Source organism: Hylobates moloch, unplaced genomic scaffold (genome assembly GCF_009828535.3).
Source record: "Hylobates moloch isolate HMO894 unplaced genomic scaffold, HMol_V3 SCAFFOLD_15, whole genome shotgun sequence".
Classification (NCBI taxonomy): Eukaryota; Metazoa; Chordata; class Mammalia; order Primates; family Hylobatidae; genus Hylobates; species Hylobates moloch.
Genome location: NW_026652290.1, coordinates 55,283,523 through 55,736,949, shown reverse-complemented (window position 1 = coordinate 55,736,949; position 453,427 = coordinate 55,283,523). Strand labels below are relative to the sequence as shown.

Sequence of the window (453,427 nt, the reverse complement as noted above, 5' to 3'; positions counted from 1 at the left end):
TGTGGTTTTGATTTGCATTTCTCTGATGGCCAGTGATGATGAGCATTTTTTCCATGTGTTTTTTGTGGCATCCTCATTTAAATTGTTATTTTTATTTTTCATCTAGTGTATAGTTTGATTCATAGAATTTAAATGCATATATTAAATTAAAAGTAGTAATTATTATAGTACTAATAATAGTAATAATCATTGACATTTATTGAGGGCTAGCTATTGCCTGCCAGACTGCTCTAAGTGCTTTATTTGTATGAACTGAGTTAATCTGAACAAAAATTTCAGGGCTAGATACTATATTCCCTTTTTACAACAAAGTCATTTGCTTCTGCTTTTACTCGTGCCTTTGGCAACACAATGACTCTGCAAATTGTCCTTTGCCCAGAGGAAACATTTTTCTGAAAGCTTCTGCGCTGGGGCAGATTTAGGGCAAAGTTAACACTTCAAAAAAATCTCCAGTAAATGAGTACATTGCTCATCTGACAAATTGGCTTTTTGGCAAATTAGTCTGCTTGCACATATTAATAGCCAAGCTCGGCCAACTTGAAATATGGAGATTTACTGAAAATCACAGTGAAGTGAAGAGAGAGGCAAGAGCAGAATTGAAATTCCCACCTGGCAGCAAAAGAGAGTTATGCAGAGCATATCAAATAAGGCAGAGGCACTTCCTGGACCACTCAACTGAGGGGCACAGCCAGCAGTGAAGTAGGGTGGCCCAGAGGTTAGAAACCCCACAGAGAGAATCAGAGGGAAGCTGGAGGCAGAGGGAATGCACCATTTGGAATTCCACGGGATGAGGACCTCTAGGTCCCAGGTACAGTTGTAAGGCTGGGGGCAAAAAGCTGCTCCTGCCGGGCACTGTGGCTCACGCCTGTAATCCCAGCACTTTGGGAGGCCAAGGCGGGTGGATCACTTGAGGTCAGGAGTTTGAGACCAGCCTGGCCAACCTGGTGAAATCCCGTCTCTACTAAAAATACAAAAATTAGCTGGGCATGGTGGCACATGTCTGTAATCCCAACTATTCAGGAGGCTAAGGCAGGAGAATCACTTGAACCTGGGAGGCGAAGGTTGCAGTGGGCCAAGATTGTGCAGTGGCACAATCTTGGCTATGTGGACAGAGTGAGACTCTGTCAAAAAAAAAAAAAAAGAAGAAGCAAAGCAGCTCCAGGCCAGCCTGCACTCTGTTCTTGGAGCCTTTCACCCTGATGGTTCAGCCAGGGAAAGGGTGACTTTTCTTCCCTGCCAAGGCACAATCAGCTTCCTAAGCCTGCAAGTCTGCATCAGTCCGGAGTAGGCACTATTTTCAGTAGCATCAAGGAGCCATAGAGGCAGCTGAATGACTCTCCAATAGATGGTCTCAGTAGAGTAGAAATGGCAGTGTAGCACGTTGACAATGAGGAAGTTAAGGTGTGCCACAGTTGCTAATGGAACCTAAGTAAAAACTCAGAGACAGAGGAGTTTTGGGGAGTCTTAGCTCCCCAGAGATTTCTAAGAAGCCCACCTAAAAAAAATCTCTTGATTAGTAAATGAAACTATTATTATTGTTATTATTACTAATAGTAGATGAGAAGATGTTTTTGTAGATAATGAAGTCAACATCAGAAAAATTTAGTAGTGGACAGATTCAGCAGGCTGCAAATTTATAAGGTCAGACTTCCAATTCTAAAATGACTTCCTTTGTCTAGTCTAGGTGGAGGGTGGTGCTGGTTAAGTTTAAACACAGTATTACCTTGTGAGAAGTGTTCCAAGTTTTTAATTGTCTACTTCTAGGTGTACTATACATCTAATAGGACTACCACACTACTCTCTGCCTTATAAACCTTTGCCTACCAACAATACAAGTTCAGATACCTTCCCTGAGTGTAGTGGGTACTTACAGAATGGTCCATCCAGGTTCCTTTAGTAGAAGCTGCTACCACGTGCACATCTACATACACCCTTTGTCCTTGTGTTACTGTGGGAGCTGCTTTGTCAACTCAGCCTGTTCCTCAGCCGCAGATTTGTTTTCTTTCCTTGGGACCCCAGGACAAATGCCATGACGACACTGTTGCAGGAGCCAGCAGTCAGCTGCTTAAGGTTGTCTCTTCTGTCCACATCTTTGTCATTCTTTGGCTAGCAATGTAGGTGCCAGTCAGCGTCATCCTATGAAATATCACATTCCTTGCCTGTAAACTGTGGTAGTGGGGAGGCCTGGCCTGCTCACTGCACAAGACTGTCTTTAGGACAAAATAGGCTACTATGGATGAAAGGGCCACATCAGGGGTGTCCAGTCTTTTGGCTTCTCTGGGCCACACTGGAAAAGAAGAATTATCTTGAGTCACAAATAAAATACACTAACACTAATAATAGCTGATGAGAAAAAAAAAATCTCCTAATGTTTTAAGAAAGTTTACAAATTTGCGTTGGGCCACAATCAAAGCCATCCTGGGCCATACACAGCCCGCGGGCTGCAGGTTAGACAAGCTTGGGCTACATGGTACCAGTATTAGCGTGAGGATGAGGGTATATTGCACTTCATAACCCCCAGTATGAGGATTATCCTTAAAGCAGGCTTTCTGCCCTGTTTTCCTGGTGGCACTCTGCTCTCACAGTGAGACTTGCCACTAGGAAGGGTGGAAATTCTTCCCAGCTCCTCTGAGTAGTGGGGCTTGAGGATGAGGGTCCATGCCACGGTGAGAGCCTCTAGGCCTCTGACACAGACTGAGAAAATGGGCTGTGACCACACAAAGCCACTACGGGAAGTCTCAAGTCCTTGACCCAATGTGCACATTCTGAGCTTCCGGTGCAGCAATGAGCTGACACAAACCGTGGCGGCCTGAGGACCTGGACCTTCCATTTTGCCTTTCAGGACCCGTGTTCACACCCGCACTTAGTTTGGAGGAAGCACCTGGAGGAGATGCAGAGTCCAGATGTGCGCCCTCTGCCGGAAGCCTACTGCACCAGGACGTAGGCGTGGAGTGGCCCTTAACGCATCTGGAAATCAGTCTTCACTAAAAAAAAACTTCCTCCAAAATGTTCTTTAACAGCCCTTTAAAAGCCATTGTTTCAAAACAGTCCAAGGTGGTGAACAATTAATATTTTCGATTTACATGAAGACTCTGGAGTAGGAATTACCTGAGTTGGAAACCCAGTTCTACTCTATTGGTATCAGATTGCATTCTGTATCAACATTAAAATTTTCAGAAAAACTCTCAACCTCGGTGCATTAGATTTCTAGGACTGTCACAATGAAGTATCACAGGTTCCGTGGCTTGAGCAATAGAAATTTATTTCCTTGCGATTCTGAGGCTAGAAATCTGAGATCAGGATGTTAGCAGGATTGGTTTCTTCTGAGGCCTCTCTCCTTGGCTTGCAGAAGAAGCATAGTTGACCTCTCTCTGTGTGTTCACATGGTCAAACCACTGTGTACATCTGAATCCCAATCTGTTCTTGTAAGGGCACCAGTCATATTGGATTGGAGCCTACTAATGAGATCATGACCACATCTTACCTTAATGATCTCTGAAGGCTCTATGTCTAAATACAGTCACATTCTGAGATACTGGGGGTTAGGACTTCAACATATGAATTTTTGAATTCAGCCCATAACAGGAACCCTTTTAAGACTGTCACTTATTTCTCTAGTGAAAAGGCAGAACTTTCAGAATCTTTTAGAATCTCCCCTGCAGCTGAGTAAACATCTTAGTGTCTTCATAACTAGAAACCACAGGTTGTTGTTTCATTTTGTTTTAAATTTTCTATCACTGAAGATAAATAAGATCAGAACTCGAAAGTCTTGCTAACCCATCGATGTCATGAGAAAGGCCCTGGATCAGGGTGGGAAAACCTGGCTTTTCTTTGTAATTGTTAATTATGAGATTATTTATTCAGCTATTATTATTAACAATAATATTTTTATTAGTTGGGTGTGATGAGGCAGTATTTAACTTGACCTGGCAACCCTGAATGCCTGATTCTATACTCATCCAGCTATTACTATGATGGGTTTGCAGAGATATGCCAGACAAGCACATTCCTTATTACTGTAATGATTTTGCTCCCAATGACAGTTCAATTCTCCCAGGACCTGGACTGGACCTCGAGGGGTCTAGCACAGGGGCCCATTGCACCTGGGCTCCAGGTGGATCTGCAGCCTACACTCCAGGAAGGCTGAGCGGTCTCTCCTGCCCCTTCATGCTGGGCTCCCCCAGTCTCACCATTCTGACACTAAGGAAGCATCACTGAGGAAAGGAAAAGAAGAGCGTGCTTTTCTTAATCCTTGCTGTAGAGCTTTTCTAAGCCACTCACTCCAGACCTTCCCAGTCTTCCTACCCAGCTTTAAACTTCCCTCCTGCTAATTGAGGCTTTGGGGGCCAACAATGAAAAGATGTTCCTAAGTCCTGGAGGCATCAATGGCTCCCTGCAAGTCTGTGGAAAATTTCCAGTGTATGGAGAAATGCCACTGCAATGTGGAGACAGCATTTTGGGATACTGCTGGTATACCATAAGCCTGGCTGTTGATCCTGTATGTGGAAGGGAAGAAACAAATGAAAAGGCAGGAAATGTTGGTGGCCCACTCCCTGCCACTAGTGGGAGCTCTAGGTTCATGCCACTCCATCAACCCAAGGATGGGGTAGAATACCAGGTGAGGATGGAGCCTGGGACTAGGGGATGAGAGACTGAGGTCAAAACTCTCCCCTGCAATACTATCTTTCCAGAGTCCTGTTACTCCACACAACTAGTTTGGCAAGAGAGGCCTGGGGCCTTTCCCTACCTCTTGAGCCCCAGTGTGAGTTTGAAAAACAGGGCTCTAGAGATGAAGATGGGGGCCCAGGGGACAGAGGCTCAAGAAGCCAGGCAGCCTGCTTCCATGTTGCAAGCAGCCTGGGACCTGGACAAAAGGAATCCATCCTAAAAGCCCCAGGTGTTGGACTAGGCATGGGGGCTAACGCCTGTAATCCCAGCACATTGGGAGGCCGAGGCAGGCGGGTCACTTGAGGTCAGGAGTTTGAGACCGGCCTTGCCAACATGGTGAAACTCTGTCTCCACTAAAAATACGAAAATTAGCTGGACATGGTGGCATGCACCTGTAATCCCAGCTACTCGGAAGGCTGAGGCAGGAGAATCACTTGAACATGGGAGGCGGAGGTTGTAGTTAGCGGAGATCATCTCATTAAGACAAACACTGTTGGCTGGGCGCGGTGGCTCATGCCTGTAATCCCAGCACTTTGGGAGGCCGATGTGGGTGGATCATGAGGTCAGGAGATCAAGACCATCCTGGCTAACATGGTGAAACCCCATCTCTAATAAAAATACAAAAAATTAGCTGGGCGTGGTGGTGGGCACCTATAGTCCCAGCCACTCGGGAGGCTGAGGCAGGAGAATTGCATGAACCCGGGAGGCGGAGCTTGCAGTGAGCCGAGATCGCGCCACTGTACTCCATCCAGCCTAGGCGACAGAGCGAAACTCCTCCGTCTCAAAAAAGAAAAAAAAAATAGACAAACATTGTTAGTTTTAATTCCACGATTCTGTACCTATCAGTTTTCTTCTCTGTCCAAGTCATTATTTTAGGGAGGATGGTGTTGATTACAATCATAGGTTTGCTTCTGCCAAAAGAAGCACCTGCTGAGAACCAAATGAAGATAGATTCTTCTCTCAGGCCTAAGAACAAGGCCCATCTGGCAACACCCAGGCTTCACTTCACTGCATTTATCATAGTTTGTGATAATGAATTTATTGGTAAGATTAGTCTCATCCACTAACTTGTTAGGCTCACGGAGAACAGACTGTGTCCATCTGCTTCACTGCATTAGACCACACGCCTAGCAGAATTCTTGGTACACGAAAATGGACAGTCTGGTGGTTCTCAAACTATGTGCTGAGGTACCCCACACCAGGAGCTGCAGCAAACTCAGAAGGGCACCATGATATTTTACATTTTTTAGGTAAAAGCACAGAGATCCTCAATATCTTGGGGACCCAGAGTAGATGACCAGTTTAAGGTAGTTTGTAACTTCAACATCAGTTCATCCACATTCCTTTCAATTACATCAACACTTTTGAAACTGGGCTTCTGGTTATTGCTGTGATAAAATGCAAGTGTCTCACAAAAATGAATGTGAAACAGGAAAGGAGGGTGGTGGTGTCCAGTCTGATTCTAAGGTTTGAGAAACCAGGCAGTACCCAATAAAAGCACATATCCCATTAGTAATTGTGGTTATTTACACATGACAAAAAAGTAGTATTGTTTTTCTTCCTATTTATGTGTATTCGTTTTCAAACAGCTACTAAGTTATCGAGACAGAAATGCTTAGCAAATCGTGTGGGATTTACCTAATAAATGGCACAGTTAGGTATTTCTTTGGCCCAGGGGCACTGTGAAATGTTCACTGAGAAACTAAGGGCACCGTGAACTGAGGTTTGGGAGCTTCTGTCCTAGTCAATACTTGTTGATGGATTGATGGACTCAGGACCCCATGCCTTTAATTATACCCTTGATCACTTTACCCACAAAATATTATAAATCGGAATAAACCAAAAAACACCCTTAGAGAAAAAACATCACTGGATCTTTGTTCTTCTTCACAGAGGAGAGGAGAGCTCTACCACTGAGCTCTCTTTTTGAATACTTACCATTTACTGTTGGTTGAATACTTACTATTAGTCAGGCCATAGGCTTGGTTTTTCCCCCTCTTTTCTCCCCACTTCAATAAGATGGTCTAAGCTTGAATTTATTTATTTATTTTTAACACAAGAGTCAAAGGAGGTTTGCTTTAATACTAACAACCATTCTCTTCATGATGATGATACATTTTTATAATCCATCATGATTAGTTATAATTTTAACAAATCATATCTTTACTGCTATTGCGAAAGTTTAAGCTTTAACAACCTGCCAAACATTGTATAAGCAGTTTACTTAGGCTAGTTTATTAAATGAGAGTAAAACCTTAAAGAAGTAGGTGTTATTAGGATGATGACTCCTATTTCATGAAATAAGTAAACAAGCAAATAAATAAAGGTTTGGCAAGGTCACATGACTAGCCCAAAGTCTCACTGCTATTGGTGGGGGAAACAGGTTTTGAATTGACTGTGCTCCATGCTAATAATGCCTGCAAAATATGAGAAGTTACTTGGTTACTAGTGGTTGGTTACTAGATAGAAATGACTTGTTACGGATGTGAAAATTAGGGGTAGAGAAGGCTCCTTACATTCTGGTGTGTTTTGTGTAGTTCAGTGTGCTGCAGTTCTGAGTGAGCTGGAAGTTTTAAGAAATGCAAACGGACAGAGAGCCAAACTTCTCTCCTGAAGAGTCAGTAGCTCTTTTTATAGAAGTGTACCCATGTGGAGGAAGATGGGCCTCTCAGATTTAGAGTACTTATTCTAAGTAGAGATGCAATTGCCCTTGGAGAGTGATATGTGTTGAAGTGATGGGGTGGCCAGGTGAACAGTGGATCAGGCATTCTCGGTGCCCCTCCCCAGTCTGACCTTCTCTTCTATAATCACCTGTACTGAAGGTACACTGAAGGTCAGATATGCCAGGAAAACTAACACAAAGAAAAAGAAGATCATATTTTCTCTATGTCATGGTGACAAACAAGACTTCTACAAGTTTGTGAAAAAAATGACATTAAAAGATAACATGAAAAACATAATCTTTATTTCTCAATATAGGCTCCATCAAGTTCAAGACACTTTTGTAAGCCATGATACCAGCCATTTAGTTAGTCCATCCCTAAAGAACTGAAGGTCCTGGGAATTTAACCATGTCATTGCAGTCTTTTTTACATTATTAACTGAAGAAAAGTGGCTACCCTTTAAAGATTTTTTTAAAATTAGAAGATAAAAGGAAGTCAGGAAGAGCCAAATCAAGACAGTAAGATGAATGCCTAATCTCACTGAAACTCTAGCAAAATTGCCATTGTTGTATGAAAGGAATGAGCAGGAGCATTGTCCTGGTGGAGAAAGACTCTCTGGTTGAAGCTTTCCCTGGCATTTTTCTGCTAATTCTTTGGCTTTCTCAAAATACTTTCATAATAAGCAGATTTTATTACTCTCTGGCTCTCCAGAAAGCCAACAAGCAAAATGCCTTGAGCATTCCCGAAAACTGTTGCCATGACTTTCGCTCTTGAATGGTCCACTTTTGCTTTGACTGGACCACTTCCACGTCTTGGTAGCCATTACTTTGGTTGTGCTTCATCTTCAGGATCATACTGATAATTTAACAGTTTCATCTACTGTTACAATTCATCAGAGAAATGCTTCAGGATTTTGATCCCACTTACTTAGTTTCCATGGAAAGTTCTACTCTTGTCTGTAGCTGATCTGGGTGCAATGGATTTGGCACCCATCAAACAGAATGTTTGATGAGCTTTAATTTTCCAGTCAGAATTACGTATGCTGAACCAATTAAGATGTCTGTGGTGTTGGTTATTGTGTGTGCTGTTAATCTCTGTCCTTTTCAGTTAGGGACAAACAAGTTGAATTTTGTCCTTGCAAATTGATATGGATGATCTCTGCTGTGGTCTTCATCTTGAACATCATCTTGTTTCTTCTTAAAATGAGTTATCTATCTGTAAACTGCTGATTTCTTTGGGCATTGTCCTTATAAATGTTTTGTAAAGCATTAATGACTTCACCACTCTTCCACCCAAGCTTCACCATAAATTCAGTATTAGTCCTTGCTTCAATTTTATCATAATTCGTGTTGCTCTGATAGGGGCTCTTTCCAAACTGATGTGTTATCCTTCTTATTGTCTCAAGCTAAATACTGTCCAGACATGTTATAATAAGTTAGTATGAGTTTGTTTTGGTGCAGAAAAATTTTTGAAATCCATGTATAGTTTTTTCATAATATACATTTTCCATGAACTTTTTGCAGACCCCCGGTATTTCTCCTTTTTGCATGAATTGTGGAGGAAACAGTATTTTCTGAATTTGTCACCCCACCTGAATAGGTAAGTTGGGTTGATAACAAGTGAGAGACCAGAATTCTGGGCTGGAGCTAACGTCACACGTATCCAACACTGGCTATAGGGCAGGCCCTTCTAGTCTGTCCCCTGCTCTGTTACTACCTGCAAGGGAATGTTCAAGAGTGCTAGAAGCAGTTTCAAAAGGAATAGTTTTAAAAGAGAATATGTGTTTGCTAAAGCTCATAAAGAACCAACAGTCTCCAGAGAAGGAGGTAGTCCTTGTCATAAGGAGACACTATCCCACAGGGAAAAAAAAAAAAATCTTTTGTATGGTTTCTACCTACACATTTTGTTTTTTGCATGTATCATATTAATAATACTTGTCCTCATAAAATAAAAATTTCAACAACAAAATATAGAGATAATTAGCTTTTGGAAAGATATGCAGTAAAGCAGCCCCAGGTTCAATTTTAGGTAGTAGATTTTACTATTTTGTGCCAGACATATTATTTCTTATAACAAATATTTTTAGAGCACCTAGGGAATGCCAGGCTCCGTGATAGAGACAAGAAGACAATAGTCATTGCCTTCACACAATGGTTCTTCTAGAATGAGAGCCAGATATGAGAAAGCAAATTAAAAAAAGACCTACAGATTGTGCTTAATACTACCAAAGAAATAAAGAGCTTTGCTAGAGAATGAGAACAAGAGCCCTAAGAAGAATATTTTGGCAGAGGGAATGGTAGGGGTAATGTTCCTGGTAGGTATTGGGATTAAATTATTTGAAACACAGTTCTTGTAAGTAGATATTTCCACATCAATAAAACCAGTGCTGTAATAGGGGCATGTACAGGTTACTATCGGAACACAAAAAAGGACCACTTAGTACCAAATGTAGGGGGAGCTACTTGGAAAAGATGGCACTTGAGCAGTACAGTGGTGAGCAGGGACTGGTCAAGGGATGATTCTGAGGAGGGAGGAAAATGGTTCAGAGCAGAGGAGGCAGCACATGCAAAGTGGTGCCATCAATAATTCAGGAACCCATGATCAATCTGGCTAAATGGAACCAGGTCCCAGAAAAGGTTAGAAAAGATAGGATTGAAATTAAAGGTGGCAAGATTTTATACTAATTGTTCAAAGTTCACAGATATTAATATTGCTATTAGCAATTGTATGTCCTTAGCTCCAGCTCAAACTTTTAAAAATTTGCTGCAGAGCACATTGGTGCAACTCAAGATTTTAAGAACTTGCCTATCCTTTAATAAATATGCTGCAAATTTCCCTGGTGCCAGCTGTTTCTCATCTCTTTCTTTGACTCCATTGTCGTCTCTTCATTCCACTCCATAGGGTGGCAGCTGGAAGAGTTATACAGACAGACTAGGAATGCTGAAGAATACAGTGTGACCTAAGAAAGGTTCATCTGTTGTATAGAAGCTGTGAGGTATTTATTATTTCTTTTTTTTTTTTTTTTTTTGAGATGGAGTCTCGCTGTCACCCAGGCTGGAGTGCAATGGCGTGATCTCTGCTCACTGCAGGCTCCGCCCTGCGGGGTTCACACCATTCTCTTGCCTCAGCCTCCCGAGTAGCTGGGACTACAGGCACCCGCCACCTCGCCTGGCTAATTTTTTTGTATTTTTATTAGAGACGGGGTTTCACCGTGTTGGCCAAGATGGTCTCGATCTCCTGACCTCGTGATCCGTCCTCCTCGGCCTCCCAAAGTGCTGGGATTACAGGCGTGAGCCACCGCGCCCGGCCGGGAGGTATTTATTATTTCATAATAACCTATAGCTCTGGGCCCACATGGGCCATTTTGTGTAACTTCCTTAGTCATTGTATAGTATCAAAGACAGCATGGAGAGATTAGACCTTTTTTTTTTAGGAGATGGATTCTTGTATTTTACTTGTGTCTTTTGAAACACTCCCAGCTGAAACTGTCCTTAGCTCCAGCCTTTTACATACCTCTCTCAATGGAGTGTCAAAGTCATTTTCTCCACCCTCACCCCAGATGTTCTGTCGATTTGTGTGTTTAACCTTGGTCTCCCTGCCACTTCTCTTAACACAGGTCTAGCTTCTCTTACTTTGTTCTCTCCTTGTTACTCCCCTCTATCTGGTTCTGTCTTCCTTTGCCCATCATCCAACTGTACATTACCAAAGTTTAGTACCTGGAACCTGGCAGGCAGAGACAGAACCCAGAAAGCAGGCCCTGGAATCAGGCTGTGTGTGTTTCATGTGAGACTCCCTCCCCACTGACCAGCCTTGGCAAAGTCATTTACCTTATTCAAGTCTTAGTTTCTTCAACAAAAGGGGGCTAATGATGGTAATGACCTGATTCGGTGAAGAATGTTTGACTGCAAATAATAGGACACAGAACTAAACATGAGCCAGGCAGTACAGACGGGCAACTCTCTCTCCTAAATGAGAAATTGGGAAATAGGAGGTACAGATGTGGGAGGGCAACTCCACAATATCTTAGAGGCTCAGGTTCTTCCCTTCCCCAGCTCCCCCTCCACCATCCTTGGTCCTTTGGCTTGTCTCATGCTGGTCATGCTGGTCACCTCATGTTTCTAAGGTGACCCCCACAGCCCCAGGCCATTTGACAACTTTCAAAGTCAAGGAGTGGAGGACAAATGCCTCCCACTTTTCGAGGCACTGTTCTTTCATCTGCAAAAAGAAACATCCCAGAAAACTTCCCCTGACCTCCCATTGCTCAGAACACAGCCACGTGGCCACCCCTTGCTGGACAGGCAGCTGAGGACATGCCTATCTTGCAAAGCAGGGCAGAAAACAGTGGTGCATTCAGGTCAATTATGAGCCACACCATGGGTGTGAACTAAATTGGGGTTCTCGGCAAAGAAGCATGAGTAAACAGGGATCTGTTTTACCCACTTCACGATGTTGTCATGAGGATTAAATGAGGTGACATCCTTGGAACACTGCCTGGGACTTAGTAAGAGCTTAGTAAGTGTTAGCTACTATTTTTTATTTTTATCTTAATTATTTTTGATTCTGCCTCATCACCCCTTGCTGTAGCAGCCTGGAGTCTTATGCACAGCCATTTCACATTCACTCTGAGGTGTGCACACCCGTACTGTAAGCAGCATAGACAAAGGCAGCTCATGTTTATGGGTGAAGCTGCAGTAGTAGCTGAGATCCACGGGAAGGACAGGGGCCGAGAGCAAGGAAAGAGAGTTGGGAGTCTAGAATAATCTTTAATCAAATGGATCATGGAGACCAGTGGTGACACTTGGAAGTATTGTTAGGCAGTCTGTGATCTGGACACTATGAAACTAGAGACAATCTGCATCAATCTCTTGACTACATGGTTTCCCCAAAGCAGTCCCAGAACGGGAGTGAAGAAGGCAGGAAGTAGTACAAATCTGGGCTTGGAGCTTTGCCTTATGGATGAGCTGAAAGGACAAGGAGACTTGAGAACACAAGCCAGAGAGTGGATAGACTGACGGATGGTGGATCCATGACAGATAGACATGGGAGTGAAACTTGGAGGGGCTGATAAATTAGGATAAAAATGAAGAGACTTGTCAAGGGACCGAGTGTCTTTTTAAGTCAAATAACTGGTACAGTCAGTGAGAGTGAAGAGAGAGCCAGAAGAGGAAAAACTTGCAAAATGAGGACTGAATAAATCTATTCCTGTCTGCCTGTACCACATATCACAGGTCTACTCACAGTTTTGACATATGTTTCCACAAAATTGTTCCCGTTTCTATTTTTCTATCAAGATTTTCAAATCCCCACATATTTCTATTACACTTCCACTGATGTGTTCTATCTCCCAAAGCATCCCCAGCAGTGCCAAGACTCACAGTGCCCACAAGGCTTCCCTGCCTCCTCTGAGATCATGCCCAAGGGTGAACATTCGACCAGGGCTGGGACAATCCTAGTGCCTTGACCCACGTCTCTCTTGGTGGCTACCACAGCCACTGCCACTTTGTCATGGTCACCCAAAGGCAATAGCTATGCTGGCCACTTACTCAGAGAAAGGGTAGATTCAATAGGGGTCTTGGGTAGAGAGATGGGTAGTCCTGTGAAGAGGACAGTCTTCTGGTGGTGACTGGCAGACCAAGGTCAGCTACCATCCTCCCAGTATGGGTCTTCATCTCTGACCTTTTTCCCATCTCCATATTCATATTTCTAACTGCTGGACACATCCACCATGGGTGTGGGCATCTCACACTCAGTATTTTCAAACTAGAATCCTTGGTTTTTCCCTTCAGTCATGCTCCTCTCCTTTGCAATTCTTAGTTAATATGTCACCATTCAACCAGTCACTGCTGCTAGAAAAGACAGAATCATCTGGAGTTTTCCATGCCCTCCACTCTGTTCCTGTCACATCTGTTTTCTCACCAAGCTCAGGCAATTCTATTTCTGAAAATATCTCTAACCCATCCTCTCCCAACCTCAAGCATTTATATTGACTCAGACCAGTATCAACTTCCCTGATGGACTTTCTACCTCCAATAGCTCTGAACAAGGAAACAGGACAACTCTGGAAAACAATGATCCTGGTGGAAGGAGGTGGACAAAAAACCTGAGTGACAGTGAGTGGTCACTGATCAGAAGACTCAGGGACCTGTAGCTGTTTTAGCTCCTGGAAATAAGGCAGTGAGAGATATTGTCTAGTATCTGGTATGAAGTGACCTGCCGATACTGTGGCAGGCAGAGCACCGTTGTTTGCAGACTGCAGCAGGATCCACCAGGTCCCTCCAATTGCTACTATAATTAGCTCAGGAGATTAAAGTCTGTTTTATTAAATGCTATTCATTGATTACCTACCATGTTTTAGGTCCCGGTTGAGACCACAGGGATATCAGGCAGTGGATGAGAACAGCATGTGCCATGCCTCATGAAGGAAACTTACAGTCTAGCCGGGAAGACAGATATTAATCAAGTGTGTTGAGTGTTATGAAGAAGAAAGTCAGGGTCCAGTGCAGCATATACCTGGAAGACTTAACCTAGTCTAGGGGTTCATGGAAGGCTTCCCTGTGGAAATGATAAGAAAAGATCATGCAAGTAGTTAAAAAAGAATGAATTAACAGCATTTGCAGTGACCTGGATGAGATTGGAGAGTATTATTCTAAGTGAAGTAACTCAGGTATGGAAAACCAAACATCATGTGTTCTTACTGATATGTGGGAGCTAAGCTATGAGGATGCGAAGGCATAAGAATGATACAATGGACTTTGGAGGTTTGGGGGAGGAATGGCAGGGGGGCGAGGGATAAAAATCTATAAATATGGTGCAATGTATACTGCTCAAGTAATGGTTGCACCAAAATCTCACAAATCACCAATAAAGAACTTACTCATGTAACCAAATGCCACCTGTATCCCAATAACTTCTGGAAAAATAAAATAAAATAAATTTTTAAAAAAAAGATTATGCAAGTAGGGAATACCCATAATGGGTGGGAAGGGGGGGAATTGTGTTCCAGAGAGAGAAACAACAGATGCAATTTTATTATTTGTCCAATTTCAAAATACATTGATTCTTGGAAATGAGTAGAGAGATTTTCAAATGAGGCACGTGGTCACAGTATAGCTGCTTCTTGGAGACCCCTGGTTTTAGCACCACTATGATTTTCTCAAATATATCTGCTAATATCTGTAATGACAGAATATCCCATTGCAAGCTAAAGTCTTTGATGAAATCATCATATTTTGTTTTTAACACTCATGTATTCATTCATTCAATAAATATTTATTGATTACCTACTATGCCAGGTACTGTTCTGGGAGCTAGGGAATCAGTGATATGAAAATTATCTTTCATATCAGTGATATGAAAATTATCTTTCATGTCAGTGATATGAAAATTATCTTTCATGTCAACGATATGAAATATCATAGTGTAAAATGGAAGCTGTAAGAACATGCCTCAATTTGTATTCTGTAACTTTTGTGTGACTTGTATACATGATCATTCCAGGGGAGCACATGGACCCCAATTTCAAGAACCTTAGAGTAAGTCATGGAAAGTCGTTTTGGGAGTTCTCAACCTAGTCCTGCCTGAAAGTGTTTTCTGATCTCAGAAGTTCATTTAGCCTCTCTGGTTTCTGAAAATAAGAGGATTGAACTAGATGAATTCTGAAGCCATTTCCAGTTGTACACATATATAAATTTGTACACTCACACAGCTGGAAGCGACCCTAAAGCCATCTTGCCAATTACACTAAACCCTTAAATCAGTCATTAGTAGAATCTTAAGGAAAGAGCAGCAAGTGTCAGGAACACTTAGGAAGAAAAATGAGAAACTCAGACCAAGAAGGCCCACTGGAGAGTGTTTATTCAGAGACACACAAACATACGGAAGCTTTGCCATGAGGTCACCTCCGCTTATCTCTGCACTGCTGATGGACTATACACATTTGTTGGAATTCTTCTCTCAGAAGCTGTGAGTCAGCCGGAAGCCAAGTCACAAATAGGTCCACAATTAACTCAAGAAGTAGGAGCCCTTGCTTTCTTATCTTCCTACCACCCTCATTTTTCTGGTGATGTGAAAGTGAAAATTCTTTGGAGCTCAGAAGGAGGTTCTGCAAAAAGCAGAATGCGCAAATGTAAAGCATTTTTTTTTTTACGACAAAACAGAAGACATGACATTTGTGGGAACCACCACATTTACAAGAGGCAGCACTCCTCCAGGATTCACCTCCAAACTTTTTCGAATGCTTCCTGTGGAAAAATCTTGTCAAGGATGGTCTTATTTTTTTAATCGGGAATTATTTTCTCACTGATCATTTCCAAACTAAAAATCTTGGGAATTTCATTTTGGCTTTTTACTGTGGGACACTCATTGCTAAAGGAGACCATTTCAGACAAACCACATTTAATAATGTGTGTTCCAATCCTCCAAATTTCTGGTGTGCCAGCTCTGTTGGACTCTACTAGGCTTTGGGGAATCTTTGCCTTCACTGGGAATGGCATCAGGAGGGCTCCCTCAGAGCTCTTTGCTGACGCCCTGCAGGGTTACAAAATGATGCTTCCCCGGATCATAACCAGTAACTCATGTGTACACAGAAGAGTAAGGTAAAAATCAGCCTCATATTCAGCCTTATGGGAAAAGAAGTAAAATATGTAGCAGGGAAAGGTGAACTAGGGTTTTCAGTGGAGGGGGCAGGGCTTCCCACCTTCACTTAGGAATGCTATTCATTGACATTTATTGCTTCCTTACCCATTGACACACATTGTTCCAAGTACCTTGAATGCATCAACACATTTAATCTTCATAGTAAGTCATAAGGCCAGTGCTTTTGTTCTTTTCAGTAGGCAAATGAGGGAACTCAGACACAGAGACGGGAAGTGACATTCTAAGGAAATGTAGCCAGGAAGTGGCAAAGCTGGAATTCAAACCCAGGCAGGCTGGGTCCAGCTCAAGCTTTTACCCTCTGAGCTACACAGCCCCTTCAGGAGCAGAAGGAACCAGAGCTGAGGGACTAGCTCATGGCCTTCTACGTTTCCTGAAGCTTGGCGGCCTAGGGAGACCTTAGCTCTTCCTTTCCACACCTCTGGTCAGCTGAACAAGGGAATGTGCAAAGCACTATCTACTAGTAAAGATTTCAAGAATTCTTAATTTGCAACAAGGTGGCCAGGAAAATATGAGGGTTGTTTCCTATGTCTGTTTTATTTTCCCTGCTCCAACCCCCAGCTCTTCTAATTTCTACATGTGGTCACAAATATTTGTCTAATCAAACATATTTAAGGACATCTATAATACCTAAGTAGATGTACACACACACACACACACACACACACGGCAAAAGACAAATTCAAAATGTGTTCAATAGTTTCAAATGTAGTCATTTACCCTATTTTAATAGAATTGGCTTCAGAATTGAAAAGAAACTTAAAATTACTTTTGTCCAGTAGGTCTCAACTAGAGGCAATAGCTCCCTCCAAAAGGTTCTCTCAAGGGCTCTGGGTTTTTACAATGGCTGAGGGTGGAGTATCGTGCTACTCATATTTAGGGAGGCCAGGAATAATACATAAAACGTAACATGAGGGATAGTCTCTCTCAACAGCAACTTTTTCTGCCTCAATTGCTAATGGTACTCCCTTAATAAACACCAACTGAGGTTCAACACTTATTTTACAGTTGAGAAAATTAGTCATAGAAAGATAAAGAATCTTTCTTAAGGTCTCTTAGCTAGTTAATAGCACAGCCTGAAGCTGAATCTAGTTTTATACACCTATAGGAAAGAACTGTGTTGTTGTTGTTTTTTCCTAGAGAAGGCTCTGTGGACCAGAGAGTCCATAGAAGTCAAAACTATTTACATAATAACACCAGGACATTATTTGCCTGTATCAATATCATTCTCTCACCAAGCGTACAACAGTTTTCCAGAAGCCACATGATATGTGATAATATTGTTTAATGAAATATGTCAACATTTAGAAGGTCTGATGACAAATATTTTCCAAATAACAAATATATAATGTTATAGAATTATGTGTGGGTAAAAGATCCATTAAAACTACAAGACAAATGGCTTTTAATATAACTAAGTACAAAGAGTTTACTAAAAGATTTAAGATTTTCCCTTGCAACTAACATTGAAGAAACTACCATTCATTAAGTTTTAGTGTAGTGTCAAAGAAGAATAGGCACAATTATCTGAATAGGCGATTAAAATATGTTTTCCTTTTTCAACTACAAATTTGTGTGAAGCCAAGTGTTTTTCACATATTTCAACCAAAATGACATATTGCAATGGATTGACTGCAAAGCAGATAGGGAAATCCAGGTGCTTTTTTTTTTTTTTTTTTTTGAGATGGGGGTCTTGCTCTGTCACACAGGCTGGAGTGCAGTGGCATGATCTCAGCTCACTGCAACATCCGCCTCCCGGGTTCAAGCAATTCTCCTGCCTCAGCCTCCTGAGTAGCTGGGCCTACAAGCATGCACCACCAAGCCCGGCTAATTTTTTGTATTTTTAGTAGAGACGAGGTTTCACCATGCTGGCCAGGCTGGTCTCGAACTCCTGGTCTCATGATCTGCCCGCCTCAGCCTCCCAAAGTGCTGGGATTACAGGCATGAGCCACGGCGCCCGGCCCCCAGGTGTTTTACATTAAGTCAGACACTGATGAGATTTACAAAATTGTAAAGCAATGCCAATCTTCTCATGAAACTAATTTTGTTTTGAAAAACATATTTATTATTCAAACAACTGTTACTTATATTAATGTGTGATGAGTTTGTTAGTTTTAGAATGAATTAATACATATATATTTTAATTTTCGGTTTTAATTCCTAGTATGGTAAATATCAACAGATAAAACCCACGTAAACACAAGCTCTTTGGAGTCAGTGATTTTTAAGGGGATAAAGAGCTTCTGAGAATAAAATATTTGGGAATTGCTGCCTTATATCATACCCATTTGACTAAATCTCATTCTCCTGAGTGATACCAGGGAATCTATTTTTTAAATTACCCTTCAGAAGATTGTGATGCACAAACTAGCTTGAAAACCATCGAAACAGAGTGCATCTTTGTTGAAGAAAGTCCCATTCTAATGTTGGGCTATAGGAACAATGTTAGGATCAAGGGCAGTTCTTTGAGAACTTCAAGAATGCTGTTGGCTCTGTGTCAACAGGAAACAGAGATACATTCCCCCAGAATGAGGGAAGAAAGAAGCACCCAACCCAACTCTTAATCAGTCTTAACAAGAAAAGCAACTGCACATCAAGTGGAAGGATGAGCAAAAAGGAACAGTTCCAATTCTGGGCATTATTGGCAGGACCACGGGCTTAGTGGGAAAGGCCATAGTCTCAGTCAAGAGGAATGTGATTCTCCCAGTATTTGTACAACCTCAAGGCCAGACAGGGTAAAGAGGTAGCTTTGGAACCAAATTTGACTCACAAATGTGCATTATTTATACTTCCAAGAATTGTATAAACACTTTCTGTAACCAGATGGAAAAATTCAAAAACTTTTAAGTTCCATATTTCCAGTTTATCTTAAAAATTGGAATATCTGGCACACACAGGTCTAAACTCCATTATGGGAACAATCGTCTGGAACTGCATAGCTGCTGCTCCCAACAGCTGAGGCCTGAGCTGTCCAATGGTCCCCGGGCGACTTTCCTTTTTTTATGCTACTTGCTTGGCCCCGGGGTTGCCATTCTGTTGTAAGGAGCTCAAAGAGAATCCTGGGATCCTTGGACAGTCTGAGAAGAAGACAGGACCTAGGGCTATACTGGTGGACAACAAGATGGCCATACAGGATGAGATGGCATAGAAGAGTCTGTAATCTGGCATTGCAACTTCAGGTTGGTTTAATTTGCCTGGAGCACAAGAGTTACAGGCAAACATTCCAATCTTCCTATTACTAATTTTAAGTTGTCACATCAGTAATAGCACTAGTATTAGCTCTAAGGGGTTCAGATTAGCTGTAGGTGGTTGATTAACTGCATCCTTTTGGTGAATATCAGAGTTACCAGTATTTGCCATTGTGTCTTTTTCTATATCAGTTGTGTACCCATGAAAAGAGCAGTTCTAACAAACCTCATAGTATCTCCCAAATGGAAATCTCTCGTTCTGCTGCTGAATTTTCATATTTGGTCTTTGTTTGTCAAGCCAGTTAAGGAAAGTCACTTCCTCAAGTGACAGCTGTGGATCCAAAAACATCTACCAAAGATAAGCAGTTGTCATGGCAAAAAACAACAAACCTAAAGGTGATAGATCATGGGACTCGGTTACTGTACTTGCCGTGTGAATCCGCACTGCCTTCACCCTTTACTTAACTCCACACGCAGCTTTTCAACACCATGCCCTGGGATGTATCAAATGCACTTTGCTTCTCACTTTGCAACTCCTCAAGCAAATAACATTCTGCTGCATCATGTGGACCTCTACTTATTAAATAACATTTCTTGGCAGCATTTATTTATTAAAATCTGGCTTTTGTTCAAGTATATTCCTGAAAGTTCAGAAAATGCAGAATATTGTCTAGTAGAATCTGAAATTTTTTCTTTGTTATTTATTTTCTGCCTCATTGAAACAAAAATACTGAGGTAAATCTTAGAAAAAATTTCACTGAAAACATCTTCATTGCAAAAGGTTGAGTCTTAATACTAGAAGTTGAGAAATCTAGATCCTGTGGTCAATCCTTTTGCTGATTGATAAAATGACCTTAGTTAAGTTACTTAATTTTTCTGTGATTCATTTGTTCAAAGGGCAAGAATTCCAAATATAGCTTTAAAAATATACTAGTAAACCAAAAGAACTGAAAGTAGTCTTTGGCTCTAGCTTAAATACATCATTTAGCCACCTTGGGTCACCAAATTTTAAAAACCTGTCATGATTTGACTTAAGAAAAATTGTTATCCCATTGAGGAATATTTGCCATGCCTACAAGTATTCTTCAAAACTTGATTTTAGTCAACACACTCATTTCTGGGTGAATCTTAATTTCCTTAGCCAAGCTCTGATTGTTGGGATTTAGGGGAGGGAAGGAGGAATGTCTGTCCTTCACTTCAGGTACAGGAAGAGTTGTTCAGATGGTACCCCTGGGATAACTAGATATGTGTTTCTACATTTGGGGGTGGGGGGCAGGGAGGACTCAAGTCTGAGCCCACCCAGAAATCTGAGGTAAAGAGAGAGCCTGGCAGCCTGGTCTGGTGGAGGAGCGAAGAAGAGAAGCTGTTGTTGAGCAGGGACTGGCTTGCACCCTTAGGGTTCATCAAGGCAAGGAAGATAGGGGTGTTTCCTACAGACCCTGCACAGGCAGTGCACAGAAGAGAGAGAATCCATTTGGAGGATTCTCACAATTTATCTCTGAGAGTTTTTAAAGGTGTCTGAAGATTCATCAGCACACTTCCCATCAGGAGGTGGAATCTAATTCTCCTCCCCTTGATTATAAGCTGGTCTTGTGACTCACTCCTACCACACAGGGTGAGGAGAAAGTAACGCTGCATGGCTCTCAAGGTTAGGTAATAAAAGCTAATACAGTCTCTCTCTTTCTCTCTCTTTTCTGAACAGAAAGTCTGGTTACCCTGAGGTAGCTGTGTAGAAAGACAGTGTGGAGGGAACAGACAGAGAGATCTAAGAAGCCCCAACCCAGGTGCCTTCAAAATGATGGCATCCCTGTTACCATCAGATGATATGAGATCTCAAGGGAGAATATTCTTCTTAAGCCCATCTGAATCAACCATCAGATTCATGAGCAAAATAAATGATTGTTATTGTCGAAAGCACTGTTTGGGTGTGATTTGTTACACAGTGATAGATAACGATATCATGGCACCATCCGATAAGACTGCCTGGAGGCATAAGGGGACATTAGCACAGAGGAGCCTGGTTGGTCTGCAGGTTCTCTGGGCTTTGCAGGAGTAAGCACCCAGCCCTCAAGCCACAGGAACTGCAGATTGAGAGATTTTCAGAACTCTCCCAAGAGAAAGTAAGGCTTTAAGCTTCTTCCAGGCTCAGATGATGTGAACTTGGTCTAGGATAGTCCAAGGAAGAGACAAAATAGAAAACACTTTCCTTTTCCCTCTACCTTTTCTTTTTCCCTTGGCAGTTTCATTGGGCCAGGCCAAAAATGACAGTTATTTTGCCAACAAAACCTTGTAATAATTTCGAAATGGAGAAACCACTTCTAAGTATGAGGCACCTAAGTGAAGAAGCCACAAAAGGAAAGACTGAAAGATTTGACTAAATAAAAATGTAAACTATTTAAACAACAAAATGTAATATTTTTAAAAAGTTAAAAGATGAGCAACAAACTGGGAAAACTATTCATAGCATATAACAAAGGATTAATTGTGCATAATACATAGAATTCCAACAAATTAACGAGAAAAATATGAACACTGGGTAAAAGGAAAAGTTTATTTATGGAATGAAGAAAACTGGTCAGGAAATATGTCAAAATATGTTCAAACTCACCAATCATTAAAGAATTAAATTTTAATTTTAAGTCAATTTAAATCATTAAAGAAATAAATGTATAACAAGGAATTATTGTACTTAGCATCTGTAATAATTTTCTAGACCAGTTGTAACAATGTATCACAAACTGATCTAAACAACAGAAATTTATTCATCTCTCAGTTTCAGAAGCTAGAAGTCCAAGATCAAGGTGTAGGCTTGGTTGGTTCTTTCTGATAGTCATGAGGGGGAATCTGTTCTATGCCTTGCCCGTAGTTTCTGGTGATTTGCTGGCAATCTTTGGTGTTCTTTGACTTGTAGGAGCATCACCGCAATCCTTACCTTCATGTTCAATGGCATTCTCCCTGTGTTCCGACTGTCTCTGTGTCCAAATTTGCCCTTTCTGTAAGGACAACAGTCATATTGGGTTACAGTCTACCCTAAGGATCTCATTTTAACTTGATTACCTCTATGAAGACCCTATTTCCAAATGTCACATTCTAAGGTATGTTGGGTTAGGGATTCAACATATCTTTCTGGGGGGACACAATTCAATCCATAACAGGGTCCATTGAGAAAAGCAATAGTATTGAATATTGGAAACTATAGAAATAGTACTCTTATACACAGCTGATGGATTATAACTTGATGTAAAGTTTTGGAGAGTCATTTTGGGTAGTATCTCTCAGAATTATATATTTTAAATGTGCACTGCCTTTTCTCCAGGAATTTCACTTTTAATGAATATAGCAAAATCTAAAATAGGTGAAGTCAACATAAATAAAGAGAATCTGACGGTAAGGTTTTCAGGACTTGGTGTTGGAGAGACTCCCGGGAAAGGTAGTGAAAATGTCGGCCAGTTCAGTTGAGAATCTTCTGAAGTTCTGGGGAAACATTACTCTTCCCCAGTGGGGGTCGAGGAGGAAAGAAAAACCTCTCAGGTCTGTGTGGTGTCTCCTCACTAAGGGTTGGGAGTTTCCAGTTAGTTGACAGACAGATTTCATAACAGAGGGATGGGAAAATCCTGAAAAGACACAGCTGGCCAGGACCCTGGCAGAATCTTTGGGGCACGAGATCAGCCAGCAGCGTCAGCCTGATTCCCCCTTGAGCTGTGGGCAGAGCATCCTGGTCTCACACCCAACACCTTCTAGGCTCCCAGCCTTGAGATAAATGTCTGGGCAATTCTGATGAGGAGCCGAGAGGACTGAGAGACCAAATGAGTGCCCCAGGGTCTCTATAGGGTTATCCAACCTGTGCATGTGACTCTGCTCTGTCCTTGTCATCACTCCATGTCTATCTCTGCAGAATTCTCAGTGAGCTCTTAACCTACGGGACCCATACATTGAGAAAGGGCAGGAAGAGGAAGCACCTGTATTGCAGGGAGAAAACTCTCAAAGATGTAGTAGTGAAGAACAGCTCCAAAGAAGGAAGGAAAGCAAGAGACAGAAAAAAGCCCCAGGGGAAGAATGGAAGGATGGTAGGCAGCCTGGATCCTGAGGTATGAGGCCCACTCAGTGTCGCCTGGCTAAAGCTTGGGGGTTTCCAGTTTGTTGACAGATTTTGTAGGAAAATGGATGTGAAAGTTCATTACTTTTGTGGTTTTAAGTAGGAGGCAGCATAGCAGAGCAGGGAAGGGCTTGGTTGCTGGAAGTGAGCTGCTTGGGTTCGCAATCCTAGTTCTGCTTCTGCCTGGTTGAATGACCTCCAAGAGTATGCCTTCTTCACTGTAACTCAATTTCTTCACATATAAACTGGGGATGATGATTTTGGGGTGTTACTACTGTTTTTAGCATTGGCAGACATGGTCAAGGGGATTTCCACTTCAAATCTCAAAGCTATTCTTCAATGATGAACCTTACTAGAATAATTTGTTTAGTGTAAACAAACTAATGCTTTGTGATTAGTCATCTTCTGAATAGCCCTTCTAGGCATGGAGAGGCAAAGGACTTCATCTTTCTGTGGCTCTTTCCACTCATGTAACCTTCTGAGCAATACCTGACTTAAGATGCCAGATTTAGCAGATAAAAACATCCAACAAAATTTGAATTTCAGGTAGTCAACAAACATTATTTAGTATAAGTATGTTCTGTACAACATTTGAGACAGACTTATACTAAACAAACTACTCATGGTTTGATCTTAGATTCATATTTAATTAGGCATCCTGTATTTCATCTGGCAACCTGATATCTGACCCCAAACTGCACAAAGCAGGTGAGCCTGGCCCTGGGAGGTAGAATGCTGGTGTAATTCCACGGCGTACACCTCATTCAGGCATAGTCTGCAACTGTGCTTTTGCAAGATCTCTTTTAAAAGCAACAACAACAACAACAACAAAGAATAAAACATGATACTTGCAAAAAAGACGTAACAGGAGCTGGTCTCATGTAAATATTACGTTAATTAAAACAGATGGGTCTGGAGCATAAATAAAATAGCTGCAGGGGGCTGGTTTTTGTTCTTGCTGGGTTTCTTAATATAGTAACTCAGTTCCCATCCTGTTAGCACTCTTTCCTTATCAAACATTGAACTGGGGTATAAGGAAGTTTAAATTACCAGTGATTGGAGATCCGTTTTCTAAACACTTGAAACAGATGGCTTATTGCCTGAAAAGCATGTTGAGTTCGGTTATTTCAGGAAAATGTTTTATTGCAGCTCATTTACTAACATCAGGTTTGCCATGTGATGAACGCTTTCCCTTCAGCTCTGTTCCTTGCATTGAGTTTGGCTACTGAGCAAAGAAAGGTTTCATTTTTAATGCTGTCTGCCTGCTTCTTGGACATTGCATTGAACAAAAGCCTAGTTACTCCTGTACAGCTTCTCACAGTTTCAGAAAAAGAGCAATAACCATGCAGAAGATTTTTACAAATGAATGTCATTTGAGAGTATACAATGGATGAAGTTGGACTCTCTACCAGCTGTGGCAGCAGTGAACTTAAAAAGATAATGTGCTTCTGGTCAGTTTTTGAGGGGTCTAGGATCCAATTCAGGACCACATACTGCACTTAGTTGTCACGCTTCTTTAGTCTTTTTTAATCTATAACAGTTTCTCAATCTTTCTTTGCCTTTCATTGACTTTTTAAGAGTGCAGAATCTTCTTAAAATAGGTTCATCTGATGTTTCCTCATAATTAGGCTACGGTACACATTTCAGGCAGAGATACTAATAAGGAGTTAGAACTAAATTTTCTAAAATCATTCCCATGCTGTGCAAGGAAGTGGGCTCAGTGTTCTGTGTGTGAAAACTTTCTAGCAAATCTTGAGTTGACGATGGTACTTCACACCTCCCATCAATCTTAATTTGAACTGAGTGGCCTAAATTTTTTATAAGATTCTCAGAATCACATTTAAGAGTAAAAACGTATTGCGGTGTCCATGTATTTCTGGGCTTTCTTCTTGGAATGAGATGAGCTACTTTAGATCTGTGTGAATGGTCTGAGGAAGGTTAAGAGAGGGCAGGAACTGTTTCTTGTAAACTGACAGTTCAGGAGAGTGAGTGGGAGATAACCACATAATCCATTTATAACCACCCAAGTTAACAAGCTCTCACCTTCTCCAAATAGGCCCCTTATTTACAAATAGACACTTCTATACAAAAGTGGGTTCTCTTCCATGTGACTAGAGTCGCATGCAGAGATCTCATGGCATGATTTCCCCACACCGCAAAGTTCAATTCACATCAAGAGTACTATCAGAACCTGTAACATATTACAAATGTATAATGTGAGCTTTGAAAATAATTTTTTGTCTTACTTTGTAAATAAACTACCCCCCAAATAACTTGCAGTTGTGTGTCTGCCTAGTGCAATTCCAGGCTGTATCAGTAGGAAAGAAATCCCAGAACAAGGTGGCTGGTCCAGCATAGCTGTGCTCAGGTCAAACCAATTGCAGAGATGGGTTCCAGACCCCACGTTGTGACAGACTTTTATAAATGGACTTATTTAAAGAAGAGAATGAATAGGTTGCTAAAGAATTCAAAATCGAGTTACAGGAGTGGCTTTTCAGGCCTGTTTAGTCCAGTCCTGGGCTCAGCCCCATCTTGGGCTCTCAGCTCCCTTTCCTCCATGGGAGAGCCCTGTCTCACCTTATCAGTGCTCATCCAGGGATGAAGGCTGTGCTTTCCTCCAACAAACTTGCCAGATTCAGCCTGCCAGCTGAGACACTGGAGGCTTCCCCTCAAAAAAAGTAATGCAGGATGATTTTCTGATGGAAGAGATTTTATTCTACCTGGGGCTGTCCCTATGGCCTTCAAATTCCACATTCTGCCATAAGAATGAATTTCCTTCTTGAAAAAGCAGCAGGGTCTGTCTGTTGGCCAGGACTGTTACCTCTAATCTGCCTCCTTTGGTATTCAAAGAAGAAATATTTTCCAGCTACTGACAAAAGGGAGCCAACTGTATTTTCTATGAATGCCTGTGGCATTAATGGGAATTACACAAAGTCATATAAAGTGGAGAACGATGGAGCTACAAAAATCCCACTCTCTACTGAGGTCAGTTACAAGCCCAAAACAACTTATGGTTTCTTCAGACCATTCTTTGTTAATATAGCAATTAGTTTTATTCCATCTGGATATATTATCAAGTAGAAACATGAAAGAGTGGGGTGTGTGCAAAACTAAATATCTCACCTCAAGGAAAAATAAGCTGCAAATAATTATCACCAAAATAGTTTTTTTTTATTTTACTTAAAAAGACTCTAAATGTACACATTTGGTTCATGAACACAGGGTAAAATATTTATTTCCATCTTCATTTTAGTCTAGTGATAACTATACAAATCTGGACATGGATAATGAACAGGTTTTACCCAAGAACATGACCGTGCATCAGCTGATTCGGTGTGTCTGTGGTGTTTGCTGATTTCCAATGTCCACGAATGCTCAGTAGGTGGGCACTGGCACATTGGCCGCCCCACCACTATCAAGTCAGGTGTTCACAAAACCGGTGCTCATGTGTGATAAAAACATGCTGATCACAACAAACAGTTATTCCATGATGGGTTTTTAACTTATGAAAAATATTTCACATCCAGAAACACCTCTGTATACTTCTCTTGCATAGTCACATCTACCTTCCATTTAATGTATGAAATCAACTGTTCCTGTTTGGGGGCAAGAAAATACACAGAGTCATACCAGCATTTCCTCTTGCACCATATGTGAGCTTGCAGAACTGCAAAGGGTTAGGAATGACCCACAGTGACTCTGAAAAGATCTACAACCTTAAAAAGGGCAACATCCCTTCTGTGTTCTAGGCAAGTTAAAAAGGTTTTGCCAGAACACAGCTAGGCTTCATAATCTGTTGATGAATCAAGTAAGAAGAATACATAAAATTCTCTTCTATGAAAATATCTTTTACTTGAAGAATATAAATCATAATAAATACTGAAACATTTAGTAACAGTTCTAAAGAAAAAAAGTTTTTGTCACTAATTCCCTGGACCAAAATTTACACACCAGGAAAGAATTGGGCACTTTGGGGCTGACTCTTTTGGAAATCACTAAGGTAACATTTTTGACATTTACAAAGTAATTGGTCCAATTACAAATGAATTTGACCAATCACATCTCTGAATTTCTGCATCAGTGAAGGCAATAGGTGAATTCAGAGGGGAAGTACCAGCTTTGGGGGATGAAAAGATTCATTTAAATAGCATCTGCATTTACTGAGTAGCAATCACATTCTCTCACAGCCTGACAATATTTGCCTCTCATGATAAACTGACAACATCACTTTATGAAACTGCATGACAATGTACTGGTTAAATATTTCCTGGAACATCTACACTTCAGTTAATACTGTACTATTTACAAATCAGAAAATATACTACAAAGCATGCTTGTAGGCACAGCATGCCTACAAGACACAAATATACAAAATTATGGCAAGCTATGGCAAGATTCCTTAAACCAACAGAACATTCTGATACAAAAAGAGAGAGATGGAAATACAGGCCATATATTATATGTGAGCCATACTCTGAAGCCCAGAAGACTCTCTATCCAAAAGGGAATCACAGACATAAAAATAAAATATTTGGTATTCTACAATATTTTACAAAAATAAATATATCAATCAATAAATAGTGGGAAGCCTAGAAACTCTTACATGAATATTTTGGCTGTGGGCTGCCCAAGTCCCTCTGCTATAATTCTCCTCAAGAGTTGTTTAGCTATATCAACTTCAGCGATGATAATTCTGCAATAAAAGGCGGAAAAAAAACTGGCATGGGACCTAGCAGAAAGTCTATGACTAGAGAAACATTAGTAAGATTCTACCTTTTTAAGGATCTGACAATGTTCTGGCTTCCTGTCAATGCAGGAGTTGGAAGTGACGCCGGTGTGCTGCCGGGGTTCCGGTGGGAGCTGGGAGAACTCCTCTATGGGCTGTGTCTTTTCACTTTCTGACAAAAAGAAAGCCAAAAAAAATACAACTAGCAACATTTGAACAGCAATATGTTGCTTTCTGCACTCCCTTTCCACAGGGAAGCAGAAAATCATAGAAATGCCTGTTTACATCTGGATGGGCAGAAAGAAACAACTGGGCTATGCAGCCTGATCGCCAACAGCCTATATTTTCATATCTCTTTAACAGAAGAGTGACTATAAGTGCTCGAGACAAGATTTCTCCAGAAGCCCAGAGCCAGCAGCGCACATAGTGGAAAGCAGGGCTGGCACATCCTTAACATTCTAGTATCAGGGTGCTAATGTCAGCGGTGTGCTAATGTCAGTGGGATACTAAATGTCAGCGGTGTGCCAGCGCCAGTGCACAGCTCCCAAGAGCTGACTTAGGTTTTACAAGTTTTGCAAGCCAGTTGACATCACCTTGGTAGTTCAAGATAGACCATGTAGGAGCATTTACAGCATTGAAATCCACAAATCAGGGCTTTTTATCCCCCTGGATTGCTGGTTGTAAGGGATTTATCAGCACACCACTGTCATATGTATTAGACACAAAGAAAATTTTGCTTAATTTTTATCTAACCAGGACTATCCTGGTCAGCTGAGGTTTTACTGTGTATCTATTTCAGTGTCCTTTAGAAAGGATAAGAAGTACCTTGGAGTATGTGAGTATACATTGTGTACCATGGAGTATGAAGGATGCACCATGTTCCACTGAAGGTATTAAACGTGGTTATTCAAAGCCAGCTATACATCACACACACATACACACATCATGTTATATGGAGGCTGTTCCACAAATAGTGATTCTGAGTTGCATGGCTTTCTCAAAGCATCAATCACTGTTTACCCACTGACGGTCAAAACACCATTCTTCCAGGAGCAATGAATTCCCCAGGATTCACCCAGCAGACAATAGATCTAGCAAGCTGAGGTTCAAATTGGGCAACAGTTCTTCAAAATAGTTTTCCTTGCCTCTATTGTCTAGTGCAGTTTGAGTTTATAAACTTAAGAGATTTGTAAAAGGGGACTGATTGTTTTCCAGCGTAAAAAAAAGAAAAAAGTGTCAGACTTCTTAAGGAAGCATTCCTTAAGATGAGTAGGGGTGCATGGGGGACAATGTACTGGAAACCACATTCCTGGTTCTAACAGGAACCATCCATGTTCCCTGCCTGGAGATGCTGTAACAGTTTGGTAACTGCTCTGCTCTGGTTCCTCCTGCACAAAGCCTGGAATGTGCTTGCCAGGTAGAGGGAACTGGTTAGGGGTTAAGACTGGAGCTGCCACCTGCCAGGAAAACCACAGGACCCTTCCTGTGCAGAACACTTCCCCACCACTTTCAGTCCTGGCCAGTTGCAAAATGGGAAGATGGTAAGATAAGAAGATGGGAAAGTTACCAGGTTTCTACCATGAAACAATCATGATTTCAAAATTCAGGCTTGGCTTTTGAGTCATTTGGTTGTGTGTCTATTCATAAATTCATTTATTTAAATCCATTCATTTGGAATCTGGTTTTCTTTTTCTTATACTTACTTATTCTGGTTTTCTTTTTTCTTATATCTAAGTATTCTTCATGAACAAAACATTTGATAAAGGACATTATTAAAATACAATCAAATTAAATATCAGGGGAAGATTTAGAAATTAGAACACTAACTCCTTTCACCCCGAGAGCAAAGGCACTTAGGTGTCCCTTCCCAGTTCACAGCATGCCTCGTGAAGGCCAAGGAAGAGCAGGGACACAGGGATGGGAGGAAGGCGTGAGGCACTAGGGCAAAGAAGAAAGAGGGAAGGAAGAAGATGGAGCAGAGGAAAGCAGGGGTGCAGAGACAAGAGAACAGTGTTAACAGGTGAAGAAAGATGTTAACAGGTGAAGAAAGATATTAACATCCTTTCTTCCAACAGACAGATCCCTTCTGATTTTCCTCCTCTTAGTCTTTGATATTTCTATTTTGTCCAAAAGATTTAATTCTTTAAATAGAACCACTTTTGGTTTTACAGACACATCTGAGGATAGCCTCTGAGGATAACATCAATATCCTCTTCCCTTTCTCCCTTCCTCCCCTGCAAGTGCCCTCCCAACCCCTCTACTCTCTGCAGCAGCAATGGCCAGTACTCATGGCCTTGCTTTCCTATTGTCTCAGGAACAGATTCCATGCTGGTTTCTTCTGTTTCCTTGCTTTGACCAGGAGTTGCTCTCTGGAGCACATTGGTCCTCCATGGGTTCATTTTTTCCTATTGTACCTCTAAGACCTCTTAAGTCCATTTGGTTTCTGTATCAATTAACCCTTCCCTTCAAGCATCCTTTGCCAGGCCCCGCCTCTCTGAGCAACCACAGAAACTCAACTGACAAAAGCTACACTTACATTTCCAGAGTATTTAGGAAGGGTAATACTTCCTGGATGATTAAAACTGTGATGCCAATTATCTTGACTTAAATCCTACTCAGAGAAGAGGTAACAGAGAACATACCATTGGCCTTCAATATGTACACATTTGAGTGAGTCATGAACGTAGATGAGTATAATCTGCCTGCATAGAACCAAAAGATTTTCATAAGTTCATGTATGTACAAATATACATACAACAAGTATGTGTCTTTTGACACTGTATTTTGCCTAGGGGTTGTTTTCAAATCAACAGGGAGGTGGCATTGCCAGGAAATGGCAAGTCCAAAGAGAAAACAGGTTGAAAGGGACTTAACTGGAGAGGAAAATATGCATTTCCTACAACAAACTGACCTGTCCATTTCCTGAAGGCAGCAAGCCTCTATTACTGTACACCCTTATTAAATAATCTCATTAAATAGGAACACCAAATATACACATTTACAGTTATTAAATAAGCCATAGGACTCTTCTTCTATCTACAGCCACATTCAGAGACGGCCATGCCTTCGTATTTAAACTTGTAGGTGACGACGCCTTTGTCTAAATAGAGGATGGAAATGGGCTCTAGCTTTGTGGGCACACAGCAGGCTTTGGAAGCTTTCTGGGAATTCTTGAGGTGGACCAAGGCCTGGATAATCGCATGCTTTGTGGGTGTGAGATGCTCTGCCAGGGGGTAGTTACAAACACCACGGCATTCATAGGCTTCGTATCCAGGCGGAGCGATGATCCAGGAGTCCCACCCAATCTCCTTGAAGTCTATGTAGAGCGGGGTCCTCTTACAGTAGTTTCCTTTGGCATTCCTTCTGATTCGGGCAGTGGAGTCGTAGATGATGTTTGATCTCATCTGCAACAAAGCCTCTTCCGCGGGTCCACTGGAAAAGCTATCCAGGCCCAAGTTGTCCAGCTCTGGAAGTTGCTCATGTGAAATCATTTCATTCAGTTCCTCCTTCCTCTCCTTGTCACTGCTTTGGTCATCAGAAAACACGATGAGCAAAGGGTTATGCTTATTCTGGGCACTGGTGTCTATTTCCAGCCGTCCACTGCTGGCATCATCAGCTTCATCGTGTTTGCTCTCAATGTGGACCTCCAGCTGGTGGGTAGATGAGCCTGACTTTTGCCAACGTCTGATGGCATCTGTGACATCAAAAGTCTCCCACTCACTGTTGGTTCCATAGATCTCCCCAGACACCAAGACCAGCATGTTTCTTTCTCCCTCATTACCCCCTTTGCTCTCCAGCACTTCAAAAATGGTAATTTTCCGGTCTACTCCATCGTATATCATACGATCCCTTTGTACCAGTGTGTACAGCCTAAGTTCAGCCATGATGACCTCTTCGTGATGAGGAATGGACACATTGAAGAGGAGGGGGTATTTTCGGAGCCCATTAAAACTGACTGGCTGGGAAAACAGATCTGAAAAAAGAAATTTGCAAAAATCAGGTTTGCAGTTGGTCTCAGGGAAAAACAGTTGCTTATTTATGTAATAAGAAGGCCTTCCCATGCACAAAGCTTAATGCAGAAAGAATGAAGGGAGAAAATCAATGAGAACAAACACAATGTCAACATTCTGTGACACAGGAACTTCCAAAATGTCAGTGGTAGAATGCCCAAAAGAGTTTAGCTGCCAAGACTAAAATGGAAAATGGGGGTTTAATGGATGGGATAAAACTCAGCCAAACTTGCTTGAATAGTTCATCAGCCACAGAATTACAAAACTGGGAGGGACCTTGGAGATTGTGTGGGCAAGTCCCCAAATTTCCTAAAAAAGAGCCACCAAATGGGACATATGGTGATTGTTCCTTTCTTGAAGCTTTTCAGGGATGAGGACTTCATGGTTTTTTAATATTTGTGTTTGTAGTGGGTGGAGATCCCCACACAGTTGGCTGGGCACTGTTCTTCCTGAAAGACCTCCGTTTAGATCAGAGGTTGGTAAACTATAGCCTATGGGCCAAAATGGGCCTGCTACCTGCTTTTGGAAATAAAGTTTTACTGGAACACAGCCTCATCCATTGTTTTTGTATTGTCTGTGGCTACTTTTGCACTATAATGGCAGAGTTAAATAGATACAACAAAGAACATACAGCCTGCAAAGCTTAAAATAGTTATTATCTGTCTGGCCCTTTACAGAAGAAACTTGTTGACTTCTGTTCTAGGCAACAAAGCCTGACAAGGCCAATAAGACAGCCATAAACCAAGAGAGTCTCAGCAATTGACTTTTGGTTATATGGTCCTCTATAAAGAGGAACAGGAGAAAATGAATCCTGGGACTAGATTGGTTGCCTTAGTCTTGTACCCCTAGAACCTGGCATGGGGCGTGACACATATAACTCACTCAATAATGTTTATGAATCAACTCTGTAAAACTCCTTTAGTCTTAGAAGCATACCTCCAAATATTATCATGTTGACTTCCTATCTGAATATTTTACAGTGAGCCCAAACTCCTGCACACTTGCCTCAGGAGTTTGAGTCTACAAGGTAATGAGCCTCAGGTAATGAGTCTACAAGGAAGCCCTGAAGGCATTTGCCATCAGATTATCAAAGGGCTCCATGGCACTGAAGATGCTAAGGACCACCAAATGGGAGTTCTCTGTCATCACCGGCAGCATTTCCCCAAATATATACTTAATTCATGATCTCAGTGAGTCCCTGTTCCAGATTATAATCTTTTAATATTTTTCTTTAACTTGATCTAATTATTTTACACTTATTATCTATTCTAGACTGTTCCTAAACAACATAATTCATTAAAGGAGAGATTTGAGGTGATATTTATGTGTTTGCTAAAAATCCGTATTAAGAAAAATATACAATAATTTCACATGATTCATAACTTTCTTTGGGTACCACCTAAAATCATCTTACACACTGCCAGTGGGAAATGCTGACCTACAGAATAAATTTAAACTCCCTGGCATGGCTCTCAAGACCAGCTATATCTGGGTCTTAACCTCCTGATCAGCCATAACTTACATACATCCTCCACAGTGCATGGAACATTGTGATTACTAATAATATTTGTGAACAATTGAATGGATTTGTAAACCCTTCTGTTTTAACTACGTTGATATCATTTCTACCTGTCAAAACACTCTTTTTTTCCCTGTAATTTTCACCTTTTCACATGTTCTTCTGACCCTTGGAAAGCCCTTTCACCTCACCTCCACCTATCCAGCTCTGACATCTCCTATAAAAGCCTCCCTTACTTCTCATCTGAAAGTTCTCTCCTCTCCCCTCTGAAATCACTTGATCACTTTATATCTCCTTTGATCCTTGTCATTTACATCCTTATATTTCAGCCATCTTTTTATGAATGGATTTTCCCAACTAGATTGCTATCCTCCTGGTCTGAATGGCTCAAAACTCCCTTCTGTGTTTCTATCCTACTATGATGGCTTAAACAGAGGTAGTGCTTTAAAAATATTGATTAGTTGATGATTCTAGGCACCAGACTAAATTGATTTATGGGCATGACATATGACCTTAATCCATCATCAAGCTCTTGGGTTGGGCTTGGGAGATATTCTTCCACTCTAAGAAGGGAGGAGACTTGACTCCCCATGGACAGGGAACATTGAAGAGTAGGCTGGTTGCTCTACCCAGGAGAAAAGTATAAAATAAGAGCTCACTGTAGTGGAAGGAAGGCATTACAAAGCATACAAGGAAGCTTTTGGTGTTAATGGATATATTCATGATCTTGATTGTGGTGATGGTTTCAATGAATGTTACATATGTCAAAACCTTTCAAATTACACGGTTTAAATATGTGCAATTATACTTTTATACATCAATTTTTTACATGTCATATTTTTATAAGTCAAATATACCTCAATTAAACTGTTTTGAAAAAGTAAGTTCACTGTGAAGTTCTGTGCATGTGCAAATGCAGTAAGCAATAGATGGAAGAGTTACATTTCAGGGCAAGAGAACTAATGTTTGTTGACAAATTTCTCATGCCAGGTGCTTTGCAAGCATGATCTTCTCTGGTTCTCACAATGACCCCATAATGCAGGTATTGATTCTCTACTTGTTTTGCACCAGAAGAAATCAAGCCTCGATGCAGAGAACTGACTTCCCCAAATGACAAGGTGATAAAGGAGCAGTGCTAGAAATTGACGGCATGCTTTTTTCACCTTGGAGGTGCCACTTTTTTTTCCCAAGATGAGGTAGGTTTGGACATTTTTTGGTCTTTGTCTCCTAGGGAGCTGCACTAAGCAGATCCAAAGAGTCAGAAGAGAGGCAATAGTAGCCAACAGGGCGTGCCCTGTGCGATTTCTGTCCTCAGGCTGCACATTTCCTGCAGACTGGCAGAGGTGCTGGCGGCTGGGTTGTTTACTGAGAGATGTGTTCCTGCCCTCAATAATCTCCAGTAATAATAAGCACAGTAAACTCCATATCCTGACCTGGATCATCCAGATACTCTATGAGAGAAGTGAGAACGGAAAACGTTTCTACTTTTCCGGGGGATGCAAACAACATTTTCTCACCCGCACCCTGAGCCAGACACTTAGGGCTCAGTGCTGAGAAGTATTAGGGAGGGTTCTTACAGGAGGAGGTTGTTCATTTTTGATTCAGACTTGCCTCCAAAAGGAATCTGTAATCTCATCTTGCCATTCCCATGAGAAAGATGTTATGAAATAGAAATTTTGGCAGCCAACTCAATTTTAAAGGCCGATAATATCTTAAGGACTAAGGAATACCTACTCAACATTTATTTCAGTACCTAGAATATTAAGTAACTCATTAGTAGTCACTAAAGTTTGATCAGCACTTCATAGTAAATGGAGTGCTTTCTTATCTGTAATCTCCTTTGAGTCACTCAACTATGTTATGTAGGTATTATTACTCCCACTTTACAGATGAGGAAATTGAGGCTCTGAGGCATCAGCTAATTATTCACGACACTAAGCCAACCAGCTCTCAAAATTCCAAATCCTGAGATATTTCTTCACTATAACCTTTCTTCTTTCAAGAACATCTGGCCAACATTAATGGGAAGCTTCTTTTATACCTGGTTAGTGACTATAAAAGCATAATTGGCAAATATTAAATTAGTTCCTTTGGAACTTCAGCTTCTACCATAGATATCTAGATATCAGGGGTTTTTTTCCTACTAGGACCATATTAAGCAAAAAAAAAAAAAAAAAAAAATTAACTCGCTGGCTCATTAGATTTAGTTACCAAATTTAAAGATCTAGGAGAAGAAAACACACTTTTCCCACCAATAATTCAAAGCTTGTACGTTGCTCTTTATAAAGACGGAAATGATGAGCTGGATGATTAATGGGCCATCCACACTTCCTGGAAACTGTAAACAGTGCTTTAAGGATGTACATGACACATCAAACAACACAGCCTTAGGAAGAATCTTTAAAATATATTTCCATCCTGTCTGAACATTTCTTAAATAAGGTCACAAAATAAAAACTTATCAAAAGTTTGAACAAAACACAAATCACAATTTGATGTTTTTGACTGTTTTTACCCTTTTTATTCTAAGCAGAAGTTGAGAAATTTTTTAGTTAATTAAAAGCCCAAATGGCAATCAAGGCCTATCTGGAAAATGACAAAGATATGGCAGTAGACCAACATTAATCCTTTGTATTACTTGGTGTTCAAATTAACATTTTTTAAAAGGACCCAATTATGATGTCAAATTGATAGATATTTCGTGGCTTTGGATTCAAAGATGTTTGTAAGTATTTTTTGAGGTTCTGAAATGATTAAATGGTATAGACCAAAATGTGCCTTGTTTTTGTGTATCCTTTGTATTTAACATCCTTATATAGATGTATTTACCCTTACCTATATCATTCCCATACATTGTAAATTTACTTACTGTGTCTTGAAAAAAATCCAACCGAAATTTCATCAGCAAAAACTTACCTTCATTCTTGAAACTCCTAATGATGTTGGCAGAGGGCATGGAGGTCCGATCTGTTGCAAATTTGTTGTAGAGTTCCAACATGTACTCTGGTGGGTCCACCTTGGCTGATTCCTGCGTGGGGATGTCAGAGAGGTTTAGTGTCTTGAGAAACTCATCCTTCATGCTCTGGAGCAGTGTGTTAAAGTCGACACCGTCTTGCTCTGAGAAAACATCATCGAAGAGGGGCATATCTTCTTCCAGAGGAGACTGCTCTAGGCTCATGATGGGGCTGCCAGAAACCAAGTAAGCTGCCAGGCAGAAAAAAGCGCACAGTGTCAGGACCAGAGAGCCCATGACTCCGCTGGAGCTCCTAGGCCAAGCCAGGAAGGTTTAGCTCTCCTGGGCTCTAAGTGGCAGTTTTATCTTGTGGAGCGTAAATGTCTCCTGTCACTGGAGACAAGTTTGGAAACTCTTCCTCTCTCTCTCCCTCCCCCTACCACTCTTCCTCTCCCCCTAAAAGTCAGGTTGCAGTAATTGGATAACAAAATCCCCTATAGGGGCCTAGCCTTTCTTATCTCCCTAGTGTAAACTTGTGCACCAGAATTTGTTTCTATCTTGCAATCCCTATTTCTTTTAATGAGCATTTTGTAAACATTTCCACATTCTGACACTGGTTGAGAGATAGGACAATTTTCTCTTTGCAAAGGCTCTGCTTCTCTTCCCTTTGATTCACTTCCTTTCAGCAGGAATGCCTAAATTCTGTTTTTATGGGGCTTAGTTTCACACATGCATATAATAGGTATAAGAATCAACATAATGAACATCAATAGTGATACATATTAATTTGAGTGGTAGGGCTCAGATAAACACTTGTGAAGACAGACCAAATATCCAAACTTTCCAAGTTTAAGTTAATAGCTATAAATGAATTACGTAAATTTTTGGAAGTGTACCTTTTTAGAAACAGGAAAGTATAAACTTCATGATTGACAGCCTTTTTCCTACCTATTTGAGCTGGCTAAAATAGCATTTGAAAAATAGGGCAAGTGCTTAGTTATACTGGCAACTAGAATTTATTAGATGCTTCCTACAAACAGGCATTGTACTGAGTGCTTTACATCTATCAAGCGTGCTCCTGTAATAACCGCATCATTATCTCCATCACATATATGGGTCAGTGAAGTTCAATAGCTTGCCAGAGGCCACAAATTGCAAAGTGATGGAGCCACAATTTCAACCAAGGCAGCCTGATTCTTATGAAGAATAAACAGTCACACTTTTAAACCACTATTCTACCAGACTAGGGCATGGGCAATAATGCTGAGAGGCCAGCCCATCCCCAGATCAGCCTGGAGGCAGGAGGCAGGCAGAAATTTGCAGCTGGATGTGGACCTCAGGTCCTCCACCTTTGCAATGAATTGTTAATATGACCAACATCTCTGCCAAATTAATCCTTCTGACTCAATCAAAATTGTCATCAAGAGGCTCCTGCAAAAGCTTGGTGTGATGGTTAATACTTAGTGTCAACTTGATTGGATTGCAGGATGCAAAGTATTGATCCCGGGTGTGTCTGTGAGGGTGTTGCCAAAGGAGATTAACATTTGAATCAGTGGGCTGGGAAAGGCAGACCCACCCTTAATCTAGGTAGGCACCATCTAATCAGCCACCAGCACAGCTAGAATATAAAGCAGGCAGAAAAACGTGAAAAGACGAGACTGGCCTAGACTCTCAGCCTACATCTTTCTCCCATGCTGGATGCCTCCTGCCCTTGAACATGGGACTCCAAGTTCTTCAGTCGGGGGACTTGGACTGGCTCTCCTCGCTCCTTAGCTTGCAGATGGCCTATTGTGGGACCTTGTGATCACGTGAGTTAATACTTAATGAACTCATATATATGTCTCCATCCCCTATTAGTTCTGTCCCTCTAGAGAACCCTGACTAATACACTCGGCAAGCAACATTACCAGGCACACAAAAAATGCCAAATGCCTTGGTCCTGAAAATAAAAATGGTAGAATCGATTGTGTGTCCAGATTAGGAAAGACAAATCAGGTTCATCACATTTTCCATTCTAACTAGTGACAGTAGCAGCCGGGGTGCAGCCAGAGAGGCCCTGTGGACAAGCCCAGGGGATGTTTCTCCCACTGAGGTGGTAGTTCTGGTATCTTTCTGACGTGCACGCCATTACTCACGCGTCCTGGTACTGTGTTCCGAGGGCTGTGTCGAGATATTTGGTTCACTGGAATCCTTTCTCAGTTTCTAGGTTAAATTTTCCTATGTTCATTCTCATCGTTTAGCTACAATGTCTCCACTTAACTTTTTCTCCAGGCTCACTTAGGTTTCTAGTCATCTTTTGATTCTTTTTCCTCCTAAAATGTACAATGTTATAGCCATTTTTTAAATTACCATAGAAAGAACCATATTTTGTTTAGAAGTTAATTGTCTATTTGTTTAATAGTTGTTGATTTTGATTCAATGTTCTATTTTGATTCAAACTTTCTGTTCCCATAGTAAAAAGACAATTGTAGACTGGAGACAGATTATACCCTGAACAGTCCCACAAGCGAGTGAGTGACTCCAACGGCCAGAAGCCGTCCTTCGGGTGGTTCGTTTTCACATGAGGTTTCTGACAGCATACCAGCAATGCCCTGTATCATGTCCTGCATCCAAACAGGCACCCATTTATCTTCACACACACACAGATGTCAACGCACACTCCAAAACTCTGAATGGCAGGCATGTGCGTGTAACTGCCACAGGAGCACACTGGTTTCAAAGGTCACGGGGAGAGACATGCATCCCACATTGCAGAGTTCTAGTTCTTTACATTCTTGGGCATAAAAACATTAACTGAGACTTCACTGTACTTGGTGTTAGAAAAATTACAAGGTTAAATATTTGATCCATGTTGATATTTGGGGATGATTAAGAGATACAGTAGGAAAATGACTATAGCCATATTTCAGATATCTCAAGATATCAGAGTGTCTTGAGACGCATGCTTGGTGAAGGTTCTTAAACCCATACCTGTGCTGGGTGGACACGGAAAGAGGTTGGCTTCATGCTTGAAGGAAGGGGACATAAGCTCTCTCCCTCTTCCAGGCCTGGGACACCTCACATATTAGTTGCAGAGTCTCTTTATCCCCATGTTTTTCTCTAGAAGCTTTTTCTGACGACTCTCATCTGACCCTAAAAGGTCCAAGTGTCTTTACCTTCCTACTCCTATTTTTATCTTTCTGGACCCAATTCATTCTATTCTTTTGCACTTATCTCATTATTGTGTATCCTTCTCATTTGGAATGTGTTACAGTTCATTCAGAATAGATGGGCAGTTTCGTGAGCCAAAGATGTAAAAGGTATGTTTAGACGTTTTAAAAGAACCCATACATGTGGAAAACAAAATATTAATTACACATTATGCTTTTCAACCCCACTGCAAAATGCTCCAGAACCTCTGATTTGCAAAGTTCTGGGCCAGTTTTTAAAACTAGTTCCGTAACTGTACAAACTTAAAGAATCTAACATTGAACTTCATTGGATTCTCAAAGGGATCTGGGATCCAGACATGGTCAGAGCCACTGGACAGCATCCTGATGAATTCTGCTGTTTCCTGTGAGTAGTGCACAGCCCCTGAATAAATGCAACCAATAAAATTATCCTGAATGAAAAGAGGCCAATGAAGTCAGGAGGTCTTTCAACATGACTCTAGGTTCTTGGAACCCCCTCTACCTTGGATCCCTGTTCAGAAGCATTACATTACTCCTGCTACCTTCTCAGGACCAGGTGTGATAATAAAAAAAAGTTTAACAAGCTATATGACAGGTTTTGCCCATTTAACTTATATACGAATTGAATCATGTTATATGTTTTCTTCTAAGACTTACTTTTTTGCACTCAACAGGATTTTTCCAATGCACGCATGGTGATGCGTGTAGCTGAGTTCATTGATTTTCACTGAATAGTTGTCAGCTTTATAAATACATAAAAATTTATTTGTACATTATACTGTTGATAGAGACTTTGTTTTTTTTTTCTCATTATATACAGTACTACAGTGAAAAAATCTTACTGTTATTTTCTATTTAAGAGATTCTTGGCCAGGCACGGTGGGTCAAGCCTGTAATCCCAGCACTTTGGGAGACCGAGGTGGATGGATCATGAGGTCAGGAGTTCGAGACCAGCCTGACCAACATGGTGAAACCCCATCTCTACTAAAATACAAAAATTAGCCAGCCATGATGACACTTACCTGTAATCCCAGCTACTCAGGAGGCTGAGACAGGAGAATCACTTGAACCCGGGAGGCAGAGGTTGTAGTGAGCCAAGATCATGCTACTGCACTCCAGCCTGTGCTGGCTAGTAACCACCACGTTGGACAGTGCAAGTCTAGACTTTATTTAATAAGAGTAAATATCAGAATAGAATTGCTGGTTGGTAGTCAGAAAAGACTCCAACAATTTTATGTAATGACAAATTGTTTTCGAAAATGGTTTTCCCAATCCTGTGTCTCCCAGCAAGAGTTCGTGTTGTTCCACATCCTTGCCAATGCTTGTGCTGATTGACTTTGGGGACTGTAGTTGAGCCTTGGAGGCTCTCTCTTCTGCTCTTCTCTGCCACTCATTCCTGAGAGATGCAACAGAGCATGTAGATTATCACCTTGAGAAAAGGCATCGTTTGGGCTGGGAAACACTGTCTTAGTATTGTGTTGGCTCCCACACCCTATATTAAATGACTCAGCCCATGTAAAGCATGGTGCCCAAGAGCAAAAAATTTACTGAAGGACAGGAAATGAGACTTGCATGAATGTAACAATATTCCAAGTCAATGGATAAGAAGACAATATAATAAAGATGTAAAAATCCCCAAATCAATATATAAATTCAATAAAATGTCAATCACAATCCTAACAGGACTTTTCATAGAACTTGAAAAGATGATTCCAAAAGCTATATGAAGGAGCAAAGGATTAAGATTAAGTAAGGGTACTCTTAGAGAAGAATTAAATAGGAGAATTTTCTTACCAAATATTAAAATCTATTAAAAATCAGTAATGATAAAGATAGTGTGGCGTTGGTGTAGGAATAGGTCAATAGAATAAAAAAGAACCTGGAAAAGGACTCACATAAATACAAAAAATTGACATAGAATACCTGACACCGCATATCAGTGGGAAAAAGATGATTTCATGAATAATGCAGGGATCATTTATGGGAAATATCAATTGACTACTTTGTACTTTATGCAAAAATCAAATCCAGATAGACTTGGGACTTCATATGAAAGAACAACTTTGAAACTTTGTCTTGGAGAAATCCTAGGAGAAGTGTTTCTTTTGCCTGAGAACAAGTACCTCATATACTATCTCCAACCCCAGAGGTTAATAAGGAAATAAATGATTGTCCTATCCCCATTTCCACAAAAAAAAAAAAAGAAAAGCACAGCTCACATTAGAAAAAGTAGGTACACTGATATTATCTATCAAATTCCAAAGTAGCAAAAATAATATTATTATTAGCTTCAGAAAAAACTTCCAAGAGTTTCTTGAAATAGTGAGTTCCCCAATTACATTTTTTTTTTTTTTTTTTTTTTTTTTGGAGACAGGGTCTCAGTCTATCACCCAGGCTGGAGTGCAGTGGCGCTATCTCAGCTCACTGCAACCTCCACCTCCTGGGTTCAAACAATCCTCCCATCTCAGCCTCCCGAATAGCTGGAACTACAGTCATGTGCCACCACACCCTGCTAAGTTTTGTACTTTTTGTTAGAGATGGGGTTTCACCATGTTGGCTAGGCAGGTCTCAAACTCCTGACCTCAAGTGATCCACCCACCTCAGCTTCCCAAACGTGGAATTACAGGCGTGAGCCACCACACCCAGCTTCTAATTACATTTTAAATCATGATCGTTTCACTTACCCTCCTTTCAGAAACACATTTAAAGCATAGAGTGAGGCAACTTTTACATGTTACAGACAAGATTATGATTATATTATCTGTATTTTAAGTAATATGTTCATAGTTCTTAAAGCTAACAAAATCTTTTTTGCATGTGCTTCTCAAGAAGTAAATGCTAAAAATGAAAATGCCCACTGACCTAGGATATCCCAGGACTGGAATCGACTGTCCGTCAGTGTGCTCTTAGAATCACTAGAGGTGTTTGACAGCTGTGCTAAGCAACAACACCGAGCGCAAAGACAAAGGAGTAAACCCAGCCAGGGCACTCTGCCACCACACTGAGATAAGTCAAGCCCTTTAACACCAGAGGCTGCTAAGGGTTTATTCCACACTCTCAGCAAGATAAGCTGCCATTCACGCCTCACAAGACACTCAGATCTGGAAAGCAGCTTAGAGGAAAAAATAAGAGATGCGAATAAGTGCAATTATTTCAGCGAAGAAATTCACAGATTTCAAATTGTTTGATTTCACTCCCATGAACAGCCATCAAAAGCCATGTTCCTTGGAATGCTGGCTTTTTCAAGCATGTTCATGTGGACTAGGAGAGAGGAATAGCCCTAGGGCCCTACAGTGAATTGCACCATGTGTCTGCCTTTCACACTCACTGTCTGAGCATCACTGTGTAAGAAGGCATTTGTTTCTCCATTTTACAGATGAAACTGAAGTACAATGGATCAAATGAGTTGCCTCAATTCGCAACTCGGGGATCCAAATTCACACTCTTGCCACCGCTCTTTCCTAGTTCTCTAAAGAGCCTTTGTTAGACGTATAGTCCGTTGGGTTGGACTCTGAGAAGGTGAATAGTACATGGCATAATCCTTGGCCATATTACGATTATCACATAATTTGGGTGTATTAATGGGCCCCTCTGTGCTAGCTATTAACAGTGGTTTCCCTGAAAGCTGAATGAACCTTCTAACGTCTTGAGATTTCCTACGACAGATCCAATGTCAAGTGTTCTGTCCTATTTCCCCAGAAGAATAGGCGAAACACAAGTCCCTTTTCTTTTTTCTTTTTTTCATTAAGAAAATAAGATTACCTTGTCAGTGGAACTCAGCGTACATACATTTCAAAGAAAAGACACACATCCCCTCTTCAAATGATCACCCCCAGGACAGTGTCTAGAGAGCTGGAAGGTCAAGGCAAACCACACTCATGGTATTGAACCTGGAAAGTGACTACTACATGATGATGAATACACCTGAAAGAAAAAGAAACGTGGTTTTATAAAAAAGATTCATCTCAGCCAAATCAGTCTGCAAATGTCTGTGTCACAGTCTGAGACTGTAAGCCGCGTGGAATGTTACAGGAGTAACCCCTTCCTCCCCAGTTTCATGACCCACTAAGTCAAACCCTATAACTTAGAATTATCAACTTTCAAATATGAAAGGACTATCAGAGTTCAGCCGGGCTGGCCTTTGACACGCTGCAGGAAGACGGAAGGAAGGAGGGAGAAATAACTGGGACCTGTCTTATCAATGGGCAGCCACTTTTCTGCTGACTTTCACTTGACAAGTTCAGAAAGTTGCATGCCAAAAGGGTTTCTTGGAGAAGATCTTCTGCATCAGAGTGATAGCTTAAGTGTGTCATGACAGCCCTGTTGCTGCGCATCATACATTTCTTTGTGAAATCAGTGTCCACATGTGACCCATCTTCCTTAAATGCCATGCATAGAAGAGAGGGAAAAAAACTTGAAGCCATGGGCCATCTTCAGCTTTAGGTAACGTTGGTAAATTTATTTACAGAAACAGCCTTCTGGTTCCTAAAAAGAAAGAGATGGTCACTTTTGCCTTAAAAGGCTAAGTTATCCCCCAAGAAAATCTCTTTTTCTTTCCTCCCTTCAATGCGAAAAGGTCAGATTACAAGAGTCAAGTCCCATTCTAATTATGTGATGTCATAAGACTGCAATTTTGCTTAAGCAAGCCTTACAAAGCATTGTGAATATATGGCTGGAAAATGACAAAGTGAATTTTAGATAAGTGCCTTCAATTAAGCTTGTTCTGGTGCAATTTACATTGTGTGGAAGTCCAGGGAACCAAAGCCGTTTATGTGGTCCTACAAATGCCCTCCAAAATTAGTGAATTATCTGTCAGGGCTATGTGTTTAGGACTCATTGGTTAATTATCCCTGGGGATTTTGTGCAGCTGGGATTGATAACAGCACCTAAAAGGGATTCTAGTGAAGGATAATAACAGAATTCTTTAAATAGCCAACCAAACAGCTAAATGGAACTTGGGTAGCTGAATTCTCAGAAAATGTAGGGCTTTTTTTTTCCAGAAGACTTTTGCAGTTACCTTGATTCTATTGTACCATTCTTGCCACACAGCAATCATCGCCCTAGCTAAGATAAAACACCCAAGTGAACTTTGTAATAAAGCCAAATGACCAAATCTGTGATAAAAAGACTTCCAAAATCTGCATCCCCAAGCTGTTATTCCAGGCACAAGAATGGTCATTCTCTGTTGCATGGTTGACATACTTCTGAGTTTTATCAGCTTCCCTGAGATAAGGTTAGAATGTCCGTCTTCTCAAATACCATGGACAACTTAAGGGCGGGGGCTGTGTTCCATTCATGTATCCCTGCAAACTAGCTTAAGGCTTCAGACATAGCACATGCTCAACGAATCAATAAACAAAAGTGCACATTTGCGAATGGCACTATGGCATATTCATCTGCTTTCAGTTTTACAAGGTACTCCACAGAGAATTAAGCTTAAATATAACCAAGGGAATCTACATTTAAATACAGGATATTAATCTTCCTAAATGTCACAATCTTCCCCAAAACTGCAGGTGCATTCTCATCCCTAAAGGAACTCGCATCTCTTGCCTCTTGCCAACCATCTTCTGCTCCACTCCACACCCACTCACCATCCTTCCTTTGAAAATATCAAGGTTCTCTCTCTGGCTATTTCTCTTTGGGACAGTGGGGAATACTGGCCAGGGCTCGACCCATGGGAATCCTGGTCCTCCAAGTGGCTGATGAAACAAAGACAGTCAGGGCATCCTTCAGTTAAGAAGGCTCATCCCTCCCCCATCCCAATGGTCCTGCCCCAAAGCCCTGAAGAGGAACTTCTTTGTAATGTTTCTTTTATTCTACTGTGCTTACTTTAAAGTTTTCTTTCTTATTAAATGGATTAGAGTATTGTCCTAGAGAAAAGAGATAAGTAAACAGCTGCTGTCCTTGGGTTCTGCACCTTGAACCTGCTTACAGCTAAAGCAAAAGTCTAGTTCCTCATCAGGAGACCACATTAGGTTTGGGGCAAAATCCTCAGAGAAATAAAATGACTTTTTCTGGAGTGTCCCCCTTCTATATAAATGTTATTCTCTGGAACTCGTGGTGGTGATGTCAGACAGCTCTGAGAGGAGCCAGGAATCTTGAGCCCCAGCCAGGGGCAACTTATCATGGCTAATAATTCATCCTTCACCACCACTAGAACAAATGTTTATTAAGCACTTACCCTGTGTAACGCACAGTGGCACTAGGCTAGCAAGGAAGGGTGTGCAATACTAACCAAAATAACAATAAAAAGCTACCATTTATTCAACTCCTACTCTGTGCCAGGCACTGAGCCCCATTCTTTATGGTCATTATTTCAGCTAATTCTCCCCTAAACCCTATGACGTAGGTGCTATCATCATCTCCGTTTTACAAATGAGGGTGCTGGTCAGAGAGCCAGGAAGAGGAAGATCCAAGATTGACACCAGCTCTGTTCAATCCCTAAGCCCAGTCTTTCAGTTAAGCACACTCTACTTCCCCAAGAGGGACTGATTTGATAGAGTGAAGACATGGCAGAGAGAATACAGTTGGGGGAAAAGGATAAGACAGAAGAAGGGGAGCACCTTTGTCTGTAATTGTGGAAGAGAGGAAAAGATAGATGAAGTGGTAGAGGAAGAAGTTGAGAAACATCTTTCTTAATATTCTCAATTTCCTCTGTGAATTAAAAGGCAAAGTCATTTGGTTAAAAAAACAAGTGCCCAGCCTGGACAACATAGTGAGACTCTGTCTCCACTCCCACCCCCACCCCCACACACAAATTAGCCAGGAACCTGAGGTCCCAGCTACTTGAGAGGCTGAGGTGGGAGGATTGCTTGGGCACAGGAGGTTGAGGCTGCTGTGAGCCATGACCGTGCCACTGCACTCCAGCCAGAAGACAGTGAGACCTTGTAACAAAACAAAACAAAGAAAAAAAAGAAAAAAAAAAAAAAAAAAGTGCAAGAATGGGGTAGAGGTAAAAATAATAAGGATGATAATTAATGATAGCAGCAAAAATAAATTGCTATGTGCCTAAAATTGCTATTTTAATTCTCACAATTCAAAAAGTCAAACAGTATTCCACACCTAAGGAAACCGAGGCTCAAAGAACCTAAAATAACATGCACATTGTAGAACACTTACTAAATAGTAGATCTGGGATTTTAACCCAGGAAGTCTGACTCCAGAGGCCAAGCTGCTAAGGAGAAAGTGAGTAAATGGATTAGAAATGTGTAAAAACATAGCTTTTAATTTACTTTTCATTTAAAATATAAAAATTTGAAAAGTGGTGGTCTAAGAGGTGGTTGGAGGACATTTTTGGCCTAGCGTATTTGAACTGAAAATGGAACAGCTAGGTCAATATGTGAAGGAGATAAATATGCTGAAACTAAAGTTCAAGAGAGAAATTACGTATAGAGTTTTAATAGTAACAATATACCACATATATTTATACTTTATTATTAGCACCAAAATTTTTACTTAGTGATACAATTCAAGACATGTATAAATCCCAATATATATAAATAGCACTAAAACATATCATTTCCCCTTTAAAATTCAATGAAACATTGCATAAATTTCAAGCAACTCCTTAAGAATCTTAATCAGTCTATACAAGTAGGACTAGAGTCATTTCCACAATTGTTGAAGTCAATCCTACTTTGAATTTCAGCAACACTGAAGAAATATTGTAAAGCTTAGTAGTAAAATAAACTGTGCCTGAAGGATCAAAGGGATGATGGCAAGTGCTGTGAGCTGCTCGTCCATAAGCTGAGCATCCAAATGAAGAAAATAGATGGTCTGTAGCACCGGAAGCAGTCAAGTTCCCAGATGACAAGGTCCTCACTGTGAGTTAAATGGTGAGAAGAGGGGGAGGACAACTGGGAAGGAGGCTACCAAGGACCAGAGAGAGGGGGCCTTGGAGAGACAGTGGTTCTTGCAGGGAAAACGTAAAGATTGGCTCCTGCTTTATTTCCTTTGCTACTTGCTACTCTTTTCTTGGTACAGAGCCAATGAGAAATCAATTTCTCTGTAGAAAAGAGTTCTTTCGTTGCTGAATTGTTACTGTAGAAGATGCCAGTTTCCAGCGTCACCCACTCAAGAGTTTTTCTAGATTAATGAACATCTCAGGTTCCTTGGCCAAATGTTTTAACATTGTCTCCCCTCTTTTTTAACGAGTACTTCTCAGACTTCTTCCATCTGTTCCTCTCTAGGACCCTCCGTCAACCCTGTTCCATCATCGACCAAGCCCATAAACTCTCTTACTGTGCACACACAGTCCACTTGTTTCCATATTCCAAGGAAGGTAATTTCATCCACAGGGCTCTCAACAAGCTGTCAATCTTTGGCGGGTCTCCTTTACAGCATCTTCAATACTTATTATCCAGGCAGCAAAGTGGTGTTCCCATTTCAGCCGTGAATGGAATCTGTAATCTCTGTTTTTTTTATTCTCAGGAAAATTTTTTTAAACTTTGAATATATATCTTTTCACCTTCATAACCCAAAAATATCATTCAAAATGTACTGCCAGAATCAGACACAATCTAACCTAGGGTTTTCTACTCTTCAGAGTGTTACCCTGTGGTCAGAAAACTTGAAACTTGCTCTGATTAGGTGGTTTTTCTTAACCCCTCAAAAACTGTATTTTTGTCACCTATGAAATGGGGATAACAGTGGTTGGCATAAAAAATCTTAGTTCTAATAATTTTATTATGAGAAGTGGGGATAACAGTGGTTGGCATAAAAGCCTTAGTCCTAATAATCGTTATTATGAATGTGCACATCTATTCAGCTTCAGGCTTTCAAATTGTTTATTCTCCCTTTTAAATGGCATCTTGTTTTAAAAGTTAATACCTACTGTGTCTTTTATCATGTACTAATCTGTAAGTGATTCAGATGCTCTTGGAAACTGCTTAGAAAAAGTTGTTTAAACAATTAAATGAATACATAGCTAATTCTCACTTAATGAAAGAATTCCATGCATTGGAATATGTCAATTGATTTATGTTGGCTAATGTAGCTATCAGAAAATGCCATACAACTTTTGACTTCTGGGTACTCATTTGTTAGCCAGCTGTTTGGAAATCAGAACACATTTTCTCATTACGTCATTACGTTGGTGGTTGGATTCTCAGGCAAGTTCATAAAATTATATTTTAACCACAATGAGGTAGAAGCATACAATATCAATGCCACTATGGAATATAACAGCTAGAAACTAACAGAGATTACTGAGGATTAAATAAGGTTGTATATTTGAAACATGCTGAGTATCCAACAGTTTATATAGAAATTGTAAACATAATTTAAATATCATTATTAAATATTATAAATAAAGCTTATTATATTTTCTCAAAAAAAAAGAATACACTGTAGAAAAGAAGGTGGAATCCTGAACTCCAACTAAATCCCCATTCCTTTTGCACCTGCGTTTGCCAAAGGAAAACACTATAAAATAAGGTTAATAAAAAACTGCAGCTTGCAAAATCAGGAGAAATCTGAGATACCCTGCAGCCTGTCCTCTCATGGGTATGTGGATGTGAATGCAATGACCATAGTCAACAGAGGCAAAGTGAAGGAGAAAGAGTATGGGAATTTACAACCTTGATAATATGGGATTATGAATAGTTTATTTGCTGTGTCCTCTCTTCCTCCTATTCTCCTTTCCTTTCTCCCTTTCTTTCTCCTTTCTTCCCTTACGTTCTTCCTTCCACCTTCCCTCCCTCCCTTTCTAAATATATGTTTGGAGTATTTCAGGTTAACTTAAAATATATGTTATATGTTTTATATGTTTAATATATATATGTATATATTATAAACACACACACACACACACATATGGAAAGAAATCTTGGTTAGTACACTACTCTTTGAAGAGTTTATGTTCATGCCTCCTGACCCTCACAGTAATTAAAAGAATAGGCGAGGCAGACAAAAATCATCCTTTACATAAATTGGGAAACCAAAACCCCAAATGGTGAAATGATTCTTCCCAGATAACACCCTTCCAGTTGTCATGAGACAACTTCCCAAATACTCCTTCCAGTTGTCATGAGAATTGGGGCTGAGATCTCACAACTAAACTAGGTCTAAGCTAAAGCAAATGAGGAAATAGGCAAGGGATTATTTTCAAATGGAAAACATGCTGGGTAGCATCAGAACATTTAACTTAGTAGGTTGGTTAATGGTTTTAATAATTTCAGAAACAATGCAGATTTTAATATTCTATAGAATTTTTGCTGACAGTATTTTAAAAATTAAAATCAATAGGCAAAACAAGACACCAAAACATCCAATCTCTCTCATATAAATGACACCTGACTCTTCCCTATACTACTCTACAAATATTTCTGAAGTTCCATATATACCCCCAAATAAGATGATTCCCTCATTTCCCCAATAAAAAATTTAAAAAGAGATAGATTTTTGGGGAATTTTGTATATATGCCTTTTAAGGATGTAGATGAAAGAGTCAAACGTTTACCTATTTTATGTAATAATTTTACTACATATATATTTTTAATGTTATATAAAATAAAATAAAAAACTAGAATTTTTCCACTTTCACATTTTCTTTTAAAATTGCCTTCAAACTCTCCAAGTGAATCTCAGAGTGTCATCATTTGAGCCATTTTTTTCAGACATTTAGTTTAGCTTCTAGACTTTATCCTCTTGTAATTGTAACATAAGACTTTGTAAGGCCTTAAATATAAAATGACTTCTCTTGTCTGCAGTAGAATTTTGGGGGAAATCCTTGCCTTTCTGTGGTAGAACTTTGGGGGAAATCCTTGGGTCTGTATAACAGATGAAGAGCTTTGTGCTCTGTGTCTCCAGGAGAGAGTTTTTCTCCTTGCGTTAAACTGTCCAATCTCTGACTGTCCCAGGGAATGGGGCTGCCTACATGCAACACTAGGAAAGCTGGAGAATTTCAGGTCAGGATGGAAAGCTGTCATTGAGATGAGGTATCAACCTGCAGATACACATTCGAGACATCGCTTTACAAGGCCAGAAACCAGGCCTTGCTTCAGTATATGGCCATGGTTCTCTCGCTAGCTGCTTTCTGGCAGTGGTGATAAGATTCCACAGAGTATCTGCTTGAAATGTTACACATTCATTCATCATCATCATTTCAGAACCTTTTTTCAGAGCAGTTGACATTTAGACCTCTGAATGAGGATTATTTCGGAATGGGCCATGTATGGGGAAAAATGTGGATGATGATGGCTGTTCCAGAGATGGCAGAAATGAAGATCTCAGATTGGAAACTAATTTTAGTCATGCTGCACATGCTCATCCCCTGTCACACGCTCCTCTATATCTCGCCTCTCACCGAATGGTCTGCTCATGCTGCAGGCAGTGTCCGATAGCATTTATGGGCATCTTCATGATGCTCTTCCCAAAATGTTTTGTAAAAACTTAGCATTGCCCTCTGATACCAATGACTTATGAAAACGACTTGTATCATTCCATTGCCCAAAGAGCATCGATAGATGTCAGGATTCTGAAATAGCTGCAGAAGCTGCTGCCAGCGCACATTTTGCAAGCAAAACTTACAGGGTGGTGGATTACAATGACAGAACTTTGGGGAAGAGTATTCATCACAAGATGGAATCAAGTGGTTCACATGTTGGCATTTTCCCAGTTGGTGATTGTTAGTAAACTCAGAGGCATCCTACCAGGCAGATTGCCTCTGCCCAAAGACAGCCTGAATCACCAACGCAATAGCATTCTGACGGGAATGTATTAGGGCAGGACCCATTCATATTTCATATACATGTCTTCTCCTGATTTTTCATATTGCTATTCAATTTTCATGAGTTTATATCTTATCTCCTAATTGGTTTATGATTGGAAATCTAGGACCTGTTTGGGCCACCATTGGAAAGACAGGAGCTTAATGTGGAAATGAGATTCTTGTCCAACAGGTTGAAGATTCTTGACAGGAATCAGAGCTAACTGACAAAAGGGGTGGAGATGGGGCCTGCTGGGAGATGTTACTGCTTGAGGGAGATTGTTCTGTACCCTTTGGAATACAAGAAAAGATATGGAAAGGATTTCGTTGGGCTTTTATTAGCATTAACCATTCCTTTCTCTGCTTTCTTGCTCATGTATTCTGCTAACATTTATTAAGCACACACTGTGTTCTAGAAACTTGAATAAGGACTTCTTCATAGCCCTTATTTTCTCTCCAACTCCTTTAATGTTTTATTTAATACAATATTTAAGAGCACGGTCTTTTTGCATCACACAAACATTTTGATGTATCACACAATAAGACCACTTATTGACAATATGAACTCAAACAGATGACTGAATCTTTCTGAGACTCTGTTTTCCAAACAATGGAGATCAGAATATTTCCTACCTCATGGGATTGTTGTGAGACCAAATCAAATAGTGATTATAATAACATATTTTAGGTCCAATTGCTGATAAATTGTAAGCAATTGCTATCATTATTTAGTGCAAGTTTTTTATTGGACTGAAACTTTTGGATGTCAACAATGGTAGAATATTGATAACTTCACGTGGATCAACTTAATATATGCTTTGTTTTCTAGATGGGTTTATGTTGGTTGTCATCATAAATCTCCTTTATAGTGTAAATGAGAAAAGAACCATGGTGTCCAAAGACTGGAACCAAGCCTCCACATTGTAAGTTTATGAAAGCCAGGATTCTACTTTGTGTAACTGAGCACTAAACTTTAGGCTCTCTACATAGGAGATGGTAAATGAATATTAGAATAATGAAATCATATGTTTGAGATATTTGGACTTTGGGAAATAGGCAACTATTTTTAATCACTCCATTTTCATTGGCCATAAAATTTCATTTCTGATACCTAAGAGCAAGTCGACACAATCATTTTAAAAACATGAATAGTAAATATTTATGAGCTGGCCTGGTTGAGTTTGGGAACTAGATCTGTCATATACAAACCATCTGACTTCAAACCAGTGATTCTTGGTGAAAAACAAGGCTGTGAAAATCATAACATGACAATGGTTAAGGGTGAGGCTTTCACTTATATCTCTGCCTCTCTTCAAAAGACGAAAAGATATCTCAGTTTAGAAATAAAAGGAGCTAGAAGATACAAAGCTCTCTTTCCAGTTAGGGATGAGAGCACCATCAGAAGTGAAAGGAAGCTTGGGATCTCCATACTTCAACCCATACACTAAGCAGCATTACTACTAGGTCTAAAAACCACCCTTAATTGTAGATGTGACTCCGCTCCCTGGTTTTGGTCCAGAGGAGACAGTGACGTGATAGTCATTTTGATGCACGATCATTGGATGGGCTCTCTGGCAAAGTCTACTGAAAACCAAACTTGATTGCTGTAAATTTGAATGTAAAGCATAAATTAGGAGAACGTTTGCAAATCTATAGAGACCGAAAGTAGATTGGAGGTTGCCAGCGGGATGCTGGAGGGGGAGGTGAGACAGGGGTTGATTGCTAAGTGGTATGAGGTTTCTTTTTGTGGTAATGAAAATGTTCTAAAATTGACTATGATGATGGTTGCACAACTCTGGGAATATACTAAAAGTCATTAAATTATACATTTTAAATGATGTGTTGTAGGGTGTGCAAATTATATCTCAATTAAGATTTTAAAATAACAAAAGAAGAAGAAAAAATTCATTTTGAAAACCTTTGATCCTTCCATGAATATATATAACTTCTTTAAGCATTTCAATGTGTAATATTCCAGACTTTTTCCCATGCTTTGGGAGCTGTTTAGTCAACTACTTTTTAAACTGAACCGATATAACCCAAATATCTTTTTATGCCAATGTACATTTATGTAATCTTTATTAAACTGTCGCGTAACATTCCAGTTATTTGCATATCCCTAGACTTGCTTAGTGAATCTCTTATTGTTAAATATTCAAATTGCTTCTTTTTATTATTAAAATACTCCTTTGTATCTACAAAAAGAAAAATTAGCAGGGAGAATCCCTGAAAACTGGACTGAATTAACTAAAAACACTGTCAGTGGCGCAAGGCTTGACCTTCTCCTTCCATTAACATAAAGGTTTGCACTGTATAAATAGTCTGTATGACACATAAACACCTACTGTGTCCCAGGTACTGCACTTTGTGCTGGGGATTCTACAAATGACAGAAATTATCTATCCTTAGTTCAGGCCTGAATTATCACTTCATGGGCAATATTCCTAACTCTTCTTACATAATAATTCCAGATAATAGTGTATCATAAACTAGACAGTGAATTTTCCAAGGTGTATTTTACTGTCACAACCTAAGCACAGAATCCAAGAGTATTAGTGCTGACAGATCATTTATTGAAGCCCTGCATCCTTTTGTTGTCAATGAAAAACCTTTGGCCTGAAGATGTTTAATAACTTTTCCCAGGTGACATAGTCAGAATCTAACAGAACTAAGATTTGAACCCAACTCTCAGTGAGTCCATAGCATTTCCACCATACCACACTAGCATCCAACAGCAAATCTCTCTATAACACCTTCCTTGCAACTGCCCCACTCCAAAACCCCTCCCCAACCAGCTTGTGGTGTAAGCTCAGCAGAAAAAAATTCTCATTTTTCCACTAGTTATAATTAGGAGTTTTAAGAAAGCAATTAACATTAAGGAGTGAATGAGAGTAGGTTTAATCCTCCAAGGAACATATGTGTTTTAAAAGAGAGGAAGTCCATAATAATAATTATTTTTGCATATTTGTAGCTCTTTGCCTTTTACAAAGCCACTTTCATATTGGAGCTGCACGATAGTAGGATATTAACTGTACAGATGGAGACGCTAAGGCTCACAGCGAGTCTTCTTTTCCCTGGACAGAACCAGTAAGTGGCAAAGCTGGGGTAGACACCCAGATCTTTGGTCATAAATCCAGAGATCTTTCCAATCATAAATTATCCAATTAAATGGATGGGATGCCTGTCAGGGTATTTTTGGTAAGTGTAAATTATCCCTTCCTCCTTCAAGAATAGGAGTCAACCAGTTGGCTCTTCTGCAAATTTGATGCCCCCGTCACCACCACTGGGAAGCTGAAGAATCTGGGCTCCTGTGACGGCTGTCTTAGATGTTTCCTCATCTCCAAGGGGATGGGCTCTTTATAAACTCCATAAATGAGCACAAGAGGCATTGTTCCCTTTTAGCTTATTAAAACCCAGTTTTAGAAAAGGCCAGGTCAAAAGATTAAAGGGAAATAGATATGAAATGTTAGAAAATGGAAGCAAGCCCTTCTAATCCCCTCCACATTCTTCCCCACGACCCTGTCCCCAACTTGCTACCCAGGGAAGGATCACACCCTTTCCATCACAGCGAATCAGCCACTCTGACACGTCCTGAGATCTGCTTCTCCTTCCAGCCTTTCAGCACCCAATATTGGACACACATTCCTTTAGAGCCTGTGGCGGCCGCTGCCTCGTGCGACAAGTGGCCGCGCATTGCAGATGCACACCACAGTCCACCAAGCGTAGTGGAACGGGTTATCTCAGATCAAATTCCTGCGGCAGCCACTTCCTCTCCTTATCTGGGAATCGGGGATTTTTACGAGGGCGGGTGGATGTAAGCCCTTCCAGTGCACCAGCTGTCCTAATAAGCATGACTTCTTAGCAATGCAATCTGAGAGTGAGCTTTAATGTGTGCTAAGGAGGTATGCTTCCAAGGAGGGAGGGAGACTTGACAAGCAGAAACCCACTCAGTCATGCATTCATTCACCCACAAAGGCTAATTTGATGCCCGTATTTGCCAGACCTGGACTGGCACATTGGAGACCGTGAGTGAGGCCTGATCTTTGCCTTGAAGGAAAGCAAGATGAACAATGTGAAGAATGTACAGAGTGCTGTGGGAATGAGCCATCCAACTCTAAGAAGAGCCAGAGATTACCAGGTTTGACTCAAAAGAGGGCTGACACTCAGCAGGTGAATGATTTGTCCCGTGGCCCTCCATGAATGGGTTATGCAGCCAAGATTAGAATCCCAAGCTGATTCCCATATTCCCCACTGTCCGAACTCCCCACTGTCCAAACTCCCCACTGTCCCCACTGTGAGTCTGAAGGATGAGGAACAAATCACAAAGAGAGATTTTCACAGGGTTCTTATTCACAGATTGCTTCTGTCATTTTTTTCCATCAGTTATTGGGGTACAGGTGGTATTTGGTTACATGAGTAACTTCTTTAGTGGTGATTTGTGAGATTTTGGTGTACCCATCACCTGAGCAGTATACACTGCACCATATTTGTAGTCTTTTATCCCTCACGCCCGTCCCACTCTTTCCCCCAAGTCCCTGAAGTCCGTTGTGTCATTCTTATTCCTTTGCGTCCTCATAGCTTAGCTTCCACATATCAATGAGAACATATGATGTTTGGTTTTCCATTCCTGAGTTACTTCACTTAGAATAATAGTCTCCAATCTCATCCAGGTCACTGCAAATGCTGTTAATTCATTCCTTTTTATGGCCACATAGTATTCCATCATATATATATATACACACACACACACATATCTCACAGTTTCTTTATCACTCATTGATTGATGGACATTTGGGTTGGTTCCACAATTTTGCAGTTGTGAATGTGCCGCTATAAACATGCATGTGCCGGTATCTTTTTCTAATAATGACTTCTTTTCCTCTGGGTAGATACCCAGTAGTGGGATTGCTGGATCAAATGGTAGACCTACTTTTAGTTCTTTAAGGAATCTCCACACTGTTTTCCCTAGTGACTGTACTAGTTTACATTTCCACCAGCAGTGTAGAAGTGTTCCCTGTTCACTACATCCATGCCAACATCTGTTTTATTTTTTTATTATGGCCATTCTTGCAGGAGTAAGATACTATCACATTGTGGTTTTGATTTGCATTCCCTGATTATTAGTGATGTTGAGCATTTTTTATGGTTGTTGGCCATTTGTATATCTTCTTTTCAGAATAGTCTATTCATGTCCTTAGTCCACTTTTCGATGGGATTGTTTGTTTATTTCTTACTGTTTGTTTGAGTTCATTGTAGATTCTGGATATTAATCCTTTGTCAGATGTATAGATGATGAAGATTTTCTTCCACTCTGTGGGTTGTCTATTTACTCTGCTGACTGTTCCTTTTGCCATGCAAAAGCAATTAATTAATTAATTAATTAGGTCCCAGCTTTTTACCTTTGTTTTTATTGCACTTGCTTTTGCGTTCTTGGTCATGAAATCCTTGCCTAAGCCAATGTCTAGAAAGGTTTTTCCAATGCTATCTTCTAGAATTTTTATAGTTTCAGATTTTAGGTTTAAGTCCTTAATCCATCTTCAGTTGATTTTTGTATAATGTAAGAGATGAGGATCCAGTTTCATTCTCCTACATGTGGCTAGCCAATTATCCCAGCACCATTTGTTGAAAAGGGTGTCCTTTCTCCACTTTACATTTTTGTTTGCTTTGTCAAGGATCAGTTGGCTGTAAGCATTTCGGTTTATTTCTGGGTTCTCTATTATGTTCCATTGATCTATGTGCCTATTTTTATAACAGTACCATGCTGTTTTGGTGACTATGGCCTAATAGTATAGTTTGAAATCAGGTAGTGTGATGCCTCCAGATTTGTTCTTTTTGGTTAGTATTGCTTTGGCTATGCAGGCTCTTTTTTGGTTCCATATGAATTTCAGAATTTTTTTTCTAATTCTGTGAAGAATGATGGTGGTATTTGGATGGGGATTGCATTGAATTTGTAGACTGCTTTTGGCAGTATGGTCATTTTCACAATATTGATTCTACCCATCTATGAGCATGGGATATGTTTCCATTTGTTCGTGTCATCTATGATTTCTTTCAGCAGTGTTTCACAGTTTTCCTCATAGAGGTATTTTTACTCCTTGGTTAGTTATATTCCTAAGTATTTTACTTATTTTTTTGCAGCTATTGTAAAAGGGTTTGATTCTTTGCTTGGTCACTGTTGGTGTACAGAGGAGCTACTGATTTGTGTACATCTCGTATCTGGAAACTTTGCTGAATTATTTTATCAGTTCTAGGAGCTTTCTGGAGGAGTCCTTAGGGTTTCCAAGGTAAATGATCATGTTGTCAGCAAACAGTGACAGTTTAACTTCCTCTTCACAGATTTGGATGCTCTTTGTTTCTTTCTCTTGTCTGGCTGCTCTGGCTAGGACTTCCAGTACCAAGTTGAAGAGGAGTGCTAAGAGTGGGCATCTTTGTCTTGTTCCAGTTCTCAGAGGGAATGCTTTCAACTTTTATTCATTCAGTATTATGTTGGCTGTGGGTTTGTCATAGATGTCTTTTATTACATTAAGATATGTCCCTTGTGGCCGGGTGCGGTGGCTCACTCTTGTAATCCCAGCACTTTGGGAGGCCGAGGCGGGCGGATCACGAGGTCAGGAGATTGAGACCATGATGAAACCCCGTCTCTACTAAAAATACAAAAAATTAGCCGGGCGTGGTGGCGGGTGCCTGTAGTCCCAGCTACTCGGAGAGGCTGAGGCAGGAGAATGGCGTGAACCCGGGAGGCGGAGCTTGCAGTGAGCCGAGATTGCGCCACTGCACTCCAGCCTGGGCGACAGAGCGAGACTCCGTCTCAAAAAAAAAAAAAAAAGATATGTCCCTTGTATGCCGATTTTGCAGAGAGTTTTCATCATAAAGAGATGCTGGATTTTGCCAAATGCTTTTTCTGCATCTATGGAGACAATCGTGTGATTTTTGTTTTAATTCTGTTTGTGTGGTGTATCACATTTACTCATGTGTATATTAAACCATCCCTGCATCTCTTGTATGAAACCCACTTGATCATGGTGGATTATCTTTTTGATATGTTGTTGGATTTGGCTAGCTAGTATGTTGTCAAGGATTTTAGCACCTGTGTTCGTCAAGGATATCAGTCTGTAGTTTTCTTTTTTGGTTATGTCCTTTCCTGGTTTTGGTATTAGGGTGATGCTGGCTTCATAGAATGAATTAGGGAGGGTTCCTTCTTTCTCTATCTTGTGGAATAGTGTCAAAAGGATGGGTACCAATTCTTTGAATGTCTGGTAGAATTCTGCTGTGAATCTGGTCCTGGACTTTTTTTGTCAGAATTTTTATTGGTCTGTTCAGGGAATCTAATTCTTCCTGATTTAAGCTAGGAGAGTTGTATTTTTACAGGAATTTATCCATCTCTTCTAGGTTTTCTAGTTTATGTGCACAAAGGTGTTCATAGTAGCCTTGAATGATCTTTTGTATTTCAGTGGTGTTAATTGTAGTATCTTCTGTCTTGTTTCTTAGTGAGGTTTTTGGATTTTCTCTCTTCTTTTCTTGGTTAATCTTGCCAATGGTATATCAATTTTATTTATCTTTTCAAAAACTGGCTTTTTGTTTCATTTATGATTTGTATTTTTTTTGTTTTGTTTCAATTTCATTTAGTTCTGCTCTGATCTTGTTTATTTCCCTTCTGCTGCTGGATTTGGGTTTGGTTTGTCCTTGTTTCTCTAGTTCCTTGAGGTGTGACCTTAGAATGTCAGTTCGTGCTCTTTCAGTCTTTTTGTTAAAAGTATTTAGGGCTGTGAACTTTCCTCTTAGCATCACCTTTGCTGTATCCCAGAGGTTTTGATAGGTTGTGTCATTATTGTCATTTGGTTTGAAGAATTTTTTAATTTCCATCTTGATTTTGTTTTTGACCCAATGCTCATTCAGGATCGGGTTACTTAATTTCCATGTATTTGCATGGTTTTGAAGGTTCCCTTTGGAGTTGATTTCCAGTTTTATTCCACTGTGATCTGAAAGCAGGCTTGATATAATTTCAATTTTCTTAAATTTATTGAGGCTCATTTTATGGCCTATCATATGGTCTATTTTGGAGAAAGTTCCATGTGCTGTTGAATAGAATGTGTATTCTGCAGTTGTTGAATGAAATGTTCTGTATATATCTGTTAAGTCCATTTGTTCCAAGGTATAGTTCGAACCCATTGTTTCTTTGTTGACTTTTTGTCTTTATATCCTGCCTAGTGCTATCAGTGGAGTATTGAAGTCCCCCACTATTACTGTGTTGCTGTCTATCTCATTTCTTAGATCTGTTAGTAATTGTTTTATAAATTTGGGAGCTCCAGTGTTAGGTGCATATATGTTTAGGATTGTGATATTTTCCTGTTGGACTAGTCCTTTTATCATTATATAATGTCCCTCTTTGTCTTTTTTAACTGCTGATGCTTTAAAGTTTGTTTTGTCTGATATAAGAATAGCTACCCCTGTTCCCTTTTGGTGTCCATTTGCATGAAATACCTTTTCCACCCTTTTATTTTAAGTTTATGTGAGTTCTTATGTGTTAGATGAGTCTCCTGAAGGCAGCAGATAGTTGGTTGGTGAGTTCTTATCCATTCTGCAGTTCTGTATCTTTTAAGTGCAGCATTGAGGCCATTTACATTCAATGTTAGTATTGAAATGTGAGGTACCATTGCATTCACCATGCTCTTTGTTGCCTGTGTAGTTTGTTTTTTTTGTTTGTTTGTTTGTTTGTTTTTTAGACAGAGTCTCACTTTGTCACCCAGGCTGGAGTGCAGTGGCACAACCTCAGCTTGCTGCAATCTCCACCTCCTGGATTCAAGCAATTCTCCTGCCTCAGCCTCCCAGGTAGCTGGGATTACAGGCACCTGCCACCACAGCCAGCTAATTTTTTTGTATTTTTGGTAGAGATGGGGTTCCACCATGTTGACCAGGCTGGTTTTGAACTCCTGACCTCAAGTGATCTGCCTGCCTTGGCCTCCCAAAATGCTAGGATTACAACAGGCATGAGTCACCGTGCCCGGCCTGGTTTTTTGGGTTTTTTGTTTTTGCTCTTTAACTTGTATTTTTGTTGTATAGGTCCTATGTGATTTATGCTTTAAAGAGGTACTGTTTTGCTGTGTTTCCAAGATTTGTTTCAAGATTTAGAACTCCTTTTAGCAGTTCCTGTAGTGGTGGCTTGGTAATGGCAAATTCTCCCAGCATTTGTTTGTCTGAAAAAAACCGTATTTTTCCTTCATATATGATGCTTAGTTTCACTGAATATCAAATCCTTGGCTGATAATTGTTTTGTTTGAGGAGGCTGAAGATGGGGCCCCAATCCCTTCTAGCTTGTAGGGTTTCTGCTAAGAAATCTGCTGTTGATCTGATAGGTTTTCCCTTATTGGTTACCTGGTGCTTCTGTCTCACAGCTCTTAAGATTCTTTCCTTCGTCTTAACTTTGGATAACCTGACGACAATGTGCCTAGGCAAAGATCTTTTTGTGATGAATTTCCTGGGTGTTCTTTGTGCATCTTGTATTTGGATGTCTAGGACTCTAGCAAGGCCAGGGAAGTTTTCCTCAATTATTCCCCCGAATATGTTTTCCAAGCTTTTAGAATTCTCTTCTGCCTTAGGAACATCGATTATTCTTAGGTTTGGCCATTTAACATAATCCTAGACTTCTTGAAGGCTTTGTTCATATGTTCATATTTTCTTTTCTTTCTTTCTTTTTTTTTTTTTTTTTGAGACAAAGTCTCACTCTGTCCCCCAGGCTGGAGTGCAGTGGTGAGATCTCAGCTCACCGCAACCTCCACCTCCTGGGTTCAAGCGATTCTTGTGCTTTGGCCTCCCAAGTAGCTAGGATTACAGGCGCCCGCCACCACACCCAGCTAGTTTTTGTATGTTTAGTGGAGACGGGGTTTCACCATGTTGGCCAGTCTGGTAGCAAACTCCTGACCTCAGGTGATCCACTCGCCTCAACCTCCCAAAGTGCTTGGATTACAGGCATGAGCCACCATACCCATCCGTTCATATTTTCTTATTATTTTTTCTTTGTCTTTGTTGGATTGGAATAATTTGAAGACCTTGTCTTTGAGCTCTGAATTTCTTTCTTCTACTTGTTCAATTCTATTGCTGAGACTTTCCAGAGCATTTTGCATTTCTAAAAGTGTGTCCAACGTTTCCTGAATTTTTTGTTTTTTCTTTAAGCTATCTATTTCCTTGAATATTTCTTCCTTCACTTCTTGTATCATTTTTTGGATTTCCTTGCATTGGGCTTCATCTTTTTCTGGTCCCTCCCTGATTAGCTTAATAACTAACCTCCTGAATTCTTTTTCAGGTAAATCAGGGATTTCTTCTTGGTTTGGGTCCATTGCTGGTGAACTACTGTGATTTTTTTGATGTGTCGAAGAGTCTTGTTTTGTCATATTACCAGGGTTGATTTTCTGATTCCTTCTCATTTGGCTAGTCTCTGTCAGAGGGAAGGTCTAGGGCTGAAGGCTGTTGTTCAGATCCTTTTGTCTCACGGGCTGTTCCCTTGATGTAGTATGCTCCCCCTTTTCCTATGGATGTGGCTTCTTGTGAGCCAAACTGCAATGATTGTTGTCTCTTTTCTGGGTCTAGCCACCCAGCGAGTCTACCTGGCTCTGGGCTAGTACTGGGGGTTGTCTGCATAGAGTCCTGTGATGTGAACTGTCAATGGGTCTCTCAGCCATGGATACCAGCACCTGTTCCAGTGTAGGTGGTGGGAGCGTGGTGGGGGTGCAGTAGACTCTGTGAGGGTTGTTAGCTTTGGTGGTTTAATGCTGTATTTTTGTGCTGGTTGTCCTCCTGTTAAGAGGTGGCGCTTTCCAGAGAGCATCAGCTGTATTAGTATGGGGAGGAACCAGTGGCGGGTGGGGCCCTAGAACTTCCAAGACTATATGCTCTTTGTCTTCCTCTACAAGGTGGGTACGGAAGGACCATCAGGTGGGGGCAGAGCAAGGCATGTCTGAGCTCAGACTGTCCTTGGGTGGGTCTTGCTGCAGCTGCTGTGGGGGATGGGGGTGAGATTCCCAGTTCACTGGAGTTGTGTACCTAGGAGGATTATGGTTGCCTCTGCTGATTCATGCGGGTTGTCAGGGAAGTGGGGGAAAGCTGGCAATCAAAGGCCTCACCCAGCTCCCATGCAAACCAAAGGGTCAGTCTCACTCCCTCTGTGCCCCCACCAACAGCCCTGGGTCCATTTCCAGGCAGAGGGCAAGATGGGCTTGAAAACTAGGCTATGTGTCTCGCAGCTATGAAAGAAAAGGGTTTGTGTCTTCCCCTGCATGTGGAGACTGCACACCAGATTTGTACCCTCCCCCAAGTTCTGGCCAGGAGGCTTCTCACCCCATTCAAATTTTTACAAAGTTCAGCTAGAGATTTCCTTCTATTCTCCCTGTGGAGTTGTTTTTTTTTGTTGTTGTTTGTTTGTTTGTTTTTGATGGAGTCTTGCTCTATCGCCCAGGCTGGAGTGCAGTGGCACAATCTCGGCTCACTGCAAGCTCCACCTCCCAGGTTCACGACATTCTCCTGCTTCAGCCTCCTCGGTAGCTGGGATTACAGGTGCCCGCCACCATGCCTGGCTAATTTTTTTTGTATTTTTTAGTAGAGACGGGGTTTCACGGTGTTAGCCAGGATGGTCTCGATCTCCTGATCTCGTGATCTGCCCGCCTCAGCCTCCCAAAGTGCTGGGATTACAGGCGTGAGCCACCGCGCCCGGCCCTCCCTGTGGAGTTTAACCCGGCTCTCTGGCCTCCCTCCCATTGGATCCCTGTGGTTCCAGAAAAGAATGGCCTGCTAGGGGACCCAGCGAGCTCCCAGGGCCTTTCTGCTGCTTCCTCTACCCCTGTATTTTGCTTGGCTTCCCAAATTGACTCAGCTCCAGTTAAAGTCGGAAACTTCTCCCCCAAACAGACCTTCAGTTTCTCCAGTGTGGGTGTGTGTTTGAGAGAGAAGAGTCTCCCTTTCCCACTTCCACATTTGGGGCACTCACAGTATTTGGGGGTTCTCCCAGATCCCGCAGGAGCAGTCTGCTTTCTTCGGTGAGTCTGTGAGTCCTCTTGGGATTGCTGATTTGCTCTTGCAGTTGATCTGGAGCTAAAATTCACAATGCGAGCCTCCGCACGCTGCTCTGTCTGGAGCTACAATCTAGTCCTGCCTCCTGTCCACCATGATCATCCGAGTTTTAGGTATCCTTTCTGCAGAATCGCTTCTGTCATTTCAGAGTCAGGTCATTGCAGCTTGTTGAGACTGTCTTTGAACAAAGATTATCTACTTCAGAACACCTTTTGGTGCAAAACTTTCAGGATATTAGTTTCAGATTTATTCCCTTTAACTCTAAGCCACTCAAAATAGTCACCACTATAGACATTCACAAGTGCTATGGTAGAAGAGCTCTCCTCTCCTTTATCTTGCAAAATATAAATAAATGAGCTCCTTCTAGTCTCTTTCTTTCCCTTTCTGAGCAACATAATAACATTTCCGTAAATCCATTAGGTGGGGCACTGCTAAGTAGATACCCATGCCAGGGAGGATAAAGTGAGAGTAGGAATCATTTTTGCGCAGTGTATTAGTCCATTCTTGCATTACTGTAAAGAAATACCTAAGGCTGGGTAATTTATTAAGAAAAGAGGTTTAATTGACTCACAGTTCTGCAGACTTTACAAGCATGTGCTAGCCTCTGCTCAGCTTCTGGGGAGGCCCCAGGGAGCATAGCAGGAGGTGAAGCAGGAACAGGCACATCACATGGCCAAGCAGCTGTAATGCAAAGAGAGGTGTCATACTATTACAAGACATAACCAGGCTATGAAGAATCGGCCCCCATGACCCAAACACCTGCCACCAGGCTCCACTTCCAGCATTGGTGATTACAATTCATCATGAGATTTAGAGGGGACAACAACCAAACTATATCACCCAAGGTAGGGTGTCAGGATCTAAGCAGGCAAGGAGGGTGCCCATATGGTAAGGAGAGGGCCATGGCCAGGGTGGGCAAGCAGAGCCTGAGTGTGGTAAGGAGGGCATCCACACAGGGGAAGGGGTGCTGGTGGCCATGGGAAATTGGTGGCATGCAGGATGACTGAGCAAAGAAATAAATATATGAAGGATAACAGAAGCCAGGTTTCTCACTGTCAGAGAAGGGAGTTACAAATATGGAAAATGAGAAATTAAAATGAACCCTAGTATTAAGTGTAAATTGAATGGGCTGAGCACACTTGTTCACACCTATAATCCCAGCACTTTGGGAGGGCAAGGCACGAGGATGACTTGAACCCAGCAGTTTGAGACCAGCCTGGGCAACATAGTGAGACCCTATCTCAGTAAATAAAAAAGAAAAAAGAAATAAGTAAGTTGAAGATCCTGGTGTGAGCCGAGGTTTTCATTAGTTAGATAGACATGAGATATATATAATAAATTGGTAACTTATCAATATATAAATATATTATGTAGCATATTTCCATCTATGTCTATTTCTACATATATTGGTGTATATGTATATGCATACGCATATTCCCTAGCTCTGTCCACTGAGAAGGCCTTGGGCAGACCTATTCCAATAGCAATTAGCACATATTGAGCTCAGATCCTGGTTTCTGAATACTATTCTCTTATAAAAGGAATCATTGCTACTTGAAGAAATGGCTGATTGATTGCTGGATTGGGGCAGGAAAATTATAAGATGAGCCTGGAATATCTTGTGCTCAGCAGTAGGAAGTACTCAATGCATAATAAGAGCATATCTATAGGACACAGAAGTCAGTGTGAGGCAATCCTCTGGGCAAATCAGGAACAATCTGAGCATCAAAATGAAAAATAATAGTAATGGATTACAATGCACTGAATTGAATAGGATGCCAAGTCCATGCTGATATAAATAAAATAAATGAATAAATTGAAAATTTGATGAGAAATGGAATATTTACATTGTTCCCAAGTATCTCTAAACAAAATTCTTATTAAGTGCAAAAGGAAAAGAGTAGCTACAGTGGAAAAGCTTGGCAGAAGCCACCCTAGTCAAGTGATCCAACTGGGCAGAAACAGTGTTAGAACAAAACAGAATCATGTGCCACCTGATGGGAGGCAACAAGAAGAACACAGCAACACTTTGGTGCTATTTCTGACAAGGATGAATCCAACCTGAATGACAGCTGGAATCCAACCATAAGGATGCATCAACTGAACTGTAAACTCAGGGACATTCCACTAAATAACTAGCGTGTAATCTTCAAACATGTTAAGATCATTAAAATGAAGGAAAGACTGAGGAAGTGTTTCAAACTGGAAGGGGCTAAAGAAGCATGACAACCAAATAACTCATGATTCTGAACTGGCTCCTTTTTCTATAAAGGACATTAATGGGATAGTTGGCAAAACTTGATCGGGGGCTTACAGATTATATGGCAACAATGTACCAATGTCCATTTCCTGATTGTGCTGGCTGTTTTGTGGTTATCTAGAAAAATGTCCTGGTTTATAGAAAATACAAAAAAGGATTCAGGAGGAAGAGGAGACAGCAAGATGGCTGAATAGAACCATCCAGCAATCTTTCAATGACAAATATGTTTGAAAATTTTATAATTAAAAAATGCAGGCCGGGTGTGGTGGCTCATGCCTGTGATCCCAGCACTTTGGGAGGCCGAGGCAGGCGGATCACGAGGTCAGGAGATGGAGGCCATCCTGGCTAACACGGTGAAGCCCCATCTCTGCTAAAAATACAAAGGATTGGCCAGGCGTGGTGGTGGGCACCTGTGATCCCGGCTGCTCGGGAGGCTGAGGCAGGAGAATGGTGCGAAGCCGGGAGGCAGAGCTTGCAGTGAGTGGAGATTGCGCCAGCCTGGGCGACAGAGCAAGACTCTGTCTCAAAAAAAAAAAAAAAAAAAAATGTAGTATGGCTTTGGCGACTTGAGGGAAAGGGGGGGGGGGGGTGAGGGATAAAATACTATATTATTGGGTACAGAGTATACTGCTCAGGTGTTGGGTGCACCAAAATCTCAGATATCACCACTAAAATCTTATTCATGTACAAATAAATAAATAAATAAGAAAAAAATGTAGTAACAAGAAAAAAAAAAAGGAAGCATTAATAGTGATATAATAATAAACAAAGATAGAATGAAAAACTTGCTGATGTAACAATTATAAACTTCTGTGAACCTAGGAAAACACAAAGAGCAAAAACTGAAAAACATAAGGAAAACAAACAAATCCCTAAGTACATAAATTTATAATATCTATACATTATGTATGGATCAAATGGGTAAGAAGTTAGAAACATAAATGAGATTTGAACCCCATAATTAACATTGTAATCAAAAAACAACTTGAGGTTATTAGATAATTTACTTTTCTTTTGCAAACGTACATATAACATTTAGCAAAGTTGACTAAGCACTAGATCACAAAGGAAGTATCAATAATTTTTTTTAAATTATCATCTTAAAGCTTATTTTCCCTGACCACAAAGAATTAAAATGGGAAACAATAAAATACTGTAAAATTAAAACCCGTGTGTTTAAAAACTAAAAACAAATTATTAAATAATTTATGGCTAAAGAGAAAATGACAGTTTAAATAATAAAATATATAGAACTAAGTGACAATAAAAATTACTATGTTTCAAAATTTGTGGGATACACCTAAATTGGTACTTAGAGGAAAATTTATAGTCTTAACTAAAAAACATGACATTAAAAATAAGCAGGCATGTTCACCATCTGGGTGGCAGATTAATTCATACTTCCAACCTCAGCACCAGGCCATATACCTTTGTAACAAACCTGTATGTGTAACTCCTAATTCTAAAATAAAAGTTGGAAAAAAAAGCAAGTAAAAATTCCTGGCGCATTATACATTGTGAATACTTCATAAACGTTAGTGATTATTATTATTAGCTAAAAATATAAGTAAGAATTCAGCTCAAGAATACAGAAAAGAGTAACTCCCTCAAAAAAGGAAACAAATAATAAGGATGTGTGGAGAAATTGATTAAATAGAAAATAAAAGCATAGATGCTATCAAAAGAAAATATGTTTTGTTTGGAAGATCTGCAAAATAAAAACAAACCATTAGTCAACTTAATAGAAACAAAAAGAAAAAAAGAGAAAAGAAAAGACAGGCATAAATAAATTATTCTAGGAACAAAGAAATGGTCCATAACTACAGTGAGTAGGGATTTTAAAAATTATAAGAGAATATTGTAAGTTGCTTCATGCCACTAAAATTGAACACTTAGCTGAGATGGAAAATATTCTAGAAAAATGACTAAAAGCATAGAAAAACTGTACAAACCAACAGCAATTTTTAAAAAGAAATTAATCTGTGGTTAAAAAGAATACTCTCCTCCAAAAGGCACCTGGACCAGAAAACTTTATAGAAGAAAAGAACCAATATTTGAGATAAAAATATTCTTTACCTTAAAATCTGAGCGAACAGAAAAAGAGCAGCATTTTATGAGATGGTTATAACCTAGATACCAAACCAGACAAACGATTGTATAGTTTTAAAAACTATATACCTATTTCGCTTATAGATAAACATTCAATGTTTCTAAATAAGTTATAACCAATATAAAAATTCATATAAACAAACCAAATGCAACAAATGGCCATTCATTAGGATCAAGTAGAATTCATTTCAAAAATGTAAAATTGGTTCAACCTAAGAAGATCTAGCAATGTAATTTATACATAAATTTATTAGAATCATAATATTCTCTATACATATATAAAGAACAACACAATTTAATATTTATGAAATATGAATATTGGCAAAGTAGGAAAAGAAAGAAACCTCCTTTATGTGAAATGGTATTTTCCAAAACGTAGACCAAACATCTTAATGATAAAGTTGAGGAGTGGTCCCATTAAAGTCAGCAGTTTGGCAATATTGTCCCACTATGCGCACGACTTTTATCATTGTTTTAGAGATCCAGTCAATGCCAAAAGGAAAGGAAAATAAATTAAAGGTGTAAAGATTGGAAAGGAAGAGACAAAAATCGTCTATGTTTGCATATTGTATGGCTATCCTCATAGAAAATTTAAGGAAATATTCAGAAAAAATTATTAGAATTAGAATTTTAAAAATTGCTAGATACAGTCATCGTACACAAAGTAAATGTTTCTGTAGAGTAGCAATAACCAATTATAAAACATAATTACAAAATAGGCCATTCTCAATAATAACTAAACTACTGAGTACCCAGAGATAATTTAATAAGATGTAAGAAATTTTATGGAGAAAATCACAAAATGTAATCGAAGGGCACAAAAAAATAGCTGAATAAATAAACTCAACATTCAGGTGAAAAGTCTCAACAGCATAAAGATAGTGATTCTTCTCAAATTAGTGTTGGCCGGGCGCAGTGGCTCAAGCCTGTAATCCCAGCACTTTGGGAGGCGGAGGCGGGCAGATCACAAGGTCAGGAGATCGGGACCATCCTGGCTAACACGGTGAAACCCCGTCTCTACTAAAAATACAAAAAATTAGCTGGGCGTGGTGGCGGGCGCCTGTAGTCCCAGCTACTCGGGAGGCTGAGGCAGGAGAATGGCGTGAACCCAGGAGGCAGAGCTTGCAGTGAGCCGAGATCGCGCCACTGCACTCCAGCCTGGGTGACAGAGTGAGACTCCGTCTCAAAAAAAAAAAAAAAAAATTAGTGTTTTAATTAAATGTAATTTCTGTCACAATCCTAATAGGATTTTTGTGAAAGTTGACAGAATAATTCCTATATTCACAGGTAAATATATAAGACGTTATGAGCACAGGGATTAGTGACTCTTTTATTCACTGATTTACCTCCAAGCACATGAAAAGAAGTGCATGACATACACTAGTTGCTCAATAAATATTTGTGAAATAAGTGAATGGATGCCCAAGAGTGCAAGGTAATTCTGATGCAGAACCAGACTTATGCCACTAGTTATTAGGTCTTATTATAAAGCGATAGAAATTAAGAGGGTATAGTATTAGTGTAGAGATAGACACACGAATCAGTGGAAAGGATGGAGAATTCACAAACAGAGAGAAATAAATGTAGGAATTTACAATTCAAAGGTGCTGAGACAATTGGTTTTCCATATAAAAAATACAAAAGCTCATTCCTAATTCATACCTTACATTATGAACCTAGACATATCATGACCTAATTGTGAAAAAATATTAAATATTAAATTATAGAGGAATAATTTTATGACCTCAGGGAAGAGAAAGATTTATTAAATAAGATATTTTTAAAAACCCAGAAATCACGTGAAAAAATGGCAAAATTGACTATATAAAAGTTGGAACCTTCTGAATCACAAAAGAAAAAAGTTAAAAGAAAAGCCAGAAAAAGAGATAAATGATTTTCGAAATATGTATAAAGCAAATAATTAGTATTCTGCATATATAAAGAACTCATGCACATTGATAATAAACTCAATTTTTAAAACCAGGTCAACAATATGATCAGGCAATTTACTGAAAAGAAAGCCTGAATATCCAATTGAAGTTACTTCTTAATTTCCAAATATCTCAGGATCTTGTATTTAACTTCTTGTGAGTTTTAGCTTTATTTTTCTGTTGCCAGAGAACATATTATGTGTGATTTCAGTATTTTGAAATTTACTGGGGTATAATTTGCTCAGAATGAATGACTAATTGCACCATTTAGATCAGGATACTCCTTATATTATAGTAACTCAGTGAATATTTGTTGAAAGAATTAATACAAACACTCAGAATCATTGATCTCCCTAACACCCTTTCTCAGGACATTGTTTTTCGATAAGACAAGAAATAAAATTTAAAAATCTGCCACAAAGATGAAAAATTATTAACATTTGTTCATTTTAGGTGGTATTTGGTATTTGTTATCTTTAACTTTTTTGGCATTTTTTGGTATTTATATTTCTAGTACTTAACTTTTAAGTGAACTTAATATATTTAATGAACAAGTCAGATCAACTGAGTAACCATTCTTTAGCATTTTGAAATAAAAGCAAATATGGCTGATGTAATTAGCTGTAAGGAAGAGCACTATTATTGCGTTGGAAATTACCTTGATGCAATGATAGTCTTCCAGTACTCTAGTGGGTGAATGACACCAGAGGCCATGCACTGAAAAGCTTGAAAACCAAATTAAGACATTCAAATTACACTTAAAACATATAGCAAGAAGCAAGAGGAAATAGATGGGGTATGTTAACAAGGTTAGGATAGGTGCAAGTGAGACTGAAGGACCATGCTGTTTGAACCTTGTGTTATACAACGGGCATATGCCATGTCTCTCTCTGCGACCACCTCCTTTTATGAGAGTCAGAGTCAGAGTCAGAGTTGGGCCAGGGATTGCCTAGGGCTAAAGTACTCCTTGGAGAAATGCAGGGCAACGGTGCTGGCCAATAGCTGGAACTTGCCACTCAATTTAACAAGAAGCACTGGGTTTCATTTTCTTCAGTGTTGGGCAGAGAACACTTGGGGCCAGAATGAGTGTCACCAAAGAGTGAGCATGGTGTTAACCACTAGAGAAGAGTATCCAGAATGTTATAGAAGTGTTGATTCTCATTTGCAGCAAGTTTCAGATAGTATTTCAATTTTAAAAATTACACGAAACACTTTAAAACAATGGAATATCCAACTATTAAGTCAGGTTTAACCAGGTACATCCTGATGTTGTACAGTCTCCTTATTGCATCTAAGGAAATTTTGATAATCTTACTTATGCCCCCTTTAAAGGTGCAAAAAGATGGAAAAGATGAATTACAGAAGGCTACTTCACTAATTAGCTACATATCTTGGCAGCATGGAAAAAAAATTTTAATGTCGCAAGTAATCTCTCACACTCTCATGGGGAAAGCTTACTGAAAGTCCAAAACCACCTTGGGAGAGCATAGTGAAGGCAGGTTTATTCAGTCTCCTCATTATGCGTTGGAGCAATAATAAAACCTACTAAGCAAAAATGCTGATGGGATTTGGGTTTCTTTACTGTCATAAAGGCAAGCAGCACATCAACCTTCATTGTTAGACTGGGAGGCCATTCTTGATGTTTATCCCTTTTTACACAAACAAATCATATAAATTCACAATCACAAACCCTCCTTTCCCACACAGTGCACCTTGATTCTGGTATCGGAAAAATATGATTACGATAAGAAGAAAAAGACTTGCACCGAAGAAGATTTAAAGATAAGTGGCCGGGCGCGGTGGCTCACGCTTGTAATCCCAGCACTTTGGGAGGCCAAGGCGGGCGAATCACGAGGTCAGGAGATCGAGACCATGGTGAAGCTCTGTCTCTACTAAAAAAAAAAAAAATACAAAAAATTAGCCGGGCGTGGCGGCGGGCGCCTGTAGTCCCAGCTACTCAGAGAGGCTGAGGCAGGAGAATGGCGTGAACCTGGGAGGTGGAGCTTACAGTGAGCCGAGATCGCACCACTGCACTCCAGCCTGGGCGACAGAGCGAGACTCTGTCTCAAAAAAAAAAAGAAAAAAGATAAGCACACACCATAATCCCTAGAGTTACTGCAAAACATGCCTTCCATACATCTACCCCACCACCAAAGCCTGCCTGATACCCTGGCATCATATGATTCACTTGATCTGCCTCTTTCCAAAACCTTTGATAAGCTATAGGTAGGGTATGTGGCGGGCTAGTGGAGGGGAGAGCAAAGTGAGGGAAACTCTATGGCTTCTGTCTGCTCGTTTCCCTTAAGAAGTGATATAGCTAGTAAGAAAATTGGTCCTGATGCTAAATTTAATGTGCATTCCTTATAAGAAGGGCTCCTAAGGCATCAGAGGGATGTATGCATGTTCCCTGTTATACTGTTCCATGTTATACTAATCCATGTGTGCAACAGTCCATTTCAATGATGGGAGAGTAATACGTTCTGAGAAGCATTTCCTGACAAGTGGAAAAAGATGGAGGCCACAAGATATTATGAACTGAATGTCTGCATCCCTCCACAATTCATACGTTGAAATCCTAACCCCCAATGGGATGGGATTAGGAGGCGGGCTTTGAGAGGTGATTATGTCATGAGGGTGGAGCCCTCATGAATGAGATTGTTAGTGCCCTTATAAAAGCGACCCCAGAGAGCTCTCTTGACCTCTTTCTGCCATGTGAAGATACCATGAGAAACCAGCAGCCCTCAACCTGGAAGAGGACCCTCAACAGAAACCCACCATGCTGGCACCCCGATCTTTGACTTCCAGCCTCCAGAACTGTGAACAATGAATGGTTGTTGTCTATAAGCTACCCAGTCTGTGTGCCTTGTTATAGCAGCCCGGACTGACTAAGACACAGGATACTACAGAAATGCACTATGATCTATTGTAGTGCTGTTTGTATGCTCAAGTTTATGTTTCGTTTTAGTTTTAGCCAATTAGATATAAGGAGGAATTCCTACAGTGCAAAGACAGAAGAACTTGACATTCCAAAGGTTATGAAGCATCAATGTGCTCAAATATCCATGGAATTTCAACTGTCCCTATTCTTATGGAAGCCCAGTGCCATGTAAATATGTATGAATTTGTCCTATAATGCTGCTTATCAGAGTTTTAAGAAAAACCATGCAAAATTGAATTGTATTTTCTTAGCTAATCATGTTATACTGATTTTAAAATGTATTAGTCTATACCAACGGGAAGCAAACATGTTTTTGTAAAAGACAGTATTTTGGGCTTTGTGAGCCATATGATCTTTGCCATAACTACTCAACTCTGATTTTCTGTAGTGTAGAAGTTGCCATAGACAATATGCTTTAAAAACATGAGCAGGACTGTTTTCCAATAAAATATTATTTACAAAAGCAAAAAAAAAAAAAAAAAAAAAAAAAAAAGAACCATCCAGCAATCATGCCTCCCTTAGGAACATCAAATTGAATGACTGTTTAACAAGAAAGCACATTCAATAGGAACCAAAAAAAAAAAAAAATGAGATGAGCAATCACAGTACCTGGTTTTAACATAATAACAAGGAAAGACACATTGAAGAGTGCAGGAAGGACAGTCTTTCATTGCCTACACCACCCTTACCCCAACCCCAGGCAGTGCAGTGCAGAGAATCTGTGTGCTTGGGGGAAGGAGAGCAAGGTGATTGTAGGACTTTGCATTGAAACTCCATGTTGCACTGTCTTGAAGAAACACAACACTGGGCAGAAGTCCACCAGTGCCCATGGAGGAAGCATTTAGACCAGTACTGGGCCAGAGGGAAGTCCTCTGCCCCAGAAGGAGGAAACCAAGTCCTAACTAACTTCACCACCAACTGACTAAAGTGGCCTGGGGCTCCAAATAAATTTAAGTGACGGTCATGCCAAAAGAACTGAAGTTCTTGGGCAAGCCCTGGTGCTTCACTATTCTTGGAGGCTGTGGGTTTGGGGCGCAACGCTGTGTGACACCAGCTGCAGTGACCAGGGAAGTTCCTGCATCAACCCTCCCCTAACTCCAGGCAGTGCAGGAGAGAGACTCCTCCTGCTTAGGGGAAGGAGAGGGAAGATTACAGAGGACTTTGTTTTGTAACTGGGTACCAGCTCAGCCACAGTAAAGGACTGGGTGGAATCCTGAAGCCTTCTACTCCAGGCCTTTGCTCCCAGAGCATTTCTAGGCTCACCTCAGGCCAGAAGGGAATCTGCTGTCCAGGTGGGATGGACAGAGGTCCAACAGAATTCACCACCTGCTGACTAAAATTGCCTTGGATCTTGAATAAACATTAGCAACAGCCAGGCAGTAGCAGGTATGGGCCTTGGATGAGCCTCAGTACTGTGCTGTTCTAGGAGAACGTGGGCTTCAGGCACAACCCAGAGTGGTGCTAACTATGGTAGCTACAGAAGCACCTGTGTCACCTTTCCCTAAATTCCAAGCAGTCCAGCATAGAGAGAGAGACTCCTTCTTGGGGCAAAGAGAGGGAAGAGAGTGATGGACTTTGCCTGGTAACCCAGGGAATTTTCTAACTTCCTCAAGTCCACCAAGGCTGTGTATCTGTGAGTCTGCAGGAGTTGCAGCATACCTGGGCTTAGGGTGTCCTCTAGTGCTGAAATGGCTGAAATGCTGAAGTGATCACAGGCTTAGGTAAAAACACTCAATTCCCTTCGAATTCTTGGAAAGCCTTCTCATGAAGAATGAATACAAACAAGGCCAGCCTGCAAAGACTGGAATAAACACCTAACTCTTCAATGCTCAGACGTTGATGAATATCCACAAGCATCAGGAACATCCAGGAAAATGTGACATCATCAAACAAACCAAACAAGGCACCAGTTATCAATCCTGGAGTGACAGATATGTAACCTCTCAGACAGTGAATTCAAAATAGAGGTCTTGATGAAGCTCAGTTAGCTTCAAGATAACAGAGAAAAAGCTCAGAGTTCTATCAGAGAAATTTAACAAGGAGATTGAACTAATTTTTAAAATCAAACAGGAATCCTGGAGCTAAAAAATTTAATTGACCAACTGCAACGTGCATCAGAGTGTCTCAACAGCAGAACTGATCAAGCAGAAGAAATAACTGGTGAGCTTTAAGACAGGCTATTTGAAAATATGCAGTCAGAGAAGAAAAATTAATTAAAATACATCTACGAGATCTACAAAATAGCCTCAAAATGGCAAATCAAGAGTTGTTGGCCTCATAGAGGATGTAGGCAGAATGTAAGATGTAAGAGATAAAGGCAGAAAGTTATTCAACGAAATAGTAACGGAGAAGTTTCCAAATAAACATATGGAAAAAAACGTTCCGTGCAAATGAAACCCCACCTCCCTGCCGCCAAAAAAAAAGAAAAGAAAATAGCAGGAGTAACTATGATTATCTCAGAAAAACAGATTTTAAGATAACTATGGTAATCTCAGATAAAAGAGATTTTAAGGAAAAACTGTGAAAGAAAGCTATTATATAATGATAAAGGAATCAATTCAGCAAGAAGATATAACAATTGTAAACATATAGGCACCTGATGCTGGAGCACACAGATATAGAAACCAAATATTATTAGAGCTAAAGAGAGAGATGGATCCCAATACAATAATGGTTGGGGACTTCAACATCCCACTTTCAGCATTGGACAGATCGTCTAGACAGAAAATCAACAAAGAAATATTGGACTTAATCGGTACTATAGACCAAATGTTCCTAGCAAACATTTATGTAACATTTCATTCAACAGCTGTGGAATACACATTCTTCTCCTCAGGACATGGAACAGTCTCAAAAATAGATCATATGTTAAGCCACAATAAAAGTCTCAAAATTTTTTTAAAAAATTGGAATCATATCAAGTATCTTTTCTAACCACAAAGAAATAAAACTAGAAATCAATAACAACAGGAATCTTGGAAAATGTACTAATATGAAAATAACATGCTCCTGAATGATCAATGGGTCAATGAAGAAATTAAGAAGGAAATTTTAAAATTTCTTAAAAGAATGAAAGTGGAAATAAAACATCCCCAAATCTATGGGATACAGCAAAAGAAGTACTAAGAGAGAAGTTTATAGTACTTATATCAAAAAAGTAGATAATAAGTACCTATATCCAAAAAGGAGAAAGAGTTTAAATAAACAACCTAATGATGAACCTCAAGGAACTAGAAAAGCAAGAACAAATCAAACCCAAAGTTAGTAAGAGGAAAGAAATAATAAAGATCAGAGCAGAAATAAATAAAATTGAGGCTAAAAAATCAATACAGAAGATCAATGAAATAAAAAGTTGGTATTTTGAAAAAAATAAACAAAATTGACAAATATTTAGTAAACAAAGAAAAAAGAGAGAAGATCTAAACAAATAAAATCAGAAATTTAAAAAAAGGAGACACCAACTGGAACCATAGAAATACGAAGAATCATTAGAGACTATTATGAACAACTGTACACCAAGGAACTGGAAAATCTAGAAGAAATGCATAAATTCCTAGACACATAAAACCTAACAATATTGAACCATGAAGAAATACAAGCCTGAAATACCCAATAACAAGTAATGAGCTAGAAACAGTAATAAAAAGTCTCCCATCAAAGAAAAACCCAGGACAGGATGGATTCACTGCTGAATTCTACCAAATATTTAAATAATCTACACATTTACAAACAAACAAACAAGTTTGTTTTTGATAAAGGCACCAGGAACATACTTTGGAGAAAGGAGAGTCTCTTCTGCAAATAGCATTGGAAAAATTGGATATCAATGCACAGAATGAAACTAGATTCTCATCTCTTACTATGTATGAAAATCAAACCAAAATGGATTAAATACTTAATGTAAGACCTGAAACTATGAAACTACTAGAAGGAAACATCTGGGAATTACTTCAGGACATTGATCTGGGTAACGATTTTTTCAGTAAGAACTCAAAAGCACAGACAACTAAAGCAAAAAATGGACAAATGGGATCACAACAAGCTAAAAAGTTTCTGTACAGCAAAAGAAACAATCAACAAAGAAGCAGCCTACCGAATGGGAGAAAATATTTGCAAACTATTTAACTGACAAGGGACTAATAACCAGATATATAAGAAACCCAAACAACTCAATAGCAAAAAATAAAATAATCTGATTAAAAACAGGCAAAATATCTGAATAGACATTTCTTAAAAAGAAGACTTACAAATGGCCAAGAGGTATATGAAAAAATGCTTAACATTACTAATCATCAGAAAAATGAAAATCAAAACCACATGAGATATAATCTCACTCCAGTTAAAATGCCTTTTATAAAAAATAAATAAATAAAGATTCTGACAAAGATGCCAAGAAATGGGAATACTCACACACTGTTGATGGGAATGTGAATTAACACAGCATAAAAACAGTATGGAGGTTCCTCAAGAAACTAAAATGAGAGCTCCCATATGATCCAACAGTCCCACTGTTGGGTATGTATTGAAAAGAAATGAAATCAGTATATTGAAGAGATATCTGCACTCCCATGTTTATTGTAGCACTACTCACAATAGCCAAGGCATGGAGTTAATCTAAGGGTGCATCAATGGATGAATGGATCAAGAAAATGTAGCACATATACCCAGTGGAATATTATTCTACCATAAAAAAGAATGAAATCCTGTTATTTGTAACAACACGAATGGAACAGGAGGACATCATGTTAAGTAAAATAAGCCAGACATAGAAAGAAATATCACATGTTCTCACTCATAGTTAGGATCTTAAAAAAATTGATCTTGTGGAAGTAGGGAGTAGAATGATGGTTACTAGAAGCTGGGAAGGGTAGTGGACAGGTGAAGGTAAAAAGGGGTTCAGTAATAGGAACAAAAATGCAGTTAAATAGTAGAAATAAGATCTAGTGTTCAATAGCATATTAGGGAGGGTACAGTTAACAATAATTTATTGTATATTTCAAAATAACTAGAGGAATGTATTTGGAATGTTCTCAGTATAGGGAAATAATAAATTCTTGAGGTAATGGATATCCCAGTTACCCTGATTCAATGGTTACACATTGCATACATGTGTCAAAATATCACACGTTCCTAATAAATATGTACAACTATTATGTATTCATAAAAATTAAAAATATTCAGCAATAATGGATGTCAAAATGCCAATTTATACTCAAAAGGGTAAGGAAAATAAAGCTCTTCTACTTGCAACTTTTGTATAACTTTGTAATTGTGTCAAAATAAAAATAAATTATACATAATTGTTATGGAACTGGTGCCCATTTGTTTACAAAATATAGAATATATCCTACTTCATATATTATTTCTTCCAATACATTGTTCCTACCAAATGAGGCCATTAAAAAGGAATGTTAATTTTTTTTTTTTTTTTAAAGACAATGTCTTGCTCTGTCACCGAGGCTGGAGTGCAGTGGTGCAATCTTGGTTCACTGCAACCTCCGCCTCCCAGGTTCAAGTGATTCTCATGCCTCAGCCTCCCGAGTGGCTGTGCCACCATGCCCAGCTAATTTTTGTATTTTTAGTACAGACAAGGCTTCACCATGTTGGCCAGGTTGGTCTCAAATTCCTGGCCTCAAGAAATTAGACCATCTCAGCCCCCCAAAGTTCTGCGATTACGGGTGTGAGCCACTGCACCCAGCCAGAATGTGACTTTATTTGATCAAAATTGCATTTTTACTTTGAACAATAAAAGCCCGTAATTAGGGATTATTCCAGCACTTATCTTTCTTAACTGAGTAATGAGAAGTGATGACAGTAAATTTACCAGCAAGCTGTTTAGTTTCTAAAATTAAATACCCTAACGGAAGCTAACTACCTCTGCTGCTCAGTTTTTGACTTAATTCAGTGAGCAAATTGGAGTAGACTTCTGGTCAGGTGACATCATTGATATGGGAACAAGTTGGAACTGTTACTGGCCCCCCTGAGAATCTTTTTCTCTATGGCAGTTGACGCTGAAAACCTGTGGGTGTGTGTGCGTGTGTGTGTGTGCAGGGTGGTTGTAGAGGAGGAAGGAGTGGTATGGGGGCCCAGCAAGGGCAGGGATTTGCTAATGCATTCTAGCTCTCATCTTCTCAAAAAAAATTTTTTTTGAATGAGATCTGAATTCCCAAATGCAAGATACAGAGCAGCTCTCAAACTTCAGTTCTGAGTTTTCTAATCCAATATTTCATAATACTAACTTCGATAATACAACTGTATAGAATGACTCAACATCAATTATTGAATCAGAATTTGAGTAAGCTGCAAAATTTAAGTTTCCTCACCTTAAATTAATAACCATAATAATGATAATTGAGATAAGAGGCTAGCATGGGGTTAGATTCATAGGAAACAGTCAATAAATTGTGACTCATGGTTATTTGGTTTGAAAGGAGGCACAGAAACAATAGCTATGTGGCCTTCAATAAACTACATAACCTCTCTGATTCTCTTTTTTAATACACAACTCATATTTAATATTCTGTCCAAGGTCATTCTCCTCTCCTGATGGAGGCTAACTTGATTATCTTAGTAGCTTGGGGTTGAGGGTGTGACAGAATGGTCTATCTCATCATCGCCTTCCCCTCTGTTGTCCTGGGTTAGCTGCTCATAAGGAGGGCAATGTTACACACGAGGGAGGCAGGTGGCTCAGATGCATGTCTTAAATGAATGGACCTGGGCAACAAGGTATGGACCAGACACTGAATCAAGCCAGACAGGGTCAAAGGGAGTATTTGAGATGAAAGATGTCAAGTACGTGGTGTGCAGGGCCTTGGAGTGATTCCTACATTAAGAAAGTAGCTGTGGAAACTTTACCCATCCCAATCCCAGCTCCTGAAGATGGGGCTGGCAGGGGACTTAGAGAAGCAGCCATGGGTAGACATGGGTGGCTGCTGAGGGGAGGCACAGAGCTTTCCCCAGTGGAAGTAGGCTTTAATAAACTCTGGAGTGCTTCTCAGGAGCTGGTAATTGTATCTCTGGAGGTCCAGGACCTCTTCAGTCATACACCTGAGTCCCCATTTTGGATCACTGAGGTGTTTTCTGAGGGATGGTGTGGAGAGTCAGATGAGGCGTGACCTCTGAGCTTCAGTGCATCACAAGCAGCGGCCTCCTAACCTCAGATCTGAGGTCTTCTTCAAGTCACAATTTATGCAGAGCTGCTTGCTGAAGGGTGGAGATAAACATCCCTCCAGCGACCCCACGCCACCATCCTGGTACAGGTGAATCCAGGTTCGGTGTGTTTAAAAGGAAAAGAATTCACAAAAGACAAAAGAGTGTGTACATGTATGTGGAATGGGTGAAGGAAGCTTGTCCCCTGCTCATGTGTGAGCCTGTGTGTGTGTATATGCAAACCTCTGATCTGTGCGCAGCCACTTCTCCCTCCCCTCCACAGGCCTCCCTGAGTCACAGCCCTTCCTTCCCAAAGAATTGCCCCAATTTGCCTTATAAGGCAACACTGAGGCTTCTAATTTCTCTTCAAGCTAAGGGAAGTAAAATAGCAGGTGCCAAGAGGCGTGGCCCGGGGTCACATTGCCAGAGTGACTCAGCAAGAATCATTTTGGAAAGCAAGCCCCAGTGTGGCTGCTCATTCTTCAGCAGCCTTTCCTTGATAGACACCGGAGGGTTGCCCTGTGCTGTCTGCTGCTGCTGGGAGCTGCCTGGTGATTGTCCCCAACTTGCTTGCCTGCTCTGCCCATGCCCTGGAGTCAACAGACAATAATCCCCTGCCCCTTGGAAAACCTTCAGGAGGCTCCTTGTGGGTGTCCCAGTAGGAGCCAGGAGAGGTGCGGTGGGCATGCCCTTGACATCTCATCCATCAACCCACCAAAATGTTCCCAGAAGGCCCAGCCTGCTTCTGAAGGCCTGTCAGCTAGCTCAACCCCAGGCACTTCATTCTGGAAACAATAACCTTGTTTGCCCCCATTTCCCCACCTCTGACTAATGAAAATTATTACCCTAGCGAAGAGGATGGACTGGAGGGGAAAACTGGGGTCCTGGGTACCAGTCAGAAGTGAGATGGAGATGACATTGGGAGGAGAGGAAAGATAGATGTGAGATACACCATGAAGGACGATGGCCAGGCTTGATGACTAACTACACAGAGATGAGAGGCACATGGAGGCTGAGGCCAGGATTCTGAACATGGGGATAATGGTCCTGCACCCATTTTCCAGCCATTGCTTTTGATTTCATTTCCACTTGTTTTTTATTCCTTTTGGATAGTGTAGAAAAGAGTAACCTTGATACAAGAGGACATGGGCTCTGTGTCCTCCTTGTAGAAAAGTCGTCTCACTTCTGAGGGCTTCACTTTGTCATCTATAAAACGGGGAGAGAGGCCAGGTGCGGTGGCTCATGCCTGTAATCCCAACACTTTGGGAGGCCGAGATGGGTGGATCACCTGAGGTCAGGATTTTTGAGACCAGCCTGGCCAACATGGTGAAACCCTGTCTCTATTTAAAAATACAAAAATTAGCCAGGCACGGTTGTGCATCCCGTAATCCCAGCTACTTGGGAGGCTGAGGTGGGAGAATTGCTTGAACCCAGAAGGCAGAGCTTGCAGTGAGCTAAGATTGCACCACTGCACTCCAGCCTGGGTGACAGAGCAAGACTCCATCTCAAAATAAATAAATAAATAAATAAATAATATAAAAAATAAAACGGGGAAAGATCGCTCTTCATTTATCCAAAGAAAATAATGAAAATGAAATGTTTGTAAGCTAGGCCAAATAAGTGTAAGATATTATATGTAGATAATTGCAGCCTCATTCTGTCTAGCAAACTCACTCTTTCCCTTGTACCTCGTACCAGGTCTCAAGAAACACCAAAAAGGGCCTGGGGTTCACCTTCCTTGCTCCTACACCCACCTTGTGGCCACTTTGTGAATGGCTGCTTTGTGCTACAGGGACAGTAAGCAGAAACAAAGAGAAAGCAAAGACGTGGCAAATTCACAAATAGAAAATGATTTGTTGGTTATCCCCCAATTTAGTTAATAAGTCAATGCATTGCCAGTCAAAAGCCCTTGATAAGATGGTTCTAAAATTCATATGGAAAAATAAATGAACAAGAATAAACAAGACAAATTTGAAAAATAAGAAAGAGGGAGAGAAAAATAATATTCGAAAGCTACAGTTACAGGCCTGGTGTGGTGGCTCACGCCTGTAATCTCAGCACTTTGGGAGGCCAAGTTGGGAGGATTGTTTGAGCCCAGGAATTTGAGACCAGGCTGAGCAACATAGTGAGACTGCATCTCTATTTTTAAAAAGAAAAGAAAAAAGAAAATTATTAATGTGACAGGTGGCATTTTCCAAAGACAGCCACAGTGATATCTCCAATCCCACTTGCTCTTGCAAAATGACCTTTCTATGTCTCATTAGCATTCAAATGTCAGAGCCAGCATTCAAAGCTAGGCAGTTGATAACATCCCAAATCAAGCCCATGACTACTCACCGGCATTGTTCTGAGTAATCAATGCTTTCAATAATCCTACTAGGTAATACTCCTGGTATACCCATTGGAAAGAAGAGGAGACTCATACAAGAATTGCAAATTGTACTTGATAGGAAAGGAAGAAATAAAGAACAGAAGACAGGGATTTTATGAAAAAATATTTGATCTCATCAGTAATCAAGGAAATAAAACTGAAACAAAGATGAGATGTGATGTCATAACTACTAAATTACAAAACTGAAAAATAAAAGAAATTGTTACTACAAAATTTATATACTCATATACTATGAGAAGTTAAATTTAATACTTTAGAAAGCAATGTAGCAGTGATGATACACATGTATTATATTGTTTAAAACGTTTGACTTAGATTTACTTCTAAGAGTTTATCTTAAGGAAATAATTCAAAACAATAATATTGTTTTTACACAAAGATATTCTTTGCAAAGTTATGTGTGTAATTAGAAAAAGTAACCTATTTTCTATCAGAATGTGAATGAGTAATAGAAATACATCATAAAAAAAATAAGGACACAGTTTTACTTATAGAAACTATGTTAATAGATAAATTTGCATAGGAAAATAACAGGAGAGATTATGCAAAAATAATCATAGCAAGTGAGGGCGCTAAAGTCAACTCAATTTTCAAGATGCTTAATAATTTCGCCATTCTGTTTAAAATTTATTTTTAGAAGAACAAAACTGTTTTGATAATGCTCCTCTGCAGGCCAGTCTCTTTCTAGATCACAATTTTTGTCTTAAAGAGTCAGAGCCAGGAAATCTCACCCTGTCATCTGGCACAAAACAGGTTTCCTCCTGCCCTGTTGGGGGATGGTGGCAGCCAGCAATCAACTACCCAGGGCCATCCAGAAGTTCACTAGCACTGCCCCTGTGCCTTCCACAGGGAGGAGTCAGGCCTGCAGTGTCCGCGCGGTGCCTGCCATGAGTGTCTGACATTCTTCATCATCGAGGCCTGTCTGCTGGCAGCTGAGGTCCTTGACAGTTGGTTAATCTGCAGTGGAGTTTAAAGCCAAAGTCAGTAGTTGAATTATTCTGTTATCCAGATTGAGGATTAACACCTCTATTGAGTTGATGTGGCAAATGGCTCCAAAATTCCCCTTGACAAGCTCTCTCTTTATCAAAAAACCACTCCAATCTCACCTGCTTTGCAATTTGCAGTAAGTGCTGGTGTTAAACAAAATTATAATAGGTAGATTCAGAGTCCGCCCACTCTTCCCAGCACCCAGAGATGAGGAAGCAATAACTCAACCTCGGCCCCCTAACCCCCTAGGGTGAATCTGACTAGGTCCTCACAGAACCCAAACCACCTTTCACGACCTTCCTCTTACTGGTCCCCACGCTTCCCTCTTACTGGGCTCCAACCCATTCTCCACATGAGAGCTAGAAAGGCTTCTACAAAAATCCTCTGGTGACCTCCCATTGCACAGGTGATAGAAAACACTGCTGCCACACCCTACAGGGTTCTGCCTAGTCTGGCCCCTGAGGCTTTTCCAGCAGAGTACTTGAACTTGTCCCACCCTCCACCAGGGACATTCTCTTCCCCTTCCCCTAAAGTCACCAATTCATCCTGGTTTGCCTGGCACTTTCCTTTTAGCGTTGAAAGTCCCACATCCTGGGAAACCTCTCATTGCCCAGCAAACCAAAGCAATGGATCAAGCTACTTTTTATTCCCCAACCCACACTCCTAAGGTCTTATCCTAAAAGCCACTTGCCAGAGGCCTGGCTCCTCCCACCTCCCCCACACCCACCATATCTAAAATGGGTCCTGACTGCTATTCTCTCTCATGACACGCTTCTTTCGCTTGAGGCACCTTTTAATTATTTGCTCCTTCATTCACAATTATTGAATTTCTCCTAGGTGCTCTGCATGGTGTTATGGGCTGGGGCCAAAGCAGAAAGCCGAGTAGACAAAGTCCCTGTCTTCGTGGGCTTACATCCCAGTGAAAGGCAAGAGTATAAGCAAAGGAATCCATAGGTAAAACACATAGTATGTTAGGTTACATTCGGTGTGTGAGAGAAAAACAAAGCAGGGAACAGGGATAGAGATGTCAGGGTTAAGGATGCCGTTTACAATTTTCGATAGGGCCCCCAGGGGAGGCCTAATTGAGGTTACATTTTTATAAAGACCTAAAAAAAAGTAGAGAACAAAAGAATTCCTGAGGGGAAATATTCTAGATGGATGGAATGGAACACGCAAAAGCTCCGGGTAAAGAACAGCAATGAAGCCAGAATGACAGGAGCTGAGGGTGCAGAGAAGTAGCAGGGGGTGAAGGCAGAGGAAGTGGAAGCCTGACTCTGTGGGTGTGGGACCTGGTAGGCCATGTGGCTCATGTGGCTTTTATGCTGAGTGAGATGGGAAGCTAAACTGGGTTTGAATCAGGGGACTGACATGATCTGCCTTACGGTTTAAAAAGGGCACTCTGGCAAACACCTGTTAAGGGACTTTCAAAATATTCTGGGTAAGAGATGGGGGTCGATTAAACAAGGGTAGAAGCAGTAGAGTTGATGAGAAGTTATTTAATCCTGTATACATTTTGAAGGTAGGGCTGGGGAGATCTCCTGATACCGTGAATATGGGTGGTGTATTAGTCTGTTCTCACACTGCTAATAAAGACATACCCGAGACTGGGTAATTTATAAAGGAAAGAGGTTTAACCGACTCACAGTTCCACATGGCTAGGGAGGCCTCACAATCATGGCTGAAGAAGAGGAAAGAGCAAAGGAACGCCTTACGTGGTGGCAGGCAAGAGGGCTTGTGCAGGGGAACTCCCATTTATAAAACCACCAGGCCTTGTAAGACTTATTCACTGCCACAAGAAAAGTATGGGGTAAACCACCCCCAGGATTCAATAATCTCCACCTGGCCCCACCCTTATTACAGTTCAAGGTGAGATTTGGGTGGGGACGCAGCCAAACCCTATCAGGTGGGAAACAGAGTGGAGATGGTTCCAATGTCATAGTGCTTCCATTCCCTGAGATAAGAAAGACTGTGAGGCAGCAGGTTTGTGGGGGATGGAACAATTGGAGATCACTTTTGAACAGGCTGATTTTTAGATCATTAAACATCAAGGAGAAAGTTAGACATATGAGTCTAGAGCTCAAGAAAGTGACCTGGGCTGGAAATGTAAATTTGGAAGTTGTCAGAGTAGAGATTATATTTAAAACCATGACACTGAAAGCAATCACGAAATGAGCTAAATAGAGACAGAAGAGAGGAAAGGCCCAGGAGCTAAGGTTGAGGACACTCCTTCATTTGGGGTTGGGAAGATGCAAAGCAGAAGGAGTGGTCAGAGGATAGAGCAAAGCCACACACGTGTGGTGTTCCGGAGGCCCATTGAGGGGTTGGAGGGGACTCAGCTGTGTCAAAGACTGCTCGTTGGTTAAGGAAGAGTGGGGCTGAGAATTGACCATGCATTTAGTATTGTGGAGGTCATTAGATGTATTTAGGGCAGTTTCAGTGGACTGTTTGAGCTTAAGCCTGATTGGAGTAGGTTCAAGGGAAACCAGGAGGAGACAGTATGAACCACCCTTTCAAGGGATTCTGCTACTAATGGAAGAATAGAAAAGAGGGTCATACTTAGGGTGGGAAGTGCAGAAAGGAGAGGAATTTTTTTCTGTTTTATTTATATCATTATTGTCATTTTATTTTGTTTGAATATGGGAGGAAAAACGCATATATTTTTGCTCACAGGAATGATTTGGAAAAGAAGCGAAAAATAGGCAATGCAGGGAAGAGAAATTGATGATGATAGAAATGCATGAGTGAGCCAGAAGGAATAAGGTCTGGGATCAAAGCAGAGGTGGAAACTAGGGCTAGAAACACAGACAGCCAGCCCAAGAAATAGGAGAGAAGCTAGAGTTTATACACACAGATGCTGGAAGGTGGGTAGACATGGTGGTGGGAGGATAGGGAAGTTTTTTCAGATAGCTTCCATATTCTCAATGAAATAAGGAACAAGTTTTATCAATCAGTGACCAATTTGGAAAACATGAAACAGTCTCAAGCAGAGAGAATTTTAATGGAAGGAACTGAGTGCAAAAGGCTGGAAGGACTGAAGAAGGCAATGGGAGAGAGGGGACCTCTAAGGTGACCTGTGACTTGCAGGCTGAGCCACTGCCAATGCTGAGCAGGAGCTACCTCCTCTGTAGGTGCTGGAAATGCTGGTGTGGCTGGAACCTGCAGTTGCCTGCAAGCAGCTGCCATTGTCAAATCCAGAATAAGAATGATTTCTCCCCTCCTCCTGCTTTCTAATCTGTGTCAGGGCCTCCTTGGCAAATGCTAACTGGAAAGCAGCTGACAACAGTTTGGATAATAGAGTTTTGAGAGTTCTGCCCCCTGCAATACAAGGAATATATTGAAAAGTCAGGAATCAAGCTAAATACCACAAGCCACACAAGACTGTCATCTGATAATGAGGATGGGGGAGAGATATCGGAAGTTTGGGGAGAGATAAAGACACGCAATAGTTGTCTGGCAGAATAACAGAGTGATTGGATTTGAAAAATACAGTACAATTTCCTGTGAGTTTTAAGGCCACCCTAGAGGTAAGTGAATGTGAATTTAAAGTTAGGCCACTCAGCATAGCCACCAAGTAGGCAATGATGTGGTTTAATTAAGAGAGTTCACTGAAGGAAGAATGGGGCAAGGGAGTGGAGGGTACATTCAAGAGAGTGATTATAACACAGGAAAGTAATTGGCCACAGAATTTAAGCTGCATATGGAAGGAAGTGAAGACATGGAGCAGGGGTAGATAACAGACATGTGTATGTACTAAGTTCTTATCTCCTCCACAAACTAAGGGTTCCTTGACATGACGGATCAAATCTATGTAGCTCTTATTGTATTCCTAACACCTAGAATTCCACCAGCTCACAGTAAGAACTCAATAAACATTTGTTGGGTAAATGATCAATTGAATGAAAGGATACCATATTCCCTAATAGGCTGTCAGCAGTATCAGGTCAGGGACCATGTCTAACGTGTTCATTTCTGTCTCCTCAATACTACTGTAGTGTCTGGTACATTGTAGATACTTCAATATATGTGTTACAATGAAATGAATTGAATCCATTGGAAAGGCAAAAAAGCAAACCCAGCAAACAAAAGAAGATAATATCATAAAAGATATAGGGTAGGCTGTGTAGGACTTGTAGACTCTAGCCAGAAGAGAGAGAGAACAAATGAAGGCCTGGTGGTGATCAGTATAATCCAGTAAAATGCCAAGTTCAACTTGAGTCTGAGAAGATGTTACACTTCCCAATCTGTCTCAGCTGAAGGAATGGAAAGAAATACGGCAGCACCAGAACAGGCAGGGGTCATTCTTGGCACAGGCAAAGACTGTTATTGATGCCAGGGGCAAAATGAATGAAATCTGACTCAAAGTCCAGGCTCAGGGTTTGAAACTGAGAGTTGAAAGGCAAAAAAAAAAAAAAAAAAAAATTCCTCTCTCCTACCAACTCCCCCAATCAGAAACTTAGGATACAAGCAAAGCAGATGTATTGCCAACTGGGCTGTCCTCCAGGAGAGGGAAAGCCAGGCCAGCCCCGGGGAGCCCAAATGTGCTGACAGGCAAAGAGGAGTGGGTGCAAGCCACAGCAAGTTCTCACTTATTCAGCCTGGGAGGGTTTAGCCCTGGACAAAATCATGAAGTTGGCAATGTTGGTTCATGAATTCTCAGAAGTTTGGCCTCTGGATCCCAAACAAGTCTTAAATCTGCTTTCCTCGGCCGGGCGCGGTGGCTCAAGCCTGTAATCCCAGCACTTTGGGAGGCCGAGGTGGGCGGACCACGAGGTCAGGAGATCGAGACCATCCTGGCTAACACGGTGAAACCCTGTCTCTACTAAAAATACAAAAAAAAAAATTAGCCGGGCGTGTTGGCAGGCGCCTGTAGTCCCAGCTACTCGGAGAGGCTGAGGCAGGAGAATGGGGTGAACCCGGGAGGTGGAGCTTGCAGTGAGCCGAGATCGCGCCACTGCACTCCAGCCTGGGCGACAGAGCAAGACTCCGTGTCAAAAAAAAAAAAAAAAAAATCTGCTTTCCTTACTGTGAAGTTAAGTCCTCTAATGCTTCCCCGTGTCCCTTTCAAAACTGCTTACAGTTGGAATAGATGACAGATCTCTGCTATGATAAACATCTCATCTCCCCTAGTTGACAGAAAGCTCTTTAGGGGAAAATACTTTGTTTTATTCAACTTTGAGAACTCCACAACCCCCAGGACCTATTCTGTAGAAGATGCTCAAGGAATGTTTGTTCAAGAAGTGAGTTAATTAATGAGTTAATGACTGGGACACTTCAATATATTATTTCTCCTATGGACCAAATTTATGCCTTGATAGCATAAATTTGGAATATGTTTTAAATAACTTATTCCTTCGTTAGGAAAATGCAAATCAAAACCACAATGGGGTACCATCTTACCCCCACTAGGATGGATATAATCAAAAAAAAAAGTTTTGATGAGGATAGTTTGATGGTTCCTCAAAAAGCTAGACATAAAATTACCATAGGACCCAGAAATTCCACTCTCCTGGGTGTGTGTATACCCAAAAGAATTGAAAGCAAGTACCCAAACACATACATGTACACACATGTTCATAGCAGCACTATTCACAATAGCCAAAAAGTAGAAGCAATCCAAATGTTCATCAACAGATCGATGGGTAAACAAACTATGACATATGCATACAAAGCAATAGTGTTCAGTGATAAAATGGAATGCAGTACTGATATCGTCATGTGAATGAACCTTGAAAACCACTATGTTAAGTAAAAAGGTCCAGACACAAAAGGATATATGTTGTATGATTTCACTTGTATAAAATATACAGAATAGGTAAATCCATGCAGACAGAAAGCAGATTGGTGCATGCCAAAGTCTGAGGGAAGGGAGAATGAAAGTAACTGCTTAATGGTTATCAAGTTTCCTTTCGGGGTGATGAAAATGTTCCAGAGCTACACAGACATGATGGTTGCACAACTTTTTGGCTGTGCTAAACGCCAATGAATTGTCACTTCAAAATAGTTAATTTCATTTTATATTAATTTAACCTCAATTTTTAAAAAATTAGCTCTCTTATGGCTAATTAGCCATATGATAATTTATTATGCCTATTTATTATGCTAATTATAATTTGGCATAATAAATTATCCAAAACATGAACACAATTAACATGTATTACATTATACAGTTTTTGAGAGTCAGGAATCCAGGAGGACTTAGCTGGGTGGTTCTGACTAGAGTAGCTCATTGGGTTTTAGTCTAGATGTTGCCCAGGGTTGCAGTCCTCTGAAGGCTTGACTAGGGCTGGCAGATCTGCTTCCAAGATGGCTCCTCACATTGCTCTTAGCAGAAGGCCTCAGTTTCTTGCTACGTAGACCTCTCCATGAGCCTACTTGAGCATCTTAAAACACGGCAGCTGGTTCCTCCAGAGTGAATGATCCATGAGTGTACAAGGCAGAAGTCACAATGTCTTTTATGAACTAACCTAGAAAGTTCCATACCATTATTTCCACAATATCCCATTGGTTGCACAGGTCAACTCTATTCAGAGTGAGTGGGACCTATACAAGGATATGAATTCCTGGAAGCAAGTATCCTTGGACATCATCCAGAAAGCTAATGATTACACCCCATTCTCCCTTACATAAAAGATAATCATGAATTAATGCATCATTCACTCAGCCTAAATTTGACCACCAAAAGTGGAGTATAGGAGGCAGCCTTAGGAACACATGATAGAAAGCAAGGGAAACATTGCATGTGAATAGTATCTGTTGGGGGAATGAGTAGATCATGACTGAGTATGTGCAGAAGTTGCTTCATGCACATGTGTTATAATGAGAACCTATATCTTGCAACAATTTCCTGGAAACCCCAAATTTCTTTGAGGCAAGACTCTCCTAAGTAATGGGAGTATTGATCTCTGATAACAAGACATTTAATTCATAATAGCATATTGGGGATGTTGTAAGGGAACTAAGGAAGGGGGTCTTGCCCCCTCTTTCTGTCTCCCAGTTTTCTTTCAAGGGGTATTACATGCTAGCACATAGCTTCCTCAACAGCTCCTAGGCATGTCCTACTGCCCAAGCCCAGGGCCACTTCCTTCCCTTCTTTGAAATGGCAGTTTTGCCAAGGTTACAACCCTCAGCACCCAGAAGGTACTCCAATAAGACAGTTGGCACGATTGTGTCATCTCATGAGTCAGAGCTTCCAAGATCCTGCCCCAGTCAGATTGCTGATCAGCACATTCCTGAAAGTTAGGCAGATTACTGAACTGTTACCAAAGTCTTGACTTGGGCGGTAACACTATAACACTATTTGGATGCCTTCGTGGAAGCAAGGGGGCCAACAGCTGGCCACTTTTCATCTGGAGAGAGAAAAAAAATGATCAGGCTGTTTGAAGTTTTCAACTGAATAAAAAAAATAGAAATAAGAGAATTCAGCTTTGTAAAAGACTACGTCAGCTGCCTAACAAGATGGGGTGGACTGGGAACCCTGGCTGCCAATTTACCTGGAATGAACTTCAGAAAGAAGTCAGGAGATCGAGACCACGGTGAAACCCCGTCTCTACTAAAAATACAAAAAATTAGCCAGGCGTGGTGGCGGGCGCCTGTAGTCCCAGCTACTCGGAGAGGCTGAGGCAGGAGAATGGCGTGAACTCGGGAGGCGGAGCTTGCAGTGAGCCGAGATTGCGCCACTGCACTCCAGCCTGGGCGACAGAGCGAGACTCCGTCTCAAAAAAAAAAAAAAAAAAAAAAGAAGTGGGGTAAATCAAGCCATTAAGGTTGGGTGCACATAGAGAAAAAAATAAGTAGCTCAGGATAGATACAAGATGCTGCAAGATAACATGTGCTAACATACTGTGCCTACTTAGAAGTTCCTGCTTTAGAGAAAATATTAAGGACAAAAGAAAAGGCACAGAAACATCCAGGGAAACTGAGCCAGAAGGAGAAGAGCTAACAGGAGCACAGTGGGGTCAGGGCAGTTGGTGTCCTGGAAGGCAGGAGTCCTGGGTTCCTGGATGTATATAAAAATGCAGGAGGTGAAGAAGGTGAGAGGAGAAGATCCGCAGGGTAGAAGAGGGAGGAGGTTGAAAACAGCCATAGAAAATAAATGAATATAATCATAATTGAATATAGAGATGGAAAACAAGTGGCACATGCATGAAGAAGGCCAGGCGTCCTCATGTGTATCAGACTGAATGGAAAGAGCTAATGAAAAACAACCAAATCAAACAAGAACATGAGAAGGAGAGTTTGTATGTGGGCCATAATGATGTGATTGGGTTACTGACTTATATTTTTTATTTGCTTAGAGATTAGGGGGAAAATACAAGTATATGGGCCAGGCGCTGTGGCTGATGCCTGTAATCCCAGCACTTTGGGAGGCTGAGGCAGGCGGATCACCTGAGGTCAGGAGTTCGAGACCAGCCTGGCCAACATGGCGAAACCCTGTCTCTGCTAAAAATACAAAATTATCCAAGTGTGGTGGCACATCCCTGTAATCCCAGCTATTCGGGAGGCTGAGGCAGGAGAATCGCTTGAACCTGGTAGGCGGAGGTTGCAGTGAGCCAAGATCAAGCCATTGCACTCCAGCCTGGGCAACAGGGTGAGACTCCATCTCAAAAAACAAAACAAAACAACCTCCTCTGTGTCAGGTACTGTTTTAAATATTAGACACTAGAACTACAGCAGAGAACAAAACAAAGTCTCTAACCTCACAGAGTTGATAATCAAGTGACTAAATGTCCAATTTAATATCCTGATCACACAACTGTACAAATAGATATAACACAACAAAAATATAAATAGCCAAAGTAAGGTACAGGCAAGGAACTGTGATGACTCCAACTTCTTTAATAACTTCTTTAATAATTCAATAACTATTGAGTTTGTGGTCTGTGCATGGTGTTTTTGAAGTACTGAGAGCAATAGAGATATGAGTATGATATTATCTGAGCCCTGGGTGACCTATAGCCCCCAAAATGCAACTACTTGATGTTCCTGTGGCCAATTTTTATTAAGCACTGTAAGGACTGAGCTGTCTGTCTTTCCTCCTCGGGTCATTCCAGTGCCCAGGCTTGCCCATACAGAGCACATGTTCTCAGAAGAAGTATCTGTTTGGTTCTGGCCTTCTGGAATTTGATCCAGGTAGCTGGGCCACCGCCAGTCAGAGCTTGAGGAAAAAAAAAAAAAAAAAAAGATAATGTATGAAAAGGCCCGAATTGATGCTTGACTTATTATATAAAGGCAATATTTTCCTATGTCTCAGGACTTCCAGGGCTGGTCAAAATGTTCTTTATGGAAAAACGTGCCCTGAAATGAGAGGTCAGAGGAAAGAAGCTAACCATGTAGCAGGAGCAAAATATCAGGACATCGGGAAAGTCCACCAGGGTGGATGTTTCAAGAAGTGAAATGAGGTCAGCTTGGTGGGTAGACAGAGGACAGCGCAGGGACAACCACATGATTTTTGGTTTGGACGAAGAGCGGGACCAGATTGCTTTTCAATCAGTCTAATTGTGTAGTTCAGGCTGTCTCTTTTGGTTTCATGAGGTTTGTCTCAATCACCCACACTGTTAGTAAAAACACTTTTAGGAAATTGAGAAGTAGAAACAGTGAGCTCATTGATTTTTATATCAGAACCATTTTGTGAGGTCAATGTTTGCAATGTTCACCTTAGTTGCTAAGGTCATGGGCATACCAGCCCACAAAGACTTGCTCATATGCCATGTTTACCTTGGAACCAATGTTTACCCTGATACCTTGGTATCAGGGTAAAGAGAAATACTCAGATGTAGTTAAAGAAAAGCAATAACTGTGATTACATAAACCTGCCTTTTTTCCTCCCTGAATGGTATCCAGATCATAGGAAACTACCTGGAACCCCTTATCATGGCAATAGTTGAAAGGCATAGGACTATATAAACCAGATTTAGAAAATAAATGTGACATAGAAAATTCTCCTGGGCATGCTGTTGCATGGGGTATGAGACACCATGAAACACCTTGTAAGTATATTTTCTAATTTCAAACGTAGGTGATTATGTTCTCAGAGCCAAAATAGCCAGGGAGTTCTTTTTTCCCCATGGACTCTTCAAATTAAACTCAAGTAGAATTTAGAATTTTCAAACATTAATTTGAAAAAACATAGCCTCTCTGTTTTGGAACATCTGAACAAAGAGTCTCTCCCAAAGGAAGTAATAACTAAGTTCTTAAAGGTCCAGAATCCTTGGGGGTTACGTAGATATTCATATTTTAGGGTCCTCTCTTCCTAGACTTGTCTTATTTACAAATTTCCAGTGAAGGAAAGTTTCAGATATATTTAATATATACCAACCCTAATAGTTTCATAAAATAGTGTTGCTATTTGTAGCTCATATATTTCCTCTATTAGCCTTACAGCATCATGATGATTATTCATAGAGTAGCTGTTTTCTTTTCTTTTGTATATGTATCTCACCTTTGTTTGCTTTGGTTGCGTGTGGGATATTGTGGGGTGGGGGAGAAGGGGAGTTCCTGAGCCTTCAGTAGACCAGATGAGGATGAGGTATGGAATGTGGGGAAACATTCATTGTGCACTTTCTCACCTTGTCCTGTTTCTGCTCCCACCAATTCTCTCTGACTTACTCTCTGATGCTTAAAATTCCCTCAACAAGCAAGGTAGGCCACACTGAGAAGAAATGATTAACTGCAAATATTTCAATAACTCGTCACATTTAATTAGCACAATCTCTTTCAAAATAAAGTGCAAATAAGTGGTTCATGGTCTTTTATTCTCAGGCAAAGTAGAGAATCTAGACGAAAGGAAATCAGGAGGATATCAGTTTCCAGAGAGGGCAGAGACGGAGTCTCAAATGCTTGGAAAGAGAGAGGAAGGTGCAGAAAAAGAAGACTGAGAACCTGAGTTATCATCACTTATTTTACAATTTGGCCTGAGATGGTCCTTCCCCATGTGCGTATCAAGTGGTTGGTCACGTTGCCTAATATTTAGCCCAGTGATTAGCAATACATGTAGAGTGAAGCAAAAGTTATCCTTGACTGAACTATATAAAGCTTTGTCTCCTGAGTAGCCAGCGTATCAACCATACTGAGTGACAGTCTCCTGATACACTGGGTCCCCCATGCCATGAAAGATGATAGGAATTAGAGATCATTTAAAGAAGGCTCTAGCCCCAGCAGGGCTTGGGGCTCTGGACTCTGAGCTCACCTGAAGCTAAGGCAAAAGTGCCCTGATACGTGTTTCCATTCCAGGTTGCATCTTCCATCCTTGGGGTCTTCTTCCTAACCCCATCCCTGGCCATCATGGTGAGTAAGGATGGAGAGAGTTCAACCTGTCTAGTCTTCCTTTAGCAGAAGCATTTTAAAAGGTGATAATTAAGGGCAACCTCCTCAAATTTCCTGTGAGTACCCGTAAAACCTACAAGGCATGGGCAAAGTAGGAACTCTGAACTTTCAACTTTTCTCACTGTTGCTTGGTTTTCTCCAGAACACCCATTTCAACCATCCTCTGGATGGATCTGTTGGGACTCAAATTATCCATATCAGTGCCTTCCAAGGTATGGTCAGCATCCGAGACAACAATGTTTTCAGTGAATGGGACGGAATCCTGACCTACAAGAATGTAAGATGAGAAACACATTCATTACAATGTGAAAGAAAGCCACACCTGGTACAAAATGTAGCCTTAATGCTTTTCCAGAGAAAAGAGGACATTTGCCTTCTCTAGGTTTAGGTCCTTGAAGGACATGCACATCATTAGGTAAGGGAACAGCTTTCCTGCAGTTGCAGTAACTTCTTTTTGACCCAAAAAATATAGGGGGAATTCCAGCTGGTCTATAGGGATCCTACATCCCCTATATTCCTGTGAGGTGTTGACTTCACATGGCCACTGAAGGCCTCTGATCTCAGAAGCCCGCATGTCTTGTAACTGGTATGTGCTGTAGAAGTTCTTTTGTCTTGACTTCTGATTTTAATGTTAATTTCCAAAGAAGAAGAATGATGTATTTTCATTTTTAGAAATCTGACTGCAACTTGCCCATCACTTTCAATGGTAAGACCTAGCAGAAAGACACAATATCGAGAAGGCTCCACCTGTGTGCTTGGCCTGGCTCTCTGATAGAAAAGCACTATAACCACAAGGACATCACTCGGCCTTTGTGTGCCTCAGTTTCCCCATCTGCAAAATAGTATTAATAGCTACCATTCCTACCTGGCAGGACTCTGAAGGGTTAAGTGAAGCAGAAGCCCACACTCCTTGTTCTGCCCCACAAGGCCCTGTCCCATCTGGCCCCGCCCTCTCCCATCTGGCCCCACCCTCTCCCATCTGGCCCCACCCCCACCCACATCCATGACATTCCTCCAGCCACTCTGGACATCTCAGGACGGGCACCTCAGGCACAGGCTTTCTTTCTGCTCCAGTCTATATCTGCTGTGCTCCCTTCCCTGACTACGTTCCTCACTAGTCACCTAACTCACTCCTGATTTCCTCAAGGAAATGTCCCCTGAATCCTGCTAGAGGGCACACAGTCTACACAGGCTAGTGATTTTCAACTCTGCTCTATGCCATGGAGACTTTTCTTCAAACAAAAATGTTCCACGGTAGTCTATGACATGGAACAGAAGAAGCCAAAACTACTCTGGCTGGAGGAGGGAGATGCAGGCGAACCTTAGGCTCAGTCACACACAGCTGGAGAACCGCTGCTTTACTCCAGGCTGTGAGAGGCCAGAAGACAGGCTCAGGGACTCATGGAGGGGGATGGTCAGTGGCAGACCCAGGGCTAGAATCTGAGTCTAGAGGGCCTGGCCCAAGGTTCCTGACAACCTTGTACATTCAGAGAGCACTCCATAATTTTCAGAGTGCCCTCACAAGCTCTCACAAGCAGTTAATTTCTCCTCTCATCTTCACAGCAACCCTGTGGGAGAGAGGCTATTATTATTTCTGCATTCAGATGAAAAAACAGGATCGTGGAGCCCACTGAGGACCATGATGGTTGCTAAGTGGCAGAACAGGACCTGCAAGTCAGCCTTATTATTAGATCTAACCCCCTATCCCTCCCATCCCACCTGTCCATTCATTGTGTGCAGAATGCCCTGAGAGATTCCTTTCCTCACCCACATCAGGGGACAGTGCCAAAAGCCCCGGGAGCAGCAGGGCTCTGAACGTGTTACCAGTCCTGATGCTGGCCTTTTTTTGGTGCCCAGAGTGGCACTCTGCTGGATGCTGTACATCAGTCAGAAGGGCAGCTGTGCCACACTGATAGAGAGTGGGTGTCCATTAATATTGTGACTGCATGAATGACGTGTTTCTGCTGTGTTGCTTTAAGGCCCTGTTGGTGGCTAAGCTATTTAACAAGATGGCCTGTGTCCTGGCCAAGATGGACCAGCCAGTCTTCCCAAGTTTGGATGACATTAGCAAGGCCCTGGACAAGCAGGTAAGTGAAGCCAGTTCACTGTGGTTTCCTTTTAGTTTGGTGTTTTCCAACTCTGCATCCAACCTCCTAGGATAAGGCTGTGCACAAAGAGAGACTTGGGTCATGCTTGTTCTTCATGCCCATGAAATTCCACCATCATACCAAGGACTCCAGGTGCTGTTGATGGCTCAGTCAAGTCAAGTCATAATTTAATCAAATAAAAGTTCTACACAGTGATCTCATTTTGATGAATTCCAGAAGGGTTTGAGCTACATGTTAGTGAATATAAATTGTTGAATGTAAATATGAGTGAATTGATAGAATATTCACATTCCCCTACCTTCTTTCTCCTCTACCTACCCCCTAAACATATCCACACGTATTCTCTTCAGTTGAAAATAAGCCCAGGACTGCTGAAGCTCTCTTCCCTTCAGCTTCTTAAATGACAAAAGTAGTCTAGTAAGTTAAAAACCAGCAGGTGGTCCTGGGCAAGTCATTGAAATCTGCTGTCATTTGCTTAAGTAGCCTGCACAGCACATTTGGCCGACACTGATATTCATGGCAGGAGGTGCTGACTCTCGATGGGGGGGACAAGATACACTTCAAGTCACATAAAAATAAGGCAACTTACCAATTTTTTTAAGAGAAAAGCTGAAAGTATCCCATCCGATTTAACAAGCAAAAACATAATATAATGCAACAAAAAAATTTAAAGCATTCTGTATTTTCATTAGAAATGAGAAAGCATCGAAGACTGAATGAATTATTAAGTTTAAAAGGGTGAAAGGAACGGACAGGAAAAGTCACCTGAACGCACAGGCAGATTTTTCTGGAGTAATGTCAACACCTTGTGGCCAGACAGGATATTGCTGTTAGAGACTTCAAGGGCGTGTTTGGGTTCAGAGCTATTCTGGTCAATTTTATCACCCCATGCACTGCCTCCACTTACTCATGGGCCAGGGTCTCAGATCCTTTTTGTCCTGCCTCCTGTGCCACCCCCAAATGCTGTCTCATCATTTTGATGTGCCACCGCTTCCAGGCTTTTAAGCATTACCCGTCTACTCGCGGCCTGACCTACACTGTTTTATCCAGCCGGGTCAAGAACTTAGCGCAGTATGGAATGCCCATTAAGAACATGTACAGATATGAACCCACCTACTTTGCCCGGCAGCAAAAAGAAGGTGTGTTAGCAACTTAACTAGAAACCCAAGACCATGGGTGAGTCAAAAGGCACAGTATGAATTTTAGGTCATTGACAAATTCTAATAACAGTTGTTGGGTTTGTTCTATTTATTTGTTACTGCATATAAAAATAATGGGGCCTGGGATGTATTCCCCCTCTGGTTGTGGAGATGATTTCCTGACAGCGGGACTTGTTGAGAACGGGGAGCTGAGTTAACTTAGCTTTATCAGGAGGCTAAGTTCAGTCATCTCATCAGTGGGATTTGACAGTGGGTAGATATCCTCGCTTGACCCAAAGCCTCATCACCCCTGCCCAAGCAACACAGTGCTCAGCATCCTATCATTAGAGTCCCATTGCTCTGGGATCCCCAGTTTCCTCTTCTGCAAGTTTCCCAGAGGTTGGAAGGCAAAACTCTAATAGTTATAGACCACTCTGGAAAAGGAACATCTCAGTGGCTGGCACTCCTGCTAGGGATGTGGTGGGGGATCAGTAGTAACCACCTTGGAAAACTACTAGACAAGACTTAAAGAGCTGCTTTCTAATCCAGATAGGCAGTAACCACTTCCCATTAGGCTGCTGCCAGTCACTTTACATCCTAATATAGGTTAACCCAACGAACAGGGCTTCTTCATAACAGGAGGATCCAGCAGGAAAACAGGGAGAACTTGAGGGGCTGGGGTTCAGAAGGATGATTAGGGATCACTTAAAGAAATAGAAAAAGGAGAGGTGAGGCCAATGATTGCAGGGGCAGGCCGTAGTAGGATCTTTCATTTTAGTCCCAGTCTTTTGCTAGAAGAGCTGTCCTGAGCACTGCAACTGTGTTAGTTGCAACTCATAATATACCACTCTATCTGGGGGTCTTAAAGTGCTATTTTTTAAAAATAAAAATCCTTCTCTTTCCTTTTAAAGGTACTGCCCTGGCAATTGACCCCGATTCTTGTTTTGAAATCCAACTTCTGTCCTTTATGGGACTCTTCATCTGCGGTGAGATTCCTGGGCTCTGAACCTCCAGGACGGCTGTTTGGCATGTGGACTCACCTGGCCTGAAGCCAGTGCTAGGACCCAGCCCTCCCTCTGCCTGTGGGAAGCTGCTGCTTTTAGTCTTCTACCTTCTGCCTTTTGTCCCAGTACCCAGTTCTGTAATCTGAAAAAGTGTGTCCACTTTCTCCCTCTGGGTTAGAACAAAAAAGTTTCTTGCCTCACTGGTCTAGCAAATGAGTCCTCCCTGGCTGCCCTGTCCCCTCTCAGCATTCCCGGCTGCGTGCAGCCCGGGACCTCCCACTCCGGCATGGTGCAAAGGAGCTGGCACCTCTCCCAGGATGTCTCATCTCTAAGGGCTTCTTTCTGGGATATCTCTTGAGAAATTTCTTGAGAATTTTAGCCAAAAAAAAAAGAATCAATCAATCAATCAAAAATAAAAAAGACATTAGCCATAGCAGACTTAGCTGTTGGGTCTGAGGCTATATCTCAGTCTCCTGAAAAATTGGTGCTGAGATTCCAAGGAAGCTTATTCTCTGTGGTGGCCCAGCCTGTATCATGAAAATCCCTGTGAGAGATCCAGGTGAGCCTCCCTTTGGAACTGGCCTAAGCCCTTTAGTGGTAACTCCCAGGCATTTCTCTCCGTTGCAAATGAATAAGGGCCATGGATTCTCAGCACTCTTTTTATGTATGTATTTATTGTTTATTTTTTGGAGAAAGGGTCTTTCTCTGTCACCCAGGCTGGAGTACAGTGGTGCAATCATAGCTCAATGAAGCCTCGGACTTCTGAGTCAAGTGATCCTCCTGTCTCAGCCTCCCAAGTAGCTACAACTATAGGTATGAGTCACCATGCCAGGCTAATAAAAAAAAAATTTTTTTTTTAGAAGCAGGGTCTCACTATGTTGCCCAGGCTTTTTAAATCTGTCTTTTTTCTTTCTCTCTTGTTGAAATTGAATAGGCTTTGTATTTTAACTGTCCATTCCTATAGCTGGGAGGGCCTGAGCCACGCCTATCCAAACCACAGAGCATCCCTGGCTCCTCTCACCTCAGGAACAAGAATAAATGGGGAAGGAGTGTTAGAGGCACATGCACAGATGTCCACAGAAGGTCACGCTGGAGTTTGGAGGACTATAAAATAGAGTAGGACTGGGTGGGGTGTTGCATAGTGCTTGTGCATGGAGCAGGAGGGTTCTGGGGGATGACAGAGCTGCTAGGAGCCAGTTCTGCCAAGGAGATAGAGCAGTGGTTGACTGCCTATAGCCAGGAATGAAAGCTGACTGCACCAGAAAAGCCCAAGATGAACCTCTACCAAGGTGTACACAGGATGTGGTTGGGCAGGCCAGAGGCTCTGAGCCTCTGGAATTGGTCACATATGACTTGTTGAGGGCAAAGCAAGTACAGATACATACACAGCCACACTATGTGGAAATATTAGATGCAATATACCAAGGCGTGGTCAACCCGAGGCCCTGAGAGCACCATGAGGGAGGGTCTGGCCCCCAAGACTAAGCCCAGTGAATCCCCAGAGTCAAATCACCATGGTTGTCAGTGCATCCTGTATGTGCCTTATCCCTGACATCCAGCCTCCACCTTCAACCTGAGCTCTGGGGACCAGTCCCTATCTTGTCGTATGTGCCTAAGTCCCGTTACAGTTGCTAGATCCTCACTCCTGAACCTTCTGTGATGGTGGGGGCCTGCTGCCTACTGACCATTCTGATGCCAATCTCCCTCTTATGGACTTCTGAGCTTCAGCTGCTCCTGAATTTCCCATCACCTCTGGGCTTCATCCAATTATTATAATACCCTTGTTATTTCCAGGAGACTTCAAGACCCCCCAACATGCTTGTCTCCATCTGTTACATCCTTGCAGATACTCGCTTTCCAGCTGGGACTGGTTTCCTTCCAGAAATGCCAGGTTCAGGGCCTGCTGCCCTCCCAATGTGCATCATCACACTTGGCTGTCATTGGCTGGGCTGTGATAGCTCCCTCCTGAGAAAGAGCCAGCACACCCCTCTAGACCTTAGAGGACTTGTCAAGGTAAATTTGGGTCCTTATAAAGAATCTTCTATGTATGCACCAGGATTTGGATCCTTTGGGAGTTGGGGTGGTGATGGCAAAAATAGCATTCAAGATGTTACCATCCTACTGATGGCCATTGTTAACATTTATTCTCAGAATACATCTAATTCAGCACTCAGTGAAATTTACCATATTTGAATCTCAAATCCGTGTCCCTGACCCAAATGTATTCCATGTTTATTAAGGCCCTAGCCTTCTATTTAAAAGAGGATCATATGAACACTAATAACAGATTGTATGTTCCACCTGGGATTAAAGACCTTAAGCTTTGGACCTCTTCAAGGAGAACTACAAACCACTGCTCAACGAAATAAAAGAGGACACAAACAAATGGAAGAACATTCCATGCTCATGGATAGGAAGACTCAAGATCGTGAAAATGGCCATACTGCCCAAGGTAATTTACAGATTCAATGCCATCCCCATCAAGCTACTAATGACTTGCTTCACAGAATTGGAAAAAACTACTTTAAAGTTTATATGGAACCAAAAAAGAGCCCACATAGCCAAGACAATCCTAAGCAAAACAAACATACCTGGAGGCACCACGCTACCTGACTTCAAACTATACTACAAGGCTATAGTAACCAAAACAGCATGGTACTGGTGCCAAAACAGATATATAGACCAATGGAACAGAACAGAGGCCTCAGAAGTAACACCACACATCTACAACCATCTGATCTTTGAAAAAACTGACAAAAACAAGAAATGGGGAAAGGATTCCCTATTTAATAAATGGTGCTGGGAAAACTGGCTAACCATATATAGAAAACTGAAACTGGATCCCTTCCTTACACGCTATAAAAAAAATAATTTGAGATGAATTAAAGACTTGAATGTTAGACCTAAAACCATAAAAACCCTAGGAGAAAACCTAGGCAATACCATTCAGGACATAGGCATGGGAAAGGACTTCATGACTAAAACACAAAAAGCAATGGCAACAAAAGCCAAAATAGACAAACGGGATCTAATGAAACTAAAGAGCTTCTGCACAGCAAAAGGAACTACCATCAGAGTGAACAGGCAACCTACAGAATGGAAGAAAATTTCTGCAATCTACCCATCTGACAAAGGGCTAATATCCAGAATCTACAAAGAACTTAAACAAATTTACAAGAAAAAAACAAACAACCCCATCAACAAGTGGGCGAAGGATATGAACAGACAGTTCTCAAAAGAAGACATTTATGCAGCCAACAGACACACGAAAAAATGCTCATCATCACTGGTCATCAGAGAAATGCAAATCAAAACCACAATGAGATACCATCTCACACCAGTTAGAATGGCGATCATTAAAAAGTCAGGAAACAACAGGTGCTGGAGAGGATGTGGAGAAATAGGAACACTTTTACATTGTTGGTGGGAGTGTAAATTAGTTCAACCATTGTGGAAGACAGTGTGGTGATTCCTCAAGGATCTAGAACTAGAAATACCATTTGACCCAGAGATCCCATCACTGGGTATGTACCCAAAGGATTATAAGTCATGCTACTATAAAGACATATGCAGACGTATGTTTATTGCGGCACTATTCACGATAGCAAAGACTTGGAACCAACCCAAATATCCATCAATGATAGACTGGATTAAGAAAATGTGGCACATACACACCATGGAATACCGTGCAGGCATAAAAAAGGATGAGTTCATGTCCTTTGCAGGGACATGGATGAAGCTGGAAACCATCATTCTCAGCAAACCGCCACAAAGACAGAAAACCAAACACCACATGTTCTCACTCATAGGTGGGAACTGAACAATGAGAACACTTGGACACAGGGCAGGGAACATCACACACTGGGGCCTGTCCGGGGGTGGGGGGCTGGGGGAGGGAGAGCATTAGCAGAAATACCTAATGTAAATGACGAGTTGATGAGTGCAGCAAACCAACATGGCACATGTATACCTATGTAACAAACCTGCACGCTGTGCACATTTGAACTTAAAGTATAATAAAAATAAATAAATAAATAAGAACTTCAGCTTCTTGCGGAGTCCATTGAAATAATTTTTGGGTCTCCCTGGGAGTGCCTAAAAGTAGCTAAGAATGAGCCCAGTGATCTTCCAAGCAGGGAAATCATCTCTTTTCTTTTCTTCCTCCCTTGGGGCAGCCCCTGTCTTTGTCATAGGCTGACATAGTCAATGCTGCCTCTTACAGCTGAGAGTAAGGGCCAGGGAACCCACAGCACTCACAGTCCTCAGCTGAGCCATCTCCACCTGCTGCCCCTCTGTGGAGTGCTGCCTTTTGGGTAGACACTGCCATCTCTGCCACTGATCTGGGGAGCCTTAGGGGGCTTAAGGAGCATTAGCCCTCTGGACCCAATGCAGAAATAAGAAAAATTAGTCCCTCCTCACCCTTTGGCATCTCGATCATTCATGTATGCCCTGCGTATTAGTTTGTTTTCACACTGCTATAAAGAACTGCCCAAGACTGGGTAATTTATAAAGAAAAGAGGTTTAATTGACTCACAGTTCTGCATGGCTGGGGAGGCCTCAGGAAATTTACAATCATGGCAGAAGGGGAAGCAGGCACGTCTTACATGGTGGGAGGTGAAAGAGAGAGTGTGTGAAGGAGGAACTGTCAGACATGTACTAAACCACCATATCTCATGAGAACTCACTCACTATCATGAGAACAGCATGGGGGAAACCATCCCTGTGATCCAGTCAGCTCCCAACAGGTCCCTCCCTCAACACGTGGGGTTTATGGGGATTACAATTCCAAATGAGATTTGGGTGGGGACACAGAGCCTAACCATATCACCCTGCAATGTGTACCCTAGTTTCTTAGAGAAGCTAGTGAAAAAAAAGGGGGGGGCTTTTCTCATCTGTGGCTACTGTTGTTTTTATACTCAGTCCCCACCCACCACCCTGGGACCTGGAATATGAGTTCACTGGGGACTGGACCGGGGACAAATTTGAGCCTGAAACATCACAATGTCATTAAACTGCTCCTCCGTCTCCAGAGTTTGTTACTGGATTAGGACTGTGTCCCAGCCCCCTCTTTCCTGAGCAGATTTACCCTGGAAGAATTTTTAGTTCTGCAAATGGGCATTTGGAGGATTACCAAGAAGTCTTTAAGCAATGTCTAAATCCCAGCTGGGACTCAAAACTCTCTTGCAATAAATAAAACTCTCCTGCAAGAATTCCATCCTTGCTCAAGAGTCCTTTCCCAGAGAGAGGAGATCTAAAACAGAGGCCAAATTTCCTGGCCTCTTTGTTTCGAGAAAGGCACTCCATTGACAGACTTCCCTTTAGGGAGAACATCTTAATTTCCTTACTAGTCCTTTCCACCCCCGATGGTGTCACTTCTAATTCTCCCTGCCACTCCTGCTTCTCTGCAGTCTAGGGAAGAGCCAGCTGTGTCCAAGCTCAGGACTGTGGGTATAGGCGAGCTGGCTCGCCAGCCACGGGAGGCAGCTGCCCAGTGTTCATTTTCTAGCTACCTACTCACTCTGTGCTCTTAGTTTCCTTCCCAAGGGATCAGGAGCAGTGCCCCTTATCCTGCCTGGAATGTGCTGCTTCTCCTTGTCCTTCTGTCTGCTTGGAGCGGAAAGAACCACCCCATAACTTAACCCATAGGTCAGTAGTTATTTTTGTGGAGCCCCCCCATTGGACTGAGTTAGTTTGGGTGATGCTTTACACACGGGCAGTATCCCAGCCGTCCACAGCAGGCAGAGCTGTAGCTGTCCATGGACTCACATCCTCCCCATCCCTGAAGGAAGACCACAGCCCTGGGTCCTCTGGCCTGGCTCCAGGCACCAGGCAGCTGGAACCTGGGCCTTTCAGTGCTGATGGGCTCTAGCCATGGCCAACTTGTATGTATCTTGAGACTGCTGAAGACTGGGTGGGCCTCCTTTTTATTTTGTGTTTTAAATTTTAAAAATATATGAACATTTTTATTGAGTTATACAATGAAGTGCAGATTTTAAGTGCACAGCTCAATGAATGTTTACATATATTCATCCAATGTAGCCATCAGCCAGGGGAAGACATAGAAGATTTCCAATGCCCCAGAAGGCTTTTTCATGCCACTCCCAGGCAATATCCAATCTCACCCTTGGCCCCAACGGAGTGGAAAGGGATAGTAATGGAATTATCCTTTAATTTATCCTTAGCATAATGGAATATGTCGAGGAGTTCTCAGCAAAAATCAAACACACCCTGGCAAGTCTCTTGAGGTGGGGGTCAACTGCAGATGGCAAGGGGTTGGCGAGTAGCCCCAGGATTCTCCCTATCGTGATTAGTTTGGGTCAAACAGGAGAAAAGAGAAGCTAACAAAGGTCATGAATAAGAGGACAGGATGATTGTCCATTGACCAGGCATTGTTTACCTAAGGCCATGTAGGGGTGTAGCAACAGTAACTTTTTAGAGGAAGATTGAGGGGTGAGCTGCATCATTAGAGGCAGTGAGGGGTGAATTCTTGGGGTGTCCCTTTTTGGGGTCATATGCTACTGCATGAGCTGGAAGGGCCATGCAGCAGCCAGGGAATCCTTCCCTAGGGGTTAAAAGCATGCTGAGGAAATGGGCTTACCACCTTAAAATGGGGTACACCTAGACCCTAAATGCTAAGAAGCACTTGATTCCATTCCTGAATGTGTGCTGAGCCCTGTGCGTCAGAGTTGCTGCAACATCAGACATTTCCCCAAGAGCCAAGGGAGAATTAGGGACAGTGTCTGGACTGGTAAGAGGGAATGGCAGGCCAAACAGTGCTGGGCAGTGAGCTTCAAGTGACATTTGCTTGAAGTTATCCTAGGAGTAGCCCTCAGTATTGGGTTTCTGCAGCATGAGTAAAGGAAGGTGGTGAGCCTGGAATTTTCAAAGGGGTTTTAGGGGTGAAAGAAGTGGAGACAGCAGTGCTGGGTGGGCCCAGGTCTGGAGGCATGTGTACTCACTGGAGTTATCCAGCCTCTTTCAGGTGTATCTGTAAGGAATGCTTTCAGCTGTGAAAAAAGAGAACTCAGTCACAGTGGCCTAAACAGGTAGATACTGATCCAGGAAGGAAGTCCCAGCTGGAGCAGCTCTGGAATAATGCAGTCAGGCATTCTAGCTCTTTCTTTCTTTCCTGAATCTTCCTTCTCTAGGATTTTTGCCTCGTGGTCCTAAAATGGACAATCATCTCCTGACATCAGCCTCATATCCTCATTGAGGGGATGATAGGAACACGCAAAGGGCAGAGTCACATGCCAGCTGAGTCTGTTACTCCTTATTAGGAGAGAGAAATCTTTCCTGAAAGCCCCACTTAGCAGATTTCTACTTATAACTCATTGGCAGAAACTGAGATCATATGGCCACCCACAGGCCAATCATAGGCTGAGGAAAATGATATTGATTTATTGTCTTAAAAGAAACCAAGACTGATTTAGCCCAGGGCTTTCTCAGCCTTGGCACTGTGAACATTTGAAGCCAGAACATTCTTTGTTGTAGGGCGGTGCCCTGGGCATTGTAGGATGTTTAGCAGCATCTCTGGTGTCTACCCATTAGATGCCAGTAGCATACCCTCCAGCTGTAACAATCAAAAATGTCTCCAAACACCACTAGATGTCTCCAGGGGAGGGGAGAAAAATCACACCCCAGTTGAAAACTACTGATTCAGACTAATCATGATTAATCCCCTGGAACTAAAGGAATATATTTTTCTAAAATTAAGGGCTTTTTTTTGTTGCTACTTAAATTGGAGCTGTGTTAGAAGGAAAGAGGGAAGTGGGGAATAAGGATTGGGTAATCAATGGACTGGTTTTGCCACAGAGTATTAGACAACTCTTACCAGCAATAGATGAAGAAACATTTCTTTTAAAGGTCATATCTTCTTTAGTTTCTGCCTGTTTAGGGTAACTTTATTGTCTTCAAATGGCTACTGTTTATATTTTTTCCAGGTTTATAATTGTTATGGCAGGAAGGTTAGTCTGATATAAGATACTTCATCATTATTAGAAGCTAGAAGTCTCAATATTTTATTAATTCACCAATTTATATTTATTATGTTTGAGTTAACAAATGCTTGAATTCATTCATTGAGTCGGTTATCCAAACAGATATTTCTATAACAACGTATTTGTCTGGGTCCATGTATTCTAATCCTGGGAGCTCTGAATGAACAAATTCTATTTAATTCTATCTCAAATGAGCAAAGGAGTTTGCGTGACATGTGACATGTCATTTACTGTAAGAAACACAATTGTATGGGAAATAAGAAAAATAAGAACCTCATCTACATGCCTCACCCAGCTTCCTGCAAAAGCTCCGTTGGCACACTCATATCCTGGGCCAGGTTTCTCCTTCAGGCCAGCTTTTTAAAAAAAAAAAAAAAAAAAAAAAACACAAACATCAGTATATTTTATGTGCACACATATGAAAAGGAAGACAGAGGGACCAATGAAGACCCAGAGCAGGCAATAAGCACACACACTGCTCATGTGTCCTTTTCAAGAGCTGCCCATTTGGGAGACAGTCTCACCCACCTCAAAGGTCCTTTTGCAGAGCCAGGGCCTGCAGCTTCTCCAGGTCTGGTGTGGCCTCAAGGTGGAAGGCACTCTCCCTGCTGTAGATCCTCTAAGGCCTTGGCCTCTTACTTGTCTTCACTGAGGATGATGCCTACACACTCCAGAGCTTCATAAATGCAGGTTCTCATGAACCGACCCACTCAGCAGATGCCTTCCCAGGAGATCCATGCGGAGCGAGGGACCAGGACTAAAGGGCTTCGTGGGCACTCCCTAGGTATTACTGCTGTGAATAAGCATAGACATTGTGACTCACTGGCATCGAAGAGGGGGTAGGGCACATGGGACGGGTTGCCTAGCAGATGTCAGAAGCGGTTCAACCATGCAGGGCAGCACATTGTTATCTGTAACTTAGAGATGCTGCCATGTCCAGTGGAGAGAGACCCAGGACAGCAGAGGTTCATGAACAGCCAGCAGACACTCCCCACCAGCACCCCTACTGTTTGGCAGGGCTGGGATTACTCCAAACTTTGAATCCCTGGGCACTAAGGGATTGGGGATCTAATACCCTGAAAAGCAAGTTGAAGTCTGGGCTGTCACTAGTGAGATCTGAACCAGTATATCCCATGGTCAGACAGGCAGCATTGCGTTTGCTGTCTCCCTTTGCTGAAGGCTTGATGCCCTACGACAGGAAATGGGAGCAACAAGACACCTAGATGAAGCAGCAAACACAATGCTGGATGTTGCCAAGCACACAGTGTACCCCAGAACCTCCTGCACTTGGGAGCTTACAGGACCCAGAGAGAAAATGGTGCCAGAGAATGCCCACAAGTCCACATCTGAAGCAGCGAGACCCCCGGGCCATCCGAGGGCTAGCTCTGGCTGAGAATTAAGGAAGTATCAACAAGCTGGCCACTGGACTCAGTTGTGGAATGGGAGTATGAAGGTGGGTGGTGTGGTCTAGGGGCCCACATGGAAGACCTGGAGGGGTATTGGGATCCAGGAGACTGAGACAATTTGGAGTTAGGGAGAGAACCAAGGAAACAACCCAGAGAGAACAGTGAAGCCAGACAGTATTCTCCTTCTGGAATCTTCTCCAACTGTAGATGAGAAGCAGTCTACCTCCCCCCGCCCCACCCCACTGGAAGCCTGGTTCCCTATAACCCTCAAAGCCCTGGAATTGGCACCATAATGAAACCAAAAGGAGGGTTGGCCCTGCAGAAACTATTAATAGTTCATCCCTGGATTTGAGGAGCCTGCCCAGGCAGGAAACAGGCTGGGAAATTCCCTTCATTCTGCCCAGGAGATGGCTAATTGCAGAAAAATCCTGCCAAAGGCAGAGTCTGCAAGCCTTTCTCCAGAACTGGGACACCACTGCTTCCCTTCCTACCACAGCCTGCCCCAGCCTGCACCCTGGGTGGTGCTATCTACAAGGTGCAAGTAGGGAAGCCAGCAGGGAAGAAATTAGCCTTCTCCTTTTAAAAAATCATTTAAAAAGTGGCAATATCTCCTGTGAAATGTGGTAGTGCCACTTTTTAAGTGATTCATAAAAAGGGAAATGCTAATTTGTATTTGAGTCCTAGTGTGGTCAAGAAGAGACCATGTACCATGGGATGGGCCACTTTCTAAAGGTCCCTAGCCCTTGGGGAATGAGGAACAGAGCTGAAGAAGGCTGGAGTAAGGATTTTACCTGTCCACTGCCAGCAAACGACCTGTCACAGGAGAAAGGGGGTTGGGGAAACCAAGATGACAATGCCTATCAGTGTGGCATGGTTAATACTGTGTAAGGAGTAAGCTCAAAGCATCAGCCTCACTGGGAGGGGTTTGGAGAGAGGGGAAGCCCTGAGGAGGTTTTGCTACAGGGCTGGGACTATGGTCGAACCAGAACTAATCCCCTCCCACAAAGGATGCTCCAAAGAGCCTTCCACAGCTGAAAGGTCCTCCTCTCTCTTTCTCCCCCATTATCCATGGGTTTCCAATGCTGGATATCTGCTCCTCCATCCCGCAGAAAGCTAGATTGCTCAGCTGGCTTAAAAATAAACTAGTCAGGGCACAGAAGACCTAGAACTCTGCCTTTTCCCTATCAAACTAACTTGCCTCTAGGGCCATTCCAGCTTGACTGTGCATTGGAGGGTACCATCAGTTCTCAGCTGGGCCGCTATGAGGAGAGAGCACTGCCAGAACCCACTAGACTCTGGGCAGGGAGGCATAACTCAGCTCAAACCAGCTTTTGTAGCCTGACCAACTCTTCCAGCATCATGGGTACTTTGTGGTATTCGGTCCAGGTTTGCTCCTTCTCCCTGATGGCCCAGAGAGGGTCTCTGGCTTGAGCATCCAGTAAGTTAATGGAGTCAATATCTACTTTTTTCAGCCTTTAAGAGGGGGCTAATTATGGAAAAAATATAACCAAAGCCCCAGCTTCATTGTAGCTTCCATTTAGACACATTCTTTTTAGGGTGTGCCTGTTGTCCTCCACTGGCTGCTCCTAACATGTATTCAGCATGACAACAGCAAAGAGGAGAGTTAGAGAGCAAATGCTAAAAATAGGAGCAATGCTATAAAAATTAATGAGGATAACACATCTGTAAGCAGTAGATTCCAAAGAAGTTTACCAGTCATAACACCCCTTCCTGCACCCCACCTTCCTATCCCTAATGCTGGCCACAGGATTGTGCCCCACATGAGCCAATTAGGATCATATTCTTTTAAAATTAAAAGTAATTTGAAATTAGAACTAAAAGGAGTCCTTTTCTCTCTGATGATCAAGATGGGAAGATGAGGACCAATAGTGGGTGACTATAGTGTAGTTGACAGTGGTATTGACTCTATCCTCATGGAGAAACCCAGTGTAAGATACTGAGGTTGAATGCAGAGAGGAGAGTTGAGACATGGAAAGAGAGTGTGTGGTCACGTTCAAGCATCTAGTTCTGTTACTCAAGACCAGAGTATCTCTTTTCTTCCATGGTTAGTTATATGAGACAGTAAATTCCCCCTTGGCCCCAGCAAATTTGATTTGGTTTGCATCACTTGCAAACACCAAAGCCTCAGCTCAGACACTCTACCATTCATTTGGCACTTTATTGTGCATTCATTACTGTTGTTAGCAAATGTTTTCATACTAATGCTTATTTCCCCAACAAGAAAATAACTTTGGCAGCTATGGTAGCTTTGCCTTGGGCCTCTTCCCCCAGCATACCTGTTCCAGTGCTGAGTACATTGATGACTGTTAAGAAGTAGATGTACAGTTTTAGAAATAAAAGTAGTAAATGGCACATAGAAATTATTTTTTAAATGTTATTAAACTCCTTTTACAAAACAATCAGAGGAACCCCAAAACTTTTGTGGCTAGTTTTCAACTGTATTTGAGTTTCCAAAGTGACAATTGATAAGGAGAATTGGAAAAACCTATTTGTTGTTGCATTTTTTAAAAAATCAGTGTTTATTTTATATGCAGGGGGTACATGTTCAGATTTCTTACATGGGAATATTGTGTGATGTTGATGTTAAATATACACACCCCATCACCCAGGTACTGAGCGTAGTACCAGATAGGTAATTTTACAACCTGAACCTTCCTCTCTCCCTCCTTCCTCTAATAGTCTGCAGTGTCTATTGTTCCCATGTTTATGTCCACGTGTACTCAATGTTTAGCTCTGCCTTGTAAGTGAGAACACGTAGTATCGGTTTTCTCTTCCTGCATTAATTTGCTTAGGATTATGGCCTCCAACTTCATCCATGCTGCTGCAAAGGACATGATTTCATTCCTTTTCATGGCTGTGTAGTATTCCATGGTATATATGTACACATTTTCTTTATCCAATCTACCATTGATGGGCAGCTGGGTTGATTTTTGTCTTTATTATTGTATATAATGCAGCAATGAACATATGAGTGCATGTATCTTTTTGGTAGAATGATTTATTTTCCACTGAGTATATACTCAGTAATGAAATTCTGGGTCAAATGGTACCTGTGTTTTAAGTCCTTTGAGAAATCTCCAGACTGATTTCCAGTGGCTGAACTAATTTACACTCCCACCAACAGTGTATAAGTGTTCCTCTTTCTCCACAGCCTCATCAACGTCTGTGGATTTTTTTACTTTTTGATAATAGTCATTTTGACTGGTGTGAGATGGTATCTCTTAGTTGTTTTATTGGTATTTCTCTGATTATTAGTGATGCTAATTTTTCATATGTTTGTTGGCCACTTTTAAGAAGTATAAATTGACCTCCTTTGCCTATTTTTAATGGTGTTGTTTGTCACTTGTTGATTTAAGGTCTCTATAGATTCTGGACAGATATTTTGCCCATCAGATCCATAGTTTGAGAATATCTTCTCTTATTCTGTAGGTTGTCTGTTTACTGTGTTAATAGTTTCATTTGCTGTACAGGAGCTCTTTAATTAGTTGCCACTTCTTTGCCAAGGCTAATGTTGCCAAGGTTAATATTGTATTTCCTAGGTTACCTTCTAGGATTTTTATAGTTTGAGGTCTTTGAGGTCTTTGATCCATTTTGAGTTAATTTTTGTATATGGTAAGAGGTAGGGGTCCAGCTTCAATCTTCTGCATATGCCTAGCCAGTTATCCCAGCACCATTTATTGAATAGGGAATCCTTACCCCATTGCTTGTTTTTGTCAGCCTTGTTGGAGATCAGATGGTTGTAGGTATGTGGCTTAATTTCTGGGTTCTGTAACCTGTTCCACTGGTCTATGTGTCTGTTTTTGTACCAGTACCATGCTGTTTTAGTTACTGTAGCTTTGTAGCGTAATTTGAAGTCTGGTAGCGTGATGTCTTCAGCTTTGTTTTTTGTTTGTTCATTTGTTTTGTTTTGTTTGCTTAGGATTGCTTTGGCTGTTTGGGCTCTTTTTTGTTCCATATGAATTTTAGAATAGTTTTTTCTAATTCTGTAAGAATGACATTGGCACTTTTATAAGAATAGCATTGAATCTGTATATTGCTTTAGGCAGTATGGCCATTTTAACAATATTAGTTTTTCCAATCCATGGTCATGGATTTTTTTCCATTTGTTTGTGTCACCTATGATTTCTTTAAGCCTTGTACAGATCTTTCACCTCCTTAGTGAAAGCTGTATTCCTAGATATACCATTTTCTTTGTGGCTATTTAAGTGAGTTTGTGTTCTTGATTTTACTCTCAGCCTGGACACTGTTGGTATATAGAAATGCTACTACTTTTTGTACATTGATTTTGTATCCTGAAATTTTACTAAAATCATTCATCAGTTTTAGGAGTGTTTTGACAGAGTCTTTAGGGTTTTCTTGGTATACAAATATATCATCAGCAAAGAGAGATAGTTTGACTTCTTTTCCTATTTGGATGCCTTTTATTTCTTTCTCTTGCCTAATTTCTCTGACTAGTACTTACAGTACTACCTTGAATGGGAGTGGTGAGAGTAAGTATCCTTGCCTTGTTCCTGTTCTTAAGAGGAATGGCTCAAGCTTTTGCCCATTCAGTATGATGTTGGATGTGGACTTGTCACAGATGGTTCTTATTATTTTGAGGTATGTTCCTTTGATAGATGTTGAATTTTTATTGATAGCTTTTTCTGCCTCTATTGAGATGACTATGCAGGTTTTGCTTTCAATTCTGTTTATGTGGTGAATCATATTTATTGATTTGCCTATGTTGAACCAGCCTTGCATTCCTGGAATGAAGCCTACTTGATCATGATATATTAACTTTTTGATGTGCTGCTGGATTTGGTTTGTTAATATTTTGTTGAGAATTTTCACATCTATTCAATCTTGGGAGATTTTGTGCTTTCAGGAATTTATCCATTTCCTCTATATTTTCTAATTTGTGTATGTTCATAGTAGTCTCTGAGGATAAGTATTTCTGTGGATCAATTGTAACCTCACCTTTGTCATTTCTGATTGTGTTTATTTGGATCTTCTCTTTCTTTTTTGTTCATCTAGCTAGGTGGGTCTATCAATTTTATTTATTCTTTCAAAAAAAACAACTATTGGTTTCATTTGATCTTTTGTATGGATTTTGCATCTCAATTTCATTCCATTCCTCTCTAACTTTAGTGACTTCTTTTCTTCTGCTAGCTTTGGGGTTGGTTTGTTCTTTTCTGTCTAGTTCTTTTAGGTGCAAAGTTAGACTGCTAATTTGAGATCTTCCTAACTTCTTGATTAAGGCATTTAGTGCTATAAACTTTCCTCTTAACACTACTTTAGCTGTGCCCCAGAGATTTTGGTAAGGTATGTCTCTGTTTTTAGTAATTTCAAAGAATTTTTTATTTCTTCTTGAATTTTGATGTTCACGCAAGAGTTATTCAGGAGTAAGTTGTTTAATTTTCATGTATTTATGTAGTTTTGAGAGATCTTCTTGATATTGATTTCTTTTTAATTGCATTGTGGTCTGATATTAAGGTTCGTATGATTTCATTTTTTTTTAATTTATTGAGACTTGCTTTCTTACCTAGCATGTTGTTGATCTTGGAACGTGTTCCACGTGCAGATAAGAAGAATGTATATTCTATCTTTGTTGGGTGAAGTTTTCTGTGGATATTTATTAGGTCCAATTGGTCAAGTATCAAGTTTAAGTCCAGAGTTCCTTTGTTAGTTTTCTGTCTCAGTGATCTATAAGTAGGGTGTGAAAGTCTCCCATTATTGTGTGGCTGTCTAAGTCTTCTTGTAGATCAAGAAGTACTTGTTTTATAAATCTGGGTGCTCCAATGTTGGGTGTGTATATATTTAGAATAGTTAAAACCTCTTGTTGGATTGTACCCTTTGTCATTATGTAATAAATACCCTTCCTTTTTTCCAATAAGGCTTCTGCGGTCCAGGCAATACCCTTCTTTGTCCTTCTTAATTATTAAGGGTTTAAAGTTTGTTTTGTCTGATATAACACTACTGACTCCTGCTCTTTTTTGTTTTCTGATTTTGCATGATAAATCTTTCTCCATCTCTTTACTTTGAGTCTGTGGGTGGCATTACATGTAACATAGAGCTCTTGAAAATAGTGGATGATTGGGTCTTGTCTTTTTATCAAGTTTGACACTCTATGTCTTTTAAGTGGGGCATTTAGCCCCTTTACACTCAGGGTTACTATTGATGTGTGAGATTTTGATCCTGTCATTGTGTTGTTATGTAGACTTACTGTGTAATTGCCTATAGTGTCTGTCGGCTATGTGCTTAAATGAGTGTTTGTGGTAGCAGGTGTTATTCTTTTGAGTCCATATTCAGCACTCCCTTAGTTAGGCTGGTCTAGTTGAAACGAATTCCTCCAGCATTTGCTTGTCTGAGAAGGGTTTTATTTCTCCTTCACTTAGGAAGCTTAGTTTGGCAGTGTATGAGACTCTTGGTTGGAATTTCTTTTCTTTAAGGATGACAAAAATAGACCCCCCTCCCTCCATCTCTTCTGGCTTGTCAGGTTTCGGCTGAGAGGTCCACTGCCAGCCTAATGAGAGTTCTTCCGCATGTGACTTGACCCTTCTCCCTAGCTGTCTTTAAGATTTTTTTCTTTTGCATTGACCATGGTGAATCTGATGACCATGTGCCTTGGGGATGGTCACCTTGTATATTATCTAACCAAGGTCTTCTGTATTTCTTGAATTTACATGTCAACCTCTCTAGAGAGATTAGAGAAATTTTTGTGGGCTATGTCCCCAAATATATTTTCCAAGTTGCTTATTCTCTCTCCTTCTCTCTTAGGGATGGCAATGAGTCATGGATTTGGTCTCTTTACATAATCTCATATTTCTGGGAGATTGTGTTCATTTCTTAAAGCTCTATTTTCTTTATTTTTGTCTAAGTTGATTCAAATAACCAGGGTTTGAGCTCTGAGATTCTTTCCTCAGCTTGGTCTATTCTGTTGTTAATACTTTTGATTGTATTATGAAATTCTTTTTTCAACTCAACAAGCTCAGTTTGGGTCTTTTGTAAAACTGCTATTTCATCTTTCACCTCTTAAACCATTTCACTGGATTGCTTGGTTTCCTTGGATTGGATTTCAGCTTTCTCCTGGATATCTATAAGCTTCATTGCCATTCAGATTCTGAATTCCATGCTCGTCATTTCAGATTGGTTAAGAACAATTGCTGCAGAGCTAGTGGGCTCATTTGGAGGTAAGGGGACACTCTGGTTTTTTAAATTGCTACAGTTCTTGCACTGATTCTTCCTCATCTGGGAGGGTTGGTGTTCCTTTAACTGTGGTGTAAACTGAGTATACTCAGTTGGCTTCATTTCTGGAAGTTTTCAGAGGGCTAAGGCTCTGTACAGTCTGCTGAATTCTAGTCCTCCGCCTGGCAGGAAGGAAAATTAGCAGTTTATCGTGTTGTAGTTTGGGCTGAAATCCAGTAGATGGCGCATAAGAGCAATAGGAGGTAGCTAGGCTCTCATTCTGCCACCTGGCTCCTTTGTGTATCCGGGCCTTTGAAGCCGTGCTCTGTGGTGCAAGGAGGAGAGGGGTGACCCCTCACCAGGTCTCCTCCTGGGTCTTGGGGAGAGGGACCCCCGATCACTGGCACTGTGGCCGTGATTTTTTGTTGTTGTTAGGTGTTCCAGGTCGTGGGTCTCCTTGAGGCAGAGGTCCAGCAGGGAGACAGGCCCCACACTTACTGGACCAGCTCTGTGGAGGGAGGCACGCCTAGGTTCCACACCAGCCCAGGAACCTGTGCGACTCACCCCTCTCTGAGAGTTTTCTGAGAGTATGGGCTCCTCTTCTGCTGAAGCACCGGTCCCAGTTCCGCACTCCGGAGCCACAGACCTTAGCCCTGGGACGTCCGGATCTGCTCACAGCTCCCTCCCCTGGACCTTTGGGGTTGGGATCTGTGTGCACTGGGGGATCCAAACAGCTCCCAGGCTGCCAGAATGCACTCAAGTGGAGCAAAGCACCCAGGCTGAGCAGCTGAGGCTGCACTGTGTACACACTCCTGTGGGGTGGCCAGGCAGGAATCTTGGGAGGGACTGGCAGGCAGGTGGGCCTGCGGGACAGATGTGCCCTAATCCCACGGGGAAGCCCTTCTTCTCCCATTCTGGTGGTTATATGGGGCCAGAGCCTCTCAGAGGGAGACAGGGAGCCCTGGGGGATGAGTGCTCCCGCGGAGCTTTCTCACAGACAAAGCCTCCAGCCCCGTCCCTGCTGAAGCCCTTTCTGCATCTAATCTCTAGTGAGAGTCTCAAGTCAGCTCAAACGCGGAGGCCGGGGGTCCTCTGCAGCTAGGATCCCAGAGGTCTGCGCAAGAGAACAAATTGTTGTTAAAATAATTCCTCTTTGCTCTGAATTTGCAATCAGCCAAACGTTCAAGTGTGACCCAGCTTCACGATCTGAGATTTGTACACAATGTGCAATTTATTTGAAATATTGGAAGTTGCTTTTCTGCTATGTATTGACTTGGCATTTCTAGTTAGGTTTTCACTCCCGTTATGATCTTCAGTATGGTGCATCTTTTCCTGGATGTTAGGTGCTCCTTCCTCTCTCCCTTTCTCCCTTCTCACTCCAGGACAACACATATTATTATAATGTTTATTCAGGTTGAGTCTACTGCTTTGGTGAGTTGAAGGACATTTTAACTCATATGAATGGCCCTAAAAGCCTTCACCTGAGCATTCAACTTGTTTGATAAGCATACACCACGTCCCTCCCCTGGCCAGGTCAAGGCCACCACCATGTGAGCCTCTTCTCTACCCAGGTTGCTCCCACGTATTTGGATGGTTAGATGGGAAGCTGGTCCAGAGGGCAGATGCAGAAATGGAAATTCGACCCCAGCTGACTAGTCCGCATGTGACCCAGTGGTATTATCTGGGAATTTTCACACATTATGCACCTTATTTAAAATTCTGGCAATTTTTTTTCTTCTATATAGTGACAAAGACATTGCTTGGATTCCCTTTGCTGCTTACCAAAAACAACAAACACCATAAAATCCATAAATACAGCATTTATGTTTTCTGACTGAATCTCAAAATTAGTTGGGGCATTGGGAAAGAATTTAATTTGACTTTTGAGTGTAAACCAAGGATGTATTTCTTTGAAAAGATAAAACAAGAGGGCTAATCATCCTAAACATGAATGTCTGCACAGATTGAAATTCCCAAGATGCCCAGGAGCCCAGCCTTTGCACAGCCTCCAGCACCGACATTATCTGGAAAAGGGAAAATTTTTCAGAGAAAGAGCATTACAAATATATTATTGGAATTATTAGAATAATAATACATTTGCTTAAATAAAACTGACAACTTTTGGAAGTGCTGTTTGGCTTGATCCCAGGGATATTATGCCATTCTGTGTCAATGGCATACCTATGTGCCTTTATTTACTTTATGAATGAGTACTTAAAATTTTTTCTGGGCAGTGGATATATAATAAACACGAACTCTTCTTTATCTACCTTCCACTACTCTGAGAAATTTCCTTTGTTGTGTTCATCATCAGTTGGCCCAACCTCTTTCACTCTGGTTGCTCTGCCACGTTTAGAAACTGTATAAAAATGACAGTAATATCTGCAGTGGCATATGTTACCCAGATGAATCAGGGTTTTTACTCTCTGTCTGTAAGTCCACTTGGCCTCCTCTTTCCTGTACCAATTCTATTCTAGATCCTGAGAGCATTTCTTAATGACTTCCTTCTTATTATCTTCAAAAGATGCTATTCTAAGGGCCCAGATGACTTTTTGCTACTTGAAATTCTTACATATGAAAGTATACAAGAATTGAGTAGTTTTTCACTGGCACCCAGGAATCCTTTATTCCATCCTCTCTTTTCACTTGTCAGCTTCTTCACTAGACTATGTGTTACTTGGAGACAGTTTAATTCATTTCTGTATTCCTAACATTTAGCACAATTTACACACATGGCATGTAATTAATTCCCAAAGCAAACTGAACTGAGTACTGTTTCCATTTATTTATATTTCACATGGCACCCAGCAGAGTACCTGGCACATAGTAGCTTTCAGAAAGTATTTGGTGAATGAATGACTTATTGGTACTCACGTGTGTTTTCAACCACTTCCCCCTTATACAAGGGGATATGTTTGCAGAGTTTCTCAATGGGTGACCCAAGCAGGAACCAATCCACATCTTTGATCAGAGACTCCAGAGGGTTGTACTTGACCCAGGCGTATTTGTTGGAGAATATGTTGTCCAGAGTCTAGATCAGTATAACAGAAAAGAAGAACATAAAATAAATTGACAAAAATTTGTGTACCTTATTCTAAATTGTGACGATTTTTCTCTTTCAGATTATTAAACAGAAAGAACTTAGGGATCTCAAGGCATCATCTCTTTTTGAACACTCTATCTGTGAAGTAGCCTCATCAGTAATTACCAGTGTTATTTTACCTCTGGTGGCAATGAAGCCCAAAGAAAGTAAGTCCCATGTCAAAGGTGGCACCTATAAGAAGTTGTGGAGGGAGACTTAGGCCTTGGGTCTCTAGCTGCAGTGCACTGTTTGTATATGTTCACTATGCTGTATTATTTCTTTGCATCTTTGGGTCATTGAATATTAGAACTTCTCTTATTATTGTTCCAATCACCATTTCTCTTAGCCCTGCTCTGAGAAGAGAAGCTGATCAGTCCTTGCTATAATGTCACTGGAAATTATTATAAATTCTTGTATTTAGGACTATATGGTGGAAATCAAGCTGAGATTTACTCCTGCTCTTAAAAAATAATAAAAGTAAAAATACTTTAATAACTTTAATAAGTTGAGTATCATATTTACGGTAAGGCATGATAGTATGATCTTCTCCCTCACCCTCTTCATTTTTCCATAAATACCAGTATTGCCTGGCTTAAGAACAGAGAATACTCAAGAGTGCCCCAGAATTACCTGTTTCTCATAGATGTACCGTTGGAGATTGTTCAGAGAAGGGATGTTCTGATGGTCCATCTTCAGGATAAAGCAGGCTCTTCGGGAGAGCACCCTGGATGCAATATAGCCCTGAGGGAGCAAGAGTACAGTTACTGTTCCTCCCTAGTTCCCTGAATCTGAACTTGGTGAACCTCAGAAGAAAGACTTGAACATGCACAGTGAATATATGGTGGGATTGCTCTCCAATCTGCAATCAACTTTATCCACTTGACTTAATTTACATAACATTTTCATTTTTTCACTTGTCATTTCTACCCCTTTGAAATTGTGCAAACCCATTACTGTATTCTGCTTTTCATGTTATGGAACCAGGGTCTGCAGTTTGAGGTTTGAAAGACTGAGAAGAAGCACATCTCTGTCTCTTTCCATTGTTTTATTATTATTATTATTATTATTATTATTATTATTATTTTGAGACAGACTCTCACTCTGTTGCCCAGGCTAGAGTGCAGTGGTGCAATCTCAGCTCACTGAAGCCTCCACCTCCCTGGTTCAAGCAACTCTCCTGCCTCAGCTTCCAGAGTAGCTGGGACTACAGGTGTGCACCACCACGCACAGCTAATTTTGTATGTTTAGTAGAGATGGAGTTTCACCATGTTAGCCAGGCTGGTCTCAAACTCCTGATCTCAAGTGATCCACCCACCTTGTACTCCCAAAGTGCTGAGATTACAGATGTAAGCTACTGCATCTGGCCTCTTTCCACTAATTTTATTCTGCCTCCTCCCCAATTTGGGGTAAATAGAATATTTTTTTAGAACTGTGCTGTCCTGGCCAGGCGCAGTGGCTCACGCCTGTAATCCCAGCACTTTGGGAGGCCGAGGCAGGCAGATCATGAGGTCAGGAGATCGAGACCTTCCTGGCTAACATGGTGAAACCCCGTCTCTATTAAAAACACAAAAAATTTAGCCGGGCGTGGTGGCGGGCACCTGTAGTCCCAGCTACTCAGGAGGCTGAGGCAGGAGAATGGCTTGAACCTGGGAGGTGGAGCTTGCAGTGAGCCGAGATCGCACCACTGGACTCCAGCCTGGGTGACAGAGCGAGACTCCATCAAAAAACAAAACAAAACAAAAAACAAAGAACTGTGCTGTCCAATATGATATATGATATTTATTAGCTATATGCTGCTATCTAAATTTAAATTCAAATTAGATAAAATTTAAAATGCACTTCTGTTACAAATTTTGAGTACTCAATAACCACAGGGGGGCTGAGGGCTTCCCTATTGGAAATTCAAATCTAGAACACTTCCACCACTGCAGAAAGTTCTGTTAGACAGTGCTGCTTTAGAAGCTCTCATAACCATACCCACACCCACACTCATGCACGCCCACACACGTCTCATCTATCCTCCCCTCATTTGCCATCTTTTCTTCCTCTCCAGTTTTCTCCATCCCTTCTCCATCTCAAACCCAAGCTGGCTGGAGAGGGATGGGTTGGAATAAGGTGGGATTGAAAGAGCAATGGAGGGTGAAGACCCTGGGGCCAGAAGGGACCTAAGGCCACTGAGTCTTCACCTGGAGTGAAAATTGTCTCTATAGAGTTCCAAATAATGATATACCCTAGAAAGCTGTATCTAATAGAAATCTTTCTGGTTCTTATTTTTCAATTCTCACAAATTATCAGTTCCTAAAATTCAAAAAATAGACAGAGGCTGAGCCTGGTGATAATGGAAGAAGCTTAACGCAAATCCTCACTACTCTATTTTTTTTTTAAAGACAGTTTTGGGATTTCCATGACAGTTGCTTAAAAACAATTTCAGTGCCACTTCCTTTTAAACCACATCTTCTAATGACTCTATACTTTCAAATGTGCGATTGAACTGCGAACACCAATAGGAAAGAGGAACGTGAAGATATTTCTAGAAGAAAAGGGACAGAAAAGCATGTTCAAAAGTCTAGTGAGATGAGCTGGAACCTACTTATATCCATAGTGCATAGCTTGGAACCTAGGTAGAAGCAGGTTCATAATTCATTGGTGGAACAAATGGAAAACAAATGAATAAATAACCGATGGAGGATATGTTTTCTGAGCAGTTTTCTGTGACTTATTGTTAATGCCAGTATCTAACACTTGAAAATAGTTTAGTGCTTTTAGTTAGCAGACTTTCTTTCTTACAGAAAAAGTATGATTTGTTGCCTACCCTATGTACATAATTAAATGTGTATAGTTGCTCTGGATTTCTGCTATGTTGTGATTGCTTTGTGATTGTTCTTTTTATTATTTTATATTTTTTAATTTTTTATTTATTTATCTTTCTGAGACAGGATCTTGTTCTGTCATCGAGGCTGGAGTGCAGTGGTACAGTCTCAGCTCACCGCAGCCTTGACTTCCTGGGCTCCAGCAATCCTCCCACCTCAGCCTCCCAAGTAGGTGGGACCACAGGCCCACACCACCACACCCAGCTAATTTTTGTATTTTTGGTAGAGATGGGATTTCGCCATGTTGCCCAGGCCAGTCTCCAACTCCTGGGCTCAAGAGATCCTCCTGCCTCATACTCCCAAAGTGCTGGGATTACAGGCATGAGCCACTGTGCCTGACCAATTGTTCTTTTTCTGCATGATGTTCTGTGTTAGAAACTCTATTCATTCATTTATTCACTCAACAAATGTGTTTGAGTGTCTGCGTGCCGGGCTTTGCTTTGGACTTTGGTTACTCTTCTCTGCACTTTCTGAGCCTGTAGTGGGATAATAGCATCACTCTTCCAATTTCTACCTGAAAAGGTCAAGCAAATGCATATGTTTCCTGTCATATGTTTTTCTTCAAAATGGTTTTGTTTTTTTAACCAATTGCTTGATTCTTTAAAGAGAAAAGTGAAAGTGAGGAATTCTTGAAGATTTGCAAGGTTAAATCTAAGAATTCAAGTATATATGCCCCATATATATATAGATCCCTCTGCTCTTTAGCAAACTAGTCCTGATGAATATGAAAATTCATTTGCTGCTTACATGTTTATAATCAAAAATTGTGGTAGAAGAGCATGATCCTGCATGGATGTTAACGATGGCGGTATTTTTCTCATTATCAATTGTCACTGTCTCCTGAACATTGCCACCATTGTTGCTTGGGCTGATGATGTTAAAAACCTAGATTGAAAAGAAAGACAAAATGTTTTTCCATAAATCTTATATATTTGAAAGGCAACTCTTCCAACAAAATAAAGCATCTGCCTGCTGTGAACAAGGGATTAAAAACTAAAACTCTCCACTGGGGTCCCAGTCCAAAAACTTATGATGCCATAAGAAGGCAAAGCTTTTCCTTAGAGTTTACTATATTATATACGGGAGAAGCAGTGATATCACAAGAGAAATGAGACTGACCACATTTTAAAGCAGTGGCTTACATTTGCAAAGGTACGGTGGTTGGAGAGGAATAGCCAAGCTCATTATTTCCATTATTGGTTATTTCTGAGATTCCATCCCAAATAAGGCATATGGCCTCTCTACTGTCTTCAGGCTCTCTTGTACCTTCCCTTTCCTCTTCCAACATCCCTAAGAGATAAAGCCCATAAGGAACCAACTCACCTCGTATCCATGAGATTGTATCCCAAAGATGGTCAGCACCACCAGAAATGCCACCTGAAAAACAGACCCACCACATCCATTCTTTATAGGGTAGTCATTGAGTGTGGGACAGGAGGAAACACTGGACAGGAAAGGCACAGATATCTCAGAAAATGTACACCTAGAGACACTGAGTGGCCACAGATGGTCAGCACTCCCTTTCCACGCACACATTGATTGGCTCACACATTGGCTCATTTAACAGGCATTTGTTGAGTTCATTCTATTTGCCAGACACAGGGTTCTACAATTGCCACCTAATTCCCAACTCTTTCTAGCATTATAACCATGTAGATAGTAGGAGAAACCTGGGGCAGATGAGCAGTGAAGGATTCATTTCACTATGGAAATACCCTGGTATGATTCACACTAGCTTTGGATAACAGTGGTCAAATTGTGTCCTCTAAAAAGAAAATTAATTAATTAATTAATTTAAAAAACTTTAATCCCTTAAGACTGAGAGGGTAATACAGATTTAAAATGAATCATGGGTGATAAAGACACAACAGGTTCCTAAGGGAAACTATGAAAATAGAATGCTTGGGAGCACAATTAACTTTTGAGGCTGACATCAAGTAAAACCCCCATATTCTCCTATGCCTTAGTGATACTATCATACAAGTGCTGGGCCCGCAGGTCGTGAGCTGACATTGAGGCAGTTCTGATATTTTGCTGTAGTTCTGTAAGAGTCTGTTCCAACATGCTAACCCAGGTTTTGTACCCTCTCTTCTGAACATCAGTGAACTGTACTATCACTGAAAACTACATCAGTACATAGTTGACTCTGTCATTTGAAAACTGCTGATGAAAGGAGTCTTGGGGAAGGGGGATATTTTTAAGAACTGTCAGTGAGACTTTCCTACTTCCCTTTCCATCCCACCCTTAATATTTCTCTTCTGGGGACTGAGAGTGGAGCATCTAACAAAGACCTGTGTGCTGATATTCAACGTTCCATAGGGATACATCTTCTCTTACCACAGACCAGCTCTAGCAACATATGATACTCCTGTATATTCTATTTAATGAGTCTAAAATAGTGGTTTGAACAAGTAGTCGAAGGACTAAACCACTTTAATGGTATGATTAGAGAGAGCTTGGGGAGTGTCCTCTGCCCCAAAATGATCTCCCTTCCAACACTGTGGTTAATACACCATGGTTATATAATAATTTTGTGCTTCAGGGTTAGGTCTCAATTTGGAAAATCAAGACAGCCCTGAGAGAGGGAGCTCTTTAAGCTGACAGTCTTTAACACTTTAGAAAGAGGTACTTAACATTTTGCTTTCTCCCTTAGCAGCTGAATGAGAATAAAGGACAGAGACTAGGGGAGCGAATTCCATTCTAGGTCAGAACATAGCCCACTGTCCATGGGGCACTGCAATGTGGAACTATGGAGGCTGGGATCAGATGGAGGGGTGGAGTGGCCATAGAAGGAAAGTTTTGTCCTAAGGGAGAATTTAGTCATAATGAGAGGCCATTGAAGACGCTCTGGCTGCTTAAATTTGCCATGATTTCACCTGCAAGTGGGGATTCAGATGGATAAATTACATTCTAAATCCCACATTTACGGGCTTGGGAAAATCACATTCCTCTGCCTCTCAGTCTTCTTATCTGTAAAATGGGGAGAATACTACTCAACTCATACGGTTGTTGCAATGAATAGATGAAATTATTCATGTTATATGCTTAGTCTAAGGCTTAGTATGCATTTGAGAAATAAGAGGTACTATTATTACTATTACTGATATTATTTTTAAATTACAACTTCTCTCTTAGACAGCAAATGTAGTTGTTTTAAATAGCCCAAATTCCCTATGAAGCTCATAATAAAGGATTATTATTAAACATCCTCCAAATCAAAATTATCTAGAGATTTCTTTGTATTTTTGTATTTTCTTTTAAGTAAACATCTCAAAACAGGAAAAGGACAAAAAAAGTCAGACTTATTCAACACTATTTCTGCCAAAGATGTCATTAATTCAATCACAGAAGCTTAGAAGCATGCACAGTATCTGTCTAAGACTCCCAAAATCCATGGCATATTAGATATGAGCATTGTCTGCAAGCAGTCACCACAAGAGTATCAAGAAGCAGAAACAAATACTCACAAGTATTTTCATTTTGCCTGGGAGAGGAAGGTGCTGGAGTAAGTAAAGCTGCCCCGTGCAGCTTCTATCCTTTATATGGGCTTGAAGATGTGGATATCTCTTTTTCAAATGGTCACTTTGGAAAAGACCATGTCTATATCTCTGACACACCCCAGCAAACTCCTTTATCAGAATTGAGATCCAACCACATACCTGATATCAATGAAGTTCATTAGTCAGTAATGAAAATTCACCACTTGGTCACTCTGTAAATATTCCCTGCTATCCGTACTATGCTGCACTTGAGATTTTAATTTCCACCCTTTAAAAATATTGCATGATGCTTGTTCTATGCATACATTTTATAGCTCTACAAGGACAAATTTCTAACATCTCCTCCTAAAGGAAGAGTGCTTCCTTAAGGCCTGAGTTGGGCCCCAACTCAATGTCTTTTCACCACCGTTCTGCTGGCTGAATTCTTCCACAGAGGGAACGGATATGAGACTGGGTGCCAAGACAGTGGCTGGGGAGGCCTGCTTGGAGAACAAACAGCCTAGGACTTTCATCGTTCTTCCCTTTAGATTTGGTGTCAATTTCCAGAAATTAATGAGGAACAAGACTCAGAAAGCATTCTCCCCAATTACCAGGGTTAACCAAATTTTTACATTAAGCTTCGCCCGAAACTGCACAAAACTGTAAGTTCGAGACCTCTAGTTATCTTGCAGAGTGTTGAAAAGTTCTCAGATTGAAAAAAAAAAGGAGAGAAAGAGAATAAAGTTTAATTTGTGTAACTTTTTTAACATGACAATTAGAAATGGCTAGTTAGTGTCAGGGTATAATCATGAACTCAGGAAGGGAAATTTAAAAACAAAACAAACTACAACAACAACAACAACAACAAAAACAATAAACTGCGGCTGGGCGCAGTGGCTCATGCCTGTAACCCCGGCAATTTGGGAGGCCACGGCGGGCAGATCACCTGAGGTCGGAAGTTTGAGACCAGCCTGGACAACATGGTGAAACCCCGTCTCTACTAAATATACAAAAAAATTAGCCAGGCGTGATGGTGCTCGCCTGTAGTCCCAGCTACTCGGGAGTCTGAGGCAGGAGAATTCCTTGAACCCAGGAGGCAGAGGTTGCAGTGAGCCGAGATCACGCCACTGCACTCCAGCCTGGGTGATAGAGCAAGATTCCCTCTCAAAACAAAAACAAAAAACCCAGTAAATTGCAAAATTGTAAAATATTGAGAATCATCACAGTAAGCAAAGAGATAACATAAATAATTGCCTTGTTCTACAGCCGAAACAACTTTCTAACTAGCAGCTTTAAACAAAAATGGGGCTCTCAGAAAGTAGACATCTGGGCAAGTTAAGGGTTACCTAGTTCACTGGAATCTCCCTACCCTGGCTGTTCAGTGGGGGTGGATGTAAAACACGCAGCTTTATTAAATCTTTCTGAGATAGCACTTGCAGAAAGGATTACAGTTTTGTAATGCACCTGCAAATTTTCTCTCTCATCTGGCTTCAGAGACTCAAAAAAGCAAACCAGCAATGCCCATAGACATTAGGGCTAATGAAAGTATTACATGCTATCCTCTACCATGTCCCCCTCCTGTCCTCAGGAGTTCTGGGTCTATAGTCTAATAATGATTGTTGCTAGTGTTTGTAGAGCACTCAAAATGTTTCAACACTTTCCAAACACTTCGGATATATTGATTCATCTGATTCTCATATCAACTCTAGAAGTTACCTTCCATCCTGTTCCATTTTACAGATAGGAAAACCAAGGTGCAGGGAAGTTAAGTGACTCTCTGGGATCACACAGCTTCGAAAGGCAGGGTTTTGGATCTGAGCCCAATTTAACTCCAGAGTCCACACTTTTAACTCTGAAAATGATACAGCCTCTCCTTGCCTTGCTGAGACAGGAGCATTAGCAAGGAGGCTTCTGCTTCCAGAATGCTCCCTGACTGAAAGACAGACTTGGAAATTGTCAGGTCTACCCACAACTCAGGAGTGAAAACTAAAATGAGAAGTGGTGCTTGTAAACGTTGTTATGAATGAAATTCCTGTCTTCACTCCCAGCTCCCCGCCGAGGGAGTGAAATTGCTGACCTGGAAGGGCCTGGTGCTGACCGTGCCCACCTTTGGATACCCTGACATAGTAGGTCTGAGAAGGGGTGCAGGCATGTGGACTTCTAAAACTTCCGTGGGTTTTTCAGATTGAACGCTGTTTCAAATCTCATCTAAACCTCTTACAAGGAAACTAAGAGCCAAAGAGGTTAAGGAATTTGCCTAGGATCATATATAGTTAGTATATAGTTTCTGGCAAAGATAACTCTCCCTCAGGCCTTCCGACATTAAGTCCAATATTCTTTAGTTGGTAAAGCACCAAAACGTTTAAAATAATACTTCAATGAATGAAGGTATTAATGTTCATTTATCCACTCTTTTTTAAAAAATTATTATTATACTTTAAGTTCTGGGATACATGTGCAGAACGTGTAGGTTTGTTACATAGGTATACACGTGCCATGATTGTTTGTTGCACCCATCAACCTGTCATCTACATTAGGTATTTCTCCTAATGCTATCCCTCCTCTAGCCCTCTACTCCCCAACATGTGCCGGTGTGTGATGTTCCCCTCCCTGTGTCCATGTGTTCTCACTGTTCAGCTCCCACTTATGAGTGAGAACATGCAGTGTTTGGTTTCCTGTTCTTGTGTTAGTTTGCTGAGAATGATGGTTTCCAGCTTCATCCATGTCCCTGCAAAGGACATGAACTCATCCTTTTTTATGGCTGTGTAGTATTCCATCACATATACGTACCACATTTTCTCTATCCAGGCTTTCACAATAGCAAAGATTCGGAACCAACCCAAATGCCCATTTATTCACTCTTCTATATGGTCCATTGCTTTACTGTTACGATCGGTGCTGACACAGATGTTTTCGTACCTGTTCAAAATCGTCCTGTAGTGTATGGCTTGCTTGGGCCACAGGAGTGTGCAGAGTCAACTATTTGCTAGTTCATATCCTTTCCTCTTTTTCTGATTCTTGTCCATTTTTTATTGCTATGTAGGAGTTCTTTTCACATTCTGAATAAGAATTCTCTAATAATCTCCTAGTCCATATAGCTCATCATTTAACTTTGTTTATGGTGTCCTTTGCTATACAGAAGTTTTATTTACATTTTGATGTTGTTGAAATGAGCAATGTTTTCTTCTCTAATTTGTGCTTTTTAGTCTTGCTTAAGAAATGCTTCCAAGGTCTTTAATGTATTTTCCTACATTTTCTTAAAGTCTAGCATTTAACATTTAATTTTACTATTATGTTTGAATATAGTATTAGGTTGCAATCTAATTTTTTTCTTCATTTTGATATCCAGTTGTCCCAGCATCCATTATTGAATAATTCAGGCTTTTTTTCACTAATTTATAATGTCATATAGTTTCCATGTATGTGTTAGTCTATTTATTGTCTCTCTATTCTATTGTTCTATTTGTCCATCCAAATGACAATGCCTCCCAGTCTTAATTTCACTATCTTTATCAGTAAGTTTTAATATCTGGCAGAGGAAATCTTCCAGCCTTGCTATTTTTAAAAATCATCTTGGCTATTTTTGTGAATTTTCTGTATTGCTTAGTTGTTTTTCATTTCATTGATTTCCACCTTTATTAGTTTTTCTTTATTTTCACTTCCTTCATAATTATTCTGTTGTTATTTATCTAACCTCTTGAGCTGAAACTCACCCATTTCTATTAAATCTCTTGCTATTTTTAAAGGATAGCATTCAGCAATAAATATTTACCTCTAAGTACTTTTTATTTGCATTTCACAACTATTTTGATCAGTTCTTAATATTTATTAATTTCCACTGTGATCTTCTCTTTAATCCACATGTTGTTGAGAAATCTTTCAGTTTCTTCTCCTTTCTCTTGTTCTTTCTTCACCTTTTCCTCTCTTTTCCCTCTCTCTTTCTCTTTCATCATCTATAAACACTCCAATCTTTGAAATAAATGTATATTTTATATCATCAGGTTACATTTAAAATGGATATTTCCATTAGATCAAGCATGTTAATTTTACTTTTCAAATATTCTACATTATTCCTAATTTTTTATCTACCAGATCTAACTAATTCTACATGTTAAAAACCTTTCTTAGGACTGCACTTTTGTCTGTTTCTATGTAATATTTATAAATTTTTGTTTGATGACGTTCACAGCAATGCTCTTTGGAATATGCAAATTCATCTTCAGTATATCGTCCTGGAGAACTGTCTTTCATTCTTATGTAATATGTCCCACTGTGCCTCTATTTATGTTCATTTCTTTTTGCCTTTGGTTTGCCTTTTTTTTAGTACTATCTGGGTAGTAGACTTCTTTGCTCATTTTATTTTTAACTTTTCTGTGTGGCATTACCTTAGATGTTTCTCTAGCTTATAGTATTTTACCAAGTTTTATTTATTCTACAGTCTGAAAAACTCTTAATATGTGAATGTCATCCATTTCCTATATTGTGATTACTAATACAATTTAGACTTTTTTCTAGTCTTATTTTATTGTATACTTATTGCTGTCTTTCTTAGCATTCATGCCTTTATTTTTTGCCTTCTTTGTACGGATAAAGATTGTATAGTCTTTTCCCGTTATCTTTTTGAAATATGTAAATTTTTTTATTATTTAGGGCTTCCTTTGAAATTTTAACAAATATACTTAATTATCCATATTTCCTATGAATCCAAAAAGCATCCTATATTTTGTTCTTCCCCAAAGACATAGAAACTCAGTACTTTTACGAGCATGCTTTCTATCCCAAGAGTGTTATAATTATGTAGTTTTATTTTCACCTTTAAAAAAATCACACAGGCCAGGAGCAGTGGCTCATGCCTATAATCCCAGCACTTTGGAAGGCCGAGGCCAGCAGATCACTTGAGGTCAGGAGTTCAAAATCAGCCTGACCAACATAGTTAAACCCTGTCTCCACTAAAATACAAAAATTAGCTGGGCATGGTGGTGCGTGCCTGTAATCCCAGCTACTTGGGAGGCTGAGGCAGGAGAATTGCTTGAACCAGGAAGGCGGTGTTTGCAGTGAGCTGAGATCGCGCCACTGCACTTCAGCCTGGGCAACAGAGTGAGACTGTCTCAAAACAAAAAACAAACAAACAAAAAAACACAAAACCTCAAAATAGTTAACTGTACCACCAATGGATAATTAAATTTACTAAGATACTCTATCAATCTTATGCTAATTATTTCTTATAGCTCGAATACTCTCTTTTTGCTTAAATATATCTCTTAATAGTTTTTTTATTGGAAGCCTATTGATGCTAAATTCTCTTGTTTTTCTATGTTTAAATGAGTCTTTATTTACCTCTTACTTTTGGATAGTAGTTATAGGTTGACAGTAATTTTCTCTGTAGTGTTGTGAAGATATTACTAGATTGCCTTCTGGCACTTATTGTTGCTTCTGTGAAACCTGCTCCCAGTGTAATGTAATGTTTCTCATTTGGTTTTTTTTCACAGTAATACGCTGTTTTATTTCAGCCTGCTTTATTTACTAATTTTTTTCTTCCTTACATATGTAATACCTTCGTTTATATCTTTAAGTATCTTAGACATCTTTACAGATGTCTTTTTCTCACTATTCTACTGTTCAAACCAAACAGTAAAATCTACTCTAACTATTGATTTGGTTAGTTGCCTTTCTTGACAATTAGACCTGTTTAGACCCATTGTAACTATTACTTTTTAAATTACAAAACTTAAAGCCTCTATTTTTACAATATTTCTCTGAAGCACACTCATGCTCTCGCTCTCTCTCTCTCTCTCTCTCCTTCTGCAACTCTTTTCTTATTTTCCAGGCAGCATATACTATCTCAAGCTCACCATGTCTAAAATAAAAATTGTTGCACTCCTTTCCCAAAGCTATTCTTTTTTCTGAACATTGTTATTTCTGTTGACAATTTATCTAGGTCTTTGGGCTACCCTTGAAGTCATCCTTGATTCTTCTGCCAGTTTTCCTCTGTAATGCCTCTCTAATTCATATCTTTTTTTCCAATCCATCAGCCCAAGCTCTATTGCACATTCTTATTACTGCACAGTGTCCCTATCACAGTGACTTTCATTAGTCAGAATAGTGGCACTAACTACTCCAACAAGCAATGCCTAAATCTCAGTGCTTTCACAAAATAAACTTCCATTTCTCACCACATAACGTTCAAAGCAGATGATGCTCATGGTGGGTAACTCTCCTCCAAGGAATGATTTGTTGATTCTAGCTTCCTTCTTATGTGGCCACCATCTTCCCACATGGCTTCATGTTTTTCCTGGCATCACTCAGCTGGCAGATGGAGGTTCAGACTGACAACACAGAGAAGTCACACCTGCTTTCAGATTTTGCTTTTAAAAAAAGCAATTAATGATCTTTTGCATTTCATGCAGTTAGGCTTTTATGTCTTTTTCATATGATTTATTTCAATATTTTTAGGCTTAGAAAATCCTTTGCATTGCCAAAATGAGATTAGAGTTTACGTATATTTTCTTCCAGTTTTTTATGGATTATTTCATATCATATACATTGTTTACATTTATTTTTTTAATTAATTTGGAATTAATTTTTGTTTATGGTCAGATCTATTATACATCAGCTTTTCTCAAATAACTAAACCTTCATCCCAAGGCTATTTAAAGCAGAGTCTTTTTCTCCCCAATAGTAGTTTTTGAGCCCTTGCTTGGGGTATGGCAGAAAATGACATGGTAATGAATTAAAATACTTCTAATGTATGAGGGAGACAATGAGTAGGGTATCTTCAACTTACCAATAGTTTTAATAAATCCACAAAAAAATAGTTGATACATAGGATTTTTTTTTTTTTTTTTTTTTTTTTTTGAGACAGAGTCTTGCTCTGTTGCCCAGGTTGGAGTGCAGTGGCAAGATCTCGGCTCACCACAACCTCTACCTCCCGGGTTGAAGCAATTCTCCTGACTCAGCCTCCTGAATAGCTGGGACTATGGGCACACACCACCACACCCGGCTAATTTTTGTATTTTTAGTAGAGATGGGGTTTTGCCATGTTAGCCTGGCTGGTCTCTAACTCCTGACCTCAGGTAATCCACCCACCTCGGTCTCCCAAAGTGCTAGGATTGCAGGCCTGAGCTGCCGTGCCTGGCCAGGGTTTTTTGTTTTGTTTTGTTTTGTTTTTTAATGGGCAAATGACCTGATTCGAAGGAGAGGAGCAATCATAGGAGATGGTAAAGAGTCGAGGCCTCAGAAACATCCTACCTGGATTTGAATTCCAATTTGAATTCCATGTTCCCTATCTCTCACTGTGTGCCTCAGTAACCTCATTTGGAAAGAAAGAATAACAAAATACCTCCTCAAAGCATCATTATAAACATTGAAAAGTTCACATATATAAAATATTTAGAATAATTGCCCACATACAGTAAGCTCTCAATAAATTTATCTAATAATATTATCAATATTTATTAAAAGTAAAACATACCAAACCTCATAAGTTATTAGGGAATTATACATTTAAACAGCAGTATTAAATTAAAATGGAACTATGACATCCAAAAAGTCCCTAATTATTATTTTTTAATCACTTCTAAATAAGGCATGGACTAAACAGGAAGTCACAGGGAAATTTAAAAAATATTTTTAATTCAATGGAAGTGAAAATATAATATATGAATATTTATGAGATGCAGCTTAAGCAGTACTTACAGAGAAATTTATAGCATTAAATACTTATATTAGAAAAAGGAAAGATCTTAAATAAATTATCGAGGCATCTACCTTAAATTTGAAAATAAATATCAAATTAAACCTAAATCAAGCACAAAGCAAGAAGTAATAAAGATAAGAGCAGTAATCAACGAAATTGAAAATAGAAAAACAAAAGTAAATCAATGAAAAACACCAATGGCTTATTTAAATAATCAATCAAATTGATAAATCTCTAACCAGACTATTCAAGAAAAAAAAAAAAAAAGAAGACGTACACCATTCATATCAGCATTAAAAAGGGGACATCAATACTGATCTTATACACATTAAAAGAATAACAAGGAAATATTACAAACAATTTTATATCCACAAATTCAACTTAGATGAAATGGAAAACTTCTTGCAAGACACAAACACCAAAGATCACTCCAGAAGAAATAAATAACCTGAATGGCCCTATATCAATGAAAGAAATTGAATTTGTAGTTAGAAACCTTTCCACAGAGGAAGCTCCAGGGCCAGGTGACTTCACAGGTGAACTCTACCAAACATTTAAGGAAGAAATAATCCGAATTCTATACAAATTATTCTAGAAAATACAAGAGGAGAGAATACTTCCCAACTCATTCTATGAGACCAATATTACTTTGACACCAAAAATAGACAAAAATAATATAAAAAAAGAAATTACAGTGGCCGGGCATGGTGGCTCATGCCTGTAATCCCAGCACTTTGGGAGGCTGAGGCGGGCAGGTCATGAGGTCAGGAGATCGAGACCATCCTGGCTAACGCAGTGAAACCCCATCTCAACTAAAAATACAAAAAAAAAAAAAAAAAAAAGAAAGAAATTACAGATCAGTATTCCTCCTGAAAAAAATAAAAAATATTAGTATATTGAATACAGCAGTATATAAAAATAATAATAACACATAACGCAAGTGAAGTTTTTCCTAGGACTGTAAGGTTTGTTTAACATTTGAAAATCAATCAATACACAGCAGGTTATCAAATAACATTGTTTAGTTCAAAGTGTTTCGTTATAATGCTGATGAGAAAAAAATTGATTTCCAGCCAAGGTCACTCACTGTCCGTGTGGAGTTTGCATGTCCTCCCCACGCCTGTGTGGGTTTTTTCCAGGCACTCCAGTTTCCTCCCACATCCCAGACATGTGCCCATTCAGTGAATAGGCATGTCTACATGGTCCCAACACGAGTGAGGGGGAGTGTGTGCGTGAGTGTGCCCTGCAATGGGATGACATCCTGTCCAGGGTGGGTTCCTACCTCGTGCTCTGAGCTTCTGGGATAGGCTCCAGATGCCTACCACCCTGAACCAGAATAGCAGCTGGAAAATGAAGGAATGAATACAAATGTCTGTCAAATAAAAACTCATAAAGTATATGCCAGTCATATAAATGCATATGAATAAACAGTGCTCAGTGATCCCACTATATTTGTTATTGTTTGTTTTATAACTGTATGGTGGCAAGAAGTGCTCCATATAATTTTCTCTTAGCAAAATCTCTTCCTTGATTTAACCCACTACTACTACACCAGCTTCACTCGCTGATTCACCAGAAACTGGGAAAACAATTATCTTACTTGTTTTTATGAATGTTTCTTAAGTGTATATATACCTCATATTTATTTCAATGTTTAATATAAAAAAATGTTTTGGGTCTTTATTTAGAAGTTCGATGATGTTTTTATGACCAGAAATAGGCCTCAGGAACTTAACTCTCACTTATATCAATTATCCTATAGTAAAATTGATTTTCTTTTTTTTTTGAGATGGAGTTACGTTCTTGCTGCCCAGGCTGGAGTGCAATGGCACAATCTTGGCTCACTGCAACCTCCACCTCCTGGGTTCAAGCAGTTCCCCTGCCTCAGCCTCCCAAGTAGCTGGGACTACAGGCAAGTGCCACCACATCCGGCTAATTTTTTGTATTTTTAATAGAGGCGGGGTTTCACCATGTTAGCCAGGATGGTCTCGATCTCCTGACCTCGTGATCCGCCTGCCTCAGCCTCTCAAAGTGCTGGGACTACAGGCATGAGCCACCGTGCCCAGCCTGATTTTTTTATACATCATTTCAATTAAAGTTGCAGTTTCCACGAACCTATTCACGATGTTAAATGAGGACTTACTATAATCTAATATATTGTATACTAAAAATGAAAAACCATGTGTTCATCCTTATAGGTGCAGCAAATCATTTGACAAAATTCAACATACACTCGTGATAATAACTCTCAGAAAACTAGAAGTAGAAAGGAATGTCTTCACTCTAAGAAAGAACACCTATGAAATACCTTGAGTTAATATCATCCTTAAAAATTCACAAATAGAAAATTAATAAATTGGAGCTCAGTAAAGTAAAAACATTTGCTCTTCCAAAAACAGTCAAAAATATAAAAATAAGAGGCAGACTGGAAAAAATATACTTGTAAAATACATATCTGATATGTACATCTGATAAAGAATTTATATCTAGAATATATGTGTAACTCCCAAATTCAATAAGAAAACATACATTCCAATTTTAAAAACAGGCCAAAGATTTGAAAAGATGGTTTACCAAAGAAGATATACAGATGGCAAATAGGTGCGTAAAAAGATGCTCAGCATCATTGGTAATTAGGGAAATGCAAACTAAAACCATGATGTGATGCCACTATACACCAGTTTGAATGACTAAAACAACAAATAAGCAAACAAAACAAAACAAAATTGAAAAGTCCAAGCGTTGTCAAAGAGCAGAACAACTAGAATAATCATGCATTGCTGGTGGGAATGCAAGATGGTAAACCACTTTGGAAAAAATTTGGTAATTCATCATAAAGTTAAATATAATTATCATATGACCTAGCGATCCCACTTCTAGGTATTTACCAAAGAGAAATGAAAATATATGGGCCCATTAGAACCTGTACATGAATATTTGCAGTGGCTTTCCCTGTAATTACCCAAAACTGGAAACAACACAAATGCCTTTCAAATGAACTGTGGTACATTTATATATTAGGATACTACTTAACAATAAAAAAGGAATAACTCAATTTTTAAAATGTGCCATGACACATACAAATCTCAGTGCATTATGCTGAGTGACACTCTTGTCACCTATACACAACAGTAAGCACAATCCAACTCCTAGCAAGACTAACATAAAACCTCATGCAAAATGGCTATTCACCTCAGTTTCTATCACCCAATAGGTCATATCCAACGTTCAATAAAAAATTGCAAGTCATGCTAAAAGCCAAAAAAATTTAAAAACTGTCTGAAGAGACAAAGCAAACAACAGAACCAGACTCATATACGGCAGGATGTTGAAATTATCAAATAGGGAATTTAAAATAACTATGACTACAATGCTAAGAGCACTAACAGAAAAAGTAGACAACATGCAAGAGCAGATGGGTAATGTAAGCAGAGAGATGACAACTCTAAGAAAGAATCAAGGAAAAAACAGAAATTGAAAACACTGGAACAGAAATGAAAAATGCCTTTGATGAGTTCACTGATAGAACTCTTTCATGGAGGATGAAAGAATAAGTGAACTGGAAAGTATGCCAATAGAAACTTCTCACATTGAAATACAAAGAGAAGAAAAAATTTAAAAAGTGAACAGTTATTTAAGAATTATGGGACATTTTGTAAAGGTGTAAAATATGTATAACTGAAATAGCAGAAGGGAAATAAAGAGAAAAAGGAGCAGAAGAAACCATTGAACTAATAGCCAAGAACATTCCAAATACAATGACAGACACCAAACCACAGATCCAGGAAGTTTAATGAAACTAAGCAGAATAAATACCAAAAAAATCTACACCTGGGCCTATCATATTCAAACTGGAAAAAAAAAAAAAACTCAAAGACAAAAAAGGAATCTTGAAAGAAGCCAGGAAAACAAACAAACAACAAACACCATACCAATAAAGGAAAAAGGATAAAATTACAGTGGATGTCTCTCAGAAATCATGCAAGCACAAAGACATTAGAGTGAGATATTTAAAGTGGTAAAAGAAAAAAAATCACTGACTGAGAATTATACATTCAGCAAAAATTATCCTTAAAAAAATGAAGGAGAAACAAAGACTTTCTTAGACAAGCAAAAAGTGAAGAAATTTATCATCGCAAACCAGCCCTCTAAGGAAATATCAAAAGAAGTTTTTTAGGCAGAAGGAAAAGTATATAGGTAAGAAACTCAGATCTGCATAAAGAAAAAAAGCATCAGAGGAGAAATACATGAAGGTAAAATAAAATCTTTCATTTTTATTATTCTTAATTGATCAATATGTATTCAAAGTAATAATAGTAACTATTTTGAGATTATAGCATATGAATAAGTAAAATGAATGGCAGCATGTTATAAAGGATAGGAGGGAGGAATTGGAAGTACTCTGTTAAAGGGTACCTGTACTACCCATGAAGCAGTATAGTGATATTTGAAAGTAGATCTAGATTAGTTGTGAATGCACATTGCAAAATCAGCAATCACTAAGAAACTTCTTAAAAGGTATAACTGAGGAGATAAAATGGAATCATATAGAATCCTTAGCTAAAACCAGAGAAGGCAAAAAAGAGAGGAAGAAAAACAGAAACAAAAACAAATGGAATGAACAGAGAAGTTACAGCCATGATAGATATTAATCCAACTGTATCAAGAATCACTTTAGATGTGAATGATCTAAATACACCAAGTAAAAGACAGAAAGTGACAGAGTTAATCTGGCTCATGCCTGTAATCCCGGCACTTTGGGAGGCCGAGGCGGGTGGATCACCTGAGGTCAGGAGTTCAACACCAGCCTCAGCAACATGGAGAAACCCTGTCTCTACTAAAAATACAAAAAGTACAAAATTAGCTGGGTGTGGTGGCACATGCCTGTAACCAGGAGGCCGAGGTTGCAGTGAGCCAAGATCATGCCATTGCACTCCAGCCTGGGCAACAAGAGCAAAACTCCATCTCAAAAATAATAAAATAAAAAATAACACCAAACTATATGTTAAGAAATTCACTTGAAATATAAAGACACAGAGATGTTAAAAGTAAATGAGTGGAGAAAATACACCATCTAACACTAATCAAAAGAAAACTGAGGCACTTGTATTAATTTTAGACAAAGTGAACTTCAAAATAAAGAAAATTATCAGGGATAAAGAGAGGCATCACATAATTATAAAGGATTTAGTTCTCCCAGAAGATATAACAATCCTTAACGGGTATGCACCTAACACCAGAGCATCAAAATATGTGAGATGAAAACTAATAGAGCTGGGAAATCTTTGTACCTTCCAATCAATTTTGCTATGAACCTAAAATGGCTCTAAAAATTAAAGTCTATTTTTTAAAAACTGATAAAACTGCAAAGAGAAATAGACAAACCACCGTTATAGCTGGAGACTTCAATACCCCTCTTCCAAGCACTAATAAATCAAGTAGGCAGAAAAGCAGTAAGGGTATTGTTAAACTAAACAGTATCATCAGTAAATTCTATCTAATCAACATTTATAGAATACTTCATTGAATAACAGCAGAATATACATTTCTCTCAAGCTTCCATGGAACATTTACCGAGATAGACCACATGCTAGGCCACAAAACCCACATTAACAAATTTAAAAGAATATAAATCATACTCATAAATCATAAAGTGTGTTCTCAGATCATGATGAATTTACATTACAAATCAATAACAGGAAGATAATTGAAAAATCCCCCCAAATTTGAAGACTAAACAGCACGTTTCTAATAATAAATGAATCAAAGAAGTCACAAGATGAGTTTTGTTAAAATATGATAAAAAGTTAACAGTGATTATTTCTGCATAGTAGAATGATATGTGTCAATTATTCTTTGATCATTTTTATGTTTTCCACAATTTCTTATGAGTTACTTTTATGCTCAGAAAAGAGTTTTAGATGGTTTTTTTAAATAGATATTTAAAAGATAGAATTTAAAGGCTATAGTTATCCATTGTGAATCAATTTTACAATAGCTGAGGTATCTATTTTGATTGACTCAGAGATTAAAGTGCCATTAAAATAAATAGAAATAACAGAAAAACAGCATGTTTGAGAACTAACAAAAATAATTTGGTTTGAAGTCTATTTGATTTTGAAACATGATTATTAAATACATCTAATGTATGCAACAAACTAAAGCCTGAAGCTCAGTAGGGTTGGACCTGTTTTTCCATCTCGTATGGGTGGCTCAAGTATTTAGACTAGAGGAGGTCACACAGGAAGAATGCGAAGGATGAAAAAAAGACCAAGGATGGACTCCAATGCCAACATTGAAGGGAAAGATGAAAGAGAAGAAAGCAAATGTTGAGATGATAGAAGGAGCAGTTGAAGTACAAATGGGAGAAAGCAATGTCACAGAAGTAAAGAAAGGAGAGAATTTTTAAAAATAAAGGAATTGCAGGCTCAGAAAGTACAAAGAAGTTAGATAAGTACTGAAAAAATAGCAGCATGTCAGCAATTTTGAAGTTAGGCTCTTTGTCTTCCTCACTTTGGTGTCACCAGTACTGGAGCCCAATTGCAGTGGGTTGAGCCATGATGGTAGGTGGGGAAATAGAATCAGAAAATGTATGTGATTCTTTTAAGGGATGTAAAGAGGAGGGGAGATATAAGGTCTCCATTTGTGAGGAAAGTAGACTTAAGGGAAAGTTTTTATGTTTTGTTTTATTTTGTTACTATTGAGGAAATTTGGCCATACAAATCAAAAAGAAGGAGCAAATCAAAAAGGAAGAGAATGAAGTTTGAGAAAAAGGACAGCTATTTGATGGAGGAAGATGAAAATCAGAGATAGAATTGTTGGTCTTAGAAATGATATATTAAGAACATATTCCTCCAAGATGAGAGGGAATGAAGTTTGAGTGAAGACAAAGATGGAAGATGGAGGGATGACAGTTCAAGAAGCCTGATACCTTTGAGTTTCTCCATGCAATAGGCTGTTAGGTTGAAGATCGGAGTGATAGAGAGGACTTGGATAATCTGGCAAGGATTTGAACAGCCACTGAAGGGAAGAGGGAAGAAGCTGGAGATAAGTCACAAAGCTGAGCTCAACTGGTGCTATGACAGGTCCAAGAAGAATCAGTTTTAAGTTTAAATTCTTTTCTATATTGGCTCCCACCCAAGAAGAGAGAAAGGGGTTTTCTGGGAAATTGGCCTCTTCCAGGTTTGAGAAAAGTGGCAAACATTAGTACAACCTTTTTTGTATCAGAATTTCATTTGAGGGCAGGAAGTGTGCTGGACACAAGTAGTATAAGTTCTGTCTCAAGAAACTACACAGCCTAGCACTTTGAGAGGCCAAGGTGGGTGGATCATCTGAGGTCAGGATTTCGAGACCAGCATGGCCAACATGGTGAAACCCTGTCTCTACTAAAAATACAAAAAAATTAGCCAGGCATTGTGGCGGGCCCCTGTTATCCCAGCTACTCAGGAGGCTGAGGCAGAATCACTTAAACCCGGGAAGTGGAGGTTGCAGTGAGCCGAGATGGTGCCATTGCACTCCAGCCTGGGCAACAAGAGTGAAACTCTGTCGAAAGAAAGAGAGAAAGAGAGAAAGAGAGGAAGGAAGGAAGGAAGGAAGGAAGGAAGGAAGGAAGGAAGGAAGGAAGGAAGGAAGGAAGGAAGGAAGGATAGAAGAAAGGAAACTCACAGCCTAATAGATATCCAGAGATTCCATCATATATCATCTCTATATGTATTCTATTTCAAGATGAGTCATGAAATTCTAAATAATAAAATGTATTTACATTTCTAAAAAGTATATACTTATTTATATACTTTCCTTTATATGTGCTTGATGGTCCTTTAAGAAAAAGCTAAATCAAATTGAAAGGTGTGTCAATTACAAAAAAGTTAAGTGACTACGTTTTTAGGGAAACACCCATGGCCACTACCTAAAATATTAATTTACTGGGAGGAGCTCAAGGCTGTTGAAACGTGTGGGTGTGGAAAAGAGAAAAGAACCTTCAGACATGCAGGGAAGTACTGGGCCAAAGAGAAAGGGAAGTTTCAAGTGTCAATTGGTGAAGATTAAATCCCTGTAATATCTTGATCTCAGGGTGTAGTAAATTGCAGGTTTTTGATAAGTTAGATAATCCTGAGTCAATTCTTCTCTATCTACTATGATTAAATGAGATATTTAGCAACCTAAAAGCAAATCTGAGCGTGTTAAGAATGCCATAAAACAGTCTCCTCACAACTACTGAACCTCTAGTTCACACCACCTGGCTCTGCTGCTCCTCTAGGCTGGAGTGGCCTGACCCTCTCTCTCTCTTTGTCTATGTCAGTCTATCCCACAGGACTCAGCAAAGGCCCATATGCTGCATGAAGCCTCTGTAACCACTCCAGCTGAGAGATGGCACATTCTTTTGAACGTCTGTCTCTACTGCTTATTTGGCATAAAAGAAAGAGCACAGGCTCCAGGGTTATGTGAATTCAATCACTCCATTCTCACCTGCCATGTGACCTTGGACAGGTCAAAGCCTCTCAGAACCTCGCCCTCCTCTCATCTTGCTTTGGTGTGTCTATACTACACGTGTGTATTGCCTCCCATCAGGACTAGCTATGCAATTTGCAATGCCCAGTGCAAAATGAGAATGTGAGACCCCTTGTTCAGATAGCAGGGGAAAAAAGCTTTTTCCTTTCATCCATAGGTAATCTCTTTCTCTCAACTTGTGACGGTGTTTTTGATTTGCTATTTATTGTCACACACTCCCTTGGGCATAGGGATTTTTGCAACATAAGTGGCCCCTGCAACTCAGCATCTGGGTGTATGTGTCTGACCTTAACTCTCCTGTACCTCTAGCCGTGTACCACCAGTAGAGAGTAGAGGAGTGGTGATCAAGAACCCATCCAGGGAGGTGGGCATAGCAGGACCACGTGTGAACCAAGGCTCCAAGCAGGAAGAATGCAAAAGATGAAAGAAATGCTCCATTGTCCCATTCACTCCACTTAGAAAACAAAAATTCAAAAATAAAAGTATTAGGATTTTCAAGGTGGCAACTGCAAAGCACTAAACCCAAGTGTGGGGCTCTGTTCCAAGTGTGGGCCCTCTGCGACTGCACTAGTCACACATCTATAAAGCCAGCCCTGCCGCTCGTATAGATTTCAGGATCTTGGAGTGTGAGCATTGTTTGTTTTACATCTTTAAATCTTCTGTAGCACTTGTGCTTAATTGGGGCATGGCATTAGCTGCAGCATGATGCATTGCTATTAATGGGCTATTTTTCAATATGAGAAAATGAGTAGGGTGTTGTGGGCCCAGTGACCCATTTCTGAGCAAGCAAATGATAGAACTTTCCTGGCATGGATGAGAGGTTTCTATTCAAATCCAGTGGGACCTCTGAAGGAAACGCACACTCCAGAATGAATCCTGATGGATATGTTTTATTAAGCATTTCCAGGAATTACAGACTAGGAATGTAGGTAGGGAGAGAGCATAATTGAATAAACATGGAAACTCAAAATTCCCTGAGGCACCCCTGAGGATCCAATGTCACCATCTGAAGATGTGTTCTTTCAGAAGTGAAAAGATTGCATATGTGTATATTGTGTTCTATGTAAGACGTAGAAAAGGAAACCAGTTCTCACCGGTCACCCTACAGAAAACTCGATGATTTACAAAACTGTGCTTCATTGTTCATTGGCCTTAGGGCAAGTCCTTTACTTTGGCCTTTTCTGCCTGGGAAGCCATGGTGTGGTGGCCTGGGGTCCTCACAAGGCCCTGGCTCTAGGCACTGCTCTGCCAGCGCTAGCACTTTGGTTCCAACCATTTGGGATCTTATTCTCATATTTTAATGAGCAATTTAGTCATTTCCCAGCCTGACTGCTGTTACTTAATGAACACACCATCAGTGTGAGTGCTTTTACACCATTATCTCTAAACCATTTCAATATGAACACTGAACAAAAAGTATAGTGTTATTATTTCTGGATTAGCCAGGACGTAATTATAAAGCAATATGTTGCTATCACTTTGTGATTTCTATTCCTCATATGGGCATACTTTCTTTCAATCTTTTTCAGAATGGAAGTGTTTAACCAGGCTTGATTGTCCTTCACGATGATAAACATGAAGTTATTGGTCAGCGTTGTCTTTACCTCTACTTTCATATATTTTATACACATGATGCAATTACTCAGGAGATCTTCTTTTAGCAAGATTTTTCCAAACCCTACTTATATCACTCTATCACTCAAGGTAACAACTAATCTTAGGCATAATATATCACTGCCTGCCTCTGAGGGGATCCAGAAGGTTTGGCAAACGCAATTGAACAGACATACGAACAGCCACAGAAAGGCAGAGTTATATGTATTTTGGAAGGCAATGGTCCCAGAGGAAACAACAGAAATATCTACTCAGTAATGCAAAGTGCTCCCTCCACTCTGCTGTAACTCAAAAAGAATTTCTCCCCTATACAAAACTAATTATGTATTAAGTTTGGATTTTCTGGAACTTGAAGCTCCTCTAGCAATAACTATTAAAATGTTATTTTACATGTTTCTATTGCTATTTTTTTACATGTGTCATTCCTAGCCATAAGTACATGTGGAGGCTTTGATAAGGGTGTGTCACTGCTGCAAGCACCAAGGCTGTAGTCATCGGAACCATCATGAGAGTCTTAGCTACAGGCTGGGAAATCAAGACCAGGGAGGGGTAGAAATTTCTCCACAGTGAAGTAAGTGTATTCAGACCTCATAATGAACCGCTTGACTGGGGACCATCAAAAGGACCATCAGACTGGTGAGCAGTTTGCTCAGAAAGACAAGAGTAAAGGCAAGAAGACTGAAATAGAGTCTCTGCATGAAGGGACTTCCACACTCAAACAGATAAATTATCATTTGCAGGCAAATGGACTAAGGCCAGTTGAGTCCTAACTATCAGAAAATGGAGCAAGAATGAAAAGGAAGCCAAGGTTACTAAGGGCTTCATAGGTATTAACAACCACTAGGTCAGCCCATTAACATGTCTGTACAGAGACGGAATCTTGAATAAGAATATTTAATGATTAAAATGTACCCTATAGGCAAACATTCCGTTCCACTCAGAGAACAAGAAGGAATGTGAAAAGTCTGATTTCTGTGGGAAAGCACTTTGGTTCCAACCATCTGGGATCTGATTGACATCTTTAAATGAGCAGTTTAGTCCTTTGCAGGCCTCCCTCCAGTTGCACAGAGGAGCATATTGCACATGGGATGCATCCCGTCTGCTCCACACAGAGGGAGTTTCCACTGAGCACAACACAGGGTGTGGAGTAGAATGAAGCCTTGGGTGTGTGTGCATTGTGAGATAAAATGATGATAGGGGCTTGTTTCTTGGCATGGCCCAGCATCAATCTCTGTAGGCGGGGCAGGCTCTATTTACCCATGGGCTGGTTTGTTCCACACTAACCCCAAGCCACAGAGGTCACACCATCAACTGAGACTCCTCCCTCAATGTGTCATCACAGCCAGTGTAGGGCAGCCGCTCTCAGGCTGGCACCAAAACCAGAAATGACTAAATATAACACACTTTTTATCCTGTAGCTTAACATCTCCTCTACACAAGTAAAATTTTTACAAGGTGCCTACTGAGCACCATATATGTGTCTGCATATTTTAGATTCTATGGAGGTGACCAAAAACATCGGTATGTTCTGTCTTCCTGGGAAGACATTCTTCTTCATGGGAAGAATGAAACATAAAACGCAGTTCTCAGGGCAAAAGTCTTGCTCATGCTTCATTAGGACTTTTGGCCTTGGATGAGACCAGGATTGAGGTGAGGGTTGACCCCCACCTCGACTCCCACATTCCCTCTCCCCCAACCTCCCACACCACACAAAGTACAGAAAAAGAGTTTTTCTGGTTGTAGAGCCATTGAAGTAACAATATTGTATAAAGGAGGAATTTCTTCTCTTTTACCCACAAGAAACCTAAGGCCTAAAGGAAAAAAATAAATGACTCATTGAAAGATGGGAAAATAGAATCTAGGTCTCCTGGCTCCCAGCTTCATCCAGTAGCTCCCCAAATGGGTTTTCAAATCCAGGGTGCATCCTCAGAGGCGGCACAATTGTTTCACTAAGGCAGGGGTCCCCAGAGTTGTTATGAGATGTTAAGACAAATAAATAAAAGAAAAAGGGAAAACAATCAGGTTCTGTAGTCAATTAAGATGAGAAGAATCTGGACGAAACATAGATTTTTCCCCTATAAATTTCTTAGCCCATTTGATGTGTGAATGTGAATTGTCAGTCTCTAAGGGGGGGATTATTGGACCCTGAACTCTGCCTACGTATCTATGTATGTGTGTGTATCTATGTATGTGTATGTGTGTATGAATGTATGTATGTATGTATGTATGTATGTATCTATCTATCTATCTATCTATCTATCTATATCTGTCTATCTGTCATGGAACATCTTCCAGACCAGCATTTCACAGGTCCACTGCAGAACTTCAGGCCCTTGACCTCGGCATGACATGCAAAATGTGGCTGGGCACTGCACCTGTGTACCAAGATGACTACCGGTGGCTGAGTTTAAATGTAGAGACCATGCTGCCCACTCATTGACTTCTCAGTGATATAAAGTTTCCTAAAGCAGATGAAGGCCTCTTCACACATGTCTGCCCCTTACTCCAGGCTTATTACCTTTTGTGGATAAAGAGTGAGTTTGAAAGAAATCAGTGGACACATTAAAAAATATCCAGTAATACTGCAGCTGTTCTAATCCACTCCTACCAACATTTTTGAAGAGATGTTGATAGCAAATCAAGTTTTATAACCATGTGATCCCATCTTATGGTTTCAATCCATGCACAGGAGGAAAATTGTGGGCACAAAGTTTCCAAAGGGAAAATTTACAGATTGGTAGTTAATGAAATACAGTTTTCCTCTTTGGCAAATGTAATTTACTAGCTTCACTGTATAGGAAGAAGCAGGAAAAAAATTAAAACCAACTCACCTCCAAACCTGTTTTGAGCTTTTACTTGTCTGCCCAATTGACAGTTTCTACCCTCTGCTTTTGATGAAAATGTTTTTTATTATTTTAATGTAACTTCTGAAAACTAAATTATCTGGAAGCAAATAAAAAGATATTGCTTTTATAGTTCCCAGAAGGAAAAAACAAACACTAGGAAAGTTCTATCTAGCAGATGGGGGAGATGTGATGGAGGCAGTGATATTTGAGCTGAGCCTTGAACAATGAACAGGACTCTACAAGAGAGAGGCTAGGGGGTGACCCTTCAAGATAAAACAACAGCATGTACAAAGGCATGGAGACATACACATCTTGACTTTTCCAGGAATGGTGGGAACGCTGGTGGAGCTAGAATGTAGGTACATAGCATAAAGCGGCACATGGGAAGCCTTTGGAAATCTTATTACGAAGGACCCTGGATGCCATTCCAATGACTTTGCATTTTCTGTAGGCTGCCAGTGAAATTTCCAAGAATGATAGAGTCATGTCTATCTATGCACTTCAGAAAGACAACCTCAGGGTTAATGAAGAAAATGCATTGGAATATAAGAAACTGGTGACCAGAGTGATGATCAATTGCATGACTGTTGTGAAAGTCCAAGTGAAGGGAGCTGTGGGCAAGGTCAGAGTTGAGAGGCATTTCAAAGATAAAATGACAGTAACTAACTGGATGTGAGGCTGAGAAGAAAGGGCTGTACCAGATATATGGTGCTATCATTAAGTGAGCTCAACATTGCAGAAAAGGGATAGGTTTGGTGGGAGTTGCTCACAAAACGTGTTTAGTCTAAGCAAAACTATTGACATGGGCTCAGATAAAAGTTAAGAAGAGGAAACCATTCCTACATTCCTATAGGAGCTGCTATCAGGAAGGCCTAGTATACACATGGCTTTTCAGCTGTGATTTTGTTTGATTTTAGGGATTATTCATTTTCTGAATCTGAGCAATGTTAATGTGTAAAATATTCACACCCACAGCTTCGATTGGGTGAGAAGTTATCATAAATCATATTGAGTTTGTTGTGATACCTTCAGCTTCAACAAGTGATGAGTCAGGTCAACTCCATGTGAAAGTTCCTTGCTAAGCATGCAGATATTCTGAAAGGTTTCCTGGTACACTGGCTCATGGCACAGATACGAAAAATTGAGGAAGATAAGTTTGACCCCACCTGATAACACCTAGTTTGAGTCAACCTGGTTAAGTACAAATATGAGAAGGCTTCTCATTCAGCTCCATGCTTGCCTGCTCCTCTGTCACTGCTTTTGGAAAGACAAGATGAAGTTCACAGTGAGTAGATTTTTCCTTTTGAATTTACCGCCATATAGTTGGAGACTGTCAATATTCTGAGATTTAGGAGGTCTGCTTCTTATGGCCCCATCATGGAAAATTTGTTTAAAAAAATTCTCTTTTCAAACACATGGACACAGAGAGGGGAACAACACACACCAGGTCCTGTTGGGGGGTGGAGAGTGAGGGGAGGGAACTTAGAGGACGGGTCAATAGGGGCAGCAAACCACCACGGCACACATATACCTGTGTAACAAACCTGCACGTTCTGCACATGTATCCCTTTTTTTTAGAAGGAGAAATAATGAAAAAAAATTTTTCTATTTATGTAATCGTGGCATTTATAAGCATCTCTATAGAGAAGGATAATTGTGCTGAGATTAGACAGCTGTCTGAGCACCATACACTGACCTATTTTTAACAAAATGACTTTCCACATCACCTGATTCCGGTCTCCATGCAGGGTAAGCAGTTCCTAAGCCCCAGAAAGTGCCGATCATCCCTCATTCTTGAATTCTTCCTTTTATTTACCAAAATTCCTGAGCATGTTCAGGCAAGATGAAAAGCTTATTATCAAAATAAGTGGCTGAGATAGACTTCTTGTCACATTTGTTACAGTAAAATGGGTCTCCGAGAAAGAAAGATTTGCCTTGGGCTCTAGCATGGCCATTTATTTAAGAAAGCATCTGAAACATGAAGCTACCACAGCATCTCTCCTGCGCTTCCAGGCAGAAGCCTGAGAGTCTAGGAGGAGGTGGACCGAGAAACCCTGCCAAAGTAACTAGTAGTGCCGGGTTTCTCACAACACGATGCAAAGGGGCTAGAATCAGATGACTATTTTCATGTTTCAACATACTACGCACTGGAAAACGTTACGGCAGACTCTACTTTATGATGGGGCTGCAAATGTAAAACGATTACCTAGAACTAGGTCCTCTTAAGAGCAGCAAAGTTTAAAAGGGTCAGAGGGAGCTCCAGACACAGGTTAGATTTGATTTCTCTCCTAGTTCTGCTGTGAACAAGAGGTATAAATTTGGACAACTCACTTAACCCCTGAAGCTCAGTTACCTTATCTATAAAATGATTGCATTGTACTAGGTGTTCTCTAAAATTTCTTCTACCTCTGACTTTTTAGGAGACTAATTTTTTAACTCCTTCTTAAGCTATTGGGAAAAAAATTTAAATTTTTTTTAAAGTTACCTTGAATCTCTAGAGCAGTTCTCAAAACTATTTTGTCCCAGGCAAAGGAAATGAGACTAGATACCCAGAATGAGGCACCCTGCATAAAGCTCTATGCTCTGACAACCAATGTCAGGGACCCTGTGATAAATAATTAAACCAAATATCCTGGGACACCGCTAGTGACACTCTATCCTTGCTTTCTCATTGTTGGCATCCAACCTGCCTAATAATCCATTGCTTTGGAAAGTTTTTTTCAATAAAAAGATTATTTCTATTAGGAAGAAAACATCCCATGTTAAATAGGAAAATTAACTGAAATCATTTTCAGATGTGATTTTTAGAACTTATAGCCATTTCAAACCATAGTATTCATTTATACTGTGCTATTTATTGTAAAACTTATTTTTTCCCAAGGAAAATAAGACGGTTTGCTTTATTTTAAAACAGTAACTTTCTTATATTGGGGCACTGACCAAAATTCAATACTGATACAAATATGTTTCCTAGGAGGTCACAATATGTGCCAGGTGAATTTTCTGAATTTCTCTAAAGAGAGAATTTTAAACCTTATAAAACAATTAGAAACAAGTGAGTGAGAGGTGAACATAAACAACCTGTGTAACATAAGCCATAGTACAAATTTAAGATGAATAACCAAGCCATGTCAGTTACCCCAAGTCATTTTTGTTAATATTTAGGAGAATGCACATATTTTCAATAACTTAAAAGTGAATCTTTACTCCCATCTCTTAATACTCGAAGAAGTATAACTTTCTTCTTTTACTAGATTTAAATAATCCAAATATCTACTCAAGGTAGGATGCTCTGTCATTAACTATAGCTGAGTTTATCCAAAATAGAAAAATCGTGAAGATTTATAAAGCATTTAAAAAATAATCATTTATAGCAAGTCCTTGAAAGCTCTAAATAAGAAAGGCAGTTCTCTACTTTCTAATAACACCTATGGTTTATATTACATAATATAATTCAACAAAACAGCATTCTGACCAATGATAATTTATAGGAAATTCATTTGCCAAGTATATGTTTTATTATAAAGTTAATATTTTGACCAATCTAAAAAATTTTTAAACTCTATTCTGACATTTCCAGAAGTATTATCTTAGCAAAGTCATCTTTATGATGCCACTTATTAAACTGAAGAGAAACAAGATGGTACATTCTGGGTTTTACTTTAAAAGGGATTTGATTCAATAATTTGGTTTATCACTACTTGAAAATTACATTTTCTTCCTCAGTACTGGATGGCAATGAGATGAAAGCAGCTTTCCTGGCTCTCAACTTCCCTTCTTCATCAATTTTTCCAGCATTTCATAAGACCTACACTAAAAATTCTAAAACTATATATCACATTAATATAATTACTTATAATTAATCGGCAATTTCACATTATCATTAAAACTTTTACGGTTAAAAAATGCAAGGTAAGAGAAGAAGAAAACACATTGAACTAGCACTGAACACATTGGTAAAATTAGCGGATACTTTTTATAAGCTTGGATAGAGGAAGAAAGAAGAAGACATCATTTTTCCATGTAACAGGAGACCAATGTTGTTTGTGATTTCAGGTTGTCTTTGCTGGACTTCTTGGAGTCTTTCTAGCTCCTGCCCTTGCTAGCTATGTAAGTCTCACCTTTTCAAGTTTGCTACCAAAATGCATTTGTAAGGAAATGTGGTATTAAATCACTCTCAATCTCTTATAAACTTCAGAATATTAACATCAACGATGACAACAACAAGGCTGGAAGTGGGCAGCAGTCAGTGAGTGTCAACAATGAACACAATGTGGCCAATGTTGACAATAACAATGGATGGGACTCCTGGAATTCCATCTGGGATTATGGAAATGTAGGTAGCCAATGTGTAATTTTCACTTTGTTGTTTAAAAATAGGATTTCTTTTTAACAAAAAATGTGCATGTTAACCATAAAGAAATTAAAAATAAATTCTAATTACACATAGCATGCAGTTAAAAGTAAAGGTTCCCATTTTGCTCATCCAATTTTGTTCCCTAGAGATAACTACTGTTAATAAGTGTTGCATGATCAGTTAAAATTCAAACCAATAAACACTATGTTCAAGGGATTGTGGGTATATACAGCAAATATGAACATCCTTTTGCCTTGCCTGCAGATACCCTCAATAATGCTGAAAGACTTATACAACATTACTGCTTCCAAAGCTTAGACTATCTCACTTTGTTTTCAAAGGAGGTTTTATGACCTTCTAAAGAGATTGAAATTGACATTTCACCTAAAACTCTGGAAATGTAAATGACAATATTAATTGGTAAGAGAGGAAAGAAGAAAGAAAGAAAGAGAGAGAAAGAAAGAAAAAAGAAAGAGAGAGAAAGAAAAAGAGAGAGAAAGAGAGAAGGAAAGAAAGAGAGAAGGAAAGGAAAAGAGAAGCAAAGAAAGAGAGGAGCAAAGAAAGAGAGGAGCAAAGAAAGGAACACTTAGCATTGGTTAGGAGACCCAACTCTGGAATTATCAGCTATATGTTTAACAAACGTTGTACTTTTAAACAGCAAACTCTTTATTGTTTCAATTTTATCTGGTCAATTGGAAAAATAATTTTTGTCTTACCTGTCTCCTTGAAATGTGAGGATCAAAGGAGACTAAAACGTGATAGCTTTTAAAGTCTATTTCAGTAAAACAGACTTATATAGAGGGGTTTTTATCATGCTAGAACCTGAAAATAAGGCAAACCAGTTAGATGCTCAGTCTCTACCCTCACAGAATTGCAGTCCGTCCTCACAAATGTCAGCAATAAATATGATTGCCAAGCAGTGCCCCATCCAGTGCTCTTATCCCAGCTCATTACGATCTTGGAGTTCCATTTCTCCCTGCAGGTGGAACTGACTTCTGATAAGAAAAGCTCCTTGGAGAACACATGCCTCACTATTTGCCATGTACTTTAACAGGGCTTTGCTGCAACCAGACTCTTTCAAAAGAAGGCATGCATTGTGCACAAAATGAACGAGGAAGTCATGCCCTCCATTCAATCCCTTGATGCACTGGTCAAGGAAAAGAAGGTAAAAATAAAAAGCTTTTAATTTTTGGTGAGGGGAGAGGTTTTACATCCTTCAGTAAATAACGAGAAGATCACAGTCATTCCCTCTTGACTACAGTATGTTGTAGTGTGCAGCGCAAAGGGGGAAGTTATTGGTGATTGCCTGAAGGAAGGCAACTTCTGCCACATCAAATGCTGTGGCTCACACCTACCTCCACAACCGCTGAGGAAAGCACTTGAAACCTTGACTGTTAGAGGAGCAAAGCTCCGGTCACACCAATAGGAGCCTCAGTACTTTGCCAAGGACATTTTTCTGCAAGAGTTAGTTAGGGTTATTAGATTTAGCAAATGAAAATAGAAGATATCCAGTTAGGTTTGAATTTTAGGTAAGCAGCAGGTCTTTTTAGTATAATATATCCTATGCAATATTTGGGATATACTAAAAAAAGATCCATTGTTTATCTGAAATTCAAATGTAACTGGATATCGTGTATTTTGTCTGGCCATACTAATCCAGGTGAGTGGAAAGAAGAGATCCATAATGCTTTAAAATGTTTGCCTGAGTTCATATTCCTATAACTGATAAATGGGTACCTTTCATTGACAAGGTAGAGAAAATAAATAAACTGCATTCTCAGAAGATGATTATTACATAGTCTAATCCAAGGAATCTATGATGACCAAATGAGGTCCAAGTTTCAGAATAAATTTAGCCTCAGACTTCTGTTTTTATGAGAAGCTGAGGTTTCAAACCAGCTAAATCCCTTAGGACATTTAGAAATGCTAAGATATACAGAATAAGCTAGAAATGGCTCTTCTTCATCTTGATTATGGAAAAATTTAGCTGAGCAATACTCACTGTTGGCCTTGTATATGCCTCAAGTCAACAAACCACTAGGCTTGGCATTCATTCTCTCCCATTCTTCCTTTCTACCTGTCTTTTCCACACTCAGCTTCAGGGTAAGGGACCAGGAGGACCACCTCCCAAGGGCCTGATGTACTCAGTCAACCCGATCAAAGTCGATGACCTGAGCAAGTTCGGAAAAAACATTGCAAACATGTGTGATGGGATTCCAACATACCTGGCTGAGGAGATGCAAGGTGAGTAGCATCCCTGCTGAGCACCCCAAGTTAGTGCTGGTGGGATTGTCAGACTATCCTCACGCGTGTCCATAGTGGGCACCAGTGATGCAGGGATGGTCTTCAAGGCCAACTTTCGTGCAGTGCTTGCTGTGTGCCGGGTACTGTTCTATGTGCTTTAAGTGCGTTAACCCGGTTGGTTCTTCACAGCAATTTTACAGGTTCTATTTTAATCCTACTTTATGGATAAGGAAACTGAGGTACAGAGAGGTCACAAAATCCTTGCCTGGGTCAATTCCAATCATTTTGGTTCTGGATTCTGTGCTCTTAAATATTATGGAACACTGCCTTTTAAGTGTGAATCAAGAGTAGACTCAAGTCATATTCAAAAGAATGCATGAATGGCTAAATGAAAGAAGAATGCTAATAGAATCTACTAACTTTCTATAGCTCAGGCAATCACTTAATTTCTGGACATTCAAACAACAGCTGCACAAAAACAAAGTGTCTACCTAGGGACCTAACTTAACAGCAGTTTTCCAGATCTCCGAATTGATTGATTTCATCACAACAGATAGATAAACCTTGACATTAGCGCATAGCTAGTTTGGAAACCCCTACTCCCCCAATCCGCTGCAAGAAAAGAGTCCTTGAATAGACAGTAATATAGGCTTCTTCTTTTCTCTTTATTAGGGGCAAGCCTGATGTTTTACTCAGAAAAGTGCTTCACGACCAGTATACTATGGATTTTGGACATTTCCTTCTGTGGAGAAACGGTGGAGAACTAAACAATTTTTTAAAGCCACTATGGATTTAGTCATCTGAATGTGCTGTGCAGAAAATGTATGGGCTCTAGTGGTTTTTACCATGTCATTCTGAAATTTTTCTCTATTAGTTATGTTTGATATCTTTAAGTTTCAATAAAATCATTTAGCATTGAATTCAGTGTATACTCACATTTCTTACAATTTCTTATGACTTGGAATGCACAGGATCAAAAGTGCAATGTGGTGGTGGCAAGTTGTTGAAGTGCATTAGACTCAACTGTTAGCCTATATTCAAGACCTGTCTCCTGTAAAGAACCCCTTCAGGTGCTTCAGACACCACTAGCCACAACCCTGGGAATGGTTCCAAGACTCTCCAACTGCTCTGAAGGCTGCTCTATAGTTGTTGTGCACAGTAACGTTTCAGATCAGCAAGGACAGAAATTTCACTCAGAGTCGCACAAGCCAGAAAGGGAGGTTTGTTGCAAGGATATAAGAATATCTCAAAAAATCTGAGGGCAAGAAAAGCAGCTGGTTATCAAAGACCACATTCAGGAACTCTGCTGACACCAAGACCCAAGTCTGCTTCTCTCCCTGAAGCCACGCGTTACCTCTTCTCTCTTCTTCTCTAAATTTTGCTTCCCTCTTTTTTGCATATTGCAGATGGATTTTTTTGTGCTCATGGCACAGAATGGCTGAACCAAATTTTCAGCCTCATCTCTCGTGTTTACATGTCTTTCAAGAGGTAATAACTCATGTTGAATACCAATTCCATTTTCCTTGATTCTGTTTGGCTCAAAGTTAGCAACTTCCATTCACTGATGGCCAGGAAATTGAAAGGTCTCAGAGAAAATAGAGACTCTAAATATTGTGTATTACAATACAAAACTGTTAATTTTTAAAAGTTGCTCCCATACATCATTTTTTAATCCCCAGTGCCATAGGGGAATATCTAATCCATTCCCATGTCTTCAGGTGAAATAGCCACAGATAATCCTAACAAATTAGAAAACTAGAGACATTGATTCTCACCATTTGGAAAAATGCTAATATTTACCAGTTTTGATTGGGATGAAACTGCTATATTTTTCCTCATACTGATATTATTTCATAACTGTTCACATGAAGTGTGCTATGAGGTTGGTAGAACTTCCAAAATATTCTGAAGCCATGAGAGGTAAAAACTTTTCAAAACCCCATCAAAGATCATGGCCTTAGATATTTCCCTACTGTGAGTGAGAAAGAAATAAAACTGTGACTCATAAACTGGATACAATGTCATCTACCTGACTTTTGGGAACTGGTAAATCCCATGTTTCTTAGAATTGTCTAGCCCCTATTTCAGGATAAAAAATTAAATTCACTAGGAATATATAAAAATTCTAGATTATATATACTTACCAAAATACATAAAAGAAAAATTATAAGAATTGAGGGGAATTTAACAATTTCATTATCCTAGTTGAAGATTTTAACCTATATCTTTCAATAAGCTATAAATGAAGTAGTTACAGATATAAAAAATGTTTAACACAATTAACAAGCTTATGTTAATAAACATATGTAGAACACTGCAGAATATATATCCTCTTAAGCATGTATGAAATATTTACGGCCGGGCGCGGTGGCTCACGTCTGCAATCCCAGCACTTTGGGAGGCTGAGGCGGGTGGATCGCGAGGTCAGGAGATCGAGACCATTCTGGGTAACACGGTGAAACCCTGTCTCTATTAAAAACACACACACAAAAAAAAAATTAGCGAGGTGTGGTGGCGGGCGCCTGTAGTCCCAGCTACTTGGGAGGATGAGGCAGAAGAGTGGCATGAACCCGGGAGGCGGAGCCTGCAGTGAGCCTAGATCGCTCCACTGCACTCCAGCCTGGGCGACAGAGCGAGATTCTGTCTCAAAAAAAAAAAAAAGAAAGAAAGAAAAGAAACATTTACAAATATTGGTCATTGCTGAGACATAAATAAAATCTCAAAAAAAGTCAAATGATTGGCATCATAAAAGAAGAAATTTTATGACCTAATTTTAATTAGGATAAAATAAACATTTTTCTCTAAATAAAACCAAATTGCCCATTTGTTTTGAAATCAGGTACACTAATTCTAAATAATACAAGCGCTAAGAAAAAATTCATGAATAAAAGTAAAACACATTTAGAACTGTGCAATAATGAAAACACTGCATATAAAACCTTGTAAGTAGTAGCTATAGCAATGTGTAGTGAAAAACTGATAGCCTTAAATCTTTATTTTATAGAAGAATGGCTGAACATTGAGTTAGGCCTTCAATTTTACAAATGAGTGATAAGCATAGTGTATACAAAATACACACGAGGAAAGAAATAATATTGACAATTCAGAAATTAATAAAATTGAAAACAAATGTACAATAGTAGTAAAGGAATAGGGTCAAAAGTTTATAAACTTCACAAGAGAAAATTCCAGACCAAGATGGTTTTTACAGGCAATCTAACAAATATTGAAGATAAAAATTACTCTAAGCTTATACAAACTATTCAAATGTATAGGGGGAAAACAAAACCAGGAGTACTTCCAACTCATTTCATAAGAATATTATTAACTTGATTTCAAAACCTGACATGGATTGCATGAAAAAGTGAAATTAAAGAGTGATCTCTGTCATAAATATAGATGCAAAATTTCTTAACAAAATCATTGCAAATCAGTTGGGCAATGTATACAAAAGATAATATAGCGTGATTAGGTTGGATGTTTCACAGCAATCCAAGTTGATTTGATCATAGGAAATAATGTAATTTGCTGCATTAAAAGACAACAATTTTGTGATATATCTCAATAGCAACAAAAATACATAGTAAATTTGAATATTCATACTTAAAAGAAGTAATTCTTCGAAATTTAGGAATCAGAAGAAACTTCATTAAACTAAGATCATCCCCTCCAAAAATCTACTGTAAGTATCATATAAAACAATGAAAGCATTCCTATTAAAAAAGAAATAAAACAAGATGCCTGCCATCACGATTTCTAGAAACATTGTACTGAAAGTTAGTAAAGCAAGAAAAATAAATAAAAAGACATAAAGATTAGAAAGAAAGCAGAAAAAAGCCATCATTCTGCCCAGATGACATGATTTTCTGTGTATAAACTCAAACAAACCTATATAAGTTATGGGAGTCAGAGAATTTAGGGATTTCTAAGTACCGAAATGACAATCAAATATGAATTGTATTTTTAATGCATCAGCAGCAAACATAGAAACTTTAATTTTTTGTAGATACACTTATAATTGCAAAAGATATGGCATACCTAGGAAAAACTATTTAATAATATTTCTTAAGCACCTTAATAGTGCTACATCCATAGCACTATTCCATTATAGAAATCCATCAGCATATAAAAATGCAAAGATCCCTGCCTCTTTTAGCTAACATTTTAGTTAGAGGAGACAGAAATAATGATAAATATAATTAATTAATAGTACGATATTTTGTAGGATAGTAATTTATACTGTAACATAGTAGCATAGTATTTTTTCTTAGCATGCTAAGAAAAAAAGTACTGAGCAGAGTAAGAGGAATCAAGAGTGTCAGGAGGTAAGAGGCAGTTTGTAATTTTTAATAGGGTATTTGGGATACACATCATTGAGAAGATGACATTTGAACAAAGACTGAAGGAGATGATGTTCTTAGCCATGCCAATATTTCTGAAAGAAAAGCATTATGAGCGGAGGAAACAGCCAGTGTTAAGGCCTAAGACAGAAGTGTGTCTGGCACATTAAAAGTACAGCAAGGAGGTCAATGTGGCTGAAGCAGAATAAGCAAAGCAGAGAGTAATACGAGATGAGGGCAGAAGGGTAATGGAAAACTAAATCATGAAGAGCCCCTTTGGGTGTTACTCTGAGTAAAACAGGGAGACATTGCAGGAATTTGAGCAGAGATAAGATATCATTTTGCTAAGTAATAACTAACAAAAGAAGTGCTAGACTTCTATGGAAACTTTATTGAGATGTTAAGGTAAACTAAATAAACGCAGAGATACACCATAGCCTTGAATTAGAAGATTTAATATTACAAAAATGTCAGCTCTTCTGCAATCTATAGATTCAAGGCAAATTGTAAACAAATTTTCAACATATTGTGTGTGTGTGTGCATGTGTGTGTGTGTGTGTGTGTCTAGTACATAACAAACTAAATTTAGAATATACATGGAAGATCAGGAGTCAGTTGGGAGACAGTTCTCCATGAGTTGTTGGTGCTTCTATACATCTTGTGAGTAGAAGCACTGACTGCCCTTTGTTCTTAACTAATTTTTGCAAAGATTTTTTTGTATGACAAATAGCTTTGGAAGATAGAGATAGTGTCTTCCTTTAGAAGAAAGAGCAAGCATGCTATTATAAAAGATTTGAGTTCCCAAAGCTCAGGGTTTCTCTCAGTAATGCAATCCACTGTGTGTGCAAGCATCAATCTTGGTCTACATCATCACTTCTATGAGACTTATAGGCAATGAGCACTGACACAAACATGCTCATGCTCATACTGCTTGCTGTGACACGAGTAATAAAGTCCTTTGTCTCTGATCCAGAAGTCTCATGTCTTCTGTCATCATCCACGAAACGATAGCTTTCAAGTAGGATAAAATTTCCGACCCTTCCTGAAAGGGCCAAAAATAGCCAAGTTACTGGTGCAGAACAATAAAGTGAGTGAACTTGACCTATCGTAATTATGATAGAGACATGGTAATTAAGATGATGTGATATAAGCATTAGGATATTCAAATTCATCAATGGAACAAAATGGAAAGCCTAGAAATAAATTCGCACATCTATAGATGGCTGGAATAGGACACAGGTTGCACTCTAGGTTCAGTGGGTGAAACATGGGCTTTTTAATCAATGCTGTTAAAACAATTAGGTAGCCAAATGAAATAAAAACATATTAAAAAATGAAATAGACCTCTACCTCATACCTTATTAAAAAATTAATCCCAAGTATATTAAATCTCTAAATATAAAAGGCAAAAAAAGTAGAAGGTAATATAAAATAATAACTACATGACTATTGACAGAAGAAAGGATTTGCTAAACTTCACATAAAAAATCTTAGCCATAAAATAAAATATTAATAAATTTCTCTACATTAGAAATAAGAATGTCTGTTTACCCAAAGACAACAAATATCATGTGGAAAGACATAAACTGGTAGAGATATTTGCAACACATAAACTGGGTAAGAGGTTTGTACAAAATTGATGTTAAGAATTCTAACACATCAATGAGAAAAAGATGAGTAGAAAAACGGACATTAACAGGTTTCTAACATTAGAGGAACCCTGAATGGTGAATCTGGATATGAAGAGATCTTAACTTCATTAGTAATAAGAAAAATGCAAATTTAAGCCATAGTGGGAAGATCATTGTATACCCATCTAAGTGGCAAATGAAAAAGTCTAATATCAGGTGTTGAAGAGAATGTTCAGTAACCAGAAAATGGCCAGAACAACTGTGAATTTATACAACTGCTTTGTAAAACAATTCAGCATTGTCTAATAAAGTTGAAGCTGTGAATATCCTGATCCGATAATTGCATTCTTCAGTATATATCCTAGAGAAACTCTTGCACATGGGCATCCAGAAACATGTACAAAAATGTTCATAGCAACAGAGTTTGAAATAGCAAAAAACTGAAAATAATCCAAATATTTGCCAACAGTAAAACAGACAAATATATTTATTTAGTAGGAATGCCAAACATCAAAAAAAAAAAAAAGAAAACTAGATTAATCACAGCCACACACAACAACATGAATGACTCTCTGGAAAATAATTTGGGGCCCAAAAAGCAAATTGCACAAGAAAACATATAGCATTTATATAAAGTACAAAAACATGCAAAATAGACAACATGTATATTTTAGAAATGCATGCATTTGTGGTAAGACTATGATGAAAAACAAGGGAATAATAACGTGAAATTGGGTATAGATATCAACCCCTGAGATGGGGAGAAGTGTTCATGATGAGTACATGGAAGACTTCCAAGGTGGTAGTAATGGTCTCTCTATCTCAAACTAGACGGAGGGGAGGGGTGTTCATGGGTGTGTATTGTAACATTATCCTTCACATCTTACATATATTTTAAAGTAGTCTTCGTACTTACTCAAAACCACAATTTTAAAAAGTTGAAAGCACAAGAAAGATCATGTTATGAAGACAATAAGAGAGTAGACCTGTGCAGATGGAAAGAAACTGCTCTTTCATTCCAACATGAAGCAGAGGCCTCTCATTGCTGGCTCAACTCAGTGTTTGGTGGTTTCAAACATTCAGCCTTTGACCCATATTCCCAGAAGAGTGGTGTAAGTGAAAATGAGTTCATTCAGCACCAGGGTACAAGAGGACTGCAGAGAGAGCTCACTGTTCCTGGGCTGTGCCAGGGCCAAGCCCTGCTCTCTGCAAGATTCTAAATCACCACTGAGAAGCCTGCTGTGCACAGCTTTCCATTTGCAGTTTCGTGTGGCCTTGGGGATGACCTGAGTAACTAATGCCTCACCTTCTGCACTTGGCCTATTGGGATTGGGAGATGCAGAGCGTTCACAGAGCTGGCTGGCTTGCGGGGTCATCAGAAGTTTTCCTGACTTCATGACCCCAAGAGAAACCAGAGAGGAGCAGATAATATCCTATTAGAGGCCTCTCAGAGAGCGACGTTAACAAAAAATAGTTTAGATAAGCCCTTGCCCATTATTACAGTATCTTTCTGGTCTCTGCCCAGTTGTAGATACTGTAATAATGGGCAAGGCAAGGGCTTATTTAAGAGTTTATCTGACATAACTAGATCGTTTAAAACAAACCTCCAGCAATTGGATCCTTCCAGAACATTCATTAATACATTTTAACCTATAAGTCAATTTTTCTAAGGAACTTTTATATTGATAGATACATATATTCATTAACTGAGTTTTAATTTCCCAAATATTTGAAAGGTTAGAAATAATCAATCAAGAATATCAGCACAATCAAATTAAGGCACAAGAGGCCGGCCACAGTGGCTCCTGCCTGTAATCCCAGCACTTTGGGAGACCAAAGCAGGTGGACCCCTTGGGGTCGGGAGTTCAATACCAAGCTGACCAACATGTCTTTACTAAAAATACAAAAACTAGCTGGGTGTGGTGGTGGGCAACTGTAATCTCAGCTACTCGGGAGGCTGAGGCAGGAGAATCGCTTGAACCTGGGAGGCAGAGGTTGCAGTGAGTAGAGATCGCACCACTACACTCCAGCTTGGGAGACAGAGCAAGATTCCGTCTCAAAAAAAAAAAAAAAGAAAAAAAGAGTAAGGCATAAGAGAAAATATGCCAGACCTTACATTTAAATAATATCTACCCACATATTCAAACTAAGCTGAATTTATAGCCAGCTGGTCAGAGGGGAGGGTGGTCTGGTGACTCTTGGACATGCGACTGGTTTCCAAAGTAAAAGTACTCTTGTGGAGATAATAATGCCTACGAATTTGATCATGTATTTCCTTTTTACAGTATGTACTGTATATTATTTCTTTTTTCCTTTCTGTCTCTCCCTCCCTCCATTTCTCTCTTTTTCTTTCTTTCATTTTTTTCTCTTTCTCACTTTTTTTTGGCCTAATTGAATTGGTTAAACCATTAAGTACAAAGAATATACAAAAGTGATAGCAGATATCCTCAACTTATATTTCTATTTTTTCATCACTATACAGAATTCCAACAATCAGTTTGTCATAGATAAATTGAAAGATTTATTTTATCTAATTTGTCTAGTATTTGTTAGATTACCTTAACTTGGAAAAGAAGAAAGAAATTAATGAGATAAACTTTTAAATGTTTATATTTGAATGGATTATTTTAAATGAACTAGGAGGATAGAACTTCACTCAGATTTTTTTCATGTTCTTTCTATGATTTGAGTGTTATTAAAAGGTCAGTTTCATAATGCAAGATAAAACATTTAGCTTAATCAGAAAATGGACTTCAGCTCCTAATAAATTATTTCTAGATAACTGGAGTATCCTGCCTTACAGTTGGGGTGCAAATAATAGCTCCCTGGTAATACGCTCAAAACTCATTTGCCAAGATTTGCCAGATTCTAGACTTTCTGTCTCCCTAGTGCTGTACCTACCATGTCTGTATATTTGGGAGTATATTTGTGTCTGAAGGGCCTTCCTGGTCACTCTCAGTTCTACATGAAGCCAGAAACATACATGTCTCACTGAACCTGGAAGACTCCTCAATGGCCGCCAGAAAAAGCTGAATTGCAGCTGCTGCCGTCCCCTAAACAGAAGGTCTGGTTCTGATGCTGAAATCCGGATGCCTGAAAGAGAGGTCTTTGCTTGCTCTTGTGGCCCACAATTGAATCAGAACAAAGCTGCCCCTCCTGAAACTTGTGATTGTCAGACACGAGGTTAAGGTTGAACACTGCATTGCCAAGGTTTGGCTCCTGGTGCAGATTCCTGCCTAAGCTGCAATAGTTCAGCCAGATGACTTCTGCAACCAGGTGTGTGTCATCTTAACACTGGGCTCTGCTCCAAACCAAATACGTTGATCTAGGGTTTGCTTATTAATTCTCTCGTTTTTCTGTTTTATAATTAATCAGTGTATGTTTTCTTTAATATTACTTACTAATTTTTAAATTCTTACTCTCCTTAAGTTTATCATTCCTTTTATATTAAGCAATAAAACCATTTACCATCATTAATTTCTTCTGTGTATAACTGACTTCATTCCTTAATTTTCGACATATATTCTTAACATCATTATTATTTATTTTAAAAGCCAGTAACTACTTCAACAACAAAAAATACTGTAGGACCGTATTTTGAATTCTAATGTCATTTGTTCTTTTATTGTTAATTTATAGTTTTATCTGCGGCATGTGAATCTCCAGTTGGAATTTATAGAGCTTTTCTCAAGTCTAGATCAATTTTTGAAAACATTCCAGGGATATTTAAAAAGAAGAAGTGTCAGCTCCAAGATTCAAAGTAGAATGTAAAATTAGAGAAGGTGGAGTTTAATTCTCTCCCTTTGAGCATAGGTTGGACTCAGTGACACGCTTCTAGCCAACAGAACATAGAAAGGAAAAAATAGTGAATTTCCAGTGGAGAAATCTGGCTGACACTACCTTAACCAAGTGATCAAGGTGAACATCATCAATATTAAACAGGTTGATATCTTGTGTCCTCTCATATGATGTGACCTTCACCTTGCTCATATTCTTCCTCCAAATCCATAACCCCAGTATAATCATGAGAAAACTTCAGACACATCCAGACCAAGGGACATTTTACAAAAGATCTGATAGAAATCTTCAAAGGTGTCAAGGTTATTGTATTTGTTTCTCAGGGCTGCCATGCCAAATCACTACAAACTCAGTGGCTTAAAATAACAGAAATTTATTTTCTCCTAGTTCTGGAAGCCAGAAATTTGAAGTTGAGGTGTCAGCAGGGCTATAGGAGGAGAGTCCCTCCTTGCTTCTTCAGCTTCTGGTGGCGTCTAGTGTTCCTTGGTTTATGGCAGCGCCCCTCCAATCTCTGCCTCCATCTTCACACGGCCTTCTCCCTTGCATGTCTCTCTGTCTCAAATCCTCTTCTCCTTTCTCTTATAAGTCATTAGATTTAAGGCCCACTCTAAATCCAAGATGATCTCATCCTGCAATCTTTAACTTAATTACGTCCACAAAAACCCTGTTTCCTAATAAGTTCTTCCAGGGGTATCAGAGGTTAGGGTTTGGACACATCTTATTGGAGAACCCAATTCAACTTGCTAAAGTCATGAAAGACAAGGAGACTGAGAAACTGTCACAAATTGGGGAAAACTAGGGAGCCCTGATGACTGAATGCAATGTGGGATCCTGTCTTGGATCCTAGAGCAGAAAGAAGGCATTAATGAAAAAACTGGTTTAAAAAATTCAAAGAAAATCAGTAGGTGAGTTAATAATATTATAACAATGGTAGTTTCATAATATTGCTTAACAATGTCTTAACATTAATTTCACAGTGTTGATCATTGTGTCATGGTTATTTAAGATGTTCAGATTGGGGGCCGGGTGCGGTGGCTCACACCTGTAATCCTAGCACTTCGGGAGGCCGAGACAGGCAGATCACGAGGTCAGGAGATGGAGACCATCCTGGCTAACACGGTGAAACCTTGTCTCTACTAAAAATACAAAAAATTAGCCAGGTGTGGTGGCATGTGTCTGTGGTCCCAGCTGCTCGGGAGGCTGAGGCAGGAGAATCACTTGAATCCAGGAGGCAGAGGTTGCAGTGAGCCGAGATCGCACCACTGCACTCCAGCCTAGGCAACAGAGTGAGGCTCCATCTCAAAAAAAAAAAAAAAAATATATATATATATATATATATATATATATATACATATATATGTTCAGATGTTCATCCATATTAGAGGAAGCTGGGAGCAAGGTATATAAAAACTCTCTGTCTTTATCACTTCTCTATAAAGCTAAAATTGTTTCAAACTTACAAGTTTTTAAAGTGACTAGATTGAACTACTTTATTCAAACATAAAGATTGAGATTTTGTTTGAAAGTCTAGATATTAGAAAAGACAAAACTAAAGAAATACTGATATGTGAAAAAAGAAATTGGAAAGAGTGTATAGATACATTTTAAATAAATAACAAAATCAGGGGTGATAATATTATCAAAAAGAACAATTTGTGGCAAAATTAGTGAATAAAATAATAGAAGATCCTTTGGGATAACAAAACATTCAATCTACATTGAAGTCATCAACTTTAGAAACAAAATTACATAGATTGAAGATACATAACACCAAAAAAAATCTATTGGAAATGCTAAAAGAAACTAGCAAAGCTACAAAATGGGAAGACATTTCTATCAGATTCTGACAGTTCAAATTCACGAAAATAAAATATTAAAAACTTCAATATTTAGATGTTTGCACCAGGAAGTGGAATCACCATGAAATGCAGATTCATATAAGTATCTGCTGGCAACAGCTTAAGTGTCACAAGCTGTGTTGCACTGATGACATGATTTTTCTGAAACAGCAAACAATTCCTGATAGTGTTCTAAACAAAGGAAATACAGCCTTCCCTAAATTTACATGCATTCCTGAAAATTTTGGTGCCCACTAAAAAGTTACAAAGTCAATTTCTTTATGTTTGAAGCAAGTTCATATCTCATCTCAGAAAATTACAATCAGATGGAACACAGGACAAGTTTTCATCGCATGCAGCTGTAAACACAATCGAACAGAGTTAGCAGAACATCCCTTCAAACAACTTGGGTATGTAGTGTGTCCCCCACCTTCATTAATTTCAACAACTAAAATCCCCCTGAAATCTTCTGAATTTTTTACTTTGCTTGATACATATTATGTGTGAGTAATATGCAGAGAGCCCCAAAACAGAGGCCCTTAGCATAGCAGGCATGTCCCAACTGGGCACAACTTTGGTTACTGCCTACACTTAACTTGGTCTTCTAATAGGATTCTCTAGTCAGGGGACCATTAAAGCAACTGACATGCCTGTTGTCTTCCCTACATCAGCATGCCTCTCTTTCTTGGAACAAGTGTCAAAGCCCATCACACCCTGCATGCCTATTACTCTTGAAAATCCTGATGTCATGGGCAGAGTCAGACCTTGCCCAGGGGCAACGGCCTTCAATTCTGCCCTCTCCTTTTCTGAACACAGCAGTATTTGTGTTGGGGTAGAGGTCTCGCCAGAGGCACCCTCAATGTTGGAAACATTCCTACCGTGCCAAATGTTTTCTTTGACAGGTTCTTGTTGGTGCTGCTGACGTTAGGCTTGGGCAATGGCCCCTTTCTTGCCTACAATAACAATTCTCATCATAACCCTGTTGCTGAAATGACTTGCAGGTTACCGGAGTGAAATGGAAGCTGGGACTGTTGCTTCAGTCACCTGCTCTCCTGCTGGCATGGACCACGAATCATTTGCAGATTAGAGGTTTAACTGCATCTAGATGTTCCTTGTCCTGCTTTCACATCCAGCCCCGTTGGGGCTTAGCTGTAAGTCCCATTGATGTACTGTTCACGTACTGTTTTTTTTGAATCATGAGCTCATTGATACTTCCCTCAGACTGGTCCTTCATTGTATTATAGTAACAAAAACTTTTTAGATTTTGGCTTTTCAATAGCATCCTTCATCTATTCTACTGCTAGGACAAATTTTTACTCTATTTTTGTATTATTTGTTCAATTCAAAGGGAATATGGAAGAGAGGGGAGTTAATATATAGGCTTAAAATGCTGCCTTGGCCAGGGGCTAGAAAGGGAGATGAGTCAATGGCAGACCCCACCCGTGGCCTTGTCACAAGCCTTTGAGGGTCTGGCTGGTGGCCAGTGGGACTGGTACGTGTGATAGGGCGGTGGTGACCCTGAAGCTGAGGAACGGGAGGGGCAATTGTTGAGCTGCTGATGTCTCTGTCTTTGGTCTGGCTTGGCTGCCAGTGAACAATGGCCATGTTTAGCAGTGACCTGGACAGACTGCAGCCAGATTCTAACAGAGGCAGGCCCCACATGCATTTTTTTTATTAAAAAGACAAAAAAAATTAAAAATCAACTATCTAGGTCTTAGATATGAATTAATAATTTATTTTCCAGAAATATGCAGATTTGCTCATCTACCACCTGTTGGATGAAGATGTGCATTTCTCCACTGTGGGGGTGTCATCTGCCTCTCATGGCATGAGGTGGTGCGGGCAGATGCCATGATGCCTTGCAGAGACTGAGCTTTAGCCAGCCATAGGGACTCGCTCAGAACCACCCAGGCCAAACCAGGACCAGGTCTCAGGTTTGGCTCTCTCTCTGACTCCAGTATTTTCCTCTCAGACATTTATTCAAATATCATTCAGTGGGAAAGCAAACATAGCTTATGGAAAAAAGAGCTTTAATTTGCATCAATAACAAAAGCTAAGTCTTAGATGAATGCTAAATCCTTTGTTCTCATTGTCAAGAGTATCAAGCGCCAGAGCTTTGGGCCGCGCGCATACACACATACACACACACACACACACACACACACACACACACACACACACACACAAGAGCTAATCTCAGTGAGACCGACACCCTCCCAGGCCTTTGGAGTTCTTTAGCTAATCACACAAGGCGGTCAAATCAACAATGCTCTCTTTCATGCTTGAGCAATGGAGATGGGTCCTCCCTACTCAGCTTTTCATCTCTTCAGTGGAAATTATTCAATAAACAGTGAAACAAAGTGCAGCAACCTCCTTCCCAACCCACACACCCCCCAAGATCAAAATTTTCAGCAATCTCTAAGAACTTCATAGGGGCTTGGCCACACCTGCCTATGATACCCGTGTGGCAGACAGTGTGGGGCAGTGGATTAGCCAGAGCTGGATTCAAAAACTGGTTCCTAGCTAAGTTAATTAACTTCCCAGGGCCTCAGGGGGGAAATGGAGTTAATAATGCCTACTGTTGTCAACTATTACAACCAACAACAAAATCTTAGTAGCATTCAATAACGAGCATTTTGCATCCGTCAATGGGCAGCTAGCTGGAAACTAGCTGACTGAGGCTGGACTTGGCCGAGCATCTCTCCTTCAAGCTATAAGTCCATCTGGCTCCAGTGTGCCCCATGCCCCTCATTCTGGCTGCAGGTGGAAGGGGCAGCACCTCCAGGGAGAAGCCCTTCTCATGGAGCATGGTCTGCCACATAAATCCCTCTTTGCATCACATTTACTTTTATCCCATGGGCCAAAATAGTTTTACAATCAAGCCAAAAGTCAAGGTGCAGGTAAATAACCCCTTTGTGTACTTCTCATATGAAATGCACTCAACAGTTAGATGGCAAAGGGGCTGGTGAAGAATTGGAGCTGAAAATTCAATCTGCCCCACTACTGCATAGGGTTGTGGAAAAGATAAAATGCAATGATGTGTGATACATATACATATTAAGCATTTAATAACCATTTGTGTCATTTCATTACATACACTCCAGACCCATTGCTATAGTGCCCTGGCTGAAGTCTATTCAGGCTGTGGGAGGCAGTCAAATATGGCTTCCATCAATTTCTTCCCTTACTCTATTGGCATGATTTTCCATGAATCAAAAAATAGAGTATAATTCTCTTCTTTCAAATCTAAGCTAAACTTTGTGACTTCCCTTGACCAAGATAGAGAAGTAGAAGTGACAGTCTGAGACTCCTAAGTTTAACACATAAGAAGACTTGTCACCTCTGCCTGAGTCATTGGGATGCTCACTTTAGGACCACTCCCTCTGAAGCCCAGTGGCCAAGCTGGAAGAAGCCCAAGCCACATGGGGAGTACATGCCAAAATTTACAACTCCAGCTGAGCTTCCAGCCAACAGCCAGCATCTGCTGTTAGCTATACCAGTGGGCCACTTGAACATCCAGCCCAGTTGATCCTTCAGATGGCCAGAGTCCAGCTGATATCTTGCTGCAGTCACGTGGGAGACCCCAAACGAGAGCTTCCCAGCTGAGCCCCAGTCAGCCCTCAGAACCATGGGAAATAATAATTCATAGTTTTAAGTCATCATGTCTTAGGATGGTTTATTTTGCAGCAGTAGGGAGGCAGAAGGCTGGCCAATGCTAATATTTCCACCTCACTGAAGCCATGCAGAACGCTGGTGGCTAGAGAATCTTCTCATCCCCAAACTCACCAGAGTTCCCTCTTGATGTTGGTCCTGTCTCCCCTTTCCAGGGCTGTCAGAGCCCTTTAAAAAGGCTTTTAGCATTAGCTTAGCTCCCTCTCCAACCCCTTTCACTTCAAAGTGGGGAAGGTGTTCACGGTGTGGGAGGTAAACAGAATTAGTTTGGCAGCAACTCACTGAGAGTGGACACATGCAAGTTCAAGCCTTTCGAGGGGCTGAAAGGGGATGGCTGTTCAGAGTTCTGATGCATGTATGTTTCCCTAACGCTTCTCATTCATGGGACTCAGAATGACTCAGACTTAAGATGAATTGAATTGACTCTTAGACTTTTGACTAGTAGATGAACTTTGCATTTGACCCTAAATGTACTTGATGCCATATTCAAGAGGCATCTGAGAATCTGATTCCCCAGAATTCTGCACTGACTTCTCCTATTTCACAAGCTCTGGGGAAGACAAGCCCATGGGCAGGCACATGAAGCTCTACAGAGTTCCTGAGAGCCACTGAAAAGGCCCTGGTGGATCTCGTGGGGCTCAGCTCCCCGTGAGAACTCCACCCATCAGAGCACAGGAGATGTCCACAGGAGCCCAACAACGTTCTTGGAAACCAAATGCAGTTACAACACTTTCATTCAAGTGATTTCTTCCTGTTGACTTGCTTTATACATCTGCTCTGCAAAAGTAATTTTACAGTAAATAAAGCAGCAACCTCTTGTTGGAATTCAAGGACCTTCAGCCGTTATGTAAGTCAAAGGAAGAATCTCCATCATCCACTTATCTAAAAATGAGGGTTATACAATCATTTAAAGGATTCAAAGGAACTAGACAAATTGCAAGTTGGTGACACAAAAATCAACATCCTGCAGTAGAATAAAGAAATAACAAAGCCAAGCACCGTGTTATGAATGGGATTCAGAAAATCTAGTTCCTAGAAATTCCAGTCATGGAAAAAACTGCAAAAAAAAAAAAAAAAAAAAAAAAAAAGGATTATCAGGTTTAAACCTAAACTTTCAAAACTTGTTCAGCTCCTCACCTTCCCACTTACAGACGTTATCAGCAAGCTTTCCTTTGTCTTAACGGGTGACATGGGCGAAGGAGCATCCCAGATCTATCCCTTACAGGCACATGGATTTTTAACAAAGATATTTGGCAACTGTCAGATTTTCATTCACAGAATGAGGAGCATAATATCAAAATCACAGTTGTGAGTCTTAATGGAACGATGGCATTCATGTAAACCTTTAACAGAACTCTTGTCATACAATAATTCATTTCTTTGGTCAATGCTAACCCCTAAATCCAGCTCTCTCTAGCTCTCTCTCTCTGTCTTTCTTTCTCTCTCTCTCTCACATTGCCAGCCTCTACATTTGCTTATTCCCTTTTCAGACAAGGATATCTACTTAACTCCCAACTTAAAAAAAAATCACACAAACAAGCAAACACAAAAGCTCCTTCAACCTTGTATTTCTTTCCTACCTCCAACTCTATCCCAACTATTGCCCATTTTATAGCTTCACAGTTAACTTTTTACACTCACTGTATCTACTGCCTCCCCTTCAATTTACTGTTTGTTTTTAACACTATGTGATTTGTAACATTTACTTTTGAGCTCTTATCCATATGAATATTTTTCATAGTTGCCAACATAAGCTACATATATCGTACATTTATTTTTTGTAAGAATGCACAACGATATCACTTTCTCATGTTTTACGGGCTTCATGTGCTTTATTTGTTATGGCTACATAGATTTTGTTACTGATCCAAAACTTATTAAATCGTTCTCATAATGTTGGGCATTATTTTACATTTTAATTATAACTGTTAAGTGGTGTATGTGTGTGTGTGGTGTGGTATTTATAAAACAAAGAACACACAGAGTAATTTATAAACATTAAAGGCAATGTATTATATTATATATAATTTTTACTGTGTATGTATGCATGATTCATGTATATATATGATTTTTAGTGTTTCTTTCAATGTTTTATACTCTGTGCAGTGTTTTTTTTCAACTCTTTCAATTTTGTCAACATTATTTTATAAATATCTTCATGTATTGATATCTAGTTCATGTGATTGTCACTTTTAATGGCCTAGCATTTCATTGTGCTAATAGCTCATAGGATGAAGCAATCTTAGCAGGATTCCTTAGCAGAACCATTAGAAAAATGTGAAGCATCTCATTTTTTTAAATACTGTAAATTTTTTACCAAGTACAGCAGCTCATGCCTGTAATCCCAGCACTTTGGGAGGCCAAGGAGGATCACTTGAGGCCAGGAGTTACAGACCAGCCTGGCCAACATGGTGAAACTCCATCTCTAGTAAAAATACACACACACACAAATAGCCAAGCATGGTGGCCAGCTACTCAGGAGACTGAGGCAGGAGAATTGCTTCAACCCAGGAGGCAGAGGTTGCAGTGAACCGAGATTGTGCCACTGCACTCCAGCCTGGGTGACAGAGACTCCATTTCAAAAAAAAAAATTTTTTTTAATGAAATAAAATGCTGTAAATTTTTACTCCAAATAATAAATATGCATAGTTTAAAAGTCAAATTGTCGAGGCCAGGCGCAGTGGCTTATGCCTGTAATCCCAGCACTTTGGGAGGCCGAGGTGGGTGGATCGCAAGGTCAAGAGATCGAGACCATCCTGGCCAACATAGTGAAACCCCGTCTCTACTAAAAATGCAAAAAAATAGCCGGGCGTGGTGGCAGGCACCAGTACTCCCAGCTACTCAGGAGGCTGAGGCAGGAGAATGTCATGAACCCAGGAGGTGGAGCTTGCAGTAAGCCAAGATCACACCACTGCACTCCAGCCTGGGCAACAGAGCGAGACTCTGTATCAAAAAAAAAAAAAGAAAGTCAAATTGCCTTTAAGTCACATAACAAAATGCTCTCATTTTCTATCTCACCATTGTCCCTGTTCCTAGACTTTTTCAATTATTTTAACTAAATATTGTCATTTCTACATTGCCATGTTTCTCAATGATATGCATACACTGATATATTTTGATTCATCAATTTCAGACATTATCTATTGACTTTCTATTTTAGAAGTGAGACTTAGCTCTCCAGTGTCAATCACATCAAGGTAACTATTATTAATAATTTCTCTTTTCCCTCTTGGCAGTATCCTTTTAGGAACCTTCTTTCTGCTTCTCTCTGGACTGGCTGTTCTCCAGGCCATCTGCACAGCCATCCTCCTAAGGTGGCCCTTTGCTGTCATCCTAAGCATTCCCTTTGCCTTTCTTCTGAGTTGGTGTAGTAGGCAGGGTTCTCCAGAGAAATAGAACCAATGGGATATGTGTGTTTGGAAAGAGAGAAAGAGAGAGAGAGAGAGAGAGAGAGGAAGGTGGGGAAGGGAAAGAGGAAGAAAGAGATTTATTTTAAGGAATTGACTCATGTAATTGTGGGGACTGGCAAGTCAAAAATCTGTAGAGCAGGATAGAGATCAAGGGAAGAGTTGAATTCTTACAGTCTTGAGTCCCAAGGTGCATTGGAGGCAGAATTCCTTCTTCTTCACGGACCTCAATCTTTTCTCTCACGGCCTTAAACTGATTAGATGAAGCCCACCACAAAGGACAGGTAATCTGCTTTACTCAAAGTCTACTGATTTAAATATTAACACCATCTAAAAAACAGCTTCACAGCAAAGTCAAAACTGGTATTTGACCAAACAACTGGCCACCACAGCTTAGCCAAGTTGACACATAAAGTTAACTATCACAGATGGGTTCCCTGTTTTCTTGGAATCAAGTCTTCCTTTCTGGCTTTCCTCTTTCATTTTGGTGCATCTTGTCTAGCACCATCTTGAGAACATATGCATGGCAGGTGAATTTCTTGAGATCTCACATATTGGAACATGTCTTATTGTATCCCAACATTTCACTGATAGTTTGACTATGCGTGGAATTCTGGGTTGTAAATAATTTTCCTCTGTTACCTGCTGGCTTCAAATGTTGCTGTTGAGGAACCCAAGGTCATTTTAATTTCTGATTCTCCTTTCATGACCTGATTTTTCCCTCTAGAATCTTACAAAGCCTTCTCTCTGTCCCAAATATTCTGAAATGTAATAATGAGCTAGGAGTAGATCTATTTTTAGCTTTATTCGGGGAACTCAGAACATTTTTTCAAACTAGACACTCATGTCCTCCATTCTAAGAAATTTTCTTCATGATTTTTTTTCTTTTTTCAATCAATTTTTATTTTAAACTCCAGGGTACATATGCAGGATTTCTATATTTGTTACATAGGTAAATGTGTGCCAGGGTGGTTTGCTGCACAGATCAACCCATCACCCAGGTATTAAGTCCAGCATTTATTAGCTTTTCTTCCTGATGCTCTCCCTCCCCACAAACCCCTGATAGGCCCCAGAGTGTGTTGTTCCCCACCTCCCCATGTGTCCATGTGTTCTCATTGTTCAGCTCCCACTTATAAGTAAGAACATGCAGTGTTTGGTTTTCTGTTCCCATGCTAGTTTGCTGGGGACAACAGCTTCTAGCTCCATCTGTGTCCCTGCAAACAGCATGATCTCAATCCTTTTTATGGCTGCATTGTATTCCGTGGTATATATGCACCACATTTTCTTTATCTAGTCTATCATTGATGGGTTTGGGGTTGGTTCCATGTCTTTGCTATTGAAAATAGTGCTTGCTGCAGTGAACGTATGCATGCATGTATCTTTATAATAGAACGATTTCTATTCCTTGGGTATATACCCAGTAATGGGATTGCAGGGTCAAATGGTATTTCTGCTTCTAGATCTTTGAGGAATCACCACACTGCTTTCCACAATGATTGAAATAATTTACATCCCCACTAACAATGTAAAAGCATTCCTTTGTCTCCGCAACCTTGCCAGCATCTGTTGTTTCTTGACTTTTTAACAATTGCCATTCTGACTGGCATAAGACAGTATCTCATTGTGGTTTTGATTTGCATTTCTCTAATAATCAGTGATGAGCTTTTTTTCATATTTGTTGGCTGCATGACTGTCTTCTTTTCGGAAGTGTCTGTTCGTGTCCTTTGCCAACTTTTTGAGTGGGTTATTTTTTTCTTGTAAATTTGTTTAAGTTCCTTGCAGGCTCTGGATATTAGACCTTTGTCAGATTGATAGATTGCAAAAATTTTCTCTTATTCTGTAGGTTGTCTGTACATGCTAATGATAGTTTCTTTTGCTACACAGAAGCTCTTTAGTTTAATTAGATCCCATTTGTCAATTTTTGCTTTTATTGAAATTGCTTTTGTTGTTTTCATCATAAAATCTTTGCCCATGCCCATGTCCTGAATGGTATTGCCTAGATTTTTTCCTATGGTTTTTATAGTTTTGGGTATTAGATTTAAGTCTTTAATCCATCTTGAGTCAATTTTTGTATAAGGTTTAAGGAAGTGGTCCAGTTTCAATTTTCTGTATATGGCTAGCCAGTTCTCCCAGCACCATTTATTAAATATGAAATTTGTTGTCCATTATTTGTTGTTGTCAGGTTTGTCAAAGATCACATGGTTGTGGGTGTGCAGTCTTATTTCCGAGTTCCCTATTCTGTTCCATTGGTCTATGTATCTGTTTTTATGCAGTACCATGGTGTTTTGGTTATGGTAGCTTTGTTGTATAGTTTGAAGTCAGGTAGCATGATGCCTCCAGCTTTATTCTTTTTGCTTAGGATTATCTTGGCTATACAGGCTATTTTTTGGTTCCATATGAATTTTAAAATAGTTTTATCTAATTCTGTGAAGAATGTCAATGGTAGTTTAATGGGAATAGCATTGAATCTATAAATTACTTTGTCCAGTATGGCCATATTTACAATATTGACTCTTTCTATCCATGAGCATGGAATGTCTTTCCATTTGTATGCTCCCTGATTTCCTTGAGCAGTGGTTTGTAGCCCTCCTTGAAGAGGTCCTTCACCTTCCTCGTTAGCTGTATTCCTAGGTATTTTATTCTCTTTGTAGCATTTGTGAATGGAAGTTCATTCATGATTTGGCTCTCTGCATGCCTATTATTGGTGTATAGAAATTATAGCAAATTTTGCACATTGATTTTGTATCCTGAGACTTTGCTGAAGTTACTTATCAGCTTAAGAAGCTTTTGGGCTGAGACAATGGGGTTTTCTAGATATAGGATCATGTCATTGGCAAACAAAGATAATCTGACTTCCTTTCTTCCTATGTGAATACCCCTTATTTCTTTCTCTTGCCTGATTGCCCTGGCCAAAAACTTCCGACTTTTATTTTAGGTTCAGGGGGTATATGTGCAGGTTTGTTACCTGGGTAAATTGCATGTCTTGGGGGTTTGGTGTGCAGATTATTTTGTCACCAGATAATGAGCATAGTACCCAATAGGTTGTTTTTTGATCCTCACCCTCTTCCCCCAATCCACCCTTCAGTAGGCTCCAATGTCTACTGTTTCCTTCTTTGTGTCCATGTGTATTTAATATTTAGCTCCCGCTTATAAGTGAGAACATGCAGTATTTGGTTTTCTGTTTCTGCATTAATTCACTTAGGATAATGGCCTCTAGTTCCATTCAGATTGCTGCAAAGGACATGATCTCATTCTCTTTTATGGCTGTGTAGTAGTCCATGGTGTATATGTGTGCCACATTGTTTCCCTTTATTTTCCTTGTTCTCCCATTCTATGATTCTATTATTCAGATGTTGGACCTTCTGCACTTGTGCATTATTTTATTTACATTTTTTCTTCTCTTTTTCATTGCATTGTCTTTTTTGCTCTATTTCCTAAAAAAAAAAAGTCTTCAAGCTTATTTTTCTAATATTCTGTTGTGTTTTTTTCAATTATACTATTGTGTCATAATTTCTCAAAGTTCTTTTTTTATCTGAATGTTCCTTTTTCTAGTATTTTTTTACTTTATGAATGTAATATCTTCTCTCAAAGCTCTAAAAATAGCAATTTGGGGAAGAAGCTCTTCTTTCAACATGGTCTCTGTTACCTCTAAGTGCTTTTCTCTGTGTGTATGTGTGTGTTTGTCTCAATCTTTTATAACACAGTCTATATCAGTCCATTCTCACACTACTATAAAGACATACCTGAGACTGGGTAATTTATAAAGAAAAGAGGTTTAATCAGCTCACAGTTCTGTGGGCATACAGATTTCTGCTTCTGGGGAGGCCTCAGGAAACTTATAAGCATGGTGGAAGGCAAAAGGGAAGTAGACACATCTTACATGGTGGGAGCGGGAGGAAGAGAGAGAAAAGGGAGGTGCTACACACTTTTAAATAACCAGATCTCATGAGAACTCACTCACTATCACAAGAACAGCAAGGGTGAAGTAACACAATCATCTCCCACCAGGGCCCTCCTCCCACACTGGGGATAAAATTGGATGTGAGATTTGGGTGGGGACACAGAGCCAAACCATTACACATCCTTTCTGTGAATGTGTAGTCATTATGGTTCATCTGTTCATGTCTAAGTGTGGGAACTGATTAGAAGCTCAAAGTTTGTGAGTGCAGCTTGTCTTCTTTAGGCTTCTTTGCAGAGTGACTGGGCTGAGTCAGTCATTGAAAAAGCCCCGATGTTAGTATCTTTAGAGTTTTTTTCTTGGGATGACAAATTCCCAATAGAAAACATTTCATTCTCCTGCCTGATGCCACTGCACTCCAGCATGGGCAATAGAGTGAGACTCCATCTTAAAAAAAAAAAAAAAAAAAAAAAAAAAAAATTCCTGCCTGGAAGGTAATGGTCGGGCTGCCAGCACTCATGGAGATCAGTGAGAGAATAGAGCTGAAGGTCTGAGCCTTCAGCATTCAGTACATTCAGTACTCCTCTACTCCCACAACTCTCCTATTTTCAGTAGAGAACTGATGGCCTCAGCTATGCCTAGCATCTCCCAGTCCAAACCCTCTGTTTTATTTTCATCAGAGAATGACATTCCAATCTTCTGCTGAGGTTGAGGAAGACTGACTACCCAGAGAGCGTCTGGGGATCTAGCTGCTTTTTAAAGAGCCTTCAATTACTTTCTTTATTTTAGCCCCATGCTGTATCCCTCAGTACCACTGATTCTGCAATACAGATAAGGAGGGTTCATCACTTTTCCCATTGTCAGGTTAGATGCAACTTTCCAGCTGTTAGATTTGTATTGATATTGTTCCCTCTTCCTTTTTCCCATCCTTGTGGGACTCGTTATTTTTGTTGTTGTTGATGATGATGATGATATTTACTTCCCATACTTTGGTTTTAGTGAGACTCTGAGAGAGAGCAAACTTAGATGGGTGTGTTCCATCCACCATCTTCACCTTGATGCTTCATACACTTTTCTGCTCACTGAAATATAAATTATTCTCCCAAATTTCCACAAAGCTTCTTGCATGAAGATCACTAAAGAACTCCTAGCTGCCAAATCTAACGAACAGCTTAAAGTTCTTATTGTCTTGACCTCCCTACCCCAATTGATATTCATGACTATTCTCTTCTAGAAATGCCTGTTTCCCTTCTTGTTTCCTCTTTCTATGTCAAGCTCTGTAAAGATGTTGGGGCTCCCCTGGGCTCCATCACTGCCCTCATTTCTTATTACTTTCTTCACTTAGCCCAAGGTGGTATTTAAGCACACTCATAGCTTCAACTCATACATTCATGACTTCAAAAGCTCTTTAGCCTAGGCACTAGGCACTGTTCCTGTGTATAAAATTCATATAAGTGTCTTCAGGATTATAATTTTGCAATTAAATATGAAGCAGCAGTATCAGTGAAGAGTGAAGGAGAATACACTGAAAATTTTGGAGAAAAGATATAAAGAAACATCTCAGAGAGGCATAAAGTAATTCAACTGAAGAAGCATAGTAGGATTGCAATTTATAAATCTGAATTCTAGCTGCAATGAAGACTAGAGGGTGTAGTTGTTTTAACTGTTTCTTAGGAGAACATGATTTATGGATAACTATCAAAATGTGGAAAAAATATTCCAAATATGTCTACTACATATGTATAGCGTATTGCTATGTATAGGATTTGGATTTTTTCCCTTGTTTTTCTCTTTCCCACAGTTCCTGAATTGACTATATGATTAAACACTGTGCTGTAAGCTGACACCATTACCTACCAAGGTTGTAATAACCTCCTGCCAAACTTCTGTTTTATAATTTTCTGTTCAGACAGCAAATTAAAAAGCCTTCTTGTCTACCACCTGAGGTTTTTGCCTCTGCCTCTGAGCAAATTCGATTTCTAGAGGACAGTATTCTAGGGCTGGACCTTTACTTCCTCCTTATTGGCCCTTGGATTTGTAATAATTTCATTGAGTTTTGTCCTCTATTTCAAGCCAAGATAGTAATTCCCCTATGCTATAAAGGCCCTTGGTCTTCTTTATCTGTTAATTAATTGACCCCACTATTTCTTTGGGTTAAGCTCACAATTTAAGTACCTACATTTATGACTACAATTAAGATTGCATAGCAGGCGAGTCTTCAACACTTGATGAAAAACATAATGAAGAGGAAAACAAGACCTGGGGTAGCAACACCATTTATGCCTTCAGCTCTCCCTATTTTGAGAAGAGTCTGCCCTAGCTTCATGAATCAACCCCTATCTCAGGGACACAGAGACTCTCATAGAAGAATGGTATATGATCTCCCCACTGTTACTTTGGCCACAGAAAGAACAAATGCTTTTATATATGAGGTTCCAGGATAAACCTACTTCTTAGACCCCCATCTTGGACATATTCATTTCAGCCTGAAAACCTGTGCCAGAAATCTAACCCAGGTCTGAGTGCTCCCAAGCACCTCCCTAAGGTGTCACTGCTCAGAGGCAAACCCGTCAGGTAAATGCACACCTTGTCACTAGCTACAATTCTGCCCCAAGCCCTTCTCTGCCCTGGTAAGCCATGATGGATTATGAATAAGAGCAAGCACCCTAGAGATCCCTTTCACTCAGACTAAAAGTGGCTTAATTAGCCCAGATCTTGGTCTCATTGCCACAGGCTCCTCCCTGATCACTTTTGAATATTCTTAGTGAAAGAATGTCTTATTACTAGTAGGAAGAGACATTTGTCATGTTTTAATTCATTCATCTTCTGGCACGAGTCGCCCTCACGAGTTGTGATCCAACAGTGCCTCACTAAGGAGTCCACTATGTCAGAACTACTTCTTGGGATTGGCACAGTGCAGTGATTGGAACATGCTGAGCTTCCTCTAAAAGACAGACTAAACCACGTTATTGTACCAACACCTGTTTTATGTTTTTTGTCTCCTAACTAAACTCTGTTAAGGTCCAGGTTATATTTATTTTTGTATCTTCAAACACAAGGCCTGCCATATAATAATAGATATCCAAAAACTATTTTCAAATGAATGAATGAGTTAATGAGAAGGAATAATAATGGCTCTTTCCTATGAATCCCTAGATCTCAACACCCAATATCAGAAAGAAGCATCATGGGTTATTACAATGTACTCAAGACATTCCACTAAAGCTTAGCTATCCAGCATTTTTGGCTAGCAGAAACAGCAGGGCTGCCAATAGATAATTGATATCCCCAAAGCATGTTTTCTGTTTGTTTTCTGCATGCATCCTAGGAAACCAACAACTCCCAGTAGTTCCTGTATGAGCTAGAATATTTATCTTTGCATTTTTCAAAGTTGATAATGTGAATGTCCACAGTAGAGAAATAGCTTTGGTTCACTGGTGAGCCATTCTGAATGTGGCTCTTCTAAAATTTTTTCTCATATCAAGAAGAAATTCATGAGCAATTTCCCAGAACCCTCCAATAACAATAAAAGCCAGCATTGACTGCATGCTTTCTGAGGGCCACACATAACATACATTATCTCATGGAAACTGCATAAAAACTCAATGAGGTACATAATATTATTATCCCCATCTTGCAGAAAGGAAGTTGTGGTACGGACAGGTCAAGTACCTTGCACAGTCACCCAGTTAAAACTGGTGGACTTGTGCTTTGCCCCAAATAGCCTGACATGAGGTTACAGCATTAGTCAGTGTGTTGTCCTGCCTAGGCCTCAAACAGTATATGGGAATTATCATTCATTCTACCTATTTCAAAAGATTGCATCAGGAGGAAGAGGGTCTGAAGCAAGAAGGAAACAAAATGGGTCACTTTAAGACTATTTAAAAGTATATGTGTTCCTCAAACCCCACATTCATTATTGATATTCTTCAGATGAAGGTACCTTGATAAAGCTCCATTGGTTATTTCAGAGTGAGCAAATCTCTTTGTCCCCACCTTCACAGTATCCATTCCCCACATCAACCACAACACACACGTGCTCACACATTTTGAGAACCACTAGTCCCTCTGGCTTGGGACTTGGATGGTGGCATTAGCAAAATGATCAAAGGGGTGTTAGGCTTGATGGGTTAGGTAGATTTTTCCTGGCATCTTCAGTTGTAAATTGATCTGGTGTCTCCAAGTAAGACCCTAGTCTTAAATATGTTTAATTATGTCAGAATTGAGCAGAATTGGACAGGATTGGACTGAATTGGTCTTGTGTCTAGATTTGTGTTGACCTTGACTTGTTTAATACAGGCTTCCATTGGGCATTTGTACTCTCTGGGCTTGTCAGGACCCTGGACTGTACTGGTCCATTTCCACTGTCATCTGAGTTCTGAGTTGGATTGGCCTGGTCTCTGGTTTAAATGAAACGAACTTTTTGTTCAGCAAGTCTTTGGGTCCTTTTGAGCATCTGAAATGGATGTTTTAGGGTAAGTTGTTATAAACTATGGATTACTCTTGACTGGATCCTTGGTAAGAATGTGCTCTTCAGAGGCTTGGCTGTGACTTAAGACGCACAGGGATGTTGTGTGGCCTTACCTGAGCTGGGATGCAAACCAGATTAAACAGGATCTGCCTCTGGGCTGACAATGATATAGGAAATGGGCTGATTTTTTGCAGGGCTCTGAATTGGTCAGAGTTTGATTGAGCCTGTGTTGAATGGGTTTCATCACTGTATTGGAGTAGGTGTTAGCAGGGCTTTGGGATGGGTTTTGGAGTGTCCTTAAATGAATCAAGGGACTTATTGAACTGAATTTATTTTTAAGGTTGGCTTGGTTGGGCTTTGGATAGGGTATCAATGGGATGCTGAGTTCAATGAGGTTTTGACTGTTTCTAGGCTGAAGTAGTGGCTGGTTTGATCTATAAGACACCATCAAGACATCTTGCTCTAGCCTATGGTTCTGCCACTGGGCTTAATTTTATTACTGTATCTTTGTTTTCCCTATCACCAAAAGTCAATACTCAGCTGATTCAGATTCTTAAGACACTTTGTGGTTCCAGATGATAAATTGCTTCTGGGAACACTCACTTCACTTTTTGCCTACGGTGGTCCCAGGGACTAGAGGGTCCTCCAAGATCCTGGAAAACACTGGACCTTCCTGACTGACATAAAACTTTATGGAGAGTATCAGATTTTTCCATATTGTGGCAAATATTTCTTCTCTAGGGAAAAAAATTGTTTTTTACTCAAATTTTTTGGGGGTAGTCTGGGTTACCTGGAACCTTTTCTAAAATGTTAAGAATGCAGACAAATGGCACTTAGTGCCCAGTGAGTTCTTGATAGATTATTAGGACAGTAAGCTTTGTGTTTGACAACCGGGGAAAAGGGCTCAGTCACCTGTGTTTGAAAGTAGAGGGCAAGTAAGAGAGAGCGAGTTACTAAAAGGTTGATATTGTAGATAGGCAGGGCATATTTAATAATTACTGTCTCAAGGAAGGAAGCCTAGTAAATTCAGGTAGAACAGTGATCAGAGTGCAGGACTAAAGCCGTGAGACAATCAGTCTAGTCAGACAAACTCTCCAATCTTTTGGAAGGCAGGGACCTTGAAATTCTTTGTACCTTGGAATATCTTGGGATTCTTCCTTGTGGCAAATAAAACATTTGAACATTTACAAGTTACCCCTTATCCCCTTATCTTCTTGAAAGAGAGTTTTCCGCTTCCTGATAACCCAGCACGGTCTAACATTCTTTGCATTACTTTACTGGAATGCTCCTTTGTGACACAGTGACACTTGTGCCAAATCAGTGGAGTTTTCTTAGGGCTTATCCTCCTGACTTCCACAGCATATGGCTCTGTTGTCTACTTCTTCCTGCAAGAAACTCTTCCCTGCCTAGGCTTCCAGGTTACCATTTGAAAGCTCCCACGTGCATGGTTAATTTTCTCCTGTACTTCTCCAACTCCAGAAATATCCATCCACAGGCTGAACATCACCATGTATATCGTTCTTCCAATGCCTTGAATTAAAGAAGCAGAAGAGTCCCCTCCAAACCTCATGTATCTATCTCTACAGGCCTTGAAAAGGCTGATCAACCTCTTCCAGAACACTGGAGGCCTTGGAAGGCATTAGGAACTCCCAATGAAGTCAGAACACTGAGAATTACCTCAAGAGGATGGTAACATTTGGGTAGGAAGATCTTGACATTTAGATGTCTCTGAGTTGTAAAATCATTCTGGAAAATACTAGCAGGAACCCATCAAGACTCTCCCCAAGCCCCCTTCTAGCCTGCAGTGACTGACCCACCTCTCCCGTTTCTCTACAAGCACTAATTATGAGGCCATTACAGCCTAACAAACAAAGGCAAAAGTTGTTGCCAATTTTTAACACCTGACAACATCCCCCACTGAGCGAACAGGCTAGGATCACAGAGGAGGCTTCATTTACCACTGTTATAGACTATGGACGTCTTTGTCGTATTTAAACCCTCCCTGCGAATAACCATATCTCTGTAGCTCAACTTCAAGCTCACTTCTCAAGAATGTTTGGAAAACACCTCCCTACAGTGAGTGAGGCTGGCACAAAGTCCTCTAGGTAGAAGAGGCAGCCTGGAATGTATTTCCTCGGGCTGGAGGGAGAGCAGAGTAGAGGCATTTTAAGATCTAGAGATGGACTTCTTTCTAGAATCCTGGAAGAGAGGCAGAGGCACTGGGACACTCAAATATCTGAATTCCTCTCACTGCCTGTCTGCCCTGGAAAATATCATGTTTGTCCAGAGGTGCCTCTTGCTCTTTCTCCCCTTCCCCATACCTTTGTTTCCCATGGAATATCCTCTCTCCTCCCTCCCCTGGAAGAACTATGCCCTCATCTATCTTGGATAATGGTGTCTGTAACTTTGAAGAGCTCTATCAGGACACCCCCTGCTTCCTTCCGGGGTAATTTCCTAAACTATTTTGCCTGTAAAGCTCTCAACACATTCCTCTGTCACCTAAACTCTAAACAACCTGAGATGGCCCTGGGGGCATGAGGGTGAGAGAAGACACTCTTAATGCTTCCCTGATTCCTCTCGCCCCTCCACCCGCTTTCCACATTCAAGCCCTTTCCTATTCCTTGCTAATCCCATAAACACTCTCTCCATCACATTGTCATATCCCTTTTCTTCTCTTACTAGCTCCCGCCAGTGTTTCTGCTTTCCCTTACCCAACTGATTTCTATAGATTTCCTCACTGTCTTTCAAGTCATCGAGCTGCAGTGGGGTCAGCATGGGTTTTCAATCCTTTGAGGAGAAAGAAGATATGGAAGAGGAAGACTTGGATGGTTAGGGTATTTTAATCTCTCTCCAATTATTTTTTTCCTGAGAGCAATAATCCCCAAAGTATGGGTTTAATACATGTTATCTATAAAACAACAGTTTCATGGTCAAGTAAGTCTGGGAAACACAATTCAGCAATTTTTTTTTCTTACAGAAATTCTCAAGGCTTTAATATGATACTAGGCATGTATTAGTTATCTTTTGTTACATTTAAAATTGCCCCCAAACTTAGAGACTTAAAACACTAATAAAAATTCACTTATTTCTGTAGGTCAGGAATCAGGGAATGGCTTAGCTGGGTAGTTCTTGTTTGGGGTCTCTCATGAGGTTGCAGTCAAGATGTCAGACAGGGCTGCAGTTAGCTGAAGGCTTCACAGGAGCTCAGGGACCTATGTCCAAGATGGGTCACTCACAACGTTGGCAAAGTGGTGTTGGCTGCCAGCAGGGATCTCAGGTCCTTACCACACGGACCCCTCCTTGGGGCTGCTTGTGTGTTCTCACGACATGGCAGTGGGCTCTCCTACAGTGAGTGATCCAAGAGAGAAGGGAAAAACCACAACATCTCTCATGGCCTATCCTCAGAAGCCACACACCATCTTCTTAAATTACTCACAGGTCAATCTCACCCAAGGTGGAAGGGGTGTGAATTCCAGGAGGTGAGAAACACTGGGTTCATTTTGGAGGCAGGTCAGTGCTATGCATGACAAATCTTCAAGGCTGATTTGACAACATGATTATTGGTTAGTGGAGCATTCCAAGACACTAGGATTCCATGGTACACATGTTGGGGGAAACCACCGTGGACTGTCACATTGGGGTATAAGGGTCTGGGAGGCACACAAGTGGAGGGGAGGATGTGTGTCTGGAGGAAGAATCCTGGGAAAACAGTACATGCGTATGCACTGAGGGCTCCCAGAGTGGAAGACAATAGGAAGCTAGAACTGGGGTACCACTCGGAACTGGGGCTCAGAGGCTGATTCTCCAATTTAGAGAGGCTAGCACAGAACTTCCCTGCCAATTCCAAACTGCTTGGACCATCTCTACTCTTGTAAGCTGTTTACTTCCTCCATCCTAAATCAAAGATAGAGAGAAAATGTCAAAGTTCACAGGCTGAAAAGAAGAATTATTATCATAGAATCTCTAAAAGATGGAGATGGTGGCAATCTAGAAGGCTCAGCTGTTCCTTGCCGGGAGCAGCCCTGAGTACCACACTCTGCGGGGCTGTGTGTGATGCTTTCAGACCGGACCCCAGCAGTCTCTTTTATGGTCCAGACTAAGACCGTGTAAGGTCACTCTGATGACTCAGACCACAAAGAGCCCGTTTTCCCCTACTTCATCTGCACAATGGCTTGTTTGCGAAGGTCCTAGCCTGGGGAGCCGGAGTCACCGTGCTTGGAGGAAACAAGTTCTCATCCAATGTTTAGTGACCTTATCAAAAAATGCAGGATAGGAAAGGAAAAGAAGGAATAGAAGGACTACAGAGAATGGAGAGGCGGTCATGGAAAAAGAAAGGGAAAGTGCGTGGGAAGAAGGAAGGAGTAAGAAAACACGCACAGCTCACATGAGAATGGTAAGGACAAGGAAATTTACACGCGAAGCCTGGAAGCGCCCCCGCCCCCGCCGCACTCCCGCGGGTCCCACGCGTGCTTTCGCCGCCTTTGTCCACAAGGTGGCAGCCTTTGAACTTTCTTCCCCGTAAGAACGCGAAAGGGGGGCAGAGAGGGAGAGAAGGCAAAGCACTCCCCCCACCAAGAACAATTTGAAAACCCATCCCATCATATTTAAAATCTGGGACAAAGAACCGTCGGGACGGAACTCTTTCCATTGCAAAAGCTCGGCGCGGCCTCGGGAGCTGCCCGGCGGCCCCGGACCGAGGCAGCCCTCCCCTTTAAAGAAGCGGAGGATTGGGATCCTTGAAACCCGAAACCCAGAAACAGCATCGGAGCGGAAACCAGAGGGAAAACCTTGAACTCCTCCAGACAATTGCTTCCGGGGAGTTGCAAGGGAGCGAGGGGGAATAAAGGACCCGCGAGGAGGGGCCCGCGGATGGCGCGTCCCTGAGGGTCGTGGCGAGTTCGCGGAGCGTGGGAAGGAGCGGACCCTGCTCTCCCCGGGCTGCGGGCCATGGCCACGGCGGAGCGGAGAGCCCTCGGCATCGGCTTCCAGTGGCTCTCCTTGGCCACTCTGGTGCTCATCTGCGCCGGGCAAGGGGGACGCAGGGAGGATGGGGGTCCAGCCTGCTACGGCGGATTTGACCTGTACTTCATTTTGGACAAGTAAGTGCCGCGAGTTGTCCCCCCCACCCCGGATAAGCGGGCGAGGACGCTTTCGCCCCGGGCCGGGCTTGTTGGCAGGGTCGCCTGGGGACAGGCGCGCATCTCCAGGGGCGCAGAGGGACGGCGCGGCCGGCGGCGGCGGAGTGCTGCGCCTTTGTTGGGGCGCGCTCCTCCCAGCCTCGGCTCCAGAGCCCGCAGCCGAGGCGACGCTGCTTGCTCGGAAGGGGACAGACTTCTTTTCTGTCTTGCTTTCTGTGTCCCAGGAGCATGCAAGGGGCTTGGAGGATGCTATTGTCTTGCTGAGTTTCTGTGACTCCCTCCCGTGTTGGTGGGAAAGGCTTGCTCACCAAAGACAGAACTTGCAGGCACAGGTACTCCTAAAGTTGGAGGCTTGGGCATTTTAAAGCCAATCGTTGCATTTTTGTTTTGTTTTGTTTTGTTTTGAAATGCTGCCCCACGGAAGGCATTATCTTTGCTCCTAATCATGTAATGCATACTTCTCACCGGGCACTGAGTGAAAATGAAAGGCAGAGTTTCTTAACCTTGGCACTTCTGAGACTGAAACCTGGTAATTCTTTGAGGTGGGGGCTGTCCTGTGGGTTGTAGGATGTTTAGCAGCATCCTTGGCCTCTGCCCACTGGATGCCAGTAACATGCCCTGCCACCCACTCCTTCCTTATTAGTGGTGACAACTAAAAATGCCTGTAGACATTGCCAAATGTCCCTCTCCTTCGACTTGAGAACCCCAGATGTAGGTGAATTCAAGCTCTTGGCCATTTGACTGGTGGGCTACCAGGGAGGTGCAGGAGCCCTGGTTTCCTTGCATAAAAATGGATAGTGGTTAGGCTTTAGGATTTGCTCAAGGGAGAGCTGAATTCTGACCAATGAAGCACTTCCTAAATACGCATAAGTTTGCCAAGCCGCAATCACCCAAGGAAGCTTCACGCTATCTGCTGAAAACCAGCTTCAACGATAAAAAGCCCCTCACAGAAGATCCGTGCTCATTAAAACTGAGTGAGCTCTCCAGTGCCAGGAGAGGCGCTTTGCTGTTATAGTGGTAGGGAGATGGATTTCACAGACTGGAAAGTATTTAGGACTTGGAAAAAGAGTCCTGCAAAATAAGCTGGCTAGCTAGACACCAAATGTGCTTTGCAGTTGCCCCTGGAGTTTGATTTTTCCGTAAAGGCTGTTTTGAACTCCAGATTCTTTGGATGAAAAGTGAGATTTCTTTTCTGCAGATTTATGAGAAGGTGGATACTGAAAATATGCTCCAGTGCTAAGGAATGGAATTTCTTTTGTTACTTCTAGTGGCTGGGAGCCTCAGCTCACAGACTCAGAGACAGTGCATGAAAACAGTCGGAGGTGCTCCTCCTCCGTGCTTTTTTAAAAAGCCAATTCAGAATGATATTCAAGAAAATCTAAAAAAAAAAAAAGGGACCGAATCACCATGTTTCTGAATGGATGACTGTAGAGATACTATAGAGATATGGATACTGTAGAGATAACCAGTTTTCCCCAAATTAATTTAGAAATTGAATTCAACTTTGCAGTCAAAGTTCTGAAAGAGTTTGTTTTGATGATAAGAATTTAACAAAATGATTCTAGGCTTATCTCAGCAAAAATAAATAAATAAATAAATAAATAAATAAATAAACAGATAAAAAGAGCTGAAACATTTTTGGAAAAGAATAATGAAGCCATATTCTCTCTCCAAATATTAAAATGTATTATAATGTAAATTAATAAAAGCAGGATGGTAAAGGCCAGAGAATAGGTGGATAGAGTAGAAAATCTAAAAAGACAAGTACATGTAGATCCAAATACATGTAAACATTTAGTGGAATTTCAAATCAGTATATAATGATTCATTAATTAAAAAAAATGGTTCCTGGACAAGTGATTGATAACATGGAGAAAGAAAAAGGTTAGATTTATACTTTACAAACCACACACAAAAATAAATTTCAGAAAGATTGAAAATCTAAATATTTAGAATGAAATGATCAAAGAACTAGAAGATAATTTAGATGAATATTACTGTAATCTTAGGTTTAGAGCTTTTAAAACATGACAAGGAAGAAACTGTAAAGGAAAATAAAGAGATTTGAATATATTAAAATTTTACACTTCTCTAAATGAAAAATAAGCCATGAAAAACATAAGAAGTTACAATAACTATTGCCACATAAATCACTCTCTTAAGATTGATTTTCATATGTAAAAAGCACTAAAAGCAAAATCCCAATAGGAAATAGCCTAAACACATAATTCACAAGAGAAAAAAATATGAGAGTCAATAAATGAACCAAAAAGGTCATTATTAATCAAAGAAATGAAAAAAATAAAACAATATCATTTTTGTTAGGTTGGCAAAAACTTTTTAAAAATTATAATATTCAGTATTGGCCAATTTATGGGAGGTAGGCACTGTCATTTCTTACTAGGGAAAATGTAAATTGGTGCAGTCTTTCTAGACTTGTGCTGCCCAGTAGAACTTTCTAGGTTGGTGGAAAAGTTCTATATCTGCGCTGTTCAATACAGTAGCTACTAGCCATATGTGACTCGAGCACTTGAAATGTAGCTAGTGCGATTAAGGAAGTGAATTTTTAATTTTATATAAGTTTAACTAATTTGAACTTTAATAGCCACATGTAGCTACCATACTGGATAGTGCAGGCAAGAAGATAATTTGGCGACATGTATCAAATGCTTTTAAAAAATGAGGGGTCTACCTTTCCATCAAGCAATTTCATGTCCTAAAGAAAAAAATCCAAATAGTCACAAAGAAGTACCTACATGTATGTTTATGGAGGTGCTGTTTATAATAAAAAGCTGAGGATTACATGTGTCTAACAGCAGCAGATTTACTAAGGTATGATATATGCATAGTATTGAATCTGCATTGCATGTTATACAAGCTTGTAAGCTATTTTAGGAGAAATACGTAATTCGTAATATACTATACACTTTTAGATGAAAATGCAATTACCAAACGTCATCTGCGTTATGATTCCACCTGTTTAAAAAGTTAAACACACACATGTGTATGTCTCTATTTACCAATATGGTAGTACTATTTGTCTCCAGCAGGTAGAATTTTAAATTTTGTTTACATGTTTTTCTTAATTTTTCTGTACTGAACATACATTACTTTTATATTCAACAAAAATAAGTTATTTTGAATTTGTTTTAAAAATCATGTCAAGTGGGTCTCTAACCAGCGTGCTGACTTCCAAGCCCCTTGCTATTGTAAAGGATGCTGCTGCTTTTATATTTAATCCTGGAGTAAATGTCTAAGTGCACCACAGGATTCTTTGAAGCACATTGGGAACCCAAAAATGCTCCAGGAAAAGAAATGGTGGGGAGACCTTTACAGACATTCAGGTGGATGCCTCTGACTTCGTTTAGCTGTTCTGTTGCTGGAAGAGAAGGATATTTTTGTGCTGAATGAAAAACTTGCTAGAACTTGGTGCGATAGTGCACACTCCACCAGCTTACCATCTCGATCCAGGCTAATTTATGAGATTGATGAGTCCAGAGCTAGGGGATGGGCCAAAAAGCAGTGGTGGCAAACAGATCCCTGGGTGGTCGCTAAAGACATGATCTTCTGTCCTAGAAAGAACCTCCTCACGCAGTGCTGTCCAGCACCCAACCACAGTCAGAGTGGAAAGTGAAAAAAATGCTGACTCATTTTTTTCCTTGGGCTTCTTAGATCCTTTGGCTGGCAAGACACTGTCTACAGTCTGAAACCGAGGGATCATAGGGGACTGAATCCACCATTCTTCTCCCAATCCCTGCAACTCCCTTTTCCCCTGCAACTGGTTCTCTTTTCCATGACATTAAATCTCAGCTCATTTCAGCTTTAAGCAAGCTGCATCTCTGGCCTGGAGGGAACCCAGATTATACATTTAATGGAACGTCATGTTTTCTCAACCAGGAGCAAAGACTTCATAATGATAACCTAGAAAATACCACAGTAACACAATAGGGCATTATTAGTGGCTTTGGCGACTGGGCTGGTGGACTGGGCTGCACAAGGCTTTATACTGATGGAATTTCATGTTCACTTAAACATGCTTTTCTGGTTATAGTCAGGAAAAATAGATTGCTGGGAATTCAATCAGGGATTTGAAAAGTTAGATTTGGAAGGCTCTGTTCAACAAAAAGCAAAGAAGCAGCTAGTCTCTTTTAAGTCTTCCAGGGGATCTTCCAAGATGAATGCACCCATTTGACCAACCCACAGACATAACTGTACCTTCCCTCTTTCACAGCACCCCCCACCCTCTCTTATTATGTATATGTTTATGTATTACATATTGGCCTATTTTACATGGAGCTATTAGTCACTTGAATGGAGAAAGTGGATTCTGCATCCTGAATCTCAAGTGGCTGGCTATGTTATGTGTGCTCTGAAGACTTCAAAAATAGAATGTGGGAAAGAGAGCAGGAGGAGTGGAGATGGTGGGCTGGAGGGCAGGAGTAAATGCTGAGCAGCTTTATTTATAGGACTTTCCAAAGCCACTGCCTGTCATTCATTTTCTGCACCTAATAAATCCTTATGTGTCTAAAGGCCCCCCACAGGCTCACCATGTGCTCCTTCCCCGTAAGACCTCCGACTCCCCCTGCCACTTCCCTTCTGTTCGGCACCAATTTTCTCGTTCTTCCACTGTACAAAGGGACTCCATGTTGCCACTCCCCCAGAGTTCCAACCACAGCACCCACACCTGGACGATGCTGGTGCTGATTTGCAGGACCGTTGTTATGTGTTGTACTCCAGGGACAGGATCATCAGACAGATTTTTGTAGCATTAGACTGGAAACTTCACCACCAGGTATAGTACTGGCTTTTTTCTGGGAAAATATCTTCTGAGTTCCCAACTACTAACTTACAAAAGAAATACTGGATTGGGAACTTGTGTGAGTCTTGCAGACTCATGCTCTCTCACAAGAGTCCCAAAGACAACCTTGTTCGGTAGGTAGGGCAAAGCATGACTGTCCCTAATTTGAAGATAAGAAAACCTTTGTTCAGTCCACTGGGTTAAGTGACTCGCCCAAGGACCTAGGATTAGATCACGACAGAGCTAGGACAGTGCCTGCCCTTGACTCCCAGACCAGCTCTTTCCACTCATCTTCCTTGTACAGCTGGGCCATAATGAGAAGCACGTGGCAATACAACTAGAGGAACTGGGTAGATTCCAGGAATTCAAAATCCCCACATCAGAGTTTCAGTAAATCATGGTGCATAAGGCGATTAAGGTTACTTAATTGAGGAGCTACTGCTCTGCTGTTCAATCAGCTGTAGTTGATGGAAAGTATCAGGAACTCCAACCCCCTGCAACCCAGAGAAATGCTCCAGAGATCTAGGGGGTTAATTGATGAGTCAGACTTTAAGGTGTGTTCAGGACATTTTATTATGATAAATTAGTAATTTGTTCAGACTGAATCTGATAGAAAAGGGAAATTGAAGTCTGTAAATATGCTAAAACACACAGATGTAGCTTATTTTCAGAAATACATTGGAAGATGGCTTAGTGTCTGCAAAATTGGCTCTGAATAAGGAAAGCAAAGAGTTCAGTAGAAGGCACCTTGAAGATGCTACAGTCAGATATTTTTTATGTTTTTAGATTTTAATTCATATAAATCTTGTATATTTATTGTTAATTTCATTCCTAAGTATTTGATCATTTTGGTTATTGTAATGGGAAATTTTCTTCCATTTTAACTTGTTTGCTCTTAGACATATAAAGAGTACAAGTATCTGTGTTGATTTTGTTGTGAATTATTTTACTGTTTCAATTTCCTAGTTGATTCTCTTGGCTTTTCTGGATATATAATCATATAATCTGCAAACAACAATTTTATCTCCTCTTTTCTCATTTCATACTCTAATTTCTTTTTTTCAACTTTTAAGTTCAGGGGTACATACAAACCTGCACATCCTGCATATGTACCCCCGAACTTAAAATAAAAGATGTTAAAAAAAGAAATTACATAAGAATGTGTCATGGAGTTTTGTTGTACTTTATTGTACAGATTATTTCATCACCGAGGTATTAAGCCTAGTACCCATTAGTTATTTTTCCTGATCCTCTCCCTCCTGTCACCTTCCACCCTCCAACAGGCCCCAGTGTCTGTTGTTCCCCTCTATGTGTCCATGTGTTCTCACTGTTTAGCACCCACTTACAAGTGAGAACATGCGGTGTTTGGTTTTCTGTTCATGCGTTAGTTTTCTAAGGATAATAGCCTCCAGCTCTACCCATGTTCCTGCAAAGGACATCATCTCCTTTTTTATAGTTGCATAAAATGCCATGGTGTATATATACCACATTTTCTTTGTCTAATCTATCATTGATGGGCATTTAGCAACCTAAATTTCATGTCTTTGCTATTGTGAATAGTGCTGCAATGAACATATGCATGCATGTGTCTTTATAATTGAACAATTTATATTCCTTTGGGTATATTCTCAGTAATGAGATTGGTGGGTCGAATGGTATTTCTGTCTTTAGGTCTTTGATTAATCGCCACACTATCTTTTACAATAATAATTTTAAAGGGCATCAGAAAAATAGTTATCGGGGCCAGGAATTTCTTTTATTATTATTATTTTTGCATTGAGGTGGACTTAATACTCGGTTTTAAATGCTCCTCCAATTAAGTTCCACATTTGGAGAGGGCCTTTCAGGCCAGGCAATAGTTGGTAGAACTGCCTGCAAATTGGATGGTTTGGCATATGGGTCAAAAATAAAAATAAATAAGGCAAAACTGTTTTGTTTTGTTTTGTTTTGTTTTGTGTTTGTCTGGGTCAGCCAAGTGACTACCTCTACTCTATTTAGCTATGGAGACCTGGTTAAACTCAGTGTCAAGCAGTGTTGGAGGAAGACACCTGTCCCAAGATAACCTGTAATTATGTCCAAATGCTAAAGGACTCCTAGTGGTCCAGAAACAAATTCTGGGATCAATTAGGGAGACTTGGCTGTCACATAAATGCAAATGGGATTTGCTCTATGCTAATTTAGAACGTGTGTCTATGTTTGGTATGCGGCCAAGAGACTGGATCTCGCCTCTCCCACTGATTACTCTGCAATAAAAGACAAAGAGTGTATTTGAACATTTGTTGACATGTTTTTCAGACACGTCAGGTTCATACTGAAAAAGTAATTAGATTTCTCCAATTTGACTCAGCATATTCTTCCATTCATTTGGCATAGATGACATACTCAGTTTTGATCACAAGTGTGTACTCCAATACAGGCGTGGATAAAACAATGCCTATTGCAAGCAATGTCCTGCTATGCGAGGTGCAAGGAATGCAAAATAAACAGGAAGAAGTCCCAGGCTGTCAGGTGTTTATGGAGAAAAGTGTTAGAAGGACTCCAGGCAGCCAAAGCTAAAGGCTTCAATGAGGATTTGGGAAAGGGGCCAAGTAAAGTCAATTTTAGATCAATAAGAAATAAGAAGTAACATTTACTGAGCCCTTGCTACCTGCCAGACACTATAGTAAACACTTTGCCTGTATGAGGTCTGTATAGTCATCATTACCATTTCACAGATGAGGAGACCGAGGTTTAGAGAGGTTACCCAAGGTCACTCTGAGTGGTGAAACTAAGCCTCAAACCCAAGCCCCTCTGACTCATAATCTATGCCCAAAGATAAAAAGAATCTAAATATGCAAAAGAACATTGAATCAATCAAGGTAGGTCAGGTTATGCTGTGATAACAAATAACCCCTGAATCTCAGTTACACAAAACAACAAAGTTTTATTCTCTGCATATACTACATGTCTGATAGGAGTCAGCGGGGCTCGTCTTATGGTGATGGTTCTGGGAGCCAGGCTGGTGGAGACTCCTTCCTGATACCTCCTGCCACCATCAAGGCTGAGAGGGAAGAGAATACTAGATGATGTCTCGCTGGCCATGAAATTCTCCAGCCAGAAGTGACGTGCGTCCTTCTACTCACAGCCCATTGGTCAGAACTGGTCAGATAGCCTCACTCTATGGAAAAAGACTTGAAGAATAATCCTCCATGTGCCTAGATGGAAGGGAAAGCCAGATATGGGTGGACAATAAAAGCTTCTACTTAAAACGTATAATTATAGCTTGCTTTGGCTTGAATAAGCAAGAAAGAAGTAGCTATTGAGAGAGAATAAAGAGATAAGACTTCTGGAGAAAGGTCAGTTTTGAGCCAAGTCTTGGATATACAGCATTCATCAACCTAGAATTACTGTCAGATGTGATGTTTCAAATATGCCCAAGAGGCAATGATAGCTCCTTCTCTTTTCCTCCCTTCCCCATTCTCCGCATACTTTAGATGAAATATTCAGTGAGGTGGGCGGGAGATTAAATTAGATTAAATGGAAAGTAGAAATGGAGATTAGACATGCTCTCCTGCCACCTAAGTATTAAATGAATGTATTTGAAAGATAAAACTTTCTTTTTCCATAGTTTATGAAATATGAGGGAATTTGAAAGGCTGGGGAAAGACAGCAGGCCATGGAACACAGACCACTGCAGTAGCAGAGCTCAGAGGATGCCTGTACACTGCAGGGGCTGATTCCGAGTTTGAATCAAGAGTATCTGGGCTCCGACTAGTGCTTCTCAATGAGGGTGCTGTTGGCATTTTTGATGGGACAGTGTTTCATTGTGATGGACTGTGGGATGCTTTAGCATTCCTCATCCTTGCTTTCTAAATACCAGTAGCCTTTCTGGTCATTGTGATGACCAATAAATAACAGCCTCTATACTTATTTCTAAGGTTGGTACCACCTTGGTTGAGAACTCCTGACTAAAAGAAGGCAGGTCAGAGCAGGGCATGCCGTTGATGTTGATTCCTAGCACCCAAGAACCACATCTGGGCATTTGTCTGAAGGAAGAAATTGGGAGGCTTCCATGATAAGAGCTCTAGTGGAAATTATAGACCTTGGGAATGAATATGCTAAACTGAGGTTCTCAACCAAGGGCCAGATCACAACTTCAGAGGCCTGAGGCAGACATGTTATTTTGGAAAAGCTTCCCAGGTGATTCTGATTCAGGTCCCTCCCTCAGTGAGTCATAAGACTGAACAGGAAGACAAGAAAATCTGCCTCATAATGATGGCTCATGCTTATGGCCTTATCATGAGGATATAGCTGAGGCAGCACACACCTTGGAGCGGGGCTATAGGCAGAGCTCTTATTTTAGATGGTGGCAGAAGAAGCCGCACACAATATGAAGGCAGAAGAGCAAAGGTTGCTGAGAGGCCATGTTTTGCCCTTCAGTGTTGCCAGGTCCTGCTGTGTGTACATATACATTTAAGCCATGATGTTTACTAGCCAGGACACTCCTTTGCTTCCTTTCTCATAAGTCTCCCTACATGAAATGTGCCTCTTGGGAATGCTTAATACAGGGCTTAAGAAGGCCAACTTCGGAATCAGGCATCTGCAGCTTCAAATATCAGCTCAACGCTTCACCAAGCATTGTGACCTTGGGCAAATTATTTAGCCTCTCTGAACTTCAGTATTGTTAATAAAATAGTCATTAAAATGTCTGCCTCACAAATGTGTTGTAAAGATTAAAACCTTTAATTAACCATTTGGCACATGAGTGCTAAGACGATAGATGGTGATGGTGATGGTGATGGTTATGGTGGTGGAGGTGGACGTGATGATAAGGATGATGGTGATGGTAGTGGTGATGGTGATAGTGATAGTGGTGATTATGGTGATGTTGATAGTTGTGATGAAGATGATGATGATGGTGATAAGGATAATGGTGATGGTGGTGGTGGTGTTAGTGATAGTGATAATGATGATAATGTTAGTAATGATGATAGTGATGGTGGTGGTAGTGATGATGGTGATGGTGATATGGTGATGGTGGTGGAGGTGGAGATGATGATGATGATAATGATGATGATGGCAGTGGTCATGGTGGTGGTGGTGTTAGTGGAGAAACAGAATATGGTCCTCTAACAAAAGATACCTCCATAGATTCCAAGCAGTACTGCCTGGCTAGGATAAGGAATATATCAATTCAATATTTATCAAGCTGTGCTAGACTTCTGGAATCAAAAAATGCCTAAAACAAGTGCCAAGTCTCAAGGAGCTCATAGTTTTGTAGAAGAGATGGGGAAACAGTGAAATAATTTAATTTTGGTTGAGATGAGAGGGACTTAGAAGGCTTCATAGAGGAGGTGACTTTGGATCTGGAACTTGGAAGTTGATCAGGATTTTGTCAGGTGACAAAGTAAAGAAAAAGGCAACATTTAGGAAAGCAAACTAACACATACTCTTTGTGATATGAGTGTGACAGGGAAATAATCTGGAAAGAGTTTGGATTTTATTCCATCAGGAATAGGTTATGAGATTAAAGGTTTCTAGGGACAAAAGTGTCAAGCTTATGTATGTGTTTTAGAAATACATATCTATCATCTATGTTTGCAGTGAGGATGAAGGAAAAAAATAATAAATGAGATTGGGGGCTCTTTTGTGTTAAGGATCAGCAGGATTGGATGAGCCATTGGCTGTGAGTGAATGGGAGAGGAAAGGGTTGCAACAGTAAGGAGCAGGCATCAGAAGGAAAGAGAAGTTGGTGTGGACATGCTGAGTCTGAACATGTAGGGCATGTGCATGGAGATGTTGAGTAGGCAGTTGGCTTGATACCCTGGAGCTGAAAATAAAAACTTGAGTGTTGAAGCCCAAGGGTAATAGTTGAAAATACAGGTATGGATAACAAATAATATCAAGATAATATCAGGATTTTAAAATGCCCAGAAGAGGTGGAGTTTGAAGAGGAAGATGGCCAAAGTCCAACCCAAAGGAATTGCTAACAGGAATTGTCTGGGCAAGAGAAGAAATTACACTAAACAGAGCTGAGAAGAAGCAGAACAGTCAGAGAACCAGCAAAGAATTGTATTAGTGAGGCAAGGAGGGACAGAATTTCAATGGCGGGAAGGGGTGATCATTCAGATGTTTTCTCCTGAAATCATCTCCTCCGCAATTTATGGTCTTGGTGAATGGTGGCACTATAAGTCCAGCTACTTAAGCCAGAGATATGAGAGTAATCTCTTGTTCACACTCAAGCCTGATGATATCCACTGCCATATCTCTCCCAGGTTGACCTTGTTCTCTACCTTGTCATTGTCTTAGCTCAGGCATTCACCATTTTCACCCAGTTATTGGTCTCTTTGCTTCCTTTCTTTACCACTCTCCCCACCTTGCATTCTTGACAATCAATTCTAAAATTGATCTTTTTAGAACACAAATCTAATCTCGATACTATCTTCCCTAACTCTCACCTCTTACCCCTTAGACATTTCCAAAGCTCTTTCAGGATAAAGTGTAAACTCTTCAGCAAAATATCCAAGACTCTTATTGCTCAGGTCACTATGCATTTCCAAAACTTCATATCTTACCATATCCCACATCTTTTAATTTTCAAAAAACTGTACTGCATAGTTCCCCAAACTAACCCATGCCCTCTCTTGCCTTTCGCTGTAATGCCCTTCACCACCACACCCATCTTTACCTAGGTGATGCCTGCCCATTTATCCTTTGAGACGATTACTAGTACATGGTCCCCTTCTATTACTAGTTGCGGGCTCCCTGTGGTAAGAAAAAAATAATAAGAAGAACAACCACTTTTCTACGTTATTTCTTCATTCAAATTCCTTCCTTATTCAGAATCTCCTAACCCCATAACAACTCATATTGCATGACAAGCAGTGGAGTGGTCCATTTTCAAGAGATAGAGAGGAAAAACCCTTAGTGTTTGTCCTGTGGGGTTTCATCCAGTGACCTGACCTGTTTTTCCCCTGAGGCTTAATGATATGCAGCCCTAATTAATAAATACCTGTAGAGACCTCCTGGAAGATGGCTTTCCCAACATCTTGATTGAAAAAGGATTATGATCAGAATCATAGTCAGCCTACCATCACTCTTGACATTAAAAATAATGCAGATTCCAGGTTTGCAGAAATTATATAGCAAATAAGAATTCTATAGCAAATAAGAGAAAAGTGAAGACTCCTAACTGTAACTTTACGCCAGTCACAATAATAAACAATATAAAGTAAAATGAAACTTCAGATGCTATTAGACAACACTAAGCATAAATAAACATTAAAGCTCATTGTTAACAGAGTGACCAAACATCCTAATTTTCCCAGGACAGGCCTGGTCTATGCTTGTTGTCAGCATAATTATTAATATCTTCTTCTTTTACTCTCAAAAGTGTCTCAGTTTGGATTTTAAATTATATGGTCATCCTGATTATTAACTATTGTAAAAGACAATATCAAAAGGAAAGGGGATTGAAGGTCAAACAGGTAAAGCAACTTGCACACTTTGTTCCATTAAAATGGGCAGCCATTTCAGCACTCCTGCTTCCATTTAAGTGCTCTAATTTTAAGTCTTTTCTGGAATCCTCACTCCCAAATTCCCATAACAATTAGCAGAAGTTCTTTAATACCTCTCACTATCTTAGCACCTAACACTTTGAACTGTAATTATACATTTCCTGACCCTTCCATGGGGAGGCAGTGTTGCCTAATAGTTAAGAGCACAGGGTTAAACCCAGAAAGACTTTATGAGCATAGCGTTTGGACAAGCATGGACTTCAACATGGACTCTAAGTCTAGACCACTTGGGTTCAAATCTCAGCCCTACCACATACTAGCTGTATGTCCTTGAGTAAGCTACTTAACCTCTCTATGAACTCAGTCTCCTCATCTGGAAAAAGGGAGATAATAATAGTATGTGTCACATAAGGCTGTGCTCAGAACAGCCTTGGCCACACTGGAAATGCTAGCTGTTATTATTAAGTGGCAATGAATGTAAAGTGCCCAGCACAATGCCTGCTGCTTAGTAAATACTCAGTAAATGTCAAGTGTCAAAATTATTCATCTTTATATAGACTCCAAAAGACCAACCAGGCACTCAAATATCAGTTTGCTGATCAATAAATGGCATACTATAAGTAGGTCCAGCAAGATGAGAACTGAAAAAAAGCCATATACTTTAGCAGAAATAAGGGCATTGGTGACTTTTGGAAGTGCTGTTTTGGGGCATTATAAGAGCAGAAACTAAAAATTAATGAGCTGAGGGGCTTAATGGGAGATGAGAAAGCAAATTTATGACTTCAGAAAAAGATCTGGAGCATAAACAGTTAGCTTCTCCCTCATTCCTTTCCCTTCTATCATCTAAAACTGTCCCATCTCCCAAAAGAAAAAGTCTGAAGAAAGTGCCTAGGAGACGCTGCATCAGGTCCAGAGACTAAGGGCGTTGACACTGACATGCAACACATGCGTTAGAAATTCACCAGAAATAAAGCAGATGGACTGAGTATGAAAGAGGTCAAGCCAGGGTCTACTTTCAACTCTGTTGCCAAATTTTAAAAAAATATGCAGAGAAAGATCAGTGAGGAGCCCCTAGAATAATCCCAGATCTGGAAGTGAGTTTGCAGTCAAGTGGGGACCTGAGAGAGATGAGAACCATCCCCTTGGAGCTCTGTTGCTATTGGGCATCAGCGTCATGCAGAGGCAGCTGCTCTGTGGGGGCCAAAGGGGAAACCAAGCCACAAAAGATGCCTATGAAAACCGGGCACCTCTGTGACTGTGATCCTGTCCAGCGCTGCTGAGTCCTCCCGCTAGATCGCGAGCCTCCAGGGAAACGGCAGAGTTTTGTGTTTAATTATGTGGATGTACTAGGGATCAAGAATGAGGCCAGGTATAGCACAATGCGAACCTGAAGTAGAGGCCAGGCCAAAACAGCCCCTACATATGGCAAGCTGGAATGATGTAACCATGTCCACAACAAGCAAACAAACCTTGCAAAGGTGAAGTTCCTTTGTGGAAATGACTGGGGTCGATTCCATTCACCACTTTCCTCTGAGTGATGAAACAATAACATGAGCTTACTTAAGCCATCAAGACTAACTCCTTTACACCAGATTAATTCCTTAGAGAAGTTTATAAGTGTGAGGTGATGCAAGTGTGTGTGTGTGTGTGTGTGTGTGTGTAAGCTATTTTGGAAGCAAATGCCAAGCCAAGTTATACCTTTCCACATTCAAGGATGAAAATAGGGCCTACAAAACTTTAGCACCTTAAGATAAGTGATTAAACAAAATTCCTGAGGTGGAAGAATAATATATTTATGGAAAGCATTTTCAGTAGCAAAAAAAAAAGGTCAATTGTAGCACCATAGGACTTCAATTAAGTTAAATAAAACAGTAAATTTGTGAAACAGGAGATAAAATACGAAATGAGAAGATAAGGGACCTAGAACAGTTAAGGAAATAGAAAATAATATGGAAAAATTTAAAGTCGCCAAAGAAGCAGTAAAGAGCAGAACAGACAAAGCAGAAAATGAAATAAATGATGCAGGCATGTTTCAGGAATTCTCGTAATTTGAGGAGGAAAACGCAGTTAGAGGAAAGTGACGAATGATAAAATGATAAATAATGAATGAAAAAATAGCTATTCAAAGGACCAAATAACTTTGCATTGCTAAAGTATAGTCTAGAAGAAACTTTCAATGCTTTAATAGAAGAAATCTCTTCTGACTTAAGAAAAATTTGAAAATGCAGATTGAGTAGGCTCATCAAGTGATAATCTCAATTAATTATTCATTAAAAGACACTAATACTTAGACATTTCCTGGTGAAAATCTTTAAAAGACAAAAGAAGAACTTTATAAGTGGGAAGAAAACACATGGTACCTGCAAAGGCTCTGAACATTAAATGGTGAATTTTGATTGACACAATTAATCTTTTATGATGGATAAAATTTTTGATGAACAAGTTCTGATGGATTTATGAACTAAAATATTATACCTAGCCAAGATATCACTTACACATGAAAAATAATAAAAAAGCATTTTCAGATACATATGGATTCTTCTTGAAAGGGGAGTGGGATAATTTTCTTCAGGAAATTATCTGAAATGTGAATCAAAGTTTAAAAAAATAAAATATAATAATTATTACACAAAAGAAGTGGAAATGACCATTGAATCAATTTAAGCAAATATATATCTAAATAGTATTTTCAATAAATTCTGAAATAATATTGCATCAACAGACAAAAGCAGTCTGTCATGAGAAAGGAACAAGCTGAAAATAAGAAGCTTTGGGGGGAAAAAATACACTGTTTCTGAATATTCAAATCCATTAGAAACAATGACCACTACATTGAATATTGCAAAAAAGTAGATTCAGTTCATCAGAGGACAGTTTGAGAAAATTCCTCAGAACTTAAGCTGAAAGGATACAGAGATTAAAATTATGAGAAAAGAGGCCGGGTGCGATGGCTCACACCTGTAATCCCAGCACTTTGGAAGGCCAAGGTAGGCAGACTACTTGAAGTCAGGAGTTTGAGACCAGCCTGGGCAACATGTTGAGATCCCCCTCCGTCTCTACTAAAAATACAAAAATAATTAGCCAGGCGTGGTGGTGCGTGCCTGCAGTCCCAGTTACTGGGGAGGCTGAGGCACGAGAATTGCTTGAACCCAGGAGGTGGAGATTGCAGTGAGCCAAGTTCACACCACTACACTTCAGCCTGGGCAACAGAGCAAGACCCTGTCTCAAATAAAATAAAATAAAATAATGAGAAAAGAGAAAAGTAGTACAAAGACTAGGTCCAGGATATCTAATATCATATATATATATATATATATATATATATTATAGATATAGATATCGATATATACACAATAAGAATTCTGGGGATAGAGAACACTTACAAGAGATACAATAAAAAATAATAATAAAGGAAGATAATTTTCCTGAGCTGCAGAAAGATCGGAGTCTTTAGATTTGGAAGATTTAGGTAAAATACTCAGCCTAATTAGTTTTTTTAAATGGTCTACAACTTGTACAATCTTTGATAATTTCTTAAAATATAAGAATAGTAAAGTCTACATTCTTCCAACAAAGAAAAAAAAATAGGCTCAAGAAAAAAGAAAGTGAGATTCAGACTGGCGTTAGTTTTTTTACTCTACACATTAAATGTTCCAAAAAAGCTCAATAATTATAAGGTCTTGAATGAAATGTGATTTTAAATTCCTTAGTCAGGCTTCAAAATGATACACATTTTAAAATTGTATTACTTACTGAAAAAATTACCTAAAAATATTGACATCGAAATGGAAAATATATATGAAAAAATGTATAAGAAAAAGACATAGCATAAAAGAAACAGAAGGAATGGTTCTAGAAAAGTTAAGAAGTCATAATAAGGCCATCAGTGAGACTTTGTAGCAAAATATAAAACTGAAAGAATGGATTGTCAAGAGAAAATGAAAAATGTAAAATTTTTATGCGAGGTAGCAAAAATCACTCATGTTACATTTACATATGCAAGAAGATGCAGTTTATTCTTAGCTCCCAAACTCCTCTTTTCTTCCTTCTAAGTCCACCTTCTGGGTAGCAAGAGGGAGGGAAATCCATAAATTTTGAATCCAAGTTGTGGTAATAGTCCATTGTGGTGATTTTTAAAGATCCCTTTAGGTAAAATGCTCAGTCTTTCAAATGTTGCCTTTCCCTCACCAATAGAATCTGGGTATTTGAAGGAGATGGATTTGTCTCTGTGAAGGAGTCCTTCGATTTTGGACCAGTTGGTTTCATGGAAAGTTCTGTCACATCTTCAAGGAACAGAAAATTTCAATACTAGTGTTAAATGCATACAGACAGCAGGAAAAAATAGTTTCTCAATTCACTTTATGAAGCTAGCATATATCTAATATCCGTGTCTACCAAAGATAATACCTTCATACACACAAAACTTGCCACCAGCTTCTGAATAAAACTTTAAATTTTAAATTAAATACATTTTGTTAAAAAACTAACAGTATAGTAAAAGAATAATATCCTAAGACCAAGTAAAATTTATCCTAGGAATGCAACAGGGCTTCAATATTTGAGAAACGTTTAAGATAACTCCAATTTTTTTGACTGCTAAAGATGAAAACCATATCTCAGCAGAATCTGAAAGACATCTCTGAATACTTAAGCATTCAAGGATATATTCAAAATATATTTTGAACCCTATACCCTACAGAGAATAAACTTTCCTTTCAAATGCCCATGAAATATTTATTAGGTCACAAAGAATGCCTCCATATATCTCCCAAGGCACAATTTTTCCAGTCTGCATTATCGGCAATAAATGACAGGAAATCAATAGCAAAGTACACCAAAACTATCAGGAAAAAAATACAGATTTGTATATTATCTAGTCATGAGAAAGACATGACAGTGAATATAGAAATTTAGAAAAAAAAAAGTCTGAAAGAAAGTGATTGTCTGGGGCATAGGTTGGCAAACTATGGCCTGCAGCCTGTTTTTGTAAATAAAATTTTATTGTAGTACAGCCACGTTCATTTTGTTCATGTACCATCAATAGCCGCTTTTGTGCTACAAAAAGCAGAGTTGAGTAGTTGCCACGGAGACCACATGGCCCCCAGAACCTGAAATATTTACTGTCCGGCCCTTCACAGAAAAAGCTTGCCCACCCCCGGACTAAGAAAACATTTGCAACCGAATATAAAATGGGCCAAAAATATTGAGACCAGAGTCAGCTTCATGGGCATGGGACCTGTGCAGTCAGTCACCCAGGGCCTCTCATTTAGAAGGGCCTGGCACTTGGTTTAAGGGCCATCTTGCCATCTTCAATTTTGTAAGTTTTGAACAAGAGACACTGCATTTTCATTTTACCCTAGGTTCTGCAAATTATGTAGCTTATCTTAATTGATACAGAGGAAAATGAATCATAAATGTGAAAAAATTATGGCTTATAGTTAAATACATCTGAATTAAAACAATAATGAAATCAGTTTGTCCTTCCCTTGCCCACCCTCACTGCACAGTCTAATTACATTGATGTGTGGACAGTCCATAGGGTAATTGACTCCTGGAGAGCCAAACATGAACCCCTCATTCTTAGCATCTGTCTCTCCCTCTCTCTTTTCTTTTCATAATCTTCAGATAGCAAAGGGCTTTCTGTCCCTCTGCTGTACTGCCTACCCTAAGGCATGGATTTCTTCACCAAATGACACAAGAGGAAATTATGTCCTCCTTATATTGTGATCTTAATCCTTCAAGTTTTGTTCTTTAACTGCTAAAGGAATTTAGAAAATCTCTCTTTGACAAAGTCTTGCTTCCAAACCAGTTGTCTTGCTGCAAAAATCATATTTTGAATTTCAAATATTAACTTTTTCCCCCTTTCTGCATCACTGCTGGAAAAACAGAATCCCCCACTGCTCCAGGGTGGCTCCTGCCAGATGGATGTCTCCGACTGACCAGGGTGTGTTGGGTCACTTTCTGTGCAGTTGCTAAAGAGAAAAGCATAGTACAAAATTCAAAATATTACCCCCATTATGTATGTAAAGATATTGTTAAAAAATATTCATCAGAATTCTTTTATAATAGTGAAAAAGTAGAAGCAACTCCATGTACAAAAAGGAATTATACCTATTATAAAGTTATAATTATACAAGTTATAAAGTGGAGAAAATGCAGATGTTACAAGTGATGCTGGGAAGGATTAGTGAATGAAATAAAAATTTGTTCATAACCATAATGACATTAAGTGAAAAGAGCAGAGACCATAACCTGTAAATACACAAAGTGAAGATGCTTGGGGAAAAGTCTGAAAGTAGAATCATTGCAGTGAAGACAATGGTTCTATCTGAGCTGGGGGAAGATGGGTGATTTTTATTTTCTTCCCTTTGTTTGTCTTTCCCTCCTCTCTACCCACCCCCCCAAAATTTCCAACAATGGACCTGCTGCTTTTGTGATACAATATTTGTAAACCCTCTCCCTTGGTGCCCTCATTCTGAGTCACTTCCTCCTAAGTGACATCATCCACAGCCACTCTCACTCAATGATGTTGACCCATCCCCCTTTGATCTTTCTGGGGGATGCAAAGTGGCTACTGTGGCTTCATCTCTGTGAATCTGGCGAGTGTGAGAAACGGAGCCACAGCTGTGCATTTCAATTATGGGAAATACCTTTTGGGTTACTAACCCATTGTCTGTATTCTTAACAACAGTGCTTTTGTGTTGAATCTGCACCAAAAGTACCAATAGTTGATATCAGAAAATGTTTTTAGGGTTCTCCTGGTGTGCATGTGTTGTGTGTGTGTGTGCATGTGCCTGTTGAAAAAGGCAGAGTGGAGTTGAAAGGAGTGCATATTTTGCTGTAATACCTTTTTGATCATGATCCACAAGAAAAATACATTTTACATCTTGACACAGTACATATGCAATACTTATGTGTAATTGAACAAAAGTTAACACATAACATTCTTTTTGTTACTGTATGCAGTATATTCTGGTATTTCTATTCTATTCTATTTTTTTAATGTTAGCAATGTCCCATGAAATTGCTTTCCCAAATCACTAATAAATTCCATTCTGCGGCTTAAAAATCATTGTTTCCATAGGCATCAGTTAGATATACTAACAGGACATTTCATCACAAGTCAGTCGAGTGGGGCTGGGCACCCTGTGCTGGGATCTCCATGACACAGACAGGAACAGGGTGGGTGGCCCCAACTCAAAGTACAGTGCTCGGTGACTAGGTTTGGGTCTGTATTGGTGTCTAAAGAAGTTGGAGTGGAGGCAAAAGTCAAGGTCAAGCTTTCTGAGCAAGAGGGAGGCATGGCTGTGACTCGAAAAAGTAATAGGAGGACAAAGCCTGAAGGCCTGGGCCAGGTTTAAGGCTCCAGGCAGTCAGAGGATAGGGCAAGGCTAGGAGGAAGCAGAGGAAGGCATTGCCCTCAGATTATTGTTCAGTTACTTCCAAGGGCCTAATATGCAAAGAGTAGAAGCAAAATAAGAATTCCAAATCTCATTCTGACTTGTTTTCTAAAGTGCACTCTTTTCCTTGGAAGAAGCTGGGGAGGGAGCACAACAGCAAATGAATGCAGGGTCTTTGACAGCAGAACTAAGTGTTGAGTCCCACTTACATGCACCTGAAGCTGCTGAACATATCTGTATCCTTCCAGGACTGGGACCCAAGTTGGTCGCTGAGGACATCAGTGACTTCAACTGGGTGGGGCTAAGGACAAGTAGAAATTGGCAGTTTTATAATTTCCATCCTTAGAGCTGCTCTGCTCTTCCAGGATTAAAAGACTCCTTGGTGATGGTTCCAACTGCAAACTTTCTTTTTCCCTTTTATTCTGTTCTAATCTGTGTGCAAAAGAAGGGAGGATAATTTAAATTCAATTTGGCCAACTTGATTCTTTCTGACTCTGGTTGTATGTGTGGCTAATGGAAAGAGCCTGTGTTTTCTAAGGAGCTTAACCACAGGGAGGTTTGGAAACTCACATAAACAGAAAAGAATGCACTTCAGAAAACAAGTCAGAATGAGATTTGGAGTTCTTATTTTGCTTCTACTCTTTGCATATTAGACCCTTGGAAGTAACTGAACAATAATCTGAGGGCAATGCCTTCCTGTAATCCCAGCACTTGGAGGCTAAGGCAGGTGGATCACCTGAGGTCAGGAGTTCGAGACCAGCCTGGCCAACATGGCGAAACCCCATCTCTACTAAAAATAATAATCTGAGGGCAGTGTCAGGTTCCATGCAGAATCCTGCACTGGGAACACACAGTGAGTGCAATGTCACAAAAATTTCTTGACTTCTTACCATGTTCAAACACAAGAGAGAGCATAGAAAAACAAAAATAAGTAAGACACTCTGGAACTGCTTTCAGCAACAACCTTCTGGGAATAGTAGTGAAGGCTGGTGGCTTTCCCTCCCCATGGTCTAGTGAGCCCTTCTCCAAGGCCAAGTCAGATGATCGTGTGGGAGGGCATTGACTCTGGTTTTGAGTGGACCCAAGTGTATTGAAAGAATCTTCATGCACAGAACTCTGTAAGACTGTCCTCAAGCAGAATTCCTGGGAGGCTACTTGAATTCCAAATTCTCCTAAGATTTGTGCAGTGAAACACAGGCATAAAATCCCAAGAAGGGCCTGGACCCTCTGTGCCATCCTGAGACCAAGCTGACCTATAATAGCCTTCAGGGGCTAGAACTACATTTGAGTTAGGATTTAATGGAGTTGAAATTAGGGACCTTTTACATCCACTGATTTCTAGAATGTGGTACTGCAACTCTCTGTGACTACAGTTTGCCCAGCAGTTATGTGTTAAAGGCAATTCTGGAAAAAAAAAATCTACAACAGAGTCAAATGGAACATTTTCCAGTACTATTTATATTTGGGCTTAGAAGGTTTTAATTTCCAACTGCAGCTTTGGTGATAATGACTGGGTGGGCCATACTATCTGCAGATGGTATCAGGACTCCATAGCCAGAGTTTAAGGTCATTGACTCATAAAGAGACTGACATGATAAAATGGCATGTTCTATACATTGTAGGGTGGAAAGAAACTGGAATTGGATCTACTTTCTGCCATTTCCCCCAGCCAACACCTGTTTGTGACCAGGAGTCCTCTTAGGTCTTCAGGATTGAGAGGAAGGCCAGGGTCTGAACAACCCTGAGTCAATTATTCTGGCAATAGCCACTAGGGCAGTTTCCCAGAAGATCAGGTACAAGGCCGAGCGCAGGTGAGACATACGTGTTTCAACAGAAAGTCTAAACTGAGTCATAGACCCAGCAAATTCATCCCTATGGAAGAAGGTGGCGGGGGGCGGGGTGGGGGTCTGGTTGAGGTCCCAGTGGTCATGGATAGGAAGTCAGCTGGGATCGGTGGGTGGTAGTGAGGCAGGGGAGAGGACTGTGGCACCAGGCAGGTAAGCCTCCTGCCACTGGGGCTTTGGGTTAAAGAAATATAAGCAGTACCCCCAACAAGCTTGCTGCCATGCTGAAACCATAAGCAGCGGACATAGGGCTCTTTCTCCAAGAGGTGGTTTGATCTTGGGATAGGACAATGCCTGCATGTGTGGGTTAAGAAGTTTCAGAAATAAAGAGTAGAAGGAGTCCAAGGTGCAGATCGAGGTAACCCTTTACTCTCTTTTTCCTTTAGTAGCTGAGGCCCCTTGGAATCCCAGGGTAAGCCAGAGAAGACAAACCCAGTTTGGTTCCTAGAATCTTAGAAGGTTGTGTTTTTACCTTTGATGATTGAGGAGGCAGGCTATGTACATCTCCAGTGTGGCTCAAAGGGTGTATATTTTGGTCAAGGCTTAAATAATTGTATAAAGAATTATCACTTACATATATGAAGTGACAAACCCCAGCAGCGACAGGGCAGCTGTTAGCAGAGGAGCAAGCCTGTCAATGCCTCCTTGCCTCCAGTTTTACCTTAAAGCTCTCATTTTATTTTCTTCTTCAGAAAATTCAGCTTTTGCCCATTAGCAAGAGTTTTGATGGATGTAGACTTTTCTCAACAGCCAAGGATATATTTTGGATCTTTCCCTATATCTGGCATCAACAAATCAGGTGAACAGCAAAACTGTATAAACTTTACATCAGATAGAAGTATAGTGAAAATGACATGTTTTAAGAAAGTTGAAAGTGTGAATTATCATTGGGTGACCCTTTTTAATAAGTAAAGGAATGCAAATTAATTTGTGGCTATGAAATAGGGCCACTCCTTGAGAATGAGGAAATAGTAACACAAAAAGGATTTACTTCAAACTCTTGCTCCTTAAACAGGGAGTCAATAATAGTTTCCCAATTCTAGTTCAAGTTCCTATTTCACCAACACATTGCTTCTCTTCCTAGTATAATTTCCTGATTTTTTTTATTTCTGTGGGTACATAGTGGATGTATATATTTATAGGGTACATGAAATGTTTTGATACAGGCATGCAATGTGAAACAAGCACATCATGTAAAATTGGGTATTCATCCCCTCAAGCATTTATCCTTTGTGTAACAAACAATCCAATTATACTTTTTACGTTATGCTTAAATGTACAGTTAAATTATTATTTATTATTATTGACTATAGCCACCCTCTTGTGCTATCAAATACTAGGTCTTATTCATTCTTTCTAATTTTCTTTGTACCCATTAACCATCTTCCCAGTATAAATTCCTCCAGCAGAAATTCTCTATCGATGAGGAAATTGGACATGGAATAAAAGAGGTTTGGAGATTCCTCTCTAATCATTAGATATCTCACCCTACCCCCTCAGTAACCAGAATTTCAAAGATTAATTTTTCTGGTTGTATGGACCAAAACACAGCATTGCATTTCAGAAGTGGCCACTAATGGCCAGTCTTCAAGGAAATCTCTTGATTCTAGTGGAAACGGGTTGTAGAATTCTGGATTGGCAATGGCTTATAGCCAGTCATGTGGCATATCTTCTGAGGCACCTAGACAGCATTGGGCCATCTCTGCCAGATCACCATCCAGGACCCCCAGGGCCAGAGCATCCACCCCATGGCTGAAGGATGGCACCCTGGACCAGTCTATGTGACCTGAAGTATACAAGTGAACCCTGTCCAGGAGGATGGCCATGTCTTTATGAAAGAAGATTTCTAAAGCTTAAAGCCCAGGGCTACGATATGCAGTTCTGGTGAGCTCGTGGGAGACTCCAGCTGCCATTCAGTTCAGAGATCTACTGATGATCATGTGGGCCCGGTCACCAAGGAGCTATGCCCTAGAATCAGTGACCCATCTGGGAAGGCTTCTTACTTCACATAAGTCACGGGAATTGGCGAGAGCCATCTGAGACCAAAACCCAGGCTGTTTATCCAAGCCAAGGCAGAATAGGTGAGGTTCAGTTGGCAAAAGATCAGGAAGCTTCCATCAGCAATAGAGGCTTCTCCTCTTCATGCTCTTCCTTCTTTCATTCAATAAACAGGTAATGTTCGGGAGGGAAATTTCTTTAAGGCCAATTGCCACCCAGTATCAGGGGATGCTGACAGAGAGGTGGACACGGTGGCCCTGAGAGCATAAGGCAGGGATAGTGAGTCCTGTCTGTGTTGGTTAAAAGCAAGACGGAGAGACCAACCTGAGTTTGTTTGTTTGTTTGTTTTTTAAGATGGAGTTTCCCTCTTGTTACCCAGGCTGGAGTGCAATGGCGCAATCTCAGCTCACTGCAACCTCAGCCTCCTGGGTTCAAGTGATTGTCCTGCCTCAGCCTCCCGAGTAGCTGGGATTACAGGCACGCGCTACCATGCCCGGCTAATTTTTGTATTTTTAGTGGAGATGGTGTTTCGCCATGTTGGCCAGGCTGGTCTCGAACTCCTGACCTCAGGTGATCCACCTGCCTTAGCCTCCCAAAGTGCTGGGATTACAGGCATGAGCCACCACATCCACTGACCTGAGTCTTGAATGAAGAGTTGCTTGCCACTGCGGACAATGAGTATCCCAAGCAGATGGAGTATGTATAAAGGCTGAGTGAGCAGAATAGACAAAGGGGTGCTTTTGACAGGAGAGGACCCTGGCACGCTCCTTCCAGATCCCTTCCCCATCTGCCCAGCTCCTCACCTCCCCTCTACAGGCTGCATGGTGCTGCACCGCGAAACCACTTGCTCTTCCCCAACTTCCGTGTTTTACGCCAAGGATGATCTTTCTCCCCTTGTCTTCCTCACAAATTTCCACCTGTCCTTCAAGAATGGGATTAAAAACCACCCCCTTCACAGCCTGCACCAGCACAGACAGCCATTCACTTTTCTTTTTTCCAAATGTACAGTCCTCAACTGCAGCACTTTTCATGACAGGTTACATATTAATTCTTCTGTCTTCCTCACTCAACTCTGAGTTCTTGCGGGGAAAGCACCATTTCTTAGCCATCTCTGCACCTTAGGCAGCTAGAATAGTGCTGGGTGATGTTATTTTTAATAGTTAATAAGAAATATTAAATCCCCAGTATAATCTTCATGCCTCTGGTTATGCCAAATATCATTTCAAATTAGCCAAAGTGGGGTTCAAGATGAGCACACAAAAACATAATTATAATGAATATCTCTTGTATGAGGAGAAGCAACCAGGATTGAATCATTGCTTTTGACCCTTTTTACAGTGCCTATTATAAGATTCTAGAACAATCTGTGTTCTTCAAGAAAGAACAAAGGATAATGTAATGAACACCCATGAGTTCTCCACATAAAATGAGCAAATGTTAACTTATTTCCCATTTTTTTAAAGAAATACGAATGTGTGTGTGAATATATTCATAGAAATTGTGTACTGGTGGATTTATAACTTTTTTCTCTAACAGTGGAACAATGACTATCACTGTAAAAGATGCCTATGTACATTCTCTAGAACTGAAGTTCTAGATTAATTTGAGGAAAGTGAGGCATCCTTATGACACAGAGTATCTAATGGTATGACCAGAGCATATTGTACCACTTTTGTTCAGGTCAGACAGATGTATCACTTCTGGATATGGGACCAAAAAAAATAAATTGTCCTCCTGGAAATGGAATACACCCAATCAGAATGAGAATTCTTGTGAATATCATTCCATTAAAAGGAAGGCAAAAAGTCCTCTTAAATCTGTATAAAGTAGTTTGAAACAAAGGAAAAACAGCAACAAATAGCTCTCTGGATGTTAAAATTGTAAATGAGTGCATAATAAATAAAAATCATCAGAAATCAGTGGAAAATGTTTGCAGTACAAAATGTCAGAGTAGAAAGAGCAAACTAACCTCAACTTTTATTAGAATGGCAAGCAGAAATGCAGAGCTCGCCTGAAATTGATCCTTAAGTGAAAGGGAGGAGGCATTACAGCTACTAAAAAGAGTGGGTTCAAGTAGAAAAAACTAATTGGAGCCATTGCAACAAACTGAATATGAGCACTATGGAAAATATAAGCTGACTGAAGCAGTAGGAAATGGTACCAGTGAAACAGAAGTCAAACTTGGGAAGTAAAGAAGCCCCTTTCCAAATCTAAAATCCTATGATTCCGTATGTCCTAGGGAAACAGTTTCCTTCTTTTGTCACTAAGAGGATTCCTTTTTCGTATAACAAAAAGCTGTGTCATTTTTCTTCTTTTGTTTATTAATACGACTAAATTAGATTTCCTTATATGTTCAACTATCACTACCTTCCTGAAATAAACTCCACCAATTAATTAATTATTATTCTTTTGGATTCCTGCTGTATTCATTTCATTAATATGATTTAGAGATTTTACATCTATATTTACAAATGAAGTTGGACTCTTTGGGGAGGGAATGTGTTTATCATGTGGGCTAATTTCATTTAAATGGATTAGAATAGTTTTTCTTCCCTAATCAGAGAATTAATTTAATAGCACAAAAATAGCTGTTTCTCGAAGATGCAAAACCCACTTGTGAATCTCTTTGGGCCCAGCGTTTGTTGTTGCTGTTGTTGTTTTTCAGGGTTTGGGTGTGTGGATTTGGGGTGGGGGCAGTGCGAGGTTGGGGGAGTTCTTTTACAACATCTTAAAGAACCCTAACAGAAAGTTGAAACAGCCTTTCAAATAATTTCCAAAGTTACAGAAGTTTCAAGTAATGCGTCCAGTTATTGGAGAGGTCAAATGTAATATAACAGAATATGAAGATAAATAATACAAGGTAAAGACAAATAAACACCTGAGTCACGCAACACCTGCTTTTGTTTTCCTAGATCAGGAAGTGTGCTGCACCACTGGAATGAAATCTATTACTTTGTGGAACAGTTGGCTCATAAATTCATCAGGTGAGAAACACTATGCATTTTGTTCACTTGTAGTTCGCTGTCATGAGTCAAACTAGTCCATGTTTGCTATTCTATTAATTACTACTACATACTTTGGAGATGTTTTTTGACTAAGGTAGGCTCTCAGATCTTGGACAAGAGACTGTTTGCTTTGTTTTCATCTTTGCCACATTTTAGAGTAACATTTGGCTTTATGTTTTTGGGAGGAGCCAAATCTGGTTATGAGACCAAAAGTATTTAGCATTCTCCCTTCTCTGTTGAATAGCCTATTCTTATTACCTTTAACATTTTTCTTGCACACTGCATCATGCAGCAGCAAATGGCACATTTTAGCTGGACTCATGTATAGGGTGTACAGTGTGTAGGATGAACAATTCATCCCAGTTTGCCCAGATCTTTCCCAGTCTTAGCACTGAAAGTCTCACATCCTAAGGGGAACCCTCCTTAGTCCTGAGCAAAATGTGAGAATTGGAACTCTCTAGCTGTGTGTACTATCAGGTAGAATCCTCTGAGCATTTTCAACACCACTTTCCCAGGCAAGGCAATGCAGTTTTGAACACAGTCACTGCAAATATCATGGGAGTCTTGGACTTAGTAGTAAGGAAATGAGATCATTTCACCCCGCTATGTGCAGCCTCCAAGGGATAACACAACAGTAATAGCTTTCATAGAGTGCTTGAAGCAAGTTGTCAAAGTCTTTGGTAAAATTGGTCTGATCATCATAAATTCTAACACAGCTCCACTTCATGCTGATGGCCTCCATAGAGTCTTCCAGTTGATAGGAGTGACCATAAAGTTCGTCTTTGAGTAAGGTTCTCTGTCTCAGAATACAGGTTATCCTCTAAGCCCTGGGTAGTGACAGACATGTTCCCCTCAAATTCGGTTATTGACCTCAACACATACCTACCTGCCTAATTGGAGAGAGAGGGTTAGGAGGTGGCTTGTCTGTTATGCCAAAAATTGGAAGCTACAGCAGGAAGCATCTAAACCCAGATGATTAGGAAAAACAGATGCTGAGAGGACAGAAGGGAGAAAAAGTACAAGAAAAGGGGAGAAACAAATACATGGGTGGTGTTAGAAAATGTTTGAAAGGATCATAGAAACTAGGAATTAAAAGGAACCAGACTTACCAGCCTATCCTAGTAGGCTTGTGTAACTCTCTACTTGAATAGCTCTGGTGAAAACTCACTGCCTTTGAGGCAAAAGTCCAATAGTTGGACAATTCCAGTTTTCATAAGTCTTTTTGTCATTAAGCCAAGATGTCCTTTCTTCACTCACAGCCATTGGTCCTTTGGAGTGATATAAAACAAGTCTGCCTCCACACCCTTCACAGTATCTGCTCTGTCTCTAATTTGCTCTTCTGGGCTTCTGTTCCCTCTGAAGTGGAGGAGTCTAGTGGAACAGGCTTTGAAGTCAGGCAGATGTAAGTTTGAATCTAAGTTCCATTGTGCAACTGTAGCAGTTCACCAACCTTGGCTGAACCCTAGTTTATATATGAGGCTTATAAGAGAAAACATGTGCAAGCCCACCAGTCCAGCACCTGGCTTAGAGTGGGCACACAACATCTTTCTCAGTTCCCTCAGCAATCCCAGATTCTTCCCTATCTTAGAATCTTAGAAAATTGTGGGCAGGGGCAAGGGAGGGGATTAAGAGAACCCTTAATCCAGTTCCCTTGCTTTATAGATGAAGAAACCGAGGACCGGGGAGGTTGACATGGCTTAATCCAGACAAGGCACCCTTCTCTGGTTGTCTCCGCTAACCCTACTTGGCCATGGAGCCCCTCAAAGTGTGGAGCCAAGATCTTACCATCACCCAAACTCCACCAGGCAGAGGCTGGGCTGTCGTCTGTTGACAGTCATAGCCCAAGTGCCCATAACAGTGCCAGACACATAGTACATGCTCAGTCAGTATTTTTAAATAAGTGAATGAAGGCAATTTTCATTTATTTATTCATTTTAATAAAAAGTCTAAGGCAGCTGGGACTGCGGGGGGAAATTCATTCAATAACAGTGGCTGATGCCAGTACAAGTACATCATTTCTAATCTCAGTGGGATTTTTGACATTTTGAGTCCTTTTATTTATCTTTATTCTGACCCTCTGTCATTTTTCTAATAATGATTCTTATGCTTTGCTGTTTTCCTCAAGCCTTCAACCTACACCTCACACCCATCGCTGTCAGAAAAGAACCTCACCTCCTACTTCACCAAGAATTCAGAGAGTAGAGGACACCAGTTCAAGTTCCAATGTACTCCTAAAAGATGCATATATGTCCTTCCCACTAGTCTCTGAGATCCAAGTATCCCTCCCATGTAAGGCCAACCTCTCCATTTTAGTCTGACTTTATCCCATTGTCTCCAGTTTCCTCCAGGTCTTTGTTTCTGTCTTGTATTTTTCTCTACCTTTCCCCAGGCTCCTTCCCCACAGTCTACAAACATAAACTAATCTCTCCTGCCCCTTGTCCCAAAAAAAGCAATGATAGTGAATCTCTTGATCTTGTCTTCCTATAGATGGGACCCTAGTTCTCTACTAGTTTCTCACTCATTTGTCTTTAAAGACTGGCCATCTCCATAACCTTACTTCTCATTCATTCCTTAACCCACTGCTATCTGGCCCTCCTCCCCACCCTTCACCTGCTTGCTCACCAAGGTCTCACCCAGGGATGACCCAGAGGAAAAATCCAGGAGCACTCTACAGCCCTTAGTCCACTAGATGCAGGGATTTCATTGGATCCAGACTTATCCTTCCTTGAAACTCTTTCCTCCACTGGCTCTCATTCTGCTTCCATCTCACTGGCCTCAGCCAGCCCTTCCCACACTAGTGTTGGTTTTGTATTTGGCTCACTTCCCTCCTCCCTTCTGACACTCTCTCTGAACAACTTTGCCCACATCAGTACGCTGAGGACTTCCAAATTATGCCTCTAGCCTAGACTTATATGCCAGTTGCCTCTTGGAGACCTTTATTTTCCACATTTCAAATTTATTATTTCCAGAGCTGAACTTCACAGAAGGGAAGCAGTATATAACGTGGCAGTTAGGAGCCCAAGTTCTAGAATTAAAACACTTGACTTCAAGCCCCAGGTCTGCCACTCCCCCACTGTGTAACCTTGAGGAAATTGTTTCATCTTTCAGGGCCTCAATTTCCTTTTGTGGAAAATCGGAACTATTAGTTTGATATGAACTATCAGGATTGCTACTATAGGTACCAATCTCATAAAGTTGTTCAAGTATAATGAGATCATACGTGCAAATCACTATGATCTCACACATGGTAAGAACTCAGTAAGGTTGGCCATTATTATATTATTATAATCATTATGATTGTTATTATAATTTAGGACATGGTGTCCTGCTGCCCCAGTGCTGGGGAAGTAGTCTCAGGCAGCACGGGGTCATGGACAGAAAACTGAGATCTGTTTTAGGGACCAATGTTCAATTCACCAGGTATTGCCTGAGCGCCTATCAAATATTAAACACCATGCCAAGGGCTTCCAAAGATGCATCAGGCACATGGTAATAAATGCAGACTTTATCCTGGAGACAGTAGGAGTCATTGGAAATTTTATAGCAGATAAGTGACAGGTTCTAATTTTTGTTTTAGGAAAATAATTCTGGGAGCAGTGTGAAGAGTGAATTGGAGCAAAGAACCTTCCTAGGCAAGACACCAGCTAGGAAATTGTAGTGGTCAGACGATTGAGGCCAGGATCCTAAGCTAAGATATGGGAGGTGAGGCAGGTTTGAGAAACTCTTGGGGAACTGGAACTACAAGGTTCAGAGCCCGATCAGGTGTGGGAGGTTATTGCATTGTGAAGAAATAGATTGATGCTATCATGGAAGAACAAGTTGGACACACAGAACGGCATTGCATTGCTGAATCCACTGCAGTCTGATGGTCCATCTTGCAGACTGAGAAACAAGTTCTTCCTCAGGTGAGGGTGCTTCTGTCTCCAGAGTGTGACTCTTACATTGAGAATGCTCGTGAGCACTGCCATATAAAAACCATGCCAATTTATTCATTAATAATGAGAAGAGTAACTACCAAATGGAATAGATATTCTTATGACCAGTCAGCACATTCTCTCCTTATAGGATAATCTCCTTGGGAAGCCAAGGAGAAATTAAAAGTTGATGGTGATCTCACTTTCAGATCAAAGGGAGTTTGTTATATAATGTTAATAGCTGATGGCATCAAGCTGCAACTCATCATTAGAGAATACACCAGGTTACCATGGAAACATGATCAAATTTTGCCTATCGGGATCCCCTTTTATAGACACCATACAGATTGGTCCCCTTGTTGGGACATACTTCAAACAGAACACAGGGCAACAATGAAGTTTATCATTCTTACTCGTAATCCACACTCACTGAGCAATGGTATCAGGTCAGAAGCAGCCTCAGGAAGACCCAGAGTGTCTTCTCTTTGACCCACACTTCAAGTCCACTGCTGGCTAATCAACACCCGCAGCACCAGCCTTGGAGGCCCCCTGTGGGTTATGGGTCTTCAGCTCTGGCAGCCATGATAGAAAGGGAAGGACAGGGAGGGAGCCTGAAAGGAATGGCATGCACAGTCTTATTGTCTGTCCTAATAGAGCTTCTTTTCCTTTCCAGCCCACAGTTGAGAATGTCCTTTATTGTCTTCTCCACCCGAGGAACAACATTAATGAAACTGACAGAAGACAGGTAAGGATACTTCTTATCTCTGTTGTTAAAAAGTCCATCACTTCCTGAGTAGCCCTGAGATTTGTGCTCTGGTGCCAGCCTTGACCTGTTAATCACTTTAATCTAATGGTTCCTTCTTTTACCCTAAGTTTTTAACCTTACATATGGGCACATGGATCCTGCTGCTAGTTTACTCTTCAGTTACTTTTGAAAGAATTTCCTGATATTGGTGAAATGTTATAAATGATGAAATTACATTAAGATAAATCTCACATTTGATTGTTGACTCCATCTGCTAACTTGGAGCGAAATGTTGGCAAGCCATATTATTGGGGGACTATATTTTCTTTTATTTAAATTAGACTTATTTTGGATTAAGGTTTCAGAGATACAAGTGCACTATGAGACAGGTAAGAGCTTGAAATATTTACTATTCATAATTACCCAGGAAGGGAGTAGAAAGGGAGGGCTTATGGTACCACGAAATAAAAGGAAATTTAAATAGTGTAAAAGAATGTTGTTGACACAAAGAAGTAGTTAAACTAGGTAGACCTAGCTTAACAAAAGTATTTTAGGTTTTGCCACATTTTGCTTGCAGATGAAAACTAGCAATAACAGAGTCATGTCATTTATTCGTAGTTAGGATGGTATACTAGAGAGTGGAAAGGATAGTCTTCCCCCATTTATGAAATTGTACACTTTTTAAATAGTGAGATGGTCCACATGAGAGAAGCACCATGGGGAACACATGTGGGATTATTGGGAGACTCATATATGGACGTGCTGGAAAAAGAAAAGGAGGAAGGGCCAGTACAGGGAGGGCAGGAAGACTTTATTCTCTAACGTTCTTATAGAAATGAATATAGGACTAACAAGACAGAGTAAAATTTTCTGGCTGAAGTCAGCAAACTTGAGTTAGTCCCTGTTTTTTTCCCATAACTTTGTTAGGATCTGTAACAGAAAGAGTGCTCTGTACCATGTAGGTGTTTTCAAATCCTGTTACTCCTTCAACCTGATCTACTATAGGCATGCATTTCATTTGAGATGCACAAAAACCCCATTCAAAAAAACGGGAGTTCCTGATCCCTTATTAACAGAAGGAGAAACTGAGGCCATATCACCTTCCCAAGAATAGCAAACAGAACCCAGACCAGACCCAGGCTCCACATTCTTTCCAGTTTGCCTTGCTGCCTTCTGTTCAACAGAGAATCATAAAATCCAAGACACTTGTGTGACTTGCCTTCAATACGGGCCAAGGATTTTAAGAAGCTCTGAGGAGGTGTCTCTAGCCATCTCAAGACTCCTCATCTTGCTCAGTCTTTAGATGATGTCATCCCTTATGCAGAGATGTTTTTTGTTCCACGATGGGGAGCTAAACACCCCTCTCACCTGTTCTTCACATCCTCCTACAACCTGAGGCTTCCTAGTGCAGCTTCATGCTGTCCATGCCCCATGCATAAGAGTTTGGCCAAAAGACCAGGTTCACATATCACTTACAGGTGCTTTGTGTGCTAATGCTCACAGCTTCTGGGAAGTTGACAGGGTCAGAGGGGTCAGGGATTTATAAACACTATCAGAATGCCAAGTCTTCCAGACCCATTGTGGTTTGTTACACTTGTTGGAATTAGTCATCCTCTGAATCTACTTGGAATCTAATTTTTGTGTACCTTAACGTCACTACTGCTAGTTTCCTGTTCTGAAGAGAAAACAGAGAGTAGAGTCCCTGGTTTGCTGGAAGCAGCATTTTGTATGGGTCAAATGCGCATCAAACAACAGCCAAAAATGCCTTCCTGAAGGCTGTGTGGATTTCATGTGGTGACTGCTTGGCCTGGGTCAGCTGGCAAAGCACAGCATGGTTTATGGACACACCCCCAACCTCATCAGCCTATGAAAGAAACGTGGGCAAGATCTCTCTGAAACTCTTTCTCAGGAGACTGGCTAAAAGAATCAGGCTTCAGATCTTCCAAGCTATTACTGCTTCTGAAATATATGACTTGCAGTGTTTTAGTTGGGCACAGGAATTTGTATTTTTCTATCTCACTTGATCGTCACAATATCCCTATAAAACGGTAAAGGGTCCATTAAGATACCTGTATAATACTTGAGAGACCTTATAGAATTAAGAAAAACTTGTTCAAAAGCAAGACATGAATTGGCAAAGACTTTCATTTCAGCAAAAGGTTTTGGGTAAATCAAAAGAAATAATGTCAAAGATATACGGTTGATCCTTGAACAACATTTTGAACTGAATGGGTCCAATTATACACAGGTATTTTTCAACCAAATGCAGATCAAAAATACAGTATTCGCAGGATGCAAAATCCACATATATGGAGGGCTGACTTCTAGTATATGCAGGTTCTGCAGGGCTGTCTGCAGGACTTGAGTGCATGGATTTGGTATACTCAGGGATCATGAACCAATCCTCTGCCTATACCAAGGAATGACTGTATTCGCATTCAGTTCTTGGGATCAAATACACATAGGGTAAAGCTATGAGAAGATGAAAAAATAGAATGGAAAATAAATACAATGTGTTAAGATATAGTAAAGAAACTCCAATTAGAATAATAATGCCTACGATTTGTGTCTTTTATCTGCAAAGCACTTTATATATCTTTTTTATTTATCTTCATATAACCATTGTTACTCTATTTTCTAATGGGAAGGAACTATGCGGTCATTTGAATCATTGTTATATATGGAATGTCGTTTTTCTCTGTTTTCACAGTTTCTTCGTTTTTAGTTCTTAGCAGTTTGATTATTTGTGTGGGCATGGTTTTCTTTCAGGGTACCCTATTTTGACTTTGCAGAGCTTCCTGAATCTATAAACTTGTCTGTCACCGTATTTGGGGAGTTTGCAGCTACTTGAGTTGCGGGGGGGAGATTCTGGACCTCATGGTAGTGTGGGTCATTTCTCTAGGTTTAAATTTTCCTCCCCAGTCCACCAGTTTTGTTTCCTTTCCAGTCTACTTGGTTGCTTTTTCTGTTGTAATCAGCAGGCAATATAGGCAGTACCAAGTATACTCTATCTTGGCTGCTGTTACTTCAGTTTTACAGATAAGGACACTGAGGTTCAAAAAGTTTAGGTAACCTGCCGAGGTCAGATAGCTAGTAATCTGCCAAACTAGTATTCTGATTCTGGATTCTAAATTTGGTCCAACTCCTGTACTTTGTACTGTATCATGTTGCTCTTCCAAGATTTCCTGGCTTCATCAGTTTAAATAGTTGATAGATTGTAACAAAGTTTGCAGGTCACTTCATTAGTATAATAGAGTATACAATGTCAATTTAAGTACTGTTAGAATAAAATGATGTTAACTACTGCATATGAGTCCCTGGAAACTCCAAGGAGAGTCTTGTTCTTACATTAATTGAAATACTTCAAATGTGTCATCATTTAGAAATAAGACCATGTGAAGGAAGTTCAACTATTCATTTAAAAAAAACAGATGCTCAATTTAATCAAATGCAATTTCACCTTTTGTTAAGATGGTGATATTTTTCTTTTACCTACTAGTACAGTGAATGTCATAAAAAACATTTTTAAATATTGGCTCATTCTAGTATTTCTGTGTACATTTGGTTATGATGTATTCTTTTAATGTATATCGGAATTCTGTATTTTTAATATTATTTAGAAATTTAGCACTCCTATTTATAATTGTAATTGGGCTGCCATTGTCCTTTTTATTACTACCTTTCTTTATAGTATTTTTGATTGTTTTTTATTTAAATTAGTACTTCTTCTAGAATTTATGATTATGTAAGGTACAAGGTCAACGTCCAGTGTTTCTTTCCCCGATTGATTAGCCAGTTCTTCCCACACCATTGTGTAATAATCTTTTACTAACAACTTGAACAATTAAACTCTTTGCTAGGCTTGGGTTTATTACTGGGTTTTCTATTCTGTTCTGTTTTTCTGTCTGTTTCTATACTTGGATCACATTGTTTTAATTAGTTTTAACATCTGGAGGACCAATCTGTCCTCATTTCTAATCTTGGGTGAAAATCTCCTTGGTCTTTACTAGATTTTTCCAACCACATACATTTTAAATAATTTTTTATGTTCCCAGATATCCCTGGGATTTTCACTCGAACTGGTGAAAAATACAGATTAACTCAGCAGCAATGGCACTGCATTTTTTTCTATATGTATTTTCTTATTTAGGGATATACCACGTCTCGTTTACGTCCCTCAGTACGGTTTTGTTTTTTTCTTCAAATTAGTCTAATTGTCAACATTTTTTTCCTAGGCATCTTAAGTTGCCTCCATTGTGAAAAAAATGCTTTGCTGTGGTATTCTCCAAACTGTCATTCTTCACTCTTGACTGGTGAACCTATAGTTTGTGATCCATGGGCTTCTATTGAACTCCATAAAATGATTTACAAAAATGTGCATGTCAGTGGGTTTTCTGTAGAAAAGACCATGCATGCAGCTCCCATCCCCATCCCCTGCCAAAAAAAAAAAGAGCTTCAGAAATATTAGTTTTGGGGAAAACAATAGGTTTCTAACACGTTTTTTGTAGATTTCTTTTATTTTTATTATTTTTATTTTTTTAAGAGGGAGTCTTGCTCTGTCACCCAGGTTGGAGTGCAGTGGTGCAAACTCAGCTCACTGCAACCTCCATCTCCCAAGTTCAAGCAATTCTCCTGCCTCAGCCTCCCTAGTAGCTGGGATTACAGGTACACGCCGCCATGCCAGGCTAATTTTTGCATTTTAGTAGAGACAGGGTTTCACCATGTTGGTCAGCCTGGTCTCGAACTCCTGACCTCAAATAATCCACCCACCTCGGCCTTCCAAAGTGCTGGGATTACAGGTGTGAGCCACCACATCTGCCTTCTTATCCCACCACTTTAATGAGACATTTTATTAGTTCTAATAGTTTTCCAGTTAATTTTTAAATGGTTTTCCAATAAGGTGATTGCAGTATCTGTGATTAATTCTGCCCTCTTTTCTAATATTTATAGCTAGTATATCTTCCTGTGTATCTTCTTACATTCTAAAATTTTCAGACTTTAATTCCCAACTGGGTTTTACAATTATGCATTTTACTGGATGCTAACTTCATACATTTTATCTACTTTGTTAAGGAAGGATTCTTCAAATGCGAGATTATTAAAAATTTTTTATCTGAAATAATTGTTATATTAAATACCTTTTTGCCATATCAAAATAGTTATATCTTTCTTCTATTTCCTTTGACCGCTCTGTAAAAATTTTAAATCAAAAGCTCTCCTAATGGGCCTGACACAATGGCCCACACCTGTAATCTCAGCGCTTTGGGAAGCTGAGGTGGGAGGATCGCTTGAGCCCAGGAGTTCAAGGCCAGCCCGAACAACATAGGGAGACACCGTCTCTACAAAAAAAAAAAAAATTAAAAATTAGCCAAGCATGTTGTCACACCCCTGTGGTCCCAGCTACTCAGGAGGCTGAGGTGACAGGATCGATTGAGTGCACGGGAGGTAAAGGCTGCAGTGAGCTGTAATCATGCCAATCACTCCAGCCTGGGCAACAGAGTGTGCTATATCAAAAATAAATAAATAAATAAAAGATTTTCTAATGAAAACTAACCTTACATTCCTAGAATAAACTTTATCATGGTTTGCTATGTTTTTATTGTGTTTCTGGATCTGATTTAAGCTGAAAGATATTACTTATCAATATTTAATATTGAGAGTATTCTGGGGCTTTATTTCATACAATCTCTCAGTTTGGGAGTAAAAGGCTTAATGAGCTTGGAAAAATGAGTAGGCAATCTTGCTGTAAGCTGCAGAATTGCTTAACTAATATAGAGAGCAAACGTTTGTTCAAAGTTTGATATAACTCAGAGGAAAACCATCAAAGCCTAAATTATTATTGAAGAAGCTCTTTGACAGTTACCTCAGCTTTTTATGTTATTGTTTTTATCATGTTTTCTAACTTGAGAAACGGTAGAAATTACCGATATGTTGACATTTTAAATTTATCACATATCTTTTTAATTTTCAAAAGCCCTTCTGCATCTTTGGTTGTATCCCTTTCCTCCAATTATATAAAGCTATTTTCTTTTCTCTTATTTGCCCCATTCAAATTACCTAATGGTTTGTTTCTTAAATGTATTCATCAGTTGTTTTATATATTTTTAGATTTTATGATTATTTTATCTTATTACTATTATTAATTCCTTCCTTCTGCTTCTTATGTTGCAAGCTTTTCCTGGCTTCTCAAAGTAAAAGATAATTGCCCAGCGTGGTGACTCACACCTATAATCCCAGGACTTTGGGAGGCTGAGGCAGGCTCATCGCTTGAGGCCAGTATTTTGAGACCAGCCTGGCCAACATGGTGAAACCCCATCTCTAGTAAAAATATAAAAGTTAGCTGGGCATGTTGGTGCACACCTGTAATCCCACCTACTTGGGAGGCGAGAATTTCTTGAACCTGGGAGGTGGAGGTTGCAGTGAGCCGAGATCGCACCACTGCACTCCAGCCTGGGCAACAGAGCAAGACTCTGTCTCAAAAAAAAAAAAAAAGAAGATTATTCACTATACTTTATTTCTTTCTAAATAATAAAAGCTTTAATAGTATAAATTATACTTTAAATCTGATATGGTTGTTGAATTTTATACATTTTGACATGTCCTGTTCCTATTATTGTTAATTTTTTAATAGTTATATTTACTATTTTTGATTTAAGATGATTTAGGGAAAGTGTTTCACAATTTTCACATTTTTGTTTACCCTTTCCTCAATTTCTAGAGTATTGCAGTTTTTAAAAATTTGATTTATATAATTTCTATTTTTAGTTTATTAATTTTTGTTGGTGGACTACTACATGATCAAATTTTATTTAGTATCCATGGATGTTAGAAAATATGTATACTTTGATGATTAAAATTTTGTTATAAGAAACATTAATTCGGGGAGGTGGAGCCAAGATGGCCGAATAGGAACAGCTCCAGTCTACAGATCCCAGCGTGAGCAATGCAGAAGACGGGTGATTTCTGCATTTCCACCTGAGGTGCCGGGTTCATCTCACTAGGGAGTGCCAGACAGTGGACGCAGGAGAGTGGGTGCAGCGCACCGTGCGTGAGCCGAAGCAGGGTGAGGCATAGCCTCACTTGGGAAGCGCAAGGGGTCAGGGAGTTCCCTTTCCTAGTCAAAGAAAGGGGTGACAGACGGCACCTGGAAAATTGGGTCACTTCCACCCTAATAATGCACTTTTCCAACGGGCTTAAAAAATGGCACACCAGGAGATTATATCCCGCATCTGGCTCGGAGGGTCCTACGGCCACGGAGTCTCGCTGATTGCTAGCACAGCAGTCTGAGATTAAACTGCAAGGCGGCAGCAAGGCTGGGGGAGGGGTGCCCGCCATTGCCCAGGCTTGATTAGGTAAACAAAGCAGCCAGGAAGCTCGAATTGGGTGGAGCCCACCACAGCTCAAGGAGGCCTGCCTGCCTCTGTAGGCTCCACCTCTGGAGGCAGGGCACAGACAAACAAAAAGACAGCAGTGACCTCTGCAGACTTAAATGACCCTGTCTGACAGCTTTGAAGAGAGTAGTGGTTCTCCCAGCACGCAGCTGGAGATCTGAGAACAGGCAGACTGCCTCCTCAAGTGGGTCCCTGACCCCCGAGCAGCCTAACTGGGAGGCACCCCCCAGTAGGGGCAGACTAACACCTTACACGGCCAGGTACTCCTCTGAGACAAAACTTCCAGAGGAATGATCAGGCAGCAGCATTTGCAGTTCATGAAAATCTGCTGTTCTGCAGCCACTGCTGCTGACACCCAGGCAAATAGGGTCTGGAGTGGACCTCTAGCAAACTCCAACAGACCTGCAGCTGAGGGTCCTGTCTGTTAGAAGGCAAACTAACAAACAGAAAGGACATCCATGCCCAAAACCCATCTGTACATCACCATCATCAAAGACCAAAAGTAGATAAAACCACAAAGATGGAGAAAAAACAGAGCAGAAAAACTGGAAACTCTAAAAAGCAGAGTGCCTCTCCTCCTCCAAAGGAATGCAGTTCCTCACCAGCAACGGAACAAAGCTGGACGGAGAATGACTTTGACGAGTTGAGAGAAGAAGGCATCAGACGATCAAACTACTCCGAGCTACAGGAGGAAATTCAAGCCAAAGGCAAAGAAGTTAAAAACTTTGAAAAAGAATTAGACAAATGGATAACTAGAATAACCAATGCAGAGAAGTGCTTAAAGGAGCTGATGGAGCTGAAAGCCAAGGCTCGAGAACTATGTGAAGAATGCAGAAGCCTCAGGAGCCGATGCGATCAACTCGAAGAAAGGGCATCAGCGATAGAAGATGAAATGAATGAAACGAAGTGAGAAGGGAAGTCTAGAGAAAAAAGAATAAAAAGAAACGAACAAAGCCTCCAAGAAATATGGGACTATGTGAAAAGACCAAATCTACGTCTGATTGGTGTGCCTGAAAGTGACAGGGAGAATGGAACCAAGTTGGAAAACACTCTGCAGGATATTATCCAGGAGAACTTCCCCAATCTAGCAAGGCAGGCCAACATTCAGATTCAGGAAATACAGAGAACGCCACAAAGATACTCCTCGAGAAGAGCAACTCCAAGACACATAATTGTCAGATTCACCAAAGTTGAAATGAATGAAAAAATGTTAAGAGCAGCCAGAGAGAAAGGTCGGGTTACCCGCAAAGGGAAGCCCATCAGACTAACAGTGGATCTCTCGGCAGAAACTCTACAAGCCAGAAGAGAGTGGGGGCCAATATTCAACATTCTTAAAGAAAAGAATTTTCAACCCAGAATTTCATATCCAGCCAAACTAAGCTTCATAAGTGAAGGAGAAATAAAATACAGACAAGCAAAGGCTGAGAGATTTTGTCCCCACCAGACCTGCCCTAAAAGAGCTCCTGAAGGAAGCACTAAACATGGAAAGGAACAACCGGTACCAGCCACTGCAAAATCATGCCAAATTGTAAAGACCATCAAGGCTAGGAAGAAACTGCATCAACTAACGAGCAAAATAACCAGCTAACATCACAATGACAGGATCAGATTCACACATAACAATATTAACTTTAAATGTAAATGGACTAAATGCTCCAATTAAAAGACACAGACTGGCAAACTGGATAAAGAGTCAAGACCCATCAGTGTGCTGTATTCAGGAAACCCATCTCACATGCAGAGACACACATAGGCTCAAAATAAAAGGATGATGGAAGATCTACCAAGCAAATGGAAAACAAAAAAAGGCAGAGGTTGCAATCCTAGTCTCTGATAAAACAGACTTTAAACCAACAAAGATCAAAAGAGACAAAGAAGGCCATTACATAATGGTAAAGGGATCAATTCAACAAGAAGAGCTAACTATTCTAAATATATATGCACCCAATACAGGAGCACCCAGATTCATAAAGCAAGTACTTAGTGACCTACAAAGAGACTTAGACTCCCACACAATAATAATGGGAGACTTTAACACCCCACTGTCAACATTAGACAGATCAACGAGACTGAAAGTTAACAAGGATACCCAGGAATTGAACTCAGCTCTGCACCAAGTGGACCTAATAGACATCTACAGAACTCTCCACCCCAAATCAACAGAATATACATTTTTTTCAGCACCACACCACACCTATTCCAAAATTGACCACATAGTTGGAAGTAAAGCACTCCTCAGCAAATGTAAAAGAACAGAAATTATAACAAACTGTCTCTCAGACCACAGTGCAATCAAACTAGAACTCAGGATTAAGAAACTCACTCAAAACCACTCAACTACATGGAAACTGAACAACCTGCTCCTGAATGACTACTGGGTACATAGCGAAATGAAGGCAGAAATAAAGATGTTGTTTGAAACCAACGAGAACAAAGACACAACATACCAGAATCTCTGGGACACATTCAAAGCAGTGTGTAGAGGGAAATTTATAGCACTAAATGCCCACAAAAGAAAGCAGGAAAGATCCAAAATTGACACCCTAACATCACAATTAAAAGAACTAGAAAAGCAAGAGCAAACACATTCAAAAGCTAGCAGAAGGAAAGAAATAACTAAAATTAGAGCAGAACTGAAGGAAATAGAGACACAAAAAACCCATCAAAAAATTAATGAATCCAGGAGCTGGTTTTTTGAAAAAGATCAACAAAATTGATAGATCGCTAGCAAGACTAATAAAGAAGAAAAGAGAGAAGAATCAAATAGATGCAATAAAAAATGATAAAGGGGATATCACCACCAATCCCACAGAAATACAAACTACCATCAGAGAATACTACAAACACCTCTACGCAAATAAACTAGAAAATCTAGAAGAAATGGATAAATTCCTCGACACATACACCCTCCCAAGACTAAACCAGGAAGAAGTTGAATCTCTGAATAGACGAATAACAGGCTCTGAAATTGTGGCAATTATCAATAGCTTACCAACCAAAAAGAGTCCAGGACCAGATGGATTCACAGCCGAATTCTACCAGAGGTACAAGGAGGATCTGGTACCATTCCTTCTGAAACTATTCCAATCAATACAAAAAGAGGGAATCCTCCCTAACTCATTTTATGAGGCCAGCATCATCCTGATACCAAAGCTGGGCAGAGACACAACCAAAAAAGAGAATTTTAGACCAATATCCTTGATGAACGTTGATGCAAAAATCCTCAATAAAATACTGGCAAACCGAATCCAGCAGCACATCAAAAAGCTTATCCACCATGATCAAGTGGGCTTTATCCCTGGAATGCAAGGCTGGTTCAACATACACAAATCAATAAATGTAATCCAGCATACAAACAGAACCAAAGACAAAAACCACATGATTATCTCAATAGATGCAGAAAAGGCCTTTGACAAAATTCAACAACCCTTCATGCTAAAAACTCTCAATAAATTAGGTATTGATGGGACGTATCTCACAATAATAAGAGCTATCTATGACAAACCCACAGCCAATATCATACTGAATGGGCAAAAACTGGAAGGATTCACTTTGAAAACTGGCACAAGACAGGGATGCCTTCTCTCACCACTCCTATTCAACATAGTGTTGGAAGTTCTGGCCAGGGCAATCAGGCAGGAGAAGGAAATAAAGGGTATTCAATTAGGAAAAGAGGAAGTCAAGTTGTCCCTGTTTGCAGATGACATGATTGTATATCCAGAAAACCCCATTGTCTCAGCCCAAAATCTCCTTAAGCTGATAAGCAACTTCAGCAAAGTCTCAGGATACAAAATCAATGTGCAAAAATCACAAGCATTCTTATACACCAATAACAGACAGAGAGCCAAATCATGAGTGAACTACCATTCACAATTGCTTCAAAGAGAATAAAATACCTAGGAATCCAACTTACAAGGGACGTGAAGGACCTCTTCAAGGAGAACTACAAACCACTGCTCAATGAAATAAAAGAGGATACAAACAAATGGAAGAACATTCCATGCTCGTGGGTTGGAAGAATCAATATCGTGAAAATGGCCATACTGCCCAAGGTAATTTATAGATTCAATGCCATCCCCATCAAGCTACCAATGACTTTCTTCACAGATTTGGAAAAAACTACTTTAAAGTTCATGTGGAACCAAAAAAGAGCCCGCATCGCCAAGTCAATCCTAAGCCAAAAGAACAAAGCTGGAGGCATCACACTACCTGACTTCAAACTATACTACAAGGCTACAGTAACCAAAACAGCATGGTACTGGTACCAAAACAGAGATATAGATCAATGGAACAGAACAGAGGCCTCAGAAATAACGCCACATATCTAAAACTATCTGATCTTTGACAAACCTGACAAAAACAAGCAATGGGGAAAGGATTCCCTATTTAATAAATGGTGCTGGGAAAACTGGCTAGCCATATGTAGAAAGCTGAAACTGGATCCCTTCCTTACACCTTATACAAAAATTAATTCAAGATGGATTAAAGACTTACATGTTAGACCTAAAACCATAAAAACTCTAGAAGAAAACCTAGGCATTACCATTCAGGACATAGGCATGGGCAAGGACTTCATGTCTAAAACACCAAAAGCAATGGCAACAAAAGCCAAAATTGACGAATGGGATCTAATTAAACTAAAGTGCTTCTGCACAGCAAAAGAAACTGCCATCAGAGTGAACAGGCAACCTACAAAATGGGAGATAATTTTCGTAACCTACTCATCTGACAAAGGGCTAATATCCAGAATCTACAATGAACTCAAACAAATTTGCAAGAAAAAAACAAACAACCCCATCAAAAAGTGGGTGAAGGACAGGAACAGACACTTCTCAAAAGAAGACATTTATGCAGCCAAAAAACACATGAAGAAATGCTCATCATCACTGGCCATCAGAGAAATGCAAATCAAAACCACAATGAGATACCATCTCACACCAGTTAGAATGGCCATCATTAAAATGTCAGGAAACAACAGGTGCTGGAGAGGATGTGGAGAAATAGGAACACTTTTACACTATTGGTGGGACTGTAAACTAGTTCAACCATTGTGGAAGTCAGTGTGGCGATTCCTAGGGATCTAGAACTAGAAATACCATTTGACCCAGCCATCCCATTACTGGGTATGTACCCAAAGGACTATAAATCATGCTGCTATAAAGACACATGCACACGTATGGTTATTGCGGCACTATTCACGATAGCAAAGAGTTGGAACCAACCCAAATGTCCAACAACGATAGACTGGATTAAGAAAATGTGGCACATATACACCATGGAATACTATGCAGCCATAAAAAATGATGAGTTCATGTCCTTTGTAGGGACATGGATGAAACTGGAAATCATCATTCTCAGTAAACTATCGCAAGGACAAAAAACCAAACACCGCATGTTCTCACTCATAGGTGGGAATTGAACAATGAGAACACATGGACACAGGAAGGGGAACATCACACTCCGGGGACTGTTGTGGGGTGGGGGGAGTGGGGAGGGATAGCATTAGGAGATACACCTAATGCTAAATGACGAGTTAATGGGTGCAGCACACCAACATGGCACATGGATACATATGTAACAAACCTGCACATTGTGCACATGTACCCTAAAACTTAAAGTACAATAATAAAAAATAAAAATAAAAAACATTAATTCAATTTTTAAATATTTTATATTTTTGTTTACTTGATCTGTGAAGATAGACATTTTGCATTTTCCACCATGACTGTTTTATTTTAATTTCCAACACATTGCTTTTTAATTTACATCATCTTACTTGGCTTATGTGTATTTTCATTATGGAGTGTGCATCTAATCAATATAAAATAATCTTTTTGTCACCTTTAGTGCTTTTGGCTTTATATCCTTTGTCCAAAATTAGTATTATTAAACTTGAATTTTGTTTGCATTTCCTGATATATCTTTTTCATTCATTTATTTTTTACTTTCGTTGATATTTTGTGTAATTTTTCAATGATTTGAAAAGTGTAATTTCATTTGCATCCTAGTAACAGTTGCCAGTTAATTTTGCTTGCCTCGATAGTGACAAGAATTGAATAAATATCTACTGATTCTTCTTGCTGAATTTCTTTTTAAGAAATATTTGCATTGTATTTTATAAACATATCAACAATAATTATTTAAACTTACTGCAAAATTTACTAATTTCATCGAATATATGTGAATATACACATTCACACACATACTTCCTTTCCAGTACTTCAGTTTTAATTATATATTTTTAATTCCTCAGTTTGCTGAGTCTTTTTTTTAGGTAAGATTTTCCTGAAGAATATGTGACTATTAAGACTTCTAAGTCACTATTTATATGAGAATTTTTTGTATTCACCTCCAGGTAAATATTTCCATTGAATATAAAGTTCTTCTATCTTAACTTTCTTTCCCCCTACATTTTCTAGAGACATAGTCAACTTGCATTATTAGAAAGAAGAGATGCCAATTTAATATATTTCTCCTATGTGGGTAGCCTGTTTTCTCTTCCTGGCTGCTTATAGAACTTTTCTCTTTATCATACATATTTTTTTAAATAGCAACAGAATATTTCCAGGTGTAGTCCTTTCATTAATTTTGTACAGTACTTTGTATAGTACTTGAGCCATTCTATCTGAAGACTTAATAAACTTTTTCAGCTTAAAACATTTCTCTTCTATGCCTTTTGTGATTAACATTTCTTCTGTCCATTCGATTCTTGAATCTATCCAATATCTCTTTATATTCTAAGTATAATTTTTTAATCTTTCTATTATTTTTTTTACATCTGAGAGAATGTTTCATTCAGATCCTGTAATTACCAGTCTAAGTTGTTTATTGTTTTTGCTTCTGTTTTCACAGTCACCCAGCTTACTTTTCACTGCTTCCATTGCATTTTTCAATTGACAATTGATATCTTTCATCCCTATGAATACTTTCCTGTTCCTAAATTTTTCCACGCGTGTATGACCTTGCTGTTGAAGGTATGTCTTCAACATAAATATACATTAGAATGTCTTCAACATAAATATAAATTAGAATTGGTTATATGTGCTCCCTTGTTTTTTATATGACTTTATTTCAAAGGGGGATATTTTCTCAAATTCCTAAAATTGGTCCTCTTCTTCCCAACTGCTGAGACTTTTTCTGAGTATAGTGACTTAAAAATGGAACCACATGGGCTTTTCAGTACTGGGATTTGGGAAAAGTTCTGCAGCAGATCATGCAAGATCTTTGTTGAAAATGTTAAGAGCTCAAGCTAAGGAAAATGAGAACATTTATATGTAGCGTAAGTTTATCTTAGGCAGAGTAGAGACCCAGCAGTCTTTCCAAGGCAAAGAGGAAGATGAAGCTAAAGGAAGATGGTCAGGTGTAGATGCTGGATTATTGTGTTAAGAAAACTAGCTCCCTTCACTTCCCCGCCATCCCTCATGCCTTTCTTCTTGTGCTCTAGGATCCCGGGGTGGTGGGTCCATCCCTTACTCTGACCTCAGCAGCTCCACATCATGCAGAAATTCGAAGTTTCTGGCATCCTTGCCTATTTTTCAGCAGTGAAGAAACATTTTCTCTATTATATCAGTTAGCTATTTCTACAGCAATTTGGAAAAAGAAACAAAAGTTAAAATATGCAGACCAAGATCATTATCTTTGACTGGAAATTTCACCTTTCTTCCAAACTTTGCAAGATTAAAAAACAAAGCATAACAGAACAACTATGAGTCAAAGAATTATTATATCTTATCCAACCCACTGACCTCATTTTACTGCTGAGGAAAATGATTCCCAGAGAGACAGAATTCTTTGCTCAAATTCATTCATATACTCACTGGCAGCACCGTTTTTTTAACTCACAAAATTAAAAAGTTTAAACTCAGTGATTTTTCTATTACATTACAAAGCTACCCAGTACATACTGCCTCTGCATGTATTATTTTGTTTCTTATCTGTGTAATAGTCAAATGGAAGCCACTAATATGTGTATGTACATACATATGCATATGTGTGTATATCTAAATATAATCTTTTATTAAGGGCTTATTATATACCAGTAGCCTAGTATACTTTCCTCATCTATAATCAGAGGAAATAATAGTATCTACCTAATTTGGTAGTTTTGAGAATTACATTTATTATATGTATTATCAAAGATGGGGATATCGAGGTGGAGAAAGCTCATGGCCACTGTAATGTGAAAGTGTAGGAACCTGAATTGGAACTCAAGAAGCACGATCCCAGTGTTCATATTCTTAATTACTATACTGTAGGATTTCCCATGATTTTACTGTTATGTACAGTTTTAAATTTAAAACAAATCCAAGCATACACAATTCGCCACCCAAACCCTCTGACATCTTTGACATCTTTAACAAAACAGTTCCTCAAGGCAGCCTATGCCCTCCATACATGTCATCTTGATGGGCTTTTGGAAACCGGAACGTGGAAATACTCCTCACAAAGAGGTAAAGAGGTAGCATCAGCATTTCACAGATGGGGGTACGAGGTTAAGTGTCTTGCTTATTGCTTAAGGAGGTAGAATGGAAGCCAAGAACACTTGGCTCCAACTGCTGAGTGGAAACCAAGAGACCACACGTCTCTCTCCCTCTCAGTCATCCTTTGGTTTGGTTGAAAGTGTGGTTTTGCTATTAGTGTCACAGGGGAAAATGACATACTCTGAAGACATCACTTGATTCCTGGAGCAGAATGATTACAGGCTGCCATTACCAAGAGACATAGTTCTAAAGGCCTTTTCTAAATTTAAAAGCAGCAAGGAGAAAGAGTCTTAAGATATTTAGTGCTTGAAAGAACTTGGATTCATTTCATTTTGAGGTACTGTTCTTTTAGTTGTGTGAGGGCTTGATGGCGAAATTAAGACAAATGGTGAGGGAGTGGGGCATTCGTTTATTCTCTTGTCCTGTTGATTGGGAGATAATATTATGTGGTCTGAGTTCATAGGCAAGTTCCTTACCTCTCTGTGCCTCAGTTTTTTTTATCTATAAAGTGAATGCAATGATGATCCCCACTTCACAGAACTGTTGGAAGGGTTAACAATGCAGGCACATAGAAAGTGCTCAATTAACATTAGTTGTTGTTACTATTGTGGTTGTTGTTAGGGGGTTTTATAAACAGCTAAGGAATGGCCCCAAATCCTCCTGGACAAATCCCACCTCAAATCATCACAGTAGGCCCAACAGTGATTCAAAGGGCGAGTCCCCAGCCCCCCTTGGCCCACATCCTTCTTGAAGTTTTAACATTTGGCCAGTCTATCCCTATATAGAGGGATGCAGGTAGAAAATATTGCCTCAACATGAGGCCAGATGAAAATTATTGTTTCTTTTGTGTAATAGTTGTAGGGAGACTTCTTCCAGATAAGGGCACACAGGCAATGTCTCTACAGAAGGTTTGTCTAAGGGGTCTCCATGTTGGTCACAATGATGGTAAAAAGAAATCCTCATGGAGCAATTTAGCAGGTCTGGGAACAGATTGATTTGTGAGAGTAGTGTAGTCCACTGCTTCTCAATCCCTTCCTCTGGAGTACCCTTGTTAGTAGAAGAAAGTAAAAGTGTACCCCCTGGGGCCTCACGGTATAGTTTGAAGTGACTTGTTAAAAGCAAGAACTTTTTTAAAGTTCTTTTAAATTAAAAATGTGCATGCATGTGTATTCTATTCCATAATATAATTCCATAATTCCATTATATATGATGTTACATAAAAATTCTCTTGAGTTCTTTCTCAAATTTTGGAGTACAATTTATGCTCCAGAAAAAAAAAAATTATGTGTCTCTTGTGTCTTTGTATATAGTACACTGTTACATACCAAGTTTGGGCACCACAGATGTAACAGAGAAAACACAGACTTTGGACCAGGACCCATTATGGTTTCCAATTTGGGCTCCGCCACCATGTGCATGTAATTGCACTTCTCTGAATCTGTTTTCTCATATGTGAAACGAAGATAGTAATGCCTACCATATGGAGTTGTTATGAGACTTTCATGAATTAATGTATGGAAAGCACTTAACAGAGACCCTAGCACATCACAGATACCACCCTTCACCTGCTACTACTCATGTGGCAAATACAAATTAAGAATAAAAACTGAAAAAGCAGTGCCCAGAAACATTTCTGTTGTCTGGATGGAGACAGCAAGGTAAACTTTAGAAGTAGTCAACAGAACCAAAGAACAGTAGCATTCTCATATCCAAAGCTAGCTAGCCAAAACCAACATATTTTTTATGGCCCAACAAAAACAATCCCAGTACTGGTCCACATCCACAATTCTACCTCTGAAGCCACGTGGCTGTCACCTGACTCAGCTCCTTTGCCACCAGTGTGGGTGACCTGTTGAGTCTTGTATCTAATGCTGATTCTGATAGCTTCCAAATGCCTCCTCATGAACTCCAGGTTCAGTCTTTGCTACTCACTTCAATTTTTTTTTTTTTTATACTTTAGGTTTTAGGGTACATGTGCACAATGTGCAGGTTTGTTACATATGTATCCATGTGCCATGTTGATTTCCTGTACCCATTAACTCATCATTAGCATTAGGTATATTTCCTAATGCTGTCCCTCCCCCCTCCCCCCACCCCACAACAGTCCCCGGAGTGTGATGTTCCCCTTCCTGTGTCCATGAGTTCTCATTGTTCAATTCCCACCTATGAGTGAGAACATGCGGTGTTTGGTTTTTTGTCCTTGCGATAGTTTACTGAGAATGATGTTCTCCAGTTTCATCCATGTCCCTACAAAGGACACGAACTCATCATTTTTTATGGCTGCATAGTATTCCATGGTGTATATGTGCCACATTTTCTTAATCCAGTCTATCATTGTTGGACATTTGGGTTGGTTCCAACTCTTTGCTATTGTGAATAGTGCCGCAATAACCATACGTGTGCATGTGTCTTTATAGCAGCATGATTTATAGTCCTTTGGGTATATACCCAGTAATGGGATGGCTGGGTCAAATGGTATTTCTGGTTCTAGATCCCTGAGGAATCGCCACACTGACTTCCACAATGGTTGAACTAGTTTACAGTCCCACCAACAGTGTAAAAGTGTTCCTATTTCTCCACATCCTCTCCAGCACCTGTTGTTTCCTGCTTTTTTAATGATGGCCATTCTAACTGGTGTGAGATGGTATCTCACTGTGGTTTTGATTTGCATTTCTCTGATGGCCAGTGATGATGAGCATTTCTTCATGTGTTTTTTGGCTGCATAAATGTCTTCTTTTGGGAAGTGTCTGTTCATGTCCTTTGCCCACTTTTTGATGGGGTTGTTTGTTTTTTTCTTGTAAATTTGTTTGAGTTCATTGTAGATTCTGGATATTAGCCCTTTGTCAGATGAGTAGATTGCAAAAATTTTCTCCCATTCTGTAGGTTGCCTGTTCACTCTGATGGTAGTTTCTTTTGCTGTGCAGAAGCTCTTTAGTTTAATTAGATCCCGTTTGTCAATTTTGGCTTTTGTTGCCATTGCTTTTGGTGTTTTAGACATGAAGTCCTTGCCCACGCCTATGTCCTGAATGGTATTGCCCACACCTATGTCCTGAATGGAACAGAACAGAGCCCTCAGAAATGATGCTGCATATCTACAACTATCTGATCTTTGACAAACCTGACAAAAACAAGCAATGGGGAAAGGATTCCCTATTTAATAAATGGTGCTGCGAAAACTGGCTAGCCATACGTAGAAAGCTGAAACTGGATCCCTTCCTTACACCTTATACAAAAATTAATTCAAGATGGATTAAAGACTTAAATGTTAGACCTAAAACCATTAAAATCCTACAAGAAAACCTAGGCAATACCACTCACTTCAATTTTTTAAGTGATTAAATATTTGAGGTATAACAAAAGTATAGAAAAAAAGGTTAATGAACACTCATTACCCACCACCACGCTTGTGGAATAAGAGGTTACAGGCAGCGTCTCCTGTGTATATTTACCATTTCTCTTTCCTCACCAGAGATAATTATTATCATGAATTAGGGATTTATCATTTCAATGGATATTGCATACTTTTATATGTGCATAAGCTATAATATATATTCATATTAAACTTTTTAAAAATTTTTATTTGTTTTTGGGAGAGTTTTGCTCTGTTGCCCAGGCTGGAGTGCAGTGTGTGATCTTGGCTCACTACAACCTCCGCCTCCCGGGTTCAAGCAATTCTCATGCCTCAGCCTCCTGAGTAGCTGGGACTACAGGCGAGCAACACCACGCCCAGCTGATTTTTTTTATTTTATTTTAATAGAGACGGGGTTTCACCATGTTGGACAGGCTGGTCTCAAACTCCTGACCTCATGATCCACCCACCTTAGACTCCCAAAGTGCTGGGATTACAGGCATGAGCCACCACAGCCAGCCTAAACTTTATTTTTTAAATGGTCATATTGTATGTATTTTTCTTGAACTTGCTTTTTATACTTAATGTTATGTTTTTGAGTTTTTTTGTGTAGACACATATAGCTGGTTGGCTCATTTTAACTACTGCATACTTTTCTATTTTATTGTAATAACATACCACCTGTTCTTACCTGCTCTCTTATTCATAGACAATTTGTTTCTAACTTTTTGCTATTATAAACAAAGAGGAAATGAACGTACTTATACTTACCTCCTGTTGAGGGTAGGGTGGGCAAAAGCAAGAAGTTCTTTATGCACTTTGCTTTATTGCACTTTGCAGATACTGTGTTTTTTACAAATGAAGGTTCGTGGCAACCATGATTTGAGTAAGTCTGTTGGCACGATTTTTCCAAAAGCATATGCTCATTATATGTCTCTATGTCACATTTTGGTCATTCTCTCAATATTTCAACCTTCATTATTATTATTATATCTGTTATGGTGGTCTGTGATCAGTCATCCTTGATGTTACTATCTATTGTCCTTGTTTTGGGGTGCCACAAACCACACACATATAAGACAGCAAACTTAATTGACAAATGTGTGTATTCTTACTGCTCCATCAACCAGCTGTTCCCCCATCTGTTTCCCTCTCCCTCTCCTTGGTCTTCCCTATTCCCTGAGACACAACAATATTGAAATTAGGTCAGTTAACAACAGTTCAATGGCCTCCAAGTGCTCTAGTGAAAGGAATAGTTGCAAGTTCCTCACTTTAAATTCAAAGCTAGAAATGATTAAGCTTAGTGAGGAATGCAGGTTAAAAGCCAAGACAGGCCAAGAGCAAGGCTTCTTGTGCCTGTTAGCTAAGTTGTGAATGCAAAGGAAACATTTTTAAAGGAAATAAAAAGTGCTACTCCAGTGAACACACAAATGATTAAAAAGCAAAACAGCCTTATTGCCGATTTTAGTGGTTTGGATAGAAGATCAAAACAGCCACAACATTCCCTAAGCCAAAGCCTAATGCAGAGTAAAGCTCTAACTCTTTATTTCTAGAAGGCTGAGAGAGGGGAGGAAGCTGCAGAAAAAAAGTTTGGAGTTAGCAGATGTGGGCTCATGAGGTTTAAGGAAAGACGCCATCTCCATGACATAAAAGGCAAAGTAGCAAGTGCTGATTGAGAAGCTGCAGCAAGTTACCCAGAAGATTTAGCTAAGATCATTGGTGAAGGTGGCTACACTAAACAACAGATTTTCAGTGGAGATGAAACAGCCTTCTATTGGAAGAAGATGCCATCTAGGACTTTCATAGATAGAAAGAAGTCAAAGCCTGGCTTCAAATCTTCAAAGGATGGCTAATTCTCTTGTAAGGAGTGAAGGTAGCTGGTGACTCTAAGTTGAAGCTAATGATCATTTACCATTCTGAAAATCCTAGGGCCCTTAAGAATGATGCTAAATCTACTCTGTCTGTCCTATCTAAAGGAAACAACAAAGCTCGGATGACAGCACATCTGTTTACAGCATGGTTTACTGAATATTTTAAGCCCACTGTTGAGACTTACTTCTTGAAAAAAAAAAATCATTCTTTTCAAAATATTACCACTCATTAACAATGCACCTGGTCACCTAAGAGATCTGATAAAGATATACAAGGAGATTAATGTTGTTTTCATGCCTGCTAACACAACATTCATTTCTGTAGCCCATGGATCAAGGAGTAATTAAGATTTTCAAGTCTTATTATTTAAGAAATGCATGTCTATAGCTGCCATACATAGTGATTCCTCTGATGGATCTTGGCAAAGTAGATTGAAGACCTTTGGGAAAGGATTCACCATTGTAGATGCCAATAAGAACATTTGTGATTCATGCAGGAGAGGCCAAAATATCGACATTAACAGCAACTTAGAAGAAGTTGATTCTAACTTTCGCAACTGACTTTGAGGGGTTCAAGACTTTAATGGAGGAAGTAACCACAGATGTGGTGGAAACAGCAAGAGAACCAGAATTTGAAGTGGAGCTTGAAGATGTGGCTGAATTGTTGCAATCTCATGATAAAATTTGAACTCATGAGGACTTGATTCTTAAGGATGAGCAAAGAAAGTGGTTTCTTGAGACGGAACCTAATGCTGGTGAAGATGCTATGAACATTGTTGAAATTACAAGGAACTTAGAATATTCCATAAACTTAGTTGGTAGAGCAGCAACAAGGTTTGAGAGGATTCGCTCCAATTTTGAAAGAAGTTCTATGGTGGGTAAAATGCTATCAAAGAGCATCACATACTACAGAGAAATCTTGTGTGAAAGGAAGAGTGAATTGATAGGTCAAACTTCATTGTTGTCTTATTTTTAAAAATTGCCACAGCCACCCCACCTTCAGCAACCATCACTCTGATCAGTCGGTAGCCGTCAGTATCGAGGCAGGACCCTCCACCAGCAAAAGATTATGATTCACTGAAGGCTCAGATGATCACTAGCAATCTTTAGCAATAAAGTATTTTTCATCGAAGTGTGTACTTTTTTTTTTTTTTTTTGAGACTGAGTTTTGCTCTTGTTGCCCAGGCTGGAGTGCAATGGCACGATCTCGGCTCACTGCAACCTCCATCTCCCTGGTTCAAGTGATTCTCCTGTCTCAGCCTCCTGAGTAGCTGGGATTATAGGCACCTGCCACTATGCCCAGCTAATTTGAAGTATGTACTTTTTAAAGACATACTACTATTACATGCTTAATAGACTACAATATGGTATAGCATAACTTTTATATGCACTGGGAGGCCAAAAATGTTGTGAGATTCACTTTACTTCAGTATTTCAATATTCACTTTATTTTGGTGGTCTGGGACAGAACCCACAATATATCCAAGGTATGCCTGTAGATAACCAGGAGTTAAATTGCTAAGTCTTAAGGTATGTGAAGGTCTAACAGGGTTTATTTCAAAAGCCAGATGGTGCCATAGAAAACCACATGGTGAAATTACTGCACAAATGTGTGACCAATGAAAATAGGGTTGTATAAAGAAGAGTTTGGACAAATTCATCTTGTCCTGTGATTAAACCATCACTCTTGTCTTTTATGCCAGCTTATGCTGCAACCTTTAAAAATTCCTTGATGGGCTCCTCTTGTCAGCTTCACTTCTGGCTCTGCACTGGATCCTGTGTTACATCATGGACTATTCCTGTCTGCCAAGTGTGGCCTCTCCAGTTCCCAGAAGATACCCAGGTTCTATTTCTGCTTGCTCTTTGGTTCCCAGTTCAAATCAGATGCAATATTCTAAGCGGGAAGAAATCTGGTAGATCTTAGCATTCCACACCTTTGTTTTACTTTGAGAAAGCTAAAGTTCAGGGAGGTTAGCTGACGTACCTAGCACATGGTAGAATAAGATTTCCATCCCAAGTCTGTCTTCCTCCAAAGCTCATGCTTCTTTGATGGGGTTTGGCTCTGAAGTCATGGAAGAAGGAGGCGACCTTGTAAAACAGTGCTGATGTGAGGATGGGTGATCTTACTGAGTTCTGGAGCTAGAACTCCAATCTTTAGAGTTCTAGATGAGATGGAACAACTTACACAGAAATGTGAGAAAAAACAGGTGGTGAGGTAGAAGGAGAGAGTATGGTGTAATGGAAATCATGCCATAAAACAAAAATCTACTCTCAAATCTTTCAGGGAAGAAAGCATTGCTTAAATGAAGGACGTCAACTGTGTCTTATGCTGAAAGAGGTTGAGGAACATGAAGCCAGAGAGGTGACCATTGGATTGGTAACGTAGAGGGTCTTGCTAGAAGCAGTTTCAGCAGAGGCAGAGTTGTGGAGACAAAAGTCAGAGCAGAGTGGGTTAAAAAATGAGGACTTCCGACTTTAAAATGAGATTTTTAAATTAAAATAAATAAAAATATTTTAATAAGTTAAAATGTTTTCCCCTTTCTCTCAAAAAACCAACCCCAAACCAGGAAAACTTGAAACAAAAGCACAAAGACCATCTTTGAGGAAACTGAGAAATATTTAAACCATAAAAACACCACATATAAGAATAGAAGGGAAGGAAGAGTGGCAAATGATATGGCACTGTGGAGAAAAGTCAAATATAATCCTGTGGAAGGAAATACTGAAGATGAACAAGCCATGTAGCCTTGTAGAATCCTAGAAAGCTCAAAACCTAGATATTGCAAAAGGCGAGGAAGGGTTAGAGAGTGAAAACTGGAATATTGATTGTTTAAAAGCTCTTCAACCTTCAGAACCATCCCTCCCACTAGAGTCTGAAAATTACCCCTTCTTTACCTCCACCAGAGAGGAGAAGCATATTTTCTGACAAAATTACACAAGAATGGTTTCATAGTCAGGAACACCAGGCACAGAGAAATTATAGAGACATCTGCAAAACAAATGTTGCTACTTCCAGCCTTCTTCCTTGTCCAATTTCAGACTTAAAATCTAAGAAAAGAGTTTGAAAACTACTTCTCTGTAGAAATAAATGTCTTAGAGGGAAAAATACACACACATAAAATGATATTTGAGGGTCTTCAACAACAACAACAAAAAATTGCTAAAAAAAAAAAAAAAAAAAAAAAGCTGGTCATTCATCAATTGGCATGCCCACCATGCATGCAGAGCTTCCAACAAGGCTTTTAGTCTCATTCATTTGATATGGACAGACAGCCAAAGATCACTAAACATTTGAAGAAGGACTCCACTAGAAAAGACAAGGAGTGAGGAGACAAGTTTCAAGCAGCTGTGTCGTATAGAGAGATGCGAATAAATAGGTCAGTAGCTAGAGGGAGATGTGGGATCAAAGAGGACTTAAAAAAATTTTTTTAAGATAAGAGATACTAGAGTGTATTTGTATGCTGGTAATCAGCATCTAGTATTTTTCTTTCTGATTTGAGACAAATGTGTAGTCACAAACATTTAGAAAAGAACTGTAAAGTATGTCTGCTTCTGCTTATGATATTCAGAGATGTGAAAAGCCTTCATTTCCATGGTCAACCAGAAAAGCCCAGACAAAATAAAATTCATATGTTTCCATGAGACTAGTAGAGATGCAGGAAGCACTGATTAACTGAATTAGAGAGAAACAAACCCTTTATATAATAGCTAAGCAGAGAAGCTTCTGCAGAAGCTTCCATACTTAAAGGTGGATCCGTGGTCTAGGATTGGGCAATTGGAGGAGTGGGTCTGCCATAGGCAGAGACTCTGCAGGGATAAGGAAAAGTCAGCTGAGTCTTACATAACCATGTGTGACAGAAGGAGGCATTAGAATCTGAAATGAAAAAGAAATCTCTCAGCCTAAGTTATGCCCCCTCACCCACATTTCTGCATTTTTCCAAGAAAGCAGCAGTGGAGGAATTGCCTGCAGAGTAGAGAGAAATCACATAATTAGGTGGATTCTCATTGTGCTTGGATTCTGGAGTCCTACCAGAGTGAAATACAAAGGTCAAGCAAAAATATCTGAAGCTGCACCAAGCCATCTACCAATTCAAATACTGAGAAGATCACAAAGGCAGGGCAGGGCAAAAGTCCAGGAGTTGGCCTAATAACAGGGAACATGAATGTAACAAAAGGTGCAGCCCAGCCCAAGCTCACACTGACTCAAGGAGGAATCTAATGATCAGCCCCTCACCCTAGCTCACAAAGAATAAAAGCCTTATGCTCTGCAGTGAGTAAACAACACAAATCAATATTATACCGAAGTCTCCACTGCTTTTTTTATACTCAGTGACTGAAATGTAAACTATTATGAAAAATGGGAAGAAGCAGAGGCATATTACTCACAATAAAGAAAAACATAGTTAATAGAAACAAACCACAGATGACTCAGTTATTTGAATTAATGGACAGGGACTTTTAAGCAACTATTATAAATAGGTTAAATAATTTACAGGAAAAGGTGAATATAATGGGGAAAGATATGGGTCATCAGAAATTTAAAAAAGAAAACTCAAAGAAAGAACCAAGTGAAAACTGTGGAACTGAAAGATACATTATTTGAAATAAAAAAATTTGTCAGATAGGCTTAAAACCAGATTGAACACCACAGAAAAGGGATTAATAAGTTTAAAAACAAGTGAATAGAAATTATCCAAACTGAAAGACAGAAAGGGACATGTTTGAGGTCTGGAGGGAGAAAATGAACCAGTCCTGTGACTTATGGGAGAATATCAAGTGATCTATACTACTTGATAACATGTATTTGTGTAATTGGAATACCAAACATGATCCACACACAGATCCAAGAAGCTCAAAGAACCTCAAGCAGGACAAATGCAAAGAAAACATCACCTAAGTGCATCATAGTCAAATTTCTGAAAAATCTCAAAAGCGGCCAGAGGGAAGGGAGGAAAGATATATTAAAGAGAAACAACATTAAAAATAATAACTTACTTTTTATTAGGAAAAAAATGCAATCCAGAAAATGAAGGTCCAATATCTTTAAAGAGATAAAAGAAAAAAATCAACTTAGAATTCTATATCCAGCTAAAATATTTAAGGCAGAATTAGACATTTTCAGAAGGGAGAAAATGCCCAAGAGAATCATCATCAGCAAATCTGCACTATGAAAAAAAATGCTAAAGGAATTCTTTCGGGTGAAGGAAAATGATACCAGGTATAAACTAGATCCACAAAAACAAATTAAAAATAAAGAAGAAGAAGGATTAGTACCAGAAATGATAAATATTTAGGTAAATATAAAAGGTTATTTTTTATCTTTTCATAATTTCATAAAAAGACAATTGACTAAGACAGAAATAACGCTATTTTGGGATTTGTTACAAACAGAGAAATAAAATGTATGACAATAATAACACAAAGGATAAGAGGGAACTATATGGAAATATTAAAAGGTTTTTGTATTATGTGACAAGTAGCATAATATTAACTTATAGTAGCTTGTGATAGGATGCATAATTCGTAGAGCAACTGCTCTAAAAAAGACAAAGAAGACATATAGCTTTATGTTTTTAAAAGCTAATAGATGATACTAGATGAAATACCAAAAAGTGCATGATCAATGCAAAAGAATATAGGAAAGGAGAAAGAAACAAACAGAAGTGACCATTAGAAAGCAAATAGCAAGCTAGCAAGGTGGTAGACTCAAACCCAACCACTCCAAGACTTACATTAAATATAAAATGAACTAAAGATTCCAGATAAAAGGCAGAGAATGTCACACTGGCTAAAGAAGCAAGATCGAGCATATCATTGATCTATTACTGTATAAAATATACCCCAAATATTACAGCTTGAAACAATAATTTCTTATGCTGATTTCACCTGGACTTATTTATGCAGCTTATATATAGGATCAGCTGGGGATTAGGCTCAGCTGGGAAATACAATGCTTCTAGAACAGCTGAAGATCTCTCTCTCAGTATGGTCCTTCCTTCTCAAGTAGTTGAAAAGACCAGGTTTTCCCTCACAGTGGCTGCAACAGTCCAACAAAACAAACTCCAATATTCTTGTGCTAATAGAGCCTTAGTTTTTGTCATATTTACAGATGTCCTGTGGGCTAAAGCAATTTACGTGGCCACATGCACAGCCAGTATGAGAGGGGACCATACAGGGACCATACAGTGGGAGGGGTGACATTAGTATAACAGTCCACCACATACAATTATATATGGTTTACAAGAGACACTTTAAATATAAATATGGTGATAGGTTAAAAGTGAAAGAATGGAAAAAGGTATACTGTGCAAGCACCAATGATAAAAAGTTAGAATGGATATTAGACAAAGCAGACTTCAACATAAAAAGTATTTACTAGAGATAAAAAGTTATCGAAGAAAGTCTGTGTGTCAAAGACAATCCATGGGTTAAAGAAAAATCACAAGGGAAATTAGAAAACGTATCCAACAAAGAACGAAAACCCAGCATATCAACATTTGTGGGATGCAGCTAAAGTCACGTGCCTAGGGTAAATGTATAGCTTTAAGTGTTTTCCTTAGAAAAGAAGAAAAGGTTAAATGATTTAAAACCAATGAAAAAGTAAAAAGAGAGAACTTATTAAGCTCAAAATAAGTAGGGAAAGGAAAATAATAACAAGTGAATCAATAAAATTGAAAATAGACATATAATAGAAGAAGACAAATAATACAGAAAATCACAAAGCTCAAAGTTGAGTATTTTAAAAGAATAAATTGATAAACCACTGGTAAGAGTGGTTTTTCTGGGCCGGGAGCAGTGGCTCACACCTGTAATCCCAGCACTTTGGGAGGCCAAGGCAGGTGGATCACAAGGTCAGGAGATCGAGACCATCCTGGCTAACATGGTGAAAGGCCATCTCTACTAAAAATACAAAAAAATAGCCAGGTGTGGTGGCACGCACCTGTAGTCCCAGCTACTCAGGAGGCTGAGGCAGGAGAACTACATGAACCTGGGAGGCAGAGGTTGCAGTGAGCTGAGATTGTGCCACTGCACTCCAGCCTGGGTGACAGAGCAAGACTCTGTCTCAAAAAAAAAAAAAAAAAAAAGTGATTTTTCTAAAAGGAGAGAAAATACAACTTACAGATAATATCAGGAAAGGGAATATTACTACAGATCCTACAAATGTTAAAATATAATAAAGGAATATTATAAACAATTTTATAAAAATATATTCAACAATTAAAGGGAAATGAACAAATATCTGGGCGTATTACTGTGTATAAATTGTATTTCACTAAAAAGTACACAAGAGGAGCTTTGGTTCAGCATGCATCTTGATATTATATTAATCATTTTGGCCTATGCTTAGGTAAAAGTCCCAAAGAGACTGTGTTTTATATACATTGTAAACAAATGATTACAATTGGTTGTAGAACTTCATAACTCCTAAAGTAACAGCAAAATGTCTTTAATTAATCTGTGTTCTTCTGTTCACTACACTGTTTTCTTATAGTCAACAATTGGAGCCATAAGGTCATCTGGGAATGTTCCAAGAGTGGCATTAGTGGTAATAGTGATAGGTGTTTACTGTATAAGTTGAGAACCAAAGGCAACAACTGCAAAGCATTTGAGAAAAGTCCAATTCCACAGAAGGAAAATGATACCAGGTGTAAACTAGATCCACAAAAACAAATTCAAAATAAAGAAGAAGAAGGAAGAGTACCAGAGATGATAAAGCTCTTTTACAAGAAGACTAGGAAGTTGACAATGCAGAGCTGATGTTGGGTTATTTTTGGATGGTGATGGAGGTTGTTTTTATAGAACCAAAATATGTTTTTGTTTATAGAACCAAAATATGTTTTGGTTTATAGAACCAAAATATGATAGCCATTGCAGAATCTTAAGGGAGATTTTGCAGTGGAAACCTCAGTAGAATACTCGGGATAAAGGCTTGTTGAAGCACTTCTTGACATTCTATGTGTGTCCATCTTTTATTTAAATTTTTTTCTTTCTTTCATTTATTTTTTTAGAGACGGCGTTTTGCTCTTGTTGCCCAAGCTGGAGTGCAATGGCGTGATCTTGGCTCACTGCAACTTCTGCCTCCTGCCTCATCCTCCCTAGTAGATGGGATTACAGGCATACACCACCATGCCCAGCCCAGCTGTTTTTTTAATTTTTTTCTTATGTGTTCATCTTTTAATGTTTTCATCAGCAATGTTATCAAACTGTCATAACACAACCAGAATCCCAGAAAGTAATCATGAAGAGTAGAGCAATTCCTAGAACAACAGAAAGCCCAGAAGACATTGTGACTGATTCTCCCCACCTTCTACCCCTACAAACCAGCATAGTGCTGGGTGCATGGTGTATGCTCAACAAATAGCAGTGGCCGTTAATGAATGATGGGTGAATGCACTGGAATCATTCATTCGACAGTCACTTGCTTGAGGCCAATCATTAAGGATAGTGGGAGTTGTGAAAGGAACACAAAACATGTGGCCTAAAACCCTTAGCTTCTAAGTAGGAACACTGGCAGACATGTGAAATCACCAAGGAAAACAGAGGCTCTGTAATAGCAGCCTCTCTTCCTAGGATTCCCTGCCTCTTTCATTTCCCAGGAAGATAACATTTCACTTGGTAATAACCAAGTCCTCAGAGAGGTTCTTATCATCTCCTAAAAGATCTTTCTCCCAATGTCCTTCAGTTTCCAAGAGAAAATAAGAATAGACCCTTATTAATAGTTCTGTTGTCCCCGAACTAAAACACACCCACAATTCCTATGAAACCATCCATTTTGTTTGCTTAGATGTTGTGTGTCCTTCAAGAAGGGCAGAGAGTAGGGAGATAGGGCCATGTGTTATTTGATCTTTTGAGCAGCAAGGGTGTTATAATGGGGAGGTTGTGATCACCACTCGCAACTAGTGAGTTCATATCTTGCCAGATACAAAGCATCAAGGATAAGGACATTTTCCAAAAAAACAGCCTTTGATTGTTCTGGTACAAAAAAAAAAAAAAAAAACAACCTCAAGAAAATACTTGTAAAGAAAGGGAAATAGGCTTGGAGAAAATACTCCAGTTCCCAGACTTTATTTGGCAGGGAAAAAATACAGTGAAGCCAAGCAAATATTTCCACACCCCCAAGATGCCCTTTTTTTTTTTTTTTTTTTTTTTTTGCTCTCTTTTTAAATCTCAAGTCTTAACACAATATTCCACTTTTAGTGTTACCCAAATGTCCCAGACTTCACTAGTCCATGACCAAAGAATTAGGTCATATTTACTTTTAATGCCCAAGCTTCTCCCACCTGTCAGAAATTATCCCTCTGCCCCATAGTGCCCCCCAGCTATTATGAGGGGTTCCATGGTGCCACCTCTGTGTGCTCACAAACAGACCCCAATTTTCCTATCCCAGCCTCCCCGTCATGTCCTCTTGCCACTACCTCTGCTGCTCGGACCCTCATGAAACTGGCAACTTACAGGGCAGAGCTGCCCCCTGCCTGGGGATTGCTGGTGCCATGCACTGCCCCCAGCATGGCCTTGTTGGGGGACACTGCTCCCATCTTTATCCTCCAGGATATATGCCCTTTCTCATTACCAAACAACAGAGTTTGAAATTAAAGTATGCCTTTTGATGGGATTTATTGGAATATTAGAGGTAATGTAAGAAATATAACCTAGAGAATGATTTTTAACCACCACATGGGCCCAGACTTGTCAATGACCAGATCTGGCTAATGTCCAGGTCAGGTCCTGCTTGGCCTCCTTCCACATGGCCAAGGGAATCTCATCCCTGCCCCAAAATGGTTTCTTCCCAGAATGAGTAACAATGGAGACATCCATTCCCTCCACTCACCCCTTCAGTAAGTATTTGTTGAATGTCTATTATGTTCCAGGCACTGTAGTAGGCACAGAAGATATAGTGGGGACCAAAACAGCCATGGCCCAGTCCTCAAGGAATTTAAAGTCTAGAACTGCAACAAACAAAACCTAAACAAATAATTGCATAATCAAATGTTTAGTTATAAAATATCCTCAGTGCTATAAAGCAAAATTGTGGGGTACCAGGGAGAAGTCTAATAGAGGAAGACAATTCAGATTAGGAAGGTCAAGTAAGACTACTCTGAGCAAGTGGCATTTAACTTGGGACTGAAGGCTGGATAAGAATTAGCCCCATGAAGAGCTGGTCAAATAGTGTTCCCAGGCAGCAGTGATTGCCAGTATGAAGTGCCTATTGGAGAAAGGGGCTTGGGAAGGCCAGTATGGCTGAAGGCAAGAGAGTAGGGGCAGAATAATGTGAGATGAGGCTGGACAGGGAGGCAAGAGCCATCTACATAGGCACTGGAAGGTCATGAAGAGGATTTTGGATATAATCCCAGGTATAATGGGTTGGTGTTGAAGGGCTTTGAGCCAGAGAGTGAATGCCATGATTTGATCTGTACTTTAAGGACATTCTTGCAGCCTTATGGAGAAAGAATGGAAAAGGAGCCAAGAGGCCAATCAAAAGATAGCAGGTGACTACCGCAGTGGCTAAGCAAGAGATGATGGTGGCTGGGACAGTGGTGTTGGCTGAAGAGATAGAGAAGTAGTCCATTTCAAGATATGTTTGAAGTAGAACTAACAGAATGTGATGACGGTGAGAGGAAGGAAAGTCAAGTTAGTGATCAAGGAGGGCTTCCAGTTTCTGACTTGGGCGGCTGGGCGTGTGGTCTGATACACAGGTATTGAAAAGACAATAGTCAGTTTCCAAAGTCTGAGTTACTTGGTATTAAATATTCCACCTATGAAGCATCAGCAGCCCAGGGACAGGTGCAGGCAAACCCCTTTTCAGTTTGTCTTTTAAAATCTCCAGCAGTCTGGCAATCCACCCTCACCCATGGTCTCCCCATCATATCAGTTTTAACAAAAGATTACTATTTTCTTTATTTCTTTATCCAAGCAATGCCAGGATAAATATGAGAGAAAAAGAGAGTATTTATTATACTGATTAAGAGCAGGGCCTCTGGGATTAAATCCCACCTCTGCCTTAGGTAAGAGGGGCCTTGAGTAAGTTCTGTAACCTCTCTGTGACTCAGTTTTCTTATCTGTGAAATGGCGGTAACAATAGTACTACTGCAAAGAGCTGTCATAAGACTTAAGTGGATCGATTGTATTTCATGTATTTAGACAGAGCCTGACACCATAAGTTCTCAGAGCCGTAAGTTCCCAGAGAGTGTTAGGAATTGCCATTGCCTTTCACTGATGCAAGGTTCCCACTTCTCTAGCATTGTTCCATGCTAGAGGCTGCTTTGCAGAGGAGAAAGCCTTTTTTGAGTCAGGTAGATTTGACTTCAAGTCTCCACTCTCCTACTTAACCTCTCGGAGCCCAAGTTTTCTTACCTGTAATGTGAGGACAGTAATACTCACTTTCAGTGGTTATTAAGAGGATGAAATCAGAAATCTTTGGTCACTAGGCTTGTATATAGCGGACACTTAATAAATGTTAGATTTTTTTCCTATTCAAAAGGAGTTTCTCTTCCTAATTTAAATAGAGCATCTCCACCCTCTACCACTAAAAAGACCTCAGTAGGAGAAAGGCAAAATTTCAAACCCTTCATAGGGTTACAGTTTATGAATAAGGTATGTGAGTCAGAAATTATACTTTATTGCCCTTTTTGGCACAACATGGAGCTATTTAAAAGACAGGAACATGAATGTAGACTTCTTACATCCCAGAGAGAATGGTCCACAAAGATTCCATTTGGCCCCCAAGTCATCTATATTTCCCACTGTCAGTTGGACTCTTCCTGCCTGCACTGTCACCTTGAACAATCAGAGTAAGAAAACACAGGCACTGGCCCACAGAAAACACTCCTGGCTGTCCTGAAAAGTGGAGATTCCTTGGGTTTTTATTTTCCGTTTCCTTTGGCACACCCGTGCGGTGGCAGTTTGCTGTGGATGCCACCCTCTTCCACCTGTGTCCTTGTGGTGGCCTTTCCCTGGGTTCTTGGTTCTCACCTCTTTCTGGCTCACATGAGCCATTTGTATTGTTGCCTAAGTTGCTGTGTGTCCCATCAGGAGCAGCATTTAGAGACTCATTTCCAATGTAGAAGGAAAACACTGTCTGTGTTAAGGGAAAGGGAAGTGTTTACAAGCAGATGGAGATTCCTGCAGAAGAGTCTTTCCCCTTAATCCTTGAAGTCCACTCATCCTGTGCTATGGCTGACCCTGAATGGATAATATAAAGGCCTTCCCTTTGATAGGCTTTTGGGGAATTACTGGGACTAGACAGCAGTATCCACAGAGGTAAGAAGACCAGCACATATGACTACAACAACAAAGTAAAAAATGCTCAAATAAGACTAACGAGAGTATCTTTGGATTTCAGAGAACAAATCCGTCAAGGCCTAGAAGAACTCCAGAAAGTTCTGCCAGGAGGAGACACTTACATGCATGAAGGATTTGAAAGGGTAATTTTAAAACAGTTTGAAATCCAAATATAAAGCGTGATATTGAAATATCAACATGGGGTGACTGGTGAGATAAGGCACATATATTAAGAGGGCTGACTAGCACTCAATAGCAAGAGAGTACATTTTCTTCCCATGAGCTTGTACACTGATAACTCTAGCCAAAAGAATTAAAGAAATGGATTCCCTTCCTCCTTCCCTGACCCTGATGAATGGTTTGTTAGCTAATGGTTGGCTGGCAGTCACAAATCCATGCCACACACAAGTCCCGCCACTCCAAAAATGTCCTTTGTTGGAAGTCAGCTTCGGTGATTGAGGCAGAATTTCAGGGACTTCAGCTTTAAGGGAAACAAGTACTAGGCCATAAGGAATAAGACATCAATCCATGTTGACAACTACAGTCATCTGTCACTTAACAACAAGTACTAGGCCATAAGGAATAAGACATCGATCCATGTTGACAACTATAGTCATCTATCACTTGACGACAAGGATTTCAATGAAATGCCTTGTTAGCCAATTTTGTCATTGTGACATCATAGTGTGTACTTACACAAACCTAGATAGTATAGCCTATTACACACCTAGGCTATATGGTGTAGCCTATTGCTCCTAGACTGCAAACCTATACAGCATGTTACTGTACTATACATTGTAGGCAATTATAACACTAATGATGTTTGTTTCTAAACACAGAAATGGTAATGCATTGAACTACAGTGTTACCACAGCTACGATGTCACTAGGTGATTGGAATTTTTCAGCTCCATTATAACCTTAGGGGACCACTGTCATATTTGTAGTCTGTCCTTGACCAAAACATTGCTATGCAGCAAATGACTGTATACTACTTAAATGAGAGGTAACTTTACATGGATATCAGCCACTGATAATTGAGCAAAGCCTGGGTGAATTACATAAGGAATCAAGACTGAATTGGCTGCATATTCAACAACAGAGCCCATTATCCACTATGGTTTTTGGAGCGGCAAACAGTGGTTATAAGTCTAAGGGCTCTTTCATATGTTTTTCAGGCCAGTGAGCAGATTTATTATGAAAACAGACAAGGTAAGACTATAGTATGAACTACCCTTATGAATTATTTAACTTTTTCCGTGTTTGTTGCTGAAAAAGTGCTTCAGTCATTTCATGTTTCAAAAGACATGTATGACATTACCTGTAATTCTTAGACACACATTTCATCACAAACAAGGAATGCATAGAAAGGTGGCATGTATTGGGTTAAATTCCACTGTCTTGTTGATGCCAAGAAAAGTTATATAAAAGTAATTAAGATCCCATTTTGGCCACAGTCTAATTATCATGAAGAGTTTTGCATGTTGAATTCATTAAATTAGTAAATACTTGCATAGGTTAATAAAGTCTTGGATTTTTCTGTAAAATTTAATTTTCTTGTTCTTCTCTGAGCTCCAAGCCTCTTCATTACTGTGACTGAACATAACATTAAGATCAAGATACCAGTTTGATTTAAACTTTCCTATATTTAAATGAAAAAACTGCATAAAATATACTTAGCAGAGTGCCTAGCACATAGAAATTTTTATTATTTTAGCTATTATTACTACAGTGTCTTTTGTGAGTAGCATTTCTGTATCTCAGTCAAATCTCTTAAAAAAGAGATTCAGTATTACAGTACAGATTTTCCTCCCAGGCCTATAGAGGAGTCCATTTCTTGTTTCATCCTAAACTGCAACAAACAGAACAGACTCAATATCAACACCAAATCTCGCTAATGTAAATCAACCATGAACGTTGATATGAGAATCCTAAAAATCACTGAAATAATTCTAGTAGGTTTTGCCAACTGCTATAATTCTTCTAGTCAACTTGTAAATCATGATGACTATTACTTTCACCAAACTGTCTTCAAGGGGTGGTGTATGTGGTCCATTACAGCAGATGACAAGGACTCCTGAACAGCCCAGGTGGGAGTTTGCTCACAGCTTGGGCAACAGTTATGTGTCTGCTTATAGAAAATAATCACACTTGATTCACTGGTGCTACTCCCAAATGTTGGTTTAGTGACCATTTCACCAGGTTTGGCCATTTTTCGAGATGAGGCTGAGAAATGAGAAAGAAAAGCCTATTCCCTCTAAAGTCTGTCCCCATGAAGGGTCCTTCTTCATGCTGGAGTTGCTTCCAGGCCCAAAAGAAAAGTTGGTGATTCTCACAATATTGGCTTTGGGTGGTTGAACTCGTAAGAGGTTGAATCCCGGGACTGAGAGGGTGTTTCCCTGGGTGGGGCAGGGTGGACTGAGCCAGTCTGTATTGTGTTAAACAGGGTACAGGACAGCCAGCGTCATCATTGCTTTGACTGATGGAGAACTCCATGAAGATCTCTTTTTCTATTCAGAGAGGGAGGTAAGCGACGGCCTGGCTGTGTCTAAACATATACATGGAACAGGGCTTCTCCTTTCTAAAATGGGCCACACTGTCTCTACTCATGTGATAGGTGTTCTTTGCAAATCCCCTGAATGAAATAGAGTTTCATAAGTAGAAATAATAATAATAATTCGTGTTCTACAAGTGAATTTTCATGTCTTACACATGGTAAATGTTTTCCCCTTTCAAAATTTTTACATATTGCTCTGTTTTGAAGGATTAAAAATATCTACCCTGCCTTTATAGATGGCATTATATTGCTCTAACAGTTTTTAAATACTGTATATCACTTATAAACAAATAAACATTGATATAATTTTTCCTTATATTTTCTACTAAAACAGGAGGAAGGGAAAGAATTATTTGAAATATGTAAGAGCCAATCTTGTCAGAATGTATTAATCATTGAGATTTTCACTCGAAGAACCAAAGTTAAACAGCAGTTGGTAGCAAATTTAAATTGTCATCTCTCTTTTAATAGTTCCTTTTTTTCCTTTTCTTTGTGTTCTCAAAAATTATTCCTCAAGGCAAGTGGAAAAATTCTCTCAATGAAGATTTTACCTTGTATAAATAGACTTAGAAAAAGAAGCTTGCTGATGAATTGAAAACTAATGTTTATACTTACGAAATTTTCTTTCGAGTTTCACATTTGAGCTATATGAATAATTAGTATAAAAGGAAACAAGTTAACCATAGAAATGTACTGAAATCATAGCCTTATTAGTGACAAAGGGCCATTCAGGCCCAAGGTAGAAAGAAACAACGTCCTAGAGATGCAGGCTCTAGAAGAGGAGTTAATGGTAGCATCACACTTTCCTCAAGCTCTTAACAACTATTTACTTTAAAGTCACCTCTTTCCACAAACACAAAATACATATTCATTCATTTATTCATTCAGTGTTAACTGCGAGCTTGGCATATACTTGACCATTTGCTAGAAACTAGAGGCACAGAGGTGAGTGAGACACAGCTGCTGCCCTCATGAGTCTTACCATGAAATAATGGTCAGCCTTTTGAAGCCTCCACTGGCAGAGGACTTAGAGAAATTATGTAGGTAAACTCTCCTCCCACTAGTACGAAAAGTAACTCTAATGAGGAAATACACAGGGTAATATGACAGACACTCCCTGAGCATTTGGAAAATAATACATCTCTGTATTTGAAAGTAGAAACTCACTATGTGATGGGAATGCAAGATGGCTTGACTGAGTGCCAAATAACAGTCAAATAAAGTAAAAACCCTAATAAGGAAAGAATTGAAACTAAAATAAATGATGGGGTGTCAGAGGCTTAAGATAGGGATTAGTGGGAAGGAATTTTAGGTATGGCACACACAAACTTGGGAAAATATTCAGAGTGCCAGTAGAAGGAGACCTTCTGACAAAGAAAGATAAAACTCAAGATATAAAGAAATTGAACTTTTCCCTTCTTGACAATTCTATATAAAGTCCAACTAGAGGAGAAGAATCACAGAGTTGTTGCAAATAAAGTTGGGGCTACACTGAGTCTAAAAGTTTATTTTATCCTAAAAGCAGCAGGGAAATTTCTAACATGAAGGAAAAAAAGACATATGTTTTTGTCCTTTCTAGAATTCAGTGTTAAACAGAAGTGGATTTGAGTACTAAGAAAGGGAAAAAATAACACAATCAAAATCAATATGCATATATTGAGCACTCACTCTATGTTTGCTATCAGTTATTAAGCACCCACTGTAAGTGCCAAGGATTTCCAATTTTTTTTTCCATTCTGAAACACAGGAGAATCTGGAAATCAGATTATCAGAGACTTTAATAAATCAAATATTGAAATCGAGCCAAAATCTGGGTATTATTCATTATGTTGCCATCCCAGTGCTTAATGTAGAGATCATGGATTTACCTATTCAAATATGGACCACAATTTCCATACCATTAAACCACTTTATTCTGTAGGAATGAAAAGGGCTTTATTCACAAAATGTGCTGACGTTTATGAGTATCTACGTGGTTCTAGCCGCGTGTGAGGAGCTCTGTAAATGTTCTCATTTAATCCCCAAAACACGATACAGAGTAAAGCCAGGGGTCAAACTCAACTATATCAAGTTCCAAAGGCCCCATTCTTTTGTGATATCATGCCCCCATTACAAAGAAACGTATGTCGGTAAAAATCTGTCAAAGGAATAGAAAAGGTAATCATTTCCCTGGAATATTTAACTTAGCCTGCAGTTTTCCCTTCCTCCCCTCATCTTTCAAAGCCCTTCATCAAGACTCTACTTCAGTGTATCTTTTCAAGTCCACCATGTGTTATGTTAAATGTGATGTCCACTGAAGTCTGAGCTTCTTGGGGACAGGGATTGCCTTCTCCAGTATGGCACCAGGCACATGGTAGGTGCTCATTAAATACCTCATCATTGAAGTTAGTCAGGTAGCTCCAAGAGGAGTTCATTTGTCACTGCTTCTCTTTCTAATGTCCTTTCTTTCCTTTTCCCAGGCTAATAGGTCTCGAGATCTTGGTGCAATTGTTTACTGTGTTGGTGTGAAAGATTTCAATGAGACACAGGTATGGTCATGGATTTCCTCAGGTTTGGAGCATACTGAGCTTGTGAATGATGAAGAACATGTTCAGTCAGCGCAGAGGGCAGATCAATGGAATAAATGCCCCTGAAATAGGTTATTTTTCTAGAAATGCTAAACAGGAAGGAATTACTGGTTGTGTAAGGAATACGAAGTCATTTGCTGATGCTCTTGAGGTCTTCAACACAGAACATCAAGGCAGCATCTTTCTTGGCAAACATTAAATTGCCAGGATGTCAAAAGATATCTGAATTAACTTGGAAAACTTGGGTTTTTTCTGTTTGTTTGTGTTTTGAGACAGTCTCACTCTGTCACCCAGGCTGGGGTACAGTGAGCTGTCTCAGCCCACTGCAGCCTGTGCCTCCCAGGCTTAAGTGATCCTCCCACCTCAGCCTCCTGATTAGCTCAGTATACAGGTGCACATCCTAAGTAGCTGGGACTACAGATGCACACCACCACACTTGGCTATTTTTTTTTAAGTTTTTGTAAAGATAAAGCCTCACTGTATTGCCCAGGCTGGTCTCTAACTCCTGGGCTCAAGTGATCCTCCCACCGTGGCCTCCTAAAGTGTTGAGATTATAGGCATGAGCCACCACACCCAAGCCAAATTTAATTTGACAAGTATGATTTTCTTATTCAAATTACAAATGTTCCTTTTCACCCATGAAAAATGCAATGCATTTTCAACACAAAAATATGGAAATAATTGGACAAGTGGGCAAAAAACTGTGTATAGGTGCATATAATAAGCAAGTTGTAAAAGCTTACTAGCAATCTAAATACATGTTCCTCAATGTAGTTCATAGTTTCTTTTTTTTTTTTTTTTTTTTTTTTTTGAGGCAGAGTCTCACTCTTTCGCCCAGGCTGGAGCGCAGTGGCGCAATCTCGGCTCACTGCAAGCTCCACCTCCCAGGTTCACGCCATTCTCCTGCCTCAGCCTCCCGAGTAGCTGGGACTACAGGCGCCCGCCACTACGCCCGGCTAATTTTTTGTATTTTTTTTTTAGTAGAGACGGGGTTTCACCGTGGTCTCGATCTCCTGACCTCGTGATCCGCCCACCTCGGCCTCCCAAAGTGCTGGGATTATAGGCGTGAGCCACCGCGCCCGGCCTTTCTTTTTGTTTTAATGGCATAGGAAAATGCTCATGATATATCATTAAGTGAATAAAACAAAATTACAAAGCAGTGAGAATACTATGTGCTCACTTCTAAAATAAACATTTGTATGTTCACATAGAAAAGGTATGAACAGTATCAAATGGCTAATAAAGATAGATAGATGATAGATAAACAGACAGACGGATTATGAGTAACCTTTGTTTTCTTTTTGTTTTAACTCTCCTGGATTTTCCTAAGTTTTTACAATGAGTAAGTATTACTTTTGCAATCAGTAAAAACAATAAAACATTTTTTTTAGAAGCCATAACATAACAACAGCTGACACTGACTCTGTGGCAGTCACAGAACCACACAGAGATCTGGGGGCAGACAAGCCCTACATCGGCTTCTCCTGGCCCTCAGTTTCCTGCTCCATAAAGCAGGAGCAGCCAAACCAACTGCAAGGGCCCTTTCCTTAATGGGCAGTTTGGGTGAAAGGTGAAGGTGGCCTCACCCAACACCAAAGCTTGAATTTAAAGTTGCTCTGAAAGGGAATTTGAATCTGCTTGATTCAGATAAAGTTGCCAACAGGAATTTGGGTGAATGGGAGAAAAATGAGCCCATGGCCTGTGCCCAAATTTAAAAACATATCAACCCAGGCCAAGCGTTCATCAAGCTGGGCACTCTTACCTCTGCTCCCGAGGAGAAAAGTATTAAATGTAAAAGCTGGAGCTAACCCTTGGCCTGCTCCAGAGAGGCCACTGGTGAGCTTGTTATTACTGATGGCTTTTCAGGGCAGCCCCTGAGCCCAGTGAAGGCCTCATATTCCCCTAGGTTCTGAATATAACTAGAGCCCCTTAGCCCCAACGGCTTTCCTAAATTTTCCACATCCAAACCTAACAGTCTCCCCGTGTGTTTGTATATTTGCTGTGTTCTCAGCTGGCCCGGATTGCAGACAGTAAGGATCATGTGTTTCCTGTGAATGATGGCTTTCAGGCTCTGCAAGGCATCATCCACTCAGTAAGTAGAGCTCTTCCTCTGAGACTGGACATTCAGGCACCTTCTGTCTCCGATCTGCTATTAATACCCCAGTTCCATCTCTCCAAACCTGGTGTTTTTCTGATTGAGAGAACATCATTTCTTCCTATATCTTTGTGTCTGCCACGTCCCATCTCTCCCTTCTGCCTTTTACACATCTTTTCTCAATTGTACCCTGCAGTGGAAAATTAACAACTGAAAGGGGCGCTGCTCTGGCAGTGAGCCAAGCTGCAGGAGGCCCTCTCCATTCTCCTAACTGGGCGGACTGTGGCTGGTGGTTTACGCTTGACCACCTCAGCTTTCCCACTGTGACTGAACGCAAGCTGCCTTCAGAGCACTTGTAGGCTGGACTTCTATCACTTGGCCATTGGATGCACTTTAGACCAGGCTGTCCATTGAAGTCATCTGCAGAGATTTAAAAAGCACTGCTGCCTAGGCATCTGGTCTGGGGGTGCAGCCTGGACCTCAAGAGTTTTTTTTAAATCTCCCCAGGTGATTTTAATGTTGAGACCCACTGCTTTCGACCTATAATCCCCAAATACATGGGCTCCAGTGTTGTCCAGGGTTTGCACAGTCACCAGTCCTCCTTCACACATAGGTGATTTTCTTCACACCTTTTCCTGAATGGTAAACAGGACACTGGCTTCCAGGGCCTCTATTCTCCACCTCCCACACACAGGTAAGGCCCTTGGTCCAGATAGAATAATGGATGCTGCTGTCTTAAAGCCTCAGCCAGCAGGTCAGTATGTGTGCTGCACCTGCAATGATGTTCAGATGCTCTGCAGCCTCCACCGTTAGATTTTGTGATCAGGCAGGCATCTGTGATCTTCACTGGAAGCTTACCAGGCTACAGACTGGGGGTCCAGGATGCAAATTCAGAGCTCAGGGGATCACTTTCCTCTTAAGACGTCAAGGGGGTCTTGATCCAGGGGTTACCAGCCAAGGGCTCAGCATCTGCCAGCCCTGCCAGACCAACCCAGGAAAATTCCAGCGTGGCTGTGCCTCCGTGCTGCTCTCCCTTCAGAGTTTGCTAGGAGCTCCAGCAGAGTGGAATGCAGAGTGGGAAGTAAGAAGCTCAGAGCCCAGCAACCCAGAGTTTCACTGGCCCACATACTTAACACTTAGAGATCCTCGGACATTTATTGTTTGGAAACAGGGACTGATGATGACTTACATCATAGGCTTGTTTGAGGATTACAGGGATTACTGGTGAAAATTCCTAATATTTTTCCAGACACCTAATAGGCACTCAAGACATATGAATTATTGCCTCTTCCACCTCCTTTCCCCATCATATGAGGGATATTAATGTCAGCTTCCCTTGATCCCCTAAACATTCTTGAATATGCATAAAAATCACTTGAGAATTATGTTTGCAATACCTATTTCCAAGAGATTCTATTGCATTGAGTTTCAGGTGGATCCAAGGGATCCATATATTTCAAATCTGCTTTTTTTTTTTTAAGTGCCCCAGGTATGCTTTTAGAACATTGACATAATCTGACCTTAAGAATACAGAATTGCGAAAAATCATCCCACCTCAGGTTGGGAATTTCTGTCTTAATTATGTTCCAGTGACAGTTGTTTTATTCAAGAAGTTCTTGTTTGCAAAGAATATATGCCTACTCAAGCTACCTTAACCAGAAAGTGGAAATTATTGATAGCATAGAGAATTATCAGACCCAGTTATAGGTCCACAGGTGAAGGACTCCTACTCTAAATTATTTCTGGGGTCACTGTGGCATACTTGACAGTGTAAGCAACAAGAACTACAATAACCATGTAAAACAACAACCCAAGGGATGCAAAACATGATTAATACCAGGACTGGGGGCTGATCATGGATCCTTAAGAAGCTCAGAGGTGGATTATTCTGGGCAGGAGTCCTCATGAGAAGGCAGGGCAGACCTGAATCACTGAAAGACCAGGGAAAGGTGATGGATAGCACCAAAGGAGAGATATTATGACCTCAACCTAGAGGCTGGAAGACAGAAAAGTATACTCAGGGGTCAATAATAATAATAATACCTATCTATCTAGTGGGACAGTTCGGGTAAAGGAGTCAGGAGTAATGGAAAATTAGCCTAGACATTGGGTTGAAACTAGATTAACACGAGCCTTGAAGGGGTTTTGCCTCTAACCTATAGGCAGTGGGTGTAATTACTGAAACAAGTTAAGAAAATAATCTGATGGCAGTGCTTGTGTACATAGGAGGGAGACTAGGGATACCCAGAGGGACTGTAGGCCAGTTAGGAGGCAATAGTCCTGCCTTAAGATGGCTAGATTCTGAAAAGGGACAACTCTTATCTGTTCAAACGTTCTTATGAGCCGTGTGCCTAACTCCAAGTGTTGTTTCTCACACAGATGATTGGATTCTTTGTGTATGCATAAATCAGTGTTGTCCTTGAATACATCAGCCTTAGCAACTCACCCAAGCTCAACATGAGCCCAAATGTTTGTAAAACTTCCTCCATCCCCAAATGGAAATAACTGCAAAGATCTTTAAGAAATTTTAGCGAAACCATCATTCAAAATAGGAAGAAAACTAATTTGAGACTTCAGTCTCCAAACTTTTAGCTGAATGATAACATTCTTGTGAGCTTTTATCTGTGAGTTATGCTAGTGGTTTTGATCCTTCCAGTACTCGAAACCCATGTTTATGGCAGTTGTTCATTCATTTGCTTGGACAGAGAAACAGGGACAAGTAGAGCGAGCTCATCTTTCTCAAATCAGACAGAAATAATTATGGCCTAAAAGTTGGCTAACTATTTTTAAGAAGTAGATTCATTTCCCCTTTTGGATACTGAAAAGAAAACTCTCAATTTTCCCCCTATCTGAAGCCTCTATCCCAGCTCGTTCCCATGAATGTTGTTTTGTGGCTGGTTATTTTCTCATAATAAAATAGGACTGGGCCTAATTATCCAAAATAAGATTGCAGAGCAGCTTCTAATAAGCTCAAATTCTTCACAAAGTCTTCTGCCCATAATGCCCATATTTTTAAACCTTAAATTAATATGCAGGGACTAGTATTTATTCATATATCAAATACTCACTGAAAATCTTTTATGGCAGGCTCTGACCATTCAGTAACAACTAAAGCAGGTAGAGGCTCTGTCCTGGTAGAGCTTACAATCCAGTGGGAGAGATACATTAAAAACAAGTAAATAAATAATCATGTGGAATTAAAATTGTAATAACGGGAATAAAAGAAATAACATGGCCATGAGATTAAAAGTAAAAGGGATGAAAAAGAACCCAGGTTCCTTTGAAGAGATGAACTGAAGGACGTAATGGAGCCATCCATTGGAAGGGCATGGATAGAATGTTCTTGGCAGAGCACGGCCCAGGACAGTGCATAGGAGAATGAAAAACCAGTGCTTAAAGTGAAGAATGGCAGAAGATGAAATGAAGAAGCAGGCAGAAGCTAAATCGAAGGACAATAGGAAACTATAGCTAGATGTAGAGTCTGACAATAGAGCAATCAGTCTTGAAATCAAGACTCAGGAAATCTAGACATCATGGCACTCAGAATCAATAGCATTTCCGCCTTTGAAAAAGAAAACCCACTATGACTTGAACATGTTCTCTCTATTAGCTCCTCTACCAGGCACTTGACAACCACTCTCTAAAGGATTATTATCCCCATTTTATAGGTGAGGAAACTGAGGTACAAGAAGGTTGGAGAAACCGCCCTCAGGTCTGCCCTTTCATAATGGTGGAGTGGGGAATTTGAACTCAGCTCTGGTTCCAAAGATTCTGCTCTTTCCATGACATTTGGCCATGAATGTCTGAGGAAATGGAAAATCACCACTGGATTACCAGGAGCCAGTTGCCCAGGGCTTGGATTCATCAAATCCCCAGATGCTCTGCTTCCTCAATCTGATGCTCATGTTTTGATCTTTCCACTGTTCTTCAATCCTCTCTCCTTCAAGAGGAAGTACTTATGTGTCAGATTTTTCAAAACGTTCCCACTTGTTTTCCATTTTAGTTTCTCAACTGAGAGAGATAGGAAAAGGGCAGAAGGAAATTAACATTAGCTGTAGAGAACTTACTTTGGAACCAGACATTATCCCTTTTTCCCATATAATATTATCTCATTTAAAAATCATAAAAATGCTGCAAAATAAATATTCCTATTCCAATGTTACAGATGAAGACACTGAAGCTCAGATAACCTGCCCAAGACCACACAGCCCTAAGGGGGAAAGCAGGGTTAGAACCTGCTTTTTCCTTGACTCTAGAGCCCATGATTTTTCCTACCTTTGCTTTCTTAGGAAGGTAAAAATAATCAAAACCACCATTCAGTGAGTTCTTACTATGTGCCAGGTACTGTGCAAATCATTTCACATAATCATCTCCTTGAATCCTCACAGGTGCCATTTGATGTAGAAATCATTACCCCTTTTATAGAAGTAGATACTAAAAGTTCAGAGAGATTCACTAACTTGTCCAAGGCCACACAGCACAGTGAGTAGTGATCCCGAATAGACAAGTCTTTCTAATGCCCACGATGTGAATGCCCACTGTGCTCTACTAAACAATGCAGGCAGGCCAGGAAGCAGCTCCGTTTCAGAGAGGAAGACACTGAGGATCGAAAAGGTGAACTGGCTTGACAGAGGCAAGACCAGAATCCATGTGGCCTGATCTGAATACACCATGGATGGGCAGGGGAACACTTTGCCTCTTGCTACCAGGTGGAGAGCACCTCCAGAAATCATTACTGCCCAACAGATGAAGTACCATTGTCCTGAGAAGCTGGAGAATTGACAAAGGCTGAAAGGAACATCTCCCCTTCCACACTTGCACAGGACTCTACCTCTGAGGACCATGACAGTTTTCCCACTCGCTTCTGCAGAATATAGTGATAAAATTACAAGAAGAAGTCTGAATGGTTGGAAGATTGTAGCCCTTTAAGCCAGTAACACTGTAAAGGAAGAAACCATTCCTGTGCCTTCTCATATTGTGGCTTCTTCAGGGAATTTCCACTGACCACAACTGGTCAATTTAGCACCAGCCCTCAAGCAAAAATATGAAGCAAAGGTCCAGCAAGGCTCCTGGGTCTTTGTTTGCCTTTTCAAAAGTGCTTCAGGCAGTGAAACAGGAAGCTGCATGAAAGCTGGGTTCAGATGACACCGAAATGGGTCAGCAGCTTTGAATCCCAACACTTGGCCTGGTTACTGCGATGCCAGCTCCTCCTCCCAGCTATCCCCACTTGGTGTGCAATTGAGGGTGGTGCCTGAAACCAAGGACACTGTCTGAAAAGGAGAGCCCATAGTTGCTGGCACCAAGCCATCTTCATCTAGGAGAATTTCCCTAGGGTAAATATTTAAGCCGATATCAGGCTTCCTATTAAGGAGAGTGAGTCAGCACATAGAGCTTTCTGCATGTTTGATCAACAATAAACAACAAGCATTGAGCAAACACAACTATGTTTGCAAGGGTTTCTCGCAAGCTGTGGCATGACCATCCTTGTTATCAGGGAAACTGAGATCAATGGAACCAAGGAATCAATCTATTGCATGGTATATATAAATTTATTTTATTTATGAAAACCAGATCCTGTGCTGATTTGTCCCTTCCACTCATGGGAAGCAATGTAACCCCCTAATCTGGCCCAGGCCCTAATGAAGCTGTGATAAAAGGCGAAATCTGTCTTCCAGGCTTGCCTCCCAGCTACTCTTCCAAGACCCCAACAGGAACTGCAGAGGGTTTTCCTATGATCAAAATTCATGTCACATTCCCAAAGTCCTGGAAAGTGCCTGCCTTGTTGAACTAATCCCTTTTCCAGGGCTAGCAGCTGGGGAGGCACATTTCAGCAGCAGCCGCTCTTCTTATAAATCAGGCTTGCTGGTCATTGGAGGCAACCTCCTTCCCTTCCTTCACCCCATCTGAATCCTGTCCAAAGGCACCCTTCAGTCTTCCTATCTCTACAAAGCCTGCCCTGCTCTCTCCTCCTCCATTAGCTCTCCCTGCCTTGGACTCCAGTGGCACCAATTATTGGAAGCTCTTGCTTGGCATGTGGATCTGTTCCATGCCATCTGCCATTCCTCCTGGTCACATGCTAAGTTGTGCAATCCCAAAGACTGCCCCGTGTGTCATATTTCCCATGATATCCAGCCCTGTGCTTTGCATATTTATTAATTATAAAGCAACCCAGAGTACCATAGAGCTTTTGTGACCCAGGGAAGACCTACACTGCACAACAAGAGGGCAGTCTGTGGCTCCGTTTCTTGTAAAATCCCCTCAGCCCCTCCCCTCCCCTCTCTTCCAAGATTGCATCTGTAAAACATGGCATTTTGGGCACCATTCACATTAGCAGGCTTGGATACAAAACATAAATAGAATCAATTGTAATTTCTGTAGTGGGCAGAAAATCTTTAAAAAAAAAATCTTTTGCCTCAGCAGTCATTAATTAGACTCAGATTTTGCAGACACTCGGACCAGGCATTTCTCCTACACTATTATTTCTATTCAGCTTATTAAAAAGTCCAAATTGAACAAGAATTCCCAGAGTTTGAAGAGGCTACAAAGATTGCAGAGGGGCATGTTCAGTTAATCCTCAGATCATTCCCATTCTTCCTGCAGCCCCTCCTCCTATATCAAGGAATCTGCTGAGACCCACTATAAAAGCAACAGCGGAATTTTAGAACAAAATCAGCTCCCAAGAAAGGCCACTCACTTTTCAAGTCTGCTTATCTTACTAAATAAACCACATTTTGAAGTTCCCAGCTCTCTGAGCTTTTCTTCTGCAGACGTGAGAGGAAAGTGGTTTAGTGGGGAAACAAATGAATTTCCTCACTTTTAGAACCTTGTTTATTCTACACTCCTTCGGATCAGATTCTCACTGAGTGTGAAACTAACAGAGTAGCATCTATTTAAGTGAGTGGGGTGCCCTCTCTCAGACAAAAACTTTGGCATGTTTTAAGAATAAGCTTTATTGTTTAAGATACACGAACTGCTTCAAAATGTGTTTTGTTGCATCTAAGAGTGGTATAATGTATTTGGTATAGGGTATTGGTGTACATAAAATCATATATGAATCCCAGAAATATGTGTGTATAATATTCCATATTTGTATTTGTAAAGATTTTTTTTTTTTAGAGATGGGGTCTTGCTATATTGCCCAGGCTGGTCTCAAACTCCTGGCCCCAAGCAATTCTCTCACCTTCACCTCCCAAAATGCTGGACTTACAGGCATGAGCCACTGCACGTGGCCATATTCCATTTTTATTTAAAGTCAGACTCTGTAGAACTGACATGGATCTGGGGCAATGTCCATGGTTAACAATATGTGTGCCTATTAAAGTGTGAGCAGAATTTAGTTAGAAAAGGCAACTTTTTTTTTCTTTTTTGAGACAGAGTCTTGCTCTGTCACCCAGGCTGGAGTACAGTGGCGCCATCTCGGCTCACTGCAAGCTCCACCTCCCGGGTTCACGCCATTCTCCTGCCTCAGCCTCCCGAGTAGCTGGGACTACAGGCGCCCACCACCACACCCGGCTAATTTTTTGTATTTTTAGTAGAGACGGGGCAACTTTTTAAACGTTTTATTAATTAGAGATTAAATCATTTCAAAATTCATGGGGACAACATTGACAGTCCTGAAGATGTGTTTGAGCCAGTTGTGTGTCCCAAGCTGCCTGGCTGTCCCCAGGCTCATCCAATGTGCTCTCTGCCGTCAGCTGTAATAACGTTTGTGGCCCTTCTGTGGGAGACTGAGCCACACCCGCCAACTACAGTTGTCTACGTTTTTCCCAAGAAAAGGGGTTGAGGCCTTTACAAAGCTGGCCGACCTAATACAGGGGATTATGATATACCTACAACATTATTTAAGGTAAGCAATTTTTTTAAAATGAGGTGTTGAAATTGGCCTCTTGGGAAGGCAGCAAGTCCCCAAAAATGATGGTACTTAATCAGAAGAGGGGAGTATTACAAGATGCAGAATATGGACTTGTATTCAGAAGACCCTGAGGTTACACTTATAGGGGGAAAGGGAGATTAATACATAATATGCTATAATGCCAGTTTATTAAGACATGCAGGAAGTGTGTCATTTATTCGTGTATCCAATATTTATTTAATGCCTACTATGTGCCAGGCTAGTCATTGTGAATATAATAATGGGTAAAAACAAACCCAGTCCTTCTCCTTGCAGAGTTTATAATCTAAGAAGATAGTGACCAAACAATAATTAAAAAAAACACTGTAAATTATAAACTAGGATAAGTTATGTAAAGGATGGCAGTTTACATTAAAATGTGCATGGATATAGAGATATTTCATTGGTCAAATCACCAGCACTTAGGTGGCAGAACTCATATTGGATTTGGAGAGTGACAGAGAGAGCAAGGTTAACTTAAACGTTCAGGTTTTTGTCTTAGACAACTGAACAGATGTAAATGGTCAGTAGATACTTAACCATCCTTGGCACCAGCGTACTTCAAACCCCATACATCTTTAAACCAGAATTTGCCCTTTACAACAAATAAGACACCAAGGAACATGCTCTGAAAGACTTTCTGAAATATGTGTGAAAGAAAAAGGCACCTATACTGTCAACGGATAAAAGAGGTTGGTCCATTATAAACACACAAGAAAGTTCTCCAACAGGAAATGGCCAAGTAAATAAAGATTGGTTGTTTATTGAAGCAAGAAGCAGAGCAAGTAGTAAAAAAAAAAATGCTGTGCCTATGATAAGGGAGGGATTCCTTATAACTCTGTGCAGATATTCACAATTCTATAAAGATTCTTGAGAAATCTCTGCATAAACTGAGAACTTCATGACAAAGGACATTAGATTTTTAGAATTTGAAAAAATAAACTCTTATATACAACGTGGACTGGTCCACAATGGATTTCACTTTAAATATATCAAACCGCTCCTGTAACTTGGCAAAGTTCTTGTACATCTGCTGCCTCTCTTACTCGTCCTCCCACCAATAATCCAATGAGATGTACAAAAGTAAACTTACCAGAAACAACACATTACAATTATTTAGCTCTTTATGGATTTCAAACATACTTTTCCATCTATTTTCTCTTTGAAATCTGTCCAAAAGTTGGCAGGAAAATAGCATTAACCTTGGTTCAGTTTTTGTCAGCAAATATGATTAAGCAGAAGGCCAGTGGTGGGCGATGGGGTTTAAGCACATGTGAGCCACGGTCCATGCCCAAAAGTAGCAGCAGTAGCAATAGTAATGACAAAGGAATAGTTAACAGCAACTGTTGTTTGAATACACGCCAGACATTCTCTTAAGTGCTTTACTGCCAAGGTCGTTTTGACCACTCTTCTTGGTGCCTTATTTTCTTAAGGTGCTCATGCTGGCTGGTGACCCAAGGGTTGTTAACTATCTGTGGATCAATCACATCTGTCTAGTTCTGTCTATAAGACAAAAACCTTATCAGTTTTCCTTGATCTCACGCTCTCCCTCACTGTCCAATCCAATATGAATTTTATTACCTAAATCTGATTGATTTTACAAACAAAATATCTCTGCATTCATGACTGTTATTTTATTTAACCATCATACAGCCCTTTGAAGTTGGTGTTTTTCTTATCCCGTTTTACAGCAGAGGAAACTGAGATTTGGAGGTTTGATAACTTGTCCGAGTCCACATGGCCAGTAAGTGATAGGACTTGGATTTGAATATAAATCCATTCAGAGTCCAAGTCTATCTTCTCAGTCTCCAGAGCCTAAGTTCTTGATGGTAATAGCTACCGTTATTTGATTACTTACCAGGTTTTAGGCACTGTGCTATGGGCTGTGCCTGTGTGATCTCATTTAATCTTCCCAACACAACAACTTTATGCTACTACTTCAGGTAGATACTATTGTTATTCCACTTTTATAGAGAGGAAACAGGGACTCAGAGAGGTTATGGAACCTGCCCAAGGTCACACTGCTGATGAGTGAGTTGACCTCAGCATTTGATTCCAGATTCCAAGCTATTACTCAGGATACTAAACTGCTTTCCAAAATTGGGGTTCTCAGAAGAGTTAAGGGATTTGTAAATGAGCATAGGTCAGGTAAATATGGACCAGGGCCAAGACCCAACTCTTGACGTGGGATTATACTTGAGGCATGCAGTTATCTTATCCCTCTCTCCTCTGCAGATCAATCATACCCTCACCTCAAAGCCTCTTACCTCTAACATCAGCCCTACCCTGTGTGAGTCTCTTCCACTGCATCTAGTGATTTCCCATCAGCGATTCCCCAGTGCTGTGTCTACACCTCTGCCATGGCTACCACTGCCCGGGCCTCACTACCCCCACACAGTCTCCAGTCCCTGAGCTGATCTGCTGTCTGCTAAAGTTCAGACAGGCTGATTACCAGACAGTCTTGGCTGCTAAGAACCATGAGAACCCTTCAAATCCACCAGCTGCCATTGTGACTTCCTACCTTTTGAAACCAGACATTTCAAATGGGTAGGAGCCCCAGTCCCAGACAAATCCTGCCCATCCCCCTCACTGATAAATTTTACTCTATTGGCTGTATTGCATCCTTCCAGATGTTTTAAGTTAAGATTGGGAAAGCTGTGTTTTTACTGGATTAAATCACAGTGCTTGGTTGACATTTTTTGGCCCTCCCATACACCCCTTAGATTTATCAGCTAATTGCAGACATTTTGAGAGAATAATACAGCATGTGTTTATTATGACAACCCCTGTTAGTGTGCCTTTGTGGTTAAAGATCCACGGATGGTTCCTTTACCAATCCCTGGTTAAGGATCAGAGTTGGTTCAAAAAGGTTGGTTGAAACTCAGGTTGGGTGAAAATTTCATGTGTGTGTGTTTGGGGAATGGGGACAGGACTAGTCCAAAAGCTCTTTTTAAATTCTTGGACTGTTTTGAAGTCTTTAGTTTTGGATGATAAAATGATTTATTAGGAGATGTCAAATGCCTGAGGAATTTTATTTAAAACATCGAAAAACAGCTTTGTGTTGTTCTAATATCACTGTTTAATAAATTTCTCCCTCTGGGCTACCTCTGTTTCTCAAATGTGAGCTGTCTGGAGACTTGTGCCTGAGGACAAGTCAAAGTGGGTGGCTTCCTCCCTTGGTCATGGCAACCACTGGCTGAAGTACCCCATCAAACAGGAAGAGCCCAAGAGCAGCAAGTTCGGGGGTGGGCGAATGGACAATCTTCACAATTTAGGCAGGGCTGTCTGGGATGAATCACCGTGCACCAGGATGCTAGCAAGTCCCAGTCCTAGGATGGTGCTACATGCACAAGAGACCAAAAGGACTAGATCAACCATAAGACACTAGGGAAGGCAGCAGGGAAACACAGGTGCCCAGGATATATCCTTGGGGTCCTTGTTCCCAAGTTAGACTGACAATGAGTGGAAAACAGGAGCTCAGTGTTTGCCCCAGGTGCCCAGAGCAGGTGTGTGAGGACCACTGACTCTAACAGAGATGGGCAAGGGACATGGGAGTCCGGAGCATTCCCTTCATGCTACAGTCAGGATAAACTTAGGGACCAGGGAGGAACTGAGGCTATGTCTGGGGTGGGTGGAGGTGGCTAGGTAAGCCAGAGGCTGAGGAAATGAGGCAGAAGCTGAAGGAACTAATTACTTCCAACTGCGGAGTCAGGAGGATGCTGCAAACAAATAGGAGAATCGAAGTACAAAAATGCCATGAAGTTCTACAGAGTGAAGGAAAAGTAGCCAGAAAATCTGAATTTTAGAATTGTCAAGGAGAAATGTTGCTTTTGGTGACATTCAGGTACATAGAGTTACCTAAAATACATGGTTGGGAGATAACCTATTTCAATGAATGCATCTTAATATTTTCTTAAGCATGTTTGTTCATTTTCTTTTGCAATGCTTCTCTATAAGGATGCCCAGATTTCTCTCTGGAATGGGTAAATATTACCTCTTCTGAGAAACTGATTTGTTTTCATTCCACAGATTGAGAAAGCTCATAAATATTGGCTGTCCTTTTCGTTTGCTACTAGAAAGCTTGGAACTAAGTCCACTCTAGCAAGGAAATAAGCTCCTCACAGCGTATTTTTTCTATGCTATTCTCACTTCTTGCATCATCTTCCCTTTATTTTCCCTTTAGTCAGCCCCACATTTTCATTTATTCTCTTTCATTGATGTCTTGTGATATATCACTTAAGCTGGAACAAAGAAGCATATGTAAATAAATACAACGATGCAAATAAATGGGTGTTTCCCAATGCTAAAAGATGCTTTCTTCTTTCACAGACTTTAAATTTTATAATCATATCATCAGTTGTTTTAACAAATGCCCTTTTCAAGAATAGAGAAAGGGTTTCCTTCAGCCCTCTAAACCATCTCAAATCCCAAATTAAGTAAAGATACTGCATTTGTTTGGTAAATTAACTCAATGTCTTATACTTGTTTAAAATACTTGATTCAAATTCTGGAATCAATATTCTCAAGGTAGGATTTATAAATGGTGGAGAGAAACTGAGGTGCTACCAGTGAGAAACCCCACTCTAGCCAGCAAAAGTCTTCATTATTAACTCCTGTGAAGTCACAGTGCAACGCCGACTCTCCACTCAACCCTGTAAGACTCATTTGTGGACAAGTGTACATTTCCATTTAACTAAGTCTCAGGAGGTCTTCCTGAAGAGTGAGGCACAAATGCCCCCTTCGAAGCTCACATTTTCCAGACTTTTCAAGCAAAAAAGTAACTCTCAGTCATCTGACTATGCAGCTTCTGTGGAGAGTTGACCATTTCCATCCTATCTCTCCAGCTTTATCTAGTATCACTCTTTTATTTCTACTTTTCAAGCGGCCTTTGTTCCAGTTCAAGAAGTCTATGTACTTTTTCCTTCTCACCTTTGCTCATACCATTCCCTGCCCGGACCCTAACCCTCCCCTAACCCACTCCCTTTCATTTGAGTCACACCCTTAGCTCCCAGCTCTTCCATGAAGCCTTTTCTAGCATACCTGCCCCAGCGTCTCCTCCATGAACTCTGCAGCTCCTACTGTCTACTCTTTCACCCTTGCACCTACCAATAGGAGTGGCCATTGGCATTTATCATTTCCAGTGTTAAGTCCCATTTCCACAACCCTATATTAAACCTCTGCAAAAACTAGGATGGCATAGCACAGGCCCAGTAAATACCTGCCAAAAGAGCAAATGAATGAATAATTCTTAGGGCTTTTAGGACACCCAACAGCATCTAGCACGATCTGGCTTAATAAAATGTTTGGTATTGGTACTAGTCAAGATGTTAGACTCCTCCCACCCCCACCCCCACTGCAGCCAAATGTCCTTGAACCTTCCTATCTCTATCTCAGTAGCTAAAAGCAAAACCCTAATTCTGTCTTTGAACAAAATAAGCTGTGCATTGACTCTTTTATTTCCTCTCCTCCTAGATTTTGAAGAAGTCTTGCATCGAAATTCTAGCAGCTGAACCATCCACCATATGTGCAGGAGGTAAATTGAAATGAAATGCTAATTGCTTTCATACAATCGATGATATTTTGAGTTCAAGTCACATATGTACTTCATTGGTGGTGGGGTGGGAAAGAAGAACAGGAAGGGGGAGGGTGAAAAGAGGAGTTGAAATTGCTAACCAAATTTGCTCCAAGGAAAAAAGGAAAGAAAGAAGCCACATGTCAGTTGTTTGAAAGTTAAAAAAAAAAAAAAAAAAAAGTCCAAATTCTCTTCTTTCACTGGGCGCGGCACCTCGTGCCTGTAATCCCAGCACTTTGGGAGGCCAAGGCAGGCAGAGCCCTTGAGGTCAGGAGTTTGAGACCAGCCTGGCCAACATGGTTAAACCCCATCCGTACTAAAAATACAAAAAATTAGCCAGGTGTGGTGGTGCTTGCCTGTAATCCCAGCTACTCAGGAGGCTGAGGAAGGAGAATCTCTTGAACTCGGGAGGCAGAGGTTGGGTTGCAGTGAGCCGAGATCCCACCACTGCACTCCAGCCTGGGCGACAGAGCAAGGCGCCATCTCAAAAAAAAAAAAAAAAAAAAAAAAAAAATGTCTTCTTTCGTGGGACCTAATTAGAAGGGAATTGTAGAAATACTGGATTCTTACACTGAATACTGAGTGACTACCAGCACCCTACCTCTGGATAGAAATGGAATCACCCCTCTTTTTCATAAGGCCCTGCAGATACCAGACAATCATAGTGGTCATAGGCCATACTGGAAATACTGCTATACTAAAGTTTTTAGTTGGATGCCGGCCTTCTCACACAGTTAATATATTTATCTTAATTGTTTAATCTGCCAGTCCTCACACAATTGTAGTGGACGGCTCTGGTTGTCCCTGTAGAGGGCCGGCCATATAGTTTTGTCATTAATAAGGAAGTCCCTATGTAAAGAATTAGCCTTCTTCGAGTCACAAGATTTTCTCTAACTGATCAAAATCAGGGTCATACTCTAACTGATCAAAATCAGGGTCAAAATCAGGGTCATAATTTAATTTCATATTTAAATATTTTCATATTTAATGCTTTTGTTTCATATTTAATCTGCTTAAAACTTCAACCACATTGGCGCTTCTCATATAATTCTTGACAGGTTCCCCATCACTCTTCTTTCATTCATTTGAAAAGTATTCTTAAGTGCCTGCTGCATGCCAGGCACTGTGCTAGGTGCTGGAGATAAGGAAGGAAAAACTCTCTGTGTGAGTTCCTGTCCCCCAAGAAACTTGCATCTTTCACCATTGAGAGTTTACCGTTGATATCACCTTTTCAGCCTCCCAAAATACAGTGCCAGTTATTAATTTATCAACCGAAAATATGTCATAAACCTGATAAGGTAGGAAGCATTAAAGGAAGAACTTTCAGGCCTCTTCAAACACTACACACGTCAATGTTTATGGCATATTTTACTGGTATAAATGAGGGAACTCCTTAAGGATTTTATTCCAGTTTCTGGGCTATAGTTTAGAACAATTGAAAGACTTTCAGGGAGTTAGATGCACTAAAAAATCGGTGCCAGCAGCAAAACATCAAGTATATATGTAAAGATATAAAGTTGTTATCAATACTTGGTAACTAGTTATGTACATACATATACAGCATGCATACATAAATACACATGTACATACATAAATGCATACATACATAAAGTTGTTAGCAAAATATTTGGTAACTAACTATTCAGAAACATGTGCTAATTTCCCAAAGAAAGACAATCCCAAAAGATTACCTACTGACCTTTAAATAAATTGCTACCTGACCACACAGATGGCAGGGGTAAATGTGATTGCCACAGAGGTAGATCGGTGAGAATCTCTTTAAGAATTCAGAAATCTTACCTAGGCAAATTTGACAAAAACGTATGACCACATGAATGCAGCGCCAGGGCTTCGTAAGGGGCCTGTGCAGTGAGGAGCCTCAGTTAGGCTTTATGAATTTACCTTGAAGATAAATTCACCTCTGGGCTTTGTGTGCTTCAGGTAGAGGAATTGAGTAGGATATTTGATTAATTAAATCTCATGTAGTGTGTGTGAATTGTTTTATAAACACACATTTTATAGTTCTGTAATTTTAAAACAATTAGAAAATAAGGGAGCTCCTTGACTGTGCAATTATTGCATTCATGAAGAAAACCCAGACTTTGAGTTTAGCAATCTAATTGGCTGTGTTGTGCAACCTTGGAATGAATCAGAAAGTCTAAAGACAATGAACACAATTTCTGTTAATTCGCTAGTATAATGAATTCCCTTCCTGTAGGCTCCTTGAAGACAGAGAAGGAATCTTATTTCTCTCTACTTCCCACTGCCTAGCAGAGTACTCAGCACTCACTAGGTGGCCAATAAATGTTGACTAAATGTCTTGATTCATGTATTCGTTAAAAAAACAATGCCACTGATATTTGCCTATTTGACCCTTATTAATTCCTTTCACCAACCATAAGAAGTTAATATACCTTTGAACTGCAACTAAAATGAAGCAAAATCTAAAATTAATAGACAAAGATAGAGTAAGACCAAAGTAAAAGGAAAAATCTCCACCACTTAGACAATGGAAAATTGCCTTTGTAAGTAATTTTAACCTCAAAAAGTAAACAATATCCCTTATATGTCGTTAAGGTGTTCAAGACAATAAAAACACCACAAAAACAAACATGACACAGAAATACCAGGGTCCACAGTATCTGATCATATCAAATTCGTAGATTTCAATGTTTCTCATCAAGTGGAAAAGAAAAATAAATGAATTAAGAATTAAAAGATAATTTTGGAAAAGCTAAGGAAAATATAAGAAACACACAATCCACTAATAAATTTAAACAAATTAAAGCAATTCAACAGATAAATTATTCCAAGGTTATTTGGTAGAACCAATAAAATAGACAAATCTGGTAAATCCAATCTAAGGAATCTTTCTTTATATTTTCTTAAAATCTCTGGCTTATGTGCAATACTACATATTTTATAAGCAAACAATAGTTATCTGTATCAGAGTAAACTATCCAATCATATTATCTTTATTTCTTATAGATAAAAAATTAAAACAAGACACAATGATGAAAGCTAGAACTAGGTTTTGTAAAAGGCAAGCTCCCACCTCTCAAATTCAAGTCATAAGGGTTTAAACATGCCGATTACAGAATAACGTTTCTAAGAAGAGAATGAAACTCCCAAAAGATATTCTTACATCAAAATTTCTTCCATAGATTTCCTTGAAGATTTCTTGTTGACCATTCTCTGGAGTAAACATAGCATTCAGGAAGCCTGGGAGTCCATTTCATTGTCCAGATGCCTGTCAGATAGAGTGAGGCATAGCCCCTCTGTGACTTTCATTAAGCTACTTCAAAGATACAAGTATTTACATGAAAGTGCTTTGAAAAGTATAAATTGTTATGCAAAACAAGATGGCTTGTTATCAGCATCATCTTAATAAGGATTAAAGGCCAGTGTTAGAATCATGATGTTGATAATGTCATACCTAGATGAGAAAAGCATTCCTGTATGTTTCTCCACTGAAAGAAAATTGGGGAAGAGTATCTGCAAAATGATTAATTAATTCAACATGTATTGGGGGAGAGAGTAAAAAGCAAATAACTGATTGTTCACATTTCTAACATATAGTGGTGAGACCAATCCCTAGACAGATATATAAAGAAGGTAAACTTTGCCTTCCTCAAAAACCTTTCCTCTTAGCCTCCTCCCTTCCCTCTGTGAATTCCTTCTTTTCCATGGCCCCTAGAACAGCCCCTGCTGTGGAGCCCTACCCAGCTCTGTCCTGCTCAAGACACTCTATGCTGATGATTGCACTCCCCTAAGACAGTGATCTCAGCTGGCTCTCAACCCCAGCTCAACACCAGCAATGGTTTTGACAGCAAACTGAGCTCTGGGCGAGGTAGCGAGATAATGACAACAAAGCCAAAATCCAGCACAGGCCTTTATCTGTTGGGCTGCACATAACAAGGTGTAATTTAATGGGACAAATATAAAGCATTGAACTTGGGTTCAAATATCCAGTTTCACATACAGGCAGGTTTAGGGAATCCTGACTTAGTAACAATTAACGGTAAGATAGGAGAAAAGACAAGAATGATCATAGTTGTCTTGCTCCCCAATAAGAATGCCTCTGACTAAGAAAAGCTAACACAATCTTAGGGTGCATCAATAACCATCCAGTGTCCAGGTCAGGAGAACTAACAGTCCTATTCCATGTTCAGACCATGGTTTCAAGTCCCACATTTTAAGAATGGTATTGACAAAGGCATGTCCATAGGCGAAGAGGTAATGGATCTGGAAATCACATTATAATTCATTCATGGATTCATTCTTTCTTTCATTTCCTTCTTTCCTTTTCTTTCTTCTTCCCTCTTTTTCTTCCTGTTTTCCTTTCTTTCTCCTTTCTTTTCATCGATTCTTAGTGTCTTTTATGCACCAACCCACATGAAAATATATCAATACAAAAATGCATAAGACTTAGTCCCAAATCCACCCACACCCCTATGAAACTCACAGTTCACTCTGGGAGATAGTCATATGTTCAAATAAATTACAAAACCATGCAGTAAGCACTGTAGCAGAGGTCTGCTTACAGAGTAGTGAGAGCACTAATGAGATGCCTGTACGATGAGGAAAAACTGAAGTCATCACAGAGACTGAGGCCAGGAATTGAGATACTCACAAGAGCATCTTTAGATATTTGGAGGATTCCCATGCAGAAAGAAATTATAAGGCTTATTATGTATAGCTCCAGGAGACCACCATGGAGGGGTTGGGGAGGAATTCAGTGAGGCAGATTTTGGCTTACCACATGCAACTTGTACAACTAAAGCTTTCCAACAATGGAGTAGATGGTCTGAGCTCTCCCCCCATAGAATCATGTGAGCAGTGGCAGAACGGCCATCTGTAAGCAGATGCTATCTGGAGAAAACCTCCTCCGGGTCTCCTTTACAGCTTCAGATTTCTAAAGACTTAATTCAGTGTCCACTAAGGTATTAATGGCTGATTATTTCTCAATAACTGAGGAAACCAGTATTCCTGGAACTGTTTTACATTTTTAACTGGAACTCTGTTTGGGGAGAGGGAGTGGAGAGAATATCTAATCTACTGCCATCAAAAAGAATTCCAGCCGGGCACGGTGGCTCACGCTTGTAATCCCAGCACTTTGGGAGGCCGAGGCGGGCAGATCACGAGGTCAGGAGATGGAGACCATCCTGGCTAACACAGTGAAACCCCGTCTCTACTAAAAATACAAAAAATTAGCCAGGCGTGGTGGCGGGCACCTGTAGTCCCAGCTACTCGGGAGGCTGAGGCAGGAGAATGGCATGAACCTGGGAGGCAGAGCTTGCAGTGAGCCGAGATCATGCCACTGCACTCCAGCCTAGGCAACAGAGTGAGACTCCATCAAAGAAAGAAAGAAAGAAAGAAAGAAGGAAGGAAGGAAGGAAAGAAGGAAGGAAGGAAGGAAGGAAGGAAGGAAGGAAGGAAGGAAGGAAGGAAGGAAGGAAGGAAGGAAAAAGAATTCCAATCACTGCATTGGTAAACAGAGTGAGACTCTGTAAAGAAAGAGAGAGAGAGAGAGAGGGAGGGAGGGAAGGAGGAAGGGAGGAAGGAAGGAAGGAATCCAATCACTGCATTGGTGAACATATATAGGGAGAGAGAACCTTCCCAGAACTCCTCCACTCTCAGAGGTTATAAACTGGCAGCCTACAAGTCCTATCTGATCTGCGTATATATTCTTCTTGATTCATACTGCATTTTTTAACTTAAATTTATTGCTAACATTTAGAAAATTGGATTTCACCTAAAAATACAGATTTTCATCTTGTCTTGAAAAATCAGAACTGACAACACTGAACCTGTATTTATTACAAGTTAATGATTATTGAGGACTGAATAACTTCCTTTAAAAGAAGCATATACACTTTCCAGTTCACATACTCCTCACCACTCTCCATTGTCACCCCAGCACCCAGGCCAAGCATGTGGTTGCCATTTAGCATGGTGCTTATGTCACTGTATTTACAGTCCCTGTTCCAAAACATGCAGGAAGTCACCTGCTATGTGGAAACCCTTTGTAGCAACTTTGAGATTACTTGTATTTCAGTAATTCTGCTCCCAATATAGACTCTTTTTTAAAGTTTCTAATTAAATATTCTTGCAGATTAGCCTCTTTAATTAAGAATATGGACGCATTTGGCCCTGCCTAATTTAGCTCCTCTCTGGAAAATGCACCCTGGGCCTGAGCAGTCTTTCTGTGGTCCCACTCAGTTGGCCTCCAACTTCCGTAGTTCACACTGTGCTATGTAAGCAAGGATGCCAGGAAGGAACTAATTGGAATTAAGTGTGCAACTTGCCAACTGCTCTACACTTGAAGTTCTTGTACTCCAGAACGGGAAGGAAGTTATAATTAGCTCCTCACACTGTCATTTCAGCAGCAGTTGTATTCCTACTGTGTTTCCCACTGCTTCTGATGAAACTGGGTGAGTTGGCACAAAAGGAAGGTCATTTAAGGAGTCATGTTTACCATTTGGAAATTTCGATGTTTAAAACAGACACATTCAAGCAACATCGGATAGTGGTGTATTTCTCTCACTTTTCATTGTTTTTCAAAGCATTCATTTCTGACCTGTGGCCACCTCTTCTAAATGGATTGCTTCATTCTCTGCTCGATCTTTCCTTTCATTTAAAGACATTTTTATGTGGAGGAAGGGCTCTCATTCACAAATACAAAACAGCACAACACTTTGGAAGAGTTTTGGCAGTTTCTTACAAAATTAAATATACACCTACCATATGGCCCAGCCATTCCACTCCGAGGTTTTACCTAAGAGAAAAGGAAATCTATGTCCAAACAAAGAAAGACTTGTGTACAAGTGTTCGTAGCAGCTCTATTTTTAATAGCCAAAAACAACTAAAAGGTTCATCCACAGGTAGGTGGATAAACAAATTACAGTTTACCTGTAGAATGGACTAATTAATACTCAGCAATAAAAAGCAATAAACTATGTATAAATCTCAAAATAATTGTGGCTGTGTCCTAAAATAATTATGCTGAGTAAAAGAAGCCACACAAGAAAATTACTTACTGCATGATCCTATTTACATAGAATTCCAGAAAATGCAAACTAATATACAGCTCCAGAGAGCAGACCATTGGTTGTGTGGGAGTGGAGGTAGGGAGGGCTGGGAGGAGAGATTACAAAGCAACACTAGGAAAGTTCTGGGGGTGACAGCTACGCTCACTGTCTTGACTGTGGTATTGTCTTATGATTGCATACATATGTCAAAATTTATCAAATCATACACTTTATGTGCAAGTTATTGTATATCAATTATGCCTCACTCAAGTTGTTACAAATTAAAAGCTATAACTGAAAAAAGTTCTAGAACAATTTAAGCATCAGAAAGCACCCATTATATGTCAGTCCCTACATTTTATTTTTGATGTTCCATGCCACATTAAGCATCTAAGAGGAGAGCAAATTCAAACTGACTCACAAGATGAAATATCACTAACAATAATTTGGCACAAAAGTCTTGAGTGACCAGAACAAGTGGAGAATATACAGATGTCTCATTTTCAGACACAGTGAATGATATGCAGTCTTTATTGACGTCATCTCAAAGCTATGTGTTCCACATTTCCGAAAAGAAAAAAGGAAACCAAAGAAATAAAAGGAGAGAACAGAATGGAATAAATCTATCGAACTACTTACTGACCTTATTTTTTCTTTTTTTAAATTAAGCTATATTTTGCATACTATAAAAATCACCCTTTTAAAAGGTACAATTCAGGCCAGGCGTGGTGGCTCACACCTGTAATCCCAGCATTTTGGGAGGCTGAGGCGGGTGGATCACTTGAGGTCAGAAGTTTGAGACCAGCCTGGCCAACAGGGTGAAACCCTGTGTCTACTAAAAATACAAAAATTAGCCCGGTGTGCTGGCACATGCCTATAATCCCAGCTACTCTGGAGGCTGAGGCAGGAGAATAGCTTTAACTTAGGAGGCGGAGGTTGCAGTGAGCCAAGATCACGTCACTGCACTCCAGCCTAGGTGACAGAGTGAGACTGCGTCTAAATAAATAAATAAATAAATAAATAAAGCACAATTCAGTGGTTTTTAATATATCACAAAGTTGTACAACTATAATAACTATCTAATTCCAGAATATTTTCATCACTCCAAGAAGAAATCCTATACCCATTAAGCAGTTATTCCCCCATTTCTCCCTCCCTCCAGTCCTGGCAGCCACTAATCTACTTTCTGTCTCTGTAGATTTGTGAATCTGGACATATCTTATAAAGGGAGTCATGCAATATGTGGCCTTTTGTGTCTAGCTTCTTTTATTTAGCATAATATTTTCAAGGTTCATCCACGTCATAGCATATATGAGAATTTGATTTCTTTTGATGGCTGAATAATATTCCATTGTATAGAAATACCATACTCATCAGTTGATGAACATTTAGGTTATTTCCATTTTTTGGCTGCTTTTAATAATGCCACTGTGACCGTTAATGGATAAGTTTTTGTGTGGACATAACTTTCAGTTCTCTTGGGTATATGTCTAGGAATGGAATTTGGGGGTCATAAGGTAACTGTGTTTAACTTTGTAGAAGAACTGCTAAACTATTTTTCAAAGAGGCCGCAGCATTTTACATTTCTACCAGAAATGTATGTGGGTTATAATTTCTTCACCAGCAGATGCTATTGTCCATCTCTTTCTTTTCAGCAATCATAGTGAGTATGAAATGATATCTCCATATGATTGTGGTTTGTATTTCCATGTGACTAATGATGTTGAACATCTTTTCATTCATGGACCTTATTAAGCCTCAGAAAATAAACAGGATTAGACCTGGTTGGGACCTGAATAAATGATCACCTTATCCTTCCCCTTTATTCTCTTTCTATGCCAAGATATGTTATTTATTCACTCACTCAATGAGCTCATCCTGAGACTGACTCAGTCCTGGGTTAAGGCACAACCCAGCATTCAGAAGAAATAGAAATCTTGGCCTCTGCCATCAGGAAGCTTTCATTGTAATTGGGAATAACAGTGACAAAAGAATATAGATCTTAAGGAAACCTTAAAGGATAGATAACTTAAAAGATTAAATCAAAGACCATTTTCAGGTGGAAAATTCCTCCCTAAAGCCCTGCAATCTTGAGGTACTTCTTATAGGAGCTGTAAGCCAACATACAAGTTGCCTAAAAACACAGCTGTACATATTTTGAAAGGTGGGTTCAGGGCTTTGTAGATTAGTGGAGTTAAATCACTATGTCCTGGTTCTAGTGTGTCCTGGTTTTCACTTACTGGCAGATTCATTCGAAAGGGTTTTGTTACATAACGTCTATGTGTGAAGAGCTGACATTCTAGTCAGGCTGCTGGGCCAGATGTTTGGGCTCTTCTGGCAACCAAATGTGTGCACTAACACAGAAACCCTATCAGGCAGGATGGGAGCTCGCCTCTGCCCTGGTGCACTCCCCAGAGCATCATTTCGTCTCCCCTGGCCTAGGGGGTTAAATTGTTTGGTTTCCACCATTGCCACATCATGGATTCCTGCTGTCTTTCTTCCTAAACTCCCTGAGGTTGGGCCAAGCAGACATGCAGGCAGCCTCTTTTATAGAGGATTTAGCAACTCAACTGGTAATGTTAGAACATGGTGTTAGAGAGTAGAGTTTGGCATGTGGCCTGCATTTCCACAGTCTTCTCTTCCTCTGCTGATCTTTGAGGAAACAAGAGAAGTAGGCACAGCAGTGAGGCAGAAAACATTTGGAATCAGCAAAAACATCAAACAACAGATGTCTGTATGTCTGGCATTCAAAATGGACACAGAAATAGGTTTCTATAGGCTTAATTGAGCAAATAAGAGAAGATAAGATTCTTCTACAAATGCTTGACATGTAGTAAATTGCTTATTGAGCCAACCGAGGAATCTGTCAGATGCCTGACAGACATCTAGAGAAAACTACTAAGCCCATCTTTCTAAACGTAGCAATTGTGCATTTGCATCAATGTGTATATATAAATCCTTCATAGTCATAGCACTTATGCTCCTGAAAAAACCATAGGCGTATCACCTTAACTTTTGGATATGAGTCCCAGTTTTTCTGCTTTACTAATGACATGACTCTGGGCAAGTCATTCAAAATGTCACCATCTCCATTTCCTTATTGCGAAGGTCTCTTATACTTCTAAAAAGCATTCTTTTCTAACTTGTACTCCTTGTGGCACATGTAGTGTCTCTGCATTCTTTTACTTAAATTTCAGTTTCTTGCTTCACATCCAGGCCTGTTCCACTTTTCTGCAAAATGAGCAAACCTACCTAAAATTAAAATAAAATAAGCTTAAAAAAAAAATCACAACTTCGACTCCTAAATGACTTATCTGTCAGAAGGCAGTGAGTAGCCCTTTTCGCAGGTGGTTCAGAAGCTAATGGCTGAGTTCTAAGGGCATGGCATTTGGTGCCTAACAGACCTCGATTCCAGTTCTGATTCTGCCAAGTTACCAGCTGTGTGATCTTGGACAAATTACTTAACTTCACTAAGATCAGTTTTCTCATCTGTACCTCCCCAGGCTATGGTGAGGTTTAAATGACATCAGACATGTACAATATTTCACAGAGGGCCTGGCTCACATTGAGGGAGGAATTAGCATTAGTTATTATTGTCTTGGCAAATATGACCTCTAAATTAGTTTCCTGGGACTGAAGGTGGCATATACTCATGACATTTATTAAACTTTGAGAGTCCCATATACTAATTCTCTAATTTCATTATTGCTCCAACAAAAAGTCTACATTTAGATGGCAACGTAAGATCCATATTCACAAACATTGCATTTTTTCCTCTGACCTTTAGTCTATTTCTCTTGTGATATGCCACATAGCATTATCCCGAGCCCCAATTTTTAGATACAAAAGGATGATCAAAGTGAAATAAAGTGGAACACTGACCATTAGATACCAACAAACTTAAGCAAATATTCCCAAACATTTAGCCAACTAATTATTGGGTTTTTTCCACGGTAGGACTATTATAAAGGATAGTTGTTTTTACCTAATAATGATTTTATTCATGTGCCTTAATCAAACATACATTATGCCAATGAGAAATTAATATGCAGGCCAGCAAGATATATGATCTCTTCTATGCAGAGACAAATGAGTACTACACTGAGGGGCTGATACCAATTCAAGTAGGTAGTGCTTGGCAACTGACCACTGCTAAGAAAGACCTTGATTCATTCCTAAGTACAATTATTCCTACCCAGCCTATGTACTGCTACTGTGTGCCCAGTAGAGATAGGAGTGCCATAGTGGTATCAAACGACTCCTGACCTAAAGGAATGTTTCTCCAGCTGGGGGAGAAAAGACAAGAAAACAACACCAGGCCATATATAATGACAGTCCTACATTGTTCAGGACTAGCTGTGAATGCCCTAAGGCAGTGACTTTCTAAAATGTAGGCACCGTGGGCTCTTAAGAATTCCTTTCAGGGGAGTACAATGTGCAAAACAGACACAGAGGAGGTGAGTTGATTAAAGAAGAAGTGGAGGACCCCTCCCCTGTGGCTCCCTCTGGCTACTGAGATCACAGATTTTCAAACTGCCTGGATTTGAAAACTGGCTAAGATTTGAATGGACAGAGAGGAGGGAGGAAGGTGTTTTGCATTAGGAGGACCAGTAAGCCCAAAGGGTGAAAGGGTGGGAATTCAAATAAGAAGTGATAGGCCCTCCTCGGGACACCTAGTGAGGATGCACTGGTAAGTAGTGAAAGGAACCCACCCGGTTGCTTTTGGTGTTCAACCTAAATTAATTTTTGAATATTTTAAGCCTGGTGAAATAGTGAACAAATGCTATAAATCAGGGCAGATGGGAAGCTTACGGTTATTGGTCAAGTAACGAGTCTTGTCATTATTCTTTATTTCAGAGTCATTTCAAGTTGTCGTGAGAGGAAACGGCTTCCGACATGCCCGCAACGTGGACAGGGTCCTCTGCAGCTTCAAGATCAATGACTCGGTCACACTCAGTAAGTCCTTGCAGAGTCCATGAGTTTCTTCAACAACTGCCTTCAGGGAAGGGAATTCCCACCCTTGTCTTCCAGCAAGGCCACACACATGAAACCAGCAGAAAAGAGTCTTATTTGCTGGAAAGACCCCCAGCAAGGGCATAGTGAGCCCTTACAGTGGTTCCAGTCAGAAAAGGCACCACTCGGGTGGGCACAGCCCCATGGGTGTCCAGCTTGGTAAGCAGAGCAAGGCTGGACTTGAGTCCCCATCCTCCACAACACACAGAGCCATAAGCCCCAGCCCTGCAGCAGCCCTCCGGAAGCAGCGGGGCACTGGTTTCCTTGTCCCCTGCCATCTACCAAGTGGCTCACTCTCAGGTGGGAGTGCTGGTGATGGTTAATTAGGGCTGGGGAAACGTGAGCCTCCTTAACAAAGTATTGGGACTCTTAGGGGTAAGCGTGAAAAAGGAATGGTCTAAATGCACTAATCTTGAATAAACCAAAAACCAAACCATTAGGCTTGCACATGTAGATTCTGCAGCTTTTTTCAATCTGGATGGATTTTGCGTGGAGTAGCCAAGAAACTCTCATCATGGTGAATATCTTACGTGAAATACAGGAATATGGAAGTAAAACTAAGTGCATTTCATGAGAAAAAATGAATTATCATAACATTGGCTTCTTCACAAGACATTTGTAGCAGTCAAGTTCCTAATTTAAAGATGTACGTGATTCATGTGGTTGACCAGGAGAGATGGGGAAGATGATTATATGAGGGACCGATGCCAGAGGAACTGGTTATGATTTGCATCTGGCATCCGTCACACAGATAATTATTTATTCCACATCTGCAGTGATAACTGTCATAATATACTGCATTTTCTGTAATGCTACGTACCTTCTAAATGCTTCACATCTTTTTGCTACAACAGCCCTGAGAGGTAAAGAGAGCAAGGAGGACAGGAGGACACACATTTGTTGACTAATCACTCACACTAGTTTTCTCCTCCTGATAGCCTTTTTTTTTTTTTTTTTTTTTTTTTGGAGACTGAGTTTTGCTTTCGTTGCCCAGGCTGGAATGCAATGGCACGATCTCGGCTCACTGCAACCTCCACCTCCCAAGTTGAAGCAATTCTCCTGCCACAGCCTCCTGAGTGGCTAGGATTACAGGTGTGCATCACTACACCCAGCTAATTTTTTGTATTTTTAGTAGAGACGGGTTTCATCATGTTGGCCAGGCTGGTCTCGAACTCCTGACCTCAGGTGACCCACCCGCCTCAGCCTCCCAAAGTGCTGGAATTACAGGTGTGAGCCACCACGCCCGGCTCCTGATAGCCTTTTGAAGGAGGTTATCTTGTTTTTAAAGAAGAAGAATTGAAGGGCTATGGATATTTCCTTCTTGACATCATAAAACCCACTTTAATAGTTAAACAGACACATGCTGTGGCTTCCTCACAAACATCTGGAATTACTGGCCTTGGAGTAATTCCAAACATTAGAAACATTCAGTTAGTTTTCTTAATATTTAGAAATGCTCTCACAGATCCAAAAAGTACGTGCTATTTGAAAACATTCTGAAATATCCCTGAGTAGTCACAGTGTGAAAGTTGGACATGTGCCCCCAGCAGAGTTCTTTCTTTTTTCTCTCTTTCAATTGTGATGTCACTTAAGTCCCCCTTTTCTCTCTCTTTAACCAAAATCCCAAATCTAACATCAGAAACTCCTGAAGGTTTAACTCAAAGACATCAATACCTTCCAAAGAAGACTTCCCAGACAAGCGGGCTTTCAGGCCCAGGCTCTCTGAAGATACATGGAAGTGGGCTGGGGAGAGAGAGAATCTACCCTATGTCCTGTTGCTCAAAGGTTACACAAGATGCTATATTAAATAAGATGAGGCCAGCCACAGTGGCTCACGCCTGTAATCCCAGCACTTTGGGAGGCTGAGGTGGGTGTATGGCCTGAGCTCAGGAGTTCGAGACCAGCCTGGGCAACATGGTGAAACCTTGTCTCTACCAAAAATACAAAAAATTAACTGGGTGTGGTGATGCACACCTGTGGTCCCCAGCTACTCTGGAGTGTGAGGCTGGAGGATTACTTGAGGCCAGGAGGCAGAGGTTGCAGTGAACTGAGATCATGCCACTGCGCTCCAGCCTGGGTGACAGAGTGAGACCCCATCTAAATAATAATAGGAAGAAGATGAAATGCAAACTCATTATGGATTTGTAAAGTGAGTACTCAAAGCCCTATTTTCCAACTTCTCTGTGAAATTTTATTTCTTTCTTAGGAAACCAGTCCATCCTCTCTCTCTCCTTTCTTCCTTTCCTAATATATAGTTGCAAACATATGCACAGGCTTGTCACCTCATTCATGTTCAAGAAGAAATAGAGGTTGTTGGGGTAGGGATTTGGCTTAAATCACAAACCCGTGCCTTTAGCACAATACTAACTGTTTGGAGAAGATGAAGGCGGTGATTTGATCATATTCTATGCTGCAAGCAATACCCCAAAACTCAAGCATACATCTATTAAAAATATCCTAAGGGGAAAAATAGCGTTTGAGAAAAACACTTGGCCTTTAGTTAGTAATTCGCCTGTTCATTTCCATGCAGAAAATAATATGAACAAGAACCTGTGGAGGAAGAAAAGATGAACAAATTTTAAAATGCAGCACGTTTAGATCTGCATTTTTCTGTCAACTTTATAAATGTCATAGTTTCTACTGATTCCTCCCTGTAAAATAAAATACACTTAGATTCCTTTACCTTTCCCATTTTCCTTCCCCACCTCTATACCCTAAGTTTTAAAATGTTATCTGTTTTTATTTTTATGTCACATACTTCTTTTTTCAAGATTTTTTTTCCTAAGTGCTGCATTGAATTTTGTGACAAAAAGAGAACATAAGTGCCATTATTAATGAGAAAGACTTAATTGAAGGCCCAATAATGAAGCTAAGGCTGTGTGGCTCTAGCCACTTCAAACATGAGGCAGACCTCAGGATCTTCAGCAAATAATGCAATAGCAAGCTTTATGAAGCAAAATCTGTCAAAAGAACAAATTAAAAATGATATGGATAGTGGGAGATATTAATATGATTTTTCAAGTCTTAAAACTTAATTTAAAAATTAGTGATATAGAGCATATATCTTTATGCTCTAAAGATATAGGGCATATTATACTTTTTTAAATGACTGTGAACAACTTTGCAAATTGATCATGCTAAGACATGGATAAAATGCCAATATATTAATGCCAAAAGTAAAAATCATTTAGACACATTCTTAGATGATAAGCATAACCAGAAGATAGGTTAATACATGCTTCTCTCCCAATTTCCTTGCATTTGCTTAAAAAATCAACCACTTAGAAATCAAAGACAGTTTCTAGATTTGTGGTCAACAAAATAGATCCAAAAAATCTGGATAAAATATGATTTTTAAAATTATATTGTGTGGCCTCACTCAAAGGAAAGAAGTGGGAATCTCTAAGTATAGGAAACAAAATGAGAATAACAAACCTAAGTAAGAAACAAAGTCACAGGGGCTCCAGGCCAGGCTGCAAGCTGTGATCCCGATGCTGATGCAGATACAGGACACCAGATCTCAGGTCTGCGCCAAGGCATCACACAAAAGCAGAGCCCCCTGCAGAAATCAGGCTCCAGCAGGCTACACCAACATTTAATTGGGCAAGGAAGCAGGCAGGGGATGAAAATCCACAGGTGTAATGATGTTACACCATCCATGTGATACAGAAGCACCAAGTCAAGAAACTAGCCCCAAAATGTGTCTGTGACCTTCCTGATCTCTGTGGCCCTACAGAGGCCATGCACCTTCACCCTGTGGGAGTCATCCACATAGCTCAACCCCACAGCATGCCTGCAGCAAACAACACCCTAAAGGTGGGCTGATGGCACCAAATGACAAACCATGTCAAGATGAATGAAACAAACAGAACAAGCAAGAAGGGAGGATCAGAGAGCAAATTTGAAAGAGAATGGAAAACAAACATGTTTAAAATGTGTAAAGAGATCAAACAGATCATAGGGGAAAGAATCCTCATCAAAAGCAGATTTGCAGAAGAACTGAGTATAAATTCTAGATTTGAAAAAGCTTATTCACTGAAATAAAACTTCATGGATGGATTAAACAGTGTGACTAGACACAGATGAACAGGAAATATATGAACGAGAAGGGAATTTGAGGAAATTTCATCCCCCCACCAACGAAATCACCACATCCAGATTTTTTTCACCCAAGTTTTACCAAGTTTTAAGGGACAAATGACCCATATCAGATATGTACTGTTCCAGAGGAAAGATATAAAGAAAATGTTTTGGGTTTTTTGTTTGTTTGTTTTATGTTTTTTGTTTTTTTTGAGACAGGGTCTGGCTCTGTCGCCCAGGCTGGAGTGCAGTGGCACAATCTCTGCTCACTGTAACCTCTGCCTCCCAGGCTCAAGCGATCCTCCCACCTTAGCTTCCTGAGTAGCTAGGACCACAGATGTGAGCCACCACACCTGGCTAATTTTTGTATTTTTTGTAGAGACAAGGTTTCACCATGTTGCCCAGGCTGGTCTCGAACTCCCGGGCTCAAGCTATCTACCCTCCTCAGCCTCCCAAAATGCTGGAATTACAGGTGTAGGCCACCACACCCAGCCAAGAAAAAGCATATAAATTCATTCTATGATAATAACATAACCTTGGTTTAAAAAAAAAAACTAGACAAAGGCACTAAAAGTAGAGAATATTTGAGATCAAGCTCACTAATGACAAACATCTAAATCAACTATTGGCAAACAAAATCCAGCAATGTATTTAAAAAGGACCAAGATAGCTAAGACAATTTTGAAGACAGAGGGGGAATTTGTTCCTCATATAGCAAAAGTTACTGATGCCAAGAAGATATTAAAATTCATTATCTATTCCTAATTTTAAAAAATATATATTTCTAGTAAACTAGGAATAGGATAAGACATCTTTAACATAAAAATGTATCTATGTATTTGAATTCAAAACTCAACGTCATTCTAATAATAAATCACTATGTAGAGGAATTCACTTTAAAGTTCGGAAGAAAAAAAGCAGGGATCCATTTCACCACTATTATCTAATATTGATCTGAAAGTTCTAGCAGACTGTCCAATAGAACTTTCTGTAATGATGGAAATGTTCTAAGATGGTAGCCACAAGCCACATGTGGCTGCTGGGCATTTGAAATGTGGCTAGTGCAGTTGAGGAACTGAATTAGTAATTTCATTTAATTTTTATTAACTTAAATGTAAATAACCACATATGCCTAGTGACTACCATATTAGACAATGCCATGAACATTATAATAACACCAGAAATCTGATAATAGATATAAATACAGGAAAAGCAGCCAGACGTCATTGCTCTAAAATAATGCTTGTGTCTTCCTGGAAAACTAGAGAGTGAACAGAACTACTAGGCTACCGAGAGGGTAAAGTTGGATAACTTCAAAATAAATACCTTGCTTATAACAATCAGTAGCTTTGCCAGTGTTCGGCAACGACCATTAGAAAATATCACAAGAAAGATATAGCAACAACAAATAAAATTTTTGTTTATCTTTCATTTTAAGTTCAGCAGTACAAGTGCAGGTTTCTTACATAAGTAAACTTGTGTCATGGGGATTTGTTGTACAGGTTGTTTCATCACCCAGGTATTAAGCCTAGTACCCATTAGTTATTTTTCCTGATCTTCTCTCTCCTCTCACCCTCCACCCTCTAGTAGGCCCCAGTGTGTGTTATTCCCTTCTGTGTCCATGTGTTCTCATCATTTAGCTCCCACTTACAAGTGAGAGCATGCAGTATTTGGTTTTCTCTTCCTGCGTTAGTTTGCTAAGGATAATGGCCTCTAGCTCCAACCATGTTCCTGCAAAGGACATGATCTCGTTCTTTTCTATGACTGCATAGTATTCCATGGTGTATATGTACCACATTTTCTTTATCCAGTCTATCATTGACGGGCAGACAAATAAAATGTAACAAGAACTAATTTAATCAAATTTGTAAAGACATACGTGATGAAAGTCACAAAACTTTCTGAGGGATATAAAGCAAGTGTGAAGAGTTAGAAAGCCATAGACTCATGGCATAGTTACAAGCTCTGGAGCCAGACCACCAGGGAAAAAGAGTCCTGGCTCTGTCATATCTAACTGTGCGACTGTGACATCTTATTTAACATCTCCATGCCTCAGTTTATCTCTCTGTAAAATGAGTATGGCAATAATAGCCATACTATGTCTTGGATTGTTATGAGGTTTAAATGTGGCAGGCAGGGCTTAGAATGGGGCCTGATGCACAGTTAAGAGTCAGTCAGTGTTGACTGCTGGTATTACCGTATTATCATCACTGTTATTAAATGGAGCAGTAACTGAGTAAAGATATCAATTGTCTTCATATTAATATCTACTTTTATTACAATCCAAATGAAAATTCCAAGGGGACTTTTTAAGTTAACGAAATAATTCTGAAGTTTATATGGAAGAATAAACACACAAGAATAGCCAAGAAAAATGTGGAAACTTGCCCTAGCCAATTTTAAGATGTATAAAAAAGCTGCAGTAATTGGAACAATGTATGATCACACCACAACAGGCGAACTGAGCTTTGGAACAAAGCCCATAAACAGAACCAAACACTTAGGTGAATTTAGTATAAAATAAGGCAGCCTTTCGAATCTATAGGGAAAGAGTGGGTTATTCAAAAAATGATGTTGAGACAACTGGCTAACCACTTGGAAAAAACAATTAAGTTCATTTTTAATCTCACATCTTTCACCCAAACAAATTCCAGATGAAGGAAAACTTTTAATGGGACATGAAGCTGTAAAAATTCTAGAAGGAAACAAAAAAATTTATATAATCTTCCAGTTGGGAAGGATGTTTTAAACATGAAGGAGCATACCATGAAAGAAAAATTTGAATGTTTGAGTGCATATTTTCAAATTCTCTTGTTAAACCCTACTACAATAAAAGAAACGGGAAACAACTGGAAAAATAGGATATATAACAAACATAGGGTCAATAAACTTAGTATAAAGGCAATTCCTAAAATCAGTTAAAAAAAGGTGAATATATTGGTGAGTAAAAGATATGCAAAGGAAATTTTTAAGAAAATCATGATTAATAAGCATATAGGAAATGTTTCATATAACCAAGAAAATGCGAATTGAAATAATCAATTGCCATTTTTACCTTGTCAGACTGACGAAGATTAACAAAACTACAATGCACAGTCTTGGCAAACCTGTAGGAAAACAGGGGTTTCCATTCACCATCAGTGAGAGACCATTAAATCGTCAGGAAGGCAATTTTTTAAATGAGTCAACTGCTTTTATACATTTTGACCCAGAATTTCAATTTCAGCTTCATCAAAAGAAGGTGACTAGGAATGTTTACAAAGACTTGGCCACAAGGATATTCATCACACTATTGCTTATAATAGCAAAAGAAAAAATGGAAAGAACACAGGGAATAAGGGAGAGAGGGAAAAGAAAAACATCTAAATGGTAACAACCTAAATGTCTGACAATAGGTAATCTATTAGATAAGTTATACTTCACCCCTAAATAATTAAACAATGTTGTAGAAGAATAATTACTGATGTAGGGAGTGGGGAATGTTAATAATATAGCATTCTGTATTCAAAATAAGTTACAAAACAGGCCGGGCATGGTGGCTCACGCCTGTAATCCCAGCACTTTGGGAGGCTGAGGCGGGCGGATCATGAGGTCAGGAGATCGAGACCATCCTGGCTAACACAGTGAAACCCCCGTCTCCACTAAAAATAGAAAAAAATTAGCCAGGCATGGTGGTGTGCCCCTGTAGTCCCAGCTACTTGGGAGGCTGAGGCAGGAGAATGGCGTGAACCCGGGAGGCGGAGCTTGCAGTGAGCCAAGATAGCGCCACTGCACTCCAGCCTGGGCAACAGAGCAAGACTCCATCTCAAAAAAAAAAAGTTACAAAACAATACACTGATACTATTTTTATTTTTTAAACACACACATTTATATGCAGACAGAGACTGGAAAGATATTCATCAAAATGTTAACAGCCGTCACCTCTGAATGAGACCACTATTAATTTTTACTTTCTTCTTTGTATCTATCTGTGTTTTCTAAGTTCTCTGGGATCGTATGTCCCTGATGTAGTCAGAAAAGAACCCACAAAATTGATTTAAAACTTAATTTTTAAATTCTTGCTAATTATTGAAGTCTAGAATATATCTGAAGTTTAACATTTGGTTAGTTCCTCAGTCACCAGGCTGAACTCTGCTGGCCAAGAAAATATCTTGGAAATCTTCACATAAACTGTATTTACTCTGGCTGCACTTTTTCCTCCTTTAGTATTCAGTGTACTATGCCAAGAAAAGATCCACTTTCAACTGGAGATCCACTTTCAGAGGGATTCAAATGCTAAAAAGGAGACACTGGAGTATGAGCTGGGAAGTGATCCATTTTATGCACTGTAAATTAAAAATGGACGTTTTACTAATGCAATAATGAAAAACATGCTAGACTATCCTGGTGTTGCATGGAGACACATGAGGTATGACTATAAACAAAAGAAACTGATTTTTAACAAACTCACTAAAATTGAGTTTATAGGCCATGTGAGAAGTCAGATTCATGATATTATAGGCACACTTTATTTTTTGATGCAAAATTTTATTTCTCAACTTGATTTTCAATCCTATTCACCAGGCATGGCTCTGGTTTACTTTTGCACACTCTCAAAGGATAAAGCTTTGCCCCATTTGAACATATTTCCCCAAACTGAACATCGGTCAGGAAGACAATTCTAGGAGTTCCAAAGAGGGGGCTCAACTTCCTAGGGGGAAGAGAAACAACACTCATTCGAACATAGACGTTCCAGAGGGTGTTGTTTTCAAAAACATGCCCAATTTGCCGGAAACTATACTTCATCTTAGAAAACACCTGGGCTCCAGGGCTGCTGTGGGTACCCTATGGAGATCATTAAAGTGCAGATGGGGAGGAAGGATCGAGGGCAGGAGAACATAAACTTCCCAAACAAAAGCCTTCTGTTTCCTTTGTCATGGGTTAGAGTCTTGCCATATGTTGGTCAAAGGTACTTAATGCAATCTCAATACATCCCTAGGGATTTGATGTCATGTGAAGGTGATGAAATGCCATTTTGCGTAACTCAGAATGAAGAGCCGTAAAGGAGCATATTAGTCTCATGTTCTTCATGGGGATGCCCATCAGAATCACCAGGGAGCTTCCTCCAACTGATAGCAGCTACTGATTGTTGAGTACCTACTCTGCACCTGGTGCTGGGCCAAGCACCTCCTGTATTATCTCATTTCATCATCACTTTAGCCCAGTGAGGGGGCAGTTATTTGAATCCCCATTTTGCTGATGAACTCAGAGAGATGAAGTGCCCAAGTTCATGCAGTTGGCAGGGGTGGAAAGGACTTGAACCTGGGCAGTCAGACTCCAAAGGCTTTAGACTGCTTCCCTACACTGCCTCCAAGACACAGATCCCCAAAGACCCCTCGTCCACTGACTTCAAATGCCCAGGTGACAGATGTGTGCCTGATTCAGAGATGCTGATTTCAATAGATCCCCCTCATTTTGCAGAAGGATAATCACAGCTCAGAGAGATTTAACTCCTTGCCCAAGGTCACAGGACACATTAGTAGAGAAGTCAAGACTTGAACCTAAGATCAAGAGAAAAAGCCCCAGACCAGGGTAGGAAGAATCCCGGGCATTAGAGTGTCAGTGTCTGCAGCTGGCTGTGTGACCACAGATAAGGCACCTCTCCTCAATCCCTGAATGGCCCTTTTCCTCGAACTTCAGGAGCATTTTGTGTATCTGGTGGTGTTTCCCCTTTGGCCCTCTTTCAGACAGAGCTCTGGTTTTTGCCCACAGATTTTTGAAGTGACACCTGCAGAGACTGTGTTAGTGGATGTTCCCATCTTTCAGGCCTAGAAAAATACAGATACATTGAAATTTACTGCCATAATCTAGAATGGTTGGGGGACAAAAGGGAAGTTGCCACCAGAGGTAACTAGGTGGCAAGGTTTTCAGCTGGGAGTAAAAGAGTTTATTCTGGGGGCGAGTTGACACAGTCCAAAGTTAGCTATACCAGTCCCTGGTGGATAGTCATCCTTGACATTTCCCCTGCCCTACCAAGTTTGAAATTGACTCCCTGTGAAAATCTTGAGCTCCACGAGGACTCCAGGCATGCACTGCATTTGTTTTATGCATGGCTGGGAGAGATTTGCTTGTGAACTTCTCTGAAACCCACCTTCCCCCTAGTCCTGCTGTCCTGTGGGGGGAAGTCGGCATCCCCCTCTATTTCTGCACCCCATGGCTCAGCTTTCATGTAAAGTGACCAGCAGGTGGATGCTGCCCTTCCCCATGCAATACTGCTCCTCTGCCATTTCAGTAGGATGATGGAAGAGAAAGTGATTAACTCAGAGACAGGCCATACTCCTGGAACCCCAGGCAGGCTAATAGTCTGTGCCCCTTCAAACTGACATTCTTTAAATATTTGTTCAACATCCATTGAGAGAAGTTGGGTACTGCTGAGGGAAAGGAAGAAAGTGCTCCTGGTTCTGTCCCCCAAGCAATTCAGTTCCGGCAGCCAGCATGCATCCCACAGCACTTTAGTGGCCCAAGTGTGTGCCCCAGGTCTCCTTCCCACCTCTCCTCTGAGTTTCTCTGTAAATTTGTGTCCTTTAAGAGCAGTCAGCATTTGCCATAACCTGTGGTCATGAGTGTGTGGAAGGCTTTAGACATTTTGGTAGACTTGCCACTCAGTTCCAATTCCAAAGGTAAAATTATTCCAAATTTGTATACTGCCACAAGGCTTCGTGTGTCAGGAGACACATACCTTGTGCATGAATCCTGAATTATCCTCTACCGAGTGAAAACAAAGCGTTGCAAATATTTGTATTCTTAGCAAGTCCTAGCTGTTTTAAGTGCTGCAGTTATTCTGAGCTCAGGATTACAAAATCTTAAAAAGCTGATGCTTTGCTTAGAAGATAATTTGTAAGTTCTATAAATGTCAACAGTCAAGAATTGTTTGGGTGTGGATTTATTGAGAGGAGAAAATACTTTGCAAGAACGCTGAACCCCATTAGCTTCATTTCATTTCCTTGTACTGCCTAAAACTACCCTATTAACTTCAGTTAGAGATAAATGCCAAATGCCACAGAATTATATGTAATCTCAATTATGTTAAAAGTAATATGCATGGAAAAATTCTGAAATAGTATTTCCCAAGACATTAATTTTACCACTGGAAGTGGAGATTATCAAGGATTTTAATTTCTTTTTTATATACTTCCGTGTATTTCCCAGGCTTTTATACTAATATGTATTACTTTGTAATTAATACAAATAACAACACATATGGGTAGATAATAATTTACATCCTGAGAAGGCAGACCGGCTGTGCTGACGAACAGTTCTCAATGCTGGTGTGCCCAGAGCTGTGAGGTCACAACCTTGTGCAGAACTTGGGGTGTATAGCCCAACAGACGATCCAGATATCTGCAGGGCTGCTAGATCCCGGGCCTGCACTCCTCTGGGAATGGACTCATGGTCCTTCACCTTTTACTTCCTCTCCTTCTGGGGCCGTGATGTAATCTTGATCCTCATGAACACAGTAACAATAATAACCCACTTCATTTCCTTCCAAGACTGCCCGCAGCTCTGGGTCCTCTATTGGTATTTGTATGTAAGGTGTTCTGACTCTACAGCCCTCCCATCCATGTCATGTCAGAGCCTTGGCAGCAATATAAGGCCCATTGCTGGAGTGCCCCATTTACGTTATAAAGCTCCACCAGGCAGAGTGGCTCAGATGCAATTCCATCTACCCCTAAGAAAACCTGGACCCATTCAAGCCTGCATGGAGGGCTTTATCAAGAGACATTCTCTTACTCCAATCAGGACTGGTCTTTCCACACCTCTCTAGCTGTTACCTCGTTCCACTTCTACCATCACCTTATAACACCTCTAAACTTTTCTGGGCATTACACCAGTACCCTGCAGGCTGTGAACTACACAGTTGTATCTGTAGGCCCCGCTACAGTGGTCTAAAGAAGCATATAAAGCCATGGTAGACATTACGCCAGACTTTCTAACCTCAACAGTACTGACATTTTGGGCTGGATAATTTATAGCTGGGGAGTGGGGAGGGGCCTGTCCTGTGCATTGAAGGATGTTCAGCACCATCCCTGGTCTCTACCCACTGGATGCCAAATAGCATTCCTCCCCTAGTTGCAGTAACCAAAACTGCTCAGGCATTGCTAGTTGCCCCTTGGGGGGCAAAATCAACCCCCATTTGAGAACACTGCACTATAATCATGTCCAAAGATCCTATTTAGATAAGTAACTTGCTTCTTGTCACACCAATATTGTAAAGCCCTGATACAACGTAATAGACAGGTTGCAAGACTCACTCAGTTTGTGCACACATTGACACCTTGTGTTTTGCAGGTGCCTCAGTCCATGACCCCAACAGTGCCCCACCTTAGTAATGACAGTTATATGCTGAGTGCTAAGCATTAAATGATATCATCTCATTAAAATTTACAACAGCCTATGAAGTATTACTCCCATATTATAGATGACAATTTTGAGTTACGAATAGAGTGAAAAACCTTGCCCATGGTGACATAGCCAATTAGTGGCAAGGCTGTGTTGGGTCTCTGGAGTCCAGGCTCTTAGTGTTCTCCATTCTACTCCAGCCTTCCTCAGAGAACAGAATGGGAAATCAAAAGGCATGTTCTGGGTACCTATAGAATATAGGAACTGGTAAAATAGCTGCAGACCCAGGAAACTTACCTGGAACCTGTTGGCCAAGCCCATCCCCTGATCTCATGGCAACTAGCCAGGGAGGACTTCCAAGGAAACCCTGTAACAATACCAGGTCAGGGAAAAGGTGAGTTGTGAGCGAGGGTATGGGCCATGTCTAAGGAAAAGGATGGTGGCCAGCTTGGTTCTGCCACTTTAAAGGCATCCCTCCAGCTTTAGCCCAAGATAAGAGGACATTACAGTGGGTATACTCATTCTGAGGATGTTTCCCAACTTGGCCCAACCAACCTACATTTCACTGCCATCCCTTGCCATTCGGTTTTGAATCTTCTCATTTCTCCTTGACTTCTCAACCACTGTTCAGCCTTTCCAAGTAAAAGCCATTCTCTCCTTTCAAAATCTCTTTGTCTAGAGATTTTGGGCCTTTCAAAATCTCTTTGTCTAGAGTTTAATGTCTTCTATCAAAAGCTTGTTATCTCACTCATCTCTGAAAACCTTCTAGCCCAGGGCCTGACACATAGTACATTCCTTTCTACTCTCAGCAATGGCTCCGATTTTGCTTTGTAATAAGACCCCCCCACACACATTTGTGAATTATCAGTGAAGCAGCCCTAGTTGGGCAATCAGTCATCTCCATTCTCTCTGGAGCTCCAGAAAGCTCAGCCCAGATTCTTTGAATTTCACCAACTTGGAGTCCTGCTGAATGTAATTTTATTTCAGATTTTTCCACAGTATTTTACAAGTCTAACTTTTTTCAAGCTGGTTACTTTTGGAGGCAGTGAGGAGGTAGAAATATTCAGCCTAACTCTGGCCTGTCTGTTGTTCTATCATTTGGAGACACATTCCCAAACCAGCTGATAATTTGGTGCTGAACAGTTATATTTGGCTCTGGAATGCCCTGAAAATGCTCCCTAGACCCAAGGGACACTAGGAGAAACAGCAAGGCGAGCTCATTTCAGTCCCTAACCTCCACTGTTTTTCCCACTACCTAATGCAAATGTCACTATGGGAATGTAAGCTCTGCTTCGGGCTTACATCAGCTTTGGAGGGTTTCAACACACCCTCCCGCTGCCTCCATAAGACTAGGGATTATTTTTCTCTTCCTATTTGCCAGAAATAAATATTTATAACAAGAAAAGATTGCCAAGACTTGAAAAGTATTTGAATTATTTAATCCACCCTTATAAAAAGGATTTTCTCTGATTGGTGTTTGAATTGGCTAATGAATTTTAACCCTGGTTTTATCCCAAATCCGTTAGACAGCCACCAAACTGCAGGGAAGAATTCTGGGAACTTTCTTCTTTGCCAGTCTGAAAAGGATTACATTGTCCCAAGGTCTAAACCTGTAAATATACACTTATGAGTGTATGGTTCCAGAGCATGGCTTCATTCTAGTTGGCATGATCAGGGCCTCTCAAAAGACACCTGAACCTTTTCTTCAAGCTCTTCATCCCTAGTCCCCTCTCCCGGAAGGCAAGCTCCTGTTGGTATCCAGCCTTGCCCATTGAAGATCTTGGCCATGTGCCTCCAGAGCTGTCAATATGAAGAGCCTCAACTCCTGGTATGCTTCCAGCTACATTATAAGACTAGCTGGGCTTACCTTGGGCAAGCTATTTCAACAAAACTTGGGTTTGAATTCTGGCTCTGACACAAGTGGTGCAGCACTAACTCAGTTAACTAACCCTTCTGACTCTCAGTTTCTCAAAACATAAATAATCTCTCTCTCAGAGGGTTGTAGAAGCATCAAACAAGATCATGAGTATATGATGTTAGAAAAAACATGCATGCACCTGTGTGTATAGATATGTATATGTGTATATGTTTATACACACACACAAATTCACTAAAGCTTTTCATTTCCCTATTAATTCCTGATGTCTACGAAGACGTTAATTTGGTAAAATGATATCATTAAGCAATCAGGCATTTTGAACATTTTAATGTTTAATCCCTCTGATTTTAAACCATACATCCGTGTAGTTTATTTTAAAGGTGTGGAGGCCCATGTAATAAAGAGGAATAACATCTACTGAATGCTCAAGTGCTAAGTATCATGCTTTGTACTTGAATACGATATTATTGACTCCCCACACAATGTCATCACCACTGTTTATAGATGGAGAATGTGTGTCCCTAGTCACACACTAGTAAGAAAAGGGCTCAGATTTGACTCGGTGTGATCTGAAATATCCTCTGTCCCTCTCTGTCCTCTCAGTACGCAGCTTGAGAGATGCCTAGCTCCCAAGTCTGGGGCATTTAGCACTCTGAGATAATGACACTCATTGGTCCCCAAATCCTGATCAAGCTTGTCAGACTCCTATAGACAGATGGCTTGGGTAAACCTATGTCATAGGTACACACAGAATTCTAAAATATCTTTGGTAATGGACAAAAAAAAATTTTATTTCAAGATTATCTAAAAATTACATTTGGCTAGGCCCAGTGACTCACACCTGTAATCCCAGCGTTTTGGGAGGCTGAAGCGGGCAGATAGTTTGAGCCCAGGAGTTCCAGAGCTGCCTGGGCAACACAGGGGACCTTGTCTCTACCAAAAAAAAAAAAAATTAATTAGCCAGGTATGGCACTGCACTCCTGTGATGCAGTGACTAGGGTGGGGTGGGTGGGGGGGACAAGGTGGGAGGATCACTTGAGCACAGAAGGTTGAGGCTGCAGTGAGCCTTGATCGCACCACTGCACTGCAGCCTGGGCAACAGAGTGAGACCCTGTCTCAAAAGAAAATAACAAAAATTTAAACATAAAAATAAAATTTTCATTGAATGTCTGATTTCAAACTCCCACCCCTCCCTAATTTTCTCCCTAGTTGCAAACAAAAGCCAAGTGGGCCAGTCCGAGCTCCTGGCCTTCATTTCCCCTGCCTACCCGGTGCTAGTGAGCAGCAAAATGGCCACCTAGAGGGTGGACCAGCAGGGGCCTCAGCTGTCCTAGGAGTGGATCACGGCCCCACATATGTCACAACACCACTGGATTTGGCACATGCTGCAGCAAGGCTGGCACGGCCCTGGGGCCAAACGTGGCATGGCCGAGGTGCGGCAAGGAAGGCTTTGTGCCCTGCCTCCCAAATGGAGTTCCAGGAAGGAGTCAGATGACCTGAGTTATGGAAACCAAATGGCCCTCCTTTGTTTAGAGAGAGAGAGAGAAAAAAGTCACTCATTTTTGTGGTAAAACGAAAACAGGCTCCAAACCAAACAATCCTCTCAGAGCAGAAAATGCCAGCTCCACAGAGCAGGCCCACAGCCTGGGAGGCTGATACACTCGGATGGAGGAAGGTCTTCCACAGCCTCAGCGAAGCCTTTGCAGGCCTCCCAGTGAGGTTTTCCTCTGTTTTGCTCCAGAAATATTTGGTCTCCCAAGCAGAAAAGGAAAAGGAAAGGAGGGGAAAAGTGAGAAATGTCTGCCTGGCCTGGGCCACACTCATCCTCTCACTCATCTCCAGTTGGGATGGAGGGAGGAGAGAGGAGTTGTCCAGAGGCAGCCGGAAGTAAGGCCAGGCACTAACCCAGGAGCAGGGCATGCCAGCCTGGAGTCTCCCTGGCTGTGGTGCCGCAGTGCACTGCCTCGGATGCTCTCCTCGGCGTGACCCAGCTCTTCCCACAGAAGGCAGCCAGAGTCACAAGGCCTCCTGTGGCCGCTCTGTGGCTGCCCCGTGGCTCTGTGGGCCGGCTCTGTGGGCAGGGATCTGTACTCCCAGGTACTGCTGGTGCATGTGCAACAGGATAAGCCATGGCCACGAGGAAATAAATATAGGTTCGAATCAGCCACGCCTGTCCCCAGTTCATTCTCTAATACAAGCCTTTCCTGGAATGGAGAATCTCTTAGTGAGGAAAGAGTAATGCAGAGTTCATTTCCAGTCTTGGCTTTGCCTCTGGCTTGCGGTGCAACCTTAGATCACTGTCATCCCGCTCAGCCTCCATTTTGCATCTGAAATATGAGCCTAATGATCCCTGCCCTGCCTTAACTCACAAGGTTGTCATTACAAGGAAACAAAGCACAGCTTCTATCAAGGCTGGTGCTTATAGCCTGTTAGATAATCATGCAGACTCTGCAGCCAGACTGCCTGGGTGCAGATCCAAGCTCCCGTGTGTAACCTTGGGCAAGCTACTTAATCTCTCTATGTCTGTTCCTTACCTTTAAAATGAAAAGAATAATACACCTTCCTGATAGCTCCGCTAGAAGTTTAAATATGACTCAGTGACATACAGGAAGTGCTTAGAGATTGCCTGCATGCAATATGACCTGGCAAGTCTGGCTGTCATTGTAGATGCTCCTTGACTTAAGATGGGGTTATGTCCTGATAAATCCATCATAAGTTGAAAATACCATAACTCAAAAATGCATTTAATACACCTAACCTCCCAAACATCATCGCTTAGCCTCGCCTACCTTAAACATGTTCGAAACACTGACATTACCCTATGGTTGGGCAAAATCATCTAACGCAAAGCCTATTTTATAATAAAATGTTGAATAGCTCATGTAATTTATTTAATATTGTACTGAAAGTGAAAAACAGAATAGTTGTATGGGTACTCACCATTAATATACACAACTGAAAGCACCTTTATAAAGTCACAGTATTGTTTAAGTTGAACCATTGTTAAGTTGAGGACTGCCTGTATTATCATCACAGATGGAAGGACATCTTGAAAATAATAATGCTCGGGCCGGGCGCGGTGGCTCACGCCTGTAATCCCAGCACTTTGGGAGGCCGAGGCAGGCGGAGCACAAGGTCAGGAGTTTGAGACCAGCCTGGCCAATATGGTGAAACCCCGTCTGTACTAAAAAAAAAATACAGAAATTAGCCGGGCGTGGTGGTAGGTGCCTGTAATCCCAGCTACTTGGGAGGCTAAGGCAGGACAATCACTTGAACCTGGGAGATGGAGGTTGCAGTGAGCTGAGATTTTTGTGCCACTGCACTCCAGCCTGGGTGACAGAATGAGACTCTGTCTCAGAAAAATAATAATAATAATAATAATAATAATAATAATAATAATACTCAATTCAGGCACTGCATGATCCTACACTGTCATCATAAGCTTTATAATTTTACTCAATACAGCGTCACCATTCCTGCAACATTCCATCATCTGCCAACAGCTGATTCTAAACATGAGGGTAACCTCCAGTAGTTCCCTGTTGCTCTTAGGAAAAATTTCAAAAGCTTCATCATGGCCTATGTGGCCATGGTCATCTGGCCCTGCTGCCTTTTCTAGCCTCATTTTGAGCCATTGTCTGTCTCACTTAGATTCAACAGCCTCACTGGCCCTCTTTTAGCTCTCAAAAGATCTAGGGTCCTTCTTGCCCCAGGATCTTTGCAGTGCCTCCCCCTCTCCCACTCCACCCCGTCACCCAACCTCAGGTTTCAGCTTAAATAGCTTTTCCTCGGGGAAGCATTTCCTGACCTCCCAGATGAGGGCCAGCCCCCTCCTCCTTTTGTGTGCTCATCACAATTATAATTACATAACAATTTGTGTAATTACTAGCATGTTGGCTCCTTGGATAAGGTACTTTATCTGTTTTGTTCATTGCAAGCCTTAGCACATTGCTTGGCACGTGGTACACACTCAAAGAATTTATTTTTTAATAACGTTAAATAACTGTCTCTCCTGCCTCCTATAAAATCCATGAAAGCAGAGACTGTGTTTCTCTTCTCAAAGCCTACATCTCTAGTATATAGTAGGTCTTCAATAAATATTTGTTGAATGAATGGACAAATGACCTGGAATAATCTCCCTAACTTTTCACCACTTGAAGATTTTCCTGTACATCTTCTTCCTCCTCTTGCCAATGGGGACGTTGTGCTTAGCACTCAGATGTGTCCTCTAACTCCTATCCCAGGCAGCTTCCTAACCTTCACTCAGGCAAGAGTTTAATGTCAGCTATATTCTGCAGTCATGACTTGCAGATACCATAAGCGACATCAGTGTCACAACAAAAGCAGAATATTATCCTTTAATAATATATGTATTCCTTTGTGTCTTCTAGTTACAGGAACTTGTAGTCACAGCCTGATTAATGACATAGATCTTATTCATCTTCATTTCACCTATAGGCCCTACCACAGCCTTTTTGTACAGCACATGTACCCGATAAAAGCTGAGGCTTGAAGGAATGACTATTATATACTTAGTATAATAACTTCTCAGCCCTGTCTCTGGCCCCAGAAACTGGGATACAATGAAGTTCTTAATGAGCTTGAATTAAAGCCACTTTAAGCTTTTTCCTGGTCATCCATTAGAAGAAGCACAAGAACGTCCCTACTCCAAGAGTCCCCGACTCTGATCCACCTTCCACAGCTACATCTGCCACGACCTCCAAAATCATCACTTCAGTTTTACTCAAAAACCCACCAAAGTTCTTTCTGTAACTTAGAGAACTTTGTCCAAATCCCTCAGGCTAACTCAAAGAACTTGACCAAACTTTCTATACTGATCTTTTCTAATTCTTCTTATATCCTACCTTGGAACATGCCTTTAGTATGCCCTGTCTTTGCTCATGCCATTCCTTCACCAAGAATGTCTCTTCCCCATCTTTGCACAAAAGCACAGCTCATGTTTTGTGCTTTCCTATGATCTGACTATGACAGCCATGTGAAGGAAACTCCCTGTCTTATGAAGCCCAATGATACTTTGGTGAAGTCATTTGTCAGCAAACTTTTTCCACAAATACGGCTTCTCTCTCAAACTAGCCTTAGACATGGAACTCCTTAGGACCAGTCTAATATTTTCTTGTTTCCCCTCAGTGATTCCTGGTCTTAGATCTAGGAGTTCACTATTTTCTCACCAGTTGACTCAACTGCATGTACCACAGGAAGCTATGATTCAGGCAGGAGCACTTTAGTTCACTGCTAATGGGTTTTACAGATCAAGAGTTTTGTTTTTGTTTTTGTTTTTATTGTTATTATACTTTAAGTTCTAGGGTACATGTGCACAACGTGCAGGTTTGTTACATATGTATACATGTGCCGTGTTGGTGTGCTGCACCTATTAACTCGTCATTTACGTTAGGTATATCTCCTAATGCTATCTCTCCCCACTCTTCCCACCCCACGACAGGCCCCAGTGTGTGATGTTCCCCTTCCTGTGTCCAAGTGTTCTCATTGTTCAGTTCCCACCTGTGAGTGAGAACATGCAGTGTCTGGTTTTCTGTCCTTGAGATAGTTTGCTGTACATCTCGAGTTTTTAAGCTCAAAAAGATTTTTGTTTTTCTGATATCTCCCTGGACTTGGTTGATGTTCTCTAGAAGTCACTGAATTTGAAATTATAAACTCGCCTCCCTCTTCTTAATCCAGTGATTTCCTTTTTGCAGATGAGAAGCCCTTTTCTGTAGAAGATACTTATTTACTGTGTCCAGCGCCTATCTTAAAAGAAGTTGGCATGTAAGTTTTCACCATCAACTGAACCTCCCAGCCAGGGAAGAGAGAGAGGAGGTGTAGGGGGACAGGAGAAAAGAAAGCATCTAGAGAAAGTAGAGCCTTTCTCTAGGTTCCTCCAGCTTATGATGGAGCCAGTGTTTACAGTGACCCAGACACCAGGATAAGTGTTTTACAAAGTATCTCACTTGATTCTCCCAGGTTCCCCATAACCAGGTATTCCCACTATCCCAGTTTTACAGACATAGAGACTGTGGCTGCAAGACTTTAAATAGCTTGCCTAACGTCACACAGCAGTGAGTGGAAGAGTCTGGGCTCAATCCAAGGTCTGTCTGGCTTAATCACACCTACACTTCTAGAAAGTTCTCACACACTGGACCTCGCTCTGTCATCACCATTGCCCTGCTAGATAATTGTTATCTCCTCCTTAGAGAAAGGGAGGCTCAGAAAGGCCAAGTAGGGCCATGGCTGGTTCATGGCAAGCTGAGACCCCAGACTCACACCTTCCGATGTCCCACACGGTGCTCCTTCCTCGACTCTGCACAGCATCGGATGTTCACCCAGACCGGAAAAAGTTCCCTGAACTAATTTGTGGGGGAAAATCTCATGATGATGCAATTATGATAAGCACTAATGAGATGAGATCAAAACCATCAACAGAAGAAAGAGAATGGGCACCTTGAGCAAGAAAAGAAATACGTGGGAAATGAGGCAATGCTGGTGCAGAGAACAACAACAACAAAAATAACCTCTCCAAAACCGTGTCTATAATAGGCTAGACAAAGAATGGAGGCTTTAAGGGAAAAAAGTTGAACTCGTTCATCTGAATTTTGCCTTCAATCGTGTGTTCATATTGTAAAACCTCCAACTCTGGTTGCCCAGCATCAACCTGTGATGCCACTGATTTCACAAATTAGCTCAGTGTCCATGCTGCAAAATGCAACAAAACATGAGGTCAGTTTCCAGCAAGTGTCTTAGAGTGGGAAGAGATGGAAGACAAATTCATCTTCTGCTTTACTTCTGTGAGTCTGTTGGATGGTAAAAAAGCCATCCCCATCAAATCACTAAGAGTCCAGATAACAGCAGAATATTGCATTTATAGTTAGCCCAGTCTATCCCCCATTGACTTGGCCTATTTTTGAAGAATACTTTGTCCAACTACAATGTGACAAGCAAGTTAAATGAAAGTAAGCTTTGCCCATTCAACGCCACTCACTGCAATGCCAGAATGTCTGAATGCACTGCCTTAATACACCAGCCAAGCATATCCTGACACTTCTCTAAACTTTAGAGGAGGATGGGCTATACAGACTACCCCCCACATTTTACAAAAGAGGAAACTCAGACCCCTCCTCCCCTCCAGTCTCAAGGGTAGTTAAGAGCAGAGCCCAAAGGAGACCTGTGTGTCTGGCTCTCACCCTGTTGCTCATTGCACACCATGCTGAGAGTCTGCTTCCCTTGTTGTCGTTGCAGGAAAGCTGCACTCCAGGTCAGCATGAACGACGGCCTCTCTTTTATCTCCAGTTCTGTCATCATCACCACCACACACTGTGTAAGTCATAACCTTTCCCTTTACTAAAGATCTCATTATCATTGTCACTATCAATGTTTCTTAAGCAGCAATCTTCTCCAAAGGTACCCTGGAAAGTTTTTTGGTTCTTCGTTCTGCTCGCTGAGCTTTGATCCAGCACTGCTCCACCAGCCCCAGGCTGGATTGGGGTGTGCTGTACCCCAGAGTGTATCAGGCATGTCTGTGTTAAGTTATCCAGCTCTCCCATTTCTGCTGAAGGGGAGATCTAAAGTCACTGGCCTGACCAGATGGTAAGATGGGCTATGTCTGTGCAGTAATGAGAGTGGAGTCCCAGATAGAGTGGATTTAGGAGAGAATGGATGGAAGGGAATTGGACAGCCTATATAGAAAGAACGTCTTAGGGAGTTCGTCTCTAAAGGGATGTAGGAAAATGGGTATGAGCTAAAGGAAAATGTGGAGTTTGGGGAGGTCATTTTATTTAGGATGGGAGAATTTGCAACTTGCTTATTATTGTGGAAATAATCCAGGAGAAAATGGAAAACTGGTGAAGCAGGAGAGAGAGTGGGGAAGGAGCCCTTACAATAGGGATTGTGAGGCAAGAGTGGGGACTGCATTCTCTCTCCCAGCTCCTCAGATAGCCCTTCCCTGGAGCCTTCGCATCAAGTAGTTTTCATTCCTGGCTATATATAAAATCACCTGGAGAGCTTTTTAAAAAGATTGGTGCCCTGACCTCACGCAAGACTGACTGAATCTAAGCCTCTGGCATGAGCCCTAGCTTTGGTGGTTCCACGGCATCCCCAGGAATTTGTCATGTGCAGCTGTGACTGAGAACCCGTCAGCCTCTGGAGTTGGTCCTGCCCACTGTCAATGTCTCAGAGCTCAGCCTGTCAGGGGGCAGTCAGAGCTTAGTTAGCTCATGTCAAGACCTCAACCTTGGCCGGGCACAGTGGCACATGCCTGTAATCCCAGCACTTTGGGAGGCCGAGGTGCATGGGTCAGTTGAGCCCAGGAGTTCAAGACCAGCCTGGGCAACATGGTGAAACCCCATCTCTACAAAAAATACAAAAATTAGCTGGGCATGATGGCGCACGCCTGTAGTCCTAGCTACTCAGGAGGCTGAGGTGGGAGGATGGCTTGAGCCCGAGAGGCGGAGGTTGCAGCGAGCTGAGATTGCACCACTGCACTCCAGCCTGGGTGACAGTGAGACCTTGCCTTAAAAAAAAAAAAAAAAAAAAAAAATTAAAAAAAGACATCAGCCCCTAACATGAGCATTTCGAAAATAACCTTTGTCAGCGTATTCAGTTTCTTTAACTGAATACATTTCTCCATTAGCTCATTCTAGAAACTAATGTTTGGCCTGATGGTCAGCTTGCGTAGTTATTATACTATAGTCACTTCCTTGTTGGCCTTTGGAAGCTGTGTTGATAGAACCTCTCAGTAACTGGAGTTGTGTCCTTAATACCATCACAGTTGGACAAGAAAGAGCAGGCACGCACTGAATGTAGATAATATAGAAATGAGTTATCATAAAAGAACAGGAAGCCAGTCCTCATGATGGACAACAATCTCCCTCCTAATGCCCCCAACACCAATTTTCATCTTGTGTCAGGAGCAAACCAATTTTCTTGAAAGCAGCGTAACCCATTGTAAATGGTACAGATGATGGGAAAGTTTTACTTGACCAAAGCAAGAAACTAGGATTGTGTCAGGGAAGTGTTACCACTGAGAAATGTCCATGTCTCAGACATCTGGTCAACCCTCAGTCTGTAGGCCTCAGTAGGATACCACCAAATTTTTAAAACTGTATGCAGAAGCGTTGAAATTTCTTCAAGTGTGTCCTGCCTGATCCTGTTGAAAATTGACCCTTCTGGGACCTGCCAACCTGCAGGAAATGATTAAAATACTCTAAATCGAATAACTCCATTCCAGATTCCTCCCAGCTTTGAGTGATCCAACAGTTGGATCTGTATTTCTCATTATGTCTGACCATACCACCGAGAAACAGCTACCGCCCTTGAGACCACAGAGCAGAGGAAGTGGGAAGGGAAGACATCTCAGGACTAAACTTTTGGTATGGCAAATACAGGGCTACAACTTTAAATCATGGGCCTCTAATTAAGAAGAAAAGGTGTCCTTGCCAATGCATTGCAAAATTAAAAGAATTCCCATTGAGTCCCACTATACCTTCCCAGCCCACGCCAGCCTCCAGTTACGTCTTACATGTCCCTCATCTGAGCACATGCCACTAAATCTTCTCTTCACTTGACCCTTGATCAAGACCACCTCCTAATGTATTCTGCATTATTCCATTTTCATGTGAGAATGCTGTGTTAGTTTACAACAAAATTATAACCACTCTAAGATTTGTGATCCAAGTTCTTTCAGTCATGTATTCAACACATATTTATTGATCACAATGTGCTAGGTACCACTCTGGGTGCCTGGGATATATCAGAGAACACAACAGATTAAAATACCTGTGTGATCAGGGAACGGAAGACAATAGGTAATAAACATAGTAAACAAACTACGTGCTATGGTAAAAGGTAATAGATGCTATAGGATAATTAGAAGAGAGTGAGAAGATTTCCTACCACCTAGGCGAGTAGGTTCCAATTGTAAATAGAGTAACGGATACATTGAAAATGTGGTATTTGAGTAGCAACCTGGATAGTGAGGCTCCCATGAGGCTATGGGAGCGTGGGGAAGGGTGGGATATCTCAAACCAAGAGCCCTCATGCTAAGACCCTGTGGCCAGCGATCCTTGGTGTTCACAGAAGAGCAGGCAGGCAGGTGCCATCCCCAGGCATCTCCATGCCTGCTGCTGTCCTCATTCCCTCTCAGGATAGCAGCAGGCAGTGAGATGCCCGGGGATAGGATGTGCAGGGTTGTGGAAGGACTTTGGCTTTTGAGCAGAGGAGCAACATGGTCTGACTTATATTTAGCAGATTACTCGGCTGTGGGCAGACAGAGACAAAGATGGAAGCAGTGTGACTTGTTAGGAGGGTTATGGCAATATTTCAGGCAAAAGGTGATGATGGGTTGAATCAGGGGAGGGCAATGGAGGTGGAGAGAAGTTGTCAGAGTTGGATTTATTTTGAAAGCAGAGCTAGTGAATTTTCCAAAGCATTGAATGTAGGGTTTAGAGAGAGAGAAGAATCAAGAATGTCCCAAGCATTTTGGCCTAAGAAACTGAAAGGATGGAGTTGCCATCAGCTGCCAGACAGGAGGAAGACAGAGGGAGAAGAAGATTTAGGGAGGAGGGGGAACAATCAGGGAATCAGTTTTGCTGTGACCTTGATAAGTTGTTTAGCCCCTAGCCAGGTGCCATGGCTCATGTCTGTTATCCCAACACTTTAGGAGACATAGGCGGGTGGATCACTTGAGGGCCAGTTTAAGACCAGCCTGCCCAACATGACAAAACTCTGCCTCTACTAAAATACAAAAATTAGCCTGGCATGGTGGCCCATGCCTGTAGTCCCAGCTACTCTGGAGGCTGAGGCAGGAGAATCAGCCTGAACGTGGGAGGCGGAGGTTGCAGTGAGCTGAGATCATGCCACTGCACTCCAACCTGAGTGACAGAGCGAGACTCCATCTCCAGGAAAAAAAAAAAAAAAAATTGTTTAGCTCTTTTGTGCTTTAGTTTCCCAATCTATAAAACTAAGATAATAAAAAATTTACATCTATCAGTATTGTGAACATTAAATGAAATAATATTTGTAAAGTATTTGACAGAAGACCTAGCAGGTAGTAAGTGCTCAGTAATTGTTAGCTGTTTTATAGTGGAAGCTTAATGAAAAAATTTTTAACTAATTTGAGATTCCTCCTAGAGAGCTGGCTCTTTAATTTAGAGTCTCGTTATAACCAAGGGGCTCCTCTGAGATGTATCCGGGGGTACATGTTTATCACTTGACCAAGCCCAGGTGATTGAAAGGGGGAAGAAGAGATGGCCAAATTCATCCAGAAAAGGGGCCTTATATTCAAACATAAAACTCCAGTCCCCAACCAGATCCTACACAGCAGCTCAAATTAAAGGCTGAAACTATCATTGGGCAAAATAGAGATGCAAGTGGAACATGTGGGTATCCAAAATATGAAGTAAGGTCTTGGACTTGTGTTTGTTTCTTGGGAAGCTGGTTTGGAGGACAAGGTTTTTCAATCAAAAGTGATCCTCTGGGTCTGAGTAAAGGGATATTGTCAATGCCAGTCACAGCCTGCCCAGTTCATCACCTGGAACCAAAAATATTTTTAAAATATGTAGTTGAGACTTTTCTTTTCTCACTTTATTTGGTGCCCATTTGGACACCTGTGTCACAAGTTTTCAAGGTCTGCAATGAATAACTGTTGCCTGAGCCAGAAGCAGAAATTCTGTGGAGTTTTACAGGAAAGAGATTTTTCCGTCCGCTAAAAGATTCCTATACAGATGGTAAACTTTGGTGAGCTCCATGACTATAGAAAATGGTCAAACATCCAGAGTCCTCTCTCACCAGATATTTAAATACACCCATCTCTGTAGTCTTAACTGCCTCACTTTTCTTCACCAAACTCCAGCCAGAGGTTGAGAAAATTACTAATATAGTGCTGCTTTAAGGAAAGTATTGAAAAGAGATTTGTCCTTTTGAACAAAGCAAGCAAATTTTACAAACATAAAGAACTTTTCATGAAGATTGTTTTCTTTTAGATACTTAAAAATTCTATTATTTCCCACCCAAAGTGTCCAAAAATCAGGAAATCAATCAAGTAGGTCTTGGACTTCTACTGTCTCTCCTAATCACTGTCCTTAAGGAGCTTAAAATCCAGTTGGAGAAAGAGCCCAACAAGCATATAAAAGAGTGTATAATAGGCTGGGCGTGGTTTCTTACGCCTGTAATCCCAGCACTTTCAGAGATTGAGGTGGGCGGTTCATAAGGTCAAGAGATCGAGACCATCCTGGCCAATATGGTGAAACCCTGTCTCTACTAAAAATACAAAAATTAGCTGATGTGGTGGCGCGCAGCTGTAATCCCAGCCACTCAGGAGGCTGAGGCAGGAGAATCGCTTGAACCCGGGAGGCAGAAGTTACAGTGAGCCAAGATTGCACTACTGCACTCCAGCCTGGTAACAGAGCAAGACTCCGTCTCAAAAAAAAAAAAAAAAAGAGTGTATAAATGTATAATAAAGAACAAGATTGTATGAGTCAGGTGTAAATGCCATAGGATTTCAGAGCAGGGAAGGATAAGTGAAGGCAAGAAGAGTCAGGAGAGCTTCATGGAGAGATAACACCTGAGTGATTTGAAACATAGTAATTATAGGTGAAGAAGTGGGACCAGGCCATGCCCTAAAGAGACACCAACCCGAACCAGGGATGGATATATCTCTGAGCATAGTTTGTTCATGGGCTCTCCCAGACCATGACTTTGTTGTTGTTTTTCCTTGTCGTTTTGCATCCATTTCTGGGGCCTTTTAATGTGGGGACATTTCTCAAGTTGGCAACTATCCTCGCAGGATGTACGCTCCACATCCTTGATCTTGAACACCCAAGATGTGACAGTGCGGCCCAGTTGATGCTCATCCCTGTTAACTCTGATCAGGATTTGCTTTGTACTGGCTGCTGGGTTGGAAAGTCACAATCTTTGAAGAAAAGAAAATGACCTAAAGTTAGACATAAGGTTCCAAATTCAACATTAAATAAATGAAGACCCCTGTTTTTTTCTCCTGATATAGATGAAAAACAGCCTGACTGCAATAGCAACAAGGTTCAATAACTTTGAGCGGATCCATATCATATCATTGTTTAGAGAAATGCCATTTGAATGAAACCTGAAATTCAACAAACTGAGACCTGAAACATCAAAGCGAAAACAACTGCCCTATAATTGCAGCATAATGGAGGAATTAAGAATACATGATATTGAGTCGAAAATCTTAATTTCACATCCCAGCCCCTTGACTTTCCAGGGTGACCTTGGACAGGTTTACCTGCAGCCTGTTTCAGAACCTGTCTCGCATTTTTATAGTAAAGATTAAGTATATAAGGGGCTTGAGGTACATAATAGTCTGTCAAAAAATGACAGCTGTGTATTAGGTTATTGCCCTAACTGTCCTTGCCAAGTAAAAGTCTAATGCCCTGCCCCATTAGATTCACTGTACGTGTCCTGTAGCTTATAAACAGGCTGTCTCCCTCTGATTAAGAAGCATGCTCCTTTTGAGTCTCTACGATAAGCCTGGATTTTAGGAGCAGTCTGGAAAAAAACTTTGAAGATGTTGCCCACAAGATAACTAGGAAGAAAAACACCAGTACATCAGATGTGGCGATAAGTCAAACAAGACTGGGTGGCAGGCTGACTCTTTGCTACTTTTGAAGAGTTTTCCTCAGTAAATGAATCAAGTAAATAGTAACATAGGGAAATATCTAGACAACTTAAACACATGAATTAAAGCAAGTAAAGTTGATACATTATTACCACATGCAAAATTTCTGTTGCCACAAAAATATCTATCATGCATTCAGAATCTTGGGATTCTTAAATGTTCTTTTGTTCTATTCTATATGTACTTTCTTTGGGGCCCCTTTTTCTGATATAAAGATAGGGATTTGCCTAAAAAAATAATTTTAGCTCAATATGACAAGCCTAGGGACCTTCTCAATTATGTTGCCAGACAAAGACTCCAAAATTTTCTCTCCAAATTCCTCTTTTCCATATTCCAAGTTGTGCCTTCACTTCCTCCTCTCACGCAAAGGCCTGGAGAGCCACAGACTTGTTCATTGTTTCAGGGAGAAAGACCCTGTTAACATCCAGGTTATTTTCAACACTTCATGGCTACCTATGTTTCACAGGAAGGCGGGCCACCAGCTGCCATATAGAGGTAGTTTATAGCTTTGGAAACAACTGGAGAGTTGTCATAAAGAAAACGCAGACATTGGAAAGAGCGGTTGTCTCTCAGGCATAGTATTGCCCCTATGTTTCTTGAGGCAAAACAGACCATCTTGTTCACTGTCATAAGCCAGCACCTGGCACAATGTCTGCACATACTCATTACTCAGCAAATCATGATGGTTGAGTGAATAAATGAATGAACCCAATCAAGGGTCATACTGGTACCATGATGGCACCTACTGGCAGGAAAGAAAAGGAGCCAGAAGGAGGTAGAATCAGAACAGGGGGCTCTGAGTTGGTTGGGAGATAGACTTCAGAAAAGGATGGCCGGCAATTCAATCTTCATATCCAAGGAGCTTGAGCATAATTTAACAGGTGAAAAAAATCTGCCAGGTGAGAAACTATAACCAGCGTTCCCAGGAAGGGCAATAGTCAAAGATATCATCATAAAAGCACCAGCGCCAGTAGGAGCAGACCCCTTCCTGGGGTGCAGACTTGGTGGAAGGGTGTAGAAATAGCCCACTAACTGGATCAAGATTCTGGGCAGGCCTCTAGTCTGTGAGGGTCTGCAGCACAAGGCTGGAAGCCAAGCAGAACCATAGAGACTGATAGACTCAAGATCACTCCAGAAAAGCTGTGACCCAGGGAACATTGGCATGGCCTGAGCTCACCCTGGAATACCAGAAACGTAGATTACAGCAGTTCAGCTAATCTGGATGCTGCCAGCTGGGGCTGAGGATGCACAGTCTGCTTTGGTGAGGACTGGGGATGTGCTGGAGCCCAGAGGTAGAGGCCACAGTGACTGCAAGTAAAAGACAGCAGAGGAGGGCAGTGACCACCCCCTACACTGTCTTTGGAGGAAATTTCCAGGGGTCTGTTTTCTAAGTCAGTTCAATTCCATTGCCAGTTGCTTTAAAGCAACGAGAGAATAAAAATCCAGCCCGGTTTTGTAGTCATTATGACTCTTTAGGTAAACAGACAGCTGGCATGGCTGCCCTTGCCAAAATCTCTTGAATTTCACCAGCCTGGCAGGGAGTGAATCCAGTAGCCTGTGCTGAGTGGCAATCTCACCTTCCAACATAATAAAAAATTATTGCATACTCTTCAGAGAAAGTAGAAATCAGAGACATTTTTGTCTTCTATTTCTTTTCTAAGGTCAGCAAACAGTCCATCAATCAAGTAGGTAGCTGTCTTTGGGATAGACAATTCATTCCAGTGCTTTATGCATGTGGGCCTCTTTACTAAGGAAAGAAGGTTGGGGAGGAGGTTGCTGGTGGCAAATGGAGCCAATGATATCATAACAATCAGGACCAACGTGTTTTAAATCTATACTCTGCGCAAAGTGTTAGGGACTCGAAGAATAGCCAGTCCTTGCCCTCCAGAGGCTTACAATACAGTTGCCAAGGCAGGATATATTACTTAAAGAGGTAAATATTATACGATTTGGGGTATAAAAGCAAATATCACACAGGTACCCTGAAATTCCCCACCTGTTCCAAAGACTCATGAGCCTTTAGATAAGTCAATGGACACAAACATGGCACGCTCTGAGGAGTGTCCACTTCATGGGCCTGGTGAGTTACTTCCCAGTTACCTAAGAAGGATTTTCACCCCTTCTGCAAAGCGAAGCTGGACAGATTATTCCAGAAATTCAGGTATAACAAGTAGGCAGCTCATGATTAGCTCAGTCCCAAAACTCTATCCCATGAGTGTATTTTCCCCAACAAGACTCTCCCCAAACTGTTTCTCAATACCAGGAAACAACCTCTGAAGAAAAGAAGACCCTTCCAAACAACCAATTGCAGAGAACAGAATCAGGACTCACTGACTTTCCCCTGTAGGTTCCTTCGCCCCAACAATATTATCCCACTTCCTGTCCAACTTTCCCACACCCACTGCTTCTTACTCATTCAGTGTCACATAACCTGGAAGAATGAGGCAAAACTGAACTGGAAGGGAGATAGAAGACTCACCTTGAAGAGGGTTTGAATGACAGAATATGGAGTTTGGGCAATGGGAAGCCATTTGAGGGAGGCACAATGCATTATTTTAGGGGGATTAATTTAGCATGTGTATGCTTTAAGTATATTAATAACAAAATGGCATTAATTTGGATGCCACTGATTTGTGAATTTGGTCATCTGGAAAAGGAGTAGGCTCTAGTTTACTTTTCCATTATTTGGGCTAAAGGAACTTAGTGCCAAGAGTGACCAATCCACAGCACTGGGGCTACAAGTGAATCATAGAGCCTCATACTCAGCCCTTGAAAAAGGACAACCACTGATGCACTTTGTTATTGCTGTAATTATAGGTGATAGGTCCTTTGAAATATGTGGCTTAGCAAAACACAGAGGAAACACTTGAGAGGAAAAGTGGGCTTTGGGATCAGATCAATGTGGCTAAAAATCATGGTTCTGCTACTTACAGGATGTATGACTTTAGACTGAAATAATGTACTTAGAAGAGCTGGCATGGGGCCTGGCACACAGTAGATGCCCAATCTTAGTTTTCTTGTACTGATGTTGTGGTCTCTGTATGAATTTGTACAGTGAGATGGTTTCTAAAGACTCTGACTTCTGGTTGAATTAGCAGAAGTATAGTATCTGAAACTAAGGAGGTGATGGGACCTCTCTCAACTTGGTGAAGTTAAAATCTCCATTCTAATATTGTGTTCAGTACCAAGGATACTCCAAGGGAGAACATAGAGAAACTGAGTGTATGAGAAATGCTACCAAATACGGTATGTTATGTAGAATATAGAATTGGAGCTCTTTAGCCTGGGGCATACTTAGCATAGAGACAATATTCAAAGGGCTGTTCTGAAACACATGCAGCTATACCTGTAGAGCCCTAATTCTACAGATTATTTGTTGTATAGACCCAAGGGGTCAGTTTCTGGCTTCGTTTTTAAAAAGGCCTTTTTAATTAGCTGCATTGGGTGGGAATGAGCTCCCTATTATAGTTGCAGTCAAGCACAGGCAGCAGGACAACTTGGCAGAATTATGTAATCATCATTCATGCCTCAGAGTGGGGATTGGAATAGAAAAGCTTTCAGACTCCTTATGCTGCTGAGAGGCTGTGACTGTAGACCTAAAAGTATGTTAGGAAAGGAGTAAACTAAATACTATCAGTCCTATACAGTATCACAAATAAGTTTGGTTCTTACATTTTGAAAATGAATCTAGGAGAGCTCTGTTGGTGATACTGGAGACAACTTCTCTTAGTGCAGTGCAGATTGGCCAACCTCCACCTAATACAAGTGGGATCATGTTTCAGACCAGAGTACTTCAAACTCCTGAGAATAATCTGTTTTCAAGTAATCTCAAAACACACCCTGTAATTTACAAACAACACATTAGTCACAAATCAGTCTCCTCTATTTATTAGCCAGTCTCCATAGAGCCATACTTAATTCAAGGTATTTTTTTACAATGTGCCAGTATTTTTATTATTATGATTACTATTATTATTATTTTAACAAGATGGCTTGTGGTTTTACATACAATCATTACAGATGGTAAAAGACCACAGGAATATCAGAGTGCAGAACTCAGATCTCAAATATTGTTTATGAACTGAAATAAAAGTAGTTTGCCAACATCTCTATTTTGACAACCCTTGTAACCCTTGTATGTATAAAAATATCTTTTAAAAGATGTTTTGGATGATTCATGCTGATTTGTTTTTCTTGGATGTTTGAGCAATTGACTTTCAATATTTTTATATCTAAGTATTTTAAAGAATGTTTTCCCTAAGTTTGAAATTTCCTTGTTGTGAGAGTAAATTGAGAAAAAAAAAATTTTTCTGAATCTATACTTTAGAAAACACTGAGATAAGCAAATAGTAAGATGGTAGAACTAGAAGTTAAATCAAAATAATCCGTGAGCAAAATAAATATAATGGACCAAACTCAGCAGTTTAAAAACACAGATTGACAGATTGTGTTTTTAAAATATCCAGCTATGTATGATTTACAATAAAACATATATTCAATAAAACATAAGGACACAGAAAGATTGAAAATAAAAGCATGTGAAAAGTTTTATCAGGCAAATACCAAAAGAAAGTTAGTATAGCTATATTAATATTTGATAACAAACTTATTGGCAAAAAATTATTGGTATAAAGAGGACCATTACATAATGTTAAAAGGAACAGTTAACCTAGAAGTTATAATAATTCTGATCTGCACTTAATGACATATCCTCAGCATATATAAAGCAAAAATTGATAGAATTGCAAAGAGAAATTGATAAATCCACCATCACAGGAGGAGGTTTCCATACAATCCTCTCAGTAATTAATAGATCAAGCAGCCAAAAGAATTAATAAAATGTAAATGATTTGAAGAATTTAATTAAATATAATCTAGTGGACACATGATAAAGCCCCAGCATAACATTCGAAATAGGGTCCAAAGTTTTTTGCATAAAATGAAGACTTATGCAACTATAAGACTAATGACAAAAATATCATACTTCATCAAATCTAAGACACACTTTTCTTTCCACATTTTAACATCTCTAAAATTGATATGTTTCAGATCATAATAATATATCATGATATAATGGGCAGTGTTTTCCCTAATAGCTCATAAAATAATGAGACATTCTACCACAGATACCTCTGAAATGCAATGAAATATTTTCTATCAGTCTGTACTGTACCAAAAGTAAAGATAATGAAATATATCCTGAATGAAACTGATCAGTCACTTATTTTCCACTGCCCACCCCCATTCACAGTGGGAAATAAGAACTCCAGCCTTTCCCCTTTGGGGAATGGCTTACTGTATATAGGAAATCTGCATCCAACAGAGAATATCTATTCTTTTTTAAGTACACTTTTACACTTTAAAACAAGCAGTCATGTACCATAAGCCAAGTCTCAACAAATTTATAAAAATGACATATAGATCATATTCTGGTACCAAATAAAAAACAATTGAAATCAATAGCCAATCAAGTTACCAATCAATTTTGAAAATCTCATATGTTTTGAAATTTCAAACACACACCCAAAGCATTTATGAGTCAAAGTAATATCATAATGTAAATTAGAAAATACTTAGAACTGACCAATTATGAAGATGCCAAAACCAAAACTTGGAATGCAGCTAAGTGGTCCTTACAGGGAAATTTGTCATCTTGAGGGTTTATGTTAGAAAAGAATAAAAGTTTAAGACAATTAGCCAAGCATAGAACTCAGGAGATTAGAGAAGAATGATAGAGTAAACCCTTTCAAAAAAGAGAAGGCCAAGACCAAGAAAGAACAGAATAGAAAACAAGATAAATAGAGAGGCAACAAAGAAAACTATTAGTTGGGCATAGAAGAGGTGAAAAGAGAAATAGACGTGTATAGAAAGAACTGTGTACTTGCTTGTCAATCTGGTTGGGAAGATAAGCTAAAGTCAATGCTGTCATGAGTTCTGGGCGGTACTGGAGAGAAATCATTAATCAAGAGAACCAAGAAAGCACATGCAAATTGAGTTCATCCCTCACCTACCCCGAGTCTCCTTCCCAGAAAGCCTTTGTACACAAAATGGTTGCTATAAAATATTGTAAAATGTGTACATTTTATTCTCCCCCATTTTTATCACCAACTAAAATTTGCCGGATTACTATGAAACTCTCAATTTGCAAAGCTGTTTGTCCCTACAGCAGTCTCTGATCACTATGTTATGTTTTATTTAAGTTTATGGTTCTACTTTTTCTGGTCTCTCGCTTCTTGATATCATACCTGTGTTTTCTAATCTAGATACTCCCCTCTGCACTTCTAATTTGACAGTTTAAGCTTCTGGGTACCTGAATATCAGAAAACCAAGCTTACATAAATTGCATATGAAATAAGGATTCCTACTCTCTAAGAACTTGAGAGAAGGTATATGGCCTAAGAACCCAAGCTTTAGTGAATGACCAATGTGTCCATTTATGCCACCTCCTGGGTTATTGAGGCTACTCCAGATAGTCTTTTGGGTTGAGCACCCTGGTTCAGTGAATCCATTTGAGAGAAGCACAATTATAGGAAGAAGTGCAAAATTGAAAGAGGATCCAAAGTTATTGGGAGCCTGGGCAACATGGTGAGACCCTATCTCCACAAAAAATAGAAAAATTAGCCGGGCATGGTGGCGTTCATGCATGTAGTCTCAGCTACTCAGGAGGCTGAGGTGGGAGGATCACTTGACTCCAGGAATTCAAGTCTGCAGTGGGTCATGATTGCGCCACCCTATGCTGTGCAAGAGAGCAAGACCCTGTCTCAAAACAAGAACAAAAACAAAAAATGGCGGGCACGGTGGCTCCCACCTATAATCCCAGCACTTTGGGAGGCCAAGGTGGGTGGATCACCCGAGGTCAGGAGTTCGAGATCAGCCTGGCAAACATGGTGAAACCCCGAAACTACTAAAAATACAAAAATTAGCCAGGTGTGGTAGCGGGCGCCTGTAATCCCAGCTCCTCAGGAGGCTGAGGCAGGGGAATTGCTAGAACCTGGGAGGCGGAGATTGCAGTGAGCCCAGATTGCACCATTGCACTCCAGCTCAGGCGACAACAGCAAGACTCCATCTCAAAAAAAAAAAAGAAAAAAGAAAAAAGAAAAAAAAATTGGTAGAGGGGAGAAGGAGTTGTCAGTGAGAAGGAGAAATGGGAGGAGGAGGAAGAGGAGAGATTTAATAGCTTGGGGAAAAGGACCAAAAAGCAGAGAAAATCTGAGAGGGTCTCCTTTCTACCAATGCTAAAATAATTGTCAACTCTTTAAATAGTCCAACATTGGCAAAATCAGTGAGCTAGATTATCTGAGAATGGGAGATGACCCACCAGGATCATATTGTCCTGGTTGGCAGCTTACAGTCATGTTGCACTAAATTACAAGTCACCCCAGGGTCCTTACGTGTATTTTCTAATCAGGATAATATTTGGGACTCACAGGATTTATATTGTTTGCATTCCCAGAAGGCAGTCAAACTCCTCCCTCTGTTCCCTACAGAATGACAAGGTCCCATGAGGGTATATAAACACCTTTCCTTTTGCAAAGCAGCCATCTTCTAACCTATTCATTAAGGCACCAAGGAAATGCGAAAGGCAGCGAGTTAATTTATTTCTCCTCGAAAGAAGAGTCAATGCCACAAATGATACATAACTAGCATTCCTTTGCCATTACTGTGGCTACTAGAACAGATGTTAGCTTAGTCAGTGCCCAAAGCAGTGGGCTTCATGTTTTGTTTCATTTTTTAAAAAAAATAAAAAGCACTTGAATAAGTGACAACTGAAATATTACTGGGTTTCTTTTCAACACAACCCAGCATCAGAAAAACTGTTTCATTTGCAGGCTGAGGAAATATGAAAGAGCAATTTATTTTACCTGCATTGCCCAAATTTTGGACTTAGAATTCTTTATAGGTATCTATAAAGCTCAAGATTCTTGAGATTGTATATAAAAGGTGCAAACTCAGCCAAAGTAAATATCTACAAAATGTTCCTTATGATAGAGCTTGACCTGGCAGCCCCAGTTAGCCCCTACCTACTGGCCTTAAAATTTGTGAATGTACTGATCCCTAACAGATAAAAATGTTGAATGGCAATTTTGTATTTCATACGTCCTCACTCTAAATAAAATTATGTCCATTTCTACTCTGTGCCTTTGATCACATTTCATTTTCCTTCTGGAATGCCCTCTCTTCTTTCACCTATCCAATTTAACTGTGGCCTTAAGGCCTAGCCCAGTGCTGTCTGGACCTGCCCCAGGATGACTCAGTGGCCTCTGCAAGCCTCCCAACTCCCTCTGCTCTGAGCTCAGGTGCTGCAGATTGCAGCACCTTTGAGAGTTTAACTGCATTTCACCTGTACTGCTCTCCAGGCAAGCCCTGAGAATCAGTCCTGACTTTGTAATTGGACTCTGACAACCTCTTTCAGGGTTAGAAGTTGATGTCCATCTTTCTATGCCTCCTACTGTTGAGCATGCATTAGAAACTCAATGAGAAATAATTTCTTGGTTTATTGACACCCTATTACACAGTTTAACGACGTTGCTTTAAGGAATTGATCATCATGGTTACCTCTGGTTGATCATAGATGATAGATTCATAGTTGATCATAGATGATAGATGCTCTGGTAGAGCATCTATCTTTTTGAGGCACCACCCAAATTCACCTTTCCAAGTTCATAATCTAAAGCAACAGCCCACAGTATATTGTAGGTGATGTTTACTTACCAATAATAGGTAACAGTGATGCCAACTAATACATGAGAGATGATCAATCAAACCAATTGAGCATATACATTAAATAAATGGCTACATTAACGGTAAGTAAACAAATCACTATATTTAATAAAACAAAAAATGAAAATGAGACACCAGCCTTTCTCTTCCAGTGTCATAATATTTGAGCATTACTAAGTACCTTCTCTATAATCCTATTTCAATACCCCACTTCCAAGAACTAAAGTACTCCAAGTACTAACAAGCTACATCTTGTCTGGATTATTCTCTGAAAACTGGTTTTGATTAACAAGCTCCATGCATTTTATGGAGAGAAAGGAAAGTGCTGAATGAATCCAAGATTTACTTTAATCACCTTCACCATCATAAGTAACATGAAATGTCATGACTGGGTCAGGGTGACAAGAGTACTGCAAGAGTACTTATCACCTTCTGTGATAAGAGCCTCAAAGCTTGAGTTTGTGGGAGTATGGCATCAATCTTCCCCTTAACTGCATATTAATGATGGCTTATCTCAGTCCTTCTGGTATTATTCATATAAGGCATAAAGTAATAAGATTTATAGCAAACTAGGATTTATACATCCATATGACTTCTGCTCCTTCAAAGGATTTGCTTTGGAAAACCATATGCTTTCTCCAACAACGCTGTCACTATTCCAAATATATTCTGCACTCTTGCTTTGAAATGGTCATAACTTTAAAGCCACAATATTTGAACATCCTCAGTTGGGGATTAGGGGAATGTCATCATCATTTGATTTCTAAAACCCCAAAAGCTGTAGGAACCAGTTCTGGTGAATGATGGATTATCAAGCTCAGAACTTTCATGAATGCTTTCGTGAAAAGCAAAGCATGACTAAGAGATTATAAGATTTTCTTTTGGGGGCCTATAAACTGACTTTAGAAAGAGTCCCAAGGGAGGTGTTTCAGAATTGCTCTGGGCAATGGCTGTATCACTGGAGGTAGTCTCCAATCTCCAAACCCACTAGTTTGGAGATAATTAGATTCATTTGGATGTGGGAGTTCAGTTATGTTCACTACATGAACAGCCTCATTGCTTTATAGCCGTGCTTTTTAGAAAGAGTTCCACAAAGGTTTAGGTACCTAATACTTTTTCTATACTGCCCCACTTTGGGTTAAGGAGTCTACTATCTTCAGTGTTTTATCAATTTAATTGCCATCTCTAGCCCAAATTACCTCTCAGGTGGCCAGAATGAATAATGTTTCATTATGTTACCCTCATTTATGGTTGATCAACTTTGATCAAGGATATTAAATTTTCCATTGGAAAATCCACTTGGGTTTCCCTTTTCTTGACACATGGATGGCAATCTTAAGGGCCTGAATTTCTCAAATCTGTAATCTGGGACCACCCACTAACACCGTAGCTCTAGTTACAGTTAGTACAGGGTTGTTCACAGAAATCAACTTCATTTACATTGGCCAAGCATGGGCACATCACCTGGAACTTGGCTTGGACGTAGAAGGAAAGGGAGGATGGAAAGGGAAGTGCCATTTTTTGAAGGCTGGCCATGTGCCAGGATCTCTGCACACCTTGTCTCACGTCATCACAGAACCAATCCGGGAAGCAGGAATTATCTCAATTTCACATACGTAAAGAAAAGGAAGTCTTACATTCATCTGTCCATCACTGGAAAGATTTACAATGATTCTGAAGGACAGGCAGTGGAGTTTTAGGTTTCAGGGGCAAGAGCAGTTTTCAAAAGTCTTTGAGTCCAGTGTGCGCAAGTCAACAAGCAGTACCTGGTGTGCAGGAGCACTCGTGGGTGAGTCTGTCTCGGGTCTCGACAATTAGCAATTGTGTGACAGTCATTCTGTTTCCTTCTGCCTGACCCTGGGAGACATATCGGTAATGGATGTGCAAAAGCAGGTCTGTTTTATGTCTTAATATAATTTAAGATGAATTGTATTGAAAAGATGCTGAAGAATGAATGTGTCAAAATGGGTTAACTGTGTACATTGACTTTCATGTCATCATCCATCTGTCATGAATGAGTGATACTTTGCAATGGGCTGGTGTATGACAGTAAGGACCTTAGAGCATGAAGGCTTTTTGCCTGGTCCCGGGAGCATCTGCCCCATGAAGTTTGTTTTCTCCCACTGCCTCCAGGCCCCATTGATACCCCCAAATAGATGCTGGGTTATGAGAACCAGTGAAGTCCCCTATGTCATCAGTCTTAAAAATAATTTTACAAGTCCACATATTTGTCCCATTCTTGGAGTAGTTTTAGTGTATGTCTTTAACTACTAACAGTATAAATAACTTGATGTCATAAAAAGAAAAGGAAGCTTAAAGAGGTTGTGCAACTTACTCAAAGCCCACATATTAGTAAGTAGTAGTTTAGGATTTGGATCATCTTTTCCTGCCTCCAAAGCCCAAGCTCTTTGCCATGAGGTTGATGCAGCCATTAACAGGAATGAGACCATGGAGGGGAATTGAGCAGCCACGGGAAACGTAGGCTCCAGCGCCATTCCTGCTACTCACTAACTATAGGCGGCATCGGCCTGCTAAATCCTCATTCCCCTCATTCTATTAAACACTTGAATGGCATTTAGTGGCAATTTGTGTTTGAAACACTGTACTATGTCTCACAGGTACAAATATGAGTAAAGCAGATATGTGTCTTCTAGGGGCTTCTAGTTCAGTGGCAGAGACAAGAACATAATAATAAATTTCTATAAAATAAAGTAGATTAGCCAGAGCTATGATTAGGGTAAAATAAGAGCACAAATGCAGAGTTCAGTGGTGGTATTTACTGGTCTCTGTTTCCCACTCAATGACAAGGTCCATGATTGGCAAAACCGTGTCCATTTTATGCTCTTGTTCTCCAGTACTTGGAGAGGGCCTAGCACATGGTAGGTGTTCAATAAATATGTTAGGTATGAATAAATCAGGTGGTACCTGAGCAAAGACTTGAAAGATGAAAAACAGCTAGCCAAGCAATGATAGTTAGAAAGAGTGTCTCAGGGAGAAGAAGACTGTGACAGAAGAGCAAGGTATGTATGGGGAGCTAATGCCATTTAGTTCTGTCAAAGCACAAAGTGTGAGGGGGGAGGAGGGAGGGGGAGGTGCTGGAGAGATAAGAGAGGGCGTGTATGGGCTAAAGACTCAAAGCCTTGTACCTAGCAGTCCACAGATAGATTCCAGGGATTTCATGGACCCCCTGAAATGGTAATAAAAAATGTGTGAGCCTGTGCATAAATGTGAATGTGTACTTTTCACTTCCACAAAATTCTCAAATGTTAACTCTGTGGGCAATGAAGAGCTATTTAAAAGTTCATGGGCAGGCAAATCTATCAGAATATCATTTTAGGGTTTAGAGCCATAAATGGCCCCAACTGCAGTGTAGAAGATGGAATTCCTGGCAGTAATACTGGTGGTGGAGAAACCAATAAAGAGATCATTGCAATAGTCCAGGAAAGAAAGAATGAGATCCTAAGTCTGATGAATGGTATTAGAGGTGAAGTAGACAGGGGCAGATTTGAGAAGTATTTAGGTCAGAGGATCAGGATATACTGATGGCAGGTGTCATATTGGGGAAGGAAGAGAGGGAGGAAAAGGCACCTGAGGTTGACTTCCAAGTTTCCAACTTGGGCTGATAAGTAGTGCCATCAGATGAGAGGAGGAAATCATGCAGCTTTGAAGAGGAAAACAGTGAGCTCAGTGTGAACAGTTGAGTTTGACGTATCAATAGGACCTACTGGACAATTGAATGGTCCTGAATACAACCCTGAAGCATGGGGAGAGATCTAGGCTAGAGATGAAGATTTAAGTCATCCATATCTAGATGAGAGTTTAAACTATGGGAGGAAATGAGACAACCCATCGAGAGTTTTAGAAAGAAAACCAGCCATGGACAAGAATGGATCCGTCAGTCGTACAATATCATAAATGTACTTAATGCCACTGAATTGTACATTTAAAAATAATAAAATGGTGTATATATCTCCACAATTTTTTTTTAATTGTACTCACGGGTCTTTTTTTTTTTTTTGGTTGTTTTTTTTTTTATTATTATACTTTAGGTTTTAGGGTACATGTGCACAATGTGCAGGTTTGTTACATATGTATCCATGTGCCATGTTGTTTTGCTGCACCCATTAACTCGTCATTTAGCATTAGGTATATCTCCTAATGCTGTCCCTCCCCCCTCCCCCCACCCCACAACAGTCCCCGGAGTGTGATGTTCCCCTTCCTGTGGCCATGAGTTCTCATTGTTCAATTCCCACCTATGAGTGAGAACATGCGGTGTTTGGTTTTTTGTCCTTGCGATAGTTTACTGAGAACGATGTTTTCCAGTTTCATCCATGTCCCTACAAAGGACATGAACTCATCATTTTTTATGGCTGCATAGTATTCCATGGTGTATATGTGCCGCATTTTCTTAATCCAGTCTATCATTGTTGGACATTTGGGTTGGTTCCAACTCTTTGCTATTGTGAATAGTGCCGCAATAAACATACGTGTGCATGTGTCTTTATAGCAGCATGATTTATAGTCCTTTGGGTATATACCCAGTAATGGGATGGCTGGGTCAAATGGTATTTCTGGTTTATTTCTAATTTTTAAAGAGGAGGAAAAAGATGACTTCCTAGGACATGCTGACATTTAAAGGGTTGAGTACAAGAAGAAGCCCGTGAGGAAAGTGGAAAGGAATGGTCAGAGATAAGAAAGAGATCGGGAGAGTCACAGATGCCAGAGGAATAGAATTTCAAAAACATGCAGGGCAGAGTGGGCGGATGAGTTAGATCATCCCTAAGGTGCCTACCAGAAATAACAGAATATATAAATTCTGGGAGAGAAAGAATTTAGATCTCTAGCCTTGCCCATCTAGAACTGCTCAGCAGTAATAAAATGGCTTAAATTTCATCTTTCAAAATAAAAATTGCCCGTGCTTTGCCAGTTTTGTCTGGGCAGGAAACAGCTCAGACCAGCTGCTTGGGATGGTTCTAAATTCCACTCAGAGCCCTGGAATGTGATGCCTCCAAGGCGCCAGTCCTGTGAACCCCTTCCTGGTGCTCACAGAGGGACAGCGGCAGGTGTGCAGAGGCCTCCAGCCTCCAGCCTCCCTCTACCCAGTGGCTGATGCACCTCTCCCTCTGCCCTCAGGGTCTCCCTTTGGGGCAGAGTGAAGTGGACATAGTTCCTTGATCTCTACTGTTTCTCTCTCACCAGGATTGAGTCTTTGTAATTAGAACAAGCAGATTGCTATTGAAGTCACAAGGTTAGAGGAACAGAGCTGCCCCCACTAAAGGGTCTCTTTCCCTTGAAGGCACTCCAAAGTGCTTCATAGGCACCCTCACTCTGTACCACAGAAAGGGGGAGAGGGAGTGGAGGGCAGGCCTCTGGGGAGCCCCACATCATCAGCTGCATCCCCAGGTGCCCCGTGGAGGGGAGAATCCAGAGAAAGACCTTTGCTGGCTCTCAAGAAGCTCTAATGGATCCTCAGCTATTTTCCTGTCATATTCCTGGCAGAGATTGGCTAATATCTCTTCAATGTGGCAGAATCAACCTACTAATTCATTCTTTCATGTTAAATGTTTACAAGATAGTCTAACCATGTGAAAGTGTCCAAGTGCCTTCAATGGCTTCAGTGACTCAGTGTTGCTACTCAGAATCTGCACAGTCTAGCAAAGACTGTAGAACTACAGCAAACCCACCAGCCACCAGAGAGGCTTCTGATAACCTCTTCCTTCAGAAATTGAGCATACCGTTGTTGTAGAAATATAATTGTTTTAGTTACCGGGACCTATCCTGGAGTTAGTTAAAATAGGAGATACTGGGGTCACTGTCATGGGGGCAGTAAAGCATGCCTCTTTCCTGCCTTGATTGTGAATAAACTGAAAAATGAAGCCAAAAAATGATACATGAAAACTTCAGCGTTGCTTTTACTACTGTGAGTTGGAGATTTTGGCTGAGTGTGTCAGCAAACAGGCTGGAAACTGAAGCCCAGAATTAAATAGATTTACCAGTCTGATTGCAGGCAGGGGGCCTGTCCAGGGAAGATGCACAGCCAGAGGCAGAGTTACGGGGGGCTGATTCGCTTAAGCTTTAGGGACCCTCACTTGCATGGGTCCCTGCTAGGCCCTTCTAAGGCCAGGGGAGCAGCCCTTATAATTTTGCATTGTATTTTTATGTTCTCTTTCTTAAAGAACCTCCACAAAATTGCATCAGGCCCCACAAAAGCTGCTTGCATGGAATAGCAGAGAATACTGCCTGCTCCCTCCAGGCAGCACACTCCCGAAGACTGGGAGAGAGGAGCCAAACATGCTCGGTTTACACTTTCCTTATTTACTGAATGAGTGGAGGGCAGAGACAGGCCTGGAGTTACGCACACTGAGTGCCCCAACATGGAAAGAAACGTCAGGAGGGGCAGGAAACATTCCCTCCTTAACCAACACAGTTTTCAAGGCCTTACTGGAGGCACTTTATCGGCTACGTAATCAATCCATGTGGTGGGCATCAGGCAGAATCCTGGCGCAGACCCAACTTTGAGGTGGAGGATTTCACAGTTTCTTTATTTTGAACTTCCCCGAGTCTCCCACTAATTCCTCTCCATTCTATCCTCCTCCCTTTCCCACAAAAGAAAACACAAAGGAGCAGCAGTGTTTGATACTGTATTGTCCAGAGGCCTGGTTCTCTCCCATTATACAGTAAACAAGCCCTGGCAAGATATTTCACTCCCGCCCCATGCCATGCATTAAAAATCCAAAATTGCCTACATTCCACCTGCCAAGCAAGTGATGCTTTCATTATTGAAGTTCCAAATGTATACCTTTGAGAACAGTGCCTTCTTGTCTTAAAAGAGAGGTCCTCATTTTGTGAGTTGGGAACAGAGGGAATTAAAGAAAGCCACGATGCAGGGGTTTGGCCATTCAAGCCGGGCAGCCTTCAGAGAATGTCATCCCTAATGACACATGCCCGAAGGAAGGAGCCGGGCTGAGCTTGTCCTGCCTTCGAATTTAATATTGCCTGTCTGCCTCCTTAATAGCGGGCCTCTGTGTGAGCATTTGACAAGGCTTGAAACTATTCATTGAAGAAAATGGATGATCCCCCAACAGGAAGATGCAACCCCATGGGCTGCCTGCTTGACCACAGAAGTGCTTCTAGCTCCAGTTGCTCATCTGAGAACTCCCCCCACCACTTGCTGTTAAAATTGTTAAAATTAAAGGCCATGTTGATTTTTTAAACTTTATTTCCATTTTTTTTAAATAAAACAAGAATTGGACTTGTGTTGATACTTAGGCTGTTGAGAAAATAACATTGGTAAGACTCCATGTGTGGCTGTTTGCTGCTTCTCCCCTCTGGAATCTTTTTCGAAGGTTTGCGGTGAACAACATGCAGGGTCTGCCTGGTAAGGGCAGGTGGCACTGCCAAGGGCAGCAAACGCTGAGAGTCTGCTGGGCTGGACAGGTCAGCTTCCGCTCTCATCTGTGTCATAAAGTCAAGTCCATGCAGGTCCCCACTCCAGATTCCCCCTGCCCAATGCGGACTCTCAGATGGATCTTGGAGAATGGATCTGAACTTGTGGGTCAGGGAGCACCCGCTCTCAGAAGCTACCTTGCGTTCTGCCAGCTCTCATCTGAGATGAGGCCTGGGCAGGCACAACTCCACAAAGGGGACCTCTGGCCCAGGTGGTCCCATTTAGTTCCAGAGTGGCGTCTATGTGGCCCTAAGGTCTCACCTGTCCTGGCCACCCTTTCCCCTGGTGAAGAGGGAGGACAGAGGCCAAGCTCACACACCAGTCCTGAGTTAGGCTGTGAGCAGCAGTCCCGACCCTCCTGGGGTCCAATCCGGGAAGGAGATTTTGGGAGCGGGTGGCAGTTAGCACGGAGTATGCCAACAGACAGTGAACCTGGGGCTCAGGAGGGCAGCATGGAGGCCAGAGCCCAAGGAGTCGAAGCAGTCTGCCCCAGAGCAAAACAGTGCAGAGCAGAGCCAGGCTCTGTGGGGGTCAGGCTATGCCACATGAGCTCTGCTGCACTCTACGTGCCTCCCGGCCACTGGCAGAATCTGCTCCTTGGCACCTGAGTGTCTTCATTCTTGGAACGTGGTAAAGATGGAAAAGGACTGGTTTAGCATAACCGAACTATTTTGTGAATGAAGCAAATACTATTTACTAAACAATGCAGATGTGCATCTATTTCTATTCTAATATTGATATATATTCAACAGGTAACTAGAGCCGTTCTCACATTAGCTGTCAATCCCACTTCACAAGGTAATTGATTAAAACTCCAAGCCAAGAATCTAAAGGGAAGACAGCCTCTGCCATGGTCCTCCTCCCTCTCTGACTTTCCTCTGAAGTCCACGTTCACCCATGCTGTGTGCACATCCACACTGGGCCATGTGAGTGAACTGCTTCTGTCAGAGCGGAAGGAGCAACTGCAAACATGGTCTCAACTTCTGTTGCATCTGCTTAAAGTTTAGTCTTTAAAGTACAGATATTTCTTAACTAAATTGTTATAAATCTGAAGTTATAGTTTAATGGTTAAATGTGTGGGGGGGAGTCAAGGTTCTAAACTTAGACCACATGGATTCAAATCCCAGTTTTGTAACATTAACATTGTGAATATGTAAAAATAAATATGTCCATGGGTGGTATGTGGAGGTCTTGAGTGAGTTACATATCTTCACTGAGTCTCAGTTTTCCTTACCTGCAAAAGGGAGTAACTTCCTACAAGGCTGTTTTACCCAGGCTTACTGAATTAAATGAGAGAATGCATAGATAGCACTGAGCACGGTGGTTATCTGTTGTTAAGTAAGTTAGCACTGGACACAGCCGTAAAAATGCAGGCGTTTCAAGAGTGACCTCGGGAAATGACACTGGCCAGAAGAATTGGGCAGAATTGCAGCTGTCCTCTGTCTGGGCCTTCTATTCTGAATCTTTCCCTCCTGCAGTCCATACTCTCCAGTGTCAACAGCATTTGCTTTCCAAGAAGCAAATCTGATCACGATGCCCCAGTGTCACTGGGTTAAAGCCACTAAGGGTTCCCCTGGGCTCAGGATGGAAGCCATACTCCTCAGCCTGGCTTGTGTGTCCTCCCACAGTGGGAACCCCACCTCCTTTCCACCCGCACTCATGCTGTGCTCCCAGCATGTGGACCTCCACTGCCCCTGCCCTACCCCAGGGATTTGTGCTTGCCTTTTTGTGCAGGAATGCTGACACCTCCTTGGCCCTGCTCTGCAGAGTGTCACCTCCTCAGTGAAGTGCTAGTTCCCAGACACTCGGCTCTTCAGCACTTGGCTACTTGCTAAGAACAATAGCCTGCTGGTCTGCTGGGAGTTATGGAACCAAACTGCCCACATTTAAATTCTGGCTTCTCCACGTGGCTGTCAGCAAGTTTCTCCATCTCTCCTTGCCTTGGTATTTTTAGTGAGATGAGAAAGAGAATATTATTGAATTCACAAGATTGTTAATGAGAATTAAATGAGTTAGCGTAAGGAAAGCATGTTAGTACATAGAACACTGCTTGGCACATAGTAAATGCTCAGTGAATGTTTACTGTGCTAACAACGTTATTATCATCATTGTCATTATTCTTATTCCACCAAAATGTAAGCTGTTTAAGAATAAAGACTGCCTATTTTGTTCACTACCTGACACAAAAGGTGCAGGATGTACAGCTGTTGAGTAACACGTAGACCACTGCATGTGGTTAATTGTTTATACGAATGCCCAAGCCCCATCAGCCAGCAGAACACAAGCATCTTGACTAGCCAATCAATCCTGTATTTCCTGGTTCTGCTCAATGGGGAATTAATAGACCCTCAATAAATGTTTGCTGAATGAATACATGAATGAACCTCTGAGGTTGCATGTACACGTTATCTCCTTCTAAACTGTCAGCTTTAGCTCTAAGTTTATCAAAAAGTCATGCCCTTCATTCTTTTGAACTGGATATCCAGTGGTTTCTGGAAGATCTCAAAAAACAGACAGTGCATTCAGGGGCTTTATCCCAGAGCAGTCTTCAGAGGAGGATAAAGTTCCTCAAGAAGTGTCTGCCCCTGTGCATTTCCACCCGCCGGGACCCCCTTTCCTGCACCTCTCCCCTTCCTGAGACCCCTGGCTGTCCTCCTCCACCACAGCTAGAGGGAACTGGGCCTCATTAGGGGGATGGTTTGTTCCTCATTAGGGGCACCAAGCTTGGCTGGAGAAAAGCCAGCTATCACTTTATCCAAAGCCAGGAAATCTCCCAGTGTGGAAGCCCCCTCTCTCCCATTCTGCACCAAGTCCTTCACTCTCGCTACTTCACGGAAAACCTTCCTCTAGAAGGAAGTGAAAAAATTCCCCCAAAATATATCAGCCCTTCTGCTTTAGTTCATCTACCTAAAGTGAAAAAATAAAACCAGAGAGAGGGGAAATTGTGTATAATGTGAATAAATGTAGTCTGTAGACTTTATTGAAGTACTGCTGTTTTGTAAGCCTCTCACTGACCAGAACCACTTATTATTCCAAATGCACATAGATTTATGATCTGAAATGCTCACCATGTTTTTTACCCTGGAGAACTAGAGGGAGAGCGAGTTCCAGCTCAGTGTTTGATAAGATAGCTTACATCATTTTATCCCCACGTCAGTGCAGTGAGGCAAGTGAGGTTTATTATCTTCCTGTTATGAATGTGGGCTGTAGAGACTGAGAGATTAAGAGGGTTGTCCTTGGCCAGCCCTAAGTTTGGAAAACACATGTAATTTCATTCTGTCACTACTGAGCCCATCGCTCTCTGCCATCACCCATGTATAAATGTTACAGCCCAGAGCGTCCCGTCTGCCATGGCATGTCCATCTTCTGGCCCCTGCGCTCTCTTCCCTCCCCCAACTACCCCTGGGCTGCCCAGCCCTGCACCTGCACTTGTGAAGCTGCAGCTCCCCTGGGGGCAGTCTGGCATTCCCAAGCCCTGGCTAGGGACCAGAGGTGTTTAGTTCCCTGGCTTTTTGGTCAAAGACATTCCAGGGAGTTTCAGCAAGTAAGGGCTGCCTTTAAACAGCTTCCAGAAGCCCCTGCTGAGCACTCAGAGTGGGAGTGAGCCACGTCCCAGCTCTGCTATTCACCTGCTGTGTTACCCTGGACAGACCACCCAGCCTCCCTTCCCTGTAATGGAGGAGAGGGAGCAGCTTTGAGAATCTGATAGTGCTGCGAACAGTCTCCCCTGAAGACACTTGCGCTAAACATCACAGGTGTCATTTCAGAAGGGTCACAGTGTCCATCCATTGAGCCCACCTGGGTACCCCATAGATCCCCTGCCCCTGGATAAGAATCCCTGGGCCCAGTGAGCTCTAACACCAAAGTGGGAAGCCCCCAAATACAGATTTTTTTAAAGAAAACTTCAGTAGTTTATTTTCTCACTATGAAAGAAAGAAAATAGATTTTAAAAGGAAAATTACCATAAAACCACTACCAGTAAAATTACTATTAATAATTTAGTAAATATAAATTTAAAAATTTAGTAAATATCAGACAGTCTTTATGTCTCTCTCACTCTTGACATACATATACATAAATCTACTCTTTATACCAGGAGTGTTTTGTCATCTTATTTAAATATCATTTAAATATTATTTGACAATATGGCCGGGCACAATGACTCACACCTATAGTCCCAGCACAGTGGGAGGCCAAGGCAGAAGAATCACATGAGCCCAGGAGTTCAAGACAAGCCTGGACAACAAAGTGAGACTCCATCTCCACAAAAAACAAACAAAAAAATAATTAGCCAGGCATGGTCACGTGCACCTGCAGTCTCAGCTACTCAGGAGGCTGAGATGGGTGGATCCCTTGAGCCCAGGAGTTCAAGGCTGCAGTGAGCTATGATCACACCACTACACTCCAACCCAAGTGACGGAGTGAGACCCTGTCACAAAAAATATGAATAAATAAAATTATTTGACAATATAATGTCTGCATAGTAACCGATTGCACGGTAATTCTGTAATGCATTATTTAACTTTCCCTAATTGTTAACCATTTATGTTTTCATTATTATTATTATCTGTACAAACATATCTGATTATTTTCTTAGACTAAAAGTGGAATAGCCAGTTCTATGCAGAAGGAAGCTTTTGATACCTATCACAATTTGTCCCCTCTCTCCTAGAAAGTTCTGCTGATTTGCACTCCCAGTAGCTGTAGGGAGGCAGGGTGGAGGGGACTTAGACCCATGTTCCCAAGCAGCTTCCTTGAACCAGCAACTCAGAATGTTGATACCAAGTGGGGCCTCTGTTTGCTAAAAGTTAGCCATCTCAGTCCACAGAAACTGTGTCTAGGACTAGCCTCGCCACATTTTGAAGTGGGTAAAACTGGTCTTGGGTGCCTTCCTCCCTCCCTCATTCCCACGTAGCCACTTGATCTGACTGTAGCCCCTCGCCTCCCAGGTTCAGCAGCAGCTGCTCTGCCCCCAACCCCCTGGATTCAGAGACCCTACAAGGCATCCCATCAGCAGGCTCTAGACTTTCCATCCACAGCTTTATGAATCTGTTACATGCACCTGTGTGAATGGGTTCAGGGGAGCAGGCTGAATTCAGAGTACAATTGTCCTCAGTCAGCCCAGACAGAGACTGGGACATTCAGACCCAGTGAGGAGGCTGTCACCAGGCAGGGGATGGTGTTCCAGGGCCAGATGAGCAGTGGAAGTCCATGTTCATGCCTGCTCTGTCTCTTACACAGTTTGTCCTTCAGAATGTTCCTCAAAGGGAAGAACAGGGCCTCTCTGAAAAGATAAATTCATTTCCCTTGAAAATTGGCTAAACAGAGTGTATTGCAGGGCCATGAGCCCCAGAATGATGGGCAGAGTTTCAACCATTTGCTTGGCAATCTGTGCTGCTCTCTGAGCCTTTAATCTGCATATCAGTGATGGGAGTTTAGGGAGGGGAGATCATACATGGTCCCGTCCCGCTGCTGACCGCCTCTCTCTTGGCCCCGCAGTCTGACGGCTCCATCCTGGCCATCGCCCTGCTGATCCTGTTCCTGCTCCTAGCCCTGGCTCTCCTCTGGTGGTTCTGGCCCCTCTGCTGCACCGTGGTAAGTGCCCCAAACCTCAGGCCATGCAAGGTGAAGGGTGACATAAAGTTCACAGACCATGAGTAGAGAGAAAGGGATTTTTAAAAAACTAAAGATGGGAGACAAATCTTGCATTTTTTTATACAATTTATACAAAGTTGATGTGAACTGACATTGATCAATGGAACCATGAGTTATCAGCAGTCAGTATGAGTTAGGGTGTGAGATTGCCAATGGCCATACCCCTTGGGTGGGGCAACTGGGGTGGCCGCTTTAGTTCTGGTGCTTAGAGAAGATCCCCAGGACACCACAAATGATGAGTGTTATTCGACATGTAATGAACATATATGCCTCTGTGTGTACGGTACACACACATACACACATACACATTTGTTGAGTTGCCCAACCTGTACTCTTCTAAGGCCACCCTGGTCTTAGTAACTAGTCTACCTATCTGAGAAAGTGTCTCTGGCCTGACCTCTTTATTTTCAACAATAAAGAATGGCACTTACCTTTATTCATTGATTTTGGCAACTTTTGGAGGACACTCCTACTGTGTGTCCAGCATTGGGCTAAGCACTTTGGCTACAAGATCAATAAAAACCTGCCTCCTCCCCATCAGTGTCATATGGAGTCACCACATGATAATGTCTCCCCAAAATAGCTTAGGGCCTGGAATAATCCACCCTGACAATAATCCCAAATGGTAAATGTCTGGCTGTCAATTTCTGTTCCCTGGCCCTTAGACTGGGAAAAGTCCAAAAAAAGTAATAGCCAAATAAAGAAAAAAAAATTCCCTGTGACATGTCTATTTCTAGCCTGTGCCCTGCCTTTCTGCAAATCAGTGTGTGCTGTGAAGCCCATGAGTGTGAAGTGGCCACTGCTCCACTGCCATGGCATCTTCATTTGCTGTATTTTAGTTCTTCCATGGAAGGGCCGGCAGGGTACAATAGACAGTGAGCCCCTCCAGGACAGGGACTTATCTTCATTTTCCCTCTGAAACTTCAGCATTTAGCACACAGTGTGAGGGAGTTCACATCTGTGTGTACAGCTCAACTGAACCAAGACCACAGAGAGACAGAGCACTGGACTTGAAAAGCAAGGGGAGATGGCTTCGGATGACATGTTAAAGAGGTGGCAAATGAATGAGACGAGAAGCTCAACCAGGATGTGGACCATGTGGCAGGGACTTCTGGAAAGGGTTGACTTGCAGCAGACAAGTATGGCGGGAGAGACCCAGGACAGGCACAAGTCTTGGGTTAATTAGGACCCTGCAGGCTGGGCTGGATTTCACCAAGATTTTAAACAGATTCTTACCAGAGCAGCTCCAAGAGTTAAATGTTGTTTTAAACACTTAAGGCTGCATAACCATTTTATTTTAAGGGTAAAAAATCCTCATGAGTCAGCCCAAGTGCTTTCTATGGAGATTCAAAAACAAGCACATTTTCAAGTCCAGAAAAAGAAAAGAAAAGCCTTACACTGGGTTCTTAAAGAAGAGTCGGGCAGGCCTGGTAGCAGCAGGCAGTGAACACTATTATAGTCCCTTTGATATTTACAAACAATTACCTCTGGGTGAGGACAGCTAGGAACATTAGAACAGCCAAGCAGTGCTCCACCAAATACTGGCTGTGTGACCTTGGGCAAGTTTCTTCACCTTTCTCTGTTTCCTCATTGGTATAATGAGGACAATATGAGCTCCCACCTCATAGTTAGATGGTGAAGACTATAAAGGAGTATATATGTATGTGCTTAGAAAGCACCTAACACATTGTAACTGCTGTATATTATTATTATTTAAAAGTATTTTACTGTAATAGGAATCTATTATGATACTGGATGGCATTCAGTTTATATTCTTGGGAAATGTTTCTCAAAATAAACCTTTTGTTATTGGAAGCAATGTCACCCAAGGCCAAATTGAGTTTTGCAATATTCAAAATATTTTTCAATGAATTTATCTGGTTAAATCCCTGTTGCTTTGGAAGGCAGCCAAAATGTCTTAATGTGGTCTGACTTTGTAAGTCTTGAAGGATTTCTTTATGAGGGTTGATCTTAGGGATTCATTTTCCTGTTTATGATGTCTATTTAAGCTGCCTCCTCTCCCTCTTTCTGAAAGCTGGCTTGAGCTCCAGTGCTTGGTCTGCCCCCTAAAACTACTTGCTGATCACTTGCTTCCTTGACGAGGGGTGATGCTCCGGAGCAGGGCAGGATAAGGTCATGTGTTTCCTAAACAGTATACTCAGGAATGAAGGCAAACATGGGCCTCCCATCAGAGTTTCATTCAGAGGACACGGGGAAGTTTCTCTCCCCTGAGATACGGCACCCCTCACCACAGCCCCCAGATGAATAGAGGGCATTCTTGTAAACAATGGTCCTCAAACCGTCCTCTGTCACTCTTCCTGCATCTACCCCAAGGGTGGGGAACGCCCCTCAACCTACTAGCTAAGCCACATCTCAATGCTGGAGGAAAAGCCAAAAAGCAGAAAAGACCTAAAAAATGTGGGGTACATGTCTGCTGTGTGCCATCTCCTTCCTGCTGCAATCTTTTCTTTAGGAGTGATACTCAAAATATTTAACAACCTGCAAGGCCCCCACCCCCGCTGAGCCACACGTTAACCCACAGTGGCTGGGTATGTGAAGGGGTAGGGGATGAAGTCCCGCAGTGTGGCTGGGTAGGAGGGCAGGCCCAGTTACTAACTACAAAGAGCAGTTTTAGATGTACTGGCCAGGATGAGCAGACGAGGCACAGGGATTGCTATCAGGCCTGCCTCTGCTCAGCATCCTCCTGCTTCCTGCTGGTCCTGTCTGGAAGAAGAAACCTGATGGGTGAGGGTGACAGATGATGCCTACCCACTGCACTTGGCCTTTCCCTCAGGACCCCACTCCCCCATTTGGGCTGTTAACTTCCAGCCAAATGGAACCTGGATTAACTTGTTGCCAGCCTGCCAGATGTAATCTACCAGTAATAACTGATGGGGAGAGAGAAAACTGACCACATCCTGAATCAAACCTTTAGTGTTTCCCAGCTTGTTCCTCAGTATCGCCAGGCGGACACCTGGCTTTTAAGATTCCTATACTTATTCATTGGCACAAAACACCCACCTTGAAGGGGAGAGAGGCATTGGACTATGCACACTGGGCTTATTCACATTTTCAAATAGGTAATTCAAGGGGTTAATATTTTACCTAATAATAATAATAATAATAATAATAAAGCCCTGCCTCAGTTCCACAAGGGACATTTCTAGAACCCTTCAAGTCATGCCATGCCCACTCTATCTACTCATAAGTTTGGTCCAATATTATTGAAATCTCAAAATTGAACTTTAAAAAGAGGAAGACTAGGAAATCTAAACAGAAAAGGATCTTTTTTTTAAAAAGTTGCAATGTATTAGAAGAGTAAATGTTATGAATGGCTTGAATGTGTAGGGGGGAAAAGTCATCAATGAATCAGTGACATTAGGGCACTAAGAAGTTGTAGAAAATGCAGGTATCCCTGAGAGTCTACGCTCGCCCCAGCCAAGAGCCAATGCCCTGATGGGAGCCTGCGGCCCAGCTAGGGGGTAGCTTTATGTACACAGAGAAAGGCCATCGTATCCTGCCTAAATTTCAGCAGGTAGCAAGACACTGGAGGATTCCGATTAGCAAGGGGAACTGGCTGCCCCAAATAAGAAATCTGGAGTATAGAAGAAATCCCTGTTGGGGCTCTCAGTTTCCTGACCCCATGTTGACACTCTGATAAACACCCCAATTCCCGATCTCCCCTCTGTCCCTATACCCACACCTTCCTGGTGGTATGTGTTCTCCTCTCCCACTCCCAAGATATCAGTCACCTCAGAAGAGAGCAGCCCAGCTTGCTGATGGGGCCACTGTGCATTTATGAGGGCTTCAGCACTCATACTTTAGCAAACTGCTAACTTACCTCTACGGATAAGAACTCCTCCCAAACTGCAACCGTTTCCCTGAAGTTCCCTGTACTACCTCTGGCCGTCTCATATTCAGTAGACAACCTGCTGTTCTATCTCCGTGAGAAAACGGAAGCTGTGCTGTGAGAAATCCTTGCACTCCAGCACCCTCATATGTACATCCTCCTCCAGCATCCCTCTCCCTCCCTTTCCACTGGTATTTTTCCTTTCATCCTTTCTCACTCAGCATCTTCATCCTTTCCTTTCCACTGGCTTCCTCCCTCTGCCTAGAAACATATGCCAGCCACCTTCATCCTTTAAAAAATGTGTCTGTGTTAGTCTGTCCTCACACTGCTACAAAGACATATACCTGAGACTGGGTAATTTATAAAGAAAAGAGGTTCAATTGGCTCACAGTTCTGCAAGCTGTACAGGAAGCATAGTGGCTTCTGCCTCTGGGGAGGCCTCAGGAAGGTTCCAGTCATGGCTGACGGCAAAGAGAGAGCGTGGCATCTCACATGGTGGGAGCAGGAGGAAGAACGAGGTGGAAGGTGCTACACACTTTTCAACAACCAGATCTCAGGAAAACTCACACACTATCACAAGAACAGCACCAAAGGGATGGCGCTAAGCCATTCATGAGAAACCCGCCCCCATGATCCAATCACTTGAGGGATCAGGTGATGACTGATGGCTGCAATCAGCCAATCACCTCCCACTAGGCTCCTCCTGCAACATTGGGGATTACAACTTGACATGAGATTTGCGTGGGAACATGGATCCAACCCATGTTAATCTGATGCCTATTTCTCCTTCATGCTACTCTCTTCTCCTTCCCCCTCCTTTCACCCACACACTCCTTTGCAGTGCATCCACTGTCCACAATTCCTCTCCTTCCCTTTTCCTCCCACTGCACCCTGAGCGCCATTGCCATTATTTCTCCAATCCTTCGCTTGCAAAACTGAATTTCCCAGCCACTGTTCTCCATTCACTTCTCATTCTTTTCTTTACTTCTTTCAGCAGTAGGCACTGTCGACCTCTCTCTCTCCTTTAAACTGTCTCCTCCACTGGTGTCTGCTGGCCCTTCTCCTATGTCTCTGTGCAGTTTCTCCCTGTCTCCCTCATGGGCTGTCTTTCCTCTGCTTGCCAATTGTTCTCCAGGGTTGCCTTCCACCCTCTTCTCTAACACATTGTTCCTGGTCAATGTCACCAACTCACACAACTTCAACTACTTAATGTGTTTACCCATCACTGGCCTTGGCTCCAGAGGACCAGCCCACATTAAAGGGACCAATGGACATCTCAAATGCAGGCATCTCACCCTCAACATACCCCCCGCTAAACTCTTCACGTTACCCCCTAAACCTGCTCTTCATCAGTGGATGTGCCATTGTCCTCCAGGCTGCCCAAACTAGGGACTTCAGAGCAACCGCTGATGTCTTCTTCTGTCCCTCCTCGTCTTATCTCACTTTGGAGCTGCCTACAGCACATCCTTTCCCACACCTCATCTTATCTCACATCCATCCACACCCTCTACTCCAGCACAGTCACGGTGCCTGTCACTCAGTAGTTGCTTAAGAAATATTTGTGGAATGAATGAATGAATACCGTTGTCTTACTCTAGGATTCCGCATCTCCCACCTGAATTATTTCAGCAATTTCCTAACTGCTTTTTTAGTCTTTCTCACCTTCATTAAAGAGACTTCTCATTTTTAAAAAAAGGCAGCCAGGTGATGAGCCTACTCACCACCCTGCCTGGAATTCTCTTGAGTGTTTAGAGGCTGTAAAACAGGGTTCCCATCCCTTGAGATGGCATGAGTAGGGCTTTTCCATCCTGGCCCCACTTCTCCAGCCTCACCTCTTACCTTCACCTCCTGTGCAGGGTCTCCCTTAGCACTCGTGCCTGCTTCTTTCATAGCACTGATCAGGCTGTGAAAATTGCCTGTTTGCTTGTCTGTCTTCCTCTGTTAAGCTGAAGCTGTTGGAAGCCAAGGCTGTAGGTCCCCAGAGCATAATACAGTGCCTGGCTCAAAGCTGCTGCTCAGTGTATCTCAAAGTTCATTAGCAGCCAAGTGGATGGAGGACCAACTGTGGGCACACTCTACTCTTTGGGCCTCCTTAAACATACCAGGTACTTCCTTATCATGATCTTTTTGCTCATATTATTTCCTCTTGCTGAAATAGTTTCACCTTCTTTATCTTGTCTATACAATTCTTCCTTCAAAGTCCAGCTTGCTGTTCAGTCCGTTTCAGTAGCATCCTGCGCACCTTTTCCTCACCTGGGGAGGATCAGCTGCTATCTCACTTGGTTTCCATGGCATTTTTCTCACACCTCTATTAGAGCATTTGTTCATTCTATCACAAGTATTTATGTATATATCTCTCACTGTACAGACAGTCCCCAACTTATGCTGGTTCAACTTAGAATTTTTCGACTTTGTAATGGTATGAAAGCCGTGTGCATTCTATAGAAAGCATACTTCAAGTACCCATACAACCATTCTATTTTTCACTTTCAGTATAGTATTCAATAAATTACATGAGATAGTCAATACTTTATTATAAAATAGCTTTGTGTTATCTATTTTGCCCAAGTTTAGACCGATGTCAGTGTTCTGAGCACATTTAAGGTTGGCTAGGCTGAGCCATGATGTTCACTAGGTTAGCTGTATTAAATGCATGTTCAACTCATGACATGTTCAACTTACAATGGGTTTAATCTGGACATAGTCCCATCATACATCGAGGAGAATCTGTACCATGAACTCCTCCATGGCAAGGAGAAACTAGTCACAAAAACTAATCCCAAAATATGGTATAGTGCCTAGTACATATTATAATTTGTGTATTTTCCAAATCAAACTAAAAAGCTAAGTCTTCCTAGGGGAAGAGTGTTAGATGCAGAAGGAGCCCGCAGACCTATGGAACTGCAATGAGTGGTTGTGTCATAGAGATTTGTATTATCCTATTTCATGACTTACATGTATGTTATATGCAATATTTTATATGTATCTAATATTACATAACAAAGGAAATTTAAATCAGTTTCTTAAATAAAATCTTAGAAATATGCCCATTTTATTGAGAGGTTAATAGTATATGAGAAACCCTAAGTGAAAAGATCTTAGCATATTTTGCAAAATGAAAAAGTTCTGGGCAGGTCACAGTGACTCACACCTATAATCCCAACACTTTGGAAGGGCCGAGGCAGGAGCATCACTTGAGCCCTAGAGTTTGAGACTAGCCTAGGCAACATGGTGAGACAGCATCTCTATTTAAAAAAAAAAAAATCAAAGTTCTGGAAATTAGTTGCATAATTATGTGAATATATGTAACACTACTAAACTGTACACTTAAAAATAATTAAGATACTAAGTTTTATATTAAGTGCTTTTAACCACAATTAAAAAGAAAAAAATCCTGCTTTTAAAGCTACAGTTTTTCTGCAATCCAACTAGTTAAACCACCACACTATTTAGGTCAAATCAAATCACTGTATTTCTGTTCAAATAACAGCAATTTTTTTCAGTATTTTGGGAGAGGCTCATGTCCATGCATTCAGAATTTTTTCCTATATAAACAAAATTCTGTTCTCCCTGTCTTGTTTTCAGTGGCCTTGTAGGTCTCTTATGAACAGCTTTTAAAGAATTGTGTAACAGATCACGTTTAATTCATTTAACTGAATTTCAAGGATACTTCAACAAATAAGCCCGCTGGACATTGCCAGTGACAAATTGCAAAGGATAAAAATTAATCAAAAACTTGATATGCCTTAAATGGAAATAAAAATAAAGCATTAAAATAATGTTCTTCACACCGTTAAGAATAACGTTTAATTTGTAGGGCCAGACAACCCAAGCGTAACATCACCAAAAGGATTTACTGAGAGTTTAATAAAAACACGACTGGGACAGGCAACTTCTGACACAGGCATCTTGGGCCTAATACTGATTGTGCTTTCTTGATCCTGTTCCAGCCTCCACCCATTCCCATCTGGACACGCCTCACGCTACAGCTGACAAGATTATTTCTCGTTAGCACATAGAGCTCTGCCATGACCTGCCCTCACCTCCAGAGGGCAGGTACACCACACACCTCACACACCCATTTTTTTCTCATCTCTGGCTTCCCTCATCCTTTGTGGGCTGCCTGATAACCCCCAACCCCCATGCTTATGCCTGCTGGTGAAATGGAAAGAGGCGAGTTGTTAAAGTTGACTGGGTTTCAATGCCACATCTTCCTCTACCAGTTAAAGGATTAGTCCAATCCTTTAACCTTAATTTCCCCCGTGTGAAAAACTAGAAAATTGGAACCATATTGTCTCTAAGGCTGCTTCTTCGTATTCGTACCTTCTCTAAGTGAATCTGCTTCTCTCTTTCAAGATTCCCTGGTCTGTGGTTCTCAAACCTGGTTACATATTCAAACCACCTGAGGAATTTTTATATGATACAAGTACTCAGGGGCAGCATTTCCAAACTGTGTCAGGGCAATCATACCCTGCAAGTATGAATAGGGGCACTTCAGAACAAGAGGCATTTAGACAGTGAGTTTTAAAGACATCCTCGAACTAAGTTGAATCACTGTCTTTACTGCAGGAATTCTCAGAGTCATTAATAGGATAATTTGCGTGTGACTCTTCAAATTTATTTTGACCCTAGAACTCTTCCTTGGCCTGTCACTACCTATACTCTCCCAAGCACCTATTAACATACTGACATCTGGAAGGACACTAGTATTCTGCCAAATACTATTTGGGAAACACAGTCCTAGAGAACGCTGAAGCAGCTCAAAGAGCAGGTTCCTGGATCCTAAGATGCAGCCTCTTTCGTGCCCTCCCTGGAGGCTGTATCAATATCAACAAGCTTGAACATCTTGTGAACATCATCAGCTCACCCTTGTTCCTTCTGTGCCCTGCTCAGATCCCACTGACACTGCTAGTGTCTAAAATCAGCTTTCCCATAACCCAGGCAGAGGCCAGAGGCTCCTCCTCCAAGCCTCAGGGAGTCTGAATTCATGGATTTATTTTGCTGTTTTGCTTCACAGAGTTTTGCAGTGACACTGGCATACCATCTGATGGAGAATATGCACAGCCATTCTCTCACATTACCATGTGAGTCCCTTAGGCCCTATCGACTAATGGTAAAGTTCCTGCTGCAACTCTCACTTCGGACGGTGATGAATTGGGCCTTTTACATAGTCTGTCTTAAGGGAGATGAGATAAGAGACCAAAAATCATTTGAAATTTGAGTTCCAAATTGGAGGGAAAAAAAGGTGACCTCATTTCTTTGAAAATTTCTGGTACCACATTCCAAATTAACACCCTTGGTACCGTCCTTTGCTAAACTTTTACAGTGTAAAATTACTGGATTCAGGCAGTCCTTGGCCAGCATTAACCCACCCCAATCAGTTATGAGGTCTCTATCCAATTGATGCTGTCTACACAGTGGAAAGATTCCTTTATCTGCCATCAACTAGCATCTCATCTCTCCTGGATGTTTTCCATATCAAGTTGCCTACTTTCCCTTGGTTTCTTGACTTCAATTAAAAGAATACTTACAAGGTTTGGGAGCCAGAACAGAAGGCTAGAATGTAAAAAGGGTCAGAGCAAGCATCTCCTTCTAGCTGTGATATTAAAGCCCTTATTAGATGGCTTTTCAGATCTGGACTGCCATTTCTTCTATACATAACTCTGTTCTGATGGCTTCTCATGCAGAATTTAAAAGGCCAGGGGGGGCAGCAGTTTAGCTGGCTTCAAGAGATCAACCCAGAAGTCCCCCAGGACATACAGTGCTTTAAATCAAAGGCTTTAAAAAAGACCTTTGTCATCTAAATACAGGCACATTTATTTGAGCTAACCTCTGAGCATGCAGGGAGTCATCATTTGTGGGAAAAAAAAAAATCCATTTCTATTGACTGACTATGCAGCAGACTCCACAGCAAAACAAAAACAAAAATTCCTGGATAAAATAGAATAGAAGTTGCCTTAAATTCATAGCCAGGCTCATGAGAAAATAGGAGATGTTTCCAGGGCTCAAATAAAGCAGGATCTGGAAATCAGATGGTCAGCCGACCCTAAAGCAGTGGCTTCCTGTCTGAGATTTTCTTATCTCAGTAACCTAGATGTTTGGCTTAATAGCCTTTCATGGGCCCATAAAAGTTTGGGAGTTGAAATTGAGTCTTCTGCCTAAAGCTGCCTAAAGCCTTGAGTGAAAGATGGGCTATGGGTTTGATGTGGGTGTGTATGTTTGTGTCCCTAAGAATTCATAACCTCTGAGAGGTCTAGAGTTCAAACTTACACTACTTGAGGTTTTGTAAATTGCAAGCTGAGAAAAAGTCTGGAAATGCGTAGGGATCTGCAAGAGGAAACGTTAAACCTCTGGCAGGTTCGTCCCTCAACCCAGGCCTCATAGAATTCCCATAGGTAAATGCCTACTACACATGAGCTCACAATCCCAAATTACCAAAAACCCAAGGAATATTATTTATTGGCCCTTGGGATTTTATGATACACATGGGAAGCACAAAAGACCAGAAAAAGGATGAGGTCAGTCCCTGTCAGCACTATGCCCTTTGCTCTGTGCAAAGTTAACAATAATTGTTAAATAGCAGATACATTGAAAATTCTCTGTGTATCACCATTTCTCCTATAACATGAAGTGTGTTCCTGAAGATATGACTGCATTATGGAATTTTGGCCCATGAAAATAATAGGACTAATGGGGGAAATGGGTTCAGAGCAGAACATTCAATACTGTGTGATCTTACAAAATAATATATTAGGTTGGCGCAAAAGTCATTGCAGTTTTTGCCATTGAAAGGAATGACAAAACCGCAATTACTTTTGCGCCAACCTAACGCTAAAAAATAATAAACTCAATAAAAATGCCACCATTTGAAACACCTTAAATTCTTAATAAAAGATACTTCAGTAAATATGGCTCTTTACCTTTTTTTAAATAAACAGGTGAAGTTTCTTAGTGGATGTTGAGTCTGATGTAGCACTGTGGCTTTGAGCTAGAGAGACAAGACGGAAGGAAGGACATTCTTAGGGCAAAGTATCACAACACAAGGGGAGATGGCTATGACTCAGTGTCTTGTTATTCCTTCTGCACTGGCTTAAAATAGAATTTCAGCTTTTGTTGTGTTGCCAGGTTCCTCTTTTCATTAAAAAAAAAAGGCAATTTGTGTGGTTCCAAATAAGACTGAAAACCATGAAAGTACTATTCTGCTGCTCTCGGCATTACTGCCTTTTCTTCACTCCATCACACATGCCGCTAATCCCCTCTAAAGCAAATGGTGGCTCCTGTGAGTTCCATTCTCCTTTCTTTGGTTTTTCAGCATGGTCTCTGAGGAAGCTCATCTGGGTTTCTTTATGCCCCTTGCTCTCACAGTATCTCATCTTCTCTTATATCTTTACAAACATCTCCTGCACAGGCTGAAGGCTTTCCTCCCTCATTCAACCCCTGCATTTTTTGAACCAGGACACACACTCCTATTGAGAATGCTATGTAAAAGGTTTTCAATGAGGAAAAGAACACGCATTCAGGAGCCCCATACATGCTGGATTTGCACAAGGACACACCTAAGTGAGAAAGCAAATGAGGTATGCCTGGTTTCTGCGTATTCCTCCCCAGGTCACTACTGGTGGCTGGGCAGCATTTTCACATTCGCCTGATGTTACTCAGCGGCGCCAAATACTGTCACCTCACACTTTTAAATGTCTAATGGTTAATGTTATATGAAGTTTACTATGAAGAACAAAAGACTAAAAATGTACATTACCTTCTCCTTTACCTTGTGAAAATCATATTTTGAGCTAGCACAGTTTTGCAGTTTGGTGATTTTAATGCCCCGTTTAACTACCACATATGAACAGTCACAAGTTACATATCTGTGTTGGAACAAAACAGACTGTGCATGTAGTTTTCAAATCTTCAGAAAGTCTTCTTAGAAATGAATTTGGGATACAAACTGGAAAATGGAGTCTATAATCACAGGGCAAGTGAATTTACACGGAAGCCTGGGTTAGGGGATGAAAGGGGCTATAGGTGGTATCTAATAAGGTGGCATAATTAACTATAAGGCCAACCCGTGACTCTGATTAGATTCCCATGATGCAATGCATCCAAGCATCACAAACCACTCTTGGCAGTTGGGACTTTCAGCATCTTAACTACTGAAGAAACATTTATATGGAGGGTTAAGAGACCAGAATTGAATCTTGTAACATGTATTTAGTGCTTATTTAAGAGGCAAGGAAGTTTATTATAATCAGAAATGCTTTCTTTATCCCTCCCTTTTCAGGAACACACACTCGTTTATTCCAGAAATAGTGGCCGAGTAACAAACTCTGAGCTGTCTATCAGGAGATAAGTATGCCCATGTCTTCAAGAGCTTAGAGTCCAGTGTGGAAGACAGGGGAACAAACACAGTTCAGTGAGTTTATTGCTAACACTGCAGACAGAGAGAGATAAGATCCATGTCCCTAACTCCCAGGGAGCCATCTGGCTGGGATTGTTTCAGGGTTGGATCTAGAAATCCAGGCCATGCCAGCCTTGTATGCAGATGATCACAAATTCACATCAGTGGAAGTCAAGGAGCACCTGCATGCAGAGCTGAAAATTTACTCCAGAAATAGTTCTATGTCTCCCCCCACACAGGACAGGGGAGGCAATGGAGAGCCCAGGGTTCCTGCCAATGGAGCAGGGACACCATAATTTTTAGAATGAAACAGCTTCAAAGCTGGTATTTCTAATTAGCTATAAGCAAGTCTCAACAGAGCACTCATGGGAATGTCTGACTTGAAGCTAAACATAGCCCCTACATATCTAATAGAGGTATGGGGCTCCTAGAAATAAGCGAATTCACGGTTCTCAAAGTGTGGTCCCTAGACCGGCAGGTACTTTGTCAGAAATGCAAGTGCCCCTCCCCAAGCCCACTAATGAGGAACTCAGGGGTGTACCCCAGAAAGCTGTGTTTTAAGAAGCCCTCCAGGCAATACTGATACTCAATAAAGTTTGAAACCACTGAGCTAATTAAAATTAGAGGACAAGTGCTTCATTTTGTTAATAAAGGAGTTATCTGAAGCTGCTCTCTTGGACTTTGTCTAAACAGCAGAGATGCCTGTGTGTCAAGGAAGTGTCTCCTTTGCAGCAAGAGACCAGCCCTTCAGCACAGAGGACTTGCAAGAAGTGCCCTGCATTCAGCTCATGCAAAAACGACACGGAGACACAAAAATACAACTTAAGAAGAAAGGGGCCAAAAACGAGTCCCCTGTTTTGTTCCATTTCTCATGCCATGAGATGAGCATTTGTCGACAATGAGGCTGTCTGTACAGCTTACCCTATTAACCAGTCCCCGTCACAGTGTGAGGAGACAAGAAAGATGAGGAGGAGAGATGTGAAGTTGTGGTGGAGGATTTCTCAACAAGGTGACGGAGGCAAAACAGGGGGCCACAAGGAATCACTAGTCCTGGCATCCTTTCGCTGCTAGAGCAGATTGTGGGCCTGACTTGCGGCTTCAAATGGAATGTTTAGTGAGCCTGCGCAGCCATCATCTGGTAGGTGGGAAAGGTGCCCATGTTGAGAACTGGAATGATAGCATCCTTTGTTCCACTGCACAGGACTGTAACAGTAGAGTTAGCAAGTGACAAACACAGAGGCAAGGATCAAAGCCTACACGTTAAGAATCAAACTTCAATACTTCTAGAGAAAAAAGAAAAGCAAAATAAACTCATCAGGTGCTTTATTTTAACAATTTATAAAACCATTTATAAAAATAAAATTAACTGTTAGAGAGCACTTTATAGAGACCCAAATGGTTGAACTTAATTCATAAAACCAAAATAGTTCAATTTCCCAGGCGTCAAACAGGCCCTGAGCACACGTGATCTTTCTACTCTATTCGTACTATGCTGACTGCATCTCCACATCTTCCATCATTACCACTTCCAGCAGCCAAACTCAGGGGTGCACATAAAAACTGGAATTTGTTTGACTCAATGAGAAGTTGTCAGTAACATTTCAATTTGATCAGATTCTACCTGGTCTTTTCTGACTTTCCTTTATCTATGCAATGATCATCATCAGATCTGGCCCTACCTCATGTCAGCCTGAGCAGAGGTGGATAAACTCAGAATTAAAGTCACTGGTAAGAGAGGAGAGGAGATGCATCTCCCAACACACAGCAGTTTCAAGAAATTCTCAGGTATCAGAGAAACACCAATAGAATTCAGGAGTTTCATATTCCATCTCATTTTTCCCGTCCGCTTTACCTCACCAGTCCATCTCTTAGTGCAAAAGGGACTCTAGGGCAGCTATCCCAAGGAGGCAAATGGTCACTTTCTGCTTCTCTAAAACACCCAGTCTAAAGGTGGTAGTAAGTGGGGAAGTGGTACTAGCCTGCAGAGTTGAAATATGAAAAATGTTCTCAGATTTACTCCCATACTACCATCCAGTTCTTCCATGTTATGCTTATGTTTATTGGAGAATTTTCCTTTAAAATATTTTATTAATGACCCTTCAATCTTATCCATCTTCTTTGTCCCTCCTAACCAGGAAGGTGCAAAAGAGCCCACCCATAACCAGGAGGATGCTCGCATAACCTGAGAAAAAGGAGAATGGGCCAAACCAAGCCTGAGCTTGGAAACTGATTCTAGTTGGAAATAGAGGCTTTCTAGTCATGCTGGTTGGAAACAAATAATTATGCAATTTGCCTTTCAATTATGATTCAAAGTGCTACAGAAAACAAACATGATGGGAGCCCACAAAGAGGACCTTGTCCTTTCTGAGAGATTCCCAGGGGAGGTGCATTTATTGGAGATCTGTTTGATAAGTAGGTGTTCACTGGGGAATGTGCAGGGCCGTGGGCTGAGCGTGGAGGAGGTAGTGACCATTTGGGCAGAAGATGCTGCACTTGAGAAGCAGCAGAGCATGTGGAAGGAACAGGAAGGTGCCCAGGAGACCGGAGTGCAGAAAGTGAAGGAAAGAGACACAGTGGGAGGGAAGTGAGGCCACATCATGTGGGCCTTGTGGGACATGGGGGCAGTTTGCATTATATCCTATAAGCCATGGGAAGCCATTAGCAGGGGTGCACTGGTTTTAAGTACTGAAGCAACCATGGAGATGTCTATTTTTAAGGCTACTCTGTGTGTGGCTGTGTTGCCATGGTGCCGCAGGCTACAGAGCAATGCAGGCGTTTGCCCAAGCTGCTCCTCCAGGCAACACAGACTCTGGCCCTGAGGGGAGTGGGGTGGGCTGAGAGAGCTGACATGTCCCTGTGCTCAGAGCACTCCTTTGGGTGGCCCATGTGCTGGTCTTGGCACAAGGATTTGGCCCACTCACAGGCAGCCTATCCAACTTAACTGCTTGGAATTCTCATCCCTGACTCCAAGCTTAGCCTGTCTAGATCATACTTTTAAAAGCTGTCCTGCCATCCTGTGGTGAGCTGCACTCTGCTCCCCAGGGGCAAGCTTTCGGTGCATGGGCTTGAAGCAATGAGAAGACTTCCTGCCCATTCCTGCTGAACATAACCAGAAGCCCAACCAGTGAGACCAGGTTGGAGGTGCTTAATTCCTGTTTACCTGAACAGAGTGGCATTTTTTCCAGAAGCTCAGGTGCCCAACTTACGGTGTGTCAATGTGAAATCTGGATCATAAACCAGCCCCTCTTTATCAATATTTAATAAATCATGTATTTTAGCATTGTGTTTTGGGTTCCTTAGGGTCTGGCACATTGCAGGATGTAGAATAGATATTCAATTAATACTTAATACATTAAATTAAACAGCAACTGCATTGATGGGTTGGTCTGAGTGTTGAGCCACCTGGAACTCATTCCCCAGCCAGTGTCATATGCTGACACACATGTGGCCAGGCATACTGCTACTGACTCCCCAAAACCCTTGGCCACTGTCAGAACACCAGCCTCCTGTCTCACTCAGTTCATGAAATGCTGGCCCCTTGGCATCTCTGTCTGGAAGCCACCATGCAAAGGCATTTAGTATATGCAGGGGGGGTATGAAAGATGTAATCAAAGTAAGAGACACATACAACAAGAAAGGGAAAGGAGAGTACTAACAGCATGCAGCATCTATTGAGCACCTACTCGCTACCAGATGCTTAACACACATGATCGCTCATCATGACTCAGTTCCTGCAAGGTTCATGTTATTACTTCATTTAACAAATGAGGACAGTGGAGCTCAGGCAGGTTAAGGGACTCATCAAATCCTGACAGTCAGGAGAAGGCAGTCTGGAATTCACATATAACATCTATGCTGTGCTTAGCTCATAGCACCGTGGAGACAAAAGCCCTCTGCTCAGCACCAAACCTCTTCACACCCAGGGACCTTGCCACATATGCTGCCCTCTCAACATCTGTCTCTTCCCAAACATCCTGTTCCACCTCTCACTCCCTTCCCTACCCCTGCCCCAGGAGAACAGATGCATTCCAGATCTTGGTCCCCAGATCCTCACCCCTCCCTCCAGTTTCCAGACATTTCCTGCTGTAAAGTAATTTACTGCTTCTGGGATGATGGGAAATCAGTCCTGGGCAGTAGCAATCCTCCCCAGAGATTTCCTTAAGGAACTCTGAGCCAGGGTTGAGTGGGTGAGCTCAATCGTGGCTTTGCATTTTCCAGAGACCTTCACCAGGCATCTCACAGCAGCCAGGAAGTGGAGGCAGATGAAATGAGAGTTTGAAACCCCTGGAGGCCTTCGCTTCTGCCTCTTCAATTAATGGAATACCATGCTTTCAGAGGACTGGAGTCTTGGGCCATTGGCTAAGGTTAAGAGAACCTGCAGTGGGAAGCCCGCCTCCTCATGCAGAGATGACATTATAGATAATGGTAGGGTGGGTAACAGCGTGGGGATTGGAGCCCTAACAAGGTCCCAGAATAATCATCAAACCAGAGGAGACATGTGCTGAGTAGGGAGAGGTGAAGAGGTGTTTGCTGCAAGCTAAGCAGCCTGGCCTGCAGCCAGAGGCCAGCTCCCCAACTGGAAGAAGAAAAAATAGGTCCTGTGGGCTGTGCCCGAGCACCCATCTACAAAGTCAGCACCTGATGTTAAGGCATCAAGAGATAGGGAATGAGCTTTGTATTTGCCAGAAGTCCTCCAAGTAAAAGAACTGAGTAGGAGACCCAAAATTCTGATAATAAGTTTGGGGTGAGAGGAGGAAGCCCTCCAAGGGACAGAGTGGAATATAGTAGATAATCGCCAAATGCCATGTGAGAGACTCTAAATCCATTTAACGGTGAAGGCTTTCCTTTTATGACAGAGGGGTACAAGTTGGGGTCAAGAGGGAGGAGGGGCTGCTCACCGGCCCCAGCTGTCCCTGCCCTGTCCTTATCCCATGTGTCATCATTCTCTCATGGGTTAGACTGTCTCCCAATTACTTGCCCATCCAGAGTTTCCACATGTCTCTCTTCAGCCCCAAAGATGGGACAGTCAGAATCTTATAACATTGTTAGTTAAAGCTTTGTGCCCCTAAGTGTCAGTGCCCTGAAAGAAATCCCTGGACACTCCTTTGCTGCCTCTGTTGGGAATCGGTCTGCCTGAGCAGCACATCCACCCTGCAAAGACACCCGTGGGGACCAGTGACAGCTGAAGGACTGCCAGCAGCCTGAGTGGGGTCCACACTTGATGCATCGCTAAAGCACCATCTTAACTTCCGTTGTGTAACAATTCTTTGTTAAATGTGTTGACGATTGGATAGATGAATGAATAATCTGATATGTGAATGACTGGGTGAATAAATTTGTGAATAAATTTGCATGATAGCTATCTGGGGTAGGAAATGAGACTGCTACCTGTGGAACATTTATTTCTCTATACAAAACCACAAAAGACACAACTGAGACTGGAACCCTCGGCCTGAGTCATATGCTCACTAGCAGATCTACTCTGTCCAGAAAGACACCTCTCATGGCACTGATTAAGCCGGACTTGCTGGGGCCATTGCCATGGTAATTATGGCAGCACCACCACGGTACCTCCTGACAGCAGGCCTCTTAGGAGGCAGGTAGCCAGAGATTTTTCACTGACCTGTTCTCTGTTTTCTTTTCAGATTATCAAGGAGGTCCCTCCACCCCCTGCCGAGGAGAGTGAGGTAAGTGACCACAGCAGGATGGCAGTGAGTGGGCAGGGTGGCAGAGTAGGGTGGAGAGCTGGCTGGGCAGCTGGACACTTAGCCTGCTGCAGAGCAGAGCTAAGTCAAGCTCAAAGGATTTAATATACCTGCCTGTGAAGCAGAAGGGAGGTAAGTCTCTGGCCTTTCCTAACCAGGGATGAACAAGAAACTGAACTAAACTGCCAGAAAAGACAATGGGTTTTGGAGGTTTTTCTCCCTGCAGAGATAAAATTTGAGATGGAAATAGATGTTTTTATTAGTACAGTTATTTGGAGCTTTGAGATACTGACTTTTCCTCTCAAACAAACCCTAAGATTCTCTTCTCCTGCAGAGACTTAATGCTTTATGTGTGTAGATCAGGCACGGTTTGCTACATTCTCCAATCATTGGTTCTAGGAATAGCCTGATGCCAAATACTTCATTTTTCCTTAATTTAAAAACAATATTACCTAAAGATGTGCCAGGCAGTAATGAAAATATGCTGGAGAGGGATATGTTAATATCCTGGCCTTCCTCTCAAATTCTCATCCTCTAAAGAAAAAAAATCTTGGACACTACCACTGAATTGGCCAGTAAGCTGTTCTGATGCAAGGGTGGCCTGGAGTAGAATACAGTGGAGGCATTAAAGGCTAATCATGAGAAAGGCAAGAGTGCCTAGCAAGTGGCTTTGCTAATCTGATCACTCTTAGTACAGCTGGAGTCTCCAGAAGTAACATCCACCAATTCAGAAGCCAGGGTTGCATATCAAAACACTCAATGAGGCCAAAAGAGATATTGATAAGGTTTCAAGTTCTTGTCCTCAATCCCTAAGGTCTGTTGTGTGCAAATCAAGTGCCAGTTCCTCACCCTTCCCCTTCCAATGCCTTTGTCAAGTTTCCTACATACAGAAAGAGTAATGATTAAATTAAAAATTCCATGTGGCTCTTATATCCTGAACCATATGCATGTAAGCCAAGGGATTTAATAGCTGCAATCAATTAAAGCACATCTTGTTGGAATGCTAACTTTCTGCCCAGAAATCAAGGGAGGAAATTACATTGCTGTGCAAAGAAGAAGAAAAAACCTTCTTTACATACATTAAAACCTTTCCTTAATCCTTCAAGAGAAAGTACTGTAGCTAGTTCCACGACTGCAATTGGCTTTGTTTCTGTTATGTGCAGCTATCTCTTAGACTTCCAAAACATAAAAAATAAAATAGAGCAAGGAGCTCCCTTATTAGGACTTTGTTTGCCTGGAGGCAAAGAACATTCCCTCCCTTGTTGTGGTCAGTTAGAAGGGTTGTGGCTCTTTCTTTTGGCTCTTGCTCTGTATTTGCCTTTAGAAGGCGGCGTGGCAGCCATAGTGGCCAAAGTGCACCTGGGGATGTAGGTGTAAGACTGGGCTCTGACTTACCCCAGACCCAACATCTAGCCTAGGGTTTCACACACAGCACAAGCTCAGCAGGGACTTTTAGGATGAAGGACCCAGCAACACAATTTTGGAGCCAAGTAAAAAAGCCCAAACTAGAAAACCATCTAGGAAGGATAGCTAAAAGCAAGGAAGAGAAGTAGTTGAGTTTTTTTCTGTTTCATTAAAGTTGTAGTTACACCCAAAGAAAGCTGACTTCATTTCCCAAACAGAATGACAACCTCAGAACGCTTGAATCTAAAGGGTTATGTTAGGCTTAAAGGAGTTTTGGGGCTGAAGCTTCCTCACCTCTCTCCTGTCACTCCATCAAAGGGATAACTCACGTGAACACCTGCAGTTGATTATATTTGGTCAGACCTGGGCTGGACAGATGACTAGTACATTTCATTTGCTGATGAAAAACAAAACATTCCCTTCCTGGAGCCTAGATCCCCTCCCCTCCGTTTCCCTTTGAAACCCTCTGACTTAATCAATTAAATATGACGTCAGAAATAAATCAAGAAACTACCCAAACTGGAGACCTAGGCAATAAAAATTTAAACATTGTACTTTATAGCATGCGGCACTTTTTGGCACGTGCTGGTTGCCTTAGCGTGTGTGTTGGCCCTGTGAGTTAGGCCACCTAATCTCCTTCCTAATGTATTTTGGCAGGAAAATAAAATAAAATAACAAGAAGAAGAAAGAAAGGAATCCCACAGAAACCGATAACCTAACATAGCCTGTGCAAAGTATTTTATACAATGCTCTGAAAATCATAGTCTGAATCTAGACAGTCTTTTCCTCTAGCTCCCTGTATTCAAATCCCAGTGTCTAACACTCAACAAATAGCTATATGAAATCAAACACTCTCTGCCGTATATATGAAGACCTTCAGTATTATTTATCCCAACTTTCCTCGGTTCTATAAGCATCATATTCTGAGAGAGGCATGTCTACTATTTAAATAACTAAACTTAGAGAATGAAGATAACTTTATAATAAGCTCTCAGTGACCTTTTTAATAGAAAATATAAAAATTCATAATGGAAAAAGGAACTATATTCTGAGATTCTATGTAACCAACAGTGACACACTTGTATGAAGAGGGTACAAACAGAAATTACTTGAAACTTGAAGAGCTCAAGAGAAGCAAGGAAGCTCAGTTTTAACAACTAAGAGGGACATTTCCTGGGTTAAGGGTCTTCTCAAGTGGCACCAGTGGAGATCCCTCCCTAAGTCTCCAGTTACTCCAAATAACTGGCAGTTCGTGGGAGAATGCAGTAATAGAGCACTTCATGTGACGGTTTTGTTCTGCATGTAATCACCTTCCATGGATTTTATGACCATATTTGAGTTTTTATCAGCCTCATTAGCCTGCAAAAAACAGAGACCAGTTCAAGCTAGTCCAAGATGAAAGAACTCAGGTAGACTATGGCTGGGGAAAGAACTGAGGCAGCTCCAGACACCACCCCCATGGGCTTTCGATTTCACTGCTAGCAGCTCTGCTTCTCTCTGGGAAGTTACTCCCTTCTGCCTTCTCTTACTGGCCTCCTCTCTGCCCTCATAACTCTGGTTTATACAGAGCCCTCTCCCCTGACTCTATCTGATATTTCTAGTCTTCATCTCACCATCTGCCCCCAGTGCTTATAGCCTGAGTCTCTCAGTTTCCATCTTTCAGTTCCTAACAGGGGAAAATACTTGGTCCAGCTCATCTTTTCACTCCAGACCATAGATCATCAGTCACAGCTCACAGCCAACCAACAGACTGGTGCTCTTGGGTCACATCTGGCCAAAGAGAAGCTTCCTAGTAGGCCCCATGGCCATGGTGAGAATAGCTCCCCTCAGAAGGAGGAATGGACCTGGTGCAGGCCCTGTGGCGTCTCTGAAATAGTATTGTTTCAGAAACTAAACTTTGGTCTCATTAAATACCATCAAAATAAAAGCTACACCCAGGAATCCATACCATATTCTTCCAACATCTGCCACTTTTACAGGCTCCCAAAGATCCTATCATTCCCAATATCACTCATATTTGAAAGGCAATAGATAGCAGGAAGCCCCATGACTGAATGGAAAGTGGGTTATGGCTTAGCCCCGAGCAGCTCCATGTCTCAGACACACACAGACCTACATGTGAAGTAAATGTGCTGGAAAGAGAAGATGCTTCCTTTCCCATGTCCTCTCTCATTCTATCAGAGGCATAGCTCTGGAAACACCTGCCATTTTCTTCCTTAGTCACACTGCCTTGGCCCGACCTGGGCTGGACAGATGACTAGTACATTTTATTTGTGATGAAAAACAAAACATTCCTTTCCTGGAGGCTAGAGCGCCTCCCCTCGTTCATTTCCCTTTGAAACCCTCTGGCTTAATCAACTAAATATTTTGTCAGAAATAAATCAAGAAACTACCCAAACTGGAGACATAGGCAATAATAGTTAAAACATTGTACTTTTTAGCATCAAGCAAATCCAGGTCTTAGAATCTGACTTGAGGGACATTAGAGAAGTCAAATAGGATAGAGGTAAAAGGTATGTAAGTAGCCCCGATGTTTTTTGATATTTAAAAATCTTATTTATTCAACAACTAGAATGAGTGCCTCCTGTGGGCTGATAGCAAGTGTGCAATTCTATGCCAGAGTTGCCTTAAGAGAGTGTGTAACTGGGCCAGGTGCAGTGGCTCATGCCTGTAATTCCAGCACTTGGGGAGGCCGAGGTGGGCAGATTACTTGAGACCAGCCTGGCCAACATGGCAAAACCCTGTCTCTACTAAAAATACAAAAAATTAGCTGGGCGTGGTGGCACATGCCTGTAATCCTAGCTGATCGGGAGGCTAAGGCAGAAGAATTGCTTAAACCTGGGAGGCGGAAGTTGCAGTGAGCCAAGATCACACCACTGCACTCCAGACTGGGCGACAGAGCAAGGCTCCATCTCAAAAAAAAAAAAAGAGAGAGAGAGAGAGAGTGTAACTGGATGTTTATAAAGTTGGTGACCTAATCAGTCCTAATCAGGAAAAAAGGCAGAGATTCCTGGTAGATATTGCATGTGAATGTATGAAAATTAATAATAATAGCAGTTAATTACTAAAGATGACATTTATTGAGCATTTTTAACTATCCAGGCAATTATGTGAAGCACTTTTTGTGGTACATTTCATTTCATCATTCAGCAGCCCTGAAACAAAAGTGTGCTATTATGAACCCCTATCTTATAGATGCAAAATTGAGGTATAATGAGATTAAAATACTAGTGGCCCCAATATTTCAGTTATTAAGTGATGGGACTGGGATTCAAACTTGTGCCTGAAAAAGAAGCATAGAGCAGTCTTTCCTCACCCGTCCCTGAAGATGACGTAGCTCCTGCAACCAAGAGCAAGGCCTCCGCTCCTTGTTGGGAGCATCAGGTGCTCCTTTCTTGGGTGGCAGTGTCACCCCTCGCTGACCCGCGTCACTCACACAGGGCGCACAGCCCCTTGTAAGACTGATGTAAAGATGCCTACTTATTTTCTGTGCTCTGTCCACGGCCCTAGTGTGTAGCTGCTCGCTTTAGCTCTCTTATCCCTATGTTTCCCGCCTGTCTTCTCTTTCATGCTCCCACGTCACCATGTCTCATCATGAAGCTTTAGAATGTATCTGGGAGCTTGGTATGGTGACTCACTCCTGTAATCCCAGCACCTTGGGAGGCTGAAGCAGGATTGCTTGGGGCCAGGAGTTCGAGATCAGCCTGGGCAACATAGGCAGACCCCCCCACCCCCCCCATCTCTACAAAAATAAAAATTAGCTTGGCATGGTGGCTGTCACACATGTGGTCCCAGCTACTCGGGAGGCTGAGGCTGGAGGGTCACTTAAGCCCAGAAGCTGGAAACTGCAATGAGCCATGTTCGTGCCACTGCACTCTAGCCTGGGCAACAGAGCAAGACCCCCACTCTTCCAAAAAAAGAAGAATGTGTCTTCTTGTTTTAATCATGGGTTAGTATATGTGCACTGGGGGGCGGGTGAGAGTGAGAACGGATGTGAATATGTGGACATCTATAGGTTGGTATTTTGTATCTGAAGGGAGAGGGGTGCCTATTGAAGACATTGATGCCCATCCAGTGAACAATAGGCACCTGGCTTTGAAGGATGAGCTTATTTTCAGATTTATTATTATGCCCACTGATCCTAACAATTTCTCTGTGGCAAGAAATGTTTAGATAGGAAAACTGAGCTATGGAAAATTATACAGGGCCAGATAAGTTGAACTCCTAATAGCAACAGGTCTGGCATCCTTCCAGCCGTGTCTACACAGACACCCAGAGTAGCCTCCACCCTGGAGGGATGAAGGGCCAAGCTACTGTCAGGGATCTTCTTGCCAGTGACCATTAAATACACATACACACACACACACACACACACACACACACATTCACACACACATACACTCCAAACAGAAGTCCTAGAGAAGGCCCAAAATTCAGTATTCTATATTTTAATACTTAAAAAAAAAAGAACATTGCTGCTAGGAAAATAAACACCTTATTCTTTATTGAAGAATACAGGACAATCCTTGTGTTGTCTTTAATCACTTTGTTTACGTAAACAGATATAATGGTGCCATGACATGTGAAACGCGGCTCAGAATGGTGAAATCTTAAATCCTTTGGAATGTTTTGTATTTACAAACAGAAGTATTGCTGGATCTTTCTGACTTGCCAGTTCACTCCTAGGAGTTTACCTCCAAGACTGACATTGAGGGGATCTCCCTGACTTCTCCCCAAAGACCAGATGAGACAGGCTTGCCAGTTCTGCTTTAAGTTCTGCCCTTTGGAGCCTCCCAGACCTGGGAGTTTCTGTAGCCTTAGTCCTTTAATTCATGTCATCATTCTCACAAAACTCACTCCTCTATAAATGTAAACAATATTGTTGACAGCTGAGTTCTCTTTATTTTCTCAAAATGTAACACTATGCTGGCAGGTGATGGGGACTCAATGATAGTTGCTTGAGTTAGTGAAATAATTGACAAATAAAAGGCCCTTGTTGAGCTTATACGTTTAAGATGTGCTCCAGTTCAATGACATTTAAAATTAATTTAAAAGCTGATTTAAAGCTACTGCCTTGGGTTTGATTCTCTTTCAGTTATGTGCTCCTTTTCATTGATAGTTCCTATTGAAACCTGCAGTGAATTGGGAGTTGTAAGCCTTCTAGAGTCAAACCGGCCATGTGGCTCTTCTACTAAATGGATACCAGAGAAGCAGGAATGTTAAAGAACGTATCAACTGAGTCTGAGAGGGCCACCCTTTGCACAACTCCAGGGGGCGCTATTCACATCAAGTCTGTGGAGTTGTCCCGTGCACAGTCTACATGCAGGAGTGAGGAAGTCCCAGAATCTGGAAAATTCATCCTTTCTACCCTCTGGTTTGCTTAATAACTAACAGTTAAACGTGTTGAGTGAGTGGAAGGTGGAGTTGTGGAAACTCATGAGGAGGGAGCATTGCATTCTCTGGGGAACCAGAGAGTTCTTGGCAGAATAGGTTACACTTAAACAACATTAAGGGATGGGTAGAAGCAATGGGAGAGGGGCTTTCCAGGCATGTGGAGCCCTGCATGTTGAAGCGTGGAGCTGCACAAAAGCCTGGCATGATTGGGAAAGATGGGAAAAGTTCAGGGTCTGAGGACAGCACAGGGCTAATCCAATTACAGGCTAACCAAGTGAGTTCACAGACTTCATCCTCTACAGCTGTTTCTTCCTCGAGCAGCACTGTGCCTGCAGGCACACCCAGGTCTGCCTGAGGACACGCAGGTCAGAAGGGGCCTCTACCATCTAAGGAATGTGCTGCCATTTGTGTTACCCAAGCTCCAGCCAGCTGGACGTCTGGAGCCACCACATCCTTTCAGATTTAAACACAACTTCCCTTGATGGGAAACCAGCCTCCCTCCCCAATCCCTGCGGTTTCTCCCAGGCACCACTGACTCCTACTCCTCGCTTCTTCCGCGTTATCTCATCTTCTCGGTTTGCTAGACACGATCTAGCAGCTCTGGCACAAATCCAACTGCGCAGCAAATTTTACTGAAGGTTTAAAAGTATAGTGCAGCCCACAACCCCTGACGGAATATTAAAGGGCCTCTTCTCTACCACCGGCCACTCCCACCAGTCGGGGGGATGGGGGGTCGTAGCAGTTCGCTGGTAGCTCGGCCCCACTCTGTTCTGCTCATCTTCTCATTCCCCACAAGCCCCTGATTTCTCATTCAAAGCAATTGGGCTCATCCAGCGCCATCTTCCAATAACCATAGAGGACAGCAAGGTTTTTGTTTTGTTTTGTTTACTAAAGGAAAGCCAGCTCACACTAAGGACTTCTATACTGGTGTTTTCTCCCTCCCTGCTACCATCCTTGAAGGGCAGTGTAGGAGGAAGATCTCAAGAGCCTTTATGATTTAATGAGATGTAAAAATCCACCCTCCGGTGCTGCCGAGTTTCTTAGTGGCCTTGCTGAAGGGCTGGGATTCTACTCCATCCATTTTTGGCCAAATGGAAAGACACATCAAAGACTCCCTTCTCTTCCTGGGGATTGCAAAACCCTTCTGTCTCCAGAATGTGTAAACAGACCCATGCTAACTGCAGGGGAATCTCTGACTCTCCCGTCCGTCACCCCCTGGGCCTTTGTGCTGCCTGGTGCTGTTGTCTGAGCTTGGCAGGCCAGCTCCGGTCAGGGGATTAAGCGACGGGCTCGGTGGCGCGGCAGCGTGTGGAGATTGCCCAAGCCCTAGGCATTTCCTGTTGCGAGAAGGCCAGGCCCTGCCCTTGAGCACGAGGGCGGCGCCTCCTTCCCCAGGCCAGGGACAAGAGGGAGGAGCCAGGGACTAGAGGGAGGGGCCAGGGACAAGAGGGAGGGGCCAGGGACAAGAGGGCGGGGCCAAGGACTAGAGGGAGGGGCCAGGGACAAGAGGGAGGGGTCAGGGACTAGAGGGAGGGCTGCCCTGGTGTGCAAGTGGAACCTGGAAAGCGGTGGAAACCGGCTTTCTTACTATATCCTGGGCACTCAGCGGGGTTGCGAATTAGAGAAAGCCAGTTGTAAATCCTTCTTTTAAGTTCTTTTCGTAAAATATAGGGGGAGAAAAATCCCTGGACAAGGCATCAGAAAACCACACCAGAGCTTCACCTTTAGGAGTCACTTCATTTCTCTAGATCTGACTCCTCTTCTGTGCCGTGAAAAGGCTTAATTAGATGAGCTCCTAAAAAGTTAAGAGGCTCATGAACCTCGTTGAGTCCCCTATGGAATAAAGCGGCTTTAATCTTGGAGTTTCTTAACGTTCGTGGTGCTGCTGTGTTCAGCTTTAGGGGATAGAATTTCTGTTATCTCCTTTGGAAAACTGCCCCAGACTGGGAATGCCCAGGCTTTCAGAGCCATATTTTGTATATCTATGTTCACAGCCACTTACACAGAAACATACATCCACCTCCAGTGTAAAGTTTAACCACATATAGGACATATAAGATTCCTGCTTTCACATCATAAGGTGAAAGAAACCTCTGAAATTACAAGGTAAAGTAATATGAATGATAATATTTTATTGTGTTGGGGACTTAATTTTGTTATATTTTGCAGTTATAAATTATCAAAATTAATTCCAGGTGCAGTGGCTCACACCTGTAATTCCAGCACATTGGGAGGCTGAGGTGGGAGGATCACTTGAGCCCAAGAGTTTGTGACCGGCCTGGGCAATATGGCAAAACCCCATCTTTACAAAAAATAGAAAAATTAGCCGGGTGCATTGATATGTGTTTGTAGTCCCAGCTACTCAGGCAGGCTGAGGTGAGAGAATTGCTTGAGCTGTGTTAGTTGAGGCTGCACTCCAGCCTGGGTGACAGAGTGAGACCCTGTCTCCAAAAAAAAAATTATCAAAATTAGCAGGTACAAGGAGAAGTCAAAAATGAGCATGTATTTGTTGCCATCAAATGATTGGAAAAGCAAACCACAAAAGAACAAAATCCAGACTGGCCAACGCTGAGAAACAATCAAACGAGAATGAGGTTGCATGAGTTCAAATCCAGCTCTGTCACGTACAAGCTGGGTGACCTAAGTCGTTTAACCTCTCTATTCTCATTCTCTAAAATAGGAATAATAACACCATGTACATTCCTGGATGGTTGCAAGATTAAAGGATTAATAATACATTTAAAGCACTTAAAAGAGTGACTGGCACCTACCATGGGAAAGGCTGCATAAATTCAATGGTGCGTTATCATGAATGCAATATGTGTTTATTGAGCACCTACTTTGCACTGAGAATACAAGGGTCAGCAGAATCTGAGAGAGAGCAACCAAGTAAGAGAGAGAGAGAGAGACACCCAAGTGTTAGCTGTCAGAACGTCGTACATCCTAGTCTGCTATGACCTCTCTGTCCTTTAAGATGTATTAAATTTTTAAAAAATCATTTTAAAGAAGACTGCCTATCCCAAGCACAACATGTAACTCAGGGAGTCTTAATGTGCCAACATGTTTCTGCTTTGCTTTGTCACCTTTTGTCCTGACCTCTCCTGCCTTTGCTTTTTTGTACCCCATGGGGTACATGGGGTGCCCCATCCCACACAGTGGTGCCCTGCATAGGACTTCACCCAAATGTCACCAAAACAAGGCTGTGAGAAGCAGGCTTCGGCATTGTGAGCAATTTCTCCCTCTTTTGTTCATTGGTCTGCTTTATCAAGCCCTTTTCCAGCTTCCTTTCTCTACCCAGGAGAGAAATCATGCCACTTCCTTATAATCCATCCATGACTGTAAACAGTGTAAACAAGAATAATTACAGTGCCAAGATGAAGAGCAGTTGCTACATCTCCTCCCTTTTTCCTTCCATAAAGTTACAAGTTCCTCTTGTCTTCATTCTTCATCTTAAAAAATATAAACACTAACTTCTTGTCACTGAGCTAAGTTGCAGACACTGAATGAACTGCTTTATTTGAGTCATCTTATTTAACTTATTTGTAAATTCAACAGATAATTCTTGGGCACCCACCACATACTACATAGTGCTATTCTAAAAACTGGGAATACAATTGTAAGCATGACAAACAAAAGCCTCTGTGGAACGTACGTTCTAGTGTGGAGAGACAAATATTAAGTAAATATCAAGCCATGATGAGATCCTTAACTAAAAATAAAACGGATGGGATGAAGAGACTGCGGCTACTTTAGAAGAAATTTCCAGGGGAGGTTTCTCTGAGGAGTGATATGAAAATCCATCCATCAGAAGATGGGGTGGAGAAAGTGCTTTCCTAGACAAGGGGACAAGGGGACACTGTGCACAGGCCCCAAGACAGGAATTTGCCCAGAGTATCTGAGAGAGGGCAGGCAGGCTGGAGCTCAGGAGGAGGGGGGCACGTGATAAGGAAGAAGGCCAGAAAGGTGAGCAAAGGCCAGAACACACAGGGCAGAGCTGGTGTTTGTACTTATTCTGCTGCTTTGTGGAGAACAGATCATAGGTGAGTCTTAGGGCAGCAGGAGGCCAGTTGGGAAGCTACCACAGTGTCCAGGAGCAAGTGCATGGGGACGTGGGCCCAGGGTGGTGGTGGTGGGGGTGGAGAAGTCAACAGATTTTAGATCTTTAAGTAGTAGTAACAGAACTAGCTGGCAAGTTGGGACAAGTAGGGGAAAGGCAGTAAAGAAGAGAGAGGCAGTGGGGAAGACTGCAGGAGGAGCATGTTTAGGGTAGGGAAATCAGGACATCTCCGCTGTGATATTGTTGAGATGTTTTGTAGCCCCCAAATAATGTGAATGTCAAGTGAGCAGTTGGAGTTCAGAGGCATCAGGGCTGAAGATATAAAGTCACAAGTCATCAGCATGTAGGTGGGGTTCGATGCAATTCCCACAAAGGAGTAGAGCTGTAGAAGAGAACAAGAGAACAGGACTGTACCACAAACTTACCAGGTAGCACTGCTTACATTCCCACTCTACAGATAAGGAAAACAAGCCTAGGTGGTTTCAGTGATTGGCCCAAGGCCCTAGAAAACAGTAGCACTGGGATTGCACCCAGGCAGTCTGACTCTACAAGCTCTACTCCTAATCACTTGGCCATGGTAGGCAGGTCCACACTGCAGTGCTGTTTTACTTCCTTCATGTGCCACAATTTCTCTGCAGGAAGAAGATGATGATGGTCTGCCTAAGAAAAAGTGGCCAACGGTAGACGCCTCTTATTATGGTGGGAGAGGCGTTGGAGGCATTAAAAGAATGGAGGTAAGAGGACAGCTTAAGATACACTTATCTATGTGCTGACTACTCCCATCCAGGTACCAGCCGGGCCTGACCCTGCTTAATCTCTAGATATCAGGCATGCCCAGGGCGGTATGGCCATAGACCACACTGATGACTCAATGTCAGAAACCCGAAGCAAATTGCTGAAAACCTGCTTGAGGTCTGGTGGGGATATGGATTGTAAAGCAGACAGATGGAGAGAGAGGAGGGATAGCCTTTCACTGTGCGCTTCCATGTCTTGCCCACCGTGAGTCAGAGCAGGTCACACATCGGCTCAAACATCGTCATCATTTCTTTTCTCACTGGAATAAAATCCAAAGTTCGTACCTGAACCTGCAAGGTCTTTGCACGTGCTGTCCCCGCTGCCTGGACAATTCCTCCCTAAATATCCACCCATGTGGCTCACGCTCTCTGCTCCTTTGGTCCTCCCCTTTTCTCTTTTTCCACAGTTTCCCTCTTCCCTGGCCCTCAAAACCCAAAGGAATCCAAGGTTGGGTAGCATTCACATTGCAACTCCTGCATGTATTTGTCATTCTCATTCTCGAGGGGCAGTATATTTTGTCATTTCGTTTCATTGTATTTTGTTTTTTTTAGGTTCGTTGGGGAGAAAAGGGCTCCACAGAAGAAGGTGCTAAGTTGGAAAAGGCAAAGAATGCAAGAGTCAAGATGCCGGAGCAGGAATATGAATTCCCTGAGCCGCGAAATCTCAACAACAATATGCGTCGGCCTTCTTCCCCCCGGAAGTGGTACTCTCCAATCAAGGTGTGTCTCTCTACTCAAAAATCTATCGTCAGTCCTGATAAAACACTTACATAGTGAAGAATCAAAATCTTTCCGCATGATAAAATCACAGCCTAAAACCCAGCTTATCACAGGGGAACAATTATCTAAAATTATGGACTTGAAAGTATAAGTAGTTACTTTGTCAATTTCCACATAATCTGGGTTGAAAACTAGGCTTTTTAAAAATCACCATGGTGCTCACTTCTGCAGCACATATACTAAAACTGGAACAATATAGAGAAGATTAGCATGACCCCTGGGCAAGGATGACATGCAAATTCGTGAAGTGTTCCATATTAAAAAAAAAAAAAAAATCACCATGGCAAGCTAGTGGAAAAAGCATGGACAATGAGTCAAGTAACTTGGGTGGCAACCCCAGAGAGTGACTATAAAGTTCTGTAGCATCTCATAACTTCACTTAGCAGACAATCTACTATGTAAGAAAAATGGCAGCATTCTCCTTGATGCTAATCTCTACTCCTTTTGCCATAATATAAGCCCTTTTATTTGAGCTTCCTGCCAGCGTATCAGGGCCCACCAGCAAATCTCATTGGCCATGGATCTAAGACTCACTCTTCCTGGTTGTGAGCAAATCTTTTTTCTCCACCATCTCTCTTTCCTCCACACCTCCAGAGCTTAAAATCCTCTTTGGTTTATTGGGAAGTGTTAGCCATTGGAGGCAGTTAATGCTTCCTAAAGGTCTCTTTTTTATTTTATTTTATTTATTTATTTTTTGAGACAGGTTCTCACTCTGTCACCCAGGCTGGAGTGCAGTTGTGTGATCTCTGCTCACTGCAACCTCAACCTCCCAGGCTCAAGCCATCCTCCCACCTCAGCCCCCAAGTAGCTGGGACTACAGGCATGTACCACCACACCCAGCTAATTTTTGTTTTGTTTTGTTTTGTTTTGTTTTTGAGAGACAGGATTTCACCATGTTGCCCAGGCCTGTCTTGCACTCCTGAGCTAAAGCAGTCTGCCCACCTCGGCCTCCCAAAGTGCTAAGATTACAGGCATGGGCCACCATGCCCAGCCTGAAGGCCTCTTTTCTATTCTTGGTCCAAATGGCTTTGAATTTACATGATTCAGTTAACACCTTCACTCTTTAGCCATGCCCATAAACATCTGCACTATGCCACTTGTCAGAGAGCACTGGAAAATTATAGCTGAAAAGACTCTAGACATAATCTGTCCCCACTCTCTGATTTCATACTGAGATAGGCAAAGTCCTTGTTCTGCTGAGGTCTGGAACCCAAGGCCCCCAACTCAGGGCTACAGACTCCAGTTTCATGCTGCAAACAGAACTGAACCAACTCCAAAGCCTCAAGTCAAAGACTCAATAGAGCCAGCTCCCATCACCACCCATACACACACACACACACACACACACACACACACACACACACACGGCCTTACCCCCCTTCCAATAGCAACAAAGATTATTTTCATCATTCACTGAGTTAATTTGCTAATTTTGGATCAGGCCTTCTCCAACAAATCAAAAGAAGTACCATTTCAGGCAGTGTAGCGAAACGTTATTGGTGGTCACCTTTCCTCAGCTGAGCTAGCTCAAGCTCACCTGAATTGCCACACATTTCTGTTTTGGTTTGCCATGTTTGAAGCAGTGAGATTCTTTTTTTAGGATAAGCCTGCCCCCTGGGGTAATGGATTAAACTCTGGAAAGATGTGGACAAAATGCAGCTTGCTTGACTAACAGCTGTTTGCTTCTAATTATTTTCTAATGAAGAACATGCAGTGGCGTGCATGCATGTGCAGACAGGAAGGAGCCAAGCAGATTCTCAGCCATGAAGAAGAAAGGGGATTTTCTGTTATGCCGTTCTCAGGAATCTGTACCTTGTGACTAACGCCACATCTTTGGTTATAGCCAGGTTTTTGTTTCTGTAATCTTGGGCACTGAGAGACATTAATTCTGTTTGAAAACTCCAGTTTCTACTTGAGAGCATATTATTCCTCTATTGACTGGCGGTTTAGGACTGAATTTGATGAGATAAATAAGTATATGGGCCAATACATTTAGAAATCTAAAAACATTCCCAACACCCACTTGGAATTAGTATCAATTCAGTGAGTATTCATTGTGCAGCTACTGTGTGCCAGGCACTGTAGGATGTTGAATATACAGAGGCTTCAAACCCGGCTGAGTGTCAGAATCACCTGAGAGTGCTTTAAAAAATACAGATTCCCAGGTCCAGTGACTCAGAATCTCACAAAAGGCCTCCGAAAGCACACTGACTCTCAGCATTCGCCCATCTTTTCCTATCAAGTGAAACTCCTTTTGTTCACAATGCCTCCCTTCTCTAATTTTACTTCCAGACTCCCTGAGCGACAGGCCTCTGTTGCCCCAATTATCACTTCATCAGTCCTGACTCTTGAGCTTCTTCTTAGTCTCTGTAGTAAAGCACTGGCTCTCAAAGGTGGTCCCTGGACCAGCAGCAACAGCATCACCCAAGAACTTGTTAGACATTCTTGGGCCCCACCTAAGATCTACTAAATCAAAAACTCTGGAAGTGGGGCCCAGCCATCTGGGTTTTAACAAGCTGAGTTAAGAAGTTGTCACCAGCTGGGCACAGTGGCTCATGCCTGTAATCCCAGAACTTTGGGAGGTCGAGGAGGGTGGATCACAAGGTCAGGAGTTCGAGACCAGCCCTGGCCAACATGGTGAAACCCCGTGTCTACTAAAAATACAAAAATTAGCTGGGCGTGGTGGCGGGTGCCTGTAATCCCAACTACTCAGGAGGCTGAGGCAGGAGAATGGTTTGAATCCAGGAAGCAGAGGTTGCAGTGAGCTGAGATTGTGCCATTGCACTCCAGCCTGGGCAACAGGGTGAGACTCCATCTCAAATAAAAAAAGAAAAAAAAAAAAAAGAAGAAGTTGTCACCAAAGGTCCCAGCCAGCATTCCATAGGAAGTCCTTGGAGGGCGGGAACTGTGGTGCCTGGATTGTTAAAATAGGCAAACAGGCCATGATTACACTGCGGTGATTTTTCAGGCATCTCAGCAAGGAGAGCCACATTAATGTTCACACTGGGTCCATTTTTACCACAAACACAACTGCTGAATTAATGTTAAGTAGTTGGGAATCTGAGTGTCTTAGGAGTCAACTAAAAGGTCAGATGGAAATGACCTAGGACGCCAGTGGACTTGAAGAGCTCCTCGGCAGGACTCCCTCGTTAGGACGTGCAGAGCATGAATCCTCCTTTTGCCTGGTGGAACAGCCAATGCCAATGCTTACTCAGCTCCTTCTACTGTAGAGGAAATGCATACATAGCCGTTGGTGTGATTACTCATGTTTATGAGCCTTCTCTCCACTAGATTTGACCCCCTGCAGGCACCAGCTACGCTTTGAATCCCCAGTAAACAGTGTTGTACCTGGCTCATCCCTTATTAAAGAGCTGAGGCATGAATGGTAATTACGAAACCACTCCCCAGAGCATCCTGCCAGTCAAACCACACAGACCACTTTGGCATACGCTATCCAGAAAAGTGACATTCTTTATGCCATCTCTCTGAGGAGAGAAGAGAAAAAGAGGTTGTTTTAGGGGCAACAAGAAGGATAGAAGCACAGAAAGAAATTCAAAAGTAATCATGTGTGCTCTCTGTCCAGAAGTAAGGCGGGCTTGCTTCCAGAATCTCAGGGTTCATCCTATTTTACATCATGTTCAATCCACAATGAGTCCCGTGCTAGCCACAATGCGTAAGGACATTTGCTCAGCCTTAGACAAAACATTTAGCCTTATGTGGTACCATAAACTCTGCTTCCCTTTCCTGAACTCACCGTGGTCTTGATAGGAAACAGAAAGCACACTGAAAAGAGTTGAACTAACAGAGGTATAGGCAGAGTGAAGGGAATCCCCAGGGATGGTGGGGCAACCAGGGGCTGGCAACATCGAGAGCTGTTATAACTGAAGGGCACGTGGGGAAATGGTGTTACTGGGTTCCAGAAAGAGCTGCAGCCCTGCAAAGAGACTACTCGACAGGAACTGTTTCTTTAGTTGACAATCTAAATCCACCCCACCACCTGTTTTTATATGATCTGCAAACAAAGAATGGTTTTTACATTTTTAAATGGTTATGTAAGTACCTATATAATGTTGCCTCTTGCCCTTCAAATCCTTGGCTCTTCACAGTCCAAGACCAAAGGGCAGCTAGGTGATCCAGAGGCAGGCTTCCAAGGCATGGAGAAGGCAGGCAGAGAATGGATGGGGGCCGGCAGGTCAGGGAGAGTGACCCGTCCACTCGCTGCCTGCCTTCTACCTCCACTATAAGCAAGGAGAACAACAGCTCCACCTCACACAAAACTGTCAGCAGGTATTGGAAAGACTCCTGGCTCCCCAGTGAAAGGAGCCAGAATCGTATACTTATTGAATTGCATTGCATTAGACTCATTGCTTTACATGAAATGGAGTTTTTGAGAAGCAGGTGAGCACATTTGCCAAGCAAACCCAGAGAGAACACACGGAGGAAAGAAGTCCACAGTGGGCTCTTCTCCACCCACCATCTCCCCATCTAATTTAAGGCACCAACCACACCGACCACACCTCCCCCCTTCCTCATTCCAGACTCATGATCGGGAAATTTTCCCTGATATTTAGCCTGCATTTTCCTTTGCTTGGTTTTCACCCCCGGATTTACAATACCCCGTGCTTCTCATTAAATTGGGGCTGACCATTTCAGACAAGTGAAGTCATGCCCAGCTATATGGGCAAACTTTTCTTAAAAACCAAAAGAAGAAAAAAAAAAGCACAACAAAAATTACCCTGTGCATGGCATGCACACACTCATGAGTGCATGTGTGTCTGTGTGTAGGGAAAGTTTCTGACGTTATCCATTAAATCCATTAATTTATTTCCTTTGAGGGAAAGCCTGGGTCACACTATTTACCATGTATTTCTTTCTTTTTTTTTTTTTTTTTTTTTTGAAACGGAGTCTCACTATGTCACCGGGCTGGAGTGCAGTGGCACGATCTCGGCTCACTGCAACCTCCACCTCCCAGGTTCAAGTGATTCTCCTGCCTCAGCCTCCCGAGTAGCTGGCCCTACAGGCACTTGCCACCACGCCCAGATAATTTTTGTATTTTTTTGGTACAGACGGGGTTTCACCATGTTGGCCAGGATGGTCTCAATCTCTTGACCTCTTGATCCGACCACCTCAGCCGCCCATAGTGCTAGGATTACAGGCATAAGCCACCACACCTGGCCTACCATGTATTTCAAAGTGTAAAAAGTCAGGTGTCAGTTTATAGTGGCCTTATAAGTTGAACTACTCTCAGAATTCTCAATCTCTGACTGTCTTCTAGCTGGCTAAGGCAGACAAACCAGAAGAAAAGATACAACTGCTGCCTGGCAAAAAAAAAAAAAAGAGGAAACCCCACCACAAAAGCTGATGACCCAGGGTGCTTTAGGTTTTTTGTTTGTTTGTTTTAAAAACGGAGTCTTGTTTTGTCGCCCAGGCTGTAGTGCAGTGGTGCGATCATATAGCTCACTGTAGCATCAAACTAGGTTTGAGGGATTCTCCTACCTCAGTCTCCCAAGTAGCTGGGACTACAGATATAAGCCATCACACGTGCTAATTTTTTTAATTTTTTGTAAACATGGGGGTCTCACTATGTTGTCCAAGCTGCTCTCAAGTGATCCTCCCACCTCAGCCTCTCAGAGTGTTGGGATTACAGGCATGTGCCACCATGCCCAGCCCCCTACCTCCAGAGTGCTATGAATGCTGGCTGCATAATCATTCCCAGCACAGTCTTATTGCTTAGAAAGAAACCAAAGCTAGAGTTTACATAGAACTTCCACTTTGCCTTTGTGAATTGGCAGGTATTGTCTGTGGCTAAGATACAGTTCGGGAGCATGGAATTGGTAAATTTCTCATTTTATAGTCAAAATTTGTCAACTTCAAATAAAAGAAAGCTATTTATAAGTGTCAGCTAATACAATCTGCCAGAGGGCTTGAGGCTTGTGGATAAATCTTTGTTCTAGCTTCACAGAAGCAGTTGGGCATTTTACCAGGGAGTGAGGACCAGTGTCTTAAGCGTATGCTGTGGAGAGGTTTGTGCATGACAGACATCCAAGTCTGAGACAGATAAAGCAGACGCAACTCAGAAGGATCCTCTAAGACTTTAGGTGAAGCCCAGAGACTGTTTAGAAGACTCTCCTGTGGCACATCTAGCCCCAAAGGCTTGTTATTAACGAGCCCACTACTGCCGTCTTTAAATGACAGACTTCTGCCTACATTCAGAAAAATCAAGTTTCCAAGAGCCTTTGTCATGCAGTGCTCATTGAATTTTGAGAGTTATTTTTTATTCTCATTTTGGTTGTAAACATTGTTTTTTCTAAAGCTTACTTCTTGGTTGCAAACACTGTTTTTCTAAAGCTCTTGCATAAAAACTACCTGTTGTAGGAATAGAAAGAGGTTATAGGTTGTGTTGATTGATTGATTGCCTGGATTGTTTTCTATGCCACAGACTGGAGAGTTTAGGTTCATTTGTGGGACAATCAGAACTCAGAATGCTAAGGATACACCTGGAACTAGCTAATCTCGCCTTGGCCAGAAGAGCCCAAGGACAGCAGCTCACCCAGATCAAGCACACCCTGCAAGTCGGGCAGCGCTTTCTATGCACTAATGCCTTTATTATTTATAACAGCCCTTGAAAATAGAAACTACTTATCCATTGGTAAATAGATACCCAGATCAGTAGAAATGACAAATGGAAAACCAGAGCACAGAGAGGTTAGGTAACTTGCCCAAATTCACACTGGCTACTAAGATGTTTCATGGTTCATTTTATTGACTGCAGTGCATCCATTTGGGCTCACAATAAAATTCTTTATTAATCAACAGGAGAGAGGACAGGAACTCTGGAGATGAAAGGCCAATCAGGAAACTATTCACAGAATGAGTGACAGATGATGAGGGCCTGGGCCCAGGCAGGAGCTGTGGAGGTGGTGGATCAGGGGTGGATGGGAAGAGGCGGCAGCAGAGCTGCTACAGAGAGAACATTCACAAGACACAGTTGATGTTGGACATGAGCAGGTTGCAGAGAGAAGGGAGGTTAGAATGATTCCTGGTACCCAGTATGCCCATCTGGATAGATTGGTGGTGCCATGAATCAAGGCAGGGTGTGCAAAAGGAGGAGCAGGTTTGGGGAGAAGAGTTAGTTCAGTTTGTAATGTTTGACTTTTTGATACCCGTGATGTGATGTGATACATCCACATTACAATTAAGATTTAATAGGTAAATAGATACCCAGATCTGGAGCTCAAGAGAGGACTGCGCTGAGTGTAGAATTTGTGAGTTGCCGGCAGATAGGTGGAAGCTGGACCCATGAGACTGGATGAGAGCACTCAGCTGAGAGATGAGAATAGAGGTGCCAAATGAAGGCCACCATGTCAAGTGTAGGCAGAGGGGGAGGAGCAGAAGAAGCTGAAAAGGACTTGGCAGAGAGGTCGGAGGGAGCAGGTAGAAGCTCGTGGCACAGAGGCTGAGGGAGAGTGTGCAGAGGAGAGGCCCAGCACAGCGGATCTCCCCAAAGAACCAAGTGAAATGAGTGTCAAGGCATTTGGCAGTCGGGATGCCATGGGTGGCCTTAACAAGAGCAATTTGGGTGGAGTGATTGGGGCAGAAGGAATAAAAACTGTGGCTTGGGGGTAAGAGGAAAATAGGCTTGGAGGAGCACAGAATAGAAGATGCACACATGCATGCTTACAAAGTTGAAATTGCTGGATTCCTACACTCTGTGTTACATTCTTTTCCATCTCTCTACAGAGCCTCCCAAATGATCATTTTAATGACTTTACTATGATCATAGGTAACATTTAATGAATACCTTTTATGAGACAAGTACCTAACGTCAATATTTAATTTTAAGTCTTACAGCAAGTCTGTAGAGTAGACAGTATTATTATCTCCACTTTAAATATGAGAAAAGTAAGGCTTAGGAAGATGGAACTACTCATCTAACCCATAGAGCTGGTGAAAAGGAGACCCACAGTACTAACTGGGGCAGCCTGGCTTCAGTCACTTTGTGCTTAAACACTACACCGTAGGGTGATCTGTTGCCACAAAGAAACATCATTTTCTACTCATTCTCCTGGTATTATACATCTAGGTGGTTTCTGCTCTTTTGCTATGCATGTAACTTTAAATTTCTGCTGAGTTAATTAATGTGTTCCTTCAGCAGCCCAGTGTTCTTCTTTCTGCCCCATCTCATTGCTCATTTGTCACAGAGTTGAGTGATTAGCACACACAGCTCTGTGGGTGGGCTGATTTACAAAGCCAAATGCTGGGAGCCCTCTCCTGAAAAAAAAGGGGGAAAGAAAAAAGAGGCATTCATCCAGGAAACCCACCTGGTTACATCCTGAAATATAAATGCTTATCCAAAAGAACCTTAAAGGAAAACATTTAGCTGGTGATTGAAACGGCTTAATAGAGAAAACCATGCTGCACACAGCAGCAGTTCTATCCAGCATTCTAAAATCATTTCAAAATATTTTTCAAGGCATTTGTAAATTCCTTGCCAAAATAGATGAGAAACACTACACTTGGCAAGACAAAGTTTAACCCACAAGAACTCAAACAACAGTTTATAAAGATTAAAGAACACAATTTTATATGTGTATAGAATCCACCAGAAAATCATTTCAGAACATGAAATATTTGAGATGCTTAACACTGGCCCTATATAAATGCTTTGTGTCCAGGAACTTAAACTCTTTAGACTCGTCCAGCCTTCCCAGCACTGTCATTCAAAGACCCCTGCAAGATCAGGATTTTCAAACGTTCCTAAGGCTTGGGTAGGAAATACATTTTACATTTTGGCCCAGTTTTTGCCCACACATGTGTGCACACACAGTCATACACACACCCATACACATTTAACTGAGATAAATTTTTCACAAAATAATACTTATCCTCACCATGTGCAATTACTATTTTCTCTTCTATTCTATTTCTTAAAAGTTCTGGTCCCATACAAAATTGATTTCATGAGGGCTTAAAGGGTTGCAACCCACAGCTGAGAAACCCTGTGTTCTAAAGGATCTAAATTAAAGCACTCGCGCCAGAAGATCTGATGAGGAAGAATCTGCAATTGGTGTAATAGAAAGCATATGTGATTTGGAATTAGACAGACATGGATTCCAATCTCAACTCTCCGGTTTATAAACCATCTGCCTTTGGGCAAGTTACTTGATCTCTCTTTGACCCTCCATTTCCTCTCCACAGCCCTCTGGGACTGCTGGGACAATTCAATTAGAGGACACTCATGGAAGCACCTACCACTTAGGAACATTCATTCCTCCAACAAATATATATATTGAGCACCAGATGTTGTCCTAAGGGATAGGCAGATAGAAGTGAACAAAACCATCAATACCCCTGCTTTCATGGAGCTGGCATTCAAGGGGGCACAGACAATCAGCAAATTAACGTAGAATATATCAGGGAGTGAGAAGGACTGTGTTAGTTTCCTCTTGTCGCTGTAATGAATTACCACAAACTTAAAGGTTTCATCAACACAAATCTATTATCTTACAGTTCCAGATGTCATAAGCCCCAAACGGGTCTCACTAGATTAAAATCAAGGTGTTGGCAGAGCTGTTTTCCTTTTGGAGACTCCAGAAGAGAATTTATTTCCTTGTCTTTTATAGGTGCTAGAGGCTTCCCACACCCACTGGTTTATAGCCACCCTCCATTTCCAAAGTCAGCAACATTGGGTTGAGTCCGTCTCACTCCTAATCACTGTGACTCTGCTTCTATCCGCACATCTCCTTCTCTGGATTTGACCCTCCCGCCAAAAACCACCATGGGTCTTCTAGGAAGGAACCATGCTGTTAGACTGAGCCCACTGGATAGTCCAGGATACTCTCCCCGATCTCAACATTCTTAATCACATTTGCAAAGTCCTTACTGCCATGTAAGGTAACATATTCACAGGTTCCAGGGAATATAAATAAGAGTCACCTGTAGGGGTGTTCTTGGTCATCAGTTGTGAAAGCCTTGGTGCTGACATACTCACTCTTCTCTGTTTCAGCCAATTACATACAACCTCAAAGGGGTTGTGGTTTTTGGTCATCTGTAATGCTTGGTAATTCGTCTCTCAAGCCCAGGCTTCAGAGCAAGTTATAGCTACTGAGTGAGCCTAGCAGACAGCCAGGGACGTGCATTCCAGGGGCCTTTAATTGGTCTTGCCCTGTCGACACTTAACGTTTAGTAATTTTCCAGAATTTGTCATTAGTGTCTTTACTAATGAGCTCTGGGCACCAAGTGGGAAGAAAAAACTTTAGTGAAATTTGGAAAGATTGACTTGTGGTATGAGGATATGCCCAGAAATGTGATAAAGACAAAAGCCCAAAGCTTGAATGAAGTTATGTTTGCAAACTTGGGGCTGCACTCAGACCTCAGGGTGCGTCCTTCACAAGCATCAGAGTCTTCTGTGTGTCTCTTCTTCTCCTCCATTCATGAAGCTCCAGTTTTGAATTAAGGGACTGCAGAGTCACTAATCCCATCATGACCGTATTGACAGTGTTGTGTTGTTCACATGACTGAAGAAGCACGGAAAGTTCTGTGAGCCTACGGTGGCTAGCCACAGGTCTGGTTTCATGTGTAATCTTGGTGCATTTGTTTTATTTCAGGGAAAACTCGATGCCTTATGGGTCCTACTGAGGAAAGGATATGATCGTGTGTCTGTGATGCGTCCACAGCCAGGAGACACGGTAGGACTCATTAATTCATTAATGGTCTCTCTCTCTCTCTCTCTCTCACACACACACACACACACACACACATATTCTTTTTCTCTCTCCATCTTTGTAGAGCTAAAATAACTTTGGATTCTAAAACAGAGCTAGAATAACTCCAGATTTACAAATCCAGCTATTATTTCATGTTGCAACAAATCAGACATCGATTTTCAAAATGTTGGTTATTATCAGATCTTGAGTTTTAATTTGCTTTTCTGAAAAGGATTTTGACAGTAATATGTTGGGTTTAACTTCCTAGAATTTGAGCTTCTCAATGTATAGGCACAGTGAGAGAATAAAGCAGGACTGGCCCCTACTTGGGGCAGTTTCAGGAGGGAGCTCTGCTGGCCACTGGCCACACAAGCCAGTGGTGCACCACAGGGTACCAGCACTGCAAGGATGGGGTGAGGGCAAGGAAGGGGCCACAGAAAACGCCTACCATCTTCCCAGTAGGTGTTGGGCCCGGCTAGCCCAGGACCACAGAGGGATCCTTCACCCCAGGTGAGGATTTGTCTTGGCATTGTCAAGGCTAAGCTTGGAATATCTCTAGTCAAGAGCAGTCTTGAAAGATAGAGCCAGCGGAGACCTTAGAAACCATCCAGCCCATGGCTTCATTTTGTAAATGAAGAAAGAAAAACAAACAAAAACAAAAATCACCTAATTGCATTCTCCGAAAAACAAGAGAAGTTGAATAGCTTGTTCTGTTTCAAATAGTAAATAACAAGTAACTTACACTGGAAACAACCTCAGTTCTGCCGAAACAACACTATCACTATTTCTTCATGTAAGAGCTAGTCTCTCTCCCTCAAGTTTTACAGATCAAAACTCGGGACCAAGTTTTCCCTCAACTACCAGCAACCTGCATCTTCCATCCACTTCTTTGGGAATCAGGCACATTAATCCAAAAGCAAAACAAAAGTATCTCATTTAGAACTCCTTTCGAATCAAGCAGACTTGGGTTTGAACCGCCTTTCCTTCCTGGCTGGAAAGCTCCAGGCAAATCACCTGACCTCTCTGAACTTCATCCTTATAAAGTAGATGGCACGGACTTCTTCCTACTGTGGCTGGTTGGAGAAGGTGATGTTTGTAAAGCATTTGGCCCACTGTTTGAACACATGGAAATGCTCAGTCAGGATGGGCACGGTGGCTCATACCTGTAATCCCAGCACTTTGGGAGGCAAAGGCAGGTATATCACTTGAGGTCAGGAGTTCAAGACCAGCCTGGCCAATATGGTTAAACCCCATCTCTACTAAAAATACAAAAATTAGCTAAGTATGGTGGCACATGCCTGTAATCCCAGCTATTCAGGAGACTGAAGCAGAGGTGGATGTTGCATTAAGCCCAAATCGTACCACTGCACTCCAACCTGGCAAAAAATGTGAGACTCTGTCTCAAAATAAAAAATGTTTTGTTAAAAAAAACTTCAAGCCATGTTGCAGTTGGCGTGTATGGTCTCCTGACTGTCCAGCATGACACAGCTAACACTAGAGAACACTAGAGCAGAGCCCGATAGGCAGGCCCTGCTACCCCCGCCCCTTGCACCTGGTGACAGTGGGTGGTTTGTAGCTGAGGAGATTTGGTCTAAAGTTTCACAGTTTATGTGAGCCACTACCCAATTAGCTGCTCCTGTTGTGACTAGGACGGCAGGCAAGTAAAAACGTGAAACCAGCTCATATAAATGCTGGGTTGACTTGGCCCTCATCGCATGTGGAATTTGAGCTTTTGTCTGTGACAGTCAACAAGACCAAATTTCTATATGAAATTTTAAATACAAACTCTACAGTTAGGAGAAACAAGCATAGGCCATAAAGTTAGTACTCTGGGAGGTGTTTGGTCTTATAAAGTATACATTTGCTTTCTATGGGAAATGAAGAAATTTTTTTAGCATGCGTGAGACTCCTCTGACAGATTGAGAAAAAAATAATAATAAGATCCCTAAACTAAGGTTCAGTAGTACTATTTTTTTGTGACAAGATGCCGATACAGTGTAGGACCCCATTTTTTTTTTCAGAGCAATTGAAAAACATCTCCACTAAAATATGTTAACATTCCATTTTCCACTGACCAGTTTGGCAGAAACCAATTCATAAACTGGGTCAACCTAAGAAGTGGGAGGGTTATAGGAAAGAGGCTGGATAGAAAGAAATGTGATTATTTATAAGACAGAAGAATCAATGCTGTTTGGGAGCAAAAGGCTGGTTATATAAATCCAAGAACAATGGAATGAAAATAAATGGAACTTCCTCTAATGAATCACACTTAAATTGAATCTCTTATTTACCAATTCTGAATGAAAGTTTGTATTAACAGCTGAAGATGTTCCATATGTTTTTGAGAGACATAATACACCTTGAACTTTTATTCTCCAGCCATGCAAAATAATAGATGTGAGATATAAGAAGCTTAAGAATTTGGATACATTTGAACATACTCTCAACACTGTTACAAATTATGATTATCCAGTTTATTTTTAAGTGCCCTTTCTTTATGGAAGTCTTGCTAAAATAAGATACATGAGAGAAATTGATACAGAAAATTGTGTCCTTGTTGCCATGGCAACAGCCACACAATGTACACATGGAGTTACACAAGAAAGGTCACAGATGAAGTAAGAACCAGAATTCAGAGCTGCCTATGGCTACTCAGGAAAGAATTCCAGGGGAGGCGGTGGGGGGGGCAATATTGTAGCTTTGTCTACATGCTTCTTCTGTTTTGTTTTGCATAATCTTAGGAGACTCACTGGAGAGGCCTGCCTTGCTTGCATGGTGGTGAGTCTGTAAGAATTCTTTAGCACTGATTTATGGAGCTGACCACATTTTCCATAAACTCAAAATGACTCCATCCAGGCATGTGCTCATGAACAAGAGTCACAGGTTCTGATTTTTTTCTTTAAAACAAAACAAAAACAAAAATCACCTAATTGCATTCTCGGTTACATTCTAAGTTGCTTCAAACACATGTTGACCTCACAGAAACCTGGCAAATTTTCCTCTTCAGTTCCTGTCTCCTTCATCCTCCCCTCAGCTACTCCACCCCAGCCCTCCAGATGCAGACACAAGCCCACCAACAGAGCCTCTGAGGCTGCTGAAAGGCCTCCAGCTCAGCACAGAGCAGGGCCTCAGGGAGCCAGAGCCTAGAGCCACCGCCCTTCCCTGGGATTGGCACCCACCTCCTCAGAGCCATCCAAGCCCCAGGTCAGGGGTGGCAGCAGGGAACACGAATGTTTTCCATCTGCCATCACCCATCTCCCTCTTTTTGCCTGCGGTGGGCTCATGGTCCCATTGTTACTTGGAGCCCACCAGGAAATGCTTGGGCCAACATAAAAGAGAAAGTGCCAAAGGAAACCACCTAAATAGCAAACCAGTAGCACATCTGATTCTAAGACTGTTAAAGTTTACTAAGCACATGGTGTCCCCTGCTCCCAGTATGTAGCCACCACAGTGCTCCTTGTAAAACCAAACCTCAATACACCATGCCTCTACTTCAGACTTGCAAAAACTGTGGGAAAAACCAGAATCCTTAGCTTGATTTAGAAAGGCATGCCTTTCCATTTCATACGCTGCTTACCCCAGATTTCTTCATCACCTCCAAATAGGTTCTGAGCACATGGAATTAATTGCTGGCCATGCCCTGAACATGCCAGGACATTTTGTGTCTCTGTACCTTTGCTAGGTTTCTCTGCTTGGAATGCCTTTCCCATCCTCTCTACCGAGTGAACCTAGCTTGGTAATATTGTTCATTGTTCCCACAGTTTCCTGTAAATACAAAAAGTTGCTGGCCAGACTCATGCTTGAAAGGGGGCATTGCCCAAGCAGAACACATTTGACAGAGCCTAGGTGAGAAGGTTTGGAAGTCAGAACCTTTGTCCCAGGATGGTCCAGGATTGTCCCCAAGGCTTCCTACACAGCTTGGCCACTCTTTGAGTTCAGAAAATTTGCTAATCTTTCAAGGGCAAATGGTTGAAGGACTTCAGAATGTCCTGAGAAAGAACACTTCAAGGGGTCATGAGAGCTTTTTAACTTACTTGGTCCATGATGATATGGTGTGTCATTCCGCTTTGCAAGCTGTTTCTTATCACGTCACCACTGTCAAGGAATAATCTTTATATGTCACTACATATCCTTGAATAATATCATTTTAAGACCATGTCATATTCCATTGCATTATCTTCCCTTTTTGGAGATTGATTTTCAAGTATCTATTATTATAAATGAAGCTGCAGTCAGTATCCTTATTGCCAAATCATTGTGCACATTCACAAATGTTTCCTTAGAATAAAAGTCCAACTTTCTACTGGATCAAATAGTGTGCAAATTGTTAAAGCTTTGATACAAATGGCCAAATTGCCCTTCAAAAGATTGTACAAATTAACCCTCACATTAGCCCCTATGAAACCGCCATCTCCCCAGGTGCTCCTCAATATTATTAACGTACCTATTTGATTGATAGGTGCTAATTTGTATTTTTTATTATTACTGAGGTAGAACGATTTTTTTAATGTTTATTTTCTCCTTTGTCAGTTGGTTTGACTTGGCTCATTTTTCCACCGGATATTTTAGTGTTGGTTTCCTGTGATCATTTTCTTAACCCATCTTCATTCATATATTAATCAAACGTTTTGAAAGCCTACTATGTATCAGATCCTGTGCTAGCATTAAGTATGTGGTACTTATTAATCCTTATGACATTTAAAGTCTAACCATGTAATATATGTCCAAAGTTTTTTCTAGTTTGCCATTTACTTTTTAACTTTTTAGAAATATATTGAAGTTTTCTACAATTTTACAGTCAAATCTATAAATATTTATGATTCCTGCCTTTTGTTTCAAATTTAGAGAAGCCGCCCCTACTTCAAGAGAACATACATTTTCACAGAAATTTTCTTCTACACTTCTACCCCTTCGGTCTGTTTTTGATGGTAATGCAAATTGTCACCTTTTCTGTATCTTCCTGAGTATTTTAGTGTAGATTTGGGAAAGCCTCCTTTGGAAGCTATGGGCCGTATGTTATATTAAACGAGAAGTCCTAGAAAATTATCTTAAATGCCTCGAAGTGGATGTATTAATAGAAAGTGACTTGGATTTACTCTGGGCCATCCCATTGAACAGAGCTAGCACCACAGGTAGAAACAACAGTGAAACAAATTTCATCAGGAAGAATTGAAGGATGCAAGTTTCAACAACACAATGGGCTGCCCCAGAGACTAAAGTTCCAGGTAACTAATGTACCAAACACGGATAAGACAAATTAACCACTAGGCCAGGACATAGGGGATTCCTGTGGCAGATCAATGGTTCTCAAACTTGAGCATCAGAATCACCTAGAAGGTTTGTTAAAGCACAGCTTGCTGAACCCATGCTCGGAGTTTCTGATTCAGAAGTTCTGGGGTGAGCCTGGGAATTAGCATTTCTAACAAACTCCCAGGTGACGCTGATGCTGCTGGTCTGGGGATTACACTTTGAAAACCAGCAAGATAAGGAACTAAACAAACTTCAGAGTACCTCTCACCCTGAGAGTTTGGGGTCCTAAGCAATATTTCTATACTGATTTGACCACCAAGCCACCCCTTTTCTATATTTCTCCATAGAGCACCTATTGACACAACTGGGGAATAACTAGCCTACCTTAAATCTAAATATTAAGCCTCAGTGAGTTATAAAGAAATCCTTCCCATCTTCACATATTCTGTTCCTAGATTACTAATTTCAAACACAGAAACGTAAGGGAATTCAGAGCGTGGACTCCAGTGGTTTTCAACCTGTTTGCACATTGTTATCACCTAGAGAACTTTAAAGGTCCCACCCTAAAGGTTCTGTTTCATTGTTCTGGGATGAGGTCTGGGCACTTATAGAATCGCCTGGGAATCACAAAGTCTCCCCAGGTGATTCTAATGGGCATCTAAGGTTGAGAAGCAGTGAGGTGGTCCAATTCCCTCTTTTTCACTCAGGGCAGCATCTTCTCTTTCCTTTTTGAAACAATTTAAAGGCAACTCTCCACATTCCTTCAGAAACCCTAAGAGTAAGATAAGCTGATCACACTCTTCATGTGCTTTTAACAGTCCGTTTCCTATCAGGAAGATGGTTAACCTAGACTGAGGCTGCCATATCATTGCTACTGCTTGAGTAAAGAAGATGGAAAAGAGAAAATAGAGCTCAGCCTCATATGTCTTTTCTGGATGGAATTCAATCATCTACCGACCAGCCTGAGCCCTCCCCAGTCACTTTTACTCCAAATCGAACTCCACCCCACTTCACGTGCTCCCAGAGAACCCACTGGGTTTGGATGTCATCTGTTTTCAGATCTGGCATCGGGAGGCTGGTACATTCCATTACTATCTGCAAGAACAAAATACTAAAGCTCACTCAGGGCTTGTTTTGCAAGCCTGGATCTCCTTGCAACCAGAAGAGACCCAGGGAAACACACACGTAAATGTACATAAACAATGTTTGAAACTCATCTGAAGTAAAGCCTCAAAGGTTGTGAAATCCTCCCCAGCTGTTTCCAATAAGGGCGTGAGGCCAGTCTCATGGGCACCACGTCTCCCTACTGTCGCAGAGGCGAGAATAGCCTAGGCAGGTTATCCCCCAGGAGAGAGGTCATCCTCCGCCCGGTCCTTCCAAAGCAGATAAGCCTCCTGTAGCAGGCCTCAGAGAAAGTGTCTGCACTCTTGCATTCTCTCTCCTCTCTTCCCTCTCCTTCACATTTCCTGCGTTCCCTCTTTCTTCTAACCCCTTTCCTTTTTTTTCTTTTCCCTGTTCACTGCCAATTTCTAAGGCCTGCCGTGGCTGCTTTCCCTCAACAAAAACCAATTGCACTCCCACTAAGAATCCATTTCTGGGCTGGTCACTAGGGATATCCATCAGCAGAGGACTAAACTCTGGCTTCCAGGAGTTCCTGTATGTATGTATGTATGTATGGTGTGCAAGAGAAGAGAGTGTCATGCACTGTATGAACTGCAAATGCTTACAGAAGTATAAACCCACTCACAATAACTTGGGGTAATGATGATCTCCATTTTAAAGAACAGAAATTGAGGCTCAGGGAAAATTACTAACTTTTCCAAGGACACACAGCTGGTAAGGAGGTCTGGGGCTTGAATTTAGGACTTTCAGACTTGGAAGTCAACACTAGGGAGTCCTGAACTCCTTCATGCATTCAACAGATACTTGTTAGACGTCTTCTAAGAGCCAATGAGCACTGTATTAGTGCTTGGTATTCAAGGTGAATGAATGAGCCCTGTCCCTGCCCTCAAGGAACAGGGACAAGCAGGAAGCTCCCAAACACTGCCTGGTGTGAAAGGCTCTGTGATGGAGCTGAGCACGTGAGGTGTGGGAGCTATACCCAGGAAGGGCATCTCACCAGCCTTGGAGTCCAAATGCCTTCTTGAATGGACATTTAAGCTGAGACAAGAAGGGGGAATGGAGTTGGGGAGCACAGAATATTCTAGTGACAGGGAAGCTTGCATACAGATCTGCATTTGAGACTGTGGCTCCTTCAGGGAGACACAAGGAGCAGGGTACAGAGGAGGAAAGAGTGGGAGGCACTGAGAGGAGGGACTGTGGTGAAGAGGAACCTGGGTTGCCAGCCTGATGAGGCTGGACTCCACCCTGAGGACAGTGGAGACTTACTGCAAGCATTTTAAGCAGAGGTGCAATCGGATGTGCATTTTCGAAAGGTCACACTGGCTGCAGTGTGGACATAGCGTCAGTGAGAGAGGCTGGCACCCTGAGGTGCAGAGTGGTGGGCAAAGAAGACAGCTTGGATTCACACGATGTTGAGCAAATAATCACAGATTTGGTAACTGTCTGGGTGTGGAGGATGAGAGAGTGGAAGGTGTGAAGGAGGACCTCCAGGATTTGGCCCAAGCAACATTGCTGACTGTGCTGCCTGCTATTCACCAGGATGAGGAGAGCTTTGGGAGGGAAGATGAGGACGTCGCTTTTTAACTTGTGGAGTTCGCAGTGCCTGTGGGACATCTAAGCAAAAAGGACCTGCAGCAGGTCAGGACCGGGGGAAGCATGAAGGCATCTAGGGCAGGAACTCTCTGGGTTGCTCACTGTCAGGGTTGTGTGAAAGCAGGGACCTGCGAGTACGTGCCTCCTTAAATTTTGTGCCCTAGACACCTCGTGTGCCTCACCCTAGTCAGGGGGCAGTTTTGCTCCAGTGAGAGTTTTGGCTGCAGGCAAAGATCTGAGAGTCATTGGCCATGGCAGTTGAGACCCATGTGAATAGAGGGGAAACCAGGGAGAGGGGTAGAGAGAAGAAGTTAAGCACTGAACCCAGAGGGTCACATCCTTTAAGTCAGGGTGGAGAAAAGAAATAGAGCAAGAAGACGACTAAGAAGGACCAGCCAAGAGAAAGAGAAGTTGCAAGAGGAAAGTCTGGGGTCATGGAAGCCAAGGGAAGATAATACATTATGGAGGAGTGTGGAGTGTCAAATGATGGGAAATTAAGATGCAAACTGAGAGCGATCATCTAATAAGATTAGCAGTAAGGAGGTTATGGTGCCCTTAGTGACCTGAGCTCTGTGGGATGATGGGGATGGGAGCAAAGCTTAACAAACAATGGGAGGGAGAGCCAAGGCAGTAGCTGGAGGAAATCTAGAGTTGGAAAGAGTTATTTGTCTTAGTAAGACATGAGCATGATGAAGAGCATATGGCAGAGATCCAGTAGAGGAAGGGGTTGAAGACAAGAACTCACTGTTAGACTGCAGGAACTCTTAGGAGAAAGGGTTGGAGGGCTTAGGAGGAAGTGCCAGTCCGCCTTAGTGACATGGGTTATAGAGCCCAGGTATGAGTGAGAGGGCAGGAAGTGAGGACATCCCTGTGGGAAGTGATGGGCTCTGTTCTCCCTGTGATGTGGCTGGAGGAGTGGAGCAGCTGGAACTGGAGCTCCTGGAAACAGCCACACCTTGGGAACCCCATTGCTCCTGTGCTGGCAGCACTTCTCCACATTCCAGAGTGAATGTCTCAGGATTAAATAAAATGATAGATATAAATAATTTGAAAAGATGGGAGTTTATTTTCTTCCCTTCCTTCCCCCTGAAAACTGCCATTGATTTCAGAGAATTTTAGTTACCTCTTAACCTGTAGGAAAAACTTTTTCTCAGAATTATTTTATGTTCAAACCAGCAATGACCAAAAGAACCAAGTTATCTACATATTGAAGTCTTACACGAAAGTCGTTTTTCTTGCACAATAAACAATTAAGTTTACGTTAGCTCTTTACGTTGAGTAAATGGACATCTTCAGAATTCCTATCTGACACCAGGTGTAAGGTCCCAACAGATCTGGAGGGAAAGTCTCCTGACCTTTTATAAATTTTTGTAAGAAACGGATCATTTTAAGAAAAAGGAAGAAAAAAGAGCAAATTATAGGAAATGTTCCTAGAGGGTGTGATTTATTCTGGCACAGCCGTCTTCCCTGGATGTTTGAATTCTCTGTAGTATTCATTCAGTTCTCACCCTTGGAAGCCTCTCCTTTGCTGTCTCATTGGAGGGGGACATGAGTACTTAGAATTTTTGGCTGAGTTAGCTGAATTTAAGGAATAAAAAGTTCAAAACACTCTCTGTCCACAGCAAAAACCAACTGTACCCAAAACCTGCAAAGTTAACTTTCTTCAGAGATGTTAAACCCAAAGTTGATGCTGCAAAATATACCATCTTGGGATTTTTTTTGTGCCAACTTCCTTCTCCCATGGTAGGAAGTGTCTCTGAGTAAATACGTATGAAAGCAATTGCTGTGGTTGAGCTATCTCCCTCTCCCTCTCTCCTTCCCCCTCCCTCTCCCCCTCTTCCAGTCCTCACAATCTGATCCCCCTTTTTCCACAAGCATTACACAATCACATTCACACACATTCCTCCTCCTCCTTATTATCACCATCATCATCATCATCATCATTTTGTAGCTTCTTTCAATTTCAACTTGTAGGACTTTCAACTTCAGATTGTCTCATCTCCCAAACAGCTGCAACAACAGAAGGTCAAGTCCTGGAATCAGGTTGCAAATAGCAAACAGAGGAGACGTAAATGCTAAGGCTGAACCAGACAGGGATGGGAATAAAGCAACCCTGTTCAAATTCTCTGACCTCAGTTTTTCCTTTCCAAACAAAATCAGGTTGAGGGAAGTAGGGCTTAGCTCTAGGGTCAGAATTTTACCCAAGTGTATAATATTTTAGGAGGTTGGCTACTTTGTCTAAGCATGATGATCATGTCTAGCCACTTGGCTTCTGCGGGCCTGCTCCTCCAGCTGATGGCACCAGAAAAGATCATCTCGAGGGACATTCAGCATCTCTGTGATGGGCCTCAATTAAGAATCATCAGAATCCATGCTGGTGGGAAGTTCTGTTCTGGCCAGAAAGTATTGGGTTAGATTATAGATGGCAAAATCTGACCTAGGAGATAGGCTTTTGAACAGTGTGGGGAAGAGCCAGCCTGCTATAAAACATCCACACACACCCATCTTCGTTCAGCATCTCCATGACCACCCCAACTCAACCTGACCCTCAGTCTTGGAGTTGAACTGGCAGTTCCTCATAATCCCAGACCCTTCATTTTAGAGGCACCAAAGCTGAGGTCTGGAAAGGTGGTCTGGAGAGATTCTCGAGCCCTCCCAGGTCCATTATCTCATCTGTTCCCCATCACCTCCTTACTTTATCCTCTTTTTAATATAGGAAAGATGAGGCTCAGATAAGATCTCTGCTCTTTTCAAGGTCACAAAGAGTGTTGGTGGAAGCGGCAAGACTGGAAACCCACCAGCTCGACACTGCCTGGCTCTCCTTGAGTCCTCACCCCAGGCCACAAGAGGAGGATAAACATCCAGACTCAGCCTTATCTCTTGAGGAGAAGGCAGAGTTATTCCTTGCCACCCAACCTCTTCCCTTCCTGTCCTCCTACCTCTTCCCACCTCCCAGTGCCTTTCCATTTTTATATCCTGCCCAAGATGACATACCCACTGATGTCCTCCCACACAGGCCTGCTCTCCTGCACAGGATGCTGTGCTCCCATATCACCTCATGCTCTCCCTGATTCCACCTCTCACTGCCTCCCACTTTACCACCAACGCTGTGTCTAGAACAGAAACTCCATTCATCCAGTTAATACAACTTGAGCTCCCACTCTCCAGCAGGCACCAAGCTAGGTAGTGGGGATTTAGCATGAACAAGGCGAGATCCCTGCCTTTGTGGAGTGTACACTGGAGTGGTCAGAAAAGATCACTAAATTACAGCTCCACATGGTAGATGGTATGAAGGGGAGTTTGGAGTTCTCTGGGAGCATAGAGCCAGAAGATTTAACCCAGGCTGGGGCATCAGGGCATACTTCCAAAGAGAAGAGACTATTTGGCTGAGATCTGAAGGACAAACTCTCCCAGTGCAAGGAGAGAAGGGCCTTCTAGTTGGAGGAACAGCATGTGTAAAAGGCCAGAAGGGAGAAGAACTGAGAGAGGACACACAGAACTGCAACCAGGGAGGGTAGGGAGTGCAGCAGCCCCCACCTGCAAGCTCCACCTTCTCCAGTCTTTATCCACCCAAATCTTTCAGGCACTCAGCACTCAGCCAAAGCCCAAGACCTTCTCCCGGTCAAAGCTCATTGTCTGGCCCTTCCTTCCTCCTCCGCTTACAGCCACAAAGTTTAGCACCAAGTTAATTTTAACCAATACTGACTTTTCACTCCCTGAATAAGTTGTAAGCAATTTGAGGGAAGGAACCATGGCTTTTTTTTTTTCTTAACTTTCCCTCACAGCACTGAGGACCTAGCTCAATTTGTTTCCTTGTCTCAGGGAGTATGGTTTTTTTCTGCAACCTCCAGGCCACAGCTGTTTGCAAACTTTTATGATGTGTCTTCATAGGAAACTGCATTTGAGTCACAGGCAAAGAGACATCTGAATGAATCCTCTGTCTCTTAATAAAGAGAGAGAATTCACAAGGTCTTCTAGGGACATGTCCAGATAAAATGAGGCTGATTAAAACACTAAACTTTTATTATAATTGCTATTCATACTTTTGTCATTGCCATTTATTAATAACTTTCTTTAAGTTTGTTTGAAAATAGAAAATTCATTTTTTAAAAACTCTCCAAGGCTTTACCAGTCTCACTTTACAAATTTGTTCCTATAACATTTAATATTAGTGATTTTCCATTTTTTTCTTTTTGGCTAATATCATTGAGAGCAATGTCACGTTGAGAATCCACAGTGATGACAGAGCTAGTTGTGAGGGTGCTCATTCCATTCCTCTAGCATTCAGCACCTCTGTCCATTTCTGTGTTTGCCCCCAGCGTCTGAATTTGGTTGCTTCACTGAATGGTGTGGCCCCCCCAGCTGGCACCCAGGCACTGACTGGCCTCAGTTACTGCAACACCTATGTTTCAAGGACTCTGCGGCCCTGACTTAAGTACAAGCTTTAAATGGGAATAAATCTTATATAAGCCTTTCCATTTACTTTCCTGCTTATTAAAGGTGAATTGTAATGGAAAACCGTAAATGTCACAGAGTCTGGAAAATTGAAATAATAATGGGCAGCATTCTCCTTCGTGGTATAACTAGTAAAAGTGGGCCTAATGGAAAGTCCACTGTGGAATCATCTGTGTTTCTATGCAAGAAAATTATTTTCCTTCTTTCTCTAACAACGGAAGTAGTTCTGACCAACAAGGTTGGCTGTCTTAGGCATCGTGGTGGAGAGCAATGGAAAGATGAGTGTGTAGTGGGAGCAAGCTTAGCAGAGTCCCTGAAGCCATTGCTTTAGTGTCCCACCACATCTGTAGGCCTAGGGGATGCCAGGCAGTCCTCCAGAGACAGCCAAGGAAGCTACAGAGCTGAGGCCACCCTCTGTGCTTGTAAACAATAAGCACACCCCCCAAAATCAGGAATAAGCCCATGAGAACTGCCCATATCCCATGGTCCCACAGCACCTCATCAGCTGCACTAGTGTGTTCTGCAGTAGATCCACTGCTGATGGGCCTCAAGTTGCAAATATATTTAGTAATGGATCAAAATAGAATCTTTTAGCAAAAACTGGACCTTACAAGCAATTTGTATCAAGTCAGAAACCCATACATCTGTGTCCCACAGCAGGCCACTCTTAAGCAACATGAAGGCTTCTAAAAAGGTTACCTTGCCCATATGAAAATGCCAATTTTATCCAGCAACATTGCTGTGCTTTCAAATTTCTGTAGACGCCAATGCTGTAATGAATGTTCTGACCCTCAGGGTGTCATCCACAGCCAGGCTTTGTGCCTGTCTTTTGCAAAACTTATCCAATTTCTGTCCAAAAAAAAGTCCAAGACTAGGTTGATAATAGATTTATGTGTCAAAGGAGAACACATAGACTTTGGATAACTTTACTCCAAAAGGATTCTCTTGCTCTCTCAATCCCATTCTGTTAATAACATGTTTAGTTCTATTTCCAAGTTTGATTTTTTTATGGCAACAGTTTGAATACTGAAATTCTTTAGCTTTGTAAACCATGGCACAAACTGTTCCCCCATGAAAAAACACAGCTTTCCATAAGCCTTCCCCAGAAACACCAACACTGGCGGGGGGGATGTGATTTGATTTTTTGTGAGTAATCTTCCTAGCACTTCCCGAAGAGAGAGAGAAAAAGAGAGATGCAGTTTCACATACAGTTTTACATGTAGTAAAGCATCTGTGGAGATCAGAGGATAAAAGTATTTCCATGACAGGAACTTAAAATTTTAAGAGAATTTTCTTTTAAGCTCTTCACTGGCCAGTGGAAGAGTTGACCGTGGCTTTTTCCTTCATGTGTAGAAACAACACTAGGTAACTTGGTAGTGAAGCAGGATTTTTCTCAGCCAGTTTGCCAACTGGGACCTCCACTGGCAACACCACCTACACCCCACCCTGTGTTATAGCTTGTACCCACATTCAGCGGTTCCCAAGCTCTTGTCCCACATCCAAGAAGAATGAAGATATGCTGACAATTTGAAGGTGGAGAAGAAGTTTATTGAGCGACGGAACAGGTCTTAGTGGAGACATAGTCAGGTGGTTTCTGTCTCCTCCGGTGTGGCTGAGTCTGGGGCTTTTTATGAACTCAGAATGGGAAGTGCATGCTGATTGGTTTGTGAGTATGCAAAAATGGTTAAAGCAAAGACATTCAAAGGTAAGCACAACAGTGTAGAAAACCAATTAGGAAAGGGTAGGTATATGTAAAATAGGTAAAGGGTGGGATCAATCAGAGGAAATTGTGCCAAAAAGGAAGAGGGGTTCTCAATCCGGTCTGTGGATTTGACTTGTAGCTTGGCTTTCAGGCTTTAAATTCTTTTCGACTTGAAGGTGGGGTTTTGCTGGGGACCCACCCCTATTTGCCTAGGCATTTGTCTGCCCCCTGCTGCTGTCAGTGAGATTACAAATGGACTCACATTTTTAAAAATTGTGGCCTCCCTTCTTACCCCCACAAGTAGCAAAAGATGTTTTTAGATCCTGAACATCTCAAAAGCAAAATCTAGAGCTGACTATCCAAAAAGGCAGCCACTAGTCACATGTGGCTATTGTGCACCTGAATGTGGCTAGTGAGAAATGACATGTGCTATAAATGCAAAATACACTCTGGATTTTCAGGGAAGTAATATGAAAAAAAGACTAGGAAATATTTCTTTAGTGATTTTTATATTAATTATCAGTTGAAATAACATTCTACATATATTGGGTTAAATAAGATACATTGGTAAAATTAATTTCACCTGTCTCTTTTTATGTTTTATAAATGTGGTTACTAGAAAACTTAAAAGGCCCACGTGGTTCATGTTATGTGTCTGTTGGACACGCTGGTCCAGAGGACTAGTCTGAAAGATGCTTATGAGAAGAGGGAATGACACGATTTCCATACAGGCCCTGAGTTCTTCAACTATTTTGATTTTTATTCACAGTAAGAATTTCAGAAATTATGGATCTCTGCCCTTTCTGGTTTTCTATTAGGTCAGCTGTGACTTTGCCTTTCTGGGCCAATTCCTATCCCAAACTTCTTATTTTTAGGCAGAAGTCTTGCATGCTCTAAGCCAGCATGTTAGGTGTTTGGGGTGTTTTCTTTCGAGATGGCATCCCATTCTGTTAACCCAGGCTGGACTGCAGTGGCACTATCACAGCTCACTGCAGCCCCAACCTCTCAGGCTCCAGTGATCCTCCTGCCTCAGCCTCCCAAGTAGCTGAGATTCCAGGTGCCTGCCACTATGTTGAGTGTTTTATTAAAGCAAACAAGCATTCAAGGTCTCTCTACTGCTTCTTCCCTGCAACATTATCACAGAGAAGAAAGAACTTGCATCCTTTAAAACCTTGTTCTAAGTATCTGTACATTTATTAGATTATCTGTTCTACTTTATCTTTGAAAAATTCCTGAGAAGCAAATATTATCCTCACTTTACTAAAAGGAACCTGAGTTGACTAGAGCAATAATGATGGTTCATGTTTGACGAGAGCCATATAATTTACAATTATTTTCTAATATATTTATTCTGACCCTGTGACATAGTTGTTCCCATTCCTGTTTTACATACTGGGAAATTATCTTTACAGAGGGCTCAAGTGCCTGTGCCCCTCAGCTGATAAACGGAGGAACTAGCATTTATTCTTTCAACACATATTTGTTGTGCTAAACACTGGTAAACAAGGATATGGTCCTTTCACGGAGTTTGTATCCTAGGATTCACAGCACCCAAGTGTTAAGTGCTCTACTAAGAATCAAAACAGTGTGATGAGTGGAAAGACAATGGATATCTAGCCTGCATGGTGGGAAAAGCCATCTCTAAAGAGGCGACATTGAAGATGAGATCTGAATGACAAGAGGGAGCTGCTATGTTAAGATCAGGGGACAGCAGCAGGCACAAGGCCTGCAAGGCTGGAAAGAGCTTGGCATGTTGGAGGAACTCAGAGGCCAGCGGTGATGGGTGGGCAGTAAGGTCAGAGACGGCAGGGGAGATGGCCATGCAGACAGGCTTGTAACCTGAGGAAAGACATTTGGATTTTACTCCGGATGTAACATGGAGGGGAGGGCTTAGCAGGGGGGAGACAAGTGCCCTAGCGTCCTCCACACTTGAATACTGCCTGCCTCTAATTAACATTCTACAAAGATGACCAGGGATGAAGTGGGAAGAATCAGTTATACAGAGGCCAGAGTGAAGCCAGGAGATCAGTGACAAGGTTGGAGTCCCGGATGAGAGGCAATGGTGGTAGATGAGTGTGGACCCAGTGGAAATGGTGAGAAGTGGATGGAGTCTGAAGGTTTTTGGAGATAACGCCAATGAGACTGGCTGATGGATGGCTTATCCCTCTTTACACCTGACTGTCCCTCCAGCTCTCTTCACTCCTGCAGTGTCCATCCAAAAACACTCTGCCCAGGGAAATCTAATTTCTGTTCACCCCGTAATAATGCCCAGAAGGCAGAATGAAACACTGACAGTCATTATTTATCACCCCCTTGTTTTGCTTTGTTAATTCATTGTCCTACCTAGCTGTTAGCCTCTTAATTGTTCATGTTGGCCTTTAGAAACACATTCAAGGTGAATAAGGAGGCCTTGCTATATTCCAAAATCGCATCAGTGAGAATAACCAAAATGATTTTATTCTTTCACTCTCCTTTTGGCTGGCAGGAAGATGAGCTGTTCACATATTCATATGACACACTACCATTTGAAAACCAAAAAACTAGAAGCATGCAATGTCATATATGCAGTCATCGGCAAATGTACAAAGCACCCTGCAGCATAGCATAGTTACGCATTCCTTAGTAGGGAATGGAGGAGGAAAATTGTACATAAGAACCTGATGTTGGCTGGGTATGGTGGCTCACGCCTGTAATCCCAGCACTTTGGGAGGCCGACAGGGGTGGATCACTTGAGGTCAGGAGTTTGAGACCAGCCTGACCAACATGGCGAAACCCCGTCTCTAACAAAAATACAAAAATCAGCCAGGTATGGTGGCACAGGCCTATAGTCCCAGCTACTTGGCAGGCTGTGGCACAAGAATCACTTGAACATGGGAGATGGAGGTTGCAGTGAGCCGAGATCGTGCCACTGCACTCCAGCCTGGGTGACAGAGTGAGACTCCATCTCAAAAAAAAGAACCAGATGGTTGTCACAAAGTGATAATTTGTTTGCCACTGACGGTAAGATAAAGAAGAGAGAGATCTTGGGTGGAGGTGACAAGCCAGAGGCAAGGACTGGTCTGAAAAGGCTACAGAAAGGAGGTGTTACCTAAGATTTTCCTTAGAGGATACGCTCAGGCTCTGGCTTAACAAGGAGAAACAGGGAGGGTATGAGATCAAAACGGGTTGACAGTCAGCAAAAGTTTACACATGCATGCATATGTATACGCAACTTCTTCTGCAGCCAGTGAAAACATTTTCTTGGCAAATATGCTGAGCTTCATTAATTCCCAAGGGCAATAGATGCTCTCAGTGCTAAGGAATGCAAACCCACCCTTCTTCACTTACCAGCACAACTACTCTCTTCCCCAGAACACAGAGGGGGATCAACCATGGCAGCAGGTGTTGGGCATGTCTGTGTAGACTCCACATGCACCTCTCTCTGACATAAGGGAATTTTTACTCCTACACAGCAAAGAACTACACTCCCTTAAACACCTTCACTGACTCCCACTGCCTGCCCACACAAGGTGTGTTTTGTGGAATAATTATTCTGCAGCTGTTCATAGGTGTCAAATACATTTGGAAATTGTTGCACTTAGTGTTAAAGAGGGCTTTTTCTCTGCAGGACTTCAAAGATGCTTTAATAAGCCGACATGCATTAGGAATCTCCAAAGGGGGAACATATGCAGCATTTCCCAAACTTGTAAATTACTGTTCTGTTTTCATAGAGCATCACTTGGGACTAACGGTCTGTGAAAGGCACTTTGGGAAATGCGGGACTGACTAAGAAGGGTTTCCCCTAGTGCCCTCCACAGTCAGATGCTGCCTGCTTCTCAGGAGTCCTGCACAAGGCAGACTGCCCCCAAGGCGCTGTTTCAGCCTACTCGCCATATGTATTCCCACCTGTGGACCTCTGCTCACACCATCCCCAGCCCAAATTATGCTGTTCCTTCTCTCCTCATTGTAAGTCAACCCACTCCTCTCGTTGTAAGTCAACCCAAGTCCTTTCTTCTCTGGAAAGCTTTGCTCATCCCTACCAGGACTGGAGATGCGTTGTGCCTCAGACCATCTTAATATTGCTTTATGTCAGACTCATTTAGCCTGTGATAGCTGGCTTCTACCTCTGTCTCTAATACCTTGCATATGGTAGAATTAGTAAATTCTTTATTAAAGAAGAAAAATAGGAAGGAGGTAAAAGAGTAGAATCACAAAGAAAGAAGTAGGGGAGGGGAGGAGGAGGATGGGAGGAGTAGAGAAAGAGAGGAGAAAACCAGGGAGGTGACAGTGGGAAAGAGAATTTCACAGGATCTTGGACGTGGTACTTTGATTGAGTGTAGGTAAGAGGCAAAGCCCAGGGAGCTCAGCCTTGAGTACTTAGTGGAAAAGAAGATCCATGAGGTTCTGCATATATGACTATCCAAGGCAGCTCCCAGGAGGTGTTCCTGGCTCCATGCCACACTTAGCTGCAGGGCAGTGCCCATTCATAGGGTGTCAGCTCTAACTAGTGAGTGCAATACCTAAGAGCAGGCACAGACCGTGACCCCTTAACCTAACCTATGCTTTATGATAAAATAGATACATATTTATATTTGTACTATTCAGAAAACAGCATATGTATCCATTTCTTGGGGGTTTTTTGTAAACAACATAATACAATATCCAGTTAGTACTGAGGTGTTTTTGAGACAAGGTCTTGCTCCATCACTCAGGCTGGAGTGCAGTAGAGTGATCACAGCTCACTCTAGCCTTGACCTCTGGGACTCAAGTGATCCTCCTACCTCTGCCTCCCAAGTAGCTGGGATCACAGATGCACACCACCAAGCCTAGCTAACGTTTTTTAAACATGGGGTCTCACTATATTGCCCAGGCCAGAGTGCAGTGGTGAACATAGCTCACTGCAGCCTCAAATTCCTGAGCTCAAGTGACCCTCTCACCTCAGCCTCCTAAGTAGCTAAGACTACATGTGCACATCACCTTTTTTTTTTTTTTTTTTTTTTTTTTTTTGGCAGAGACAGGGTCTCACTATGGTGTCCAGTCTGGTCTCAAACTCCTGGCCTCAAGCAGCCCTCCCGCCTCAGCTTATCAGAATGCTGGTATGACAGACATGAGCCACCACCACACCTGGCTATTACTGTTAAACAAAATTAATAACATACAAAGTACAAATTATATAACCCTAAAGCAATCGCTGTTAAGAGACCTACCACTAAAGCCAGTGCCTTCGTTTTACAGAGGAGGGGCCTAAAAGCCACAGAGCAGATTGAGCTGTGGCTAGAACCTCAAATCTATGGCCTAGTGCACTCACTACATGGACCATCTGAAGCGCTGCTTCTCATGGCTGGGCAGCCTATAATCTCTTTGTCAGCCAGATGGCCAGTTGCCTGAGATGGAGACACAAGAAACAGTCCCACATCTGCTTCCTGCTTTTAACTCACATAAAAATGGCCAGTCGGTTTAACAAACCTATTTTCCTAAAGGGACCAGAGCTTCTTTTTATTTTTTCTGTACGTTTAAAACATGCCAAACAAAATGACACATGTTGTCAACAAGATGCAACAGATATCTTCCCAAAAGCCTCTTCTTTGTAAGCTGTCAGGCCAGTTCTGTTGACGTAGTTACCTTCTGCAAAGACCAGCAGTCTTGCCAGAGCTCCACCCTGGAAAAGCTCATCCTGTGGAAGCACAGCTTGGTGGGGTCGCCAGACTCCTGTCTCTAACACACTGTTAAATGCCTAGATGTATTTCTTTCATGCTTGTGCAGAAATTCCATTTCAGAGTGTCCGGGCAACACCTAAGTCAGTCTCCCACATGTGGGTCATGGAAAGAGCCGGGGCCTGGACGCCAGGAGGCCTGGGTTCCAGTCAACATTCCCTGTGACTTTTACAAGTCGCAAGTGAATGACCATGCCCCCAGTACCAGCAGCCTTGGGACGTATGTGGGGGCACTGAGCATAATGGGCCAGTACGGGGCATGGGAGGGGGTCAGCCCAGCTGCTGTGGTCCCTCTGCCAACCCCCAGGGCAACCCACAGCCAGGCGGTCTCAGCCAGGGCAGGACAGGGGCCAGGGCCAGAACATCGCCTCCACACTGAGTCACAGCCAGCCCTGTAGGAGAAAAAGAGCTGAATGTGGGTGAGAACCTGAACATCCATAAGAGCCTGGTCCAGAAGAGCATTTCTGGGGCCTATGAAGAGGAAGAAGAGAAAATGGTGCTGGAATCCCCAGGTTAAGGAAAACCAACCCATTCCCTGGCCTGCAAGCTGTATCACTTCCTCTGTGACCAGCTCCCAGGTAACTGTTTCTCTCCTTCTGAGCACTGGTACCTGGTTCGTGGGACAAGAAGACAAGTGACATGATCAAAACAAAGCTTTGGTTTGTATTTCCTTCTACTCCTTGTAGATTTTATTCACTGAGAGAGATTTTTCTCCTGCCACCAGATACAGCCATGGCGGGCCCCGTAACTGTTCAGTGTATTCTTAGGCTATAAGCAGGTCCACCTTCAAAAACAAACTCCAAATTCAGTCATAGAAAGTACAATCCGAGAGACTAATCGAAACCTCCAACTTGAACCAGGGTAAACCTTCCTTCCTCCCCCAGCTAGGCTAAACTCCAACCCCACCCTGTGAAAAGGGAGGATGAGGTTGTCTCTCCCCTGTTTCTCCATTTTGCTCTTCTCCTCCTAGTCCCCACCCAAGTCTGTTAGCCAATTTCTTACCCCTCCTAGGTAGGGGCAGGTGAGCAGAGGTAGGAGAAAAAGTAGACCTTCCTTGAACTGGTCCCATTATAAGCTGGCCTGTGCTCTGTGGGCCCAGCCTGTGTTTAACACTGACTCTCTTTTTTCCCCTGGGGTGCTCCTTGGAGCTCTTTTGGGATCTTCCTTCCAGTAGTTTCCTTAACGTGGGCAGATGTTTCTTTATTCCCAGTGTTTGCTTGTGCTGCTTCCATAGCCTCTGGGTCTAGCAGTCACCTCCAGCTTCTTAGTGCTGAAGGCCCTCTGTCCTATTACATAGCCTCTTGGGCAGCATCCAAGATGACTCCACTCTGCACTTCCTCTGCACGACCCACATCTGGTCCACAGGAGAGACTTATAGGACGCATGGATGGGCGAACCCGATTGCAGCCCCTCCATCCTGCTGCACGGGCTGCCTCCACTTTCTCAGACATGAGAACTCCGTATTCGCCATCTTCAGGGAACCCATTCCAAGCTCTCCAAGTAGCCCCATGGGGACAGCCTCACTGCACTGGAGGGGAAGCCCAGGGAAGCCCTGATGAAATCTCTACTGGAAGGGTCTCTGGAGACTCACAGCACAGCAACTCTTCTCTCCAAGAAATCCCTTCATACATCCTTCGCCCTACCCAGGCCCCTTTTATAGCCTTCATCTGGCTGAAGAGTCCAAGCATCATGAAGCCAGTTTACAGATGTTTCCCTATGAGGCAGCTTATTAGAATATCTTACAGCTCAGAGCATAGTCAAAACTTCCATTTTAACATTCATTACATGCTTATCTCAGATTTTAATTATCCACCCATTTAAATATATGCCCCATGGGGCATAGACATCATCTGGTTTATTCACTACTGCATCCCAGCTATGATAGGCACTCAATGAATAATTATTGAATTAACCAATTAATGTTTAAGTAAAGTAGCCTCCCCTCCTCAGCCTGCAAGCCATATGAGAGTGGGAACTGAGATTATTTGTACTCAATATTTGCCCCCAGTAGAGTCTAGTAGAATGCTGGCCCATAGTAGGTACTTTAAAAGTGGCTTTGAAAAAAAATTAATGAACCTGGGCAAACGGCCACATTTCTCTAGGTAAGATTAATGGAGGCTCTACCGACCCAGAGCCTCTCTCTCATTCTTCTTCAAATTCTTCACTTGGCTACGCTGCTTAAAACTCTACTAATCAGATATTCTATCACTTCAGATCTTTTTTAACAACAAAGATATCACCACTGAGAAAATGGAAGCCAGTCACTTACACTTAAGAAGACAATTTGATAGAAGGAATGTACAGGAACACTGTCAGGGGCCTGAAGAGTGCTAGGAGGCACTTACGAGAAAGGAGATGGCAGGCCCAGAGGTGGGAGCTCTTTTAGAGGCTTGCCAGGGAGACCGTGTGTGCCAGGAGGTGAAAACGGAGTGGCAGATAAAACCAGTATTTTTTAGAGTTTGCCTTTAGCAAGCTTCCTTCTACACAATTTTTAAGAACCAGTTAATTTTTAGAGCTAGAAGGAACCTTTGATATCATCAGATTCCATGGCTTCCAAACATTTTTGAGCCAAAAAACTTCTTCTTTCAATGAAATCTTACCAGAAAGCCAATATGCAAAACAGGTAAGCAGAGATAATCTGGTTCTAGATGGGTGGTTTTAGATGGGTTCTAGATGTTTGGGCTGGGAAACCAAATACGCACATACACATACATATCTATTAATACATATATACATGCATGCATATACATACATATACACACATACATACACGTATATACACACATACATATATATATGCATACACATATATACACACATGTACATGCACACACACAATTTTCTCAGAGTAGTCTTCAAACCTCCCCCTCAGAATCCCTAAGTGCTCCTGAAACACAGTTTGTCCAGATACAATGAAAGACCCACAGTCATCTTCACCCATCACCATGTCCTAGAGACTGGGCTCCAGAGGTCAAAAGAAAATGAAAGACACTAGACCCTGCTGCTCCCTCCCCTTGATCAAGGAGCAAGACCTTGTCCCCTCCACTTCCCAAACTCTTCATCTATTCTGTAAATGTTTACCAAATCAAAGAAAGAGCCCTTTCACCGGACCACTGAAGACTTCCCCCATGAGTTTAATACGACCAACAAATATTTACTCAGTTCTTGCTACATTCTTGACCCGTGCTTGGCACTCAAAACAAATGACCATTGTCATTGCGAAGTTAACCAGCACTCTGGGTGCTGCCTGTTCAACCTTCTCTGAGCCATCTCAATTGCAGTTAAATATCCCACATCTTTCCATCTCTCCCCTAAATGTGCTTTGAGACACTGTGTGAACTGACCTGCTGAAATGCAGATAAACTACATCTGTCAGCCCCCATCTATGAATCTAGTGAGACTTGCAAAAAAAATGAGGTTTGGCACAATTCGCTTTCGGCAAACCTTTGCTCCCAGGGATGACCACCGTTTCCTGTCTTTGGAACTTATAAGCCATCTGTTTAATAATCTGTCCTAGCTTCCTGCCAAGGACTGACATGCATCTCACCAGTCAGCAGTTCCCACCAAAAGTGCTTAGGGCCTCAGGGCCTCCCATCCCTGCTGCTGGCCAGTGTCCAGCTCACACAAGTGGCCCCCTCGCCCCTAATGAGGCTTTACTGGAGAGGACGGGCCATTCGCCTATTGCAAGAGCACAGTGTGAATCTGAGAGTTCAATTTTGTGTAATTATTTCTGTATCAACAACATCAACTCAGGGCTCAAGATCACCTAGGTGAGAGTGTAAGAATAGAGACTTTCCAATTAGCAGAGCTAGGTTTGAAACCTAGCCCTACCACTCACTGTGTGGTTTTGACTAATGACCCAATCTGAACTTGTAAAATGAGCCCATGGGAGCTCATGGTTGTGATTACTAAATGCAATATTGTGCATGAAATGCTCAGCACAGTGGCTGGTGCATATCAGCATTGTTATTATTAAAAGAAAATACCCTTATTAATTAACTACTGCAAGTCAGGGGTGGGAATGGGACAAGGAGCAGGCCTGGGTGGAGGGCCTGTGTGTGAGGGGGCTATTTATAGGTACCCAGTTCAATTCTTTTTCTAGGCACTAGGCGGTATATGGAAAAGATCCTCTTCCCTATAGAGCTCGAATTTCATGGAGAAGAAATTATGAGAGAATGTCTGTCTCCTTTCAGTCACCTGGCTTGTGGATTTGCTATCCCCAGGTGAAACCAATGCCCTACTGGACTGGCCCCAGGCTGATTCCTGGAGGAAGCTACTTTTCAGAGGGCACACAGGTTATCTCATGTCTTCTAACCCCCAGAGATCTCAGGACAAGGGATTCCTATCATCTCCTTGAGCAACTGTTAAGGAGGCAGAGAAGAGCCAGGTGGAAGGTCCTCAAATGAACAAGGTCAACCAAGCGTCAAAGGTTCTAACAGTTCATTCTCCTGGCCCTCGTGTGAAAACTGCAGAAAAGTCACCCCATGCCTTTGTAAATTAAAATTAAGCTGGCAAGATTCAGCTGTAGTGGGCTTTAGATGGTCTGAGTCACTTTCTGAAGCCAATTTCTTTTAAAAGCCCTCAAGCTGAAGGCAATAGTACTAAATGACAGCTGTGAATTTTAAGTTTCATTTTCAGTTCTGGAAAAAACGTGGGGGATGGGTATCCCTTTATATTTTTATACTGAGGATAAGTCAGTAGGGAGATTTTATTGTGTCGTCAGTATAAAAGTAATCAACTCAGTGTGCCATAGCCAGGAATTCAAACTGCTTGGAAAATGCAGGGGTAGTTAGCCCTTTTCACTGGAAAATACACTGGACAGTGATGTGGGTAGGTTAAGAGCAGAGAGCTGCTGGGAAGATCCACAGAAAGGGCAAGGTTGTCTGCTACCTTCCTTCTTCCTAAAGCACTTATGCCATCTAGGTGAACCTGGGCTGTTCTAGGAGGGGTAGTACTTCCTGCTTTAACACTGACCAACTTGAAAATCACACTGGGAACAAAACCATGACAGCCAGGAACGCAGCACCAGAAGGTGAAACCCAGCCCAGAGTATGTAGCTGCTGTAACTTACAGCATTAATAAAAGGCTTACAGAAAACCAAAGGCCTATTAAATATCCCTGCCCCACCTGGACTCACCACTTAATTGGGGTGGGAACCCTCAAGGCAGGAGTATAAATGGTTCCAAAGGCCTGAGCAACTTTGGTCTGAAAGGCCCAGGTCCAATTAAAACAAACCAGGAGCCTTAATAACTGCTCCGTTTTGATATCGGGAAATCCACTCTAAGTTCTGTCAATGGCTATGATGTAGAGATTTTATTATGATTAGTATTTCATGGACTTAATGAATGCTTAAAAGAATTAAGCCACGATAAGACCCAAGGTCACAACCCCCTCATCCACCACAGAAGGGCAGCTTGCCCCAGAGCCAGCCTCTTCTTGGAAGGCAGTCCCCAGGTCCCTAATCAGGGTTCTGGTGGCCCTACTATTCGATTTGGGGTTGATTTAGAGCATGCACAAGCAAAATGGGCTGTAGGCCCTTGCCGTGACTATAAAGGCTTCTGTGTGCATAGTCATCTCCTCAATCTGCCAGAAATTCCCCAAAAGGAGAAAGGTTAATCCCTCTAACTTAAGGAATTTTAGCCTAGGTAACATCACAGTGTCCACCAGAAGGAAGACACACACACACACACACACACACACACACACCCTACTGATGAAAATTAGGATATCTATCTCCCTTAACCAACTGGCTAAGAGTACATCTTGTTCTTTTATGCAGTCACCATTTTTTTGTATTGCTAATAAGCCACAATAAGCAATATTGAGTATTTCTTATTGAGTTGCATTGAGTCCTTCACCATGAGCCAGGCACTATATCATATGCTAAACAAGTTCATTATCTTTGTGTATCACAAGGCTTTCTGATTATAAGCAGTACTAATTAAGTGTTATGTTATCAACATATATTAAAATGACCAATTCTCTTAGTAATCATGATTCAGTAGATACAGGGTGGAGTTTTGTCCTCTGTTTTTAACAAGCGGCCCAAGGGATGCTTATGATCAAGTCATTGTCCTAGAAAGCTTCCCAGCTTGTCCGAAGCCTCTTAACTGAAGTGCCCACAGTACCTCAGCAGATATGATCTTATGCCTGGCAGGATGGAGCAGGCTGGTAACCTGAGGAAGGGGCGCTGAAGTCGCAGCGTGGCCTGATAACCCATTTGCTTTCCTAGGGCAGTCATGTTACGAAGCGGCCCCCCGTTGACCAGATGGTCCGAAACCCCCAGATCCTCTTCACGCAGGCTGGAACCGGGCCAGGGTCCCCCCATGCCAGATCATTGTGCCTCTTTAGTGGGTTTTCTTATGTTTTTAATCCTAACTACCATCTTGTCTAATTTAGCCTATTGTTCCAGCTTGTCCAATTCTCGTCAGCATCCTGACTCCATCCTCCCATGCATCCTCCCATGCATCAGGCACCCCTCCCAGCCAAGTGTCATCAGCACACATGGTGGAAAGTGCCCATATCCTGTTGTCCATCTGAGACAGGAGCTTTCCCAGAGCAGCGGCTTTGAACTTGACCACAGACTCCTCCACCATCAGAAGGGTCCCCTTTCCCACTATGTTGAGCCCTCCCATAAGCGTCTCCATCCTTCCTGATTTTTTTTTTGAACAGGATTTTAGCTGCTGAAAAGCAAAATAATACCCTCAAAGGAAAGTTTTATTGGAGGGAAACTGTCTCAAACTGCAGACAGTATCTTTTTGCATTTTATTAAACCTGCAGAGTTAGAGCCATGATTTAAAGCAATGGGTGGCCAAGTAACTTGAAGTCTTATTTTAGTTACCATTTTTGTTACTGATGGTTCCACCTACTCAAAAGAAAAAATAGTGAATAGAAATATTAATATAGGAAGCCAAGGCAGTCTCATGGCTGCAAAGAAACATTGGTTCTGTGCCCTGACCTTCCTATTTGTGGCTCAGATTTTCCACCTAGGGGAGTGTGATTTTTGGTCCCTCCTCTTCATACAGAGCTGCTGAAGGGATCCTTAAGAGAAGGCTATTCTAGACTTTGAGTTTCCTGACCAAAATTAAACCGTTGCAGTTGTAGTATCTTTCTCTTAAAGTGGGTTTCCTCATTCACCAGACATTACCATTAGAGCCTGGAGTGATGAGAAATGTCTAAATGTAGGTAAATAGACAAAGACTTCCAGAGTTTTCCCATGTGTTATCAATGGGGCAACAAGTCATTGCCCTGAAATCTCTGGGTGTGTAACACTAAGATTACAGCTTGTATGTAGAATATAAAAGGCCTCTTTATACTCTGTAATTATAAATTATGATAATCTTTCTTAAAGCAAGTATGTATATATTGCTATTTATTCTTTAAACAACATTTCAAAACATATTGTATCTCAGCTTAAGTTGAATGTACTTCTTAGAATGAATTTATGTAGCAAGTCAACTCTGCTCTATGCAGACAGGGTCAGTTGTCTTCTCTCTGAGCAGATTGCTGGGGGCCAATTCTAGCTAACTATGAAACTAAAGGATGGAACAGTTGACCCCTGAAGTCCCTATGCTCCAGTGATCTCTCTCCATGTATCAAATTGTCTTGAAACCCTTAAAAAGATCGTTATTACCTCAAATATAAAGGGTGATTTTATTTGATATATCCTGGGAATACTGCTTGTATGCACCATCTTAATAAAATGAAAGCCTATTAAATAAAACATCATTTAAGGAATAGAGGAGATGGATGGAATGCCACAGAAAAATGTAATGAATATTCATTTATACATTGAGAAGTGGAAACATATGGGAAGGCATTGTTTAGGGTTTTTATTTTTTGCAACAATATTGGGCTCTTAAATGACACTACACATTTATAACAGCTACCTGTTGACCAAGAGCTGTAAAGAGACTCTCCAATTACAGAGGAGCAGAGCCCAGTGGATGCTGTTCCTCAAAATAGTCATCTCCCACTGAGATCTATTTAAGAATACCTTTCAAAGAGTATCTTTACAGTTTTATGCACCTAAAATACAGTAAAATCTCACATAAGGAGATATCAGAGTCGGGGGGCTTCTTAGCTCACATACTGATACAAAAGGTTATTTCTTTTCAGTTCTCCAGATTAAGCCCCATTTTGTCCCTATATCATAATTCAGCTTTCATCTGAGTGAGAGTAAAAGGGGATCTAAGAATAAAGTAAAAATAAAAGAGACTCAGTAGCATCTTAGTTCTGAGACCCAGAGACCATTTAGGAGGCTACTGTAATATCAGGCAGAATAACAGCAGAACAGAAGGGGGCTGGGGGTGACCCTGGAGTCACTGGATGGTGAAGAAGGGGTGGAGTTCTGATCATAGAACAACCAATCAAAGAGAGACGCTCAGTGAGTCAATTAAATTTTGCCTAAACTTATTTTTCCCCACTACAAAAAAAAAAAAAAAGATTCCTGTTGCATCACCTCAAAATAGGAGATCCACTGTAATGTGAAAATGATGAAATGTGGAAATAAATATATACTTTGCAAATAATAACAATGGCTGTGTTGAGTTAGTGAGCCCAGGATTTTCTCTTCTTTTTCCATAGAGTTTTTAATGCCTCTAATTGCTTTTATTTAATAAAAGAAATGGTAATTTAAGAGAAGAGAGAGAGAAGCAGATGTGAGCTTTGAGGGATGACTTTAGAACCAGATCGATGATGTCTGACCTAAACTCCTTGGCGGGTTTTGGAAAAATGTTCCAGCCCATTAATTCAAAGCCTGAGTGAGGAGGTGTGAGTGACTGGTCACACCAGGACACAGTGGTTCTCTGCAGTGGCCACTTCCACTGACATTACATCCAACACCACCATCACTTCTGTGGCCCAGGTCTCCCAGGACACTCATTTGCAAGCTCACCATTGTTAAAAATCACTCTCCTGTCTTCTTGTCATTCTCCTTGTCTAGTGATCCCCAAGGTTTCTGGACTCAGAGCTTTGGTATGAAATTCAATCTTCATTTAGTTTACAGTTTTTTTCTTCACCCAGTGACAGTGTGATGAGGTAATGTTTTCTAGCAGACTGGCTCAAGATTTGAACTTTTAAAAGTGAAAAACATTGAGAGCTTAAAAGGCCAGTGTTCAATATTCCTTCAGTGATTTTAAGTGGACAGTGATGTCTTCCCAGATATTAATTCCAGTGACAGAACTATCATTGTCTCCCTCTGCCCCCACAGCAAAGTTGTAGTTAGTCATTCTCTGTAACAGTAATAATGAACTCTCTAGTTACAAACAGGCAACCCAAGAAAAATTTCATTTCCCCAGAGACCGTTTAGGAGGCTACTGTAATATCCGGCAGAATAACAACAGACCAGAAGGGGGCTGGGGGTGACCCTGGAGTCACTGGATGGTGAAGAAGGGGTGGAGAGCGAAAAGATGCTGGAGGAGGAGGAATCCTTATCCAGGTTGCCTCAGAGTCCTGCAGAAGGGACCCAGCCCCAGCCCTTGCATATCAAGATGAGAAACTCAGAGGACTCTTCTCATTCACAAGGATATGTTCCGAAGCTGTGAGACTCTGACATTTGTGGTGTATAAACCACTTTTGAATGGCCCAGAACCTTCTGTGAGGTTCCATTCTGCACAAATTACAGTTTTGTAATCACTTTTTATAACTGATGCTTTTTGTGCTCTTTAATGTGCATTCAGATATGAGGGGAGGTGGCATCCTTTTATTTATTTAAAGAATGCATGTCTTCATGATTTGCCTTCAGAAAAAGGCTCTTTACTATCAGCATGTCCCACCTTTTGGGGACCCTGAGGTCCAGTGTGGAGAAGCAAGGAGCTGGCTCTCCTCCAGCCTGGAGTAGCTCTGATCAGCGTCAAGTCACCTCTACTCAGAAGGTCCCCGGAGGCCTGTGCAGGCTGGAAGATGGCCCAGGACTTGAGATCGCTCCAAGGGTGCACGGATAGGGAGGAAAGCTGTACAGACTCATGTGACCTATAACTTGGACATTAACAGACCAAAGGAAATGCCATGCCTTACTCAGAGCCAATTTCTCTTCTTTAGATTTCTCTTACTCAGAGAAATTTCTCTTCTTTAGAAGAGAATTCTTCTTTAGAAGAGAAATTCTAAAGAATTAGAGAATAGACTAATTCCTGTGTCACTCTCCAAGTCCCCTGCAGTCTTCCTCTCATTCTCTTTTCTCTTTTGTTTGGTAACTTTTCTTTCCTACGAATTTACCAGCCTGAAGAGATGAAAGTCCTGAGTTTTCCTACTTCCTTATTACATAAATGGAGGAATAAGGAAAGTTGTTGTTGGAAGGATAGCACTCAGTACATGAGCAAAGCAACTCAAGATTGTCTCCTTTAGCTCCAGTAAGGTTGATCCAAACTGGGAGGTCACCGTTGAAGTTTAGATCAAACAAGGGCCAACATCATTGTCATCAACACCATCACTGTCATCGTCATAATGACAAAAATGACCCAAAAATGTTCTAATTTTTGAGGAGGTTTGCTTTAAGTGAAGAAGGTTTTAATATCTTCATTTTGTGCTAGATTCTTTAAATCAGAATGATCAAACTGAGGTGTTAAGAACATCAGAAAATCAGGCAAGACCTTGCTTGCTTAAGGAAATATGAATTGCCTAAAGGAGGAAATGGCTAAAAAGTACAGATGATTGGCTTAATCTCGAATGTAGGTGTATACTCAATTTCAGTTAACCTTTGGGTATGTAATGAGCAAAAACCACACCTCCACCCTTCCCTTAGAGTTTTCAACTCTGGCACGTAAACTGTGTTCTCATCTCCACCTGGTCCTGCCAATGACAAGTTGAATGCTGTCTACTATAACCGCATGGCCAAGGCCCCTGAGTAGCATTTAAGGTAATAGAAGAAACCAGCTACTGTGCCAATAACCTTTGAGAGATGACCTGTACTGATACAGATTCCAGGTTATCTTTGGCATAAGCCAGCCAAAAACACAAATAGGATCTCCTCAGAAGTATTTTCAAGGCTTACAGACTGGGAATTTTCCTCTTCATACCATCCTCATCAATAGTCAGATTGTGTATGAACATTATTTCAGAGACTCAAATCAGAAGTAATGTTCATGTAACTACCAACCTTCTGAAACAGAAGGTTGAGATCACTGTTGGTTTTTGTTGACAGAAGATTGTGGCAACACACTTTGAAAGTGGGCGAAAGGTAATCCAGATGGTAATCAGCCGTAAAATCGTTCTGTTTATGGGAAGAAGGAAGTACCATGTCCTGCTGCTGCTCTTCACTTTAGTTTTATCACCTTTTTTCCTCCCTATTCCCTTCCCCTGCCCTCAAATCTCTACCTCCCTGCAAGTGCCCTACTTCCAAGTTTCGAAACATGGGCTTGCATTCCATTCCATCCCTAGGGAAAGAGCCTGCAGGGCCCCACCGTTGCTCAGGCCCTCTCTTGACCGGAGCATAAAGGATTGGCAGACATTCTGGCATGATCCTGCACAGCAGTCTTCAGATACAGCTGCTCTTCCATCCCCAAACATGAAAATCTGTGGCTCCTGGCAGCTTGGAAAATGTAATTTTCCCATGAAAATGACATAAGAGGCAGAAGAGTCTCAACTCCATTTTCTGTTACAAAAGTATTCCTCCTAAAATATTAATATTTGCGCTTAGTCCACATTATACCCTGTGACTAACATATGAAGAGAAATCTTCTTGGAGATTAAACAAGTCTCTCTTGGGCTCACTGCACAGTTTGGGGAGGTAAGCTCCAGGTCAGAAGCTGCCTGGAGACATCTTGAGTGTCACCCTCCCTCCGTTTTCTGTGGTGTTCCTAGCCTGTGTGAATGAGCTCGTGCACTAACCTCCCGGCCAGCCCTTCCCTTCCCTTCTCTGTAGTGCTCTGCACACTTTGGTCCTTTTGCCTCCCCCTATTCCCTCAAACTTTGACCTTCCTGTGTCCCTTTATCCTGATCACCACCACTCAAATTTCACAGTCCCGAGCACCCTTTCCCTGGCCTCAAAAGAATAGATCTTTATGCTGGCTAACCCACATGTTACTGGATGCCAGTGTCCAGGGAATTTCTCTCCTGGGTAACACTCTGGCATTTTAAAAGGAGTCTCCATGAGATGCCCACAGGGGATCCCTAATGTTGAAAATATCAGACTGAGCCGGGCACAGTGGCATATGCCCGCAGTCGCAGCTACTCAGGAGGCCAAGGTGGGAGATCACTTGAGCCCAGTAGGTTGAGGCTGCAGTGAGCCATGATCATGACACCACACTCTAGCCTGGGCGACAGAGTGAATTTTAAAATTTGCTTTTTATTTTATTAAATAATTTAAATATATACATATATATCAGACCAAGTGGTAGTCTGGACATGTCCGGGGTGCAGAGAGTAGGAAGAAGACGCCTCAAGGCAGGGAAATTTTGGTGTTCTGCTCAGCTCACTACCAGAGGCACTCATTAACCTCATGGGTAGGGGAGAAGCAAGGGAGATAGGATGCAGGAGAGAGGCGAGCTGAGAAAAAGCAACAAGTTTAGAGAAACTGATGATGCAAACCCCCAAACTCCCTCTCCAGCTTCACAATGTAGTTCTTTAGCCTCTTCAGGGAGCTTATGGATTGAACACTAGCAAATGTTGGATGCTATTCCAGAGCTTCTTTTAGACCAAAACCAAATAATATGACAAAGTCTCTGCCTTCAAAGAAAGAACGCTGAAAGGCAGGAAAGGACCAGGTGGGAATTGTGATGGCCAGAAAGAGGACAAGGAGTATTGCTGTTACTATTGGGCTTTTTGCTTATTCATAATTTCAACCACTGCAGAGCTAAGGCTCCCAGAAAATCAGAGTGAGCTGTTCAGAACTGCAGTGTGTCCCCACTGCATTCCTCTGCCTCAGTCCCAGCCACATCTCTCAGCCTCAAGAATCCTGTTCCTCAAGAGGGGGTTGGTAGCCATAGCTCGGGGGAGTGGGCCAAACCACGAGCACCCCCACTCATTGCAGGGTCTTTGGAGACTGAACAGAGATTGTTCTTACTAAGCATGAGATCACCTTTCTTTTCCTGGACTGTCTGGATTCACAGAGTTTATTTGGGTTCTCTGGCTGAATTCACTCCAGGGCTGATCTCTGTGAGCAGGCCCTGGGATCTAGCTCAGAGAGGCTCCTCCAGGGCCCAGTCCTCTTCCCCTGTGGAGTGGGACCTAGTGAAAGACCAGTCAACTGGGGAAGGATGTGGAGCAGGTCATGAGGCCGGAGGAAGACAAAGGTCAAGCTAGTTCCAAAGGCCTCATCAATCGGTAGGAAACGGGAGAGCCTAGGAGCCAAAAGGGTGGTTGAGAAGTAAGAAATGCTGCAAGCCAGGAGCAGCAACATAAGCAGTGAGAGGAGGCTGAGAAGAATTCTGGAGTCAGAGGCCCATCCAGGTACTTGGGGTGACCTTGTTATCCTGGTAAGGGTTTGTGCAACTAGGAGGAACCATTGAAATAGAAGAAATGAAGTAGAGGTCATACCGTTTGTCATCTCTCCAAGTGGAGCTTTCTGCTGAGTCTACTTTTAATGAACAAATAAAATTCATTGGTAATTAGCAACATTCTTTATTTATAATCCAGGTGCTGAAATCCCCCCAAAGCTTTACCCTGCCTCTTTCCAAAAGATTTAGCATATATTTTTTTTTTCCTCTTAAAGATTCCTCTTACAATCTCAGTATGAGTCCAACAACCAATTCTTCCCAGATCATACAGAACACGAGCTCAGCCCAGCCTGGGGAGAAGTATCACATTTAGTTAGTGCAGGCTGGATTCATGAAGCATTTCGTGCACCATGAAAATGGGGCATTTTGATACTGGCTCATGGTCTTATTTCAGATCCAACTTCTACATGGTCTTGCAATTAGGAAGAGTATTAGGGCCCAGTAGAAGCCTGAAAACAGTTTTGAGGTTGGATAACTTCATGCTTTTTTTTACTCCTAAATGAATCCCAGATTTTGAGTGCTGTAAATTTTCTGTTTCTCTGTCTGACATCAGCCGGAATACTTCAGGGTTTTGACTACTGTCTTCCTTTAGTTTTATCTGAGAGGCACCCTGGCAGGATCATGGCAGCCCTTACCTAAAAAGCAGATAAGTCCAGGAAACAGTCCAGAGGCTTCTGGGAGCCAGCTGGGCAGGTCTCACCTCTTTAAAGGTGGGCATCCAACTCCATGGTCAAAAAGTAAGAGGCTGCCCAAAGCCTAGCCTGATCCCAGAAGATCACCACAAGAGCTGACCACAGCACGCCAAATGCCCAGCACTGGAGCTGCTCCTTTAGAATAAAATATTGTCATCAGAAGGTCCCTTTCTTGAATTATATTATTTAGGTTAGAAGTTCAGCTGACCTACCAAAAGCCCAAAATAATACAAGCTTCAACCATCAAACTTTTTTTCCCCTCTCACTTATAACTCTCTGGGAATAAACTGTCCAGGGTCAACATGGCAGCTTCATGCTGTCAGGTGCCCACGCTCCTTCCATCTCGTTTCTCCACCACCCCAAGAGTGTGGTTCTTGTCAGCATAGTCCAAGAATGAAAAGGGCTAGGGTGTGCCCTTTAAGGCACAGCTTAGAATTTGGACATATAATTTCTGCTCACATTCAGCTGGCCAGAGCGTAGATTACATGGCCACACCTTGATGCAAAGGAGGCCACACCCACCTGCAATCCATGCACCACACTAGGTCAAGCTCAGCATCATTTACTGCCTCTTGAAGCAACTTTTGCAAGGAAGGCTGGGAAACGTAGTCATTGCTGGCTGGTCATGTAGCCAGTGAAACTCAGGGGTTCTACTACTAAAGGAAGAAAGTGAAAATGCATATGGGAGACAGTTATCAATCTCTGTCATAGTATATTTTTGTGTCTATGGAAAGATGGAGCCTATTAAGAAATAAATCACTATAGTGGACCCAGCTTGTGGATCTGATTAGAGGTTTGTCCCTTAGAAAGCATAGAAGATTATAAGGGGAGAGGCACATAGGACAAGTAAATTATGATTGGAAAAAGGGATAGGGATACACAAGGCACTTCTCCAGGAAGGGTTGCTGCAGGGCACTGAAATCGTAAAGAAGGAAGAAATAGAGACATGGAAAGCTGGAACAGAACAATGGAGGCTGGGTAAGTGTTGGGACCCATGGAAACTTCTCTAATGGGTAATATTACTGGTGGCCAACTCTTTTCATGGCTATGCTTCTTGATTCATTCTGCCCTAGATTCATTCCAATCTAAAAGCACATGTTGCTCAAAAGAAAGAGCATGGAGTCTAAACAGACCTGGATTTATATCTTCACTCAGTCACTTACTTACAGAGATAGCCTGGGAAAATTATGCAGGCTTTCTGAGCCATTTCTATATTTTTGAATTAGGATAATGGGGATATTAACCAATGGTGCTTTTAGGAGAAAATAAGTTGATGAATATAAAGCAGCTAGTGCCAAGCCTGGCACGGCATAAGCACTCAGTGAGTGGCAGATGGGATTAGTATGAAACTTTTCACCCCATAACAAACAACTGGTCCCTCAAATGAATACATATGAGTAGGGGGCTTGGCCAGTGTGACAATGTTGTGGGGTAGGAAAAAGGTCCATGTGTGAAGTGCTGAGAACCTAGCAGACACCTACCCATTTAGGATGCTTCTCTTAGTGTGCTCAGGCTGCCATAACAAAATACTATGGACTGTGGGCCTTAAACAACAGAAATTTATTTTCTCACAGTACTAGAGACTGGAGGTCTGAGATCAGGGTGCCAGTGTGATCAGGTTCTGGTGAGGCCCCTCTTCCAGGCTGTGTGCTCACATAGCCACTTCTTGGTGCATGTGTGAGTAGAATGAAAACAAGCCCTGTGGAAACTCTTCTTCTAAGGGGACCAACCCCATCATGAGGGAGGCACCCTCGTGACCTCATCCAACCCTAAGTTCCTCCCAAAGACCCCACCCCCAAATACTATCCCATTGGAGGCTGAGGCTTCAACACATGGATTTGGGGAGACACACACATTCGGTCCATAACAGTGCCACTCACTGGCAACAATACAGGAAGCACAGAAGCAAACTTGTTCTTTTTTAAAAAAATTAATATTCCATTTTGGGGAAAACGTGTTGACGGCTACCGGCATAGGAAAAGAACTCATCCTGAAGATGGCATTCCTCGCATTGGTGCAAAAGAAGAAAACAAACCTTCATCCATGAGCTTGTATATATGGAGCAGGATGATATTAGCACTGTGCACCAGATGAATCAGTAATTTCATAATTTTACATTTTCACATCCAAGCTAAATAATGCTCTTGACCAAACAATCTTAGTTGGTTTATCTTCTGGCACCAATATTTAAAGCAAATACCTCAACATAAATAAAACAATAAACTGAAAGACTATACTAATGGTCGTTCTAAGTAGTTAGAGTCATTTAACTGGGGACAGGAAAAATATCCTCAAGATTCTTAACAGGGGAGACAGAAAGGGCAAGAAGGAAGACTCTAAATAATATTAGTTCATCCTGGGTCAGACTTTCACTCACTCAGCATGACCATGCCATGGTGGTTTTTTTTTTTAATCTTAGAAAAGTGCATTAAATCTAAAGTATTAGTGAGACCCATCCAAAATGTTGATTAAAACCAGGCTCTTTGGAGAAGTAATTGCTACACTGCTTGGCAGGACCCAGGAGTGTGCATTGGACTTGATGCCATTGATGAAGAAAAGATGGTCAGTACCAATGGCTGGTTTTAAGAAGAGCAAAGTTAAGAAACAATATTTAGGATGTGCCACACTGGGTCACCACTCAGCATGATTTGCTTCCTCTTAATGTTTTCAACTTTCTCTACCATCTCTAAAGTATACTACCCAGGGTATCTCTGCATAATTCTTTGTCTTGCCTCTTTGAAAGGTTTGAATTCTCAGAGCCAGTCCCTGTTTAGTGACAGCACTTTGGCCACCTGATCACTTTTCCTAAATCTCCTTTCTCCAACCCTATTTTGTCTTTATTTTTTGAAATTTGTCAGAACTAAACAGGTGCAAACATAACATGCCAGGATTTTATATAGTGCTATGAGATTTAAAGAAGGGATTTAAGCATCAGACAAGGAGGTTTTATTTCCTTATGTCATCTAGTATATTTTTGCCTTTTTTAGCTACGGTGGTTTATCAACCTTCCTCAGGGGCCATCAGAGTGAATCCTTTACCACTTGGCCTTAAAATTTCATTCATTTGTATGGCAAGTAGTTAGTTGTAACTACGCGTAGGGTAGACATGGACAGTTAACATTTCATATAGCCTTAGGACAGAGTTTGTTCATCCCTATTTTGATGGCAAGGCTACTTTGTCTTACTGTGTTTCCTCTGTGTCTAAGTATTTATTAATATTTTTTAAGATTTTCAAGTCAAAATGGCAATTTCAGTATATGTATTTAGCCTGACTTCAGAATCGGGAGAGACTTTTCAACCTTGAGCTACCCACTGGCAGCGTGAGAGAAGGTGATAGGATGTCACAGGCTCAGCTTACACAAGTAAGCATGCACAAGTGTGTAAATAGGCAAAAACCCCTTTCCAGATTGCAATATCTTTCCCAGTCCTGAGTTCAGCCCTTTCTCACAAACATAACAACCTACATTTCTTTTAACTTTTATTTTAGGTTTGGGGGTACATGTGAAGGTTTGTTACATAGGTAAACATGTGTCATGGGGGCTTGTTGTACAGATTATTTCATCACCCAGGTATTAAGCCCAGTACCCAACAGTTATCTTTTTTGCTCCTCTCCCTCCTTCTACCTTCCCCACTCAAGTAGACTCCAGTGTCTGTTGTTTCTGTCTTTGTGTTCATAAGTTCTTATTATTTAGCTCCCACTTATAAGTGAGAACATGCAGTATTTGGTTTTCTGTTCCTGCGTTAGTTTGCTAAGGATAATGGCCTCCAGCTCCATCCATGTTCCTGCAAAAGACATGATCTCATTCTTGTTTATGGCTGCATAGTATTCCATGGTGTATATGTACCACATTTTCTTTATCTAATCTATAACCTACATTTCAAAATGAACACTGCAGGATAATATCCAGAGGACAGAAAAGGAAATGTGTGATGGTTACCTTTGGGGTTATATCTTTCTGTCATCCAGTTATCCCATCTTTCTCCTGGGGACCTTGGGTTCCAGTGGCGTAAAGTCCTAGTCCATCAGGCAATGACTAGAGCACAGATCGGGATCCTTCACAGCACCTTTGGGAAGGGTGCCAAGTTCAGAGTCCAGAAAAAAAAAAAGAGAAACCTACAACTCATATTCAGCTTCCACACACCATGAATGACCCCACTAGGCAGAGATGAGTTGCTTCTTGTTTCAGTATTGTTCCATAACAAACCATCCAAAAACCTAATGACTTAAGATATAATTTGCTGTTTTTCCTCACATTTTTTGGGTCGATTGGGCTCAGTTGGATAGTTCTCATTTAGAGTCTCTCATGAAGTTGCAGTCAGATGGCGGCTGGGGCTGGAATCACTGGAAGGTTGATTGGACATCCCAGAGGGCTTCTTCACTCCTTTGACCTCCTTCATTGTACCTCAACAGGCCTCCCTGCAGTAGACCCGCCAGGACTTCTTACATGGAGGCTCAGGGCACCAAAAACAGGAAGCAGAAACTGTCAGGCCTCAGAAGCAGGCTCAAAGCTAGCACAACATCACTTCCATTATATTCAAAACAATCACAGCCAACCCAGATTCAAGGGAGTCATAGACCCCTCCTCACCACAGCACGTGTGTACTACAGGGGGAAAAGATGGCAGCCACCTTTGCAGATAAGCTACCACCACCACAAACAGGAAGCAAGAATTATTTGGGATGGAAGATTTTCCTTCTGCCCAGAGAGCCCTGAAAGAGCACCCTCCCTGCTACTCTTGGGTGGCCCATTGATTAAAGGAGCAAAGTTTGTGCAAATAGAATTGTGTAAAACATTGGAGAAAAGTAACTTAATAAACTCACAACCACCCTTGGACTTCAATAAAGCAAGCAGATGAAAAAGTAAGTAAAAGATATAGAGGCTTTAATTAAATCGAATCAAAAAAGATTAATGGATATTTAACAGCACCCTTCAAATAAATAATTCATATTATTTTCTTAACTTGTAAAAATCAACTATAACTTAGGCCACAAAGAAAACCTGAAAAAAGAGAGAACATATAATTTTTAGAGTCCACATACGCCACCAAAAATAAAAATAAAAATCTAGAATTTAGCAATAAGGGATTAAACTCTTGCTTTAAAAAAGCACTTAGACACCACTGCACTCCTGCCTAGGCGACAGACCGAGAGCTTGTCTCAAAAAAAAAAGTACTTTGAAGTTTTAAAGCAGTCTTATAAATTACTATTCAGTCCAAGAGGAAATCAAAACTGCAATTAACTGGGATCCTAGAAAATAATGACAATTGGAACATCTCAATAAAAACTTGTGGGATTTGGAAACATAGCCTTAAATTCTTTCATTATTAAACAAGAAAAAATGAAAACAAATGAGGTAAGAATTAGTTAAAACTTAGAAAATAATATGAAACAAATCTACAGACAGCAGAAACATGGAATCTATGAATAAAGAACAAATTAATGAAAACAAAGCAAAATCAGTAGAACCAAGAAATAAGTCTTTAAGAATTTCTTTGGAACTACCAGTATCATCGATGAATCTTTGAAAGACAAATCCAAAAAAGAAGGTTAGAACATGAAAATATGTAATTATTAAGAAAGACAAAAGGGCTATCACAACAAATAAGGAGGTTTACCTGTCAGAATGACCTGTGAACAAAGTACAAATCTATGCAAATGCTTCTAAAATCTTGATGAATGATTTTCTAAGAAAGGATAAATTACAGAAATTGACTCAAAAAAAGTACAAAACCTGAATAAGTCAATATCTGTGGCAAAAATTTTTAAAGGCATCAAAGAACTATACTTTTAAATAACAGCATGACTAGAAAATTTTTGAGAGAATTATCTCATGCTTATGTACTTGTTATAAGACAAGTAATTCTTATGCTATTTCAGAAATACAGAACATAAAAAAGATGAAAATCCTCCCAAATTGTTTTGTGAAGTTAACATAATCTTGATGAAAAGTAGCTCACAACGAAAGAAACATGGCCAAATTCACCTGTGAATTTGGGTGCAAAAATCCTAAATCAAAGAGAATTAATTTCAGAACTTTTCAAAAGTTTATTTCAGAAATGTGCAGATAATTTTTATTAGAAAAAAATTTATAAAATATTTATCAGTAGGTGAAAATATAGGAATGATATAATGATCTTGATATCAAAAAGATTCTGATAGAATTTAAAATATTACTTTTTGAAACTATCAACTGTGAATAGGAAATTATTTCCTTAATGTGAATAAAAATATCTATCAATAGGGTTATCTTACTTTATATCAAAAAGTTATTTGATATTTGCTTAAGTTTTTTAAACACTTAAACTGGAATTGAAGTATATTTTTAACAGAAGTAAGGATATCTAAACTATTATGAAATACTGAAGGTATTCCCACTAAAGACAAGAATAAGATAAGGGCACCTGACATCACTTCTAATCAATGCAATAAAACAAGAAGATGTAATAATAGGTAAATATAAGAAATGGAAAATATTAAATTATATCAACAGAAATACTGTAAGAGAATTCAGTAAAATATTTAAATACAAAATAAATATACTAAGAGTAGGATGCTAAAATAGAGAAAAGTTAAACTTTACAATACTGACAATAAAATAAATCTAGGAATAAATGTTTAAAAAAAGGCTGGAACTTACATTCAAAAATCACAAATTTGGAATGTGCTATTGATGGATGAGAAAACATAAAAATATGAAAGGCTATTTTCTCCAACTTAATTTATGAATTACATTATTCTAAATTATTGTTTGGAAGAACAATCAGATGAGAATAGTGCAGATAATTTTGAAAAAGAATAAAGACAGACTTATAAGATCAATATTACAATATGTTGTGAAACTATAACAGTGGAAACTGCTGCTACAGATATAGACAGACACATCAGAGAAGTGGAACAGAGATCTGAAAACACAAATGAAAGAACAAGTGAGAATCTGCCATATAAGGCTGGCATTAAATTATTTGGAAGGTGGTAGATTATTTAACAAATGGTATTTCTAAGTTAGCACAATTGGCTGATTTAGAAAAAGATGAAATAAATTTGAACTTGCACCTCACACCTCGTAGCAAAATTTACTCCAGATGATAATAGTTAACATTTACTGGGTAATTTTATATGTCAGGCACCGTTCAAAGTTATTTATAGGCTGGGCACGGTGACTCATGCCTGTAATCCCAGCACTTTGGGAGGCCAAAGTCAGGAGTTCCTTTGGGAAGCCAAGGCCTCCTGAGGTCAGGAGTTCGAGACCAGCCTGACCAACATGGTGAAAACCCACCTCTACTAAAAATACAAAATTGGCCAGGTGGTGCACTCCTGTAATCCCAGCTACTTGGGAGGCTGAGGCAGGAGAATCGCTTGAACCTGGGAGACAGACATTACAGTGAGCTGAGATTGCACCATTGCACTCCAGCCTGGGCAACAAGAGCAAAACTCCGTCTCAAAAATTTAAAAAATTATTATTTTCATTAATCCTTACAATAATCTCATGAGCTAGGATCAATTATTTAACCCATTTTACAGAAAAGAAAACAGAAGTTAATTAATTTGTCCAAGATAACACAGTAAGTTGCAGAACCATGTCTCTTGAATCCTAGCAGTTTGGCTCTTTAGTCCACATTCTATAAACATCGAAAAGTGAAGCTATAACATAACTTAAAAAAAAGAAAAAAAAGAATGATGAAAGCTTTTTTTTTGAGACGGAGTTTCACTCTTGTTGCCCAGGCTGGAGTGCAATGGCATAATCTTGGCTCACGGCAACCTCCACCTCCTGGGTTCAAGCGATTCTCCTGCCTCAGCCTCCCAAGTAGTTGGGATTACAGGCATGTGCCACCATGCCCAGATGATTTTGTATTTTTAGTAGAGACGGGGTTTCTCCATGTTGGTCAGCTGGTCTCAAACTCCTGACCTGAGGTAATCTGCCTGTCTTGGCCTCCCAAAGAGCTGGGATTACAGGCATGAGCCACCATGCCCAGCCCTGATGAAGGCCTTTCTAAGGGATATGAAAAAATAGACTCTATGAGCCAGGGGCAGTGGCTCACGCCTGTAATCCTAGCACTTTGGGAGACCAAGGCTGGTGGACCATCCGAGCTCAGGAGTTTGAGACCAGCCTGGGCAACATGGTGAAACCCCATCTCTACCAAATATACAAAACAATTAGCCAGGTGTGGTGGTGCATTCCTGTAGTCCTAGCTACTTGGGAGGCTGAGGTGGGAGGATCACTTGAACTCAGGAGGCAGAGGTTGCAGTGAGCTGAGATTACGCCACTGCACTCCAACCTGGGTGACGGAGTGAAGCCCCATCTCAAAAAAAAAAAAAAAAAAAAAAAAAAGAATAGACTCTATGGATTGATATAATTGGCTACCCACATAAACTTATTTTAACTTCTGTACATCAAAAAATACTATCAGTAAAATTTTAAAAATCACAAACCAAAACAAAAAAATAGCTTACATAACCAGTATATTAGTCTGCTCTCATACCGCTATAAAGAACTACCCAAGACCGGGTAATTTATAAAGAAAAGAGGTTTAATTGACTCACAGTTCTGTATGGCTGGGAAGGCCTCAGGAAATTTACAATCATGGCAGAAGGGGAAGCAAATATATCTTATATGGCGACAGGTGAGAAAGCATGTGAGCGAGTGCAGGGGAACTGCCCTTTATAAAACCATCAGCTCTCATGAAACATATTCACTATCATCAGAACAGCATGGGGAAAACTGCACCCATAACCCAATCACCTCTCTTTCTCAACACGTGGGGATTACAATTCAAGATGAGATTTGGGTGGGGACACAAAACCTAACCATATCAACCAGTTTCATCATTACTCTATAAAGAGCTCTTACAAATCAATAAAAAAATCAATAAAAAAAGATCAAAACATCAGTAAAAGTGGGCAAAGTATATGAGCAGACAAATCATATATATATATATATATATGCAGTGTGTGTGTATATATATATATATGCAGTGTGTGTGTATATATATATATGTGGGTGTGTGTGTATGTGTGAGTGTATATATATATATATATACACACATATATCTTTACATATATATACACACACATTTAAAAAACTTTCATCTCACAAATAATAAGACAGTGAACATGGAAACAATAATACAATTCCTTCAGATAGTCAAATTGGCAAACATTTTTAATTCTAAAAATCTGTAATTGGAAGTGTAGGGAAATAGAAATTCTCATAAAATAGTATTGGAACTACGAATGAATATCACTTTTTCTAGAAGACAGTTTGACAATATATTATCAAAAACTGTTAAAATGTGCATAAAGTTTGACCCAGAAATTCTACCTCAAACAATTTGTTCTAAAACAATTGACAGATGTATGAAAATATTTATGGATAAATAGTTTTATCACAGCATTGTTTATAATAGAGACAAATTAGATACACTCTTAATACCCAACAATAAAGAAATTCTTAACTGCATTTGGTGCTTCCATGTGATAGAAGATTATGCAACCATTGAAAATGACAGGGGACTGGGATGTGAGGAGCGCCTCTGCCCGGCCGCCCATCATCTGGGATGTGAGGAGTGCCTCTGCCCAGCCGCCCCGTCTGGGATGTGGGGAGCGCCTCTGCCCGGCTGCCCTGTCTGGGAGGTCTACCACGGAGGCCAGACGCAATGTGGGGGCTGGACATGGTGGCTCACGCCTGTAGTCCCAGCACTCTGGGAGGCCGAGGCGGGTTGATCACTTGAGGCTAGGAGTTCGAGGCCAGCCTGGCCAACATGGCGAAACATATGAAAAATACAACAGACAAACCAACCAACCAACCCCACAACAACAAAACAAGTCTACCTTGGAGTCATACTCTAATTTTTTCTATTTTCCTCCCTTTCTGATCCTTTATCCCACTTTCTTTTTCTTCCTCTTCCTTCTCCTTCTTCTTTGTCAAATAGAGGATTGAGTTATTATCATTGATCCAAAAAAAATAAAAATAAAAATAAAAAATAAAAAATAAAAATAAATAAATAAATAAAAAGGAAAAAAAAGAAAATGATAGGGGAGAAATGGTCACAGTAAACTACTTTAAAACTTTTATACAGGATGATCCCGTTTTTGTAAATAAATCCACCACTGGGTGTATGTGTTCCGTAAAGATAAGCACAAAATATTAATTCTGAATGCTATAATTTAACATTCCCTTCTCCCTTCCTCTTCTTTCTTTTTTCATTGTGTATTTTTCAAATCTTCAACAAAGAAAACAAAGAACTGTGTAATCGGATAGAAAAAGGGGATTTTATTGTTAAATAAGTCATATCTCAACATTAATTCTTGACAAACCTTGTATTTACACATGTCCCACTAAAGAGATGCCATTTTTATTTCTACCCTTTCCTTCATTTTTCTAGTTTCCTCGTGTTACCAAATATTTCCTGTGCGCTTTCATCTTACCCTCGGTTCTGGCATCCAAAGACAGTATTATGGAGAACGTGCCAGTATGTGTGTCAGCAAAATGAATCAAATAACTAAAAGAGTTGACCTTGGATCCCTTTCCATGAACAGCACATAAAAGGCAGGCTATTATGAGATTTATAGGCAGGGCAAGTTTGAGGTGGAGAAAAGGGAGCCGAGAAGGATCAGAGCATCACCACTCACAACACACCCTTCTCTTTGCCCATGGCTCCAGCTTTGGGGAAGGGGAAGGAGCAAGACAGGGTCTCGCTCTGTTGCCCAGGCTGGAATGCACCACAGCGGCGCCATGATAGCCCACTGCAGCCTCAAACTCTTGGGCATCCTTCTGCCTCAGCCTCCCAAGTAGCTAGGGCTAAAGGCACACACATCAGGCTAATTTTTTTTATTTTTTGTAGACACAGGGTCTCACTGTGTTGCCAGGCTGGTCTCTAACTCCTGGGCTAAAGTGATCCGCCTGCGTTGGCCTCCTAAAGTGCTGAGATTACAGGCATGAGCCACCTCACCTAGCCAGAAAGATAACTTTGAATGTGTCTGTGTATCTACACATTTTTATGTATACAGGTATACATACATTTTATACATACCTCTATCTATACATATGTAGACATATGTATGTATGTATATGCACATTTTTATTTATATATATGTGTGTGTGCATGTGTATGAATTTTACATGGAAAACCAAAATATCAAAGTGAAAGGGAAAGGCTGAAAGCAGGAAGACTGGTTTACTTGGTGGCCAAGCGTTAGAAGATGAGCAACAATGAGGGCAGGGCAGAAGAATGAGTATGAAGGGTCTTTATGAAACAGAATCAGAGCTTTCTCTGCTTCTCCCTGACTGTGGCAGAAGATGGCTGCTCCCTTATCCCCAGATTCCCACTTTACATTCCCTGTATTCAAATGATCAGTTCTCACTAACTAACTACCTGTCACTCAGTGGTCATTCCAAATTCGCAGGAGAGAGAATCTGATCGGTCTAGCTCAGCATAGTTGTCCAATCAACTGGTCCAATCAACTGTGGCCAAACTCAGGGTCACAGATCACAAATGTGGTTGCTGGGGTCCATTTGACTACTGTCTGTCTTCACCTGTAGACTATATTCTTCATGAGGACAGGGACCTCAACATTTGCTTAATACTGTCTGCAGCACCTTTGAGGACATAGCCGGCACTTAAAACCCATTTGTCAAAAGGATAAATGCGTAAATAAATTAACAAATGAAGAGAATCATAGGGTAGAAGGCTAACTATTAAGTCATCCAATCCAGCCATCCATTCATTGTTCATGTGTTTAATTCATCAGTAGAGCACCACCTTCGGCAGGATTATGTCAATTGCCTTCAATATGACGATGAGGTTTTGTGGTCTAGCCTGAGTTCACAAGAATGATTTAAGTTAGAAACTATGCTCATAATTCCAAACAACTGACTTTGGAAACCTAATTCATTAGTAACTTGAGAAATACCTACAGCCCTCCAAACAAGATAATCAATGGGAGAACTAGGCCAGAGAGAAAAGGTATTTGTCAGAGGAAACTTGGCATATATGTTATACTTTTACAATCTAATTATTTTAGTGTTCTTCCTGTGAAATCCAATTTCCTTAGATGACCTCTGTTCATAGGAAACTATTTGGTTTAATCTGTGGGAGCCATAGCATATTTTTAACCATCTCCGAAGTCCAGCTCCCTCTCCACAGAGCGTGCCTGATGCCCAAACAGATGTTTCATAACACTCAGCACACACGAGCTCACCACTGGCAAGTCTTTTGCACACAATCGGCCCATACCTCTTCTCACATCTCCATCATCCCACAAACCCAAATTCAGAAGTTGCAGGCAAGCTCAAACTCTTACCACAATAATAGAAAAGCAGAAGGCAGACCTCCAATTTTGAAGTTTCAGTTTATTAATATTTTTAAAAATCTAATGACCAACCAGAAAATATGCAATACAAAGCATTAGCCGAACTAATTAGTATAAAGAAATGTGCAAACTGGCTGCCCCAAAAGAATTCAGATTAAATTATCCAAGTAAAAGATTTCAAAGGAATTCAAATTTTGATGGAGGCCAGGTGCGGTGGCTCACACCTATAATCCCAGCACTTTGGGATTATAGGCTGAAGTTGGCGGATCACCTGAGGTCAGGTGTTCGAGACCAGCCTGGCCAACATGGCAAAACCCCGTCTCTACTAAAAATACAAAAAAATTAGCCAGGCGTGGTGTCACACGCCTGTAATTCCAGCTACTTGGGAGGCTGAGGCAGGAGAATCACTTGAACCCGGGAGGCAGAGGTTGTAGTGAGCCGAGATCACTCTCACAGAGTAAGACTCCATCTCAAAAAAAAAAAAAATGTTGATGGAATTATAGAATATTAGGGCTGAAGGGCCCTTGAACGTCATCTAGCCAGTACAACTTTATTGGACAGATGAAGAAACCGAGGCCCATGGAGAGAAAGTGACTTGCCCCAGGTTTCACAGTGAGTATGTTAGTGGCAGAACTAGAGGTAGAACTCTGCCTCCTGACTGCAACCCACAAGGCAGACCACAGTGCCCAGCACCAGTGTCCTGTCTCTATATGCCTCAGACCATCAATGCCTGGAGTTCAAACCCAGGGAAATCCAGAATCTGATCAACAAGGTCTTTCATCCTGACCATTTCATCGTAACCATTTCAGAATATGTCACCGCCAATTTAGGCAAAGCTTTTTGTTGAGGAACAATTTCCTTTGATAAAGCAATCAAAGGTAACCCAAAAAGTATTTTTAGAGGTAACATTACCTTTCAAGTGTGGAAGCCAAGGGAAGTACGTAGGATTCTTGCCATCCTTTCTCCAAGAACCTAGGAGATGTCCAAGGAGACCATGGGGAGGTGACTGAGAAGCCCTCAACTCATAGCTGTGTTCATGGACCCTTGACCTTTGGAGAGCCTAAACCTGCAGGGGAAAAATCAGAGCTTTCTAAGACAACTTGCTGCACCTCAGAGCTCCGGTGTGTGAGCAGTATTTGTTGAGTGCCAACTTGAACTTGAACTTGGGCTGTTTAGAGCAACACTAGGCTCCAGAGGAGAAGCCCTTGAGGCTGCCTCAGAGGTGCTCAGCAACCAGTTAAGGAGCAATGTTTCTAATGGGAGACATTTAGAGAAGAGTTCCACATGACAAATTATATCCTCATTGAACAAATATTTGTGGAGGGCATAGGGTGGACCAGGCTGGACATCTTGCAAGAAAAGAGTAAGACATCAATTGAAAGACATAAGCACAGACCAGATCCCAAAGGGCTGTGTATGCCAGTGGAGGTGGTTTGGCTTTTCTTTTAAAGGTGATGGGGAATCACTGAAGAATTTTGAGCTGGAGAGTGAATTGACCAGACTTAGGTTTGGGAAGAATCGCTTGACTGTGTCAAGAGCTGCTGGATTGTGGTCAAGTGCTACACTACGTGATGCTATCTACAAGTCTTTCAAGAAATCATTTGCACTTTCAGTCTATATTCAGGAATACAGTATAAAGAGGATGAGTTCCTGAGGCAAACAGAGCTAGGTTTTAATCCCACTCTGCCACTTACTGGCTGTGGAGTCTTGAGCAAGTTATTTAAATAGGTGTGAGACTTTAGGTTTTTTTTTCTGTACAATGAAAATAATGATGCTTAACTGGCAGAGTTTTGATGATAAATAAAGACGCTAATGTACCTGGACATTTCAAATAGTCCTCCCACCACCATTAGATACAGCCAAATCAAAATGGCACTTTCAAGCCTAGGAGGAAAGGCAGCTGGCATCCTGCTAAGCCTTCATTTAGCTGGAGATACTGTTGCATTTTCTTCTTAGAATTTAATCTGAGAAATTTTTGCTAATGTGTGAAAATAATTGGCATTCATTCCTGTAAATGAGGATGCTGAGGTAAACTGAGGTCAAAGCCAAATCTTGGATCTGAATCAAACCACCCAAAACCAATACTGTAGAAAATAAAACTGGGTCACGAAGACCAGTGTTATGAAGTGAGAGTTCCAATCGTCCTAGCAACCTCTTAACCAAACACTGGTGCAGATTTGCTGGCCTACATGACACTGAGAACATCTGGCCTTTCTATCATCCTCTTGCAAGCAAAAAACGATGTTGTGTAAACTGATCTTTGGGCCAATTATATGGTCTAAATGTTACCGTGTTTGTGCTGGCACCTCTGACTCCAGGTTTTAAGAACTTATTGTAACCACACCCCTCTTACGAAGACTGTGGGTCTTACTGTATATTACCCCAGGGATTTATTGATGCCGAGTCTGCACCTTTTTTCAGAAAGATAAATTCAACATCAGTTAAATGTGTGTGCAGTGCACTGTGGGAGGTCCTATAAGAAATAAGTTACAGGACTTAGTGGCAATAGGAGGAGAGAACAGACATAAGAGAGCAGGCTCTAGGGGCTGCTTTGTTCTTCCCTACATTTTTGCTACGTTTTTTTCTATTTACCAGTTTTATTATAGAAGCCAGGTGTGGAGTATAGAAGCTCTAGCCTGCAGCTCACTCAGAAGGCACTAAACTAGGAGTTGGAACATCTGATACCACCACCAACTGGCCTTTCCACCACAGACAGGGTCTGATTGTGTCTGCACTTCCCCACCTGCAGAGAGACAGCACTAGACTCCATTTACTAAACACAATGCACCAGGCACTGTTCCAAGCCCTTTATAACATTGATTAAGGGAGTCCTCCTAATACCTGTAAGTGACAGGCGGTATGATTACCCCCACCTCACATCACACTGTGGGGTGTCCCACAGTGGGGGCCAGGAAGAAGCTGTGAGCTTGCCCCCTCTCCTCTGGCTGCTTGATGAGAGCTCTGGGCTTTTGTGCTCAGCTCTAAAGGACCAGGTGGTGGGGAGCGGGGGGAGGGTCTATAATGAACCACAGCACAATGCTCTGGAGTAGGTGACCCATAGGTGTACCCCTAGGGTGTTACTGACCAGAGGACTCTCTGCCTCCACCATCACCATTTTACCCCACCCCGTCTCCATCCCTCTGCCGCTCTGGCCAAGACACCACGGCGGCAGCTGGAAGTGCTGACCTCAGGTCCTCCTCCCCACCTCACTCCCCCACAGCCCCCACTGCCCTCTTTCATCCCATCTTCAGGGGACAGATGTGAGAGACCATCCTTTAGTCTGTGGATGCTTTCGACTGTTTTGAAAACCCCTGGGAATCCTAACGTGGGTTACGAACAGAGATATTGGCAGAAGAAGGCTGGGAGCTCCTGATTTTGTCTCTGGACAAAACAGTCTCTGGTAAAAACAGTAGAGTGACTTATTTCAATTGAACAGAATAAGTACATGAGCTTCTGGATTCATTAATTAATTAGCCTCCCCTCTTGGCCAGCCTGGTGGCCAGCTCTAGAAGAGATCTGAAGCCAGATGAGCACTCGACCCCAGGCACCAGCAGCTCCTCCCCAGGATGAGGGTTTCCCTTCATCTTTAAAGGACGTGAATCTCTTGAGCCTCTCTGTCTGACTTAGCATGTCTAGGAACGAAGGGCAGAACAGATAGCACAGTAAATCCCAGCTCTAAATTGTCGTCACGGGAATTCATCACAGATGGTAATCATTAGGGCCCTCACGTCGTAAAGGAAAGCTTTATCCAGAATCATAAATAAACTGTAACCAAGGCTTAGATTTATAAAGCTATAAAAGAGGGCAGCTTGAACAGCCGGGAATGTACAGTACTGGGTTACAAAATCGGCATCATGCCTGAAAGGCTGGACATAAACCGGGAGCTCTGGGCAGTGCAGCAAGGAGGGGGTAAATTCCTTCTGCAGTGAGTGGAACCCCAGTCAGAGCCTCCCCCGCTTAGCACCTGGTTTAATCACATGAAATGCAAGCTCAGAGAAACAGGGGTGCTGGCATCTAAACATAGCATTGCAACTCCTAAACCAATTGCAGTGCCATCAAGTTTGGCCCTTCCTCACCAAGATGCCCTCTGACTAATGCTATGTCCTAGGAATTAATTTTCAGTTTATTGCGAAGGTTTCCCACCCCCTACTTTTCCTGAGTGGTTCAAACAACTCTGTTTTTACCAAGAGTCCCTGTACCATGCAGAACACCCTGTGAGGCTGTAAGTTGTGGAGCAGCAAAGCACAAAACAAGGCTGCAGCCTTCCAGAAGTTTCTCATCTGGCCAACGAGGCAAGGCATTTACAGATGAAATAACTGTAGTATGCAGGCTGCAACATGTGGTGTAGGCTGTAACTAGCGAACTCAAGGAAGCAAAGGGTAAGTGGAGGCTGGAGTCACTGTGGGGGAAATGTGTGGAGGAAAAGGGACATGATTTATGACTTGAAGGATGCACGGGGCTGTGCACAGGGAGGGAAGGTTTGTTCAGCATGCGGCTTGTCCCTGCTGTGGCCCATCCTGAGCCAAGTCTCTAATAACACACTCTCATTTTCCTCTTGTCCTAGAGCTAATTTAAGCAGCAATTGTCCCCCAAATTCCACACCTCACTCTCTTCATTCTCATTCAGGCTCATCCCTAAAGGCCTGGAAAGGGAAACTCTGTGCTCTCTGGACATATCTCGTTAAGGCTGGACACCACAGGATAATGTCCATCCTGGAGCACGTGGCCAGGAACAATTCCACACCCCAGCCCCAGGCCCAGCGTAGAGGGCAGCCTCAGAGAGGAGCAACCCCACCCCGGCCGCAGTGGGGAGCAATTCTGTAGGCATCCAGACATGCCAGAGAGAGAACAATAAGATGCCCCACAGGCTTGGGAAGTGAGGGAGGCCAGGAGCCCTCAGGAGGGCGGCTACCCACCCAGGCAAGTGGCCAAGCGAAGAGAGCTCACACCAGCACGGAACATAGTGAGCAGAAGAACCCGTCTCCCCTCCGTTGCAGAGCTGAGTGTTGCACAGAAGTTCCTGAATACCAGATGAGACTAGGGGTATCTACTGGGGGACAGAGAAAGCATGCCTGTGACTCTGGAGAGCAGAGCAGAGACACTATAGGGGAGACAGGGCTACTTAAGGCTGGCTATGGACGCTGACTTTCATGAGGCTGCTGTAAGGGGTTCCAGGGTCTTCTCTGCATTGTTCAGTTGAGTACCGAAGAAGGGTAGGAGAAAAGCAGAATTCAGGGTAGATGCCTGCTTGGCAATAGAATGTCCCCAGGTTGTATTTCTTAAGGTACACAGATTGTCAGTTCCTGTGACAACAACTAAGGGTACCTGCACAGGTGCAGCCGCATGTAGAAGAGGGATTCCCACAGCCAGAACAGGGGCAGGATAAACTGTTTATTATTTACTAGCACTGTGGAGAAGGCAAGGCATGGATGAGGAAGCTGTATTGATCAGTAGAGATAGCTGCCTCCTTCATTCATTACCCGGAACAAGTGTTTGAGGGGGCACAGGTGAGGTAAATGCATCAGGGCCTCCACGACAAATCCAATCACAGATTCTAGCTACATCCTTGAATTACAATATAGGAGAAGCTCGTGGTGTTAACCTTCTGCCATTTCCAGGCATGTAATTGAAATAATCAAAATAAATTACTTTTGTTTATGAGATTTGAGGACCCCTTCCAGAAGGCAAAGTAGCAGCAGGAAGAATAATTCTGGAGTCTATTTTGGGTTAGAATCACCAGCCCCACCTCTTCCTAGTTGTGTGGCCTTGAAAAAGTAACTTCACTTTTCTGAACCTCTGTTTCCTCATCTGTGCAATGGAACAGTTAATAATACCCGGTTAGCAGGGCTGTTGAGGAGATTCAGTTTGATGACCTCTGTACACAGCACCCAGTTAAGGTCAGTCTCCTTCCCTTTATCCCACTTGAGAGAGTTAGACTCCAGGAAAAGATGAATTTTAACAGTTTTGCAACACAGTCCGGGAAAAGGAAGTGGGGAGCTCACTTGTCCTCAAGTTCTACTATGTGCCACTAGAAAGTTGTCACCAACAGGGGCCGGCTTTCCACATATTTCTTGCAAGCCGCCCACCACAGCACCACAGGCCCCGATGTGAGGCCGTCCGCTCACGTTTCCTTCTCTCCAATTCTCTTCTAGGGGCGCTGCATCAACTTCACCAGGGTCAAGAACAACCAGCCAGCCAAGTACCCACTCAACAACGCCTACCACACCTCCTCGCCACCTCCTGCCCCCATCTACACCCCCCCACCTCCTGCACCCCACTGCCCTCCCCCGCCCCCCAGCGCCCCCACCCCTCCCATCCCGTCCCCACCTTCCACCCTTCCCCCTCCTCCCCAGGCTCCACCTCCCAACAGGGCACCTCCTCCCTCCCGCCCTCCTCCAAGGCCTTCTGTCTAGAGCCCAAAGTTCCTGCTCTGGGCTCTCTCAGAAACTTCAGGAGGTGTTAGAACAAGTCTTTCCAGTTAGAGAAGAGGAGTGGTGATAAAGCCCACTGACCTTCACACATTCTAAAAATTGGTTGGCAATGCCAGTATACCAACAATCATGATCAGTGGAAAGAAACAGATATTTTAAATTGCCAGAAAACAAATGATGAGGCAACTACAGTCAGATTTATAGCCAGCCATCTATCACCTCTAGAAGGTTCCAGAGACAGTGAAACTGCAAGATGCTCTCAACAGGATTATGTCTCATGGAGACCAGTAAGAAAATCATTTATCTGAGGGTGAAATGCAGAGTTGGATAAGAAATACATTGCTGGGTTTCTAAAATGCTGCCTTCCTGCCTCTACTCCACCTCCATCCCTGGACTTTGGACCCTTGGCCTAGGAGCCTAAGGACCTTCACCCCTGTGCACCACCCAAGAAAGAGGAAAGCTTTGCCCACAACTTTGGAAATGCTGGGGTCCCTGGTATGGTAAGAAACTCTACATCAGACAGGTATGCAAAAGGATGTTCTCCTGGGATTTGCAGGTATATAAAAAATGTATGGCATCTTTTCCTTGCAAATTCTTCCAGTTTCCAAGCGAGAAGGGGAGCAGGTGTTTACTGATGGAAAAGGTATGTTGCTATGTTGATGTGTAAGTGAAATCAGTTGTGTGCAATAGACAGGGGCGTATTTATGGGAGCATCAGCCAGTTTCTAAAACCCACAGGCCATCAGCAGCTAGAGGTGGCTGGCTTTGGCCAGACATGGACCCTAAATCAACAGACAATGGCATTGTTGAAGAGCAACCTGTTAATGATTCATGTTAAAAATCAAGGTTTGGCTTCAGTTTAAATCACTTGAGGTATGAAGTTTATCCTGTTTTCCAGAGATAAACGTAAGTTGATCTTCCCAAAATACCATCATTAGGACCTATCACACAATATCACTAGTTTTTTTGTTGTTGTTTTTTTCTTGGTAAAGCCATGCACCAGAGACTTCTGGGTAGAGCTGAAAGACAATGGTCCTGACATAATAAGGATCTTTGATTAACCCCCATAAGGCATGTGTGTGTATACAAATATATTTCTCTTTGGCTTTTCAACATAGAACCTCAGCTGTTAACCAAGGGGAAATACATCAGATCTGCAACACAGAAATGCTCTGCCTGAAATTTCCACCATGCCTAGGACTCACCCCATTTATCCAGGTCTTTCTGGATCTGTTTAATCAATAAGCCCTATAATCACTTGGTAAACACTGGGCTTCATCACCCCAGGGTAAAAACAGAGATCGTTGTTGTGGACCTCCTGCATCAGCCTATTCAAAATTATCTCCCTCTCTAGCTTTCCACAAGTCCTAAAATTCCTGTCCCAAGCCCCCCAAATTCTCAAATCTTTTCTGGAACAAAGCAGAATATAAAATAAATATAAATTTAGTGGCTTGGGCTATGGTCTCCAAAGATCCTTCAAAAATACATCAAGCCAGCTTCATTCGCTCACTTTACTTAGAACAGAGATATAAGGGCCTGAGATGCATTTATTTTATCAATACCAATTTTTGTGGCCATGGCAGACATTGCTAATCAATCACAGCACTATTTCCTATTAAGCCCACTGATTTATTCACAATCCTTCTCAAATTACAATTCCAAAGAGCCGCCACTCAACAGTCAGATGAACCCAACAGTCAGATGAGAGAAATGAACCCTACTTGCTATCTCTACCTTAGAAAGCAAAAACAAACAGGAGTTTCCAGGGAGAATGGGAAAGCCAGGGGCCATAAAAGGTACAGTCAGGGGAAAATAGATCTAGGCAGAGTGCCTTAGTCAGGGACCACGGGCGCTGAATCTGCAGTGCCAACGCCAAACTGACATATCTCCAGGTGTACCTCCAACCCTAGCCTTCTCCCACAGCTGCCTACAACAGAGTCTCCCAGCCTTCTCAGAGAGCTAAAACCAGAGATTTCCAGACTCATGAAAGCAACCCCCTAGCCTCTCCCCAACCCTGCCGCATTGTCTATTTTTTTAGAACACTAGGCTTCTTCTTTCATGTAGTTCCTCATAAGCAGGGGCCAGAATATCTCAGCCACCTGCAGTGACATTGCTGGACCCCTGAAAACCATTCCATAGGAGAATGGGTTCCCCAGGCTCACAGTGTAGAGACATTGAGCCCATCACAACTGTTTTGACTGCTGGCAGTCTAAAACAGTCCACCCCCTGATGGCACTGCCGCGTGATTCCCGCGGCCATTCAGAAGTTCAAGCCAAGATGCTGACGTTGCTGAGCAACGAGATGGTGAGCATCAGTGCAAATGCACCATTCAGCACATCAGTCATATGCCCAGTGCAGTTACAAGATGTTGTTTCAGCAAAGAGTTTTAATGGAATAGGGAACTGCAAATGTATGATGATTTTGAAAAGGCTCAGCAGGATTTGTTCTTAAAACCGACTCGGTGTGTCATCCCCGGTTATTTAGAATTACAGTTAAGGAGGAGAAACTTCTATAAGACTGTATGAACAAGGTGATATCTTCATAGTGGGCTATTACAGGCAGGAAAATGTTTTAACTGGTTTACAAAATCCATCAATACTTGTGTCATTCCCTGTAAAAGGCAGGAGACAAGTGATTATGATCAGGAAACTGCACAAAATTATTGTTTTCAGCCCCCGTGTTATTGTCCTTTTGAACTGTTTTTTTTTATTAAAGCCAAATTTGTGTTGTATATATTCGTATTCCATGTGTTAGATGGAAGCATTTCCTATCCAGTGTGAATAAAAAGAACAGTTGTAGTAAATTATTATAAAGCCGATGATATTTCATGGCAGGTTATTCTACCAAGCTGTGCTTGTTGGTTTTTCCCATGACTGTATTGCTTTTATAAATGTACAAATAGTTACTGAAATGACGAGACTCTTGTTTGCACAGCATTAATAAGAACCTTGTTAAGAACCATATTCTGTTGACAGCCAGCTCACAGTTTCTTGCCTGAAGCTTGGTGCACCCTCCAGTGAGACACAAGATCTCTCTTTTACCAAAGTTAAGAACAGAGCTGGTGGATTAATTAATAGTCTTGGATATCTGGCCATGGGTAATCTCATTGTAACTATCATTAGAATGGGCAGAGATGATCTTGAAGTGATCATCTAAAGTCCAAACACTATGTCAGATGGGGGTAAAATCCATTAAAGAACAGGAAAAAATAATTATAAGATAATAAGCAAATGTTTCAGCCCAATGTCAACCCAGTTAAAAAAAATTAATGCTGTGTAAAAGGGTGGAATTAGTTTGCAAACTATATAAAGATATATGCAGTAAAAAGTCTGTTAATGCACATCCTGTGGGAATGGAGTGTTCTAACCAATTGCCTTTTCTTGTTATCTGAGCTCTGCTATATTATCATACTCAGATAACCAAATTAAAAGAATTAGAATATGATTTTTAATACACTTAACATTAAACTCTTCTAACTCTTTCTTCTTTCTGTGATAATTCAGAAGTTAGTTATGGATCTTCAATGCCTCTGAGTCATTGTTAAAAAAAATCAGTTATCACTATACCATGCTATAGGAGACTGGGCAAAACCTGTACAATGACAACCCTGGAAGTTGCTTTTTTAAAAAAAATAATAAATTTCTCTAATCAACTCTTTTTTCTGGTTATTTGTCTGTTTGTTATAAAAATAAACTGCAACATATTCAAGTCCTCAATATCCTGATCATAATACAGTGGTTGCTGTGCTATACATTAAATTACATTTCTCAAATGATTTCATGCCTTCCACTAATTTCTCTACTGTCTGGATTCCTGTCATTCCTTCCTTAGCTGTCAGACATTCAAAATATTTTTTATTTCTCATAACAAATTTCAAATCAAAAATGTAATCCGTGCTAAGGGAAAATAAATAAAAAGTGAAAACAGAACACACAGGAAAAATATACTGCATCAGTTAGGATTGTGTTTGGCTAACGTAGCAGAAAGGCAAGTAGGATTGATTTTACAAGGAGTCCAGAGATTTGCAGCAACCCAGGAACCAGACAGTGTTGTGGACAGTGCTGCAATAAATACCCTTCTATGTATATCTCAAAATCCTTGTATTGCTTCTGCATTTCTGATACGACTCACTTTTATCCCTCCTAGCAGTTTTAATTAGGCTCCTCCATTTAAATATTTTGTAGGTAGAAGAGCATCTCCTTCTAGTTCCTGAATTTCTTTGTAAGATCTCATTAAGCCTTGAATACATCTTAATTGGAATAAAACCATCCACAAACAGAAAGTCATGCCACAGGTTTTTTCTAAGTTTTCATTAGTATTTGCTTTTTAATAGGTGTGGGTATGAACACATTTAAACATTATGTCCTTAATAAGTGTGTTTTGGGGGTTATTTTGAGACAGGATCTTACTCTGTCACCCAGGCTGGAGTGCAGTGATGCAATCATGGCTTACTGCAGCCTCAAACCCCCGGGCTCAAGCAATTCTCCCACTTCACCTTCCCAAGTAGCTGGGACTATATGCATATTCCACCACACCTGGCTTGTGTGTGTGTGTGTGTGTGTGTGTGTGTGTGTGTGTGTGGATTTTTTGTTTGTTTTTAGAGATAAGGTCTCACTGTGTTGCCCAGGCTGGTCTCAAACTCCTGGCCTCAAGTGATCCTCCTGCCTCAGACTCCCAATAGTAAATGGTTTTGAGATAATGGGTTAGAAATTTTAAAAGAAACAGGAAAAGCTGGAGCCCTACCTCAACTCCTTACACCAAAATAAATTCTAACTGAATTTAAGTGTAACAAATAAAGCTAGAAAAGTACTAGAATTGTGAAAAAAGTATTCTGTATGGTATAAAGAATGTTAAAATCCTACATATTGTTTGCATGATCAATCAACTTTGTCATGAAATTGCTTGAAATAACCCTGAGTAATGCTCCAATGCATTAAGTTGAACAAAGGAACCATTAATAACAGGAATAAGATCATTTATCGGGTGCTAACTGTGAACATGAATTTGAGATCCACCGTTTTTCACTAATCTGTCTTCAGATAAATCTGTTTTGTGGAGTATCACTTAGATATAAAACAATCAGAATAATACTTTGTCCATCTAAATACATTATAAACAAGGTATCACTCAACAGTTACTATATATTTGGTATAAGGGTATAGAGTTGGCATATGACAAACATGATTTTTATTCTCTTTACAACTGTATTGTAATTTTTATGCTGACTACAATTGTACTGTGTTCTTTTGAATCACCACACCCCATCCCAGGTTATCATATCTAAACAAATTAGAAGCCTTATGATTCCACTACTGTAATCTTTGATTCCTTTCTCTTTTTTTCCTCAAAATTCAAGTAGTCACTAAGTTATAAAGATTCTTCCCTCTCTACTTAAGTTGGGACATTTTAGTTTTTGGAGTTTGAAAGTATTCATCTCCTTTTAAGTGCCATTTTGCAGTGTACTTATAAAGCAATCGCTAACACAATTTTCTCTGAGTCACTTGAGAGCTGAAAGCAAGGGTCTGTTAAAAGATATTCAGTTCCCCTTCCTGTGTCCATGCGTTCTCATTGTTCAATTCCCACCTATGAGTGAGAACATGTGGTGTTTGGTTTTTTGTCCTTGTGATAGTTTACTGAGAATGATGATTTCCAGTTTCATCCATGTCCCTACAAAGGACATGAACTCATCATTTTTTATGGCTGCATAGTATTCCAAATGACGAGTTAATGGGTGCAGCACACCAACATGGCACATGTATACATATGTAACAAACCTGCACATTGTGCACATGTACCCTAAAATTTAAAGTATAATAATAATAAAATAAAATAAAAATAAAAATAAAAAAAGATATTCAGTTAATTGTGCATATTCAGTACTTTAGCCAGCATCTTTAGTTGGGACTTCTTTGTAAACATTAAAATAGATGCAACTCATAAAATATATTTTCCTTTGGGTAGTTAAGTAGTTTACATTCTTGCAAAGGATTTTTAAAGTACAAGAAATGCTGGTTGTGAGGGCTGAGAGCAGAAAACATTTCACTTTCTTCTGAAAAAGAAGTTGTAAGACAAGACAACTGTCAACCACCTATGATGAGTCCCTTCCAAAAATGTGCACCCCCAAGAGTAGCCAGGAAACCCTATACAGCCCCTAACTTCACATTTTTTAAAAAATACAAGCACTGTGTGGCATTCGCTTCCCTGTGAATCCCACCCCAACTTTGCAGGATACTGAGTCCATGTCTTTTTGCTTAGTTTTACTCTTAACATTATTTACAAGACACCTGTAAATGTAAAAGACTGGTGTGAAATTAATGATAATCTGCATTTCCAGCCAAGCTTCTGTGGAGATAAATATTCCATGCAAACCCAAAGTGTGGCTCATAAATAAGATGAGGTAGAAGCACCCACATTCATCTGACATTGCAGGAAGGGGCTTCTCCTGGCTGGCGTGGACTCTGTTCAATTCCTCTTCTTCTAAATGCTGGCCAAGATGGTGGGTCTCAAACCTCAGGTGAATAAACCCATCATCCCTAAGGGGAGTGATGTAGGTCCTAGTCATCTCTCCAGGAAGAGAAATTCTTTTTCCTACTTCAAATGGGCATTGTAAGCATTTGCCACAAATAATCCTTTCTGATGCCATACACTAGATTGCCTTCCCCACTCTGGGCAGAATTGAGTGTTACGAGCACTTCTGGCCATTGTCAGTGCCTGTGTTATATTTGACCCCAGTGATGTAATCACTACAAGAAATAAGACTGCAAAGCTCCAGGAGATTTTGATTCCACCTCCTATACTTGTCAGACACTTTCACTTGCCCCATGAAAGCTACCTCAACAAATGCTCACTCTCAACAGGCCCTGGCCACTCTACATGTTACTTCTGTGACTGTTGGTTTTCAGTGCATTCTAATGTTTAGATCAGTGTTTTTATAGGGTCCTTCAATATTTGCTTTTATGAGATCCTTAAAAGAGAATTATCTCTGTTTAATCTTGGACCATTAGTAAAAACAAAAAGTGATCTTACCACTATGTCTTAGTGTGATGAGTTTTTTTTAAAAATTTAACTTCCTTAGCAATTCAGGAATACGGAGGAAAAAAGCAACATCATTAACTTGATAAAATATATCTACCACGAACCTACAGGAAATATACTTAACATAAAATATTTTAAAATATTACCTTTAAAATCAAAAAGAAAAAGATTCCAACCCTCACTGTTATTGTCCACCTTTGGTCCTAGCCAGTGCAATAAAACAAACAAAATGAAAAAGTAAGTATAATTATCAGGAAGAAAAAAACTGATTTGAAGTAAATATAATTTACTACCTAAAAATTCCATGGAATCAACTTAAAAATTATTAGAACTAATAAGAGAGTTGTCCAGGTACATGGTAAACACTATCAATGATCAGTTAGGAAACAAGAAAAAGTTATGCATTCATAATAGAAAAAATTATATATATGTGTATGTGTGCATGTGTGTGTATAAATCAACCAGAAATTAACTATAAATAAACCTAACAAAAAAATGTGCAACACTTATGGGAAGACAACTATAAAACTTTAATGAAATATTCTTTTTATTGTACTTTAAGTTTTAGGGTACATGTGCACAATGTGCAGGTTTGTTACATATGTATCCATGTGCCATGTTGGTGTGCTGCACCCATTAACTCGTCATTTAGCATTAGGTGTATCTCCTACCTAAGGCTATCCCTCCCCCCACCCCACAACAGTCCCCGGAGTGTAACGTTCCCCTTCCTGTGTCCATGTGTTCTTATTGTTCAATTCCCACCTATGAGTGAGAACATGCAGTGTTTGGTTTTTTGTCCTTGCAATAGTTTACTGAGAATGATGTTTTCCAGTTTCATCCATGTCCCTACAAAGGACATGAACTCATCATTTTTTATGGCTGCATAGTATTCCATGGTGTATATGTGCCACATTTTCTTAATCCAGTCTATCGTTGTTGGACATTTGGGTTGGTTCCAACTCTTTGCTATTGTGAATAGTGCCGCAATAAACATACGTGTGCATGTGTCTTTATAGCAGCATGATTTATAGTCCTTTGGGTATATACCCAGTAATGGGATGGCCGGGTCAAATGGTATTTCTAGTTCTAGATCCCTGAGGAATCGCCACACTGACTTCCACAATGGTTGAACTAGTTTACAGTCCCACCAACAGTGTAAAAGTGTTCCTATTTCTCCACATCCTCTCCAGCACCTGTTGTTTCCTGATTTTTTAATGATGGCCATTCTAACTGGTGTGAGATGGTATCTCACTGTGGTTTTGATTTGCATTTCTCTGATGGCCAGTGATGATGAGCATTTCTTCATGTGTTTTTTGGCTGCATAAATGTCTTCTTTTGAGAAGTGTCTGTTCATGTCCTTCACCCACTTTTTGATGGGGTTTTTTTTTTCTTGTAAATTTGTTTGAGTTCATTGTAGATTCTGGACATTAGTCCTTTGTCAGATGAGTACGTTGCGAAAATTTTCTCCGATTTTGTAGGTTGCCTGTTCACTCTGATGGTAGTTTCTTTTGCTGTGCAGAAGCTCTTTAGTTTAATTAGATCCCATTCGTCAATTTTGGCTTTTGTTGCCATTGCTTTTGGTGTTTTAGACATGAAGTCCTTGCCCATGCCTATGTCCTGAATGGTAATGCCTAGGTTTTCTTCTAGGGTTTTTATGGTTTTAGGTCTAACATTTAAGTCTTTAATCCATCTTGAATTAATTTTTGTATAAGGTGTAAGGAAGGGATCCAGTTGCAGCTTTCTACATATGGCTAGCTAGTTTTCCCAGCACCATTTATTAAATAGGGAATCCTTTCCCCATTTCTTGTTTTTGTCAGGTTTGTCAAAGATCAGATAGTTGTAGATATGCAGTGTTATTTCTGAGGGCTCTGTTCTGTTCCATTGATCTATATCTCTGTTTTGGTACCAGTACCATGCTGTTTTGGTTACTGTAGCCTTGTAGTATAGTTTGAAGTCAGGTAGTGTGATGCCTCCAGCTTTGTTCTTTTGGCTTAGGATTGACTTGGTGATGCGGGCTCTTTTTTGGTTCCACATGAACTTTAAAGTAATTTTTTCCAATTCTGTGAAGAAAGTCATTGGTAGCTTGATGGGGATGGCATTGAATCTATCAATTACCTTGGGAAGTATGGCCATTTTCATGATATTGATTCTTCCAACCCATGAGCATGGAATGTTCTTCCATTTGTTTGTATCCTCTTTTATTTCATTGAGCAGTGGTTTGTAGTTCTCCTTGAAGAGGTCCTTCACATCCCTTGTAAGTTGGATTCCTAGGTATTTTATTCTCTTTGAAGCAATTGTGAATGGTAGTTCACTCATGATTTGGCTCTCTGTTTGTCTGTTATTGGTGTATAAGAATGCTTGTGATTTTTGTACATTGATTTTGTATCCTGAGACTGCTGAAGTTGCTTATCAGCTTAAGGAGATTTTGGGCTGAGACGATGGGGTTTTCTAGATATACAATCATGTCATCTGCAAACAGGAACAATTTGACTTTCTCTTTTCCTAATTGAATACCCTTTATTTCCTTCTCCTGCCTGATTGCCCTGGCCAGAACTTCCAACACTATGTTGAATAGGAGTGGTGAGAGAGGGCATCCCTGTCTTGTGCCAGTTTTCAAAGAGAATGCTTCCAGTTTTTGCCCATTCAGTATGATATTGGCTGTGGGCTTATCATAGATAGCTCTTATTATTTTGAGATACATCCCATCAATACCTAATTTATTGAGAGTTTTTAGGATGAAGCGTTGCTGAATTTTGTCAAAGGCCTTTTCTGCATCTATTGAGATAATCATGTGGTTTTTGTCTTTGGTTCTGTTTATATGCTGGATTACATTTATTGATTTGCGTATGTTGAACCAGCCTTGCATCCCAGGGATAAAGCCCACTTGATCATGGTGGATAAGCTTTTTGATGTGCTGCTGGATTCGGTTTGCCAGTATTTTATTGAGGATTTTTGCATCAACGTTCATCAAGGATATTGGTCTAAAATTCTCTTTTTTGGTTGTGTCTCTTCCCGGCTTTGGTATCAGGATGATGCTGGCCTCATAAAATGAGTTAGGGAGGATTCCTTCTTTTTCTATTGATTGGAGTAGTTTCAGAAGGAATGGTACCAGTTCCTCCTTGTACCTCTGGTAGAATTCGGCTGTGAATCCATCTGGTCCTGGACTCTTTTTGGTTGGTAAGCTATTGATTATTGCCACAATTTCAGAGCCTGTTTTTCATCTATTCAGAGATTCAACTTCTTCCTGGTTTAGTCTTGGGAGGGTGTATGTGTCGAGGAATTTATCCATTTCTTCTAGATTTTCTAGTTTATTTGCATAGATGTGTTTGTAGTATTCTCTGATGGTAGTTTGTATTTCTGTGGGATTGGTGGTGATATCCCCTTTATCATTTTTTATTGCATCTATTTGATTCTTCTCTCTTTTCTTATTGGTCTTTCTAGCAATCTGTCAATTTTGTTGATCTTTTCAAAAAACCAGCTCCTGGATTCATTAATTTTTTGAAGGGTTTTTTGTGTCTCTATTTCCTTCAGTTCTGCTCTGATTTTAGTTATTTCTTGCCTTCTGCTAGCTTTTGAATGTGTTTGCTCTTGCTTTTCTAGTTCTTTTAATTGTGATGTTAGGGTGTCAATTTTGGATCTTTCCTGCTTTCTCTTGTGGGCATTTAGTGCTATAAATTTCCCTCTACACACTGCTTTGAATGTGTCCCAGAGAATAAATGGAGAACTATCCTACATTCTTGAATGGAAAGAGTTAATATTGAAAAGAAGTCAGTTCTCTCTCAATCTACAAACTCAACTCGTGCCAATAAAAAAAAAAAAAAAAACTAGTAGGATGTTTACTTTCAAATGCTGATTCTAAGTTTTAATTAGAAAAGAAAATGGACAACTACAGTTAATATATGGTGATAGAACAGTTTTCAGAAACAGACCGGTAAATAAATGAGAGTTTAGTTTATCATAATAATAGCATTTCCAAAACTAATTCTTTAATAAACGACTAAGAAATTGGGAAAAACAAGATGAAATTCCTATCTCTGCTACATACAAAAATAAATTCCAAATGGATTAAATAAAAGCAAATGCATGCCAAGCTTTCTTGCTTCTAATTAACAGTGACAGTTCCCTTAGTAACACTGTCTTATGAATGAAGTTTCTTTTAATCTTGCCAATCAGACAGATCTCATCTCCCAGAAAAGAGTGGAGAGAGAAGTGGAAGGGCTGAAAGGAGTTGTCTTCTCTCTGAGGCAGGAATAAGGAGAAAAAAAGAAAAAGGGTCCTTCCACTGCCCATACTCTGATACTACAGTAGAACATATATTATCGTAAGCTCTCCACTAACAATCTCATGCATAAGGTGCCTCTCACATAGTAATCAGTGAAAAAACTATCAATAGTTATAAGTAGTTAATGAGTAAATAAACTTATAAATGAAGAATCCCAATGTTTCTAAATGCTTAAGCAAATCAACAATAGACATGGAAGCTATGTATGGGACAATGTTTTCTTTCAGGAGCCAAAGGTAATAAACAAATTCCCATTTTCCTATTGCCTTTGTGGAAATATTCAAAGTGCTGACTCTCACTGGGTGGTATTGAATGAATTCCTCTGAAAATTCATTAACTTTGTCAATTTACTGGATTACTTTCAATGCATACACATTCTTCCACAATCTATGTCCGTTGAGGTCAAGTCCTTTTTGCATTTGGCTTCAGAGAAAAAATAAGAATCGATGCCAAGAACTTGGGGTAGGTGCCAGAAGAAAAAGCAGTGCCAGCCCTGGCAGTCATCAGAAGACTGAACTCCAGTTTGTCTCATCCGTTTATCAAGTGTCCTGTCACAGGACTGGATCCCCTGCCATTCTTTGAATGCGTAGAGCAAGACTCAATGGTTGGGTCATGGCTCATTGAGGAAACAGTAAGATTCCAGAATCAAGAGTCAGGCTGTTGTGATACCTATTAATGCGTCCATAAACAAGGCAGCTGTTGATCTGTAGATTTATGTTCTGATATTTCACAACTGCCAGAAAGGGCTTTGTTCAGTCTATGAGGAGGAGGTCTCCTCTCTTCTGCCCACTAAGCATGTGATCTGTTAATTCAGTCACAACTACTGCTGGCATTACTAGTAGATTATAGAAACTGATGCTCACTTTCTTTTTTTTTTAATTAGTACTTTATTTTTTAGAACAGTTTTAGGTTTACAGAAAAATTGAGGACATAATGCAGAGAGTTCCCTTATATCCCCTCTTCCCTGCACACAGTTTTTCCTATTGCTAACGTCTTCCATTGGTGTGGTACATTTGTTACAACTGATGAATCAAAACTGACACATTATTATTTACTTTTTTTTTCTTTTTGAGACAGGGTCTTGCTCTGTCACCCAGGCTGGAGTGCAGTGGCACAATCATGGCTCACTGTAACCTCAACCTCCTGGGCTCAAGCATCCTCCCACCTCAGCCTCCCAAGTAGCTAGGACTACAGGCATGTACCACCACACCTGGCTAATTTTTGTATTTTTTGTAGAGAAGGGGTTTCACCATGTTACCCAGGCTGATCTTGAACTCTTGGGCTCAAGCAATCTGCCCCCCTCAGCCTCCCAAAATGTTGGGATTACAGGCATGAACCACCACACCCAGCCCACATTATTATTTACCAACGTTCACAGTCTAGTACATTAGAGTTCATTCTTTGTGTTGTACAGTTCTGCGGGTTTTGACATACGCACACACATCCACATATCATATAGAATACTTCCACTGCCCTAAGTATCCCCTGCACTTCACCTATTCATCCATCCTCCTGCTCACCCACAAACCCTGTAAACCTCTCATCTTTTTTTTTTTCAGACAAGATCTTGCTCTGTCACCCAGGCTGGAGTGCAGTGGCCCAATCACGGCTCCCTGTAGCCTCAACCTCCTGGGCTTAAGCAGTCCTCCCACCTCAGTCTCCCAAGGAGCTGGAGCCACAGACACACACCACCACGCCCAGATAATTTTTTTTTTTTCATTTTTTGTAGAGACAGGATCTCGCCATGTTGCCCAAACTGATCTCAAACTCCTGAGCTTAAGAGATCCTTTTGCATCGGCCTCCATGATTTTCTTTAATGTCTCCATAATTGGCGATTTCCAGAATGCCATATAGCTGGAATCATGCAGTATATAGGATTATTGGGTTGGCTTCTTTCACTTAGCAGTATGCATTTAAATTTCCTCCATGCATTTTCATTGCTTGATATTCCATTTCTTTCTTAATTACTGAATAATATTTAATTATCTGGATGTATCACAGCTTGTTCACCCAGCCATCTACTAAGGAATACTAAGGCTGCCTTTCTAACTGATTTTAACAGCCCATAGAGAGGAATCAGTGGAGAAGTTTGTGTTTTCAATCTAAGGTTTTTTATGTGTGTGTAAGATACAGGTGGTGAGGGGTGAGTAATGAACATCATTTATTTTCCCAGCACCAAAACAAAACCTCTTAAGCATTTTCATTCCCTTCTAGTCGTTTTTATGTATATTAACAATTGAAATTATACTATAAATATGTTTCTACCTTGTATTTTTTACTTAATATTATAAAAATGTATAAGGACAGTGTAGGTATTTTGCTCTGATACCCTCTTCAAGGTATTATCCCCTGCTACCCACCCCCAGCTGCTGGGAATAGCAGCTGCTGGCAGCTCACAGCTGCGTCCCTCACTAGGACTCACTCTTAGCCTTAGCCAAGGTTATGACCCTCCCAGGGTGGGCCCATGGCCAGTGACCTGCTAGCGCTTAATACAAAGGCTTGGCCCCCTTTCTCCAAACTGGGGAATACTCAGAAGAGCCATGACAGCTCCAGAGGTCAGCTGAGGCTTCCGTTGTAACTGTATTGCAAATCAGCTTCTCCTTCCACTCAATCTTTCCTTCTTTAATTCTAATCTCTTGAGAGCATTTCCTAATACAGCTCACCAACTCTGTGTCTGTTCCCAGGGATTGAATACAGTTGTTACCACAAATAGTTCTTAGAAGCAGACTCTTTCATTGAATTCTAGATCACTTACAGCAATTACTTGGGCAATGGGGACCCCATTACCTATGGTAGGTGGGGGATGGATAGCCGTTAGAATACTGTGGCGGTGCAGTTATTAAAATTTTCACAGGTGGTGAGCTGGGATGGGAAACCAATGGAAGGAGATGCACTCGCTGGTGCAATATATCTGGTATTCAAAAGGTATAAGAGATGGTAAATATAAGGGCTATGGAATTTGAGGGCCATTGCTATGACTTGATTCATTGAAGAAAGATACAACAGACCAGGGTCATTCATCATCAATTCAAGGAAAAATATGAAAATTAGAAGGTCTCTTGGGTAGCATTTAAGGAAACCCCAACCTGCTACAGGTGGAGGGCAGCAGAGCAGAGATCCAGCTAAGGACTTCATCATAACAGTAGTGGAGCTTCTGGCCAGGCGTGGTGGCTCATGCCTGTAATTCCAGCACTTTGGGAGGCTGAGGCGGGGGATCATTTGAGGTCAGGAGTTTGAGACCAGCCTGGCCAACATAGTGAAACCCCATCTCTAGCTAGGTGTGGTGGTGTGCACCTGTAATCCCAGCTACTCGGGAGGCTGAGGCAGGAGAATCTCTTGAACCTGGGAGGCGGAATTTGCAGTGAGCTGAGATCACACCACTGTACTCCAGCCTGGGAAACAGAGTGAGACTCCATCTCAAAAAAAAAAAAAAAAAAAAAAAAAGTAGTGGAGCTTCAGAGATAGTTGAATTCCCAACACCAGCAAGTCTGCTGTGTCAAATTCAGAGCCCTACTAAGGAAGCAGTGGGACCCTGATTCCCCTACGCTTGTTGGGACTACAAAAGAAGCCCACTCCCATTTGTTAGAAGATACTGCCTCGGGAGTCTTAGCTAGAGCAATCAGACAAGAGGAAAGAAATAAAGGGCATGCAAATTAGAAAGGAAGAAATCAAATTATCCTTGTTGCAGATGACATGATCTTATGTTTGGAGAAACCTAAAGACTCCACCAAAAAACTATTAGAGCTGATAAACAAATTCAGTAAAGTTGTAGGATACAAAATCAACATACAAAAACCCATAGCATTTCTACATGTCAACAGTGAATAATCTGAAAAAGAAATCAAGAAAGTAATCCCATTTACACTAGCTACAAATAAAATATCTAGGAATTAACCAAACAAGTGAAAGATCTCTACAATGAAAACTATAAAACATTAATAAAGGAAATTAATGAAAGAAAGCACCAAAAAATGGAGAGATATTCCATGTTTATGGATTGGAAGAATCAATATTGTTAAAATGTCCATGCTGACCAACACAATCTACAGATTGAATGCAATCGCCATCGATATACCAATGACATCTTTCACAATGATAGGAAAAAGCAACCCTAACATGTATATGGAAGCACAAAAGACCCAGAATACCAAATCTTTCCAGAGCAAAAAGAACAAACCTGGAGGAATCACATTATCTGACTTCAAATTATACTATAGAGCTATAGTAACCAAAACACCACGGTACTGGCATAAAAACAGACACATAGACCAATGAAACAGAACAGAGAACCCAGAAACAAATCCATACATCTACAGCGAACTCATTTTCAACAATAATACCAAGAACACACATTGGGGAAAGGACAGTCTTCTATAAATAGAGATGGGGAAACTGGATTTCCATATGCAGAAGAATGAAACTAGACCTCACCATATACAAAAATCAAATCAAAATAAATTAAAGAATTTAAGTTGGCAAACTATGAAACTACTAAAGGAAACATTGGGGAAACTCTCTAGAATATTGGACTGGGCAAAGATTTCTTGAGCAATACCCCTACAAGCACAGGCAACCAAAGCAAAAACAGACAAATGAGAACACGTCAAGTTAAAAAGCTTCTGCAAGGCAAAGGAAACAATTAGCAAAGTGAAGAGACAATCCACAGAATGGGAGAAAATATTTGCCAACCATCCAGCTGACAAGGGATTAATAATCAGAATATCTAAGCAGCTCAAACAACTCTATAGGAAAAAATCTAATAATCCAATTAAAAATGAGCAACACATCTAAATTGACACTTCCCAAAAGAAGACATACAAATGGCAAACAGGCATATGAAAAAGTGCTCAACAGCATTGATCAACAGAGAAATGCAAATCAAAACTACAATGAGATGTCATCTCACCCCAGTTAAAATGGCTTTTATCCAAAAGACAGACAACAAATGCTGCCAAGGATGTGGTGGGAATTGACATTGTTGGTGGGAATGTAAATTAGTACAACCACTATGGAGAACAGTTTGGAGGTTCCTCAAAAAACTGAAAATAGAACTCTCATAAGATCCAGCCATCCCACTGCTAGGTATCTACCCAAAAGAAAGGAAATTATTATATCAAAGAGATACGTGCACCCCCATGTTTTTGCAGCACTATTCACAATAGCCAAGATTTGGAAGCAACCTAAGTGTCCATCAACAAGCAAGTGGATAAGAGAAATGTGGTACATATACACAATGAAATACTATTCAGCCATAAAAAAGAATGAGATTCTGTGATTTGCAACAACATGGATGGAACTGGAAGTCATTATGTTAAGTGAAATAAGCCAGGCACAAAAAGACAAACTACATGTTCTCACTTATTTTGGGGAGCTGAAAACAAAGCAAAAACAATTGATCTCATAGAGACAGCAGAAAGATGGTTACCAGAGGCTGGGAAGGACAGTTGGTAGGAGGGTGTAAGTGAGAAGGGTTAATGAGTGTAAAAATATAGTTAGAATGAATAAGATCTAATATTTGATAGCACAGCAGGGTGACTATGGTCAATAATTCACTGTATATTTTAAATAAGAGTATAATTGGATTGTATGTAACACAAAGGAATGATAAATGCTTGAGGTGATGGATACCCCATTTACCCTGATGTAATTATTACACATTATATGCCTGTATCAAAATATCTCATGTACTCCATAAATATATGTAACTACTATGTACCCACAAAAATTAAAATTTTTTTTAAATTTGAATTTTTTTTAAAGATACTGCTTCCTTTTCTGCTTGAAAATCATGCAGAAACATCAGATGAGGCAGTTGCCTTGCAGACAATGCTTGCCCCTCTTGGGATAAACCACCACCTACCATCATGACAACCAGACCGATCACAAGGGTGGAATCCCAACATGGTCCAACTGGCAAAGTGCTGCTAAAGGAAGAAAGAATCAGCACACCAGAGAAGCTATAGGACATGGCTAGCATATTCAAAAAGGAGCCAGGAGCATGTGCCTGGATCTGAACCCCAAGATACCTGGATCAAGGGGGAGTAGGCAGAACGTAAGGTTGAATGAAGGAGCTTGTCAATGTGGGAACACTTTCCTGAGACAAATGACTTTACACTCTGGCAACGACCCTGGGAGAAGGTACTAATACACCAGGATTGTTGTGGAAAGTCAGGGACCCCGAACGGAGGGACCAGCTGGAACCATAGCAGAAGAACATAATTGTGAAGATTTCATGGACACTTACCAGTTCCCAAAATTAATACTTTTGTAATTTCTTATGCCTGTCTTTACTACAGTCTCTGAACATAAATTTTGAAGATTTCATGGACATTTATCACTTCTCTAATAATACTCTTATAATTTCGTATGCCTGTCTTTACTTTAATCTCTTAATCCCATTATCTTCGTAAACTGAGAATGTATGTCACCTCAGGACCACTGTTGTACAAATTGATTGTAAAACGTGGGTTTGAACAATATGAAATTAGTGCACCTTGAAAAAGAACAGAATAACAGCAATTTTCAGGGAACAAGGGAAGATAACCATAAGGTCTGACTGTCTGCAGGGTCAGGCAGAATAGAGCCATATTTTTCTTCTTGCAGAGAGCCTATAAACGAAGTGCAAGTAAGAGAGATATTGCTGAATTCTTTTCCCAGCAAGGAATACCCTGGGGAAGGAATGCATTCCTGGGGGGAGGTCTATAAACGGCCGCTCTGGGAATGTCTGTCTTATGCGGTTGAGATAAGGACTGAAATACACCCTGGTCTCCTGCAGTACCCTCAGGCTTACTAGGATTGGGAAATTCCACCCTGGTAAATTTTGGTCAGACTGGTTCTCTGCTCTCGAAACTGTTTTCTGTTAAGATGTTTGTCAAGACAATACGTGCACAGTGGGACATAGACCCTCATCAGTAATTCTAATTTTGCCTTTGCCTTGTGATCTTTATTGCCCTTTAAGGCATGTGATCTTTGTGACCTGCTCCCTGTTTGTACACCTTCCCTGCTTTTAAAATCTCTAATAAAAACTTGCTGGTTTTGCAGCTCAGAGGACATCACGGACCTACTGATATGTGATGTTACCCCCAGACGCCCAGCTATAAAATTCCTCTTTGTACCCTTTCTCTTTATTTCTCAGACTGGCCAACACTTAGGGAAAATAAAAAGAACCTATGCTCAAATACTGGGAGCTGGTTCCCCTGATACAGGATGGATTTTGGAAGCTTGGAAACAGTAATGACCTACCCTAAGTGAATTAGAAAAGCCAGAATTTCTATGGCAGATGGAGGAAGAAGGGATCAAAATGCTTGGGGAAGTAGGCATAGCTTAATGTTACACTAGTAAGACAGGAAAACCCACTGACTCACTATGCTCTCTAGTAGGGCCAGAGGTACTCCAATGACCAGAACAGTAAAGAATGCACTGGTAAGGGAACACCAGCATTGCTGAGAAGTTCAGTGGGGCTGTGCTCTGTAGGCCAGGGTTGATGGTAAGAGAAGCTGCTGTAGAAATAGGATCCCTGATAGCAATGAGAAGTATAGAATCCCAACATTAGAGTCTGAATGAAGACACTTACACATCAGAAGCAATATGGGTACAATTGTCACAAGACCACAGTAACAAGTGGGGGACCCAACCCGTAAAAGGTATGGAGATGGTTAACAGGACACAGGGTCCCTAGGAGCAAGATAGACGGGCAGCCAACAAAGGAACACTCAGAGGAACCAGACAATCAAAGGAACCAAAGATGGATGAGGAACTTAAGGACAGCCACCCCAATAAACAAAATCGCAGTCTGTTACCCAGTTTCTGGATCTAGCAAGTTCTCAGACCAGGAATTCACTGATGAAGGAGAGACCATTTCCTATAAGTCTTGCCACACCATGACTACTGTATCTAGTAATAATTCCTCGACATTTCCCCAAAGACCATCTATTTGGTACTCACAATATGGGGAAGGAGGGTTTTCCAGACGTTTTGAGGAGTGTTGGAATTGAGGTATAAATTGACATTGATAACCAGAGACCCAAGGCATCACAGGTTATAGACCCTTGATACAGAAGGGACATATGGGGGCCAGGTTAAGTAAATGGAGTCTTGACCCAGGTTCACACTGGGTCTAGTTGGGTCCACAGACTGGATCCCAAATGTATAATGCAATGAACATGCTTAGTAGTTTGCAAAACATTTACATTGATTCTTTGACTTCTGGGGTAAGAGATACTGAAGTGGGACAAGCCAAGAAGAAGCCTTTGAAACTGCTTCCTCCAAATCCCATCCCAGGCCAAGACAGTAATATTAAGAATAATATTGCATCCCAAGAGAGACGGAAAAGATTAGTGCTACACTGGAAAACATGTAATTAAGAGACGTTGGGTCCTCTGATATTACCATTTAATTCATTCATCTGCTCCCTACAAAAATTAGATGGATCATGGAAAATGACAGTGAATTACTAAAACTCATCCAATTAGTAGCACCTATTGTACTGCTATACTAGATGCAGATCTTCACTAAAGCAGATTCACGCAGCCATAGACCTGGCAAATGCTTTCTTTTCCAGACCTATGAGAAAGGAGGATCAAAAACAGTTCTCATTCTTGTAAAAGGAATAATCATATACATGCATGGTCTCACCCCAGGGCTATTGTTAATTATTTTGCCCTCTGTGTTAATATGGTCTGAAGAGCCTGAACCATCTGGACATCCTGCAAAACATCTCATTGGTCCACTATATCCATAACATTATGCCAACTGGGTTCAGCTGAGCAAGAAGTGGCAAATATATCGGAGACTTTGGTAAGGTATGTGGGAGATAAATCCTCTAGAGATTCAGGGGCTACCCCATCACCACTGTGGATCCAGTAGTTTGGGGCATGCCATTATGTCACTCAAAGTAAAAGACAAAGTACTGCATCTCTCACCTCCCACCACTAAGAAGAAAGCACAATACTTGGTAGCCCCTGTTGGTTCTGGAGGCAGCATATTCTGCATTTGGGAATTCTGTTCTGACCCACTTACTGGGTGACACAAGATGCCACTATCATTGACAGGGGTTTGAAGGAGGAAAGGGCTCTGCAGCAAGTCCCAGGCTGTAGTGAAAGCACCATATGGGCTATACAAGTGATCAGAGCCTATTGCACTAGCAGTATCAATGATGTAAAAAGATTCCATGTGGGGTTTTATGGCAAACCCCAATAGGAGAAACACAATGTAGGGCCTGAGGTTGTGGAGCAAGGCAATGCCATCTGCAGTAGAAAACCATACGCCCCATGAAATGCAGCCCCTGGTGTTCTACTGGGCTCTGGGAGACAGAGCATCTGTTCACAGGACATCAGATGATCATGTAGCCAATCCTGCTCACCATTCACTGGATGCAGTCATAAAGTCAGGCAGGACTAACAATCCATGATAAGATGGAAACGGTGCATCTGGAATCTGGGATCAGGCATAAGCAGGGTGAAGGGATATGTGTAAGCTGTGTTTTTCCCCATGTTGAACCAGGGTCCCTTTCTCACATCCATGACTGATGATAAATCTCTTAGGACCAGTTGATGAAAAGTCCAAGCTTGATTCGTATATTGATTGGCTTAGCATATCAGTATGAGCCAAAATAGACTGACACTATCATATAACCTCACTCAGGAGTGGCCTGATAGATAAGGGTGTGGAAAAATCCTCCCAGTGAGCAGAGCTCTGGGCCATGCCCATGGTCATCTACTTTGTGGAGGGAGAGGAGCGATCATAGGTAAGAATATACATGAATTCAGGAGTATTGGCAAAAAGCCTGGCAGGTTGGTCAGAGGCCCAAAATTAGGAAGATTAGAAAATTGGAGACAGGGAGATCTGGTGAAGAGGGGCACTGATGGAGCTAAGGAATGGACACTAAGTATGAAGATCTTGTATCTCATTTTAACACACAACAGAGAACTTCGACTGCAGAAGAGATTAACCACGTAAACAGTACCACTCAGCCAGCTCATGCCAGCTGGCCTCTCTCATCAGCTACCCAGGTGCTGGCACAGTTAGCTTATGAGTGGAGAATCCAATACCAGTGGGGATGGAGGTCATGTACGGGCCCAGCCACATGGGCTCCCATTCCCTAAAGCTGATCCAACTATTGCTGCTGTCAAAAGTTCAACCTGTCAGCAACAGAAGCCAATATTGAGCCTCTAATCTGGTACCATTCCTCCAGACTAGTCAGCCATTTGATGGCAAGCTGACCACACTGGACCCCTTTTACTGTGGAAGAAGCAGTTATTTATTTATCAATGTGGAATTGACACATACTTCAGGAATAGGTTTGCCTTTCCTGCCTCCAAGGCCTCAGCCAGATCCACTATCCAAGGTGATAAGGGCGTTTGATCCACCAACACTGCATCCTGAATAGCACTGTCTTGAATCAAGGACCACTTCATAGCAAAAGTGGTGAAACCATGGCACATGGAATCCACTGGTCCTATCAGGTACGGCACTACTCAGAAGCCACCAGCCTGGTAGGGCAGAGGAATGGCCTCTTACAGATACAACTGAGGCACCAGCTTGGAAATACTACTTTGCAAAGAGAGGTACCATGCTCACCCTAAGTAGTTAGAATACATGGATCTAATAAGGGGTGGAATCAGAGGTGACCCCACTTACCTGACGGCCAGTGGCCCACTTGCTTCCTATCCCTGCCACTTAAGCTCTGTGAGCTTGGGGTCCTGATTCCCAGAGAGCAAACACTTCCACTAGGGAAGGCCAAGGGAATCCCACTGAAAATGAAGCTATGGCTGCTTACTAGCCACTGTAGAGTCCTCAGGCCAAGAGACCAGCAGGCAAGGAAAGGAGCCACTGCCCTGGCAGGGTCATTGCTCCCAATCATCAGAAGGAGGTGGGACTCTTCTCCATGATGGGGTCAAGCGATCTACCAGTGTCCCTTGGTGCTTCTGTATCCTGTTTTGGTAGTAAATGGGAAATAAAAGCAGTCATGGCCTGAGAAAATAGAGCTCAGATGCCACAGGGATGAGGATCTGGGTCACCCCTTCAGGCAAGCCATGTAGACCAGTAGAGATGCTACTTGAAAGTGAGGAGATACTGGAATGGGTAGCTAGAGGGGCATGATACATAATCATTTCAGCCTTAAGATCGACTACAGCAACAACAGCTGTAGTTTATTCCAGCAACATTTCTCTTGTAAGCTCCTCAGGAAATGAGACAAACCAGAATGCTAGAGAAGGCATGCCCAAACATAGTGGCAAGTGGATCTGAGCAACTCAAAGGGTGGACTGTGGTGAAGACTGTGGTGCTCTCCTCAGAGCCCCTCTTCAAGGACAATACACAAATCCTCAAGCTGCTGGGAATATCAGCTGCTGGTGGTTCATAGCTGAATCCCTTCTGAGAATTCCTCTCAGCCACAGGGGGTTGCTTTGGCCAAGGTTACATACCCCACCCATGGGCCAGCCCAAGACCAAAGACTGGTTGTTGGAGGGCTACAAAGACCTGACCACTTGCCTCAATATGGGGTTACTCTGAAGGGCTATTCCAGCTCCATAACTCCTTGTGGGATCAGCTCAGGCCTCTGCTGCAACTATATTGCAATCTGCCTTCCTTATTTTCTTATGTGTATAGGCCACTCCACAATAAAACTTCTGTATACAACTCTCTGACTCACTCTTTTTCCAAGGAACCCAATCGAAGACAAATGCTCCTAGTATGGGAAAATATTTATGAAAAATCATGTATTCTGATAGCATATAACTGATGCAGGGCAAGCAAGCCCTAACCTGGGGCTTAGCCTGTGAGGGTTCTTGGCTTTGCCCAGGAGAGAATTCAAGGGCAGGCTTGAAGTAGAAGAAAATGGCTTTATTTGAAGAGGCTGTGTTACAGCTACTTGACTGCTTCTGCTGAGCAGGCATATCCTGTAGGCAGAAAGTCACAGCTCAGGGCAGTTTTGCAGTCATATTTATAATTGCATGCAGATTAAGGAGCAGTTTATGCAGAACTCTCTAGGGAAGGGGTGGTAATTTGGGGGCCATCAGGTCATTGCCATGGAATGGGGTGGTAACCCCCAGATGTTGCCATGGCACACTAGTGGGCATGTCTGATTAGAAAGCTGCTTCCACCCAGCCCTGTTTTAGCAAGTCTTCAATCTGGTCCTGCATCCAAACCCCGCCTCTGGAGTCAAGACCCACCTCCTACTTCATTACCACTCTCCAACATGTGAACATTTGCTGATCTCCAGCTATGTGCTAGGAACTGTCCCACACTTTTTAACATTTACTCTTTCATTTAATCTTCACAATGAGCCTGCAAGGTAAGTATATCTGTTACAAATGCTTTGGATTGCTAGAACAGCCTCAGCATGTCAGCTTTTTGTTCTGTGTGTGCCCTAAAAGATGTACTTCAGTAGACAGAACAGTAAATGTACACTTTACCATAAACCATGGTGAGCAAAAAAACACATTTTTAAACAGTACAAATTTATTTAACTGTTGACTGCAAAGAAATAACGGTAAAGCTAACTTCTGTGTTAAAATGTAAGAATAAAACTTTACAACAACAGCAAGATTAGAAAGGGGACGGTCAGTGCATCATTAAACATGATAAAGTCTTTGCCTTGGTTAGAAAGACAAGATAAAATACCAAGTAACTTTGAAATATTAAAATAATTTAAACTTAGCTTTAAAAATTAAGGTACTCACTAAAAGAATAGCAATATAATTATAGCTTTCAAATTGGCAAAGAAAAAAAAGAAAGGGAATATAGATAATTTTATGAGTCTAATAGAAGATAGGAAAAGAGGCAGGGAAGTAGTAAAAATAAAGATGGACTATTTCTAGCTGGAGATGCTGGAATTTCCCAATCTCCTCTGAGGCTAAGGTTTGCATGCAAGTGAGGTTACACATCATTTATATCAGTTGAAGAGTTAGAAGATGGAAGTAAGACAGACGCCATGTTCCTCCAAACTCGTTGGCTGTCTTCACTAATGTGCAGAGTTGTGGCAATGACAGGCTTGACTTCAGCAGTTTTTCTGTCTGTTCTCCAGTTTCTTGGGTCCTGAGAGGAAACCGGTACAGCAATGACGGCTTCTTGATTTTGGCACAGCCAAGATGGTAGCCTTAGAAATACTGGTCTTCTGTTGAGTCAGTTCTATATTCCTCAAGGAATTATTCTTGAAAATGCCTAGAACCAACTCTTTCAGCTAGGCCAACAATCTTAGAGCATATAATTCCCTATGCTGTAGCTGTTTCTGAGACACCTAGAACAGTCTCAGTGTCCTTAACAAAACCCTAACTGATAAACGTGAGAGGAAGTAGCTTCCAAGAAGATATAAAAGCCATGATAAGTTTGTAATGTACCTAAATATCATACACTTGAAATACGTACAGCAAAAACAGAAAATTTCAAGGAGAAATTGTCAAACCCAAAATGATCAGAAATTTTAAACTTATTACTATTAGAAATAGATAAGCAATATGAAAATTTTTAGGGTATAGAAATTTCAAATAACACGAATAACTAAGCCTGATCTAATAGAGCTTCATGGAATCACACAATTAACAAATAGAGAATAGGTGGTTTTGTTTTGTTTTGTTTTTGTTTTGAGACAGAGTCTCGCCCCGTCACCCAGGCTGGAGTGGCAGTGGCGCAATCTTGGCTCATGGCAGCCTCCACCTCCCAGGTTCAAGCAATTTTCTTGCCTCAGCCTCCTGAGTATCTGGGACTACAGGCATGCGCCACCATGCTTGGCTAATTTTTTGTATTTTTAGTAGAGACGGAGTTTCACCGTGTTGGCCAGGGTGGTCTCGATCTCCTGACCTTGTGATCCGCCCACTTCTGCCTCCCAAAGTACTGGGATTACAGGCATATCCACCATGCCCGGCCAAAGATATGTAGAATATTTATTAAAATCTACCACATTCTAGGTGTCAAAAAAATTTTCAATCAATTTCATAACAGACACTGCAATCTGGCTATAGTGCAATTAAATCACAAATTAACAATAAAATAATGTTTTTAAAATTTATGCTTGGAAAAATTTAAATAAATTCCTAAATAGTTCAAGGATGAGAGGAGGAAACTACAAAATACTGTATTGAGAAATTGTCAAAGAACCACATATCCAAACTTATGAGACGAAGTGAATTTGTAGCATTAAATCCATTTATTACAAAACATAAATGATTGAAAACGAATGAGTTAAACGTTCAAGTCAAGAATCTATGAAAAGAAAAAATAAACTTGTTATGAATAAACTAATAGCATAAAAAGTATTACTAAACAACGAAGACCAGAAATAAATAAGTATTTAACTTAAGAAAGTACAGGCCGGGCGTGGTGGTTCATGCCTGTAATCCCAGCACTTTGGGAGGCCGAGGTGAGTGGATTACCTGAAGTCAGGAGTTCAAGACCAGCCTGGCCAACATGGTGAAACCCTGTCTCTACTGAAAATACAAAAAAAAAAATTAGCCGGGTGCAGTGGTGCCCGCCTATAATCCCAGCTACTCAAGAGGCTGAGGCAGGAGAATTGCTTGACTGGGAGGTGGAGGTTGCAGTGAGCCAAGATCACGCCATTGCACTCCAGCCTGGGTGACAGAGCGAGACTTTGTCTCAAAAAATAAAATAATTGAGTAAATATAAAGAGAGTTGTAGGAAGAAAACAATAAAGACGGAGACAGAAATTGATGAATAAGAAAACAATAAAGTCCATGCACAAAAACCAAAAACTGGTTCTTTAAAAAAATTATTAAAATGGTCAAACATCTAGCAAGAACAAACATTAATAAAAAGAAAAATGTATAAATAAAAATATCAGGATCTAAAAAGGAGATATACCTATAGAAACAGCAGAATTTTTTTTAATTATATAAAAACATTTTTAAACCAATGCAAATAAATTTGAATACTTAGGTAAAAGGGAAATTTTCTTATAAAAATATTAATTAGCAAAAATCACTCTGCATAGGAAACCTTTAAAAAACGATTAAAGAAATTAAATATAGGCTGGGCACAGTGGCTCACGCCTGTAATCCCAGCACTTAGGGAGGCCAAGGTGGTGGAACACTTGAGATCAGGAGTTCAAGATCAGCCTCGCCAACATCATGAAACCTGTCTCTACTAAAACTACGAAAATTAGCCGGGCATGATGGCGGGCGCCTGTAGTCTCAGCTACTCAGGAGGCTGAGGCACAAGAATCACTTGAACCCCGGAGGCAGAGGCTACAGTGAGCTGAGATCGCACTACTGCACTCTTTCTCTAAAAGAAATTAAATCAGTAATCAAAATCTCTTCCCTGCCCCCACAAAAATCAGTCCCTCAACTCCAGTTATCAGGTTTGAAAAAAAACAACACTGAATAGATTTAAGTTGGAGAACAACAACAAAAAATATGCTTTGTAAACTCCACATTGCTGAAGACAGAATATTCTAGTACCTTGAAAGTAACAACCCTTCCTCTCCCCTTCTACCTTCCTACCTTTCCTTCTAGATTTTACCATTTATGGACGTATCCCTAAGTAATACATTTTTCAATATTGCATTTAATTTGAAATTTCAATGAATGGAATCACACTGTCAGTATTCTTTGCAACTTGCTTCATCCCCTTAATATAGCATTCATAAGAAACAGCCATGTTTTATTATCACAGAATGAATACTCATTATTACTAAATTAATATAACATAATTTATTCCTGCATTCTCTTCTCAATGAGCATTTGGGTTATTTCTAATTCAAACAATGCTGTGGTTTGCAGTCTTGTACCTGTCTCCTAGAATGTCTCCAGAGCAATACTATCTGAAAGAAAAACAAGGTGATCCACATGTGAGAGCCACATATGTAATTTTAAATTTTATTTCAGCTACATTAAAAAGTATGAGACAAAATTGATTTTGATGCTATATTTTATTTAAACAAATATATGCAAAATATTATCGTTTTAATTTATAATCAATATTTTTAAATGAATTTAAATATTTTTAATTTTTTCATAGTAACCTTAAAAATTCACTAAGTATTTATACTTTCAGCACATGTCAATGAAGTCTAGACATATTTCATGGACTCAGTAACCACATGTGTCTAGTGGCTACTGCATTACACAACATAATAGTTGAATATATGCCAAAAAGTAGGACTGCTGGGTCATAAGATATGCACGTTTTCAGCATCAGTCAATAATGACCTTTTTTTTTTTTTCAACTACGGTACCAATTTACGCTTTGACCAGAAGCCTTTAAGAGTTCCTGTTCCAAATCATGAGTGAACTCCCATTCACAATTGCTTCAAAGAGAATAAAATACCTAGGAATCCAACTTACAAGGGATGTGAGGGACCTCTTCAAGGAGAACTACAAACCACTGCTCAATGAAATAAAAGAGGATACAAACAAATGGAAGAACATTCCATGCTCATGGGTTGGAGAATCAATATCGTGAAAATGGCCATACTGCCCAAGGTAATTTATAGATTCAATGCCATCCCCATCAAGCTACCAATGACTTTCTTCACAGAATTGGAAAAAACTACTTTAAAGTTCATATGGAATCAAAACAGAGCCCGCATCACCAAGTCAATCCTAAGCCAAAAGAACAAAGCTGGAGGCATCACGCTACCTGACTTCAAACTATACTACAAGGCTACGGTAACCAAAACAGCATGGTACTGGTACCACAACAGAGACATAGATCAATGGAACAGGACAGAGTCCTCAGAAATGATGCTGCATATCTACAACTATCTGATCTTTGACAAACCTGACAAAAACAAGAAATGGGGAAAGGATTCCCTATTTAATAAATGGTGCTGGGAAAACTGGCTAGCCATATGTAGAAAGCTGCAACTGGATCCCTTCCTTACACCTTATACAAAAATCAATTCAAGATGGATTAAAGACTTAAATGTTAGACCTAAAACCATTAAAATCCTACAAGAAAACCTAGGCAATACCATTCAGGACATAGGCATGGGCAAGGACTTCATGTCTAAAACACCAAAAGCAATGGCAACAAAAGCCAAAATTGAC

The 453,427-nt window shown here is 41.1% G+C and overlaps 5 protein-coding genes, 1 long non-coding RNA gene and 1 other non-coding gene across 12 annotated transcripts in view; 4 read left to right on the top strand and 3 right to left on the bottom strand.

The window, feature by feature from the left end:
* The window catches only part of LOC131381368 (uncharacterized), an 8,480-nt gene extending 5,816 nt beyond the window's left edge, over positions 1 to 2,664 (bottom strand). For both annotated transcript variants that reach the window (XR_009210069.1, XR_009210068.1), the window contains exon 1: positions 1,872 to 2,664. This is a non-coding gene — a long non-coding RNA (uncharacterized LOC131381368). The remainder of the gene's footprint in view (positions 1 to 1,871) is intronic.
* Positions 2,665 to 26,278: 23,614 nt separating this feature from the next.
* On the bottom strand, positions 26,279 to 36,811 carry BMP10 (bone morphogenetic protein 10). The gene is made up of 2 exons (XM_032177920.2): positions 36,439 to 36,811; positions 26,279 to 31,966 (listed from the first exon to the last, which is right to left on the bottom strand). Exons 1-2 carry the CDS (start codon positions 36,770 to 36,772, stop codon positions 31,026 to 31,028), a joined length of 1,275 nt encoding a protein of 424 aa, XP_032033811.1. The 5' UTR covers positions 36,773 to 36,811; the 3' UTR covers positions 26,279 to 31,025.
* A 56,344-nt stretch (positions 36,812 to 93,155) lies between these two features.
* Positions 93,156 to 98,756, top strand: LOC116483913 (gastrokine-3-like). The gene is made up of 6 exons (XM_032178409.1): positions 93,156 to 93,167; positions 94,411 to 94,464; positions 94,646 to 94,780; positions 96,483 to 96,590; positions 97,609 to 97,750; positions 98,662 to 98,756. Exons 1-6 carry the CDS (start codon positions 93,156 to 93,158, stop codon positions 98,754 to 98,756), a joined length of 546 nt encoding a protein of 181 aa, XP_032034300.1.
* An 18,391-nt stretch (positions 98,757 to 117,147) lies between these two features.
* GKN2 (gastrokine 2) lies at positions 117,148 to 124,805 on the bottom strand. The gene is made up of 6 exons (XM_032177274.2): positions 124,762 to 124,805; positions 122,618 to 122,671; positions 122,042 to 122,179; positions 119,055 to 119,165; positions 118,217 to 118,373; positions 117,148 to 117,366 (listed from the first exon to the last, which is right to left on the bottom strand). The coding sequence occupies exons 1-6, from the start codon at positions 124,771 to 124,773 to the stop codon at positions 117,284 to 117,286; spliced, it is 555 nt and encodes a 184-aa protein (XP_032033165.1). The 5' UTR covers positions 124,774 to 124,805; the 3' UTR covers positions 117,148 to 117,283.
* A 21,867-nt stretch (positions 124,806 to 146,672) lies between these two features.
* Positions 146,673 to 152,961, top strand: GKN1 (gastrokine 1). The gene is made up of 6 exons (XM_032177545.2): positions 146,673 to 146,725; positions 149,497 to 149,550; positions 149,639 to 149,776; positions 150,852 to 150,962; positions 151,894 to 152,041; positions 152,714 to 152,961. Exons 1-6 carry the CDS (start codon positions 146,714 to 146,716, stop codon positions 152,806 to 152,808), a joined length of 558 nt encoding a protein of 185 aa, XP_032033436.2. The 5' UTR covers positions 146,673 to 146,713; the 3' UTR covers positions 152,809 to 152,961.
* A 30,732-nt stretch (positions 152,962 to 183,693) lies between these two features.
* On the top strand, positions 183,694 to 428,767 carry ANTXR1 (ANTXR cell adhesion molecule 1). Of its 5 annotated transcripts, none has more exons than XM_032176723.2 (18): positions 183,694 to 184,195; positions 210,683 to 210,754; positions 215,363 to 215,434; positions 248,866 to 248,947; positions 249,982 to 250,015; positions 251,250 to 251,329; positions 253,820 to 253,888; positions 255,939 to 256,019; positions 269,386 to 269,446; positions 281,374 to 281,472; positions 301,582 to 301,651; positions 303,119 to 303,197; positions 331,195 to 331,290; positions 349,241 to 349,282; positions 360,794 to 360,889; positions 361,502 to 361,669; positions 372,337 to 372,417; positions 424,833 to 428,767. In XM_032176723.2, the coding sequence occupies exons 1-18, from the start codon at positions 184,044 to 184,046 to the stop codon at positions 425,091 to 425,093; spliced, it is 1,695 nt and encodes a 564-aa protein (XP_032032614.1). In that variant the 5' UTR covers positions 183,694 to 184,043; the 3' UTR covers positions 425,094 to 428,767. The 5 variants fall into 5 exon arrangements, with proteins under 5 accessions (XP_032032614.1, XP_032032616.1, XP_058284650.1 ...); XM_058428667.1 differs by lacking the exon at positions 424,833 to 428,767 and adding an exon at positions 410,784 to 410,924 and having other exon boundaries at positions 183,731 to 184,195; XM_058428666.1 differs by lacking the exon at positions 424,833 to 428,767 and adding an exon at positions 383,156 to 384,160 and having other exon boundaries at positions 183,731 to 184,195.
* Positions 361,885 to 361,991, top strand: LOC116484440 (U6 spliceosomal RNA). Its single transcript, XR_004252597.1, has one exon. It is a non-coding gene; the product is annotated as a U6 spliceosomal RNA (small nuclear RNA).
* Positions 428,768 to 453,427: the final 24,660 nt, after the last annotated feature.

Excerpts from the sequence above, each read along its gene's own strand:
- ANTXR1 (XM_032176723.2), top strand. The coding sequence starts at position 184,044 with ATGGCCACGGCGGAGCGGAGAGCCCTCGGCATCGGCTTCCAGTGGCTC. Across the intron at positions 248,948-249,981 it reads TGCATGAAGGATTTGAAAGG|GCCAGTGAGCAGATTTATTA; the intron begins GTAATTTTAAAA and ends TATGTTTTTCAG. Across the intron at positions 303,198-331,194 it reads TCATCACCACCACACACTGT|TCTGACGGCTCCATCCTGGC; the intron begins GTAAGTCATAAC and ends TTGGCCCCGCAG.
- GKN1 (XM_032177545.2), top strand. Across the intron at positions 150,963-151,893 it reads CACTGGTCAAGGAAAAGAAG|CTTCAGGGTAAGGGACCAGG; the intron begins GTAAAAATAAAA and ends TTCCACACTCAG. Across the intron at positions 152,042-152,713 it reads CCTGGCTGAGGAGATGCAAG|GGGCAAGCCTGATGTTTTAC; the intron begins GTGAGTAGCATC and ends TCTCTTTATTAG.
- LOC116483913 (XM_032178409.1), top strand. Across the intron at positions 94,781-96,482 it reads GAATCCTGACCTACAAGAAT|GCCCTGTTGGTGGCTAAGCT; the intron begins GTAAGATGAGAA and ends TGTTGCTTTAAG. Across the intron at positions 96,591-97,608 it reads GCAAGGCCCTGGACAAGCAG|GCTTTTAAGCATTACCCGTC; the intron begins GTAAGTGAAGCC and ends CACCGCTTCCAG.
- BMP10 (XM_032177920.2), bottom strand. The coding sequence starts at position 36,772 with ATGGGCTCTCTGGTCCTGACACTGTGCGCTTTTTTCTGCCTGGCAGCT. Across the intron at positions 31,967-36,438 it reads TAGGAGTTTCAAGAATGAAG|ATCTGTTTTCCCAGCCAGTC; the intron begins GTAAGTTTTTGC and ends TTCTTTTTTCAG.
- GKN2 (XM_032177274.2), bottom strand. Across the intron at positions 118,374-119,054 it reads GGTACATCTATGAGAAACAG|ACTCTGGACAACATATTCTC; the intron begins GTAATTCTGGGG and ends ATACTGATCTAG. Across the intron at positions 117,367-118,216 it reads GGAAGTGGTTGAAAACACAC|ATAATGTCGGTGCTGGAGGC; the intron begins GTGAGTACCAAT and ends TCCCTTTTCCAG.